The sequence below is a fragment of the Engystomops pustulosus genome, chromosome 2 (genome assembly GCF_040894005.1).
Source record: "Engystomops pustulosus chromosome 2, aEngPut4.maternal, whole genome shotgun sequence".
NCBI lineage: Eukaryota > Metazoa > Chordata > Amphibia > Anura > Leptodactylidae > Engystomops > Engystomops pustulosus.
Window position 1 is genome coordinate 240,433,487 of NC_092412.1, and position 576,716 is coordinate 241,010,202.

The 576,716-nt window shown below is 40.2% G+C and overlaps 1 protein-coding gene and 1 long non-coding RNA gene across 5 annotated transcripts; one reads left to right on the plus strand and one right to left on the minus strand.

Annotated features, from left to right (window-relative positions):
- The first annotated feature begins 217,040 nt into the window (after positions 1 to 217,040).
- Positions 217,041 to 457,799, plus strand: NCAM2 (neural cell adhesion molecule 2). Of its 3 annotated transcripts, XM_072138586.1 has the most exons (18): positions 217,041 to 217,499; positions 330,948 to 331,022; positions 332,999 to 333,205; positions 335,233 to 335,376; positions 341,079 to 341,216; positions 356,140 to 356,257; positions 363,795 to 363,955; positions 371,903 to 372,048; positions 377,203 to 377,353; positions 380,530 to 380,717; positions 386,003 to 386,099; positions 388,994 to 389,167; positions 391,539 to 391,658; positions 395,126 to 395,247; positions 416,284 to 416,464; positions 427,274 to 427,478; positions 434,123 to 434,239; positions 449,294 to 457,799. In XM_072138586.1, the coding sequence occupies exons 1-18, from the start codon at positions 217,448 to 217,450 to the stop codon at positions 449,403 to 449,405; spliced, it is 2,508 nt and encodes an 835-aa protein (XP_071994687.1). In that variant the 5' UTR covers positions 217,041 to 217,447; the 3' UTR covers positions 449,406 to 457,799. The 3 variants fall into 3 exon arrangements, with proteins under 3 accessions (XP_071994687.1, XP_071994689.1, XP_071994688.1); XM_072138588.1 differs by lacking the exon at positions 434,123 to 434,239 and having other exon boundaries at positions 217,042 to 217,499; positions 427,274 to 427,444; XM_072138587.1 differs by lacking the exon at positions 434,123 to 434,239 and having other exon boundaries at positions 217,043 to 217,499.
- On the minus strand, positions 427,161 to 446,889 carry LOC140119496 (uncharacterized). Of its 2 annotated transcripts, XR_011853380.1 has the most exons (4): positions 446,501 to 446,889; positions 444,277 to 444,402; positions 433,328 to 433,444; positions 427,161 to 427,426 (listed from the first exon to the last, which is right to left on the minus strand). It is a non-coding gene; the product is annotated as an uncharacterized lncRNA (long non-coding RNA). The 2 variants fall into 2 exon arrangements; XR_011853379.1 differs by lacking the exon at positions 444,277 to 444,402.
- Positions 457,800 to 576,716: the final 118,917 nt, after the last annotated feature.

Below are 576,716 nucleotides of genomic sequence, written 5' to 3' on the forward strand. Positions count from 1 at the left end.
GGTTTAATCTCAGGCCGAATGTCTCTGTCCATTTTAACTGTCCATTCCAAAACCCTGCATTACATCCTCCTTCTGCAATATTCAGATTAAAACATTAGCCTAGTGGCTAAAATATTCTGCAGAATGTCACACATGAAGCCTCAAACCCAATTTTTCTGCAGTAGACAAGCCAGTCCAATCGAACATCTCAACAATACTCCCAAAACACCAAGACCACTTTAGCTTCCAGCTGACCAATGCTTTTCTGTGGAAGAGCTTCTGATAGCCTCAATGGGTCATTTGCAGCCCTATCTCTGTGATGCAGTAATGTAGCATGGAAACGCACACACTCATATCAGCTTTAGACTCTTTCTTGGCCATCACAGCTGTCTTCTCTAAAAACAGTGACACAGATGTCAATGGGTTGTGGCTGTCATTGCATTTCATCTCCACTGAAGTAAATGAGGTAGAATCATTTTCCTGGAGAAATAGATGCAATCTGTACTTAGCTAAACACATGTCTAACCAGCCTCTTTTACCCTCCCCTTCTGCACCCTCCAGCATCTACATTTCATGGCATGGTGGTGTAGCACATATGTGACTGTATGGACCTGGTTCTTTCTAGATCTACTGTACTTTACCTCCCCTACCGTGACTGAGAAAAATACACTGTCCTTCTCTTAGACAGTCAAAGTCATAGGCGTCATTTTGTTACATACATACCACTAGAGAGATTTAAATGGTGTCAAGGGTTTCTCCGGTGCCAATCGCGGGGGTGTTAACAGTTACACTGCTATGTGGCATAGGACTGTGCCCAGAACCATACTTTTGAATTTATTGATCATTTGCTCCATTCCTGAGAGAAATTCCTTTTACAAACATGCAAGTGAGTCTGAAATGTTCGGTGGGGGGATCTTTCTGGACCCAGGAGTGACGTAGCTGAAGGATAAAAAATGTGCTGGGCAGTTGCATCATAGAAGGGAGAGATGTCGTTGTTATGCAGTTAAGGCTACACACACAAAGAGCTTTGACCTTATTTGCATATTTTGAAAGTGAAGTTTTGGAATGGAAGTAGCAACAGGAAAATAAAAGCAAGGGCATGGCTGCCATGTGGGGACATGACCCTACATAAAATTGCAGTTAGTTTGGGTAGGTAAATCATGGCGACAAATTCCCTTTAAAGGGGTTTTCCCACAAAGAAAATTAGGACCTATCCACAGGATAGGACCTAACCTGCAGGTCGGTAGATGTCAGTGATAAGACCCCATCTGACCCCTTGTTGCTCCCTTATATGAGTGGAGCACCCGGTCCTTCAAGGCTGGGCTTCCCCTTTCATCTCTATGGAGCTTACGGAGATTGCCAAGTGCCGTACTCACCATGTGCGACCGGCTGCTCCAATCATCTCGGAGAGCAACGAATGGTCCGTCAGGCGTACCCTATTGGATCCCTTGTTTTTGTGATCTGTAGGGATCTCATCATTGAGACCCCCACCAATCATCAAGTTAGGCCTTGTCCTGTGGATAAGGTCTCACTTATTTTGGGGGAAAACTCCTTTAAGCCAGTTAGGTCAATCAGCATTTTCATAAGGACGATAGACATTATCTGAACGTCTCCCTTCTTAAACACTGAGCAGTTTTATGTCGGCATAGTGTGCAGGGGTTCGCTTGACAAACTTTTTATTTGTGTAAAAAAAAGCATTGGTGTTCCTGTTCATCCCATATAAATGTCCGCAGCTTTATTATTGAACATTTTCACATGAGCAATTCTTATTAGTGTAATAGAAAATGCAACCAATGATTCACACCAGAAACCATGTGCTTTAGTCTTTTAATATCAGAATGGGCGAGGAATATGTAAATGAATCTGAATATTAAGCATTTTCAATTTGATTCACTTAATGTCACAAGCCATTGCTTTATTTGCCGGTAATGGTCTGTAAAATGTAAAAATTGATCTAGCAGTAGGAATCTAGCGCTCGACTTTGTGCTGCTTACTGCACATTAGTATATTCCTTTGTTTTAATGATGTAATAAATAGGATGTCGTTTCCAGCCAGGATAGTGCAGTATTAGGTCAAAGTTATTGCTGTTTTAGGAACAAACCATTGGTTAAATGTATATGGCAGGACATTACCTGCAGTGTACTGTAGATTGCACAAGCTTAGGGCATGCTCCGAAAATAGTATCCCAAATATAATGTATCCCCAAAAGAGCAGCTTCTGCATCTCTTCTTATTGCAGAGTTGTGTGTATCATCTGGGTTTTCATGATGGCACAACGAGGCCTTGCCTACTGGAAAATACCAAATCATCAAAAATGATACCAACAGCATCTTGTAGACCAAAACCTTACTAATAGTGATGAGCGGACTAGTTAAAATCTGAGTTCGAAGGGACCCAAATTTGAAAACCTTCCCCATTTTGCAAAATGGCTGCTGTTAGTGTTGTGCTTCCCAACACCACTGACCACTGACCACAGATGCTACAGCCTGCCACTGCTGACTGCAATAGGCAGTAGCACAAGCTCACCGTGGAGCTGATGTCACCAATGGCTGGAGGTGACAGGAGGAACTCAACTGGACCACAGCATAGGAGAGAGATAAATACAATGGGGCACATTATAATTATTATTTTTACTTTAAGAGATAAAAGCAGTCATTAATATAATCCAATCCAAAGATGAAAGCATCACTCTGTTCCTTATGGAATAGATGTACAGTACTGGTTTGGCTTAATCCCACATCATGTTTTAGACTTCTTGTAGGTCACTTGATGTTAAGGGGGCTGCCTTTCAAGGTAGCAAAAGGAGGTATTGTTTTCCATTTAACACCTTGGAAAACGTATTTGCATTCTTCCCAGAATTCCCTAGTGGAGCATCTATGGCTTTAAGCCTCCACACGCCTTTAAGGTGGCCTTAATTGGCATTGTCTCCTTAAGGAGAACACCTACCGTCTGACCCTAGTCAATAGCCTCTCACACAGCCAAATCAGTTCCCTACGCTGTACTGAGGAGACCCAAACTGGTCGAAACAGTGCTGTCTATAGTTGGGAGTCTGTTTCTTATGGTATAGATATACTGGTTTGGCTTAATCCCACATCATGTTATTGGACTTCTTGTAGGTCATACTTGGTGGAAAGGGGGCTGCCTTTCAAGGTAGCAAAAGGAGGTATTGTTTTCCATTTAACACCTTGGAAAATGTATTTGCATTCTTCCCAGAATTCCCTAGTGGAGCATCTACGGCTTTAAGTCTCCACACACCTTTAAGGTGGCCTTAATTGGCAATGTCTCCTTAAGGGGAACACCTACTGTCTGACTCCAGATAGTTGAGAAAATGTATTCACCTGTGGTACAGGCTGCATCATTTTGGCAAGTTTAATGCAGCCATTTTCAAGCCTGAAATTGAATTACATTGAATATTGGGGCTTTGAGTCAGTTCCTCTAAAGCTTAGACCCAACTTGGACTGGATCCAATATCGATGTGCCGCCCTTCTCTTCTTGTTTAGATGCAGTCACTAATATATGTGGATGCACAAGTTGAAGTTTTGCTGGAAAAGGGGAGGGTACAATTATCATTTACATAAAGATCCCAGCTATAAGTGTATAATTAGTACTGTATAAGGACTGTATGTGCCTGATTAATGCCCTATACAAGGGTGGAGCTGTTTTATAATTGAAATTACCACCCTTGATTGAACTGTTTACTGCCTGAATACAGACATAACTGTAAGGATAAAGGATAGTTTACCATATTCTATTTCTGAGTGAATTTAGTTTTATTATACAATATTTTAGATGTTTTTACAGATTTTACTCCAGATAGGCTGATGGTTTTTGTTTAAACTAGTCTTCTTCTGTCCTAATAAAGTCTTGTAAGAATTTTAATCTTTTTTCCATTCCGTGGAACATACAAAAAAGTGATGTTTAAAAACCTTCCATAGAAAGGAATCGGATGAGTTCCCCATCAGTTGCTGCAGGATGATAGATTGTGTTGTTGTCCTTAACACAATTCCACCCCATGTGGAGAGAACTTTAATTCTCAGTGCATTTTGTACAGAAGTCCTATGTCTATCATAACACAGTTTGGAGACTATCGGGGGCGGTGCACCTGAGACAACCTGCAGAGACGCTGTTCACCAAGCTGTGCAAATACTGGAGATGTGTCGCAAATTAATTTGATTATAAGCCAATTCCTATCTGGCAGGAAAACAGTTTTGTTAAAAAATTTGTTTAATAATGTAGAAAAGAAACTTTTCACATTAAAATTACAACAAATAGTTTAAGATTTATGTGTTATTATACCTTATTGTAAATGATGTAAGAAATTATCTGGGTCCTTTTTCATGGGATATGCACCAATTGTACAAATGGAACCAGATTAAAAGTCAACTCGCTGACACACTAGCTGTTATTAATTATTGGTTTGATTGTGGGTTAATCAGAGGTTGCAGTGTGGGGTTTTTTGCAACTTAACGATGTGGGAAGCCAGATTCAAATATGGGACTTTTTGTGCATTTTGTGACTTTCTTTCGACTTGAAAAAAAAAAAAAAAAACAATGCCGGAAGGAGAGCATAAGGACATTTATTAAAGACCCAAAGCCACATTAATCAATCTGATGGGCAGAAAAGCTCCAAAGACAGACCTACGACTGTAAAAAGGAGTCGGCTAATGATAAATAACCCCCTAGCGTATATCAGGCTCTCCTGATCTAAAAGAAGTAAAGAATGGAGAGGTGCATGTAAACACATGGATGGCCACTGATAGAAGAGGACAGAGATGGAGTAATGTAAAGGTCCTGGAGGAAACATGCTAGACCTACAGCAGATTTTTGCAACTAACTTGTCAAACACGCGGCCAATTCCTATAGGTGGGTCCAGGAACCATTGCGTCCTTGGAACGCAAGCTCCTGGGCTCCCTGGAACGCATGACGCACTTCCGGTAATTCTACCGGAAGTGACGCATGTTTCCGGCAATACACGGCGCTCAGCTGGTCGCGCTCTCAGCGCAGCGTTCAGGGTTATAAAAGAACAACGCTATGCACATGTCATTATCCCCTGATGAAGCCCATCTAATGGGCGATACGCGTGGGGCTTCCTCACTCCCAGACCCAGACTACTTCTGGTAATGTAACCCATTTGTCTTTGTATATTGGCTATTGTACGCATACTATTTGGGACTGTATATATACTTTTTGTTATTGGATGCATATATAGGGCAGTGCCCGTGTAACCATTTCTTCAGTCCTTTTATACCTTGTTGCAATACCGTACCTCTACCATTCCTCACTGGAAGTGCATGGACACATTTGGGAATTCATCATATTCATGATATTCATATCCTCTATGGGAGTTTTTGTGTTGTGCACCTAAATGAACTTCGTTCGTTGGGTTTTTAAATGATTTTAATTGTTCTTTTTGTTTATTTTCAATAAAGATTGTTACCCCTTTACATCTGCTTTCTTATCTTTACATTTAACTTGTCAAACACATCACATGAAACAAGTGCAGTACACACTTCAACCTACAAATACAGTGTTAGGCTGGCCCACCAGAGGACAATCTGGTTGGTCAATGCTCTAATCAATAATGAATAGTGTTGAGCTGACCAGAACTGCAAAATTTTTAAATTTGGGTTCAGACAAACTTCCGACCCTTATCAATCCCTCTTATCACTAAAACTGAACCAAATTTGGAGGCTAGTGGGATCTTTGGGGAGTGCCCAAGAGTAGTTTTGTCAACTGGGCCTAAAGAACCCCAGTACAACACTGTAAAAACACACTAAAATCATCACATACAACATACACATGACAAAATTATACAATTACAGCACATACCTTGGACACACATATAAAGGAGAAATACAACATAGTTACAAGGGAAACTATCTTTCTGCAGGAGTCAGGGGTCATCGCTGGCAGAAACTTCCAGGATATCCTGCGACTTGCTGTGTCCTGCTGCACTTTTGGCAGGTCAGAGGTCTGTGAGATTACACAATATACAGTGATAAGCTCATGGGCCCCTGACACTTGGATAATACAGTAATTGACCTAAAGCTCTTTTGGGGAGAAGGAAGAAGTTTACCAGGGGTATTTTACTTACCGTAATAAATATTCTTATTTGTTCCCAACCTCTTTAAAAACATAATGAACATAACCATTGGCTATAAAGCAGATAACGGTATCAATTGACCCTCCAATAGTAAAGCTTGATGCTCGTTCAAGTATTAGGGTACTCGAAATGGCTTGTTGCTCGGACGAGTATCTCGCCGGCTCGAAATCGAGCATTTAGTTAACGAATCACAGTGAAGAACAGTGAAGTGGAAACATCTGCATTGTGTTCTTCACACATATTGTTCTTCACATACTATTGTGAAGAACACCTTTCGGCGCGCGTGTCTTCGGATAAGTTAGCAGATGTTTGGAACATCTGCAATGTGTTCTTCTTTAGTGTTCTTTCAATGTGTTCTTTCAGTGGAAAATGCTTGAGTCTCCCATTGACTTCAATGGGGTTCGTTATTCGATACGAGCACTCGAGCATCGGGAAAAGTTCGACCCGAGTAACGAGCACTCGAGCATTTTAGTGCTCGCTCATCTCTAATAAAGATGTGTCCACCATTACTTGTCCATACAATTTGTAAAGGAAACCTACTACTAAGGATCTACCTATTAAAGGAAACCTACCATTTCAAATAGTAGGTGTAAGCTGTAAGTACCGAGCACCAGCTCAGGGTGAACTGGTGCTGGTACTTACTTTCGCTAGTGTTATTAACCGTTAATAACACTAACGAAAGTAAACACAGGCACCAGCTCACCCTGAGCTGGTGCTCGGTACTTACAGCGTACACCTACCATTTGAAATGGTAGGTTTCCTTTAAGGTAGATCCAGTGGTAGGTGCATCTAATGTATGTAAGGAAAGCCCTTTTTAGGGCTATTCCTTTACTACCCTCTATCTTTGCTAAACTTTAATCAGGGTGATATGCAAATTTTCTAAAGAGGCTACTGGGGCATTGAGTAGCTGGAGCTGAGGCTACGCGGCGCGGCTACTCCACACCCCAGTACCCTCTTTGATCCTTATACCCAGACATATTCAGGTCAGGTTCATCCGTAGTGATAGGTTTCCTTTTAGGAAGATCTACCACACTCACTCATAGATCCAGGCACCGTGACTGTGATAATCTTCTTATATTTGTTATCCATGGCCTTCTAAAATCAACTTGTAAAATTATGCTAATGGTCTCAAGGGGCTTCCTTGTGATCTGGCTTTAAGTTTGTTACATTGTCTGAATCCCCCTGTTTCATTACCACTTTCTGCTGAATTCTCAGGGCTTAGGAAGGAGGGGTAAGAGGGTTGACTGGATCTAATGTCCCTGGTTTATCATTTTGATGGTAGATTTCCTTTAAAGGCTTTAATAACATACACACCCCTAACATTTACAAACTCAAAAAGTTTTAGCCAGAAAAAAAATGAAGCACTTTTCTGTTTGTGCAAGTTTTTAAAGTTTTGCGCTTTGCAGAATTCACAATTTTCTTTATGTTTTCTGTATGTTATTCAATGTGACCTTTTGTAGAGTTTCATAGCATCTCACAGTTCTATCTGCCCTGATTTTCAAAGCAGCTAGCTTTTTATTTCCTAAAGAGAAGTATAATATCACACAGCATGCCTTTCTAGAAAATCTTTTCCAATATTCTTTTGATAGGCTTATACCAATCGTGGAAGGAACTCTTGAACGATCAATCATTTGTTTCACAGGAATTTGCAAAGCAGCGAGGATAATCTGCCATTTAGATTCATACAAATACTCAGCATCGCCCATCACAAACATAAGAAAATGTACCAAATATATTAGGCGGCATTTCAGGTGAATGCAAGGAATACTACTGAGAGCATTAGGAAATATTAGTTTGTGATACGACAGGTGAAGTCTTCTTTTTCTGTGTGGAAATCGCAGCACTTGTTACTTTTATATCTTTTTTATTGTTTTTTCCACATATAATGGATGTGAGCAGAAATCACATGGTGGGAAATAAAATTTTTATGGTTTTGTAGGACGATGGTATTTGCATCAAATCTACTACCATATGGTGCAGTTTTATACAACCAAAAAAATTTTTTCTGGGTTTTATATTTCAGACTACTATCAAACTACAGAGACCCGTGTGGTCCACCAAACTATTTCATTCCTGGTTTTGAAAGTTCTATAAAAGTTTGTCCTATGCGCCATTAATTTCTATGGGACTTCTGATTCTGATTACAGGTTCCCTTCCCTTGCCCTTATGATCCCATGACCTTATGATCATGGGAAGAAGGAAGTGGATTGTAAATATGTGGTACAATGCAGGCTGTCCTAAATTTAGTGATGGGTAGGGCTGAGCAGACCCTAACCACAATATTCGGGTCCATGCCCAACATTGCAAGTTTGGGTCTCTGAACCCAGCCACAAGTCTAGGTTCAGCATTCAGATTCACCCCTGTCTGCAACATCTGCAATTGCTTCCGCCACTTTTTGTGGATGTGAACCCTTTAAATGACACCAGTTAAAGCAGCAAAAATAAAACCCTTAAGAAAATGGCGCAAAAGCATTTTTTTCAATTGTACTGTAAATTAAATTCTAAAGGGTGCCAGTTGGGAATACAATGGGCCATACTTATTAAAGTGTTTGCACCAGTTTTCGGTCTGAATTTGCAAACATGCAAACTGCTTGCACATGTATAATTAAGTGCCTGTGCCAGTTTTGTGCCATGGCTGCACTGTGTCCGAATAGATAGAAAAATATGCACCCAAAGAGTCGTGTTACTGCTTAGTCAGAGTTTGCGGCCCATTTCTGTTTGAAATGGCCCACATTAATCAAAAACAGTGCAAACCTCACTAGGTGCAGTTTACCTGTAGATGGTGTAGTGTGAAACACATTTATGAAATGTGTTGCATGTTCTTCATGAAACTGGCACAACCTGCACTGCTCCGGCAGAGTGCAACTTTTTTTTTGTGCACCTTTTTTGTGCAACTTTTTTTTGGTGCACCTTAAACATCGCTACTCAGAACCTATAAATATGAGGCAGATACCACCTCAGCCTCCGACATTCTCCCTGATGAAGAAAGAGGATTCTATCTTTCGAAACACGAAGGAATGTTTTAGTCATAGTGACCTTCTGTAGTCAAGTGATGTCACTTGAGCACTATCTCAGAGGCTGAACACGGGGTTTAGATACCGGCCGGAGTGACCCCTCTTTGGAGTTCAGTACTTCTTGTTTTAATACTTTCCTCTCTTATTTTGACATGATTACAAAGACTTAAGGTGCTTTTACCTAAGACAACTTCTGCAGCAGCCATTGCGGGGGGACTGGAATCCTCCGAACACCACCCCAACAAAAAGTCGATAAGGGAAATACAAACTTGCTCCACTAAGACAGTAAAGTAAATGAAATGGTTAACCTGCAGACGTAGTTCAAAGTGTTTATTGTGTGCTTATAGATCGGTTGACATATACTGTACCAACAGAAGTTCTTTGGAACTATGTATAGGGCTTTTTAAAAGCGGGCTCTCTAGGTTGTTACTATTTTTTCAATCAATTCTTATTCAATAAATGCAGTTTGTGCCATCAGATGTGTCCATATTGTATTGCTCTAAAACCTGTGAAGTAATCAATATTCTTAACCTCTTACTGTCCTTTTAAATAATACCCCGATTATTACCCTTTGGTCAGCGCTGACTTTTTTTAAATCTATATGGCACCTTAAACATAGCCCATGCAATACAATTCTGTCGGACACTGCATGATAAATGTGTCTCAAACTTGAACTGTGCATGGGCACGTCCAGAGCAGAGAGTATAACTAAGCAGGAAAGTTAACTAATAACTGGCAGTGAAGTCCAGTCTCAAGGAGACTTTATAGTTGGCCAGTGACCTGACTGATTAGCAGCTCAAGAAAAGTAATCAAAGTTTTTACCCTCATCTACTTTTCAGCCAGCACAACCAAAAGTAGATGTGAGTCATTTCTCTAAATGTTTCTAAATTTAATTCTCAGTCTTTATATAATCTAGTGAACCAGAACAGCTGAAATAAAACCTCACTTTTTTGACAAATGTAATCAACTTTTCTAGCAATTAGCAAATTTCTTTATGGAGGTGATAAAGCTTTGTGAATGTCTCCACTTCACCTTCGTGAAACAGGGGTTACATCTTTAACTTAATATTTGGCAATAACGTGACACATTAAATGTAATTAGAGGCAGTTATTAAGTTTAATTCATATTTAACATCAATTAGCAGATTTGGACAATGAATTGTGTGACAAGTTAAAAATAATAACAATTTTCTTCCTGAACTTTGTGTTTTAAAGGCACTAAAATTATGACCTAAAAAAGACTGTGAAGAGTGTTAATATAACCAATCACTTTGATGGGTGTGTGGAGAGAATTAAGGAATTAGGTCAACGGGTGATAATACAAATTCATGTAGAGAGGTAAAAAAAAGGAAGAAAAGAAAATGTTTTAAAGTTAAAGTTGAAATGAGAAAAAAATACAATATCTCTCCTTCCCGTTCCATTAGAAATTACATTTCAGAAACATACAGGTAGAACCATTATACAAACTACGGGTTCTGGAGATTTAATTGAAAACTGACCTTGACAATACCAGGTCCTGCTGCGAGAAAGTAAGAACATGCAGGAGCTAAAATTAAGCAAATGTAACATATTACAGCTCACATCTTACTCTTCAAACTGAGAAAGAAGCATTTTCCTACAGTTTCAAAGCCGCCTTGATACATTTCTGTAGTTTAGTAAATTACCACATTAGGTTCCAAATGGATCCAATGTAATGCGTTTTACTAGATTAGAAACAGGTGCAATGTAGAAGACGGGGGTAGAAGAAAATGAGAGCAAAATAACAGCCCCAACCTCATCTATATACATGTGGCCTACGAAATGAAGATATAAAGGGGAACATGTATCACATTTTTTTTTCTTTATTATATAAATGAGACATTTGGAAGGTCTTTTGCGTCTTATGTATGATCATATAAGGCAATGGCCGTTGCGATATTTCTGCCGACCCACCTGGTGCAGCTGGATACATCAAGAGGCTCCAGTCTGATTCTACTTGTTGTAGAAATAAGCTCAGGCGGCTAATTTTCATTTTATTATCCGTCTAATAGCATAATATGCTGGCACAGAACAAGGGTATTATTTTTCTAAATGTCCTGGCAAAGCCTTCAGCAGCATTTAAATTAATGTGGACTCCTACGATGGCGGAGCATGTCAGCCGCCATATTGGGAAGGATCGTTGTTCCTCTATAACGTCATAATGAGAAGCGATCCCTACCAGAAAGGCATAGCACATGGGCTGCAGCTGATAAATGCCTTTGGCATTTAAATAGATAACACCCCCATCAGTGCCAACACCAGCGGGTATAATTGTTTGGGCTTTGGGTCCAGTACCTGTAATCAATCAGGATTTTTAACTTTTAACAAACTCGGATGTACCTGAATTTAATAGGATCTGTTAGTCCCTTGTCATTTCCATTTTCCAACATTGCATTGAATTGCTTTTATGAGGAATTAGTTTTATACTTTTATAGTGACAGACGATGGGATGTTGACCCACTGCAGCTCAAGTTTTGCTCTGCTAGTTCCAGTGATTCTGATGGTTTTTCTCCCACAAATGAGCTAGATAAACTTTGATTGTTGTACTCTACGCACAGGATTCTGACCCTATCTCCAGCAGTTGGACCTCACCTATCACTCTGCACAGCAAGTAGAGCATAGGATAATTTAATACTCTGGGACCATTTCTTCCACCAGGCTGCCATCTGACCCAGTAAAAAAAAAAAAGGACTCACCTTGAGGCACTCCCCAAGGCTCTTTTTCTATCTTCTGTAGTAGCCCCCAGCTCCATGCACTCAGGCTGTCATACTTATGTAGGGGCTGAGCATACAGAACAATGTCACACTACTGCAGAAGATACAAGAGTAGCTGTGGGAAATGTCAAAAGGTGAGAAATGTTAGTTAATTTTTGTAATGTGCTGGGGGCAGAGCACTGGGGCTACCTATGCACTGAATGGGGAGGTCAGCAGTGTGCTGGGGCTACCTATATACTAGGGGGAAGGCTGCATTGTGCTGGGGCTGCATATATACTAGGGGGGGTTGAAGTCTGCTCAGGCTTCCTATATGCTGTCAGCGGGGCTGCAGTGTGTTGTCTCCCTATAAACAGGGGGGGATCTTCAGTGTGCTGGACTACCTATACACTGGGGGCTGCAGTGTGCTAGCTCCCTATATACTGGGTGGGTTAGAGTTTTCTGGGGGGAGCAGTTTCTGGCTTCCTATATACTGGAGGGAGGCAGCAGTGTGCTGGCTCCCATAATATTGGGGAGGTGTTGCCTCCCTTTATACTGGGGTAGTCTGCAGTCTGACGGGAAATTGGTCCTGGTGCTGTGTTTCTGTGTGAAGGCTGGTTCTAGTACTGTACTGTTTCAACCCCCTATTCCCATTGGCAACACCCACCACCACTGCAGTGTTTTAAAATCCACTGACAACTTTGCTGGCAACATTAAAATAATGGCTATTCTGGGGGATACCTACAGATTTTTCTAATTCTGGTCAAATTCAGATCAACCTATATCTTCACCGGTCCTCTCATCACCAGTCATCACCAAAAATCTGAATAACCTGGTCCGTAGGCAAAAAACTAGCAAGGTAGGGCACCTTGTTGTTGGGTACTTTTTAATACTAGAGACTGTTAAGCTTTGGGCAGTAACACTTTACTATAGGAATGTCCGTCCTTTAAAAGTCAGACATGTGAAGCAGGAAACTAGGACACCAAGATGCTGGGGCCCATGAGAAATATGAAGGAGCTGAAGACCAGTGAGCGGTAAAAGTCAGACAAAAGCCTTATCTCACCCAGATCCTAGTAAAAGATCCCTTAAATATAGTAATAATACCTTTTGATTATTATTATTGTGAGGGGGGCAGCATGTTACACCCCTGATTTCCCAGTCCCCGCAAATCAAATATGGATAGTTCTAAGAATAGAAGATCAGTAAAATACCCCTTTAATACCCTAGGAATACCCCTTTAATGCTGCTTCTTTTCATGTCAAAAATAGCATTAAATAACATCCGGTATAGAAATATCAACTGGAAATCTTAATTTTTTCACTATGCCAATTATGTATGAACAGGTATAAATTTGACAATTGAGATTAACCTTTGCGGAGAGGCTCAGATAATCTGTGATATTTTCTAGGATTCTGTGTTGGCTCCCGTCAGCTTTGTATTTCTCTAAATGGACTTAAAAGGTCATAACTCATGAATGTAAACTACGAGACAACCAAAGCAGCCATGTCGCTGGATTGTTGTGTCAATAGGTTAATAATGTGAATGATTTTTGCTGTTGAACATCAAAAAACGCACATATTTACAAACAGGGGATATTTCCTAACAATATCGGTGGGATTTTTTTAAGACTTCTGTGCCAGGACACTGATGTAGAAGCCCTGAAATGATCGTAAATTCCAGCTTATTCCTAGCACTTGCGATTATTTTCCCCTTTTCACCACACCATGGCATAGTTTGGCACGAAGGGGGCGTGGCTGGAATTGTGCACTCTTTTCCCTGCGCCGACACACTGGCTGCAACCGTTGACTTTTCATGGTTGAAATGTTGATGGCTACGCTTATTTATACCCCGGATAGAACCGATCGTACAGATTCGTACAAAACTTTTCAGGTTCAGGTCCCCAGACCTTACCCCGAAATTCATTAGCAAATTTCACTTCAACTTCTCCCTGGGTTTTAACACTCCTGATTGGTGAAGGAAAGTTGCCAGCGGCTCTTGAATGGCTGCCGCCACACATCGGCCCTGTTGGCCTTTGGTCTTTGCTCTTGATGGCAGCGTGTAGTGCAGTTGTTAAAACAGTTTTTAAAAAGTATTTAATTAGTGAACACCCAAGATTGATGCCAGTATCCATGATCGGTACCCAAACACAATTTTAATGGGCTAACTCATTAAACTTCTGGCCTCTCACTGCAAGGTGATTGTTTATGCTGAACAAGTCGCTCCTTGTTCTGTAGACATGGACCACAGAGCTTCACATTTGACAAACTTTGTTACTTTTTTACACTATTCTCACTCTTGTCTCAGCCTACTAAAAATGAGAGGGTGTACAATCTGCTCTGAAAGAACCGGGCTAAAGCATCAAGGAAGAGAGTAACAGTGCATCCCTGAGGTGCCACTGTCCATACTGATCGCAGTATGGGTGGCTTGATGAACAGGACAATATCTGGCATGTTTATCTCTCTTGTTCATCACACCCTTTAAAGCTTGTTGTGTATTACAGATGAGTGATCTCTGTATTACAGCATGCGGATGATACAGTAGTTACAGTGCATGTACCTTTTAATTGTAGTTAAATCATTATCAGTTTTCCAGAGCTGGTGATACACCATATTTTTCCTTTTACTGTTATCAAGTTCTTAGATCAAATCTACCAAAAATTGACTAATATGATGGCCTAATGCCAAAATGTCCAATGAGGATAAAAAATGGTTTTGATCTTCTGCCATAATTTCACTGAAAAATCAAATCAGCCTGTAAAATATTGATTTGCTTACAATATGGGGCTTTGTTTCTTTGGTTATTTCACAGACAGATGTTGCCTCTGTTCATTGGACATGGTTAACAAAACCCTTAAAATATTGCAACTCAGAACTCAACCACTAGGGGGCTGCTTATAGACTGATGTAGCATATCACTTTATAATGCAATGCCGTGAAGCAGGTTGTCTTCATCCATGTCCAACCAAGCTGAAAGTCAAGGAGGTCATATCTGTACTTTTAACCCCAATTACATAAATCACAATTAGTGATGAGCAGACCTGAACCTGCAATGGTCGAATCCATTTCTCCCCTACCCGAACCCAGGTTTCAGTTAAAAGTTGGAGTTGTTGGGTTGGAGTTGGGCTCGCCCTCCACCCCCCCATTATTTAACGCCTGTGATGGCAGGTGTAAACTTGTTAAATGGCCCTAAAAACTATGCCAGATGAATTTAAATGCAGATAGCGTGTACACACTGCCGGGGGCACATGGCCGCCACCATTTTTCCAGAGGTTGTTGCTCCCCGATGACTTTGAGCAATGATCCTTGGGAAAGTGGCGGACAAAGGAGCATTTAAACAGCAGGACAGCAGTCGAGCCGCTTAGCTTTCTATGAAGAGGTTACGGCCCCCTGAGTATACTTTTGTATGTCTGTGCCCTTACTGTAATTTGTTGTATATACAGTATTTACATGTGATTTTACAGTAATGGCAGGTGAAGCAAAACTCTATCTATTATTTTACTTTATATCTCCTAAGAAAAGAAGTTTCTGTGTAATAGGTGGTCACCCCCCCAAATAGGTCCCTTAAGGGTACTCATCATATTTTATTGTTCTGTCTTCAGCAGTGACAGATTCGAAAAAAAAATGAGAAAACATTTTGAATCAGTCAACAGATGTTCCCAGTGACTAAGAGTTGGGTGGGAGCCAGCGGTGGGCTATTTACAGAGGTTTTCTCAGCTCTAGTGAGAACTAGTTTTATTTTTAATGATGAATCTTTGAGAATAAATGACTCCAATTGGCCTAAGTTAAGGTGGGGGGGAGGGGGGCTACTTCACTCAGGTCTCCAATTGTAATTTATATTTAAAACATTACATACAATGTACTTTATTTTAAAGGGGTTTTACTTTAAAGGGGTTTAATTGAAGACCTTTCACTAGAATGATAAATGGACCCGAACAGCAAAGTTCGGCTTCGTACCTATCTTTGTTGGTTAGAAGTCCAGGTCTGGCTCAACCACCCCGCTGGTAACAAAACTGTTTCAATTCAAATTGATATGCCACATATGCACCACCATTTTGGGAAGGATCTGCGCACCCCAATGTCAACAGTAAATATCCGAGATCGGTGCCAGCACAGATTGCGGTTGTTACTGGAGCCATGGTCCTATTTATGGTTGGGTTTGGTAAGGGTATTGGAACAAGGGCCCAAACAGGATTTTTAAGTTTGCGTCTGGCCAATAAATGGGTCCATTTATCCGTAACTATAACCCAGAACTAAAAACAACACTATAAGATTGATTCCCATTCTTGATACAGTATCTTAAGACATTCTTGTATTGCAGTGAAGGCTAATGGTCACCATATAATAGTTCAACTATCTTCCAACAACTGACGTGACCACCTTCAAGAAGGTGTTGTTTCCGATTATTACACCCCTATAAATATGAAATCACTGTTCAAATATTTGTAAACTTTGGCCTTTGGCCATCCAAATTCTGCTTTTAGTGCTTCTGACACACATGTCCTTCCAGGGTTTTTGAAGTTCCACAAAAGATCCTTATACTGCTATACTGAAATATGCTAGAAGGGCTCCCTCTTCTTCTCCCAAGAAGCGTGGTTCAGGTCCTTTATGAAGGAAGTAAATGTCAAACCGTTAGAAATTAGGTTAATGGGGGATCAACAAATTTCATACAGCCCTGGGACAATGTCTAAATTCCGCCCCTGGAAACATGCTAATTATGATGTTCCTCCTACAACTTAAAGTTACCTTTACTAAAATGTTGATTATTTAAGGCTTATTTTTCCCGTTTATTTACTCCCACCTTCCAAAGCCATAACTTTTTCAAATTTTATATCCATATGCAGCATTTTAAGGGCTTTATTTCTGGGATGAAACAATGTTACCACCTGGAGTCACCATTTCATATTCCATATGATGGCTTCCAGATCTGCCATCTAAGGATCCAACCACAAGGTATTGTGGTGCATTATACGAGCAATCAAGTGATTGCATGTTCAAGTTCCCCTGTGAGACAATTTTATTGTTAATAATAAATATAAACGGTGATTTATGCAGAATTAAAATTAGTAAAACAAATAAAAGCAATCAAAATATTCTGCATCTCTGAACCAATATACCATTTAAGCTTGTTGATTATACATTATAGTTGTTGGCAAAAATTTTTTAATTAATCACATTTTTTTTATTTTTCCCTCAAGAAAAATGTAATATATTTGATTCATTAACTTTTAGTTACTCTAAAAGTTGTGCAATAGACAAATAAAGATTTGATTTGGGTTTACAAATATATGTTCCTGGGGCACAGTGGGGCACATTTACTATTTACGCTGCACTTTAGTCGGACCGTGCACATTCTTTAAGGCTAAAACGCCTTGCACAGGTATTTAAAAAGTGTCCGTGCATGGGGCCCTTGTGTGGCGAAGCTGCACTGCCCTCAATGCGACACAAATTAGGGGGTGTGCCGTCAGACGGTCCAACTGATTCGGACCAAGCACCATACTTCACTCTAAATTGTGTCGCAAGCCCTGGGTTAAAGGTGCACCACGTGCAGCTTTCATGCGACAGAAATCGGGGACGGGCCGTCAGACGATCTGATGGATTTGGACCTGATCGAAAAGCGACACATGCAGGATATCGGGTGCAGGATCAACGTGAATCGCAGCACAGTGCAGGATCGTCGGGGAATGCACCTCCGGGATCGTGACTCATATAGGTAAGTAAATGTGCCCCATTATGTGCAGTTTGCCTGTGTATAGTGCAGGATGCGCCAGATTCATGATTTCTGGTGCACATTCTTTATAATTCTGGCAATTTCTGCATTACCCTGCCAGAGTGCACCACTTCTTTTTCTAACATAGTGTGTACAACACATTTCTGTCGGACTTTGCATGATAAATGGGGTGCATGGTCCGACTGAGCACCGGAACGCCCCCTTCAGAGAAGGAATTTGTGTTGCATGAAGAATAGTGCAGCCACAACACAAAACGGTCGCTTGCAAATGAAATGTGTGGCAGGCACTTCTTAAATACATATGCAAGCAGTTTGCTTATGTGTCGCACTATTCCCAACGCAACACAAATTTCTGTACTGAAAGAGGTGTTCCGGTGCACGGTCTGACTGTGCGCCACATTTATCATGCGGAGTCTGACAGAAGTGTGTTGCATGCCCCATGTCAAAGGTGCACCAAAACAAAGTAGGAACACTCTGTTGGAGCAGCGCAGGGTGCACCAGATGCATGAAGAACAGGTGACACAAATCATAAATCTGGCACCCTCTGCACACTGCACAGGCGGACTGCACTAGCCCCATCTACATCATCATCTCCACAGTGCTAGCCACATCTACATCATCATCTTCTCAGCACTAGCCCCATCTACATCATCAGCTCCTCAGTATTGGCTCCATTTACATCAACATCATCATTTTCTCAGTGCTGCCCCATCTACATCATCATCTCCTCAGCACTGGCCCCATCTACATCATCATCTCCTCAGCACTTGCCCAATTTACATAATCATCTTCTCAGCACTGGCCCCATCTACAACATCATATCCTCAGCACTGGCCCCATCTACATCATCAGCTCCTCAGCACTGGCCCCATCTACATCATCAGCTCCTCAGCACTGGCCCCATCTACATCACCATCTTCTCAGCACTGCCCCCATCTACATCATCATCTCCTCAGCACTTACCCCATCTACATCATCATCTCCTCAGCTCTGGCCCTATCTACATCATCATCTCCTCAGCACTTGCCCCACATCTGCATTATCATCTCCTCAGCACTGGCACATCTACATCATCATCTCCTCAGGACTAGCCACATCTACATCATTATGTCCTCAGGACTAGCCACATCTACATCATTATGTCCTCAGCACTCACCCCTTCTACATCATCTTCTCCTTAGCACAGGCCCCACCTACATCATCATCTCCTCATTGCTGGCCCAATCTACATCATCATCTCCTCAGCACTCGCTCCATCTACATCATCATCTCCTCAGCACTGGCTCCATTTACATCATCATCTTCTCAGAACTTACCCCATCTACATTATCATTTCTTAGTGCTTGCCCCATCTACATCATTATCTCTTCATCATTGGCCCCATCTCCATCATCATCTTCTCAGCACTAGCCCCATCTTCATCATCATCTCCTGAGCACTGGCCCCATTTATATCATCATCTCCTCAGCACTTACCCCATCTACATCATCATCTCCTGAGCACTGGTCCCACCTACAACATTATCTCATGAGTGCTGACCTCATCTACATCATCATCTTCTCAGTGCTGGCCCCATCTTCATGATCATCTCCTCAACACTGGCCCCATTTACATCATCATCTCCTCACAACTTACCCCATCTACATCATAATCTCCTCAGCACTGTCCCCATCAACATCATTATCTCCTCATCACTGACCCCATCTACATCATCTCCTCAACGCTGGCCCCATCTACATCTGGTTCTCAGCACATGGCAACATCTAATAAATTTGCCCCAATGTACTTTATTTTCTCAGGCACCTGAGCCATCATTCTGAAAACCTGTAAAATTGCAGATATGCAGCAACCAGGAACTAGAATAAGCTTAACCCCTTTCAGTCTCAAACAGACTATAGCCACATTTATCAGGGCTTAATCACCTGAAATATGGCTTACAAGCCCTGAAATAGGGCCAGAAGGCCAGAAATTGTGCCTATTTCCAACATTACCCCACCTTCAATCAAAGTGAACATGGAGGGGTAGGGGCATGGTTGCTGCAAAGTACACAGCCTGTAGCCCATGCTCATTCAGACACAGGCTAGGGCACAATTCTATACCAGATGAGACCTGATATGGTACTGCCCCGCCGGTGCAGTGCATTGTATCAAGGGGCTCTGGCCGGTGTCAGCATATGAAAAATGTGCCAAAATGTCTTCATTTTGCTTCACTGAACAATGTAAATTACTAAGCTTAAAGGGGACCTACCTGCCTCAAGTAATATTGCTTAAAATGTACTTAATTGAGCCAAATTTGAAAAAAAAAATAAACACAAAGTTGGCCACAAACATAAATCTAATAATAATTGTTTTTCTAACTTATTCAATGATTCTTACACTAGTGCTCTTACGGTGGTCATAGAGAGCTAACATGAAATACGTTCTCAAAAGTAATGTTGATATGAGTTTCCACTCGAATCAGACACAGTAGGTCACAAATGGAACTTGTCTTTATTATCATCTATAAGAAGCTTTCACTTTGATCATTGAAAGGCTGTTTTGAAAAAAAAAAAAATCAATATTCTCTAAATAACTACATTGTGGAAATCTCTATAATTCATGGCAATGTCTAGCCACATAATAAAAGGACTTTTTTTTGAATGTTCCATTTATAAAGTGAGATGAAACAGTTACAGGTGACTTGTTAAAATACATAAAATGTTTTATATTTTTGTTACCAATGCCATGTATGGGTTGGAAAGGGGTGGAATTTTATTGTATATATATTGGGGGGAAATTTATCATGCAATCCCCCGCCAGCCCACTCCCCCACCAGCCACACCCCCTTCATCCCCCCCACCCTCCCACACACCTCCTTGCCATGGAGATGACAATTGCTGGCGCTTCACTAGCAGTTGCAATTATTTCTGGGCTTCTACACCAGTTTTCTAGCATAGAAGCTCTGAAAAATCTCCCCCATGATGTTTATTGAGCTAAAACTGATATTGTTGCATTTTGTTGTAGAAAAATAAATTGATTGAAAAAGAATTGATACGGAAAGTATATATCAGAAAATTGTAATAACTTATCCTTACACAAACAATATCAATTATTTGCTGGCATGTCCTTAAAGTGGACGACTCCTTTAAATCTGATAAGAAAACCACACAGTTTGTGGGAAAGTTCACACACTATTAGGGAAAGTTCACACACTATGGTGGACTAGCAGGAAGTCTGGTCAGGAATTAAACAGAAGCAGTCCTTATGAAGACGGTGGCTATGGGAAATTAGTTGATGACTAAGTATTTTGATTAATGGTTAATAAATCTGCCATCAAATAAACCACCATGATAAACCAGGGACACTTACTCATAGATCCAGACACCGTGACTGAGGTATCTTCTTATATTTGTTATCCATGGCTTCCTTCCTTCTAAATCAACATTTACAACTATGCTAATGATCCATTGGGACTATTGGGGGGAATTAGCAGAGTCCCTCCGTGTTGTAGCTTCAGAGGCTGTTGTACTGCACAGGAGCAATCACCCCTCCTACTATGTTATATTGCAGTGCGCAGAGGCAGTAGAGAAGTTCTCAGGGAGCAGAGGGGATGGAGAGAAGTGCTCCTGCACAACCTGTGAACCTGTAGCATGGAGGGGCCCTTCTGGCCCATTCACATTTTTTTTTAAAGTTTATTTTTGGAAGAAAGAGGCCATGGATAGAAAATATAAGAAGATTACCACAGTCATGGTGATTGGACCTATGGTTTATCCATGCTTGATTTTGATGTTAGATTTCCATTAAGAAGCTAGAAGTCAGCAGCGAGCAGAATGGTGCCCATGAAGATGAGAATGGCTACAGAGAAGAAGAGCTCAGGGATTGGACCAGTGTTATATACTGTACAGTATATATATACAATTATTCTTTACTATTCTGAAATCTCAAGAGAAAACCTAAAGGAACCTTGTTGCCTTGACAGCTCATAGAGGAAACTGAGATCTTCAGAAAAGCATTGGTAAAGTCTTGTTTATGTTTAGAAAGCAAAAGCCAATGGGGAGAAAGCTTTTCGGAAAGAAAGAGACCATTCCTTTTATTAAGTGCATCAGTCAGTCTAGCAGAATGATCAGTCAATGTCAATAAGGCTCTTCGAAAGGAGTAAATATATTTGTAAATAACATTCAATGTGCACAATTTACCTTAGCGACTCAACGTTCATCACAGATTTCATGTAATTAGTTGTAAGAAGCACAAGATAAAAACCGAGCTTCAACTAGGCATTTAGATGCAAGGAGGGGAATGGTGGGAAGTGAAGACCAGCTGTCAGTGCATTAAACCATGAATCATCTCAGGAAAATGCTGTAAAATTTTTGACAGATAAGCTTGTAGAATTGGAATGGCAATTATAAAAACAAACAGAGCAAAATAAATAGTAATGGGAGCAGATGTTATAGGTTAAATATGCAACAAATTCAATTATTCGGCAAGTGGGGACAAGGTGCGGCTATTAATGGTTCAGCTTCTTATGTTTTTAAAATTATATATGGTAAGAAGAAAGGTCCAATTCCAGGTATTTCACCCCTTAGACAGTGGGGTTAATCATGGACCATGGTGTCTATGTAGGATGAGAGGGAGTGAGCTCCATTTGTCACCCATCGGCACCTTGCAGCTGCAATCACAGGGTGATGAAGTTGGCTGTGTTTACTCACTACAAGGCCTGGCTGGAGTTGTATGTCAAAAAAAGTCTAAAAGTAATTTATAAAAAACATCAGCATACAAAAATAGCAAAAAAAAAATTAAAAGAAATCTACCATTTGATTTGATGCATTATGAACCAAACATACCATGAGCATGCTGTAGCTACACTGATGCAGGATCATATCTTGTTTAATCCCTGAACTGAGTGGTTTTGGTGAAAAAACTATTATAAAATTCAGGACCTTGGAAAAGCTAGGTTGCATGCTTCTTGCTGTTCATAAACACATTGGGGCAGATTTACTTACCCGGTCCGTTCGCGATCCAGCGGCGCGTTCTCTGCGGTGGATTCGGGTCCGGCCGGGATTCATCAAGGTAGTTCCTCCGACATCTACCAGGTGGCGCTGCTGCGCTGAAAAGCATCTGAACGCACTCGAGTTCACCGGGCCAGACCAAGTGAAGGTAAGCGCGTCCCAAGCGACACTTTTATTGTTTTAAATGTGGCGGTTTTTCCAAATCCGTCGGGTTTTCGCTCGGCCACGCCCCCCGATTTCCGTCGCATGCATGCTGGCGCCGATGCACCACAATCCGATCGCGTGCGCCAAAATCCCGGGGCAATACAGGGAAAATCGGCGCAAATCGGAAATATTCGGTTAACACGTCGGGAAAACGCGAATCGGGCCCTTAGTAAATGACCTGCATTGAATGGAGCTTCCTGAACCGTCCAGACAGGACTAATCAACTTGAGCTGGATGATTTAAACATGGCATGTGGGGGGATAGTGGAGTGATTGATTACTTCTGCCTCTCAGGGACAACACAGTGATTCCATCATTCTCTGGAGCAGTGCATAATAGGGGTAAAAGGAGAAGCACCGGGGCAGCTACAGGAGCGACAGAGCCGAATTATCATAATTTTATAATTGTTTTTTCAAAAAAACCATGCAGCTCGGCGATTAAGTAAGATATGTTTCTGCATCAGTGTAGCTACAGCATTCTCAAGATATGTTTGGCTCATAATGCAAAAAAACAAATAGTAGATTTTCTTTAAAATCATACATTTTTTGTGGTTACCCAACCCAGCCTAGAAATAGTATTCATTCTATATGGCATATAACCTAATTTAAAATAAAGAATGCCCAAATTGACGTTTTTTAATCATCCATCACAAAAAAAATTAGGTTTAGCAAAAATTTGGTTTAGCAATTCCTACCTGCTATCCTATACCTATTGACATAGAAAAAAAATGTATGTTCCTCAGGGTCCACAATAAATGTAGAATAATTTTAATTTTACCAATTTTAATTGGTAAAAACATTAGTTTTGTGTTGTATATCATACAGAAAGGGCAAATAAAATATCATCGGTAGGCTATGAAACCAAACATGTGGTATTAAAAACTACATCTTATCCTGAAAAAACAAGACCCCACAAACATACTATGACAGAATGAAAAAAAAATTATAGCTTTTATAAGGCAATGATGTAAAAAAACTTAGAAATGACCTGGTCATTAACGTGGAAAACACATGTGGAGATAACATACCCGCTTAATGATCCATAAAAGACCTCAAGAAAAAAAAAACGTAAATGATGCTGTTTGTGAAGTGTGAGAGTTGTCTGTGCTTCCAGGCACCACTCTGGAATACTTCTTGCTTTCACATCCCTGTTCATCCTGTCCTTGGTCCTTTTGCTTTCTCATCACTCCTCCACATTTTAAAGTCTCATGTATGTTCCTCTCACTCACCAGCAAGAATAGCAAAGTTGAAAAAAGTGTAGGCAGCATCCAAAAATCCAAAATTGGTGAAGTTTATTGAAACAGTGGCGATGTTTCAGTATTAACCACCTTCATCAAGCTGTTTTTTTTTTTACATTTTTTACCATATACGGGCAGTCCCCGAGTTACATACAAGATAGGGTCTGTAGGTTTGTTCTTAAGTTGAATTTGTATGTAAGTCGGAACTGTATATTTTATCATTGTAACCCCCAGCCAGAACTTTTTTGGTCTGTGTGACAATTGGATTTTAAAAATGTTGGGTTGTCATAAGAACCAGGAGTAACAATAAATCTTCATTACAGACACCTGTGATAACTGTTACAGCTGATCATTATAGCCTAGGACTAAAGTACAATAAATTACCAATATCCAGAGGTCCATTTGTAGGTCGTATGTAATTCGGGTGTTCTTAAGTAGGGGGACCACCTGTATACAGTAGAGAATATAAAAGGATACCACTAGAAAGTAACATTTGTTATATAGATCATACAGCTCTGTAAATAGACATTTTTAAAAATTGTGGTTTTTGGAAGAAAAAACTTTGGAAGAATTGTGGGGGTAGAAAAACAAAAAACAGAAAGGGCTGTGTCCTCAATAGGCAAAAATGCATAGATATATAAAGATTGGAATATTTAAAGAAATACATTTTACAGGAACTTAACAGAGAACTGTATACTACAAGGATAGAAAGAATATGTCATGTGAGGTTCAAAGTATTTTTCTTGCCTCTAGTTAATAGCACTACAATAGCATCCGGAGTACAATCATTTGGATTACAATGTTACAGACAGAAACATATCTTAAATGGTTTAGTCTTATTGTTTCCTGTCAATACTTTATAACCAACTTTTATATCATTCTGACTATCCCTATTATGATGTGATGAATACAGGCCCGAAATAATAAGCTCCGAGAAAGCACCAAAGATAATTCAAAATAAAGTCTACGGAGACTTTCAAGGTTAAACCAACATCTTCTTCAGTTCTCATAATACAAAAAAATCCATACACAAGAGATATTAATCATTAATGTCAAAAACTGTCACATACCAAGAATGTAGACTGCCTCTTTAAGAAGACTATAGAACAAGGCCACATTTTTCTGCGATAAATCTTAGTATAAAATAGATATTGCCATGGAACAAGGGATTGCAGAGCCACTCTTATTGTCTATACTCATGTGTGGTTCCCCCCTCCTTTCTCTTCTATATGTAACTGCTACAGAAGTGCAGAGCGAGGATCGCTATTGTCCTATTGTGTGGCCACCTTTCTGCTCACTATAGTAAAGAGAATGAATTTGAGGCTTAACTATTCCTGAGATAGAGTCCCAAATGTGGAAAAGGCACCGATTTTATACTTTTGTTTTTGTTTGGGACCCGGGAGATCCAACAGCTAAAAGTGATCAGTAGAATAAAACAAAGAAAAAATATTTTTTACCAAATCTTATAAATAATATCATTTTTTAATTCATTTTAGTTATACCTTTATGTTGCTTGTTAAGTAGTTGATGTGCAAGATGTGGAGAACCCATATGCTTTTTGCTTTACAGTACTATGATGTTAAATCATGAAATAATAAATATATACAGCTGCCACTAGGGGGAGCTCCCTACATTGGGATTCATACAACTGCAATGTAGACTCAACTGATTTAAGGAAAAGCTGATTTTTTTTCCCCCCTAAACTGTCTAGTTACACCTTCAGTTACCGTATTTTATGGACTATAAAGCGCACCGGATTAAAAGGCGCACCATCAATAAATGCCTGCTAAAACGGCTAGGTTCATATATAAGGCGCACCGGATTATAAGGCGCACCTGATTATAAAGATGAACGACCAGCAGGTGGCAACCGCTGATTTCCGAGAAAATCAAATAATTTTTTGTGTGCCTTATAGTCCGAAATATATGGTAGTTTATTTTTTAACAGAAAATAATGGGTCTCATTTACAAAAGGTTTCGCTTCTTACTTTCATCAGACATACAGATTATATGGGGTGCACAGGTAATTAAGAAGTGTCTGTGCCGTAATTTTGGGGCAGCGGTCCTTTATTGGCTGCACAGGCTTCCATGCGACACAATTTGGGGTGTGTGCTGTCGGACAATCCGCCTGATGCGACTCCTGCTAGGTAATGAAAATATAAGCAAAGTAATCCATCATAACAAGAGCCACTGATTTGTGAAAATTATAAGAGGAGTGATATTTTTATACCTTACATTTGATATTTGGTATTTTATAAATAATAGCATTTTTTATAATCACTTGATTGATATCTGCATGTTGTTTTTTTTGTTTTTTTGTTTTTTTTTTTAAACTTTGTTTATTGATTTTATATTTTACATTGCAAATATAAGTACACCAATGAGCATTCAAATATCAATGATAATTCAGTTAACAAAAGAGAGCATTTTGCTCCAGAAGTTTCCTTCGATGGAGGGAAAAAGGGGGGGGGGTATGGGTTGGGACTAGGTATTGGGAGTGGTGGGGTGAGTTGGTTCTGGGGAGGGAGGGGAGAAGAGGAGGGTTGATGGGGGTGTATCTTATCTATATACAAATGAGTATTTATTATGTTTTTCAAACATTTGAGTTAATAACAATAAACAACCAAATAATAGAACAAAAGAACAATTTTTGCCATTAGGAGTTTTGATGCCTGCATGTTGTTTATTCAAGTGGTTGTGCTACATGAATGAAAACTTTACTGGTGGGCTACAAAAAAAATAAACCTATCCTTACCTCCCTCCGATCTTCAGGTGTCCTGTGCCGCCGTCCGTCAATCCTGGGCTCCTGTTTGTTTTACAAGGGCAAAGCAGCTCCGCTCTGACAATGCTGCTTGCCTGGCACAACTACCTGCCCGCCTGTAGTAGGAGCTGGAACAGGAGAAGAATGGGAGTGCTAGGCCACCATAGCATGACGGAACAGAGTTGCCATCCCCCTCTTTGTTTACAGTGACAGAAGGGGGCTTGGGACACCGGGAGTGTGAAGGGAGGTAAGTGCCAGTGGCATAAGGGATTTGCATTGTGCTGTAATATGAGATAGAGGAACAAGATAAATATGGGGCTGTGGTCGGGAATGTAAATGGATTGTGGCCTCCACTAAATGCGAAGGTAAAGGTCTGGAACACCCAGGGAGTTGGAACTTATACTATCCCCATTTGAGATGGAGGGTCCTTTACCCCAATGCTCAATGGTATGTAAATAAGTGACAATTTGTGTGAAATAGAACAGATAACACAATGATAACTGTAGCTTCATGTGTCATGTTTTACGTATAAGGAAATATGTAGTGTTTAAAACATTGCTGATACATAAATCACCGGTATTCACTACACTAATTCCATGTAACCGTGGCCAAATATCAAAAAGTAAAAATGAATGTTTTCTTTTTGTTGGGAGAACTGTATCCTACAACGAAGGAAAGAACATGTCAAGGAAAGTTTTTTCTTGCCTCCAGTTCAATGTGTAATGAATGGAAAGAGCCTTACAATTGCAATCACTCGTAGTACAATCACATGACACGAGTTAAAAGCGACAGTAAAATATAAAAAAAGGTTTAGTCTTATTGTTTAATGCCAATACTCTATAACTAACATTGGCATCGTAGATAATAGAAGATAAATGCAGAGGTAATAAAAGCCTGAAAAAATGGGCCCCTAAAAAAGACCGAGAAAGCTCAAAGGACAATTTCACATAAAAGTCTACGGTGAACAATGTGCTTCAAGGTCAAACCAACATCTTCTTCAGGTCTTCTGTTACAATGGGTTGAAAAGAATAATCCAATGTGAGAGGTTTCCAACTTTTTATCAAATAGCCCAAGCCCAATCTGTATGAACCTACAATGTCAAAATTCTTCACTTTTAAATAAAGAAGACCGACTTTTTCACTTGTCAAGGTCCCATTTTCCTGAAACAGCGTAACATTTCCTAATTTTTACTTTATTTTACTATATTTTATGTTTTTTATTATATTATTATAACCACAGTTAGAATTCACAGCAATATAAGTGGATTAAAGGAAACCTACCATGAGGAATCTGCTATCAGAAGTAGATCTGAAACAAACTTGCTACAAACCTTATTTTAGTAATATGTAAATTAGCTGCAGAGACTACTGGGCATGGAGTAGCCTTAGCTCCCAGTCCCTGGCCAGGCTAGTAAACGTCCCAGTAGCCTCTCCAGTTAATTTACATATTACTCAAAGTTTTTAAGAAGTTAGTTTAGGTTCCAGTATTATTAAAATACAGATTAGGGCAGAGGCAGCTGGAGGAATCTACCATCAGATCTACTGCTAATAGTTGATTCCTCACGATAGGTTTCATGTAAAGGAGCTTCCCATGAATCCCAAGATCTAGGTAGAAAATGTAAAATAACAAAAATGACTGGCGCAAAGGGGTATATGGATAGGGCTCTCTGTCTAAAACCTCCATATTGGGCAGGTTTACCCTGTATTTTACATCAGACACCCACCACTAAATGCCGTTATTGGTCCTGGAGCAGATCTCAACAATTAACCTGTTAGGTGCCACAATCAAACCTGACCACAGAACCTATACAGCCCCTGCACTTGGCCTTATTTGCTAGTGATTGCACCCCCCCCCCCCACCCTCGATGTTATCAGAGGGTAGCGATCATCTGCCATGCCAACTCAAAAAGCTCACGTTTTAGCTGAGTCCACAAGTTTGGGCTCATACAAAACTTTCATTAGAAGGTTGGGTCAATATTTGACTTAAACGCCCCACCATTAACAGCACCAATCACAGGCTTTAACTCTTAAAACATAGATAGTTTAAGTGCCAGTTTCTCCTTTTACCATGGCACTTAAACAGTAAACACTATTGTGTAGTGGACCCAAGGCGCAAAGTCAGCAATGGGTTCGGGTTCAGATCTGGAAGCGTGTTTAAACTCCGGACCAGAGCTTTCATCAGGCTGAAACGCTCCCCATGGCTGCTATAAAACATTGAAACTTTCACGAGGCTCCTAAGATTCAATGGACGCACCAAGTGCCGGTCCTCTTCTCCGTTTCACCTTAACAGTTATTTGCATCTTCTACCATGGTTAACCAGTTCCTGGTCTGGGCCAAACATGGAACTACGCGGTACTGGCTGCCAATAATTTTTAAGGCTAAACTTTCACCTGACCAAAGGTGAGAGTCTTATCATTTCTTCTCTATTTTTCATATCCACACAGTAATACACTAGGGTAGTGCCTCTGTGTTTTGTACTTATTTCCTTGAGGCTAGACACACGGATCCTTCCATCTGTCCCCACTCTCCAGGTACTTCTGATCAAAACCTTTCTAGGGGTTAATATTTTATTTTCTCCAAACGACTGAATTATAAAAGATACTTTTATAGGATTTATGCTGACATTGTCCTTTCCCTTGACTGGACTACTGTATATGTGCGGACACCTGCTTTAATAATTTAGATTTCATTAATTGTCACGCTAATGCTTTCGCTTTGAGAGAGATGCTCTTCTTGGTCTATTAACTAGGAGATTGTTCAAGAAATGCAGAAAGGGCTCATTTCATTTGGAATTTGCCGGATCCACTCTGTCAGCTAAATTACTCTCCTCCTGCAAGCCCATTGTTTTCTCCAATATTCTGTAACATTAACAATTACAAGGGAATGGGCAGCTGAAAGTCGCCAGGATGGTAAGAAGAGGCGTCTTTACATTTATTAAAAATATCATATATATAAAAAGTGAAATTTTCCAGGAATCATTAAGCCGTAATGTGTTCTGCAGTTTTCCTGTAAGTTCACTTTTTGGCAACTTAAATACAGATGTTCAGATCCGCTAATAGTTTATGGTAGATGTGATCACGGAAGTGTCTTCCTTACCTCTGCAAATTTATGACAATTTCATTTAGCAAAGAATCTATGAAAGATCAGAATTTACAGTATTTCGGATTTTTTTTTTCATGGTATGCCCACAAAATATTGTATAGTACCATATACAAAACATATTCCAATCCCATCGTGCTATTAACCCTTTAATGATTAACAATAATTATTGCTTTATGTCGTTAAGAGTTTGGAGAGGGCTCATGGGATGAGCTTTCTCCATAGATGGCAAGTGTTTGCCACATTACGCCTCAAACAACCAACCCAATCTCAAGTGTTGACCACATAATGGCTGTGGGCATTTTTAATGATGGTGGAACATCTTGGAACCAACCCAATTTCCCCTGCAATGTCATCAGGGGGCACCAATTGTTTGCTATGACAGCTGGAACCCTCACAGAGCCATAGTAGGATCTGTACTGCACCACTGACTTGCTGATATACAAAGTCCGATAACTAGCCCCCCATGTTTACCTGTGTATTGAAACTGACCCAAGTGGTGCAAGGCAGCCCTAAGGCAGGGGAGAAGACAAAGAATGCAAAAGGTAACCTGGAAGCCTGAAGACATCATATAAAACAAGAACCTAATTCCCAGCAATTTACATTGGTTTGGTGTTACCCTTATTCATAAGTTAGGTAAGGTTAGGTATGGCTAATGAAATGTGTAAAATGCTGGCGAGTACTTGGATATGAGATTCCTTAAGATGAAATAAAGAACTTGGATCATCTTGTTATACTAAGATTGTAAGTGCCAGAGTTTTCCATTTTGCGTAAGAGTATCACTGTTTATGGACAGAGCAATGGGGACAGTCACTGTGTTTAGGTGATATAATCAAGACTCTCATTGTCAATCACTGTGTGTGGGTGGGGTAATCAGGACTCTCCCTGTCAATCACTGTGTGTGGGCAGGATAATCAGGACTCTCCTTGTCAATCACTGTGTGTGGGCAGGGTAATCAGGACTCTCACTGTTAATCATTGGGGGTCATTTACAAAGGGACCGAATCGCTATTTTACATCGGGCTTCCCCAATATTACCGATTTGCGTTGTTTTTCCCTGAATTGCCCCGAGTTTTTGGCGCACGCGATTGGATTGTGGCTCATCAGCACCGTCATGCATGCGACGGATTTGGAAAAACCGCTTACCTGCACCCAAAATAGGATGGTGAACTCCGGTGAACTCCAGCAGACCTTGGCGCAGCAGCGACACCTGGTGGACATCGGGTGCACTACCTTAGTGAATCACCATAAGACCCGAATCCTCGACGGAGAACGCGCCGCTGGATCACGACAGGACCGGGTAAGTAAATGCGCCCCATTGTGTCTGAATGGGGTTATCAGGACTCTCACTGTCAATCACTGTGTGTGGAAGGGGTAATCAGGACTCCTACTGTCAATCACTGTGTATGGGCAGTGTCATTAGGACTTTCAATTTCAATCACTGTGTATGGGCGTGGTGATCAGGACTATCACTGCCAATCACTGTGTGTGAGCAGAGTAATAAAAATTCTTGCTCTCTTCCCTAGGAGACCTGTCCGGGTTACTCTACTCCAAAAATTTTAACCTACGTAAATCACAAAGCTCAGCTTCTCTCTATCATATAGCAGAGATCCGCTGATGCTTCACTTTAAATACATAACTATAGATTCTAATGCTCAAATTGTGGTTTCAAAATCAGTAATTTTATTCTCAGAAAACAGCTGAAACTTTTTTAAAGTTTTTAAAAGGAAGCTGTATGTTTCCTGTAATGTGATCTACAGTTGATGACAGCAGCCATCATCTGTGACATACAATACTTACCAGTGAAATGTGATGCATATAAAACCACAGATAAGAAGTCGTGTAGGTGGAGAGGGAGAGCACATGACATAAAGTGATAAAAAGGTCTTATCATTTATTTTATGTTTTTTAATATATGTTAATCACCTCTTTTCAATTTAAAAGACTATAATTCTCAAGATGTCAGAAGTGGAATCTTATACTGATACTTATCACTTGCACCTTCTTTTAATATTTCGAGATGAGCAGAAGACAAAAGTCTTCAGAATCTGACAGAGCCAAAGAATAGGCTCTGAAAATCACATAGAAGTCATCAGTAAGAAGTATATGAGGTACTGGGAAAACATATGCTTAACATACCAGTTTATCAGAAGGTCCAATTTCTTGTTTTTCCGTTGACCATTCCCCATATATTGTAAACCGTCATGGCAGGATCCTCTCTCCACTTTTACCACTTCAGTCATCTATCTGTTCTGTCTATGATACTTACCTTGTTCCTGTTTTATATTCATACCAAACTCCCTTGATTGTTCACACTGCAGAATTTGAAAAAATCAGGTGTGGGGTTTTTCCAACATGACTTTTAACTGCCCTGCAGATTTTGCTTATTTTTCAATACAGTGAAAAAGATTCAAAATATTAATAGCATAACTGAAGACCTTCATGTCAAATCTATCATTTGCAATATGAGAAAAATAATAAAATAAGCCGCTTCTCGGGGGTTGGCATTTTTGCCCCGAAGGTTCTTGGCTTTGACTCCAAAATCTTCATGAGTTTGTATGGTTTCTTTGTAATGTAGTTGCAAATTCACATATTTTATACAGTTGAAGAAAAACTGGATGAGGAAGGAATTTATAGAAAACACTTCTATATAACATAGCCATCATTGTTATTTAGGTGTATAAAGGCATCTAGACCCTTCTTGAAGCTCTCTGCTGTCCCTGCTGTGACCAGCGCCTGAGCTCGGCTATTCCACAGATTGACAGTTCTCATAGTAAGAAAGCCCTGTCGCCTCTGGTGATTAAACCTTGATTTCTCCAAACCTTGATTTGTAATTTGATTTAATTCAACCTGGAACAACCTTACACCTTATTTTTTGTAAGGATTATTCATATATTTATATAAATTAATCATGTCCCCTCGTAGTCGTCTCTTTTCCAACAATCTAGTTGTTTTAATCTTTTCTCATAACTAAGACCCTCAATACCCTTTATCATTTTTGTGGCTCTTCGATGTACCCTCTCTAGCCCCGGGGCATCCTTTTTATGGACTGGAGCCCATAACTGGACGACAAATTTCAGGTGGGGCCAAACCAATGCCTTGTACAGTGGTAATATTACATCCCTATGCCGAGAGTCCAAACCAATTTTGACAAGATCTTTCTGGCTTTAGAGGCAGCTGATTGACATTGTGCTGTTATTTAAACTATGATCCACTATTATACCCAGGTCCTTCTCAACAAGAGACTTTCCCATATTTGCTCCCCCAAGGACATATGCTGCCTGTGGATTATTATAACCTTACATTTATCCACATTGAACCTCATTTGCCAAGTAGATGACCAGACATTCAGTAATGCACGACTTACAGAGGAAGCTGTGGCCCAGAAGGATCTTATACAGATCCAGTAAATTTCCACTAAACGGCAGTACAGTATATTAGCAATATATTCTATCAGCAAACAGAACCCCCCAAAGTTGAAGTAGCTTAAGGGGCCTAATAAAATTGTAACAAAAATTAAAATAAAACTGGAAACTCCCTTTCCCCTAGAATGCAAATAAAAACATAAAGATACACATTTTAGGTATCTCCATGTTTCAAAATGCCTGATCTATAAAGTATTATTCCTGCCATGACATAAAACATTTACAGATCCCAATTTTTTTGCATTTTGCCAAGTCATTGGCTGAAAGAAGACAGGAATATCTTTACCTACTGTTATCACTCTATCAAGGGGAGGTCCTTATTTTCTATTTGTTTAGGTTATTTTATTGTGTTATTATCATCACCATTTATGGTTGTAGTACTAAAAATAATTATTCAAATGCTATGTTTTGTTGTACTGTTTGTGTTAATTTATTAATTGTATAATAATACTATTTATTATTATTATTAATATTATTATTATTTTCATAAACATCTAGTATTAATAGTATTGTATTATTTGTGCTATTTTTTATTATTTCCTTGGTGAATTAAGCAAAAGTAAAACATTACAATTTTCATTCCTCCTATATTCTTTTATTTTCCTCTGTAACTGGATTATATGTTATTTTTTTATGATTATTATTATGATCCTAATTCCCCCAGCTCTTTGTCATAGGTACATTCTGTATGTTCTTTTATTTACTCTTTATTCCATCTCTTTAATGTAACGGCGCTTATTGCTGATATCAACACAATTGTTCCATTTCAACTAAACAATGGCCACAGTCTATCATCCTAAGAGCTCGCTCGAAACGTGGCTGTTGTGCCATTTGTATATATCTTAAAAATTATTGCAACTGGAAAATGATTTGAAAGAATGGAAAAAATAATAAAAATAAGAGAAAATGTATGCTTTTTCATATTCTATCTACTGTTGAGAGATGAAAAAAGCAGTGATATGGGTTATGGTTTTTATATCTTTCATTTTTATGGGATTAATAAAATGGATGATGGTAAAACTCCATCACGGCTTATTTCTTTGAACTACACAATTTCAATAAAAACTGCTTAAATGTCAAACTATTTTCAATAAGTCTGAATGTGGCTTGATTCAATAAAGCCAGGGCATCAGCATATGATATGTACAAGACTTATCTGTTTCTTTGAAAGTTCACATTATTACTTTTCATTGCTACTGATTTCCGGGAATTCGCCAATTGGAATAACTTAATTCGTTTGCACACTAAATAACTAAATCACACCTGCTGGAAAGATAACATGGTTTAACCCAAGCTTAATGTGGCAAAGGTTGTTTTTTTTATTACATTTTTTTTCTTATTTCTCATTTATGTCTGTCTCTTTTTGGTTTTATTAAATGTATATTTTCAGCAAGTGAGAATCTATGGATCTATACGGAAAATCCTTTTTTATTGGCTTTATTTTTTAAAAGAATGTTCAGAATTAATCTAAAATTCTTTATAAATATATAAATATGTAGTCTATACACCGCCAATTTGTGAGAGACAGAATCTTAAAAGAAAATAAAGAAAAACCTATTGTATTTTAAAGACCAAATTGCTGTCCAAAGATACCAGGTACAAAATTGTAGACCTGCACCACGCTGGATGGACTACGGGACAAAAGTCAAGCAGCTTGGTAAGAAGGCAATAAATGTTTGAAAAATTATTAGAAAATGGAAGAAACAAAGATGTTAATCTTCAGCGTTGTGGGGCGCTACACAAGATTCCACATCATGGAGATTTTGTGGTTGTGGGCACGCTCAAAAAACGGTTTCAGAAATGAATTATATACGATTTTAATTTCTGACGAATAACAGACAATTAGTTCTTTTAAAAAATACAGCAAACAGTTAATTTTAAAATTGTGACAGACAGTGTAGCGTTATCCACAAATGTATATTATGTACACTTTGGTATCTTAATCATGGGGTACAGGGACTTGGTTGGTCCTTTTCTTATAATACCTCTCCTCGTGGAAACATATATACTGTGTAAATCTATACAATATAAGTGTAAACTTATACAATATAATGTCCCAAGTGACTTCTAAACACAAGGATATAGAAGCTTGGTTGATCCTTGTCTGTTTAGTTCTTCTGATGGGTGTACACCAAAAATATGAAAAAAATGCATGCATAAAAAATGATTGATAAAAAGTCTATATCAAAATACGTGGCTGAAAATGTATATATTTTTTAAAAAAATTATACTAGAAGTAAATTAATGGGAGGTTTTACTAATTTACGACACAACGAAAAGATTCCACATCATGTTGGATGAATGGTATTGTATTCCAAGAAAGGTAAGGAATCAGCCCAGAGCTACAGGAGAGGGCCTGGTCAATGACCTGAAGCAAGCTGGGGCCACAGTTTCATAGATTAATGTTAGCAGCACGCTATACCTTTGTAGATTAGAAATACAAGGCCCCCCTACTCCCGTCAGCACAGGTCCATAATAAGGTCTAGTAGACTAATAATCATTAGTTGGCACAGGATCTCATCATCTTTGTTCCGGGCACCTCATCACCATTGCTGAGCTGTGGATAGTTCTTTCCTTTTTCCATTATAAGGTCGCCAATGAGCAACTGGATGATCCATAGAAAGCAATGTAGAAGGTCATGTGGTCAGTATAGCCCAAAATAGAACTTTTTGATATAAACTCCTCTTGCCTTGTTTGGAGGATAAAGAAGGATGAATACAACTCCAACATCACAATCACAAAGCATGGGTTGTGGAAACATCTTACTTTGGGGCTGCTTTTCAGCAATGGTGAAAAGATGGTTGCACCATATCACAGGGAGGATGGATGGGGCCATGTAATGTGGGATTTTAGCCAACAACCTACTTCCCTGTACAAGAGCACATTGAAGATGTGCTATGGCTGGGAGTTCAAGCATGAGAATGACCCAAAACATACGACAAGGGCAACAATGAAGTAGCTCCTTAAGAAGCATGTCAAAGTCGAGACCTAAACACAATTTAAAATCTTTGAAAGAATCTGAAATTCAGTGTGACAGCCTAAAATATCTGGAGACCTGTATTAGAGGAGTGGACCAAAATCCCTCATGCAGTGTGTACAAGTTTGGTCAAGAACTACAATAAATGTCTGACCTTTATAATAGCAAACTAAGGATTCTGTACCAAATATCTACTTTAACAAATACTTACTTTGTGATACTAAATGCAAATAAATAATTTAAAATTATATAATGTGATTTTCTTTCCATTCTTGTAGGTGCGAAAACTTGCAAGATCATCAGTATATCAAATTTTTATTTTCCCGACTGCTTGTATTTATTATGGTTACATTGTTCTTATCAAATGTATGAAAAAAAGTTCATTGAGGAAAGATGTGATTAAAGTTTTGGAGTAGGAATGTAACATAGAGGAATGTAATATAAAGGAAACATATTAGGGTTAAAGAAGTAGGAGTCCTGTGATGATATGGTCTCCACAGAAGCCTGATCTCAACGTTATTGAGTATGCCTTCACGATAACATGAAGACGATAGCCACAAAAATTCTGTGGTAAATGCTACAAGATATTTGGAACAACTTCCCTATTGAGTTCCTACAAAAACTGTTTGCAGGTATATGAAAATAAGTTCATTCCCACACGGAATTGGCCCAGGATAAGACCTCTCCAGTAAGCAATGAAACAATAAATACAAATTTCAAGGAAATAGATGTCCATGTAATTCAGAGTGGACCAAACACGGATTCAGGAATCCATAGCAAGCCTGGGGATTACCATCATAATGGGGAAGGCAGTTAAATTCCAGCTCCCGAAGTAGAAGAAACAGCAGCAGGTTGAGGATCAGGTTTGGTTGGGACCTGTTGCATTACAGAAGTAGATGCAGAGTTTAGATGATTGGAAATAGCTTGTATAGCTTGCATGAACTGTCGTTGCCATTGATGCAGGTCTATCATGTCATTTTTCAAGACCTTGACTTCATGGCCTTAATGGACGATAATAAACAGCGAGTTTTGGACCCATTGTGCTATAGATCCAGTTTAGTTTTGGTCCTCCGATAAAAACTTTCACCCTGATCTGGTCTTTATATTGTAGGTATCTATTGTGCTAGTCCTTGTGTGGACAGCAGCTGACCCAGGCAAAGGTGCAAAGCACCAGGGGACAGGTAGATATGGATCAGAGTCGCTATAATATCTCAGCATGTCTGTCAGTGCACACATACATTACAACATATTGGGGCTCATTTACTTTCACGTGACAGAAATCGGGGGCGTGGCCGTTGGACAACCCAACGGATTTGGAAAAACCGTGCAATTTAAAAAAAATGTTGTCGCAAGAATAGCACACACTTACACCGGGACTTACTATGACCAATAGTTACAGACATCTCTGACCACTGTGACCTCTGGTGAAGTCTCTGGATGTTACTTTAGCTCCAGGCTGCAATGATCAGCTGTAGGGGGTCTGTGATGTATTTAAAACAAACAGCATTTAATTAATTTACTAACATTGGATTTTTCATCTTGGTATCAACATGGAAGTTCTAGTTTCTGTTCATATGATGGTCATAGCTATGGTGGTCTGATTTGTTAAGGCTAAAAGTCCGCTAGAGATTGGCAGACTTTTACATGCTTATTTTATGGAAGGCTTGGTAAATCGAAGTTATCCTTCTGAATAGAGTCCTCATTGTCTACATTGTACTTGCCTCTGGTATCTTCATATGTTTAGAGCTGTTTAGCACTTCTGCTTAAGGTGGTCATAATGGATTGGTCTCCATTACAAGTTTTGCTATGTTTGGGGTCTTGTTTGTCCCTGATTTATTGTCACAGGTGGTCCCGCGACCCATGTCTCGGGTCTGAGGCTCACCTGTGCCCCTCGGTGTGCCCCCGCTACGCTCCACAACCACTTACCCATCCTCGCTCCTGCTTCCTGGTCCTCCTTCGTGCGCGCACCTCCCCATCTCCTATAGAGCTTCACAAGATTTAAAAGGCCAGCGCGCCGGTAATTGGGGCTGGCCTTACCCAGAATTCTATCTAACCCAGCCTCTCCCCGCACACTCTGCCAGACCTTTGTGCTATATGCCTTTGAGAAAGCTTATATTGTTGCCCTGTGCTCATGTTTTGGTTAGCCCTTGTGACCCTGGACCTGTTCCCGTTTACGCTCCTCCGCTACCAGCCCTGACCTCCTGCTTAGCCTCTGACATTGATCCTGTGCTGCCTGTCCTGTCCTGTGTCAGCTACGTCATCATCCCCAGTGGTCCAGTGGGTCCACTACCCCTGGAGCCTGACAATTATGATTACAGTAATTCAATGATAAAAATCCATAGAAAAAAAGGTTGGAGCAGTACTCGCCATAACAGTCTGTTTCGCATTAGAGTGCTTCTTCTGCCTTGTAAGAACATGCACACACAGGAATCGTGGTAACGCGAAATTGCTGTGGCTATTTTGTGATGCCCTTTGAGTCCTCCCTTCACTCTGTGATGTATGAAAGTATTCATATAAGTTTACTAATAAAGAAGAACATTGGACCTGTTACGGTAAGTGGCGCTCCAACCTTTATTTCTACGGATTATTTTTGGCTTGAACTTGCATCACTGTTAGTGGATCAGGGCAAAATCAAAGGTCAGTTAATGAAACCTTCTGTCGCCTGTGCATATACAGCCAGTCAATGGGTAACTTACAAGATAGTTTCCATAGGTTTGTTCTTAAGTTGAATTTGTATGTAAGTCAAAAACTGTATTTTTTTATAATTGTAGATAGAGACAAAACCTGTTTTAAGCCCCAGTGACAATTGGAGTTTCAACATTTTTTGCTGTAATGGGAATAAGGATTATAAATAAAGCTTCATTACAGCTAATCATTTCAGTCTGAGACATTAGTAAATCTTCCAGAGACCTCACCAGAGGTCACAGTGGGCAGAGGGGTCCGTCTTTAACTAGGGGTTGTCTGTAAGTCAGGTGTCCTTAAGTAGGGGACCCCTGTAATGGACAAAAAAGACTATATGGCTTTATAAATACTGGCAGTGGCCACTCTGCTTTCTTCCCATGCTTGAGTAGTTCATTGATTGTCTTCTACAAGTCCAATCAGTTGTGGATTGTCATTCACCTTGAAGGACCTTTCTTATGCATTTTGCTAAATGCAGTATGAATTTATAGGAGACTAAATATTTGATTTAATTTTTTTTGTATGATGTGAGGCTCCAGATTCTTCATGTTAAGGACATGTTTACGCAGCCTCTAACCCCGAGCAATTTTTCATAAGTAAAGATTTAATAATGTTTATCACTTCAATCATAATTTCATGCCTGCTATAGATAAAGCTAGACAGCATGTCCTCGTCTGTGATAACATAGGCTAAAATATACCAAAATGAGATTCTTCTCGTAAGAGATACCATGCACATTAAAAGAGAGCAGAAAGGTTTTATATATAAACGGATAGACTTATTAAAAACTGAGGCTAGGAATTGTCACAAGGAAAAAGTGAAGTATGTATTTCGACTATTATCCCTGGTTAATGGAGCATTCTTATTCCCTTTCTACAGATAATAAATTTTCTAAGATACACCATAAATCAAGAGGTGACAAATGACCTTACCTGTCTCTCAGAGAAAGTCTAATTGCAGATGGTGATGTTAACCACTTTTGCTGCTGAGAAGTTTTTGTAATGTCCAGAATAGTTTCACTTATTTGAAAGTGAAGCTTAAATAACTTTAGCCATAAGTGATGTCATCATTTGACTGAATGACATCACTTCCTGTCTCAGTGTATACAATTTTAAAACACAACAAAACAGAACAAAAATATATAAACTCATAGGGTGAGTATGTTCTGGAGAGGCAATTCTCATTGACTGATAGGAAGAGGCTCAACGGATTGAGTTGTGCTTGTCCTTAGGCACAACTCTAGTGTTAGCGGATTCTCTAATAACTTTCAGGTGCTGCACTCTGGCTCTCGAGCTTAGGTTGGAAAATTACTAAAGACATAATATATAAAACTTTTCTGACCAATGCATAGACTCCATGTAATAAAAATTAACAATGTGGAATATATAAAAAAGTATCAGTAGAAATAAGACTGTAGGGACAAGCAGGTAGCCACTTTTGTGGCTAAGTATAAACTCATAGGGGCACATTTACTTACCGGGTCCCTGCTCGATGGTGCGTTTTGTCCACCGGAATCCACATCTGCCGTGATTCATGAAGATTGTGCGCCCGAGTTCTTGCATCTGTCACTTCCCCGCTGAGGTTCGCCGGAGTTCACCATCTTCCTCCCAGTACATGTAAGTGCGTGGCTTGAAACACAAATTGCTTTGTTACATCCCCCGTGTAGTCCGAATCCGTCAGATTGTTCGACGGCAAGCCACCCGCCAACCCCCCCCACCCCGGTTTGTGTCATATGAAAGCCTGCACCGATGCGCCAAAATCCGATCTCATGCGCCAAAAACCCTTTCCAAATGCGGCGCACATAGGAAATCGTCGGGTATTCAGACGATAGTGCATACCGTGGACCCTTAGTAAATGAGCCCCATCATGTAAAATATATTTAAAGTTTGAATAAAAAAACATCCGTGGCAAAATGTCCCTCTACCCGCAGTTGGCAGAATAGGTGCTGTTAATTTGTTTGTATTTCTTGTGTGTGAACTGTGGCTTAGGCTTCTGTGTTTGGATTGACTGAGCCACACCCTGCTCTCTGCAGTCCAGCAAGGGTTACTGTCCAGGAACAGCCTTATACTGTATACCTGCCTACTCCAATCAGACCGTGCTATTGTCCTGTTCGCTATTCTTTGTATTTGACTACTGCTTTGCTTACCAACAATTCTATTGCTATCCCAATTTTGTACCTTTGCCACCTTTTTGGTTTTGACCTGGTTCTGTCCAACTCCACTTGTCTGTCTGTATCTGTTGTTTGTCTATCTGTGTTTCTTCTAGTATGACCACACTTTCCTTGTCTCAGACTTGTGCTTGTTTTCTGTTTACTAGACTCAACACTGGTCTATATGCAAATTCCTGTTACCTGTCCGCTCCGCCATCCAGCAGCAGTCTGACAAAGTAAGTCTTTGCTGTTGTCTTGTAGGGTCTCTCACGATCTGCTAGCAGGGTCCTGATAGCGGGTTCGCCCTTGTCATATATGCTGTAGACAGGGCCATAGCCTGCAGGGACATTGCAGGTGTAGTTTGCCATCACTTACCCAGTTTGATATCTTGGGCCAAGCCTGGTTATGGTTGCTCTGTTGCTGGACAGGCTCATTACAAAAACTATAAAATATAATTTTTCCCAAGGAAAACAAGCTCTTATACATCTCTGTAAATGGAATAATAAAAAAGTTAAAGTGTTTTGGAAAGACGGGAGTTAAAATGGGAAAGTGTTGTGGTGTTAAGATGAACACCAAATGGGGTGATAGGCATAGTGTGATCTGCCAAGGATTTTTCCATCATGTTATAATATTGTGAAGAATTAGTTTAATGAGAAATGACATTCCTTTATCAAATTTCACATCATTTAAGTCTAGACCCACCCGAGGTGATATTACAATTATTTGTGCCTAATAATAAACTGAAATCTGCTTAATTTGTTAATTCATGCATCAAACTGGTTACAAAATCCCTATTAATGAGGTCAATTAGATAAGATGGTATTTTGCATACTATATTTCAGAATTTTGCATATTCAGAGGGATTAGCATACACGTGCTTGACCCTGTCAACAGGTGGTTGACCGTTCAGATTAAAGAGCCCCCAGGTGCAAACATGTCATCAATCATATCCCGATTCCAATGTGCGAGAGCAGGAGGGTTATGCAGGTGCTATAATATGTTTCATCATTATGAAAGCCATCGATGTCATTAATGATATAAATAGGACAGTGTCTGTCTTTTTGGTAGCCAAATCCCAAGTGTAAACCACAGCAGTCAATCTAACCGGAGAACGGCAACAATGATTGTTTTGTTTAATCTACAGATTAAACTTGTAGGTTCGAATGGGAGGGCGGGGGGTGTAACTACCATTGTAGAAGTCACTACCACAGCCTAGATTATCTATTATAATTGGGGCCCACGGGTATGGGGCCTAGTATTTCCTAGTTGCACTATTGATATTTATGTTTGCAGCTTGGAAGATGTAGATCCCATGGCAATGCCCCTTTCCTTATTGCCTATAATATCAGCCAATTGTTCAGGGGTTTTGGTTAGCATGATTTTGCCTCCATTTTTCTTCGTCCCTTGACAACCCATAATGACTATTTTTGTATATATCCACTTATCACTATAATACACCCTAAAAACATAATGGGGCAGATTTACTTACACGGTCCTGTCGCTATCCAGCGGCACGTTCTGTGTGGAGGATTCGGGTCTTCCGGCGATTCACTAAGGCAGTTCCTCTGACGTCCACCAGGTGTCGCTGCTGCGCTGAAGTTCATTGGAGTTCACTGGACTTCATCAAGCCGGGCCGAGTGCAGGTAAGCGCGTGTCCAGCGACACTTTTTTTTTTTAAAAATGCAACGGTTTCTCCGAATCCGTCGGGTTTTCGTTCGGCCACGCCCACTGATTTCTGTCGCGTGCACGCCGGCGTGGATGCGCCAAAATCCGATCGCGTGCACCAAAAACCCAGGGCAATTCAGGGAAAATCGGCACAAAACAGAAAAATTCGGGTAACTCGATGGTAAAACGCGATTCAGGCCCTTAGTAAATGACCCCCAATGGGTCTCATAGCTTCCTGATCACAACCCTCCTCTATTATCTTAGGGGTCATATAGAAAATGAACTAAAAGTACTGATAAGTGTATAAACTATAAAATATGAGTATAGAATGCAGATAGATGGAAACTTATTAATTAGATATGAAATATGTGAACAATGAATTTTTTGCCAAGATTGTAATTAGGTATAAATGTGTGTGAGGACAGATGTCAATCATGCCCCGCTGGAAGCCATGTAGGCGGAACCCTAGGTCGGACACAAATTATTGTGGATTTTATATGCAAATGTTAATGTTTTAATAGTGAATATACTATAATAAAGTTACTTGATGATTTGGTGAAACAGGCTACAATATGTTTGTATGAACCTCCGCTATTGAGCAAACCAGAAAGTGTGCTATCAGAGGTTAAAGAGGAAAGATAGAGCATGCTCAGGGCCGGTTAGGGGGGGGGGCAAATGGTGCATTTGCTCAGGGCCCTCTGTCCAAAGGGGCCCCCCTGCATGTGGACTTTTATGGGGAGAGGATGTATTGCTCTTTTAATACCCATTGGTTGAATGCCCCGGCGAAGATGCTTATCATCTCCTGTTTATATATCTATCATCTATCTGTATAGTTATCTATCTCCTATAATTTGTCTATCTAACCATTATCTATATAGCTTTTTGTGTATCTATTTATCTATTTCCTTTCTATTATCTGTCCATCTATCAATCGATCTTTTATCTTATCTGCCGTATCTATTTAGCTTTCATATCTATCTTCTATCCTCGCAATCAATATATAATCTACTTTATATTTCTATAACATCTTTATCATCTTTCATATTTAACTTCATATTTAACATCAATCTACCTATCATTGAAACAAATAGTACAATTATGTTCTAAACAGTCAATTACTTGGTAAAACTGCAGCTGAAAAAGACTTAGGGTTATCGTTGGATGGTAAACTTAATTTAAGTGACCAGAGATTCTACCATCGCCATAGACAGGGGGCTTCCTCTACACCTAGAGGAGAGGTGGTTCTACTATCGCCATAGACAGGGGGCATCCTCTACACCTAGAGGAGAGGCGGTTCTACCATCACCATAGACAGGAGACATCCTCTATCCCTAGAGGAGAGGCGGTTCTACCATCACCATAGACAGGGGGCATCCACTACGCCTAATGGAGAGGCGGATCTACCATCACCATTAACAGGGGGCATCCTCTACACCCCGAGGAGAGGTGATTCTACCATCACCATAGACAGAGGGCATCCACTACGCCTAGAGGAGAGGTAGATCTACCATCACCATAGACAGGGGGCATCCTCTACACCTAGAGGAGAGGCAGTTCTACCATCACCACAGACAGGAGACTTCCTCTACACCTAGAGGAGAGGAGGTTCTACCATCACTATAGGCAGGGGGCATCCTCTACACCTAGAGGAGAGGTGGTTCTACCATCACCATAGACAGGGTTCATCCTCTACACCTAGAGGAGAGGTAGTTCTGCCATCACCATAGACAGGGTTCATACTCTACACCTAGAGGAGAGGCGGTTCTACCATCACCATAGACAGGGTTCATACTCTACACCTAGAGGAGAGGAGGTTCTACCATCACCATAGACAGGGTTCATCCTCTACACCTAGAGGAGAGGTAGTTCTGCCATCACCATAGACAGGGTTCATACTCTACACCTAGAGGAGAGGAGGTTCTACCATCACCATAGACAGGGGGCATCCTCTACACCTAGATGAGAGGAGGTTCTACCATCACCATAGACAGGGGACATTCTCTACACCTAGAGGAGAGGTGGAACTACCATCACCATAGACAGGGGGCATCCTCTACACCTAGAGGAGAGGCGGGTCTACCACCACCATAGACATGGGGTGTCCTCTACACCTAGAGGAGAGGTGATTCTATCATCACGATAAACAAAGGTTCTTTACTAAAAGAGCAGTAAGCAAAGGGAACTCTCTGTCGCAGCATGTTGTTATGGTGGACTCTATCTACATGTTCAAGAGAGGTCTAAAGAGCAAAAAAATCACGGCTTATGGGAAAAAAACATTTATTTAATTCTTAAAGGTTGCACTCGATGGACTTTTGTCCTTTTCCAGCCTTATATATTATACTACTATTATCTCCTATAACATTCTCCTACAGCTCCATATTACAGGTTGTCTTACCTTACTACATACAAAGTGTTATTATTGTGCATGTCTAAAGGAGCCTCTTACTAATTGTGACTGTTTATAAAATAGTTTTATTTTGGGGCCCCACTTTTAGTTTTACATTGGGCCCCACTTTGTCCAAAACCGGCCCTGAGTATGCTTTATATTTGTCCGTGTTTACGGCCAGGCATCCCACTCGTTATGGAGAAGCGAGGGGTGAGCAGTGCTCCTGCACCGCACTGCCGTGTGCTGGACTACGGCCACAGAGCCAAATAGAAAGAACCTATGTACAGGAGACTAAATATAAATTGCGGAAACTTTATTACATATCCAAAAATGTATATAAATACACACAAGACTAATAGATGAAGGTGGGGATGGTGGCCCACTCAACTGACTACCAAATTCCTGAATGGTCAACAGTAAACTAAATAGTGTAACATTTATATGTTTGTACAGGAAGTGTAATACTCACAAACCAGATTTTAAAGCTAGGAACAGAGTATCAGTGTACTATGCTTCACACAACACAAATTTCTGCACTGAGGGGGTATTCAGGTGCTTAGTGGGACCGTGCGCCAGATTTAACATACAAAGTGTTTCACGCCCTATGTTAAAGGTGCACCAAAAAAAGAGTGGTGCACTCTGTCAGGGCAGTGCAGAAGACACCAGATTCATACAGAACCTGCAACAGAAATCCAGGCCCTCTGCACACTACACAGGCAACTGCACATAGTACAGACTGCACTGTTCTTAGTAAATGTGTCCCAGCATCTAATGATCCACACTTAGTTCTTGTGCTAGGTATGCACATCACAGTCTTAATTTTGAAGAACTATTTATATCATCTGAAGGAGTCTCCGATTTTACATTATTTTAGTACTATAACTAGTAATTAAATTTTGTACATTCAGATTTTACCAAGTTAACAAAACATATTGGGGCAGATTTACTTACCCGGTCCGTTCGCGATCCAGCGGCGCGTTTTCTGCACTGGATTCGGGTCCGGCCGGGATTCATTAAAGCAGTTCCTCCGACGTCCACCAGGTGGCGCTGCTGCGCTGAAGTCCGCTGGAATGCCTCAAAATACACCGGCCTATCCGGGATGAAAGTGAGTGAAATTTTCGCGACACAATTTTTTTTTTAAATGCGGCGGTTTTTCCGAATACGTTGGGTTTTCGTTCGGCCACGCCCCCCGATTTCCGACGCGCGCATGCCGGCGCCGATGCGCCACAATCCGATCGCGTGCGCCACAATCCCGGGGCAATTCAGGTACAATCGGCGCAAATCGGAAATATTCGGGTAACACGTCGGGAAAACGCGAATCGTGCCCTTGGTAAATTACCCCCATTGACTCAAGAAACTTTTTTTTTACTGTTACATATTTAAGACACTGGATACAACTAAGAATCCTAGTTCTGCAGCCTGAAAATTCTGCTTTACAATCACAGGGAAGCTTCAGGGATCTTCTTCACAAAGAACCAGAGAAAACCATCAGGGCAACCTACATCTAAGGGTACATTCACACAGCGGTATGGCCGCCGTGCGAGCATACCGCCGTGTGCTGGAGTGGAGGAGGAGGTGACCCCTCCTCCCTCCATAGAGAATAGCGGCGCACGGCCGCACACACGCCAAAAGATAGAGCATGCTCTATCTTTTTGCGGTGTGCGGGCCGGATCGGCGCCACACATGTGTGGCACCGCATCTGCGCCGCGCCGCTATTGCCGTCTATGAAGACGTACATGCGGCCGCAAATTTGCGGCCGCATGTAAGTCCCCGCAGACGGCCATGTGAATGTGCCCTAAGCTTGTAGCTGCATAATAAATCTATACTAAACAAGTGAACCCTTCCTGGAGAACAAGACAGATAAAAATAATAATTTTTAGTTATATACACTGAAAACACTAAAAAACCTGCCTAATATCATGGAATTTTTTATGGTGCTTCCACAATATCTGGAAATCCTTGAGGATACCCTATGGAATATGTTGATCATATAAGTTGGAAGGATAAATCATATTCCTAATTTTTTTAAAAAAGATAGATTTAGTAGCCAGAAAAGAGACAACTTGGTCAGCACAATGTTCACAAGCAAATTGAAAAAAGATCAGTGCCAGCTCCGTAATTTAAAAAAAATGACGCCCATACTAAGCAGCTTACGAGTTTCGGGCAAAAGAGAAATCACATGCCCTTAGTCATAGCTGTATATGGCAATTGGCTGAGCTGTGATAGACCCTTTTAAAGTGATTTTCTCCACAACACAATGCTCAGCTTAGGCTCATGTCACACCACCGCTCCTTACCTTAAATCCGTTAAAGTAAAGAGTGAAGGTTCAACGGTGGTTTAACATATCACTTAAAAATCCCATTGACATCAATGTAAATGTTATGTCACCCGTTATGTTCCGTTATCCATGCGCTTTTTAGATGGAAAAAATGACGGAGGCTGCAGTAGTTTCCCTCCGTTTGAAAAAAATGAATGGATAACGGATCCATGACAAAACTGACCATAAGGGATGACATAAAACTTACATTGATGTCAATGGGATTTTGAACTGATACGTTAAACATTTGTTAAACCTCCATTCTTTAAGTTTTTTAATGGAGCGAAGAAACAATAGTGTGAATTTAGCCTAAGAGCTACATGTAAAATGCAAAAATCAACATCTCCCAGGGCATCACTTAGCTTCTCTTTTTTAAAAATGCATATTTTTTGCAAGTTAATGGGGCACAAGTATCATAAGTCCAGCTTTGACTATTTGTTTTATGGGACTTTCTTTGCTTTTCGGCTGGTCACATGTATAGTGGCTTTTTTTTTATTATTGATACATGTGGCGTTTGGTCTTTAGTGAATTTGCTACTTTTTGCAAATTGCAACTATGTAAGAGACATAGATTTGTGCCGAAATGTGCGACTTTTTTTGCGACTTTTTTAAAAAGTTGCAACTTTCACACCTTGATTCAAGTGATAATTTAGGGAACACTGCAGAAAAGACACTGGCAAACTTTGAAGGTGCAAAAAAAGTCGCAAATAAGCTCAAGCACCATAAAAAAGTCAAAAATCAAAGAAACAGAATCAGAAAGGATAAACATCTTCTCACATGAATGAATATGTCTTGGGTGCCCATGATCTCGCCACCATGATACTGGTCGTCCTCCTTTTAATGTAATTTGATTTGTACTAGTTAATGTATATTGGAAATACCCCTTATATCTACCATTTTGGATATACTGTTACTCACTGAGAAATCTATGGCCTTTGTGAAAGGTCAGTCAGATCCATCTGTTTTACCATTTTTCCATTGACTACTTACTTAAGTTTAATAAGTTCAGTAGTGGATACAAAAAGATGAAAAGAAGACTTTGTCCTTTATAATCTGACTCATTTTATAATCTGAGTCTAGTTTTGTTTCAATAATGGCATCAGAAAAATGGCATGTATCCTAACCAAGAATTGACTGTGAACTGATCACAACATCTCAATTTGAACACAAATCCTCTGAAATGAACTAATAAGCCAAGTATAATTCATCCGCGATAGGGTCAGGCCATTTATTCAGGTCAACACTAATGAGCTTCTTTGTGTCTATTCCCTGACAAATACTAGTGGTGGAACTTTGTGTTTATTTTGTGCCAACTACAATTTCAGATCCATAAACTGTGTAAAACAGAACAGAATTTCTGGCCCAGAATCTCTGTCCCTGCCTACTTTCCCACACTATGGAAACCCGTAGCAAGATACTGGACAACAGTTTGTTTGTCATCTGTTTTGTGCCCATAGTTAGGACTGAGAGACAAAATAGCATCGAGGCTAATTGGAAAAAACCAAGATGGCACCAAAGTGCAGAAGTGTGAGATAAATATAATAGTCAAAAGGTCCAAGCAAGGTTCATAAAACACAGCAAAATGCAAAACAGAGAATGTAAAATTACAATAACAAGGAGACTTTTATAACTAGCACAAAATGGAGGGAATATTAATGGAGTTCCCAGGCACCAGTCCCAGCAGCTGATTGTTGGTCGTCAATCACTCACCTACAACGGAGACACAACCCAAGTTTTGAAAAGTGCTAAGATGAATATTCAGCAACACATCTGGATCTGGTGAAGCCATTATAAGTTCTACAGAGTTGTTCTTTAAACAGTTTTGACATCTTCTTTTTAATGCCCTGAAAAATAAAAAAAATATATGAACAAGGTTTGCATGGAGGTAATCCTTATGCTCCAAAGATAGATTCCAGATATGGTTAGTAAAACTTACTACAATTGAGTTATCTAATGTTAAATCCTAGGTAACCATAATAAAGAAGTACCGTATATACTCCAGAATAAGCCGACCCAAGTATAAGACAAGATCCCGAAGGTATTCTTGCGCTATGTGGACGATATTTTTATAGTTTGGGAAGGGACCCGCAGCCAATTTTTCAATTTTGTTGAATATCTGAATACTAATAATAAAATGAACATGTGATTTACAGCCGTCTATGGAGAAAAGGAATTGGATTTCTTAGATGTCAAAGTAAAGGAAATAGGAAATGAATTATGTACCTCAGCATTTAGAAAAACCACAGCCACAAATTCCATGCTACATTTTAATAGCTTCCACCCTATCCACACAAAAACCAGTCTTCCATACAGTCAATTTCTCCGCCTGAGAAGAATCAACAGTACTGACACACAATTTGTTAACCAAGCTAAAGACCTAACCAAACGTTTGTCAGAGAGAGGTTATCCCAACAGATTGCTCCAAGAAGCATATCATAAAGTCACCACCCTATCTCAGGAAGCCTTGTTGGCCGATGGTAGGGGACGGAGAAGCCAAGGTGGTCAAAAGGACAATAAAAAGTTTGCCTTTTCTTTTGAATATAGTCCATGTGAAGGATCCATTCGTCAAGCCATTCGAAAAAATTTGAATATTTTAAGTCAAGATCCCCAACTTCATGACATCACTTCCACTCATCCTGTTATAGCATTCAGACGATGCCCGACAATTAAACAGGCATTAGTCAAAAGCAGATTCTCTTCTGCACAATCTACCTGGTTAGAAAACAGTATCCCAAAAGGCAATTATAGATGTGGTTCATGTAAATTTTGCACTTACAACAGCCAATTAAAATTGATAGAATTCGGAGGCACATCCCGGGTAGTCAACTCTTTTATTACATGCAAATCTACACACATTGTTTACATTATCTTTTGCCCCTGCAAACGGTTTTATATCGGAAAGACCATACGAAGATTATATGTAAGATTTAGGGAACACGTGAAGTCAATTACCACAGGAAACCGGTGTCCCCATCTCATTGAGCATGTCAAAAAATGTCATGATGGTAATCCGGAAATCCTTAGATTTGCAGGGATTACCCAAATTAAAATTAATTCTCTTGGAGGAGATAGGAATTTAAGACTGCTGAGAGAAGAGAGCAGACAGATTATCGCCTTCGATGCCACTGGCACCTTAGGATTGAATGAAAAAAATGATTATAGCGTGTTCCTTTAAAAATAACCCCCTTACTAAGTATTCTCCCTTAATGTATCCTGTTTGACATATCCACCTGGATGTTTATCTGAATTAAGATACATGCATAAAATTGTACTCTGCTTAAACACAATATGATGTTTATTATCTATTCTGCTACTTGCCAATATGAAGACATATGATTATGTAATGTTTTTAACTGTGGTTAACCTTTGTTTTTATATTCACTGTGTTCTTCACTTGTTGTTGATGCATTTGTGTTGTTCCCTTGGCGACGCTCAACGGCGCGTGCGCATGAGTTTTAGGCGCGGCGCGGGTGAGCGCCGTCATTGGCTTGATACATGTATATTGTTTCTATGGCGACACTCGCCGGCGCGTGCGCATAAATTGTGGCGCGACGCGGGCGAGTGACGTCATTGGCTTGATGATGCGCAAGTAGGCGCGAAACGACTCGTCGCCAGGTCCCGCTCCTCCCTGTACTTGCACCCGAAATAAAGATACCGATTGCACAGTAATGGTGAGTGTCGCTTATTTTTTCTTCTTTGAATATCTACTGGACTATTTACCACACTAGCTGAGCACCACCTATAGTGCTATTTGAAGAGGATTATATCACCGGAGTCTATCTGCAGTGAATACTATTGCCCCGCAATTTGCCTGTGATTGCCATCGCCATAATCTGGACTGTGCCGAGCGCTATTTCTCTTTTTATGTTGGAGACCCCTAATTTTACCACCAAAAACTGTCCAGACAGGCCCCTGTAGTATATAGCCAGCCCCCAGTAGTATATAGCCAGCCAGCCTCAGTAGTATATGGCCAGCCATCCCCCAGTAGTATACAGCCAGCCAGCCCCCAGTAGTATACAGACAGACAGCCCCCAGTAGTATAAAGCCAGCCAGCCCCCTGTAGTATACAGCCAGCCCACCCCCGGTAGTATACAGCCAGCTAGCCCCCAGTAGAATACAGCCAGCCCCCTGTAGTATACAGACAGCCCCAAGTAGTATACAGCAAGCCAGCCCCCATGTAGTATATTGCCTGCCAGCCCCATGTAGTATACAGCCAGCCAGTCCCATGTAGTATACAGCCAGCCAGCCCCCATGTAGTATACAGCCAGCCCGCCCAGCACATAAAAAAACCCAAACTTACATACTCATCCTCCCGTGCCGCAATGCTTGTTGCAGCTCCTATTCAGTTTTCTCTCTGCTCTATTAGCTGGCAGAGATACTTATTTGTGATCTGCCGGCCGGCGCAAGGAAGCATCTCTGCTAGCTAATAGAGCAGAGAGAAGGCCGTAGAGGAGCCGCCAAGAGCTGCGACGAGCATCCGGGCACTGGAGGTTGAGTATGTAAATTTGTTTTTTTTATTGACTTGTATATAAGCTGAGTTGAGGTTTTTTTTAGCACACTTTTTGTACTGAAAAAGAGATACATGCTGATTGTAATATGTTTTCTGTGCCATCATCCCCTTGTTCTATATGTATTCTTGGGAAATGCTGAATCTTATATTTGGTTGATATAGAAGTACAGGTTTTGTCTCACAAGAGTAAACTTTCCCTTTAAATCAAAACCTGTCGAGATTGTAAATATCCTTTTAATACACAGTCCTCCTCATTTAATTAAGCCGTGAAAGCTCTTTTTATGGACTCTTAAAATATTTATTCCCTGTGTTCAAGGATTTTACATACTTGTTTTGGAAAAACAAATCTTATATATTGCAATTGAAATGTCATTATTGAATATGTTAAATCCATTCAAGTATGGCAGGCTGTTGTATAAATGTTCAATAAATTCTCAATGTTTTTATTTTATTTTATCCAAACTATTAATTTTTTTGACCTCCACAAACTCTGTCAGTAAAACAACCCATTTTTGAAGCCGAATGAACGCTTTTAAGATAATAAACTACATAATGGACCACATCCATCAACAACATAAATTTTAACATTTTATTAAAATCCTGAAGTCAAGGTTTGAGGAGGCAGGGGAAAAATAATGTTCTCTTTATTTACAAGAACTCCGTCTAATTATGTTTCTCCGAGCAAATGTTATTTTGAAAGGAACACACAGTTACAGTATTAAAAGTTTTCTTTACACATTAGTTATTTTGTTATTTTTTATGACATTTGCTGATGTATAATATTTATTTTCTCTCTTTATAAAACCCACAGTATATATTAAATTTCACTTGAATATTGGTATTTCACCTGGAGAATCCCTTTAAGCACTGTGGGGCAGATTTACTTACCCGATCCATTCGCGATCCAGCGGCGCGTTCTCTGCGTTGGATTCGGGTCTTCCGGCGATTCACTAAGGCAGTTCCTCCGACGTCCACCAGGTGTTGGTGCTGCACTGAAGTCCGCCGAGGTCCGCCGGAGTACACGATCCATTGCCGGGTGAAGATAAGCGCGTGTCCAGCGACACTTCTTTTTTTTTAATGCGGCGGTTTCTCCGAATCCGTCGGGTTTTCGTACAGCCACGCCCCCCAATTTCCATCGCGTGCATGCCGGCGCCGATGCCCCACAATCCGATCTCGTGCGCTGAAATCCCGGGGCAATACAGGGGAAATCGTCGCAAAATGGAAAAATTTGGTTAACCCATCGCAAAAACGTGAATGGGGCCCTTATTAAATGACCCCCTGTATGTCTTAGATCCAGAGGGTTGCATTAGCCTTCTGATTTCCTTTAAACATAACATTACACTCTTCTTTGAAATGTAACCTACCCTCCTTCCCTCCTGGTGGCAGGAACATTTTCCTCTTAACTAAGTACTGACTTCTTCCCGAGCAATAACTTTCTCTTGTTTCCCATTCATTGTAAACCCAAATGACCTGCTAGTACCCCCCTTCCTTTGACAGTGACAGTCTCCTTTCTACTCTTATTAACTTTATGTTGTGTTGTAAATAGAAATGAGAGAATCCAAACTCTAAGTTCAGGTCTGGGGTTCAAGTGCTACCTGAGCGACCCGGACATGTTGCCAGGTTGGTGGCCAAACAGTCCATCCGGCAAATCAACACCCTTGGCCAACTAGACATGGCTATTATTTACCAGGGGGGCAATCATAGCCATGTCTAGTTAGCTAGGGCATCAATTTGGCTCTTCAGACATCATTCCAGCAATATGTCACAAATACGTGATAAACCACTCCCATCTTCTGCGACTTGTACCTATCTTCGGAATGGGTGTCCTCTATCCCAAGTCCAATGACATAGTCAAAATGAAAGGGCATGAACAGCAGTCACCATTTAAGTCAACCACCCAAGCAAGTAAAGTTTTGATCCGTGTTTTTCACAAGACCACAACAACCAGAAATAGATCTTCAAAGGAACTGAAACAGTTATGTCACATAAAGCCATCAAGTCAGCATTGTTCCTCCCACCGGGGTATGAACTCCTGCCAGTAGGAAATCCAGATGCATGGGTTGAGGTTAGCTGGTTGCAGAATCAGAAGAAAAGGGGACAGAAAATAGACCTTTTTAAATTCTAAATTTCTCAGTAAATAAAAAAGGAAAGTTAAGTCCCAATTTTTACTTTATGTTTGTTTTAAGGTTTTCAAGGTCAGATCAGATTTCAACACCAATTTTTTTGTACATTCTTTTTAGATCTTAACTTTATACACTGGCCTATTTGAAACTATAATTTTAGTTTATAGCATACCTCCCTGATGCTGCTTTTCTAAAGCTTACAATTAGTTATTAAATGTCAATGTAATTATTATTATAAACCTTTGTGTCTATCAGTCTAACTTTTTCCTTTTAGGCCTTCAAAATATAGAAAAGATGACATTAGAACATTTCATTATTCTGAAAGCAGTCGCTACATGTTTATTTTTATGTAATGTTCTGCAATGCCAGATCTAAATGTATATTATAAGTAGAGATGAGCGAGTGTACTCAATCGAGCTTGATGCTCGTTCGAGTATTAGAGTACTCGGAACGGCTGCATATGGAAACATCTACAATGTGTTCTTCACACATATTGTTCTTCATATACTATTGTGAAGAACATCGTTCTGCACGCGTGTCTTCCGATCAGTTAGCAGATGTACGGATCATCTGCAATCTGTTCTTCACTGTGTTCTTTCAATGTGTTCTTTCAGTAAAAACATCTGCAAACATCTGAAATGTGTTCTTCTTCAGTGTTCTTCTTTCAATCTGTTCTTTCAGTGAAAAATGCTCGAGTCTACCATTGACTTCAATGGGGTTCGTTATTCGAGACGAGCACTCGAGCATCGGGAAAAGTTCGTCTTTAATAATGAGCACTCGAGCATTTTAGTGCTCGCTCATCTCTAATTATAAGTAATCTTTTTAAATCTGCTTTTCCAAAATAAAATTATCACACAATTTGAACCTACCCCCATACTCCCGATGCCGTTTTCAGTTTTTGCTTTTCCGTTTTCACACTCCTCCTTCCAAAAGTCATAGCTTTTAGATCATTTTGAAAATAGTAAGACCTTTTCATCAATTTTTATTACATTTTTTTATTCATGGCAAAATGGCGGTAAAGTGTTGATGGGAACATTTGGACTTTTTATTTCCGTTATGGCGAGGACAAGCGGATAACTAATATGTTTATGATTTTGTTTAATTTTTATATGCATAAAGGGGGTGTTTTACATTTTTATTATTAAAAAAATATTTTTAACACTTTTTTAAATATTTTTATTACTATTATTTCAGACAACTAGCACCCACTAGGACCTGATTTCTTGGGTCCGATCTTTTATTCTACCTATATACAACAATACATCTGTATTTAAGAATATTGAGAATATACTGCTTCTCAATAGTGTCTGCTGACTGACAGCTATGGGAGCCTCTTACATGCTGCCTGCTGTCATGGCAAATGATCGGCACCCTCCAAGGATGATATTGGGGAGCAGATGCGGTTGGTTAATGGCCAGCACCAACCACGATAAGGCTGCATGAGAAGAAAATATGGGGGGCGCGTGTACGGCCGCAAGCTGTCTCCATAGAAAGCAATGGCCTCATGGGGTGATACATTTCCTATCTTTCCCCGTCTGCACAGCCTGTATGACGTGCATTTCTATGGAGAGGGGAGAGGTCACCCCTCCTCCTCTCCAGAGTTCCGGACGTATGCATGCCCGGCTGTAGCCGTTTTGGCATACGTTCGTCTAAATGCGGCCTAAGCCTGTTAATTTATCTGGATTGATCCTCATGGGGTTAAAGTGTTTTTAGAAAGTGGTTATATTAAGCTTTAGACTAATAAAATACACTAACCTCACTAATAATGTACCATTTTGATACTTCTTGATACTTTATTTTCAATGCTTCTTCATTTGTATCAACACATGGAAAATGGCTGGCAATGCCCACTCGAGCATCCATGGTGGGAATGGTGGAGGTGATGAGGTCTGGTATTTACTTCTGAATTTACAGTCTGAATTTTTAATGAATTTGTACAGAATTTTTACAATGCATCCTAATTGTTTGCGTTACTCTTTGTATTAGTGAGTTTTCCACTGAAGCTCCTATTAGAAAATCTAACAAAGATGTAAATATCAGCGCATGATCCATTATATGGCTAATACCAGACTCGACAGAATGTACATTATTGTCTACTATGTTATCTTACAAGATAGCAAAGAACTCTACTATTACTTTTTTATCAATTTTGATGCAATTTCCTTTACTTTGCTATAGTAGGGTTCACATGTACCCTATAATTCAGTGGGGCCTCCCTATAATTCACTACATACCCAATCTATTTTGTTACCATTTTTGGGTGCTTTTATTCATTCATTAATAGTATCGATTAAATTGTACATTAATAATTTGACCTATTAATTATGAAGATTATTTAAATATTTATTTTATATGTTTATCAAGAAAGAAAAGAAAGACAAACCCCAATTTCTTATTTACATTGTGACTTCTTGGTGTTCCCTTTCGAGGATGCTATTATGCTCTTTTATGATAATTCACCCAATGGATCCAGTGTTCTACTGAACTCTATGAATAATAATTCCTTTTACCATACCGGAGCAAGTAATGCAGCAAATTCAAGAGATGTAAATATGTCAAGAGATATCTTCTTTTAGCTTTGCTTTGCAATCTACATTTTTATACAGTCATCATGGTTCTCATACAATGCTATGTATTTCCTACGACACATTGGATTGGCTATTTACAATCTGAATGTAATAAAGTCATTGAAGCTCGAAGCTGCCAGAATTGATTGTGGTGAAATTGTGTAAACATGAGGTTAGTAAATAAAAATAGTTTCTGCTTTTTTCATTCTTTTCATAATCTTTTATTCTACTTTAATGGTTTTTTTTTGTTTTTTTTAAGTTTTGATTATGCCCATTGTTTTAGGATGTGTGCCAGCCATTTTTTTTACAGCTAGAAGATGTCCCCATTTACTTTGATGGGCTTATGCCCATTGCTTCCAATTTCAGTGCCAATATGTATGAGCGAACTGCCGTTTCAACTGTATTAACCAGTGTGCAGAGACGGGTCACAAACAATGGTACAAGGGACTTATTTCATGCAGCTAGCCTCAGCGTCAGTTCCCACTAGTTATTCCATTAGTTATTTTACAATAGTTTTTGGGAGGCAAAGCAGGGTGTGGCAGAAAAGATAGAACAGGTGTAAATATTTCCATTATAACTTTTATCTCTGTAGTTTCCACACTTCTAAGGCTACATTCACACTAACGTATGGAGGACGTATATACGGCCGACGTATATACGGCCGATATACGTCCTCCATAGACATCAATGGGTGAACGGTACACGTGCGGCACCCTACCGCTCTGTACCCGTAAAAAGATAGGATCTGTCCTATCTTTTGCCGTAATACGGCGCCGTGTGCCATTACTCCCTATGGAGAGGGGCGGGGGTGAGCTGCGCTCACCTCCTCCTCCTCTCCCGTGCACTGCCGTTGCCTGCTATGGTACGGTACGGGCGGGCAACGGCAGTGTGAATATAGCCTAACATCTAATATCAGTATAGTGATGGTAGATCTGTCCTAGACAGGACTTCTATTATTATACTATTGGCATGTTATTATACTATTATACTACTCAGGGAGCCTAGTATTTTAATGTATGCACACCCCCCATAGCGGTAGCGGCCCCATCCAGTTTTGCCCCCCCACCCCTCCTCCGTGAGGCTCCCTGAGGTGCTCAGGTGATGTAGCCTGAGCACCCCAGGGTAATTTGCATACATTTTATAACTCTATAATTCTGCAAGTCTGAGATATAGAGTAATAATTAAAGAAGTCCTGAGGAACGATATTCCCTAATAGGACACATCTACCATCACTTAACTGATGGATGATGTCCTTTGATTTTGGCAGCACACTGACCATTTTAAATTTATATGTTTATTCTCCTTTCTTTTTTCAACGGATGATCAGTTTTTTAAAAAATATTTTGAACATGCCATATTTTTTCACATTTACAGACCTCAGCCTTTAATCAAAGTCAATGGGGGTGATTTACTAAGGGCCCGATTCGCGTTTTCCCGACGTGTTACCCGAATATTTCCGATTTGCGCCAATTTTCCCTGTATTGCCCCGGGATTTTGGCGCACGCGATCGGATTGTGGAGCATCTGCACGCAACGGAAATCGTGGGGCGTGGCCGAGTGAAAACCCGACGGATTCGGAAAAACCGGCGCATTTAAAACAAAAAAAGTGTCGCTTGGGACGCGCTTACCGTCACTTGGTCCGGCTCGGTGAATTCCAATTTCAGATGCTTTTCAGCGCAGCAGCGCCACCTGGTGGATGGCGGAGGAACTACCTTAGTGAATCCCGGCCGGACCCGAATCCAGCGCAGAGAACGCGCCGCTGGATCGCGAATGGACCGGTTAAGTAAATCTGCCCCAATGGGTCCACAAAAAAATTGACATTTACATGGTTTGTTTTCTTTTTCTTGAATGATGTTGGGCAACAAGCCATTTTGCCTTCTGTTTTATGCATCAGTTTGTTTGTTTTTGTGTGTGGACATGAAACAAACAACTCAAGGATGTGCAAAAATACAGATGCAGATATTATCCTGACACAAAATGGACTGGCTTAGATGGGTCAGGATGCTGTCCTTGGAGATAGTGGATAATTATACTGAAAGAAACTGATGCTTGAATTAGCATTAACTAATGAAACAGCTGATGTGTAAACTGGCTCTGACATGGTGGGCAATATTTATGTAAACTGTAGGTTTTCTTTCAATTGCCGATTAGGCAAATGGTAGGTTTTATGTCAATTTCCTATTAGAAAAATGATATAGGCATTTTTAAGCATATTAGAATCACACCTGGGTTTGGCACCGTGAACTTGTGTTATTTTGTGTTATTTCTGATCTCTGTATTCTGGTATCTTGACCTTTTGCTTGTTTTCAGACTTTCCTTGCAACTTGTGATTTTATACATTGTTTTCCAGTCTTTATGGTGATCTTGCTCTAAAGACTATTCTTCTGTGTTCGTTTTGTCTTGTCTTCATCTCGTGCATTTGCACTTTGGAAAAATCTAATCGTGGTCTTGTAGACTTGGTACAAATCTACTGATTTTCTCGCATAAATCCAATTGTTTTCATTTAGCTTCTCATAAGCCAATGTTGCGCTACTTGGCATGGAAATTGGTATGCAAGGCCCTCTAGTCCTATAAAACACAGATTAAAAAAAACAAAAAAAAAAAAAACAAATCTTAATCTAAAAACCTTAACTTGTTTTGTTCATTCATATTTTACAAATCTTTTGATTAGGGCTAGCTTTACGTTTAGAGTTTGGTTGTGTCAAAAAATCTGTATTTTACGTAGAGGATTAGCAATTTTACTGACCATTGGTGCTCCAATTTTATATTTTGATATTTAATATTATGATGAAACCCTGATTTCAGAATTCTACAGCCTAGTGATATATATCTGGTGGCCAGACTTTGCAGCGTGCATCTAATTGGTGTAGATTTGCGCAAATATTCAACTTGAATGGGCACATGCTATAGCGGGTTCGCAGACGCAGGACATGAACAACCCACGTTGGCCTACTCCATCACTGGTCATGCCCCCTTCATGCCCCTCAATGCCCACTTGGCATGGAGTTAGCATAAAGGGGAAAATTATCCCAATACCAGGTAGTTAGCAAGGCATTTCGGTTATTTCAGCACTTTTAAGCGAGAAAACTTCCCCTCTTCCCCTTTATAGCTATATGTGTCTTCTTAGTAATAGATTTGAACTCATATCAGGGTTATGTTTTCATGTTGTATGGAATTGGTTTCATCCGATATTGAAGTACTTTACCAAAATTGAGCTGGATTATAGAAGGACATATCTGGATTTTATATTCTATCCTACTTGCATTTAGAGAATTTTGGCATTTTTGAGGTTGCGATTAGACGGCTGAAAGGGTGAAATATTTGTTGAAAAACCCAGGCAGCTGCACTTCATGATATCACAGACACATTGACACTTTCTGAAAGCACATCAGCAATATTAACAATAGATAGATCCATCTTTTTAAATCACATCAAAGGGATGTAAAGTGGACCACCTTTACTAAGTTACATTTAACATTTTAGAAATTACAATAATATAATATACTTCACATTGCATGAGTCGATTACATTTCCTTTAAATAAAGAATTGTGTTATCCTCCCCAAAAAATGATTTATCTTTCGAATGAAAAAAAATAACGTTGAGCACATCCTGAAGCAGCTGGTTTCCCGGCACCTGAAAATTCAATACAGAGAAGAATGACTTCCCTTCCAATTCATGTAGCAGAACAATGAGAGCTCCATATAGAGAGATCACAATGCACACTCGGCAGTACACCATGTAGCACTAATAATAACATGTGCTTATAAATAGTATTGTCGGTATGACAACCGCTTTAGTTGTGTTTATGACTTGCTTTTTGGGAAGAGTCAAAATGTAAAAATTCAGCTGAAGTCAATAGATACATTTAAAAGTTTGTTTTAAAAAACATACACAGAGGGCAATAAACGTTGTGCTATGGAAGGTGGATTCGGGTCCGGCCGAGATTTATTAAGGCAGTTCCTCCGCCGTCCACCAGGTGGTGCTGCTGCGCTCAAGTTCCCCGGAACGCACTGGAATACACCGAGCCGGGCTGAGTGAAGGTAAGTGCAAGCTCCGCGACACATTTTTTTTTTAAAATGCGGCGGTTTTTCCGAATCCGTCGGGTTTTCGTTCAGCCACGCCCCCCCAATTTCCGTTGCATGCATGCCAGCGCCGGTGTGCCACAATACGATCGCGTGCACCAAATTTCCAGGGCAATTCAGGGGAAATTGGCGCAAATCGGAAATGTTCGGGTAACACGTCGGGAAAACACGAATCGGGGCCTTAGTAAATGACCCCCATTGTGCTACCTACCATTATATGTTTGGTTTGTCATGATTTTTACATATCCATCGCCGCTAGAGAGTAGGATGGTTATACTCCTTATATATAAATACATCAGCATATCCCTCCTTACTCTGTCCTCTTTCTGTTCCTTTACGTAGTGTTAGACACAACAGCAGAGAGGGTAATGTACATGCTAATAGGAGAATGAGAATGTACTAAAGCATCAAGTCTTCAGAATAGTAAGATCACATTTGGTGTCCTATATCTGCAATGAAGGCATAACAGACAAATCAGCTATAATTACTATTAACTTTACACCCCTTGGAAAACAACCTCCTTACCTTGCATCTTAGCTGCCCCCCGTGCACAGTTTTTGAGTTTTGCTCCTGTTCACACAATCTAAGGTTATCTGTTATCAATAAAATTCACAGAGTGAGCTCAAAGAAATCACACCAAGACAAAGTAGGGTATAATATCTCAATCTCTTTGGAGCAGTGATGCCATGCAAGGCTAGGCAGATGTGAGATGCTTTATTTGTGTCACAAAGTATGATACAGAAACCTTCAGTGGGGCAGGACCTGGGCTTGGTTACTTAGGGATAAAGAAGTAATGGTCATAATCCACTGGTTGGTAAATAATGACATGGGCATCGCAGACACAAAGGTTTTGTTTTCCCTGAAATGGATTGGATCGTAAATCCCTCTTGACAGATGTAAACATTGGCCGAGGAGGTCTGGCATTCCTTTGATGGATAGGATTGGACTTTGATCAGCTTCATCCATAGTCAAACATCCTCTTAGTTTCAGCAAGCATATGAAAAATAAAAACATTTCAATTAAACATGTAACAATACTTCACACCTCTACATAGATAACATAACTGGCTAAATATAATATCAAATGGAGAAAAGATGATGTCACAGCTTATCTCCTCCACTCCCTGTACAATGACCTCTATATAGATGACACTGACCCATCATTACATCACTACTGACAATAGATGATGTCACAGCTTATCTCCTCCCCCTCCTGTACAAGGACCTCTATATAGATAACAGTGACCCATCATTACATCACTACTGACAATAGATGATGTCACAGTTTATCTCCTCCCCTCCCTGTACAATGACCTCTATATAGATAACACCGACCCATCATTTCATCATTACTGACAATAGATTATGTCATAGCTTATCTCCTCCCCCTCCCTGTACAATGACCTCTATATAGATAACACCGACCCATCATTTCATCATTACTGACAATAGATTATGTCATAGCTTATCTCCTCCCCCTCCCTGTACAATGTACTCTATATAGATAACACTGACCCATCATTACATCACTACTGACAATAGATGATGTCACAGCTTATCTCCTCCCCTCCCTGTACAATGACCTCTATATAGATAACACTGACCTATCATTACATCACTACTGACAATAGATGATGTCACAGCTTATCTCCTCCCCCTCCCTGTACAATGACCTCTATATAGTTAACACTGACCCATCATTACATCACTACTGACAATAGATGATGTCACAGCTTATCTCCTCCCCTCCCTGTACAATGACCTCTATATAGATAACACTGACCCATCATTACATCACTACTGACAATAGATGATGTCACAGCTTATCTCTTCCTCCCTGTACAATGACCTTTATATAGATAACACTGACCCATCATTGCATCACTACTGACAATAGATGATGTCACAGCTTATCTCCTCCTCCCTGTACAATGACCTCTATATAGATAACACTGACCCATCATTACATCACTACTGACAATAGATGATGTCACAGCTTATCTCCTCCCCCTCCCTGTACAATGACCTCTATATAGATAACACTGACCCATCATTACATCACTACTGACAATAGATGATGTCACAGCTTATCTCCTCCCCCTCCCTGTACAAAGACCTCTATATAGATAACACTGACCCATCATTACATCACTACTGACAATAGAAGATGTCATAGCTTATCTCTTCCCCTTCCCTGTACAATGACCTCTATATAGATAACACTGACCCATCATTACATTACTACTGACAATAGATGATGTCACAGCTTATCTCCTCCTCCCTGTACAATGACCTCTATATAGATAACACTGATCCATCATTACATCACTACTGACAATAGATGATGTCACAGCTTATCTCCTCCCCTTCCCTGTACAATGACCTCTATATAGATAACACTGACCTATCATTACATCACTACTGACAATAGATGATGTCACAGATTATCTCCTCCCCCTCCCTGTACAATGACCTCTGTATAGATAACACTGACCCATCATTACATCACTAGTGACAATAGATGATGTCACAGCTTATCTCCTCCCCCTCCCTATACAATGACCTCTATATAGATAACACTGACCCATCATTACATCACTACTGACAATTGATGATGTCACAGCTTACCACCCGGCACAATTACCTGTCTGTTGTAGCAAATCAGCAAGAAATTTAGGATCGAAAGAATTTCTATTGTTTGACTCTGACATTTGTTTTAGTGATTTTTATTTACTTCTTTTTCACTAAAATAGTAACTGTAAAGTTTTTTTCACAAATCAATATCTCTTGGAATATAAAACAACTTTGACTATTATCTTTGTTACCTAGATGCAGCAGTTTCTTCAGATTACCTCATGGCTGCAATGGCTGCTTCATCTGCATGTGCTGACCTATGAGTTTGTAGTTTGTTTACACTTTGCTTTTCAGTCGGCTTCATGGGAGGGGAGGAGCTGCTGCTCCCTGCTCTCAAAGGAGGAGGACATGTGACAGTGAATGTACCAGAATATGATTTTTTACAGAGCAGTGATTACTGCTGCCTATGAGTCCCTCCATCCAAGTATATGATTCTACAGAACTTTATCTGTCTGTCTCTTGTCCTTCTGCTGCTCACTTCCCTAACCTTGTCATCAGCAGTATCAGCTCTGTGCAGATAAGTTGTCAACCCTATGTACTCACACAGCACCAGCATAGACTTCATATAACTGGTTTACTTATGATTTCTACCACATGTTCCCTGCTCCTCCATGTGATGGAAGCTACCAGGCTGGTCACTATATATATTCTGTATGTGCAATGTTCAGTGGATTTACTTGTGCGAAACAAATTAGATTTAATGCTAAATGCTTTTAGAGAGAACACAAGGCATCATGGGATCTGTGGGCTAGTTAAGTGGCCTCAGCTTGAGGGCAGAGACTGACATAAGTCTCCGCCCATTTCACCTCTGGTGAAAGATTTTTGTCAAACACTTTCAGAACAGAAAATGCCATAACTTTGGAAAGAAAAGGCTGAGCAGAACAAAGTAGGCATCATTCTGTTTGTTTTCCAAGGTTGAATGATAATATATAGCCATCCTAAAATAGTACCACTCAAAAATGCATCTAAACCTGCATAAAAATAGCCCTTCGGAAAAACAAATATTTTATCGCTCACAAAAGTGCCTTCATAAACCCACTTAAAGTCAAAAATTCTATAGGTCAAAACTGGCTAATACAGGGCCCTCCTTCCCTTCTGCACCTCTCTGTGCATCCATGCAGCAAGTAACATCCACATGCGGGGTGTCTTCGTACTCAAGAGAAATTGCGTAGTACATTTTAAGATGGGTTTTACCTTTTTATTGATACTACTGACAAAATCAGACCATTCTAATTTTTACCTTCATTTTGTTTTAATAACTATGAAGATCTCAAAGCTTTCTAAAAGCTGTTTAGAGTAGTTTGAAGGGTAAAGATTTGAAAATGTGCTATATAAGGAGTTTCTAATATTTTATATTTCAAAGCTCATTTAAAACAAAAATGACCAAAAGCGTCAAGATGGGGAAAACTAATGTTCGATATGTAATCCGTGTCTATTTAAAAAATTATGAAAACATAAAGGAGACATATGGGGAATGTTAGATAGCAGATAAAAATATTTATCTGAAAACAAGATGATTTAGAATTCTGAAATTTTTTTTCAAATAATTTTTTTCATTTTTTTTTTAAATAAAGGCAAATTTTATCAAACAACATTTACCACTAATGTGAAGTACAACATGTGATGAAATATCTATCTTAAAATTCCTTTGGTTAGTTCAGGTGTTTAAAAGTTATAACCATATAAAGAAATGCATGTCAAATTAGGAAAAAAAGTGGAACTGTAATGTACGTGTAGGGTCTTCTTTTCTTTAGGCAGAAACTTTATTATTCCGAAGAAAACGTAAAACATAAAATTATGCTAATTACCTTCTTGTGTAACAAGCTCTCTGAATTAAGCTGTTTGGTGCTCCTACTTTCTCCAACCAACACACCTTCACCTTCTTCTTAGTCACCCTCCTTCCAACACACCCTCTTTTCCATTTCTTCTTTTCCAACACACATGTATCGACACCTCCCCATTATCAGCACTTGTTCAAACTGCACCCTCACCCACATACATACTCTTCACAGCCTATACTTCTTGTTTCACGCACTAGGTAAGTAATCCATCGTTTATATTATTATTTACCTCACTTTTTCTCCAACCAACACACCTTCACCTTCTTCTTAGTCACCCTCTTTTCAACACACCCTCTTTTCCATTTCTTCATTTCCAACACACATGGATCGACACCTCCCCACTATCAGCACTTGCTCACACTGCACCCTCACCCACATACATACTCTTCACAGCCTATACTTCTTGTTTCACGCACCCACTTCCCCCTATTTTTCACTTCATCCTACCTGGGACTCTCTGTCCCCTTGTAGTCTTGGGACCCCTCCGGCCCCCCTTCCTGGGCATTTTTTGCACCCCCTCATTTTGGATTTTTTCCCCTCCTTGGTGCACTTCCCTCTCCCTCACACACCCCATCCATTCTTTGGGATCACTGTTTTATGATGATGCAATTATGTAAATATATGTTTTCTATATCTTTTTGATTATTCTTCCCTAGTCTTCTCTTTACCTATGGAGACAACCTGTGACCATAGATCGATACCTCTCTTCTTCCTTGATACCCCCTGAACAACTCAACATCTCTGACCAATGGGAAGCCACCCAAGCCACCCCAATCTGTGGACCATCAATGGGGACACCTTGGAAGCCACCCAAGCCACCCTAATTTGTGGACCATCATCTGGCTTGGATACCTGGGTCCACATCAAAATGACACTTCTCGCTGCTTGAATCCGCTTATCTACTAATAGTTTGTTTCCTTCTTGCTTTGTTGAAACCTGTAATCTAAATCTTGAGATTTTTTCATTTTTGTGCATCTCTTCCAGAGATCTGTGCCACACTTGGGACTATTCTGTGGCCAAGTCCATTAACCTCGCCCCAGCTTTCTGGATTAAGATTTATTGATACTTACCTACACATTGTCACTTGACGTTAACTTTTCAGGTCCGTACATGCATGTAATTGCTTGTCAATTATCTCACCTTTTTATTTGTCAACATAAACCGTGGAGCCATTCTTACCTTATGTTGTCGCACAATAGGAGCCCCAGCTGACCTTTGCTTGCTATTCTTCATACCAGTGTGTCATGTTTAAAATGGTCTACATGGCCCGTGTAGCTAATGGTCAGGGCACCACTAGCTAGGACCCCCATCCTTCTTTCTTGAATGTACAAAACTGATTCACTTCTGTTGTATGGAGCACTTACCTTTTATATGCACGCATTTTTACTTCCTAAATATTTTTTATTCTTATTTAGCTCTGATTTAGCGCAGGTGTATTGTACACTTGAACTTTATCACTCATATTGCATTATGGTTTTCCACTTGTTTATGCTTTTTTATATGGACCAACCAAGTATCTATCTGTGAACAACACGTGCACTATCCTACTTGTGCTTGTACATTAGCCTTGTTGGTCTTTTATACTACTATCTGCATTTCACGTTTTTTTTTTTTTTAGCTTGTTTTAATTTATTTTTTCCTAAACATACATATAATATTCCAACATAAAAATTTGTACATTGGGATTCTTGTCTTAGCCAAAGCAGGTTGTTTTAATTTTATTTACAGTCCATCACCTTGAGTCTTGTGGCTTGATTTCTCTCTGCTTTGGTACAGGTTTAGTTTGCATAGATATGTTCTGTATGTTAAAGCTGGCATTAATAATACAATCGAATATTATATTGCATATCATTCAAAGGCATATTGGACATATTTTTTTTTGTTTTACCTAGTTGCACTAGCAATTAGATGTACACCTTACCCATTTGGGAATACGCATATCCTTGTCGCTTGTTCGGCATGTTTGCACCTATTATTGCCTCCTTATAATCACGTTTCTGTATTGCATGCGTGCGCATAATTCGCCGTTCTACCCAGCTGCATCAGTTTCGATACTTACAGATTGGGCACGCTAGCACTTTATATTATCTTTTCAAAACCACTATCTTCATTGTACGCATGCGCATATTTCGTCGCTTGACCTAGTCTTCATTGCACGCATGCGCATAAACTGTCGCTTTATACAGTCGCATCAGCGTTTATATGTCCTAACTGAGTACGCAGGCGCATAGAATATCAGGTTTTATTGTCACCATCCCCGCTAGTCACAGTGATTGCGCATGCGCGTGATTTGGCTGATCTCGCAGCAATCTCGCCATGTTTGGGATCTCACACACAGGTGTCCACACTCAGTAGACGCCAGCGATTGGAGGCTGGGGATCTCCTTGGGACATATAAGGTAGGCTCCACGGGTCAGAAGGCACTTACCCCTGAGGAAGTCGCAATCAAGCGACGGAACGCGTGGGGTGCCTTCGGCCACGAGTCTTTGACCTAGCTCTCCCTCCTCCCACTTGGGCTCGTATGTTTAGCAACTTTGATTATTTGGGCTCTGCTCTGTTCTTACCCTATGGGACTACCCTTGTTAACGGTCATTTACTGTCTTTTGTTTGACTGACCAATCTCAGTTCTGTCCTGGACCCTGTGCAATATTCTTATCTGGCTCTTTTTGAGTATTTGGATTTGATCTATTTCTTATATCTCCTCAGGACAGTGATCAGGTATAGTTCTCAGGGCTTTAGCTTCACCTATTTTTGTGAGGGTATTGCATCCACATATTTTTGTGTTGACCTGTGGCCGTGTTTGGGTCTCGGTTACCAGACCCTGACCCTCTTGTTGTGTTTATATGTGTTTTTGTACACTTTTAAATGTTTTTAATCATGTATGTAGGATTTTTTGTTTACTTATGAATTGTAATAAAGTTGATTGATTTTCTAGCCTTTACACACTTGCTCTTTCTCTTTGTTTTGGCCTTATCTTGTCTTTAAGTGTGTTGGCTACTGTGATACTTATCTCTGTGTATGAGATCACGCTACACATTGCTTGGTTTAAGTGCTCCTACTTTCTCTTATTATTCACAACACCTTGCTACGCCTATCAACTCCCCTTCCCACTGTCTCCCCATTCCCGAGAGTCGGTGACAGCAGCTGGGTCTTGGAAGGCCTTGTACAGTGCTTCCCATCTTCAGTGAGAGAAGACGCTTCTTGTGGGTTGGGGAAGATGATACGGTAAGATATGATAAGGAACACTAGGATCGCCAAATGGCTTCACTTCGAGAGCCTGGAGCTCCAGAAGCTAATTATCATAATTTTAAAGCTTTCAAGTAGGAAAAAACCCCACAATGGCCGCACGTCTTCCAACAGGTTCCACTTCTTTTATTCTTAAAATAGATTATATGTACAAACAATGCATTTCGGCGGTAAGCTAGTGCCTTCTTCAGGTTAAAACATATCTAATAATACAAAATAGTGAAGTGTTTCATTATTACAATAGTTTTTATTATTATATATGTTTTTAAAGTGATGAAGGACTAGTACAGTCCTGAAACGGCTGAAAGGCTGAACATATAATCTATTAGAAGAATAAAAGAAGTGGAATTTGTTGGAAGACCTACAACCACTAAGCTTCAGACATCTGCACCAGGGGTTTATCTATCCAATGCATGCTGCTTTTCCAAGCAAAACATACTTTATGCCTGAAAAAAAACTCTAATGTTAGCATTCTACTCTCCCAAAAACCTCCTGGTACCAATAACTGCACATGAGTTTTTTGCGCTACTTGTCTCCCCCGGCTATTTTTCCATCCTGACCTTATAATTTTAAAACTTAGTTTTGTCTCCCCCGGCTATTGTGTCCCTGACTTTGACTAAAAACTAAGTGATTGATTTCATTTAAAGAACATCTACCACCAGGATGAAGGATTGTATACCAAGCACACTGACATACTGGTGTGGGCCCCTTATGGTAGGATCCACTCTTCGTTCAGAATTTTAATCTCCTGTTTTTACATAAAAAAATTGTAAATATTATGCAATTGAGCCTGAGGGGCTCCAGGCTCCATTGATATCTATGGAGCTTGGAGCCCCTCAGATTCATTTGCATAATTTTTAAGACCTTATTTTTGTCAAAAACTAGAGTTTAAGAAGCTAAAACAAGAGCGGATCCTGCCACAGGAGATACACATCAGTATGCTTGGTTTACAATCCTTCATCCTAGTGGTAGATGTCCTTTAAGTTCTTTCACTTATAGTGAAGGGCTTCTTAGTATCGTACACAGGTTGCTCCTCTATCTTATCCTTTCCCCATGAGATTTATATTTAACTTTCAGGTGTCTGGTGTCTTTTCTTAGAACTTGGAGAAATTGATTTATGCCACTCTTATGAATTATTCTCTTTTCAGCAATGACTTCAAGTATAGATTTCTTCTGCCAAAAACATCTCACATCATTGTTTTGTTGACTGCGTTTAACTTGTGCAGTCTGATACATTGCAATCTTTCTCCCTGAACCGTTTAAAGAACATCTTGGAAGAAAATCCCTTAAATAATGATATTTATTGCTCATCAAATAATAATACATTGTTTAAGATAAAAGCAGACATAGGAAATATTATGTTTAAAGGAAACCTACCATGAGTAATCTACCATCAGAAGTAGATGTGATGGTAGATTCCTCCTGCTGCCTCTGCCCTAATCTGTAATTTAATAATCCTGGAACATAACATAGCATAACTATAGTAATATCTAAATTACCTGCAGAGGCTACTGGGGCGTGTACTAGCCTGGCGGGGCACTAGGAGCTAAGGCTACTCCACACCCCCAGTAGCCTCTGCAGTTCATTTACATATTACTAAAATTAAGTTTTTAACAATTAGGTTATGTTCAAGTATTATTAAATTACAGATTTGTACAGAGATAGCAGGAGGAATCTACCATGAAATCTACTTCTGATAGTAGGTTCCTCGTGTTAGGTTTCCTTTAAGAGTTTTAAATTGAACACAGTGGGGGTCATTTACTAAGGGCCCGATTCGTGTTTTCCCGACGTGTTACCCGAATATTTCCGATTTGCGACGATTTTCCCTTAATTGCCCCGGGATTTTGGCGCACGCGATCAGTTTGTGGCGCATCGGCGCTGGCATGCACGCGACGGAAATCAGGGGGGGGGCAAACGGTAACCCGACGGATTTGGAAAAACCACCGCATTTTTTTAAAAAAATTGGTCGCACGGGCCATACTCACATGCACCACGATGAAGACGATGAACTCCGGGGCACCTCGGCGGACTTCGGCACAGCAGCGCCACCTGGGGACATCGAGCGCAGGACCTTCATGAATCGCCGGAAGACCCAAACGCTCGTTAGAGAAGCCGCCGCTGGAACGCGAATGGACTGGGTAAGTAAATGTGCCCCAATGCTGAAGGGCTCATCCACTGATACAAATACTCAACTCTTCAATGTAAAAGTCATTGATGACCTCTGGCTGGAGGACCCATGTCTGGTTTTAAATGGAGGGAGAATCCAGCTATTACTCATGAAGTGGATAGATAACAAAAATAGAAACCAAGAAAACCAGAATACGCAACTTAACACAACTTCTGTGTATTGAACCAGCATGTTATGTGTAATTTAAAGAGAACTCGTCAGGCAAAATAACCCCCACAAACTAAATATATTTTCATAAACTGCCATTAGAGAGCATTGCCTCTATCCCTTCATTGTCCCTCTACATGCCTGTAAACCTAAGCAATGAGGTCCGTGTGAAATGTCCAATGAACCATTAGCATATTCAAGCTGTCCAGCTTATTCATGAGTGGGAGGTACAGCCACACCACCAGTGCTTGACTGACAGTCTGTATAATGGTGTGAGGCTGTATAATGATGTGCTTCCTGGTGCTGGCGGCCACGCCTCCTGCAGACTGTATTATGATGTGATGGCTCCTCCATGTGCTTCCTGGTGCTGGAGGACACGCCCCCTGTGTTCCCTGTGGGGAACATTTATCTTTAGCTCTTTTAATTACAATATTTGGCATGTGGTTCAATACATTTAACATGTTTCACCTTTCACTGCTTCCACTGTCATTAGAATGTTTTCTCCAGCCTCTGCCATTCCCAAATAATCAATGTCTGATTTTCAGATAGGGGGAGGCAGCTTTTTGTTTCAGGCCAAGACTGTCCATCTGACAAGAGAGACCCTTAGTGACACATTGGGTACTGGAACTCTGCTGCTTCTCAGAAAGGGGATTTTGGATTAAAGTAGATGGCATAGCCCCACCTATGTGACAGTTAAGTATTGACATTAATTGGTAGGAAATGATAGGGTCTACATAAATCATTCAGTGTCACCAAAAACATCAGAGCAATGCCATATCAAAGAAAGAGTTGGTGTTAGTTCTTAGTGAAGGATCAGTGGGCCTAGACGGCCTAGACATGTTCCATTATGGATATGGAGGGGGTAGGTGGGCATGAGGTACTGTGCCTTGAGTTGATGGGAATTAATGAAACCCCTGTCGCACCTTCCATAAAAGGCCCCCAAAACCCGAAGTAGTGTACGTCCCAAAAATAATTCAAACCGTTGATGGCCTTTCTGCATCTAGACTAAGAGTGCACTCTACTTAGATTAATTAACCAGATCAATAAGGTCAATGGCATGCCTCGTAATATCGCCGGGTTTAGTTAGAGATCTAAGTAAAGAGATTTAGCCAATAACTAGTACAGTCAGATGGGTCTTTCCTAGGTTTGGGAATAAACGGTTATATTTAGGAGGCTAACATCGTGGAAGGAGTATCCCTTCAAGAAACCATTAAACAGCTAACCATGTAAGGAGAGAGGGTATAAATATGATAGGACATCAGGGCCTTTTTCCATTTTTTAAACTTATAAAAATAAAATATTTTTATTGACTTCTCTAACATAATCCCAAAACCTGAAAACTTACAGAAGAGTTAAAAATCTTTTAAAATAAACAAGGAAATGAAGGACTTAATGGGCTAAAAGTTTTACTCTTGTTTTCATCTTTTCTTTCATAGGTCTATTAATGTCAAGTATCCATTAGTCATTTTGAGACTTCAGATCAAGTCAACATACCATAGTCAAAGAATGCTTTACCTAAGTCGCTCTAGCTTTTTGAGGACTAGGTAACATTTTACTTTGTTAATGCTATTTTCTGATTCCATTTTGTTGGTATTACCTTAATTGACTCATAGAAAAACCCTTCCTTAACTTGAACCTGCGAAAAGAAGTCTTAAAATAAAATGTAAAAAGTTTTCTAAGGCTGGATTTTAAAGAGCCCAACGTTTTCCTTTGGTTCTCTCCGCTCACGCTGAAAATAACTACTTCATGGCATCTTTCGGTCACCGAAGACTTGCTCTATTATAATGGACCCAGTTCCTTCTTGAAAGTGAATGAATATTGATCCTTAGGATTCATAATCAAATTCGCTTTACCTGGGCTTGAACACTTGGATACAGGTTGTTGACCATCCGCTTTGTTATCTGGAAGCATTTTATCAGATTGCTGTTTAATTAGTTAAAGGAAAAATACCAGTAAGTTAAAAAAAAAAAATATAAACATACTAAAACATATGCTTCCCTTCATTCATCGCGATCCTGGTGGTGTTCTTTGTTAATCTTGACATTCTGGGATTGCATGGAAAAAAGACTTACAATTAAGAGGTTGGAGCACGGGGACAAGATGTCCGGCACTCCAGGCTGCTAATTATTCAGGCCTCCTGGGTGATGTCACCTTGTCTTAGGTGTTTTTTGTGTTTGTTAATTAGGGTGTGTTCTTGTTAGTCTAATATGATTGTCTGATTTGTGGCTGGGATTTTTTTTTCTAAGTCTTAATTTTATGTGCAAATCGAAATCAATAATTTGCAGCAAAAACAGAGGGAAAATGCATTTCCAGAAGGAAGACTCTACTAGATCAGCCTCCTCAAAACATGCACCTTTGATGCCCACAACAACGTTGTGTACTCATGCAACCCTTACATGCTCAACCAGCAAATAATGGAGTCAGGAACCTTTTTGGCTGAGAGAGCCATGAACGCCACACATTTTAAAATGTTATTCCGTAAGAGCCTTACCATATGCACATGCCCCCCAGTAGATAAGTAGTCCCAGTGTCACGGGTGCCCCTGTGATCTAGGTCTCGGATCGCAGACACAACCGTGCCCCTCTCCATGGCGGCGCCCCTTTCCGAGTCACTTAACCCACCACTTTCCGGCTCCCGCCCCAGGTGGCCAGCGCATACGTGCCGGCACTCGTAGATTTAAAGGGCCAGTGCCCTGCTGATTGGCGCTGCCCACTTCCCGGGTTCCTATAAAGACCAGCGGCTACCAGATAAGTAGCCATAGCACATGTCTCCCAGTATATAGGTAGCCACAGCACATGCCCCCAAGTAGATAGGTAGCCACAGCTGTCTGAGAGCCAGATGCAACCAACAAAAGAGCCATATCTGGCTCCCGAGCCATAGGTTCCCTACCCCTGGAGTAGAGTGTACTAGAACTGGGATTTCTTCATCTAAGGGTTCTTTCAAATTTGCGTTGGTACTCAGCTTCAGTTGCGCATCGATTGTGTTTTGTATCTGTTGTGTCTCTGTTTTTCCTCCATTTTTATCCATGAATCATCCTTTTTGTCTTCGTGTCTGTAAAAAAAACTGGAGGCTTTACATTGCTTTGAAAACATCTTTTTCAAGGCTTTTTCAGCCTTATCTGTGAGCCATAGGTCCATATTTATCATTGCATAGTCACAGGATACATCAAGAGACTTCCGCCGATTCCGGGCAGGCTGCTGCCCAGCATTTATTCTACGCCAGGCAGGGCTGAATTTTATGTTGCCTGTGGCCGCGAGTGCACCGGCACATGAACAGTAACGCCCAGCGCTGGCACATTCCCCACTGGAGTGAAGGTGGAGAAGGCAAAATAGTCCCATGTGCTAGCAATAAGCTTTTCATAATTTTTTTAATGGACAACAGTTCAGTGAGTAATACAAGCCAATGTGAAAACACCCATAGGAATCAATGGCTTTGAGAGGTATCAGTAGCATTTTTAATGTTCTTTTTAATTTTAAATTCATAATTGTTTTTTTAATTTTACACCATGTCTCAAAAATCATAAATCTCTAAATGTGTCATGTGTAATGGTATGCCAAGCCTAACCTATCATTTCCACGCTCAAAATACTAGACTTGCTTTCTATGTTATACATAAATAAGAAATTAAATAAATAAACAGAAAAATACATTCAAGAGACATTGCTGTGACAACACATAAACATTTTTTTAAATTATTTTTGCAAAGAATTTAGCAAAGAAACATATGGATCTATAAAGAAATATTAGAAATATATATTTTTTAAAAATTCCTTTGTATGCAAAGTTGAGATCTATGCTAAACCAAGCTGATCCGTAAAGGAACACTTCTATTTTTTTGTCTGTAAAAATGTTGTACAATGTTAAAAGAAAGTATTTATAAAAAAATCACAGCCTGTTATTTTTATTACTATCAATGGCAATTCTTCCTAATTTGTATATTATAATTTTTTTTTTTATTAATTGGACAGTGGAGTAGGGGCTAGTGTTTACAAAGTTTCAGATTGCCAATTAGATTAAAATGTGTTTAAACATCTGGATCAGTAAGATCGATGTCTAGTTTAGCTCAACCAAGTGCAAAGCAAGTTTGGACAAAATTACAGAAAGGTATAAAAAAAAATGTGCTAAAAAAATCTGAGAATTTTTCTACTAAATACTTAGTGTCCCCCCTAGTGTCTCCAGCCTTTTTTTCTTATCCTTAATATATATTTTGCATTGTGCTGGATACATAGCATAATACATTTATTTTCAGTATATATATAAAAAAATTACTTGATCTACTATAAATATCTTAAACAGCTATAGCAAAATAGAAAAACAAATAAAGAAAATTATGACACTTGGAAAGCAAATTTAAAAAAAAAATATTTGTATTTTCATTTGATAAGAGTAAACAAAAGTTATAAATCCATTCAAATAAATAAAGAAATGATGACATAAATGGGTTGAAGGTCAAGTATACTTAGTCATACTTTAGTCAACATTATTTTGCCAAGAAAAATGCTTTTCCAATTAATGTTCTTGTTTTTTTTTAGGATTAGATAACATTATTGGAACATTTTACATTCTGAATGCTATTTAGTGTTTCCCTTTTGTTGGTTTTACCTTATCTGGCTTAGAGAAGTAGTTATCCAGAACCTGAATCCAAAACGAAAACCATTGCAACCTATTGAAAAAGTCATTATCAGGTTGGCTGCAATGTACTGTGCTAAATAAATATGGGTTAAAGGGCCCAATGTTTCCATTAGTTTTATCTGACTCATACAGGAAAAAATTATCCCATGGCATCCTTGGGTCAATAAAGATTTGCTTTATCAGATTGTCAGTCTCTTTTATTGGCCGTGCTATTTTTTTTCTCTCTCTCTTATTGGTCATTTTAACATATAATATATTTGCTTGGTTTGGATATTTTAAAGACTTAAGATAATTGTAATTATCTGCTTTAATAAAGTTTATCTGATTTAAAAAAAAAAAAGACTTACCGCAAAAAGAAAAATAAAAATACTCAGTATAAGTATACATAAAAAAATAAAAAATATTATGAAATAAAGTTTCCGCTCTAAAAGGTGAAATTTTGCTGTGGGCAGCCAGACATCAGAAGACATTGGTCTTGATAGTGTTCATTTTACTTCTTTAGCCTGGATTAGACCATATTTCTTCAAGAAGTTGAATAATTACCAATTCTTAAGACTGATTGAAATCGGAATTTCACCGATTGTCCGCATTGATGAGAGCTACTAGTGTATGTGGAAGCATATTATCAGATTAAAGTTTCAAAAGTTAACACCTTACGAGGGTCAACCTATTCCAATATTTAATGATTTGAGTAAAGAAACAAAAATAAACTCTATGCATCAGCTATTTTTTTCTTCTTAACCAAAATTCTTACCAGAATAAATACTTTATAGTAGCAAGGATAAATTTGCCATATTTTGGAAAAAAGAAAACTAAAATGTTACTTTGGAGCACAGAAAAGAAGTGAACACTACTGTAAAATTTGGGAGGAAAGCCCCTTATTTATGCATGTGCAAAACATGGGTCACTAGTGAAAGAACAGAGGTTTGTACATTTTTCTATCCACTGCATGGGTTACCTCTTTTTAGATTTTTAAACATTGAACATTTTGGGATACCCAAAATAGTTATGAGTTTATTTGTTTTATATTTTTTTTAAGGAAAGGGGGGTAATTTGAAGAGTCTTATTTGGCAGCCATGGAAGCCTCCCAGAAGCCATCATGGCAACCAATCATCGACCCTTGATAATATCACAGGGGGGTACCAATTGGCAGTAATATGGAGTACATGAGGAGCTGCTGTTTAGGTGAAATGGTTGATTTTGACCATGACACCTTACAGGTAAACTGCTGCGGCACCACCAATAGCAGCAAGTAGTGGCAGTTGTCACTGTAAAAATTCAAGCAATTCAATATTTTGGAATATGGAGATAAAAAGTGGAGGAGCCACTAACTAGGCAAACTCCCAAATTTAACCAATAGTTCACAACAATATAAAAAGATATTAGTGCTCTGCTCCTTTGCATACATTCTCATATGATCAATCCAAAGAACAGTCTCACCATTATAGTGGAAGTGGAACGAGGTCTATAACGGAAACCAGTACGGGAAATGAGCGAACAGCCTGGAGGAATTACCGAGAAAGTCTTCAATTTTTAACCTGTTTTGGGATCTGGTGAGACTGTTCTTTGGATTGATCGTATGAGAATCTATGCAAAGGAGTAGAGCACTTACATCTTTTTATATAGTTGTCACTGTAAGCCTGGGAGCCTTCTCCATACAATCTTAATCGCTTGAGGACTTATATGTAGTATGGACAGTCTGCCAGAGGTTAAAAAGTTAATAAAGCTTTGTCATTAAGCCATGTGTAGCCCAGAATGATGCCTTCCGAAAATGCAAATAGTCGGACAGAAAAAAAAATCTTCATATGGCTTTGAAGAAAACAAGTTCAAAGGTTTCAGAATGAGGAAGTGCAAAAAAATTGTAATTGGACATTTTAGCGATTTAAAAATTTTTTTTAAAGGAAACCTACCACTTAGTATGGCAGGTATCGCGGTTTTAACACTTTTTAAACTTTAGGGCAGAAGGGGCTTCGGCGCTGCGCGCGACCGTGCGCGCGACCGTGCGCGCGCAACATCTCCGCTATTTCCTATGGAGGCGCACGCAGCACCGAAGTGTCTTCTGCCCTAAAGTTTAAAAAGTGTTAAAACCGCGATACCGCGGTTTTAACACTAACGAAAGTAAGTACCGGCACCAGCTCACCCTGAGCTGGTGCTCGGTACTTACAGCTTACCCCTACCATACTAAGTGGTAGGTTTCCTTTAAATAATTTCCAAACTTAACAACTGTAAACAGTTTTTTACTTTGCAAAACTCACAAAATGCATTAAAATATAAAAAATGAAGGATTAAAGGGGTTTAATATTTTAGTCATTTCCTTCTTCTCTTCTATCAATTGGTTTATTTATGTCATGGGTGCTCCCATGTCCCAGGTTGCAGGCGCACCCTTTTGGCTCCCCTTTGCCTCCTCACGCCAGCAGCAGGTCCACTTACTGCACTGTGCTCCAGCAACGGTTTCCTCACTCCAGCCCTCATCCCCGCCTCCTAGGCCTCGCGCACGCCGGCTATCTGAGATTTATAGGGCCAGCTTACCGCTAAATGGGGCTGGCCACCTGGAAATTTATAAATAGCCAACCTCTTCCCTCATGCCCCGCTGGATCTTTGTGCCTTGTGTCTGAGAGAAAGCTTTGACCCTATGCCTTGCAATTGTCTGCTGAATTCCTGTTGTGACCCTGGTTCTGTTCCCGACTTTGCCCCTGTGCTGCCTGACCCGACCTTCCGCTACGTACCGACTCTTATTCCCTTGCTGCCTGTCCTGACCTCCTGGCTGTCCCCAACTACGGTTCTCCTTTACGGCTCTGTACTTTGCCTTGGCCGCCAACCTGCTTTGTGGTGGGCTCTGGTGAAAACCAGGTACCACTTAGACTCCGCTCCCAGTTGTTGGCTTATATCATTGTCCATGGTGGTACAGAGGGTCCACTACCACTGATCCTGACAATGTTCAGTGTCTTATTTATGGTGATGGTAGAACCCCCTCTCCTCTAGGTGTTTAGGAATGCCCGGGTCTATGACAAAGATAGAATTTCCTCTAGACATAGACGGTGCACCCAGTCTGTTCCATCCAACGACAGCCCTAAGTCTTTATCTACTGCAACTTTACCTAGTAACTGGAGATAAGCGCTCCTCCTGACCAATTACAGCCATAGCTAGTAGCTCGGGGCATCATTTTGGCAGATCAACTTAAGCACTGCCAATTTGACAATATGTTAGGGTCGCTTGGAAGGCACTTGAAAACGGGACCCAAACTAGAAGTTTGGGTTCGCTCATCTCTTCTAGTAATTCATTAGTTAGATCTGACCCAGATTGAAAATGAATCTCCCGTGACATCTTTAGGTCAAGGAAGAGTCACATTATTTGATTTTTTTTCACTCTTATTGTCCATTTTATTTTCATAGGATGACTAAGACCATTTTACTTGTCCTGGTTTTAAATATTGACCACCTATTATTAGGTTCCATGTCCAACAACTGGAATACTGTACACCGATGATTGGCAACTCAGTACCATAGGCCAGAGATGCCATATATATTCAGCATCTGACTTGTGTGCAATACACAATAAGCAGAGCCACTGAATAAGAGTTCTACCACATAAGTTTCCAAAAAATCACATATGAAGACGGAAAGTTTGACTTTTGCTTCAAACTATGTCTACACCCATCCAACATTTCCATTGTCTTGTTTATTTCTGGCTCTTCTGATTCTGACATCCAACTCTCTGCATTAGATTATTTTTACAATGTTTGTAAAATTCCCATAAAGTCGGAGTATTTTCAACTCCTAATTTCTCGTTGTTCAGTCTGTAACCATAGATTTGAAGGCCATCCAGTTCACCACCTAGAGAGCTGATGGACATGTTTCTTTTGTGTTGCTTTAACTAAAATAGAAGATTAGTTCTTGCTTGATAGATTCTTTGTCTTCATGAATATTTAAAAAGGATTTCCAGTCCCTTAAGATTATAGCTGTATTTGAGATGTGATACATTCTCATTTGTGTTCTATTTCTGTATGATTCTGGCGCTGTATGTTAATTTTTTTTTTTTTGCTGTAAAATGCGAATTTTGTTAGTATTAATGTGATTTTGTTGAATTGATGAGAATATTAACATCTAGTACAATGTGTGTTATTGGTGACAAAAGTGTAAAGATAAATAAATATAGTCATGGGGAGGTAAAATAGGTTAAAGGGGCCACTTTTCTTTGTGTTTTTGTAATGTGTGTGTAAGTGCAGGGGGCAGGAAAAGAGGTACCGTATATACTCGAGTATAAGCCGACCCGAGTATAAGCCGAGACCCCCAATTTTACCACCAAAAACTGGGAAAAACTACTGACTCGAGTATAAGCCGAGGGTGGGAAATGCATTGGTCAAACCCCCCCAGTAGTATACAGCCTGCCAGCCCCCAGTAGTATACAGCCTGCCAGCCCCCAGTAGTATACAGCCTGCCAGCCCCCATGTAGTATACAGCAGCCCCTAGTAGTATACAGCAGCCCACAGTAGTATACAGCAGCCCACAGTAGTATACAGCAGCCCCTAGTAGTATACAGCAGCCCACAGTAGTATACAGCAGCCCACAGTATTATACAGCAGCCCACAGTAGTATACAGCAGCCCACAGTAGTATACAGAAGCCCACAGTAGTATACAGCCAGCCTGCCCCCACGGCCCTTAAAAAAATAAACTTATATACTCACCCTCCGATGTCAGCGCGGCTCCCCGATGTCGGCGCGACTTACCGATGTCCCAGATGTCAGTGCGTCCCGTATTCTTTCTTCTCCGCGGCTCCTCTTCTCTCTTCCGGCATGGACGCGGCCATCTCTTCTTCTAGCAGGCGCATACTATGACGCGGCCGCTGCTGACGTCATAGTATGCGCGGCCACTAAGAAGACATGGCCGCGTCCATGACGGAAGATAGAAGAAAGAGGAAGAGCCGCGGAGAAGAAAGAAGACCGGACGCGCTGACATCGGGGACATCGGTAAGTCGCGCCGACATCGGGGAGCCACGCTGACATCGAAAGGTGAGTATTTAAGTTTATTTTTTTTTAAGTGGGTAATTTTTTTTTTGTTATAGACTCGTGTATAAGCCGAGGGGACGTTTTTCAGCACATTTTTTGTGCTGAAAAACTCGGCTTATACACGAGTATATACGGTAATTTACCAATATAAATCTATTAATAGTTCCGCTTTCTTGATATGTAAAGTGAAGCCTCAGGTATTTTACCTCATCAGCCAGAGATTCCTGACCATAAAATGGCTGCAGATGGAGGGTCATGTGATCTTTATCTGTCCATGAGCAGACTTTGTCCATGAGCATGACTTTGTCGCTGGCCTAGCAAAGTTAGCTGCCCAAGGATTCTTTTGCTCAAATCTAAGACTGCCCCGGTTCAGGCGTAGAAACAAGCTCAGAATTGGTTGTGACTTTTTGAGACTTTTGTTTTTAAAAGTTGCAAATCCGCTAAAGACCAAATGCCACATGTATTAATAAGGGAAAAACTCTAAGATACATCTGACCAGCAGAAAAGCCAAGAAAAGTCCCCCAAAACAGAAGGACAAAGCCTAATATATCCCCTATTTTCCCCTAATATATGTTCAAAATCCAGATGTGAATGTAGGAAAAAGTTGCAATTTTGGCTCAAACCAAAGTTAAAAAGTAGCAACTAAAGTCCTGACCAAATGTAAGAAAAACTTTAGAAGATGCAGAAGAGTGTGAGAATTTCCTGTGACTTTTTAATAAAAAATTCTGATACATCAACCTAAAATAAATCAAAGAAATCAAAACCCCTGAAAAAACGAGTAAGGACACACAAATGCCCCAACTAAAAATAAATGACCCCCAGCGGCTCAGATCTGGGGAAACTCTGATCATGGATAACATTTAATATATTTTCTTTTTGGGGATATTTTGGTATTTTATTGTCAATTGATTTGGATTGATTTTTTTCAATATTTCATTGACCAGATAAGGACCAATACTAAGAGGAAAATACCAAGGGCAGATGTATCATAAGTGCACCCAGTGCAACGGAATCAGTAAAAAAAAATCTCAGTGCAGAAATTAATGTAGTTTTCTGCTGGATGCTAACATACTGCATATCCTCATATTCAACAATGGCAGTTTGTGCTCAGAATTACTGATGAGCAGACCCACCAGTATTTGGGTCCGATGGGTTTGGTCAAACAAAAGTCTGTGGACCCAAACCCGAATCCGATGGCAACCATTGCTTGTTAAACTGCTGACCAACAGGTAACACCCATGAACAGCTGCTGGCACCAATTGGGGGTGTTATGCTTTACATGCCGCAGGTATGATGGCTGGGAATGTTGCTCCCCATGATGTCATCGGGAGCATAAAGATCCTTGCCAAAATGCAGTGCAGGCAACTACATTTCGCGGGGAGCCTTGCCTATGGCATGTAAAGGATTTCCAATTTTCCAATATACTTCCTGTATAAATTCCTCACAGTTTCTAGATCTCTGCTTGCTGTCATTCTACAGAAAGCTTCTATGTTTACTTCCAGTGGATAGGAATCTGTCCATGGTGATATGATGGACACATGGGAACATGAGCTGTTAAATAACACAGCTCTCATCACTATCTGTGATTCTAACGCCTCCTTCACCTATTTGACATCACATGACCATGGTCAGATTTCTATCCACTGAAAGTAAACATAGACGCTTCTTATAGAATGACAGCAAGCAGAGATTTAGAAATCCATGAGAGATTGATGCAGAAAGTATATTTCAAAATTGAATAACTTTCACTTACACAAACAATCAATTATTTGCTAAAAGTAGACAACCCCATTTAACTACTAGATAGTTAGGGTCCTTTCACTGTTCATTTACATGGAGTCTCTTTAATGTCCATCCTTAGATATCTCTGAACCTTTCACAGTTTAAAGGAAACCTGTGATCAGGAGCCCTTTTTTGGCTCCCCCATGTCCCCATAGAGAATAGTGTGCACATTCCAAAAGAGTTTTCATAGGAAAACCGGATTTTTCTAAAGATAAGTTAAGTTGGGGGAACTGCTTGTCACTGGCCCCTCCCATGGGACTATGTATACAGCTCTGCATACAGAAAGGTAAATTTTCATCTAACTTATCTTTTTTTTTTTAGAAAATGCCAGTTTTCCTATAAAAACTCTTTGACAATGTGCACACTATTCTCTATGGAGACATAAGGGAACCCAGAATAAGGGCTCCTGATGACAGGTTCCAATAATATAATCTATAAACAAAGAAGACAAATTACTTTGTAGTAAGCCACATTACATTTCTGCACTTAAGTCATAGAAATCCAGTCCAAAACATATTTTTTTCTTCCCTTTTCGGTTTTCTATCTTGTGGCCGTACTGTATTATCAAGTATTATTACCTCTCTTACCCTTTTGATTCCCACAGTAACCGAACTTTTTATTTCGTTCCTTGTTGTTTCATGCAAGGTCTGCTATATCACATCTCGAAATGTGTCCTTGTTACTTTTGTCTACATTCCTTTTCAGCAAGTGTAAAGTAAGGAGGGAAATTAAACATTCTTTCATGGAGATAGCTGACAAAGCTCACCTCCTCATCTCAAATAGTTTCAGTTAAAAGTAAGCTGCATAGAATTACCGCGCGCCTTCCCTGCCCTTCATCTAAAAGCTCTGTGGCGAGTATAAATTAAAGATAAAATGAAACATACCTATTGCAGAAATAAAGCTGACAAAGCTTGCCTTTGTACTTTCCACTTGCAGATTGAATGGAGCTGTATCTAGTAAATCCATTTGTATAGAATCACCATGCATCTGTCAGGTTTAAAATAATTAAAGGCGCTTTTCATAGAAACGTAAAGAAAGGAAAGAAAAAATTCCCAGCGAGCTGTCCTCGAGGTGTCGTTGACATTGAAAAGGTTAAACTATGACCCTCGGCCCACTATCGGACAACTCAAAAGATGTATTGAGTACTTATATGTAGGAGACTATTCACCTGCCTACACAATTTGCCCAACAACTTCAATTAAGAACTCTAAAAGGACTATATATATATATATATATATATATATATATATATATATATATATATATAGTATATATATGACACTGATAACAGAGCTACATGCACAAACTAGAACACACTAACCCAAATGTTTCTTACATTCATAATGGCATCTCCATAGTATTGGTCTACCTATGTCACTATCTCCCAGTTAATCAATGCAACTGGCTGATATACATAAAACACCTATCTCAAGAACAAAAAGTCAATTTAACAAACTTGCGTAATAAAATTTAATAAAGATATCATTTTATTACACAAGTTAAATTGGCTTTTTGTTCTTGAGATATGTGTGATATGTAGATATAGAGGGGGTCCCCTACTTAAGAACACTCGACTTACATACGACCCCTAGTTACAAACGGACCTCTGGATATTGGTAATTTATTGTACTTTAGTCCTTGGCTACAATAAACAGCTGTAACAGTTATTAAATATGTCTGTAATTAAGCTTTAGTGTAAATATTGATTCTTATGACAACCCAACATTTTTAAAATCCAATTGTCACAGAGACCAAAAAAGTTCGGTCTGGGATTACAATGATAAAATATACAGTTCCGACTTACATACAAATTCAACTTAAGAACAAACCTACAGACCCTATCTTGTATGTAACCCGGGGACTGCCTGTATATACGATAAGAAATTCCAAGCAGCACACTCAAGGTGTTTGTTAGGTTGGTGCAGGCGTCTCCAGTTGTAGATGCAAGAAAATGAGCAGCACTCAAGTTGTAGTGATAAACCAATTATGGTCCTTTTATTCCATCATAAGTGACAATAGCGATGTTTCAGTCCTTGAAGAGCCCTTTTCAAGCCATTTAGTGCAACAGGAGGAAATATATACAAAAATACATGGTCACATGACCCACATTGGTCCGCCCAACATATTTACATATTTGTGCTACAATGCATTAAAAATTCATAACTACATAACTCCGTGTTTATAGATCATTGGTGAAAATACATATACAATAAAAAACCATGTGCAAATACTTGTATTGAGTTGATTTTCAGTGTCATCGTGTGCATTACAAACTGACCTTGTGACAATAAAATGCTGCAGTGCTTGTGCCGAAGGGAAAACCTCCCTGGCTGGTCCCTAGATGTGTCCCCAAGCTTACAGTGATCTTCGATCCTCTCTGTAGTTGGCGTGGCTTGAGAAAAATAGCGCAATTGATTTGGAACGCACCTATGGAACGCATACCGTATGAGGATCGACAGCGCATGCGCGGCTGTTGCTGGATTGTGTGTATACATCTTTTGTCATATCAACCTATTGAGGTATTACACAGTAAGGATAGTGCATAGTGTTATTACACTATATGCAAGATTTGCAAAATATTGGGACATATAGAATCCTGACCCATCTGGTTGACACTAAAACTAATATATATATAGATAGATATATATATATATATATATATATATAATAGTTTTATGTAACATCTATATTTTTGGTCAGGTGTATTGACCTTTACCAGTTGTTGGTCATTAAATATCAATACTAGAGATGAGCGAACACTAAAATGCTCGGGTACTCGTTATTCGAGACGAACTTTTCCCGATGCTCGAGTGCTCGTCTCGAATAACGAACCCCATTGAAGTCAATGGGAGACTCGAGCATTTTTCAAGGGGACCAAGGCTCTGCACAGGGAAGCTTGGCCAAACACCTGGGAACCTCAGAAAAGGATGGAAACACCACGGAAATGGACAGGAAACAGCAGGGGCAGCATGCATGGATGCCTCTGAGGCTGCCTAATCGCACCATTATGCCAAAATTATGGGCAACAGCATGGCCATGACACAGTGACAGAATGAAGCTAGATAGCATCTAAAACATCCAATAATTGACCCTGACACTATAGGGGACGGCATGCAGAGGCAGCGGCAGCAGGCTAGAGAGTGTCATGGCGACATACCCTAATTGGACTCAGGCTTCAAACCAATGGGTGTCAGAGAGGAACCAAAGGAGGTGAGCAAGAAGCGCTCAAATAATATCGGTACATGATAAAAGTTTGCCAATATATTTTGTGGATTACACAGCAGGGTGGCGACAAAGTTAACATGGAAGCCATGAAAACAACCCAAAATTCTGCCTGACACAGCTCGTTTGATAAGGGGACCATGTATGCTTACAGTTCATGCCAGTCGCTGCACTGGCTGCCAGTCTCCTTTCGAATACAGTTTAAAATAATAATAACCCTCATCCATAAAGCTCTGTATAATGCTGCACCCCCCTACCTCTCCTCTCTTATCTCAGTCTATCGCCCAACCCGTGCTCTTAGATCCGCCAGTGATCTTAGATTAACCTCTACCCTAGTGCGGACCTCCCACTCGCGTCTCCAAGACTTCTCTAGAGCTGCACCAATTCTATGGAATGCTCTGCCCCGGACTATCAGACTAATACCTAACCTCCAAAGTTTCAAACGTGCTCTTAAAACCCATTTCTTTAGGCAAGCCTATAACACTCATTAACTGCATGAAGTTTTAACTCTTCTACTAACCCGTCCTGTGTCGTCCTCCCATCTGTTATCCAGCAACCAACAGGCACCAGACTTCTCTGCAGTCCCATTCACCCTGGACCTGGTATATAAGATGACGGCTGAGTGGTTCAAGCGACAGCAATTCCATTTATTATATTTTTTTCTATTCCCTAAGAAGAATGGCTTGACCATTAAATATTCTTTTACCTCGTGTTACCCCATCATCTTCATAAACCGTAAGCTCTGGCGAGCAGGGACCTCACTCCTGTTGTTCCATACAAATGTTGTGCTCTGTTACATTACATTTGTATTTGTTTCCTATGATTTGTAAAGAGCTACAGAATATGATGACGCTATATAAATAAAGATTATTATTATTATAATTATGGAGGCAGTGAACTAGTAGTAGATTAAAGGTGCTGCAACTATGTTAGTTGGATCTTGGGATGGAGCTGGCGCTCTGCAGCCAGGCGAGCTTTCGCCAATCCAAGCCCCTGTCTCTAGGCTACTCCCCAAACAGCACTTCTAAGAACCTTTTGTATAAGATCAAGTGTAGTAGCGTTCTTATAAGTTTAGGATATGGCGGGTGAGGGGAATGTAAACAGATGCGCAAGAAGCGCTGAAATAATATCCCTAAATGGTAAAAGTTTGCAAGTATATTTTGTGGATTACACAGCAGGGTGGCGACAAAGTTAACAACTTTGATGTGGAATGCCCTGTAATAGCTCTTGGGCGGTGTGCCTTTTATCGCCTAGGCTCAGCAGTTTCAGCACCGCCTGCTGTCGCTTAGCGACGGCACTGCTGCTGTGCCTAGAGCTACCGACTGATGGCGCCATGCCCACGGATGGTAATTCGGAGGAGGAGGAGGTGGAGGAGGGGTGGGAGGAGGTATAGTAGGCCTTTGAGACCTGGACCGAGGTAGGCCCCGCAATTCTCTGCGTCGGCAGTATATGACCAGCCCCAGGGTCAGACTCGGTCCCAGCCTGCACCAAGATAAGTGTAGTAGCGTTCTTATAAGTTTGGGATATGGCGGGTGAGGGGAATGTAAACAGATGCGCAAGAAGCGCATGATGCGCATGGAGCTGGCGCTCCGCTGCCAGGCGAGCTTTCGCCAATCCAAGCCCCTGTCTCTAGGCTACTCCCCAAACAGCACTTCTAAGAACCTTTTGTATAAGATCAAGTGTAGTAGCGTTCTTATAAGTTTAGGATATGCCGGGTGAGGGGAATGTAAACAGATGCGCAAGAAGCGCTGAAATAATATCCCTAAATGGTAAAAGTTTGCCAGTATATTTTGTGGATAACACAGCAGGGTGGCGACAAAGTTAACAACTTTGATGTGGAATCCATGAAAACAACCCAAATTTCTGCCTGACACACCTCGTTTGATAAAGGGACGATGTATGGAGGCAGCTATATGGATGACTTTTGGAGGTAGCAATGGAGACAACGTGTGGAGGCTGCTATGGAGACAATTTAATTTGGATAGTGCCTGTATGTGGCAGTCCCAAACATTTTTCAAACCAGAGGAGCAGGTAGGTGGCCCTCCAGTAAAATGGAATAGATTGAGTGCCTGTATGTGGCAGTCCCAAAAATTTTTCAAACCAGAGGAGCAGGTAGGTGGCCCTCCAGTAAAATGGAATAGATTGAGTGCCTGTATGTGGCAGTCCCAAAAATGTTTCAAACCAGAGGAGCAGGTAGGTGGCCCTGCAGTAAAATGGAATAGATTGAGTGCCTGTATGTGGCAGTCCCAAAAATGTTTCAAACCAGAGGAGCAGGTAGGTGGCCCTGCAGTAAAATGGAATAGATTGAGTGCCTGTATGTGGCAGTCCCAAAAATTTTTCAAACCAGAGGAGCAGGTAGGTGGCCCTCCAGTAAAATGGAATAGATTGAGTGCCTGTATGTGGCAGTCCCAAAAATGTTTCAAACCAGAGGAGCAGGTAGGTGGCCCTGCAGTAAAATGGAATAGATTGAGTGCCTGTATGTGGCAGTCCCAAAAATTTTTCAAACCAGAGGAGCAGGTAGGTGGCCCTCCAGTAAAATGGAATAGATTGAGTGCCTGTATGTGGCAGTCCCAAAAATGTTTCAAACCAGAGGAGCAGGTAGGTGGCCCTGCAGTAAAATGGAATAGATTGAGTGCCTGTATGTGGCAGTCCCAAAAATTTTTCAAACCAGAGGAGCAGGTAGGTGGCCCTCCAGTAAAATGGAATAGATTGAGTGCCTGTATGTGGCACTCACAAAAATTGTTTCAAACAGAGGACCGGGTAGGTGGCCCTCCAGAAAAATTAAATGCATGAAGTACTATAGCAAGAGCCAGTGGGCCCTGTCAAAAAATAGCCATTTTCCTCTGCTTTACTGTACAAAGAGGAGGAGAAGGAGGAAAATGAGGAGGAGGAGGAGTGGATCAATTATTCAGGTTGAGCTTCCTTCACCTGGTGGAGATTGGAAATTCTGAGAAATCCAGCCTTTATTCATTTTAATAAGCGTCAGCCTGTCAGCGCTGTCAGTCGACAGGCGTGTACGCTTATCGGTGATGATGCCACCAGCTGCACTGAAAACCCGCTCGGACAAGACGCTAGCGGCAGGGCAGGCAAGAACCTCCAAGGCGTACAGCGCCAGTTCGTGCCACATGTCCAGCTTTGAAACCCAGTAGTTGTAGGGAGCTGTGTGATCATTTAGGACGATGGTATGGTCAGCTACGTACTCCCTCACCATCTTTCTGTAAAGATCAGCCCTACTCTGCCGAGACTGGGGACAGGTGACAGTGTCTTGCTGGGGTGACATAAAGCTGGCAAAAGCCTTGTAAAGCGTACCCTTGCCAGTGCTGGACAAGCTGCCTGCTCGCCTACTCTCCCTCGCTACTTGTCCCGCAGAACTACGCACTCTGCCGCTAGCGCTGTCAGAAGGGAAATACTGTTTCAGCTTGTGCACCAGGGCCTGCTGGTATTCATGCATTCTCACACTCCTTTCCTCTGCAGGGATGAGAGTGGAAAGATTTTGCTTGTACCGTGGGTCCAGGAGAGTGAACACCCAGTAATCGGTGCTGGAATAAATTCTTTGAACGCGAGGGTCACGGGATAGGCAGCCTAGCATGAAATCTGCCATATGCGCCAGAGTACCAACGCGTAAGAATTCACTCCCCTCACTGGCCTGACTGTCCATTTCCTCCTCCTCCAACTCCTCCAACTCCTCTTCTTCTGCCCATACACGCTGAACAGTAAAGGACTCAACAATGGTCCCCTCTTGTGTCTCGCCAACATTCTCCTCCTCTTCCTCCTCATCCTCCTCCACCTCCACCTCCTCCGATATGCGCTGAGAAACAGACCTGAGGGTGCTTTGGCTATCAACAAGGGAATATTCTTCCCCTGTCTCTTGTGACGAGCGCAAAGCTTCCGACTTCATGCTGACCAGAGAGTTTTTCAACAGGCCAAGCAGCGGGATGGTGAGGCTGATGATGGCGGCATCGCCACTGACCATCTGTGTTGACTCCTCAAAGTTACTCAGCACCTGACAGATATCAGACATCCACGTCCACTCCTCATTGTAGACTTGAGGAAGCTGACTGACCTGACTACCAGTTCTGGTGGAAGTTGACATCTGGCAGTCTACAATCGCTCTGCGCTGCTGGTAAACTCTGGATAACATGGTCAGTGTTGAATTCCACCTCGTGGGCACGTCGCACAACAGTCGGTGAGCGGGCAGTTGGAGGCGGCGCTGCGCTGCCCTGAGAGTGGCAGCATCTGGGCTGGACTTCCTGAAATGCGCACAGATGCGGCGCACCTTCGTGAGCAAATCAGACAGATTGGGGTATGTCTTGAGGAAACGCTGAACTATCAGATTTAACACATGGGCCAGGCATGGCACATGTGTCAGTCTGCCGAGTTGCAGAGCCGCCACCAGGTTACGGCCGTTGTCACACACAACCATTCCCGGCTTGAGGTTCAGCGGTGCCAGCCACAGATCAGTCTGCGCCGTGATGCCCTGTAATAGCTCTTGGGCGGTGTGCCTTTTGTCGCCTAGGCTCAGCAGTTTGAGCACCGCCTGCTGTCGCTTAGCGACGGCACTGCTGCTGTGCCTAGAGCTACCGACTGATGGCGCCGTGCCCACGGATGGTAGTTCGGAGGAGGAGGTGGAGGAGGGGTGGGAGGAGGAGGAGGCATAGTAGGCCTGAAACACCTGGACCGAGGTAGGCCCCGCAATCCTCGGCGTCGGCAGTATATGAGCAGCCCCAGGGTCAGACTCGGTCCCAGCCTCCACCAAGTTAACCCAATGTGCCGTCAGCGATATATAGTGGCCCTGCCCGGCAGCACTCGTCCACGTGTCCGTGGTCAGGTGGACCTTGTCAGAAACGGCGTTGGTCAGGGCACGGATGATGTTGTCTGACACGTGCTGGTGCAGGGCTGGGACGGCACATCGGGAAAAGTAGTGGCGGCTGGGGACCGAATACCGAGGGGCGGCCGCCGCCATGAGGTTGCGAAAGGCCTCGGTCTCTACTAGCCTATAGGGCAGCATCTCCAGGCTAAGCAATCTGGAGATGTGCACATTAAGGGCTTGGGCGTGCGGGTGGGTTGCACTATATTTGCGTTTCCGCTCCAGCGTCTGGGGTATGGAGAGCTGAACGCTGGTGGATGCTGTGGAGGATCGTGGAGGCGACGATGGGGTTTTTGTGGCAGGGTCCTGGGCAGGGGGCTGACTAGCAGCTGACACAGGGGAAGGAGCAGTGGTGTGCACGGCCGGAGGTGAACGGGCTTGTTGCCACTGAGTGGGGTGTTTAGCATTCATATGCCTGCGCATACTGGTGGTAGTTAAGCTAGTAGTGGTGGAACCCCTGCTGAGCCTGGTTTGGCAAATGTTGCACACCACAGTCCGTCGGTCATCCGGTGTTTCCTTAAAGAACCTCCAGACTTCTGAAGATCTAGCCCTCGCCGCAAGAGCCCTCGCCACGGGAGCTTCACTAGTTGACACATTTGGCGCTGATGCACCAGCTCTGGCCCTGCCTCTCCGTCTGGCCCCACCACTGCCTCTTCCAACCTGTTCTGGTCGAGGACTCTCCTCCGTCTCAGAAGCACTGTGTTCACCCGGCCTCTCAACCCAGCTTGGGTCTGTCACCTCATCATCCTCCGATCCCTCAGTCTGCTCCCCCCTCGGACTTCCTGCCCTGACAACAACTTCCCCACTGTCTGAAAACCGTGTCTCCTCATCGTCGGACACCTCTTTACACACTTCCACTACGTCAAGAAGGTCATCATCACCCACAGACTGTGACTGGTGGAAAACCTGGGCATCGGAAAATTGCTCAGCAGCAACCGGACAAGTGGTTTGTGACTGTGGGAAGGGTCCAGAAAACAGTTCCTCAGAGTATGCCGGTTCAAATGCCAAATTTTCCTGGGAGGGGGCAGACTGGGGGGGAGGAGGCTGAGGTGCAGGAGCTGGAGGAGTGGCGATTTCGGTGACATGGGTGGACTGCGTGGAAGACTGACTGGTGGTGGACAAATTGCTCGAAGCATTGTCAGCAATCCACGACATCACCTGTTCGCACTGTTCTGGCCTCAACAGTGCTCTACCACGAGTCCCAGTAACTTCAGACATGAACCTAGGGAGTGTAGCTCTGCGGCGTTCCCCTGCTCCCTCATCAGCAGGTGGTGTCTCACCCCGCCCAGGACCACGGCCTCTGACCCCTGCAGTAGTTGGACGCCCACGTCCCCGCCCTCGTCCTCTACCCCTAGCCCTCGGGTTAAACATTTTTAAAATGAGAGTTATAACTTTATTTTTTTTTTAACTTTTTTTTGTTTTTTTTTGTGTTTTTTTTTTTTTGTGTTTTTTGTTTTTTTTTGTGTTTTTTGTTTTTTTTTGAGTTTTTAAAACCAAACAATGCTATCCTATTGCTATGGCTATTTTCTAGCCAAGTATCAAAGCACACTACTATGCCAGATGAGATGACACTGAGTTAGTGCCTAATTGAAATCCAACCCCTACTAAATTTTCCCACTTCGGTCTTTGCTATGGATATGTGCGTCACTAAGCGCAGAACACAGCGGTCGCAAGTCTCACTACAAATTGCTCAGAATTGGCTAGTACATGCACTGCAGAAAGTACAGCCACCAGCAGATCAACCAGAAATCAAATATATAGAACGCTACTGTAGGCGTAAGTAAGCTCTTTGTATTCTCCTATGGCTATTTTCTAGCCAAGTATCAAAGCACACTACTATGCCAGATGAGATGACACTGAGTTAGTGCCTAATTGAAATCCAACCCCTACTAAATTTTCCCACTTCGGTCTTTGCTATGGATATGTGCGTCACTAAGCGCAGAACACAGCGGTCGCAAGTCTCACTGCAAATTGCTCAGAATTGGCTAGTACATGCACTGCAGAAAGTACAGCCACCAGCAGATCAACCAGAAATCAAATATATAGAACGCTACTGTAGGCGTAAGTAAGCTCTTTGTATTCTCCTATGGCTATTTTCTAGCCAAGTATCAAAGCACACTACTATGCCAGATGAGATGACACTGAGTTAGTGCCTAATTGAAATCCAACCCCTACTAAATTTTCCCACTTCGGTCTTTGCTATGGATATGTGCGTCACTAAGCGCAGAACACAGCGGTCGCAAGTCTCACTACAAATTGCTCAGAATTGGCTAGTACATGCACTGCAGAAAGTACAGCCACCAGCAGATCAACCAGAAATCAAATATATAGAACGCTACTGTAGGCGTAAGTAAGCTCTTTGTATTCTCCTATGGCTATTTTCTAGCCAAGTATCAAAGCACACTACTATGCCAGATGAGATGACACTGAGTTAGTGCCTAATTGAAATCCAACCCCTACTAAATTTTCCCACTTCGGTCTTTGCTATGGATATGTGTGCCACTAAGAGCTAAACACAACGGTAGCAAGTCCCCCTGCTAATTCCTCACAAAATGGTACTAGATGCAAATTAAAATAAAAAAGTAGAACGTTATTGTAGCCCTAAGAAGGGCTGTTGGGTTCTTTGAGAATCACTCCTGCCTAACAGTAAGCTAATAGAACACCCTAACGCTTTCCCTGACCAGCAGCAGCTCTCTCCCTAGCGGCATCCAGACACAGAATGATCCGAGCAGCGCGGGCAGCGGCTAGTCTATCCCAGGGTCACCTGATCTGGCCAGCCAACCACTGCTATCGACGTGTAAGGGTACCACGTCATGCTGGGTGGAGTGCAGAGTCTCCTGGCTTGTGATTGGCTCTGTTTCTGGCCGCCAAAAAGCAAAACGGCGGGAGCTGCCATTTTCTCGAGCGGGCGAAGTATTCGTCCGAGCAACAAGCAGTTTCGAGTACCCTAATGCTCGACCGAGCATCAAGCTCGGACGAGCATGTTCGCTCATCTCTAATCAATACCCATGAAACCCTTTTAAGTTCATATAACCCTATATCATTATACACGTATTGTGAAGAGTATAAAAAATAAAAATAAGAAATTTAAATATTAGTGTTTCCTATTTCCCAAAGATATATTAAAAAAAAAATGCGAAAAAAAAAGTCAGATGTAACACCAATAGCACCAATATGGCAACTCATAGACAAATGTAGTTTCCTTAAATTTTTCTCTTTCAAGGGTTTTACTATATTAATTCATGACAGCAGTAATCTTCTTATATTTGTTATCCATTCATTTTAAAATTATCTTTTAAATGAATTATGCTAATGATATGCTATCATACCCACACTTTTTGATGGTAGATTTCCTTTCATGAAAACTGTCAATTCATCATTCAATAGTTAACCATGAGGTGGGTGTTTGCAAAACTTGTTAGTTGAAGTCTGTCCGTTTCCTTATTCCGGGTAATGATGTGTTTGGTGGGTACTAGAGTGGTGCTTGACAGCTCACTTGATCTGAATAAAATGGAAGTGCCCAAATGGCTGTAAGTTAAAAATGTGGGCAGCTGACAAGGGCTTTTCACAGTGTCATAAGTGTTGGATGTTTGAAGTGTTCCCACACAGCATGACTTTAAAAAAAGTTTTAAAAAGTTGTCCCTCGATAATTACCTTCTACAATAAAAATATAAATAACCTGAGAAGTTTAAAGCATTGCTCAAGCCTGTACAGAGTCATTCAATGTTATGTCAAAGTTTATGCCAAAGAGCATTACATGACTTAAAGGAGCTTGCCCATGAAAGAAAATTCCCAAATTTCGATCCCTTAGTGAATTTTTTTTTTTTCGATAAAAACCCTTTACTTTAAAATTTTACTCAGTTTTATTGTTGTTTTACCTCCTATGTCGGTGTAAAATTCCAGGGCGTGGGCGGGGACTCTCTGAGCATTCACTTTATGATCTCTCTAGTGCTGTGAGATGCTGTGTGCTGACAATCTGGTTAGATTATCAGAGTCCACGTATATCTACATTGTATCTAACACATAGAAAGACAGATGAGACAGATGAGAGATGAGAGATGATGAGATGGATATAACACTCAATATACACTTTCATAAAGATAATAATAATAATTTATAATAATAATAAACAATTTATTGTCCCCGGGGGAAAAGAATGTGTCACATCCAATTTAAAACACACAATACATAAAATACACAATACAGAAAACACAAAGTACACATACCATTTAAAACATCTAAAATATATGTATAAAAACATAAAAACAAATAGATAGCACATACAAAATATCACTTGTCTTTCCTTACTAAGGTTCCAATAGACCATGGGTTTTCATCAAATGAAGACCGCTTAGCATAAAAGATTTTTTTTGTACCTATCAGTGCAATATTTTATCTCAAGGAACCAATCACTAAGGGAAAAAAGGGCAAAGCTCCAGCTCACCTCCAGCCCATTGTTGATCATACGCGGAGCCGGCAAAGGACCCACCTCGTTTGGGAAGGCAAAGCAACAGGCAAAATAATCCAAAGGTCCAGCCAGGTTCCAAAGAGTGTTTAAAATTTATTCAAAAATATCAATAAATCCACAGTGTAAATCCTGTCCACCAACGCGTTTCAGACCGTGTGACCGTCCTTAATCATGGTGGACAGGATTTACACTGTGGATGTATTGATATTTTTGAATAAATTTTGAACGCGCTTTGGAACCTGGCTGGACCTTTGGATTATTTAACCAATCACTAAAGCTGCTTCTCCGGGATTGTAATAGACTATAGAGTGGATGTGATGGGTTTGTCAACATCCGATTGAATTTCTTACATACATGTCAGAGTAATACCGTTTCTTATCCATCCACCCTTAGGCCAATTATGTTTGTCACTTTCTTTAGTAATTTTTTCACTAGGCTGATCCCCCCGCTGACAGAAAGAGACCCAAAGCAGATACCCCCTAAAATAGTATACCCATGACTACTGATTCATAAAAACAAAAACAAAAAAAATCAGGAGCTTCTTATTGACACTAAAGGACCATAATGATCGTAGGAAGTAGAGCTTCCCCACCGCCTTCCTCTACGCCTGATCTACATGTGACCACCAATTCAATTTATCATCAAGTTTAACTCCTAGATATTTATACTCATTTCCTTTTTCTATTTCCACCCCATCAATAACCATCAGATCAATTCGATCCCTCTTTTTCCGGGAAAAATGTATTACCATTTCTGCTGTGCCTCCCTCACTCTCCCCTGGAAAGAGAGCTTGTAGATTTACTCTCCTCACGCTGTTGCTTGCCGGCAGGAAGTCAGTGTGTGTCTGTGTGTGAGCTTGTCTTGGAATGTAGAAGGGGCAGGAGTGCAGAGAGCAGGTCAGTTCAGTGTCAGACAGAAGAACAGGACTGATAGAGACTGCTTGGAATTAGTAAAATGCTGCATTAAGATAACAACAGTAAATTATAGAATGTGTTATTTTGTTATTCAGAGTACATTTAGGAATCTTGTCTTTGTGAGAATATCCCTTTACGGCAAGAAACTATTCAGTAGAGCTGCAAGGACAATCGTTTGTGCATAGTTTCACTATCAGTGAGATTGGTTCTAACTTACTCTGGTTACCATTTACTTTAGTATGTTTGGAGGAAAGATTGCAATTTTTGTATACAGTGGTACAAATTGAAGGTAATAGACTGGTCACTGATCAACCATCCGCACCCCGCAGCAATGATCTCAGGGTGCCGATGGTTTTGCATGGCAGTCTGGGGTACACTTACCCCGAGGCAGTCTGTGTTAAAGGGGTTTTCCAGCCAATTATATATCCTGTGGATTGGGGCTAATTTGCTGATTCAGGGAGAGACCCAGTGATGACACCACAAAGATCAGGAGAATGGGGATCTTATGTACCCTCGTCGTAGCTCAAGATGAAGAGAGCAGCCCATTGTGCATGTACCTTCTACTCTATCCATTTCTATAGTGTTGATGAAGATTGCTGATTACAGTGCTGCAGTTTTCACTGTTTGGATTTTTCATCGATCCCTTACCAGGATCAACCATTTGTGGGCACCCTTCTTATCTTTCCATTATTAGAGTTCAGTTGATTCCTTTCAATTCCCTAAAAAGGTTTTGCATTACTGCTTAATATATGAATGCATATATATAACCAGATGAAGTATTGTAAACCAAACATACAGACATACTGGTGCGTGCCACCTCTGGCAGAATGTGCTGTGCTTTTAGCTTCTTCTGCCCTTGTTTTTTTTAGAAGAACGGGCTTTAAAAATTATGCAAATAAGCCTGAAGGGCTCCAGCCTCCATTAACTTCTATGGAGCCTGGGGCCCTCAGCCTCATTTGCATAATTTAAAAGCCTGCTTTTCTTAAAAACTATGGCAGATCCTGCCAGAGGTGTCACACACCAGTATGTCTGTATGTTTGGTTTCCAATCCTTGATCTGTCGATAGATGTCCTTTAATCAATATGTATTATATATCTACTATACAGGAACCACAGTCATTACCTTTCAAACATATTTATTTATTTTTTAATCTACTGACATAATCCACTTTGTCATCTGTATCGGGTCACAATGTTGGGTAAATCAAAAACTAATAACTTCTGGTTGCTTTTAGGGAGTTTACTTTTTTCTAAATCAATCCTCGAGAGAAAAAGCCAACTCAACTGAATTTCCTAATTCCAAAATTAATTGATTTTCGGTTCTGCATTAACATTTTTGATTAAGGTAAACATGTTGTATGGCACGTTCAAATGATACACACATTATTAGGACCAAAATTGGTCGCAATTGGAAGCGGCAATATGATTTGTTGTGACATAATTGGCAGATTAATATACAGTACACACTTTTTAATGTCTCACAGAATTTTTGTAATTACTTTTTTTTTTTATACAGAGTAGAATAAAAATTGTCTATCATTCCTCTATAATTAAAATCTTTCAACTTCTTGTTCCATTTGTTACCCAATCCTGAACTACTGCCATTATTATAGTGGATATTGGTTTCGAAGTTCCATTTACAAGTCTTAAATCTAATTTAAAACATGGTTTGTTCTCTTAGAATGTTTTATTTTTGTCTTCGAATAGCAAATAACTTTTGTTCAATTTCACAAATTATCTTTTTAAGAATTAAAATAAGAATTTATTTTCATTTTTAAATTAGTGTTTCAGCTTTTTACTAAACTTTCTCTCACATTAAAGTTTTCCTATAAAATATTACAGGATATAAACAAGAATATTGTGCTTTGCCTAGTGCAAGCATGTAGGCAATACATCATTTAAAGAGAACCTGCCATTTAAATATCCCAAAATCATTCCTTTCCATAACTGCAATGTTAAAACAATCAGTTTGTAAACCTTTATGCAACTCACATGATATGAGTCTAATCACACTAAGTAAGTCATGCGTTTTAAATTTTACTTTTGTTGCCCTGCCTCCCTGTTCTTGATTGACAGGTCTCACTGCCAAGTTATACTGCTATGTGGAACATTCAGAAGAGCTTTGTTACATTATTGAGCACTTTATGTCATGTGACCTCTAAGGTCCTTTATCCAGTTATATTTACCATCTACCCCTTGTGTGTATATCTGATCACATGAAATAACAGCAGCCTCCATTTACTTCTATGCCTCCCCATCCTCCATGGACATGTGCTATGATTGCATGCCATCAAATACATCCATGTGGTAGACGTTGCAAATGTAACTGGGCAAAGGACCTTAGGTGACATCAGGTGAGTTGGAAACACCCCCTTTGATGCCAGGCAAAATAACATAAAGTTGATTTTTGGGGATGTAAGATAAACCTTCCCTATCTTTACCTAAAATAATGTTATTAGTTAGTTAATAGGGCTCCATGGGAACTTGTCACTAACTGTATTTGTGAATATGCAGTGACAGTTTCCCTTTAATAAAAGTTCACTTTTTAGGTAAAAGTCAAGAACACAATATACTCAGGACTTTAATAAAATAAAACTTTTGAACCTTAAAGAAAAAATTTGAACCTTAAAGAAAAACTTTCACTAGCAACCCCCCCTCCCCAAACCAAACACAGTAGATATCTTTATATATGTTCTACCTATGCCTCTAGCCATGGGATTACTGCCAGAATTGTTCCATAAAAGACTTTTATTGATGTCCAGTCATGGAGGCGGGGAGCTGCAGTATACGGTCAAGCTACCCACAGTCTTTTTTTAAGGTGTTTGATGTACCGTATATACTTGAGTATAAGCCGACCCAAGTATAAGCCGAGGCCCCTAATTTTACTACAAAAACCTGGTAAAAACCTATATATTTTTTACGCGAGTATAAGCCGAGTTTGGGTTTTCAGCACAATTTTTTGTGCTGAAAAACTAGGCTTATACTCGAGTATATAAGGTAAAACTAATATTTTCTGTCACTAATATTTGATTCACAACAGCCAATAATGTATTCTTATATAAATATAAGATTTATGCCCTAACATGAAGGGTTAAATAGCTGACTCTGGTTTATTATTTGCACATTGAATGTTATTAGTGTGTAATAATTTAGGGCAGTAAAGACTACATCCGAGTTGCTATGATATAGGAGTGAGATGTATTCAGCACATGCACAGTCCTGACCTTTGGATGCGACGTTGTTCACCTTCCTCCATAGCTTTATATACACAAAGGTGTCACTCTACGGCTCTGTATTAATAATCATAACTCACTTTGATTACTCTACCAGGATGTGACACTGGACCTGATAAAGGACATACAACGTCTGCGCGGTATCTCCTGCCACGGCTGCTGACATCAAGCTTTCGCTGTCTGACTCTCTTCTTTGTAAAAGCCTTTAAAATCATTTTAGAAAGAGAAAAAAAGTAACATATGTGGATGGTGACAATGACAAGACACATATGGCAGCAAGAGAATGATACAATGTAGCAATGGCCCGCACAGAAATACGTAGAAATGACTTATATTTGCAAGGAAGCACAAATCATACAGGCGTTTTCAAATGGCAAAGCATCAGCAATATTCATCCAATCTGTATATTAGTCAAAATCACAGTTTTTATGGACATGGGTGCTGGGGCATGAAGCAACATGTGCAGCTACTCTATGGAGCAGAGCGGCATCACACGTGTCATGGGTCTTTTTGGAACGTAGCTCCTTCTTTAGGCCAAGCCCTGAAACGTCTCATGACACACGTGATGCCGCTCTGCTCCATGGAGTAGCCACACATGTTGCTTCAAGCCCTGGCACAATGGGGCAGATTTACTTACCTGGTCCTGTCGCGATCCAGCGGCGCGTTCTCCGTCGAGGATCGTGTGCCTGATGTCCACTAGGTGTCGCTGCTGCGCTGAAGTCCACTGGAGTTCGCTGGAGTTCACCATCCGTTGCTGGGTGCAGGTAAGCGCGTGTCAAGCTGTGGTTTTTCCGAATCCGTTGGGTTGTCTGACAGCCAGGCCCCCGATTTCCGTCGCGTACATGCCGGCGCCGATGTGCCACAATCCAATCGCGTGCGACAAAAACCTGGGGCAATGCAGGGAAAACCGGCACAAATCGGAAAAATACGGGAAACCCAATGGAAAAAAAGCAATTCGGGCCCTTAGTAAATGACCCCCATCGTGTTCACGAAATGGAAGAAAAAGGGATTGTCAACTAATGCACGGATGGGGTGAATATCGGTGATGCTTTGACATTTGAAAACGCCTGTATGATTTGTGCTTCTTTACAAATATAACTAATTTCTACACATTTCCGTGTGAACCATTGCTTCATAGTATTGCTCAAGATTGTGTTCGGGTTTGGAGACCTGAAAAGGCTATTGTTTGGTGGTGAGCCAAGGCGTGTTTTGTACAAGAAAATGATAACCTATAATTGCTACTCACGTCACAAGGCCACCATGTCCATGGCATGACAAAGGGGGCTGCGATCCCAGTGTTTAACACCAGTTCTTAATATCGTACAGAAGCTTAGTCTACCTGAAGGATAAAGTAAGAATCAGTGTAGCATTATGCTTTCCTGGTTTATGCTTTACTGGACTGAAAGGGATGGATCATTCCCGAAACGTGTAGTCCCTATTTACAGCAAAATGAAAATATGTCTGTAACACTAAACTGAATATTTTGTCTTTGGGGCAGCACGTTCCAAGCCACCTGGATTTCTTATCCCTAAAATCCAACAATTCGTTTACTCAAAATTTCCAAGTGACACTACCCTGGGGATACTGCAGCCCCTGCCAGACCATGTAACAGTTTCTACTAACCTACTGCCTGGGGTATATACTGGGGGGCCGCTTAGATAAGCTCCTTCTTCCACATTATTTTAGACTGTCTAGGTAATCAAAGGTCATTGGTGTATGGCTCTATTACTTCCCTTTTCCTTCCATTCTTATTTATATAGCGCACACAGATTACGCAGCACATAACAGAGCTTGCCAAATCAGTCCCAATCTGATTCTCAATCCAGCTACTGCATATAGCTGTTGAATATATTTACAAAATTGATCTACCATCAAAATCCATCCTGATAAACCAGGGACATTACTCATAGATCCAGGCACCGGGACTGCGGTAATCTTCTTATATGTGTTATCCATGTCCTCCTTCCTTCTAAAATCTACTTTTAAAATTTTGCTAATGAATCAGGGGGACTCTTGGGGGCATTACCAGAGCCTCTCCATTCTGAAGCATTTCAGCTTGCTACACCGTGCAGGAAAATAGCATACTGCTATTTAATAAGATTTTAACATTTTTTTTGTCTTGCATGTGAAAAGTTAAAGGTAACAGGGCTGGGAAGGAGAGAAAAAAAATATTCCATAAAATGAACAATATTGGTTAAATTGTATTTGTTCTCTAGCATTTTAAAGGAATTCTATCATTTGTTTTTATGCATTATGAACCAAACATACCTTAGGAAACCTGAAGCTACACTGATGCAGAAACATATCTTGGTTAATCCCTGAGCTAAGTGGTTTTGCTGAAAAAACAATTGTAACATTCAGGACCTTAGGAAAGCTGGATTGCTTCAGCCTGCCATTCATTAACATATCACACAGAGGTTTCTGAACTGTCCACACAGGACTAATCCCCCTGAGTCAGATCACTCATACACAGCAGCTGGGGGATGATGCAGCACTTGATTACTTCTGCCTGTGAGGCACAACACAGTGATCAGTCAACACATCATTCTCTTTATGCAGTGAATACTTAGTGGGGGTCATTTACAAAGGGCCCGAATCGCTATTTGTCGTTGGGTTTCCACCTGGTGGACATCGGGCGCACTACCTTAGTGAATCGCCGTAAGTCCCGAATCCTCAATGGAGAACACTCTGCTGGATCGTGACAGGACCGGGTAAGTAAATGTGCCCCAGTGTGAGAGGAGAAGTGCCCAGCCAGGCAAAGATGCGACAGAGCTTCATTAACATAATTTTATCATTGTTTTTTTTTAGCAAAACCACTCAATTCAGGGATTAAACAAGATATGATCCTGCATCAGTGAAGCTACAGCATTCTCAAGGTATGTTTTCTTCAAAATACATCAAATCACATGGTAGGTTTCCTTTAAATGCTCAAATTTAAACTGACAATGATTTATGATAAGCAGACCCGTAATAATTCGGTTTGAAATAGGGATGTAATATTACTGCTGTACAAGGCATTGGTTTGGCCACACCTGGAATATGCTGTCCAGTTCTGGGCACCGGTTCAAAAAATGGATGCCCTGGAGCTGGAGAGGGTTCATCGTAGGGCCACAAAAATAATAAGGAGTATGGAGGGTCTTAGTTATGAGGAAAGATTAAAACAACTAGATTTATTTAGTCTGGAAAAGAGAGGGGACATGATTAATTTATATAAATATATGAATGGTCCATACAAAAAATATGGTGGTAAGTTGTTTCAGATCAAATCAAATCAAAAGACGAGGGGGCACTGTCTCCGTTTGGAGAAATTAAGGTTTAATCACCAGAGGTGACAGGGCTTTTCTACTATGAGAACTGTCAATCTGTGGAATAGCCTGCCTCAGGCGCTGGTCACAGCAGGGACAGCAGAGAGCTTCAAGAAGGGTCTAGATGCCTTTTTACATTTAAATAACATTGATGGTTATGTTAAATAGAATTGTTTCCCCTAAATCCCCTCCTCATCCAATCCCTTCCCTTCCTTGGTTGAACTCGATGGACATGTTTCTTTCGTAAAAATTATGATACAATGATATAGGCACCAAGCTGTATACCCCTGGTACCACCACTATACTTTGGATGTAGCCTTCTATTTCCCATTTTGTCTTATCTACAGATCTGGCCCCTGGTGTCTACCTAACAGCAGATCGGTCTGGGTTTTGCGTGTTGGATAAGTCATCAGTCAACGCTTGAAAATTGCTTTAAACACAAAAGTATGATAAGTACAAAAAGAATATAAGGTTCTAAAGGGGCTTATAGACATAATACAAACATTATACACTTCCCGGGAAATTTCCATCTAAAATAAGAGAAATCAAAAGCTTTAGAAGTACATGGTGTTTCCATTCTCCTTCAGGTGCTCCTACAATGAAACATGCCCTGCCGTTGAGCTTTTATTTTGCATGAATAATCCTTCTGCTATATCCCAAAATATGATCCTTCAATGCATAAAATATGTTTTGAAAATGCAAATGTTGTAAATGTGTAAGAATTTCCAAAACACTTAAGTGTTCAGCTTCTGGGAAAGCCTATTATCTCGAGCCGTTCTTTGAATTATGCATTCTGAAATGTAGTGTATTCGGCACCTGGCCAATGGAGTGTATTGTATGCTGGCAGGAGCCGCTGCCCGTTCAAACATTGGTTAGGAGCAATCACATTAAAATATGAATATGTCACCAGTGGATACAAATCTTGTTTTAAAAATCCATAATAATTATGAATGTTTGAAATCTTCTCTGATAAAAGGCAGATTATAGAGGGGTTTCTGTTATTTAAAGATACAGTACAGTACAGGAGATTTATAAAATTCATATTTAATAATAATACCTTTATTGATATAGCACCAACAGATTCCGCAGCGCTGCAGAAGCTTGCCAAATCAGTCCCTGTCCCCAATGGCTCACGATCTAATCAACCTACCAGTATGTTATGGAGTGTGGGAGGAAACCGGAGGACCCAGAGGAAACCCACACAAACACAGAGTGAACATAAAAACTCTTTGCAGATGTTGACCTGAATAGGACTTGACGCCAGTGCTGCAAGGCTGTAGTGCTAATCACTGAGTCACCGTGTATTGATATATGTAACAATATTGATTGAATATTTTACGTGATATATGAGCACAAGGAGTTAACAAAAGTCACGACAACAGAAGCAGAAGTAAGGCAATTATTGGTACAGATGTAGCAAAGTTTAACATGACTTTCTGCACCATGATATCTTATTTAGAAAGGCACAAACGGTAATAGAGATTAGTTATTACTCTGTGTGACTGTGTTAAAGGGATTTTCTGTGCACTTAAAGGGAATCCTTCACCAGGATGTACCTAATCCACTAATTATGTAGGGCTTTGCTCACAATTACCACCCATACCTTTGCTTTTATTGTTCTGCTGCTCCTTCCATGTCAAAACTTTACTTTAGATATAAGCAAATTAGGCTAATGTGCTGTGGCAGAGCACTTCAGAGTTCTGGTTCCAAATTTCACTCGACCAAGGAGTGATGAAGCTGGGGGAAGATGAGTGAGACGGTGCTGGGCAGTGGGTGTGTAGTAGGAGGCCATGTTATCGCTGTGGGGCCAGAGCCCTGATTCGCTATGCTAGTCCCCTTCCCCATTGAAGCACTCCAGCCAAATTTGCTTATTTCCGAAGTTAACATTTGCAATGGAAGATAGTACATTGCAGATGTTTAACACGGGTCATTCTGCTTTTTGAAGTTCCACAAATTTTCCATTGAATAAAAAAAAAAACGAAGAAACAGGACTGACATTTCTCAATAAAATGCTTTCCCCATGGTCCCCTTGAAAAATGCTTGCGTCTCCCATTGACTTCAATGGGGTTCGTTATTGGAAACGAGCATCGGAAAAAGTTCGACTCGAGTAACGAGCACTCGAGCATTTTAGTGCTCGCTCATCTCTAATAACTTATACAGATGGATAGTGCAAACTGTTTTCATCCCTGATCATAGTTTAGCAGCATGCTGCTACCACAAGACACAGCCGATTGGTGGGAGAACCAGTCACACCCCCCACAATTAACTTCTAATAACCTATCCAATTAATAGATCTTTAGTTCATCTGAATATGCAACTTTTAAGACAATCTTTTATTAATCTTAAATATAAAATAACAACAAATATTTTTTTAAAAAACTATATAAAAGAGTACAAATATTTAAAGGGGTATTTTCATTTCGGCAAATTACTGTTATGTTTTGCATGCTGAAAAATTATGAATTTTCCTGTTTCGATTTCTCACGGTTTTCTAGATCTCTGCTTGCTGCCATTCTATAAAAAGCTTCTGTTTACTTCCAGTGGACAGAAATCTGACCATGGTCACACAGGTGCACGGCTCGTTAGTATCAGAGAGTAATTAGAGCTGTGGGATATAAAGAGCCGTGCACCTGTGTGACAATGGTCAGATTTCTGTCCACCGGAAGTAAACATTGAAGCTCTCAATAGTTAATGACAGCAAGCAGAGATCTAGAGAACCATGAGGAATTGATACAGGAAGTTCGTATACATTTGTCTATAAGCCGAGTTTTTCAGCACAAAAAATTTGCTGAAAAACCTCACCTCGGCTTATACACGAGTCAATTAAAAAAATAAACTTATAAAGTCACCCTCCGGCGGCCCCGATCTTCAGTGCGGCTCCCCGATGTCGGTGTGGCTCCTCTTTTGTCTTCCCCAAGGCTTCTCTTCTGTCTTCTGTAAAAGCCTGCAGGGCGCAGCCATGCTATCTCCTGGCCGGCACATACAATGATGCCAGCAGTGGCCACATCATAGTATGCGCCTGCCGGCAGATAACATGGCTGCACCCTGCAGGCTTTCAAAGTAGACCGAAGACAGAAGAGAAGCCATGGGGAAGACAGAAGAGGAGCCACACCAACATTCGGGAGCTGCGCTGACAATCGGGACCGCCAGAGGGGGAGTATATAAGTTTAAGCTGTATACCAAAGGGGGCTGGCTTAGCTGGCTATATACCACAGGGGCCTGGCTGGGCTGGCTATATACCACAGGAGGCAGGCTGGGCTGGCTCTATACTACAGGGGACTGGCTGGGCTGCCTGCATACCACAAGGGGCTGGTTGGCTGTATACTACAGCGAGCAGGCTGGCTGTATACTAAAGGGAGGCAGGCTGGCTGTATACTACATGGGGCAGGCTGGCTGTATACTACAGGAGGCAGACTGGCTATATACTACTGTGGCTGGCTGGCTATATCCTGGGAGGCTGTGACCAATGCATTTCCTACCATCGGCTTATACTGAAGACAATAGATTTTCCCAGTTTCTGGTGGTAAAATTAGGGGTCTCAGGCTCAGCTTATACTTGGGTTGGCTTATACACAAGTATATATGGTATATTGGAAAATGTTTTAATTTTTCATTAATACATACAATAACTTTTATTACCTAAAATGGAAACACCCCTTTAACCATTAGCTTATGCAGTATTTTTTTTATATTAACACAATTAAATCTACTAGTCTGTTTCTTTATTTATGGTCATTTGTTATTTTTTTTTAGATTTATGATTACTAAGGGGTTCTCAGTAGTTATGAACGGGCCAGAAACCAAATTTTCATGTCCGTACAGAACATTCCAGGTTCAGGTCCCGAAACTGAACCCAGACTACAGTCAGAAGTTCTGGTCTTTATTCAGTTGTTCTCAACTAGTGATGAGCGAGTATACTCGTCCGAGCTTGATGCTCGGTCGAGTATTAGCATACTCGGACCGGCTCGTTGCTCGGACGAGTATTTGCCCTGCTCGATAACGAGCATTTAATTAAAAAAAAAAAAGTGAAGAACAGTAAAAAGATACACATAAAACATTTAATTTAATAGTTTAATTGAAAAAAACAGTGAAAGAACACAGTGCAGAATAGATTGCAGATGTTCGCGAACATCTGCGATCTGTTCCGGAGACACGCGTGCAGAACGGTGTTCTCCGCAATAGTATTTGAAGAACAATATGTGTGAAGAACACATTGCAGATGTTTGGCAACATCTGCAAGTTGTTCTCTACACATATTGTTCTTCAAATACTATTGCGGAGAACACCGTTCTGCCCGGGTGTCTCCGGAGCAGATCGCAGGTGTCCCGGAGACACGCGTGCAGAACGGTGTTCTCCGCAATAGTATTTGAAGAACAACTTGCAGATGTTTCCAAACATCTGCAAGTTGTTCTTCACACATATTGTTCTTCAAATACTATTGCGGAGAACACCGTTCTGCACGGGTGTCTCCGGAACAGATCGCAGATGTTCCCGAACATCTGCAATCTGTTCTGCACTGTGTTCTTTCACTGTGCTCGTTCAGTTTGTCATTTTACTGAAAAATGCTCGGGTCTCCCATTGATTTCAATGGGGCTCGTTACACGAAACGAGCACTCGAGCATCGGGAAATGTTCGGCTCGAGTAACGAGCACCCGAGCATTTTAGTGCTCGCTCATCTCTATTCTCAACCCCTCCAAATTTAATGTCCAAATGATGTTGCCACTGATCGCAGGTGTTAACTGTTTAAATGCCACTGGAAAAACCACCATTAAATCAATATATGTTTTAGAATATTACTTATTTCAGTAGTGTTACAAAGATGATCATTCCCGTTTTATAGCACCTTGGAAAAAAATGCTTGTTCCATTGTATATGTGTATGAGCTACTATTTGAAACCATATAAACTTGTCCTCCTATATACTTCCTCTGGGCTCATCAAATTCAAAGAAGAATGACACAAAATGACCAATTCTGGCAAAAATGTAGGCACTATACAACTGTCTGCACCACATTTCTAAAGGGTTTTTAGACATATTTCTGGCTCTCCTACGACCAGCTCAACAAATGGGGCGTGGCCTGTAAAAAATAGTTGTGGACTCACCCAACAGAATTTTGTCCTAATCTTTTGGAATAAAGTAAGCCCACTTAAAGGAGTTATGACTAGACAGTCTTATACTGCACCAGATTTACCACCCAGCACCAACCACTGATATGAATTTGGTGCAGAATAACCTAAGGACACTTTTTATAAATCTTCCCTATAATTTAAGAATTGCTTCTAGGAAGAAACACAGGAGGAGGCTGAGGGGGAGGCTGCTGAATATTTTATTACTGAATTACTGAGAGCAGGCTGCTGGACATTTAATGAATGAGAGACGGCTGTTGGACATTTTATTACTGAGGAGAGGCTGCTGGACATTTTGTTACTGAATTACTGAGGGGAGGCTGCTGGACATTTCATGAATGAGAGAAGGCTGTTGGACAGTATATTAATAAGGGTGGCTGCTGATTCAAAATTTTTTGCTGTAATGAGACCAAGGATTATCAATAAAGCTTCATAGCAGACACCTTACAGCTGGTTATTGCAGTCTGGAACTATAGAAAAGCATCCAGAGAGCTTCACCAGAGGTCACAGGGGGCAGAGGGGTCTGTCTTTAACTAGGGGTCGTCTGTAAGTCGAATGTCCTTAAGTAGTAGTATATATATGGTGTTGAGTGTTTATAAGCATTTTTCATATGTATGTATTCTCATAGAACCACCTCCAATGGGCCTCAATTCTATCTTACTTTGGGCCCAAAGTTAGCACCGAGGCCCCATGAAGTCAGTCTTGTTACCCCATTGATCATACTACTCTTCCCTCCATCCCCTGCCCCTACTATACAGTTTATTTGTTTCCTTTAACTCAGCTAGAGTTATTTTTTAATGCCTACTCCTTAATTTACAAGTGCAACTTTTAAGAAATCAATAATTCAGCCTCTGCATATGTGTGATATTGACATGAGAATTGCTGTAAACAGAGTTAAAATTATTCCATAAATATAAAATTAGAAAGCTGCAAATGTTGAGTTTGACACATTAGCAAAGTGGACTGTAAATCATTACCATACAGTACAAACTGGAGCCGCGGAAACCTAGGAATCCACAGTGTTTTACTAATGTGACACATTTTATAACCTGCATAGATTAGTATATTAATAATAGATGAGTTTAAGACAACATTATTTTTCTTAATCTCATAACGGAAAACCAAAATATTGTAAAAATTGCAGGAGGCTGAGAAAAATACAATAAATTTGCATCTAAGGAGAAATACTTGAATCAATGCATAAACTCTAACATATATCTCAATACAGTATAAAATACCATACTTATACATTTTTTGGTTATATTTTAGTTGGCAACCTGATTTACAGCAATATCATTACATCTATCTATCATCATACATATAAATCTATATCTATATGTATATATATATACAATGAAGAAGACCAAGTCCGCACAGTGGAGAGAAACCTCAATAGAAGGGGTGCAGACAAGAGTAACGTTGAAAAAAGTTTAGGCAGCACTCCAAAAATCCACTAATTTATTGGAACAGTGTCGACGTTTCGGTGTTCGGAACCACCTTCATCAAGCCAATGAAGCTTGATGAAGGTAGTTCACACCGAAACGTCGCCACTGTTTCAATAAATTAATGGATTTTTGGAGTGCTGCCTAAACATTTTTCATATATATACAAGAAGAGTAGAGGCAAGGGAGACTGGTTAATTAACAACGTATCCCCTCTGTCAGACATGAATGGAATGGTCCATTGAGTTGGGTATGGTTAGCAGAATTGTTGAATGTTTGTTGAATAAAAGTGTGAATTCCAGTAGTGACTGTGCATACCCCATATATAATTGCAGTTTTACAGTTTCTATGGCAAATAAATAGTGAGAAAATAAAAATATTCAGTGCTTGTATGCTTATAATTTTCTCCTCAAAGGGAACCTGTCACCCCATTTGCATAAATCCAGTGACAGGTTCTTATAGAGCTCTATTAACTGACTGACACCTGTCTTTTAGCTAAAAATTGTTTCACTTACATCCACATAAATCACCTTTATATTATATTACCTGGAATAAGAGGGAGCCCTGCTCATCTGACCCCTCCCATTGAGAACTCCCCATGGCTTATGCCTCCTTACTGGTCACAGTTCATGTCATGTGACCAGAGTGACTTCATATCAGATCCTTTAGCCTCTTAATAAAAGCAAACTGTACTCCATACATGTATCTGACCACAAGAAGTCACAGCAGCCTCCAAGGACTTCTACTCTCCATCCTCCATGGAGGCTTCTGTGATCTCATGTAATCACATACATGGTGTACAGTTTGCTATTCTAAGAAGGCTAAAGGACCTGCAATTATGTCACTGGTCACATGTCGTGAATGCAAAAAAAGGCACAATATTTCACATCTGTACATAGAACTTTATGGGGCTTATTTACTACGGCCACATTATTGTTGGTTTTCCCAACTTTTCTGGTATCACACTGGAGATTGAGTTGCAAGCAATTGGATTTTTTCGCAATCGCGCCGGCTTTTACGCAACACAAATTGGAGGGCGGGCTGCCGGATGATCCGATGGATTCGGATTAAGAGCGGGATTTAACATTTAAATTTGTGTCGCATTTAATGCACTTACATACACCGGGAGGAAGATGGTAAACTCCGGCGGACCTGATCAGGGAAGCGACGCATGCAGGAAATCGGGTGCAGGATCTACGTGGATCGCGGCTTAGTGCATCAAAGTTGGAGAGTCCGGATCAGGGATCGCGACTCAGACGGGTAGGTATATGTCTGTAGTTGAATATTAGCAGGCGGTCCCTAAGAACAAGTACTAAGTACATCTGCCATGTGTACCTATATTCGATTATAACTTTAGAATGTTTTAGCTTACCAAGATGATTTTTTAGATTGTTTTTGTGACATTTTTTAAAAATCCAAAAGTAATACAACCAGAGCTCACAAATATAAATTTTGCTTTTAAATTCCTTTATCCTTCTGCATACATATAAAAGCCAAAAAACTTGATACAACTTCAATGAGAATAAGATGCCATTCAGACACAAAACTGCTGCGATCCTTTTTTCTCAAATATCCTCCATAGCTCTATCTACCATGTAAAGAAGATATGCAAAGACATAGCATAGATGGTTTCAAATGGTCATAAATTTTTTTTCAATCTACTCACATAAAAAGATTTAAAAAATATGCGCTGGTCGTATCAGGTTTCTTGGCTACAGAAAAATCTTTTATATGTATGCAGAAGGATAAAGGATGGGGGTGATCGTGATGGGGCATTCACAGAAGCATTATAAGCGCTTCAGTGATGTTTGACCATGGCACCTAAAGGGTTAAACAGCTGGGATTACGGCTATTGCCATTACCGTTGACAGTTGTCACAGTGATAGCAGTGTAGGACGAAAACTAGACAGGTGCGCAAACTAGACGTTGATCTGGACGTTCTGTTGATCTGTAACTAGGGGTCGTCTGTAAGTCGGTTGTCCTTAAGTAGGGGACCACCTGTATTGACACTTCCACTATTGATTATTGTATAGTGTTGTGCATAAACCGTATATAAATGTATAAAAGGAATAGATGTTGGGTGGCACGGTGGCTGAGTGGGTAGCACTTCTGCCTTGCAGAGCTGGGGTCCTGGGTTCAAATCCCACCCAGGTCACCATCTGCAAAGAGTTTGTATGTTCTCTTCGTGTTTGCGTGGGGATACTCCGGATACTCCGGTATCCTCCCACACTCCAAAACATACTAGATGAGGTTGTTTAGATTGTGAGCCCCATAGGGACAGGGACCACTATGACCTGCTTTGTGCAGCGCTGCGTAATCTGTGTGTGCGCTATATAAAATAAAGAATTATTATTAATTACAAGTATCATAGTGAAAAGTAACAATCTAATGAACATATACATTAGGCAGGCCCAAGTGTTTGCCACCAGAAAAAGCTGACTTCAGAAAACATCCAGGCCTGAGGAGCAATCAATTATGATAGAAATGGCAGCGACACTAATTTAATTTACATTAGTTTAAAATTCCACAATCATATAGGAAATTTATCAAGTGGATGTTAGCAACAATCAGCACTTTACAGAATGAACATAACTATACGTTAAAATGCAGACAGAACATACGCTGTAATTGAATTGTATCCGCCGATGCTTGTTACAGTAATTTGGCAGATGAATGGCTAAGCATGCAGGTAAGTATAGATTTGTCACTGCTAGAATTTTTTAGCAGGTAAATCAATCAGCTGAGTGTTCTAGATACAGAAAGGTCATTTTATACCCAGCACTTGCAAATCATTAAAATGTTTAAAGGTTAGCACTCTGTATATCTCCAAATCCATTAATTCACCTCTATTTTAGTCTTCAGAGGATCACAATGGCCAAAATTTACATAGCATATTCCTTAAAAGATTACATTAAAAACATGTAATATTGAATATCTGTAAACACGTCCTAGGTTGGCTGGTCTTCATTTATTTATGCAAAACCAAAACCCAGTACGAACTAAAGGACTTCTAGGACTTCTACCATCAGATTAGTGATGGTAGATGAGTCCTACTGCAAAGTTCCTGAGGAACAATGTTGCTAGTATGTCTAGTATTTAAAAATATTCAACCCCCCCATAGTGCTAGTGGGCCTGTCCGGTTCTGGTACAACCCCTACCCCAGCAAATAGATAGGTGATGGATGCAGCCACTTGCCCTTCATGGAGGGTTAGAGTTATAATAAAAGAAATCCTAAGGAATGATGTTCCTCAGGAACTTCTTACTAGGTCATATCTGCCATCACTAAACTGATGGTAGATATCCTTTAAGTATAAATACAATACCTATGCTATCACATGGTTAAATTATGGACTTCATTCTACAATTAGTAATTAGCAGACTCCTTGAAATTTGGGTTCAGCAGAATTCAGTTGAACATTAATTTAAAAAAAAACTGTCCAGTAGCAAACCTGGACCCAAACCGGCAACACACAGAATCAGTACTGGAACTAATAACAGGTGGTAACTGTTTAAATGCTGCTGGCAAAGTTGGTCAACGACATTTTGTGGAGGGTTGTTCTTCTCAAGTCCTGCGCCACCTGCAGGTTAGTGCCAGCATGTGCGTCATGCGGTTAATTTACATGATGCAGACAACTTTGCCAGTGACATTTAAAGAGTTAATGTCCGTGATTGGTGCCAGAACCGATTACAGACGTTAGTGGTGGGGAAGTGGGGGGTATTGAGCCAAACTCGTCTCCAGCCATGAACTTCTAATAAAGTTTTGCCGTTGGTCAGGGGACACCTGAACATGCAAAGTTCAGTATGAGCCTAAAGATTGTTTGTATCTGTGTGCTAGCAGTTGCTTCAATGGCAAGTATATGGCCTTATGTTATTCTATAGGCTCACATACATGGCTGTGGTATCCATGCGCCTGTAAAAGCCAACAGTCTATCGTCTATTGTTTTATATCTTCATAGACATGTGGGCAGACCTGCCACACTAATTACACTTGGGCCATAAACATGTACAAGGAACCCAAATGGCTCTAAAGTCTTCAACTTCAGTTGCCTGTTACATGCAATTACAAAGAGCTTGAATTCATGACAAAATTCTTCTACACTTAATAATTTTTTTTTTAAATTTTTGAATCTTAAAGTTTTTTATTCTTACATATTGTTATAATATATTATATTACATATTACATATTGTGGTCCACTCCTGGAGTTAGCATAGCCTAAAAATGGGGTTAACACCCATGATGTGTTACCGTTGAGTGTTCCTGTTTGGGTTTGGTACACGAACCAACTTTTTGTTGAATATTTGTCCGGCCGAGCAGTCTGCTCATCTCTGCTAGCTACCCATGTCGAATAAATCTGCAAAGATAAAGATTTGTCAACTATTTCAATTCTACAATACTAGTAATATACATTTTATAATATATAATATTATGACAATATGATAGTATAGTATAGCCATTGCGAGGCTACAATCCATATCACAATCACTGTTAACAAACAACTCCTAACAGATCATCACAAAATCAAGGTTTGGTTATGGTCATTCGTTACTGGGAAAATATGCAAAGTTTTCAAGGATGGGATAAGGAAAACCACACATATTTTAGCTATCATCAATCATGACCTACAAGAGGCCTTATGACGTGATGCGGGATTAAAACCAAGCCAGTATATTTATTCCAGAAGGAACAGACTCAGCTGTAGATAGCACTGTTTCGACCTGGTTGGGTTTCCTCAGTACAGTGTAGGTAACTGGTTCGGATGAGTGAGAGGTGACTAGGGAAATGTGCAAAATTTCCCAGGAAGGGATACGGAAAACCACACCTTTATTAGTTACCTTGTAAGGCAACTTTCTTTTAGAGGATAAGTAGACCTGTTCAGGTTGGGGTCTTGCTGAACCTATAGTTCATGTTTGGGTACTGAACCCAAACAGTTGTACCCTCCAGTAACATCTGCGATCAGTTCTGGCGTCATTGGGCAGTGATCTTAGGAAAGATGGAAGTGCACATGAATCTAAATGGAGACATAAAAGCGGCACTGGCTTTGCTGGCAGAGTTTAGTTACCAATGGTAGGGGGCGGGCACCAGATGTGTTTGTCATGAATCTGAACATTGTGGGTTCGGGCCCACTCATCCTTAGTCAGTTTACTTGACTGTTATGTCTCTTATACTAAATGTTCTCAGAGTGAGTCAATCCCATATACAGCATTAGAGATGAGCGAGTATACTCGTCCGAGCTTGATGCTCGAGTATTAAGGTACTCGAAACGGCTCGTTGCTCGGACGAGTATTTCCCCTGCTCGAGATCGAGCATTTAATTAAAAAAAAACAGTGAAGAACAATGAAGAATAGAATAAAAACAGTGAACACAGGATCATTTAAGTGAAAAACACAGTTAAAAACACAGTGAAGAATAGATTACAGATGTTCGGCACATCTGCTTACTTGTCGGAAGATACGCGCGGAACGGTGCGAACAAAATAGTATGTGAAGAACACATTCAAGAACACGGTGAGCAGGACAGAGACACCAGGGAGCAGCACAGAGACACCGGGGAGCAGCACAGGCAGCGGCAGGCACGGAGACATCGGGGCAGCGGCAGGCACGGAGACAGCGGGGCAGCGGCAGGCACGGAGACAGCGGGGCAGCGGCAGGCACGGAGACACTGGGGCAGCTGCAGGCACGGAGACAGCGGGGCAGCAGCAGGCACGGAGACAGCGGGGGAGCGGCAGGCACGGAGACACCGGGGCAGCGGCGGGCACGGAGACAGCGGGGAAACGGCAGGCACGGAGACACCGGGGCAGCGGCGGGCACAGAGACATCGGGAAGGGCAGAGAGATCGGGGAGACTTCAGTGGAAGAAGAGGAGCGGATCCCAGGACAGCGTATCTCCCGACAAGTAAGCAGATGTGCCGAACATCTGTAATCTATTCTTCACTGTGTTTTTCACTGCGTTTTTCACTTAAATGATCCTGTGTTCACTGTGTTCACTGTTTTTATTCTATTCTTCACTGTTCTTCACATCTGCTAACTTGTCGGGAGATAATATATGCGCGGAACAGTGAAGAATAGATTGCAGATGTTTGCATACATCTGCTAACTTATCAGAAGACATTCTTTTTCAATTAAATAACACATTTTATTCCCGAACCATGGTCCCTTTGAAAAATGCTCGAGTCTCCCATTGACTTCAATGGGGCTCGTTATTCGAGACGAGCACTCGAGCATCAGGAAAAGTTTGTCTCGAATAACGAGCACCCGAGCATTTTAGTGCTCGCTCATCTCTATACAGCATGTAAATGTTACAGAGTGGGAATTGATAATGTTAGTAATAATATTAGTGTCATATTAGACTTCCCCTTGTATTAGTTGACAGTCCACGACAACCTTTCCCACTTTACTATTATAAGTTACTCAACAAGCATCACAGGCTGTTCCAACATATGTTACGCTTAAATCAAGTTTACAAAATGAATTGAATAAGTCTGAAGTCTTTCACAAATCTGTTCAATTGTGTGAACTTTGATCTATTTATACATTCTTTGCAGAAACCCGAACCTTAGACCTGATTGACACAACACCACCATAATGATCCCAGCCACAAATAATCACTGTCACAAAGTGATTGGAACAGATGTCAGAAATTGCTCCGACCCTTTTTTTGCCTTTTAAATTTTTATAAATTTATTTTCGGCTGCTTTGCTTTCCTCAGTACTCATAGAATACATTTAAAATCCCTGCGTTGCGTAAATCGTGTTTTGACAGCTGCGAAGGTACATAAACTACTTTCCACCGAAACATTTTCAATGTAGATAAAAATCTGGCAGCCAACCACCACAATGTGTTCCTCCATCAGGTACAGAACATAAAATTCGATCAAATTAAAAGACATCACGTAAACCATATGAGCCAAAATATTTAAGAATTTTTAACTGACAGTGATATAAAGTCATAAAGTTGAATTGTAGACATTATTTGTGATAGATTCGAGGTGCATGTTAATGGAACGCAATGAAGATAGATAACTCTCTCCTATTATTATTGAGCAGACAGCTGCCTTGTGAAATGTTACTATGCCACTAAACATCAATCTTGTCGTGATAGCTGCGTACATGAAAGAGACCAAAAGTCCCCTTGTGAATCCTTAAAAAGCCATTTCTGCCTTTTGTAAAGTTGTTTAACTTTGTTTTGATTTTATGGGTATTGGCTTGGATTTAAAACACATAAGCGCTGGCAAGACTCGTTCTTCTAAAACCTTGGACTCGGTTCAGATTTGAAAGCATAAATTATACAATTGCAATTGCTGGCTATCGGTTATTACACCCGCTTTGTTATTTTGGAAGGATATACATATGCCAATCATAGGAGATCACAAAGTTGGGTTTGTTAATTTATTATTAAATCACTCTATAGTGATTCTTTTTAATAGAGATGGAAATTTCGTTTTATGTTCTGTGAGAAAGTAAAATTTAACTAAATAAGGGCAGCACGAGATGCCGCAGTGAAATACATAAATTATAATCCACTCAAATTATTGAGGCATATTAAAAAAATAAAGCACGTATATATATCAAGGGTTGTACATTTAGATGGGAATTTTAGTCTTGTATTCATTGAATCATTTGTATTAATGAGTTTCTACTGCTCACCTACCGACTTCTGCTGACAAACCAGTGGAACCTGTGGGCGTGTATTTTGGTCCAATCCCTCAGACTCCACAAAGTGCACAAAATAGGAGTCCTTGCATTATTCCACCTAATCAACAGCGTTGGCACTGTGCAGTTTGGCCAGCAGATGGACAGTCCTTGACTCCCATCGTGTGGATTGTGTACAGTGCTTGACCAAGTATGCAAATATGTTTTTCAAGGTATTTTGGCTTAATCCCACATCATGTTATTAGACTTCTTGTAGGTCATACTTGGTGTTAAGGGGGCTGCCTTTCAAGGTAGCAAAAGGATGCATTGTTTTTCATTTAACTCCTTGTAAAACATATTTGCATACTTCCCAGAATTCCCTAGTGGAGCATCTAAGGCTTTAAGTCTCAACATGCCTATAAGGCGGCCATAATTGGCAACCCCTCCCTAAGGAGAACACCTTGAGTCAGACCTCGATTCATGACTAACATACATTTGAGTGTATCTGGCCTTAGGCTAGAGTATAGTGAGTACAGGCAGTCCCCAGGTTAAGTACCCAGGTCTTAAGTTGAATTTGTTTGCAATTTAGAACTGTATATTTTATCATTGTAACCCCAGACAAATTTTTTTTTGGTCTCTGTGACAATTGGATTTTAAAAATGTTGGGTTGTCATAAGAACCAGGATTAACAATAAAGCGTCATTGCAGACACCTTTGATAACTGTTATAGCTGATCATTGTAGTCTAAGGCTAAAGTACAGTAAATTACCAACATCCAGAGGTCCGTTTGTAACTAGGGGTCATCTGTAAGTCGGGGTTTTCTTAAGTAGGGGACCACCTGTAACTTATTCCATGGTAGGAACTAAAGGAGTCCCTGTACTGTGGTACACAGAGTCCAAAGGGTGGCAAAATTATTTTAGGGACTATTGTTGTCATGTGGTTACTCATTGGGGTTCACTTACTAAGGGTGCGCGCACCGAAAAAATGTCGGATATTCTAACGATTACCATTTTGCACCGCATTTAAAAGGGGATTGAGGCGCACGTGATTGGATTTTGGCGCATCGGCGCCAGCTTTCACAAGACACAAAATCCGACGGATTCAGACCTAGCGTGGGATTTAACATTTAAATTGTGTCGCAAGACAATGCACTTACATACGCCGGGAAGAAGGTGAACTCTGGCGGACCTCAACGGGTAAGCGACACATGCAGGATATCGGGTGCACGATCATGGGGAATCGCGCCAGACTTCATCTTCGTCAGACCGTCCGGATCGGGGGTTGCGACAGGACCTGGTAAGTAAATGTGCCCCATTGTGATTCATCTAATTGACAAACTTTTGAAAAGTAACACAGAGCACACAACACTATTCTATAATCTGTCATTGGTTACTTTAGGTCATCTGGTTACTAGTCTCTTAAGTTCATCGCCATCGTTTTCAAAAACCAATGAACTGGAGGATTCCAGGACCACATGATAAAGTGCCGAATGAAAGCCAAATCCAAGTGTTAAAACATTAGGTAGAACATTTTTAAAAATTAGCTTCTAATATATAACCAACCAATTGCTGAGAGCTAGAATTGCCATGATGGGAAGGCAGTATAGAGTGTCTTCTATTTCTTGGTAGACACTCTCATGGTAATTGTCCCTCACCACTCTATGTTACCACTAAGAATCTGTACACCCATAGAGGTCAATAACGACTTGGTCAATAATGGCAAAAGAAACAAATATTTCAATCCAGGATATCCCCTTTAACCTTACTCTTTTCCATCAAAGTCAATGCTTTTTTTGGTGTGATATCATAAATTACATTGTAACATTGGTGATGGGTTCTGCTCCTGGACATGTTCCCATCGCAAGGTTACTTACATCTGCCTTGATTTCCAACAACCCAGCAAACCCCTGTTTCATACTTGGTCCTCTCTCATGTATCCTGACACCTCCTCCTCCTCCAGTTCCTATAGGATGTGGGAACAGGATCTGTTACCAGCGTGTGCACCTGCAGTAATGTAATCCACCTGCATTAATGGACCACCATCAGTGCTCACCTGGGGCTATAATGGCCAGCATGCCTTGCTCCCCAGGACCTGAGCAAAGGTTTCTAGCTTGTCTAGTGCTGCTGTAAGGTGATTTTGTGTCTAATGAATACTCATTTTTAATCCTTGGCTTGTTCTGTGACTATGTTCCTGATCTGTGTCCCTACCTGTAAGACTTTGGGTTGTTTCTGACCCTGTTCTGTCTGACACAATTCTCTGCCAGTTTCCTAACACTGATTATGTGCTTCCTGCCTTAACTTCAGCAACTGACTTTGATCATTTGCTTGCCTAACCCCTTATTGCAGCACTTTGGGGTCACTCTTCCTGCTGAACCAGTTGCTATCCTCACTGGGACCACCAGAAGAGGAGGTGGACATTATATTCCCATAGAGGTCCAGGGATAATGCCCTTCGGGAGTGCCCCAAAGTCAAACCAGTAGGATAGCATGGAGGGTTCGCTACCCACTGCTTGTTAGTTACATGAATGCTTGGTCCAAAGCAGTTATATAAAATGGTGATCCTCATTATTACCCTGCTGGATTGTAGGAGCAGGAACGTTTAACCTCTTACTCTATATTACATCCCAAACTTACAATAGATTTCATATGCTCATAAACAATGTTAGTTAAGGAAGCAGATGGATGAAATATAGTTCCCAGATCTTCAATGAGAATGGACAGCAAACCTGAAAGTCATATAGACATGTGATGAAAAGAAAGCCATTGGAATCTAAAGAAACTTATGTGAATATATGTTATTCCTTCTTTATGCTTACATAACTGAATTATTCAAAAGCCTGCAGAAGGTCAGTGAGGTTGATTCTCTGTAGTAGAGGATTCACATATCAAAGGCTGGTCTCCATCAATAGGCCGGGAAAATTGTGGACACACTGCAGAATTCAATTCTTAAGAGAACTGGTTACAATTGTTGTTTTGTCTGATATTACACTATAGTATGTTGATTTTCAATACTCTAACTTGACTACTCTTTAAGTTAATGTATTACTTTAACATAATTACATTATATGGCTGGTTTATATTAACAAAGAAGGACAAATCTCTGCTGTGTTCTGATGAGGTTCAAAAAGACTGGAACAGATTTAAATACCGAGAGCAATTTAACCAATATCTGAATCATTTTATTGGCCCACATGCTGATATAAGCATTTGCTTGTCAGATTTCCAGATAGAATTAAAGTAACTATGCTTTGATATAGAAATAACAAACAATAATTTATTTAAAACATTTTTTTTTACCAATTACTGTTCTTTACAGACTTCCCATCCAATTATATAGTATTTTGGAACATGCAAAGTACATAATTGATGTTTTTATTATTTTCACCTTTGCTCCTCTATATAACAATGTTAAACTTTAGCTATTTATGTGCAATAAATTCTAGTAAAATACTAAATTAGCATATTTACATCCTTTTATCTGGCTGTATGCTCCCATTATTTATTACAAAAAACTTGTCCTTAGGTTCCATAGATATGAAATATATATGATTTAATTAACATTTTTCTTGTAGACTCAGAAACATAAACCCCGGCGTTAGTCGTAAATGTGTAATTATGATGCATTTATATTTGTACAATGTAAAATTATTAGCCCTTTAAAACTCTTTTATATCAGGCATAAAACATTGCTTTATAACTTTATTAAGAACTGGGATTATGTGATGGATTGCAAGATGAAATATGACACATACTATTGTAGTTTTACTATGCACTGTGACTCCCCCCCCAAAAAAATCTTGATATTATTATTATTATTTTTATGGACCAACATTAATTCCATGGTGCTTAACATTCCAAAAGGGGTTCACATGCATAGCAGAAAGAAGCAAAGATAGCCTCAAAAGACACAAAACTAGACTGTATTGTGGAAATAGGACCCGCAAAATCTATATTGTTACTATAGAAAATCCATCAAATTCAATGCATCATAAACCAGGGACACTTACAAAGGCACCATGTCTATGACAATCTTATTATATTTGCTATCTATGGCCCCCTCCCTTCTAAAATAGACTTTTCAAATTCTGATAATGAGCTAGAAGAGCGCTGGGGGCATTACCAGAGCCCCTCGATGCTCTTTTTTCACAGGCTGTTTGTCAGAATAGGAGGTAATGGATCCTCTGAACCACCGCAGACGATGACACAATCCAACACCTGGGACCAGAGTCTTCACCAGAGCCCGCTGCAAAGCAGGACGTTCTTGCTGTGGCGTGGTACCACCAGGTCGTTACACAGGCGTGACTTGTCCGCAGTGGCAGCCAAGGTCGAGGTACATTAACGGCAGGCAATCTCATAGTCAGGGACAGGCAGGGGGTCAGGATGGGCAGCATGGTATCAGAGTCACGACGTAGCAATAGGTCAAGGCAGGCAGCGGAGGAGCATAGTCAGGAACGAAACCAGGGTCACAACAGGAAATCATAATAATAGCGCAGGGCATCAGACAAAGCTTTCTCTAAGGTGCAATGCACAAAGATCCAGTAGCGTGTGATGGGTGACGCAAATTTAAATAGCCTTCTGGGAAATGGCCAGCGCCAATTATCTGAAGCCGACGTGCGCACCCTAGGAGACAGGTATGTATGCGCACAGGCCGAGGACAGGAATCCGGAGTGGGGACAGGTAAGAAGCGCAGGCACTGCACTTGCAGGCATCGGGGGGCACGGGTGAGCCCGTGACCTGCGATATGGGTCACGCGAACACACGTGACAGTTCCCCCCCCCCCAGATCTCTTCTCCGGCCCAAACCCCTTCCAGTCAACCAAGAAGAACCGCTTACCCCTCACCGTCTTCATATCAAGGATCTCCTTTACCTCATAGATGTCGGAGGAGTCAGCCACAGGAGCAGGAGAGGATACTTCACCGGAGAAGCAGTTCAGGATGACAGGCTTGAGTAGGGAGACATGGAAGGAGTTTGGGATGTGCATAGCGGGAGGAAGGTGCAGCTTGTAGGACACCGGATTGATGCGAGTCAGCACCTCAAAAGGACCCAGGAATCGTGGATCAAGCTTGTATCCAAGAATCTTCAGCTATTTTTGAAACTACTGAATGCTGTGAATGCTGTGTAATATTTCTATTACACTTAAAACTTCTGTAACATAATTTTTTTGCTGACTTTAACAGTAGCAAAAAAAGAATTTGAATAACTGAAATTTAGAAACTAAAATCATTTTTTGAACTTAGAACTGGAATTTTAACTAGAAGTATTTGCAGGGCTTATTAGGAAAAGGTGACCATTTATGTTGGTTCTATTCATTTTTAATGCTGATTTTATGTTTCTTTTTCCGGCAAGTCAGCCCTTAAGAATTGAGAGTGTCAATGATTTTTTAGAAATTCAAAATATCGCATTGAATAGGTTTAATAAAACATTAATCCTATACCTAATCTTGCTGTAGGTATAGTAAGAGGACACATCTCTAAATGCAGTTAGTTCAAGGTATGATGCTGGCATTTCTCCAATATATAATGTTCTTTTATGGGTCTCAAAGAAAATTTGCTATCAAAATCCATCATGATAAACCAGGGACACTTACTTCTAGATCCAGTTACCATGACTGTAATAATCTTCTTGTATTTGTTATCCAGGGCATTCTTTTAAAATCAACTCTCAAAATTAGGCAAATGATCCAGAAGGGCTCTGGGGGTGGGAATACCCAAGCACCTCCATGCTGTAACTTTACAAGCTGTTACATACACTGTGCTAAAGCACTTCCCCCTCCCACTATGTGAGATTACATCAGGCAGAGAGAGGGGGAAAGTGCTAAGGGAGCAGAGTGAGACATTCTCCTGCACAGTGTAACATTCTGTGAAGACAGAGCATGGGCGGTCTCTACCAATGCCCCAGAGCCCTTTTGGGTAATTAGCATAATTTAAAAAGTTGATTTAAGATGGAAGGAGACCACAGAATACAAGATTAACAGAGTCGCAGTGTCTGGTTAAATGCTCCTAGATTATCAAGCTTGATTTTGAAGGTAGATTTCCTTAAGGAAATGAAAAAACTTTTCTAGCATAGCAAGAGACATATCCCGGGCGTGTACAGGGCTGGGAGGAGGATTGTGAGTGCTCTTCACCCCTCCTCCCTCCATAGGCAGAAAAAAACTTCCGAGCCACAAATGTGCCAAAATAGAGTCCGTGCCCTATATTTTGCAGAGGGACAACCCAACTTGGTGGCGGTGCTGTGATACCACACCATCACCGGGAGTCTTAGAGGTCTGTGGGGGCCTAATAGTTCCTAGTTACTACAATGGATTACTACAGGGGTGATATCCTACTAAGGCGTCTATCATACCTTTTGTGTGTTGTATATTTGAAAGACGCCCCCATTAGGTATCTCGGGGCGTTGTTGTTTAGGTTTAGTCTACAGGTAAGTGCATCAATATTTTCATTAAAATGGTTGGAGTGGACCCTTTTATTGCTTCTTCTTTTAATAAAAACATGAAACCAAAAATAAGGCTTAACTTTTTTTTTAAGAAGACGGAGACAACTATCTAGTAGTGTTTTATCTTTTCAGGTTATTCTTATCTGAAATATCAAATTCAGTCAAGCTGCAGCACCAATCAATTAATGACACTTTAAAGACCTCCAGTAGTAATTATTGGTCACTTCATCACAGAAGCTTTTTATTAAATAAGTGCACTGTACAAACGCCTGCGGAGATCCACATCCCCATTACCGTATATCTCTGCACTTATGTTATTTCAAGAGGGGGAATGGAAAATGTATACGGAATCAGTGACCATTAAATTGCACCAAGTTTAAAATATGGAAATAATTGCAGGTCAGGTTTACCGTATGCCGATCCGGGAGGCCGGTGCTATTCCTGTGTGAGGCAGCATATTCTGCCATTTAACAGCATTTGTATTGATTTGAGTAGTCAATGAAGGATGATATTAATGGATGGTTAATTTTACTTACTGAGTTGTTTTGTTTGACATATAACATATAGATAATTCAAATTAGCCATATTTACATGTATCATTGATCTTATTGACAAAAATGTATCCACTTTAAATAGTTTATGGCTCTTCTGCTGTACGGGCTATGCATTCATTTATTCAGATCAATGAATGTGTGGGGGTGTATACAGTATACTGTATATACTCGAGTATAAGCCGACTCAAGTATAAGCCTAATTTTACCACAAAAACCTGGTAAAACCTATATTTTTTACTCGAGTATAAGCTGAGTTTGGGTTTTCAGCACATATTTTTGTGCTGAAAAACTAGGCTTATACTCGAGTATATATGGTATATACAGGGGGTAACAGAAAGTCAGGATGGTGGTATATCTAGCAAAATACACATGAAATACAAAAAATGTTAAAAAGTATGTGAAAAATGTCTTCAAGATTCAAAAATCTTTCCAATGATACTCAAATGAGAAATCCCCCCCCCCCATTTTTTTTCTTTTTCAATCCAATGTGTATTTTTAGAAATATCTGCACTTTTAAAAAATTTTTTTACCCATTTTGATTTTTGGTGATTACAGCGCCATTTTTTAAATGAAAATATAAATACTATTATTATTATAAATGATTTGAATCATAGAAAGTATTAACATCATTTTTCCTAGGGAATCTGAATCTGCAATAAAAAATTGGGGCAAGAATCTAAAGTTGCAGAGGTTTTAGGTAACACAGCGCTGGACGTCTTTATCAATTCTCTCAATCTAGAGATGAGGTATGATGAAAGGATTTTTGCCTGTACGGCCTTATGTTTTTTGTGTTTTTTTGTGATTTTTGGCTTAGAAGAAACTGATAGAGTGAACTGGCCCTCAATTAGGATTATTTATCATTTGGTGGCTGTTTTTGTAGCTCCACTGCCCATAAGATTCATTAAAGTGACTTTGGCTCTTTAATTAATGTTATGCTCTGTGGGATTTTCTTTTTTTTTTTAAAGTCCCCAAAAAGTTGCAAAATGCAGAAAAAGTCCCAGGAAAATATGTAAAGTTTTCCAACTTGGTATAAGGAAAACCACACCTCTTTTAGCTACCTTGTAAGGCAGCTCCCTTGACATCAAGCATGACCTTCAAGAAGCCTTATGACACAATGCAGAATTAAAACCAAACCAGTCTATCTATTCCAGAAGGAACAGATTCCCAGCTGTAGACAGCACTGTTTTGACCTTTTTGTGTCTCTTCAGCACAGTGTAGGGAACTACTACGATCGGGAAGTAAAACATTCCAGCTCATACACAAACAAGGGACTGGAGTGACTGTGCAACTTTTTATCCAGAAAGTCCCAAGTCTTTGCACAGTGTTGCACAACATTGCCTCTAGTAGTAGTTCTATGTTTAAGCCAGGATAATTAAGAGACGGAAATAGCCCTATGTGACTTTTAGCAATAAAAAGTACCCCAAAAAATTAATGCAATTTTTACGCCAAAACAGCCAGAGAAAACCAATGTTAAATAACCCCCAATTAATTGATAAATTTAGTAATAATTTTGGGCAATTTTTAAACTTTTATTTTATCATAATGAAATGCAAATAAAAATAAGTACAAATAAGAAAAGTTGATTTTATATATTAGTTATGCTGTGAAGGGGGAAATAATCACTATTGCTGGTGATTTGCACTTATTTTTTTATTATTCAGTCCTTCTACACCAGTTTTTCTAGCATAGAAGCCCTGATAAATGCCCCACAATATTTTCAAGAACTTTAAAAATTCAAGTTAAAATTCAAATTCTTTATATCTAATAACTGAACTTATTTTACAAAAAATACATTTTAAATACAAGTTTCAATTAGCATTCACACATTTTAGAGATTCAATTCAGAATAATCTCCCATCTTCCTAACATAATCTGGTTTATAAATCTATATTTTCCGCATATTATTTTCGAAAGTAAAATTCTTATTTTGTCTTGTACATACTAAAATAACTTTCAGAGTCCCAGCATAGGAAGACTTTCAATATCCTAATTACAATATTTTACCACATTATATATTTTTTTTACTATTTATTGGATGAAAAGTGCCTATAGGGAAACCATTTCCTACTTTGCTGTTTGCTAGGTATCTATAATTAGGAAAGTTGTACATTTAATGGAATTCAGAAATAGAAGAAGTAGGAGAAAATTTAGATTTATTAATAGCCGAATGGCAACTCAGTGCCAGAAAGAAGGTGCAAAGCAGCAGAATTCCTAACAAGCAAAAAGACTAAGGCCAGCACAATTGAAAAGGACTCTCTAGTAATAAATGAATGGATTAATTAAATTTCAAGTGAACAAAATAGTTAGTTTCATCACTAATTTTGAGCTAATAAAAATGCTACAAAAATAGATGATAATTAAATTTTTATTTAATAATAATATCTAAAAAGAATACAGTAAAAGTCAAATTCCTAAATGTATATATCCTAAATTGAATGTTCTGCTGCAATGCCTTTTTTGGATGATGAATATGATCTGAGAGTTCTATTAACTTATTATTATAAGTATGTCACACAGTGGCGGCAGGTTTAAGGTTAGGGCCCAAAGGCTGAGCCTTCTTCAAAAAAGATTAGTATTTGCTTCATATTGCAGCAAACATCTACCGGTAACATCTCCGTTCAGTGGAAGCACCGATTGTGGGTGTTAACCATTTAATCATTGCCAGCAAAGCTGCTGGTTAAATGCCACCATCTGTAGTATCGAATTATGTGGTAAGATCAGACAACCTAGGGTTAAAGTACCTTAGGGGGCTTGAAAAATAGTAATTAAAAAATAATAATAAAAACTAAATACAGTATATAAGTATAAGCCGAAGCACCTAATTATAACACAAAAAACTGTGAAAACCTATTGACTCGAGTACATGCCTTGGGTGGGAAATGTATTGGTCACAGCCTCCCCAGTATACATCCAGCAAGCACATTCCCCCCATTATATAACAAGCCCCTGCCACCTAGTATATAACCAGCAACCCCCTTGTATACTGCCAGTAGCCCCCCAGTATATAGCTAGCCCCTGCCCCTAGTATATAGCCAGCAGCTCCTGTGTATATACCCAGTTCCTGCTCCCTTGTATATAGCCAGTGCCTTCCCCTTGTATACAGCCAGTGCCTGCCTCCTTGTATATAGCCAGTGCCTGCCCCCCCCAGTATACACCAAGTGCCTGCCCCCACTGTACAGCCAGTGCCTGCCACCTAGTATATAGCCAGTGCCTGACCCCCAGTGCTATAGACAGCCCCCTGCTCTGTGTGCGACACAGCGCATAGGGACCCAAAGACGGAAGTGACGTCAGAAGAGGACCTGTGTGGGGCATCGGTGAGTTCGGAGGTTTTTTTCATAGACTTGAGTATAAGCCGAGTTAGGGTTTTCAGCACATTTTTGTGCTGAAAAAGTCAGCTTATACTCAGTATATATGTTAAATAAATTTAAAAACATAAAAATTCTAATTATAAATAAACAGTAGAAATCATAAACATGTTAGTTATTGCTGTGTCCCAAAATGTTCAATCTATCAAGAGATAAAAACAGTTATTCTCAGCATTCTCCATAATGGAAAATAACACTTTAATGTTCAAAACTCTTTTGGAACCAAAAATTTTTAATAAGTGATCAAAAGGTCGTATGGTCCTGAAAATACATGTCAAATAGCCGAGACACTAAAGTATGAAAAAGTTGAAAAAGATGGCAAAATTGAGAATATTTTTGTGCAGACTGTTTTAATTTCTCTAAATGTATAAAACACAATAAAACCTATATAAATTGGGTATCCTTGTGATCCATGATACCGAACCAAAGAATGTCATTTGGGGCTTACAGTGAAAGCCTTAAAATCCAAACCCACAAGAAGATGTCGCAAATGAATTTTATTTACTAATCTCTGTCACGGGTGCTCCAGGGACCCATGTTTCTCCATGTGCCCCCTCTCACCCGCACCGGCAGTCTCAATCACTTGCCGCGCTCCGGCAAAGGTCCTCTTGCTTCTGGGTGCCTGAGATTTAAAGGGCAAGCGCACCGCTGATTGGCGCTGGCCATCTGACTACCTATAGATGTCCTACCTCTTCCGGTGATCCCTGCTGGATCTTTGTGCTTCCATGTCCAAGAGAAAGCTGTATTCCAAGCCCTCTGTGATTATCCTGATTTCCCGTTGTGACCTTGATTCCGTTCCTGACTCTGATCCCGTGCTGCTTGTCATGATCTGTTGCTACGTCCCTGACTCTGATTCCGTGCTGCCTGTCTTGACCTCCTGCTTGTCCCTGATGACGAGTTTGCCTTACGATTCTGCACTACGCCTTGGCCGCCACCACGGACAAAGTTGCGCCTGTGGAACGACCTGGTGGTACAACACCGCAACAAGTCCAACCTGCTTTGCGGCTGGCTCTGGTGAAAACCGGGTACCAATTAGACTCCGGTCCCAGGTGTCGGCTTACTTCATCATCTGTGGTGGTACAGAGGATCTACTACCACTGACACTGACAATTTCATTGCATTTTGAATTTATTTTCCTGCTTTCCAGTCCCAGTCACTATAATGTCTAATTTGTTATGCGGAAAATAAGCCTTCACACAGTGCTTTACATGGAAAAATAAAAAAGTTACACATTTTTAAATATGAGTAGTAAAAAAAGGAAATGCAAAAACAAAAAAGGGCCTGGTCATTAAAGGGGTGTTCCAATTTCAGCAAATTATAGTTATTGTTTTATGTTAAAAAGTTATACAATTTTCCGGTATATTTTCTGTATCAATTCTGACCATGGCCACACAGGTGCACGGCTCGTTATATCACAGACAGTAAGCAGAGCTGTGGGTTATAATGAGCTGTGCACCTGTGTGAATAGAATGACATAGAATGACAGCAATCAGAGATCTAGAAAACTGTAAGCAATTGATACAGAAAGTATAATGGAACATTGTATAACTTTTTATCATAAAAAGAATAACATTAATTTGTTGTAATGGGAAAACCCTTTAAGGCGTTAAAGAGAGGCAACCAAATCCCAAATCACTTCACAGCTTAAACCTTCCTAACTTACTCGTAGATACAGTCATGCTTTTGGTCTACCAAGAAGCTTATTTGAGCAAAGGTAAAAATGTAATCTTATCTATAATGACAAATCACTAGAAAATAGAAACATATATTATGCAAAAGGTAGGGCAGGTTCTATTCCTGTTTATTTGTGGAACTGGCTGTGGCTTCCCATGGGCATCGACAAAGTATGTGGGGATCTCCTGCCGACATTATGTGGGCTACAAGCAATAGCGCACAACCCCGCAAAAGTCATGAACCCTAAGCTTTGTGCAGCTTAAATTTATGACCAATTGACCTAAATGACCTATTTTGTGTTTCATTATATATAGGAATTGCCTCCACTCAGGAGTTTGTTGCTCTTTTGGTAGGCCAGAAAAGGGGTAAGTATGTTAAACCTATTAAACCATTGTTAAACATATCCTCTGTTTCTAAACTTCTTTACTCCTCTTTAATGCTATGATCACGGGGAAGCTTTAGCTACTGTAAGCAACATTTGGAGATGCTACAGGGACCATAGGCTCCATAGTCTGGATAATCTGAGCTTCCACTGTGACCTGTGCAGAAGTTGTTATACACTGATGCTAGTACATTGACGGTGGCCATCACTTTTCATCGGTTTTACTAAAGGTAAATATTGGAAATAGCCTAAAGGATAAGTGCCACTTTGTACCAACATTTTTGCATGTGGTCTACAGTAAGTTACCCAAGAGGTGCCGTAAAATAAGTTAGTTATAGCCTAGCATAAGCAGCTGCAATACATTTGGCACATCTTGGCTAATTCTAAGCTGTCTAAATATTACATAAATCAAGTTCATGAAACTAAACTTAAGTCCTGGAGAAATTTCCTCCAAATCTCTCTTTGACCTAAGATTGCCGATTCACCGGCGCTTACGACAGATGCACAATGTCGACCACAAGATGAAGTACAACATCTATACGCTCTGCTTACCTAACCACATTGAGTTGATAGTCTGTTGTTCCAGTCTGAGACTAAATCTTCAGTGTATCTTTAATTTCTGACACCCGTCCATTTAATATAAATGAATTATTAGCGCCAGGTCACCAGTGTTGCTTCGGAATGAATGGCATTTGGCAAATAATACTCCAATAAAAGAATAATTTCTTACGAAACGACTGCTTTCAAAACATTTGGCCACTATTCTAAGTACTTGGCTTCGTGCCTTGCATTCATTATTTATCAGCGAGGATCACATCTATAATAGAGATGTTGAACAATTCGGGATGAATGTTAGACTTGAACTTCAGTGATATGGGAAGCAATTAATCCTCAAATCAAAATGTAGCAAAATCACATTAAATGTCACTGCAAGAAACTTTTGGCCTTTTTTGCTATAGAGCAACATAGACCTAAGATATTCCGATAGATGCAAAGCCTCTATCATGTTCTTACTATATCATTGTAGCAATTTTTTCCACTTCAGCACAAATGGCTGCAAACCGGTCAAGTCGAAAGGTCACATAGGATCTATATTACATTTTTTTGAGAAGTTATTGTGAAACGCTACAATTTCTATAGGTTATTAAACTGCATTAAAAAATGTTGCTGTGAAGCAATTGTTATCTAAGATTCATGTCTCTGTCTATTACTAGTTATAGCATAGCAGAGCAGCACCCTCAGGTAAAGTATTAACTTAACGATAAGTGACGTGCTAGTACACCACAATGCTGCTAAGGACGTTAGACGTGGACTCACAGGCTGAGGCCAAAAGTTTGGGTTCATCATTCATGCTTATTCCAGGGCAGCCCACCAACCAACTTTTCAAACCCACCGTTGACCCCTCAAATGCCGAGGACAAAGCTGATGATGTCACAATGAAATGATCCCAGAGAAAATGGCGGAGACAGTGTAAGTGGTATGAAATTTTGTTCTAACTGGGTGCACTCATCACTTTGCTGTACCTCAATAAAAAAAAAACTTTTTTGGTAATTGGGGCATATTTATGAAAGCCATCTACAAGAAAAAATACTTTAGATGCCCTCAACAACCAATTACATTAGGTCATCCCTGACTACCCCCCGGCTGACTTAACGACAACAGTTGGCGCAGGTTCAAGTTCAAGAGTCTAAAGCAACATCTTTTGGTGCTGCTGCAATTTATTACCCCTTCTGAATTCAGAGCTCGTCACTGATTAGCACTGAAGTAGCACTACAAAGTGAATAGCAGAGGGGGCACTGTCACCTACTCTGTAGACCCGTTGGTCACAAGATTGCAGAATCTGAAAGGGCTTATCAGAGATGCTGGGTCTGATCAGACTCAGTACAGCTCTGCTCCAGACATTTGCCCCCACAGGGGGTTGTTTTCCCCAGTAGCTTATAGATATACTCTATACACACACAAAATAGCAATAGTTAGAAATAAATATGATTAATTGCTTAAAAATTGAAAATAAATGATTCCACACAATTAAAAAAATACTCTCTACACTATAAAAACATTGCCATAGTCGGACAGTTTGCTTGAGACTGTACATATTATATATCAAAGCAACAGTCACACACTAGGGAATGTAGTCATCATGGTTATTTTGAGTTAATTTGAAAATTGAAAAAAAATATATAGAATATAATGCAATACAAATCTTTTTCTCCACTTTTTGTAACTTTAAACTCCAAAAAAACTAAAACTGAAAAAAATTATTTAACATTTTAAAATTTTACCTTGCCCTTAATGTTATGAAAAAATGGTACAAAGATGTTTAAGGTATTGCACAAAAAATAATAAAACCAATGCATATGAAAATTAGTTAAAAATCCCCCAGTCTTTTAGGGCCTGGTCAGAAAGGGGTTAAAGGTTTGATTTAAATGATTATTCATTTAAATGTGAGTTGTAATTTGTTGATTTATGAGACAAATGTTCTCCTTAAGACAGTAAAAATCTTTCCTATTAATTTTATCATCATTGCCAAGATAAATGTTAAGGAGAGGCATTGGGGTAATTTATCCCATCCACTGCTTTTTAATAAAGCATTTATCAACATAGATTTTGACATATTTAGTGGTATAAATGCTTAAAAATCCATAATCAATCAGCTTTAAAGAAAATCTATCTATATGTCAAGTAGGAAATTGATTATGTAAAAAAAGTGATGTGGCTAGGTGGAAGGGTCTGAGCTGAAACGGGTGGGCTACTATCACAAAACTTTACCAACGTAAGTACAAACCCATATAGGGTTTAGAAAAGTTTTTTTCCTGTGTCATCCATTGTCCTTATGTTTTTGGGAGAATAGAGGAGAGCTTATAGGCATTACTGGCATGCCCACCCCTTCCATAGCAGTGGTTGCAGGGGAATGCAGATGTTCTTGGGTGTGGTAATCACAGAGCGGTTGTGAAGACAATAATGACATTGGACGTAACATGGGTCAAATGGCCTCCGGTCCCAGAGGCTTTACAGAAATATTACTAAGGTAAGTACTATACATGAATGACACTTTGAGGTTCCTATACAAATGCTGGTTAATTTTTGTTATGGTGGCCAAACCCTTTAAAAACAAACACTGGGGCCAAATAATCAGTTTCTTATAAATAATTCTGGTGCAACTGGTGATTTACAGCAAGCAAATCTGCCCCAGAGTGTGCTACAGAGTTGAATTTAGGTAGACTTAATTTTACACACACACATACATACATATATATATATATATATATATATATATATATATATATATACAGTAACTTACCAACATCCAAAGGTCCATTTGTAAGGGGCCATCTGTAAGTCTGGTGTTCTTAAGTAGGGGACTGCCTGTATATACCGCATATACTCGAGTATAAGCCGACCCGAGTATAAGCCAAGACCCCTAATTTTACCACCAAAAACTGGGAAAAACTACTGACTCGAGTATAAGCCGAGGGTGGGAAATGCATTGGTCAACCCCCCCCCAGTAGTATGCAGCCTGCCAGCCCCCAGTAGTATACAGCCTGCCAGCCCCCAGTAGTATACAGCCTGCCAGCCCCCATGTAGTATACAGCAGCACCTAGTAGTATACAGCAGCCCCTAGTAGTATACAGCAGCCCACAGTAGTATACAGCAGCCCACAGTAGTATACAGCAGCCCACAGTAGTATACAGCAGCCCACAGTAGTATACAGCAGCCCCTAGTAGTATACAGCAGCCCACAGTAGTATACAGCAGCCCACAGTAGTATACAGCAGCCCACAGTAGTATACAGCAGCCCACAGTAGTATACAGCAGCCCACAGTAGTATACAGCCAGCCTGCCCCCACGGCCCTTAAAAAAATAAACTTATATACTCACCCTCCGATGTTAGCGCGGCTCCCCGATGTTGGCGCGACTTACCGATGTCCCCGATGTCAGTGCGTCCCGTCTTCTTTCTTCTCCGCGGCTCCTCTTCTCTCTTCCGGCATGGACGCGGCCATCTCTTCTTCTAGCAGGCGCAGATAGAAGAAAGAAGAAGAGCCGCGGAGAAGAAAGAAGACGGGACGCGCTGACATCGGGGACATCGGTAAGTCGTGCCGACATCGGGGAGCTGCGCTGACATCGGAGGGTGAGTATTTAAGTTTATTTTTTTTTAAGTGGGTAATTTTTTTTTTGTTATAGACTCGTGTATAAGCCGAGGGGATGTTTTTCAGCACATTTTTTGTGCTGAAAAACTCGGCTTATACACGAGTATATACGGTATGTATATATATATATATATATATATATATATAATTCTAAATGATTAAATGATTCTTTGATCAAGTATTAGAAAATCTTACCTACTGTATTTTGGTTTTAAAGTATTGTTTTATTTAAAATAAATCATGACTCGGGTAACTTTAGTCTGACCTTATATAAATTACTCTCACAGAACCCAATAAAATTCTGTCTGGGATCCAAAAGGCCATTGTAGTTCTCTATATTTTTTAACCAATGAACTGTAGGTACATTCTAATCATTGTAAGGGAGGTAGTATTTTATACTGTAGATTTAAATCGGATTGGAGGATTGTAAGTGATTTCTACCAAAAAAAACTTTTTCTGAATAAAAACAGTATGAAATTATGTTAAAAAACCCTGTAAATTATAGTCAAATTCCAATTATTAGCTATTTATCATTTCTTATAAGAGATAGAAGTAAGAAGTGTTGGGTAATTTTCCCAACTAGTTCTGTAAGACTGAAACGCAAAAACTCCTACATATTTTTATTCGATAATTGATTTATTAAATACTAAATTTAACAGCATATCAAATGCCAAAGAAAAAGAAATAATAGTTTCAACCTTTCATTTTCCAAGAGACTTAATTGACCATGAATGTGTTAGCAGTTGAGCTTTGAAGTGAGACACAACTGGAGCATAGGTACATATTATTTTAATGAACAATGATGTGTGAAATTAATCATATTCTAGTCAACAAGATAATAGTGGATTATGCACTATTTATGGATGAACAGCTACATGACAGGCGCACTGGATAGAGTTTGTTTCAATGCCAATTAACATTTATGTTAGAGAAGTGCAAATGGAAAGATGGGAATAAAAACCATAGATCCTGATGCTGCACATATGTCCTTATGCTGCTACATATGTAGGAATTAATTCTATATTCCACCTTTAACATTCCCCTTACATCCTAGTAAAATAATGAGATCAGAATTAGTTCTTCTTCATGAAAATGAATTCTTTCAAATTTTTTTTCCTGCGTTTGAGGAGGAAGTGATTTTAACCATTTTTATACAGGAATCTACTAAATGTTCATGCAGGGTTTACAATATAAAAGCTAAAAATACGAAATTGTGTTGAGTTGTTTCCATGTCCATCACATATTCAGTGTTCTTTTCATATCTTTCTCTTTACCCCACTGAATGGTAGGACACTCACATAGAGGATAGCTCTGTCTATGGTCAGAACCACAACATCTTAGGACTTATGGTAATCAGACCCGTGAATTTAAATAATCTGGACCCAAACCGGCAGCAGTTACACCCACAATCGGGGCTGGCACTGATCGTGGGAGTTAACTGTTTAAATGCTGCCAGCAAAATCACCAACAGCAATTAAATCACCAAAGCCAAACATGCCGGCGCTAATATGCTGAAGACATCATCGGGGAGCAACAAAATGATTGAGCCTTTACAAGTTAATGCTGACATACTTCGTCGACTTAAATGCTGCCGGCAGTTTTTAAGTAGTTAATGCCCAGATCAGTGTGGACGCTACCAACTCAGACCTTCTAATGAACTCATGGGCGTTACGGGAGTTGCTAAATCAATTACCCAAAAAAAAGGGGGGTAAAATAATGTACGTCCAAAATAGTACTAAACAACACTAAACAACAGTGGATTTTTATAGGAAAAAATGTAATTTTTATGATAATTCACCCATTAAAATCATTTAAAAATACCCTGGGAATATACACAAGGATTTGAGCCATCAAAACATTGCCACCCGCAAAGGGCTGTGGTCATGGTAATAATTCATAACAAAATACATAACAATTTGGCACATTTACTAAGCTCAGTGCACCAGTTTTCTGCCAGAGTTCGCACGTTCTTTTAGGTGTTAACTGCTTGCACAGGTATTTAAGAAGTGTCTGCACCACAAGTGTGCGCCAGATTTAACATGCAAAGTCTGTTGCACACCCTATGTTAAAGGTGCACCACAAAAAAGTTGGTGAACTCCGTTGGGCCAGTGCAGGTAAGCGCCAGATTCATGATTTATGATGCACATTCTTAATGAATCTGTCGCACCCACCATTATACACGGGCAGAGAACTTTAAGTGCAAGGCCTACATTCTTAGTAAATGTGCCACATTGGGATGTGTGCTCACCTTCTTTGGCTTGTGAGGATGGTCAAAACCACTTTTATAGCATAGGCGTTAACACACTCACAGGGATCTTATTTTGGCATTCCCAATGTCGTAGACTCCGTTTTGGGCTCTGCAATTGTAGTTAATGTGGTCTTAAGACCGTGCTTATAAAATCAGCACAAATGGTGCTCCTCCATTGTTAAATCTTTTCAAATTTGTTACAAATAATACATTACATACAACGTAGATGATAACAAACGGAGTAATTAACCATAACCATATGGAATTTTGGCTCTGTAAACATTTAAATGGAGACAATAGACCTGTCTTCAGTATTAAGGTCTGCCACCCTGACTTTATACTTTATACTTCTTCCTTCAAAGTTGGCTTTCTGGATGTTGGCATCACACTAGGCAATGGAAAGAGGCATGATCTAGATCAGCCCAAGTGCCCAAACTTCAACCAAAAGCCACTTATTTATTGCAAAGTGCCAGCACAGTAATTTAAGCAGTAATTTATTTCTCCTTGTTCATTGACAACTTTCAATCATTCAGCCTCCTAAAGACACCAATGCAGTTGAAAGGAGGAGGGCAAAATCGCCTATCATTGTAGGAAGATTCTGTAGGAAGATTCTTTGAGTCCTGTCTGGTGAACTTCATGCTGGGGTGATGGCCTGGGTGCCCACAGAGAGGGCTCAGAGTGCCGCCTCTGCCACCAGTGCCAAAGGTTCGCCACCACTGATCTAGATGGTATTAAACCTCTTGCTTACATAATGTCAGTGGTTTATTAGGTCAATTTCTTCTGACAGGTTCCCTTTTACTAGACACTATTGTCATTGCCTCTACGCAGTTGTTGTAGTTGCTAATTACAAGTGGCCGGGGTGTCCAGACCTGGCATCACTGCTGCCTACAGTTTCTGTCCAAAGAATGATAAAAGGTAGAGTTTCCGATATATACACAGATGGCACTTTTTAAATCATCCTGAACGGACATAAGAAGCTTTATTAACTTAGATTGTGCTGCAAAATTTGGCAAGCTATGTCTTTCTTTTGAGAAAAATATTACAGCTTATATATATGTCACCTTATGTAGGATAGGTTCTTTTAATATTGAAATTGGCAGTGGTGTTTTAGATGAAGTCATATACAGTACAGTAAATCTAAAACCTACGTTTGTACGGGTAGAAATTGTTCCTTTTCATTACTTCTGAACTAACTTTTTGACCTTTGAATTATGATCTACTGTAGGTTACTGTTAAACATTATTAAGAGCTAAAATTGCAGCCCGATAACTGGATAATACATATTGTCCTGTCTGCAGGCAACATTTTATAGATTTGGAGGACCTGAGCAGATTGTACATAGTGTCCTATCTGCAGGCAGCTTGTTATAGATCAGGAGGAGCTGAGCAGATTGTACATAGTGTCCTATCTGCAGGCAGAATGTTATAGAGCAGGAGAAACTTGGAAGCTTAAATATAGTGTCCTATCTGCAGACAGCATGTGTGTAAGCAGGAACAGTTCCTCTTCCTTAGGCTGTACAGCTGTCAATCTGGCAATATGTCTGGGTTCAGCTGAACCCGAACGCCAAACCTGAACCTGACCAACAGGTCCTCTCATCTCCACTTGTAATCCATGAGCAACAGCTTGATATTTATGAGTACATATTGAGAAGTAGCCTAACTGAACATGGATGAGTAATGAAGAGGAAGAGAGAGAAAATGCTGTTGGAAGACTATTCTGTCATGGTAGTCTACCTTAAAAACAATGGAATTGTGCTGGTTGAAATCGGAACCTTTCAATCTCTCTTACCCCAAACATATGTCACTTGGGGTGAAGTCTATCCATTACCATAAATAGTAAGTCATCAGCTGAGATTTGCTAAATTTGGTGGGTTTAGGCAACATAGTGAAGATCTTAATCCATGAATGTTGGAATATGAAGGTAGGGTGTCAAGACAAGTAAAGTGATGCTGAGCTACCCAGAAGCCCTGTCCCTGCCTACTTGCCCATACTGCACTAACCTGCAGGAGACAGCTGAATGCCACTCTCTATTCTGAGTTTCTTATTGGCTCAGCCATCCATCACTCAACCCACACATGACACATATACCAAGCGCCAAATGAAACCACCCAACTTTCTCAGAACACACACCCAGCTCAGCAAATAGAACTAAACTATAAATAGCAAGCATAGCCCCAAGCAGAGCACACAAAAGCCTAGAACTTGGTTTTGGAGAGTTCTGACAAAAGTTATTTTTTTCCCAAAGAAAGCACAACTATGACATATTTTGCAGTTGCAAACACAATAAATGGGTGAAATATAAGATATTACTATACATTTTGCCTTGCCCTTGGAAGTTTGCGTTTTAAGTGTGCAGTGTTTGGCAGATTATTGAATACTGGTGCATGGTCTTCAATAATATGGTGCATCCTGCACTGTTCGGGAGGTGTGCACCATCTTATTTAGGTGCCCCATTAACATAGAGCATGCAACACAATTCATTTGAGTCGAGGTATTAAATGTGTTGCAAATTCCGTCACAGTACAGCCGCGACACAAAACTAGGGTAAACACTTTATAAATACAAGTGCAAGATATAAAGACTTTCTTTTCAGGGCAAAATCGGACAGAAAAGTGGCGCAGCCAGAATAATAGATCTGGGCTATTGAGTGCTTGAGTATCTTTAAAAGAAACCTAAACAAATAGTAACTCTATAGTAACTCTTTAAAGGTCACTTTGAAGCAAATTATGACCAAAGTTCCATGCAGTTCCGCACACCTGAAAAGTGTTTTTTCAGTAACCCATGGATTTTCAAAGACGTACAATTTTTGAAACAAAACAAGAAATATTTTGGTAAAGAGACTTAGATTTTTTTTTTTGAGCGGAGATTCATTTAGTGCCGGAGAAAATTACTAAGTCTTTTATTTTACTGCTGACTGTAGGGTCAAGGAAAAATAGATGGAGCACTGACAAGAAATCGTCTTTCTCATCCCTTTTATTTTTACTTGAAAGGGTTCTGGAGCTATTTTTAAGTTGCAGCCAAGTTTGATTAAAGATATTCAAGTGGGCTAAGATATAAGTTGGCTGTAAGCTATACAGACTTGATGAAGTACTATGTTAATATATGCTGTATACTACCTTTTCTTGTGCCCCTAATTTACTAAACAAACAAGATATCAGGCTGTCCATTAAATCAATACATTTTGAATTACCGATAACTCACCTCAACTGTCACGTAAAATATCATGCCACGTAAAAGTATAATAATTATTTTGTATATGAATCTTTACAAATATTTTTTAAACCTTTGTGTTCAATCAGAAGAACACGTCGATGAACCTCATATTTATTTATTTTTTTAATAAAATGCTTAGCTAGAGTTGTGTGGAGGCAACATTTTATAGATTTGGAGGACCTGAGCAGATTGTACATAGTGTCCTATCTGCAGGCAGTTTGTTATAGAGAAGGAGGAGCTGAGCAGATTGTACATAGTGTCCTATCTGCAGGCAGCATGTTATAGAGCAGGAGGTGCTGAGCAGATTGTACAAAGTGTCCTATCTGCAGGCAGCATGTTATAGAGAAGGAGGAGCTGAGCAGTTTGTACAAAGTGTCCTATAGGAGTGTTGGATCAAGAAAGTTTGAGATTAATGTCAACTAAAGGGTATCCATCAGCTCTCGGTCTTTATGACCCTACATCTTTCCCTTCCTGACCCCATATTAGAATGTGCTTGAGTAAATGTTTTTGAATTTGTAGGGTGACAAATTTGTCATAAGTTTCAATTCATTCTTCATTCCGAGCAATCATGTTGTTTATTTGTTTGTTTTTACCTTTCACGAATCAGATGGTAATAATGGCTTCAACAGATTGTTCAGGTAGCATGTTGCATTTTAATAAGAAGCTACAAGTATTCCCGATGTGAAAAAAAAAAAAACATCTTAGTCTTTGCTATAGTAAGATACTTTCATGCTATTGAGGAACTGCAGCTTCATTTGCAGAAAACATAAAAGTGTTTCCTTTACTACTTGTGGTGTCACAGGTTGAACAAATTCCTCTGATTCCTCTGATGTGAGAAAGGGTAAATTGAAAGGGTGGAGGGAAGAAGAATCCATTCATCTTTTTTTTCAGATCCGGTGAGGATGAATTATTCTTTGGTTAAATTGTAAAAAGACAAATAGAATTCTTTGAACTGAGAAGATGTTATTTTTCAGCCATACTATTGTTTTGAGGTTGTCAATTTAAGAATTTTTGGAAGGAACGATTGCTCTTTCCGATTTTTTAAATAATAGACATATATTTTCCCCTTTTTAAGCTTATTAACACAAGTAAAACCGGTATAAGTGATTAATATATCCTGAAATTTTTTTCCGCACAATAGGGCACATTTACTAAGAGTCCGCGGACTGCATTTTCATCGGGTTTCCTGACTTTTTCCGTTTTGCGCCACATTTAACAATCTTAGTGAATCGCAGCACCTCTAAATCCTCGTTGGGCAACACACCTCAGGGATCGCGACGGGACGGGTAAGTAAATGTTCCCCATCGTGTCCTCCAAAAGCGTGATGGTATTCCTTCCCTTCTCGGCTTTGTTATGGGCCCATAAAGTGGTTTACATTCACATCTGGGGTAAAACTGTTGAGAAAAACTGCACAACAAAATTGGAGATGATAATTAATAAAAAGAGATGGCACACTATAACCCTAGTAGAGGGATAACAATTTATATAGATATGTACTCTTATAGATATGTGTATATTTCCCCAGCGTCAAGAAAAGAAAAAACAAACTGATAAAAATCGGAGAGGTGTTTTTTAATTTTATCTTGCATGAACATTTTAGTGCTATGTAAACATTTTATTGTCAAAATTTTAAAATTCCATATAGAACCTCAATTTCATGTTTGATTCATAAATCAAAGCAAACTTAGTAAGGGCTGTGTTGAATAGCTTGAGGGTACAATTTAAAAATGTGATACTTAATGGTGAGTTTCTAAAAAATTGTACTTTTAAACCCCCTATAAATATGAATAGGCCTGATTCCTGATTGATTTGTACGCCTCTAGAGATGAGCGAACACACTCGTCCGAGCTTGATGCTCGTTCGAGCATTAGCGTACTCGAAACTGCTCGTTGCTCGGACGAATACTCTGCCCGCTCGAGAAAATGGCATCTCCTGCCGTTTTGATTTTTGGCGACCAGAAAAAGAGCCAATCACAAGCCAGGAGACTCTGCAATCCACCCAGCATGACGTGGTACCTTTACACGTCGATAGCAGTGGTTGGCTGGCATGATCAGGTGACCCTGGATTAGACTAGCCCCTGCCCGCGCTGCTCGCATCATTCTCTGTCTGGATGCCGCTAGGGAGAGAGCTGCTGCTGCTGCAGGGATAGCGTTAGGGTGTTATATTAGCTTACTGTTAGGCAGGAGTGAGTCTACAAGAACCCAACAGCCCTTGTTAGGGCTAGAATAGCGCTATATATATATATATTTTTTTTTTTTTGCTTGTGGCTGGGCTTGCTGGCACTAGTAGTGCAGCTAGTACTATATTGTGAGGAGTTTGCAGGGAGACTTGCGAACATTATATTCAGCTCTTAGTCACACTCACATCTCAAACACATGAGTGGGACAATTTATTAGGGGTTTGATTGAATTAGGCACAGTCTGACGATTTTTTATTTTTTATTTTTAAAACTTAAAGTGACTTAAAATCCAGTTCTTGTGTGCTGTTAGAAACTAGGCATACAAGAACCCAACCGACTTTCTTAGGCCTACAATAGCGTTATATATATATATATATATATATATATATATATATATATATATATATATATTGTTGATTTGCTTGTGGCTGGCCTTGCTGGCACTAGTAGTGCAGCTAGTACCATATTGTGAGGAGTTTGCAGGGAGACTTGCGAACGTTATATTCAGCTCTTAGTGACACACACATCTCAAACACCTAAGTGGGACAATTTATTAGGGGTTTGATTGAATTAGGCACAGTCACAGTCAGTTTTTTTACCTTTATTTTTTGGCTGATGAGGGAGCAGGGGAACGCCACAGAGCTACACTCCCTAGGTTCATGTCTCAAGTTACTGGGACACGTGGTAGAGCACTGTTGAGGCCAGAATAATGCAAACAGGTGATGTCGTGGATTGGGGACAATGCTTCTAGCCATTTGTCCACCAGTCCACCCATGTCACCGAAATCAGCACTCCTCCACCTCAGCCTCCTTCCCCCCAGTCTGCCCCCTCCCAGGAAAATTTGGCATTTGAACTGGCATACTCTGAGGAACTGTTTTCTGGACCCTTCCCATAGTCACAAACCACTTGTCCGGTTGCTGCTGAGCTCTTTTCCGATGCCCAGGTTTTCCACTGGTCGTAGTCTGTGGGTGATGATGTCATTGTTGACGTAGTGGAAGAAGTGTGTAAAGAGGTGTCGGAGGATGAGGAGACACGGTTGTCAGACAGTGTTGAAGTTGTTGTCAGGGCAGGAAGTCCAAGGGGGGAGCAGACTGAGGGATCGGAGGATGATGAGGTGACAGACCCAAGCGGGGTTGATAGGCCGGGTGAACACAGTGCTTCTGAGACGGAGGCGAGTCCTTGACGAGAACAGGTTGGAAGAGGCAGTGGAGGGGCCAGGCGGAGAGGCAGGGCCAGAGCTGGTGCATCAGCACCAAATGTTTCACGTAGTCAAGCTCCCGTGGCGAGGGCGAAATTTTCGGAAGTCTGGAGGTTCTATAAAGAAACACCGGATGACCAACGGACTGTGGTGTGCAACCTGTGCCACACCAAGATCAGCAGGGGTTCCACCACTACTAGCTTAACTACCACCAGTATGCGCAGGCATATGAATGCTAAGCACCCCACTCAATGGCACCAAGCCCGTTCACCTCCGGCCGGGCACACCACTGCTCCTTCCCCTGTGTCATCTGCTGCCTCTGCTAGTCAGCCCCCTGCCCAGGACCCCGGCCCAAACACCTCCCGTGCGAAAACCACATCTTCGCCTCCACGATCCTCCACAGCATCCACCAATGTCTTCATGTGCAGCGTTCAGCTCTCCATACCCCAGACTCTGGAGCGCAAAAGGAAGTATAGTGCAACCCACCCACATGCCCAAGCCCTCAACGTCCACATCTCCAGATTACTTAGCCTGGAGATGCTGCCCTATAGGCTGGTAGAGACCGAGGCCTTTCAAAAGCTCATGGCGGCGGCCGCCCCTCGGTATTCAGTCCCCAGCAGCCACTACTTTTCCCGATGTGCCGTCCCAGCCCTGCACCAGCACGTGTCAGACAACATCATCCGTGCCCTGACCAACGCCGTTTCAGACAAGGTCCACCTAACCACGGACATGTGGACGAGTGCTGCCGGGCAAGACCACTATATATCGCTGACGGCACATTGGGTTAACTTGGTGGAGGCTGGGACCGAGTCTGTACCTGGGGTGGTCATATACTGCCGACGCCGAGGATTGCGGGGCCTACCTTGGTCCAGGTCTCTCAGGCCTACTATGCCTCCTCCTCCTCCCACCCCTCCTCCACCTCCTCCTCCGAATTACCATCCGTTAGGATGGCGCCATCAGTCGGTAGCTCTATGCACAGCAGCAGTGTCGTCGCTAAGCGACAGCAGGCGGTGCTCAAACTGCTGAGCCTTGGCGATAAAAGGCACACCGGCCAAAAGCTATTACAGGGCATCACGGCGCAGACTGATTTGTGGCTGGCACCGCTGAACCTGAAGCCAGGCATGATTGTGTGTGACAACGGCGTAACCTGGTGGCGGCTCTGCAACTCGGCAGACTGACACATGTGCCATGCCTGGCCCATGTGTTAAGTCTCATAGTTCAGCGTTTCCTCAAGACATACCCCAATCTGTCTGATTTGCTCACAAAGGTGTGCCACATCTGTGCGCATTTCAGGAAGTCCAGCACAGATGCTGCCACTCTCAGGGCAGCACAGCGCCGCCTCCAACTGCCCGCTCACCGACTGTTGTGCGACGTGCCCACGAGGTGGAATTCTACATTAACCATGTTATCCAGAGTTTACCAGCAGCACAGAGCGATTGTAGACTGCCAGATGTCAACTTCCACCAGAACTGGTAGTCAGGTCAGTCAGCTTCCTCAAGTCTACGATGAGGAGTGGACGTGGATGTCTGATATCTGTCTGGTGCTGAGTAACTTTGAGGAGTCAACACAGATGGTCAGTGGCGATGCCGCCATCATCAGCCTCACCATCCCGCTGATTGGCCCGTTGAAAAACTTTCTGGTCAGCATGAAGTCGGAAGCTTTGCGCTCGTCACAAGAGATAGGGGAAGAAGATTCCCTTTTTGATAGCCAAAGCACCCTCAGGTCTGTTTCTCAGCGCATATCGGAGGAGGTGGAGGAGGATGAGGAGGAAGTGGAGGAGAATGTTGGCGAGACAGAAGAGGGGACCATTGTTCAGTCCTTCACTGTTCAGCGTGTATGGGCAGAAGAAGAGGAGTTGGAGGAGTTGGAGGAGGAGGAAATGGAGAGTCAGGCCAGTGAGGGGAGTGAATTCTTGCGCGTTGGTACTCTGGCGCATATGGCAGATTTCATGCTAGGCTGCCTATCCCGTGACCATCGCGTTCAAAGAATTTATTCCAGTACCGATTACTGGGTATTCACTCTCCTGGACCCAAGGTACAAGCAAAATCTTTCCACTCTCATCCCTGGAGAGGAAAGGAGTTTGAGAATGCATAAATACCAGCAGGCCCTGGTGCACAAGCTAATACAGTATTTCCCTTCTGACAGCGCTAGCGGCAGAGAGCGCACTTCTGCGGGACAAGTAGCGAGGGAGAGTAGGCGAGCAGGAAGCTTTTCCAGCACTGGCAGTACGCTTTACAAGGTCTTTGCCAGTTTTATGTCACCCCAGCAAGACACTGTCACCTGTCCCCAGTCTTGGCAGAGTAGGGCTGATCTTTACAGAAAGATGGTGAGGGAGTACGTAGCTGACCATACCATCGTCCTAAAAGATCACACAGCTCCCAACAACTACTGGGTTTCAAAGCTGGACATGTGGCACGAACTGGCGCTGTACGCCTTGGAAGTTCTTGCCTGCCCTGCCGCGTGTTGTCCGAGCGGGTTTTCAGTGCAGCTGGTGGCATCATCACCGATAAGCGTACACGCCTGTCGACTGACAGCGCTGACAGGCTGACGCTTATCAAGATGAATAAAGCCTGCATTTCTCAGGATTTCCATTCTCCACCAGGTGAAGGAAGCTCAACCTGAATAATTTATGTACTCCTCCTCCTCATTTTCCTCCTTCTCCTCCTCTTTGTACACTAAAGCAGAGGAAACTGGCTATTTTTTGCCAGGGCCATCTGGCTCTAGCTATAGCACTCTATGTATTTAATTTTTCTGGAGGGCCACCTACCCGGTCCTCTGTTTTAAACAATTTTTGGGAGTGCCACATATAGGCACTCAATCTATTTAATTTTTCTGGAGGACCACCTACCTGCTCCTCTGGTTTGAAAACTTTTTTGGACTGCCACATACAGGCACTATCCAAATTAAATTGTCTCCATAGCAGCATCCAAAAGTCGTCTTTTTAGCTGCCTCCACACGTTGTCTCCATTGCTACCTCCACAAGTCATCTTCATAGCTGCCTCCAAAAGTCGTCCATATAGCTGCCTCCATACATCGTCCCCTTATCAAACGAGCTGTGTCAGGCAGAATTTTGGGTTGTTTTCATGGCTTCCACATCAAACTTGTTAACTTTGTCGCCACCCTGCTGTGTTATCCACAAAATATACTGGCAAACTTTTATCATTTACCGATATTATTCCAGCGCTTCTTGCCCATCTGTTTACATTCCCCTCAACCCATAACTCAAACTTATAAGAACACTACTACACTTGATCTTATACGAAAGGTTCTTAGAAGTACTGTTTGGGGAGGAGCCGAGAGACAGGGGCTTGGACAGGCGAAAGGTCGCCTGGCAGCGGACCGCCAGCTCCATCCCAAGATTAGGCAGCCTCAGAGGCATCCATGCATGCTGCCCCTGCTGTTTCCTGTCCATTTTGTCTCCACAATCCTCCACAGCGTCCACCAATGTCTCCATGCGCAACTTTCAACTCTCTATACCCCAGACGCTGGAGCACGAGAGGATATGCAGCACATCATCCCCTTATCAAACGAGCTGTGTCACGCAGAATTTTCAGGTGTTTTACCAGATACATAATGGAACTCGGCCCATCTGTCGCCGCCATGCTGGAGACCTGAAGTTGCAATCATAGCAGCGCAATATGGATGCCCCATACTGTCACTCTTAATCATGGACGTCGTCTCCATGGCTGCCTCCACATGTCGTCCCCTTATCAAACGAGCTGTGTCAGGCTCATTTTTCGGGTGTTTCACCAGATACATTATGGAACTTGGTCACTATGTCGCCACCATGCTGTGTTACCGACTAAATATACCGTCAACCTTTTGTTGACATAGGAAATCATTTCACCTCCTTTGGTGAAACCTGAGTCCATTTAGGGTATGTCGCCATGAGACTCTCTAGCCTGCCACTGCTGCCGCTGCCTCTGCTGCCGTCCCCTATAGTGTCAGGGTCAATTATTGCATGTTTTAGATGCTATCTAGCCTCATTCGGTCACTCTGTCATGGCCATGCTGTTGCCCATAATTTTGGCATAATGGTGCGATTAAGCAGCCTCAGAGGCATCCATGCATGCTGCCCCTGCTGTTTCCTGTCCATTTCCGTGGTGTTTCCATCCTTTTCTGAGGTTCCCAGGTGTTTGGCCAAGCTTCCCTGTGCAGAGCCTTGGTCCCCTTGAAAAATGCTCAAGTCTCCCATTGACTTCAATGGGGCTCGTTATTCGAGACGAGCACTCGAGCATCGGGAAAAGTTCGTCTCGAATAACGAGTACCTGAGCATTTTAGTGCTCGCTCATCTCTAGTAACAAGTATAGACGGGCTAGATTACACCCCACGTGGCTTACAGCTACAGTTAAAAGGGCAATTAAAGAGAAAAAGAGGGCATTTAAAAAATATAAATCTGACGGGTCACCTGAGGCTTTCAATACTTACAAAAAACTTACCAAAATCTGTAAAAACAAAATCAAATCAGCCAAAATACAAAATGAAAGACAGGTGGCTAAAGATAGTAAAACAAATCCCAAGAAATTTTTTAAGTATATCAATGCAAAAAAAAATGGGTCGGAACAGGTTGGACCCCTTTATTCTGAAAATGGGGCATCGGTGACTGGAGACCAAGAGAAGGCGGAGATACTTAATAGGTTTTTTAGCTCCGTTTATACTATAGAAGAAAGAACTTCTGACGTTGGTGGTGCCAGTGCGGGTCATGGATCCTGTGATATACTAGACTGGCTGAATGTAGACATGATCCAATCTAAGCTCAATAAAATCAATGTGTACAAAGCTCATGGACCAGATGGGTTACACCCAAGAGTTCTTAAAGAACTCAGTTCTGTTATTGCTGTACCGCTGTCTAACATCTTCAGGGATTCCGTAATGTCTGGTGTGGTGCCAAGTGACTGGCGCAAGGCAAATGTGGTGCCAATATATAAAAAGGGCTCTAGAACTTCGCCAGGCAATTACAGGCCTGTAAGCTTAACTTCCATTGTGGGGAAAATACTGGAAGGGTTAGTAAAAGACTATATACTGGAGTATGTGACATCAAATAGTATAATAAGTGACAGCCAGCATGGGTTTACTAAGAATAGAAGTTGTCAAACTAACCTTATCTGCTTCTATGAAGAGGCGAGCAGGTGCCTGGATGGAGGAGCAGCTGTGGATATTGTGTTCTTGGACTTTGCAAAGGCATTTGACACTGTCCCTCATAGACGCCTGATGGGTAAAATTAGGGCTATTGATTTGGCAGAAATCATTTGCAATTGGATTGCAAACTGGCTAAAGGATCGTATCCAGAGAGTTGTGGTCAATGATTCCTACTCGGAATGGTCACCAGTTATGAGTGGTGTACCCCAGGGTTCTGTGCTTGGCCCACTACTATTTAATATATTTATTAATGATATAGAGGTAGGTATTAATAGCACTGTGTCTATTTTTGCAGATGACACCAAACTGTGTAGTGTAATACAGTCTATGGAGGATGTTCATAGGCTGCAGGGTGACTTGGACAAACTGAATGTTTGGTCATCCGCTTGGCAAATGAGGTTTAATGTGGATAAATGTAAGGTTATGCACCTGGGGGCCAATAATCCAAAGGCAAAATATGTACTTGGGGGAGTAAATCTGGGAGAGTCCCTTGTTGAGAAGGACCTGGGGTACTAGTAGATCATAAATTGAGTAACAGCATGCAATGTCAAGCAGCTGCCTCTAAAGCTAGTAGGATCTTGTCATGTATCAAAAGTGGTATGGACTCTCGTGATAGGGATGTAATATTACCACTATACAAGGCATTGGTTCGGCCTCACCTGGAATATGCTGTCCAGTTCTGGGCACCGGTCCATAAAAAGGATGCCCTGGAGCTGGAGAGGGTTCAACGTAGAGCCACAAAAATGATAAGGGGTATGGAGGGTCTTAGTTATGAGGAAAGATTAAAACAACTAGATTTATTTAGTCTGGAAAAGAGACGACTACAAGGGGACATGATTAATTTATTTAAATATATGAATGGTCCATACAAAAAATATGGTGGTAAGTTGTTTCATATTAAATCAAATCAAAAGACGAGGGGGCACTGTCTCCGTTTGGAGAAATCAAGGTTTAATCACCGGGGATGACAGGGCTTTTTTACTATGAGAACGGTCAATCTGTGGAATAGCCTGCCTCAAGCGCTGATCACAGCAGGGACAGTAGAGAGCTTCAAGAAGGGTCTAGATGCCTTTTTAAACCTAAATAACATTGATGGTTATGTTATATAGAATTGTTTCCCCTAAATCCCTTCCTCATCCAATCCCTTCCTTGGTTGAACTTGATGGACAAGTGTCTTTTTTTCAACCGTATAAACTATGAAACAGCATTCACAATATTCACAAAATGTTGTGTTAATATTTCAGTTATTGTTAACACAACAATACATAACAAACATAATTACATCATTAAAAATGTTTGTTTTAAATGCAGTATGTCTTCGTAGATTTTTTTAAACCACTTTTTCAATCCCCCTTTTTATTTAAATTGTTTAATATATATATATACACTCACCGGCCACTTTATTAGGTACACCTGTCCAACTGCTCGTTAACACTTAATTTCTAATCAGCCAATCACATGGCGGCAACTTAGTGCATTTAGACATGTAGACATGGTCAAGACAATCTCCTGCAGTTCAAACCGAGCATCAGTATGGGGAATAAAGGTGATTTGAGTGCCTTTGAACGTGGCATGGTTGTTGGTGCCAGAAGGGCTGGTCTGAGTATTTCAGAAACTGCTGACCTACTGGGATTTTCACGCACAACCATCTCTAGGGTTTACAGAGAATGGTCCGAAAAAGAAAAAACATCCAGTGAGCGGCAGTTCTGTGGGCGGAAATGCCTTGTTGATGCCAGAGGACAATGGGCAGACTGGTTCGAGCTGATAGAAAGGCAACAGTGACTCAAATCGCCACCCGTTACAACCAATGTAGGCAGAAGAGCATCTCTGAATGCACAGTACGTCGAACTTTGAGGCAGATGGGCTACAGCAGCAGAAGACCACACTGGGTGCCACTCCTTTCAGCTAAGAACAGGAAACTGAGGCTACAATTTGCACATATTGACAAAAAAGAAAAGAAAAATTTCAGCTCACCAACATTAGAAGCGTTGCCGTATCCAGCCAGTCGCGCGGAGTAAGGGAGTTGGGCCGCTCCGAGTAAATCCAAGAAAAAAGAGAAATGGGCACTCCAGCGAGGACAAAAATAGAGTGATATCAAAAAATATTGGGAAAGAACATATTAAAACCTAACGTTTAATCAAACGATTAAAAGGCCATGTGCACATGGAGGAGAGAAAGCCATTGACGCGTTTCGGAAATGGCGTACGCCACTATGACTAAGGAGTAATTTCCGAAACGCGTCAATGGCTTTCTCTCCTCCATGTGCACATGGCCTTTTAATCGTTTGATTAAACGTTAGGTTTTAATATGTTCTTTCCCAATATTTTTTGATATCACTCTATTTTTGTCCTCGCTGGAGTGCCCATTTATCTTTTTTCTACAATTTGCACAAGCTCATCGAAATTGGACAGTAGAAGATTGGAAAAACGTTGCCTGGTCTGATGAGTCTCAATTTCTGCTGCGACATTCGGATGGTAGGGTCAGAATTTGGCCTCAACAACATGAAAGCATGGATCCATCCTGCCTTGTATCAACGGTTCAGGCTGGTGGTGTCATGGTGTGGAGAACATTTTCTTGGCACTCTTTGGGCCCCTTGGTACCAATTGAGCATCGTTGCAACGCCACAGCCTACCTGAGTATTGTTGCTGACCATGTCCATCCCTTTATGACCACAATGTACCCAACATCTGATGGCTACTTTCAGCAGGATAATGTGCCATGTCATAAAGCTGGAATCATCTCAGACTGGTTTCTTGAACATGACAATGAGGTCACTGGACTCAAATGGCCTCCACAGTCACCAGATCTCAATCCAATAGAGCATCTTTGGGATGTGGTGGAATGGGAGATTCGCATCATGGATGTGCAGCCGACAAATCTGCGGCAACTGTGTGATGCCATCATGTCAATATGGACCAAAATCTCTGAGGAATGCTTCCAGCACCTTGTTGAATCTATGCCATGAAAAATTGAGGCAGTTCTGAAGGCAAAAGGGGGTCCAACCCGTTACTAGCATGGTGTACCTAATAAAGTGGCCGGTGAGTGTATATTATATATATATATATATATATATGTGTGTACAAGATAGGGTCTTTAGGTTTGTTCTTAAGTTGAATTTGTATGCAAGTCGGAACTGTATATTTTATTGTAATCCCAGCCAGAACTTTTTTGTTCTCTGTGACAATTGGATTTTAAAAATGTTGGATTGTCATGAGAACCAAAATAAACAATAAATCTTCATTACAGACACCTTTGATAAATGTTACAGCTGTTTATTGTAGCCTAGGATTAATGTACAATAAATTACCAAGATCCAGAGGTCCGTTTGTAACTAGGAGTCATAAGTCGAGTGTTCTTAAGTAGGGGACCGCCTGTATATATATATATATATATATATATATATATATATATATATATATATATATATCTTTTTTGTGTTTTTGTGCACCATACTGTCTTTTGATCTAGGATGGAATATTTTCAAAATTGTCAGAGAGAATTTTCTTCTAACCTTGTTCACTACGAGTAACATGTTTAGGTTTTCAAAAGATTGTAACGTGGAATGGCCACGTGTGTGGCACCGTATCGCTCCGTGTTGCTATGGCCATCAATGGGGGATGTATGTATGTCCGCAAGCTTGTGACCATACATACGTCTCACATACGGTCACGTAAATGTAGCCTAACTTGAATTTGATACAAGCTATTTCACAAAAGAAAATCTATTTAAAGCAATGGATAAAATCATACAAAACAAAAGTCATACAACACATAAAGTCATACATATCACAACACACTGCACCATACATCCCAGATCTATCAAAAACCCTTGGCTATGCGTATGTTCCCAAAGGTCCAAATCTAGGAGTTGTCTCAGTTTACCCCAGAACATTTTAAGTCTGGTTCCTTATTGTTCTTTATGGGTACCCAACCTTATCTTCCTTTAATACTACCAAGTACCACACTTAAGTTTCTCGTCACAGAGCTAATACACTGCTAAACACACAGGATAATACCATTAGGACAACACAGCGGAAATTTAACAGAATTGTCTCATATGAGCAATCAAAATTATATATAGGCTATAGGTACAAAAATACAATAAAAATAGATCACGTTCCTAAAATATGAATTAATAGGGTATTAATGTCAATTTTTTGTGGTATAATCCTTTAACTGAGGAACTGTGAATGATGTTGAAGTAGAGCTCCATACACAGAACCTACCAGTGCCATTACCCAGGTGTGTTTTTAAATTCTTTTCACAGGATAAACCCAACTCAACTTTTAGCAATGACTTACCCTCCAGTCAATCAGTTTAGTGACCATAGTCAAATAGGGACACACCTCCATCACTAATTTAAAACCAAGTCAATATGAAGACTATCAATCTGTTCAATTGGTTACCATTCGATTTGCCCAGTACCTGCTGTTGTTGTTAAAGTAGAGCTGTCAATGAAAATTACCGATTTCACCAAGTACACAGTTGCAGTCAACTTTACTAGATTTTTAGCTATGATTTCTCAGGCTTTTGTTGTGTTATATCATGGTTTGGTGTATTATCAGATTACAATAAAAGATGACTACATGTGTTTATGTAACAGGTTATCCTATACATTCATATGACAAAACTTCTTTGTAGATGGACATAGAATAGGTTGGCATTACAGCAATTGTAGAAATAACATTACAGTCGCCATCTCTTAAAAGGGGTGTTCCAATGAAGACAAGATTCTTAAAAAAAAATAAAACATTATCTAAATTTTTTATTGCAGCATTTCGCAGATATAATACCAACCTGTCTCTATCAGTCCTAGTGTTTACAATTTTGGTTGTCCCTGGATCCAACCATAAATCTTTTGACTATGGTTGGATTCATCTAATTCTTCTTATTCTGCCTCCTGCCCCTCCCCTGCATTAAAAGACCAGCTCAGAGACAGGAACTTCCTTCTGGCAAGTATGCAGTTACTTACTCTACTAGCTATAGGCAAGATAAGGTCTTTATCCAGAGGAGAGGCATAGCAGTGCTGGCTGTGTGTGTTAAAGGTGAGTTAGTATAGCTGAGAGTTTCATTGTGTTTTATATCCATCTTATGGATCTCATCATCTCTTATCTCTCATCTGTCTCATCTTGCTTTACTTGTAAAATGTTCAGAAGCTACATCAAAGTGTAGATAAACCCTGTACCATGACAATCTAAGCACATTGTCAGCACACAGCATCTCATAGCACAGAGGGATCTTGAAGTGTCTGTTTAGAGAGTTATAGGACCTAAGACAGCAATAAACTGAGCTAAATTTTAAATTTTATGGACAAAAATGATTGTGTAACCATCACTAGGGGATTAAAATTGGAAAACTTTTATGGACAAACTCCTCCCTTATGGGCAAACTCCTCATGTCAGAGGGTACGGTTAAACTAAAAGGTAGAGACAGATACCTCAGGATCACATGATTGTCAATACAAGATGGGGCAACTGAGTACAACCCCCCACTGAGCACAGTAGCCTCCACAACATTATTTAAATCAAAATAAAGAATCTATTTACTAAAGAGACAGGTCCCCGCTTAAGGAAATCGGCAGAAATTTATGCAATTTCATAATAAGAATGAGAAGAAAGGAATGAATCCAAATGTTTATTATAAGATGTAGGCAGACATCTGAAATGCTGTTACATTGCACACTAGAAATAAATACCATGGCAGCAGACACCCAACAAACAGCAGATATTCCCGCTCTGATGAAAGACGGCTTTATGCTGTCAGCAGTTTTACAGGGAAAAAAAATGATGAATATTTTTTTCCCTCTACTCAATTCTATTTCATTCTTCTTGTGAAAGTGTATTTATACTCGCACCATATGTCTATTCTGACTGCGTATATATTCCCTGACATACGTGGTTGAAATGTGTCAGTGCATTGCATTTACAAAGAACATTTGATGGGAGAATAGACAGGAACGTTATTATGCATATGTCTTAATGGAATCAGGTTCTCCACAAATTCCTCTATACTGTGGATTCTTTCATTCCTATTTTTTGTGAGGATTGATGTTTTCTCAGAGCAGGGACCTCGTGACTTGGGGCTGAGTCATACAAGTTCTACTATTTTGCTTCTTCAAAGATATCCTGAACCATAAATCTAAGGTTATATTTGCTTTAGTTTGTGAAGATTTGGATTATTTACAAGACTAAGGGGCTCTTAAGATATATGTTTTATTTCAATGTAGCATAAAAATATTTCACATCTATTATGCCAAAATTTTGACAAGTTTTTAAAGGGGACCATTCTTTGTCTCCACCCACTACAATTCTTTACATATTCTAATAGCCACACGTCCGCTGATTCCCACACATTTGGATTTTTTTAATCCCACTGTTCCAGAGCTATTACATTTTTGCAGTCAATTTGCACATTAGGTTGTCTACTTCCAGGTGGGAGGTGCTAAATCAATATGCAAATTATTTTTTCTAATGTTAGGCAACAGGTTTTTACTGTTGGCTGTTTACTGTAGCCCACTACTAGTACAGAGCCATAATAGCATATTGGCACTAATAGCAATGTGTCAGAACTTGCTGAATTGCTTTGAATGTGATCAGGTTTAAGGGTCCTAAGCTTGCAACATCACCCAGGGCTGTCTTTGATTGCAGACGCATTTCAGGACCTTTTTCTTGGAAAAATCTGGGTGTGAGTTTGAATTTGTTATGTGTGCAGATGTGACTTCAGTGATGGATGGCTGAACCAGTCAGCTGCTGGGGGCTGAGTCCATTACGCCCTTTGTACTCTGCCTAGCTCCATCAAAGAATGCTTATTTAATTCTCAGTCTTCTGACACTTGTTTCTTTGCTATTATTTCTATGACTTCTTTTGCTTTTCTGTGTATCTTACCTCTTCTTGTGTACTCGACTATGCTCTTGCCCATCATCTCTATTCTACACCACCATCTTGGTTTTGACCCGGTTTTGCTCTGTCTACTATGTTGTTTTCTCCCCTGTGTTTGTCATATTTCCTCTGTGCCCAAAAGTCCCTAACCACTAGAGTTTGAGAGGCTTGTTTGGTAGGTGACAGGAGTTGTGGGTGTTTTACAGTTTACAATCCTTCTCTAGCGTGACACAATGTTTTTTTAGGAATTGTGGCTCTGGAATCAATGGAGTAGCGCCTATTCAATGATGCTGAAGGCAGTGGTGAAGGTCCCATTTTAGGCTCTTTTTGGGTAAAATAAGTCTCACATTCAGCCCAATTGTTAATGCTTGAATAACATTACTCTGTAATATTGTTGAATTTTTAGGCATATAAATAACAAGGACTAATGAGGTCTTGATGTTATCCTGCTAATGTGCTGGAAACGGGATATGGAATAATAGAACTAGCTGCCTTACATTTAGTGAACAAAAATGTTGAGATGTAATATGGCTCAGGTCCTGCAACGAAGGCTACATCTGCAGAGGAGGCGAGACAATGATGGGTCATGCCTTCAGCTTTTATTCTATGTGATTAAACAGCTTCATGATATGAATTTGAAATTGCGCAATACATTTTGAACACATCACAAATATCCGAATGAAAGCCTTTTAGTTGTGTCAGTGATTTTCAATGAGCCAAATGCTCTGACTCGAATCCAAACCTGAACCGGCAGGATTTAACACATTGGCACTCGCACTTTCTGGTTATTATTGGGAAGGTTGCATTTCTACCGAAAAAAAAGTAAAAACATAAATGAAATGTTTATGCTTGCTGTGCCCCCAACAAAAGCAACACATCATTTCATGTTTCGTTTCCAGTTAATTTGTTTATGGTCGCATAGAAGAACCATTGTAGATACTAAATTGTAGAAAATGACTCAGTGGGAAGGATATGCTTTCTAATTTCTGGTACACTAGTTCAAGGGAAGGTTATAAAATAGTGACGATAGCAGCAACTATCAAAAGATAATTTTACAAAATGGTTGATTTTCTACTTTGTAATATGCAGCCAATTGAGACAAAATATTTAAAAAAAATTTCAAAAGAGATAAATCTGCACATATCAAATTGAATAGGCAGTCCCTGACCTACAGACAAACCCTATTAAAAACAGACCTCTCTGTCCATTGTGACCTTTGGTGAAGTTCTTTGGATGGTGGTAGTTTACTGAACTTTGGCCCTAGTCTCCAAGGGTGATCAAAGTTCTCAAAGGTGTCCTCAATGAAGCTTTCTTGTCCATTATTGTTCTCATGACAACCCAAAATCTTTAAAATCCAATTATCATAGAGACAAAAAAATGTTATGTTTGAAATTGCACTTACAAATATATATGTGACGACATGTAAATCCTAACCTACAGAACCTACCTTGTACATAACTCTACGGCTGCCTGTTTACCCATGATGGACGTGGTAATACAGCAATCATAAAGTAGAATTCATTTTTTTAATTTTTGAACACTATCCTGGAGATTGGAGCCATCTTGGAGACATGTTCTGTGTGTCTGTAAATGGTGCAGCAGGTGAGTGTTTGTGAATGAAAGGAAATGGACATTAATGTCAATAATCACTATATGGAAAAAAGGGCAATGCACACAGAAGATAAATGTAGTGTGAAAAATACATATACAAAGAGCTGGTACTCTGTGCACCTGATAAAATTGTGCAGCATAGCCCCAAGATAGTGAAATGTTTGATATTCACTTTGGATCTACTGTTTCACAAAGCCGAATATATAGAAAATTTAAATTTGTGCATCAACTTTGGCACTTATATATAGAGTTGTATGTATTAAAATATAATACTGTATCAGTAACTAAATGTTATGGTTAACCTGGGCCATTACATTAAAAACATGGAGAAAATTGATTCAGGTGCCAGATGATAGAAATGTGCTAGATGTAGACCATACAACGCAGAGAAAAAAAAAGTTGGGGTATTAGTGGATAGTAAACTTAATCTCAGTGATCGGTGCCAGGTGTCTGCTTATAAAGCAAATAAAATAATGGGATGTAGCAAAAGAGGAATAGATTCTCATGATAATGATATGGTTTTGCCCTTATACAAATCACTGGTCAGGCCACACATGGAATATTGGGTATAGTTTTGGGAACTAATATATAAAAAGGACATAGTAGAACTGGAACAGGGGCAGACGAGAGAAGCCAAGATTATTAACCCCTTAAGGATTTTACAGCTTATGGCTCAGCCCCATTTTTTGGATTCTGACTTGCGTCGCTTTATATGGTTATAACTTTTGAACACTGTTACTTATCAAAGCAATTATGAGATTGTTTTTTTTCCCAAATGTTGTACTTAATTTTAGTGGTAAATTTTGGCTGCTAAGTTTTGTCTTTATTTACAAAAAAAGAAATATTTTTTTGAAAAAATAGCCATTTTTGAAATCCGAAATCATCGCGTTTTCAGGCATAGAGATTTAAAACCTAAATAAGTTGCTGAATAACATTTCCCATATGTCTATTTTACATTTTCATCAATTTTGAAATGTAACATGTCTATTATGTCCTTATTGGACCCCAGGGATGCCATAGCAATGAACGGCGCCCCCCAAAAGTCTCGAGGGAGGCTGATCGTGGGGGAAGGACCCCCCAAAGGCAAGTTAAATGCTGCGGTTGTGCTGACCGTGGCATTTAACAGGTTAGACAATCATGATCAGAACCCACTCCAACCGTGGGTGTTACTCGGGGATGTCAGCGGTAGATTACTGCTTACACCCCACGACCCCCGGCTCTGGTGCAGAGACGAACCGACATCGGCTCAGCACCATACTTGTACAGCGCTAATTACGGGAGCCAGCGATGTACATGTATGGCGCGTAGCGCTAAGGAGTTAAGGGAATAGGGGGACTACAATTCAATGACATGTTACAAAATTTCCGCGTAGAAAAAAAGGGGAGACTTAATTAAATCTTATAAAAATCAGAATGGACAGTACAGAGATCTTTCCAAAGATCTTTTTCTACCTAGGCTTGTGGCCAGGACAAAGAGGCATCTTCTTGTCTACACCAAATAGAGGTGGTTCTACTATTGCCATAGAGAGGAATTCTTTGCTGTGAGGGCAGTGAGACTGTGAATCTCTCTGCCAACTTGATGGCCATCTGTTAAACTTGAGGGATATATGTCTTTTCTTTTTAAGAAACATTTTATTGGAAATAAAAAAAAAGAAGTATACATGCAATTGTATATAATAAACATTTTACGTGTCTATTCCGATACATCTCTCTTTTTAACAGTTTTAACTATGTAACTAGGAGACAATGGGGCTCATTTGCTAAGGGTCCAAATAGTGCACTTTCGTGGGGTTTCCCGTCAATTTCCAATTTGCACCAAATTGCCCCGGAATTTTGGTGCACGCGATCGGATTTCGGCGCATCAGTGCCGGCTTTCACGTGACAGAAATGGGGGGGGGGGGGGGCGTGGCCGTTGGACAACCAGATGGATTCGGTAAAAACCGAGGAATTTAAAAAATAATTTGTGTCACAAGATCAGTACTTGCACAGGGACGAAGAAGGTGAACTGCGGACTTCGGCGCAGCAGCGACACCTGCTGGATATCGGGTGCACGACCTTAGTGAATCCCCGCAGACCCGAATCAGCATCGGACAACGTGCCACGGGATCGCAACTGGACCGGGTAAGTAAGTATGCCCCAAGATGTTGTAATGGCTGATAAATTGGACTTGAAGTGGGACCTGAATGCCTTGCTGTAGAGCAATAATATCAGTTCTTGTGATAAACAGCTGTTGCAATGCATTTTTAACTAATGCATTAAACGCGTGTGACTGTACCTTCAGAAGTAACTAATTAATTTTAAAAAATGTATATGCAAAGATTTCAGAATTTGGAAAAATCTGGTTACTGTGCAAAATGTTAAAAAATTAAAGCATGTGAAATCATTCCAATTTACATCCCCATTCCCCACACCCCCCATTGACTTCACAGGGGCCTCCGTGAGTCCTCTACATACACCATAACTGATTTAATGAGCCATTTGCAATTTCCCCGTAAAGAATAGTCAGTACTTAGACATGCATGGCTTAATCTTTAAAACAAGCATATACTGCTGGCAGGATCAACCAGGTAGCCGGCTCTCAGGTTGGGGATCGACTCCTTAGTCAGGCTCCGTGAGCTCATGGACAAATAAGTCAAACGTTGGTAAGCGGTTAAAAGACATTTACCATCAGATTCACTGATGAGAGTAGATGATTAGTACTCATCTTTCTATCCCATGCCCCTATGCTGGAATCGTATTTTGTTATTAGCTGGAACTCTTTAAAGCACCTTTCTGTGCTGCCAGAATTTAATTTATTCACTCCCTCGGACCTGCGTTGTCCCACTTGCAAAGCTTGCAGAGAGCGGATGACGTCCCTGGCTCTCTGGAAGGACAATGCAGGGCCATTGAATTACCATAATAAACTAAATCCTGGTGGCTGGATTTAACAGTCCTTAAAGGGGTTTTCCTATCTGGGCAATCGCATTCAATTTAAATCATCTGCCATATATATATACATTTCTTTAATCGCATGTTATTAAAATATTCACCTGTGTGAAGATAATGTCCCACAAATGTCACTATATTTTCTCTTAAAAACAAGATAGTTGTCTTAGGATACGACCACTCTGCACTCTTCCAGCAGTGACCAGACTATGCACTACTGTGCACCTACTGACCACCTGGATTCAGTGTTCATTACCACAGGATGGCTGAAAGACATGCAATGACACCGGGAAATTTCATATGCAAGAGCTATTTGCTTCTTTCTTTGTGCAAACCCTCCGGCAGCGATGGTCGTATCCAAGTACAACAGACTTATTTCAAAGGGTCAACATGACTATATTTATGGAAAATTATCTTCACACAGGTACTTTTTTTAATAAGATCCAATATAAGAAATGTATTTATATAATGCCAATATAAGAAATGGCAGTTGAAATAAATTGAATGTCAATGCCCAGATGAGAATACCCCTATAAATAGTTTTTATGATTTTATTTATAGGTTATTCTATTCGTTATTTAGGGCGATGTGCAGGTTTATAAATGATAGACAAAAGCATATCCAAAATAGATGAGTAACGGCAGCAGGATAAATCATCATAGTATCATAGTATATAAGGCCGGAAAAAGACGCAAGTCCATCAAGTCCAATCTTTAAGAATTAAATAAATGTTTTATCCCCATAACCCATGATATTTTTTCTCTTCAGAAAGTCATCCAGGCCTCTCTTGAACATGTACATAGAGTCCGCCATAACAACCTCCTGTGGCAGAGAGTTCCATAGTCTCACTGCTCGTACAGTAAAGAACCTTTGTCTATGGTGATGGTACAATCGCCTCTCCTCTAGGTGTAGAGGATGCCCCCTGTCTATGGTGATGGTAGAACCTCCTCTCCTCTAGGTGTAGAGGATGCCCCTGTCTATGGTAATGGTAGAACTTCCTCTCCTCTAGGTGTAGAGGATGCCCCCTGTCTATGGTGATGGTAGAACCACCTCTTCTCTAGGTGTAGAGGATGCCTACTGGCTTTTGCAATAGTAGAACCTCCTCTCCTCTAGGTGTAGAAGATGTCCCTTGTCCTGGTCACAGGACTGGGTGTAAAAAAAGCTTTGAAGAGATCCTTGTACTGTCCGTTCAGGTATTTGGACATTGTATTCTAGTCCCCCCTTTCCCATAATAATCTTGGTTGCTCTCCTCTGCACCCGTTCCAGTTCTACTATGTACTTTTTATACACAGACTGACTTACTTTAGATAACAGGAATAAATTAATATAAACGAAAGGGTCAACTTGGCTCACCTCAAGCTTTCATAGATCCATTCTGACTATGTTTGCCAAAGTGTTTATCCTAGGGTCATACTATAAGACACAATTAATCAAAAAAGTGAGACATTGCTGCAAAAGATGAATAGGATTAAATGTGACAGTTTATGGTCTATGCTTGTTGATTAGTACTTTTTTTTCGTTTACAAAGTTGCTTCTATACATCAAAATGGGGTTGTTTCGCTTTCCGGCATGTGAATTTTTTACACCTATATTGACATTTCATAGACGTGTATATACACTTTTACTTTAATATGCTTGTACTATCAACATTGGGGTCCATATATTAAGACGACCACTTCTCAACATCTGTTAGTAGTTCCACTGCAGCATTTGCATGCCAAAATTTAAATCTTAGTCAGGTATTGAGAATCTATGCAGGGGACTTGGGTGACCTAAAAAACAAAAATATGCTTACCCTGCTCCAACTCCTGATTCCAGCATGGGGGGGTCATAGGATGTCACCTTTTCCATGTTAAAAGTTATAACCCATGGAACCATGACGTCTAACACTTCAAACCAAGTTTTATTTTTGGGTTTGGGAGCGTTAACAGTCTATTCGGCAGATTCATGCCCCGACCTCTTAGCTATGGCTATAATTAGCCAGGGGTGTCCAACTTGTTCATATCCAAAGCAAATTTTTGGTCTACTCATATCATAAATTCCTTTTGAAACATTTTTATTATATATTTCTTGCTCCTTTTCTTAAAGGAAATCTAGAGTGAGGTTTAAAGTTTGAAAGCCATTTACTCCTTGGTAGCTCCCAGCAGTGTGAATATAAGGAATATGTGATTCTGAGAAGTTTATATAGTTTATCTATAAATTTAACTTATACATTTATTTAAATGAAGCAAAAGTGCTTTGTGGGGCATCACCGTAACCCCTCCAGGCTCTTGAACTCTTACAAGCACTTGTGTCTTCCTCCCTGCTCCCTCAGCGATGTGGGGAAGCAAAGAGGGAAGAGGTTACATATGCTTTCGGGGGGAGGGGAGGCGGATGAGAGCGAGCTGAAACCCCTCAAAGCCCTAGTGTATTTTTTTACGTAAATGTAAAAGTAATTATCATAAATAAACTATATTATTAACCCTTCTAATAACTATATCCTCATTTTTAGCTATCCTAGGATTGCTTTATCTTAACAATCTGATTCCGTGCCTGATTTATCAAATTGTTTGCTCTTGATCGATAATTCTGGCTCATCTTTTACACGTTCTCATTTTTAGCTCAACTGGGTGTACATAAAAATATGCACTGATGTGTCAGTCTTAATAAGTCTCCTGTTTGTCCTTAAATGGACTTTGTGACCATGTTGGTGATTTTACTGCCTCCTCTATTGTGATATTACAACAGTGTTTTGTTTTTTATAATTTTAGTATGTTTTAATAGAGAATTGAGTTTGTCTTGTAGTCAAGGCTTTTTTTGTGCTCGGCTTTAGCTTTGTCTTCCTTTGAGCTGTGTTCCATTGCTGGTGTTGCGACAAGGACAATTGTTTTTACTGCTAGCTTGTTTTTATCATAATAGCCTTCAGTCTCATTTATCATCTCTTTAGAAATAGTCCATCGTGGGCCACTGTGTAAAAAGTGCATTTGGGCCTATTTCAATCCAGCCCCTGATTTGTAAAGACTATGACTATACAATATGTCTCTTGATATTTTATGAAAAGCTCGATATGACAATTTATCAGTGGATGAACAGGATGCCTGAAAGGCAAAGCAATAGTCCCTATAGTCATAGTATTGTGGATGCTTGTAGCAGGGGTGGATTAAGACTGCCAGGGGCCCTGGGCTGTATAAATATTATAGCCTTTACAGATCCTTTCACTTCCACAATATGGTATTAGAGTCAAGGAGAAGGAAGGATGGAGGATGTATCCCTTCTGCCTGCTTTCAGGAACTTTGGAGGACCTACAAAGGCCCTAAAATGGCTCTTGTGTACATGCGTATTGAGAGCAGAAACATGTGTCATGGGTGAAGGCCCTTATATGTATGAAATTTAGTTGGTGGTTTGGGTGACCATGGGCCCCTTAGGAGGTTTGTGCCATGGGATACCGTACTACAGTGGTGGCGAACCTATGGCACGGGTGCCAGAGTTGGCACTCAGATCCCTTTCTGTGGGCACCCAGGCCTTCACCCCAACACAGTTTTCCAGATACGACTCAAGGCTTTCTCCTGTGGTCCAGTAAAGTCCAGGATGTGCCATGCTGAGCGCTATTTTAAAGTGACATCCTTGGCTGCCAGGACTACAGGAGGAGCCAGAAGGTGTGGATAGAGATGGATTGTCATTTGAGCTCCTGTTCTGGGTCCCTTGAATCTTCCTCCTCAGGGGACCCTGGAGGGAAGCTACAATCCAAATTTCTCCATCTTTCTATTGCATTGGTGAACTCAGGACACCTATACGATTAAAACCTGTGATACAGCAGGGATCAATAAGTCACTGCTTAAATTGTCATGTTGGCACTTTGCGTCATACTAGTGGGTTTTGGTTGTGGCGTGGGCACTCTGTCTCCAAAAGGTTCGCCATCACTGCCGTACTATAACCACCTAATATAATCCACTACTGGGTGGTGGTCTCTTTTAACTATGGGGTGCAGAAGTAGGTGTATTGAAAAATAAAGTGTAATTATTCTGTTTCAGCCAATTCCTTCATTGTGTTCCCTGGAACTTATGGAACTGCAACAGACAATCATTAGCATCAGCAGTGGGAGCTGATTGATGTGAAACATTGATGTTACCACTGAGTTTACTAAGGGCATTGTTTGTCACTAATCCTGAGATTAAGCTAACCTCATTAACACCCCCATACCTGCACCCAACGGCTATCCAATGAATGGAAACTGCTTTAACCCCTTCACTACCGTCCAATGTAATTGTGTTGGATGGTCGTGAAGGGTGTATGGAGAGGGCTCAAGGAACTACCATGGACTGTGCTGGCACCGATAACTTTAACAAAAATTATTTGTATATAGTTTGAAATTATTTGGAAAATCTCAGAAGCTGTTGGAGCAGAGGTTCCATTCCCCTGTAAACATACAGAAGCATGTCTACAACAGATCCCGGTGCTGGAGTTTGGGAGCACTGGAGAAGGCAAGTAAACATATCATTATGTGTTACCTCTTCCCAATGGTGAACATAATAGTAAGAAACAGGCTGAGGTAACTCCCGACCCATGCCTTATTATGTCCTGCTTCTGTTGTTGAGTTAAAGGGAACCTGTCACCAGGGACTTCATTTTCACTAAAGACAGGTTGCAAAAGCCCATCACACCTGCATATGCCTTTCTACCTTCTCTAAGCATTTGCCTTACAATATAATTGTGTGTTATAACTTATATTGTATCCTTACAGAATCCTATGATTAGTCCCAGGGGTTGGACATTGGGGAAGATTTACTTACCCGGTCCTGTCGCGATCCCACGGTGCATTGTCTGACGAGGATTTGGGTCCGGCGCAATTCACTAAAATTGTCCGTCCGAGTTTCTGCATGTGTTGCTGCTGCGCCGAGGTCCGCCGGAGTTCACCTGCTTCTTCCTGGTGCATGTAAGTGCTTGATCTTGCGACACAAATCCTATTTTAAATTCTGCGGTTTGTTCAAATTCGTCGGGTTGCCTGACGGCCTGCCCCCCGATTTCTGTTGTGTGCAAGCCGGTCGCGTACGCCAAAATCCCAGGGCAATTCGGCGCAAAATGGAAATACTCAGGAAACCTGACAAAAGTCCGGCGTTCGGACCTTCAGTAAATGAGCCCCATTGGTTTGGATGCATTTCTAAAAACAACATGTGACTTGTTTGTGCTGCAGACTGCTCAGCTCCCACGTTTGTGCTCCTGCACAGGAACAGAGCTCTCAACCTGGTGTGCTGACAACAGTGGGGAAGGGAGGAGCTGTACAGAAGCACAAAGGTGGGGTCTACAGCACAGACAAGTCACATGTTTTTTTGAAATGCATGCAAACCAAAGCCCAACCCCTGGGACTAGACAGAATATTCTGTCAGGGTGTAAGGTACGTTATAACACACAATTCTATTGTAATGCAAAAGGCAGAAAGGCATATTTGCAATACAGTTGTAATAAACTTCTGCAACCTGTCTTCCGTGAAAATGAGGTCCCTGGTGACAGGTTCCCTTTAATAATTTTTGAATATTATAGAAAAATATCTGCAGAATGTGAATGCTCAGCAATAAACTAGGAAAAAAACATTCAGAAATTATAGAAAGTTCTCTTCAATCTTGACAAAACAGCAGGTGACTAGTAAGGGTTCACACTCTTTAATATATTCATATATCTACCTGTCAGGGAAATTTGGGACACTAAACCACCCTCAGGACCAGTGGTTTAGTGTCCCAAATCGCCCTATAGAAAGTGCCTATATACCCTCTTACTTACCTCATTCTGCTGCTCCCTGTACCTGCACAGTAAAGTCAGCATACTACACCCTAGCTTCACTACACCTGTAAGGCTTGCGCTATTAAACTGTGGTGTACTGCTCCGGGTTCATTGAAGTAGAGCACAAGAGATGGGTCCAATGGACCTCATCTGAGTCGCCCCTAGGTATGAAGTTTTTTTTTTTAAAGCACCAAAAGAGGGACTTGTAATTTAAGACAACCAGTCCATAAGGACCTGTGGGTGGTTTACTCTCCCAAATCGCCCCCGCAGGTATTTCTAAATCTAATGCACACCACCGACTTTGGTGTGGTGGTACCTCAATGCTGACCTCAAGCATGCATACTAGAAATTAACCCCTTCCTGACGCGCCGTGTCCCGGTGCAAGGAGAGGGCTCATTAGCGCCGATCGCGGGTGTTCTCACCTCGATCGCCGCCAGCAGCCCAGGCAGCTTCAAAGAAAAGGCGCCGCCATCTTGTCGCGGATCGTCGCTCCCCAATGACGTCACGGTATCGCCATGGTAGCCTTGGGTGTTCCAACTACCCGAGGCTACTTCGTTTTAACCCATGCATTACAATGTGCTAATTGCACATTGTAATGAATGGGGAGTAAAATCAACATATACTGCCATACAGTAGTATGGCAGTATATGGTAGGATCGATCAGACAACCTAGGGTTAGAGTACCCTACGGAGTCTGAAAAATAGTAAAAGTAAAAATAAAAAAAAAGTTTTAAAAAAAAATTATAAAAAAAAATTCAAATCACCCCCCTTTCCCTAGAACTGATATAAATATAAATAAACAGTAAAAATCATAAACACATTAGGTATCGACGCGTTCGAAAATGCCCGATCTATCAAAATATAATAACTTTTTTTCACTGTGTTTAACCCCGTAACGGAAAATAGTGTCCAAAGTCGAAAATGGCATTTTTTTGCCATTTTGAAAAATATAAAAAAATTCATAAAAATTGATTAAAAAGTCGCACAGTCTCAAACATTATAGCAACGAAAATTACATCAAAATTCGCAAAAATTACACTACCCACAGCTCCGTATACCAAAGTAGGAAAAAGTTATTGGCGTCAGAAGATGGCAAAATAAAAAAAAAATATTTTGTACAGGTTTTAATTTTTTTAAATGTATGAAAACATTATAAAACCTATACAAATTTGGTATCCACATGATCGTACCGACCCAAAGAATAAAGTAGACATGTCATTTGGGACACAGAATGAAATCTGTAAAATCCAAGCCCACAAGAAAATGTCTCAAATGTGGTTTTTCACCATTTTCACTGCATTTGGAATTTTTTTCCCGCTTCCCAGTACACGCCATGGAATATTAAAGACCTACACTATGAAGTGCAATTTGTTACGCAGAAAATAAGCCGTAACACAGCTCTTTATGTGGAAAAATAAAAAAGTTATAGATTTTTGAATTTGGTGAGTGAAAAATGGAAGTGAAAAAAAAAGGCCAAGTCGTTAAGTGGTTAAAGGGAGATAGCTGCAGTTTCTGCGGTTGGATAAAAACCCCATCATGTACATGAGTCTTTAATGTATACTGTGAGCGGTATTCTGAAAACTATATAGAGGGTATGCTATCCATGTGGTATAGTCCAACTGTTTAGAAGGACAAGCAGTTCAGTGAAAATAGCTCTAATACATATAAGACGAGAAGGGGTTAACAATATTTTATGTCTAAAAAACTATTCTTATTGCATTTTGTGTTCAACCGTCTCAGTTATCTCAATTTCCAATCTCTAATTTGAGGAGGAGGACACCGATTTACAGAAAGCCCAGAGTTACCACTGAGGAACATTTATTGTCTGGCACCAAACTATAGAAAATTAGAGTATAAATTGCTCATGATAATTATAGTATATATCCAATGCAAGAAACGAAACAAACCCCATACTGTAGACTCCTTCTCGAGCCTTTGTGTGATTCACAACTAAGAGCATTGAGCCAAATAACCGTCCCCCAAGATCCCACAATTCAAGGCATTTTACTGAAAGGGAATGTACATTGTGGGCTTTCTGTAGAAAAGTACAATCTCTCCATGGATTCGAGAAGAACTTGGCTTACTCTGACTGTGAAGTTGGTTTTATTCCTTTGTTTGACCTCAATCAATGTTAAAAAGTTGTCAGGACTCTATTAAATGAAGCAATCATTTTCGATGTTACCTGTTCTTTACAATGATTCATTTAGCCGGCGTTTTACGACTACTGTTCCCTGAAATCTTTGTCTTTAAGACCTTCCCTGACTGTGCAATTATACAGATCATATACTATAGGGGAGACAAAGGTGCCTTTTTTTTTAGAAATTATAGTATTTAATATGGCGATGAATATATTTTATGCCCTGTCAAGATATGTAACATTTTGTCTTTGGCAATATTAGAGATATACTGCTGTAGTTTAGCCTTTGAGATCCCTAATTCACTATGTAACGGGTGACTTGCTGGAACAATTTACTGTACTGGATGAGGCAGGATGTACTTAAAACTTTACCCTTTCAAAGTGTAACCTAGTTTTGGTATGTTAATACATTGAAGCCCCTTTAGAATCTTGTGTTTCATTGCTATCATTTTACATATTAAATATGTCAAGTGCTGCTCAATTAATTAACAGCCGATGTTTATGTCATCTCATACGGTTTTCTACAGTGATTTACTTAAGTTTATGTGATGCGTTCACAGTCCATGATTTTGCAGGTTACTTATCCAATTCAATATAAGCCTCTTAAAGGACATCTACCACCAGGATGAAGGATTGTAAACCAAGCACACTGACATACTGGTGTGCGCCCCCTCTGGCAGCATCTGTTCTTATTTTAGCTTCTTTTGCCCTGGTTTTTACAATTAAAAGGCTTTTAAAATTATGTAATTAAGCCTGAGGGGCTCTGGGTTCCATATGTGTTAATGAAGTCTGGAGCCCCTTAGGCTCATTTGAATAATTTTTACATACTTTTTTCTTAAAAACAATGGCATAGGATGCCTAAAGAAGAGCGGATCCTGTCGGAGGTGGCACACACCAGTATGTCAGTGTGCTTGTTTTACAATCTTTCAGCCTAGTAGTAGATGTTCTCTAAAGAAACAGTTAAGGGGATCATTTAGTTTCAGGAATTAAGTATAATTGTTTGTATATTGAAAAATGTAACACATTTCCAATATGCTTTTTTATTGATTCCTCATATTTTACAGATATCTGCTTGCTCTTATCCAATAAAAATCTGTAGTTGTGCGATAAACACACATGTGAATGACTTGATACAAGAAAAAATTATGATTACTGTGCTGTGACTGTAACGAACTGCACTTCTAAAAGATAAAATGCCCCCACCCCCATCACAATTTACACAACAATCAACATAAAATATTTAGCTTGTATTAATATGTCTTACTTGTGGGAATATAAGAAACAAATATCCTGCAATGCCCAATATACTGAAGAGATGCAAACACATCTGCAATTGGGAATCTGTTCCTTCTGGAATAGATATACTGGCTTGGTTTTAATCCCACATCATATTATTAGGCTTCCTGAAAGTCATGCTTAATGGTAAGGGGGCTGCCTGGTAGCAAAAGAAGCGTGGTTTTCCTTCTCCCAACACAGGCAGAAAGTGACCATGTGATTATTCCCATTGCCTGCTGTCCCTGCCTACTTGCCTCACATTACCCTAGGTAGTAGGGACAACTAGAAAATATTTCCTGGAAAATCACAAAACACAGTGGTGAAGTCAAGACAAAAAAAAAGTATATTCTCCAGAGCTGGGTCACAACAAGATGACATTGCAATACAAAAGCAAAAGGCAGAACAAGAAGTCAGAATAGAGATGGAGGGTCAAAGTACCAGAATACAGCCGTACTCGGTGGAGAGAGAATGGCCTTGACACAAATGTTATATATCCCATGTCAATTTAAGTATAGGCAACTCAAAGTGCCACACATCCCCAACAATTTAATGTATAAAAAAAACAGATAGGATGTGCAAAAAATGGCTATAAACCAATTTATTGGCAAAAAAACATTTAAAATCAGCACGCAAAGATGTTGTGCTGTAAGCAGTGCATGACAATAACATGCCCTGTTATGATCTCCCTATGTTAGTGCTTAGTGTATTTAGAGTATTCAATAAAATTTCTATTTTTTGCCAATCAATTGGTTTATATCCATTTTTTGCACATCCTATCTGTTTTTTGATACATATATCCCATGTCGTCATTGCCATAATTAAAAAAATGAGTTACACGTATCACTACTCATAAAAATGCATGTTAAAAGTGATCAAAAGGTCTTACTTTTTCCAATTTGAAATATACTAAATCTAAAGCTCACTTAGCAAACATGTTGTCTTACATGGATGTATTCAAAAATTATGGGTATCTTCCAAAAAATGTCTTTTGGTAAGTAGAGGGCACCTTATAGCACTAGAGGGATCATGATGTGTCTGATTAGAGTCCCTGCCCACACCCTGGAATTTTAGACTGACTGTCACTTAGTGATAGGAGATAAAACAGCAATAAAACTGAAGAAAATTGTGAAGTAAGGGGTTAAAATTATCTTATTAGTGTAAACAACACTAAGGGATATAAACATTGGAGAACTTTCTTCCATGGCAAAAATGGAAAAGATATGTAATGTCCTGGCCCTTGCTTACTGTTCCACATGTCAATTGTGCAGTGCACATCTGATTTTGTCCACCACCTGTTGGTGAAGGTCAGTGACATTCTGCCCAGAAATATACTGGCAGCTGGGAACTTCATATTGTGGAACAACCGCTGCCATCAGATTTTTAAAGCTGTGCGTTCCCACAAGCCTGTGTGTGTGTCCAAGATTTGAAAGATGGAGAGCTTAACTGGTGATGATAATGTCACATTGTCCTTTTGTAGGGAGATAGGTGGCCTTGTGACTAGGAAGGTGCTGGAACAGGCTGGGCCATCTGAAGCAGCATGGACTGCCTTAGGTGCTTCCAGTCTTGCTTGGTGTCTCTGCCACTGCAGCTCATCTTTACTCTGCAGGTGTCTGGTGATAAATGAGATGGTTAGATTTTTAAGGCTTTGGCCACTCTTCATGGACTCATGGCACAGAGTGCAAATAACAGGTTTTCTGTCTTCTGCATTCTGTGAGAAAAAAGTCACGCTGCAGACATCCTGTAGGATGGCAGTTGTTTTCTGGTCCCCCGGGCGTGGGCGGTAGCAGTTGATGACATGGTTATCGGTTGACCACTGCAAGTTGCTTATTCTGCCAGTTGCCCAAGGATTTCTGACTACTCTGCTTTGTCCAAAGTATATGCTGTCCATCCATGTTGGGTCTAGGACCTTATCCTCACCCCTAACCTCTCACTCCTTCTACCTTTACTCGACTTATTCTTGTCTGCACATCACAGACAGCCACAGCCATTGGCAGTTGTGTTTCATTGTTATCATAGGTTTCTTCTTATGGTCCACGCCCACATTCTCATGAACCCATAAAAGTTCTTAAATTCTTGAACTCTATCTCTGCTACTGGGGCAAAACAGAACCATTATGATCTATGTATCACTGGATGCTATTCACTGACAACAAGGACATAATTACTTTTGTATTAGTACTTGCAATTTATCAGGAGAAACTTTTCACTCAAGTTATGATTTTTCTGAAGCCAGTACTGAAGAGATGCAACCACGTCAAAACAGCTCTGTCAAGAGTTGGGAGTCGGTTCCTCCTGAAATAGATATACTGGATTTGCTTTAATCCCACATCATGTAATTAGTAGAGATGAGCGAGCACTAAAATGCTCGGGTACTTGTTATTCGAGACAAACTTTTCCCGATGCTCGAGTGCTCGTTTCGAGTAACGAGCCCCATTGAAGTCAATGGGAGACTCGAGCATTTTTCAAGGGGACCAAGGCTCTGCACAGGGAAGCTTGGCCAAACACCTGGGAGCCTCAGAAAAGGATGGAAACACCACGGAAATGGACAGGAAACAGCAGGAGCAGCATGCATGGATGCCTCTGAGGCTGCTTAATCGCACCATTATGCCAAAATTATGGGCAACAGCATGGCCATGACAGAGTGACCGAATGAGGCTAGATAGCATGTAAAACATCCAATAATTGACCCTGACACTATAGGGGACGGCATGCAGAAGCAGCGGCAGCGGCAGCAGCGGCAGGCTAGAGAGTGTCATGGCAACATACCCTAAATGGACTCAGGCTTCAAACCAATGGGTGGCAGAGAGGAACCAAAGGAGGTGAGCAAGAAGCGCTCAAATAATATCGGTACATGATAAAAGTTTGCCAGAATATTTTGTGGATTACACAGCAGGGTGGCGACAAAGTTAACATGGAAGCCATGAAAACAATCCAAAATTCTGCCTGACACAGCTCGTTTGATAAGGGGACCATGTATGGAGGCAGTGAACTAGTAGTAGATTAAAGGTGCTGCAGTTAAAACTATGTTAGTTGGATCTTGGCATGGAGCTGGCGCTCCGCTGCCAGGCGAGCTTTCGCCAATCCAAGCCCCTGTCTCTAGGCTACTCCCCAAACAGCACTTCTAAGAACCTTTTGTATAAGATCAAGTGTAGTAGCGTTCTTATAAGTTTGGGATATGGCGGGTGAGGGGAATGTAAACATCTGCGCAAGAAGTGCTGAAATAATATCCGTAAATGAAAAAAGTTTTCCAGTATATTTTGTGGCTTACACAGCACGGTGGTGACAAAGTTAACAAGTTTGATGTGGAATGCCCTGTAATAGCTCTTGGGCGGTGTGCCTTTAATCACCTAGGCTCAGCAGTTTGAGCACCGCCTGCTGTCGCTTAGCGACGGCACTGCTGCTGTGCCTAGAGCTACCGACTGATGGCGCCATGCCCGCGGATGGTCGTTCGGAGGAGGAGGTGGAGGAGGGGTGGGAGGAGGAGGAGGCATAGTAGGCCTGAAACACCTGGACCGAGGTAGGCCCCGCAATCCTCGGCGTCGGCAGTATATGACCAGCCGCAGGGTCAGACTCGGTCCCAGCCTCCACCAAGTTAACCCAATGTGCCGTCAGCGATATATAGTGGCCCTGCCCGGCAGCACTCGTCCACGTGTCCGTGGTCAGGTGGACCTTGTCAGAAACGGCGTTGGTCAGGGCACGGATTATGTTGTCTGACACGTGCTGGTGCAGGGCTGGGACGGCACATCGGGAAAAGTAGTGGCGGCTGGGGACCGAATACCGAGGGGCGGCCGCCGCCATGAGGCTGCGAAAGGCCTCGGTCTCTACTAGCCTATAGGGCAGCATCTCCAGGCTTAGCAATCTGGAGATGTGCACATTAAGGGCTTGGGCATGCGGGTGGGTTGCACTATATTTGCGTTTCCGCTCCAGCGTCTGGGGTATGGAGAACTGAACGCTGGTGGATGCTGTGGAGGATCGTGGAGGCGACGATGGGGTTTTTGTGGCAGGGTCCTGGGCAGGGGGCTGACTATCAGCTGACACAGGGGAAGGAACAGTGGTGTGCACGGCCGGAGGTGAACGCGCTTGTTGCCACTGAGTGGTGTGTTTAGCATTCATATGCCTGCGCATACTGGTGGTAGTTAAGCTATTAGTGGTGGAACCCCTGCTGATCCTGGTTTGGCAAATGTGGCACACCACAGTCCGTCGGTCATCCGGTGTTTCCTTAAAGAACCTCCAGACTTCTGAAAATCTAGCCCTCGCCGCAGGAGCCCTCGCCACGGGAGCTTCACTAGTTGACACATTTGGCGCTGATGCACCAGCTCTGGCCCTGCCTCTCCGTCTGGCCCCACCACTGCCTCTTCCAACCTGTTCTGGTCGAGGACTCTCCTCCGTCTCAGAAGCACTGTGTTCACCCGGCCTCTCAACCCAGCTTGGGTCTGTCACCTCATCATCCTCCGATCCCTCAGTCTGCTCCCCCCTCGGACTTCCTGCCCTGACAACAACTTCCCCACTGTCTGACAACCGTGTCTCCTCATCGTCGGACACCTCTTTACACACTTCTTCCAGTACGTCAACAAGGTCATCATCACCCACAGACTGCGATTGGTGGAAAACCTGGGCATCGGAAAATTGCTCATCAGCAACCGGACAAGTGGTTTGTGACTGTGGGAAGGGTCCAGAAAACAGTTCCTCAGAGTATGCCGGTTCAAATGGCAAATTTTGCTGGGAGGGGGCAGACTGGGGGGGAGGAGGCTGAGGTGCAGGAGCTGGAGGAGTGCCGATTTCGGTGACATGGGTGGACTGCGTGGAAGACTGACTGGTGGACAAATTGCTCGAAGCATTGTCGGCAATCCACGACATCACCTGTTCGCACTGTTCTGCCCTCAACAGTGCTCTACCACGAGTCCCAGTAACTTCAGACATGAACCTAGGGAGTGTAGCTCTGCGGCGTTCCCCTGCTCCCTCATAAGCAGGTGGTGTCTCACCCCGCCCAGGACCACGGCCTCTGACCCCTGCAGTAGTTGGACGCCCACGTCCCCGCCCTCGTCCTCTACCCCTAGCCCTCGGGTTAAACATTTTGAAAATGAGAGTTATAACTTTAATTTTTTTTTTTAACTTTTTTTTGTGTTTTTTTTTTTTGTGTGTTTTTTAGTTTTAAAACCAAACGATGCTATCCTATTGCTATGGCTATTTTCTAGCCAAGTATGAAAGCACACTGCTATGCCAGATGAGATGACACTGAGTTATTAAAAAAATAAACGTAAAATAAAAAAGGAAATGGCAGACTGTGCCTAATTGAAATCCAACCCCGGGCCCTAATAAATTTTCCCACTTCGGTCTTTGCGATGGATATGTGCGTCACTAAGCGCAAAACACAGTGGTCGCAAGTCTCACTCCAAATTGCTCACAATTTGCTAGTAGATGCACTGCAGCAACTACAGCCACCAGCAGATCAACCAGAAATCAAATATATATAACGCTACTGTAGGCGTAAGTAAGCCGTTTGGATTCTCCTATGGCTATTTTCTAGCCAAGTATTAAAGCACACTACTATGCCAGATGAGATGACGCTGAGTTATGAAAAAAATAAACGTAAAATAAAAAAGGAAATAGCAGACTGTGCCTAATTGAAATACAACCCCGGGCCCTAATAAATTTTCCCACTTCGGTCTTTGCGATGGATATGTGCGTCACTAAGCGCAAAAAACAGTGGTCGCAAGTCTCACTCCAAATTGCTCACAATTTGCTAGTAGATGCACTGCAGCAACTACAGCCACCAGCAGATCAACCAGAAATCAAATATATATAACGCTACTGTAGGCGTAAGTAAGCCGTTTGGATTCTCCTATGGCTATTTTCTAGCCAAGTATTAAAGCACACTACTATGCCAGATGAGATGACGCTGAGTTATGAAAAAAATAAACGTAAAATAAAAAAGGAAATAGCAGACTGTGCCTAATTGAAATACAACCCCGGGCCCTAATAAATTTTCCCACTTCGGTCTTTGCGATGGATATGTGCGTCACTAAGCGCAAAACACAGTGGTCGCAAGTCTCACTCCAAATTGCTCACAATTTGCTAGTAGATGCACTGCAGCAACTACAGCCACCAGCAGATCAACCAGAAATCAAATATATATAACGCTACTGTAGGCGTAAGTAAGCCGTTTGGATTCTCCTATGGCTATTTTCTAGCCAAGTATTAAAGCACACTACTATGCCAGATGAGATGACGCTGAGTTATTAAAAAAATAAACGTAAAATAAAAAGAAACTGGCAGACTGTGCCTAATTGAAATCAAACCCCTAATAAATTTTCCCACTTTGGTGTTTGAGGTGGATATGTGTGTCACTAAGAGCTAAACACAACGGTAGCAAGTCCCCCTGCTAATTCCTCACAATATGGTACTAGCTGCACTACTAGTGCCAGCAAGCCCAGCCACAAGCAAATAAAAAAAAAAAGTATAACGTTATTGTAGCCCTAAGAAGGGCTGTTGGGTTGTTGTAGAATCACTCCTGCCTAACAGTAAGCTAATAGAACACCGTAACGCTTTCCCTGACCAGCAGCAGCTCTCTCCCTAGCGGCATCCAGACAGAGAATGATCTGAGCAGCGCGGGCAGCGGCTAGTCTATCCCAGGGTCACCTGATCTGGCCAGCCAACCACTGCTATCGACGTGTAAGGGTACCACGTCATGCTGGGTGGAGTGCAGAGTCTCCTGGCTTGTGATTGGCTCTGTTTCTGGCCGCCAAAAAGCAAAACGGCGGGAGCTGCCATTTTCTCGAGCGGGCGAAATACTCGTCCGAGCAACGAGCAGTTACGAGTACGCTAATGCTCGATCGAGCATCAAGCTCGGACGAGTATGTTCGCTCATCTCTAGTCATTAGGCTTCTTTAAAGTCATGCTTGATGGTAAGAGGGCTGTCTTTCAAGATAGCTTAAAAGCAATGCTTCCTTATCCTATACTGGAAAACATATTTGTATATTTCCTTGAAACTCAAGTTCAGCATCAATGGCTTTAACTTTCCACATGCCTGCAAGGCGGCTTTTATTGGCAAAGTTTCCATAAGATTTCCTGACCCCAGTACACTGCATGGAATATTGAATGATGTCACTAGGAAGCATACTTTGCCCTTCAGAAAACATGCCCTTATATATCTGTAAAATAAAACATTAAAACGTCTTGAATTTAGAAAAAGGGGAGTAAAAAACAGAAAAGGAAAAAAAATACACAGAAAAAGGTTAATCTGGATAACTTTTACTATTTGATGTTATTACACATTTTAATCATAAGATTGTTATTTTCCAGCTCAAGCAGTTCGTAAAAAAGGTTCCTTAGAAGCAGAAGATAAAAAGACTTTTGTGTATCATGATCTCATTGCTAAATATCGGTAACTCAAGTCAAGTTGTTGTTTGAGGCAGTATTGGGATAAAAAAAACTCTGAAATCATAAGATAAGCTACTGAAGGAAGCATGTGCCACTGTGTAAGAGCAGCATATCTTCTTGTCACGCACTTATTAATGTGGATAAATGAGAAGCTAAGTAGCAGTATAGCCAAGTCTCATGGGCTCTGGAGCATAAGGTCAACTTTGGGTCTCCTTCTGTCTTCTGAACGGTCTATAAGGGTAAAGTGATATTATTTCTAGAGGATTGTATTAGTAAAGGGATTAAAATTGTTGAAGAAAATTATGGTACAGAGGGGAAAATGAGCATTTGATACACTGCAAATTTTTCACCCTATAAAGAATGGGAAGAGGTCTATAATTTGCTATCACAGGTCACTTCAACAGTGAGAGATGAAAATCCAACCAACCAGCAAGAATTCTGTCTTTCTCAGACCTGTTACTTCTTCTTTAAGAAGCTCCTTATGATGTCATTAGGGAGTTTCAACCCTTCCCAAGACACCCTACGCTGCCATCATATTACTGCCTAAATGCACACACTACATTGATTTTGAGTCAACGCCCCAAAATCAGTGTCAGCACTGATCGTGGCCATTATTGGCAGAGTAGGGGGAGGGGGTTTGTCACATCTATCTGCCTCTTAACATTGCCGTAACTGTATCCGCTCATCCATTGCTTGACTACTTGGACTATTTGCTTGGACAACTTTGTGGGAATTAGTGGCAGTGAAGGGGGGTGGGCTGTTGCTATGCTGGACCCGAAACTTCTAATGAATCTGCAAAGTTAGGTACAAACCTGAGCAATGCGGTTCAGAGCCATTGAACACTACTTATTAACTTTTTTTGATCATGTCACTATTATACTATCCCGGTTTTGGCTGACAGTTATAGAGGACATCTGTAAGGAGCAAGATATGGGGTCTCAAGGAACATGATTATGGGGTGATGACTATGGGGCACATTTATGGGGCCCAAATCGCTCTTTTTCGGTGGGTTTCCAGAAAATTACTGGAATTGCCCTGGGTTTTTGGCGCACGTGATCGGATTGTGGCGCATCGGCGCCTGTATGCATGCGACGGAAATCGGGGGTGTGGCCGTCGGAAAACCGGAGAGATTCGGAAAAACTGCGGTATTTAAAAAAAAAATGTGTCGCTTGACACGCGCTTACCTGCACCAGGAATAGGATGGTGAACTCTGGCGAACCTCGGCAAACTTCAGCGCAGCAGCGACACCTGGTGGACATCGGGCGCACTACCTTAGTGAATTGCCGGAAGACCCAAATCTTCGACAGAGAACGCGCCGCTGGATCGCAGGACCGTGTAAGTAAATGACCCCCTATATGTTTACAAGACAATACATTCACCCCAATGCCTATTAAGCAAATTTATAAATACCCATCTAAGTTTAGGTTATGGGTTGGGATCCATTCTCAGGATCACATTCTTATCCTCTATTCTGTCGATAAGTGGGTAACAATCAATCTTAATTCTGCACATGCTGAGACCTTTATAGGTTCCCTCCATATTTATAATATGCTACAATACGTGAGTCAGTCGGTTTGCATTGTTTTCATAATATGAGTATTTTAACAATGTAACCTTCTAAACTCTGGGCTGTAATGTACCTAAAGTAATATTTGACAAAGTCCTTAAGAGCCCTGATGACCCATTGTATATATCCAGTATAATCATAGCACCTTGTACCGCAACTAATTATTATACTTCACATCTATCCGCCTCTTAACATTTCCCTAGCTGTATCCGCTGATCCATTGCTTGGACTACTTCACATAAAGTGCTTTGCCTACACAGCATGGCCGCGATATAAATGTTTTCTACTCCTATTTATTTGCTTGTGCAGGTTGCAATCTGAATAACTTAAAAGGTCATAAATAGCTTTTTCAAGTAATCTGGTCAATTGCATCCAGTATAATCCAGAAATCCATTATGAGGCACGCATTGTAAAAATTAATGGAGAAAAGAGGAGAGGTAAGTCAAGTGAATCAAATAATTTTGAAAAGGCTAAGTGACTTGTGAATCAGACAATAAGGCCCGGCAGGAGGCACAATAAAAGGGAGTATTATATATGCACCTGAGTGAGAATGCTCATTCCTATCGTGCTGCGCTAATGGCTCCACGCACATGCCCCAAGTGCAATGCCTTAAAACAGACGCCACCGGGATCCATTTATCAGCCACGTGTCTTAATATAAATATTCTTAATCATGTCAGTGGTTATGGCTATAAATAAAGTCACTATATTCTACAAATCTATCGCAGATGAATACTCCCATGACTATGGTCCGAACCTTCTCTTATATTAGTCTATTTATGTTGGAATGTGACATGAAAAGACGGTATAATGGCATTGGATACTTAAAGGCATGTGATTATTGCTAAGAGCTAATTACTTTCAGCTTTTCACACTTAGTTTTAGTGTTTTTCGGTAATTTAGTATAATCAGGTCAAGTCACATTGAATAGGTTTCCCCATTTTGTAGTGTTATGGCATGTTGCTAATCTAAGGTTTTTAAAAGGTATTTTTCGGACTATAACACAGACAGCTCTGTGAACATGCGCACAGACAACTCTACTATATTTGTACACAGACAGCTCTTCTACATTCACAAACACACATGGTTCTGCTACATCACAAACACGCAGTGGAGCACATTTATTTACCTGATCCTGCAGAGTTCACGAAGTGCCGAGTGTCCGACGATCATACATTGTGGCGCGATTCATGGGGCAGATTTACTTACCCGGTCCTGTCGCGATCCCGCGGTGCATTGTCCGGCGAGAATTCAGGTCTGCCGCGATTCACTAAGATCATGCGCCCGAGTTCCTGCAGGATATATTGATATATCGAGTTCCTGCAGGTGTCGCTGCTGCGCTGAGGTCCGCCGGAGTTCACCTTCTTCTTCCTGGTGCATGTGAGTGCTTGATCTTGCAACACATTTCATTTTTAAAATTCTGCGGTTTTTCCGAATCCGTTGGGTTGTCTGCCGGCCAGGTCCCCCAATTTTATGACGCGCCGATGCACCAAAATCTGATTGCGTGCGCCATAATCCCGGGGCAATTTGGTGCAAAACGGAAATATTCAGGAAACCCGATGAAAGTGCGGCGTTCGGACCCTTAGTAAAAGAGCCCCTATGCGCCCGATATCCTGCATGTGTCGCTTCCCCGCTCAGGTCCGCATTCGGTCACGTGCAACACAATCACAGTGCAAACCCCTGTTAAATACCTGTCTTAGTAGCGCAAATCCCGAAAACTGTAAACAGTCTGATGAAAGTGCGATCCGCGACCCTTGGTAAATAAGCCCCTGTGTGTCTGCTACATCGCAGATACACAGCTATGCTACACTGTAACACAAACAGCACTACTACATTAACCCTCCCTTTCCATAAATACAGTTCCAATGTACGTACATTGGGTGGAATTCATTATTGTTCCCTCACCCGAAAATTACAATTTTGCACCAAAAATGTGTCTTTAATGCCATCTGACACATTTATGAAGTCTTTTAGACCATATTTTCAGGCTCATCCAACAAAGGGGCGTGGCCTTGTAAAAGTGGGCATAGTTTTGAAGAAAGTGGGCATAGTCATATGGAAATTAGTCTGTTTGCAAAAAGTTTAAGGAGGGTGTGCCAATTCCCCCCATTATGTATAGATACAAATCCTTTGATGTTGTACAAAAACAAAACTAAAACGCAACAAATTTTTCATTTTCCATTAGCGCATGTAGAAAATAAAGAGTGGAATGTAAGTGCTAAGTGTCAGTCCTGCACGTCTTGGGAATACCTCCTTAGTAAATTGGTGCCAATAGCTCAAGATGATTACGGTTTTATTGGCTTGTAGTTAAAAATGCTGGTAAAACACGTTTCAAGCCCGTACCGGGCTTTTCCCCAGCTACAATACTCTCATACACATGGGAGTGCAGGGTTAACACAGCCAGATCTTCCATTGTGAAGCAAAAAGACTTTTTCACATCACAATGGAAGATCTAGATATTTATATTAAAGGAAATCTACCTTTTTATTTGATGCATTATGAACCAAACATATCTTGAGAATACTGTAGCTACACTGACGCTGAAACATATATTGTTTAATCCCTGCACCAAGTGGTTTTGCTGAAAAAAACCCAATTATAACAATTATGAGCAGGATGACTCATATGCAGCAGGTGGGGGATGGTGCAGCAATTGATTACTTCTGCCTGTTAGGGACAACACAGTGATGATGTATTCTCAGTTTATGCTGGGAAGGACACGGCTGGAGGCATAATCAGGGTAAAAGGATAGTGCTGGGGCAGCCACAGGAGCAACAGAGCCTCATTATCATAATTTTATAATAGTTTTTTTCAGCAAAACCACTCGGCTTAGGGATTAAACAAGATATGTTTCTGCATCAATGTAGCTACAGCATTCTCAAGGTATGTTTGGTTCATAAAGCATAAAAACAAATGGTAGATTTCCTGGAACCCCATGGTTCCAAGTGAATGCATAAGCTATTGTAACTGAGGAAAAGCCGAATAAAGGCTTGAAACGCGTCACCTCGGTATTTTTAACTGTAAGTCAATAATGAAGTGGTCACCTTTTTAACCACATCTTCAATGGTTGGCGCCGATTTTCTACGAGTTATTCCGAAGACCTGCACCCTGTTAATCTTGGGGTTTCCGTTGAGAACCTCCGGACATGCAGCTTTACTTCTATCTGTTACTACTGTTACTTGAGTTGTATCGAACATACAATTCCAGGAGGTGACCAAAACTTGGAATCTGTACACATGTGTTGCCTCTGCCCTCTCTCCATTCTCTTTTTATAAAACTGTGAATTCTTGCCAATAATAGAACTTTTTGTTTGCTTTTGTATTATTTTCTTCATTTCACTTGAATAAACATGAACTCAGACCTGCATCTCTCAGACCTTTCAATTGTCCCTAAAACCAGAATCGACTAATTAAACTTTAGAACTCCTAAAACGCACAATCCATGTCAAACCTTTTTCACTCAAGTTTCAATAAACAAATTATTTCTTTTTTATTCTCTAAAGCATAAAACTAAAATAGAAATCAAGGATTTGCTCAATTAGTCAAAGAGGCTTTTTGAAGGTTACAGTGAATCCTTCTTTGGCAATTAGTGTTCTACCATATAATCCCCATGCAATATAAAGTATGTCATTGCTTAAAAATAAACATAAAAATAATTAGGTCTCTCTTTGGGTTTCGAGGCGGTTACAATGCCGCCTCACAAAATCAATTCTCTCTCAGCGTGCTCATTAGCTGCGGATCCTTTAAGCTCAAGAATCATATGAAATAATATATTTTTCTCACCTAAATGTTGAGGGATATTACAGCACTAAGCTGCAGCGATTTCCAGAAATTAATTAAGATGAATTGCTCAAAAGATACATCTCCTGTATCATAAATAATGTCAATTCACTACAGATGGAGAAATTAAATCTTACGTCTTTTATTAAAAATGTATAGCTGCCAAGATGGTCCTGTATATGAGAGAAGACATGTGTTCAGCGCTGCTCGAGTATAGCTATTTATTAAAACAGAAGAAACTGTAGTAATAAGAAGTTTAATAACTGCATCTTAAAATGTCTTGGAAATTCCATAAAGGGAAGGTGTCACAGCTTATCTCCTCCCCCTCCCTGTACAATGACCTCTATATAGATAACACTGACCCATCATTACATCACTACTGACAATAGATGATGTCACAGCTTATCTCCTCCCGTTCCTGTATAATGACCTCTATATAGATAACACTGACCAATCATTACATCACTTCTGACAATAGATGATGTCACAGCTTATCTCCTCCCCCTCCCTGTACAATGACCTCTATATAGATAACACTGACCCATCATTACATCACTACTGACAATAGATGATGTCACAGCTTATCTCCTCCCCCTCCCTGTAGAATCACCTCTATATAGATAACACTGACCCATCATTACATTACTGCTGACAATAGATGATGTCACAGCTTATCTCCTCCTCCTCCCTGTACAATGACCTTTATATAGATAACACTGACCCATCATTACATCATTACTGACAATAGATGATGTCACAGCTTATCTCCTCCCCCTCCCTGTACAATGACCTCTATATAGATAACACTGACCCATCATTACATCACTACTGACAATAGATGATGTCACAGCTTATCTCTTCCCCCCTCCCTGTACAATGACCTCTATATAGATAACACTGACCCATCATTAAATCACTACTGACAATAGATGATGTCACAGCTTATCTCCTCCCCCTCCCTGTACAATGACCTCTATATAGATAACACTAACTCATCATTACATCACTACTGACAATAGATGATGTCACAGCTTATCTCCTCCCGCTCCCTGTACAATGACCTCTATATAGATAACACTGACCCATCATTACATCACTACTGACAATAGATGATGTCACAGCTTAACTCCTCCTCCTTGTAGAATGACCTTATAGTCAACAGTACATCTAAGAGCTTTAATCATCATGAATGACCTTGGATGTTGGTATATACTGGACTCATGCAACATAACTGATTGTAGAGTTGCATTATTTCACCTTCTGACGTTCATTTACCTAGTGTTGCCCCTAAGGTTTAATGGCATTTTATGTTATATACCAATATATATTTTACAGACGATTTAAAATTTAGAGTTCATACAATCCTGAGACATTTTCTGTAATACTATCATAAAATAACGTTTAACATTAGAAAAGCTGACTTCTTGGAAATCCGGGCCAGGACATATTCTGTAGGAGACAAAGAAAGAAAAGGCATTGAAAATGATTTTTGTTCCCTAATTCTATAATTATTGGAGGACAATTTCCATTAAGAGAAAGACGTTCGCTGCCCATGTTCAGTTACCTTTGATCGTGTTCTTTGTGGAAATGATGTTCACACACACATTGAACTTATTGTCATTTGACTTCATATAAAGGGACATGTCTTAATTATAGACCTGCATCAATGAAGCCTTTCTGAATGGCCACATAGCAGCTATCAGTTCTCTGGAGGAAGACAATGGAAGATGACATGCTATTGATTTGTAAATGAATGTTTTACATTGACTTAGATGTAGGTCAAAATTCAAAAGGTGATTGATGTCTACATTTATCTTTTCTCATGAAAAAAGTTATAGTTTAATTATTCCCTATCCATGGAACATCCAGAAAGATACAGTGTTACAATGATCCGGAGTACAATGTGCATAGAGTACCTCCATTTACAAAAATGATACATGTTCTACAATGTATGCGAATAAACAGTAAAGTACAAAAGTTTCAGGCAGGTGTGGATATAAAAAAAGAGGTTTGGATCTTTTCAAAAAGTTTTTCAAATTCTATGTCAAGTGGCCGACCAATATAAATAAAAATATTGTCAATATTTGTACTGACCAATTTGCTTTCAATAAAAAATCAATTATTTTATATCATCGGCTCAGCAGGGAGATTGTCCCAAACATTTTTTAAAAATTTTTTGAAGAGTATGGCTGATGATGTGCTGATGTTTCGCCTTGACTATGTTGGTATAACAGTGGTTTATCCTTGATTGATTTTGCAACTCAACCGTAGGTCTCCGGAAGCTACGTTCTTCAATAGTTATCCCGCTGTGATTGAAAGAATCCTTCTCAAATTACATTCTGGAGTGAAACCATGATTGAAGCTCTCCCTGGTCAGTACTCTCTGACCTGCTATGGACTCAGTTTGGCTCATGTTATTTTTGTACTCTGTATTCTGGTATTTAGACCCTCTGACTGTCTTCAGATTATCCTTCTGCCTTACGATTTTGTACGGCATTTGCTCTGCTAGTTGTGGCCTGCTCTAGAGACTATTCGTCTGTGCCTGAATTATCTTGTTTTAGTCTCTGTGTTTTACATTTTGTTGCAGGAAGAGAACATGTTCTAGTTGACCCTTAAAGGGGATGTACAGCAATAAACATTGTTGTATATAAATTAAAGTGTTTAGCAATTCCTGCACGTTTTTAAGATAACAAATTCAGTAGTTACTAGGACCAAACTTATTTTTACTTACAGATCTCCATGATAGTGACTAGACCTTGCGCTTCAGTTGTGCATGCATGGGCTGAACGCTCTGCTGCATGGCTGCTCGTACTCTCCAGTCTGCTCGGTGCGCGCATGTGTGCTGCACACTTGATAGGTTCAGATTGAGCAAGAGAGGGTATATGTGTGCACAGGGCCAGCACCAGCACAAGGCCCAGAACTCCTGGGGAGTCCCACATAAGGCTGTGCATGAGAAATTCATGGTGGTCAACATGGCTGATTCTAATGAATCCATAGGGGTTGATGGGCGCTGTATATAAAATAACTATTAGGGGTTGTTTGGGATACTAGGGAATATTTTAGGGAACAGAACAGTTTTAGTTTCTGAATTTTTTATGCCACAACATGAGTTCACTGCAAAGGGGCCTACTGAGGCTCTGTCGCCCAGGGGCCTACTGAAACCTGGGGCCAACCCTGGTCATGGACTACAGGCTTGCACGTTTAGATTTACAGGCACTCAGTCAATTTCTGTGCTGTCTATTTTGTTGACGGGCACAGACAACTCCGTGGGAGTGGAGCATCTTGATTACTCTGTCCAGGGTAAGCAGGAATAAAAGGTAATAACTAGAGATGAGCGACCACTAAAATGCTCGAGTGCTCGTTATTCGAGACAAACTTTTCCATATGCTCGAGTGCTCGTCTCGAATAACGAGCCCCATTGAAGTCAATGAGAGACTTGAGCATTTTTCAAAGGGACCATGGTTCGGGAATAAAATGTGTTATTTAATTGAAAAAGAATGTCTTCTGATAAGTTAGCAGATGTATGCAAACATCTGCAATCTATTCTTCACTGTTCCGCGCGTATATTATCTCCCGACAAGTTAGCAGATGTGAAGAACAGTGAAGAATAGAATAAAAACAGTGAACACAGTGAACACAGGATCATTTAAGTGAAAAACGCAGTGAAAAACACAGTGAAGAATAGATTGCAGATGTTCGGCACATCTGCTTACTTGTCGGGAGATACGCTGTCCCGGGATCCGCTCCTCTTCTTCCACTGAAGTCTTCCCGATCTCTCTGCCGCTGCCCCGATGTCTCCGTTCTGCCCCGATGTCTCCGTTCTGCCCCGATGTCTCCGTGCTGCCGCTGCCCCGATGTCTGCGTGCTGCCGCTGCGAACTATTTTGTTCGCACCGTTTCGCGCGTATCTTCCGACAAGTAAGCAGATGTGCCGAACATCTGTAATCTATTCTTCACTGTGTTCTTCACTGTGTTTTTCACTTAAATGATCCTGTGGTCACTGTGTTCACTGTTTTTATTCTATTCTTCATTGTTCTTCACTGTGTGTACCTTAATACTCTAACGAGCATCAAGCTCGGACGAGTATACTCGCTCATCTCTAGCATTAATAACCTATTATTCTGACTGATTTGGACTGAATTCCGGCGGACCTGAGTGGGGAAGCAACAGACGCAGGATATCGGGTGCACGATCTTCGTGAATCGCAGGAGAATGCTTTCCGGTGGGACGTGACAGGAAAGGAAAGTAAATGTGGCCCTATGTCTCAGTGTGTAATCCCACACAGCCTGGATGATAATAATATCAGGACTACTTGGGGGCTATTTCATTACTTATAGGATTCCTTTTTCTTTTCCATGAAGATCGTTCTTAAAGGAGTTTTTCTGGATGACCTAGAACAGATCTTGAAGTGAAGATCAAAATCTATTCTGGGCTTTATGTACTTCTCCATGACTCATAGCACAATTCACTGGACAAGCCGATGGTAGAAGTTAGCCTCACAGCGCATCCAAGAAGGTTTATGGTCAACCTTTCTGCTGATCCCAGGGAGTCTTGACAGCCAAATTTCCTGTGATCAGACATTTACCCCCCCCCCTCCCGATGCTTTTCAAAACCAGGACCTTCTCTTAAAACTATTATTTACTAATCCAAATATTGACACCAGCGCTATTTTCCACAATAGCAACCTACATCGATTTCATTTATTTTGTGTATTTAAAGCATAATTCATAAATAAAATAAATTTCGAATGGGCTTCAATTATTATTTTACATAATAGTCTCAACAAAGCCTGTAGCAACCCATGAAAAATCTTTTCGTACCGTATAATAGGTGACAAAAATAGCTCGAACATCATGTAAACCTCTGTTATAAATTGATGAAATTAAAGGAAATCTACCATTTGGTTTTATGCATTATGAGCCAAACATATGTTGAGAATGCTGTAACAACACTGATGCAGAAAAATATCTTGTTTAATCTATTTTGTCTGAAAAAACTATAAAAATTATGATAATAAGACTCTGTCGCTCCTGTGGCTGCATCGGCACTTGTCTCATCCTAATTATGCACTGCTCCAGCCTTGTCCTACCCAGCATAAGCCGAGAAAACGTCATCACTGTGTTGTCCCTGACAGACATAAGTAATCAATCTCTGCACCATCCACCAGCTGCTGTGTAGTAGTCATCCAGCTCAGGTTGATTAGTCCTGTCTGGACAGTTCAGGCAGCTATTTTATGTATGGCAACCAGTATGCACCCAGCTTTCCCAAAGTCCTGAATTTTATAATTGTTTTTTGAGCAAAACCACTCAGATCAGGGATTAAACAAGATATGTTTCTGCATTAGTGTCGCTACAGCATTCTCAAGATATGTTTGGTTCAAAATGCATAAAAAACAAATGGTAGATTTCCTTTAAGTTTTTACTGTATGTTCTATTATTATTATTTTTAATGATTTCATTTCGCTTGACTCTCCGTATTTATAAGAAAAAAATATTGAAATTTTGCACCCAGGTCAATAAACTCTTTAAATTTCACTTGCAAACAGGAATATAGGGGAATTTAATATTTCTATACCGATGGTCCATTGGACCATCCTTCTTACAGCATTATTTTGTTTTATGTTTAAATACATATTGAGCAGGTTCAAAATATATTGAGTACTAAATTTGAGTATTGATGTGCACTCGATAATTTGCATATTCCAATATTCTAATAAAAGTAGCATCATGAATCTGTATGATCTGGTATTTATGTAGTGAACAATCTGCTATCTGTACAGATGTGGATACAGATATAACAAGCTCAAACCTCACAGATGGCCCTCTATTATTTTGAGTATCATCATGATTTTTGCGACACCATCCTTACCCACTTACCATCGGAATGAGAATGCAAGTACCATCTATAAAGTTTGTATTTCAACATTTCAGGGATGTAGCTCAAAGACATGGGGCCCTATACCAAAGCTTGTTACCCCTATTACAAGCATCAACGTATCCAGGTAATACCCATAGTGATGTCACAGTACATGAATAATACACATGGTGGTGGCACCGTACACAGATAATACACACAGTGATGTCACAGTACAAAGAGTCAAACTACAGAATAAATACACACAGTACAGGCAGTCCCCGGGTTACGTACAAGATAGGGTCCGTAGGTTTGTTCTTAAGTTGAATTTGTATGTAAGTCGGAATTGTATATTTTATAATTGTAGCTCCAGACACATTTTTTTTTTTGGCCCAAGTGACAATAGGAGTTAAAAAAAATTTTGATGTAATTGGACCAAGGATTATCAATAAAGCTTCATTACAGACACGTTACAGCTGATCAGTGCAGTCTGGGACTATAGTAACATCCAGAGACTTCACCAGAGGTCACAGTGGGCAGAGGGTCCGTCTGTAACTATGAGTCGTCTATAAGTCTGGTGTCCTTAAGTAGGGGACCGCCTGTACAGGAATAATGCACACAGTGATGTGGCAGTACAAGTATAATGCACACAGGATCCGACTGTAAGTAACTGAGCTTGCGCAGGCGGGTAAGTATATTTTATTTTTTTAAGCAGCCCCCTCCCGGCCACCAATGTTTTTGCTACAGTCGCAGACAACCCTTTCAATTGTTTTATTTTTTTTCAATTTCAATGTCTGTAGTAAATCTCAGATCTGTCTTATTTACAAAATGAACTTCAATTTAAGACAAATACAGGGAGGATTTTGACAAATGTAATCAGATATGATCTTCAAAAGGCAACATCTATGGCACACATATATTATAAGCCCCGCTCTGTCAGTCAGTTTTTTGGGGCTTTTCTGCTAGTCAGATGTATCTAAGCTTTTTTTTTTCCTTATTGATACTTATGGCGTTTGGTCTTTAGTGAATTTGCAACTTTTTAAAAGAAAGTTTGTAAAAAGTTTTCCAAAAGTCGCAATCAGTTCCAAGCTAATTTGCCTGCTCGGGGGCAAATTTAACATTTTGGATTCAGCTGATAAGTCAGGGAACACTGCAGAAAACTAGACAATGGGAGATTTGAAGGGAGACAGTTTTAGGCGCAAATGAGCACAAGCTCCAAAAAAAGTCACAAAAATTTAAGAAAAAGGCAAGCCAAAAGCTTGATACTTGTGCAACTATGAGTTTCCATTACCATTAGTGTTCAGAGGGTCTGAAACCACAAAGTTTGGTTCTCTAATGAACTCTGCGAGTTTGGGCCCCAAAGCCAGATACTAATTTCAGCCAAACACATACCGCCAGCAGCATATAAATTTAGCGTTGGATGCAAACACCGGCTCTTGCCACCAGCTGTGCATGTGCGCTATCATATTTTGGAGGATCGACACTCCCCTATGATGTCACAAGAAACGCCGATCCCCACCAAAATGGCAGCACATGCCGTAGCTTCGCTCCTAGTATTTAGAGAGATAACACCCACAATCTATGCCATTACAGGCGGTCCCCTACTTAAGGACACCCGACTTACAGAGGACCCATAATTACAGACGGACCCCTCTGCCCACTGTGACCTCTGGTGAAGCTCTCCAGATGCTTTACTATGGTCCCAGACTAAAATAATCAGCTTAAAAATGTCTGTAATGAAGCTTTATTGATAATTCTTGGTCCAAGTACATAAAAAAAAAATTGAAACTCTAATTGTCACTTGGGCAAAAAAAAAAATTTGTCTGGAGCTACAATTATAAAATATACAATTTCGACTTGCATACAAATTCAACTTAAGAGCAAACCTACGGACCCTATCTTGTACTTAACCTGGGGACTGCCTGTACCCAGATAGGAGTTTAAAAATTGTGTCTGGCCGAAACGCCCGGACCCCAATTTAATAAGGTCTACCCAACCCTTCTGTCCATAACATGGAATCATTGGTCCATTGTATAAAATTGACTTGTTGTAATTGGAGCACCATGCCACACTTCAGTCGGAAAGACAATCGAAATCTCATCTTAGAAAACATCGCCTTCCGTAATTATTAGTTTTTTTTCTCCTTAGAGGCAAATACTTAAAGGGGAAAACAGAAAATGAGAAATTCCATGAATTTACATTGGATGTTATCTTCTTGTCATGTCAAGTAATTCACGTGAATAGTAAGTTGTGCCCATTGGATTGTGACAGCTTAAAATCATCTGTGTCTGGGTGTGACAAGGACACCATTAAAAAGCAGAGTGTGCTGCTATTACCCATGTCATATAACACCCAGCACTCGTCATACACTGTAAGGGTGTAAAACTGAAATTGTTTCTTCCACATTCTACAAAGAATAGAAAACAAGGAAACCAACACCTCCTGACCCCCGACCCCATTTACACCTTCAAGTGGTCCGTTCTGTAGTTTTCTCAGAAAGACTATGGCAGTTTTCTGGTCAAATGATTTCCACTGTATATATTATAACCAAGAGAAACATTTCTTTCCTCTAATATAATACAGTAAAAAAAAACTTGGCATAATACACAAATCCTTGAACTGTCACTTACAACCAGTAAAATATTTACTGTTTATAATTCTACAAAAGAATTGTCTTTATATCAGAGATTAGTGGGAAAGATTTACAAAATCAAACAAATTTGCTCCAGAAAAAATTAAGTTAAGTGTTTGCATGGGTTTTCTCCAGGTCCTCTGGTTTCCTCCCACACTCCAAAACATACGGGTAGGTTGATTAGATTGTGAGCCCCATTGGGGACAGGATCCGATTTGGCAAGCTCTGTGCAGCGCTGCGTAATCTGTATGTGCTATATAAATAAAGGAATTATTATTATTAAGATGTGTTTAATCTATTTCAATACAGGCGGTCCCCTACTTAAGAACAACTGACTTACATACGACGCCTAGTTACAAACCTACAATAAACAACTTTAACAGTTATCAATGGTGCCTGTAATTAAGATTTACTGTTAATCCTGGTTCTTATGACAACCCAACATTTTTAAAATCCAATTGTCACAGAGACCCAAAAAATTTTGACTGGGGTTACAATGATAAAGTATACGGTTCCGACTTACATACAAACTCAACTTAAGAACAAACCTACAGACCCTATCTTGTATGTAACCCGGGGACTGCCTGTATATGGTTGTTACACTGTGCAGTAGCACCTTCTCCCTCCCACTGTGCGCCAAAACTTCCTCTGCTCTCCATGAGAATACATCAGGCAGAGAGAGGGAAAAGTCATGTGATGTTTCATCGACATTGTAATTCCGTGGGAGCCATGATGCCAGTGTTTTTTTTTTTATCATTATGTTCTATTTATATTTTTATATTATAATTTTTAAAAAATAATTTTATATTACTTTACTTTTGGATTATTATAAAAATGTTTTATCTAATTTTCACATTTTTAAACCATCCATAACATATTGTACTTTGTTTACTACACAAACCTTACTTTATCTATGTCTATAATATTCAGTAGATCATAATAATCACTACCTCGACTTGACAAAAATATTTCCATGGTTTTTTCAGGTCCCAGCGAATTTCCTGAATTCCCTCCCATCCATCACAATGGCGTCCCCCCACGTGTACGTATACGTGACCGCCGCACTTTTAAGATATACTGAGCGCACAATGAAGAATCTTGAAAGCCGAGCACCAGCCGCATTATTTTAGTCTTGCAGGCTTTCTTTTAGATTCTTGCACAGAGCCGGAGAGCCGAGTTGCATAAATTATCCGATTGTAGAACCGCTTTGGGGATACGGATTGGCAAGAATAGCTTCAATGCAAATGTACAAGAAATCTGAACGCATTCAGCTTTTCCCTCCGTCTCCTTCATGTTTCTCTCTATCCAGGAGCCTCATTCTATACAGAATATAACCTTCTGTCTCTTTTGTGTCCTCATTTTGGGTTGGAATTTGTAAATCTCCCCATTACTTCCTTTTAAGCAACAATGTGTTGTAGGATTTATTCCGGCATTTAGAGGCGGCTTTGTAGACTTAACTGCAGTTAAAGATGTAATAGTTATTACTTAGATACAGTAATACCGCTCATTAAATACAACCTACATCAAATTTTAATGAGCTCATTACCATACTCATTTTTAACAATATGGATTTTTTTTACTATGTGAGGAGCGCCGCTCTTTTTATTTACTTGGAGTGGGATGCTTGGATTTGACGGCTCTGAAAAAAAAAGGCTTTTAACATCAAAGGTTTGCAAATAGTTTTTCTACATGATATATAATGTAGAACTTTTTGGGCTGAGCGAGATTCTGGATTTTGCAAGCGAAGCACCATATAGTGTTTGAGTCTTTTTTATAAAGAACAGCTAATAGTACATGTGGGATTGTGTGATACCGGGGAGGAAATGGGATGAAAATGGATTTGACAGCGTAGTGACATCATGAGACTAATGCCGTATCCTATAGACTAGGTAAAGATATAATACGGTTATTTTACTTCATTTTGCCAACAGAGAAAGTCTGGAAAATGCTGCATGGGGGTGGATTTGGCTTATTGGACTAGTTTAATCCACTAATGCAAGACTCCCCTCCTTATTCTGACTTAGTACAACCCATTGGAATGTTATAGAGCAGGAGAAGCAAAGTATATTGTGAAAAAAGTTTAGTTGTTACGTGCTCTATTGCACTCAGAGTAGAGACTAAGGCCTCTTGCACACTAGCGTTGCGTTTCACGTCAGGGTGCAATGCGTGAAAAACTGACGTTTTTGCTGCGTTTTTGTTTCATTTTTGTTCGCGCTTTTTTGCGTTTTCGGTGCGTTTTTCACGCGCGTTTTTTAAGTCAATGGGACTTTTTCAAAGGGACCAAGGTTCGGGAATAAAATGTTTTATTTAATTGAAAAATAATGTCTTCTGATAAGTTGCAAACATCTGCGATCTATTCTTCACTGTTCCGCGCGTATATTATCTCCCGACAAGTTAGCAGATGTGAAGAACAGTGAAGAATAGAATAAAAACAGTGAACACAGTGAACACAGTGAACACAGGATCATTTAAGATAAAAACACAGTGTAGAACACAGTGCAGAATAGATTACAGATGTTCGGCACATCTGCTTACTTGTCGGGAGATACGCGCGGAGCGGTGCGAACAAAATAGCATGTGAAGAACAATATATATGTGTGAAGAAGACATTGCAGATGTTTCCATACATCTGCAATGTCTTCTTCACACATATATATTGTTCTTCACATGCTATTTTGTTCGCACCGCTCCGCGCGTATCTCCCGATAAGTAAGCAGATGTGCCGAACATCTGTAATCTATTCTGCACTGTGTTCTGCACTGTGTTTTTATCTTAAATGATCCTGTGTTCACTGTGTTCACTGTTTTTATTCTATTCTTCACTGTTCTTCATTGTGTTTTTTTAATTAAATGATCGTTCGCGAGCAGGGGAAATACTGTTATACTGGTCACCTAGCAACCCTTACGTTTAAAACGCATTGCACTCGCATTGCACTTGCAATGTTTGCGAGTGCAATGCGTTTTTGATACGTCCCCATAGACTTGAATGGGGCGTGAAAAATGCGCGTGAATCGCAAAAATAGAGCATGCTGCGATTTTGACGCGCGTGCAAACGAACGCAAGCACGCGCGTTGAAAACCACGCAAATGGAGAAAGACCCATTGAATACAATGGGACAGAGTGCAATGCGAGTTCTGAGCGTCAAATGCACGAGCAGAACTCGCGCGTGAAAAACGCCAGTGGAGAAGGGGCCTTAGAGGTGAGAGGAATAAATGAATCATTCAAACCTTTCCAGCTAACCTTGTAATGAATCTGCTCAGAATCTCCTCCTGCTCTATAACATGCTGCCTGCATATAGCACCCTATGTACAATCTGCTCAGCTCCTAATGCTGTGTAACATGCTGCCTGCAGATGGGACCCTATGTACAATCTCCTCAGCTCCTCCTGCTCTATAACATGCTGCCTGCAGAAAGGACACTATGTACAATCTGCTCAGCTCCTCCTGCTCTATAACATGCTACCTGTAGATAGGACACTATGTACAATCTGCTTAGCTCCACCTGCTCTATAACATGCTGCCTGCAGATAGGACACTATGTACAATCTGCTCAGCTCCTCCTGCTTTATAACATGCTGCCTGCAGATAGGACACTATGTACAATCTACTCAGCTCATCCTGCTCTATAACATGCTGCCTGTAGATAGGACACTATGTACAATCTACTCAGCTCATCCTGCTCTATAACATCCTGCCTGCAGAATAAACTACATTACTAATTTTGTCTTCCTGTATCCTCACTATTATGTTACCTTTGTGACTGTCCTATAATCCAGTTTATTACATAATCTGGCACAAATCAGGTTCTGTTAATAATAGACATAACAGGGTTTTATAATCTTCAAAAGCCTGAACTTGTGGTTGTTGCGTCGGGATATGGGAAACATGTTGAGTTTTATAATGAAAATCTGTCCGTCAGAACTTCTTGTGTCTGTGATGACGTTAGTGATCGGATCCTTCTGCTGTATCTTCTGATTTGTGATAAAAGTGTCGCTAATGCATAAAGACAGTAGCGTTAGCAATGCGTCTCCGTGACGAGTTATCACATTGCAAAATTGTTCTTTCCTTGCTAATTACGAGTATAGCATATGATTATATGTAACTGTTACTACAGCTTTAAGACTTAAAGGGATATTACAGCAGATAATGCTTATCCCTTATGTAATGAAAGTATAAATGATCCAGTCTATCTTCATTCTATTCTTATCACCCGGCCTGCAGCCATTCAGTATAGATACAGACGGCCCCCTATTTAAAGACACCCGGCTTACAGACGACCCCTAGTTACAGACAGACCCCTCTGCCCCCTGTGACCTCTGGTGAAGCTCTCTGGATGTTACTATAGTCCCAGACTGCAATGATCAGCTGTAAGGTGTCTGTAATGAAGCTTTTTTGATAATCCTTGGTCCAATTACAGCAAGAAATGTTAAAACTTTGGTGTCACTGGAGCAAAAAAATTTTTTGGCTGGATCTACAATTATAAAATATACAGTTTCGACTTAAATACAAATTCAACTTAAGAACAAACCTATGGAACCTATCTTGTATGTAACCCAGGGACTGCCTGTATAGCCATCTATGTTTGGCTGTAATATAATGGTAACCTGGACCAATTATTTTGCCACATTCTTGTGCAAAGTTTAATTTACTAGATGTTATACTAAATGTTATCTAGAGTTACATCAACCACTTGTGGAGAGCACTGCTTTTTGGGTTACATTTGAAATGTTTTCTTTTTGTACAGCCCCAATAGCAGGTAATAATTCTGTAGTAGACCCAGTGGACCCAGGAGAACCCTCCTAGCATCGGCATCTTAGCGATCACTGCTTCGATCACATGGTCACCAGCAGGGCCGGTTTTAGACAAAGTGGGGCCCCAAAATAAAACTATTTTATGAAAAGTCACAGTCAGTAAGAGGTTCCTTTAGCCCTGCACAATAATAACACTTTGGGGCTCACTTACTAAGGGCTCCGCGGCCGCACTTTCGTCGGGTTTCACGTTCTTTTCAGTTTTGCGCCGAATTCCGACGGGATTTTGGCACACGCAATTGGATTTTGGCGCAATCACGGCTTTCACGCGTCAGAAAAAGGGGGGCATGGCCGTCACACAACCCGACGGATTTGGAAAAACCGTGGCATTTAAAAAACTAAATGTGTCGCAAGATCACGCACTCACATGCACCGGAAAGAAGCAGGTGAGCTCCGGCGGACCTCGGCGCAGCAGCGACACCTACTGGATATCGGGCGCACGACCTTAGTGAATCCCGACAGAACCCGAATACATTTCGGATAACACGCCGCGGGATCGCGACAGGACTGGGTAAGTAAATGAGCCCCTTTGTAGTTACACACCGTAGTATGGAAAGGCATAAGGGTCTAAGACTAAGGGTCACACGCTGCACTTTTGTTGGACTGTTCATCTTTTTCAGGGCTAAACCAGCATGCACAGGTATTTCATAAGTGTCTGCACTACGAATGTGTCGCATGTGATCCTTTTTGGGGCGCAGCAGCGTTGGCAAAGGGGGGGGGGGAGTCGGTTGATCCATCCGATTTGGACTGAGCGCGGGATTTAACTTTTAAATTGTCTCGTAATCCCTAGCCCTAACAAGGTGAACTCTTTCGGATCCAAGCGGGGAAGCGAAACATTCATGATTTTGGGCGCACAATCTTAGTAAATCCCAGTACATTATAGACGGACAATGCACTTTCTGTGAACTCCACTGACCGGGTAAGTAAATGTGCCCCAATGTGTAATATGGGACTGTAGGAGAATATTATAGGAGATAGACAGATGAGATTGATGATAGAAAATAAATATAAAGTAGAAATATAAAGTAGATCATGTATACGTAGCTACATAATAGATAGATTTAGAGATAGAAGATCAATTGATTGATTTATAGATGAATAGATAGGCGATAGATAAGTTGGTAAATAGAAGATATATAGATAAATAGATACATTTTTACTTTATTTTACTTTTAGCTAAATGGTTAGATAGATATATGACGGATTAGGAAAAACCGCCGCATTTTTTAAAAAAAATGTGTCGCGAAAATAGCACTTACCTTCACTAGGAATAGGCCGGTGAATTTCAGGGCATTCCACCGGACTTCAGCGCAGCAGCGCCACCTGGTGGACGGCGGAGGAACTGCCTTAGTGAATCCCGCCGGACCCGAATCCACCGCAGAGAACGCGCCGCTGGATCGCGAATGGACCGGGTATGTAAATCGGCCCCACTGTGTACTACCTGCTGAGCTCCTCCTTCTCTATAACCTGCTGCCATGCTGACTAAAGAATAGACCCTGGCCCGCATTGATTAAAACTCCAACATCTGTCGGACTTTGCACGTTCTTTGATGTGATGCTTGCACAAGTATTTAATAAGTGTCAGCACCACATATGTAGTTTTAGGGAGGAGCTTAATTTTATTTTTTACAAACTAAGCAGAATTCGTTAATGAAGTATATACGAAAAACGTTCAACCGCACACAATATAAAAAATTATCTTTAATGACAATGGCGCTTTAAGTTCCGGGTTACAAAAGTCCTACAATGCGTGGTGTCTAAATAGTAACAGCACCCGGCGCAACAAGTGTAATGACCTCATTCTTGGCTGTTGTACAGGAGACTTTCTTCATATATTCTGCATAGCGTTTCCAAATTTTCAAATTTAGGGGGTGCTTTAAAGATCAGGTGTAAAAGCTTACAAATAATACAATAGCTGTAAGTATAATAATGGAATAGATTTTTTTTGTGTTCAGTAACAATGGGCCAGGTGTATCACTGTTCTGGGCTTAAATGAAGTTGTTGCGCCTTAATTCTGGTGCATTGTTGCGCCAGAATTATCACAAGCTGCAACCATCTGTGTTAATCACTTTACTTTAGGTGCAGTTTAGGCTCAATGTTAGTTTCAGGCTCTTCCATGTGATCCTCCTACAACCTCCTTTCTGCTTCTCTCCCGCACCCCAGCATGAGATTAACCCACACCCAGTAACCTCCTCAGCAGTGGCTTCTCCTGGAGGGGACCCCCCAGTGCTGATATTCTGCTGCCCCCTGTAATTCTGGCCAGTATCCTCCTCAGACACCAGTGTGGTCATCCTGCTACACAGGACACTTCTCTGTAATATCTGCAGCTCCTACTCACTTCTCTTCTGTCCTGCTCTGAGATGAGGCTTTTGCAGATTGTTTGTAAATAGTAGTTCATAAACTGTAAACAGAGGCAGCACGTAGTGTGTGCAGTTTCTGCTGAGCTCTGCTGCTGGGGGTAAGCTGCTCTGCACAAGAGATCAGTGTTTGCTTCTCAGTTTACGCCACCATCACGCTAGAGCGCCTAAATTGCACCTAAATGAACAAGTTGCTAATGACGAATGATTATTTGGTGCAGAAAAACACCTGGGTTGGTAGGAGAAATGAGGAAAACAGGGTTATTTTTGCTGCCTGGCTAGTTTGGTGTTTAGTCTCAAAACTGGAGCTAAAACAGTGCGATAATATGAAAAGGCGCGAAAACAACATAAAACACAAGTGACACATCCGGCCCATTGTTTTGTTATTATTAGTTTTGTCTTTTGTCATTGTCATGGATTAGATTTGCCTTAATATCACTCCATTATATAACACAGGCTCGGTAGATGAAAAGCACTGAACCCTTATAAGAAGCACTTACAATGAATGATTATTTTGCTTTCTTTAGAAATGTCACCTGAACAGTCCGGCTAAATTGAGGGTTAATTTGAGGGCCCTTCATCAAAATGTGCATTGTTCATTGTGTTCTGACCAATCCTTTTCTGAATGATATTATGAATATATTTTACATTGTGAGGATTATTTTCTTTATATATAACTCAAATTGTACTTATAATAAGGTTCTTCAAAGGAACTGATATTTTGTACTTTTTCTGGTTCCCTTTAAATCACTTTGTTATAAAAGCAGACCTGTCACCATGAAAGCAGACGCGTCACCTAAAACTGCAGCTCTGTGTAAGTGCAGCAACATATATAGCAACAGAACATACCCCCTGGCTAATAGGAAAAATCTTTGAATACAGTGGACTGGCTGTTATGAGGCCATTGTATTCAGGAGCGCTCCCTATCCTGATCACCAGAGACTGGTGGGGGTAAAATATTTTATATTTTAGCTCTTTCAGAAAAAGCAATGCCTAATAAATACACTTTAAAGGAAACCTACCACTTCCGAGGTTATAAGCTGCAAATGCTGCTTATTTTCGTTATATTTTTCAACAGATGTAAAAGGTTTAAACGCTTTAGTAATCTTTATATACAAGTAGCTTCACCGCACCGTGGTCCGCGCTCAGCGCACCGTGCGCACTACCACTTTGTGCGCCTGAATAGGAAGTGGTCGCGCGCATGGTGCGCTGAGCGCGGACCACGGGTGCAGTGAAGCTACTTGTATAGAAAGATTACTAAAGCGTTTATAAACATTTTACATCTGTTGAAAAATATAACGAAAATAATCGCGGGCACCAGCTCGCCCTGAGCTGGTGCACGGCATTTCCAGGTTATAACCACCATCGGAAGTGGTAGGTTTCCTTTAAGCAACTTTAAGCCTACCCATGATCCTTTGCTATACTCTGTTCACTTCATTTTTAATTTTTAAAAACGGTCTACACTCTGCAGGGCTCCTGCATTGAACCTCCAGTTCCTCCATGCACAAAGTAGAAGGTAGCGGTAACGCTGCGGGGCTGTTGCCCTTCTACGAACCCTTACACATCTCCAGGTGTAATGAACTGTCTCCCAACATCTGCTCCATGCTCTAAACATTGGGCCAGACACAGCAAACCTTCTGGCCACAGCTCGCATTGATGTTCCATCCTGAATGAGCTGCATTACCTGATCCACTTCTGTGGCTTTTAGATGCATACTATCTCTAGGGGACGAGAGCAATAACATCATTCAAAAGGGACCAAAACAACATGCAGAAAGGATAAGAACAGAGAAACCGTCTGTGGCCACCACCTACAGAACCCCTCCTTTATAGGGATTGTCTAATATCATTTCTACCTGTTGTCTGTTCCATATGCACAACAGAAGGGAAGCTGACACAAAGTGTAATTGACTTTGACTTACACTGTGTTTTATATACCCCATTCTGTGGATTTGTCTTAAATACATATGGTGGGACACACTGAGGCAGATTTACTTTCCCGGTGCTATATTTTAATTAAAAAATTTTGCACTTATTTGTAAAAAAAATGGCACTCAGCAATCCTTCATTGGAGATGATCTGAATTCCTATGCCGGGCGCAGGGGTGTGAATTGCCAGGTGGAGAGTTGGGTGACCCCTTTAGGTGCCTAAAGGGTTAAACAGCTGGGATTGTAACTATTGCAATCCCGGCTGTTCATGGCGAATGCTCGGCTGGCACATACAGTGTCATTCCGCAACGTTATGGTGCGGGAGGTCTGGGATTGCTATAAAGGTCTTGTTTTAAAAATGTTAAACTCACCATTAACATCTTAATATGTATGTGTATTTATATATATAAACATCCAGTTTATACGGTATTTTTATATATACACATCCTAACACACATATAAAAGTAGGTACGTACATGCATTTAGGAAGAAGTGCTGTGCCGAAGAGAGGGGGGAAGATCAAAAGATGAGGTGCGCTGGTGGGCTGCCGGAAGATGAGATGCGACGGCAAGCAGTCTGGCAGCCAGAAGATGAGGTGCGCTGGCAACCCAAAGATGAGGTGTACCAGTGGGAGAGCTGACAATGAGGTGCACTGGTAGGCTGGCGCAGCCCGAAATTGAGGTACACTGGCAAGCTAGCGCAAGCCGTAATTTAAGGTGTGTCGGCAGTCAGCCTAGTGGCACAACGATAAGAAGCACAAGGTGTGATTGGAGGGTTTGTGGGCAAAGAGGGATGGGCCCAAGAGAATGGCGTTGATAAATTTTGGTACTGCCGCCCATTACGGGCCCCTATGCAGTGCTAAAGCAAAGCAGATAAGGATGTCGTGTAATCAACATCTAAGCAACCAGCAAGCTAAGTCGGTGTTCACACAAACAAATACAAAAAAATGCAGATACAAAGATCAGCGTCTACTCAGTCTATGAGGATGATGCTGACACAGATGTTACAGTAAGATAATGGGGTTCATTTACTAAAGGTCCGAACGCCGAACTTTCGTGGGGTTTCCCGAATATTTCCGATTTGCACCGAATTGCCCCGGGATTTTGGTGCACCCTATCGGATTGTGCTGTATCGGCTCCGGCTTTCACGCGACAGAAATAGGGGGGCATGGTCGCCGGAAAACCCGACGGATTCGGAAAAAAAGTGGAATTTAAAAAAGAATTTGTGTCGCAAGATCAGCACTTAAATGCACCGGGACGAAGAAGGTCAACTCCGGTGGACCTCGGCACAGCAGCGACACCTGCTGGATATGGGGCGCACGACCTTAGTGAATCCCGGCAGACCCGAATCAGCGTCGGACATTGCGCCGCTCGATCGCGACTGGACCGGGTAAGTAAATGTGCCCCAATGAAGTTTGCTTAAAGAGTGGAAAAACAAAGAAAAATTACAGCAATTTTCCATCCTGAAAATGTTGCTGCTATGACTTAAAATTGCCGCAGATTTGTCAAACGAATTTATCTTTACCGTGTCTATCATGCTATGCTACACCACTTTCTTTGCTTCCTTTTTTAGTATGCTGGAGTGAAATTGTGGTGTTTGAAATATCTCAGGTGAGAAATTTGGCTTCACTAGCTAAATTTCAAAAACTTCTATGCATTTTAGTCCAAAAAGTTTTGCATTTTCTGAAGCCAGAAGTTAGTAGCCCATGAAACCTGGGGGAAAAAACACAATGGGGTCATTTACTAAGGGCCCGATTCGCGTTTTCCCGACGTGTTACCCGAATATTTCCGATTTGCGACGATTGTACCTGAATTGCCCCGGGATTTTGGCGCACGCGATCGGATTGTGGCGCATTGGCGCCGGCATGCACGCGACGGAAATCGGGGGGGGGCGTGGCCGAACGAAAACCCGACAGATTCGGAAAAACCGCCGCATTTAATAACCGAAAATGTGTCGCTTGGGAAGCGCTTACCTTCACCTGGCCCAGCTCGGTGTATTCCAGCGCGTTCCGATGCTTTTTAGCGCAGCAGCGCCACCTGGTGGACGGCGGAGGAACTACCTTCATAAATCCCGTCCGGACCCAAATCCTGTTCAGAGAATGGGCCGGGTAAGTAAATCTGCCCCAATGTACCTCAAATGAAACAGACTCATTTCTTATTTATTTTAATGTTTTTCTTATGCTTTTACCTTTTTTTCTGTATTAATACAAGGTGGTTACACCAATTCCTCTCTGGTTATCATGTTGCTGGAGTTTCTTATTTTTTCTCAGATTTGGTAACACTCAGCCTATCAATAGTTTCGAGTTAAGCAAACATTAAAGGGTTTTCATGAGCGTCCTGTCACCTCTGATGGAAGGAGACCTACATCCTTTCAGTTGTTAATTAGATTAGTGTCGCTTTTGCAATAGGATTGTTTTTCAGAATATGAGACAATTTAGTTCAAAGAATCTTTTTTTATTGTCATTTTTTTTTTTGCTGCCCATAAGATCTGGGAATTAGTGTCTCGAAGTGAGAGGAAAAGGTTCTGGGTTGTATTTGTCTGATGTTTCATCTGATTCTGACTCACTTTTTATTAATGAGTCAAAAATGATCAGTTTTCAAAGGAAAATGGTTATGTATTAGTAATATTGGGAGCGGCTATTGTTACGCCCAAGTCTTTGTTATAATATTTTTGATAGAATTTTTATTCATGATTGTGGTTAACTTATTTACTTATTTTCAGTTTAATAAGATTATGAGTGATTCCGAGCCTCAAAAGATCTCATGTCAACCCATTTAGGAGCTTGAATAATGGCTTTTTATAGGGGGTCATTAATATAATGATCAAAGACTTTGGATTGCAACCAAATCATTGATCTAAGTGAGCAGTTTTGTGACTTGATGAACTGTATACACTTGAGTGAAAAACACGAACTCGGCTTATACTCGAGTCAAAAAATAAACGACTCAAAAAAAAAGAAAATAAATCAAAACTGACCTTTCCGGCGCCCTGCAGGTCTTCTGTGCGATCCGTCGGTCAGCGGCAGGTCCGTGCGACGTCACAGGCACTGACATCAGCCGCCACCACTGCAATGGTATTGTGTGTGCTGACCGACAGATCGCAAAGAAGACCTGCGGGGGCAGGACTTGCGGAAAGATGAGGTTTTTTTTTTTTTAAATAACTATAACAGTGCGGGAGTCCAGCTCCATAATGGGGGGGGGGGGGCTATATACTGGGGCACTAGGGCTGCTGGCTATATAAAAACAATGTTGAATCAGGAAAAGGGGGATCATCGCATTTCTATTGCCGGAACATCCTAGACGATGGCTGACAACTATACATATATCCTAGAGACCCCATAGAGGAAAAAAGCCAGGCTAGAAATATCCATAAACTTATAATGGAATTGAAAAACTTTATTATAAATACATTTAAAACATTAAAACATACTGGTGGTGACAAATGCAGAAGAAGAGGCTCATCACCGGACACAGTATGGAGGATCGTACATATATATTGTGAATTTCCCCACTGTGGGACCAATAAAGGATTATCTTATTATCTTATAAATGGGGGGGATAAGACTTATGTATTAGATTGATGGAGCATTTGTTATAAACCCTCTGTATGGCTACATGTCGAACATAAAAGTGTACAATGTAATCAAATAAGGAGGCAACCCATCACAACATTGAAAAATCTTACCCTAGCGTTTGAGGTAAAGCTCTACTATCCGGGATGGCACCTTCCCCGACGCACGTTTCGGCTCGGAATGAGCCTTCCTCTGGGGGTGGCGGGCTATGGCTATATACTCGGGCAGAGGCTGGCAGGCTATGTACTGGGGCAGGGTCTGGCTGGCTACGTACTACGGCAGGGACTGGCAGGCTATATACTGGGGGCAGGGGCTGGCTGGCTATGTACTACTGGGAGTTATCTGGCTATATACTACAGGGGCTGGTGGCTATATACTACAGGAGGCTGGCTATATACTACTGGGGGGCTGCTAGCTATATACTACTGGGGGCTTGCTGGCTATATACTGGGGGGGGGGGGCTGTGACCAATGCATTTCCCAGTCTCAGCTTATACTCGAGTCAATAGGTTTCCCAGGTTTTTTGTGGTAAAATAAGGGGCCTCGTCTTACATTCTGGTCGGCTTATATTCGAGTATATACGGTAGCTCAATAAAGTCACTTGAAGTTAAAGTTAAAGGGGTATTCTCGTCGCAGCATTCACATTCAGTTTCATTAATCTTCCATATATGAGCATTTCTTTAATTGGATGTTATTAAAAATAATGTTCCTGTGTGAAGATAATTTCCTATAAATGTTGCCATGATGTCCCTTAGAAACTAGATGGCTTCCTCAGATACGACCACCCCGCACTGTCAGTAGTAGCCAGACATGTGCTATTGAGTCCTGCCTGACCTCCTGGATTCAGTGATCATTACCACAGGACGGCTGTGGGACATGAAGTAACTCTCGAACATTTAATTTACAAACACCTTTTGTTCCTTTGTGCAATCCCTCCAGCAGACGTGGCCGTATCCGAGGAAGCTATCTCGTTTCTAAGGGACAACATGACTACATTTATGGAAAATTATCTTCACACAGGAACATTTTTTTTAATAACATCCAATTGAAGAAATGTTTATATATGGAAGATTAATCAAACTGAATGTGAATGTCCAGGCGAGAATACCCCTTTAAGGCTAGCCAAACTTAGAGGACATAGCTGGTTTTGGTGCTCCTTTCTCTGTTGTTATCCTGGCATCTGGGACCAATGGTGGTGTAAAACCCCTGCCAATCTGGTACTGGCAAATCTCTACTACAGAGGTAGCAAAGTGAACTGGCATAGCTAGCTAACTAGTCTAGACCAATGCTGCTCCGATTGTCCTGTAAATTGTTAAAGGAAATCTACCATCAAAATCAAGCATAATAAACCAGGAACATTACTCATAGATACAATAACTGTGATCTAAATATATTTGTTATCCATGGCCTCCTTCCTTCTACAATCAACTTTTAAAATTATGCTAATTAGCCAAAGGGGCTCTGGGGGAGTACACCCTGGGGAAATGTTATGACTGGCCTTCCATACACTAGTCTTTACTTCCTACAGAGTGTCTGTAGGTGTGCAAGATCTAGTCGCCAGAATTTTAAAACGTTACAGATTATTTATACTCACACCCCGTTATGAGTATTTATAGAGGTTTGCACCCTCTGTATATAAACTGGAGTAAAATCATTATAAGAAATTATAGATATCTTGTGTTTTTCAGTCTGCATACGGGTATTTGGTGTTATCTTCCTGGGCTGCCAGGAGACATTATCCCATTCAGGACAGATGTCATAGATACCTGAATAATTCATACAAGTCACACTAACTAGAAGGGAAGACCCTATTCTCAGCATATACCTAGAAGAAATCGCTTGGATGTAATAATGTCCTATAAATGATTTATTGGGATATTTTTCTGCTTGGGATGAACACTGTCATGCTTTAACATAAGACAACTACTCTTGCTCAATCCATTACAATTGAATTTCCTATGTCTATGGAGATTTAACTGTGTCACCTATTCCTGCTACTCATCCCCCAGCAATAGGTTGAGGGAAAGCTTTAAAACTCCTAAAAAAAGAGATAGTAGAAACTGGCTAGCTCCCTCTTACTTATAGCTTCAATGAAAGCTACAAACAAGACATTGGGGCAAATTTGAAGTGCACATTCTCAAGGCTGACAGCAATCAAAAGTTTGATAGCAATGCACACAACAGCAAATTTTTCCTGACATACCCAGAGATCCAGACAGAGCGTATATTTGGAATGCCAGCAAATAAACTGCCTGCTGAGCCTCAGGAAAGTTACAATTCTATGTATCTAATGTAAACAAAATTAGCATTCACCCTTGGGTAACTATCTGGTATACCAACAGATAATGCAAAATGTAACAGCCTATCCTCGCCACTTGGTTGTAGTGTTGAGTCATGCAGCTTGATTAAAGGGGTTATCTGGGTCAGTCTCTTCTGTTTGTAAACAGGCGCGCACAGGGAGCTTCCGGCCGTCAGGAAGCTCCCATGCGACACCATCTCCCAGCGCTTACAATGCTGAGAAATAGGGACGGATGAGAGGAGCCGGCCACATCGCGGAACGGAAGCTCCCTGTGCGCGGCTTCTGTGCCCCTGTAAACAAACGGGGCACGGATCGAAGGGACAGCGGTGCAGGACATCGGCGGTGCCGGAGGAGGTAAGTACAGGTTTATTGTGTTTAACTAGCCCACCGCAGCCCGTCCCTCAGTAATTTTTAACAGCTGGATAACCCCTTTAAGGGATTTAATATCCATTTACAGGGATCCAGGGATAGGAAAGAGTTGGGGAAGCTAATGGGGTAATCCCTCACTAGACTCATTGGGAAAGAATTTCAGGGACCAGATTTAGTTATGGCCCAACTCCAGGATATTACAAATTTGCCCCATTGTAGTATTAATATTGCACTAAAAAGACATCCCTTGGAGAAATGGGTATCAATTCATTTATTGCAGGTGTCAGTAAAAGTGGTACAAAAATATCATAGACATCACTGTAACAGCATAAGAAATTTATTTCCAAAAACCATAATCAGGCTTAAATGATAGCATTTTATCTCCTCCCTCCCCAAACATACATTAAAATAACTTTTCCAGGACTTCAAATGTTCCGTTGTTTCAATGATACAATGTTATACCAGCAGATACAATGCAATCTTTGACAATGTGTCCGCGCTTCTTAAGGTAATGCACCACTGACCTGTCTTGATGATATTCCCATATGGATCAGATCTATACAACCATGAACACTTTACAACGTAGCCTATGCCACATATTTTAAAAGTATATGGACTCCTTTTAACTATAAAACTCTGTATCCACAGGAAATCCTAATTTCAAAACTATGAATGTATTTTAAGATTTTGAAGCAGCTAAAGATGAAATGCTTCGCTGTTTGTCATATTATTATATAGCAAGTTATAGACATCGGAGCTGAATTTGTCATGTAATTTTTGCTTTGTGCACTCAATTTTTTCATAAAAAGTGTATTTTTTTGTTTTGATCATAGTGTGATAATTATGCCAAATTGCACAGAGCACTGGTTTGGCTGTGCCATGCAATTTTAACAAGACATATCATAAGGTGTAGTTGCGCAGTCAGGCCACTATACATTGGGGCACATTTACTAAGGGTCCGCAGCCGCGAATCCGTCGGGTTTTTCCCGAATATTTCCGCTTTGCGCTGTTCACGGGATTGTGGCGCACGTGATCGATTTTTGGCGCAATCGCGCCGACTTTCACGCGACAGAAATCAGGGGGCGTGGACAACCCGAAGGATTCGGAAAAAACGCGGAATTTAAAAAGCCATTTGTGTCGCAAGATCAAGCACTCACATACACCAGAAAAAAGCAGGTGAACTCCGGCGGACCTTGGCGCAGCAGCGACACCTGGTGAATATCGGCGCACGGACCTTAGTGAATCCCGGCAGAACCCGAATCAGTGTCGGAGAACCCGCGCTGGATCACGACTGGACCGGGTAAGTAAATGTGCCCCATTATATGGTGTCCTAGTGATTAGTGCAGGGCCCTTCTAAGGAGTTGCCAGTTTTTTTTAATGATTACCTATTCCAATTATTATTCTTATTCATTTTAGGGAAGGGTGCAGGGTGTTGGCTACCCAATGCAGGTGACCAGTGAGGCGTCCAATAGATGTAAATTTTTATTCTTGCAGTACAGACCCTTTCATGTAAATGAGGCTAAGACGCCATATCAAGCTCAATGTCCATAATGTGCATTAATGTGAGTGCTGAAGTCTCTTCATTTAACAAGTACCAAGCAATCTCTCTAAAGAGAGCCTGTCAGGGAGATTTGGGACACTAAGCTACCTACAGATCCATATAACTAGTTGTTAAGTGTCTTAAATCGCCTTATATATGATCTGTGTCTGGGTCCACATTTAAACGCAACACAAACCCTTACACTTACCTTGTCCAAAGCGCTCTATGCCTGTGCGGTCAGTCAGTGAAGCTGAGGTAGTACATACTGGTTTTACTGAGCATGCACCATAGGTACTACGTTGGCTTCATTAAAGCATCTTGCAGGGTCTGGGTGCACCAGAGGTCAGACTAATCTCTAGGTAAGTATAAATATTTGTGTTTTATAGTGACCACAGCATCACCCCCTCCCCCCTGGTATGTATTAACTTTGTACTTATAAAGAAAGGTGTCTGAAGAAACTACACAACAATATTGTGGTGAGTGCCCTCCCAACCTTACACTGTGTGCATATGTTCAGGATGTTTTACTGTGGGGATTGAGCACCCCCACTACCGTATTTGAGGAATGTCACACAATTTTTGCTGTCCCATCAGGGGCAGCGCAGGTTAAGTAATTATTGGATAAACAGTCATTAGTATAAAAGGGGAGTAGTTGCCATAATTTCTCTGCAAGGACTTCCATAGAGATCTGTTGTTGGTTTAGTGTCCCAAATCGCCCTGACAAGGTTCCCATTAAAAGTAACTTTAAAGTTAAGTTGACCTCATTACTTCTGAGCAAAAGCAACATTTTCAAAAGCAACTTTACTATTTGTGACATTTTTAAAACCAATTCCATTATTTGGTTTTCCATGTACACCTGAGTGTGTCTCCATGGTAACAAGACAACTGTATTTAAAAAAAAATAATAATAATAAAAAATTGTAAATTCTGTTAAAAACAAAAACAATTAAAAAGTGAAGCTGCCAGAATAAAATCCTGGATGGATAATTAAGAAGTGAGTTTATTAAAATAATTTTACGATTTGGAAGCCCCTTTATATTTAGATCAACATCCCACAGCACTTGGCAGTTCACTTAAAGTGCAAGACTGAGCGAGAGTCAATAACAAGACCAAGAGACATTTGCTTATTAAAAAAAGGAAGCATTTAAAGAGTGAAATCCACTACAGATGGCTTCCTACTTAAGAAAACTTGACTTAAGTTCACCCCTCTGGATGTTGGTAATTTACTGTACTTTAGCACAATAAACAGTTATCAAAGGTTATCAAAACGGCTATATCTCCTGAACCCTGGCACCTAGAAACACAATATATGATATTAAACAAAATATCATCTTTAATATGATATCTGGATTGTTTATGGATGCTTCTTAGAATCATATATATCCCCACTAAAAGTTGCAGCTAAAAAATTTAAGAGCCCATAAAAACAATCCTTTTATTAAGGGGAGACTCTTCTGTTTAATGTGACACCAGAATCATGGTACTAGGTGCCAGGGTTCAGGAGATGTAGGCATTTTTACATTTGTAGTCAAATGTCATAAGAAAAAAAAAACAAAACTATCCTATCAAGTTAGAGTAAAACTTGTTATGGTATGTAAAGCTTTTTGAAATATATCATGCAGATAAGTGCAGAATAGAACTGCAAAAATTGACCTGGACATTCAGGCACCAGTGACCCTCAGTCATGGAGAGGTGAAATATAAGAACATAGGGGTTTATTTATCCTTAGGTGGCTCTTTGAGACAGTTCAATGTCTTTTTTTGGAGCTCAGCTGCAAAAAGTCACAAAATGCATAAAAAGTCTCAGCACATGACACCAGCAAGGGACTGGAGTGACTAAGCACCTTTTTTGCAAAAGTCCTAAGTCATGAATCTGGCTTTGCGCAGTGTCACACTAGCAGTAGTTTTATGTTTACGCCAGAAAAAGGAAGGGGTGGAAATAGTCTCGTGCAATTGTTCAGCAGTAGAAAGTTCCCAAAAAAACTCAATGTAACATTTTTGAGAATTTTTTACGCCAAAAAAGCACAGCAAAGTCAAGATAAATAACCCCAATAACCTTGATGAACAAACTCATTCAACGTGTTTCAAAATATGTTGGTTGAATTTGCTTCGGTTCTGTATTTTAATTTTGACAAATTATGATTGGATTTTATGCCAATCATCCAGTGCTGGACTACAAACTCTTATTGTACTGAATACCCTCATTTCCTTAATGCACTCAACATAGGGTGAGCTGCTTACAAAACTGTGTTTGTGCAATGTTAATTTGTTAATTTGTGCAGATTGGCATTCTTAATACATTGATCCCAGGGTGTATGACACTTTGGGGGGATGTATCACGGCTTGTAAATACTGGCATAAAGGGGACGGAGCGGGAGATTTCCGACTGCTCTACCTCTTTGCTGTTTGGGTGGGGAGGGGACAGTGCTGGGACATGAAGTCTCTGTGCTCTAGCTATAGCCAGTTCCAGGCCTGTCAGATATCTATCATAAGACTGGAGCCTCCTGATAGATCCAGTCGGTGCTGGGGACCGATGTTTGGACCATATGTTGGTGCATGATACATACCAACCTTTACTTTGTTTGACTCCCATTATCATCATAGAACTTCAAAGAGTTGTCACTTTACTCCAAACCACTTGTTAGATTGAATCCAGATCCAATATTCTTGGTTCAGGTGGTGTTTTCCATAGATCCACCAGAGCAAAAGCGGCACAATGTGAGTGGCGCTCCAGTAGATGTCCAACCTCCACATGCCCTAACAACCTCAAGCACTACACATCCCCTTTAATAATAACTATGTTGACATAAAATAGTGTAAATAACCTGGCAACAATGTATCCGTCCATACAACCTGCTGTCTAAGACTTGTGCTGCTATGCTGTTGGCTGGACTCATACTGCAGATTATTTACTGCAGTGATATCAAGCCGCTCACTCTCTTTTAAGAGTCTTTCACTCCGGATTTTCAGCAACAAAATCTATTTTTGGCCGGCACATAATTCTGTTTACCCTTCGAATTCTCCCAATCTGCACTGCTCAAGTGTCCTTACATAGAGAAGACGCTCTCATTCAGTATAAACGGACTGGCAGATTTTATATTTTTCCCATAGATTTTTTCCCTTTCATTCTCTGACTTGCAGTTGTTTGCAATTGCAAGGTAGAAAGACAAAAAAAGAGCGAGGATGCTAGGAGAACGCACAGCAAACTCTCCTTCTTTAAATTCTTTCTGGATAATACACAGAAGTGTGAGCTGAATGAGAAGTAGGATGACTGTGACTAACGTGATAGCCTGACAGAAGGCACATTCATCAAAAACCTGCGATCCAAGTCAAAATATTACCTCTTCCTAATGCAGTTCTTAAGCTCCGGATCTCTAATAGCCAGAAATCACACCATTAAGAAGAAGGAATAATTTGATATTTATATTGGCTCTTGGATGATCTTCATAGCCCTCCTATGGTTACAACTTTGCCCTTGGCTTTGGATCCCTATGAGAAACTCCAGGGACTTGTGATCCGAGCATTGCTGGATAAGGTGACTTTTATGAAAAATATGTCATAATAAATAATAGTCCTAATAATAATCATAGCAATGAAATATGGTTATTCATATATAAAAGCGCCATCATATGGTTTACAGATGATGGGGGAATATATACAAATAAAATAAGACATTACAGAGAAATAATATAGACTCAATATGAATAAAGACTGTACCTGCAAGAGCTAACAATCAATTAGCAAAAATGGGGACACAGAAAGTAAAAGGGCTTCTACAATGGTTCCTTATATCATCTGTATACCATTCACACCAGCTGTCATCTACATGTAAAGACACAATGAGGCACATTTACTTACCTGTCCGCCGAAGTTCCCGAAAGTGCATTGTGTGACAATCATGCACTGTGCCGCGATTCACTGAGATTGTGCGCCCGATATCCTGCATGTGTCACTTCCCCGCTCAGGTCCGACAGAGTTCACCATCTTCTTCCTGGTGCATGAAAGTGCATTGTCTCGCGACAAAATTTGAAAGTTAAATCCCGGATCAGTCGGATCGTCCGATAGCACGACCCCCCATTTCTGGTGCATGGAAGCAGCGCAGCTGCGCCACAATTCAATCACGTGTTACGCATGTCCCTGTTAAATTCGAATGAGAACCCGCGGACCCTTAGTAAATAAGCCCCAAAGTGCATGGACCTAGAGGAGGAATGTAAACAGTAGTCGTTTTACAAGTGGGATGAGGTTAGGAAATGTGAAAGAGATGGGCTTTTAGAGCACAATTAAAGCTTTAGTCTGATAGTCCAGGGTAGGGAATTCCAGATTATTGGTGCAGCTCGGGAGAAGTCCTGTAGTGGGAGGTTCAGATTAGAAAAAAAATTAATTGCTGGCAGACAGAGAGTGTGCGATGGGGGATAGAATGACATAAGAGAGAATAGGTAGGGAAGTGCAGCACTCTGCAGAGCTGTGTGGATGAGGGTGGTTACTTACCACTTTTGCGGTAAATTAGCAACTAGTGCAGTGTCTGGCACAGACTGGGGACTGGACTGAAAACCAAGTCTGCCTGCTGTGTTAAAAATTCATTGTAGAGAAGCAAGTTTAGGATGTGAAAAACCAAATACAAGGGATTTACAGTTCACAAGCAATGTAATATATGGTAAAAAACAGTGGTGAAAGTAAAGAGAAGGCATTGGGTATATGAGCAGGTATCATCAGCTTTAAGAAAGGCACAGAAAACCAAATTGATGAGGCTGCAGGTTATGCATTAGTCCGTTCATTCTCTATGAGAGGGCCAGAGATACTGTGCTTGGCTGCTTCCAGCCACCCTGTTAACACTGGATATAGAAACAAGATGCATTTTAGCCCTGATGCTAAGAAAAAAGATGTCACCTGTTCTTGTGATGAGTCAGGGCAAGGCCATTTAAATCATAGGGCAAAGGATGTATTAGGTTCTATGGCACCAAGGGCTCCTTGCCAATACCCATTCGACTGCATCCACAGTGTAGGGGCACACCTGTATAAAAAGTATGGGCACACACACAACAAATATACAGCATATACAGTTTTAACACAGCTAGGTAGTACTACTCCTGTACATATGGGCACAGCACAGTACTACTACTCCTATCCTGTACATATGGGCACAGCACAGTACTACTACTCCTATCCTGTATATATGGGCACAGCACAGTACTACTACTCCTATCCTGTATATATGGGCACAGCGCAGTACTACTACTCTTATCCTGTATATATGGGCACAGCACAGTACAACTACTCCTATCCTGTATATATGGACACAGCATAGTACTACTACTCCTATCGTGTATATATGGGTACAGCACAGTACAACTACTCTTATCCTGTATATATGGGCACAGCACAGTACTACTACTCCTATCATGTATATATGGGTACAGCACAGTTCAACTACTCTTATCCTGTATATATGGGCACAGCACAGTACTACTACTCTTATCCTGTATATATGGGAGCAGCACAGTACTACTACTCTTATCCTGTATATATGGGCACAACACAGTACTACTACTCCTATCCTGTATATATGGGCACATCACAGTACTACTACTCCTATCCTGTATATATGGGTACAGCACAGTACAACTACTCTTATCCTGTATATATGGGCACAGCACAGTACTACTACTCCTATCCTGTATGTATGAGCACAATACTACTACTCATATATATGGACACCGCACTACTACTCCTATCCTGTATATATGTACACAGCACAGTACTACTACTCCTATATTGTATATATGTACACAGCACAGTACTACTACTCCTATCCTGTATATATGGGCACAGCACAGTACTACTACTCCTATCCTGTATATATGGGCACAGCACAGTAATGCTACTCCTATCCTGTATATATGGGCAGAGCACAGTACTACTACTCCTATCCTGTATATATGGGCACAGCACAGCACTACTACTCCTATCTTGTATATATGGGAGCAGCACAGTACTACTTCTCCTATCCTGTATATATGAGCACAGCACAGTACTACTACTCCTATCTTGTATATATGGGAGCAGCACAGTACTACTACTCCTATCCTGTATATATGGGCACAGCACAGTACTACTACTCCTATCCTGTATATATGGGCACAGCACAGTACTACTACTCCTATCTTGTATATATGGAAGCAGCACAGTACTACTACTCCTATCCTGTATATATGGGCACAGCACAGTACTACTACTCCTATCTTGTATATATGGAAGCAGCACAGTACTACTACTCCTATCCTGTATATATGGGCACAGCACAGTACTACTACTCCTTTCCTGTATATATGGGCACAGCACAGTAATGCTACTCCTATCTTGTATATATGGGAGCAGCACAGTACTACTACTCCTATCCTGTATATATGGGCACAGCACAGTAATGCTACTCCTATCTTGTATATATGGGAGCAGCACAGTACTACTACTCTTATCCTGTATATATGGGCACAGCACAGTACTACTACTCCTATCCTATGAGCACAATACTACTACTCATATATATGGACACCGCACTACTACTCCTATCTTGTATATATGGGAGCAGCACAGTACTACTACTCTTATCCTGTATATATGGGCACAGCACAGTACTGCTACTCCTATCCTGTATATATGGGCACAGCACAGTAATGCTACTCCTATCTTGTATATATGGGAGCAGCACAGTACTACTACTCCTATCCTGTATATATGGGCACAGCACAGTAATGCTACTCCTATCTTGTATATATGGGAGCAGCACAGTACTACTACTATTATCCTGTGTGTGCTACACCTACTGTATGTCAACACTATATTTGCACAGCACATAATTACTTCTCTTATTTTCTAATATTTTGAGCAAAGAAATATGTTAAAAGGGATAATAAATACTTCCTTAGTACTGCTTAGCTACAATACTAATCTCATCTCGTCTATACCGGACCAGGCAAGTATACAATGCGGACACCCATACAGGATAAAGCCCATCATGTGATCCCTGACACGTGCTGTCATTGAGCTGTTATGATAGTAATAAGTATAGTCAGGAGGAGTCTCCTTGCCAAACTCCCAGGGCATAGACCCATTTAGATACAGAGCAAATAACTAACCCTATTCACGGCTGTGCATGTAGTATTCCTTATATTATGATTGTATATGGACAAGTGTCTGTAAATCCTTTCCTGTTAGAATTTGATATCCAGTTTACCCATCCAATGCCAACATCAATACAACCCAAGCAGCACCTACCATGTGCCACCCCATATCACACCTCATTATACCTCTCCTATAAGCGAGTATAGAGATGTAGAATGTACAATGTAACAGTGTATACATGTGTCTGATCACAAGACTCTTCTGTTCTTCTGCCTCTGGGCTGTTCCTAATGAAAGATGCAGCTCCTAGTCTCCCGGCAGTCACCAGGCCGGCACTAGAGCGGGAAAGCAGATAATGTTCACATTGTTGTCGGTTTAGCATAAATGTTACAAAAAAAATCTTCTCGTTGCATTCCAGCTGCTTGTCATAGTCCCTCCATGTATAGAGGGGTCTGTATTCCCATCATTCATTCCCTCCCCCAGCCTGGTCCTGTCTCTGTGCTATCCCTTCATTCATATATGTAACTGGTTTTATCCGATAATACATTTTGGGGAGATTTTATTCGGATTTCTGGGCATTAGTAATAAGAAACTTATATTTTCAGTGTTAAAATGTCTCATACTGGAGTCGTAGTGTTTAAGTTAATAGCCGGAGTCGTTGAGTGTCTGAAAGGATTTTTGTAGCTATGAGCGTCGTTGTCATAAAGCTGTAACACACTGGGACACATTTACTTACCTGTCCGAGGAGTTACAGAAAGTGCATTGTCCGTGTACAATGCACCGTGCCGCGATTCACTAAGATCGTGCGCCCGATATCCTGCATGTGTCTCTTCCCCGCTCAGGTCCGCCGGAGTTCACCCTCTTCTTCATGGAGTATGTGAGTTCATTGTCTTGCGACAAAATTTGAAACTTAAATCCCGCGCTCAGTCCAAATCAGTCAGATTGTCCGACAGCTTCACAACCCGATGGCTTCATTCTACACCAGAATCCTGGTGCAGGCTTATAGTTGATGTGTCAACTGACGCGTCCCACCAGGTCCCCTCCCCACCCACTTGGCTTAAAGGGAACCTGTCACCAGGAGACCCATTTTTAGCACTCCCACAGTCCCCATAGAGCATAGTACATACACTGCCAAAGTGTTTTTGTATAAAAAATAGGTTTTACAGAAAAAAAGATATGTCATATAGAACCTTTCAATATCCTGTGCTTGGTGACTAGGCACTTGTCACCTGGGAGTGGCTATAGAGGAGCAGTCCCCCCCCCCATCCTTGGGAAACCGCTCCTCTATATGTCCTTTTCAAATAAATGCATAACTCCCATCAATCGGGATTGGCTGTAGAGGAGCAGGGGGCGTCGCTAAGCCAAGTGATGGTTGTTTTCATTTATATGAAATGGACACATGGAGGAGCGGTTTCCCAAGGGTGGGGGGACTGCTGCCTTAAAGCCACTCCCAGGTGACAAGTGCCAAGTCACACAGCACATGATATTGAAAGGTTCTATATGACATATCTTTTTTCTGTAAAACCTATTTTTTATACAAAAACACTTTGGCAGTGTATGTACTATGCTCTGTGGGGACTGGGGGAGTGCTAAAAATGGGTCTCCTGGTGACAGGTTCCCTTTAAGGGTTGCGTAGGGAGAATTACAACTTTTTTCTAGATGGTATGGAGAGCTTGGATACAAGAAATGATAAATCCCCCTCCCCTTATTCAAGGTAATTCTGCAATATCAGGAGAAACCTGAAGATAAGGGTGGCGCTATTTTTTTGGAATTAATGAGCCCCACTTTTTTTCTTTTGGATGCAGTATCATTACACACACATGCCAGATGCAGATGACCTTCATGCCCCATATTCAGTTGCTTGGGACAAACTACAAAAATATTTAACATCCCCACCACCACCTTCCAGAAACAACCCAAGCTAAATAAATAGGTCTATCCATGACATCTTCATTTACCCAGTATACAATTATATTTCACAACAAGAAATATTTCATTAATTCCTCTGTTATTCTGCTGGGAAATGTAAGAATGCATTTACAAACGGAGTTTAAGTTTCTTTTTGTCAAAGGGGTGTGTCCTTATACAAGGTCACTCTTTCAGCATTCACTGGGCAGGGTCAGAATGTTTCTGTATAATCCCCCCTGCCCACTAGTAACACCCAATTGTCAATGTATTCACAGAATTTCTAAGAGAAATAACAGGCACATGAGAACATCAGTTATTTTAAAGCTGATTTCTCCTCTCTATAATTTCCATCACTTATTGGACATAGTTGGGTGCAGCTGCAGTATGAACCCTCCCCGTCTGCACCAAAAGGCTCAATGGAATAAAGAAAACAGGTGCACATGCGAGCTGGTGCACCAAGAAGCTCATTTGCATAATTTGTTTATTATGAAATGGCAAATTGTTGGGTTGCAGGAAAGATTAAATCAGAAATAGCGCCACTCTTGTCTTCTGGCTCAGTCTGAAATTACAGCTTATTAATGTGAGAACTTTATGACCATAAACCTCGCTCTTCTGTTGTATTACCTGCAAATCCTATCATTAGACTGGAGGGCACCATAAGTCTTACAACTGGACTCAGCAACTGTGCACCTAACTGCTGAGGCCAGTGATTGGTTCAATGATTTAGTGAATGTTATGGAGGAAAAAAGGAAAATATCATGAGCTGCCTGTTCAGTGATCAAGTGAATGGAATGGAGGAGGAGAACTTATAGAATGTATCGTTTTTATTTGTTCCCTAATGTTTTTAAGGTTTTCTGTTCTCTATCACAATCAGACTGGAGATCACCTGTTCTGTCACTGGACTCAGCAACCGTGCACCAAACTGCTGAGGCCAGTGATTGGTCCAGTGATCCAGCGAATGACATGGAGGAGGAGAATCTTTAGAAAGTATCTTTTTTGCAATATTTTTAAGGTTATCTGTTCTCTATCAATATCAGCCTGGAGGGCACCATGAGTCCTGCCACTGGACTCAACAACTGTGCACCTTACTGCTGAGGCCAGTGATCAAATGAATGTTATGGAGGAGATGCCATGGAGAAGGAGATCTTTTAGAATGTATGTTTATGGTTATCTTCTCTCTATCACTATCAGACTGGAGGGCACGATGAGTCTTGCCACTGGACTCAGCAACTATGCACCTAGCTGCTGAGGCCAATGAATGGTCCAGTGATCAAGTGAATGATATGGAGGAGGAGATAATAATAATAATCTTTATTTACATAGCGCCATCATATTCGGTAGCGGTTTTCAAATCTTAGGAGACATATATAAATATAATACTACATTACAGAGTACAAACAGTCATATGGAACAATAGGAGTGAGAGCCCTGCTCACAAGAGCTTACAGTCTATGAGGATGAGGGGGTGACACAAGGGCTTACAGTCTATGAGGATGAGGGGGACACAAGAGCTTACAGTCTATGAGGATGAGGGGGACACAAGAGCTTACAGTCTATGGGGAGGAGGAGGTGACACAAGAGATTACAGTCTATGAGGATAAGGGGGTGACACAAGAGCTTACAGTCTATGAGGATGAGAGGGTGACACAAGAGCTTACAGTCTATGAGGATGAGGGGGTGACACAAGAGCTTACAGTCTATGGGGAGGAGGAGGTGACACAAGAGCTTACAGTCTATGAGGATGAGGGGGTGACACAAGAGCTTACAGTCTATGAGGATGAGGGGGTGACACAAGAGCTTACAGTCTATGAGGATGAGGGGGTGACACAAGAGCTTACAGTCTATGAGGATTAGGGGGTGACACAAGAGCTTACAATCTATGAGGATGAGGGAGTGACACAAGAGCTTACAGTCTATGAGGAATCCTTTAGAATATATGTTTTTGCAATGTTTTTAAGGTTATCTTCTCTCTATCACTATCAGATTGGAGGGCACCATGAGTCCTGCCACTGGACTCAGCAACTGTGCACCTAACTGCTGAGGCCAGTGATTGGTCCAGTGATTAAGTGAATGATATTCGGAAACAATCTTTTTGAATGTATCTTTTTTGCAATGTTTTTAAGCTTCTCTGCTGTCTATCACTATCACACTGGATGGCACCATAAGTCTTATCACTGGACTCAGCAACTGTGCACCTAACTGCTGAGGCCAGTGAATTGTCCAGTGAATGATATGGAGGAGGAGATCTTTTAGAATGTATATTTTTGCAATGTTTTTCAGTTTCTCTGGGTTTTTTTTCACGTTTCCATCTGCGTTTTAGCTCACTGCGTCCCTCCATCCATTTCCAGGAGCCTCATGTCTCCCATGACACAACCTCAGGCTTCTGCCTCCCAACTTTGAGTAACTTTGCTGGTGTCATGTATGAGAGGAGGGTCTGCAGCAGGAAGGCGGGAGCCCCGGAGCCCAGCAGTCAGCCCGCAGTGTAGCTCGGTACAGAGCAGCTGCAGCAGATCCCTCAGCCCCTGCACTGCCGCACACACCGGCTCCATCACCCGCTACTTGTCACCCGTCTCCTTGCATTGCCCGAGGCTGCAGCGCGGACGAATCCGTGCGCCGGGAGAGGGTGACGCGCTTCATGCGGATGAACACCTTGGCCGCCTTGTGGCTGATATAGAGCTGCAGTCTGATTGCTGCTCATCACTTTGCTAGGACTGAAGCTACTGCACTACTACCGCTGCTGCTGCTGCTGAGGACTGTGTGTACCAGGCTCTACTCCATCTGTATGCAACAAGAGGAGCAGGCAGCACCCAGCTTTTCCACAGGAGCACCCTACATAACTAACAGCTGGAAACTAAGGAGCTGTCCAGCACTGGAACCTCCTGAACATGAAACTCTATTATTTCTACCTGCTTGGATTACTTGTCAGCAGTGGGCAAGGTAGGAGGCACTGCCATTCATCACCTAACCCCATCCTTTAGGTGTATTACTAAGTCATAGACGTCTGGCATAGGATTGCAGTGTGTTATTATATCCTTACCTATGTATCTACCTGTCTATATATCTATCTATAAGGAGTGTCACATATATATGCATCACATAGAAATATCCACCTGCCCTCATCTAATATTATACCCCCCTCTTATCTAATATTATACCCCCAAGTCAAATCAATTCCCCACTTGCCCCCTGCATAGCTCCCAGCTCCCTGCATAGCCCATACCTGCAATATTTATTATTTTGCAATTTCTCTCCCCAATATTGTCATTTGCCACTTCCAAAAAAAAAATATAAATTTGTTAAATTTACGACACCTCCGCTTCACCCCTTTTCCATAAGGCTCATCCACCAATGCAGATGCAGGCGCCGATAAGTGATTCTAAACCCAATTGAAGTTGTTTTCTCATGCTAAGAGGCTGGAAAGCTGAGGTTGTAATTATCAAGTCACCAAAACATCAAGTTCTGCATGTTAATGGGGAGGTGGTGGTGGTTGGAGGAAGGTTTTGGTGTTCTGGTTTGGAGGCAGCAGGGGGAGCTAGAGCTCTATGTTTGGAGTTCACATCTGAGTTTTTCTAGTTGATTCAACTATGTGTTAGGATAAGCTTTGACACACTCCAAGACTGTCTTCTATCATTCCTGACATTTTGGACATGAATCTTTCATTGCTTCATACAAGAGAGGGCGAGCGTTGAAGCCCATGTCATGATCCTATGCGGAGTATCGTCCCATAGGGGACCTATTCTCTAATATAATCGCTTCTCATTAACTACTTAACTGAGATTTCTTCTAAGACCTTACCTATAGATCTACTGTCCTGCTATGTGTTCTGTTGCAGAATATATAAAAGAAGCCTAAAACACAATATAAAATAGAATAAAACTCGGGTAAATGTGACCACATCCACAAGGCGAGTCTGCAGTGGTCACCTGTCTTTGGCAGCCGCCTGAGGAAGGGGCTTAGAAACCAATTAGTGTTTTATGGAAGCAGAACTTGCAGGCGTAATGAGATGTTAGAACCTGATCCATGAATATTTCAGAGGAATGTGAATGTGAAAACAAATGTGCTGGACTTTTAATGGTCAGCTCTGGATCCTATGGTCATAGCTCCAGTCTTCAGAGATAACATGTCAGCACTACAGGGCTGCCTGATATTAGCATAGCGGGGATCTCATGCAGGTTGTGGAGCCATCAGATGCTTGTGTTTACTCAGCCAGGAGGCTCCTGCTCCATTAATGAGACAGTAGGGAGTCATGAGAAGAACCTTTAAGACCATTGATTGTGCACTGGGCGTAAAAAAAGATCAAGGCGATAGTTTGGGTGAAGGCAGAGGGAAGTGAGATCACACTGGTGGCAAACAACCAGGAGACTCATGTCACTCATGGACAGGCGGGAAAAAATAATAAAAAAAATAATGCATAATATGTATCAAGGTTGTGGCTTTTTTATAATGAGAGCAATGCAAAGCGTTTTGGATCAGATTTCTTTAGGTTTTTTTTTATGGACAGGAAATGTAATATCTGGTGAACTTCCAGGATAAATAGCAACATGATAGTCTTTAAAAATTGAAAATTTTTTTGCTCATTTGTCCATCTATACAATTATCATCAAGACAACATAATGGTTTATTGGAACGTTGGATAAAATAATGATACAGTAACATAAAAAAATTGAAAATAATGATATGGTTGTTGTTGAAATTTTGATCATGGTTATCTTTATCAGTAATATTATTGTTTTATTGGTTATTGTTTTGTATTTTTATTATTATTATTATTATGATCACTAATATTTTCTATAAATAAATTATAAATAGTCAGATTCGTCCTGTGATCCTGTTTGGCACATGTTCTAGATCACGCGTGTTCTAGGTAGACAGAACATTATAAATAGTCAGATTCGTCCTGTGATCCTGTTTGGCACATGTTCTAGATCACACGTGTTCTAGGTAGACAGAACATTATAATTAGTCAGATTTGTCCTGTGATCCAGCATCTGTTTGGCACATGTTCTAGACAGGTAGACAGATCATTTCATTTTTTACTCCTATATTTTCCTGCTACAGTAAAGCTTTTTCCATACAATACTTTCCCTTGGCATAAAACAATATCTATACATTATAATCATTATCATGAAGCAGCAGCATTAACATTAGCCCCCTCCCCCTGCTCATCATCATCATCATCATCATTGTCATAATCATTGTCCCCATCATCATTGTCCTCTTGATTATCATTGTGTTTATCATTTATTCATTTATGTGATTATTATTGCAGCCACTTATACACCTGTTGCCTATATTCTATATGCTATAGTCCCAGCACGTTCCATCACCACAAGGATCAGTCCCTGTCCCCAATGGGACCTGTAATCTCCAAAACCCACCAGAGCTGATTCCTTTGGTCTACTGACTCAACATGCATTGACTTTGTTGTATGTTATTGGAGTTTGAGGGATTAGCCCACTAGAATACCAAAGATTTACACCCAGGACCCCAAGGATATTGAGCCCCCTCCCTGCTGCCATGTTAATTGTTAATGCATCCAACATGTCACTTATCCATCATGTTGCATCCATGACTTTGACCCCTATTATCTGTAATACTGGTTCCTGATTATAATATTATTATAGGGATTTATAATAAACAACATTTTACTAAATATTTCCCAATTCCAATGGCCATTCAATCCCTTACAGCATCACCCCCTTCCTGGTGACTTTATATTCTACATAGACAATAGTAATGCAGGTCTTGTAGAGGTTGATCAGTTCTTGCGAAAATGTTTCCATTCTGGTTTATTGCTTTAGACATAAATTCTCGAATTCTGATGGGATTGTAGCAGTGCACAGAAATCCTGCTGATTATAATCTATATTATTGCAGTTTGTATCTATAGGAAGAAGTAATGGCCACAGCCCTGTCATGAATTCTCATCCAAATATGATAATATGATAGTATTTCTTCTTCCGTGATAGAGAAAGAAACATGGGAATCAACTGGTTAAAGGGGTCCTCTGCTTAGGACAATCCCTTTGTAGCAGTAGGGTTCCCATGGATAAGATGATGACGATGGAATCAGCAGAAGAACATGGTCACAAGTGTCCTATGCAGCACCTCTACAGGTGGAATTAGGAACTACACTGTCTTTTATTGAAATCAGTCAGTAATCTGATGCCTTTTAGGGCAATAAAAGAGGGTTTTCCAAAGTAAATGAATAATTGAAGAGGATGCTTAATAGAAAACCTATTTTTTAAGAAGTTACTAAGGCTATTTAGTTCACCTGTGGGTTTCAGTGCCATCCGGCATGTTCTTCTGGCCTGGATTTGTTTACCCATCTGACCCAACATCACATGACCCCAGAAGCCAATCATAAGCTGTCACATGGTAATCTGAAACTCCTAATCCTTTTCCTCTTAGACTTTTCCTGTGTTGCACCAGTTATCTGGAATGCACTTCCCTACACAATATGGATAATTTGCAACATCTAATGTATAAAATGTTCTCTGGACTATCTGTCACATGACCCCAGCAGCCAATCACCAGCCTCAGTGGCCTTTGGGTTGTCTGTGTTACATAATAGTGTTATATTGTAATCTGTAACTCTCTCTCCTGTTAACTGTAGACTTTTCCTGTGCTGCACCAGTTCTCTGAACTTATCTGTCACATGACCTCAGCAGCCAATCACCAGTCTTAGCGGAATTGTGTTGCCTGTGTTACATAATAGTGTTATATTGTAATCTAAAACACTCACTCCTATTCCTGTTAGACTTTTCCTGTCCTGCACCAGTTCTCAGGAATGCACTACCCTAGACAATATGGTTGATTTGCAACAGTATAAAGATTTCTCTGGTATTCTGATGAAGATGTTTTCCTTTCTAGGTGAATAATCAATGAGAATTTTAAAACAAAATCCTCTTCCTATTAAAGATGTTGTCTAATTTTAATATTTTTTGTGTTCTGAAATAAGAAAACATAAGAAAAAAACCTATGGGTTCCTGTGCCACCCTATATGTTCTGCTGGCCAGGATTTGTTTACCTATCCTACCCAACATCACTTGACCCCAGTAGCCAATCAGCAACCTCAGTGTTGTCAATGTTGCAACAGTGTCATATTGTAATCTGACACCCCCAGTATAAAATGTTCTCTGATATACAGGCAGTCCCCAGGTTACGTACAAGATAGGTTCTGTAGGTTTGTTCTTAAGTTGAATTTGTATGTAAGTTGGAACTGTATATTTTAGAATTGAAGCTCCAGCCATTTTTTTTGCCTCCTTGACAATTGGATTTTAAAAATGTTGGGTTGTCATAAGAACCAGGATTAACAATAAAGCTTCATTACAGACACCTGTGATAACTGTTATAGCTGATTATTGTAGCCTAAGGTTAAAGTACAGTAAATTACCAACATCCAGAGGTCCGTTTGTAACTAGGGGTGTTCTTAAGTAGGGGACCGTGTGTAATCGTTTTAACCAGGTCTTTCATATTTATGATTTCTCTCCTTACTTCATTGTTATTCCTTTAGAATCTAACCCAAAAGTGTCCTCCGCCGTACACTCCTTGTACAGATACCGTCTGCGCTCTGGCTCACGTAGATGTATATATTTCTAGTTGGGTAGCTTTTTCATATATGTTATGTCTAATTTGTGCAAATATATTCTGATACCTACTTTGTCAATACCAGTTGTCCTGTGTAGTGACATCTAGAGATGGAATATTAAGTCTATATTCTACTATTTGTAGTACTACAGTATATGTAGTGTAAGACTATGGCTACATAGTATAATGTCATTAATCATGATACATTGATTGTGATGTATAGCAAAGGGTAAATTACATTAGATAGAAGAAATCAATGCCCAGCAATGATTGTGAGTGGATACAATGTGGCAGCCATTGTCCATCCCCCATTCTATAGACATTGTATCTCCCATGATGTGGAAACATGATGGTCCCCTACACACTGATGTGATTAGAAATCAAATGTAACAGCAACCAGACTGAAAAGTGTGATTTTTAGGGAAAAATGTTGCAAGGTAAAGCTTATGATGGATCTGAATAGACTACAGATGTCTCTGTCTCTGCTAGGAAATGAATGGCAGGATTGTCACGAGGAATGACAGCTACATGGACACTAAATCTGTGTTAGAAATTGAGTTGTTATCCGTTAAGCTTATTCTACTATTAAATGTTTAAAGGTATTAAATCAAAGATAGGTGATACCTTACATCCTCACCGACTTTGGAGGATACCACAACATCCCAAAAGTTTCTCCATTGTTCACCAAACACAAGTCTGAACAATGTATAGCGGGTGCGTCTGGGATTGATTCCCCTCCCCCCTTCCCCTCCAATTAATATGACTGTAATGGGCTAAGCCGAAACACAAATAAAGGTGTCCAAATATTTTTGCAACCCTTCTTTTGTTTACATGTTTTTCGCCTAAAGCCCCAGAACTATCCGGGTACTGCAATACACGGAACAATGAGCATGTGTTATCTTCAATTGACTCTGGACCCGTTTTTCGGGGTCAGATATGGCGACCTGGACATATTGCCAGGCGAACTGCCAATCCGGAAGATTGCCGCCCTTAGCAACTAGCCCTGGCTATGATTGGAAAGGAATTAGAAGGATTGGGGCATTCCTTGCCAATTGCTAGGGGATAGACTGTTTCTCCCGCAATATGTCCGGGTTGTGTTGTGGAATCTATACCCTTTAAGTGAGTTTTGACTCTGTTCATCTCTAATAGTGTCACTTCAGTCAACCCCATCTTTACTCCATCAGGCTTGTTGCTCTGTGAGCTACAGAATCGGAGATACAGGCAGTTTAATGTAGATAAAGATCAAGTTAGTGCCAATTTATTTACCTGCCTCTATCACAGAACCACAACCCTAATGCCATATAAAAGATAAGATTCTTGTCTTTAATATGACAACAAAGTCATATTTCTAGATAGAGTATTGAAAATATGACTCTTCTCTGCTTATTTTCACATGAAATTTTTTATAGGTAAATGGGTGAGATTTCACATAAAAGAGGGGATTCTAAAAAAAGACATTTCATACCGTACCTGAGGGAGTTTGTAGTTTAATGGGGTGAAATCTGGTGACAATTTCCCTTTAAGGTTAAGGATAAGAAATCCTAGAATACTCCTTTAAGTTGACTGAATGTATCATCTGTGTAGCTTCAATGCAGAAATAAGTAGAGCTTGCAAGTACTATGGATTCTCAAGAACTGGATCACATTGTCACACGGCTTTTGTAACGTCTACTAAGTCCTACTAAGAAATCTTCGCTACATTTACATCACATATTTCCATTAACACCGGTGGAATCTTATGAACAATTTTCGAGTAAATCTCTTGTTATACACAAAAACTTGTCCAATAGATTATGGTTACATTGTGTGAAATCTCTTATAATGTTTTTTATAGCTGTGATTATAGTATGGTTTCTACATAGTAGCAAAGTCTAGTTGTTCTCCTTGATCTGAGACACTATGGGGCACATTTACTTACCTGTCCGAAGAGATCACCCAAAGTTCATTGTTCCGACGATAATGCACTGTGCCACAATTCACTAAGATCGTGCACCTGATATCCTGCATGTGTCTCTTCCCCGCTCAGGTCTGCCGGAGTTCACCATCTTGTTCCTGGTGCATGTAAGTGCTTGAACTTGCGACACAATCTGAAAGTTAAATCCTGCGCTCAGTCCAACGGCCCATCCCCCGATTTCCGTTGCATGAAAGCAGCGCAGTTACGACACAATCCCCAATTAAATACCTGTCCCAGCAGTGCAAATCCCGAAAACATTGGAAAACCCGACGAAAGTGCAATCCACGGACCCTTAGTAAATAAGCCACATTTTTGCAGAATTTTTGTATAATAGATCATAAACCCTCTAAGTAAAAAATGACACCTACAGTTATGTGACGAATAAGCTCCACCTCAAATAGGGAAGATTGATGCAAAGTAGTTGTCAATTATTTTGATTTTCTTTTTTTATTAAAATCATAATTTGATACATTTCTCATAATATTTACAATTTGGGGAAACCTGATTATTTTAGACCTCATCCCCAGGGTTTTCCTCTGAATAAAATCTAATGTTCTAAGGATCTACAATCATGTAATATATAAATACATGAAAGTCTCCAGAAATATGAAATACATGTGCAGCATAATGTATCTTTTACATATGAGGTGTATTATACATCTGAGGATTCCAGTGATATTGTATATGTTTCCTTTCTAGTGTCATAGTGTAAGATTTGCTTTTGAAAAGCCTTCACTTCCATAATATTTGATGACATAAATTGTAATTCCATTTTCCAGTATTTTTACACAAAACGCTCCCTTTGTATACTGAGTAATTCAGAAGAGCCGCGTGGGGGGTGTCATGCTCCCTGCAACGACTCTTGATGGATCCGTCAACAGAAGAGAGGAAATGGGGGAGATTTATTAAGACGGATGTCTCCTAAACTAGTCTTCATCTCCTCTGCTCCCATGTAAAATGTGACTAATTTATTAGAAGGTTCAATCCTGTAATAAATGCCTCTTGTATCTCAAAGGAAATAAACCAAAGGACATTACTCCTAGATCCAGGCATCGTGACTGTGGTAATCTTCTTATATTTGTTATCCAAGGCCTCCTGCTTTCTAATATCTACTTTTGAAATTATGCTGAAGGGCTCCTGGGAGGCGTTACCAGAGCCCCGTTGTGTCAGTGAGCAATGAGCACTTCACCACTCCCATTATGAGCTGCTGCATAGGAAGTAGGGAAGTGCTGAGGAAGTAGGGTGCAAGGGAGGCAGTCTAATAGCATGCAAAGCTGCAGCACAGGGGGGCTCTAGTAACACCCCCAGGAGCCTCTCAGGCTCATAAACATTATAAAAATAAATTTTTACAGGAAGGAGGTCATGGATAACAAATATAAGAAGATGTATGAATAAGCATCCATGGTTTATCATGATGTAGATTTCCTTTAATATTTTGATAGATTTCCAAAATACCAGTGGACCATGAGATGTCCATACCACAACCTTGTTGATGGATTTCTAATCCACGACGATCTTTAATCTCTAAGTATCCTACAAATTTCCAATATACTTTCTGTATCAATATCTCACCGTTTTCTAGATCTCTGCTACTTGTCATTCTATAGGAAGCTTCATTGTTTACTTCCAGTGGTGGATAAAAAACGGTCATGTGATGTCACACAGGTGCATGTTACAGTAATCAGAGCTGTGCGATATACTGTTCCGTGCACCTGTGTGACATCACATGACCATGGAGCAGTTATCATTCACAAGAAGTAAACATTGAAGTTTCCTGTTGGATGACAGCAAGCAGAGATCTAGAAAACCGAAAGGAATTAATCCAGAAATGATATTGGAAAATTGTATAACTTTTCAATACACAAACAGCATTATTTATTTGCTGAAATGGAAACACCCCTTTAAGGCAAATCTTTTTGTAGAGACATAAGGCTTTGAGCATGTAGACATGTGTAAGGTTGTGATGTTCTCTACAGCCTGTTGAGGGCTTGCTGGCAATTTATGTTGTGATAATGTATTGAATTTGTATTTTCGAGAAATTGGAGCCCTTAATAAATTCAGCGTAAATGCGCACACATCTTTATTCATTGCTGAAATTATTACAACTCTTCCATTCATGTGAACAAGGCTTAAAGGAAATCTACTACTTAGAAAAGCTCAATGTAAATCAAGCACACTTACATTTAGCTGTAGGTATTCTGATGTAGGCACCTCTCTTTATTATCTATAAACCTAATTTCTTCAAAAATCGCCTTTTTATGCAAAATAGCACTGGGCTCATAATATCCGGCTTTCTCTTTCAGCAGTTCCTCATAGCTCCGCTTCTATCCCACCCCCTCTTTTGGCAATTCCTCAGTGCTCCGCTTCTATCTCGACCCCTCTTTCAGATTCAGCAGTTCCTGAAAAGCTCCGACCCTATCCTGTTCCCTCTCACTGAAATTCCTGAAAGCTCAACTTCTATCCCGCCCCCTCTCACTGATATTCCTGAGAGATCTGCTTCTATCCCACCCCCTCTCTCAGCAGTTCCTGTGATCTGCGCTTCTATCCTGCCCCCTCTCACTAACGTTTCTGAAAGCTCTGCTTCTGTCTCTCTACCATTCTATCCCGCCATCTCTTTCGGATTCAGCAGTTCTTGAGAGCCAGTGACGTCAACCGCCACATGGCAACACCTGCGCATGTGTAGCACCCTCCACTTTGTGTAAAATGTTGGGTCCTACAGCAATGGTAATGTACTGTGTATATACCTTTAATTGTTATCTGTTTCATAAAGAAAGGGGCCGGCCTACCAAGGTGAGAGAGCAGTAAAGGATTATGGGAAGAAGAAGGGAGGAGTTAAGAGTCAGAGTTAGAAAGAAGGAGTGAGCAGTCAGAGTGTTTGGCCGCAGTGACTGTGTTCAGAAGGAGTCTGAAGCAGCATGTCTTAGAGGAGACAGGAAGGAGAGCCTGAGTCTCAGAGGAGCTCAGAGGAGCTAAGCAGCACAGCAATCAGAGGTTGTGCTGGTAAGAAACAAAGTGCAGTGCAGCTGAGAAACCAGTGAGAAGCACGTGGAGAATCATATTGAGGAGGATAGCTCACAAAGGTGGCCTGCATCCCTACAGTTCAAGTTCGAGTCAAAGTGTGCAAGTGTTTATTTGGTGCTGCCATCATCGCAAGGCAAGTGTTATACACCTCCTCCTCCATCCATCCCCTGGGAGTCAGCCGTAGTCGGGAAGGGTTCATAACAACACGCTGACCCATAACACCTAACTCCTAGGGCCCAAGTCAGCAAATATTATCCTGACTAGCGTCATGAACATTTCCATACAAGTCCTTTCGTTTCCCCTTTTTCAAGGAGTCTTGTGGTGGCCCCTGGTTCCTGCTCGGTACCCTGGACCTAAAGAGACGAGGCGCGACAGATGCAAAATCGGCTTCCTCAATGTGCAACCACTCGTTCCTCAGGTGGTACATGCCCTGCACGGTTGTTCATCGAAGGACCCGAGTGATGTCACTGGCTTTCAGTAACTAATGAATCGGAGAGAGGGGGTGGGATAGAAGCGGAGGAGTGCCAAGCACCCTGTGTGATGCGCACAAGAGTAAACGGTTCCAATTTGCCATAAATCAAAAGCCCCTTTCTGAAGAAATTACAAGGTTTTATGGATAAGGAATAATTGCCGGCATCAGGGGGGCAATAGCTAAATGTCAGTGCAATTGGTTTATATTGACTCTTTTCTAAGTGGTAGATTTCCTTTAAGAAATCAATTTGCTAGTCATGAAAACCTTCCCATTGAGTGGCATGGAGTTTCTTTTATTTAGGGTTCATGGGCTTCAAGTGACACCATTGGCTTGAAGTCCAGTTACACATAGTAGAAGACTTTGTTTGTGTGTGATTTATTCTTCTCTGTTCTTATGGTTGGTGAGAACGCAGTATTTCTGTACTTTGAATAACATTGCTATCGACACTGTATTCTACAGTTGAGGTCAATATGTCAGGGAAACTGAACATCTTATTTTCTTTTCCTGTCTGTTGTCATTTCTTTTCATGTTTTACTTTGTAGTTCTTTCTAGCTGTCAATATTCCCTTATAGCTCGATATGGTCCCATGTATTATACAATATCTTTCAGGATAAAACAGAAAATATACAGGGTAAACCGATTGAACTTTTGATTCACTAACTCATTTTCCAATAAAATATTAAAATATGTCTATTAAAAAGTCATCATTTATTAGACAATCTTACAGTTTCCAGGTGTATACAGTAGAGTATTAAGAGTAGAGTATTAAGAGCTCTATTGTTCTGATTGACTGTGGTCTGGTGTCTTAGGTAATGTGCATAGTAATATGTACTTAGTGCTCTATATACAGTATTGGAAGATAGATAATAGTTGACAATGTTCCAACTAAAATTCCTTCCGAAATGTCCCTGGTTACTTCTGCTTTCAAAGCAATTACCACTTGAATAATCAGCAGATACATAAATGGAACTTGTTATGCAGATAAATTCAGTGTGTTATATATAGGGCTGTTTTATAGGGAAGGCTCCCGGGGCACGCACCCCCGGGCCCCCACCATCTTACTCCTATGGTCTGGAATTCCAACAGCTCCAATAATGAGTAGGTTTTTGTATGTAATCAATGTTGTGTGTGTCTGTGGGACGCTCACACAAGTCAAGGGAAGCTTAGCAGAAAGTACTGAGTCCAGAGGTCGCACTAACATTTTTCCAGAAGGGTAATAATACTCCTCTCACCATTTTTGAGGAGTAATCTCAGCCGAGGAGGAGTATGAAATTTTCAGTAATACAAATATATAACTCCTAGCCGTATATAGTGTTAATAGTTATATGGAACAAAAGTCTATGGGGCGGATTTATTAAGCTGTCTGAAAGTCAGAATATTTCTAGTTGCCCATAGCAACAAATCACAGCTCTCCTTTAAAATATTCATGAGCACTGGTAAAATGAAAGCTGAGCTGTGATTGGTTGCCGTGGGCAACTAGACATATTCTGACTTTCAGACAGCTTGATAAATCTGCCCCTATGTTTTTACCCTGTACCGTCTTATTCTATTTGTATATGTCCCCTATGATTTGTAAAGCGCTACGGTATGGCGCTATATAAATAAAGATTATTATTATTATAGATGTCTACTTATAGAAGAAAATTTGTTACAGCCCCTGCTTTTGTAGCTTCTTGGGACAATTATAGTACTATTTGGGGCCGACGCCGACCCCAGACCCCCAACCACCCACAGAGTTGCCCAAGGCTGACGCTGCGCCCCAGACCCCACCCACAGAGAGGGCCAGAGCTGACGCAGCCCAAGACCCCTCCACCCATAAAGTGGGCCAGAGCTGACGCTGGCCCCAGACCCCCACCACCACCCACAGAGCGGGCCAGGGCTGAAGCTGAGCCCCAGACCCCACCCACAGAGCGGGCCAGAGCTGACGCTGGCCGCAGACACTCCACCCCCAGGACCCCCTCCCCCATAGACCTGACTGATGCCTGACACCGCTAAACTTATTTAATTTTTTTTTTTAAGGGGGGGGGGGATTTGGGGCATAACGCTTTTTTTAAACTGTTTAATTTTTACTTTAAATGTCATTTTTTTGGGTTTTTTTAATTACTTTTTTTTTTTTTTTTTTACAAGGTCGCATGTGTCTAAACTAGACTATATAGATCACAGATAACAGTGACCTAATGGTAACAGTCTATTGGATCACTGTTATCAGTGATCTGTATACAGAGTCATGCAGGGAGGATGCATATAGCACCTTCCCTGCAGCCTCACTGTATACAGGGGCTGCTCTGGCTACAAGATTGGTCTGTCACATAGACAGCCCAATCTTGTTCATAGCTCTGTGTGCACGATCGCACTCGGCCATGGTGGGGGGGGGTTGGGCGGAGCTACTGACTGCTTCAGCCCGCGGCCGATGTAGAACGTCATGTGACCTGTGCTCCGGTCACATGACTTTCCATCGGAGCCGCAAGATACCTCGGCAGGAGAGGAGGGGCGGCACTATATTGTGGGTGTTGCCGAGCGTTGCGGGCGTGAGCTGCGATCCTGGGCAGCAAGCGCCGGCAGCCAAGCACCCAGCCTGCAGATAACCACCAAGCGTATTTATACGCTTGGCGTTTTTTTGGAGGGGTAAATCAGCCTCTACAAGCGTCATAGACGCTTGTAGAGGCGTTATCGCGATCTCTGACTGAGTCCTTATTTGCAAGCAGTATTTTATAGAGCAAGATGAGCTGAGTAAATTATATAAAGTGTCCTAGCTGCAGGCAGCAAGTTATAGAACAGGAGGAGCAGGACCAGCGTATTATGGTGCTCCCACCCTCTGGAACCCGTTGGATATATAAGGAGGCTTCAGGGAAAATAGGTGCAATTCCAGGGCATGTACGCCAGGTTTCAAGAGCGAGCCCTGATAAATATGACCCATAGTGTTCTAGCATAGTGTACAGTGTCCTATTTGCAAGTAGTATGTTATAGAGCAAGATGAGCTCAGTAAATAACGTGCTGAGCAGATTGCACTTAGAGCAGGAGGAACAAAGCTGATTGTACATGGTGTCTAATCTGCAATTAGCATGTTATAGAGCAGAAGGAGCTGTTGAGATTGTACATAGTGTCCTTCCTACAGACAGTATATTATGGAGCAGAGCAGGAGGTACAAAGTTGATCATACAAAGTGACCAATTTACAATTAGCATGTTATTGAGCAGGAGGAGTTTTTTTAGATTGTACATGTTTTTTTATCTGCAAGTAGTGTGTTATAGAGCAGGAGGATCTAAATCTCTTTTCTCCTTTTGCTTGGGACCCCAGTGAGTTTTTCTATTCTCTGGATGACAGCCTGTATTATCTAGTGAAATCACCAATTGTCCATAATAAGCAGAGATTTAGGTCATGTCTGGCGCTAACTCTATGAGAGATGCTAGTGACATCATCCTCTATTAGTTTAATTGAAATAATTCTTGTGTATTGTCCAATGGCCGACAGAAGGGAATTGTTTTCTGTTTTCAGGGCTGGCCATTTAATGTTCTTTATTTTGGCAGATCTTAAAACCTCACTCTCTCCCTAAATAGACATCTGTTAGTCATAGTATTGGAAAGTCATTGACCCCCGTGAGCCACCAGTTATTCTCACCAGTCATTTGCTGCCATAGTTTCCCGATTCTTATTTTTATTGTCTATTCTATGATTATTTACATATTCGTGATGGGGGAGAGATCCAATTGGGTCTCTGCTGAACAAAATATTATTATATATCATAAGACATCAGATTTTTTATATAACATGATAATGTACACAACATAAAAGAGCATACAAACAAGATAGTAACCAAATGATACAATAGTAGAGATCTATCATTGTTACTGTAAATTATAGATGATACATCACTACCTACCTCTAAAACACAGGAGCTATTTTTATGCTTTTCAGAAAGACATAAGGAGAAGAAAAAACTGCATGAGCAAAACTGTTTTAATTACTATCAGGATGAATCATTCCGATCTCTGTTTATAGAGATGAACATCCTGAACCATAGGATTAGGGGAGGAACGGGAGATAATGTGCGGATGGCCCGACGCCAAGTCTAATAGTAACTAGGAAGGCTGTGGCATCGATAAAATGTTATTATGGTCGAAGCTGTAATAAATCACAGGGTATTTAGTATAATTAGTTTTTGTATTATTTAATTATTCATTTAATTGCATTATTTTTAATTTTTCCTATTTTACTTTTATATTATATTATTGTTGTATCAGTTCACAGTTGAAGTTTGGAGTCTGTCATTTTCATTTCTTCAGTCGCTGACAGCTTTTTGTCTATGATCCGGCACTATAATCCAGGAGATTTTTGAGAAATTGCTTCAGATGCCATGAAAATAAAAACTCATCTAAACAATCCAATCATGAAATAATTCCAACACCGTTCTCTGTAAATATAGAATGATGACATGGGGTGCAACTTGGGATTTAGTTGTGGCTCTTAGTAATTGGTCACATGGTGATGATGCCCTCTCCACTGATTGGGAGTCTACACCGTGGGGGATTGAATTCTTGTTGCCTCTTTTAGGAAGTCTGATTGGTCTAGCTATTGTTTGGAAATCCCCAGAATGTATGTATACCAAATGTAGCTCCTCCCCCAACTAGAAGCCCCTGGTGACATTGGTCCTCCAATGAAACATGTCATGGGTGCTCTATAGTCAATAATTCGTTAATATTATGGGTGCCCTTTAGAATATTTTAGCATTTGAGCTTCGAAAAGGAAAATCTACCTGATAAGAACGTTTAAAATAGTGAATTTTATTATTCAATACTTAATTTAAAAAATGGGCTAATAAACAGCCGTTTCATTTCCACTAGACTCGCTTCACAGTTAAAATCTCCTTGGAGCAACACTACACACTTTCGCTCAAAAACATCAAAAACATCTAAACAGGAGAGGGCACTAATGGTTTATAGCCGCCCACCAACGTGCCTAAATAAATATTGTTCCCTGCCTGACACATTTCTGCACCAGCCCTTATGACTGATACATCAGCAGAGGCATATTAACGTATGGACTTTGGCATACACGCAGCAGGACAGGCACCATGACCACCGCAGATTACTTAAGTCTGGTAGTCACAGTCATCTGCCTGCATCACCGGCACTGTAGTGGCCATAAGTGCCACACGATCACGCCGGCCATTTATTTAAAAAGCCCCACCTATAAGGGGCGGTACCCTACTGAGCCATCCAATTGCAGCGTCCAACACATCCCATGACACGCTGAGTGGCTGTCGAGCCTCCCGGTCGCCGAGGGGCTTATCTTCTACAACCATTGGTACCGCTCCCAGGCATTTGAGCTTTAAATAAATAATTATGGTTCTGTAATAAAAGTTATGTTTCATCTTATAGGGTTGACATTTAAAGGTTTAGTTGCCTTAGGGACAGAGTTCCTTAACATGGAAATTCTATTGGGCATTCACATTTTTGGAATCAACAATACTGTAAATTGTTGGGGAGGACAAGTACAGATTTCAACCATGTACAGTCACTATTGTGGCTAATCAATGGCTGCTAAAGTCACATTTCCTTGTTGACATATGTTGAATCTCTGAATATGGGGGTGAGGGGATCTGCAAGGAAAAATATGTAAATAAGTTTTCCAGGATGGGATAAGGAAAACATTACCTTTCATGACTTTTTCAGAAGGCCTTATGACATGATGCGGGATAAAAGCCAAACCAGTATATCTAGTCCATAGAGAACAGATATCTTACTACACTGACCTAGTCGGAAGCCTCTCACTCAGCTAAACCAGTTTCCTATACTGTACTGAGGAGATGCAAAGACACTGAAACCGTGCTTTGTGTACCGTGGGAGTCTGTTTCTTCTGGAATAGATGTACTAGTTTGGCTTTAATCCCGCATCATGTCATAAGGCTTCCTGAAAGTCATGCTCAATGTAAAGAGGGCTGCCTTACAAGGTAGCTATGAGGCAATGCTTTCCTTGTGCCATCCAGGAAAATGTACCTACATATTTCCCAGATTCGCCCAGTGGAGCATCAATGGCTGTAAGTCTCCACACGCCTGCAGAGTAATATTCTTTAAGATCATTTTTAGTACTTTATTAATATTGATGACACCTTAATAGATGAATCGTTGACCCATTTTACAACATAGTCGATTATAATTGAATATATGTGTTGGTTGCCTCAGACTTTCAAAATGGTGGCTAGCTACTACCTTGTTTAGCTGCAAATGACGATTGTGCTTTTATAGAGGGAAGACAGCCTTGCTCTTGGCAGAGTGGGCGCCCCCAGAAGTTCTAAGAGGGATGGGGGTGCACCAAGATAAAAAAAAATCACCTATAAAACAAGTCCTTGCAAACATAGCCTTTTATTGTAGATCATTACCAGTCATGAATCCAGCCTATAGTCAGTAGAATACCATGTAGAAGTAATGGATATAAATATAGTTATAGGGGCATATTTATCAGGACCTCTGCGCCACGTCAGCACTTATTGCTAGCACTTGCGATTATTTGCCCCAATCCCAGTGGGGCATGAAGGGGGGCGCGGCCCGGCTGAGCGGAGGGTGTGGCCGGCCGGGAGTGGGCCGGCGCGGGGCATTACTGTCCCCGCACCTGCGCACTTGCTGCTGCCGGCAACTTTTCATATGCGGAAGCCTCTTGATGTATCCTGCTGCGAATATGCAGCAGTGGGGCTATCATACGCTGGTGCACGAGTGCCAGCGTATGATAAATATGCACCATAGTGTCTATCTCACTATCCTGTTCGCATATCTAAGCCCAGAGGCCTTAGTCCCTATATATTTTCCACTTTTCCCTATCTATGTATACAAAGGTCTGTAGAAGGTGTCCTCAGATGGCCACCTCAGGTCATGTAATTATTAAGGGATGGCATCTGTCCTTAAGTCCTTCCGGGTGGCCAATAAGAATATAGCTTAGAATACAGAATTTTTCTAAGCTAAGGACTTAGAATACAATTTTTTTTAGTGATTTCTCTAATATGCCTCTCAACCTCTTCCCAGTAACGGTGTAGCTTTGGACACTTCCAGAAAATATGTCCTAGAGTTCCTTTTTTGTTCTCACACCTCCAGCGCGTGTCTGATAATATAATTATTTTCTATGTTGGTGCTAATGATGTTCAATTCTTAATTCTGAGCTATTCCATTCCACCCAAAAAATTATCCCTGCACATTTTAGCAGCGATAGAGTTAGTTGGATACCCTCTGACACTTTGCGTGGACTCATCTCCAACTAGTGTCACCCAATTGTAATATTTATATATATCCTTCAAGTAATGGTGTATTGTAGAATTACTATATGGGGAAAAAAAAAATTAAAAATCAGACATATGCGGGGAGGTGACACCGACATTCTCTTTAGTAAGGATTCTGTCCTGCAGGTACATTGATTTGACATTTTAAGATTTACTTTCCTTTATTGACAAATTGATTCCCCCTGTATATAAGGGCCATATATAATACGGTACTAATGAACTGGAGAGAATTTACCTTTAATATGCTGCATTATATTTCTCAGGTTCCAGGGACTCCCGACTGTTGGCAGATCTTATATATAAATATTAATAATGAACCTAGAAGGTAAATGCCATTTACTCATAAATGCTGCGCTATGCAAATCAAATGGCTCTATCAATATATTCTGCCACGGCAATTAGCTCTGATTTGCTGCGTCCTCTTATACGGTTACTATGTGATCAATACTATATTTTAATTTTTTATTGGTAAGGATGTGCATTTCTTACATTTCAGATTATTATCAAGTAGAAAATAGTGTTAAGTATTAGACATTTGGGGGTCATTTACTAAGGGCCAGATTCATGGTTTCCTGACGTTTTACCCGAATATTTCCGATTTGCGCTGATTTTTCCTGAATTGCCCCGGGTTTTTGGCGCACGTGATCGGATTGTGGCGCATCGACGCCAGCATGCACACAATAGAAATCGGGGGCGTGGCCGAACGAAAACCCGACTGATTCGGAGAAACCGTCGCATTTACAAAAAAAAAAGTGTCGCTGGATACACGCTTACCTTCACTAGGAATAGGATCGTGAACTCGCCGGAAGACCCTAATCCACTGCAGAGAACGTGCCGCTGGATCGCGTATGGACCGGTAAGTAAATCTGCCCCATTATGTTCTCAAAGCTGCATGATCCTTGCTCTTCTCATAGGGACAATAGGATGACCAGATTCTATATAAGCGAAATGGTAGAAATTTAGTAATTTATTAACTTTATTTAATAAATTCTTTCGGGGAAAATTTATCCAATTTCGTGAAAAAAATAGGTCATCAAATACTTTCACATAAACACCATAATATGAAGATAAAATTAACAACTTACAACTTTTCTCCCTTTCATGGACCAGAAAAAAATTATAAACTTTAAAAGGATATGAATAAAATAATAAAACACAGTGCAAATCAAGACAAAACGGCAAAGGTTCGGATTGTAAGGAAGCACATTCACCTATCTAGATGTCCCAGCAGTAGCTTTTGTTCTCCACTGCTTTCTCTCTCTGTAGAGTGATTCATTGGCCCAGATATATCATTGTCACAGTTTTTTTGTCTAAGGCCTGATTCACACGACTGTGAGGGGGACCTATATACGGCCGTAAGACCCATAGACAGCAATAGGCTCACGGAGCGATAAGGTGCTGCACACGTGTGGAACTGTACCACTCCGTACACGGGGAAAAGTTAGATCATGTCCTATTTTTCCCCGGGAGCACAGCCGTGCACACAGCCATGCATCTCAAGGGAGAGTAGAGGGGGTCACCTTTGCCCTCTCCACCCTCTTCTGTATTGCAACTTCCCCCTTAACAAAATTGGACAACACAGTATTAAAGAAGTAGAAGAAATAAAGGGGCGAGATGTTGTACTACATTTCACTAAAAAAAAAATGTCTGTGTTTCAGTGATTTGCATTACAAGCATGTTCCTCAAACAAATTATACTTGTAATCCAAGGATTCAGCATATGTAGATGTGACCACAAGGACATATTTAGGTTTAATGGTTATGTGCACAATGTATTTAACATCAGCACTTCCAATCTGCTGAGACTTCTAAACTTATAGTCTCATACTGCTTACACTCCTTGGACCAATTAATCACTCCCTACTGTCATTGCTGCCCTGTCTAGTGGCAGAGAACTGATCCAATCATATTCTGGACCAGGGCTCAATCTCATATAAGGTTTTGTTGACTCGTGCTTTTTGCCTGCTCTTTTACTTAGCTAGTGTTCATTCTGTCTTCTATATTCTGGTATTTTGACCCTTTGCCTGATTCTCTGACTATCGGTTTGCCTTATGATTTTGTATCACATTCTCCTCTTGTTTCTGACTAATATTTGGTGACTATCATTCTTTATGTGTATCGTCTAGTCTTTGTCTCCATGTTTTCACTTTGGCTCAGGAAGGGAGCTTTGACCAGCTGTCTAGCACTTATGTTAGGTAGAACAATTTGGGACATATCATACCTAAGTGCCAGTATATGGTCCCCATTATTTTGCACTAGGGTCAAAAATATTTGATCCCCAGGTAAAAGTGCTACTTGTTGGGTCAACTATGAATGCTCTTTCCATGTATGGAAATCCCTGCCTTGCCTAATTTGTATAATGGTTAATGTATATATTAAATTGAATGTATATTAATGACCCAGATACATGGATCAATACATACAAAGAAATAAATTCATCATGGGTTAATTTTTAATTGATATTTGTCTCAACATAAAAAAAATAAAACACTTTTGCATAAATTCTCCAGATCATAATAAATATCCAGAATTTCATTTTGTAAAGAGATACATTATACTCACCCAGATGATAATAAAGGTGAGGTTATGAAGGTGAAATAAGGATTAATTATAACGCAGGGAAAAAACAATCCCAGCACATATTATTCCTGCTGCATTCGGACCGGTTATTAATAGTGAGAGAATAATGGAGGACGGAGCAGACGGCGCGATGACTCATTTGTTTTCGTGTGCCATATTGCAAATACTGAAATTCACATTCATAAAATATGTTTCCTGTACCACAATCTTCATAATGAAATGTGTGTTTCCTTTCTCCTTTGAGCTTCAGATACTAATTAAAAAAAAAGGTATTACTATAGTAAGCAACACAAGAGTCGTTCTGTAAGCAAGTGTGGTTATTACTAAGTCTATTGTGCCCATGTGCTCTGGAATTATGTATCAGCATAATCAGTGTATTATCTGTGTGTATCAGTGTATTATCCCATGTAAATTAGAGCTATGGATGTTTACTTAGAGACAAATGTACTGCATGAATGGATCAATTGGTTTCAAATATAAAGGTGAAAACTTTTTGAATCCGTTCAAATATTAATTTTGGGTAAAACTTTTTAAAGGAATTTTTTCCTCCCCCTCCCTCCATGCTACTAAATAACCAAAAATAGAGACACATTTACTAATTACAGTGCAGTCTGTATTATGTGCAGTGTAGTGTGCAGAGGGCGCCAGATTCAGAATTTGTGGTGCACATTCTTCCTTGGACAGCTCTGACAGAGTGCACCACTTTTTTTAGGGTGCACCTTTAAGTTGGGGTGTGCGACACAATTCTGTCTGACTTTGCATGATAAATGTGGCGCACAGACCGACTGAGCACTGGAACCCCCCACACAGTGCAGAAATATGTGTTGCATGAAGAATAGTGCAGTTGTGCCACAAAATGGTCATGTGCGACACAATAGTGGTGCAGACACTTCCTAAATACCTATGCCAGAAGTTTGCACTGGAAAGAATGGGTCAGATTTACTTACCCGGTCCTGTTGCGATCCCGCGGTGTGTTGTCCGACGAGGGTTCAGGTCTGCCGTGATCCACTAAGATTGTGGGCCCGAGTTCCGGCATCCGTTGCTTCTGCCTCGAGGTCTGCCGGAATTCACCTTCTTCCTGGAGCATGTGAGTGCTTGATCTTGCGACACAATTCCGCTTTTAAATTCCGCGGTTTGTCCGAATCCGCCGGGTTGTGCGATGGCCACGCCCCCTGCTTTCTGTCACATGCAAGCCGACACCGATGCGCCACAATCCTATGGTGTGCGCCAAACCCCCGGGGAAATTCGGCGTCAAACGGAAATAATTGCAAAACCCGACGAAAGTGCGGCGTTTGGGCCCATAGTAAATGAGCCCCAATGTAAAAAGTCCGTCAGAAAACTGGCGCACAGCCCCAACGTGAATTTATTAGTCATAAACTGTGTTCATATGATTTATTGAAATAATTTGTTACTAGAAGAGAAGTGATACTACGGAGCCTTTACACTATAAGAGTTGCTTTTCTTTTCTATAACAATTTTTTATGATTTTTACAACAGTAAAAGAATAAATTGACACACATTCTATGCCCTGTGGGCAACATTTACTCTCACCATGTGGACAAATGAACAGTGTGAAATATTACAAGTCATATAAAGTTATACAAGTTATATAAAGTTATACAAGTTATATAAAGTTATACAAGTTAAGTCATTGATAAAGATGATAAGGTCCCATGTTTAAGTTCGAGTCTGGCGTTCAGGTTTGGTCGGATTGGTGGCCAAAGAGCCAATCCAACAAATTAGCACCCCTAACAACTACCGTAACTATCATTGGCAAGGAGGACACCCCTGGCCAATCACAGCCATGGCTAGTTGTTAGGGCCGTACATTTGACCAGCAATCTATTTGGCTGAATGTTGAACTTGAACGTCGGGTCCACTCATCTCTATTCATTGATCCATGGATTTAACCTGATTTATAGATTTATAGTCAGGTGGTTTTCTTAAAGGAAATTCATCATATAGATATTGTTAGATGATCCATGCAGCCGTAGCTTCTGTGTGTAGTAGCAGAACTGTAAAAAAAAATTCTATTCCACACTTTTTAAAGCTAGATTTGAAGATCTCTTCACTGAAAACAGAAGCACAGCCTCTGCTCTTCTGTTCATACCTGTGCCAGTGTCAGCTCTTACTCCACACATGAGAGGGGTTTTGCTAGGTTAAGTAAATTCACACACCAATGCACCAGTGCTTCAAGTCCAGCTACAATCCTGGAATATAAACCCATATTTCACAGACCTGATGCGACCAACCACACACAATAAGGTACCATTAAAAAGATTTTCAATACTTAACACTGTCTGCACCTTAGTATGGCAAAAACTGCTAACACATTCCCTTCAAGAGAAGAAGCAGTAACTACTAAAGCTTCTATGTTACTTCCAGTGCATAGAATTCTGTCCATGCTTTCGTGATTGATATGCAGGTGCACGAACCATTATATCACAAAGAGTAATCAGAGCCGTGCGATACTAACAGCTTGTGACCATCACAAGACCATGGACTGATTTCTAACAACAGGAAGTAAACATAGAAGCTTTCAATAGCAGGACAGCAAGCAGAGATCTAGAAAACGGTGAGGAATTGATACAGAAATTACATTGGGAAATTGTGTAATTCTTCCTCACACAAACAATATCAATTATTTGCTGAAAGTGGACAACCCCTTTAAGTTTCTGCTCAGTGTCTGTGGGGCAATACATATTGGACACATCTTCCATTCCAGCCTATGACTTGCTCGTGGTAAAGTGCTGCTTAGTTCCCCCAACGCAGCAATTTGAGAACATCTCCTTTGCTCTCGGCTCTTACCACCTTTCATTTACAAAGAACCATTTAAAAGCATTTACAACAGTCTGTCGTTGCAATAAGAAGCCAACTGTGTTTTACAAGGCTTAGTTGCTGTCTTTATGGCATTGGCTACAGGAATGTGTTCTACTTTCTACAAATAACCCCAAACCCTGCAGGATCTCCTGGGGAGGACAGAGAGAGATCAGAGGAGGGGAATGGATGAGTTGAACCAATTAAAGTTAAACAACTTGTTTCCTAACGTAGGTTACTCTGTATGTGACACTCATATGGGACTATAAAGGTGTTATATAGATAGTAAAAGATAGATAGTTATAGATAGATAGTGACAGATTGATAGACAATATATGTGAGTTAGCTGCATAAACATATACTGTAAATACATTGGTACATAGATAAATAGATAGATAGATAAATAGATATGAGATAGATAGATAGATATGAGATAGATAAATAGATAGATAAATAGATAGATATGAGATAGATAGATAGATAGATAGATAGATAGATAGATATGAGATAGATAGATAGATACATCGATAGATAGATAGATAGATATGAGATAGATAGATAGATACATCGATAGATAGATAGATAGATAGATATGAGATAGATAGGAGATAGATAGATAGATAAGAAGAAGTAAAATCCAAGTCAGCACAATCTTATGGACTCCTAATAAGGAGGGGTGCAGCGCCCCCAAAGGTTCTGGCTTGATCCTCTTGTAGATAAATAAAGTAGAAAGCGGGCAGCACTCCACGGCCACTTGTTCAATAAAGTTCACCTTTTATTTTGAAATTTTGAACCATGGAGTGCTGCCCGCTTTCTACTTTATTTAGATAGATAGATAGATAGATAGATAGATCGTTAGATAGATACATAGATAGATATGAGATAGATATATAGATATTAGGTAGATAGATAGATAGATAAATGGATAGATAGATAAATGGATAGATAGATAGATAGATAGATAGATAGATAGATAGATAAATGGATAAATAGTGGAAAAAGGCAGCACACCAAACGAAGTCCAGTATCAAGTGTGAAAAGTGGGTTCCATTTTATTCCATGTTTCAAAATACAGCAACGTTTCGGCTCTTTAAGAGCCTTTCTCAAGCCAAATAACAAGAGTGTACAACATACATATATACCCCATCCGGGTGATCATGTGATACATTTGTTTCCGCCCCCTAATTTGCATATTGCGTCATCATATTGAAATTTACACAGTGAACATCAAATAAAATTGCTTAAATTCATAATGACATATGTTACATACAACATAGTAAAGTGCATGTGCCTATGTAGTGTCTGAATTGATTAGTGCTTAACCATTGGTGTAACAGTATCAATAAAGTGCTGAGTGAATTCAAATAAAGTTAATCAAAAATCTTTAAAAACAGTCCGGGTGTCTCACCACCTCGTCCACCAACAGTGTGCACAAAAGGGAAGGAGCGATCCGTTCGTCACCGCCTCTGTTCAGGAGTTTGGCTTGGCGCGCCGGTGTCTGGAAGTGCTTGACACGCATGACTGGAACGCAAGCACAGCGGTGCTTCACTGCGCATGCGCGGACTCGTCCTGTAGTCAAGGAGATGGCTCACGTCATAGATGGACAAAGCGGGTACAGATCGCTGTATGTAACAGACGTGTAGCCAGGTAAAGTATATGTTGCCAACGGTTATATCAAAGTAGGAGGCTACTGGCACAGCACGGAGTATGCATATGGTAATAAGGAAAAAACCACATATATGGGGAAATGACATAATTATTAACCCCTGTAGTCCGGGGAGAGAGAAGATTTTTTAATCCCTGATGATCCTATGGGGACCCTATAGGGAAAAATGTAAATATGGTTATGAGACCCCTCGTGGTTCGCTAGGTAAGTGCAAATACTCCCATTGGCACAAGTTGTAGCCACCTGATAATAAATGGTAAATCACATAAACATCATTTTAGTAAATTATTATGCAAAAAAAGGAAAAAGAAAAAAGAGAGGCAGTACAGGATCTGGTGCAACACAAAAAATTGGTGGAAGGGACTGGTGAGAGAAAAAATCCCGGAATGGCTTTCTTGGGTTCATGTCATCTGAGAAAAGAAAGAGAGAGATTCTTAAGTTAGATATATGATAGCATTTAAGGTATAGGGTATTTCTTGTTACTTAGAGGACCTACAGTATATATCAGACAATGAATAGGGAGTCTGGCATGACTGCATATAATGTGCATCAAATACCTGTTAGTTTGAAGTCAACATTTAGTCCATGTGGACGTAAAGTGTTTAAGGTAAAAATCCAATATAATTCTTTCTTCTTAAGGATTTTTTCTCTGTCTCCACCCCTCCGTAGGGGGGGTATGTGGTCTATAATTTGAAATTTAAGATCATTCTCGGTGTGGCCGGCATCAGAAAAATGTTTTGGTACAGGTAAGTCACGTCTATTATTACGGATAGTGTAGCGATGTTGGTTAAACCTCGTTTTGAATTCTAAAGTTGTTTCGCCTATATATAGAAGATCACAAGGGCAACTTAATTTGTAAATAACAAAACGACTGTCACAGTTCAAGTAATGTTTAATTTTGTACTCTCTATTATTGTGAAAAAAAGAACCACCTCTGATCATTTGTTTGCAGTTTATACAACTGCGACATGGAAAGGAGCCCTTGTTCAATTCCCCAAAAATGCCCTTCTGTCTGCTGGGTCGCAGGGATCCCACATCGGCTTTCACTAACCGGTCTCTAATAGATTGGGATCTCCGGTATGAAAAAATGGGGGGGTTGTTGAACTCAGGGGCAGAAGTGGGGTTACCTGCTAATTTAGACCAATGTCTGCGAATAATTCTTGTAATGTGATTACTGTACTCACTATAAGTGGAGACAAATGGGATTCTACCTGAATCTGTCTTCTTAGTGGTGGATGATAATGTGCTGGATCTATCTATAAGCTGTACCTTATCAAAATTTCTTTTGATAATTCTACGTGGGTAACCACGTTGTGTGAATTTGTTAAGCATGGTGTTCAAATTTTTTGTAACTTTCTGTGGATTGCTAGTGATGCGTTTAACCCTAAGGAGTTGACTATAGGGTAAACTGTTAATCATGGCTCGTGGGTGATGGCTCTCAAATCTAAGTAGCGTGTTCCTATCAGTTGGTTTCACAAATAGGTCTGTTTCAACATTCGCATCATTTAGTGTCACTAAAACGTCTAGAAATTGTATTTCACTTCTGGAATAAGTCAAGGTAAATTTGATGGTGTCATCGATTGTGTTGAGATACGTGTGGAATTCGTTGAGTTCATGCTCAGGTAGAATCCCATTTGTCTCCACTTATAGTGAGTACAGTAATCACATTACAAGAATTATTCGCAGACATTGGTCTAAATTAGCAGGTAACCCCACTTCTGCCCCTGAGTTCAACAACCCCCCCATTTTTTCATACCGGAGATCCCAATCTATTAGAGACCGGTTAGTGAAAGCCGATGTGGGATCCCTGCGACCCAGCAGACAGAAGGGCATTTTTGGGGAATTGAACAAGGGCTCCTTTCCATGTCGCAGTTGTATAAACTGCAAACAAATGATCAGAGGTGGTTCTTTTTTTCACAATAATAGAGAGTACAAAATTAAACATTACTTGAACTGTGACAGTCGTTTTGTTATTTACAAATTAAGTTGCCCTTGTGATCTTCTATATATAGGCGAAACAACTTTAGAATTCAAAACGAGGTTTAACCAACATCGCTACACTATCCGTAATAATAGACGTGACTTACCTGTACCAAAACATTTTTCTGATGCCGGCCACACCGAGAATGATCTTAAATTTCAAATTATAGACCACATACCCCCCCTACGGAGGGGTGGAGACAGAGAAAAAATCCTTAAGAAGAAAGAATTATATTGGATTTTTACCTTAAACACTTTACGTCCACATGGACTAAATGTTGACTTCAAACTAACAGGTATTTGATGCACATTATATGCAGTCATGCCAGACTCCCTATTCATTGTCTGATATATACTGTAGGTCCTCTAAGTAACAAGAAATACCCTATACCTTAAATGCTATCATATATCTAACTTAAGAATCTCTCTCTTTCTTTTCTCAGATGACATGAACCCAAGAAAGCCATTCCGGGATTTTTTCTCTCACCAGTCCCTTCCACCAATTTTTTGTGTTGCACCAGATCCTGTACTGCCTCTCTTTTTTCTTTTTCCTTTTTTTGCATAATAATTTACTAAAATGATGTTTATGTGATTTACCATTTATTATCAGGTGGCTACAACTTGTGCCAATGGGAGTATTTGCACTTACCTAGCGAACCACGAGGGGTCTCATAACCATATTTACATTTTTCCCTATAGGGTCCCCATAGGATCATCAGGGATTAAAAAATCTTCTCTCTCCCCGGACTACAGGGGTTAATAATTATGTCATTTCCCCATATATGTGGTTTTTTCCTTATTACCATATGCATACTCCGTGCTGTGCCAGTAGCCTCCTACTTTGATATAACCGTTGGCAACATATACTTTACCTGGCTACACGTCTGTTACATACAGCGATCTGTACCCGCTTTGTCCATCTATGACGTGAGCCATCTCCTTGACTACAGGACGAGTCCGCGCATGCGCAGTGAAGCACCGCTGTGCTTGCGTTCCAGTCATGCGTGTCAAGCACTTCCAGACACCGGCGCGCCAAGCCAAACTCCTGAACAGAGGCGGTGACGAACGGATCGCTCCTTCCCTTTTGTGCACACTGTTGGTGGACGAGGTGGTGAGACACCCGGACTGTTTTTAAAGATTTTTGATTAACTTTATTTGAATTCACTCAGCACTTTATTGATACTGTTACACCAATGGTTAAGCACTAATCAATTCAGACACTACATAGGCACATGCACTTTACTATGTTGTATGTAACATATGTCATTATGAATTTAAGCAATTTTATTTGATGTTCACTGTGTAAATTTCAATATGATGACGCAATATGCAAATTAGGGGGCGGAAACAAATGTATCACATGATCACCCGGATGGGGTATATATGTATGTTGTACACTCTTGTTATTTGGCTTGAGAAAGGCTCTTAAAGAGCCGAAACGTTGCTGTATTTTGAAACATGGAATAAAATGGAACCCACTTTTCACACTTGATACTGGACTTCGTTTGGTGTGCTGCCTTTTTCCACTATTTATCTACAAAGGACCTTGGACCCGGTCTTATTGTGCCTGCACCCACCGTCACTGATTGCTAAGTGTGCTGTTTGCATTTTCTTCTAGTAGATAAATGGATAGATAGATAGATATGGGATAGATAGATAGATAGATAGATAGATAGATAGATAGATATGAGATAGATAGATAGATAGATATGAGATAGATAGATAGATAGATATGAGATAGATAGATAGATAGATAGATAGATATGAGATAGATAGATAGATAGATATGAGATAGATAGATAGGAGATAGATAGGAGATAGATAGATAGGAGATAGATAGGTGATAGAAGCTGAAGGTGGCACTCATATGGGATTCGAGCATAGAAATAAAGTGAGACGTTTATCATAGTCAGTGCTCTGTGTGAATTGTGTTTGCCAAAGGTTTTGGCTTCTTTATGTATACACTGGCAAAGAAAATAATGATAAGAGTCACAAGAGAGGTTTGATGCCAAGTGAGAAGAACCTATTGCCAGTAGCTTGGGAATGGTGGGCAGGACTCTTGTGTGATCTTTAAGTCCCTGCCTCAATAGTTATTATGCCAGAAATCAGAGATTCGGACAACACAGAGAACAAGTGAGTAGTGTGAATAACAGTCAATCACAACAGATTAACTAACGAACCGGATCTAATACTTCAGGAATGCTATGGGTGTGGTGCTCATATCATCAAACAGCATAGCAAGCTTTAAACTGTGTTCACACGACAGTTGTTCCAGAAAGGCACAAAGATACAATCAGCGCCTCCTCAGGCGTATAGCACTGACAGAGTGCGACCCCAACACAGATGTTACAAATAAGAAACAAAATTTCAAAAAAAGACTGTATAAAGCAAATAACATTCAAAGTGTTGGTCTTTCCGCAAGATTGCTTACTTTTTGACCTATGATTGCTCCTTAATAGGAATAATAACTTAATGTACTGTTGATTTTACGTTATATGTATTTCCAGCACTTACCGGCGATACAAACTATGAAGCTGTGACACTGACATTGACTGGCCCTGTACGCTTTCTTCTCAAGGATATTGAGACTTTTACCTGCATAGAGATATGCAGTAAGTGAGCCTTTGGAGATGAATGTATAGTGCACACTCCATTTATCATATACTTTTCAGTTCTAAGGAATTGTAAAAAAAGAATTATGAAAAACTTACAGCAATGAGTAAGGTGCTACATCCTTCTGTCACACGTTAATACAGTTTTACGGCTTGTTCTATTTCCATAATATAAAATAAAACACTAAGTCATCTTTATGGCCTTCGGTGCACCTGCAAACTTTTAAAGGCACAGTAAGCCTATAAATATTTTACAAGGAAGGAACAATCTCATCTCAGAATTCTTAATTTGGAGGGGGTTGCTATACACAGAGGCATACAGTCCCTTCCTTATATTGGAAAATTGAAAAAAAAAACTTTCAGTATTGCATTGAATAATTAATTTTGTCTACATTTACACGTCTAACGAAAGGCAAAGTCACAGTTTTGTTTGTGGGTTTTTTTTGCTGCTAATGCAGGCAATTTTTGTATGTTCTGAGTATTAGACCTGGAATGCTATGTAAATATTATACAGGCAGGCCCCAGGTTACGTACAGGATAGGTTCTGTAGGTTTGTTCTTAAGTGGAATTTGTATGTAAGTCGGAACTGTATATGTTATAATTGTAACCCCAGCCACATTGTTTTGGTATAAAATGGGGTTAGAAAGGCTGGTTTTCTTGCCCCATTTTATGCTTGTGACACCGGTTCAGCCTTTGCATAAAGCGAATACCGGCAAGCTGTTTGTTAGCTTTTAGAGTATCTCTACGCTCGATTTAAGCTATTTAAGGTGAGCGCGATTCTCAAGGGGGGGTACTGTCCATACCCTCCCTCTCCATACATATCCCTCGGATATTTTAATTTCAATTTAATTTACTTTTTCCCATTTATCCTACGATAATACACGAGGCGCCGTCCTCTTGTTTTGCCTCTTGTTTTGCCTGTTTTTTGTTTTCGTTATAGTAATATACATTTTTTTGGTCTCTGTGACAATTGGATTTTAAAAATGTTGGGTTGTCATAAGAACCAAGATTAACCATTAAGCTTCATTGTAGACACCAGTGATAACTGTTATAGCTGATTATTGTAGTCAAAGGCTAAAGTTCAGTAAATTATCAATTACCAGAGGTCCGTATGTAACTGGGGATTGTCTGTAAGTCAGGGGTACTTAAGTAGGGGACCGCCTGTAATTCTATGTTGTGTGACCTGTGATATTGTATATCTGTAAATGCCACAACTAGAGATGGAGAAAGATTACATTTATAGCAGCTTCACTGTATTTTTTAAAAGGTTCAGGTCCAAATCTCTTTGATCTCAATGAGTTGCTCCAATTATCCAAGAAATTGGTATATAATCCAATAGTACTCAAAAATTGTGGTCCCCAACCTTTTCATTAGAGGTGGACAGTTACAGGCAAACAAATTTCAGAAACCGGATAGGTTGTACCTCCTCTATAGCCCCTGTGAAAAATAATTGTGGGCCTTGGTTTTACCCCGTACCTAACCCAAACCAATATAATACACCTTTCCCTACAGCCCCCCTTTTATAATGTCCCATCACTGCAGTTGCCCCATTATAATGCCCACTTTCCTCCAGACAACTCCTCATTATGCCAACATTTATGTGCCATGTTCTTATAACAAGGGGGCTACAGACAAGGAAGTATTAGGATACCCCCATTTTTATAGCCCTACCATTTATAATCCCCCCTGTCTGTAGCCCCCTCCATGCAGCCCTGCTCCCACCCTCTCTCATTATTTTTGTTTTGAAAATTAAGAACTAACTAAAAATCCTATACTCACCTTTCCTGGCTCCCCAAATCAGCAGCAATCCACTTCTTCTCTGGCAGACAGGAGGATGTCATAACATCTCAATTCCAGCTCCATGTACAGCCACCTCAGAGAGAAGAGAGTAGGGTTGCTGGGAAGGGTGAGGATAGGATTTTTTTCCTATAAAATGGTTAAGTATTCTAAGGTACGGTCTTGGGCTGCTGCCCATTGTTTGAGGACCGTTGCCCTAAATAATAGATTCTTAAAAAAAAAGCCTGTGATTTCTGCTTCTCAGGCATTGGATTTGCAGAGGCTGTTTTAACAACCTATCAGCTCCCTTTGATGATATCACTGGGGGTGGAGGAGATCCAACTAGGGTGGCACCCATGAACTGACATTTAAATTCCAGTATCGTGTTCCACTGTGGCTAAACCCATGAACCCTCTCCGTATAGGCTTTAAGTAAAAATGTTGTATGTACACAACTTTTTGCTTGAACAGGTTAAAACTTTTTGGTAGCATATTGTAATAAAGCAAAAAAATAGTTTTGCTTCAGACAAATGGCAGTTAGCTACGGCTGTAATCATCTCAGAGCTCAGAGGGGAAATAGGAAAAGAGGAAAATTAACAAAAAAAGTTGTAAAAAGTTAAAAGCTATTTCATTAAAAATGTGTGTTTTACTGTTATTGAGTGAATCATTTACTAATTTCCAGGATAATTTGGGCAACATCTTTTCATACTGATTGGAACTGGACCCAAACAGAAACTTTAGAAAAATTTTATTAAGTTTCTACAAATCACATTTTGTTTGATTCACTAATATAAAGTCAGTATTTATGTTAGGTCCTCTATGTCACGGGTGCCCCTGCGATCCACACCTCGGATCTCAGGCACACCCGTGCCCCTCTCAGTGGCGGCACTCCAATTCTGACTCACTTACCTCTCTGCATTCCTGCTCCCGTCCTGGCTGGCACAGTGTGCGTTCTCGCTCCCTAGGGCACGCATGCGCCGACACTCTCAGATTTAAAGGGCCAGTGCACCGCTGAATTGTGCTGGCCACTTCGGGTTCCTTCATAAGCTGGCTTCTCCCAGCAACCCCCGCCGGATCTTTAAGCTTCATGCCACTGAGAAAGCTTCCCTCGGCAAGTATCACCCGTCTTCTGACCTCCCGTTGTGACCCCGGACCTGACCCTGACTTTGCTCCTTCAATGCCAGCCTTGACCTCCTACTGGTCCCTGACTTCGTATCATTGCCACCTGCCTTGACCATCTGCCTGTTCCTGACCACTAGACTCCCTAGCGATTCTGTACCTCGACCATGGCTGTCACCGTGGGCAAGTCACACCTGTGGAACGCCCTTGTGGCACCACACCGCAGCAAGACCATCCTGATTTGCGGTGGGCTCTGGTGAAGACCAGGTGCCATTTAGATTCCCAGGTGTCGGCTTGTGTCATCATCCGTGGTGGTGGAGGGGGTTCACTACTCCAGACCTTGACACTCTATTCATGTTTTCCAGTCATTATTTGTTCCATATGGGCAGACCCCAGGTTATATACATACTGTAGGTTTGCTCTTACGTTGAATTTCTAGGTAAGTTAAAACTGGTATATTTAGTAAGTGTAACTCCAGACAAATCATATTGTATCATTATGATTATTGGATTTAAAAAATTTTGGGCTCTCAAGGGAACGCAAATTAACAATAAAGCTTTAGTGCAAACATCTCACAGTTGATCATTGCAGTTTTGGACTAAAGTACAATAATTTATCAGTATCCAGAGAGCTTCACCAGAGATTATTGTGGGTACAGAGCTCCGTTTGTTGGGTTGTCTGTATGTCGGGGGTGGAAGATGAAACTGAAAATGACTCTTCAGAACCGAAAAGTATTTCTTTCCTCTCCCCATCAAAAGCAAAGTTTCAGCAAGCAGCAATAATCCAAGATGAAACAACACATAAAATTTGCATTGAAATTTTGTAGCATTAACTTTCAGAATATGATAGCAAGAAAATAATATAACGCCCTCTCCATTTGTCTTTGAAGTCTTTACCGATTTTTTAAAAATAAATAGGAATTGGGAACCAAGCTGCACTTTAAGTATTCAGAACAGAACATATATCATTCAAAAGAAAATACAATCTTATTATTTTTACTAAAGAATCAGGGAGTGAGATGTAATGAAATGTTATTGTCAAATGACACTTAGCTGTGTGATATTTTAAGCTTTCTAAATGACATGCCTCTCGGTCAGAATTGGGCACTGTGTCACTTTTAGATGACAGCTGCCAACTCTTACATGACCTTGGATGTATGTATGAGGAGATCTCGACAGTGGGAAAACGGCCTTCAAATTTTACAATGTATAATGCTGTCAAGTAACCATTAACTTGATAGAGAATAAACTAGAATTAAAGGTCTGCATTCACAGTGTTTTTTTTAAAGGGGTTGTATTTTTAACTCAAACATGCGAAACTCCCAATGATACTTCCAAGACTAAAGTGAGATATAAATATTAGTCTTTTTCTAAATGCAGCATGAGTTGAATGACACTTTTCTGGCCTTATCCTAAAGGCTTTTCTTCATGACTTGAAAGTTGGTAGAAAAACAAAACTAATTTGTTACAAAATAAAGAAAATCAGAATAAAACTAGTCTTAAAAATGAAATTAATAAATTGGACTTTTCAAAAGCTATAGCAATTGAGGTTCTATTAGGCTACTGTACCACTATAAGCCTTCTTAGAGGAGAGCGCATCAATGTGTCCACAGCCTAAGTAATGCAATTTGTTATTAATTAATTAATCAATTAATTAATTAAAAACAACAGTTAGGGTCCGGTCACACGTTGCAGTTACAACTGCATCGCAAACAGTTTTTAGGTGGTTTTAGGTGCTGTTTTGTTAATTTAACAGGTTTAAGACATGAACTGAATGATTTAATTTGATTTTGAAGGGGAAACACGTTACACAAGTGTATTTTACCTGTTAAATTAACAAAACGACACCTAATATCACCTCAAAGCTAACTGCGATGCAGTTTTAACTGCAACATGTGACCGCACCCTTAAGTGACTTTAAAAAGTCAACACCCATGATCTGTGCCATCACCAATCATGGTAGTTACTGGTGGGGGTTCATGTCCATGTTTGGTGCCTGAGAGTCCACAGAAGCACAGTGCCCTGTTTAGCTCCTGCAAGAAGGGGGATGCAAAAAACTTCAAAGTCCAGGGTGAGGACTCATATAGACATCAAATTCCAAAAAAGGAAGCTGCCCTCCAAGTGCAAAAAGAATAAAGTGAAGTAGAGTTTCTTCAAAATAGGAGATGTGGCAACACAGCAAAACGTTGCCTGTTTTGGAGTAAACTCTATTTCACTTTACAGGCAGTCCCCGGGTTACGTACAAGATAGGGTCCGGAAGTTTGTTCTTAAGTTGCATTTGTATGTAAGTCGAAACTGTATATTTTATAATTGTAGATCCAGACAAAAAGTTTTTTGCCCCAGTGACAATTGGAGTTTAAACATTTTTTGCTGTAGTGGGACCAAGGATTATCAATAAAGCTTCATTACAGACACCTTACAGCTGATCATTGCAGCCCGGGACTATAGTAAAGCATCCAGAAAGCTTCACCAAAGGTCAGAGGGGTTCGTCTGTAACTATGGGTTGTCTGTAAGTCGGGTGTCCTTAAGTAGGGGACCGCCTGTATTCTTTTTGGACTTGGAGTGCTGCTTCATTTTTTTAATTTGATATCCATGTATCTATTATTTATCTATCTATCATTGTAGCATGCCCCGGCCCCAAGCTTCTAATGAAGTCTTTGGTCTTGTCCAAAGGACCAAAACCTGCAAAGTTCAGTAAGAACCCAAAATTTGTAATTTTGGCCCACTGAACGCTATTAGTGAGCCTTTGTATTATTGGCCATTTACTTTAGGCACATTTCTGTATATATTATGAACAGAATATTAAATTGAGACATTGCCTTTAAGAATTGAGCTTAGATGGATTTGTTTTCCTTAAAGTTGACTGCGGTTATGACTTATTTTACATAACTGTCTAAATTTCTATTTATAAAATATTGAAAATAAGTCCTTACTTCAAGCTTTTGATGGCACCATGTTTTCGAGTTCTCAGCGTGCCACCATGCTTCCAGCGAGTAAGTCACAGACACAATCAAGCAAATAAGGGGCATCGCAATCACAGCTAATGATAAATACTTCAAAACAGGCTTAATCTGTAAAAAGCCAGATTTAAATATTTAGCAGTCGCTGAAACAATTGCAGCTGGAGTGAAGAATAAATATTTTCTAGTGCCTTATCCATTATGTAATTCTTCATTAGCAGAAGCTAGTACAACATGAATCATTGTTATATGGAGTTCACTGCTGTCGGCCGGATATAGACGGTCTTCGCAAGAAGATGAAGAATTCTTATAATGACTTGATAATGATGTGGAGCATCATGAATATTCTGTTTATTTGCTAGCAAGTCTTTCAAAAATGCAAATACATTGCTGAATAAATATGGAAGATCAAATAAGTGGCATTAGAAAATGAAAAATCAACAAAAATTGTCGGAAGAAAAACTATAAATTAAGTTGGAGGACTTTTTTTTAATGAGCATAATAAATATATAAAAAAAAAACAAATACATAAAACACGATTACTTCTTTATTATTTGACATTAAAATGTTTACAGACTTTTGCAAGATACAATGATCTCATGATTAAATTCCTCTTTCTGTAAGACCATGAGAGAGGAGGGTTTCAACTGTGAAAGAGGAATCAAATCTGTGTAAAATAACACTTTATTGTGGGATATGATTTGGAAATAAAAAAGTTTGTTCAAAAGTGACCCAAAAAACTCACAATAACAATAAGGAAAAAGTTAAGATAATTGTTGACTGGAGCTCAAAATTTTAGTTCAGTTTTAGGGTTCGGGTGCTTCCCGCATGACCCAGACATATGGGGGGGTTGTCGGCCGAAAAAAAAAGCCATAGTAGTTGGCCAGGGACATCAAGTTACTATATTGGCTGCTAGGCCACCATTCCGGCAAAATGTTCAGGTCGTGCGGGACCCACACTGACCCTGCACCCATCTTTACTGGTGACCTAGTCTTGTGTCTCAATCTGCTTATGTACAGTGGGGCTGATGGACCATTCTTTGTATGACAGCTTTTTAGTGTAAAAGGCAAAGAAAAACTTGCAACAATGGAAATAGTAAATTGTTTTGCCATTTTGAGGTATGCATGCCAAGAAGTGAGTATGTGGGGCAGGAGCAAGGAAGGACGGGAATGTTTTGGCTAGCCAATTTTACTAGAACCAGCATCAGAAAAGTGGTGCTGACCAAGTATTAGACTTGCACACATTGGGGGTCATTTACTAAGGGCCCGATTCGCGTTTTCCCAACGTGTTACCCAAATATTTCCAATTTGCGCCGATTGTACTGAATTGCAGGGGGTTTTGGTGCACGTGATCGGATTGTGGCGCATCGGCGCCGGCATGCACGCAACGGAAATGGGGGGGCGTGGCCGAACGAAAACCCGACGGATTCGGAAAAACCGCCGCATTTTTAAAAAAAATTGTGTCGCGAAAATTTTACTCACCTTCATCCAGGATAGGCCGGTGTATTTCGAGGCATTCCAGCGGACTTCAGTGCAGCAGCGCCACCTGGTGGACGGCGGAGGAACTACCATCATAAATCCCGGCCGGACCCGAATCCAGCGCAGAGAACGCGCCGCTGGATCGCGAATGGGCCGGGTAAGTAAATCTGCCCCATTATTCGATTTGTTGGCCTTAATATAAATCAGCTCTAGTGTGTTTGAAGTTTAAAAAGCAAGTAGCTGTGTTATAGGAAAATGAAAATAAATGTAATAATAGTAAACAAATATTAGAATAAATCTAATAATATAATACAATATAAAATATGTATAGTTTGATTTTTTAGGTTAACAATTCACTTGGTCATTTGATCTCTTCAATATCTGTAAACCATTATTTTTCGTTTATTTTACATGTGATTTTTTTAAATAAATCTCTCCTCTTCTGGCTAGATGTCTTCTGTGTATCATATACAGAAAAGACTCCAACCTTTATAATTACAAAATTTGTCCAGTCTTTAATTAAAAAAATAAGTAGAGATTAGAGATGAGCAAGTATACTCGTCCGAGCTTGATGCTCGTTCGAGTATTAGCGTACTCGAAACGGCTCGTTGCTCGGACGAGTAATTCGCCTGTTCGAGAATAAGCTTTCACTTAAGGAAACACAGTGAAGAACAATGAAGAACACAGTGAACACAGGATCATTTAAGGATCATTAAGGATCATTTAACTGAAGAAAATAATGAAGAACACAGTGAACACAGTGAAGAACACCTTGCAGATGTTTCTGTACATCTGCTAACTTATCAGAAGACACGAGTGCAGAAAGGTGTTCTTCACAATAGTATGTGAAGAAATATATGTGTAAAGAACACATTGCAGATGTTTAACACGGGTCATTCTCCATTTTGAAGTTCCACGAATATTGAATTAAAAAAACGAAGAAACAGGACTGACTTCCTTATTTCTCAATAAAATGACACATTTTATTGCAGAGCCTTGGTCCCCTTGAAAAATGCTCAAGTCTCCCATTGACTTTAATGGGATTCGTTATTCGAAACGAGCACTCGAGCATCGGGAAAAGTTCGACTCGAGTAACGAGCACTCGAGCATTCTAGTGCTCGCTCATCTCTAGTAGAGATTTGGATGTTTCCTGGTCTATGGCCAGTTTCTAGTGGCACATGCAGGAAATCAGTGGCCGTAGTGGTAAATGGACAACAATACTGGTCAACAGGCTATCAAGGCTGAAGCACAACAACAGCAGGGAATTGGTAACAAAACCAGTTTTTAAATTTTTTGTGTTATTTTTTAACGTTGTAACTAATGTATACTATATTTTGTAGCTGAACGACCACTTTTTTTTTTACATAGAGAAAGCTAAGTATTAAAACTCCAACATTTTTTTTTCCAGAAATTAATAGCTCTTGGGGTATAGAAAAGCTTTGCTACCTATATCCAACAATTTCTTTGCTACTCTCCTTAGTTTAGCCTGGCACTGTACTAGCTTGGTCTCCTGTCTTTTCCAATTACTCTTATGAACTGTACATTTGGAAACAAGTTACGATGTTAAAGAAGTGTGAGGCTTTTGCTCCCTTCTCACAGAGAAGGAAGGTGAGGGATGTTATGTGACAGTGCTCTCTGTGTATGTAGCAGAGCTGAATGTGTTACAGATACAGATATAGTGAGTTACAAGATCTCCCCTGTTCCCTATCAGTCCTTCCATCCCAGACTATGATTCTACAGGACTTTCTCTGTCTTCACCTCATTTTGCACCCCTCCCCCACCCTGACCTAAACACTTTGTGCACAGTGCAGAGAAGCTATTAAACCTTAGTTGTCACACAGCACAGACTATACTCTTCTTGTAACTGTTTTACTTCTGATGTCTACTACATATTACATGTTCTATGAAAGCTGACAGGCTAGCCATCAAATACATCCTGTATGTAAACAGTAAGCAGTGTTTAGTGGATTTACTTGCAAGAATCTCACTGGATGTACTGTTAAATTACTGAATAAGAGAACACAAGGCATCATGGGATCTGTAAGCAGTGTGAATTTGTCTCAGCTTTAGGGCAGATACAGGGAGAGGTTAGTCTTTGCCCACTTGACCACAGGTGAGAAAGATTTTTTTCAAACACTTTCAGAAAAAAAAGGCCATAACTTTGGAAAGAACAAGGTGAGCAGCACAGTATTTGCATCATTCTCTTTGTTTTTCAGATTCTACTCATTGGGGATCATTTATGTTATCTCTATTTGTTTTGGCTATTTTTTGCCTGTCGTTTTTCTGTCTGCTTCTTTGGTAATTTATCAATCTAACTTTTTCCTTGTGTTAAATGTTTTTTTTTTTTCAGATCTGTTTTTGAGACATTTGTTACAAATGACACAAAAATGTCGCAGAAATGTCTCAACTGTCATTTCTTTCCATTTTCTAAGTTTTGGTTTCACCTGGAGTTTTTTGCGACAAAATTTTTTGCAAATATTAGACAATTTGGAATGATAAATGTCATTTGCGATACTTAGCACATCTGGAATAAAACATAAATGTATTTTACTGACAAAAAACAAATGTCCGGCGGACATTTCAAAATCTCCCCAAAAAGGCTCTAAACTTGCAATGCACAAAATGTCTCAAAAAAAAGAAAAAATAGGAAAAACAATAAATATAAATGACCCCCATTTATATACTACAATTTCGTAAAGTCTTTATAACGTTGATGTTACGCTTTAAGTTGTGTGTCCTCTTCTGCACTGCAGTAGAGAAACTAAATGGTCAATGCCCATTCTACATGGACTGCCACAGATTAGATTGATGGGATGTGACTAGATGGTAAAAAAACAAGTAAAATGTATATTGTTAGATTGTTTTTCCAATAGTATTATAACATGACATGTATTAGAGTAGTACTGAATTACCCCTATTGTATAGGAGACGTACAGCTTATCTGGTACATATGTGTTTTTATCTTGCTGGTTGTATTGTTGCTGTAGTAGCGGAGTAATTTTTATATGACTGCTATTCCAGGAAAGATTTAATTGGTACTGCAGGAAAGATTTACCTCTGTTCTAAGTCTTTTGTATTTGGAGTTAATGGCTTTCAAGGTAGTTTATAGAGTCCTAGAGCCTAGAGATAGCCTTGTATCCTTGTGTAGTCTGATATATTTCTTCAGTAATTCTCACTGACAGTGGCATACTATTTATAGTGACTATATCAGTCTTGTAGAAAGGTTTAAATACAAAGCTGCATGTAAAAAGATCTGTAAAAAAAATAACAAAAGTAATCTTGACTGTATCTTGTAAACATTTATCTGCATAGGTTCAGGTTTATTTAAAATAATATTACAGTTACCGTATATGCTCGTGTATACACCAAGTTTTTCATACGCTCGTGTACTCGCCTTCTGCCACCCCCCCCCCCCCGATGCTCGGCGTGGCTCCTCTTCTGCCTTCTCCGAGATGCTCCGGTTCCCGCGGCTCCTCTTCTGCCTGCTTACCATGACATCATCGGCAGCCGCATCATAGTGTGCGTCGGCCAGCAGAGCGTATGGCCACGGCTCTGCCGGCTGTTACAGCAGACAGAAGAGGAGCCGCTAGGAGCGGAGCATTGTGTAGAAGACAGAAAAGGAGCCGTGCTGAGCATCAGGGAGCCGTGCCGAACATTGGGACCATCCGAAGGTGAGTATGTAAGTTTATTTTTTTAAGTGCTGGGCAAACTGGGGGCTGGCTGGCTAATAAGGAGGTTGGCTACTAAAGGGGGTTGGCTACTAAAGGGGACTGGCTGACTAATAAAGGGGGCTGTGTGGCTAATAAAGGGGGCTGTGTGGCTAATAAAGGGGGCTGGCTGGCTACTAAAGGGAGCTGTCTGGCTCCATACTCTACAAGGGGATGGCTGTATACTAAAGTGGGCTGGTTGTATACTATACTACTGGGGGCTTGCTGGCTATACACTGGTAGGCTGTGACAAATGAATTTCCCACCCTCGACTTATACTTGTGTCAATAGGTTTTCCCTGTTGTTTTGGTGGTAAAATTATGGGCCCCAGCTTATACTTGGGTTGGCTTATACACGAGTATATAATTTTTTTTTTTTTACATTGCTGTCAAATTTACTTAGTTAAGTGATTTTTGGGATCAGTTTGTTGTTTTTACTTAATACTTTACATAGGAAACATTAGGCAGCATTCATGAAAATTGTAAATTTTCTCTACTAATATATAGAGAACAGCAGCAGAGAGAGAAAATGATACAGTCCTAGTGAGGGTGTTTGTTTAAAGAGGTTTCTCATGACTATGGAAAACCCCCAGGGGTCAGGGTAGGAAAATAAAGAACACATACTTCACCACACTCTTGGTTCCCATGTCTCTCTAGTACTTATGGTTTATCGTTTCAAGAGTTGACAAGACCTGCTTCAATTAATGACTGGTCTCCTTGGACAAGGGGATAACAGCGGAAGTGAAGTCCCTGGAAAATAATTGTGATGCCCACTCATGAAATAAAGCCAGTCCAGTAGCATCCTTGGAAATTCCAGTTGGACGCATATCCTCAAGCCAAAAGGATCATAGTGTTGCAACCAAAGGAACCGAAGCGGGTTGATTATGTTCTACCCCCCCCCCCCCCTTCCCTGGCGCTTTTGGAGGTTTTTCATGTCCATGAAAAAGCTATTAAAGTCAGACCCAACTCTATGTAAAAGCACTCTAGATAAACTTGACAGTTTATGTATCCTATTTTCAGTTACACATTGGTATTGAATAGTTTAATACAATCTATCATCAATAAGAAAATTTGAACCCCACTTATAATTCAAGAATTCTTATACATTTAATTTGACTTTAAATTCAAATTTGACTATTATCAATTAACATTTGAATTTCAAAATGATATCTACTTTCCTCTAAAGTTAATTTATTTTACTTTACTACTACACTCCGGATTATAATCTGTCAAATATCTGAAAATCTGGAAAATAAAACTTCAGCATGCTATATTTACTGGTAAAATGATGGAACCATATGATGGATCAAGCACTTCCATTATTTAAAATACTCTTTAGCCTTGTTGAAACGATAAAATAAATATAATAATAGCACGGGTGTGAATTCAGCCTTCTCCAGCAAACAAAAAGATTTGCAGGTTTCCTAAGATTGCATGTCCAAGTAAAAAATCATCTGAAATAGTAATACAGAAGAATTTTTTGTACCACTTATCTTGCGGCACTGGGTAGAATCTGCTTTATCCCCACACCCACGCCCCCAAATCTACCAGCGTTCTGCTCCAGGTCAGACCTGTTTAGGCTAACTGCGACCTTTCAGAGATTTCAGGTACAGTGTCTGCCGGAAAACCTATAGAACGGTAGACCAGGGCATTCAAAACTGTTAGAAACTGGATCTTAAACCAAGAGAAAAGCCATTTGAATTTTTTCTAATACGGTAACTAAATTTCCATGTCTTGATCAAATTGTTAGGGAATTTTTTTTTCTAGCTTTATTAAATTTTCAGTATATGCTTTTAGAAGGCTTTATTCTACAATATAAATACATTTTGCTGTTTTATGGGCCTAAATATTGTATAGCAGAAGCCAATGAAGCCGCGGAAATGTCAAGATCCGGAACGCAGTTTGGTTTTGATGAGTGGTGGAGCACTACTGTGTATTCTTATTATTTCCATTCTGTTACCTTCCCACAAGAGATACAATAGTTGTCTTAAAAACCATAAGACGCCTTCATTGTTATGGAAAGAAAATCCACAAAAAAATATCTGGTTTAATAATTTATTCACTGTAAATATTTTATATAGAAGACATATTGTATTTATGAGGGGTTGCCCACAGCTAGAAATCCCCTTTTCCCTGTATGTCCTGACCCCTGGGTACATCTATAAATGTATCTACTAGGAACATCATACTTCAAAAATAACCTGAACTCCCTTGCTTGGACAAGTGACAAGAGTATTGAACAGAACAAGTACAAATAGTGTTGCGAAATCTGTGTCTGAACTATTATTCACTGGTGAATAAAATGTAATGTTTATTTAAAATAGTTAAAAATCTTAATTAACCAGGGTTGTCAGATATGTCTGCAAACAGGTTACATTTTCTTTGGTAACAGTGAGATGTGGTACTGACAAAAGCTACAACTACAGTGAGTACAAAACAGGATTGTTGAGTTTAACCTCCTTTTCTTTTCCTACTTACTTTAATCCATGTATGTTAAAAGTTTTTTTGACCGAAACGTCACCTATTGACTATAGGATTGTCACCATAAATCAAATATCACACGAGAGTGATGGATTCTTGAATATGGGACTCTACACTAGCACCTAAACTAAGAATTGTTATATATTTGCATGTTTAGTGTCGTCAAAGCTGACAAGTAAGGCGCCAATTGTAGGTGGTGACAATGTAAAAAGACTTTTGGGTGGTTAGTCACCTAGATTAATTAGAAAAAAAATTAGTTAAAGTTTAAAAGTTTAAACATTGGGGGTCATTTACTAAGTCCAAACAATGTACACAAGGTATGGTCAGCTCACCTGGGACCTGGTCGACACGAGGAAAGCAATCCCGAGCTCGGCTATCTCCAGCTTCCGTGGAGCAATCATTACAAATCCAGAACACCGGCTCAAGGGAAGTACGCTCAACTCCAGTAGTAGTGGTAAAAACTTTTGAATACTTTATTGAAATCTTCTGATACGTCATACAAAAGATAAAAACAAGGACACGGATGGCAATGAGTCACAAGGTTCATTTACTAAGGGCCCGATGCGCGTTTTCCCGACGTGTTACCCGAATATTTCCAATTTGCACCGATTTTCCCTGTATTCCCCAGGATTTTGGCGCACACGATCGGATTTTGGTGGAAAAACCGCCGCATTTAAAAAACAAAAAGTGTCGCGGAGCTTGCACTTACCTTCACCAGGAATAGGCCTGTGTACTTGAGTGCATTTCAGCGGACTTCAGCGCAGCAGCGCCACCTGATGGACGTCGGAGGAACTACCTTAGTGGATCACAGCCGGACCCGAATCCACCACAGAGAACGCGCCGCTGGATCGCGAATGGCCCGGGTAAGTAAATCTGCCCCATTGTGTTGTTGTTGGTCTATGTAACCTTCTGTAATATGTCTAAAGACACAGAAAGGGCTCATTCATATTGCTGTGTACTCACCTAGACCGGATCTCAGGCGAGCACAGAGCAAGAGGAGAGGGGAGGGGTCAGTGCTCTTCACCATACCTCTATCCATAGTTAGACAAGTGGCTATGCCGCAGATCTGCCAAGTCATTGGACAAGTCATATACTTTGCTGCATGGCCACACAACCGGTCACTGTGGGTTCATCATGCAATGATTGGGAGCTATAGAGGTTTATGGGAGCTGTAATCTGGTCACAAATCATGTAACCAGATCACAAACTGAATTCCATTCAGTAAATAGTATGAGCACCTGCTCACTTTCATCAGGCTTTCAGGTCAATGATCTCCCACACCCCCATAGAAATGAATGGAGCGCGGATTGAGGGAGTGTTGGGGACTTGGGGAGCAGATGAAGACCTCCATTGCAATGATCTCAGGGGGCAACTATTAAGCTACAGCAATCAAACACTTTTCCTCCTTCATGTAAATAGACGAAGGAGGGAAAATCTTTTTTAATAAAAATGATATTTCTTTTACTACAGTGAAAAAGCAACAGAGTAATGATAAAATATACATATAGGATAATCTGCAATTCTATGTTTTGCTACAAGATCCTCTCTAATACCCACCACTTTATATTCCTGGCTTGATCTGTCGAATTTCTACATGTGAATTTTACTAATTTAGCACGGGGCATAGAAGAAGCTTGAACTGCAGATATGAAAGACGTGGTATTTATTCAGTACAAGCCTCTTATTAATAGTAATAACTGCGAATAAATATTTGATGCACCTTTCATATCGCAAGGCATGCACAGTCCTCCGAGAAGGATACATTTAACCCCCACTGCTACTTCTGTTGCTACTTTGTGTAATATACATTTTCTACTCATTAAAATGGTTCAATAGATTATCAGTGAATTATGTTAATTATAAGGATTGTGTCATAGCTGGGACCCACTGGGCGATATTAGGGTGGGCCTGTCCAAGTCTGTTCAAATATTCTACAAGTTATATAATTGTGTTCACATTTCCATTGGGCATGCAACTTATTTTGTTCTGTTGTAGGAAGAGAAAAGCTGAAATCCCATTGGAGATGTATATGTATGATAGACGGAAACAAAAAGAATTTTGCCAGGCAAAAAATTCTTGACTCTTAATGATTGGAGGTCCTAACAGACATATACATCCTTATTAGCATGTAGGAAAAGACAGAAAAAGAGCAAATCTATGCTTTGGTTTAGAATCTGCCATTTTACAGGAACCGAACCGAATCAAACCCAAAACTTTTCTGCTTTTCTTTGGACAAATCCAAATTTTGTCTAGCAACAGCTGTGATGGAAGACAGTGATAGATCTACAATTGGTGGTAAGAGTCTTGAAGAGGTTTAAGGAAACTGCAATAAGTTTCCAAGGATGGGAAGAGAAAATCATTGCCTTTTGTGCAACGTTAAAGAAAGCAACTGGCTGACTCAATGGCTGACTTTCCGAAAGCCTTGTCTTATGGGCTTTAACAAAGCCAACTAGCCTCTTCCAGAAGAAAAAGACAATTAGTGTAAAGGCAATTATTAAACAGTAGAAGTAATATGGTATATGGCTTGCCAATTTACTTTGATTAAAAGGATAGTCCACACTTTGTAATGGAAAGTGGAACCATTGTGACACACAACTGGTTTCACTTGTGGCTACTCTTTAGCGCCTTAACAATGGCTGACTTTAAAGAAGGTTTATGTTATGACTTAATTCAATAACCAAGCCCATAAGTCTCTTCCAGAAGGAAATGAGGTAAAAGAGGTAGCGATACTCCAACATTTGTTCACACTGAACGATATCTGTTAACATATTTGAATGTAAAGTGAATGTGGAAAAATTTTTATGCAAAAATGTTTTGACTTTGGGCTACTCCATAGCGTATAGTCTAAGTGTTCTCCTGTTTTTGCAGAGGATTAGATATCTACCTATTAAAGTAGATCTGATGGTAGGTTACTATTTACATACTAAAGCCTAATTTATCTTTAGCTAATAATAGTACAATATTTTCACTAAACTATAGTTTATCTAGCTATGTACTAATTTCTGGCAGAGACTGCTGGGGTTGGGAGTAGCCTCTCTGGGTAGTGGGAGCACCTGCCTACCTGCTTTCCCTGCCTACCTTCTCAGGCGCTGATTCTTCGCCCTAATATCTATGGAGAGATTTGAGTCTATGCAGAGAACACCCAAATAGCAGCCGAGAAAACTGAATCAGGAAGGACGAGCAAGTAGGCAAGGACAGCAGAGACTACTGGGGCATTGAGTAGCCTTTGCTCCTGCTGCCTGGAGACGCTACTCCACACCCCAGTAGCCTCTGCCAGAAATTACCATATTAATTAGATAAACTGTAGATTAGTGTAGATGGTATTCTAGCATTAGCTAAAGATAGATTAGGCTTTACAATGTAAGTGGCAGCTTACCATCAGACCTACCTTAATAGGTTGATTTCTGATAGTAGGTTTCCTTTAACCCCAAATGGCCTAAATAAGATCACCAGGATGAAGGATAAAATCAGAACTGACAGATGACTATTCAAGACAAAAGAAGACTTAGACATCAAGCTTTGTTAAGCCAAGTCCCTGAAGGAGAGTGGCGGCTTTATATAGCACACAGGTGCCAGAGAATGGATGAGGAAGAAAGTGAGGTTTCATGATACTTACATGCTCAACACACCAAAATACAAAGACTTAAGCGCATATGGTAAAGAGAACTAAGGGTGGATAGAATGCCAGGAAAGCAGATATTTTAGGTGTATGCTTAAAATATTCAACACAAAGAGTGAATTTACCATTGCTTTTTTGGAACAAAATAAGATACAAATGGGGGTTTGACACTTTCTTGGCGAGAAAGTTGATTTTGTGGGGCCAATGTTCTTGGTCAAGTTATCGTATCTAACCCAAGTTTTCAACAAGAAAATGAAGAAGATAGATGTCAGGACTACCAAAGTTATGTACCTTTGATGATAAGACATGGATATTGTCAAAGCCGATGAATATACTCTTCTGGCACATAACATTGGTCTTGATAAATGCCCTCCAATGAGTTTCCTGTGAAATCCTATTTAGGAACAGATTAAGATCATTAAGATCAAGATCAGATCAAGATTAAGACAATTCTATCTACAATGATCCCTTAAATTGTTAAGATTTATTTATTGGTAAGTCGCTACAACAATGAATAAAATACCCTCTGTGATCATGTCCCATGGTGCCCAAGGCTTTGTACAAGCGCCAAGTGAGTCATCCTGTTAGTAAGTTTCACAACCACAAACAAGTCGGTCTTTATGTTGGAAATTTACCAGCTGGCAGTGAGTTTCAGAAACAAAAGTAAGGATCAATTAAGTTGGGATTATATTTGACTATATTTCAACATATTGAATCATTCTATCTATTGATATTTTGCCTATGTTTAGTTTTTTGTCTTTGTTTTTAAAGGACATCTACCACCAGGTTGAAGGATTGTTCACCAAGCACACTGACATACTGGTGTGCCCCCAGCAGGATCTGCTCTTCTTTAGTATTCCTATGCCCTTGTTTTTGAGACAAAAAAAAAAAACTTTAAAATTGAGTCTGAGGGGCTCCAGGCTCCATTAACACATACGAAGCCACGAGCCCCTCAGGGTCATTTGGATAATTTTAAAATTTATTATTGTAAAAAACAGGGAATAAGAATCTAAAAGAAGAGCAGATCTTGCCAGAGGCGGAACACACCAGTATGTCAGTGTGCTTGGTTTACAATCATTGATCCTGGTGGTTGATGTCCTTTAATGTCTTTTCAAAAGTTTTTGGTTTCTTGGTTTCCTCATTTTATCCATTTCCTTTCTTATAGTGAACTTATCTCACAATTCCAGATACTGTATGTGCTTCTTTACAATATCAGAACTATTTCCACAGAAATTGTTGCCCCTCAGTACATAAATAAATTACTACAATGAGACTATTATGTCATATTATGTCATATTAATGTCATCCTTCCTTGGAAACATGAAATTTAAAATCTATACCAGTTTGAGGCTAACATTGATTTGCACTATCATTTGATTTACACCACCTTTTACACCACACATTTATTAATCCCTAAACAACCTTATTCATACCTTGCCGATTTTTGGTGAGAAAGACACCAAACAAGGCATCCATTATTTAAAACATTTTAAGGGAATAAAATGGCTGGTTAGATTGCAGAGGTTTCATCCAGATAGGTTCACATGTCTCCCTAAATTGCTGGAGATATTGGGATGAGAAATTTCGAAATATATTGATAACCACGTCACAAAATAGAGCAATAGAGTAAGAAACTGAGGATGTATCATCTATCTTATGATTATCTAAGTTTCATATGCTTCTGGAAACACTAATGTCTAAAATAGCCCATAACAGTAATAATCACCCCGATGAGAGCCAGAAGTAGGGTCCACAGCAAGGCACTTGGCTTTCTGATTAGTCATATTTGTGGGTTTGCTATTATATGACCTACTAGGTTGTTTTACGCAATCTTTCATCTGTATCCATATTACTAAAAATTGAAATGACTGCCTTTCAGTTCCTAGACCATCGTGTCATATGCAGCAGCTAGATAGATGCAGACGCCCAATATTGTTGAAGTGAAAAGTTGACAAATGGGTTTCCTTATCTTGACGACTCTTTAGTAACAATGAAGTTGACTTGTCTCCAGCTTCACTTGTCCGGTAGTAGATGACTTGTATTTTAATGAATGGGTAATGTGTGAAGACCACTAGATGTAGCACAACTCTTTTTTAGGTGCATTATTTTCTTGGGGCAGGTGACGTCTATATTTAAAGGGGTATTCCCATCAGGGCATTTACATTTAATTGAATTCATTTGCCATATGTAAACATTTCAATTGGATGTTAATAAAAAAAATGTTCCTGTGTGAAGATAATTTCCTATAAATGTTGCCATGTTGTCCCTTAGGAACCAGATAGCTTCCTCGGATACGACCACGTCACACTCTGGCAGTGGTGGCCAGACATGTGCTATAGAGTCCTGCCGGACCACCAGGATTCAGTGATCATTACCACAGGACGGCTGTAGGACCTGCAGTAACTTCCGGACATTTCATATACAAAAAATTTTTGTTTCTTTGTGCAATCACTCCAGTAGAGGTGGTCGTATCCGAGGAAGCTATCTTGTTTCTAAGGGACAACATGACTACATTTATGAGAAATTATCTTCACACAGGAACATTTTTTTTAATAACATCCAATTGAAGAAATGTTTATATATGGCAGATTAATGAAACTGAATGTAAGTGCCCAGATGAGAATACCCCTTTAAGGAAAGAGGACACATGGTGGCATGTTCTTTTGATTTAATAATGATGTAATAACAGTTCCCAGGTCACCCAACATGTAAAACCAGCCATGTACAGGGCACTTTAGAAACATAAACTTATTTTACTTTTTTTCCCAACAATCTGTTTTTACTCAAATGAGCTTCACAGTGCACTAGCGGATACTAAGTGCACCAGCAGATATGGCTCTACTTCTTGTCCACAGAGAAACTAATTTGCATGAAGTAATTTTACTAATTAAAATTATGGAAAGCACAGCATATATGTCTGGAAAGATGATGAAATACCTTACACAATATTGGGTGTTAATGATGCCCCTTTGCTAATTCTGGATATATCAAGAGTCTCCTGACTGTCATCTCTATGTCAGGTTCTGGATAACACAGAATTGGTTTATAACCTGTGCCATAAACTGGAACAGGCAATAGCTAAGTGACTTGTGCTGGGCATCCCCAGCCCACATCGGGCCACTCCGTGGTTGGGCATGGACCATTACAGGCCTCATTTCAATTGGCATTGAGGTGTCATAAAGGGGGAAATAGTCACAATTCTGGGTAGTGTGCCAGGAATTTCAACTTTATGAAGGCTTTTTACATCAGTAGAAGCCTTGATTAATCCTTGAGCAATGTTTGTACTTTGAAAAGAGATAAAGGAGGATAGAGAAATAATTGTGACTTCAAGCTGTATATAAAGGTTCCATCTCAAATAAGTCTTTGCCTGACAGTATCTCCTGGTCCTCAGCTCAAAGAGCTGCTGTCCAATCCAAATATCTCTAGTTCTAGCCATTTTTTTAAAGCTAAGAATTTTATCTTAGAAATTGCAGCAGAATCATTGTTCTGAGTGCCATGGAGCTATAGAGGATATAGTAATCCCCCTCCAATCTTTCACCCATCTCATCTCGTTTCAGGCTCACTTTCATATACATTTCGAGTAAATTTTGTAGGTAAATGTATGATTTTTAATAAAGAAAAGCTCAAGCTAAAATAATGATATTTAATACCTTATGTGATGTTGTTGTTAGTTTAGTGGTGAAAATTAGGCTGACAGATTTGCTTTAATCCTAAAATTTGCCAATTGTATATCTGGATCTAAAGAAAAAATCAAAACACAATAACTTACGGGGAGAAGTTTAGCTCCTTTATAGATATGACATGTCTAGAAATATTTAGGTATTATTTCTGTGGTTCCTGTCAGGTGTAATGTCTAAATCCATTCTTTTTGTCATCTCTAAATGCTCGGAGGGGTCATCCTGTGGAAGTGTTTGACCAATTTCCTTTCAATGTGTCAAAACAATGAGAAATGGCTTTTCACACCAAACTCTGTAATATGACACAAATTGTTAAGTTTTCACCTAAGTCCTTTTTTTAAAAAATGACTCTTGATGTCAGATTTTTGCATGTTTATTTCAGCAGGAACAGAAGGGAGACTCTTAATTAAAGAAGCTCAAACTCTGAAGCGGGTGACATTTTCCAATTTGCATGAACCTGTCGTATTTTGAAGATTACAAAGTTTTAGTGTGACAGAACTATCCTGTAAACTTTACACGGGAATAAAAACTATCACATTTTATTATTTTTGGACGCTCATTATATTCAGGATTTGTTCTTACTGCAGTGAGAGACTTAATCTTCAGGTTTGGAGAAAATCATGCAAAATAAAATATAATGGAAGTTATACAAACTCGACGGAATCTTTGCCAATTGGGTTCATTGGTTGCTGGTGCTAATTGTGCAATGGATCTAGTTACAGTATGGGGGAAAATATATCAATAATAACCACACATAGGCAGTCCCCAGCTTATGTACAAGATAGCGTCTGTAGGTTTGTTCTTAAGTTGAATTTGTATGTAAGTTGGAATTGTATATTTTATTATTGAAACCCCAATGAAAATTTTCTGGTCTTTGTGACAATTGGATTCGAAAATTGTCTGGTTAACAATAGATTAACAATAGATGTTGACGATATCTCGTTTCCTTCTTTATTTGTTCTTTGACCTCCAATAGAGTGATTACCATTTATTTCAACTTTATTATGTTATTAACTGGAAATCAGTTACAAAAGCACAAGCAAATCTATGTGTTTTGATCATGTTGCCTTTGTTGCTGACATTTTGATCCTCTTAGTCTTAAAGGACAAAAAAGTTTCTCTGCCTTTAGAATTTGTTGGGAGTTCTTTGAGTACTGTACTACTGAAAAATAATGATCATTATTAGACAACATTACACATTATTAGGCTACATTCACACAAACATGTGCCCGCCGTACCGGAGCATGTCGGGCACACGTTGGCTTCCGGTAGAGGAGGCTGCTCACCCCAACCCTCTCCATGGCTATGGAACGGTTCAGTGCCGAACGTGTGCTGCACCGTACCGCTCCCGTATGGCACGGTGCACCAATTGCCATCTATGGAGGACATATATATATATGCCTTATATACGTCGGCCATATATGCCCCCATAAGGCTGTGTGATTGTAGCCTTAGTCTGATAAAAATTGTCAATAATTATTTCCTCCATTAATTCAGGGAGGTATTGGAGAATGCATTAAAGAGAACCTGTCAGCAGATATTGACCTAATGATAACACTACTAGGTTGTTTACAAGTAGATTAACACCTTCTAGATCATATTTCTTTCTTGGCAGAGCCTGAAGGAGATATGATCAGTAGCCTTGGTTGTCCCAGAATGTCCCCCCTCTGCTGTGATTGACAACTCCACGATCAAGAACATCAGTAAAGCGGTTGTCCAAAAGTCTGGTGCACAATGTCAAACACAGCAGCAGGTGTTTTCCTAAATCATGAAGAACTTGACTTCAGCGTTGAGCTCTCCACCTCCCTGACTTTATGGAAACCATTTACATTTCAATTCAAAGTTGATTTTCTGGATGATGCCAACACTTTTGGCCATGGATGAAACATGATCTACAGTAGAAGGTGTGAATATGCTTGACAACATACTGGTAGTGGTTTTTTAAGTTGGTTTAGGCTCACAGGCTCCCCCTGAATAAGAAAATAGTTTTTCCATCTTGTGATTCTGTCCCTTTAAGATAGGTCACACAGTGCATAGTATTTACTTATTTTGTTTTCGTTTTTGTTTTTGGCTATAATTTAACCAACTTATGTCCCAATGCTTGACATAACCATCACTCAGTGGAAGGATGGAGGTTAAGTATAAGTTGTTGTACTTTTACACCACCTGGGTTTTAATCCTGAAAAGACCCTCCTGAACAAAGCTTTGTGCATCCAAACTGCATGTATTTTTGTCAAAAAGTAATTTTGGTTATATATGGTTGCATTTTTGGCGGCATCTGGAATACATAAAAGGTGATCTTTATATTTGACGAAGAAAAGGAAGGGGGGCTCTAGCAGTTAGGATAAAACCACAAAAAAATGAAAAAATGTTGACGCGTTTCGAAAGGACAACCGTCCTTACTCGTTACCACCCTTCCTTTTCTTCGTCAGATTTCTCACCTGAAGCAACTCAGTGTTTCCCGCTCCGTGTAAGGTCTCTCATTTCTCCGTTCTTTGTCATCATTCATACTTGGTGAGCTGTATCCGTTTTTTTTTTCATATGATCTTTATATTTATCATGGCAGTTACGTCAGATTTTTGCCAAACAAATGTCTCACAATTGTTTCAATTGCCAATGTGCGCAAAAATGTATGACTTTTTTACAAGATTTTCCAACCTACTTTACTTTTCACTTTAGCATGAACTACGCCAGTTTTTTTTAAAGTAAATTCAGATGTGGTATGTACATTTTTAAAGTACAAATTTAGGGACACATTCCCTCCATTCCCATGCTGGTGCAGTAAACGCTTAGGAATTAGTTGCACAAAAATCCAATGCAATGATTAACATTGCATATGCCACATCTATCAACTTGTCTGAGCCGTTCAACAGTTTTCAGATTATTCTTGTCCTATCATACGGGAGGATGGTTACTTAAAAACCCCGGCCTCCATGTTTTCTCTGCCGCAGGAGGTTGTTATGGTGGACTCTATGTACATGTTCAAGAGAGGCCTGGATGCCTTTCTGGAGAGCAAAAATATCACGGGTTATGGGGATAAAACATTTATTTAATTCTTAAAGGTTGGACTTGATGGACTTGCGTCTTTTTCCAGCCTTATATACTATGATACTATGATACTCTAGAAAACCAGTGGAGACTATAGCTGATATACTCACCCGGTCTGACTTGGTCTACCTGGAGGAGATTGCTTCCAGATTTAGACTGCAGCAAGCAGTGCATAAGCGGTTGGAATATTAACACTGGCATTTAAAAAGCCAGTCTTAATAAATCCCCCCACTATGTTAAATCTTATATACAAAAAGTTCCTTCGACAGCCTAAAAAATTTGCACAAAAAAATCTGCTTATTGTTAGTACCCCCATCACCCCATGCAACGTCTATATAGACAGAGGCTGTGTACATCCCTTTTTCTACAATATTAATGTATAATTGCTTTAACTTAGAGTCATTCTCCTCACCCCAACCCCCACTACTCCACATAGAAGACAATAAGAAAATTGTTGCAATCTTAAATGTTGTAAATGAATTGTTATCACATTGCAACCCTCCGAATAAGCAGTAATATTCTCCGCGGGTATGTCCTCAGCAGCCCCCTGTCATTCATGTTTATGTTCTCTCCGTTCTGGTACTGTACAAGTAACGCTTCTGCACACTGTGTCTTTATTTCCCAAATCCACAAATCGTTCCCAGACTTGCAGCTCTTGGTTATAATGTTGTTACTGTGTGTTCCTGATCAGAATGCAAAGTAAGCCCAGATCCATAAGACTTTTTTTTTTCTCCCTCTTCTGGGACTTGCGCCAAATCGGTGTCATCCTTTAACTTTTGAAATGGCAGATGCAGTTTAAGTTGATCATCGGCAATTAAAGGAAACAAAGAATTCCTTTCACGAGAACTTTTTACAGTGGAATTCGGTAAGTTCTTTGAATTTTCTCGATTGTGAAATAACAGCAATTTTCTGGCAAACCAAATTGTCAGATGTTCTACAGGTTGTGTGGTGTTTTGTCTTTTTTGGAGTCAAAAAAGGACAAAACAACATATCAAAAAGGAAATGATTGAACTTTTTCCTTACCGTTTGGTTTAAGGGAGTGTTCCAGCTCCCAAATCACTCTATAGCTCAAAACAGCATCACATTGGGTACTTTGTAGGCTTTTTATTAAAAAAAAAAACTTCCTTGTGACTTGTGTTTTTGGAGAGAATTCCATTTTATGGTTTATGCAAATTAGCTTCTCAGTGCAATGTGGAGGGGCCATATCTACTGCTGCTGCTTTATTATTTATGCTATACTGAGAACCATCAAACACCCCCCCCCCCTTTATGCAATGATTGACATATATAAGACCTACCCCGGCCCTTGTAGACATGAAGGCCAATTTGCATAAGGCAGTAAGTAAAGCAGTCATGTCTTGAAAGCTGAGGAAGGCCTCTAGACAATATGCCTTATACTAATAAAGCCTCTATTTAAAGGGAATCTTCAACAACCTGTTAACGAATCTTTACCCCATTCTATCCTTATTAGCTTCTTCCTTAAATTCTTAATTACCCATCTATTATGAAGGGTAGCACTTTTGCCTTGCAGCGCTGGAGTCCTGGGTGCAAGTCCCATTCGGGTCAACATCTGCAAAGAGTTCTCTCCGTGTTTGCGTGGGTTTCCTCCGGGTCCTCCAGTTTCCTCTCACACTTCAAAACATACTGGTAGGATGATTAGATTGTGAGCCCCATTGGGGACAGGGACCTATTTGGCAAACTCTGTGCAGCGCTGCGTAATCTATAGGCGCCATATAAATAAAGAATTATTATTATTGTGACTATTAGCCAATAAAGCATGGACAATTATTTTCTGAAAATTGTATTGTTGGACTTTTACAATACAGAAGTTTTTATAATATTTAATATGCAACTGTTTATGTTTTTCTTAGACTGTCGTGTTGGATTTTGATCTTTTTGATTATTTTTCCTTAAAATACAAGTCATGTCTGTATTATATTTTCCTTTGTGCACCTTGGAAGGTGCTAAGAGAATGCCTGAGGCGACACTTCAAGCATACAGAACTAAGGTGCAGGAGGAGCAGTGGGGGGAGAGCGAGTTACAAGCTGTGAAGACAGAATGAGGATGAAATTATAGCAGTAAAGGAAGAAGCATTATCTGAATTTAACTAAAAGATGGTCGTGTCCCAATGACATTGGGCTCGAATTTTAGAATATCCGGTGGAATATTAAAGATGTCAGATTATAAGTCTCTATTCTAAGAGAGAATTTATATGAGGAAAATGTCTGATTTATTGATGATAAATCGACTGATAAGGTCATAGAAAAGGCAGGATACATTCCATATTGACATATTGGTGGTGGGGAACATTGATGAAAAAAGTATTGATAAATTATCATGTTTGAAGAAAAACGCAGTGTAAAGGAATAATGGAGAATATGAGACAAGAGAATTGGGAGGGATATAATCATTCTCAAGGCCCAATACATACCTAGACTCAAGACAAAGAAGCAGTCCATGTTTATTTACCCATCTTAAGAAGGGAAAATTTTAGGCGCACAATGAGAAAAGTTGCCACTAGTGCCTTCTTATAATAGGTGAATAAAGATGTCATTGGTTTCCACTGATTTGGCTTCATTACTTGAAGAATCTAGATGGACAGATTAAGGCAGTCCCCGGTTTACGTACAAAATAGGTTCTGTAGGCTTGTACTTAAGTCAAATTTGTATGTAAGTCGGAGCAGGTATATTTTATAATTTTAGCTCCAGGCAAATTTTTTTTGTCCCAGTGACAATTGGATTTTCAACATTTTATGCTGTCATGGGACCAAGGATTATCAATAAAGCTTCATTACAGACACCTTACAGCTGATCATTGCAGCCTGGGACTATTTTAACATCCAGAGAGCTTCACCAGAGGTCACAGTGGACAGAAAAAATTCTGTTCTGTTACTAGGGGTCATTTGTAAGTTGGTTGTCTTTAAGTCGGGGACCACCTGTAGTTAGGAAAAAGAGAAAAAAATGTGTCCACTCTGGGGATCCTGCTGAGATTCGTTGACAATAAATTTTCCTATGTAAAGAGGTCGATGTGAGTATATTATTACTTCTCTAGGACTGGCAGAACTAGATATTCTTAGTTGACTTATATGTAAACAAAGTGGCGCACAATCACTGCTCTGTTTGCATAAGAAAATGGAGTACAGTTGCAAATTCTTGTCTCCATGACCTCTAGGAGTGCTCACCTCCAGTGAACACACATTTATTTCCTATCCTATTCCCTATCCTATGCACTGTAAATATTAGGAAAACCACTTTATGGGAACACTGGACGTATACAAAAACTGTGATGCAGTTTAATGCAGCAAACACCCACTGTTAACATCCGCAATCGGCGCTAACACCAATTGCAGGTGTTAACCCTTTGATCACAGCCGTCAAAGCTGCTGATGGCATTAAAAAGCCAACGCCGTGGGTGCGCCGCAATATTGGCTTAGATCGTCGCTTTCTGTGACATGATTACGGATCGGTTATCTGTTATCGTGATAGCCCAGGTCATACACAGCTCCGAGGCTGTCTTATTTTAGGCTATCTATTACAATTTACAATTTGCGAATTCTAATAGATTGTAATTGTATATGTGGAAAATCACCATAAACTGCCATACTGTAGTATGGCAATATATGGTAGGATCAATCAGACAACCTAGGGTTAAAGTACCCTAGGAGGGTCTAAAAAGTATATAAAAATAAACTGTAAATTTTATTTTAATTATATAAAAAAACGTAAAAATTAAAATCATCCCCCTTTTTCCTAGAACTGATATAAATATAAATAAACAGTAAAAATCATAAACATGTTTGGCATCGCACACATCCCAAAATGTCTGATCTATCAAAATATAATAACGGTTATTCCCAGTATTTAAACCCATAAGGGAAATTAGCACTGGAATTCGAAAAAAAAAAAACTACTCTTTCAAAAGGCTGTGAGTCCTCAAAATGGTAGCATTGAAAACATCATCAAGAGTCGCAAAAATAACCTGGTCGTTCTGGGGTTAAAGAACAAATTATTTGCATTCGTCTTCTGAATCTCCCCTTAAAATAAAAACTGTAAACATTATTTATCTACAACTTTTGAATTCAATTCACAACTTCCATATTCCATGGAAACTGATAAGAGTCTAGCGCAGTGTTGCATCTGTATATTTACCCATCATTATCCTTAACTTGTGTTTATAAAACTTTTGCTGTCTTTTGGATTACAAAAACAAGCAGGAATTTGCGAAAAGGTAGCAGCAGGCGGAAACCGCAAGACATATACTTATAAATCAGGCACGGAATAAAAGGAGCCTTGACTAAGACAGCTTTTTCACAAACACCGTAGGAAACCTAACAGCAGATTAAACTTCATGGCTTCAGTAACACTTTCTTATAAAAAAAAATGGAAAAGTAAAAGAAACTTTTTGAAAGCGCAGACTGGTGAACTACGTCCTGCTTTCCTACTAGGGGCAAACGTTTGAACATTCACCATGGAAGTGCAGAGAAACTGTGGCGTATTGATGATCAAAGTTGCGATAGCGAGCAAGTTATTACCGTGAGACCATTAAGAGACAGGAGGAGTGAGTGCAACTCCCTGCACTCACATAATCGGGATCGGGATCCCAGGAGAAAAGATTTGCTTTGCAGAACACATTAAGTTAGTTGTTTCTTTTTGAGTATTTGAGTTATTCAACATTGTAGAGTCATGTCTTTTCATGTGACATTCTTGTAAAATATTTTCCACTCTAAAAAAATTGATGATCCATACCAAGAATAGGTTCTTAATACTGAGATGGTGAGGTCCAACACCCAACACCATAGATCAGCGTTTCCGAGAGGCAATTAAACCAAACATTCTCTGTTTGTAGGCTGTGCTGAGTCACTGCAGCCACAATAAAGAGAACAGCTTATACAATAGTAGCGAAGGGCGGCACAGTGAATTAAAGGATTAAGATCCAATGTGGGTCGAGGCTTAAAGGGTTCCAATTCGATAGCCCCAAAAGTCAAGCAGGCGAGCAGCACTCCGTGTCGTTGAATGATTTATTCACATGTGGAAAATGCAACGTTTCAGCTAACTTTATGTAGCCATTCTCAAGTAGCGTATACATGGAGGAGCTTGCATAATCTAATAACATAATAATAACTTATTTGTATGGTTAGGATGATCGGGTGATTGTCACTATGGCGCACACTGGTAGTCAAAATTGATTCGGAGAGTCTTTAGCCTTGAAAGCTCTTTTAAAAAAAAAGATAATTTTGAAATTTGTTACTTTAGACTTTCTTCTTCACAATTATTCTCATGTGTTATGGGTGGGATGGTATTGACTAATTAGGTCAAAGATATATGGAGGGGACAAGGTGTGGACCGCTTTGCAAATCATGTTTAGTATTTTAAACTGAATTTGGTATTACTGGCACAGAGGAGAGGCAGAGGAGACCCAATGGGACAGATGGATTAGCTGGGTAGAAGAGTTTCTTTACAAGAAACCTGTCATATAAATTAACCCACACTAAATAAACATATCTTTGAAATCTGCTATTATACAGCAGTACAACTATCCCTATATTGTTCCTTCCCATGCCCTTAAAGTTACACACTCCATTTATAAAGCTGACATGGGGATTATGTGGGAATAATTGTACTTCTGTATAATAGAAGTTTTCAAAGATATGTTTAGTTAGCGTGGGTTGGTTTATCTTTCTTTTCTATAGACACTTGAGGGCATAGGTGTTGATCAGATCAGGAATCAGATTTTCCTGTATGATGGACTGGCTCTCCACTTTCAAACAATAATAAAGAGGAAGCTACCAAGCACAGCTTCTGTGACTGGTTTGGAGAATGTGGATAAAGAAAAAAAAACACATTAGACTCCTAGCTTGCAGAGATGGTTTGTTTGTAAATGGTTATGTGAAACTATGCTGAGGCGCCCTGGGATTGATTGCAAAGCAGAGGGGAAGAGAATGCAAGGGCAATCTAAAAATCATGAATGGGTCTTTTCTTAAGAAGAGAAGAGACTCTACTGCAAAAAGTAAGGGGAAGTACGAAAGTTGTGTTTCCTCTAGATGTCCTCTTCAAATCATCATTTTTTAACATATCACTGTCCTCAAAAATCTTGTTAATTTCTTTATTAGATGTTAATTATTTAGTATAATACAATAGATGTCTTAAAAGGGTTCACCTACAATTGACAGTAATTTCTTGGGATCCAGTTCATAATGATACCAAGAACTGAGGTCTATATATATATATATATATATATATATATATATGATATGACCACCACAATAATTACTTCTAATGGACTGCCATAATGGTGAAATCCAACGGTATAAAAATTGTGATGTACAACACAGCAGTATACATATGGGGTGCCAAGGGAGCTCTTATGATCAATGGTTGTCTCAGGATACAAACTTCATCTTATCAGTCCCTTATCGCCTGTCTTACACCCTACATCGGTGATGGCGAGCCTTTTAGAGTGCACAAACTACAACCAACATCCAGGGGAACAACCGTCCCTCCACGGACCCCTGAAATGGAGGAAATACTGGGCCCAGAGCATGAGCTCTACTGATAATCCTGCTCTGTCCATAACTGCTCACTCCTCCTGCAGTCCCAGGAAGTTTCGCTTTAAAATAGCCCTGATCTCGGCTGCCTCAAACTTCATAAGTCCTATCTAGTGAACTCTGTGATCGGTGGCCATAGAGTGGTCTTTGAGTACCACCTCTGGCACCTGTGCCATAGGTTCGCCATCATTGCCCTACGTGGTGGTCTATTTTGGTCCAATTCATGGTAGTCATTTTCTGCGATTTTTTTTTATTGATGTGTTATGCATCGTTCACTTTACTTTAGTCTATTACGATACAGAGCCCTTGCTATAAATTATGCCTGGAACTTTTATCATTGAGAGGGATAAAAATGCCCCTTTGCCCCATATGAATAGCCCAGCACTACATTGGTTGATGGTTTTTGGTCCCCTGTTACACATTTTGCACTGCAGCATAGCCCAGGAGCTTTGAGCTACCCCCCTGCAATTATGGTTTTATAGCCCATGGCGGTATTCTGGACTGACAATTAGTAAAGCGCTGTTATAGTATTCGGTAAATTATTTATTTGCAGGCAGTTTCAGAGATTAGTTGCGGCTTCTGACGGTAATGTGCATAATGTATATATCATGTCATGAATGACATGCAGCATACCCCGTCACTATGCTACCGGCAATCACACTCATGAAATCATCTACTCATAAATATTTATCTTTAATTCATCATTTCTAGATTAGAAAATCTATTGGAAGCTGTGATAAATACGCTCTCTGTTGTGGCTTTCATCAAATATTTATGACTCATAAATAAGGAAATTAAGATTAGCACATTATGTAAAATGCAATGCACCAAATGTTTTCGAGCTTTTCTAATGGTTAGAAATCATCAACGAAGTGATATGAATATCACTCTGTAAAACAAATTATACTAAACTTGTTAAAAACGAGAAAGTCAACCCATATTCTTAAGAAACACAATTGTTTATCCCTACACCACCTTAAACTCCATCCAGATTTTGGTCATTCTCATTCATTACTCATTATTTTTCCTCTGGTTTCCTGCAATCCCATGATGCTTCAAAATAGAATCGTATGACCAGATAGAGACATAATCACACCATTCTCCCAAAAGTTAGAACATCATTAAAAGACCAAATGGGAAGGAACCACATCAGTTCCACATGGTTTTTGCTGGAGCATTTTTTCAGGCTCTCACACAATCGAGACCCTGAAGAAGACAATGGGACTTGTTTCCTAAGGGTCCATGGATCGAATTTCCATCGGACTTCCCAACGTTTTCAGGATTGCATGGTTGGGACAGGTATTAAGAAGGGGATTGTGTCACACGCAATCGAATTTTGGCGCAATCGCACCGGCTTTCTTGTGACAGAAATCGGGGAAGGGGCTGTCGGACGATCCGTTGGATTCGGACTGAGCACGGGATTTAGTTTTAAAATTGTGTCACAAGACAAGGCACTTACATGCACCAGGAAGAAGAAGGTGAACTCCTCCGGATCTGAGCGGGGAAGTGACACATGCAGGATATCGGGCGCAAAATCTTAATCGCAGCAGAGTGCATTATCATCAGAACAATGCACTTCGTGTGAACTCTGCAAATTGATATTATATTATATTTAAAAAAAACTCACTGAAAAAAAAATAATTGAAGAAGCCCAATCAAATCCAATTATTTATTTTTCAAGTTTGAATAGCTTTTCCAGATCAGAAATTATCTGACCCCTGAGACACTAACTGACGACGAGAACTCCAGTTTTATGTCAAAATACAGTTGTTATCAGTTACGGGATGTCCCTCAAACATTTTGTAGTTCTGATCAAAAGATATAAATATTGATGAGCAGACCAGCCCTGCAAAGTGGGTTTGGGTTCCCCAACACAGACTTCATTCAGAAGTTCCAGTTTAACACTCAGGCTCACTCAAAAAAGTTGGTTAATGAGTTGCTGTGTACACATAACTCACACATTAATTACATAGTCACCATTTTATCTGGAAGATAACAGGTACAGTAGTAACATGGGGAATTTCAGTATATATTAACACACTCAGGTACAGGTAGTCCCTGGGTTACTGTAGGTTTGTTGAATTTGAATTTAAAGTTGAAGTTGAATTTGAAGTTGAATTTGTATGTAAGTCGGAACTGATATATTTTATCATTGTAACCCCAGACAGAATTTTTTTGGTCTCTGCAACAATTGTATTTTAAAAATGTTGTGTTGTCATAAGAATCAGGATTAACCATAAAGCTTAATTGCAGACACCTGTGATAACTGTTACAGCTGATCATTGCAGCCTAGGACTAAAGTACAGTAAGTTACCAACATCCAGAGGTCCGTTTGTAACTAACTAAGTCTGGTGTTCTTAAGTAGGGAATCGCCTGTACAAGGTACTGGTATGTATGAGGCTTAGTAGGCATAGTTGGAAGTTCTCTATTAACAATAATGGGGCAGATTTACTCACCCGGTCCAGTCGCGATCCAGCAGAAGTTCTCCGACGCTGATTCGGGTCCGGCCGGGATTCACTAAGGTAGTGCGCCCGATGTCCACCAGGTGTCGCTGCTGCGCTGAAGCCCGCTGGAGTTTACCGAAGTTCACTATCCTATGCTGGGTGCAGGTAAGTGCATGTCAAGCGACACTTTTTAAAAAAAAAATACGGTGGTTTTTCCGAATCCGTCGGGTTTTCCAAAGGCCATGCCTCCCGATTTCCATTGCATGCATGCTGGCGCCGATGCGGCAAAATCCGATCGCGTGCGCCAAAAACCTGGGGCAATTCGGTGCAAAACGGTAATTTTCGGGAAACCCGACGGAAAAACGTGATTCAGGCCCTTAGTAAATGACTCCCAATGTGTTTATCATCTTGATTCTTTGTTTCTAGTGCACCGATTCTGGACAGCCTATACAAAACCGATATCCTCCATCTAGCAGCGTCTGGCACGTTGTGCGCTAAATGTATACTGAAATATTTCTTGTTAACAGAGAACTTTCACATATCTAAGCCACATACATACCTGTACCTTGTATATACCTGATTGTGTTAATAGAAGAAGTAAAATCCAAGTCAGCACAATCTTATGGACTCCTAATAAGGAGGGGTGCAGCGCCACCAAAGGTTCTGGCTTGATCCTCTTGTAGTTAAATAAAGTAAAAAGCGGGCAGCACTCCATGGTTCAAAATAAAAGGTGAACTTTATTGAACAAGTGGCGACGTTTCGGTGTGTAACACCTTCATCAAGGTGTGTTAATATATACTGAACATCTCCACGCCAAATAAAATGATGACTATGTATTTGTTATCATGATCTCCGGTGTCGTGACACGGTATACGTTATCTGTAACAATAGTTTTTTCTATTGAGCCCTACATGTCAATCCCTAGCTTGGTCTGACCTAACAGTCATTATATTCTGATCATGTTAGAATATATCTATGTATTTGTACAAAAAAATACATTGTATTGATGCATTACTTAGGGATTTGCATTGTTCTCTCACCAGTGTTTTGATAGAGGCCAAATCCAAAATGTCAAAAATATGATGTATTCAACGATACAACTTAATAAAATTCCTATAACGCAGAACCTTGGTGTGCAATCTTGGATCACAAATATGAGTGTAAGTTGTTTGGAGCCAGAAATCCCCTTTAACTCAAGGAGATTTGGTTGTATTCGGATAGCACAATGATCGTGTCCATGCTGAGCATTGAGGGTTTGGGTCCCCGAGCCCATGCTTCTGCCATAAGTTGGGGTTCAAAGTACGTCTCAACCCCTCCCCCACTGGTAACACCCCTGATCGGTGCCAGTAACAGGTATTTACTCTTTAAATGTTGCTTGCGCATGCGTGAATACAGCTGAATTCTGGTAGAACATGTGCGCCACCACTTACTCTGGGATCTTCACTCCCCGATTATCTCACAGGAAGCACAATCCTCGGGGAAATGGTGACATACAAACCACCAACATTTAAGGGCCTCAATTGGTGCCAGTGCCAGAATATGAGTGTAAGTTGTTTGGAGCTAGAAATCCCCTTTAACTCAAGAACATGTGATTGTATTTGGGTAGCACAATGATCATGTCCATGCTGAGCATTGAGGGTTTTGGTCCCTGAACCCATACTTCTGCCATAAGTTGGGGTTTAAAGTACGTCTCAACCCCTCCCTCACTGGTAACACCCCTGATCGGTGCCAGTAACAGGTATTTACTCTTTAAATGCTGCTGGCGCATGCGTGAAAGCAGCTGAATTCTGGTAGAACATGTGTGCCACCACTTACTCTGGGATCTTTGCTCGCCGATTATGTCACAGGAAGCACAGTCCTCGGGGAAATGGTGACATACAAACCACCAACATTTAAGGGCCTCAATTGGTGCCAGCACTGATTGTGGGTGTTTCCGGTGGGGGCGAGCGCTCAGGTTCTATCATCTTTACTCTTTACCTTCTGCAGTAGTCAATGACACCATTGCTATATCTCTATAACTTGGATCCTGACAGCAAGATGGATCTGTTCATTATACTATCTATAAGTGGATTATCTTGATTGGCCATTTGCAATGCCCATATGATACATTGTATTTATTATTATGATTCACTTACAAATCATGTAAGACCTGGAGGCAACGGTGATATGTTCTCTGCCATATGTCATATTATTTTTCTCTATATATAATCATGCTGCAATTTCATATATCACTTGTTCAGTATTTCAGACTATATATTCTCCAACAATCCGTCACATTGAATTGCCCTTTGGCTGTTAGTTATCTTGTAAGTATAAAGTCAATGAACAGGGCATAAGTCAAGCTAAGAAAAAGTCAATAAAAACCAAACAGACATCCCTCACATTGATCAGTCTCAACCAATTTTCACTGCACTGGAAATGATGTTATTTTTTCACTTTGTATATGTTAAAATGTCATGTTCTATTTTTTTCATGCATTATGGAATCCATATAGGTGATGGGGCTCAATCATGGTGCTTTCTAAGCTTTGCACCTAATTTAAAAAAAAAATCTATCATGATAAACCAAGGATACTTACTCATAGATCTAGGCACCATGACCTCCTTCCTTCTATTATATACTTTCAGATGTTCTGAAAAACGCCCCCTTTGGCTTATATACGAGTCAATGCTGGGCTTAAAAAATAATAAACTTATATACTCACCCTCCGGTGGCCCCGATGTGCAGCCCTGCACCCCCAATGTCTATTTTTTAAAATTCTGGGCAGGCTGTATACTACAGAGGGGCAAGCTGTATACTACTGGGGGCAAGCTGTATACTACTGGGAACTGGCTATATACTACTGGGGGCAAGCTGTATACTACTGGGGGCAAGCTGTATACTGCTGGGGCTGGCTGTATACTACTGGGGGCAGGCTGTATACTAGGGGCTAGCTGTATACTACTGGGGGCTGGATGGCTGTATACTACTGGGGGCAAGCTGTATACTACTGGGGGCAAGCTGTATACTACTGGGGACTGGCTGTATACTACTGGGGGCAAGCTGTATACTACTGGGGGCAAGCTGTATACTACTGGGGGCAGGCTGTATACTACTGGTGGAAGGCTGTATACTACTGGGGGCTGGCTGTATACTACTGGAGACAGGCTGTATACTACTGGGGGCAAGCTGTATACTACTGGGGTCAAGCTGGGCTGGCTGTATACTACTGGGGACAGGCTGTATACTACTGGGGGTAGGCTGTATATTATAGGAGGCTGGCTGGCTATATACTGGGGGGAGGGGTCTGTGACCAATGCATTTCCCTCCCTCAGCTTGTACTCAAGTCAATAGGTTTTCCCAGTTTTTGGTGGTAAAATTAGGGGTCTTGGCTTATACTCGGGTCGGCTTATACTCGAGTATATATGGTAATCTAACACAGTGGCAGGGGGAAGCACTTATATGCAGTGAAATAGCCCTTAAATCTACAGCAAGCAGAGACTCTGGTTATGCTCCCCAGAGCTCTTCAGACATTAGCATAATTTTAAAAGTTGATTTTTGAAGGATAGAGGCCATGGATAACAAATATTACAAGATTACCATAGTCGCGGTGTCTCGATCTATGATTAAGTGTCCTTGGTTTATCAAGTTTCATTTTGGTGGGTGCAATTTGTAAGCAGCAGGGTCACTGGCTTTGCCATTTGACTTTTCCTTCTAGTAAAGCACAGATTTTTCTATTGCATCTTTCTAAAATTGTGCAAACTATTTAACTATTTGGGCAAGCATTCTTCACTCCCGCCATGTACAGTGCACTCAAACATAGGTAAACATATATATTGTTAGGATCAGTGGATCCTCAGGACCACCGCGGGAGATGTAACTAGCCAACACCCGGAACCGGAGCCTAGCAGCACCTGGTATTCACCAGAGCCCGCCGCAAAGCGGGTTGGACTTGCTGCGGCAGGATACCACTAGGTCATTCCCAGGTGTGACTAGCCCACGGTGGCAGCCGAGGTTGAGGTACCTTAGCGGATGACAATCTCGTAGACAGGTCCAGGCACAGGGTCAGGGCAGGCGGAAGAGGTGCAACGTCAGGTCCAAGTCCGGGGTCAGCAACAGGAGGTCCAGGCAGGTGGGAACGGGAACACAGCAACACGGAGGAACTCGGGTAACACGGGACACAGGAGCGGGAACACGCAGGAATACACGGGAACACAGGAATACACAGGAACGCAGGAATACACAGGAACGCAGGAATACACAGGAACGCAGGAATCGCTAGGAAGCTTTCTCTAAGGCTATGAGGCACAAAGATCCGGCAGGGGACACAGGAAGAGGCAGGATTCTTAAAGGTGAGGTTCAGCCAGTGCACCAATTAGCGGTGCGCTGGCCCTTTAAATTTTCGGCAGGAGCCGCGCGCGCGCCCTAGCAGGCGGGGACGCGCGCGCACAGCAGTCCAGGGAAGAGCAGGAGCCGGGAGAGGTGAGTCCAGCGACGGGCCTGCAGCGGGGGCAAACGGGGGTGCACGGATGCGCCCGCGATCCGAGACAGGGATCGCGGGAGCACCCGTGACATATACATATATATATATATATATATATACCAGCAATAAATGTATAAAACACATAAATATATACTGGCAGCAAATATTTTTTGCTCATAACTATATTGCAGCAATAGATGTATTGCACATCTCTTTGATCCCTGCATCTTAGCACCTGCTCCATCTCCAAATATATTGTATCTGGAACTTACACACGCACATACCATTGATTGTTTTTGGAAGATGTCATTCCCTGTGTGGGTACATTGTTAGGCTGAGGAGACATCTGGTACACATGAGCATTACAGCACAAGACAGACTCTACCCCCCCCCCCCTTCCCCTGGTGGTCAGAAGGAAGAGAATGAGCAAAATAGAATGATGTGAAAAATTTAACTGAACTTGTTACCACAATAACACCCCTCCCAAGCCTACAAATGCTTCTTCTGTAATATATATGTCCAATGGAGATCTTTTTACCATAGTTCTATGTTGCAGCATGACTGGAAAACAATCTTTCATTCAAGGAGGTGGGACTGTTTGAGCAAGCAGTCAGGCAACTACGCCTCTTGACTGCTGTTTGCAATTAGGATGCCGGGACACCAAATGCATGGAGTGGGGAGAGCAATGTCATTCTCCGGCTCTGGAGATCTTGCGCATGTGCAGTGCACCTGTGATCTCGGAGCCGTACTATGGCAGCTTTGCATGACATGCCAGGAGTTGTGCAAGATCTCCAGATATTGCCAATTAGAAAGCAGGGCTGGGACATCAGATGCATGGAGTGGGTAGAGCAAACTATGGTCAGGTTTCCTGCCCAGTCAAATAGCCCCACCTCCTTGACTGCATCTTAGAAAAAAATATAAAAGATTATTTTTCTTTCATGCTGCAACCTTGAAATAAAAGACCTCTGGGAGATGAGCATATTACAGAAGGTTTGGATTGTGGGTTTGGGGGGCTTAGTGTGGTCACAGGTTTCCTTTAAAAGTCCTTCCACGTCACATATGTATCTACAGCCAAGTGATGTTTTTTTTTTTTTTTTTTTAAATAAAGATAGGTAGACTTTAATGGATAGACAAACAGTGAATACATTCAGGAAAGATGATAAAACTGCGTTTTTTTACAGCATTTTACAGCTCGATGTTCTTTCCCTCATTTGCAAATGACCTTTAGCGATATTCAACGCTGTCTGCCAAAGCCTTTTGCTCGGTTCTCACACTATAGCATATTTCACAACGCTATGTTAATATTAATATCAGTGTAAGATGCTTCCGATACCTGGAGTTACCAGTGAATTTCTTTAAACAAAAGGATATCAGCTTCTGAGCCTTTATGTGAGTCACACATTGACTTTTTGGTACTTTGTACCAACCACATTTTGAAGTGGAAGATTCTAAAATGTCACAAAGGAAAGATTTCCAATTAAAATCTCATATAGAACTTTTGTTCTAATGTGTAAAAGTCAATCATACTTTAAAATGCTTGGCACAGTGTATGCGTCATGAATAGCAAGCAGGATACAAAAAGCTTCACTGGCAAGTGTTCAAAAAACGTGTTAAAGAACCCTTCACGGAACAAGCACAATTATCCTTTATTCAGATGGACCTGTAGTGCTTGGGGTTGTGCACTGTAATCAGCCTTTTGCACTAGACGTTATCCATATTTGATTATTTTTCAGCATTACTTTGCTTTTCTTTGTTATTTCTTTTGTTTTTGTTGTTTATGCTTTTTTTTTATATATAAAGAGAACATAATAGAACTTGATTATTTGGAATGAAAGGTCTGGAACGTGTGGATCTAACTCATCCTGCATATAGTCTTGAAAAGTTTTAATAAGAACTTTCTAGAAATTATAATCCAAATTCTGAGTGATTGAAATTACAATATTCGAAATTACAGTCATTACAGTCTTTGTTCTGGCAATCAACGAGGATCACAATGTTCAGCACCCAAGGGCCGGATATTGATGGCACCAGTGATAAGCCATCAACTTCTTATCCTCAAACAACTGGAACAAAAAGTATAAAAACTTATCGCAAAACTTCTACCGCCTATAGTTTTCATAGAAATATTTCTTTACACGATTGCAAAGCCATCCGTAAATCTACCTAGCGGCAGTGTGCAACCTACCTGCATTGATTGTATCCCTTCAATAAAAAGAAGATTGACCACTACGATCAGTGAGTTCTGCATCTTCTTTCCAGAAATCCCTAAATCTGAAACAAAATATCCAATTCCAAATTTTGTAAGTCTCAAAGCTGACTGTCAATGATTTGGGGGCATTTTTCATGCTCTCTTTCGTATAGAAAACATTGCAAAATATTGAGTCTTGGCAAAGTTGAGGTCATCAGCCTCCACCAAATTTAATATCTTTCACCTGATGGCCAATTCTATTGAGTATCGCCAGGCAATGTGCCTAATTTATAATGAGCCTGGCCCCTAAGAATAAATAAGACACATTTTGTGCCTCTGCTCCTGGGTATAATGATAGTCTTGAAAAAAACTAAAAAACTCAGGTCTTGGTAAGCAAGGAAGACAAAGAGGAATGCAAGAAAGGAAGGAGACAAAAAAGAGGAAGGGAGAAGAAGAAGAGGGAGCAATAAGTGAGGAAGAGAGCAGTAGAGAAAGTAGGAGATGGAGGGAGTAAAAGAATGGAGGATGGGAGGAAGCAAGGAGGGTAAAGAAAGGGAAGGAGTAAGCAATGAAAAAAGAGAAGGAGAAAAAGAAGGAAGAAACCAAAGTAGGTAATGGAGACTACAAGATGAGAAACAATAGTAAAATAATAAAAAAGAGATAGATGAATAGATGTTAGATGAGTAGATCTATGGATAGAAGGATAAATAAATAAGTGAAAATGGAGATAGTAGACAAATAGAAACATGCTGTAGAAAGAAAGAAGGAAAGAAAGATGATAGATAGATTTCTTCTGTGGTAGTTGTGTCCATGGACAGAGTCATACCCCTCAGGCACTGAGAAGCTAATTTCCCTGGGAAATAGGAAAGGTAAATCTGGAAAACAAATTAAGTGACGTACACAAGGTTCACCCATTGTGAATGGTTCTGTGGACCAAGTCTACTTGTTGTATTCACCAGATATCTATGTTCTTGCTCTACATATCTCTCGGCGCATCGAAGCCTCACCTCAGAGTGGAAAAGATTAATGCAGCGGAATCCGCGTTAGATTATCTTTAAAGTATTTAAATCACAATCCCTAAAACTGTCACTTTAGCGGGAATTAGGAATGATTTTAACGAGAAGGCAGAATAATTGGATTTTTGTATAATTGCTTTCCGCCTGTGCTTATATTGCTGTGTGTCAGGGCTGATGTTTAATTGTACTAATCATAAGCTATGGCCGCTGTATGTAGAATAAGCTCCCCCCTCCCCGATCCCTTACAAATCATTATTTTTTCAACGTCTCAGAGGAAAATTGCTGCGTATAAAAATATATGTGTTTGCCATATCCCGCCGTATCAGTCATTTATCAATATACATCTGTTTCGTCCCAGCGATTCCATTTCTACGCCTCTGTGAATTTTAGATTATTTTCAGAAATTGTTCTTTCATGGTTTGTTTTCTGTTCACAGATTACGCCGGCTTGCTTCATTTTAAGTTGACTTTAATAGGATCTTAAGAAAAAAAAAAAACGTATATACAATTTTGATATTAAAGGCGTAATAACCTACACAGTGCTCAAATGTCTATAGGCTGCTTAGCTGTGACAGAAAATCCATATGGTACAAATCACTGTACAGTCTCATTCACACATACAAAGTCAAGACCGTAGTCATTCAGGGTCTATTTCCCTATCGACAATACTGCCAATATAAGTAGATGAGCAATATGTCTTAAAGGGGTTTTCCGGGGTCTAAAATGTTGATGTATATGTTATCCTCAGATAAGTGGGTCAGATAATTGGCTCTATGTAGCAATATCACAGCATTTGGACATGTTCTATGGTCTCGTCCCTAGTGATGAGCCGACCAGGTTTGTTAAGGTTCAACAGGTTGGGGTTCGGGTACCAAAACCGAACCTAAATTGGCCATTAACAGCCATGATCGGTGCTGGCAAGAGTTACGGGCGTCAACCCTAAAAATGTGCTGTCTACACTTAAATATGGTCATATAAATGTCGGTACCATGAACATACAAGTATTTGTGTTTGCCGGTGACATTTTCAAGATTTTTATTGACTTTTGCCAGCACCCACTACTGGCACCCACACTGGCGGGGGTAAGCCTGAATTCTGAACACAAATGCTACACTCCAGATCCACTCATCCCTACTCTTCACTCCAGTGGCGTAACTTGAAGCTGATGGGCCCAAGTGCATGGTCTGTAGCAGGCCCCCGACAAGTGTACGGTTTCTAGTACTAGTCTTTTTATTTGGGAAAGTGACATATCATGGCCCCCCTAGCCTCTTGGACCCAGTTCCGAACACACCGTCTGCACCCCCTCATGTTACGCCCCTGGCTCACTTCTTACCAAGCAGAGCACTGTATTTGTATAGTGGCTTTGCTTGTTATTACAGCTCAACCATTTTCAGTTGAATGGGACTGAGTTGATGGTTTGACATAAAGCATAATCGGTAGACATTGATCGAAGGATCTAGACGTGGTCATCAATACTGTAGTTCCTTTCATTTTTATAACCCGTGGCATGGTTATATACTATATATATATATATATATATATATATATATATATATATATATATCTATTTGTTTTTCCTTTATTTAAAATACTTAATTGATTTCTTTTTTTAAATTTATTTATTCATTTAGAAGTGGCAGAAGAGATTAGATGAAGCAAAATGAGGTCAAAGTCTGCAGAAAATCCCAAGTATAAATACATAATGTAGATATGGAAATACGCAGCCATATCTCAGATTCTCAGTGGTAATATAAGTAAACCCAACACTGAACTTTTATTTATAGCTTATACAGTACAACTCCTGTCTGTACAAGGTCATACACTCATAAGTAGTTTATTCCTGCAGGCCCCTGGTTACTAAATTGACTAAAACAATAATGCATCTTGATAGAACATTATAAATCCCATAATAAAGTTTATCCTTTCTCTGTCTTTTGCAATGAGTATTGAATTTTTGGTCTTTAAATAGTTCAGTCACCTCTTCTGATATATTAGTATATACATGTATTTTCTATAAAACAATAATTCTGAAGATTTGGTTTTCATAACCAGTATTGGATTATAATATAGGAGCTTTGGTGGCCGCCTGGGTCCCAAGGCTTCTTGGGGGCCAATGTACACCTGAATCAATTGCAATTTGTAGGTTTGATACTACCATATAAAGAACATAAAGAGGACAACCTCTAGCCATAAAATCCTCAGGATTTCAACCCATACAAGGGTCCTTCCAAGCCTTTGAAGGTCCTCCAAAGGTCGATAAAACTGCAGAACTAAAAGTGGACAGAGGGAACCCCATCCTATCCCAAGTAGCATAATTCTAGAACCATATGAAGGAGTAAATACCATTAAATACTTAGACTTGTAATGGCCCACATTTTTATACAGACAAGGGCCCATGAGCTTCTTAATCAGCCCCTGTTCATAACTCAGGGATGTTCAACTCCCCCACTTCCCTTGTCTTTAAAGAGATTGTCTAGAGGTTGAAAATCATGGCTGCTTACTTCTAAAAGCAGAACCCCACCTTACCATGGTCTGGTATTTCACATCAGCTGTATAGAAATGTATGAAGCTTAACTGCAATACCACACACTACCCATGGTCAGGGGAGAAGCCGTTTTTTAAAGAAAGCAGTCTTGTTTTTCAACCACTGGGCAACCCCTTTAATAAAGAGAAATGTATATTTAGTAAATACTGTACTTTCAAAAAAATACTTTTGGAATTTTTGTCATTAAGCCTCAAAAATGTGTCTATGGTGTGTGTCAGATGTAGATTATAACTATGATACTATAGGGAAGTTTTTAAAATTATAATACAGCTTTAGAATAGTGGTTTTCATAAAGAAACCACCTAGGGAGTGAGGAAGGATGGGATGAAAACTGAAGCATACCTACCCTGCTCTGGCTCCTTGTTCCCCCATTGTGTTTTTGGTACACCCAATTATTATCTTGGCAATGTGACCCACCATTTCCAGTGCTACAGTGTTACAGTGCATGATTCAACCAATGAGTGGCCTTGGGATAACACCAGAAGAAACATCATGTGGTTTACAAAGGCCTGTCATTGGCTGACGCAAATCCCACGACCCTCAAGAACCTTCCATTGGATCAATGATGAATTTTGAATGCTTCTCTTAATCATTATGCCATGGAAACAATTTGATATGTTTTCTAGAATAAACCAATGGATACATTTTGGTGTTTAACAAAGCAAACTTTATGTTCTTTCAGATTTGTACTCATTCTCAAGTAGCTCTCACGTCCGCAGTCTGTATGTCTAATTTTAATGTCCACTTAGAGCTATTTGGGAGAGACCTAAAAGCTTTGACTCACTTCTCCCACAATAAAAACTTCTATGAAACCTGACACTTCAGGATATGTCTGTTTACCTTACTAGCAAGATAGAATTCAGCTAAGAATTCAGAGTGAGAAGATATCAGGAAACAGGAGAGAGGATGATAAACCAAGGACACTTTGAGTCATTAATTGAGTTCCTTGTAGTCACATTTCTACAAATGAACATTGTTGACATATAGACATATATATATCTATGGTCAGTAAATGCTTTTAAATTATTTTCTAATAATGACTGAGCTATGTGATAGATCATCAATACCTTATCAGTAACTCTGGTACCGCAAAACCAGCAGATTCTGAATGTTTCCATTGCTTTAAGTTCCACAAAAAAATGGAGTCAGAAGAGTACTACACAGAGAAGAAAGAATATCTTCAAGGCCCGTTTTCTGTGTTCCTGATGTCCTGAATGTTGGATCACACTGATCTGATGTCCTCTACTTTAGATAGTACTTGATTATTAATGAGCTGGATAACACTTTTCATGCAATTAGTGGCATAACCATAGAGATTGCATTGGTCACCTATGAGCAAATTCGGCCGATAAGCTGCTGCATAATACTCCTCCTTTGACTTCTTGAATTTTATTATAAAAACTTTAACTTTCCTCGCTAAGATTTATCACAGTGTCTGCTATACATACCCCTTCCCCCAGGAGGTCATTAATCTTTTAATATCAGATGTATTAGTAAATCAGTATACAGTCAAGTTACTGAGACTATAGAGAAATATGCAGCTGCAAGGGATACAGCCTTCTCCTTCTACTCCAGTCTCACTACATCCAGTGAAACCGTCACTGGATGTAACTGGAAAGGAATTGCTTCTCACTATGTTCTGTGGGTAAAGATACGGTATTATACAGGTGTCTACCATACACAGAGATGAGCTGCTGTATCTAAACTATTATTACACATGCATTCACCTTACATTGAGCAGGGTTACTGCATCTATGCTGCTATTATATAGATATTCCTCTTACATAGAGCTGAGCTGCTGTATCTAAGCTGCTTTTATATAGGTATTCACCTTACATAGAGCTGAGATACAGTATCTACACTGCCATTATATTGGCATCCACCTTACTTAGAACTGAGCGAATGTATCTAATCTGCAATTATGTAGACATTCACATAACATAAAGCTGAGCTGCTGTATCTAATCTGTCATTGTTTAGACATCCACCTTACATAGAGCTGAGCTGCTGTATCTAATCTGCCATTATGTACAAATCCACCTTATTTATACATGAGCTCCTGTATCTAAGCTGCCTTTAGATAGGCATCCACTTTACACAGACCTGAGATGCTGTATCTAAGCTACAATTAGATGTGAGCTGCCAGAAGGTACTGATGGGGATTCTGAAAAATTTTATTGGGGAAAAGTTACCACAAGAATTTGAGTTTTTAGTTACAATCAATATATTTTAAATGACATTTATTTAATGTAATTATTTACCGGTAGTTAAAAATAAAATCAGAATTTATTTTGCAAAAACTCATTTCCCTCATCCCTGTATCCACTCCTCGGCCTCGTAGGGTCTCATGTAATCTTTTTACAAGCACAAATTCCATTAGGTTCCATTAAGCTGCGCAGTCGTGGGGCAGGAACAATGAGAATTGATGTGTCAAGTTTTCGGAATGTGCTGGCAAATAAATGACAGTGTTTGGTATCCGGTGATTCCTTCGCGTCGGCGTCCATGCGATGTTATCATTGAATTAGATCTGCGATATTCCAGCCGCTATAAATCATAATTTAAAGATGGCTGAAATAATCAAACTTAATTACCGCCATCCATTGCCAGTTAATTAGCTGGGGATAAATGGATCAGTCTGTTCCTTGTGTTATTCTGTCTGTCTCAGCACATTTGTTTGCTTTGCACATTGGTATCTGGTATTGATTGAATGTTTCCTCCTCGTCTCTCGGGTCTGGACGGCTGCAGCGGAGACGATTTGCTGAAGAAGAAAGACGACAGATGAAGAAAAAAAAAAATCAACAACAACAATAACAAAGAAATAAAACCTCACACAGGAAACATGTTGGGCGAGATGCTGACTATCGGTGTTTCTACCATATATGGTAGATACTTAAGGGGATTACTATCCGATAAAACCAGTACAATAGTTTTTTTTTTTTACGGTACAAGTTTATAGTTTCTAAAAAAGCGAAAGGACAAAAATAAAAAAAGTGCACACTGTAGATTTTTGGTTGTGTTAAATAATAAAAGGCATTGAGGAAATTTAGGATGATTTCTTGTCACAATAGTGTTCATAAGTCCGTAGAACCATCACCACCTCCAATAATAGTAATAAATAATTCCTATATTTATATAGCGCACATAGATTCGGCAGCGCTACACAGAACTTGCCAAATCAGTCCCTGTCCCCAATGGGGCTCACAATCTAATCAACCCACCAGTATGTTTTGGAGTGTGGGAGGAAACCGGAGGACCTGGAATGAACCCACAAAAAACAGAAAACTTTGCAGATGTTGACCTGGATGGGACTTGAACCCAGGACCCCAGCACTGCAAGGCTGTAATGCTAACCACTGAGCCACTGTGCTGCCCAACTCTTGGTTTGAAAATAGTTAACATTTTTCTTCTACTTCTTACTGTATCAAAAACAATCATTTCTGTTTGCACCAAATATGCAAATTAGACTCTTTTCTGTCGGCTAGGTGGTCTCTGCTTCAGCAAAGAACCACCCGTCTGCTAGTATGGAGCCTTATCACCTAATTAGCATATTGATTGCTCAGGAGTAGTGTGGGATGAAAAAAAAAAATTCCAAAAATACCAGAATCTGAGGAATTGTAAGGAAATTGTAATTTGTCTTTATGGCTTTTAACAAGAGGAAATAAAAAGAAAAAGATTTTAAGAAGATCTCCACTAGAGCTCCACTTTTGTTTCTTTCATTTTTAGTGATGAACAGTCCTTCTGGACTTTACAAATACCTTCAAAGAGATTGGGAAAATGGGGCCAATAGCAGATGCATGTATCTGTCATACAATATATTATCAACTATCATATTAAAGGGAACTTGTCAGGTCCATTTGGGACAATAAACCAACTCAGGTGCTTATGGACCTTTGGTCCCAAATCACAATAAAAAAAATAAGAAATAATTATACTCACCTAGAGAGCACATTGGACCCACACCTAAAGCCCTCCGTGACAGCGTGTCGTCTTTTGATGCTTCAATGAAGTAGTCATAACACCCTGGCATCATTACGCATGCGCCATACCTACAGCTTGTGATGAGTGGACCTGAAGCACAACATCCAGGTTCACGATGAACGTTGCAGGTTCTATTTTCCCTGTGATATCAAGGGGAGCTGTAAATATAATGGCAGCAGAGTAAAGCATCCAAGATTCGATTCTTATCGATACTTATCTATTTGGTTTGAAGGTTTGCAAAATGTTTCATTTTCCTCCGCCAGTATCCCCTCCCTAAGCTCTGAGATGAATTACAGCAGTATGCAGCCATCATTTTTAAATATTCTTCCAAAGTAGTGAATTTTAAAATCCTCTTGGGTTTGGGTGCTGGCAAGGTCGCCATTTTTGGGAAAGGTCGTTACTCTTGATACCATCATGTGATAACCAACAATAGGCGCCAGCACCAAAACGCAGAGATTAACCACTGGGGGCAGTTAAGCCAAACCCAGTCCCAAATATCTAATGAAATCCTGGGTCGAGTCCAGGGGGACCAAAACATGCAACGTTTGGTACAAATCCAAACTTTGCAGTACGGGTCTACTCAACAGCGCCTCTGGCCCCTTGATGTGTCTGGCAGTGTCCTGCCTGCCTTGTGGAGAATAAGTGCAACCAGCTAATTCCGGCTGCAGCAGGAATAGGACAGGAACTCCCCATCCGGCGAGCCCATCCACGGCCAGCTGCACCCACCACTTAGGGCAGTTAGGGGAAAATAATGGCAAGTGCTAGCTATAAGCCCTAATAAATATCCTCCATTTTTTTATTATTGAAAATGATAATACATGAATATTTATGTACCAATCTGTATTTAAATAATATTCCTAGGTAGTAGGAAAATGAACAGATGCTTACGACGTGTAGGTCACCTTATCTGCAGCTGTGAGTTTGTCCCAGATTTTCCTTGGTTTTGTCATGATGAACAATCTTCTTCAGTTTATTCGTTGTTTTCCATGCAGTAAGTAGCTCAGCCCAATTCTTTATAGAATCTGCACCTGGTGACAAGTTTTACAGGAGCTTCTATTAGTAACAAGGGTCTACAAGTTCCCTTTGATCTATGAAAGACCCAGTTTGCAGTACAGTATGTTACAGTAGTTGGTTATGACATAATGAAACGTGGTGCCATAACATATATCATAGAGTTACAACATACTGTTAGTGTATGGGATGCCTAATCACGCTGTGATATTGTCCTATGACATGACACATCGGCCTCCATACATGGAATTTGTATATTCGTTTTGTATTTACCAAGTTAATCGGTTTATAGACTTTGATGTTCCTGTTTCTATGTCTGAGATATGGAATTTTAATGATGAACTACATAAAGGAAGACCTATGTGCTTCTATACCAAGTGACTCCGACTCTTTGCATGGTCCAACTACTGATTCAGGGGAGTCGGATTTTTTTCTCTAACTATTCACAAGCAATTATTTCTCTTAGGGCAGATACACACTACCATTGAGGTTCCATGTAACACAAACCGTTCAGAGTCTTGTGTTCCAGACCAACAACACTACTGGGGAAGGTACCTGACCGAAACTTTTTTCAAGGTTTGGCCGAATCCAACAAACCGGATTGGTTGTGAAAACATTGGCAAAAGTAATTCAACAGGGCTTCTTCACACAATTTTATATGGAGCCCACAGCTTTATAGAGAATGTGGATAAGAAGGATAATAACAGTGTTACCCCAACTAGTAGAGTCGATCTTAGCCGCATCATGGGATTGATAACAAAATACAGCATGTGTAGGGAAAAGGTTACAGTATGTTCTTTTTATAAAGCATACATTTTATGTTTATACATAATATTGCAGTTGCTAATTATTATTTTTTTTCCTTTTTCCCCTTCTCTTCTTATGTGGACATATTTTGAATTACTTTATACCCTTCTTTCTACTTTAGGTAAGTAGTTTTTTTTTACAAAATATAAGGATGCTGCAGTATTTTAATGTATAGAAAATATATTGTATATTATAGTTGTATAATAGACATGAGATTACAGTGTTTGTGAAGTTACTAGCTCTGTAACCCCACCCTCTGTTAACTGTGTTAGTTATTATAGGGTTGTTGATGATTTAATGGGAATCTATCAGCAGTTTTGACCATACAAAGATGTAGACAGTGTATAAGCAATAAGCCCTGAGTAACCGCTATGAAATTCATTAGAAGCCGCTGTAGCAGTAACTCATAGCAAAGCGGAGGAGCTGTGCAGCTGCCCACTTTCAGCAGTTAATTGATATTGTTTGTGTACTGAAAAGTTATATAATTTTCCTATATACCTTCTATATCAATTCCTTACCAGCAAGCTCCTCTTGCTATAATATGCTGTAGCAGAAAGGAAATCATGTATGATTTGCTAGACTTTGACTGGTCTATAACATGTTTCATGCAAATAGGACATGCCCCTCCAACCATTTCTAAGGGAGGGGGCTAATATACTCTAATACTTGCATGCCTCCCTCTGTTCACTGGACACAGGAAGTGCTGAGTCCTGTTGCAGCCAGTCCTTCGGGCTTTTTAGAGGCTTATCCAGGGGAATTATTAAATGGCTGACCATATTAGGATCTTGTACTTACTTAGTTTTGTGATTGTGTCCATCCCTTTAACCGCCCACTGTCTATTAATGGCTGGCAGTGTAAATCCTGAGTCTATGCCTTTATTTGCTGCTGCAGTTTTTCCTTCTCCTGCACCAATCACGCTCCCTGCCGTGAAAGTGGCAGATTGGGGAAAATAAACCCAAGTGCTAGCTACAAGCTAACATTTGCGATTATTGCAGGGCTTCTACGCCACTGACATGGTGCAGAAACCCTGAAAGATACCTCCCATAGAACTGTTGCAAGGCGGCACCTAATGATAAATACCCCCCATAGACCCTATGGAGGCATTTATCATATGCCGGCACGTTTGATAGCCCCGATGTGAATCAGTCGAAAGCCATCAAGAGCCCTGAATTAATCGCAAATACTAGCTTATTGCTAGTACTTGTGATTATTTTGCCCTTTCTGCCACCTCCATGCCAGGGGGCTTGGAGGGCCGTGACGAGTGGGTGCAGCTGATGGGGACAGGGCCGGCACAGGCCTTTCCTGTGTTCATACGTGAAAATTCACCATCTGTGTTAATCTCTATGCTAGGTCCTGCCTGCGCAGGCCCCAATCAGATACATCAACAGGTCAGAGCCTCTTGATGTATTTGGCTGCGCTGCGTATGATATGTAACCCCCTAACTGTCTGAAAAAAATGCTACTGGCCGTTTAATCAGTTAATTGATTTTGTCCCCGTGGAGGAGGCACAGGACAGAAGATGATCACATGTCCACATCACACGTCTTGCACCTGCCTGGGCAGGTCATATGATCATTACTATGGTTTGCAGTGCATCCAGTTTGGAAATGTGCAGTGATAACAGTTACACACATCATTACTATGGTAACAGAGCATGACAGTCTGTTACATCATCGAAGCAGAGCATAGGAAGGAGGAGCTGATACTGGAAAATGAGTGATCATGGTAATTGTAGTTTTATATGATGGCCATCTTGGCCATAACTGTGCCTACTTAAAATTCTTTGAATCATTACAGCAAACTATTTAAGCTCTGTGTTGTGATTTATGACATAAGGTTTGGTTGTATTTAGAGGTTCATATTCCTGGAATATCACTTTAAAAAGACTGGTTCAGGCAGAACTATACAAAGAAGTATACAGCACACAGAACATTGCCTTCCCATTTCTTCGTGCCTAGGTACATGTAAACTAATAGATAAAATTCCTGCAAAGCACATAAATAATCACATATAGCGAAAGAATTTCCAGCTGGAAAACATTTGCATATTTTTGCTGCATGTAGAAATCACACTGAAAACAGTTTGTGACATTCAGAATAGGTTATTCTCCTTTGTGCTAGAGACTATAAAGAACCAAGGTGATTACCGCAGCCGTTCCTACCTCTCTGCTTTTTATTTTTTTTTCGTTCCATGAAATCTGCAATTTCACTTGCCCAAAGCTATGTCCCTGGTTATTATTCCCCTTATAAAATGCAATCTAGCAGGTTATTGAGTTGTTTTTGAATGCATAATTTTGGGAGCATTACCACAATGAACTGCTACATTTACATCCTTGTGTATTCAAAGGCAAACAATACAGACGAGTCGAGAAATTTGTTTTCTTTCACGCCCGGCTGCGCTTTCACTATCTGTTTAATAATGAATGGGCGACTATCAGATGAGAACTACAAACCGGCTTCAGGACTCGAGACTGCATTTTTTTTCTTCTTCTTTACCGCTACTTTCAGGCAAAGTCAATGAAACAGAAAACGGTTATGACGCCGACTTTATAATTCCGCTTAAGGTGTTTGCTGATATGGTTTTGCCGTCAATAAATTTCCAGAAACTCTTGTTACTTTATGTTTGATATTATCTTCGGTTGTGACTATAGCCGCGGCGAGGAAACAGGAAAACGTCTTTACAGTGCGCGTAATTGACATTTACATCCAATTCAAGTCAATTTCCCCTTCTATATTCATGACCGGGTGTACATGCATCAATAAACTGATAAGTACTGCCCGCAGCCGATTCTGCTTAATGTTATAGAGCTCCGCCTTCCAAAGGATTAACCCTTTTAATATTTACCATTGATCTACTCCCTCCCGGCTGCCAGATATGCAAATTGCTTCTTTCCGATGATAAATGCAAACAGTAAAACATCTTTACGGTTTAACATAATAATCCAAGAAATCCAATCATTGAGTGTTTTGGGTATAGGATGAGAGGCTTGTTTCCGTACACTGTGTGCTAAACAACTATTCAACAATGGCTATTATTATAATGTTATGTGTGTGCTGTATAACTATATACGTTAAATGGTAAAGTGCCTCTCTACCTCTATAAAACTTATACGAGCTCATGTATCTTCCTTCTTTGTGCAGCATTTCTCTTTGTTAGATGTGAAGTTTATGCCACAGAGCTGTACATCCTACTATCGTCTTTATTAAATTTCTGGCCCTCAACTGTGTTATTTTAACTGATGATCAGCTGATCAGCGGACCCGGTAAGATTTGGGTTCGGCAATCATAGCTCCTCTGTGATCTGGCCTTACAGGCTTTTACACTATCTCCCCTCTCCCTGCTCCCTCAGCACTTGTAGTAAGCATTTCTTCTAGTATTCTCAGTGCTGAAGGAGCAGGGGAGAGGTTGAGTCTCTAAGCCTGATCTCAAAAGGGATAGGGTAGCCCCTTAGGCTCATTAGCACAATTTTAAAGTTGATTTGAGAAGCAAGGCCACAAATAACAAATATAAGAAGATACCACAGCCACGCTGCCTGGATCTATGAGTGTCCCTAATTTATCATGATGGATTTTGACTGTAGATTTCCTTAAAATTAAGTGGGTGTGGTGAGGGAGTAGGAATGACGAGGATGCCATATTTACTATGACCATGTTGCATGTTATATTTGGAATCTATGCCTAGTTGGAAATTGTGTTGCAAATGTGCTGCAACGGAATTACAGAGAAGTGGGAACCTCTTCGGGCATATCAATCCACCAGATGTCAATCAAATAGTTGAACAATGTGCCAATCTTAATGCCCTGAGTTCTATATGTTTTTGTAATTCTCCTATAGATGATGATGAGGATGATTTTTTTTGCTTCACTGAAAACCCTAAAAGTAGCAGAATTTGAGGAAAAATTGAAGAAAACAGTATAATTACCCCTTTGGCTGATGGCATGAGGATGTTAGGTTTATTGAACAGCTGAAATTAAGGCCAATACCCGTCCAGAGTTGTCATAATTGAGGCCTAGGATTGACCCACAGGTCAAGTGTGCAATGAGCATGAACTCTACTCGTGGACAGTAAAATAATGTGTGTGTTGATGCAGAGGTGCTATAGAAGTGGACTATAACAAATGCAACCACATTTTAGGCAAGCAGTTGGATGTGGGCGGATATATATTTTTCAACTAGCAAAGTCAAATTAGGGTCATTTGGGTCATTTTTGCAATAAGGAGCAATCTGAAAAAAACATTTCCCTGCAGAAAATGCTTCAAAAATGGGATAGCACCATTTGCAAGCATGGAAAGCTTGTGGGTTTGCCTTGCCCTCTCCCAGATGTGTTCACCCTTTGTGACTATAAAACATTACACCCTATTTTTCAGGCTACTGACACAGATACCAGCGTATTGCTCTCAGTGTGACTTATTTTAGGGGATATTCATAAAACCGCTAGATTATACACCTCTATTTGGTTTGTCTTCTGTTGTACCCTAAGGGTCTAGAGTTATGTAGAGGTTCATAGAGTTATGTACTTGGCACTCTTGGATGGGATAAGAGTGAATATTTTATATAAAGCTTAGGAAATTCCTTGGTGCAATCCAATACAGTTGAAGTTATTCATACGGCCATGTGCTTGCCTGGACCGGATCCTGGGCGAGCATGTGAATAAGTGGAGAAGGGAGTTGGAGTGAGCGCTCCCTGAACCTCCCATGTCTATTGAAATCCAAGCGACCAGGTTTGGTCTTGGTGCAGTGAGACACCTTGTACTCACCACCCCATGACTGGGTGCCATAGACTTCTATTGTGGACACAAATTGCGGCCAGATCACGGCCACAGTTAAGGCCATGTAAATGGGGCCTTTGTGTGACATTTTAGTCCTTTAGAGAACTTCCACAGCCTTGGATTGCCCATGGTAAAATGTGTAGGATGGCCTGATGTATTTGAGCCAGTAGCTGGTTGCAGTCTGTGCTGCTGAATATAGGACTAACCAGTGAGACACCTCTGGTTCTTTGGTTGGGCCATTCCAATAATGATATTGTATGTTTCATACATTATTAACATATCTGATGCCATCCTTTTGGCTTGTTCTTTTCCCCATGGAGTATGTATCCATTCTTGGCTGAATCAAACATGGGTGTAATTCTTGGTTGTTAGGAATAACTGGTCAAAAAACCATTGGTCAAAAACTATGGGAAGTGTATTAGGAAAGTTTATTCTAAATGCAGAGGGCCGTCTACCAGATTCAGTATTTGCCATGTGAAGGAACACTGCAATTTTAATACAAAGCAAAAACGTCTCTTGGAAGTGAAATATATACATTTCCTGAGTACAATTATAATAACATTAGCTTTATTCTCCTGTATTTTATAAATTCAGGATTAAATAGAAGGACTTTTCAATACTGTCATTAGCTTAACTAAAATGAACATTTCTTTCAAGAATACATTTGCAGATTTTAAGAGGAGCGAATAATGATTTGCAAATTACATTTAGAAGTGTTTCATTTCCAGAAGGTTGTTCTTTTTTTTTTAACGGTAGAGACATTTTCGGTGAAATAAGGTAAACTCTCAGAACCACCTCTTCCAAAAGACTAGGAGATTGCTTGTAGCAGATTGCACTGCATGGGTCTTCTGGTTCTGGATGGTATCAACTATCTTCTTTGAGAAGACCACCTCACCCACTAGAGAAGTCATTCCCATGGTTAATTTCCCCAAGGACCAGTACTAGCAGTTGTGGTGAGGAGATAAGCAAATGTTACCTGAGATGCTGGAAGAGATGGATACAGACATAGTGGCTGCTCACTTAAGGAGTGGTGGCCGGGCCCATGGATGGAGGGGGCCAGCAGTCCACAAGACAGCAGACTATGGGTAAAGAAACAAGAAGGGGAAAGAATGTGCTGTATGTATTTAAAATTTGCTTGCATTTGATTACCAGAGCGACACAGGCAAAGAGAGGCGGAGGGGATGCCATGTGGATCGCCAGAGAGCTAGAGGTAAATAATGAGTTTTCTATTATTTTAATGACAAGGGGCCTCATATCCTTTGCATTTTATTGGTGAGGAGAAATGGTGGTTGCTAGTGGACATTTTATTAATGAGGGAGGCTGCTAGATATTTTATTGGTGAGGGGAGACTGTTGCTGCACATTATTTTAGTGAAGGGAGGCTACTACTAGAAATTTTTGGGTGATTGGGGGCTTCTGCTGGCTATTTAATAAGTGAGCTACTGGACATTTTATGAGGGAATTTGGTGGACATTTCATTGATGATGGTAGGGTGCTGGACATTTTGAAATAAGGCTACAGGACATTTTATTAATTAAAAAAAGGCTACAGGACATTTTATTAATGAGGGGAGGCTGCTACTGGACAATATATTAATGAGGGGGCTACTGGACTGTATATTATTAAATAGGGACTGATTCTGGACAGTATATTAATCAAGGAGGCTACTGGACAGTATTTTATTAAATAGGGGCTGCTGCTTGCAGTAATAAAGGGGGCTGCTGGACAGGATATTAATAAGGGGTGGTTATTGGAAAGTATATTAAAATGGTTTACCCCTGAAGGAAATTTTTAATCTCCTTACTTTACAAATTTAATCTATGGTTGGGCACTGCCCTAGAGGAATAATTTTCAATGGAAAAGTCTCCTTAAACGTGAGGATAGTAATATGTGTGGATCTTACTTTGGCATCTACCATCTACTTTGGTTGCCTACACCACATATGCCCATCTATAGATGATAAACTTGTGTTTTATTGTTTTTAATGATAGATTTTATAAACACACAATATGAAATAGAAAGTAGAGTGAAACATGAACAAATAGAGTTTAGGATTAACCCAATAGTCTTGTGTAGGCCTAAACCGGGGAAGCAGGTGATGGGAAGGCACAGTAAGAAGCCAATCTCACCACAAAAATGTATCTGAAATAATCGTTAACATATTTATAATACCATATCAGGCTTATCCAAGTCCATGTTTCTAAGTATCCACAACTGGACATAAACAGGCAGAAATAATAAGTTATAGTTAATGTAACCTACACATACCTGAGCGTATGTTATCCCTGGATTACTGGAAATATAGTGCTGCATTAAGAGCTTACTGATACAACCACCAATACAAGTTTCCAAAATCAAATAACACCACAAAAAATTGAAAGCAAAATCCAAAATGTATAAAGAATAAAATGACACTTTATTAGATGAATTAAAGCAAATCCATTTAAAAAGACAACATACACAGAAAAGGTCCACCAATGGTTAAATAACGAAATATACATAAGAAATAAATCACAGTAACCTGTATAGAGAGGTATGGAAGGTCTAGTCCTGATATACTATCACAATGGGAACCATGGGTACATTGCATCTTCACATTGCCCTCATATACCACACTGTAGTTATATCGGCTCTGGAGATTCCAGACCATGCCTGTTCCCTTTAAGTTTTTTATGAACTATCCCAAGTGAAATTTTACATGATACAAAGTTCTACATCTCTCCAGTGAAGTGACAACTCCTTATACTGTACATAATAATATTGTACAAGCTTTAGCTGTAACTGATTGACATTACATGCTGTTCCCAGCTTGTGTTCAACTAATGCTACCAAATCCTTTGCCATTGTGGATTTATCCTACATAATCCTGTTTAATGCATATGGTACACACAGAAAGTAGACTTCTGCTTATATCTCCATTGGACCTCATCAACTATTTACTAAGCCGTATCCCTAAGCTGTTCAGCTCCTATAGAAGATACTAGACAAGTATTTCCTGGAAGCTTCTGAAATATTTTCATATTCTACGAATCTAATAGCCAGATTTCTAGCAAAAACCTAAATAATTATGGATAATAAAAGACATTTCATCTTCTTCGGTTACACTCCTGGCTGGTTTACTTTAACTAAATGCCCTTGCTTTAAATTAACCGATTATATTCTTTGGTGCTATTTTGTTATTATTATTATTATTATTATTATTATTTTATGCAGGGAATATTATTGATCTTATAAATATTTTTTTCTACTGAATACATTGATCCGGAGCAGATTATCACTGCCGTAGCCAGGAACTCTGTAGAAGTTGTGAACCCTCCTCTACTACTCTTATCATTTTTCTGATTTTGTAATACATTTTCATTGGATTTTAACCATTTAACACAATACAGGGATCAAAATAATTTTGGGAAACAACCGGTGTATATGGAGTTCACCGATGTTTACATAAATGCATTAATACATAAGCATAAGTAAGGGGGTGGAGGGGGAAATGAAAAAAGCGAGGGTGGGTGGACAGGGTTAGGGGGCAAAAGAGGGGGAAGGAAGGGAAGTAAACATATCAGAGGGGCATTCAGATATTTTTAACCATAACAGTAACATAACAACAATAACAGTAACATCTTCCCTTTAAGTGGGACGGGTAAGCAGACTGACTGTTGAATTAGAATGGACAAATAGGTGTCTGAATAATATGTATTGGACCCCATCTAGGGAATCATAACTGAGATAAAAATCTGTCGGAAAGTCTAAGCTACTTAGGTTGGTTGGAGGGGATAGTAGGCCTGTCCTTGTATCAATGAGTTCTTCCATAACTGCCCTGAGCTGTACCCCTTGTACAATCTCTAAAAGTGACAGTAGAGAACTAGATTTCCACTTTTTGGCTATATGCACCTGGTAACCGTTAGAATGTGAAATGTTAACATTTTATCTTCCTTTTTAAGGTCATCCAGACCCAGGGAGAGAAGGACAGCTTAATTGCCCCATGGAGGGGGAGAGAGGAGAATTTTTTTACATATATATAAAGATGGAGGAGGAGATTTATCGTATGATTTTGGCCACACCCTACTGTTTCCTGCCAGATACATTACGATACTTAGGCCTCTTCATGTATCTGGTGGGCAGCACGGCCACCGGGCAAAACTAAACCAGATCCGGCCTGTAGCAACCTAGGTCCTTTGCAGCCCAGAACAACCCTAATTGTGAAGGGCAGTAGTGAACCAACTTGGAATGATGTTGAATTTTAGGCTGTTTCTTTTGCTTTTGGGACTTTGTCCTGACAGATTCTTCTTTAATCAATTTTAATATTTATTATTTATTTTACCTATGGTACCAGTTCCAATACAGTTAAAACCATGACAAGCTTTATGTTAGAATTACACATTTAAGCCCAAGCAAAGAGCAGTCCTTTGGCCATGGTTTCTTCCACTGGGATTTCTTCCTCTACTAAGTGTCAGAAATTTGCTCTTAATTTTTTACAGTTGCAACCCAAAGCCCTAGTGTAAAGTTATAAATGGATGTGTCCTTCCTCACTTGTCCTCTTTGCCGAACATGTTAAGATGTATGTGTATCACAGGTTAAACTACTTATCCTCAAAGCACCATCTTCAGATAAATTCACACAAAATAATACACTCGTCATGTCTTTGTGTGACCTCTCTATGGTGGGGGTAGTTGGAGAGGGGGAGAAGGATAAAGGTGTGAATTGCAGCTTTTCACAGTTTTTCTTAAATCTAAAAAATCAGTTACAATGAGTTAAAGAGGTATTCCAGTAACAAAAAGTTATCCCTTTTTCACCGGATAGAGGATAACTTGCTGGATGGCGGGAGCCTTAGTTGGTAGTATTATAGGAACTCATGTCCATGTACCCTAAATCAATGGAGGAGTGAGTCACTTTTTATGGTACTGAAAAAAGTAGATAAGTACTTTGCTCTGTCATCTCCAACAGCACCATAGAAATAATCAGAGAAGCCGGTGGTACGTGTGATTGGTGAGTCCTGGTGCAGAGACCCCTGCACAAATTGGCAAGTTGTCCTTTATCCCATGGATTGGGAGGAAATTGTTTTACCGGAATACCTCTAGAAGTGTTGACACACTTAATATATAAGGCATCACTAAGCAGTGTACAGTAAGAGACCCTAAAAGATATTATCATGATAATATAAATCCATCATGGTAAGGTGTGATCGTACAGGAGTGTAAGATCTTGGGGTAGAGTCATTAGGACCACCCTTAAAAGGAAATGACTTTTCTAAAATTTAAGCTAAATAAATTAGTGGGCTTTTTTTTAAATCAAATCTGTTTTATTGAACAATTTTTATAGACAAAACCCCTTTCCCACCCCCCCCCCAACCTTCTCTTAAACACAAAACCCACCCCTCAAACTGACCAGAATTACATCTTATGCACAGCAACTATAAGCAATAGTCCATTTGACAATACACCTTTGGTATTAGCACATTAATAACAAACAGCAGTGTCCCGCCATGGTCCCCATATTCTTTCTACCTTAGCACTAGCTTTTCTCTTGCAATAAACAGATTTTTCTAAAGTAATGATTATATTCATGTTATTAATATACATTTGCGCTGTTGGTGCGGTGGGTTTTAACCAATGCATGGCAAACAGTTTCCTGGCCTGATGTAGCATTCTACAAATCCCGAGGGTCATGCACTCATCCATATCCCCTGGCTCCACTAGACCTAATATGCACGTTGTGGGAACAGCCGGTAGGACTACTCCAAATACTATTGAGACCAGAGCTAGCACCTCTTTCCAGAAATGTCCTAATTTGCGGCATTCCCACAACATATATCTTAAATTGTCTTCTGCCTCCCCACACTTAGTGGTTAGTCTGGCTTTCTGTTGTATGATCCATCAGTACCAATGGATATCAACCTACTTGCCTTAATTGTTGTAGTCATCAGATTTGAAAATACCTGCACCCAATTAACACTCTATATAAATGGATTTGGGCTTTTATTTACTGTAATGAGGGTCAATTACTTTTGGTATATACAATATATACAAAAGTCATGAAAATCAAGATGGCAAGGAGAACATTGAAGGTCATCTAAAGGTTATTTTTTGTACAAATCTTGTCATGTAGAACAGCTTTGCCTAATATCTTGAGTCAGTCCTGCGGTTACAATAAAATCTAGGTTCTGACTGCTGCTGGTAAGGGGCTGCTGCTCCCTGCTCACTCTGGTCATGTGATACTCTCTCTGTGTAGCTTGTAGGAGAGCTCTTTTCAAAGCTATGTGGATACAAGTTCACTGATAATAATATTGATGTACAAGATATCCCCTGTTCCTTATTAGCCCCTCCATCCCAGTCTACAAAACTTTATCTATGCACATCAAGCTTGTATCAAAGACTCCTCTATAGTCCTTCTCCCCCACCTTTTTCTGTCTGTTTTGTACACATCAAGGAAGCTGTTAACCCTTTGTGCTCACACAACTCAAACTGCAAATATAATGTAACTATTTCACTGCTGGTTTCTACTACTTATTATATGTTGCATTCTCCTCTATTTGATGAAAGCTGCCAAGCTAGTTAGGATATACATCCTATATGTACACACTATGCAGTGTTCAGTGTATTTACATATAGGATTTTCACAGAACATTACAGGTAAATTATGGAATGAGAGCACAATGCATCATAGAGACTGTGAGCATCCTAACATTGATTCGGCTTTGGAAGAGATACAGAAAGAGGTTAGTCTTTGCCCTTTTCACTGCTGATGAGGAAGATTTCTGACACGTTGCTTTAGAACAGAAAAGGGTGAGCTTTTAAAGGCTGAATCACATATGACCTATTGTAAAAAATCATTATAAAATACAATTCACACTGTAAGTTTGTAGTTTGTATGGTATGAGTTTACCATAAATCAAGTACTTGACTAAGAAGTAAACCATGAGGGCTTTAACCTAAGATATGTGTCTTTTATTTGTGACATCTTGATATTTATTTTGTTATATATGTCACAATACATTGTGATTTATTTGTTTATATGTGACATTATTTGATTTTGTGTCATTATATAAGGTGGAAGTGTGTAGTATAAAACTGTGGCAGGTTCGTAGCATGTGGGTGTTCTCATTAACACTTCTTAACATATATTCTAACACTTTCTACAGTTTCCAGGACACATATTATTCAGAAATTAAAGCAGAATGTTCAACAATTAAGACATAACATTTAATAAATGGGGGTGGCATCCATATTCCAGCGTATATAAGTTAAATCGATTCCATCTTATCAAAGCATCAATTGGATGATGCAAATTGACCCCTAAAATACCAATCTAGTTCAAATAGCACTATACAATTGGAGAAATGCACTTCAGATTGTAACTTGATCCAGGCTTAGGTCCAGGTACGTACATCAGATCCTGGTCACAGGTACCAGACTTTTCTGCAGGACTCACTGAATGCCTTTAGCTCCTGCCCTGACATTGGCAATACCTAAACTTTCCCTATACCAGTGCTATAATGACCCCTTAAGCTAATGAAACATTGATATCTAAGTCCCTATGTAGTTCCTGCACTATGTGTGTGTACTTGTCAGGGCAACTTCTGAGACTGCATCTATGGGAGTAACCTATATTATTAGGTATAGCCCACAAAAAAGAGGGAAGATGTCCTTTTCTCGATGGGGTAAACCTGAAGCAAGCAGTGACTTGTGTATAGACAAATTAAACACAGTGGGGCACATGTACTAAGGGTCCGAGTCACGTTTTTCCGTGGGGTTCCCCGAATCCTTCCGATTTGCGCCGAATTGCCCCGGGATTTTGGCGCACGTGATCGGATCGTGGCGCGTCAGTGCCGGCTTTCACGCGACAGAAATTGGGGGGCATGGCACGGAAAACCTCACGGATTCGGAAAAAACGCAGAGTTTAAAAAAAAAATTGTGTCACAAAAAAAGCACTCACATACACCGAGACGAAGGAGGTGAATTCCGGCGGACTTCAGCACAGCAGCGACACCTAGTGGACATCGGGCACACGACCTTAGTGAATCCCGGCAGAACCTGAATCAACGTCGGACAATGTTTCACGGGATCGCGAATGGACCGGGTAAGTAAATCTGCCCCAATGTCTATTGACCTAGCACAGACATATATCAATAACTTTGTTCATATACACTCATTACAATTATTAATTAATTTGCATTCACAGGGGTTGTCCACGTTTAGCAAATCAATTTATATGGTTTGTGTAATGAGAATTTATACAGAAAGTATATTGGAAAATTGTATCAATTCCTCATGGTTTTCTAGATCTCTGCTTGCTGTAATTCTATAGGAAGTTTCTACATATACTCCCAGAGGATAGAAGTTTGTGCATGACACATTAAAACCCACAGCTCTGATTACTCTCTGTGATATATATCGAGCCGTGCACTTGTGTGACATCACATGCCCATGGACAGATTTCTATCCACTGAAACAATGAAGTTTCCTATAGGACAGCAGCAAACAGAGATCTAGTATATGGTGAGATACGGATACAGAAAGTATATTGGAAATTTGTATAACTTTTCAATACACAAACAAAATTAATAATTTGCTAATAGTGGAAAACCCTTTTAATACTTGGTAAATCTATATATAAAGCTTTGTCTCAGTAAATTCAGAAATATATTTTTTAATCTATGCATGTCTCATTAGAGGTACAGGGTGTTCAGGTTTTCTTTGATGTAAAATAAAAGTAAAATACAATGCCAGTTCTTTTTTTAAGTATCAGGGAGCCAGGCGCCTGTTGTGAGATCACACTGCCCTCGTACTTCTCTTTTTTTCTCCCTTTATTTCTTCTTCTCTAATAAGACCAATTGTGTCTCATGCACTTCTGTGTGAACAATGCAGGGCTTCTGCCTTCTGAAGTTCTATTACTCCTTCTCATTGAAAGGCATTGGAAAGTTCAAAGACTGGAAATGTAACATTCCTGTCATATAACATAGTCAACTCCTTCCCTTTTATAATCTTTTTACATCTGCTTCTGGGATGAAAGTTTAATGGTAGGGATGGAAATGTCACAAGTGTATTTAAAAAAAAAAAGAAAAAAATTCAATTATTATGTATAATTACAATGAAAAAAATAACAATATTAATATATTGTAAAAGAAAAACATAGTTTCAGAGGTTCAGCTCACCTCCGTAGTAGAGTCTTGAATGCGTGAAAGCACAGACACATGGGCTGGGGCACCAGTAACCGAAGCAGGGGGAAAAAAACAGAGGAATATGTCCAACCCCCAACAGATAATAGCAAAGATATTTAGGTTAAAAAATCCACTTTATTTGAAGAATAAGTTAAAAACATCAAAAGACGTCCTTGGTGCAAAGAAACTGACGCGTCGTAGCCTAATGTGTATTACCTGGAACAGAGTATTTAAGCATTGGCTAGGCAGGCATGTGACATGACAAAACAAGCTTCCGGTTACACAAATACAGAGAAAATACATTAGGATTAATTACAATCGGAAAAACTTTTAAAATATTTAGTATAATATTCTGAACAATCTTTCAAAATGGCGGCTAATTGATGTTAGTGACATTCACTCGCTCACTCATGTCTGTAACTTACATTCACTTACATGAACTCTGCACTACATCCATCCATTTACTTCCACACAAATACACAGCACTTCTTCATAGGCAGTTACAACTTCTTCTCCGGCTTATCTGACCCCATCCACTGGAAGCAGGAAAGGTTTTAAGGACCTTGGAATGATGCAGGAAGAATGTGATCAGTCACTTAATTCTGACATCACTTTAGGAACTGCTGTAATACTAATTTTGGGAGAAGGACGGAGATGCACAGGCACTTCTGTCTCAGAGATTGGGTGAAATGCTTTTTCAGTGCTTCACCCGATCTCCAGGATAACAGGCATAAGGGTCTGGCATTGCTTGATCCTCCTTTCTTTGGGGCTATAAGATGCAGACAACTTTTATAAGAGGATTACCACAGTCACGGTGCCTGGATCTATGAGTAAGTGTCCCTGGTTTATCATGATGGATTTTCATTGTAGATGGCCCCAACATTCATGTCCTAAAGATAAAACATTAACACAGAAAATTTTCAAAATCGTTTAAAGACAGATTTCCTTAAAATACTTGCCTTGCACTCAATAATTTATGTATAAACTTATTTCAAAGAATATTTAAAGTTTTTTTTATATTAAAAAATTACTTATTCAGTTTTTAAAAGGCTTGTTCACTCAGCAGATTTTGAGAAATATTTTTGAAGGACAAACTCTATATCAAAATCCATTAATCATTAATCATCATTAATTTTAATGGAAGGACTTAGTTCACTACAAGGTGAAATTCCCATTGATGTATGAGGGGTATTTTTGTTTGAATCTTGGCAAAGAATGAGTTGAAAATAGAGATTAGTGAATGATCCAATATTCATTTCGATGAATTTTTCGAAATATTTAGTTTGGGTCTGAATCTATGAGGTCCAAGCCAATGTTACTCGAATTGTCCTGCAAATTTCATATTTAACCCCCCCTTTCCCTCTAAAATACATATTTTTGTAATATCCATAATTTTTTTAAATGTTTTTTTTTTAATTTTCTCTTGCCGCTTTACCCTTGGCTCTGGGATGATGACAGAAGTAACTAGCCACTATTTTAAAAGATTTTTCCATAGAAAATGAGAAAAAAATTCAACTCAGTGCCCTAAGAATTGCAAATTTGTACTGAAACTACAAATCAATGAATCAATTTGCTCATGTCTAATCAAAAACACGAAAGATTTGTTCTGGTATCCAATTCTTATGTGTGAATTTACCCTACTACTCCATAGTGATCATTTTACAAAGTCATATCCTAATCATCACAGACAGTTACAGAATTGATAGACGTGATGGTCAGTGCTCCTCCCACTTCCTGCATATTGACCTCTGCACAGGTCACAGAGCATGCCCACAACACTCAAGCAGCTCAGGCAAGATGTCTGACTCCATAATTATAACATGACAAAATATTCTTCTATCTTTAGAATATAAAAACAGATTAAAGAAAAACTTAAACAAAAAAAGGTAAATTTTAAATCAGCATCTGGTTGTAATTAGTATAAAAAAATAGGTGGTGCCTTCCCTTTAATGTGTTTAAATGACATTCCTCTTTTCTTGTTGTAAAAATACCCCATGAATCCTTGTCACTCAATAACCAGGAGATAATTGTGGATATCTTCTCCCTGAAAAACAAAGGCCCGATGCCATATGTATAATATAAGCGTGCACTGTAATTACAGAGCTGTGATATCCGCTGGATCATTGCCCTGTATCCCATTACATTACTTCAATTATAAAATTGTTATATGACGCAGACTGGAATATGCACTGATCATTTAATAACTTCTAATTAATTTGGCAGAAATCTTGAAAGATCATTTTGCTTTTAATTATGTTCGTGTTTAAGTACCTGTAAAATGATGGATGTATATATCACTTTTTACTGCAGGTAGGACTATAGCCCAGGGAAAATTGTACAGAATTTGTGGATATTAATTGTACATGTATATGAAAATAGATAATAGATGGATAGATGATAGATAGATAGATAGAAAGAAAGATATTAGATAGATAGATAGATTGATAGATAGATAGATGAAAGATAGATAGGAGATAAATAGATAGTTGTGGGATAGATAGATAGATAGATAGATAGATAGATACCGTAGATAGATAAATGGTAAATAGATAGATACTTAACACCAAAATGTTGCATCCAACTCTTATGTGGACTTAGATAGTAATGGTTTGGGCAAGGAACTATGGGGCTTACCACCCTCTCTTAATTGGGTTCATTCTGTGCTACTCTGGATTTTCTCTGTTTAGATCCATAGGTATATAAATAGATAGAATTATTGGTAGGAGATAGATTGATCTATCTATCTATCTATCCATCAATCATCTGTTGGGGTGGTGTCCACGAACTCCTACTGTATATATATATATATATATATATATATATATATATATATATCTGCTCAGTTCTTATTAAAGTTTGCCGATTATTGCAACCCTCGCCTTCCCCCTTGAAACTTGTTAACCGTAGTTATTGCTATTGTTATTCTGTGTACCTGACCTCTTCTACATTTACTTGACTATCTCTATCCTTTCTAATATGTACTTTGCCACCATCTAGCTTTTGACCCTGTATTGTCTGCCTTCACTTGTCTGTCTTGTCCCTCTCTGTTTGTCATCTTCTCTGTGCACCAATTCAGTGTAGGGAATGTAGACCATGACCACTAATTGTTAGGCCACAGGATTGTTAGGTATGTGACAGGCACTGTGGGTGACTTTAGGGCATGTGCCTCGTTCTGAGTTGTGACAACAGATACATAGATAGATTCTTAAGAAAGGTGGTGATACCAAAACGTCATATACTTGGCATTCAAGAAAATGTATGCAATCTTCTTTGTACATATCATGCTTTTATAAATGCATTTCAAAAATTGATGTTTCGGTCCTCAGACCTTCTTTAGAAACGATTGCCGTGAATGCAGACAATTAATATAGATAGATGTGGTGTGGCGCCATACCTCTAATGAGTGCCAGGCATTTCTTCTCTAATTCGATTTGGGGTGGTTTCCTTGCCTGTGCATCAGCCTTAACCCTTTCCTCAGAAGGAGTGACGTGTGTTTAACAATAATTACCAAAACATTGTATGTTTACATGGAATACGGTTCACCTTTTTCACCATAGAACTGGAGTCCTGCCTTTTCCATGGAACTAGATAGATATTCGATAGCTAGATAATAGATAGATATGATAAAGATCATAGATAGATAGAAGATAAAAGATAGGTAGATAGGTAGACTATAGATAGGAGATAGATACAAAATATGCTGAATATAGGCAAATAAACTCATATTTTTCCCTCTTTCACAACCTCTTGGAGTCTTCATACTGTTTTCTATTTGAATATCTATCACCGTGAGACTTGTGGTGCCTGCACTTCCCTTTAGCACTGAGAGCGGATATGCTCTATACTTAGATATATAAATAGATTAAAGCTAGATGTTAGATGGCATCCTAACAAAACCCCTGACAGGCTGCAGTCACAAAAGAAACTGCAGGTAACACTTTGACATATTGGATGTCACCGGTGACACACAGTTAGAAGACAGGAGTGTCCTCAAAAGCATATCATCCGAAAATATATCATCTGTGCATAGATATGTAGAGGCCTATGGCACCTTTGTCCAATCACAGACATGCCTAGTTGCTAGGGGTGTAAAGCTGACAGCTGCTTTGCAGCCCATCAACTAACATGTCTGGGTTTGGCAGAGCTGCCAAATGAAGGACACTAAACCTAAAATTCGGGTCCTCTCATCTCTATTCATGATGTTAACAATCTAGCAACACTGAACACCATGATAAAATGCTGATCCAACTGTCTAATCCTTACTTTGTTGGCTTCTTGCCTCAAAAACCCTTGGCTCTTAGCACACCAGAATCACCTAGGACCCTATCGGAGGACCATAATCATAAATTGTTGAGATCTATGAATTATGGCAGGGCTGTCTTTGAAGAATAGTTTTTATAAAGTCCTAAGCAGCAATTTCAAAGACAAGAGAAAAACAGAGTGACACTATGGGGCATATTTACTTGGGGTCCGTAGATCGCATTTCCATCGTGTTCTCCAATGTTTTCGGGGATCGCGCCACTGGGACAGGTATTTAGCAGGCAATTGTGTAGCACCCGATCTGATTTTGGTGCAATCGCTCCGGCCTTCATGCGACACAAATCGGGGGCGGGCCCTCGGACAATCCGACGGATTCGGCTAAATCCCAATCTTATTGAATCGCGGCACAGTGCATTGTCATTGGACTTTCGGGAACTCCTCTGGACCAGGTAAGTAAATGTGCCCCAGTGTCTATTATTTATCATTTGCTGTTCATAGGGTAAAGCTAAGACAGACGTTGGAGAGACATTTGGCCTACTGACCAAGTGTAAAGTAAGTTATCTTGGAAGGCCATGTCTGGTTCACATTTACCCTGGGTAGGTTGGGTAAATCAGCCACATTCACATCTTTATTACAAATTCTATTTTCTTATGTCATCATGAGAGCTGTCACATGATGAACACCAAAGATGCCCATTGGACTCAACTATTAACAAGGTCAGACTTGGGGGATTGTTGGCTTCAATATTTTCCAGAAAAAAATATCTGTCTGTACATATCTAGGATGTATGATGCCATCTGCATTGGATGAGCCTATTTTTCTTTCCTTTTTTTTTTCTTGGAAACTAAGAAACAATGTAAGTTAAGGGGAAACTTCACTCTTTGTAGTCTACAATACAAGATGTGACAGTCACCTTTTACAGTCACATTTTACGTAATTGCTACATTTTCGAAGATTCAAAGCCCGTTACATCCAAAAAGTAACATTTATCTTTACACGCATAAAAAAATGAAGTTCCTTAATTTTTTCCTCAGTTGGTTTTATTATGTAGGGCGAATTTCATATTCGGCCGCACTTAGAGGCAGTAATTTATTTATTTCCGGCAGTGGTTAATGTTTTCAGGAGAGAACAGACTGTTGTGAACGGCGATTGTGAAAGTGGAGCAATGGCTGATATTCAGCAGTAATGGCTCTATATCATTCACATGCTAATGTCTATCCTCACACAGCCTAGCATTAAGCTGCCTTTCTCCATCGCTCTGATAGAAGGCTTGTCAGATTTAATGGCAGCTAAAATATAGATTCCACAACACTCTTTCATCAAAGTGGATTGACATTACGCGGCAATTAATTTTGTCTTTTAATTTTTCGTTGAGGCTTTTTTTTCCCTTCTTTAACTTAACTGTAAGATATGAATTTTACAAGAAAGAACACTTGACAGCCAAATATTAGTTAAAAAAAAACTGATTGTTAAAAAAAATTAAATTGATCTCTCTCAACTTTTTGAAAATAAGTTTTGTCTGTTCCTTCCCTTTTCCTTGGGGAGTTTACTATGTTATTATATAGGGGTTGTAGTAGTGTCGACCCTGAATGGCTGTACCAGTTTCCCAAATCAAAGCCATACTGGTGCATTTATGTGAATTTATGGAACTGTTTAACTTTCTGTAAGTCAGGGTCTGTGGTAGTGGACCCACTGAACCGCTGCAAGCGATGGCGTAAGCTCGACACCTGGGTGCTGAGTCTTAGTGGCACCTGGTTTTCACCAGAGCCTGCCGCAAAGCGGGTTAGACTCGCAGTGGTGGGATACAACCAGGTTGCTCCACAGGCATGACTTGTTCGTGGTAGTGGCCAAGGCGAGATGACAAAATGTTGGGCAGAATCAGGGTCATAGTCAGGCGAGAGGTCAGGACAGGAGGCACAGGATCGAAGTCGGGGATGTAGCAGAAGGCCAAGACAGGTGGCAGAGAATCGAGGTCAGGAAACAAAACAGTAGTTACAACGGGTAATCACAAGAGTCACAATAACAAGCTTTCTCCAGGCAACAAGGCACAAAGCTCAAACAGGGGTCACAGGAAGAGGCATGCAATATATCAGGGCAGCAATTGGCCGGACCATAGGATCCGTCTCTGGAGCATGGACAGGTAAGAGTGGCTGCCATGCTGGGGTGCTGCTACATGGGGACACACAGGTGCGCCTGTGAGACAAGACGTGGGTCGCAGAAGCACCCATGACTGCCATTTTGCAATCCCCAAAAAGTGGGTGGGAAGAGGGATCAATGCAGATCAGGGCATGGATGCTTCAGTCTATCTTTTTTACTAATTTACTACTTGCATCGGAGATCTACTTTAGCCCCTCCCCGAAGGCATTCAACAATTTTAGCACTTCTTTCATTCGTAAGAGGTATTATCAGACCCAACCAGGTTCCTTCATTCAGCATACATGCACACATGAGAACTCCAGAACACAATATAAAGAGCCTGACATACCTTGTGGCATGTTGTGGCATGTATATTTGTTTGTATGCAGAACATTGTTGAATGGACCTGAAAAGTTTGGGCTTGTACCGAACTTTGAAAGTATAGCTCACTTCCCCTTCCCTGCTGTACCGCACACTATTGATGTTGACATCAATTGCAGGTGTTAAATTTTTGAATGCCGCCAGCATTTAAATCCATGGCCAAACCCGAATTTCCATGGATCCATTCATCACTAATGTCAAATAAAGGAACTTGAAGATAAAGTTGGGTTTTGCTGCTTATCTTTTCCATATATGTGGCTTAATACATTTCATCCATGGCGTTGTCTGAATTGGGGAAGATTATTGAAATAATAATCATTTTATAAATCCATGAATATTCGAATAACATTTGATCCTATACAGTATCGGAATAAGGAAAGATAGAGTGTAAATCTAAAAAAAAAATGGGGCACATTTACTTACCCGGTCCATTTACTTACTAAGGTCCATCCGTCGGAGTTCACCTTCTTCGTCCCGGTGCATGTAAGTGCTGATCTTGCAACACAAATTCTTTTTTAAATTCCGTGGTTTCTCTGAATCCGTCGGGTTGTCCAATGGCCACGCCCCCTGATTTCTGTTGCGTGATGCGGCACAATCTGATCGTATGCGCCAAAATCACGAGGGGAATTTTGCGCAAATAGGAAATCGCCGAAAGTGCGGCGTTCGGACCCTTAGTAAATGTGGATCATGTGATCTCATGCTGACCTGTGAATTACATGACTTGCTGTTGATTTACCATATCACACACCAGGAAGATTTGTGGTCAATTCAGTTACATGGACTGAACCCTAAAAATTCTCCACAGGGCAAGCACAAACTTTCATCACAGCTACTGATGATGATTATATAGTCTCCTGTCCTACAGTTATAATGCAGTTATAAGATTAAACTGGAGCCTCATTGAGAGTATCTTCAAGATTTTAGAAGGATAAAGAGAGAAGGATGATCACAACATAATTTATTAGTCGCTGTCCTCCCAGGAGGTACAGATGATGATTCCCCTAGCTGCCTATGTGATGCTGCACTGAGGCATCATTGGATTATACAGTATAGAGAAAGATATTGCCAAGATACTGTCTGATCAGATCAAAGGGGGGTGAATTAATTGCCTCTCACTGCTGGTATGATTCTTTATTATAACCACTTTATTAAAATACTAAACGAAAAAAGCAATAACCACAACCTTTTCCTTTTTCAATGCAAAATGTTGTAAACTCAACATTAACATTCTATGTAATCTCTCCAGGAAATGCAGAAAATACACAGTGTCCCATAGATTTATTGTACATGCAAACGCATTAGATCAGGAAAAACTTGGCATCAAATCAAATTGTCAGCATAGAAGAAGAATCCATGTGTCTTGCAGCCAGGGGTGAAGGCAGGTTGTAGAGAACTGGGAAGAGTGGGAAGTTGGCATGGACAACAGATTTTATTTTACATTGTGGAGAATCATTATCTAGTCCTCTTTCTGTGCTTAGACATTTTTTTTGTACTTTTTACTCATCTTTGTTATCTCATTATTTTCTCTACCATGCAGATTGGACAATTCTGCCCCCTTAAAATGGCAACCCGCAGCTAAGGAAAGAGGCAGCCATGATTCCTAACAGATTTAATTACAATTAATAAGAACATTTTATTTTTGCAATAGGCTTAGCTCTGTAAATAGCCAGGTTTGATGAAGAAATACATAACGTGATGACTTATTTGTGAAGAAGGTCTTATCCTGGATAGATGGTCTGCAGTGTTTTTTCATGTAAGTTTTCACATTTAAAGGGAATGTCCACTTTCAGGAAACAATTAATATTGTTTGTGAATTAAAACATTTTCTATTTTCCCTTATACTTTCTGTTTCAATTCCTCACAGTTTTCTAGATCTTTGCTTGCAATTATTCTATTGTAAGTTTTATTGCTTGCTTCCTGTGGATAAACACCGGTCCCTGGTCATGTGATGTCATAGAGGAGCTCAATGTAGCACACAGATCTGTGAACTCCATGTGATATAATGAGCAGTGCACCTGTGTGACATTACATGATCTGGGATATAAAAAGCCATGCATCTGTATGACATCACATGACCAGGTATATAACGCGCCATGCACCTGTGTGACATCACATGACCAAGGTCTGGTTTTTATTAACAGGAAGTAAACAATTAAGCTTCCTGTTAAATGACACAAGTAGAGATTGAGAAAACATTAAGGAATTAATACAGAAAGTATAGTGGAAAATGCTATAACTTTTTATTACACAAATAATATCAATTGTTGGCTGAAAGTTGACAAACTGAGGGCTGGTACCCGCAATGGGCATACCAAGGCAAGTGCCGGGACCAGGGGCTCACATAAGGCTGTACAGAGGGTGATGGGGGCTGTATCTAATGAAGGGGGCTGTTTATAAAATAACCATTTGTTTTTTTTTAAACTAGGGAATACTTTAGGGAACAGGAATAGCTTCAGAATTTTTAATGCTGCCACGGAAGTTCACTGAGGCTCGGTCGCGCAGGGGCCTACTAAAACCTGGAGCTGACAATTACTTTAAATATTTTTTCAAATAGGATAAGAATAACTGGTATAATTTTACATGAAACTCCTTTCTTTCCACTCCACTCCTGTTTTTCAAAAACTACTTCTAAAAAAAGTGTTTTCATAGTCACCATTAAGTAGTCATCCCTAGACACAGCAGAGGAACGTCTGCACAACATTCTATTGTCAACATTTCGGAGACTTGATCACATTGAATACAATTGCAAACACTTATCGCTGCCTTAATATCTCACGGCTCCCTCCATAATTGGTTACTAATACTTAGCGCCCTCTTAGTCACTCACACCTGGTAAGTCTCTTATCACATGTTTAATTTATTAAAGGCAATTTAATTACCATTTTACATCCATTTTGATGAAATCCATTAAGAAAACCCCTTCTAATGGAACATGGCAGATCATTGATCAATAAAGGTCCAACACCATTTTTTATTACCAACTTGTCTCCTATTTAATGAGGAATATATTAAAATCTTCTATCAGCCATGGCTTAGTGCAGGACAAGTGTCCAGGGCAGTAGTTCCCTTGTGGTGCCTCTCTATAATAGGACATAAGCCCTATCACCTCGTCTAAATCAGTGATAGAGAAGGCAAGAAAATGTGTTTTTCACTCATGTTAGTAGAGATAGGTTCCAAGTAAAGGACCTCATCTGTAAAGGACACATATTGTAACCCAATGTAACGCAATATACTGGAAGGAATTATGTTCACAGGGCAAACAAATTCTTTTAGTTCCCTAATAAGTAAAATCACTGTATGTCTGTCCTTCAATGGCAAATAGAAGGTCACTCTTTCCACCTATAAAGGTGTCCTGTGATATTCTACATTAAGACGTTAGTGGTAAATGCATTAAGTTCGGTTAAATGTTTGTTGTTAACATCATGGATAAAACTCATTTATCCAGCACAACCCACTCATGTTCGGGTCAATTTATAGACCAAGTTTTACCTTAAACTTCTTTTAATGTTCCTTCTTGCGCAATTTCGCATCATGGCCATGAAACGTATCAATCTACCATCAAGATGAGAAGCCAATATTTCCAGCAGAACATTAGACAATGACAATGGCTTCTGCTTTTGATACATAGTGTATCTTGGTGACGTCTTATTATTCCTGAAAAGTCATTCATATGAACATGACCATCAGCATGGTCTAAAGGAAAACATGATTTATTGGTAACAGCCAACAGAGAAAGAGTACAGGGTGATGTCACATCCTGTTCATTACCCCTCACCTATCTGCCGGGCTGATAGTGATAAACCCATAAGGGGATATGCCTATACAAACTGAGTTACAGTAAAAGGGTATGTTGAGTTGGTGATTGAGTTTTACCATCTACTAGGACCTTGCATATGCCTTTATATGCCATAGAAGTTGTAAGTTCTTGTTCAATTTCATGACCCCTTCCCGGCTTTACTTCAATGGGTGGTTGTAACATTTAAATCCTTGCAGATCCTTCTAAAATATTGGGCCTACAAGTCAAAATCTACTTCCAAACACTAGAAAGCAACAATTTTGTAACAGATTTCTGGTGAAAAAGTGGCATTAAAGTTCAAACCCTTTTACTGCTGATCCCACTCCTTTATGGGAACTGTATATACTCGAGTATAAGCACAGAATTTGTGCTGAAAAACCCTAACTATAAAAAAATTTAATGTTTCCAATATACTAGGGGCTGGAAGGCTATATACTACAGGGGGCTGGCAGGCTATATACTACAGGGGCTGGCAGACTATATATAACAGGGACTGGCAGGCTATATATAACAGGGACTGGCAGGCTGTATACTATAGGGGCTGGCAGGCTTTATACTATAGGGCAGTGATGGCAAACCTTTTAGTGACCGGGTGCCCAAACTACAACCATGAACCACTTATTTATCGCAAAGTGTCAACACAGAAATTTAATTTGTGATTTAAACTCCCTGCTGTCACAGCTTCCATTCATATCAGCACCCTGAGGACAACAATAAACCAGAAAATAGCAGAAATTTGGATGATCATTGTAGCTTCCCTCCAGGGTCCCATAAACGGAAAGAATTGTCAGGGAAGGAGCTACAATGATGATCCAGATCTGTCCGCCCCTTCCCACCTCTCCAGTAGTCCTAGATAGCACTGTCACTTTAAAATAGCTATGTGCATAGCAAGTCCTGGGCTGTCTGGGACTGCAGGAGTCCTCTGTGGTTATGGCCTGGGTGCCCACAGAAAGGGCTCCGAGTGCCACCTCTGGCACCAGTGCCATAGGTTCGCCACCACTGCTATAGGGGCTGACAGGCTATATACTACAGGGTCTAGCTGGCTATACACTAGATGGGGCTGGCAGGCTATATACTAAAGGTTCTGGAAGGCTATATACTGGGAGGCTGTGACCAATGCATTTCCCATCCTCGACTTATACTCGAGTCAATAGGTTTTCCCAGTCTCGGCTTATACTCGGGTTGGTTTATACTCAAGTATATAGGGTAGTTAGTGGCGTTGTGGATTTTATTGGGCATCCGTTCACTGAACCAGAATAGGTTATGAAACCCCATTGACCGTGACTTTGATGCCACTTTTCCACCGGAAAATCTGCAACAAAATTCTCTACCTGAATAAAAATTAAACAACTTATTTTTGGAATCTCATAACTGTATTATATGCCGAGATGAATGACACTAACACTCCTGAGGGCACTAACGAACAAAGAGAGATAAAAATGAGAATGCTAATACCAAATTAAATTAGATAAAATTCTATTTCTGTTCTTTATCATTTGTCTTTAAGGAATAGTTGACATAGTTTGAAAAATGTTGATGTTTAACTCCTAATTATAGAAGCCGCTACGGTAAGGACGGCGCTCATTTATACACCACGGATGGTAATTTACCTGATTCTTAAAGTAGGTCAAGACTGTGTTTATTTATTCCTTTAAATTATTCCAGCCTTAAGCAAAACTTCCTATTTATAACATTATGGCAAAATTCATTAGGTACATAAAAGCAACCATCTAAAATTAACATTGCGCTTTGTATTAGGGATGGTAAGTAATGCTGCGGTGAAATACGAAGAGTCATTAAGCCGAGGTAATAAAGGCAAGGAAGAAGCTAGCATGCTAAATTATTAACCACTTACAAGTCACTTAATTTTGGGGAAAAACATGCCTAAAAGTCACGTTTGCATCCAATTATAGATTCCTGTAGGGTTGCACTCACAACCTATTTTATGCCATCATTTCAGATGCATTGCTTATGCAGGGCATTAGAAGAGGGGTATCCCTTAGGGCTTTTTCGCATTGGAATTGTATTTCACGTCCGTGGTTTTTTGCGGAAGCCTTACTGAGCCATTGTTTTCTATGGCTATCTTCACATTGGCTCTTTTTTTCATGGATCCGTTTTGAAACCTGTACTATTTTTTTTCACAGATGTGGATCACTTAAGGCAATAGAAGTCTAAAAAAACAGATGACATGTCCGTTCCTTTTCACTGGTGAGGCTGGGAAACCAGGTGTTTTCTAACCAATGTTAAACCTTCAGGTTTCTTATGAAGATGCAAAGTCAAAATGGAAGCAAAACAGAGGCAACTGATGCGCAACAGGCACTCAACACACACGCCAATGTGAATTTGCCCTTAGACTAAGGAGTTGGTCCTAATCCCTGGGCAATGCATTTTTTAAAGTTTTTTGAACTCTCCTCTTTTTAAAGCCATTTATAGCCTTGTTAGTGCTTGTGGGTTGAGTTTCATACAGGCAGTTTGTTCTTAAGTTGAATTGATATGTAAGTTGGAACTGGTATATTTTCTAAAAGTAGCTCCGAACAAAACTTTTTTTTGTCCCAGTGATAATTGGATTTTCAAAATTTTGTGCTGTCATGGAATCAAGGATTATCAATAAAGCTCCATTACAGACATTACAGTCTGGGAATAAAGAAAAGCCTCCAGAGAGCTTCTCCAGAGATCACAGGGGGCAGATAGGTCTGTTTGTTACCAGGGGTCATCTGTAAGTCAGGTGTCTTTTAGTTTGGGACCACCTGTAATGCCAATATCTTGAGGTACACATAATGACATAATGCTAAATTTAAACTTTTATTAACTCTTTAAAGGGGGGAAATTAAAAAAAAAATGCAATTCCGGCTCTTCTTTGGTGTTCACCATGTGGAAAGAAAATCATGATAATTTTATTCACTTTACTTTTTACAATTTTATACCTTGATTTAGTATGCTGAAATCAAAACAACATGAGATTTGGCACCAAAATACATTTTATAGATTGGAAGGAAAATGTAGCTTTCTATTTGAAGTCAACATCTGGCTATGGCTTTGTTTGCTCTTATGAAAAGAAAAGAAAAAATGTTAATGGATGCAATTTAATTTTGTGTCCTTTTACTTTTGTGGTACAGCAAAAAGCAATAGCTACAATCTTACTGCAGCTGAGCTCTGTTCAAGTGAGTTTTGCCTCTGGCTCTGTGCCCTGCGTTAGTTCCGGCAGGCTATCCGAGAGGGGTACTAGGTACCACCCCCAATATGATCTTCATAATTTATCCTCAGGATTGGTTATCAATGTATCAAATCTCAAACTCATTATTATCCCAGCAACAAGTAGTAGCATAACTGAGAGTTAGTCACAGTAACTAACCCACTATGATTTATAGTTTTACTATTCTATTAATCCAATCCACATGCTGGTTAAAAAACAGCCTGCAGTGTAAAATTATATAAGCTGCGGGAGTCCCGGGAGGAGTAAGATGAAGGTCAACATTCTTCCTGTCCACTCCTTATTCTGATGTGGCATTGCCCATCATCTCAATCCTTCTGCTCTTCTCTACGATTTAGCTTAAGAGAAGAAAGTAGACCAAAAGGAGAAATGCCAAGCTGGGCATCACTCAATGACACATGGGAACAAAATTTAGGGCTACCGGATACAAAGACATAGCTTGAAGCACCCCAAAAGCATTGGTAAGCATTGAGTTGCTTCCAAAGGATAGACTTATACTGCTTACCAAACAGGCGCTCCAAACAACAACTGGACTTCATTATGAAGTCTTCTGATGCACGTGTTCAATTCTGCTTAGACTGCATCTGCAAGGGCTCACAGGAAAATTAGAAGTAGATCCCATCACCACAAGTAAAATGTCTTTTTTTGTACGCATCAAAAATTGAACAATTTGATGTTACCATCCATAGTCGCCCATACGTTTCGGACAACTGAACACATTAAGTGTCCTAAGAGGGCACATGTATTATAAGTCTGTCTTTGCCTGTCTATTTTTTGGGACTTTTCTTGGCTTTTCTGCTGGTCAGATGTATCGTAGTGATTTTTCCCTATTGATACAGTACATTTGTCATTTGGTCTTTAATGAATTTGAGAATTTTTAAAACATAATTCACAAAACGTCTCCAAAAGTCGCAATCAGTTCCAAGCTAATATATTTGCTGCAAAATTTGCTACTTTTTTGCGACTTTTTAAAAAAAAGTTTCAACTTTCACTTCTAGATTAAGGTGATAACTCAGGGAACACTGCAGAAAACTAGACAATGGAGAACTTTGAAAGGCGGTTAAGGCTCAAAAAAAGTTGAAAATGAGCACAAGCTTCATGAAAAGTCTCAAAAAATAAATAAAAATAAGATAAAGAAAAATGCAATCCAAAAGATTGACACATTGATTCACTGCCGTGGAGAAAGAGGTTGAATTACTCTTAAACCCTCCACCATTGGAAACAGAAAGTTCATGCGGTCACGAGGACACAGTGGGGCACATTTACTTACCAGTCCCTGGCGCGTTCCCCGATGTGCATTGTCCGAGGAAAATTAACTCTTCCACGATTCACTAAGATCGTGTGCCCGATATCCTGCATGTGTTGCTTCTCCACTCAGGTCCGACAGAGTTCACCTTCTTCTTCCTGGTTTATCTAAGTGCATTGAATGCCAAACAATTTGAATGTTAAATCCTGTGCCGAGTCCGAATCTGTCGGATCGTCCGACGGCCCGTCCCTGATTTCTATCACATGAAAGGCGGTGCAGCTGCGCCAAAATCCGATTGCGGGTGAAACAATCCCCTTCTAAATACCTGTCACAGCGGCTTAAATCACGAAAAGTCAGACGGAAATGCGATCCGCGGACCCTTAGTGTGTCTAAGAGTGATAAATGCCATGAGACTTGATCTTATCAAGACCAAAAACTTACTGTGATTAATGCTGTACGCTTTTCACATTATTAGATGACCTAAGGGGAGTAACTGTCTGGCTTCATGGTTTTAGTGCTAAGCCTGTTTTGCCCTTAGAGTTCACTGTTCAATAGTCAAGACTTGGGAAAAACTGCTGATTTGTATAGAGAGAAGTAAATTTAGTACTAAGTAAGGAATGAAATCAGCACTTGCCAAAGCTACAAGGTTAAGCAAGTGCCTTGAAAATCAATTTGGAAAATGCATCATCATTTTGAGAGCACTTTCTCAGACACAATTATCTTTGGGAGTACTTTTTGTTGATCGACTTTTGACACCTGTTATTGATTATTTTGGGAGTTACTTTTCATCTTCATAAAGGGCTTACCAAAAAAAAAAAAACCTAGTGGCTGCACAGCATGTTTCCTCACCTCATCACCTTGTATTCACTTTCACATATCCAGAGTTTACAGAACTTCACTTACAGCAAGGTGACCGTTGTTGGATCGAGAGGATATGACTGACACTATAATAGCGTTCAAGCTCAGTTCACATTTGCATTATTGTATCCATCAGGAGAATCCAGTGTTTTTCCTTCAAAGTTTTTGCACATTGTTCTGGTATGAAGAAGAAATAGAGTGTGTGAAGCGAGGCTGGAGTGTAGTGCGTCGTGTTGTGATTTATGAAATGCACTGATTTATGAAATAGACTGATTTCATTTTCAGATAATATTAATATATCTCCCCCTATGTTTGTATTTCTTCCCAAATTGGAATCTATGGATGTGTGGGAGAAATAAATTAGTTTTCACAATGAGTTGTATGCAGCATTAAAAATCATACCGATCAAATCTGAACCATCTGGTTCCAATATTCCTTACGGTTCTGGTTGCATACTTCCTGCTGTTTTTGTGCCATAGCCTGGTTCTAATGTTTCTCACGGTTCTGGTTACATGCTTCCTGCTGCTGTACTCTGGCTTGGTTCCAATCTTCCTTACGGTTCTGGTTACATGCTTCCTGCTGCTGTACTCTGGCTTGGTTCCAATCTTCCTTACGGTTCTGGTTACATGCTTCCTGCTGCTGTACTCTGTCTTGGTTGCAATGTTTATTTACGGTTCTGGTTTTATAGTTCCTGCTGCTGTTGTGCCATAGCCTGGTTCCAATGTTCCTAACAATTCTGGTGACATGCTTCCTGCTGCTGGCTCCAATCTCCCTTACTGTTCTGGTTGTATGCTGTCCCCTGGCTCAGTTCCCGTGTTCCTTATGGTTCTGGTTGCATACTTCATGCTGATGTTGTGCCATAGCCTTGTTCAAATGTTCCTAAAGGTTCTGGTGACATGCTTCCTGCTGCTTTTGTGCCATAGACAGGTTTCAGTATTCTTTATGGTTCTTGTTAGATACTCCTTGCTACTGTTGTGCCATAGACGGGTTTCAATGTTCTTTATGGTTTTGGTTGTATGCTTCCTGCTGCTGTACCGTGGCTTGGTTCCAATGCTCCTTACGTTTCTGGTTGCATGTTTCCTGCTGCTGTTGTGCCAATAGCTTGGTTCCAATGTCCCTTATGGTGCTGGTTGTATGGTTACTGCAGCTGTTTTGCCATAGCCAGTGTTTCTTACTGTTCTGGTTGCATGCTACATGCTGCTTATGCACTCTGACTTCGTTCCAATGTTACTTACAGTTCCCATGCATGCTTCCTGCTGTTGGTCGGCATCTCCTGGGTCCTAATGCCTGCAGCCCTGTCAAGGACCAGTGTGCTTAAAAGAAACCTGTGAGCAGATACTGACCTTATAAGCCACCACCAGTAAGCTGTGTAGCTTAATAACTTCCAGATCATATTTCTTTCATGGTCCACTCTGGTGGCATTATCCACAAAATTTACTGTGAAATGTAGATTGGATGTATAAATTAAAGGAGGCGGAGATTTCAGCACTGAGAAGCACTGTCAAGATCTCCCAGCCCCAGAACGTCTCTTTTGGTGTATTGGATGTCCTTTTGTACAAGCACATTAGTAACTGGCTATCCTGAAGCCTAGTGATTGATATCAGCCAATAACAGTTGGCATTGTTGGTATTCTGAGGTGGAGATAGCTTGACTTCAGTGCTAAACTTTCCACCTCCATGACTTTATACAACCATTTTACGTCTCTCTTCAAAGTGTCCCCTGCCAATTAGTACACACCACTAATTACAAATTTGTCCTTTGGAAGTTGCCTGACTGTTGTGGTTGTTTCAAAAGTAAGCAATGACTTCTACATCTGGATTTCTGTGTTGTGACCCACACATTCTAAGGCTGCATTTGCATGGCCATTGGGGGACGGTATATAGGGCAGTTATACATCACACATGCGGCACCATACCATTCCAAAGCCAGGGAAAACATAGGACATGTCTGATCTTTTCCCAAAATAGGGCAATGTGTGCCATATTTCTTTATGGAGAGAGGCGGGGGTGGGTGGTGCTCGCCTCCTCCTTCTCTCCGCGGCACCGATGTGTGCACGCCGTGGTACGGTACGATAGGCAAACGTCTGTCAGAATTTAGCCTAAGACTGAGATTATGGACCCTGTTCTCCTGACTTTGAGCCGCATCTACATGACTTCTGGCTTGTACCTTGATCTGTCTGTCGCCTGCCTAACCTATGGCTTGTATTTTGTCTTCTTGATTCTTTTTTTTGAATGTGGTCTTTCTCTGGATACTGATGCTTTGCTTTGGGCCACACTACAGAAAATCTTTTCCATATATCTAAATGGTTGTCTCAATCTAAAAAGCCTTTTATAAGGCTACACTCCAATGGTAATGGCCTATATTAAGGATATTCCATCATTTTACGGCGGTTGACTACAAGATTAACTCATCTATAGATTAGAGGAGAATGATTTGTGGATTGGTAGGTGCCTGACCACTCCTGTCCCTCCAGTATAAATGGAGTAACCATAGTGCAGTCATCATTCATCTACTTTACAGTGGATGATTATCTCCAGCGGCCGAGAGAACTCTACTCTTTTTAGATTTGATGTACAAGGAACTCTCATACAGGTTCAGTAACGTGTTATAGGTGGACATGATCAGGATGGATTGCTTGGTTGGAATTGAATTTTGTAAAAGTTTTTTTACTATTGCAATTTTGTGATGTTTTCTGAATTTCTTAGTTACTGTACAAATGTTTTACAAATTTAGATTTTTATATAAAATGAGGAGCTTTTTTATTTTTGATTTTTTTGGAGGGCAGGGAGTGCATGTACTGGGTCATGGGTGCATGAAAGCCCAAATAAACCGCAATGTGTGAAACTGGAGTGACAATAGTTTTTTTTTTCTAGCAATGATTTTGTTAATATACTAAAAATTGTGATTCCAATCGTGCTTTGGTATGGCAGATCCTTCTTGCATTTTCACTGACTCTGAGGGAAAACTTAGGAAGGGAAATCTGAGATGAAGGAGCCAGATTTTACAGTTGCTCTGAATGAGAAGCAATAGGGTGTTGACTCTCAATAGAAGGAGGATATCAGGTTTTATGTATTGTTATCTGGGGTCAAAACCAGCACAAATGTAAAGATGTACAATTTTGGGTTTCTTTCTAGTTCTGATATTGGGTTACATAACCATATGAGACCTTTTTTCTTCAAAATTTAAGAGAATTCACTTGGGAGACTTGTCTTTCATCCAAAAACAGCGCCACACCGGACCATGGGTAGTGCGGGGTATTGCAGCTCAGCTCTATTCATCTCTATGTAGCTGAGTTGCAATACAGGCACAGATCATGGTCAGGTGTGGCACCGTTTTTGGATGAAAGAAGCCATGTTTTTCAACCTCCTGACAACTCTACTTAAAGATATTGATGATTAGCATGAAGATTTTAGAAAAAATATTTGTAAAGTATGATGTAAGGCGTCTATTCAAGAAATATCAGACTTTAGACGCGTGCTATACATTACTGATGCAAATAAGCAATTAGGATAAATTTATTTATTTATTTATTTTTTTAATTAGAAGGATTATGTAGCACTCCAAGCTAACGAGTATGCAAATGAGGATTATATTTAAAGTGCACTCACTTCTCTCAGATGCCATTTACACAGCGGTTGTTATAGATAATACTATTCCGCACATTGAGTACGGTATTCAGACCATGACATGGGCCAGCAGTGTGACAGAATCCTGTCCGCTTTCCCATTAATGGAGATCATTGGTGCAGGGCAGAAAATTTTCTGCTCGACACATGAAATAATATTAGAGCATTTTATTTCTGCCTCACAATAAAAAGTGTCTACGAGAGAAGTCTTTAACCTGAGGCCATCCAGATGTCACACTATAACTCTCAGTAATCCAAGACTGTCCCCTGTCAGTCCATCCTGGGAGTTGTAGTCAGTGACAATTGCCCCCAGTCGTCAACTAGAGGCAGCGATGCTTAAAAATGTATCAAGTATCATGTCAACATTTATGTGGAAGCTCGAAAAAAAAATTGCTGAATCTATGAAAAATTTAGGGAAAGTAATTATTTGGGAATTTACTTTCCCCAAGCTCCTATTTTTTTACCGTTTTGTCAAACTGTTTTAGAAACATTTATGTTTTACCAATTATTTGCTGTAAATTTTTTACATTTTGGCAGTTATTTGAGCAAAAAAAATTCACAATTTTTATTATGATAGATAATAAATAATGTGAAGTATGTATATTCTCTGTGTAGCAATATATTAGATGTTTATATGTGGGAGTTTATTTGATTTATTTAATTATTTTCCACTATTGTTCATTTTATACACTTTCTAATAGTGATGCACAGACTCGAATCGAAAAAGTGTTCCTACCCGACTGTGTTCCTACTCTCACCCCCCCTCCCACCCATAACCACCACCGCCATTAATGGCAGCAATCGATTCTGGCATTAACTCTTCTAATGCTGTAAAGTTGTAGAGTTTCCAGAACATTTAAAATACTATGGCCGCACATGCCCAGCACAAGTAAGCTGATGATGCAGGGAGCCAACATCTATGGGAGGATTGTCGCTCCCCGATGACATCATTGGGAGCGACTATCCTCTCCAAAATTGCATTGCTGCCATCATGTTAGTGCCATGCGTGCTTGCCGCAGCAGTTATAATGCTGCAGCCATCTTTGCCAGCAGTATGTTAACAATTAACACCCATGGTCGGTGGGGTCACTGGTGCAGCGTCTACAGGGATTTAACTTTTTTTTTTTACTTAGAATATTAGAGGGTCTGCTCATCACTACGTATTAACCTTTCACATTCCATAATGATAATTGATATTACTTTTGTAATTAAAATTATAATTTATCAATATACTTTCTGTATTAATTTCTCTAAGTTTTCTAGATCTCTGCTTGTTGTCATTCTATAGGAAGCTTCATTGTTTACTTCCTGTGGATAAACACAGGTTCATGGTAATGTGATGTCACACAGGCGCACGGCTCATTATATCCCTGGTCATGTGATGTCAAGCATGTGCACGCTCATTATATCCCTGGGCATGTGATGTAACACAGGTGCACGACTGGTTATATCCCTGGTCATGTAATGTCACATAGGTGCACATCTCGTTATATCCCTGATCATTTGATGTCACACAGGTGTTGTGCTCATTATATCCCTGGTGATGTGATGTCACACAGGTGCACGGCTCATTATATCCCTGGTCATGTGATGTCACACAGGTGCACGGCTCATTATATCCCTGGTCATATGATGTCACACAGGTGCACGGCTCATTATATCCCTGGTGATGCGATGTCACACAGGTGCACGGCTCATTATATCCCTGGTGATGCGATGTCACACAGGTGCACGGCTCATTATATCCCTGGTCATGTGATGTCACATGGCTCGTTAGTATCACAGGCAGAAATCAGAGTTGCGTGTTATCATGAGCCGTGCACCTGTGTGACATCACATGACCAAGGATATTACAGGCCGTGCACCTGTGTGACATTACATGACTGGGGATATAATGAGTGGTGCACCTGTGTGATATCACATGACCAGAGACCTGTGTTTATCCCCAGGAAGTAAACATTAAAGCTTCCAATAGAATGACAGCAAGCAGAGATCTAGAAAACTGTGAAGAATTGATACAGAAATTATATTGTAAAATTGTATAACTCTAAAGATAGATTGAAATAGAGATTATATGTAATATGTTTTCATTGCATTTAGTTTTTAAGAGGCAATGAATGATAAATTCTTACTTTCTTGTTATCACACAGCTGTACTACAAGTGTCGATATCACTGAGCAAAGTGGAAATTAGCGTGGGACAGTCCAAGTACTTCACATGTACAGGTATGTCATTTATTCTACCATTAATCTTCATTTTCTACATTTTTACCAATGATACTTATTATAGTGCAGGACTGGCATTGTTCTCAAGGACGGACGCATAAAATCCAGCACGGAAGCCAGAGACAAAGAGAATGCATAAGTAGTCAAGGTCAGAGGAGAGGAAAGCCAGGACAGTAGAGTGTCTGATCTTAAGGACATCATTCAACATAAAATATAATAGTTTGTTCTATTATAGTATTTTGAAATTGGATTCTGGATATCCTACCAGAGAAGGGAGGGGGAGCATCATAACTGCAAATATTGATTTATGTTTTAAAAACAAAAATAATTTTTTGTGCACTGGTAGCCATCTTTTGTCGGAATCTAAAGTTATTGTATCAAAAAAGTCGAGGCTGGCTACTACAGGCCAGTAACCAGTATTTTCCTATGGTTCATCTTTGACCATATATAAGCCACAGTTTTGCATTTTGGACAAAGGAGAAGTAATATATAGAAAACTAATTTGGCTTTTGGTTACACCAAAGGGCTTTGTGACCATGATAGTTTTTCCCTTTGGTACACACCAGGAAATCTGTTATTTGCTAAGACAGGGTTATGAGCATGCTTATCCTTGAAGTATTCCCAATATAGATGAACCGGTCTTAGTTTCCTTCAAAGGTGCTCTTAGAATGTACTCAACAAGTGACATAGGTGCAACACAACAAGGGGATAGACAGAGACTGGTCGGGATCAAGCCGAGGTCAGGGCAAGTGTCTATGGTCAAGGCTTAAACTGACGCATCTTAGAATTGTGGTGAAGAACTACCTTGTCACCTTTAAGGATGTGGGCACCTTTGCATCCCATTAAGTGCTGCCTTAATGCTGAGGCACCCGCCCAGTATAAACTCATGCTTGCTTTCCATAGGTTGTGTGTAATGCAAAAAAAGTCCCTTTCACTTAAAATATAAAAACAGTCACGACACATGGATAATAAATACTTGGACTAAACTGTTAAAACAGACAATGACAACCCAATTCAGGATTCTAATATCCATGCGACTCCTCTAACTTTAACTCTGTTTTAGTTGATGACAAAGTTTAAGACCGGTTAAACTTCTGCTTTGCCACCAGTTACTTACGGGGCATCTGTTTGTTTACAGAGGCTGGTGCTCCCGTCCCGACCACTGCCCTGTGCCTGCTACAGCAGGATGGGGACATCAGCCTCTGTAAACATACAGACCCCCAGCAGTTACGTGCGGCACCATGGGAAAGCGAGAGTTCTGGTGAGGTAAGTATAAGTTTAAAAAAAAACATTTTCATTCCCAGACAACCCCTTTAAATAGCCAACTGACTTGTTGGAACACTATTTTACACCTGGAATACAGATGAGTTCTTCTGTACCTTTTTTCTTCTCTTGAGATATCCCAAGACGTATAGTAAGACATGACAAGCTTTGGAGAAAAAAAAATTCCAAAGCTGTTCTGCTTGTCTTACTATTCCAGGTATCTGTCACCATCTGTCCTTCTATTCTAAGTTTCGATAATATTATTAACTTCTTTTCAGTGATGTGTATCATTGGTTGTACATTTGGGTAAAGGTAAAGCCATAAAAATTTATATTGAAGATAAATAAAAGGAGCCTGCCCCCCCAAAAAAATCTGACACGTCTACATTACTGAATGTTTAGTCTGGAAAAAAACAAACAAACTATTATTTGAAAATTGAACATTTGTATTCAGTGGTTCAATATCTGCACTTTTTGACACTTTTTTAAGACTAGGTGTTAATTAAAGATGAGCGGACCTGATGTTTCCTTTCGGGATCGGGGTTTGGGTTTCTCCAGCGAGATCCAGACAGATTGCCGGATTGCCGGGTGAACAACCAATCTGTCAGATTGATGCCCATAGCAGCTGGGAAACATCGGGTCTGCTCATCTGTAGTCTTAATGAGTTTGTGTATTTAATTTTAAAAAAATTACTATCAAATAATTATTTTTCAGTTTTGGGAGAGGCTGAAACAATCGACTGGTATAATCCACAAGGAGAAAAGATAATATCAAACCAGAGAGTTGTGGCACATAGAGAAGGCATGAGATCATGGCTCACCATATACAATGCCAACATAGATGATGCCGGGATATATCGATGTCAAGCTACTGATTCTAAAGGACATACCCAAGAGTCTACTGTCGTCGTGGAAATTTACCGTGAGTATTTGTGGATCATGATCATTGGAGATTATTGTGCTGTGACAGCAAATCATAGCTTTTCGACCAACTTTAGTTATGTACTGCAGAAGGGCATCAAATGATCATCAGAAGACATGGCTACATGTCAACCAATGACAAAGGCAATGAAGTTGTGAAACCTCCTCCATGCTTTAGTCTTGGCTTGCAGCAGGTACCATGTCGTCAACTGTTGCATAACACAAATTTTCATCTTTTGGACACAAATACCTAAGACTTTGATTCATCTGTGTTAAAACCCTTCCCTAAATGTTATTGGTCCAGTTAAAGTGTTTCATACCCCATGAAATAAACAGACTAATTTTATAAATAGTCTTACTAGGGATGAGTAGACATTAAACCACTATAAATTTGGGTTTCGGCATTTGGGCTCACTCCATGCCAGTAACACCTAGACACACCCAGCACCAGTCACAGATGTTGACTCTTTAAATGCCGCCGATGCATTCCTTGCATCACATGCACACCGCCATTTACCCTTGGATTCTCTCACCCTGATGGCATCACGAGGAGCGATGATTCTTGCGAAAATAGATACACACTTTCACTGCTTTGATTTAAGGGGTAACACCTGCAATAGGTGGAAGCACTGATTCTGGGTGTTATCGGTGGCGGTGAGTGTAGAGGTCTTGATAATCGAACTGGAGCTGAACTCGAGTTTGCCAAACTTGGCCAAACCGGAACCCGAATGGATCCGCTCGTCCTAGTCAATGGTTTTTGGGCTGCAACCTCTCGGCAGCCCTCTGAGTGTTTGTTTATAGTAGTGATGCGCTGAGTGTGTGTATAGCTCATGTGAGTGAATGTATATAATAGACCTCAGTGAGTGAATGGATGTAGCAGAGCTGTGTGCGTGTGTGAAAGAATGGATGTAGCAGAGCTAAGTGTGATTGTATGGGTGTAGCTATGTGTTCTGTGTTCTTGTGTGTGACCACCAGGGAATTTTTAATTCGTGTAAAATATATTTTTCTTTTTTTTTGGATGACTAAACCTGGATTGTCTTATAGTAAGGTGTGAGCACTTTTATCTATTAGAGTGCACTGTCCGATATTTGTCAGGTTCAGCAGGACAGCCATCTAGGTGCTAGAGCTGCAAATCTCAACATCTACAACACAGCAGGACATTTTTTAAAAAGACTTTTTTGGAAACTTGCTTTATTATACATGCAGAAAGCAATTAAAAAGTGCAAAGGTGTTTGTCGTCTTGAATGTTACTTTCACATACTGCGTTAATGGCTCAACACAAAACTACATTACTATGTGCAGCAAAGAATCAAACAACACATCCGCTTAAAGTGAGTCTAACAACTTGCAACCCACCACAAGTAAAAGAAACATTGTGTAGTTAAATGTATAACATTTCCAGATACAACTTTCCTGTTTTCCTAAGATCTGTCATTTTGGAGAAAATACAATTTTTATCTTTATGCAAATGAGCTTCCCTGTGGACCAGGGCGGGGCTCTGTCTTATGCTCCACCTATTTTCTTCTTCCTGTGCTGCACATCACCAACCACCAGCCGATCTTTGCACAATGTCTGACACTGCTTACAGAAAGAAGAAAAAAGGAGCAGACACAACCCATCCCCTGCTGCACCAGGGAGCTAATTTGCATAAATACAAAGTTTGGACACCAGAAATGTAGGACAAGAAAGATCAGAATTCTGTATGTTTCTGGGTTTTTTTTTCTGTTTTTGAGTGGCTCTTTGGGGTAGCTGGATTTTAGAACCCACCATTCTTATATTGATAACTTATCCTTGGAGCAGGTCATCAATTTATTTAGCCTTAAAACCATTTAATTACAGTTTCTATCAAAACTTAATTGGAAAATGTAGTGAATATTGGAAGATTGGTTTGACCTCTTCTTCAGTTCTTTACCACCGGGTGGCCTTCACTTCACGGTTATCACCAATGTTTCACAGACAAGACAAAACATTGTATCGGTGTCCCTCATCCACAAATAAAATAATCATATATTTTTTTCTTTACGTTAGAGAAACTGTCATTTGAAGATGTCAGAGCTACTCAAGAATTCCGGCGAGGAGAAGATGCAGAAGTGGTCTGCCACGTCACCAGCTCTCCCGCTCCAATGGTCAGATGGTTGACCAACGGTGAAGATATAACAGACATTGATGACAGTTAGTATTTTGGTAACGTTTTAAGTTATGTTTTTCCCAAGAGGTTTTCACTATTATTTTAACACTTGTAAGATATCCAATATTTTACTGTACTTTTCAATGTATTCCTTTAAGAATTCAAAAAAAATCTATTCCCCATTATTTGGCAATGCAGAAGCAAATTTAGAAAATGTACAGTGTGGTTTCTCTGTTATTCAAGCTAGAAATAAAAAAAAAAATAATTAATAATTTGATGTGCTGGATGTTTTAAGAGGTTCCGGGCCTTTTATTATATCCAATACAAAATCATGAACCATGATGAATTCTATGCCAGGACCTGTCCAATGAAGAACTATGCTGTACCCTCAATGTCTAGCCCTTTAAAGACCACTTGTCAAGAGACTGATGATAGAGGGTCAAAATGTGAGGCTGTGAGGCAGAAGTGGTTCTAGTAAATGGACTCCAAGCTTGATTCCATGGACACCGTAGGGAAGGGGGGCCTATTTTATCCAGAGATAAGAGCCTATTAATAAATTAGGTGCAACTCCCACTTTCTGTGTTCTGAAAACTCCCATACAGTAGCGGCTGAAGACCACTCCCATGAAGCCTGACCAGTGCAAATTGGGCTCCAAATTAAACATTTTGGCGTTGCACCAATATTTTAAGCCAGAATCTTGTGTACAACATGCAACGGGGCAGATTTATCAAGTGTCTGAAAGTCAGAATATTTCTAGTTGCCCATAGCAAACAATCACAGCTCGGCTTTCATTTTACAAGTGCTTATGAATATTTTAAAGGGGAGCTGTGATTGGTTGCCATGGGCAACTAGAAATATTCTGACTTTCAGACACTTGTTAAATCTGCCCCAATATGTTTCCCCATGAATCTCAGATTCTGTAGGTCATATGTATCCATGTGACCGGCTGGGATTGGCAGCTTGTTAAAGCATGAGTTTGCATGACTACATAATCAAATTCCACAAAGGTAAGGGAGGCTTCAAGTAGACATTCCATTTTTTTAATAAGGGATTAATAGACAATGTAAGGTATGAAAGGAAATCTGCCATCAAAATCAAGTATGATAAACAGGGGCATAACCAGGAGAGACAGGGCCCCAGAGAAACCAGACAATGGGTCCCCCAAAATATATAAATTTTTGTATCCTCACACATGTGAGTTACAATCACATACATTTATAAACTAATATATATACACATTTATATACTTTTAATCATTTAGGATAAAAACAACATATACACACATACAGCATAAGCATACATACATTATGTACACACCATATATACAGTACAGACCAAAAGTTTGGACACAGCTTCTCAAAGAGTTTTCTGTATTTTCATGTCTATAAAAATTGTAGATTCACACTGAAGGCATCAAAACTATGAATTGGCAGATGTGGAATTATATACTTAACACAAAAGTGTGAACCAACTGAAAATATGTCTTATATCAGTGATGGCAAACCATTTAGACACCAAGTGCCCAAACTACAACCAAAGCCCATGTATTTTTCGCAAAGTGCCGATGCGACAATTTAAACAGTAACTTATTACTCCCTGCTCTGTCACAGGTTTAAATTGTAATAGCATCTGAGAACCCCAATACAGAGGAAAGAAGAAGAAGAAGTTTGGATTATCATTGTTTCCTTCTAGGGTCCTGGGCTGCCTGGGACTGCAAGAGGCCTTGAGTCCTGTCTGGCGAACTCTGAACTGGGGTGATGGTGCGGGTGCCCATAGAGAGGGCTCCGAGTGGCACCTCTGGCACCCGTGCCATAGTTTCGCCATCACTGTCTTATATTCTAGGTTCCTCAAAGTAGCCATCAGTTGTGTTGTGCAGAATAGACTGAATAGACTGTTGTAATTTGTATTATGGCTAGAAAAAAGCAGCAAAGTAAAGCAAAACGAGTGGCCATCATACTTTAAGAAATGAAGGTCAGTCAGTCCGAAATATTGGGAAAACCTTGAGAGTGTCCCCGAGTGCAGGTGCAAAAACACTCCTCCAGGCTGTGTAAGGGCTATTTGACCTGGTGGGGGGCTACGCCAGATGACCTGGCCTCCATAGTCACCTATCGAGATGGTTTGGGGTGAGCTACAACGCAGAGTGAAGGCAAAAGGGCCAAGCATCTCTGGGAACTTCTTCAAGACTTTTGGAAGACCAATTCAGGTGACTACCTCTTGAAGCTCAAGAGAATGCCAAGAGTGTGCAAAGCAGTAATCAAAGCAAAAGGTGGCTACTTTGAAGAACCTAGACTATAAGACACATTATTAGTTTTCACACTTTTTTTGTCAAGTATTTCATTCCACATGTGAAAATTCACAGTTGTGATGCCTTTTGTGTGAATCTACAATTATTCCTTGGCCCTTTATGATCTAGTTTTGCAGTTTTTACACTGTATCTCCTTCCCCCTGCTTCCTAAGCACTTGTGCAGTGAGTAATTCCTGCCTCAGTGCTTCAGGCTTCATTTACATAATTTTACATGTAGATTTTAGAAGGAACAAATATAAGTAGATTACCACAGTCACGGTGCCTGGATCTCTGAGTAATGTCCCTGGTTTATCATGATGGATTTTATGGTAGATTTCCTTTAAAGTAAACATACATATATCTTAATATAGGAATATAGGATCCATATATACTCGAGTATAAGCCTAGTTTTTCAGCACAAAAAATATGTTTTTTTATACTCGAGTATGAGCCGATTTTGGGTTTTCAACACATTTTTTACCAGGGTTTTGTGGTAAAATTAGGGGTCTCGGCTTATACTTGGGTCAGCTTATACTCGAGTATATATGGAATTAATTCATAAAATGCTATTTTATTCAGCTCAACCGAATAGCAGCACTTACTGGTGTCCTCCTGGTACAGCATTTTAACCTTTGGGCTTTAAATGTAATTCAAGACCTTTACTGATAATTTTATGGAGTCTCATATTGCCATGTTTAGAAATAATTTCAGAAAATCACCATCTTTTACAGTTTTTTTCTGTCAATAGACTTTTTAGTAAAATGTCAACTAAATAATCAGTCCTGCATTCTAATGCCTCTGGCCACTGTATTACCGTGAAGGCTTTTTTATGGTTCTATACTGAAACGGGTAGAGAATAAGAAGTTGAATACAGGTCGATTTGTCATAGTACACGAACATACAGGCAGCTCCTATAAGTTTTTTCTTAAGTTGAATTAGTATGTAAGTTGGATCAGGTATATTTTGTAAGTATAACTCCAGCCAAGTGCTTTGGTCATTATGATTATGACAAAATTGGATTTAAATAGTTTTGGGTTGACAAGGAAACAAAGGATTAACAATGAAGCTTTATTATGGACATCTTAAAGTTGATAATTGCAGCCTGGGACTAAAGTACAGTAAAATTACATATATCCGGAAAGGTGACAGTGGGAAGATTAAAGGAAATTGTAAACAAAGTGCACTGACATACTGGTATGTGCCACTTCTGGCAGGATTTGCTCTTCTTTTAGCTCCTTAGGCCATTATTTTTTTCAAAATTATGCAAATGAGCCTCACGGGCTCCAAACTCCATAGCTGGTAATAGAACCCAAAGCCCCTCAGGGTAATTTGCATAATTTTTAAAGCTTTTTTATATAAAAACAAGGCGATAAGAAACTAGAAGAAGAGTGGATCCTGCCAGAGGTGGCACACACATTTCAGTGTGCTTGGTTTACAATTCTTGATCCTGGCGGTAGATTTCCTTTAAGTTGAGGAGTGTCTGTATATGCTTCTTCATATTCACTGGAGAGGCAAAGGATAGATGACACATCGGGGGTATGTTTTGCACAAGGCATGAAAAAGTTGAAATTCATGTGGGACCTAGCGTAGATTTAATTTGGGTCCACCTGGGGTACAATATGATCATGCGCTGGAGATGTGATAGGATGAGCTTTGAAAAATAAAACGGGATTTTTTGGTACTATTTGGAGATGTATATGTAATATTTTATTATAAGTTTGTGATGTGAACTGCACTCTGTTGAAGTGTTTTGCTAGTTTGCATATCCCTGTCCACGTGATAAATATTATAAATTATATTATATATATATTATTATATATATTTTACTTATATAGCCCCATCATATTCTGCAGCACTGATTATGAGAGGAATATACAAGTAAAACCAGACATTACAGAGTAATATAATCAGATAAAGCGATAGCAGTGGGGCCCTGCACGCTAGAGCTTACAATCTATGAGGATGAAGGGAAGAGAGGATTCTGGATATCGGGGGCTCTAGTGAAAAGAGCAATTGGGCCTCTTGGGTAGAATCCATCTAGGGGTCCATTTTTTATCATTATATTGTAGACCTCACTATGCTCCAAATTAGGTTGTTTATTGGTTTATTACGAAAAATGTTCGGTAGGCAATAAGCCCCCAAACCCGGCTCTCACCACAGATTCTTGGACAATGTCTCTTTCACTGGAGTGCACGGACTGGTCCGGAACCTGACCATGCAAATACAAACTTCATGAAACACCTAGTTTCAAGTCCAGCACACAGCGATGAGTAAAAGAAATACTTGCTTTTTTGATCCAAGGGGTAAAACCACATATAAGAACGTACAGCTAGCGTCACAGACCGACGCGTTTCGACACGACAGTGACAGGTTGGTAGACCTTGACAAAAACACTGTTGTGTCGAAACGCGTCGGTCTGTGACGCTAGCTGTACGTTCTTATATGTGGTTTTACCCCTTGGATCAAAAAAGCAAGTATTTATTTTACTCATCGCTGTGTGCTGGACTTGAAACTAGGTGTTTCATGAAGTTTATTGGTCCAGTATTTGCTTAGACCCTGGGCCCACCAGCTGATCCTATGATTCACCGGTGGGCCAGTCAGACACTGAAACTGGCACTTATCCCCAATCTGTGTCTGTGGTTTGACCTCCCTTTCTGGAGAATACAAATATTTCAATCAAGTACAGGCGGTCACCTACTTAAGGACACCCGACTTACAGACAATCCATAGTTACAGACAGACCCATCTGACCTCTGGTGAAGCTCTCTGGAAGCTTTAGTATAGTCCCAGACTGCAATAATCAGCTGTAAGGTGTCTGTAATGAAGCTTTATTGATAATCTTTGGTCCCATTACAGCAAAAAATGTTTAAACTCTAATTGTCACTGGGGCCAAATTTTTTTTTGTCTGGATCTACAATTATAAAATATACAGTTTCGACTTACATACAAATTCAACTTAAGAACAAACCTCCGGACCCTATCTTGTACGTAACCCGGGGACTGCCTGTAAACAAAATGTCATATAATTGTTCAATATCCATTATTTTTAGAAAAAAAAAAGTGAATTATTTTGCCAGGGCAATGAGTTATTAATATTGAGCACATATATCAGTGACACAGCAAATATGTGGAATAGTATCATCCCGTCTCTTAATCACAACCTTATAACGATTGTTGTGTAAAGCTGGTTTCTTTCTTTATGAGTTCAGCCATCTATGGGGTAATAAGAGAGATAAAATATTACTTTTTTTTTCTCCCAGAATACACTGTAGCCTTTCCTGGCGCACATGAAAAAATATTAAACTTTGAAAATTACATTTTACTTTCAAATTGGCCAATGCATTTTTCATGAAACGTCTGATAGTGTTAGAGGAAAACAGTTTAGAAATCGGAATGAGTAGACCCGCATCTTCCTTCCGTTCATGTCGTCCTGACCCTTGTTTATGTTTTCTTCTCTTTCAGGTCGATTTGCAATGTTATCAAACAATAATCTTCAGATTATGAACATCAGTAAGAGAGATGAAGGCATGTACAGATGTGAGGGGCGAGTCGAGGTTAGAGGAGAAATCGATTTCCGAGATATCTTTGTCATTGTGAATGGTAAGAAATAATTGCTACATAATATTATGATAATTGTGTTCCTGTTATACATTGGATACAATGTCAATAGGGGGCGGATACTGGTGACAGTCACATTAGATAATCTCATCCCGGCTACTGGGAGGTTTAAATATTTATATTTATTTATATAGCGCCGTCATATTCCGTAGCTTTTCAAATCATAGGGGACAAATACAAATATAATATTACATTACAGAGTACAAACAGTCATATGGAACAAAATGAGTGAGGACTCTACTCACAAGAGCTTACAGTCTATGAGGATGAGGGGGTGACACAAGAGCTTACAGTCTATGAGGATGAGGGGTGACACAAGAGCTTACAGTCTATGAGAATGAGAGGGTGACACAAGAGCTTACAGTCTATGAGGATGAGGGGGTGACACAAGAGCTTACAGTCTATGAGGATGAGGGGGTGACACAGGAGCTAACAGTCTATGAGGATGAGGGGGTGACACAAGAGCTTACAGTCTATGAGGATGAGGGGTGACACAAGAGCTTACAGTCTATGAGGATTAGGGGGTGACACAAGAGCTTCCAGTCTATGAGGATTAGGGGGTGACACAAGAGCTTACAGTCTATGAGGATGAGGGGGTGACACAAGTGCTTCCAGTCTATGAGGATTATGGGGTGACACAAGAGCTTACAGTCTATGAGGATTAGGGGGTGACACAAGAGCTTACAGTCTATGAGGATTAGGGGGGACACAAGAGCTTACAATATATGTGGATGAGGGGGTGAAACAAGAGATTACAGTCTATGAGGATGAGGGGGTGACAGAAGAGCTTACAGTCTATGAGGATGAGGGGGGACACAAGAGCTTACAGTCTATGAGGATGAGGGGGTGACACAGGAGCTTACAGTCTATGAGGATGAGGGGTGACACAAGAGCTTACAGTCTATGAGGATGAGGGTTGACACAAGAGCTTACAGTCTATGAGGATGAGGGGGTGACACAAGCGCTTACAGTCTGTGAGGATGAGGGGGTGACACAAGCGCTTACAGTCTATGAGGATGAGGGGGTGACACAAGCGCTTACAGTCTATGAGGATGAGAGGGTGACACAAGAGCTAACAGTCTATGAGGATGAGCGGGTGACACAAGAGCTTACAGTCTATGAGGAATAGGGGGTGACACAAGAGCTTACAGTCTATGAGGATGAGGGGGTGACACAAGAGCTTAAAGTCTATGAGGATGAGGGGGTGACACAAGAGCTTACAGTCTATGAGGATGAGGGGGTGACACTAGAGATTACAGTCTATGAGGATGAGGGGGTGACACAAGAGCTTACAGTCTATGAGGATGAGGGGGTGACACAAGAGCTTACAGTCTATGAGGATGAGGGGGTGACACAAGAGCTTACGGTCTATGAGGATGAGGGGGTGACACAGAAGCTTACAGTCTATGAGGATAAGGGGTGACACAAGAGCTTACAGTCTATGAGGATGAGGGGATGACACAGGAGCTTACAGTTTATGAGGATGAGGGTTGACACAAGAGCTTACAGGATGAGGGCGTGACACAACAGTTTACAGTCTATGAGGATGAGGGGGTGACACAAGAGCTTACAGTCTATGAGGAGGAGGAGGTGACACAAGAGCTTACAGTCTATGAGGATGAGGGGGTGACACAAGAGCTTACAGTATATGAGGATGAGGGTTGACACAAGAGCTTACAGTCTATGAGGATGAGGGAGTGACACAAGAGCTTACAGTCTATGAGGAAGAGGGGGTGACACGGGAACTTACAGTCTATGAGGATGAGGAGGTGACACAAGAGCTTATAGTCTATGAGGATGAGGGAGTGACACAAGAGCTTACATTTTATATACATAGTCCAAAGTCAAGAAGCCTGGGGCTTGGTATATTTTAAGGGAAAGTTGAAATTTCATGCGGTTAGCAAATGTAATAGGTTGCCTAAAGAGATGGGTTTTAAGACCACTTTTGAAAGTTAGGAGGTTGATAAGCCAGGCATGGGCATTTCAGAAAATTGTTGCAGCTCAGGAGGAGTTCTTGAAATGTATGTGAGAGGCTCAAAAGACAAGCCCGTTAGCTGCATTAAGAATAGATTGTAGAGGAGAGAGTTTAGTGAGTGGAAGACCGATTAGTAGGGAGTTACAGTAGTCTAGTCAAGAGTGAAACAGAGCGACAATTTGCATTTTAGAGGTTTCAATTGTAAGAAATGGGCAAATTCTGGAGATTTTTTTGAGATGCATGCGGCAAGTGATTGAATATTTGGTGCTTATGCACTGCCTTGTGATTATTGTGATTCCACAGACCAAGTTGGAGAGGTCATGCATGGTTGGTCGTTTAGTAGATGGTGGAAAAAAAGATTAATTTTCAAGAAGAGAGAGGACAATGGGGGTCATTTACTAAAGGCCCGATTCGCGTTTTCCCGACGTGTTACGCGAATATTTCCGATTTGCGCCGATTGTACCTGAATTGCCCCGGGATTGTGGCGCACGCGATCGGATTGTGGCGCATCGGCGCCGGCATGCGCGCGACGGAAATCGGGGGGCGTGGCCGAACGAAAACCCGACGTATTCGGAAAAACCGCCGCATTTAAAAACCGAAAAAGTGTCGCTTGGGGACCGCTTACCTTCACTTGGTCCGAGGTGGTGAATTCCGGCGCGATGAGATGACTTTCAGCGCAGCAGCGCCACCTGGTGGACGGCGGAAGAACTACATTCATAAATCCCGGCCGGACCCGAATGCAGAGCAGAGAACGCGCCGCTGGATCGCGACTGGACCGGGTAAGTAAATGTGCCCCATTGTGTTAGAGACAGCAGAGAGACAGTCACTGGTGTTCTGAAGTAAGGCAGGGGTGATGTTACGTGCAGAAGCAGGGGCACAGTTTGTCAGGGGGGCAGCATCTGGGGTATTGGATGTAAAAAAGCTTTGTGTGTGTATTTGTTATGTATATATCCTCTATAAGGGAAGATTTATCAGGCTTTCTAAAAGTAAGAATAGAGCAGTATAGAAAGGAGCGAGAAGAGCGAGATTCAGAGAAGGAAATGATCAAAGGGCGATCGGAGAGATAGAAAGAAAACCAAGAGAGTGCAGTGTCTTTTAGGCCAATGGAGCAAAACATCCTGAGGAGGAGGTGGTGGTCCAAAGTACTGAACGCTGCCGTCAGATCCAGAAGAATGAGGAGAGTATAATTGTACAATCTGTTCAGCTCCTCTTGCTCAATAACTCTCTGCCTGCAGATAGGACACTATGTACAATCTGCTCAGCTCCTCCTGCTCTATAACATGCTGCCTGTAGATAGGACACTATGTACAATCTGCTCAGCTCCTCCTGCTCTATAACATACTGCCTGCAGATAGGACACTATGTACAATCTGCTCAGCTCCTCCTGCTCTATAACATGCTGCCTGCAGATAGGACACTATGTTCAATCTATTCCATAAATGGTGGCCCTTCAACATGCTACCTGCAGATAGGACACTATGAAACTTCTGATCAGTCCCTTCTGCTCTCTAACAAGCTGCCTGCCAACAGGAAATTCATGATTTTCCTAAAGAGCTAAACTCCACCCACCTGACAGTTTAGAGCTTAGTTAGCATATTGGTTTTGAAGCTAACATATTCCACAGACACTGGAATGAGCAGAGTGACATTTTTTTGCTCTATATGACTAATGGATTTAAAAAATGTTGGGTTTTCATAAGAACCAGGAATAAAAATACCGCTTCTTTGCAGACACCTGTTAAAGCTGTTTATTGTAGCCTAAGGCCAAAGTACAGTAAATTACCAACATCCAGTGATTCGTTTGTAACTAGGGGTCGTCTGTAAGTCGGGTATTCTTAAGTAGGGGACCGCCTGTATAAATATTTTCTTATAACAGTGTAATTCTGTTTCCATGACATAACACCGGGAACTTTACAAAGTTATTGACAGATGAGTGGCGAGTTGTGACTAACAAAAATGACTGACGTACAGTAGGCCGTCATCAGTGCCAAGAATTTAGGAGAAAAACCAATAATATAACGATTGCCACAGTCAAGCATCAGTGTGAAGTGTGAAAAGTGCAGCAATATGAATTTTCATTTCATACAATTTATCAGGAACTGAAGTGACTGGTTAATAGGGAGAATACACAAGCGCCCCCTGCTAAACCATGCAAATAACAGGTAAATCAATAATCAAGTGATGGGATAGCGTTACAAGGTCCGGTGATCGGTTAAGTAGGCCGATGCTTGATGGTTTCGTAACTGTGAAAATCCCAGGCATTTATTTGATATTGATCCTCGTTTCCAGAATGAACTAGTTAGTTAGTAGAACTGGGCAGAAGCAATAAATAACGCAATAATATAAAACTCTATCATTTAAATGTTTTTGTTTTAAAATTGATTATATACTGTACGAGCAGCATATAGGGGGGTATATGGGCTCCTCCAATCCAATATTAGCTGTAGAGCCCTAGTCGTGACTGATTTCATGTTTTAGGGCAGCATGGTGGCTTATTGGTTAGCATTACAACCTTGCAGCACTGGGGTCCTGCGTTTAAGTCCCATCCAGGGCAACATCTTCAAAGAGTTTGTATGTCTCTTGTGTTTGCGTCGGTTTCCTACGGGTCTTCCGGTTTCCTCCCACACTTCAAAACATATTGGTGGGTGGATTAGATTGTGAGCCCCATTGAGGACAGGGACCAATTTGGCAATCTCTGTGCAGCGCTGTAGAACCTGTTTGTGCTATATAAATAAAGGAATTATTATTATTACCATTTATCGTGGTTTAAAGTTATTATCTACTAGATTGATACATGCAATCTGTATAGTAGTCACAGAGGTCTGGCTATAGGGCTGCAAGAATGACAGTTCCACTTGTCATGTGGCTCTCAATGGGGCACAAGTGAATATCTAGATATTTGAAAGGGTGTGAAGAATTACCCATTGCCCCCTACACACTATTTCACTATTATTGTGTTAGAAATGTTTTGTAACATTTGTTGTCATTTATTTCTGTACTTTTTTGTGGATATAAGGATTTGATGGGTTTTGGCCCAACGATTGTTGGAAGAGTTCATTTAAGAGACTTGGTATAGAAGGGATAGAGTAGCCATGATTAGGCCTGATTTTCTGTTGGCGTCAAAGGGCTAAGACACGATGGCCGGGGGTTCAAATTACCAAAAAACTGAGAGTGTTACCCACTTCAGAAATAAAACCAAAAATTCCTGCAACCTGTGCTGCCTCAGTTGTAGAATTAAAGTGCAGGTTAGAAGGTAGAAGACATAGCAAGGAGTTAAAAAGGCAATAATGAGAATGTAAAAGGTTTACTCTGAAAGTTGGCCTACAGCACGTTGAGCAATAGGGAAATTTGTTGTCCAGAGAAGGGGAACGTTACTGTTATACCGTATGTAAACCATTGGAAAGAAATGATGAATGTTTCATAGCTTGTGTTTAACCTTCCACCTTTGGGACCCACATATTTCACTAGAATTTAGATTCGAATGGAGCAGCAGTGAAGCATTTATTCAAATTCTCTATTAAATTTTATGACTCTTTGGAAGTGGAGGTCTTTTTTGAGAGGCAAGGTTCATGCTATATACTTCCATTCTCTTTAAATGTCTCCTAAGTATGGTCATGGAATAAGTAGACATGGGTTTTAGAAATGTCTATTGTTTGTGATGGTCAATGATCAGGCAATATGAAACACCTTCAAATGGAGTATACCACCAGTGTTCAACTGTGGTTCCTAGGGCCCACTAGAAAAAGTATGCGATGGGCCCAGCTTCCATCAACTTTTAGGAAACAGACTCTAGCAGCCTCCAAATTAGGTGGTCAGTTATACTGCGACTTATTCTTAAGTTCCATTCAAATGTGTTCATCCTCATATCAGCTCTTCAAACAATATCCATTGCTGTACAACATGAGATGATTAAAAAATTACTTGATTTTACAAATACTCCATATCTGTTTATGTTTATGTTATGTTTGTGTCTCTATAAGGCCATCAAGTAAGTTACCCATCAGAGAGTTAGCTTGTGAGGGGTCCTTAACACACTTTGGGAAGGGCCATTTGACAGGTCAGGAGGGGGGTAGGGGTTAATGACCACTGATACAAATTGCCCCAACTGTCCCTGCCTAATTGCCAATAGCCCTTAAAGAGGACCCCAACTAGGTAACAATACCTTCACTGTATAACGTAAAAGATGAGGAATAAGAAAAACAAAACGGTAGTCAGCAAACCTAGTGAAGATCAGGAGAGTCCATCATGACTAAATAAACGAAGCGCAAACAGTAGTCACAACTAGAGAGCAGAAAGAGCCATGGATGATCAGGAAACACATGTCAGGTAACTAGAGTCCAGGTCAGAGAGTATCCACATACAGGAATGCTAACCCATAAATGTTAGTGAACCCCAAACTCAAGGAGGCTACTTTGCTAATGAGATGGCTGAGAAGCATCTGAGCAAAGCCACATCAATTTTTTATCTCTTGTGTAACAAGAAAACGTGACACCAGGAATATGATAAAACAATTTTTATTGCTCCTCCCTCCTGACTCCATTGGCTAGACTCTACTTCCTGTGTGTCTCTGGACACCACAGGAAATACCAGTGGTCCATACTTGGCAAATCAATGGATGAAGTTTCCTCACTGCGACAGTAGAGTAGCCACAACCAGTGATTGGCTGATTAGCCACAACCAGTGATTGGCTGAGTAGCTACAACCAGTGATTGGCTGAGTAGCTACAACCAGTGATTGGCTGAGTAGCTACAACCAGTGATTGGCTGAGTAGCCACAACCAGTGATTGGCTGAGTAGCCACAACCAGTGATTGGCTGAGTAGCCACAACCAGTGATTGGCTGAGTAGCTACAACCAGTGATTGGCTGAGTAGCTACAACCAGTGATTGGCTAAGTAGCCACAACCAGTGATTAGCTGAGTAGCTACAACCAGTGATTGGCTGAGTAGCCACAACCAGTGATTGGCTGAGTAGCCACAACCAGTGATTGGCTGAGTAGCCACAACCAGTGATTGGCTGAGTAGCCACAACCAGTGATTGGCTGAGTAGCCACAACCAGTGATTGGCTGAGTAGCCACAACCAGTGATTGGCTGAGTAGCCACAACCAGTGATTGGCTGAGTAGCTACAACCAGTGATTGGCTGAGTAGCCACAACCAGTGAATGGCTGAGTAGCCACAACCAGTGATTGGCATGAGTAGCCACAACCAGTGATTGGCTGAGTAGCCACAACCAGTGATTGGCTGAGTAGCCACAACCAGTGATTAGCTGAGTAGCTACAACTAGTGATTGGCTGAGTAACCACAACCAGTGCTTGGCTGAGTAGCCACAACCAGTGATTGGCTGAGTAGCTACAAGCAGTGATTGGCATGCGTAGCTGCAACCAGTGCATAAAGAGAAAAAAGGAGTTCAGCTCACCACTTTTCGTTATCGTCTTGTAGTTTTTGCCGATGCGCAGACGTGCTGTGCGGGGCCCAGAGGTAATGAACAAAAGCGAGACTTGTCCGGCGTCCAGGCAAAAGAGGATTTTCAGTTTTAAATATTAAAAATTCCACTTTATTAGAAAAACTTTTTTTCTTAAAAACAATGAAGACGTTTCATAACAAAAAGAAATCTGACGCGTTTCGGACTATGTGCAGTCCTTAGTCGTAGCCATTTGATATGCTTTTAACGCAGAATATTTAAGCATTGCCAGCAAACCGGAAACAAGTTCATACATGGTCACGTGATAATCGGGCACATACACAGAAAAAGGAAAATATTTCAAGGTAAGCTGTAATTCTAATATATATATATATATAATAGATCGTTTCTAAAGTTAAGACCTATGGGGAATCGTGTTTTTAAAGCTAATAGCCAGTATTCTTCCCGTGATCTCAGTGCCTTAGTTCAATCTCCTCCCCTTTTGGGGGGGGGATACTTTTTCAATGAAATGATTTGTAAGTATGAAATATCTCCTCCACGTTGTTCATGTAGGTGTTTGGATAGTCCTGACATCTTTGTGTGGAATTGTTTCTTTGCTGCTGCAATATGTTCTGAGATTCTTATTTTTAGTTTTCTAGCCGTGCAGCCAATGTATTGTTTATCGCATAATGTGCATGTGGCTAAGTATACCACATGATCACTGTTGCAGTTCATGTAGGACTTAATGTGGTATTGCTTAGATGTGTTCGTAGACGAGAAAACAGTAGTTTTATGTAGTATGTGACACAAATTACATTGTGTGCCCCCACATTTATAACTGCCGTTATATTTTAGCCAAGTTTGTTGTGTATCTTTACGTGTCATGAACATATTGGGAGACGATAAATTCCCTAAATTGGGTGCATTCTTGGCTACAAATCTTAGTCCTTTGTTCAATATTTGGGACAGCTTGTCATCTTGGTATAATATAGCCAGGTGTTTTTTTACAACTCGTGAAATTTGATTGTATTGTTTACTGTATAAATTGTATAAACTGAAAATCCTCTTTTGCCTGGACGCCGGACAATCCTCGCTTTTTGTTCAGCTACAACCAGTGATTGGCTGAGTAGCTACAACCAGTGATTGGCTGAGTAGCTACAACCAGTGATTGGCTGAGTAGCTACAACCAGTGATTGGCTGAGTAGCTACAACCAGTGATTGGCTGAGTAGCCACAACCAGTGATTGGCTGAGTAGCCACAACCAGTGATTGGCTGAGTAGCTACAACCAGTGATTGGCTGAGTAGCTACAACCAGTGATTGGCTGAGTAGCTACAACCAGTGATTGGCTGAGTAGCTACAACCAGTGATTGGCTGAGTAGCTACAACCAGTGATTGGCTGAGTAGCCACAACCAGTGATTGGCTGAGTAGCCACAACCACTGATTGGCTGAATAGCCATAAGCACAGGTTTATTTGTAGTCCCTAGAAAACCTCTGTACAGTCCTGGAATGGAGGGTTGATGGACAGTAGCTTGAGGGTCAAATCACAAGTGGGATTTGGGCTTTTCTGGTCAGTGCTAGAAATCTGTGCTGATAGAGATTCTTATGAAATGTCACCATCTAATTATTTCCAGGACACCACAGACTTTCATGCCGGACTGGTTCTTCTTGGCATTACGAATGTGCCTCGTCCAAGCATCATTGTCATTTCCATCCTGATCAGGAGACCTTATACTTCTCCACGCTGGCTGTTTATTCCTCTTCTTCCCCCGCCATTAGGTGCCACTTTCAAGCATCTTTTCAGTCTTTTGTGTCTTTGATCACACATTGAAGAACAAAAGTTCATGGCTTTTCCTCTTAATATAATGATGACCGCGGCTCACGGACAAATTTTACCTTGACAAATCAATATTTCACAAAGCTTACGTGGCATAATGTACAGAGGGAGAGAAAAGTCATATTCCAGTGACATACACACAAGCGCTGTACTGTTACCATGGAAACTGCTTAATAACAAGTGCAGAACATTTCTCCACATTCTGTGAGCTCCAAAATATTGTGCCACTGGTAAAAGTAACACTTCTGTGTATAAATAGACAGGTGTAATAATAATGCCAAGCACCAGCCCATAGAGGTCATACAGCGGAGCTCAGAGAGGCAGCAATTAGCAGTAAGAGCTTATAAGCTGCAATACAGTATATCCTTCATAGTGTTCTAGTAGTCACACATATCACTCAACCGAATACCATAAGCAAATGTAACAATTATATAAATGGCAATAAAACACAGTAATTATAATCAAAAATAATAATAACACTTATTATTATTATTATTATTATTATTATTATTATTATTATTATTATTTTGCTATTGTAGTCATAACCACAGTAATAATAACAATAATAATGATAACAGTAATAATAACAATAATAATAATAATAGGGGGAGGATCCAGATCTTAGAGGGGTTGCTTCATCATGATACCTGTGGATATGTGAGTATGTAAGTTTGATAGGACAACCTCTGGTCTGAACAAAACCCAGCAACTGCTTTTTAGGGGCTTTTGAACATCGCAATACTGAGAGCTAAGTGCACAACAGTATGAGGACACGTTCACATTGCACTTAGAGAAGCTATAGGGCAGTGATGGCAAACCTTTCAGAGCCCAAATGCCCAAACTTCAACCTAAAGCCACTTATTTATCAGAAAGTGCCAACACAGCAATTTAAGCAGTAATCTATTTCTCCCTGTTCTTTTACAACTTTCAATCATATGCGCCTCCAACCCAGTCGAAAGGAGAAGGGCAAATTTGTCTATCATTGCAGGAAGATTCTTTGAGTCCTATCTGGTAAACTCTGTTCTGGGGTGATGGCCGAGTGCCCAGAGGGAGGGCTCAGAGTGGCACCTCTAGCACCCGTGCCATAGGTTCGCCAACACTGCTATAGGGGCTTGTTTACTTACCAGGTCCGAGGAGTTTGCAGAAAGTGCATTGTCCGATGATATTGCACTGTGCTGCGATTTGTGCCCCCGATATCCTGCATGTGTCACTTCCCCACTCAGGTCCGCCGGAGTTCCCCTTCTTCTTCCCGGTGCATGTAAGTGCTTTGTCTTATGACACATTTTGAATCTTAAATCCCGTACTCAGTCCAACAGTCGGAATGTCCGACGGCTCCCCCCCCCCGCTCGATTTATGTCGCATGAAGCCACCGCAGCTGCGCCACAATCCGATCGCGTGCAACACAATCCTAGAGCAGATACCTTCCAGTTAAATACCTGTCAAAGCTGGGCAAATCCCGAAAAACCGTAAACAGTCTGACGAAAATGTGATCCGCAAATAAATTAGTAAATAAGCCCCATAGTCTTGAAATAAAAACTTACAGCTCCTTTTAAAACTGCTGATACATGACCATTACAATACAAGGAGAAGTCATAAAGTCAGCAATAAATGATGATTCATTAATCATGTTTAGTGTTTAGTCATAATCTCTATATATATATACACAGTGCATAGTGATCTGGTGGTATATTTCTGCTCTTAAGAAAAAAAAACACCTTGGACTGGATGGATTTCTGTTAATAGTAGGGTAACAAGGCAGGTAACCCTAGGGTAACCCTAACAATAAGGAGGACATACAGAGCGACAGGGAGATAATTCTTTCTTAAGCTAACTAAATAGAGGCTTTCTGGAAATCAGTACCCATCATGATAAACCAGGGACATTATTCATAGATCCAGGCACTGTGACTGTGAAAATCTTCTTATATTTGTTACCCATGGTCTCCTCCCTTCTAAAAGCAACTTTTCAAAATATGCTAATGATCCACAAGCGCTCTAGGTGGTGGCACCAGAGCCCCTCTCTGCTGCAGATTCACAGGCTGTTATAGTGTGCAAGGAGCATTTCCTCCTCCCACAATGGGGGTTATTTACTAAGGGCCCGATTCGCGTTTTCCCGACGTGTTACCCGAATATTTCCAATTTGCGCCGATTTTGCCTGTATTGCCCCGGGATTTTGGCGCACGCAATCGGATTGTGCCGCATCGGCGCTGGCATGCACGCGACAGAAATCGTGGTCAGACGAAAACCCAACGGATTCAGAAAAAACGCAGCATTTTTTGAAAAAAAGTGTTGCGGAGCTTGCACTTACCTTCACTAGGAATTGGCCGGTGTACTTGAGTGCGTTCCGATGCTCTTCAGCGCAGCAGCGCCACCTGGTGGACGTCGGAGGAACTACCTTAATGAATCCCGGCTGGACCCGAATCCACCGCAGAGAACGCGCCGCTTGATCGCGAATGGACCGGGTAAGTAAATCTGCCCCAATGTGTTGAAATTTCCTGTGCTGCAGTGAAATTACAGCAGGGAGAGGGAAGGGGAAACAGTCCAGCAGCCTGTGAATCTACAGCAAGGAAGGGCTCCGGGAACTGCCCCAGTAGCCCTCTAGGTTCATTAGAATATTTTCAAAAGCTGATTTTAGATGGAAGAACAAGAGGATTACCATACTATAAGAAGATTACCACAGTCGCTGCTCCTGGATCTATGAGTAAGTGTTCCTGGTTTATTACGCTTGATTTGGTGGTGGATTTACTGCCAAAAATACCTTGGGCCAATATATATGGATAAGGCTGGCTGCAGGCAAACATGTGCGGCCCCTGCAAACAGATCCCACTGACTGCACACATTGCTCAAGGGAGTCCTTGCATCATACAGAAAAGGACTGAAGAGGCTGAAACTGTAACCTTTAATACAATCGCGGCACTGCTGTTTGTCCAGTAGACACGGAGTCCTTGCATCATAATTCTTTATGATGTAAGGACTCCCCTCATGTGCAATGAGTGCAGTCAGTGGGATCTGACCAACATATCATATAGTTCATATAGTTCCGTTTCCAAAGGCAGCCCCCATTCATGTGCTTCCTTCTGCCTATGGATGGCTGTTTCCATCATTTATTGAGGAATGTTTTCCGGTGAAGGAATGTGACAAAGAGGGATTCTTGTAGTTAGTGAATTTGTGACACTGAGTAAATTTGCTACATTTGCATTTCCACATGACTGCTCTTATCGTGCCTCTAAGCCTTGCATGATCACGAGTAGCTGATAAGATAATGTACAGACACATTTCCAGATACTTGTACAATGTTTACAAATATTTGAGTTCCGTTCATTACAGACGTTACCGCGTTATTAGAGGAACCGTTCAGATGGAAACATGTCATGAAAACAGCGACACACGGGAAAGTAGTGTCATTGTGCAGAAGCGACTATAGTGCTTTCTACATACGACATGTATATACAGCGGAGGGATAAGTACATGATACACTTCTGATTTTGCAGGTTTTCCCACCTACAAAGATTGCAGAGGCCTGAAATCTTTATTATAGGTATATGTTAACAGTGAGAGACAGAGTCTAAAAAAAAAATCCAGAGAATCACATTGTATGGTACTGTATTTAAATTAGTCTTTGCATTTTATGTATTTTTATATATCTTATCAAATGTGACATATTCTTTTCCCCTTTGGGGACAATAAATTATTATTATTATTAGTGTCAATAATAACAATAATAATAATTATTATTATAATTTGTTAAAAATTATAATAATTATAATAATAATATTTTTGTTAATAATAATTATAATAATTATTTATTTTTTTGTTAATAATAATAATTATAATTATTAATACTATTATTATTTTATGAAATTTATATTTGATCAGCTACCAACCAGCAAGATTTCTTGCTTTCTCAGACAAAGTTTTTCTTTAAGAAGCTCTTCCTGCTCTTTACACTCGTTACTTGTATTAATTGCAAGTGTTTGAACTTGTCACTGGTATAATATACACCTGTCCACACACACAATGATCAAACACCAACCTATCCACCATGGTCCAGACCAAAGAGATGCACAAAGGTGGGGGCTGAGAGCTGAGGAGTGAGCATTAAATGTATAGATTTTTTTCAGGAAGCCGAGTCAGTTGAAACAGACAATTATGTAATGAAAATTATTTGAGAAGGCAGAAAGAGATCTTTGAAATGCAGGTGTGATGGATTTCTGCAACCTGTCTTAATGAAAATTAGGTCCCTGATCACAAGTTCCCTTTAAGACATCATGGATTAAAATCCTGGAGGACACCCAAGCCCCCCCATATTTACACCAGCACAAGTTCACCCATGACCCTATGGATGATCCAGCGGATTGGGAGAAGGTCATGTGGTCAGATGAGACCAATATAGAACTTTTTGGCATAAACTCAACTCGCTGTGTTTGGAGGAAGAAGGATGAATACAACCCTAAGAAAATTGCATGGGGATAAAAAAATCATAATCTGGGACTGCTTTTTAGGCCAGCAACCTCTTTCCCTCAGTAAGAGCATTGGACATGGGATGTGTCTGGCTTTTCCAGCATGATAATGATCAAAAATACATTGAGGGCAACTAAAGAGGCTTCATAGGAAAGATTTCGAATTCCTGGAGTGGCCTAGCACGTCTCCACAGCTGGACCAAATCGAAAATCTTTGGAGGGAGCTGAAACGGTTTCTAAGCAACTGTCCAAAAAAACCTGAAAAATGATTTACAAATCTTACAATGTGATTTTCTGGATTTACTTGTAATATTCTGTCTCATAGTTGAAGTGTAACTACCAGGGAAATGACAGATATCCCCATTCTTTGTAGGTAGGAAAACTTGCAAAATTGGCAGTGTATCAAATACTTATTTTCCCAACTGCACGATAACACAACTTAAAGGGACACTGTTACTGGAGAGGGAGTGTTACTTTACACACCTCTAACTTGGGTTCTAAAGCAGCTAGAACCAAGTTGTTGGTGTCATTTTAAGTAAAGCAATTTGAATAATGGTGTAGTGAGCTATAGAATAGGAATATAAGACTCTGATAGTAATCTTAGTCCTATATATGTCAGAGAACCACATCCTGATTCTCCTCTTTAAAATTACACCCGGGACATAGCTCTCGGTGCTATAGAGCCAAAAATAGATGCTGATTTGAAACCCCCAGCCAAACAAAAGTGACTCATCTCAGACATAAAGTGACTTTTTTTAAGCTCCTATGCATTTGACTTATGATGTAATAATTAAAATTACAGTTGTTCAGTCCCAATATATAGTATTACAATGGATTGTTTTCTCATATTGTACCTACTTAGTACGGAGTTCAGTATGGAGACCATATGGTCATTTAATTGGTTACATATGTTCAGGTAAATCCAATGTTTTTGTTAAATAATTGTTTGCATACTCAATTATCTGATTATACAATAACTGGGACCTTATTGGGTCTCTCTGCCTCACATGGATTGTGTCCACAAACATCGATCAACAAGACGGACACCTCTTCTCAATAGCACTGAGCAGGTCCTGCGAGACCTATAATGATATTGACTTGTATCGTTACACTCGATTGTTCTGACCTTTTGAATTTATGTATGTGAACTTCATTATTCCTTGAATGTTCTATATTGAATATAATGTAACAATAGAGAATAAACAATAGAATGTAAAATATATATTTCTATCTTTAGTTCCTCCAGCTATCCTAATCCAACAAAGATCCTTCAACGCAACAGCAGATCGCCAAGAGGATATTTCTATATTTTGCCGGGCCAGTGGCTCTCCGAAACCTTATATCAGCTGGCACAGGTAAGTCGCTCTCTATGATGTAAATTTACCAACAAATCATGCAATGATGCTTCAACATTTCTTTGTATTATAACGAATTAGACTTTCACTTTGTCTTTTATAGTCTTTACAGGTTTGTTAAATAAAATAGTTAAAAAAAAACATATAAGGCAGGTCTCAAGATAGGAACCAGGTTATTGTTTTTACTATTTTTGTAGATGTGGGCACGCTCAAAAGACGGTTTCAGAAGTGAATAATAATTTTAATAACAATTTCTGACAAACATAGATAAAATTCTTTTAAAATTACAACAAACACTTGATCTTAAGGTATAACAGAAAATAGAGCGTTTTTCAGATGGGTATTATACGCACTTAGATATTTCAAACATGGGGCATAAAGCCTCAGTTGGTCTATTTCTATTTATGCCCCATGTTATATCTAAGTGCGTATAATACCCATCTGAAAAACGCTCTATTTTCTGTTATACCTTAAGATCAAGTGTTTGTTGTAATTTTAAAAGAATTTTATCTATGTTTGTCAGAAATTGTTATTAAAATTATTATTCACTTCTGAAACCGTCTTTTGAGCGTGCCCACATCTACAAAAATTGCCAAACCTTCCTTTCGGGTCTTTTTGGTGTTAAGACCTATTGTGGTTGCACCCAAAAACGGTCTAACAGAGATCAATAAGTGCCACTAGACCTATTACAAAAAAATATTGTTTTTACTAACAATATTTATTCTATGGTTCAATTAATTTGAAAAGGGATTTAGATTAATTTGCATAAAAAACAAGCACAAATAAGGCCCAAAGACGCATGGAATCAGTACCCTGCCTCTGAGGGCTGACAATTAGAGATGAGAAGACCTGATGGTCTGGTTCGGGTTCAGCATTCCAGGTTCGGCTTTCCGATCCAGGCATTTTGACGGATTGGTGCCAACCAGCCAATCCGGCAAACTGATGCCCCTAGAAATAAGTTATGCCTATGATTGGCCTGAGAAGGTGGGTGGGGACACCAGATGAGGAAGCATGGCAGGGGCGTCACTGGGTGTTGTAGACAATTCTAAACAGGTGTGTTTTCAGGCGAGATTTGTAGGTTTGGAAGTTGGAGGAAAGTCTAAAAGGATTTGTAGGGTGTTCCAGAGTTTAGGAGTTGCACAGGAAAAGTCCTGAAAAAAGTTGAGGGAAGAGTGGACTCCCTGAGCTTGAGCTCAATCCCTACCCACAGGAGAGTTAAGTATCAACACTACTGAAGAATCACTAAGTCTACTGAGACAATGAACAATAAGTTTACCGGTACCACTCTGCTTTGTTGACCTTATTTCCTTGTCTCAATATTTTACTTGCAGGAAGATTTTCTATACCTGTTTCTCATATTTTTTTTTGAGGCACTCTGGCATACTGCGGGTAAAGTGATGGTGCTCTGTACACACAGTGGTATCAAACTTTCCGTTAAACCTCTCTAAGCCTTTCTCTATCAACTACCTTCTGTACTATGACTTTCTTTCCAGATATTTCCGGCTTTATTCATCAAAAGATTGGCCTTTAGGCCTCCAGCCATTCTGCACCCCATTACAGCTGCTTCACAAAGTCTCTTACCGATATCTCTTAGAGGAATATTTTTTTACCACTACAAACGCATATTTTACCCTTGTTTGGCGCCAAACTCCAATGTTTCTCCCGACAGGAAATTCTATCTATCTATCTATCTATCTATCTATCTATCTACCTACCTATATATTTTTGTTTCCATCGACCAACCTATGATAAAATATCACCCCAACTAGTTGTGTGAGGGTGTAATGATGTAATAATGGTGTAATGGTTCCTCCATGTGCTTCCTGGTGCTGGCGACCCCTGCAGCCTGTGTGTGTGTATAGGAGAGATACAACAGCTCCAGGCAGCCATGTTATAGCAGAACATGTCAGGTACTTGTGTAGCTGGTGTCTGTGTCTCACACATGTGTATTAGGAGGATACAGCATGTCAGCAGGTAAAGCACAGACACCAGCAATGCTTTACTATACATTACACATAGACCTGAGCAGGAGGAGGAGAGGGGAGGGGGAACAGGGGTGACATCACTGCCTCTGACCATGTGACCAGCCTCATTTACATAATAAAGAAAATATGATTTTATAATGATTAATGTATGAATTGACTAGGTAACGACTGGGATGGATCCTTGTGAGCTGCTCCAACAGGTAGAAGTGACAGGACAAGTGACACAGACCTGATGACAGGTGTCCTTTAAAGATATAATCTCAAATACTATAGACTTCACAACAACTGTAAACTCCAATAAAGAGGACTCAGAATAGAGACAGAGTTGCTCTTTTATCTGTGTGGGACAGGGTAAGGGTTGGCCTTAGAGTCCTGACCCCATTGGCAACTTTGAGATCTCCAATATTTGACTGTACCTGATGCCATTGACTAAACCTTTGTTAACACCACGAGGCTCTTATTCTCCAGCAGAAAGTTTAAGAATGCACAATGCAAATTGGATGCCCATATGATGTGTTATTTTGACTCACAGCCTGAATGATATTCTAATTTGTATACACTTCTTTGGTCTCCATGGAATCTGCAGCTATGTCCAAATTTAGCTAGAAGCCTCCAGGCCTACACCGTCTTGTGACAGCTATCTTCTGTGTGTGGTGTGATTTACTGTGATTGACAGTGTCTATTCCAGGGAGAGTTAGACACTATGCACTTGTTCTCATATTAGCATGGAAGAGGTGCACACCAACGATAGGAGGGGAGACGCGAGTAGCTATGTCTTGTCCAAAGCTTCAACGGTGAAAAATTCGTCTTGACGTTACATTGATGAAGTGAATGATTCTTTCATTGAAGACAGTGTGATAAACATTGGACTGTCTTCTATTAGAAAGTGATTTGTCAATGACACTTAACCTAAGTTCTACTTAATATGGGAACAATGGGACCGACTGATCCTGAAGAACCCAAGGAACGTGTGATGAGATGAACCGATCTAATGAGGCTTCTCTTCTTGGACTTTCTGCTCAGTAACTTCGTTGTAAATTGACTGAGACATTTTTTATTCTATTTAATTTTTGCCCAATCATTTTAAAGACTGTTTAACCTCTTAAAGTACACAACTGGTTTGGCATTTAGGATACAATCATTTTTTTGCTTTTTCTCATTTGGTTTTTATTAACAGTCATGATTCCATTATACATTATGACACAAGATTATTTGCATCATTTTGGAGCTGCTATATCTCATTGAGCACATTTTTATTAACTCCTTATGGGACTGAATGAAAAAGAAATCACCACTTTTGGCATTGTTTGTTTTCTTATTTTTTTGCTATTTACCATCAAACATACATACGTAGTTGTTACTATATTTTTGTACTGAGGTTAAGTACAGTTATTATACAACATTTTTTATAGAATTTTCATGTCTTAATTTGATTTTTTACAAGACTAAAGACACTTAAAAACTACCATCATAATCAAGCATGGATAAACCAGGGGGACTTTCTTTAACTCCTTAACATTCACTGACGAATATATCCATCAGCGAGCTGTTAAGGATGTATAAAGAGGTCTCACAATGTGAGCCCTCTTCATACAGACATGGGATTTTCTGCAGATTGCAGCAAACACCCATTGCTAAAACTTCCGTTCGGTGGTAGCACTGATTGCGGGTGTTAACCCCTTGATTGCCACCAACAAACACGCCGGGGGCATTTAAAAGATGGTGGTACATGGGCGCCGCCATCTTGGTTGAGATTGCCATCTTCGTCAGACCCGAGGCTGCATGGTTTCTGCAGAATTGATACAATGTGCTAGTGGCTCATTGTAATAAATCCTATGTAGAGACGCCATATACTGCAATACAGTCGTATTTCATTATTTGGTAGGAACGATCAGACCATCTAGGGTTAAAGAGGGTTTAAAAAATAGTAAAGAAATAAAAAAAGTTACAAAAATATATAAAAAAAATATATAAAATAAAATTCTAAAATATAAAAAATGTAAAATCGCTCCCCTTTTCAAGGAAACGATAAAAGTAAATAAACAGTAAAAATCACAATGAAAACATTAGCTCATCTCATCAACTCATCATCTCATGAAAACATAAGCTCATTAGCTCATCACAAGTATCATTTGGAGCGCATAGTAAAAAGTTGTATAAAAACTGATCCCACAAAAAAGGGCAGCAAATGCAATTTTTTACCATTTTCACTACATTTGGAATTTTCTTCCAGCTTTCCAGTACACAGCAGCAAATAATAAATAATGTCACTAAGAAGTAAAATTTATTTAGCAGAAAATAAGAAAACAAGCCCTCACTTAGCTCTGTACATGAAAAAAAATGAAAATGTTATAGATTTATGAAGGTGGGGAGTGAAAAAAGAGCCCAAAAAGGCTCTGTCCTTAAGGGGTTAATGGGTATTTTATTTTTTGAATATTTTAAACATGTTACTTTTTTTGCAGTTTTTTTTATTGTTCCACAATTATGCCAGCATAATGCTGGCAGTGACTTTAACCAACAGGACCTGACATATGGTTAATGGTGACAGGTTCTGGAGCCTTGATCAATCCCTCAGGTGCCATTGTGACACATTGCCACCCTTAACCAAAGCAAGGAAGGGATTCCCTAGGAATTTTACTACAGGGAATCCTTTACATGTCACAGTTGTTACTGCTATTGTCTTATTTCACAGGAAACTTTCAGCTTCTGATACCATTGCTGCTATATTAATACAAAGTAAGTTTATAAATTTATATTGTGCAGTGGTGGTAAACCTATGGCCCGGGTGCCAGTGGCAGAGCTGAGTCCCTAGTCCCATGGGAGTGGCCAGTGAGGAGAACCCCCCACCCTCCCTCGAGAAACCACTCCGTCGTGCGATTTCAAATTTAGCAAACCTATGTCCCCCATATCTTCCTCCTATTGCTTCCCTCATCAGGACATCATACATGTCTGCCCCACTCCTCACTATCCGCTGGTGACTTAAGTTACTCAACCTGTCTGGCAAACTTTGCTGGGGTGACAGATGAGGTACCCACAGAGATGGCTCTGAGTAGGTCTCCTCCTGTAGTCCTGGGTAGCCAAGGATGGGCTATTTTAAAGCAATACTTCCTGGGAGTAGGACAAGGTGGTATGGACAGAGTTGGATTATCATCAGAGCTCCTGCCCCAAAGTTCATCCAGTTCAAGGGGACTCTGGGGAGAAGCCTCTATCATAATTCAGATTTCCCCTCCTTCTTTCATCTGTATGGTGTCCTCAAGATGCCAATGTGATTGAAAGCTGTGGAGGAGCAGGGAGCAATACATTGCTGATTTAATTGCTGTGTCAGCACTTAATAGATAAATAAGTGGGTTTTTGGCCGTAGTTTGGGCACTCAACCTCTAAAAAGCTCACCATCACAGTCATAGTGCATGAAACGATCTCCCACAGCTCAATACATTTACAGCATGGTGGTAGAAGAAGTAAAAAAAAGGTTTGGCGGACATCAATATGAGGTTAATAGATGTCCGACTCCTGGCACTCCCACTGATCTTACATTGGCAGCTTTGTCTGGCACCAAAACTAACACAGAAAACAGACCTGGAACCAGATGGTTCCATTGATTTATGAGCAAATTTTAATGAATAAACTGATCCCGCCAAGGGCAAAGCATTGCCCTTACACAGCTTATTGCTGGGACCACACATGGAAGAACCTGCACAGTTCTGGGCACCAATGGCTTAGATGGACGTAGCTGACTTACATGAATAACCAAGGTATTGGGTGGATCAGAGCCCAAAAAACAGGTTATCAAACATGGAATAATTCAGTATTCAGTAACACTAAAACCTGTTTGCAGTCATTCATGTAAAATAGGATCCAGACCTCCAAAGGCTAATTACGTTCAAGTTTTGCTTGTTTTATTTTAATTGACTCAGGCTCAGAACTACAATAGCAAAGCCGGTAGTCGGGTACCATATCCAGAAATTAGATTTTAATGTCTGATTTTAATCCTCACCCACTGCTATTATTCATAAAATTACTAATTTAAAGTTAAAAATCATAGAGGACAAAACACCTAAACATTAGAGTAAATACCAGTATGGCAACAGGAACAATTGTTATAGCACCAGCATACATACAGGTCCTTCTTAAAAAAGGACCATCACTCACTGCCGCCATCATGGGGGGGGTTCTAGTGGGACTGTGTTAACCCCCCCCCCAATTTGTAATGAAAGAGGGGTCCCACAGGAGTCACAGTACAACCCCCCCCCCCCCCAATGATCAGCATTGTGCGCATGTTTATGATGCACACAATTCTTTTTTTTTTTTTTTTTACTGTGCTGGGACTATGAGGGGGTATGTCCTATGGGCTGAGGATGGGGCTATATATTTATATACTGAGGAGTCATGTGCTGGGGCTATCTATGTACAGAGGTGGCATGTGCTGGAGCTATCTATATACTGAAGAGTCATGTGCTGGGGCTATCTATATACTGAGGAGTCATGTGCCGGGGCTATCTATGCACTGAGGAGTCATGTGCTGGGGCTATCCATGTACTGAGGAGTCATGTGCTGGGGCTGTCTATGTACTGAGGGGGCATGTGCTGAGGCTGTCTATATACTGAGGGGGCATTTACTAGGGCTATATATCTATACACTGAGGGGGCATGTGCTGGGGCTGTCTATGTACTGAGAAGTCATGTGCTGGGGCTATCTATGTACTGAGGAGTCATGTGATGGGGCTATCTATGTACTGAGGGGGCATGTGCTGGGGCTGTCTATGTACTGAGGAGTCAAGTGATGGGGCTATCTATGTACTGAGGGGCATGTGCTGGGGCTGTCTATATACTGAGGGGGCATGTTCCGGTGCTATCTATATACTGAGGGGGCATTTTTACAATCTTTATGACAAGGGCTATTAGAAACTGTTATGTGTTCTATACTGATGACAGGTTCTCTTTAATTATATCCAATGTGCAACTTCAAAATATACCTCCATTATCTCATATTAGCTAATGGGGTTGTAAGTTTGTAATTTCTCTGGGGGTGTATTTCTTCCCACTAAAAATAGGTCCCTGCCCCCTTGACTGCTGTAGGCTTATCCACATATACAATTTTGTGTAAAATAGATTTGCAGATTTAACATAAGAAAAATCACACAAGGTTTCTCTTAATTATCTTGTACTTCGTGATAGGTTCCCTTTAATGGTAATGGTACTAGGCAGTTATTGGTCTTTTATTGTAAAAAAAAGAAGGTCATAAAATTTAAAAAAAAAAAACATGAAGCCTATGTGGTTGACTATAGGAATTGGAGCCCTTTAAAGTTTTTATGATGGGGTCCGATAATTACATGGTACCTCCAGGATAGATAATCTGCTGCTATGTTGGCAGCTGACTAATGGCTCGTGTATTTTTTAATGTCATGAGCGGTTTTCTAACAAAAAGTAACTTTTGTATGAAGTTTTCGGCTAAGCATCAATGGAACCAAATCCATGCATGTCATGTGCTTTTTTATTGTCCTGTACAACGTTGCGATTCCTTTGTGATTCTCTATTCATGGTTTTTCTTTGTAGGAATGGAAAAATGCTTGAAGAAAACGACAAGTATTCGTTGCGAGAAGACAATACGGAGTTAACAATCAGAAATATCATTAACAGCGATGCCGGATCGTATACCTGCCGAGCTACCAACAAAGCGGGATTTACTGAAAAGCAGTCATTTCTGCAAGTGTTTGGTAAGTCTGTTATGTACTAATGACACCTTTCAACTCGAAAAATCCAATCTATTGTAATATTACATTGTTATTATAGGGCCATGGCATACAATATACTATTATATACTATTATGGTAGATTGTATGGACTAAAGACAAAAAGACATATCGAAAAACCATAAATCTGATAATTTGACATAAAAAACCTTCAATATCATGTAAATCTTAAAATGAACCAAAGGCTAATCATGAAAATCCCACAGAGATGTTACTTGTAGGTGTTGCAGGGCCGTATTTTCCACTAGGCACTGTGGAGTCTGTTCTTGATGGAATCCAGGTGGATACCACTCAAAATATTGGGCATGTTTCTCAAAATCTTATTTTTACTAGATTTTTACCAGTTTTTTTCCTGAACCACTTTGCCGGTGTTTTAATGCTGGCTGAGGCTTTGTTGGTGGCATTTAAAGGGTTAACACAACAATCAATGGGGGGTGTTGAGGTTCATGTAGCTGAACCTAAGTTTTGTTCCAGGTATGACCATACAAGCTGCACCCTCATGAGTCCTCTAATCACTAATCATAGATTAGTTGGATTTACCCTTTTATCCTGAATAATAAAGATATAAAGATAATAAAGATTTTTTTAAGAAACCAACACATTTCACATCACATTTTTGACGGAATTAGAGTTGAACAAAAACATTATCAAATGCCTTATCAGAAACATATGTGACATGGATTGAAGTTCATCTTCTTATCAGAGGCTGTTTTTATTAAGTTATCTCATACATTCTGGTCCTCATTAGTGTCATGTGACCAATAATCAGATTCTCCAATTAAATCAGGAAAGATTTTCTAAGCAAAAACCTTTGGAATTGTGGTATAGTTTGCACCCTAAACTGTCTGCTATACCTTTTATATTTTTAACTACTAGTACTGGAGTTGAGAAAATTGTTCAAAATTTGATTCAATTTTTCAAAAGATTTGGTTAGGTCCAAATATAATTAGTCAGAACAAAGTTGTTCCGATGGGCTTGAAATTGGCGTGTACTGTAACCCTCTCCTGTCCTCTAAAACAAAGATTTTTCATGAAAGGCTTCTATTTTGTTAGGTTAATGATTTACACAATTTTATGCAGAAAATGTACAAATGGGCAAATTTCTACAAGAAATACAACTATTTTCTAAACAGTGAATTTACCGGTAAAACTGTAGCAGAAAAAGTTTTTTCACAAATCAATAGCTATTACCATTTAGAAAAACTTTGCCTATTACATTAATTATCTATGTCCATCAGTTCCTTTGCTATCCTCCTCAGTTTATACACTCCTTGCAGTAGCTGTCTTCTCTGTCCATGGCGATTATCTCTGTCAGTCTGTTTACACAAAATATGGAGGATAAAGAGGGAAGGGATCTGCTCCCTGCTCACTCTGTAGAGGACAGGTTAAGTGATGATACTCTATGTAGGTAGCAGGAAAGTCTTGCCTTTCTGTAGATCTGCAGATGCAAAATTCTCTTACAAATGAATATTAAGAAAGAACAGAAGCCCTGTATCAGTCCCTCAAGCCCAGTTTACGATTCTGAAGAACTTTTTATGTCTCTCTTTGCACCTTCAGATGTGTCATATACTCCTCTGCAGCCTCATTCCCACATTCCCACAACATTTTCTTCACAGCAGGGAAGCTGTTAACCCTTAGTTCTCATTTAAAAAGAAAAAGTCATCAAGCTATAACTCCTATGTCTCGCTGGTCTAAAACTAGAAGTATGGTATGCAAACTATTCCCAAAATCCATGTTTAAAGTATACTGTATGGAAGTGACTGACCTTTTTATAAAACTAGGCAGCACAGGCACATGTCTGCATACTCCTGCAACTCACTGTAGAGCTTCAGTAGCTCAGTGCTCTGTCATCTGTATCCAGCAGGGGGCCTCACTGTGCTGCTATTGTAATCAGTTTAAATGCAACCGGTATATACTAATAGAGCACATTGGTCTGTCTGCTGCAGTAGCCCCACAGTCTATACCTACCACAGGATACAGAACTTAGATCTCTCAGCTATTGAAGCTTTTGGGTACAGAATATGGGGCTGTGTCGGCTGCTGGAATTTTCCAGTATTTCCCTCTTGGACCGCAGATACTCAACGTAGGGGTCTGTATCTTACCGGAGATTAGCAGTAAACACTTGCTGCTGGATGCAGAGCAGAGATATCCTTGTCCTACATGAATCCTGCAGTGTATAACGAGAACAGGGGCATGGCTATATCTGCTGGTGCACACGTATTATTCTTTCTATTGGGTTACAGTGGATCTATCAATAAGTTTCCCTGGTTCTTAATGGTAGGTGTCCTTTAAAGGCCATCTACCACCAGGATGAAGGATTGTAAACCAAATGCACTGAGATACTGGTGTGTGCCCCCTCTGGCAGGAACAGCTCTTCTTTAAGATTTATAAACCCTTGTTTTTAAGGAAAAAATGCTTTAAAATTATGCAAATGCACCTGAGGGGCTCCAGGTTCTATAAACAGCTATGCAGCCTGGAGCCTCTCAGGGTCATTTGCATAATTATAAAAGCCTTTTTTTTAACAAACCAGGGCATAAGAAGCTAAAAGAAGAGCAGCTCCTGCCAGAGAGGGCAAACACCAGTATATTATTCTTTCTGGTTCACAATCTTGGATCCTGGTGGTAGATGTCCTTTAAGTTATCCTGAGTTCAAGTTTTATTTTTCTATTCCAATAGAGGGCGCTGTCTGCTGCCAGGATTTCAGTGATAAACGTTCTTTTTGTTGCTCTGCATTTTGCAGTTTACACAACATTAGAATATCTTCATATGTGATATATGCACAGGACAGTATACGGCAGACTGGTTTGTGTAATATTAAATGCATATTATAAATGGAATATTGTTTTATTTAGTTGCCTTTCCCTATTGGTAGAACTTGTCTTTGCTTTGATTTTGTTGCTAAAATAGTAGAAATATATATTACTGTAAGGGTAAAGAAAAACAACTTATATTCTGAAACAAAAACAACAAATTAGTTGTTGGGAAAAATCTGCCATAATTGGTGCAAACTGCACTAAACTGCACTTCAGCTGCTCTGAGTGACTGCAGTAACATTCAGATAGGAACCGGCTTTAATTCAAAGCATAAGGAAGTGGCTATGGAGGAGCTCGATGCAGAGAGCAAAGAACAAAGCAGGGTGAGGAAAAACCCACAGTCAACCTAGAGAAGCTAAGATACTAGAATATTTGTCAGGATGGAGAGTATATATGGCCACAAGGGAGAGGACATGGGCCTCCGTGACCCACGGCAGGTATTTATGACATAGCATGTGGATACTGAAAGTACTAAGTTTCACCATATGTTCTCCTACAGCAAAACGTCTATTGGTACAAAAAAGGTTTAAAATTCAACAAATTGAGCAAATTAGAGGCATGTGCTAAGTGCTGTGGGCACTTAGTTTTCAAACCTTTAAAAGAGTTTTTCAGGAACTTTGGTATTTGTTGGCGGACAAGGGAATAGCTTTGGCCACTCACTGCCCCTCCCATAACCAGTGATGAGTCAGCCCATCTATGTTCACCGAGTTTGGGTGAAGCTCAAGCAAAAGTTTATTAGATGATTAGTTATTAAGTGATTTAGGTACCTGAACACCCACCGGTAACACCTGTGATCAGTGCTGGCACTGATAGTTGGTATTAACCATTTAAATGGCAGAAACTTTGCCAGCATCATTTACAGGTAAGGTTCCATGCATCACTATTTAACGCCGGCACCGATTGCATGCCTCCGGCAAAGCCTCTGGGGGCATTTCCCTAGAATTACTGCATTGCCTGCGACATTTAAAGGGTTAAAACCTTTGATTGGTGCCGACGCCATTTGCTGTTGTTAAATGCCCAAACGTTGAAACCAAATTTATGGCTGAACAGACCGAAATGCAATGTTCATCACTAGTAGTGACGTTCCATAATCCAAGGAGAACTCTGTTTAGCCACAGTGGATTCCATGGTCCCTGACACTTCCTGAACCCTGAATTTTTAAAATACCCTTTAAAATAGACTTATTCACACACAAATACGATGCCTGATGTGTGGTAATACCGAGCTGCAACATGCACCCGATTTTTACAAACATGAAAAGGAAAAATTTACACATTACGGGACTGAAGACTAGAAGCTATGGTGCAACACTGGAGCCGGAACAGGATAAGTACGTTTTCTTTTTTTTATGCCATTCTTTGTAAAATTCCTTGAATAAAACTATTTAAATCTCATCTCTACTTCATCCAAACAAAAAATATGTTTTTGGATCTGAAGCTACATCTCCTCTGTACAATTTTGATCGATTTTTAGCAAAGTTTATCTGTAAGGAATTGGAGCATCGAGATTTCATTCGGAATGATATTTTTTGGCAGCTGCAGTCAGGTTGTTAGAAAGGTTAAGAAACCTGTCAAAGATTCAGCCGTGTGATGTTCAGGTTCCTCCGTTGAGCGCAGTCCTTTCCAGGACAACAGACGTGCAACCGATTCCCTCCCATTTTTACAATACAGCAGAGACGTCATTCCTTTCACTGGGGTGTATAATGATATGCCAAACGACAAACTCTGCTCTGCTTCCCTTTCAGAGACACAACCCTACTGTTACATCTGCTCAAATAGCTGTTTGAGTAATGTCCTCAAGGTCTAACTCTTATTTTATGACTCTCCTCCTCAGCATCGCAATCGATACTTTCGGGTTTGACTTAGAATATCAAATAATATATTTCTGCCGCTATAATGATAGGAAGCAGACACGGAATATTTATACACAATGCATCGTATCCTGGAAGTTAAATATATACACTGAGATATTGCGGGGAAATAACATTTTGACAGTGATTCTTTTTTCCACAAGTGCTTCTTTGAGAAATGTACTATTGCTTCTAGCGTTTTTGCCACATAAAATGTCATTTCAGATAATACAAAAAAATCACTGAGGACTTATGAGTTTATAACCTTAGCGGCAGAATTGGAGGATTATGCTACGTTCCGGCGATACAATGTGAAATGATCTGCTGTAAGGGAAGAATTACAGAAGACATCGCTTTGGCAGAAGGAAAGGAAACTAGAAGTTTATAAATATGTATAGTCTATTTTTTATATTACTTGGATGTAGATTTAGTGTTTGCCTGGGAAGATGCTTTAGTTTACCTTCCCTATAAAAGCAACTGGTTGCCAACTGGTAGCATGGGACCAGTCAGTGGAATTCTACCCTTAAGCCCCATTGAATAAGTGCAATATTCTGTAAAAAGGTTTCTTTTTAGAGGTAGGTAACATTGGACTGGGATACCCAGAGGCCCACCACTACACAGCTCCAAATATTATCTGAATCCCATTAGTAAATTCATAAACATGGCCAATACATATTACTACTAGTAAATCCAAGAAAACAGAAGGTATGGAGCAGCACCGTAAATGCAGGTCTTCTGAAAGAGGTATGACATCGACCCCAAAAATCCAGAATCGGTTAACACTGAAGCAGCACTCCAATCGGTATAAGGATAGAAGTTTATTCCACCATAGCAATGCAATGTTTTGTCTATTCAATCAAGACATTTCCAAGCATGATTCCTAGCCCCTAGTAGTAGCTTGATTCCTAGCCCCTACCATGCACTGTTGTGTTCCTGAAAGCCTTGTCAGAAGACTGGTGGGAGGAAAACTCCCAACATCGACTTTTTACACTCTTTTAGCTCTATAGGCAGTGTACCAGTTGGATGCCCAATAAACTTCAAACATTGGTGTCTTCTTCACCAGTGACTATCTTGTATTAAAGTGGATTGGGGGGGGGGGGGTGCTAGCTGTCGCACCTCCGCTAATCTACAATTCATGATCTATAAAGTGATTAATGGACTTTTTGTATGCACAAACATACAGGAAAGTTGACAACTAATGATGAGTGAACTCAAACCTGCAAAGTTTAGGTCTGTGCCACACATTGGGAGTTCAGGTCCCCAAACTTTGAAACCGAAATACAGCAAGAAGTTTGGGTATGATATTTGTCTCATCACCCCTGTTAGCACCCATGATCAGCACTCTTTAAAGTGCTGGCAGTGCTTGCACACCATTATTTACATGCCATGAAGTCATCAGGGAGCAACGATCCTTGTGAAAATAGATGCATGCATGTGCAACCGACCCATACATGTAAATGCTGCTGAACTTTTGCCAGTGGCCTTTAAAGGGTAACACTCGCAATTGGAATCAGCATTGATTGTGGGTATTACCAGTTGGGTGTCAGGATACGGGATGAGTGAATCCTCTGAACCACCGATGGAGGTTGTACTAGCCGACACCTGGGAGTCTAAGTGGCACCTGGCCTTTACCAGAGCCCGCAAAGCGTGATGGTCTTTCTATGGCAAGGTACCACTAGGCCGTTCCACCAGTGCGACTAGCCCGCGGTGGGAGCTGAGGTCGAGGTACCTTAGCGGAAGACAGTCTCGTAATAAGGTTCAGGAAAAGGGTCAGGGCAAGCGGCAGAGATGCAATGTCAAGTCCAATCCAGGTTCAGCAACGGTAGGTCCAGGCAGATGGGGACTGGAACATAGACACACAGGAACGCAGGACATGGGAACTCAGGAGCAGTAACACATGGGAACAGGAACGCAGGATACACGGGAACACACAGGAACGCAGGAGAAGCAGGAGCGCAGGTATAACGCAAGAAGCACAATCATCCGGCAGGGAATGCAAGAAGTGGCCGGCTGTTATAAAATTCCTGAAATGGCCAGCACCAATTAGCGGTGTGCTGGCCCTTTAAATTTTCGAGCACTGCTGCGTGTGTGGCCTGGGTGGCTGGTGTGCGTGCGCCGCGCTGCCGGATGCTGAGTGGGAGCGCGGAGAGGCAAGACAACACGGGGGGAAGCTGAGGGTCGCGTAGGAGCCGGTGACCAGAGCGAGGCACGGGAGTACCCGTGACCCGAGACATGGGTTGCGGGGACACCCATGACATTGGGTTAAATAATCAGAGACCAATCTGCAGACCGATACCGATTTTGCTCATTTCTACTGACTACCATTGATTAAAGCCATCCACAAGCCTCCTTTAAAGGCAGCAGAATGGACCCCCAATAAACCACTCTGCTACTTTCTGATCTAAAAAAGTAACTCGAAAAGTTATTTTCATAGGCTTATAGCAATGCAACATACTTGTACTTTAGCACTTTACTCAAAACCATGCTCACTAGTCTGTTGGGTATATCCAAACTTCTCAAGTGTTCTGCGTGAATCTATGATAAATTCACTCCTGGTCCTCTGATTTATGTGAATGATACCTACATCATCCAGGGGCTTTTTTAGTACTTTTCCTGGTACAGCTTGTATTCTGCACAGAGTATATATCCTCTTATGTGCAGAGAAATTATTTTCAGTCTACATTGGTCCAGAAGACCATAATGGTCTGCATGTGAACCTTCATTTGCTTAACTTTAGAATATATCAAAGAGCCTATTGTTCTTTCTTACTGATTGTGGATTTTACTGAATGAGAAGTGAATGACTCTCCTTAAATCTATGTCTAATGAGCTCCCCATAGTGGCAGCTGCCAGTGTCGACCAGCAGGGCCCCCCCACCATGGACTCCATTTCATGTATGCATACTGCACAACTTTTAGTGCCTGCTCTGCTGCAGTCTTAGCACTGCTGCATCAATAGCATTTTTAGTATTATTGTCGAATATATAAAATTTCAGTATAACTTCAGGCAGCTAATCCCATTACATGATTTCTACGCTGTAATATAAAACCCTGCTGAAGTAAAATAAATGCCCAGGCAGTAACCTTGATTAAGCAATATAACATAGCCAAGCAATTTACAGTTATTGTTGCCGGTAGATTAAACAAACATTGGCAATGGCAGCGCAGCCTCCCAGTCTCCCAGCCCATGAGTCTTGTTGCTAAGTTACGCTATTAAATAATTTAAGCAGTAATTTAATTAATTTTCTTAACAGTGCAGCCTCATATTATACAATTGCAAAATGAGACTACAGTTGAAAATGGTCATGTGACCCTGACATGTGAAGCAGAAGGAGAACCCATCCCGGAGATTACATGGAAAAGAGCCAGTGATGGACGGACTTTCACTGATGGAGACAGGGTGAGAGATTTCACATTTTTTAACTTCGTCATGGCGTAAGTTGTTTTATTGCTGTTGAATTACATAAGGACAAATCGGTAGGAACCAGCCAATCATATTGCAAATTAAAAATGTAATCCACTTGAAAATGATCCCTCTGGTCTTTGAAATGTAAGAGGGCTTTAATAGGACTATTAACCTCCCCAACCAATTAAATTTCCCAAAAATCTGAACATGCCAGACTACCGATTCTGGCACAGTAAGAATGTTTTCCGCTTCCAACTTTCCTGATATATTAGTGCTGGTAAGCTCAACACTAGACATGCTAAATTATGATCTTTACTGTCATGTTGGTGGGCCAAGAATATCTGCTTAAATCCAGTACAGCCCTCTTGACAAAAGAGAGCATAGGGGACCAAACTAATAACACCGATTTTTTTTTTTTAACAGTGAGACCTAGGTGGCAAATTTACAACCAATCCAAAGTCAGTGGAGCGATATCTATTAATGGATGCAAAGAGTTGGGGTTAGTGGAGATGTTAAGAGTCCTCTTTAAGAAAAGGAAAAAAAAAGGATTTATCACATACCCTTTTGGCTTGTCTATGGGTGGAACCGCTTAAAGTAGTGCTGCTACGGCGTCTGGCATGACGGTACAGTCCAAGGAAAAATGTTCAGAAAAGCCGGAGCACATTCTGGTATAAAATTCAAATAGTTTATTGGATATCCTATCATGATTAAGGCTTTGTTTTAAGCTGAAACGCGTAGGTCGTTTACCTGCACCTTGTCAGCACGTGCCTAGTGCGACAACTTTTAATGGATATCCAATAAACTATTTGAATTTTATACCAGAATGTGCTCCGGCTTTTCTGAACATTTTCTCTTTAAGAAAACTTGTTGATCCATGGCCACTAAAGGAAAAGACATTTGGCATTATATCCCAGTCATTTAGGAGGATGTCTGCTCAGAAATGCACTGGCTAATACAGCTGTGTAATTTCTAATGTTTCATTTTTAAATATTTCATATTCTGGTAAGTGTCATCAGATGGCACTTTTAGGATATTTAAAAAAAAAACATGATTTCTCATTTCTCTCTATATTATTGCAAGTTTTGTACATGGGTTCCTTGATTGCATAAGATGATTGATGGTTCTTGGGTACTACCCTCCATCAAAAAATGTGATTGGGTTGGCTAGATTTAGGTCTTTAGGGTTCAATACTTCCTTAGTGCTAGGGGCCACTTCAGTGTCATCTATAACTCCATTTACAAATCTAGAACTGCTGAATTTGTATTGTGTGAATTTTTTATGAAGATATGTGAAAACCATGTTTCATTATGGTGCCCTAGAAGGAAATATGGAGAGAAGTTGTCATGTCAAGTTACATCTATCTTGAGCCAGACCTGCCCTACTCACTATTAATTAACAGTCACATGAGAGGGGAGACCTATGATCTACAATATATGTACCTAAACAATATCTTAGCCATTTTGGAGACTTTCTTATCTGCGCTCCCATTGGTCTACTTCCTAGTAGGAACACACCAACCGAAACAATAAAGGTGGCAAAATCTTGCAGTAAATAAATTAAACAAGTTTTTAGAATATTTTGACAATATTGGAGCATATCAAGAAAAAATTCTAAGACCAAAAGGTGTTTAAAGGAAATCTGCAAAACAAATGAACCCAATCTTACTAAACATATCTTTGAAAACTACGATTACACAGCAGTACAACTATCCATATATTGTTCCTCCCCATGCCTGTGGGGTTCTACAGTCCGTTCAACAATTTGACTCACTATCTATGCATGTTAATGTTCTTATAGCTAAGCCACTCCACTGGTTTCCTGATTGACAAGGCCTGTTCTCTCTATAGCCGAGTAAACTCTGCTCTGCTATACCATTCACCCCTCCCTCAGCAGTGGGAGGGACTTTGCTGTGTGTGAGTGACTTGTGAGCATAAATCAGCTCCCTCGTTCACCCCTTCCACAGAAATTCCCTTCAGTAAGTAACACTGCCAGTATCTCTATAAGGAAGGACATGAATAAGATGGACTCCATTTAAACAAAGACAGTCTCACATGGGGTCTTTTGCATACATAGTGAGTCAACTTTATGAACAAACAATGGAACTTTATAAGCATGGGGAGGAACAATATTGGTTTAAGCCAGTCAAGGTATCCCATGAATGTCTATTGAGTTGTGTTACTGTGAACCCTAACAAATTTTTAACCAACTTTGTCATTTTTGTTGATCCCTGCCGATCATTTTTTGTACAATTTTATTATATTGTATTTTAAGTCTTTAATCCTTTATTCACCATACACTGAATGTAAAAGTAACAATGAGTAGTTACAGATCTTATAACAAACACTGAGACTATGGACACTGGAAGACACATAAATTATAAATGGTCTTGTTTATATTTATGAAGGTACATGAAATATTTCCTGCCTGGAAGAATGAATTTTTATCTTCTTCTTCCTTATCTCTGCCTCTATTATTTTATTCTAAATAGCCTTGGAAGAAATGCAAACGTGTCGAGATAGATGGATTTATTAGAACACACTTGGAAAAACTCATTTCTCAACAATTATTATATATCATAGTAGAGGGCCTTGCCGATATACATGCCCTTCGAGCTATTTCATTTCACATTAGCCATGATTGTTGATTCACTTAGAATGAAGTTGTCAATTCTGGGCAAGGAGAACAGCCATCAGTCAGACCGAATTCTTATCAAAGATTTTAATAAGCCACTTCTTTCCTAAAAACAGATTTACAGAATCAATTTTCTCTTGTGGTAAGGCACATGCTTATGAACTGTGAGTAAGTTTAAAGAAATAGGTATTTAGATAAAACATTTCTTAACATCTACTAAAAGTTATCTACTTAAAAATTACACGTTAAAATGGGCATTGCCACCTCATTCAGTGGGGGCCATAATAATAGGGACACTTCCACATTCCTGGATATGCATGGAACTGCTTCCTAAAAGTGGGTGGGACTTGGGGATTAAAAATATGGCAATTTACCATCAAAATGATTGGCTGTGGTCTTGCAGAGCAGGTCAAGACTTTGCGGGGAACCACCACTGATTCAGTTCTATGGTGAAGGCATTTATGGTTAAAAGGAATCAAAAAGGTTTCTGACCAATGCAAATCCACTGCAAATCTCCCAGGCATCCCATGGATAGCTCAAAAACAGGAAAGGGGGCATTTTACACATTTGATGGTTAGACCAGGGGTCGTGTTTACAAATGTCCTACCAATTGGGTTGATCACTAGGGCTTTTTTTCTTGGATACCTTTATTTCTGCAGTAGAATTGCATATATAGAGAGCTGACTGCTTTACATTTTCATTACGGATGTTCCGCCCCGCTCCTTTGTTCATGCCGTATTTATCAAAAAGCTCCATTGTCTTGATATATCTATTGGTGGGCTGCGTGGCTGGGCAAATATAGAATTGTGCTATAACCTGTGCCAGGAATGGGTGCGGGCTATAGCCAGTGCCCTGATGTGAGGCAGAAACTCCACATGTCAACTCACTTTGCCATTGAGCATGGGCCACTCCATGCCCCTCCCCCCACAATCGTTGTAAAAGGGGGAATAATGGGGAACAAGGGGAATAAGAGTCTCAATTCCTGGCCACGCATGAGGAATTTCAAATATATGAAAGTTAATATACCAGAAACTTGCATAGAAGCTTGATGGTTTCCCCCAAAGTTTTCTGTATCCCATCCTAGAAAACCTATTTGCATGGTGTTTATCGTCAAATATGTCCAACGTGAGACTCCATTATTGCTAATACAAAGAGGAATTTGAAAACAGATTTAGATGTTATAGTTGGTCAGAAGACTGGCTTGAATGATGACATCCACTTAGGGGGCACGTTCTTGAATTTTTTTGGTAAAAATATGTGATTAGAGGTTTCCAGTATTTTTGTTTTTTTTAGCAAATAAATACACTGAAGTTGGGAAGTGTCTCCAAAGTGAATATTTTCATTCAAGTCAGTCTTCTGCTGACAATGGTATCAGAGCTAATGGATTGGGTTCCAAACAGGGAAAATTTATGATGTCTTTATGTTCTAATTAGTAAAGGAGACAGAGGTAGTATAAGCTAATCCCTTCCCTCTCACCTAAACAACAGCATTTAATTGTATGAGCCATCAATCACCAGAGTAATGAACTCCAATTCTGTCTGTTCATACAACTTGAAGGGTAACGCTCAAGGATGATTGGAACAAGAGTTAAGTTGCTGTTGCTACATTAAATGGGACTGGAACACCTGGGTTCATCAGAGTTTGTTATATACTTTTAGTTTAAGGGCCCATGCAAGCGGTTGTAGCACCTGGTCAGGTGCAGACGGGAGGGACAATGAGTGCTCCTTACCCCTCCCCTCTTGGCCATACAGTAAATCTTTTATGGAACGATTGCCCGGCTCGCACACACTACGGTGGGTGATACAGCTGTTTAAATGGATGACTGTATTGCCCATTGAAGTGAATGTGGCCATGTGCTACCCATATTGAAATGTTAATGTGCAAGGAGACTGAGTTAACATTTAATTTCCTGAGCCCAAACTAAAGATAATGATTAACTAAACAATAAAAAGTGAATTGGACCTTAGAACCAAAATATACATCCAATGGGATGTATGAAATATATAAAAGTGTCTTTGGGCTGTATTTGGCATTGAGAACTTAAAATGGAGCTCCAATTTATGGTAAAAATGCTCAAGTAATAAATGATCGATACACCTTGGGACCTTTCCAGGAGTCTCCCTATTTCTGTATATTGGATTCCAGCATCCTAAAATACTCTGTTTACTGTATCTTTAGTTTGAGCTACCTACCTCACTTACCTCAAGGCTTCCAAGAGCAGGGGGACATTGTGCATAGAGTTGTTTGAGAAGATCCGATTTAATCAACAGAATGTCAAAATACTGGGTAGAAGTGGAAAGACATCCTAAAGATTAAAAGGACTCCAAAAATGGGAGATATGAATTATGCACTTAGCTTGAACTCTTTATTGTAAGCTGGAAGTTAAATCTAGTCACAAAACCTTTTAATAAGTCTTATTATAAGAATACTTACAACTTTTGCTACATTTTAAAGTCTACTATGTATGTCATAATGGTCATCTGTAATGTTTTGGAATATTTTATTTCAATTTAACAGAGCCAGGATGACCGTATAGAAAGCATAGGTCACCATGGGAAATCTGCTTTGCGCATAAGAAATGTGATGTTATCAGATGCAGGAAGATATGACTGTGAAGCAGCAAGCAGGATCGGTGGCCATCAGAAGAGCATGTATCTCAATGTCGAATGTAAGTTTCCAAGTTATTTCTATTAAGTTTGTTTAGGAAAAATCATAAAGATGTACATTTCATGGTTGAAGTTCTAATCCATTTGCATCAGAAACTTCAGTATACGAAGCATGAAGCCAGAAGCAGATGGTTGTATCCTCTGCATAGCATCTGGCACTGGGAGACAGCCATAACAGCTGATCAGTGCTCCAATCTGATAATGGCTTCCTAGTTTAAAGGGAACCTGTCACCAGGAGACCCATTTTAGCACTCCCCCAGTCCCCATGGAGCATAGTACATGGAGGAGCAGTTTCCCAAGGGTGGGGGGGGGAACTGCTCCTTTCCAGCCACTCCCAGGGGACAACTGCCTAGTCACACAGCAGATGCTAATGAAAGGTACAATATAACATATCTTTTTTTCTGTAAAACCTATTTTTTATACAAAAACACAGTGTATGTTCTATAATCTGTGTGGGGGGGTGTGTGTGCTAAAAATGGATCTCCTAGAGACAGGTTCCCTTTAAGGATAGAGCAGCCATAAGAAATATGAATGGAGGCCCATAACATTTTTTCTAAGCAAATGCATCCTGGGAAATCTAAAGATAGTTGTATTCTAGTTTAATAACTACTACGAGTTTTCTACAAATAGATGATTCTAGTTTACCAGTAACCTCCAGGCAGTGTAACTGCAATAATCTTCTTATATTTGTTATCCATGGCCCCCTTCCTTCAAAACTCAATTTTTAAAATTATGCCCTGTAAGACAGATGGGTCCGCTCAACACTAATTAGGAACCATACTGCTTTCGAATTGACCTTCGGCTCAACTTGGCTAAGCATATATGTGTATTGAAAAGTTGAGAAAAGTAAATGTTTGCTTAATTGGCATATGGTCAATAGCTTTCAATGTGTATCACCAGCCTTAGTCTGTTACAAGAATGTTCTTCTTATTCCAGGAGAAAGTCCAGGAGACAATATCCACCTCCGTAAAAAAAAAAAAAAATCTCCGTTATTTTCATTGCGAATTTGCAAAGAGGTTCACTTAGAATGTCTTTTTACTTTGTGTCTACATCACATATTCATACTATTGTGTCTCCTGGTAACAGACTACAAACAAACTATGAGTAGTCAGATCCTGCAGTCACACTTCCTGTTGTAACAAATCTACTGTATGATTACAGGAAGACGTTCTGTGCATCAAAATAAGGGGTAATTACAATCCTAACCTACATAGGCTAATGGAGGGATATGCAGGCAGTTGGAAATAGTGACATTTTTTGTGGGAAGTGAATAAAATAATGGGAATACAATATTTTTATTTTAGGTGTAGAGGTTGTCCCTGTTTATGGTGATGGCAGAACTAGCTCTCCTCTAGGTGTAGAGGATGCCCCCTGTCTATGGTGATGGTAGAGCCTCCTCTCCTCTAGGTGTAGAGGATGCCCTATGTCTATGGTAATGGTAGAACTGCCTCTCCTCTACGTGTAGAAGATGCCCCCTGTCTATGGCGATGGTAGAACCGCCTCTCCTCTAGGTGTAGAGGATGCCCCCTGTCAATGGTGATGGCAGATCCGCCTCTCCTCTAGGTGTATAGCATGCCCCCTGTCTATGGTGATGGTAGAACCGCCTCTCCTCTAGGTGTAGAGGATACCCCCTGTCTATGGTGATGGTAGAACCTCCTCTCCTCTAGGTGTAGAGGATGCCTCTCATCTATGGTGATGGTAGAAACTGCACCTCCTCTAGGTGTAGAGGATGCCCCCAGTCTATGGCGATGGTAGAACCGCCTCTCCTCTAGATATAGAGGATGCCCCCTGCAATGTTTCATTGTATTTTAGTCCCCCAATTCCCCTAATAATTTTGTTTGCTCTCCTCCGCAGCGGCTCGTGTTCAACTATTTCTTTTTTATGCACTAGCGCCCCAAAATGTACACAATGGGGTACATTTAGTAAGAACAGTCTGTGTATAGTGCCGGTTGCACAAGATTCAAGATTCCTGGCGCCCGTTGTTCATGAATCTGGCACCCCCTGCACTGCTCCAACAGAGTGCACCTTTTTTGGTGTATCTTTAACATGGTGCGTACGACACACTTCTGTTAGACTTTGTATGTTAAATTTGAAGCAGGGTCTGACAGAGCACTGGAAGGCCCATTTCATTGACTAAATTAGTGAAGCATAGTGCGGGCACCACGAAACGGTTGGGTGCGACACAAATGTGGAGCAGACACTTCGTAAGCAGCTGAGCAAGCAGTTTGCACATAAAAGAAGAGTAAATAAGAGTAAATATATTCCATTTGTGGTCTGACCAGTTATTTTTTATAAAAGTAAAACTATGGAGCACATTTACTTACCCGGTCCAGTCGCGATCCAGCGGCGGGTTCTCCGACACTGATTCGGGTCCGCCCGGGATTCACTAAGGTCCGTGTGCCACCGAATCTGTCTGGTTTTCTGATGGCCATGCCCCCCGATTTCTGTTGCATGCAATCCGATCGTGTGCACCAAAATCCCGGGGCAAATCAGGGAAAAGCAGCGGTATTCGGAAAAATATCGGAAACCGACGAAAATGCGCTACTCAGACCATTAGTAAATGACCCCCTATGTCTTTATCATGAGTATCTTAGCCTCTCTTGAAACATTCTAATCATAAGCATCATAAATTTAATTTCCTTTATTACCATTTTCCAGGCACTGGTCACTATCTACTATCCACCAATATGTTTTGGTAACGGCAGTTTTACCAAGTGTTTATGTTTAGAACATAATTATACTTTTTGTTATCATGACCTAAGTTCATAACTTTACATTTATCTACATTAAACCTCATCAACTATCTCTCTTCCCATTTCTCCAGCTTTCACAAATCCCTCTGTAAAGCTATACTATCGGCCTCAGTATTAATTACTTTACAGAACTTAGCAAATATTGAAACTCCTTGTCTCATTTAATAGAGCATGCCCATTTTTCTGACACTGATCAGTAACCTATATATTGTTTTTGAAGGGGCTTTAACACCTCATATTATTCTGTTAGTTTTACTTTGCAATTTCCAATTTTACATTCCACCTTGTATTATAGTTTTCTCTTTTTTTTGCCTGATCCAATCTTATTCTGAAGTTGCATCCACAATTGTGATAAATCAATTTAAATGTTCCAAAGCAAAAGTAATTCATTTCTAATATTCATTGCAAACTTTGTCTTCCAACAGATGCACCGAAATTTATTTCAAATCAAACCATCTATTATTCCTGGGAAAACAATCCAATTAATATCAGTTGTGATGTTATTTCCAACCCACCATCATCAATTTTCTGGAGCCGAGAAAAAATTCTCTTACCAGCGCGGAATATAACAAATATAAAAACCTACAGGGATGGAAAGAAGATTTTGTTAGAGGTGAGGACTCATTTCTCTGGTAATATGTTGTATATTGGTAATGAAGTCATTAGTTACTATGCAAGGGGAAAGTTTATAAAACATAATGTAAAAATGGAGCAGAGGTGAAGGTGTCATTACAGCAATTTTATTTTTCTTGGGAATAAATGAAGAAGAGGAAAGGAAGAATTGACTGATTGAATGTTATATGCCGACTCCTTTAGTTCTTATGGGAGATAAGCAAACATCTCCATTGATAGATGAGCAAATCTGTTTGTTGGTTTATAGATTGCGTTCAAATCTGGTATTTTTCAGGCACCGAATTGAATCTAAACATTTTCTGATTCACTCTGAATGAGTCTTCCAATATATTGGATAACCAATATGGTCATTCATCCATGAAATGAAAACAAAAAAGAAGCGTTTTTTGTGTTTAACCCCTTTCACACCTTGGCTCTTTTTTTTATTTTTGTGTTTTCATTTTTCACTCCCCAACTTCAAAAATCCATAACTTTTTTTTTCCCATGTAAGGAGTTGTGTGAAGGCTTCTTATCTGCGTTACAAATTGCACTTCGTAGTGACGGTGTTTAACATTCCATGGCGTATACTGGAAAGCGGGAAAAAATTCCAAGTGCATTCCAATTGCCGTCCCTCAATTATGCCATTGGATCCAATATGGCGGCGCCCATGTGCTGCCAGGAGTTAAATGTCTCCGGCAGCTTTGCTAGAGGCATTTACAGAATTAACACCTGCGATCAATGCCAAGGCCAACTGCACATGTTACCGGTGGATGTTTGCTGCAATATGCAGCAAAAGCCTACTTTGTATGGACAGGTTTCAGTCCATGAGCTCTCTATACCCCCGCAGCCCGCAGGTGACGTCATACTACGTCACATCTCACTAAGGGGTTGAAGAAAATTGACCACTAAAGTAAAGCAAAATTAAGCTACAGATACTCACCTATACTTCTCTCCTCCTCAATTCCAGCACTGATCTTCTTTAAGCTTCAGACACCCGGATCACTGGAAAAAAAGTTAGAAAAAAGTTAGAAAACCCAGCCTGGAGTACAAGGATGTGATGTCCTGGGATCCATTCCATTAATTATTCACACCTCTCGTGTGACAACACCTCCCTCTCGGAAGCTGGGAGAGGGAAAATATGTAAAAGGTGTGAATTCACGTCTCCTGGACAATATATATGTCCCTTTGGTAGGATGGGAGACATCACACAAGAGGTGTGAATAATTAGTAAAAGTAAAATTAAACTACAGATACTCGCCTATACACCGATTTTCTTCAATCCCGATGCTGGTCTTTTCTCATCTTGACATTGCGTGGGAACTCAATGTGCTGGACTCCGGGGGCTTTTTATAACTCTTTATTTTTGCGATACCGGCATGTCAAGATTAAAAAAAGACCACCACTGGGATCGAAAAAAAGTGTAAAGAGTATAGGTGAGTATCTGTGGTTTCATTATACTTTACTTTCAGAAAATTGCAGGGGGTTAAATACCAATTTTCAGGACAACTGTGGCAAGATCATTTCAGACCAAATAGACCAAACTAAATAATATGAAAAAATTGACCAAGCTTTTACAAATCAAATCTTTGATTGCTCATCTTTGTCCATTACGGACACGCGTATTCATGTATGGGACAGTTTTCAGCAATAGATGTCGCATGAGTATATGGCCAAAAGCCAACGTAGATTTATAGCCAACCTTAGGCTGCATTCACACGAACGTGTGATTTCTCCAGTTCTGTATTTCGGTGCTGTAAGAGCCCTTATATACATGATGTTTTTCAGCCGTATGCGCATGTATTGCAATGTTTGTCACCATAATCGTATAACTCCTTATAGCTCCTGGTCTTCCTAGATACAAAACGTATATATGGCAGCATACAGTGGCTACAACATATGACATCCGTATTTTATATGTTCCCATAGACTTCAACGGGGCATACAGGCGCTAGAACGTGAGAAAAAAAGGACATGCTATATATTTTTATATGGCTCACATACGTCACAGTGAGGTGACAAATACATTCAATGTATGTCTGTATTGCCCATAGGAATGAATGGTAACGTATTCAGCTTGTATATTTGCCCGTGTGTTCGTCCATTTTTGTACAGTCGTGTGGATGTATAAAACACTTAATTAAAGTATTATACACAGCTAAAAGGAGAAAATCTTGGGGGAGCAGTGCAAGCAGGAAATAAAAATTGAGAATATACTCCCTTGCCCTATTTCAGGTCTCTGTTCCCATGGTGTGGACACTAGTATAGTTTTTTAACACACTGTGCACGACCAGTAGTGATGACATTTCATCAATAGCCTCCGATACTATTGTGACATTTAGAGGTGATCTCACTGATCCAGTCATATGACTGATGGGGCTTCTGATCAGCCCCTGTGGGCATATGATCACCTGTCCTCCTGCCCCCACCCCCAGGATTTCTGGTAAAACTAAAAAAAAACATCTGTAGAACACTGATAATCCCTCCCCCACAGGTCTTAGTATTCTGCTGCACCCCCCAGAGAACCCCCCAGAGAACGGTCAGTTTTTGCATAATATTTTTTTAGACATATAAGTCATGATCCATAAATTAATAATTAAAATCATCTTTAATATTCCCATAAATTTAGATTTTGCTTTTTAGGCAGTGTTCTCATAAAATTGTGTTACATTCAACTTCTTGGATATTCTGCATTCTCAATTTTGTTAGCACCAGGAAGAATTATGGAAAGTTTTTGTCCCATTAATCATCAAAGGTCTTTGGTCCTAGCAGACTAAACAAACATTTATCAAGCTGTAAGTCATAAAGCCGTGTTCCGATATTTGTAGATCCACTGTATAATAACTGCCGGATTCATTATTCATGCCGCTTCTTTATTTTCTTTGAGTAGGACAATGTCTCAGATGCCAAAAATGATATATTTATTGAAATTAACGTGATACCACTATGTTCCTTACTTAGTTCAAATGAACTTTATTGCTCTTCAAAGACATGATTAATATTGAAAGACAATGGTATTTTATTATGTTTTTACTTTGAGATTTATGTTTTTTTGTCTGGCCTTTATTACTGTTTTGGTTAACAGAAAATTATACAGTGTAACAGACCACAGTAAAAACAATGGGGATCATTTACTAAGGACCCGATTCGCGGTTTCCCGTCGTGTTACCCGAATATTTCCGATTTGCGCCGATTTTCCCTGTATTGCCCCGGGATTTTGGCGCACGCGATCGGATTGTGCCGCATTGGAGCCGGCATGCATGCGAAGAAAATCGGGGGGCGTGGCTGAACGAAAACCAGACGGATTCGGAAAAACTGCCGCATTTTTTTTAAAAAAAGTGTTGCTGGACTCGCGCTTACCTTCACCCACGATGGCTCTGTGAACTCGAGTGCGTTCCGATGCTCTTCAGCGCAGCAGCAACACCTGGTGGACGTCGGAGGAACTACCTCCTGGCCGGACCCGAATCCACTGCAGAGAACGCGCCGCTGGATCGCGAATGGACCGGGTAAGTAAATCTGCCCCAATAAGTCACAAGTATACACTACTATATTTTAGGTAGGGGTAGAAAATTTTGTAAAGAATACTTTTTAAAAATAGAAGTGGTAAGAGTTTATGGGTTGTTTTTTTTTCAATTAAACAAATGCAAAACAAACAAACTAAAGGGAAATCTTAATCAATGACATAATTGGTATGTGCTTGTTATATTATCTCCAGAGGAAATACTTCTGGTACTGTGTGTGTAGTAATGTGGTAAAATGAGGTGTAAATTAATTAATGGGTAATGTCAGGGTAAGTTGATCACTTTCAGATGATATTAAAAGGATTGTACCAAGAATTATTATTATCCCCTATCCAACCGCTAGGATCCCCACCGATCATGTGAACAAGTAGTTCCATTTTCACTAATTGAACAAAGTGGCAGGATGAGCATTCATTCGGCTGCTTCACTCAATACTATGGCAGCTTCTGGAATTGGCAAGCTTGTTAGTTGAGATGGCGGAGTGCTGTGCTCATCAATTTCCGGACGCCCCTATAGTATTGAATAGAATAACAGGATGCATGCTCAGTCTGCAGCTTCATAAAATAAATGAAAATAGGACCCCATTCTGTTGAATGGCAGTTGTCTGTTTTCATGAATGGTGGGGATCACAACAGTCCTGTGGATAAATAATACTTGGTAAGGTAAAGAATAACCCCAGAAAATGCTTGAATGGAGATGTTGCTTTTGAGCTGAAGGAGTTTTGTACTCTGGCTTATGGACCCTGGGATTTGCAAATCATGAGGGTCCATGTAGTGATGAGCGAATCTGTTGAAATTAAAAAAGCAACCTAGACTCGAACCTGTTACTCCTAACTCTTGTAATAAGTAGCTTTTAAAAAATTTAATGGTACTGGTAAAGTCGTGAGCACCAACCGTGAGCCTTATTGACAGAGCAGTTTAGCCAAACTCGGCCCCCCATTGTAATGAAGTTAAGGATCGGATTTGTGGTAGCAACCTTTAAAGTTTAGTACAAAATGTCACTTTTTGCTTCAACAATAACACCATGGGGGTCATTTACTAAGGGCCCGAATCGCTATATTTCGTCGGATTTCCCGAACATTACTGATTTGCGCTGTTTTTCCCTGAATTGTGCCGTTTTTTTTGCCCACGTGATCGGATTGTGGTGCCGGCATGCATGCGACGGAAATTGGGGGGCTTGGCCGTCGGAAAACCCTGACGAATTCAGAAAAACCACAGAATTTTTTTAAAAAATGTGTTGCTTGACACGCGCTTACCTGCACCCAGGATAGGACGGTGAACTCCAGCGAACTCCGGCGGACTTCAGTGCAGCAGAGACACCTGGTGGACATCGGGCGCACTACCTTAGTGAATCGCCGGAAGACCCAAATCCTCGACGGAGAACGCGCCGCTGGATCACGACAGGACCGGGTAAGTAAATCTGCCCCCATGTGTCAAAGTGCAGGGACTCCTTCATATTCAAAGAAGTCCGAGCACTAAGCAAATTTGATAAAATGTCAAGAGCATTTTTAATTTGTTTAATAATTTCAATAATTTAAAATAATCAGATTACAAAGAATGTAACTCTGTATCACAGTATATCACAATATAGTCATTCGGAGCAATTTCAATTCAAACTGAATAAAATTTTCAAGGCCAATTGGAGTTGTTACATCTCAAGTACAAAATCATTAATATAATGACGTAATTGATTTTCTTATATTGAACACAATAGCACTTATTTCTATAAAGTTTTATTGTTACATTATATTTTTCTGAACAATTTTTAGATAACTCCAATATCAGACAACGACTTTGGACGATACAACTGTACAGCAATCAATTCTATAGGATCAAGGATTCAGGAGTATGTCCTCACGTTGGCCGGTACGTGCAGTGTGATTCTTATATAATACATTTTATTTTTCCTACAAATGGTTATTTAAGTCTTTTGCCCTAAGACAAATAACTTTGCCAGTCACTCAGAAAGACCTTGAGGCCTTGTGTTCCCTTCAAGACGTTACATTTCCGTTTTTACACATGATCACAGTTCTTGTTGTCTGACAGTCTGGTATATGGGTTAAATTGAGTGAATAATTTCCCTTAAGTATGACTCGTGTGATATTTATAGTGTAAGGCTCTACTTGTAAAAGCACATGACTCTACATGAGGTATAGCTGACCAGACATCTGATGCTCCTACCTAACTGTGGGATATTGTTCTCAGCTCTTTATACATTAGAGTTTGCCAGAATATGATTTTTTATGTATAACAAGCTTTTACAAAAATGAAACACTGTGAAAGAAAACTACTTATACATTATTAAAGAGGTTGTTTAAGATTGTAGGGGAAAATGTTAGAAAAAGAGCCGAAAATATGATAAAATGTACCTTCAGTAGTGTAAGGCCTTCACCAGCGTCATCCCCTGTTAGTAAAGTACAACAGAGGATGTGTTGATTGTGTCTTTGTGTTTCACTCTGAAATTGCTAGTGTGACCTCTGGTTTATACTTGTTAGTGATTGATTTGCATTAGTCCTCTGCAACTCTACTACAGTTCATCAATAGTTAACCTTTTATGACACTCTCCCTCTAATCACATCATTCCCTTTCTGTTCTGTATTTTCTGAATTTTAGAGTTCTGCTCCAATCATTCCTGGGGCCAGGACTCTTGTCTTTAGTTATTGCCTTGCTATAGACCCAGTCTTAAGTAAGCATATGGTATGCTATATTTCTGTACTCTGTATTCTAGTAATTTGACCTTTTGCCTGTATTCAGACTATCCTTTTGCTTATGATTTTGTATTGTGCTTGTTTTCTTGGTTTTAACACAACTCTGGAGACTATTCTCCTGTGTTTACATTGCCTTTGTCTCCATGATTTTCTCTTTGGCACAGAAAGGGAATGTTGAGTAGTTGTCCTTTACCACCTAGGGTAAGTGAGACAAGTTGGCAGGGACAGGTGGGAAGGGAGTTTAATCTCAGGGCCCAATGGCTCTGTGTCACCTATCTGTTCCCAGAGCCTGCATTACAGGTCTTTTAATTTTCTCATTTTTTTCACATTTCCTGCTACTGTTCTAGACAACTAATTTTACTGTTTTACTGTACTTCAACTTGGTTATTTTCTGTTCTGCATGATGAGCAATGAGCAGGATTAGATATATCATACCTATGTATAGGATGAAATTCTGCCCTAAAAAGAATCAAATGGGACAAAGCATGAAAAGAAAATGGGCAATGGGCACATTTAATGATTGTGAATAATATTTAGACAGTATAAAGCATACACTGGACTGTACTGTCTAGTTTACAATATATGCCCACACACATATGCTATTCTCTGGTTGCAAACAACGGGACCATTCGGTAACTTCTATGTACCATTTTAACACCTATTTCTGTGTAATGCTGAATTTCAGAAAATACAGAAAGACATCTTTGGGCAACAGGTGGGTGGTAATATATGTGCCCAATTCCTTCTGACAGGTTACCTTCGATGCTACACCACTTATTTGCTGGCTTAGTTAATAATGTGTAATGTTTGATTGTATTCTTGCCGTAGACCATGGGCTATAATACGATCATCTCTTACTTACAGAAAGTGAGAAATCTAACCTTTTGTAGGTTTGATGCAAAGTAAAACCTGCATTTTATCACCTTTTCCCTACAATTGGGTTTTGACGCAGAAGATTGCAATCATTTCTTAGAGACTGGTCTTAGGGGAGCACTAAAACACCTAATGATGGCTTGATGTTCATTCTGAAGTAGCATGTTGTAGTGCTATGATCTTTAAGGAGCCTCTATCATTACAAAAAGGTGTATTAGAGCAGCTTGAAAAATTGTGTAAAAACTGCTTATTTCAGTATTTCTCCGATTCCATTTGTTGGCTTCCGTAAATGTACATTTTCTCTTTTCATGCCTGTGTGGAGGATGGTTATCTAGTAATTTGTAAGATTTCATGTGAATGACCTATTCTTCGATTTATCTACAACATAGGAGAACTAGAAAGTTGCCACTCTGTGTTCTAGTAATTTATTAATCTTTTATTAAATACTTACAAAAGGTGTTCTAAAACAATATAGGATAAGCAATGGAACCATTAGACAGTGCGTAGATATGTTGCATCATCAGTCCATGCAAGCTCAAAATGCAGCTACTCCCATATCATTGTTCAAGTGGTTATCCTGTATTGTTATAGCCTACCTGTTGTTGTTTTTAAAAATATTTTAATATACTAGTGAATGGACTGGAACCTACCTGGTAAATTTTTTTAAGCTCTCCTGTGTTGGGGATGAATCAATGCTACAATAACCAACCCGAAGCACAGAAATGGGCTTCACTGGCTGCCCCCAATAAAGCTGTAATGGTGGTTGTTACAAATTCACAACCCAAGAAGGTGAACACAACACCATAAATTATGCTTTTTCTGCAAAAAAAATGACCTATCCTTGAGAGACTTCATCAGGATTAAATGGATTGGGCACAACACTTAGCAAATCAAATGATGGTTGTGTTTGGACAAGCACTGATACTCTTAGCTATTTAGCTTAATAGATGTCAAACCCCCATAATCTGATATTAATTGCCTATTCTAAAGATAGGTCATCAATATTTTATTTCTGTAAAACCAGACTAATAGCATATTCTTAGGATAAACCACAAATGTGTGATCGATGTGGGTCTATTGTTCCGAACAAATTTTTGATATTCCAGCCTATGTAATATCAAGTTTATGTTTTTATTTGTTGTAACAGTATATATTAAGTGGGTTTTTTTCATCTTGTAGATGTGCCTTCCAGTCCACATGGTTTGAGAGTCATAGAACTGTCTCAGACGTATGCCAAAATCTTTTTCAATAAACCGGACTCACACGGTGGTGTCCCTATTCATCACTATCAGATGGATTTTAAAGAAGTGTCTTTAGATACTTGGAAAGTTGTCCATTCACATGGAACACAAAGTGAGTAATGTTTCTAGCTTGGTCTTCAATTGGGTAATGGCTTATATTATTACTCTTAAACTGTGATGTTGCTTTACCTCTTGATAGTTTCAGAGTATTCAAATGATCTTTCAAATTACAGGTGGCCTTATGTCTACAACTAGTGTTTGGTAACATAAACCTTCGATAGTTGTCAGCCAAAGTATTTCTCCCGACTCATCAATACACATGCAAGACAATTGTACTTAGGATCAATGGATAGAGTAGTATTCCCCCAAAACATCCAATGATGAATTATCTTTTGGAGGAACAAAAATGGGGTATGATAAAATCGAACATCCTTTCTTCCCCAATATCAGTTTTAGGGGGGGGAGGGGGGTAGGTAGCTGGGGAAGCAATTGATGGAGTCTTAAAAAGCTCCTGTGGGGAGAAGTAATTTATGATTGGTGTAGAAAGGGTGGATTTACTATTTATGCATCCAGTGCAATTGATTGGAGAACCAGAGATCAAGCTTGTTTCACAGTAGTAGTAATGCAGTAAATTATCTTGTTCCCGTTCTGCCCTTTTTAACAGGGGCCCTTAGACTGAACATTCCTTGGGACCCAAAAATTCCAGATCTGTGCCTGACTTTACTTCATGGAAGAAAATTGTTTTTGTAGATTAAAAAGTACAGAGAAACCAGCATTGTTATTATCTATTCCTCACTTCTTCCTAAATGTAGTGAAGTCAGTCTATGGGTCCCTATTATCAATTTATAGATTAACATATCTAATTTATTTATGGGTTGATCTTTTTTAAGAATGTTATAAAGTTTCTTTGCAGTTATCATGTATGTTATCTATAAAAAACTAAATAAAAAGTTTTGGGTAGGGCTGGAAATACCTGTATCCCCGTGCTTATTGATATAAATCTGGTGCATCCTATACAGTTAATAAGACATTTGAGCAATTGTGAGATGTCTTCAAACTTATAGAGGCTTTGACAAGTTAAAAAGAATGAAAACATATCCAGAGAATATTTTCTAAATTTTAGATTTGCGGTTCAACACTTTACCTCTCCAAGGGACAGCTGTTCCAAAAAAAAAAAAAAACGAATAATAGGACTTAACAACAACCACCACAATTTTGACCATTCAAATCTAAAAATGGGTGCTGCTCCATCGACGGTGCTCCTGAAGAAATATTCTTTTTAGTTCTCTACTGTTAAGTAAGAGGTCATGAGCTGAATAGCCTAAAGGTCCAATTAGAAATTTGGATTCAAGAACTAATGACCTTGAATTCTCAAGAATGGTGGTAACTAGAGAAAAAACTCTAAAAAATCAGTGGAGCAGCATCTGTTAAAGGGCATGAAGAGTTGGATTTGATGGAGGAGATGAAAAGGTCTCCTTATACAGGTTGCAAACTCACATGAAGTTCCCTCTACATACAGCATGTCATTGACTTTAGTTTTTGTAAGTTAAATATCAGTGAAAACTTGACAATGTTATATGAGGGAGAGAGGGAACCCTACTGCAGGCAAGACTTACATTCTGAATTGTCAGTTGTCAGGGGCAGAGCTTAAAGGGGGGTTCCCATCTGTGCATGCACATTTATTTAAATTCGTTTGTCATATGTAGATATTTCTTCAATTGGATGTTATTAAAAAAATGTTCTTGTGTGAAGATAATTTCTCATAAAGGTAGTCATATGGTCCTTTAGAAACAAGACTGTGTCCTTGGATATGACCACCGCCGCTGGAGTGATTGCACAAAGAAACAAAACGTTTTTGTATAGGAAATTTCCAGGAGTTACTGCATGCCCTACAGCCATCCTGTGGTAATGAACGCTGAATCCAGGTGGTCAGACAGGGGTCAATAGCGCATGTCTGGCCACCGATGCCAGAGTGCAGGGTGGTCGTATCCAAGGAAAATATCTTGTTTCTAAGGGACAACCTGGCTACATTTATAAGAAATTATCTTCACACTGGAACATTTTTTTAATAACATCCAATTGAAGACATGTTTACATATGGCAAATGAATTAAAATAAATGTGAATGCCCTGTTGGGAATACCCCTTTAAGGTGGACAATTCTGGGGGCTTGGCGGTGGAGTTGATTTGACTTGGTTAATAGGTGGGGCTCAGGTCAAGGACAACTTAGGCACATCTAAGCATCTGTGAATATTTTCCATTACCATATGAAAGGCTTACAATCCTTAGACTTTCTGTTAACAGAAATTAAGGTTGTTTCTCCGATTTTGTAAAAGATTGGAATCTTGCAATCCTTTCTATGCTGTGAAAATGTAGGACAAGCAGATGTGACAGAATCTGAATGTGATAATTACAAGATGGTTTGTGAATTACCGTTATGTATTTTTCTGGTATTACTTTAATGGCATTTTTTTTTATAAACAGCAATTGTTGTTCTGGCCAATTTGGAAGCCAACACAACTTATGAAGTCAAGGTTGCTGCTGTTAATGGGAAAGGACAAGGAGAATACAGTAAAATAGAAATTTTTCAGACTCTTCCAGTCCGTAAGTATAAAACCCATGTTAATTTCTGTTGAATTCATTTTGTGTTTAATGTATTGTAGTGTTTATTATGTTGTGCAATTTACAAAGGGCATGATGCAGGTCACGATACACGTGGCAAGGTGAAAGTGCAGGTTCAGGAGCTGAATCTGTGCCCTATGTACTAGGTAAAGAATATGCAAATAAGTTTCCTTGGATAGGAAAACAAAAACTAAGCCTATGGTGCTGCCATAAATAAGGTGGATCCTTTCACATCAATGTCTGACTTTCAGGAAGTCTAGTGACTTGACATGGGTTAATAGCCAAACTAGTAAATCTCTTCCCTAAGGACCAGGATCTCAACTGTAGACATTGCTGCTTTGATGTCAATACACATCATCAGTGCAGTATAGGGAGGTGGTTTGTAGAGGGAGCCATGATATTTAATATAGCAAAGGAGGCAAAGTCTTCCTTTTCACATTTTGAAAACGTATTTGCATATTCCTTACTAGTGTTATTTGAACTGAAAAGTTGGGGTTTACACTACTATTCCAGCGACACAGGGCACAGCCCTTTTGGGGAGGATTCCCCGCTTTCCTTTTTGCTTTTTAAGCCTCTTGCCTTTTGGGGAGGATTGTTGCTCCCCGATAAGGTTGTTGGGAGCAATGTCCCTCCCCTAATTGGGGTTTCAGGTCCAGGTTCAAATGAATTTTATTGATAATTGATATGAGAGTAAGAAGAGATGGATAGCGTACAGATAGATAGATATGAGATAGATAGATATGAGATAGATAGATAGATAGATAGATAGATAGCTATGAGATAGATAGATGATAGATAAACAGATAGATAGATAGATAGGTAGATTGCAGGCAACGTTTTGTTGCCACATCCATAATAAACTTCACCTTTTAGTGATCTTTGGACTTTGGAGTGCTGCCTGCAATGTATGGTATATATCTCTTGGGGTCTTTTGCCAGACTCATGGGGGCACTGCACCCCTCCTACTAAGGAGCCTGTTTTTTCCATGGTGCTGATCTGGACTTTCCATAGGATAGATAGATAGAGCAGAGATTAGATAAGATGAATCATGTGCACAGCGAGGAATTGCAATTTTTTTCAGCCTTTGACCTTCTTTACGCCAAGTGGCGCAGAAGGGACATAAAGGGGCAAGGGGTGGGCCGAGACATTGTGGAGGACTATAGCCTGTGCAATAACTGGCTGGTATATCCAGCACAACCTGTACTCCAATTTTCCCCTATAAAATTAACATATGGATGAATAGAAAGATAGGTAACAGATATGAGGTATGTGACCGGATGGATTGATGGATCGATGGACGAATAAATAAGGACAAGATATTTTTGTTTCCTGCTATTTAACAACTCAGAAACAACATAATGGCAATGTTGAACTTTGTTCACCTAACAGAGATAACATGCTCATTATGTGAAGTTTTACATAATTAAGTAACTTTATTCTTAGAAACTGCTGTGAAATAGTGTAAAAACTGCTGATAAAAAGTAAAACTAAAGACTTGCTTTTTTGTGCCAGCTGGTCACTTTGTGCGGCTAATTACAGCCGGTCTGTGGCGATGCCCGGTGCGCTCACCTAGGTGCCGGTACTTCACATAAAGCTTTCTAGACACTGACAATGGAACCAATAATTCAGACAAATTGAATGCAAAACTAAACACCATTTTGCAATAACTGAATCCATTAAATTACAGCCATTAGAAGTACAACATGACCTTGGATTTCCTTGACTTTTGCAGCAGTACCGGTGGAAAATTGTATTAAAAACCATTTGGGAATTGTTTTTGCATAAATGTAGCATTTAACAGTTTAACCTTGCAATCAGTGGAAAGTTTCCTCATTCACAGGCACACGTTTTAGGTTAATGGGTTCATAAGAGAAATATATCCTTCCCAGACACGGCACCTCTCTTGTCCATGGGCTGCATCTGCTTATCTTCAGTAGTCAGTTACTATGAAATGGCTCTAAAGGTAAACCCTTTAACTATTTTATGGAGATCAATGCAGCTTCATGGTCACAGGTTCCATTTGTGATGGTCTACCCGATATGCAGAGCATGATCGTAGGATGTACCCCTTTAAGAACTTCAAAGTTAAAGTGGCTTGATGGCCATCTCCAGAAGCTTACATCTATAGGTACGTTGGACTATATAGGTCAGAGTATCTTCTTCTACGCACAGTTCCTTTGAAACAAGGACAATCGAACTAGTAGCAGCAGAATACTAAATAGTCTGGTGGCCACAAGACTAGATGCCATCTGAGTAATTCACCTTCTCCTGAAAATCACTTTTCAGTTTGGGGGTCCCTGGCTTCCTTGTTTGCCACATGGTGTCCGATCTGAAGAAGTCCTTTCTTATCTATTTCTAGATATTTTAGATATTTTCATTTCTATCTTTCGAAATCTAATTGGCTAGACTTGTCAAGATATGTATACCACAAATTAGTCTGGTTTTCTCATAGCAACATGAGATCAATTAAAGGGGTTGTTCAGTTTTTATGCTATCCACAATCTGAATCTTTTTGTTGGGAACCTTCACTGCTCATAGGTTTGACAGTCCTGTTTCTTATAGTTGGTAGTGCTGCAGGTCAAATATGAGTTCTGATGCTCCATTCAAGGTTTATGGCAGAGTCAAAAGAAGCATAGCACTAAGTTATCTCTGGCAGTCCCATGGAGGATAATTGAGTGTTGCTAGAGATAGCCAAGTGCTACGTTTGCATGGACAATGCATGGGGAATCTCCTGACACATGCCTGACTTGAGAAAACTGTACCCTTGTTCTTCTGTATGATGTGGTTCAATTTTTCATAACCCCACTCATAAGATTTATATCCTTCATCCTGTGATCGGTGATAGTATTTAACTTTAGACAACCCCATTAAGCATGGACACATCTGTGACGCCATTTCTTGTGGCGTCAGGTCAGGTACAGAAAACTAGATACTTAACTGCCGATCCATACCCCCGGTGCTCCTTATTTGTCGTCGTTATTGACAAAACATAGAAGGAGGCATTGCTGATCACACCACCTTTCTACATTCTGGGATTAATGGTAAAAATTGGGGTCTAAATGTTCTTCATTAGTTTATGAATTAGTCAATACACCCAGACCAGTCTTCTTTTATAGTTGGAATCAGGCTATGCTTCAATACCAGATACAACCCAATGACAACAATGGTGTCATAGATGTAATACATCCCTTCAACTTTTGGAAGAAGTAGTAATGAAATATGCATACATTGTTAAAAGAATTCTAAATACAATGGGGCAATGTTAAAGCTATCATTTAGGTCCCGTTGATCTTCCCGGAGGGATCCCTGTCAACCTTCAGGTAACTCCTTTACAAATTAATTAAGTAATTAATTAATTACTTAAATTATTTATTTTAATTTTATTGATAGTAATATCTCATTGTCAACTTGTCATTCTACCACTGAATGTGTCTGTCTGTTCTTTCTCAGGAGAACCAAGCCCTCCATCTATTCATGGTCAGCCCGGCGCAGGCAAAAGCTTCAAGCTCAGCATAACAAAGCAAGATGACGGAGGCGCCCCGATATTAAATTATGTGGTCAAATACAAAAGTGTAAGTATATTTATATGAGTTTTTTTATCATTTATCAATCCAAAAGTGAATATCCACTGTGTAATATTATTTTTTAATTATAATTGAAAGTTTAAATTATTGAAGTAATTAATATTTTAATAGATTTTATTTTTTTACACAGTGGGGAGAATCTATTAAAGTGGAGTTTTAAATGGCAGTAATAATATCCCAACCTCTTGCGCACGGAGTGGTACATTTACTTAGAGGTTGTTTACACCAGGTTTGACTTGGCAGAACTTTCAGCTGTAGTCTCCATCAGTTTTCCCAGCAGAGACTATAGCAAATATTCTCACAGCCCCCTCCCTCCGTCTACTCCCTGCCCCCTGCCGCTCAACAAGCAAAGATGGGGATTCCCTTTGCTGTAAATCTAATGTAGTATTCAATAAACACCTGATGGTGCTATAAGGCAGAACAATGGGGGGGTGGGTTGTGAAATGGTTTAACAGTGAGCTAAGAGCACAGCAGTGTAAGGACTTGCCCTCAGAAGCTACAATTATAAATTATAAATTCAATTTTCACAGCTTTCTAGAACTGTTACTTAACAAAGGGAAGATTTATCACCACTTGTCAATTTTTTTCTACTTTGAGACTTTTTTTTGTCACAGTTGAGACTTTTTTGTCTCAACTGAAACAAAAAAGTCTCAGAAATAGTAAGAAAAAAACAAAAAAACTGAAAATGTGGTGATAAATCCCCCTCCTCTACTGGCTCAGGTTTGTATGGTCTACACTGCTGGTACATTCCTATTAATAACATGTAACTCCTCTAGTGATAACTATTAATTTCCCGCATTTTATATTTTACACTTGTAAAACAGGTGGTTTAGAGTTTTCAAAGGAAATAAGCACAGAAAAGATACATTATAATAAAAACAAATGATATGCTGTTACTATGTGTTCATTGCCTGTTCTTTTCTTTATGTTAAAAATTGAATAAAAATAATATGAGTAGGCTTAAAACCTAAAAATCACTGCAATACTTTGTTAAAGATTATAATTGGAGTTTTGTGTTCTTCATGGCGAGTGAAAGAGATGAGATTACAATGATACACTGGATGAACAGGAATTCATTTTCGGGTCGATCAGTGAAACAAATGACATTAATTCTGAAATGTTCTAATTTACAATTCACTCATTTGTCAAAATGTTATATTTATTCCATTGTGTTCATTCAATCTACATTTTCAATTAATTCACAGTTCCTCCAAAAATGGAAATGTTACCTGTGAGCATCAGCCCAAAACTCAGATGTACGCATTGAGTCATGAAAGAACGCAATTTTATTTAATTTGATGCACTTATGTGATTTTGCCTGTGTTTTCTTACTACTTTTTTCCATTCAGTTTAGTAATTGGACAGATTTTTGGGCTCCATACTTATTGGACAACTGCTAGTTTTGTTTTTATGTATTTATTTATTAATTCATTATTAGTTATTATTGTTATTGGTGAGGGAACAGAGCAATGTAGTTACAGGCGGTCCCCTACTTAAGAACACCCAACTTACAGACGACCCCTAGTTACAAACGGACCACTGGATATTAGTAATTTACTGTACTTTAGCCCTAGGCTACAATAAACAGCTATGACAGTTATCAGAGGTGTCTGCAGTTAAGCTTTATTGTTAATCCTGGTTCTTATGACAATCCAACATTTTTAGAATCCAATTGTCACAGAGACCAAAAAAATTTTGGTTGCGGCTACAATTTTAAAACATACAGTTCCGACTTACATACAAATTCAACTTAAGAACACACCTACAGACCCTATCTTGTACGTAACCCTGGGACTGCCTGTATTGCGTATTGTAGAAAATACTAAACAGATGGCTTTTCAGGTTTGGAAGGTGGATGACAGTCTGAACCATTTTTTTAGAGAGTTCCGTGGGTCATGGGGTAATACATTAATAACTTATTTAGGTATTGATTTTATTTTTCTGTGTACTGCTTAGGACTTTCGTTTAAAAAAAGCTAAAAACAAGTTAAAATATTAGATAATATTATAAATAGCTGAACATATAATATAGTAAGTGATTGGCGGGGGTTTTACCACTTGGAGCCGCTACTGATTCAACGAACAGAAGTCCCTTGTACTCCAAGAGGTCTCCATTAAAACTCTTGCCGGTGTACTGCCTTTCAGTCAACTCTATGGAACTGGTAGACATAATAGGTCCACAGAATATTTTATTAGTATGTGATTTATTGGGGTCTGAGCATCCCCACACTGGTTTCTGGCATAGAAATTCCTTCTACTCCCACCCTACAGATTAGTGGTGTTGTAGGTTTGCAGCAGCCCCAATAAACTTTATGGGACAGCTGAAGATGGAGTCAGGTTGTACCGGAATAATTGGTGTAACGGAAAACAGAATCAATATCATAGGCAAACAATGGAGTTGGTATCAAAGATAGAAAATCCAAAGCACTGCAGATGTGCAAAGCTTTGCTACAAACAATGGCTCTTCAATGCTTAGACCTTTCCCATTAGGAGATTGCCCTTTATCACCATACACTAATTGGTATTATACAGACTTGATTTGGGGGCTCTGGTCTTTTAAAACACTGGAACTGATGTGTGTCTTGGGACCTAGAGCCGCAGGGCTGGATCATGATGATGTGACAAGGTCAGAGAACAGTGAGGGGCATGGTTAGCACAGGGAAAGGGAATGGCAGGTGACACAGTGGGCCTAAAAAAATCCAAAAACACTTAACTGCCAAAAGACAAATGTAAAAAAATTAATGTACAAGAAAAAAGGTGCACCTTTTTGATGTATAAACAAAAAAGAACCATGTACATGTTGCATTTAGAAGGATTGATTTGGCCTCTGTTTGTAGGCATTAAAATGATGTTAAAAAACAGTAACATATTATACCTCTTGTCTATTGTGGTGCCGTCCATCAACAATGATCCCCGTTTGCAAATAGAGAATGCATAGACAGATAGGGGGATATTTATCGCACGAGCGCCAGCGTATGATCACCCCGCCGCTGCAAATTAGCAGCCCGATACATCAAGAGGCTTCTGCCTCTTAATGTATTGGGCTGCCAGCAGCGCAGCGTGTAACCTATGCCAGGCAGGGCATAGCGTAGAAAAAAACGCAGCCGGCGACTTTTCACGTATGAAAAGTCGCCGGCAGCAGCGAGTGCACAGGCGTGAGGACATTAACGCGCGCGCCGGCCCACTCCCAGCGGGCCGCGCCCCTCGCTCAGCTGGCCGCGCCCCCCTTCACGCCCCACTGGCGTGAAGGTGGCGGATTGGGGAAAATAATCGCAAAAGCTAGCAATAAGCTAGCATTTGCGATTATTTCAGGGCCTCTGCGCCACTGGCGGTGCGCAGAGGTCCTGATAAATATGCCCCAGAGTCTAATGCTGTTCAGCCTAATAACAACCTCACACAGTAGACACAATCCCTCAACATTATGTCTTCAGTTAAATCTTCTTTTGCTTAAAGATGGTGATGGGAGGCAACATGCTGGATTGGCAGTGAGGACATCATTCTCTACTTCCTTTTAAAATGCTTGTATGTATTGTATCCCAAACAACCCTTTTAAGGGCACTTTAATTCATGAATGGTGTATGAAATTCCAGTCTTAGTTGCTTCTTTACAAACTATTCCGCGCTTTATTTCCGTAGATCTCATAGTGACAGTCACATAAAGAGGGTAGATTAAGTTCTTTTCTCAGATGCTGTTGCTCATCACATCAAACTGAGACTATGGTGAGACTCGGCTATAAATCAACTAAAGTTTTCAAGCTGCAAGATTCAGGGGAACTGACACAATTTTGTCTTCTCTATCAGAAATGAATATATTGTTATACTGCAGGTGGGAAAACAATTTTCCTGTGAAATCTCAGCAGCTCTAGGATATTGGCTTCTGTCAGATAGACTGGACACTTTTGATTGAATATTCGAGTGTGTCAAAAAATGGAAGTTCGGAATCAAAAAGTGAAATACCATAATCGCTGTTACTATTGCTAAGAGAGGATTAACATTATGACAAAGATAAAATCTAATCCAAGCTTTAGTTTTTGTATTGAAACGACAACATCCCGATCATTCATTATTAGAGATGAGTCCAATCTCGTTTAGTTCATTTTCTAGGAGTTTTTTTTTTTTTATTAAGGTTAGAATTAGGGTCATTGTTGACCTAAACCATAATTCTAACCCTAATGCTTACCCTAACCCAACATGAGTGTTTTAGAGGACTAGAGGGTGTTCAGTATCAATTTCCATAACAGTTGGAGCAAAATCGATTTGGACCGATTTAATTCAGATCCAAATAGGATCTTTTTTAAAATTTCAAGGAATTGAACCTAGAATGATTAGCTAATTTCTATTTGATGTGTGAAAAAAGATTGATCTCATTCCATTTAAAACAAAGAAGCTACATTTTTTTCAGTTTTTCTTAATTAATAGGCCCTGTATAAAGTACCTCTTTAACTCCATCTCCCACTCTCCGAATTTTGTAAAATTATACAAAACATTTTTTAGAAATTGGATACACACACTGGGCACCATTGCAAAATCTGTACCAGACCCCAAGCTATAATGTAATGTTTATAGCACAGATCGTCTCATAAGGACTGTTTAAGACTTCTGGCCAATGGGGTAAACATACCCTCTGCAACCCCATCAAGTTACGCCTCTGCATTTAGGCATACCATAGTGATATAGACAAGTATGGATTACATTACTGCTTCTTACAATATAGAGGTCCACTCATTCATATAAGTAATGAGAGGACCTAAGTGAAAGAGTTATTGGCAGGGGGAGGTTGAGCCAAACCCAGACCCGGCCCCAAACCCAAAATATGCAGTTCAGGTCCACTCAACACAAGTTGATATGTTTATATAGTGATTCATATAGTAAAACAGATCAATTATGATTATCATAGTTGTCATACACATTAGTGGTATACCTGCTAGTGATGAGTGGACCCATTCAGGTTTAGGTTAGCCAAGTTTATACAAACATTTGGTTCGCTTATCTGAACCTGAAATTCCAAGGGGAAAGCTTGGCTGTTACTGTTGGGGGTAAGCCTCAACCTAGAAACCAAACTTCTGTTTGAAGTCTGAGTTTGGAACCCGAACCTGCAATATTAAACACAGACCCACTTGACCCTATTACCTATCTCCAAAGCTTTGAACCACTTTTGTGGTAAATCAAGTTGGTAGAATTGATCTGTAGAATTGCACATCCAATCCAACACTAACCAAATGTTTGTAATTCAGGAAATTTGAAATGTTTGAGATTGGGTTCAGAATAATGAATAAAAATGGCTGCTACCAAATAAGATTGCAGAAGATAAATCATCTAACCTAAGCAGTGGGCAGGTAGTCTGATCTCTCATCAAACCTGGATTGGTTTTGACTTTGAACAGCCATTTTGTTGAAGGTTACAGGAGACGGAAAGAATTGAGTGTTGGGCACATGTTCAGTTTCTTAGCTTAGCATTCAGCTTGCTTTCTTTTTCAGAACAGGAGCACATAGAAAAGAAGATTGTTTGATAAAGAGGGAGAGAAGAGGCAGGTGAAACAATGTGACTTTAGTTCAGCCACAGCCAATATATTACAGGAGACTTTATAGATAGGGACAGTGAGATTGATAGGATCACAATCACCAAGCTGCTGCCATTACACAGTCTGTCACTCAGTGATGGGCACAGTAAACAAAGCTTGGAAGTTTTGCTCATTTCTTCATTCTCATTTCTCCAAGGAGTCCCCTCCAATATACCCCTGCATACACTGATGTTTCAATTCATTGGTTACACTAAATGGTCTCAGATGTTGGGTTTTAGAAAGTTTGGAATTTAGGGAAGTTACAAGAAAAAGTCAATCCAGTCTTTGGAACAACCTGCACTTCTGCATTGTTAACTAATCAAAAGGAATAGGATTGTTATATAAATGGTAACTTAGAAGTGGAGATAACTTTACAAACTGAATAAAAATGTTAATTTATCTAAAAAATGTATTTCATTTGCTAGTATGAGGAACAAACAATTGTGATAAGTAGTGATCAGCAGACCCGTTTATGTTTGCTGATTTTAGCCAAACCTTAAACAAGAGCTTGGTTCCGGTACCCAGACCCAAACACCCACTGATAACACTTGTGGTTGTAGCTGGCACCGATTGTGGATGTTAATCCTTTCAATGCCACCTAGATTAAAGGTATGAGTCCACACATCAATATAGAACCCTTTAAAGCCACTGACATGTCCACCACCATTATTCCAAGGATTGTCACTCCCCGTAACATCAACAGAGAGTGAAAATCCTAGAGAAAATGGGATTGTGAACCCGCAACAGCATTTAAATGCTATTAGCAGATTTTCCAACAATTTTTAAATGGTTAACAATAGAGATGAGCGAACACTAAAATGCTCGGGTACTCGTTATTCGAGACGAACTTTTCCCGATGCTCGAGTGCTCGTCTCGAATAACGAACCCCATTGAAGTCAATGGGAGACTCGAGCATTTTTCAAGGGGACCAAGGCTCTGCACAGGGAAGCTTGGCCAAACACCTGGGAACCTCAGAAAAGGATGGAAACACCACGGAAATGGACAGGAAACAGCAGGGGCAGCATGCATGGATGCCTCTGAGGCTGCATAATCGCACCATTATGCCAAAATTATGGGCAACAGCATGGCCATGACAGAGTGACAGAATGAAGCTAGATAGCATCTAAAACATCCAATAATTGACCCTGACACTATAGGGGACGGCATGCAGAGGCAGCGGCAGCAGGCTAGAGAGTGTCATGGCGACATACCCTAAATGGACTCAGGCTTCAAACCAATGGGTGGCAGAGAGGAACCAAAGGAGGTGAGCAAGAAGCGCTCAAATAATATCGGTACATGATAAAAGTTTGCCAGTATATTTTGTGGATTACACAGCAGGGTGGCGACAAAGTTAACATGGAAGCCATGAAAACAACCCAAAATTCTGCCTGACACAGCTCGTTTGATAAGGGGACCATGTATGGAGGCAGTGAACTAGTAGTAGATTAAAGGTGCTGCAGTTAAAACTATGTTAGTTGGATCTTGGCATGGAGCTGGCGCTCCGCTGCCAGGCGAGCTTTCGCCAATCCAAGCCCCTGTCTATAGGCTACTCCCCAAACAGCACTTCTAAGAACCTTTTGTATAAGATCAAGTGTAGTAGCGTTCTTATAAGTTTAGGATATGGCGGGTGAGGGGAATGTAAACAGATGCGCAAGAAGCGCTGAAATAATATCCCTAAATGGTAAAAGTTTGCAAGTATATTTTGGGGATTACACAGCAGGGTGGCGACAAAGTTAACAACTTTGATGTGGAATGCCCTGTAATAGCTCTTGGGCGGTGTGCCTTTTATCGCCTAGGCTCAGCAGTTTCAGCACCGCCTGCTGTCGCTTAGCGACGGCACTGCTGCTGTGCCTAGAGCTACCGACTGATGGCGCCATGCCCACGGATGGTAATTCGGAGGAGGAGGAGGTGGAGGAGGGGTGGGAGGAGGTATAGTAGGCCTTTGAGACCTGGACCGAGGTAGGCCCCGCAATTCTCTGCGTCGGCAGTATATGACCAGCCCCAGGGTCAGACTCGGTCCCAGCCTGCACCAAGTTAAGTGTAGTAGCGTTCTTATAAGTTTGGGATATGGCGGGTGAGGGGAATGTAAACAGATGCGCAAGAAGCGCATGATGCGCATGGAGCTGGCGTTCCGCTGCCAGGCGAGCTTTCGCCAATCCAAGCCCCTGTCTCTAGGCTACTCCCCAAACAGCACTTCTAAGAACCTTTTGTATAAGATCAAGTGTAGTAGCGTTCTTATAAGTTTAGGATATGCCGGGTGAGGGGAATGTAAACAGATGCGCAAGAAGCGCTGAAATAATATCCCTAAATGGTAAAAGTTTGCCAGTATATTTTGTGGATAACACAGCAGGGTGGCGACAAAGTTAACAACTTTGATGTGGAATCCATGAAAACAACCCAAATTTCTGCCTGACACACCTCGTTTGATAAAGGGACGATGTATGGAGGCAGCTATATGGACGACTTTTGGAGGTAGCAATGGAGACAACGTGTGGAGGCTGCTATGGAGACAATTTAATTTGGATAGTGCCTGTATGTGGCAGTCCCAAACATTTTTCAAACCAGAGGAGCAGGTAGGTGGCCCTCCAGTAAAATGGGATAGATTGAGTGCCTGTATGTGGCAGTCCCAAAAATGTTTCAAACCAGAGGAGCAGGTAGGTGGCCCTCCAGTAAAATGGAATAGATTGAGTGCCTGTATGTGGCAGTCCCAAAAATTGTTCAAACCAGAGGAGCAGGTAGGTGGCCCTGCAGTAAAATGGAATAGATTGAGTGCCTGTATGTGGCAGTCCCAAAAATTGTTCAAACCAGAGGAGCAGGTAGGTGGCCCTGCAGTAAAATGGAATAGATTGAGTGCCTGTATGTGGCAGTCCCAAAAATGTTTCAAACCAGAGGAGCAGGTAGGTGGCCCTCCAGTAAAATGGAATAGATTGAGTGCCTGTATGTGGCAGTCCCAAAAATTGTTCAAACCAGAGGAGCAGGTAGGTGGCCCTGCAGTAAAATGGAATAGATTGAGTGCCTGTATGTGGCAGTCCCAAAAATTTTTTAAAACAGAGGACCGGGTAGGTGGCCCTCCAGAAAAATGGAATAGATTGAGTGCCTGTATGTGGCACTCACAAAAATTGTTTCAAACAGAGGACCGGGTAGGTGGCCCTCCAGAAAAATTAAATGCATGAAGTACTATAGCAAGAGCCAGTGGGCCCTGTCAAAAAATAGCCATTTTCCCCTGCTTTACTGTACAAAGAGGAGGAGAAGGAGGAAAATGAGGAGGAGGAGGAGGAGTGGATCAATTATTCAGGTTGAGCTTCCTTCACCTGGTGGAGATTGGAAATTCTGAGAAATCCAGCCTTTATTCATTTTAATAAGCGTCAGCCTGTCAGCGCTGTCAGTCGACAGGCGTGTACGCTTATCGGTGATGATGCCACCAGCTGCACTGAAAACCCGCTCGGACAAGACGCTAGCGGCAGGGCAGGCAAGAACCTCCAAGGCGTACAGCGCCAGTTCGTGCCACATGTCCAGCTTTGAAACCCAGTAGTTGTAGGGAGCTGTGTGATCATTTAGGACGATGGTATGGTCAGCTACGTACTCCCTCACCATCTTTCTGTAAAGATCAGCCCTACTCTGCCGAGACTGGGGACAGGTGACAGTGTCTTGCTGGGGTGACATAAAGCTGGCAAAAGCCTTGTAAAGCGTACCCTTGCCAGTGCTGGACAAGCTGCCTGCTCGCCTACTCTCCCTCGCTACTTGTCCCGCAGAACTACGCACTCTGCCGCTAGCGCTGTCAGAAGGGAAATACTGTTTCAGCTTGTGCACCAGGGCCTGCTGGTATTCATGCATTCTCACACTCCTTTCCTCTCCAGGGATGAGAGTGGGAAGATTTTGCTTGTACCGTGGGTCCAGGAGAGTGAACACCCAGTAATCGGTGCTGGAATAAATTCTTTGAACGCGAGGGTCACGGGATAGGCAGCCTAGCATGAAATCTGCCATATGCGCCAGAGTACCAACGCGTAAGAATTCACTCCCCTCACTGGCCTGACTGTCCATTTCCTCCTCCTCCAACTCCTCCAACTCCTCTTCTTCTGCCCATACACGCTGAACAGTGAAGGACTCAACAATGGTCCCCTCTTGTGTCTCGCCAACATTCTCCTCCTCTTCCTCCTCATCCTCCTCCACCTCCACCTCCTCCGATATGCGCTGAGAAACAGACCTCAGGGTGCTTTGGCTATCAACAAGGGAATATTCTTCCCCCGTCTCTTGTGACGAGCGCAAAGCTTCCGACTTCATGCTGACCAGAGAGTTTTTCAACAGGCCAAGCAGCGGGATGGTGAGGCTGATGATGGCGGCATCGCCACTGACCATCTGTGTTGACTCCTCAAAGTTACTCAGCACCTGACAGATATCAGACATCCACGTCCACTCCTCATTGTAGACTTGAGGAAGCTGACTGACCTGACTACCAGTTCTGGTGGAAGTTGACATCTGGCAGTCTACAATCGCTCTGCGCTGCTGGTAAACTCTGGATAACATGGTCAGTGTTGAATTCCACCTCGTGGGCACGTCGCACAACAGTCGGTGAGCGGGCAGTTGGAGGCGGCGCTGCGCTGCCCTGAGAGTGGCAGCATCTGGGCTGGACTTCCTGAAATGCGCACAGATGCGGCGCACCTTCGTGAGCAAATCAGACAGATTGGGGTATGTCTTGAGGAAACGCTGCACTATCAGATTTAACACATGGGCCAGGCATGGCACATGTGTCAGTCTGCCGAGTTGCAGAGCCGCCACCAGGTTACGGCCGTTGTCACACACAACCATTCCCGGCTTGAGGTTCAGCGGTGCCAGCCACAGATCAGTCTGCGCCGTGATGCCCTGTAATAGCTCTTGGGCGGTGTGCCTTTTGTCGCCTAGGCTCAGCAGTTTGAGCACCGCCTGCTGTCGCTTAGCGACGGCACTGCTGCTGTGCCTAGAGCTACCGACTGATGGCGCCGTGCCCACGGATGGTAGTTCGGAGGAGGAGGTGGAGGAGGGGTGGGAGGAGGAGGAGGCATAGTAGGCCTGAAACACCTGGACCGAGGTAGGCCCCGCAATCCTCGGCGTCGGCAGTATATGAGCAGCCCCAGGGTCAGACTCGGTCCCAGCCTCCACCAAGTTAACCCAATGTGCCGTCAGCGATATATAGTGGCCCTGCCCGGCAGCACTCGTCCACGTGTCCGTGGTCAGGTGGACCTTGTTAGAAACGGCGTTGGTCAGGGCACGGATGATGTTGTCTGACACGTGCTGGTGCAGGGCTGGGACGGCACATCGGGAAAAGTAGTGGCGGCTGGGGACCGAATACCGAGGGGCGGCCGCCGCCATGAGGTTGCGAAAGGCCTCGGTCTCTACTAGCCTATAGGGCAGCATCTCCAGGCTAAGCAATCTGGAGATGTGCACATTAAGGGCTTGGGCGTGCGGGTGGGTTGCACTATATTTGCGTTTCCGCTCCAGCGTCTGGGGTATGGAGAGCTGAACGCTGGTGGATGCTGTGGAGGATCGTGGAGGCGACGATGGGGTTTTTGTGCCAGGGTCCTGGGCAGGGGGCTGACTATCAGCTGACACAGGGGAAGGAGCAGTGGTGTGCACGGCCGGAGGTGAACGGGCTTGTTGCCACTGAGTGGGGTGCTTAGCATTCATATGCCTGCGCATACTGGTGGTAGTTAAGCTAGTAGTGGTGGAACCCCTGCTGAGCCTGGTTTGGCAAATGTTGCACACCACAGTCCGTCGGTCATCCGGTGTTTCCTTAAAGAACCTCCACACTTCTGAAGATCTAGCCCTCGCCGCAAGAGCCCTCACCACGGGAGCTTCACTAGTTGACAGTGGCGCTGATGCACCAGCTCTGGCCCTGCCTCTCCGTCTGGCCCCACCACTGCCTCTTCCAACCTGTTCAGGTCGAGGACTCTCCTCCGTCTCAGAAGCACTGTGTTCACCCGGCCTCTCAACCCAGCTTGGGTCTGTCACCTCATCATCCTCCGATCCCTCAGTCTGCTCCCCCCTCGGACTTCCTGCCCTGACAACAACTTCCCCACTGTCTGACAACCGTGTCTCCTCATCGTCGGACACCTCTTTACACACTTCCACTACGTCAAGAAGGTCATCATCACCCACAGACTGTGACTGGTGGAAAACCTGGGCATCGGAAAATTGCTCAGCAGCAACCGGACAAGTGGTTTGTGACTGTGGGAAGGGTCCAGAAAACAGTTCCTCAGAGTATGCCGGTTCAAATGCCAAATTTTCCTGGGAGGGGGCAGACTGGGGGGGAGGAGGCTGAGGTGCAGGAGCTGGAGGAGTGGGGATTTCGGTGACATGGGTGGACTGCGTGGAAGACTGACTGGTGGTGGACAAATTGCTCGAAGCATTGTCAGCAATCCACGACATCACCTGTTCGCACTGTTCTGGCCTCAACAGTGCTCTACCACGAGTCCCAGTAACTTCAGACATGAACCTAGGGAGTGTAGCTCTGCGGCGTTCCCCTGCTCCCTCATCAGCAGGTGGTGTCTCACCCCGCCCAGGACCACGGCCTCTGACCCCTGCAGTAGTTGGACGCCCACGTCCCCGCCCTCGTCCTCTACCCCTAGCCCTCGGGTTAAACATTTTTAAAATGAGAGTTATAACTTTTTTTTTTTTTTTACTTCTTTTTGTTTTTTTGGTGTTTTTTTGTGTTTTTTTTTTTTTTTTGTGTTTTTTGTTTTTTTTTGAGTTTTTAAAACCAAACAATCCTATCCTATTGCTATGGCTATTTTCTAGCCAAGTATCAAAGGAAGCACACTACTATGCCAGATGAGATGACACTGAGTTATTGCCTAATAGAAATCCAACCCCTACTGAATTTTGCCACTTCGGCCTTTGCTATGGATATGTGCGCCACTAAGCGCAGAACACAGCGGTCGCAAGTCTCACTACAAATTGCTCAGAATTGGCAAGTACATGCACTGCAGAAACTACAGCCACCAGCAGATCAACCAGAAATCAAATATATAGAACGCTACTGTAGGCTTCAAGAAGCTGTTTGTATTCTCCTATGGCTATTTTCTAGCCAAGTATCAAAGGAAGCACACTACTATGCCAGATGAGATGACACTGAGTTATTGCCTAATAGAAATCCAACCCCTACTGAATTTTGCCACTTCGGCCTTTGCTATGGATATGTGCGCCACTAAGCGCAGAACACAGCGGTCGCAAGTCTCACTACAAATTGCTCAGAATTGGCAAGTACATGCACTGCAGAAACTACAGCCACCAGCAGATCAACCAGAAATCAAATATATAGAACGCTACTGTAGGCTTCAAGAAGCTGTTTGTATTCTCCTCTGGCTATTTTCTAGCCAAGTATCAAAGGAAGCACACTACTATGCCAGATGAGATGACACAGAGTTATTGCCTAATAGAAATCCAACCCCTACTGAATTTTGCCACTTCGGCCTTTGCTATGGATATGTGCGCCACTAAGCGCAGAACACAGCGGTCGCAAGTCTCACTACAAATTGCTCAGAATTGGCAAGTACATGCACTGCAGAAACTACAGCCACCAGCAGATCAACCAGAAATCAAATATATAGAACGCTACTGTAGGTCTAGAAGCTGTTTGTATTCTCCTATGGCTATTTTCTAGCCAAGTATCAAAGGAAGCACACTACTATGCCAGATGAGATGACACTGAGTTATTGCCTAATAGAAATCCAACCCCTACTGAATTTTGCCACTTCGGCCTTTGCTATGGATATGTGCGCCACTAAGCGCAGAACACAGCGGTCGCAAGTCTCACTACAAATTGCTCAGAATTGGCAAGTACATGCACTGCAGAAACTACAGCCACCAGCAGATCAACCAGAAATCAAATATATAGAACGCTACTGTAGGCTTCAAGAAGCTGTTTGTATTCTCCTATGGCTATTTTCTAGCCAAGTATCAAAGGAAGCACACTACTATGCCAGATGAGATGACACTGAGTTATTGCCTAATAGAAATCCAACCCCTACTGAATTTTGCCACTTCGGCCTTTGCTATGGATATGTGCGCCACTAAGCGCAGAACACAGCGGTCGCAAGTCTCACTACAAATTGCTCAGAATTGGCAAGTACATGCACTGCAGAAACTACAGCCACCAGCAGATCAACCAGAAATCAAATATATAGAATGCTACTGTAGGCTTCAAGAAGCTGTTTGTATTCTCCTCTGGCTATTTTCTAGCCAAGTATCAAAGGAAGCACACTACTATGCCAGATGAGATGACACAGAGTTATTGCCTAATAGAAATCCAACCCCTACTGAATTTTGCCACTTCGGCCTTTGCTATGGATATGTGCGCCACTAAGCGCAGAACACAGCGGTCGCAAGTCTCACTACAAATTGCTCAGAATTGGCAAGTACATGCACTGCAGAAACTACAGCCACCAGCAGATCAACCAGAAATCAAATATATAGAACGCTACTGTAGGCTTCAAGAAGCTGTTTGTATTCTCCTATGGCTATTTTCTAGCCAAGTATCAAAGGAAGCACACTACTATGCCAGATGAGATGACACTGAGTTATTGCCTAATAGAAATCCAACCCCTACTGAATTTTGCCACTTCGGTCTTTGCTATGGATATGTGTGCCACTAAGAGCTAAACACAACGGTAGCAAGTCCCCCTGCTAATTCCTCACAAAATGGTAAAAGATGCAAATTAAAATAAAAAAAGTAGAACGTTATTGTAGCCCTAAGAAGGGCTGTTGGGTTCTTTGAGAATCACTCCTGCCTAACAGTAAGCTAATAGAACACCCTAACGCTTTCCCTGACCAGCAGCAGCTCTCTCCCTAGCGGCATCCAGAGACAGAATGATCCGAGCAGCGCGGCCAGCGGCTAGTCTATCCCAGGGTCACCTGATCTGGCCAGCCAACCACTGCTATCGACGTGTAAGGGTACCACGTCATGCTGGGTGGAGTGCAGAGTCTCCTGGCTTGTGATTGGCTCTGTTTCTGGCCGCCAAAAAGCAAAACGGCGGGAGCTGCCATTTTCTCGAGCGGGCGAAGTATTCGTCCGAGTAACGAGCAGTTTCGAGTACCCTAATGCTCGACCGAGCATCAAGCTCGGACGAGCATGTTCGCTCATCTCTAGTTAACAACTATGATGTCTGCTAGCACTTATTGTGGGTGTTACCAGCAGGTGTGAGCCCAAATGCCGAACCCAAATTTGAACTTCTCTTTGCTTCACAGACCTGAACATTGAGGATTGGACTAATAAAAACATTTTTGAATCTTCAGAAACAATGCTTCAAACAATGCTGTCAGATTTTGATTAGCCCAAAATTTGACCAAAATTACCAATGACTTTGGAGGCAGCATTGATGCAAACATTCTTAGGGTCCTTAACTCGATACTGAATAGATGTTTTGTGATCTATTAAAACAATGGCTCAAAGAAAACACGTTGGGTAACAGAACATAAACCACCGAACTGTTTATTTTTGTAACACCCATAAAAGAATACAAGTGGCTCATAAACAGTGGAACACAGCTACACTGTTTCCTTACTTGTATTCACTACTATTGGATTTATAGACACAATGGCCAATTGAGGCCGTTGCAGTTGAATTGCTGTTGATTTATTTGTGGGCCCCCTACTCATCTAATAATAAAATTGGTTACATATCTTAAATGAATGTCCATATACTGTAGATCATGATGAATATGAAGGAAGAGCCTAATACTATAACTAAACATGTGGACATTTAAAGGGATGGTCTTGCTCAGTATTGCTTTTGATATCTGTTACCTACCCTCAGGATCTGCACAAAAACAGATCCATCTAATATGAAATATACATTTCTATAGTTTAACAGAGTAGGTTCATAGGAAGGCTCATATGTAGATGCCACTAGCCCCTTAAAAAAGCATCTGGTCATTTATTAATTCTTTTACTATTTAGTTTTGGATTCAATTTGTTATTCTAATGTGTTACATAACCCCTAGTCCTGGGGGTAACATTGCACCAATCACTTTCTGGTTCGGTTTTGAGTCAAAGCATGTATTCTATTTCCTCCCTTTTGCAAGTGCCTGTGAGACAAGACTTCTGGCTCTTGGTGATCAATAGAGTGATATTACTGTGATTCTTACCTATTCTTGTACCATTTAACTATTCTTCTGCCTTCCGATTTCGAACCTTAATGCCATCTTGCTTTTGACTCAGTTTGTCTAATATCACTGTTTGTCTGTCTTACCTGTTACTTTTCTGTGCAGAAGAGTATTGACTGCCACCCAGTTGTAGCCTCTGGTTTAGCACTGGGCTGGCAAGCAGGCAGGGACAGTGGATCACAGTTATTCCCTGTCTTGACAAGATCTGTACTTTTTTGGCACTTGGCTTTTTCATACTTAAAGGGAACCTGTCACCAGGAGACCCATTTTTAGCACTCCCCCAGTCCCCACAGAGCATAGTATATACACTGCCAAAGTGTTTTTGTATAAAAAATAGGTTTTACAGAAAAAAAGATATGTTATATTGTACCTTTCATTAGCATCTGCTGTGTGACTAGGCAGTTGCCCACTGGGAGGGACTGGAAAGGAGCAGTTACCCCCCACCCTTGGGAAACATGTGACTTTTTCAAATATATGAATAACTCCCCACACTCAGGATTGTCTGTAGAGGAGCAGGGGGCGTCGCTAAGCCAAGTGATGGGTGTTTTCATATATTTGAAAAGCTCACATGGAGTAGCTGTTTCCCAAGGGTGGGGGGACTGCTCCTTTCCAGCCCCTCCCAGTGGGCAACTGCCTAGTCACACAGCACATGCTAATGAAGGGTACAATATAACATATCTTTTTTTCTGGAAAACCAATTTTTAATACAAAAACACTTTGGCGGCGTATGTACTATGCTCTGTGGGGACTGGGAAAATCTAAAAATGGGTCTTCTGGTGACAGGTTCCCTTTAAATTGTAAATTCAATTTGGGCTATAAAAATACACCAATCTACCACCTTAAATCTGCATTCCTTAATCTAACTAATATAAGTAAAATATGTTTAATCTTTGGTCCGTTAACACAGTTTTGTTTTTCATGTGTTTCTTTTTTTAGCCAAAAGGGGATTAGATCCAAAGTATAAATCCTCCCTTTATTCTTTCCCTTTCTCTGGGATCCATCGCGGCTCTGACTATTCTTGTGCAGATTGTGCTGTATTGTGGAGTAGAAAATCCTATTCAATTACTCTTTACCTTCTAGAGCAGCAGACAGATGAGGAATCTTAATGAATGGAAATGTATGAATTTCTGAATTCCCATTTTTAGCACGCACACCGCGGGTCTCATATTTTCGAGGCATTTTCTTTATTGACTTCAATTAGGGAAAGAACTGCAATATTAAAAAACAAAAAGGCAAACAGGTTAACATGGGCATCCACGGCAGCGCAGAAGCCTTGGAGAAAAGACATGTCTGGGAAACACTAGGGAATAGTTGAATAATTGTCTGGCACTGCATGCTACTATTATACAAGGATTCATTCTCAACATTCAGAAATGACAACAAGCTGAGTGGCTCACACATTTCAAGCTTAGTAGAACGCTTATTTACAGCAATGCAAGCAAGTCCAAACTCACAGATGTCACAGAAAGAGTAATAGTAAAAAATAAATAACTGTTTTAGGCTACATTCACACAAATGTAGGGGGGATGTATATACAGCCAATGTATATACAGTGTATATTCACCCCCCATACACTTCAATGGCTTTGCGGCGCCATACAGGAGCAGTACAGTGCAGCACACGTGCGGCACCATAGCGTTCCGTAGCCCGTAGAAAGATAGGATATGTCCAATCTTTGTAAGGAATACGGTGCTCTGGACTGTGTGTTCCTATGGAGAGGGGGGGTGAGCCCTCCTCCTCTCCCTGGCGCTGATGTATGCCATACTACAGTAGGGCGGGCATACATCGTGTGCATGTAGCCTTAATTAAAGACTATCTCTAGTCTTCAAAACTACCGGCATCCTCGCTACACACAGCATGGGTAAGCTGACTCTGCCATTATACTTATAGGAAAGGCACACAGCACTTTATTGTGATGTTATAAGTACATGTTGGGTTGGATTTTTATCCTTTTGTTGCACTGGCACTTTATAGTTTTTTCCTTTAACCTATGCATGACAATATACCTGGATATATATTGCTCATTTGCTGATCTGTGTTACGTGGATGCACTAGTGGAATTCCCGAGGACAACTTACCTTGTACTGTATTTCAATAGTCATACTGTCATACTGGTGTTTTTAAATGGCAATAATTAATTAAAAAAAATTTAAATTTTAAACAAAATGGTGTAATGAAATATTTATGGACCAAATATCACTCATGTGTTTTCTAAGGTTTAGTTTAATGTGGAAAGATCCAGCTAAAAACTTAAACCACTTGACATCTGGGCCTGCATCATCCTCTGTCTATAAAATACAGCTGAGGTTCTGCTCATTTTGTTCCATTCTTTCCTTGGTAGTCTTGTCTATTCTTGTTTATTCTATATTCAGGTATCTATGACCCTTTACCTGATTCTCTGACTTTTCATTTGCCTAGTGATTTTGTACTCTTGATTCGTATTGTCTTGCATTTGTCTCTGTGTTCTTGCATAACCACACAACTTTGGGTAGGTAGGGCAAACGGGCATGGAAGGCTTGGAAGGGGGTTTAGTCTCAGGGCCCGCTGTCTTTGTCTATTTTACCTGTCTGTTCCTTGACCATGAATAATACCAAGACTGTAAATCACTGGTTAACCACTAGCCATTCCACTGTAGCTAAACTACTTCTGGAACAGTCACTTTTTCTTCTTATTGGTTTGGTAATACAGCTGTCAATAACAACAGACCTCCATCCACATTATGAATCATATAGTTAATGGGGCATATTTATCATAAGCCTGCGCTTGTGCGGCGGCGTGTGATATGCCCGCCGCTGCATAGTCACAGTGGGATATATTGAGAGGCTTTCATCTTTCGATGTATCGAGGCAGACTGCTGCATAGTGTTTATTCTACGCCAGGCAGAGCCTGACAAAGAAATAGACTCAGCCGGCGCCCCTCCCACCCCTCGCCTCTTCACGCCCCACCTCGCCTCTTCACGCCCCACCTCGCCTCTTCACGCCCCACTGGCAGAGAGGGCAAAGTAGTGGCAAGTGCTAGTAATAAGCTAGCATTTGTGGTTATTTTAGGGCCTCTACGCCACATCAGTCCTGATAAATAAGCCCCAAAGTGTCTTACAGATCTTTTGTCATTAATATAGCTGTACCCTTTATCAATCTGACGTTGGGTAATCATGTGGTATAAATATTTTCTTTATGTTAAAAAATATATAATATTGTATGCTGTAGTTTAACTTTTACCCCATTTATAATATCATGAATTCCCTTGGTTTATACATTAACCCATGGCTCTCCCTAAAAGGTATCATCATTCTGTTTGACAAAACACATAAAAATGCTACTTTCGTTCTTTCTTTAAAAAAACGCACTTATCGTCACTCCTTTTCACCAGGTGCAAGTCTAGCTATTTACGGCTTACAACAATTAATTGGAAAAATCTCCTATTTCCAATTTAACAATGGCCAAAGGGAGCTCTTGTAGATAATTGGTTTTATGATGCTAGCTCCACTATACTTTGTCTCACTATCTAGCTGGAAGATTCTTTTATGTTTTAAGTAGTTGTTTTAATTGTCTCATTTGCATTGTTTCATGAGTTCATCTTGTTCCCTGTTGGGATAAGTATTAGTCTTTCATACTTCAAGTGTGTAAGTTCTTTCTCACAATTATGTATAGGAAATTATGCATCTTGAAATATTGTGTGCTGCAAAGTGAAGATGTGTCTGCCACCAACTTTTACCAAGTTCACTTAAGGCTTTTAAGGGAACCTGTCATAGGGCAAAATAGGACACTAAACCATCTTTATGGTTTAGTGTCCCAAATAGCCCCTTATCACCTCTATCCAAGACCAGTAATGCAGTACATCAGCTTCACTGGCCCCATGTCCAATTCCTGCCTGGCACAGTGTGAGAGGCTGGAGGAACATTATATCCCCTATCGGTTATAAGTCTCCACACGCCTGCAAGGAGGCCTAAGTTAGCAAAGTCGCTGTAAGGAGAACTCCATGACTGCAGTCAAAAGCCTCTCACTCAGCTAAACCAGTTCCCTAAACTGTACTGAAGAGACACAATCATGTCAAAACAGTGCTGTCTACAGTTGGGTATCTGTTCCTTCTGGAATAGATATATCGGTTTGGCTATAATCTCACATAATTAGGCTTTCTGAAAGTCATGCCTAATGCTAAGGGAGCTGCCTTACAAGGTAGCTAAGAGGCAATGTTTTCCTTGTCCCATTCTTGGAAACATATTTCAATGTTTTCCAATATATATTTTAATTTATGTAGATTGAAGCAATAGTCACACAAAAACCTCAATAGATGCCAAATATACTGAAATAACTTCTGCAAAATCATGTTTTTCTTAGCTTATTACCTCGCATCTCATATTTCCATATATGATTTGCAGAGAGAAAGGAAACATATGTACCTTTCCTTTACTTTCCTAGTATGCCGCTATATATGTTGCATGTCTAGTTAAATCTTGCTACATCTTTATGTTTGAGCTTAACCTAAGGTGTCCAAGAAAAATTATACTCCTGCAGTTTCTGAAGGTAAATCTAATAATTCAGATGTTTGTGTTTTTTCTATATATCTAACAAAAACATTAGGACACATTCATTAACAACAGTGCAAACTGTACTATGTGCCTGTGTAGTGTGCAGAGGGCACCATATTTCTGTTGGACTGCATGTTAAATCTGGCGCACCGTCTGACTAAGCACCGGAACGCCCCCTTCAGTGCAGAAATTTGATACCTAGTGCAGGTGCGGCACAAATGTGATGCGGACCCTTCTTAAATACTGGTGCAAGCATTTTTATCTAGAAGGAACATGCAAAGTCCAACATAAAACTGGTGCTCAGCCCTTAGTAAATGTGCCCCATTCTACTTTAAAGTAGTGTTTTGTCATTTGTGGTCTATTTGTGTACAGTTTAGGACTACAGCACAATATACCCAAGATGGGGTTGCGACCCTTGTGAATCCATAAAAAATACTATTTCATTGCCTACCTTTATAAAATATGACACAGCGGTGAAGTTTGTAACTAAATGGATGGCAATTTGACAAGACAATTGGTTGGTTTCCTATCAAGATCTCCACTAGTCATGTATTTTTTTTCGAAGGCTTTAAAATCTAAAAAAAACTGCCTTTTTGATAAGATTCTGTTATCCTGACCAGACATGGGATAAGACTTGTGATGCATACTGGGTATCTTCTTTGAGAAGACTACCATATAGAAGACTTTGTATGCAGCTATTAGATAGTTATCTCAAAGTTTTAAAAGTCTTGTATTAATCCTTAATGGTTCATTTGGTCTATTTTTACAGTGTTATTGAAAAATCTTATACTTTGCTTCACAGAAAGACAAAGAAGATCAGTGGCTGGAGAAAAAGTTCCTCGGGAATAAAGACCATATTGTTCTAGAACATCTACAGTGGAATGTGGGATATGAAGTTCAAATCATAGCAACAAATAGACTGGGTCATTCCGAGCCGACCATGTATGAGTTTATAATGCCACCCAAACCCAACATCATTGCAGGTACGGTCATTTACCATCTACTCTCAAATGATGTAAATAAAAATGACAGAAAATTAGGGGTCAAGATTGAATATGACATAAATTGGCGTGAACGTTTTTCTTTTCCATCTGTTTAATTAATTGTTATCTCAGCTTATCTGAAAAAAAGAGGAGGTGGCACAAGATAAATCTAATTATTTAACTCCTTAATGAACCGTGACATACCTCTATGTCATGGAGCTGTTAAGGATGTATGAAAATGACTCAGAGGCTGAACCCTCTTAAAACAAGTATTTGCTTAATTTGCTTTACTCTGTACGTGACTCAAGGCAATGTCATTTAAGAAAAATGGCAAGGTGGCACATTGTAACAGATCATCTATCGAGCTATATACCCTTAAAGAAGCAGAAATGTAGAATGTAATATCTAAGGTGGAGCCACTCTACACAATTCATTGCTTGTGCAACTTGATGCTTCGAATTGCATCGTATTCCTGAATGATATTGTCTGGTTATCTTACTGGTGTTTAACCCAAATGTCCACTAGTGGTTTTGTCTTGAATCTTCCAGTACTTTGAAGCGTTAGCCCAACCCTGTCATTTGCTATAATATGGTGCTGCTGCAATTAATTCATATTTTGAAGAGGTTCCAGAATAATGACCTCACTAAAGAATAGGTCATCAATAGAGATGGGCAGACATTATGGACGGGTTAGGCGTTCAGATTTGACCACCTGACTAGAACGTTTTACCGGATTGTCGGCTGCACAGCCAATCCGGCAAATTGACACGCCTGGCATCATTAGCCCTGGCTAGATGGCCATGAATATTCCGGATTGGCTGTTCGTCCCCTAATCCAGAAAAATGTCCGGGTCAGATAGCCAAACCTGAACACCTAACCAACTATTGGGTCCGCTCATCTCTAGTCATTATTATCAGATCAAGCTCTATGTGGTTTAACACCTACTGCTGTTCAGCTGATCGCAGCAACTTGGGAGAAGAGCAGAAGAGAGGATGTTTTTAAAAAATATATAATAATAAAATAGCATAACCATTTAATTCTTCAAAACCTTTTTCTGCATCTGTAGATCCTCCACAGCCTAATATAGTAAGTCATAACATTGATAGCTGGAGCAGTTCCACATTAGACCTGTTATTATTTCTTCAAGTTTAGTTTCAATAACTTAAATTTAGTTTCCACACCACGAAAAGTAAATCACGCAATTGAACACCATTTTCTCATCACTGCCTCAGATGCTGCTGTGACAAATACCTTTTGGGAAATGCAGGTGTAAGTATTAAATCGATACAGTGGAGTTCAGTATTTATGGGGATTAACTCTGATAGGAGTTTATTAATTCTTCAGATGTCACCAGAAATAGTCTCCAGAGCAATTTCAGAAACACTTAGGAAAACCTCCTGCAGCATAGATCACGGCAAATTTTGACAACAAAAATTCTTCCTTAAATAACAGGAGATTAACAGTTTTTAATTTATTTTTTATTGTTTATAATTTGTATTATTAGTGGTAGTAGAAGAAGTGGTACAGCTCTTATTAGTAAAAATATAATATTATTTTTCTTATAACCATTTTTTATAAATATATTTTTTAAAAATTGTAGTATAAAAACCGTTTCACATGTCCACAAATATATGTTTTGAGTTTTATTTATGCATCAAGTTAATACTGGATAATACTAGACATGTGTTTTACAATTTAAAACAATTTTCACAGCTGTACATTCTGATGGTTTACATATGCTCTAAGTCAGTGATGGCGAACCTTTCAGAGATTGAGTGCCCAAACTACAACCATAATCCACTTATTTACCCTGAAGTGCCGACATGGCATTTCAAGCAGTAACTTATTGCTACCTGTTCTTCAACATCATTCAATTGTATTGGCTCTGCTAATGCCACCAATGCAGCTGAAAGAAGGTGGGCACATTCAGACCATCATTGTAGCTTCTTTCCAGGTAGAATGGTGGGTCCAGCTGGATGACCTCCAAAGACAATGCAGTTCAGTCAACACCTTCTCACTTTTTCAAACAGCCAGTGATGTGTTACTTTAAAATATCACTGAGAGCAGCATCCCTTAAGTTGCTTGGAACTGCAGGAAGATTTGGTGGATGTGGTCCTATTTGGTGAAATTGGGGGATGACCTGAGTGCCCACAGAAAGGGCTCCGAGTGCCACCTCTGGCACCCGTGCCATAGGTTCGCCACCACTGCTCTAAGTTATTCTGGCTACAGCTTAAAGCCTTGTTAAAAGATGCCAACATCAAAGGTGCCCTAAAGGCCCATCTCCTACTGCTTGGTACTTGGTCATCGCACAAAAAGATTTTTGTTTGTTTTTTCACAACAAAACATTATTGGAAAGTACCTAGTTCTGGTTACTTTATTGTAAGTTTCCACTCAATAATACCAGATAGTGTTGGTTTAACTCTACAGATATCAAGTATCTACTCAACACTAGCCAGGTAAGCCAAACTGGTACTATAGTGTATATGTCCAAACTGCTCATCTCTCATTAGTCATCACCAATGATGTTATCAAAGGTGAAACCTTGTCCAAGATCAAATATAATCTTTCAACTGGTATGCAGTGGATGAAGGGTTGAGGCATCCAAATTGGTGACTTTTGTTAACTGAAAGGGAGAATTATAGCTACGCGATCCCTTCACAGGTAACCAGCATTGTACCAGGGCTTTTCTGTTTCAAAGCAAATTTTCAGAAAAGATTCTGTTTATGTTTTTATGTAAATGAGCTTCTCAGTGTCATAAACCTGTTCACCCAGTAATTAGAAAAAACATATTTTAAAAATGGCCATTTGCTTTTCATATTTTAAGCATAGATCTGAGTGAACCCCTGACTGGTGTTAAGGTTAACCAAACCTAAAAGTTTGGGTTTGTAACAAACTTTGCAAATTTGAGTCCTGTAAGCTGAAACCCGAACTACTTTGGACACACTGGGGGTCATTTACTAAGGGCCCTCTTCGCGGTTTCCCGACGTGAAACCGAATATTTCCGATTTGTGCCGATTTTCCTTGTTTTGCCCCGGGGATTTTGGCGCACGCGATTGGATTTTGGCGCATCGGCGCTGGCATGCACGCGATGGAAATCGGGCGGCGTGGCTGAACGAAAACCCGCCGGATTCTGAAAAAACGCCGCATTTAAAAAACAAAAAGTGTTGCGGAGCTTGCACTTACCTTCACTCAGCCCTGCTCGGTGTACTTGAGTGCATTCCGATGCTCTTCAGCGCAGCAGCGCCACCTGGTGGACATCGGAGGAACTGCCTTAGTGAATCCCGGCCGGACCCGAATCCACCGCAGAGAACGGTGCCTATTTTTTTGCCTCTTTTTGCCTATTAAATTTTTATTCTGTTACATTTTTGTACACTATCATGGGGCATAGTTATGTTCTTACTTGAGTACACTCCATATACACCGGAGATTAGGTATTTAGCAACCGTAGATATAACAAATCAGAAAGTGTAGTTAACTTTCTAGTATTAGGCTATAAGTCAGAAAACAAGTCAGTGACACCTGAGGGAGGTTGTGGGTAGGTACTGTAACCCGTGAAGGGGGTGACGTGAGCCGTGGTCATCAGTGCTTGATCTGGTGTTATAAGCCTCAAGGTTTATAACAGAGAAGTACATTTTATTGTGATCCTGCCTGTGATGGTGATAAGTTTACTGATGAAAAATATAGGTTTCACAAAGACAAAAACAACTAAAGGAAAAGGAAGATTATTTCCGCTAGACCATCTATTGTAGGAATACAATAAAATAAAGGAGGAAATCACTATATCACAATTAATAATCACTATACAAAGAACATCATAACTTATATTTAGCTATAAAAAATTGAAACATAAATTAAAAATAAGATATATTAAAAAAAAATGTCCATCTTCTACTGATACACTTCTTTAATTATTTGTGCAGAAATTGAAAGAACGGGAGTAATAGTGATCTTTAATAAAGTAATACTAACATAATAATAATAAGGCACTTCATGTTCTGATATGATCCACCAATCTCACCCAACAATTTTTACAAACCACAATCAACAAACCTGTTGTTACCTTTTGTGGGGTAACTGTAGAATTTAACCCCTTCACAACTGTCATACGACTATAAACATCCTATTTGCACATGTTCCATGCAGAACGGACGTCTATATATACGTCTTGACAGTGACTAACTTCAAATGGCCATATCTTCTAAACCCTGACACATAGAAACAGATCTCTCCTTTAATATGATGTATGGATTGTGTATAGATGCTTAACGGAACTGTAGATATCTACTGTACCCTTAAAGTTGTACTTTAAAAAATTACCGTATTTTTTGGACTATAAGATGCACTTTTTAGTAAGAAAAAATCTTGCTAAAAAGTGCCTGAGTCTTAAAGACTGAAGGCCAGGAGGATCCAGCACTGCCAGACCCTCCTGACCATGATACTGTATGGATGATGCAGAGCTGTGTGTGTAACTGTATGGAAGATGCAGAGCTGTGTGTATGTAACTGTATAGATTATGCAGAGCTGTGTGTGCTGTGCTTTAGTGTGACTAACAGGGATATTTTAACTGACGTAAAATATTTTTTTTTCTTTTTTGGAAGCCTAAATCTGGGGTGCGTCCTATAGTAAGAAGCGTCTTATAGTCCGAAAAATACGGTATATTTATGTACAACTTTCTATTCCCAATTATAACTTTAGGAATGGATATCTCCAGTTTTCTTAAGCGGGAGACTCTCATGTTTAATAAGACACAAAAATAGTGTATCTAAGTACAGGGGTTCAGGATATATAGGCGTTTGTAGTGTGTCCCCCCTCCAGGCGGTCGCAGAAGGCAGAATATAGAAGAAGCTGCAGGAGACTTTTACTTTCAATTTGCAGAAATACATGCACCCTCTGCATCTGTAGCTGAACCTGGAATAGGGTTCTGGAATAATGTACAATATTTATAACTTATTTTGCCAAAATTTACTTCTTTTACTACTTTAATTGAAAAAATAACAAAATAGCTAATTTTTAACATTTGCAGTCAATTATTGGCAAATTTCATAAATAAAAAAATATGTAATTAATAAAATCAAGCTAAAGTCTCACATGTCATGCAAAAAAACTAAGTAAAAATTGTTATGATATGGAAAGCTTTTCCAGAGATATTGTCATTTAACCCCTTACCGACGGCGCCGTCACGGGCTGAGCTCTCTCCATAGCCAGTAAGTCTATGCTGCATATTGTGGGTGTTATCCTTCTAATAGCCGCCGGCAAAACTGCCGGCAGCTTCAAAGAGATGGCGGTGCATGGGCACCGCCATCTTGCCGAAGATTGTCGCTCTCCGTGACATCATCAGGGAGCGGCGATCCATTGCTATGACAGCCTCGTTTTAACCCATTCATTACATGAGGAAGAAAACCCCCATATACTTCCATACTGTAGCTTGATTAAGAGGATGTATTTTGCTTTGCACATGGATAAATAAAGGAGAATTTTTTGAATATTTCCTTCACCTCTCCTTTTGCACTATCCTTTTTTCCTTCTAAATGTTCTGACAATTCCTTTAAAAAATTAATCATCTCTCCTGCATGTGTAAGCATGCATGCAGGGGAAGGGTTTTCTGAGCTGAGGTACATATATATGGAATCTTTACATCCCCATAGTAATGTATCCATTGAGTTAATATTTCACAGAGGAGTTGGCACACCAAGCCATGTCTTCTCCCATTCATGCATTTCAATTTTTCAAGTTTCTTCCCCCAGAATTTGAAGGGTTAAGTGATAATTCACCAGTGTACAGAAAATGGCTTATCCTCATTGCGGAGGTCGAATCGTATCAAGTTGAGCCTAAGCCGCTAGTCTGCATTGTTATCGGCTAAAGTGAAAATATTTCTCTCGTCTTTTCCATTAACTAGAAATGTAAAGTCATTTCACTTTTCCGAAACTTGTCACTGGCTGATCCCAGCAGAGGGTTTGGAATTGATAGCAACAGGAAAACAAAATACAAAATGAAGTAGCCCTTCAGGACTGAGCAGCGAATTGCAAGCTTAGCCACAGCAATCATTGTGCGCCGTACAATACAGGCAAGTTCTTCATTAAGAGGAGTAATTGCATGTTCCATCCATTGTGTGAAGCAGTGTAGCGGTGCTGGGGCAGGGAGCTTTCAGTTTTTCTCTGTGGATTAGGGAATAATGAATTTCTTTACAATTGAAATTTTCTTAACCCCTTCCTGATAATGCCCTTTTTCATTTTTGCATTTCCATTGTTGGCTCCCCTTCTTTAATTTTTTTTGTTTTTTTACTATTATTCCCTGCTTGAATCTTGTCTACAAGGACTTGTTTTCTGTGTAAAAAATGTACTAGAAGAGCAACAACAAAGTCCAGCTCACCTCAAACCTTGCGTGGAAATCCCACGAGGCACGGACTGCCCTACTGCACGGGCTGTGTAAAGCTAGTAAAAGTGGAAAAAAAGGAAGGAATTCCGTGTCCAGCTTCATCCAAGATATTCCAACTTTATTTGCGGCATAATTTTTAAAAATCAAAAGTGTTTAAACGCCAACGCGTTTCAAACGGTAGACCCGTTCTTAGCCATGACTAAGAACGGGTCTACCGTTTGAAAGGCGTTGGCGTTTAAACACTTTTGATTTTTAAAAATTATGCCGCAAATAAAGTTGGAATATCTTGGATGAAGCTGGACACGGAATTCTTTTTTTTCCACTTTCACTAAAAAATGTACTGCCTAGTGGCGGTATTTAATTTTCCAGATGCAATGAGCTGGCCGGAAAACCATTTTTGAGCCATTTTTTGTGGGCTCTGTTTTTTGGCTTTCACTGCGCGCTCCAAATGACACCTCTCTTTTATTCTTTGGATCAGTGCCATTACAGGGATACCAGATTTATATAGGCTTCATTAAGTTTTATTAGATTTTAAAAAATCAAAACCTTTTTTTTTTTTTTCATTTTGTCATATTCTGACCCTAATAACTAATTCGTACTTCAGCATATGGAGCTGTGAATTTGGAATATTTTGCACAATACGAAGACATTTAGGATTTTGGATTTTGGGTTTTCCCATGAAAAAATATCAAATTTCAACCCCCTAGTATTGTTTACAAAATAAAGATTTTTTAACCCCTTACTTTACAATTGTACTCAGTTTTATTGATGCTTTAACTCTCTAGGCTGGTCAGTGTAAAATTCCAGAGTGTGGGTGGGGAGACTCAAAGTAGACATTTCATGATTCCTCTGTGCTGTGAGATTATGTGAGCTGACTATGTGCTTAGATTATCAGGGTACAGGTTTATATACACTTTCATTTAGCTTCTGAACATTCACTTGTATCTGACACTTGAAAAGAGAGATGAGACAGATCAGAAATGAGCCATATCACAGCCATTACATACTGTCACATCTGCTATACACCTCCCTCTGACCTGGACAAAGATTTTATCTGCCTATAGCTTGTAGTTTTACTCTCCTCACATGCCTGCAGGAAGTCAGTGTGAGATAATCCTGGAATACAAGGGTGGGGGCACACAGAAGTACATTATGTATGCCGTCCCTAAACCAAAATTGTGTACACCAGGACTGATGGAGACTGGTAATTATATCTGTGAAATGCTGTTTTTTTGTTAATAACAGTGAATTAGAGAATGTGTTATTTTGTTATCCTGAGTACATTTAAGAATCTTGTCTTTGTGCAAATACAAACTTTTAATTTTAATTTTTATGAGTTGCAAAATGGCAAAAATTTTGCTTTTCAGACTTTTGGGGGCTATTTTTCGTTACAGGGTTTACCATCAGGAATTACTTTTTTTAATATATTGATAGCTTGGGACTTTGAGGGCATAGCAATACCTTACATATTTTCTGATTTTTATTGTTTATTTTCTTAGTTCAGTTCTAGGTAAAGTGGTGGGATTTGAGGTTTTAGGTTGTTTATTTTTTATACTGTTTTTAATTTTTTTTTATACTTTCTTACATTTTTTTAAATTCTATTTTTAGGGTACTATAACTCTAGGTGGTCTGATCGAGCTCCCATATACTGCCATACTACACCATTGAAGTGTATGGCACTTGTGCACATGATCTGTTACAATATGCCACTGGCACATTGTAACAGATCTGCAGAAATGACAAGTCCAGTTATAAAGACTCAGGCTTTCATGGCAACATGATGGTAGCATGTAATGGGTTAACACCCCAGATCGGTGGCAGCACTTACCACGGGTGTTAATGTTGGCAATTTGCTGCAAAATGCAGCAAACACCCAGCCTGTATGGAGAAGGTTTAGCCCATGATCCTTCACCTAGTGCACCTAGTGCAGCACAACAACATGCAGCAAGGGGTTAAAATGAGATTATTCAGTTTTAGAAGACTTGGTTACAGAATTGAACAAACATCGTGAAGGATTTTTGTAAGCTTTCCAGACATAGCATTCCTCTTTACCAGTGGTCTGTTGTATAAGAGAATAATCTATTTGAGGATATCTACCACATGGATGCAGTGTTGTACACCAAATACTCTTACGCTCTGATGTCTGTTCACTGAAATTGGATCCATTCTTCCTTTATCTTCTGATTGCCTTGTTTTAGAGGAAATGGTTTTTATTATGCAAATGAGCCCCAGTGGCTTGAGTTTACATCACAGAAGCCCCTTCTGTCTCCGTCATCTGCTAATTATACATGCCTATTAGCAGTCCTTTATTTACCGTATTTACAAAAAATGTGCTGAAAAACATCCCCTCGGCTTATACACGAGTCAATATAAAAATAAAAAATACTTAAAAAATAATAAACTTATAGATTCACCCTTCGGTGGCCCCGAAGTGCCCCACTGCTCCCCCGATGTCCGCACGGCTCGCCTTCAGGCTTCCGCGCCGTCTTCTTTCTTCTGCTGGGCACCGCCATGTTTTTTTCTGGGGCGGCGCCTAGTATGACATCAGCAGCGGTGCGTCATACTAGTCGCCTGCCGGGGAAGATCAATGGCGGCGCCCTGCAGAAGAAAGAAGACAGCGCGGAAGCCTGAAGACGAGCCGCGCGGACATCGGGGGAGCAGCACTGCACATCCGGGCCACCGGACGGTGAGTATATAAGTTTATTTTTTTTTAATGCTGGGCTGGGCTGTATACTATATGGGGCAGGCTGTATTCTACTGGGGGCAAGCTGCATACTACATGGGGCAGGCTGTATACTACTGGGGACTGGCTGTATACTACTGGGGACTGGCTGTATACTACTGGGGACTGGCTGTATTCTACTGGGGGCAGGCTGTTTACTACTGGGGGAAGGCTGTATACTACTGGGGGCAAGCTGTATACCACTGGGGGCAGGCTGTATACTACTGGGGGCAGGCTGTATACTACTGAGGGCAGACTGTATACTACTGGGGGAAGGCTGTATACTACTGGGGACTGGCTATATTCTACTGGGGGCAGGCTGTATACTACTGGGGGCAGGCTGTATACTACTGGGGGCAGGCTGTTTACTATTGGGAGCAAGCTGTATACTACTGGGGGCAGGCTGTATACTACTGGGGGCAGGCTGTATACTACTGAGGGCAGACTGTATACTACTGGGGGAAGGCTGTATACTACTGGGGGCAAGCTGGAAACTACTGGGGGCAGGCTGGGCTGGCTGTATACTGCTGGGGGCACGCTGGGCTGGCTGTATACTATAGGGGGCTGGTTGGCTATTTACTGGGGGGGTCTGTGACCACTGCATTTCCCACCCTCGGCTTATACTCGGGTCAATAGGTTTTCCCAGTTTTTGGTGGTAAAATTAGGGGTCTCGGCTTATACTCTGTTCGGTTTATACTCGAGTATATACGGTATGTCAAAGGAATCCTTGCAAGGCCAACAGTTTCCATTATGGATGACCATGTACTACATGGAAGGTCTACATTCGAAAGACCTCACATAATACTACGTATGTTAGCAGCTGAGCATATGGTACAAGTCAATAAATAGTCAAAACCTTTGCTTGTTGGCTTTTTAAGCTGAATCTGTATAAATCAGCTTTCTGCCTGACCCATTTTCATACTTATGTTCAGGCTTGGTATAAAATTGATATACAATAATAACTACAGTTTGTCTCCAAACTAAGTGCATATTAAGTATAGTGACTGGCATTTCAATAATGATTGGTAGAGCACATCATCAGAAAATGTTTAGCGCAGGATCCTAAGACCAAATGGTACTAGGTTCCACCAATAAAATTCTTTCTTGGGACCCACCACTGTACAACTATTATATTCCAAAATCTATAAAACATCACATATTTCTGAAATTGAATTTTTTTGCAAGTTGGAACTGCTGGATTTATAGCTCCAGACAGAATTTTTTTTGTCCCTGTGAAATTGGCCATTGCAGCCTGGGACTAAATTAAAGTATCCAGAGAACTTCACCAGAGGTCACAGTGGGCAGAGAGGTCCATCTGTGACTAGGGGTTTTCTGTAAGTTGGGTGTCCTTAAGTCGGGGACCATCTGTAGTTGTTATGCACCACTATGCTATGCACCACTTATGCAGGGGCTGGAGGACCACATAACTCACTTGATCGCCTGTGTGATCATTCCATGTGTGATAGGGGCAACATCTTAGATTGTTACGGTGAATATATCACTATTTCTCAACAATAAAAACATAGTAAAATTGTTAAAAAACTGTATTTTAGAAAAAACATTCAAGAAATCACCAGTACTAATCTGTAAATTAAACCAGCTTGTCAAAGAGCTTACTGTCTACAAGAAACAATGTTTTTAATTAATAAAATGACACCTTGCATATACAAATTACAAGCTAACATGTTATATGCTGTTTTTCTTCTCCTTCAGACACGCTTTTCAGTGGCCTTGGAATTGGAGCAGTCATCGGTTTGGCTGTAGCTGCTCTCCTTCTAATTCTCGTGGTGACGGATGTCAGTTGCTTCTTCATGAGACAGTGTGGATTGCTAATGTGTATAACCAGACGGATCTGCGGGAAGAAAACTGGCTCCAGTGGAAAAAGTAAAGAATTAGAAGAAGGAAAAGCTGCATACTTGTGAGAAAAAAATACTTGTACTCTTTTAAATGTCCCTAAAAGGTCCAAAAAGAGAGAAATCCTTTTTGTTAAAAAATAATTTGAAAAAATTTAGATAAAACCAGAGAAAATCCCATTATTGCAAAAGTAAGATTTTTAATTATTTTTTTTAAATAATAAAACCAAGGGCTACCACTGTCCATCTCTTCAACAAGCCTAGAGAGAATCAAGGAGGCTATGTCATACCTCAAAACTAGGATATGTGTCTGAAAACATATAAAAAGCCCAGCTTCAGTAAGGTCCCTAAGAGGTCTATGTCAATAAGGCACGCTTAGTGAAGAGTCAAGTTTTGTGAGTTTTCGACAGGCAATCACTTTGATTCACCCACCATCTACCAACCTTTAGCTAAAAGTGACACTAGCTATCATAGTGTTGACCAATGTGGCCTATACCGCTTCTTTCTGAAACTTCAGTATCTTTAGGTTCCTATGCTTAAATCTAGCTACTATTATTTGAGGGAGCGGCTAACTTTCACCCGATTTTTGGAAACAAATAAGTTTCACCTTGGACATGTTGAATTTCAACATGCTTTATCCTATTCATCGAATATCATGGAATAATAGCCATTGTTAGATTTAAGTGGCAGAACTTCACTCTCCTCTCTCTGCTGAGATGATATTTAAGCTCAGCCAAATTGAGCATGTGTATGGCAGAATAGGTAACACTGTAAATCTGATCACATGAAGTCAATGATATGGTAATTTGTCTTCAGACTTTTCTGTGGAAGGCATGTTGAGCTAAGCAAACTGGGATCTATAGGATTCAACAGTGTCTACACAGTGAATAGTGAAAAGTGGACCCCCTCCTCCAACTTTGTCTCAATGACTCCCTGAATTCACCTTTCGTTTCGATTTCTTATTCTCACATTTTGGTCAAGTTACTACAATCACCCATTTCCTAAATGTATCGCTCAGTCTTGAAAGTGTGCTTCCAGTTTTCAACATTAGCAACATTATTATAAACTTCAAGTTTATACATAATGTTGAGAAAACTTGGAAATATCTATTTTTGTACTCATCTGTATATTTTTTTTAAGTGGTTCTGATTGTCAACATTAGCAACATTATAATAAATTTGACATTTATGTATAATGTTGAGAAAATCGAGAAATATATTTTTATATTTTTAATATTTTATATGATATTTATATATTTATTTTTTATGTGATTTGTACTTGTGTCTAATTCTCCGTACAGCATATACCTCATTTTACAGTTCTTTCTATCTATTCTGCATGTGTGTTGACTGTATAAATTCTTTATTTATCGTTTTAATTGAGAAAATCCATCAACGGGGGTCAGTGAGACAGTTTGGGGAATGAAAAGACTCTGGTGCTACATAGGGAACCATTATAAGTTTTTGTTTTGTATTTTTCCTGATAAGGTTATGGAGACTGAGGTTGATGGAATCATTTTTTGAGATCCTCTATATCCTTGATTCTCTAGGTTTAGTAAAGCTCTACCATTTGATACGTTTACAGACAACGTCAGATCAGAGTCAGCCTAACTGAAAAATCTCCAACTTCAGTCGGCACATGAATGACTAAAGGAACACCTGGGTCTCAAGCAATATATCCAAATCCAAACAAAGAAAATGTTCCAGCTCTCAATCCAACATTCCAAATTTATTTCTCCATTAAAAAAGCAGAAACTGTGGTATACAATATCAGGAAAGATATAAAAATGCAGACTAACATGGCTACCATGAGTAAGATAATCTTATCGAAACGTGTAGGCTATAGCTAGTCTACTTTTTCTATCTTTCCTGATTGTGTAATGGAGAAATAAATTTGGAAAGTTTTTATCTTACTGATTGAGAGCTGGAACATTTTTTTTCATTTGGATTTGATAAGTTTGATTTAATGTTACCCGTTTTTGGAAAACCTATGTCTGTGGGACATTGTTTCGATTTGCTTGGCATGCGTTTATAGTGTTGGTCTTTACTTTGGGGGAATCAAGATTGCTAAAGCCTTTGAACCCTTATTCTTGACAGTTAGCTCTTCATGCGTAAGGATAAGGTCAACTTCATTTACCCTAACCCCCATGACCACATGGAGACTTGGATTACTAGAAAATTACTTGAAAATCTACCCATTGCATATAGATGTTTAGATTTTAAGCACATTTGTCAGATTCTAAGCATTGGTAACAAGGTCCTTTGAGTCATTTGGGTGAATAACAAATCTGATCTATTTTTAGATTGGAGGAACAGAAGATAATCTTAATAAAACCGACTAAAAATGAAAGATGAAGCTACAATATATTAAAACATTCAAAACAGTAGAACAATCACAATTGCCTCTTTAAAACTTCTTAAAAGTCCTGTATGGAAAGGTAGACAGAATATAATTATGCCTCCTAAAAATCCCTAAGTAACAGAACTATATAGTGCCTCAAAAAGCCACCATACACAGCCTAACTAATACAATGCAAAAGTTGTAGTCTATTGAAGACTAGGTTTTATTGAGTTGTTTGTAAAGTTATTTCTTTTTTAATTTTACACATGTATATTATTTTACTCAATCATTTTCTAAATTCAATGTTTTTTCATAATGTTCACATTAACATGGAACTAATCCATAGCATGTTACGCAGATTTACAGTTTTATTTGTTCACGTAACAAATGTGTCCTTTCCTATCGTTTATACTGGCTTAAAATATCTCAAGATGAATAAGGTTAGAGTTTCACCATGAAAAAAGAGACACAATTTTGCAATTATGTCAGTAGTTATTATGGGCCATCCAATAGTGGTAATCAGTGATGAGTGAGCCTTAACCCTCCGAACCCAAACCTCCAAATTATATTTGAGGTTGGGTCCGAAGACCTAACCAGAACTCCTGCAAATTTATACCAGCAATATCGTTGGTGTTAACTCTTTGAATGCCACTGGCAAAGCTTGTTGGAGCATTTAAACGGCTGTTGGCACTTTCGCAATGCCATTTTCCCCATTGCCCAAACCTACGATGTTTGTCACGGATCCAAAAATGGCAGGTTCAAGTCTGCTCATCACTACTGGTAATGTGAATTGCAACCTGTCAAGGGTTTTTTCTAGTGTGCTTTGATAGTTGGAGTCCTTAAAGTGGTTTTTCCATTATTGATATTTATCTACAATACTCTGATTAAAGCATAAATGGATCATAGCAGTCCGACTGTTCCACTGTTGGTAGAGCATGGGATTGAAAGTCCCTCTTTTCCACCCTGTGCTCCAAAGACTGCAATGGAGCATCCATCATGCGCTCCAACTACTGCAATGGGGTTTCTGGTGCAGCTCACAGGACAAGTCAATGGGTATAGAGAGGGTCAAGTAAAAATCTAGATTATGGGAAAACCACTTTAATGAAATATTTGCTTTGAATGCAAGAATGGTCACATCTTTAGTCTAGTTTAGGTAAATCTCATTTACATTAGCTTTGTTATGTTTATATGCATAAATATCCACACCCTTATTGGATTAATTGGGAACTTACAGTATAAATTCTCTAACAACTATGCAAACACTCCTATTTCTTGACAAAAATATAACTTTCACAGCATCATACATAAAAATAACCCTTTGCCGTGTCTGGTCAGTATGTCACTGCATGAACTAAGAAGAACATTGCTGCTTTCTTTCAGAACCGGGACCTCTATATTGCAATTTTGGCTTATTAATCTGCAGTATATGGGATTGAGCTGTAGTACCACATGTGGCCTGTATAGAGGGGTGGCACTGTTTCTGGAACAAGCCATGTTTTCTAAGCTACACACAATATGACCTCTTAAAGGGGATTATGCTATATTAGAAGAAGTTAAAGCTGTAGTCTTTTATTTACTGTACTCTAAAATATTTGTGAATGTAACTTCCAAGAAAGACAAGTATAATTGATTTATCAATGGTCTCATGTATTAACTTCAAGTAATAGCTTATAAATAAGTTATTTTCCATTTATGAAGCCTTTTAGTTATTTTTATGTAATCATATGAGTCATTTTCATATCATAACAGTCTATCACTCAGGAAGAAGTATGTATTGCACAGACCTTAATAAGATGCACTCAAAAGATCAGAAAATGTGTCATAGGACTGAAATGTACAATTGAAAGCACTCGATGTACCAAGAACCTTTTTCCATGTGAACACTTTGATTCAGACTTTTTCTATTTATTGGATCACCTTGCAGAATATTGAAAAAAGCCAGAGAGCACTCGTTCTTCGAGAGTTCTTGAGTAGAGTCATGTATTTCTGTGCTCTCCTTGTATCAATTTTATTTCTTGACATGGCTTTATTAAAGGTTGTGTTATAGAGGGATTAGACCGATGTAAATTTACAGTCTTTGTAGTAAATAAAATGGATTAATGTGATTCTAGATGTTAACATGTTGGGAACTCCTCTATGTCCTTGGTGATCCAAGGTGGACAATGTAAATAAAGAATTACAATAAAGTTTACATTTCAAGGTCATAACATTTTTCTTGAGCATTTGTTTGAACATATGGGTCTCTGTTCAGTATTGGGCAGGTACTATTGACCATCCTAAAGATGGCCGTACTCATTTGGCCGAAAGCTTTTTCCAAAAAACCCTGGGTACAAAAATTTGGAAGAAGAATAGTCATTTGTTTATAATAAGAAAAGGGCATAAGCTGAAACAACTTTCAGTGAGATATTCCCCTTAAAAACAGATTGGGCATGTTAAAATGAAATATACATGTGTCCAACATTTCTATCCACTTGCTAGGTGAATGTTGTCTAGTGTATTGGAAGTCTAATGTGTATGTCCACCTTAAGACCCAGATAGCCATTGGTCGAATATTTTTCTAGGTTGCAGGCCACATTAACCTGATGGCAAGTGTAGAGCCACTATTGCATGGGCTCATTGAACACAACAATATTTTAAAATGCCACTAGCGTATAAGCTATATTCAAGGAAGCCAAGAGATATATGTGGTTCCGAAACCATTAATTAGGAAACAGCATCCTAATAAACTCAGTCTTGTAAAGAAAATTTACCATCAAAATCCACCATGACAAACTTACTCATAGATCCAGACTGTGACTTATTAAATTATGCTGATGAGCTTGAATACTACCTGGATCTTCATATTTGCAGTTGAGTTGAGATTAAATTAGGCAGAGGGAAGGGGAGAGCTGAGCAGGAGGACTGGAGGGAGAGACAGTCTAACAGCCTGTGAATCTGCAGCATGGGAGGATGGGGGGGGGGAGTAGACTTTCAGTCTCTTGAGCATAATTTGATTTAAGAAGGAAGGAGGTCATGGATAACTATAAGATAAAAGATTACCATAGTCATGGTGAATGGATCTATGAGCAAGGGTCCCTGGTTGACTTCGATGGTAGATTTCCTTTAAGTAGCATGCTTAAATGACCACAGAAAGCTCAACCTTATGCTAGTGATTCTTAGGCATGCCAAGCAGGATTGACCTGCAATTTCAGTGTTCCCTATAAGGTAAACATTTTTTTCACCACAGGTGGAACAAAGACTACATTCCATGTGGAACTTTGGAGTTATTGCTTGGAGTCTTTGGCCAATGGCTAAGCGGGAGCCTTGAACTAATTAAAATTTCTATGAAATCAAGTCATATTTATTGAAGAAGCAGGGTGTAGTCTGGAAGGAGTAGACATATCAGTGGTACATTTCCTAAAGGCATCCTTTTGATCACACTGGACAAGAGTCAATATCAGTAGATGAGCTGAAAACAAGAAATCATAAATAGAATCGGTGGCAGACAGCGTAGAGTCCTATTGAAATAAAACTAAAAAACTCACTAGGGGACTACCTCATTAGAAGGTTTGTCCCAATAACCTTTTCTTCTCACCTACATGACCACAATAAGAAAGAACCTTGAAGAAGTGCTGGTGCTCCTGGTAATCTCTATTTAATTGATTGTGTACTTGCTTTCAGTTGGCTATACTCCATTCAGACTCTATACATCCTACAAAAAAATGAATGAGAAATGGAGTCATACCTACAGACCAACGTATATATATTTCTTGGCAAACTTCAGTAAGAGAGAGACCACCATTCAGACTCCTCGTGGTTGTGTGAGGCAGGATGAATGGGAGGTTAGGGACATTGTGTTTTTGGGTCCTAGTAGAGTAACCCCAACGATAATACCCTTTCTACCTATTCTATGTATAGCTTAGAAATTTTACATCCATCCCTATAAATAAGATTTTTTAGCTCTCAATTAATTCTAAGCAATTATGTCCATCACTGGAAAATAGAGGGAGAGATGTATCAAGCTGTCTGTGCCAGAATTCTGGTGTGAAAAAGACTTTCTGAAATCCTTGCTATACATTTATTAAGGGGCGTGGCCTCTAGGAAAGGGGCATGGCTCAGTGGAAAATAATTCCTGGCCCAGAAAATTCATTATTGTGGTTTAGAAAACTAGACCAACTAATAAGAGGTGCAGAGTCTCGCCAGAATTATACTTCACCAGATTAATCGTCCAGCATCAGTGATTATTCTGGCACAGCAGAAGTCTGAACTAGTTGTGCTCTGCACTGGTCTATTTTGCGACACTTGATACATCTCTCCCGGAATAGTATAATTTCCTTTTGCATATCTATGTAGTATATGCATAATTTCGGGAATGCTTGATATCTTGTAGGAAGGATGGATCAAAAGACCCCATAGTAGAGATGAGAACTGAGGATGAAAGAGTTACTAATCATGATGGGAGCCCAGTTATTGAACCCAATGAAACAACACCTCTTACAGAACCTGAGTATGTATTCATGTTTTGTTGTTTCTTTTTAAATTTAGCATCAAAGCCACATGAGATGAGACATCTCCGCAGTCCAAAATGTCTGTCTTCGCCTCCTCTTGATATGCCTTTTCCGTAATGTGCTCTGCATAGTCATTCCTTTATGTTAATGGCTGTAAATAAGGCATACCGCATCGATAAAGCACCTTATAAAATGTAATCACAATGGAACTAATTACCTATGAAGTAGCCAGATTGTGTAATGAGAAAAGCATCAGATAGACATTAGCTGCAGAAGGTATCTCACAAACTGTGTGTTTCATTATCTCCCATGTCCAGGTTTACAAGCTTTATACAAATGAAATCTACATTATCTTAAAAGAAAAAAAGTGTAATATGTTAGAAAATAGACTTAGTAATTGTTTGGAGGCATTAGGTAAACAAAAAAAATTGAAGGCTATTTTAGGTTTTCTGTAGCTCGAAAGGCGAAGTCCAACTGTTTGACAAATTATTTAGACAGCAAGAAAGAAAGAAATCATTGATAATTCTCCTATGTTCACTTGGTACCTACTTGTGTTTAAATGTAGTAATATATTCAGGAAAAATAGAAGCACAGGTGCTTTCTGGTGTGGCTCTTCTGTGTGTACAAGTCTCTGGTGAGACAAGGACTTGTAATGATAACATGCCGTACAACCATGTGACCACTGCAGCAAATCACTGACCTCAGTGGACTAAAACAAAAACATAAAGGGGCAAATTTACTAAGCTCCACACACCAGTTTTCTGTGGGACTTTGCATGTTGTTTCTAGTGAAAACTGCTTGCACAGGTATTTAAGAAGGGTCCGCGCCACATTTTTGTTGCACGCGACCCTTTTGTGTCACGGTTGCACTATTCTTCATGAGACACAAGTTTCTGCACTGAAGTGGGCGTCCCGGTGCTCAGTCAAACCATGCGCTACGTTTATCATGCAAAGTCCAACATAAATGCATTGCACACCCTATGTTAAAGGTGCACCAAAAAATAAAGTTGGACTCTGTCGGGGCAGTGTAGAGGGCACCAGATTCATGCAAAATGTGCACCAAAAATCCTGAATCTGGTGCCTTCTGCACACTACACAGGTAAACTGCATATAGTACAGGCTACACTCATCTTAGTAAATTTTCCCCAGAGTGGTCGTAGTGTGAACACCTGTGTAGCCAGGTAAATTGGAATACACTGGGTCAGACAGTAATGTGAGTGTCCACATCACCACTTTAAAGCCTTATATAACAGAAAGAGGTATCCAGATTTCTGCTAGGTCTGTTTTCCTTCCGATTCCACAAAAAATGAAGAGTTTGTTCCCCGTGCTGTCCAAGTGTGAAATGTGTTGTTTTTGACAGCTTGGGAGCAAGCTCTCAATTTTAACCCCTTCCCGACATTTGACGTAATAGTACTGCATCGCGGGAGGTGCGTTCCCGCAAAATGCAGTACTATTACGTCAAGCTTCTGGCGCCGGCTCCTGAACGGAGCCGGCGCCAGAAGCTGCGGGTGTCGGCTATATATTATAGCTGACATCCGCCTCTAACACCCGCGATCGGAGATTTCTCCGATCGCGGGTGTTAACCCCTAACACGCCGCGGTCGCGCTGACCGCGGCGTGTCAGAGGCATTTAAATGTCTATATTACCTGAATCGGACCCCCCCGCGGCGCGTACCAGGGGGGTCCGCTGCTCAGATCGCAGCCCCGGGACTGCCGGTGCCCGGGGCTGCAAGATCTTGATCCGGAAGCCGGGTCCGTGCCTTCTGGCAGGACCCGGCTGTAAGACACTGGGCATGCGCAGCATGCTCAGTGTCTTACATTACACAGTGCAATACATCTGTATTGCACTGTGTAATCTGTAAAAAAGCTTGAACAAGTGATCAGAAGATCACTTGTTCAAGCTTAGATGTCATTACCTGTAAAAAAAGTAAAAATAAATAAATAAAGGTTTTTTACAGTAAAAATAAATAATAAAAGAAAGTGAAAGTCCCCCCAAACACCACATTTCCCTTTACACAAGTAATAAAGTATAAAAAACACTAAATCACGAAAAAACCCCACTTATTTGGTATCGCTGCGTCCGTAACAATCTGTACAATAAATCCTAATCATAATTGGACCCGCTCGGTGAACATGGTAAAAAAAAAAACCCAAAAACTTGCCAAAAATTAAAACTTTTTATCAAATTGCTTTACAAAAAATGTTCTAAAAAGTGATCCGAAAAAGTTACAAGCACCAAAATGATACCAATAAAAAGAGCAACTTGTCACGCAAAAAATAAGCTTACAACCAGCTCCGTAAACCAAAAAATACTATAATTATGCCGCTATAAAAATGGCAATACTAAAACAAATGCAATTTTTTCTATTCTAGTTTTCCTTCAATAAAATTGGAAAAATAAAAATAAAACTATATAAATGAGGTATCACCGTAATCGTAGTGATCCGTAGAATAAAGATAATATATTATTGTTATGCTACAGTGAACAACCCCCCAAAAAAATGCTAAAAATCCAAAACAAGAATTGATGATTTTATTTTCCTCCACACGTAAAAAGTTAATAAAATTGCTTCAATAAGCTAAAAACCCACTAAAATTAAGTTTTTTTTACAGTGCATCTCGTCTCGCAAAAAATAAGCCCTTATTTGTCTAAATTGCTTAAAAAATAAATAAAGATTGTATAGCCTATTCCCAACGAGCGTTGTTATAGAACGGTGCGGCGAGTAGTGACTTTACAACACCGGTCAGGGTAAGACGGCGGCTGTTCACTGATTGGGGTAAGACGGCAGCTGTTCCTGACAGCCATCCATCCTGCCCCATGGACCAGAAGGGTTACGTTCCCCCCACACAACCCCAGTTTATTATCGCTGCTATTGGCTCATCAATTCAGACGAGCCAATAGCAGCGAATTTACTTATGACGTCAGTAATACCGGTCACTATGTCTGTAGACACGGTGATCGGGGCAGGGTGGCGGCTGTTCCTGAAAGCCACCAATTGTGCCTTGCGGTCCAGAGGGGTTTTGTTGCCCCCCTCTGTCCATGTTTGCCGCTATTGGCTGGTCGATTTGGTCCAGCCAAAAGCAGCAATATTCGTCACAATGGGCATCGCTAAGGTGAATAAGAGCAACACTTGGCGATAATTTCCCTACTAAAACGAAGAAAAGCGCTGGCTGTGCACATTGTTCAGATGATGCTGTACAACTCTTACGAGCTGTTCCAATGTGCATGTCCTGCAGTATCATTTCTCCGTTTTCAAGAGAAAGATATTAGGAAACTAATATTGGGACAAGAAGGACGGGGCCCCAGTACCTCTGGTTTAGATGTTTCTGTGTTTTGCCAGGACAGCATTTTCCCGGTGAATTCTGCTGCTTCTAATGATAGGACTCAATAAAGAGTCTGTTCCAAAAGAGGAGTTAGGATGGACACTATATACTAAGGATGGACACTATATACTAAGGATGGACACTATATACTAAGGATGGACACTATATACTACTAAGAGACCTGCGACAACTCCAGAGTGACAAAAGTTTAGTTGGTCCCTTGATATATACTACCTCCTTATACACTAGACATTCACAATTCACGCCCAACCTGTTGTGAATTAATTTCGGTAAAATGAATAATTGTAACAACTGTTATTTCCTGTTGCTCCCTACACCCCTCCATTATTTCATAAGGGGCGCCACATAACGGGCACTGAACTTTCCAGAAATAATTGAAATTTCCATCTTGGACTCCATTGCACATCATATTTGGAAACCACCTATATGTTCAAAATGCTCATTTCACCACGTGTATTACACTACACCACATATTACACCTTGCTAAATTCCCCAAGGGGTGTACATTCAACAATTAGGGTCACTTTTCGGGTTTTCCTCTGTTTTGGTACCACTACGGCTCTCCAAATGCATCCTGACACATGTGAAGGATTTCTTACAAATTTGGCCTCTAAAAGACAAACATCCCTCTTTTCCTCTACTGTGCGCCCATAAAGCATTTTATATGCACATGTGGGGTACTTCTACACTCGGGAGAAATAGTTTTACACCTTTTTGGGGTTATTTAATATATTATCCCTTGTGGCTTACAAAAATTAGAGGTAAAGTGACATTTATAGGAAAATTTTCACCTTTTTAATGATTAGGGCCTAATTGGATCATTCACCTGTAGGGGCAAATACATATATTACACATTGCAAAATTCTCTAAGGGGTGTGCATTCAAAGATTAGGGTCACTTTTCGGATTCTTATCTGTTTTATACCACTAGGGTTCTCCAAATGCATGTCAAACATTTCTGTCAAATCTGGCTTCTAAAAGGCAAACATTCCCCTTTCCTTTTACTGTGCGCCCATACAACATTTTATATACACATGTGGGGTACTTCTACACTTGAGAGAAATAGGTTTAGACATTTTGAGGGGTTATTACATTTTTTTATCCCTTGTGGCTATATAAAATTAGGAGTAAAATGACCTTTATAGGAAAATGTTCACCTTTTATCTATTTAAGTCCTAATTAAATCAAACACCTTTACGGACAAATACACATATTACACCTTGCTAAATTCTCTAAGGGGTGTGCTTTCCAAAATGGTGATACTTGTTGGGGTTCCGCTCTGTTTTGGTACCACTACGGCTCTCTAAATGCATGCTGACACATGTAAAGGATGTCTGTCAAATTTGGCTTCTAAAAGGCCAATGCCCCTCTTTCCCTTCTGAGCTTCACTGCGTACCCATACAACATTTTATTTGCATGTGTGGGGCAATTTTATACTCGGGAGAAATGCTAGTACACATTTTTTGGGGTTGTTTCATCTTTAATGCCTTATGGGATACAAAAATTAGCCATAAAAGTGACTTTTTTTGGAAAATGTTCACTTTTTTCCTTTTAGGGACCTTATTGAAGCAAACACCTGTAGGGGAAAATACACATATCACACCTTGCTGAATTCTCCAAAGGGTGCACTTTCCAAAATGGTGACACTTGTTGGGGTTCCCCTCTGTTTTGGTACCACTAGGGCTCTCCAAATGCATCCTGACACATGTAAAGGATGATTGTCAAATCTGGCTTCTAAAAGGCCAAAGCCCCTCTTTCCCTTCTGAGCCCTACTGTGCACCCATACAACACTTTATATGCAAAAGTGGTGCAGTTCTGTGCTTAGGAGAAATAGTTTTACACATTTATGGGGTTGTTTTATCTTTTATCCCTTGTGGCTTACAAAAATTTGGGGTAAAAGTGACTTTTTTGAGAAAATGTTCACCTTTTTTCACTTTTGGGGCCTAATTGAATCAAACACCTGTTGGGGAAAATACACAAATTACACGCTGCTAAACTCTCCAAGGGGTGTACTTTCCAAAATGGTGTCTCATGTTGGGGCTTTTCTCTGTTTTGGTACCATTATGGCTCTCCAAATGCATCCTGACACATGAAAACTTTTTCAGCCATATTTGCCCTGCAAAAACGAAACAACGCTCTTTCCCTTCCAGGTGCCCCCCTGTGCCCGTACAGCAGTGTACAGTGACAAAATGGGTATTGGCATACTCAGGAGGAATTGACCTAAACATTGTAAAATGCATTTTCCTTTTTAACCTATTGTGAAGGTGCAAATTTTAGTGTTCAATGAATCTATAGTGAGATAAAATTACATTTCTCTAATTTCACTTTCATTTATCTTTCACCCTCATGAAACGCTCAAAGGGTTAACAAAATTCCCAAAGGTTGTTTTGAATATTTTGAGGGGTGTAGTTTCTAAAATGGTGTCATTTGTGGGGGTTTTCTGTCATGTGGGCCTTATAAAGTCACTTCTAACTAAATTGACCCTCCAAAAGTAGGTTTTGATGATTTTTGTGAAAATCTGAAAAATTGCACCTAAAGTTATAAGCCTCCTAACATCCTAAATAAAGGAAAAGATGTTTGAAAAATGATGCCAAGTTAAAGCAGACATATGGAAAATGTTAGTTATCAAGTTATTTTAGTGATATGACCCACTTTCCAAAAAGTAGAAAATTTTGAATTTGGAAAACATTGTTTTTCTCAAAATTTTTGCCAAATTTCCATTTATTTCATAAAGAAATACTAAATATATTGATTACATTTCTCAACCAGCATGAAGTACAATGTGTCACGAAAAAACAATCTCAAAATCAACTGGATATGTTAAAGCGTTCCAAAGTTATAACCACTTAAATAGACACATGTCAGATTTTAAAAAATGGGCCGTGTCAGGAAGGTGAAAAGTGGCTTCAGCGTTAAGGGGTTAAGGTAGTTTGTGTGCATGCAGTACAAGCATCAAATCTAAGACCTGGGATCGGCTGCAATGGGTCTGACCAGTGATCCGCTGCAGTGGTCTGACCAGTGATTGGATGCAGCGGTCTAACCAGTGATTGGCTGCAGTGATCTGACCAATGATCGGCTGCAGTGGTCATATGGATGTAGAATACAGGGTTGCTACAGGAAAATAAACAAAGACCATCCGGACCCCACCAAAATGCTAGGGATGGAAAAGCAGATGGTTGAAAGGCTGAGTAATGTTTCAGAGATAGGAAACTATCAGAGATATTCATTGGGCCTTCTTTGCCCATTTTCTCGTGGAGAAGGCACATTAATCTCCTCCACTCTTCCAGTTTTCTATGGTTACTGCACATTATTTCAGTCTGACTATTTAAGTAAACCCCTTACTTCCCTGGACCTCTAGGAATGTCGTTATAATCTCCTTCACTGCCCTAGACCATCAAAGGTGTAACCAGATCTCTGATATTACTGTTAGGTGAAAAAAATATTCTATTCAATCATTACATAATGTAATATCCAGATTTACTGCTGTTGGTGACCCCCTTATTTTGAGGCTCTGAGACCCTCTGTTGTCCATCTCGCCTCTGTAAACTAATAGTTTTTTTTTTTTATACAATAGCCGAAACCTCTTTCCAGTAGACCGTCAGTCAATGTAGCTTTAGCAGGGCTCTAACACCTGACATCTCATAAACTTTCACATAGGTGCATGTGATAGAATCAAGTATCTGAGAAAATGTCAAAACACTTTGGGTTGTGAAGAGCGTATATTTCACATCGGGAGACATCTCAAGGCAGCTGTCATTTGTTGGCTTGCAATCTTTCATGCAAGTGTTTATTGGAGCTTAGTCAGCATAAACGCGGTTCACAGCATCGCAAAAGTCAGTGGTGTCTGATAGTAAGAAGTAGATTTATCAAGCTGTTTAAAAGTAAGAATGTTCTTAGCTGCCCATGGCAACCAATTACAGCTCCCCTTTAAAATATTCATGAGCACTGGCAAAATGAAAGCTGAGCTGTAATTGGTTGCCATGGGCAACTAAGAACATTCTTCCTTTTAGAAAGCTTGATAAATCTGCCCCCTCTTTGTAAAGTATCCTAGGCGAATATAAAAAGCCATAATGCAAGGTGATGGGTAAGACTGGTAATTTACATATAGAAAATATCATTTATGTTCGTCATTTTACAGTACAGTCTTATTATGAGAACAATTTTTTGAAGCCAAAACTGTCCCAAGCCAGACCCCAACAAGTTGATATACAACTTCATAAATGTCTTATAATGTCTGATTGGTAGAGGTTGGAACATTGAGACCCCAATGAGACCCTAATGATCATGAGGCTGTGGCCTAAAAGGCCTATGGTGTGAAGGCATGCTGTGTTGAGCATACTGGAATGAATTCATGAACACTCCTGCATCCAAAAATGACGTCTAAAATATGTTCCGACCCACTTATGAAGCCCTTTAGACAATTTTTTGGGTGTTTGTTGAACCGTCCTACAAAGGGCGTGTGACTTTGTGAAAGGGGGTGGAGTTTCAAAAAAAGTGGGCATTCCCCAATTAACACGTGCGAAAAAAAATCAAGGAGGGCTAGCCAAGAAGTGGTGCACAATTTAGACCTGTTTTTACAGGGGTTAAAACAAAATGGAGGTGCAATTTAGAAATTATAATTTTGGGGGGGACTAAATGAATGTATTTTCCCCCAAAATTACACGTTCACAATGAATGCCCTGTAAAGCTGTATAACCAATGCATCCTGATAATACCCCATATGTCCTAGTCAACTGTTTTTTTTATTGTTTTTCTTCTACAATATTTGATTTTTCTACAATATTTGATTTGTATTTGTAAAGGTGGTGTTTTGGGGTCTTTTCCAATCTTTTCCAATCTTTTTTTTTATTTTAACCTTTTTTTCCACAGCATAGTGTAACTGTCAGGATATGCTTGCGCTGCTGAAATGGTTGCAAGCACAACATGCTGGAAGCAAGATATAACGCGTAGTATCATTGGGCACCCTTGATGAGGCTGCCATGGGAAAATATAATCTCCTGGCAAGCAGTCCATGGTTTATGATCAAGAGTGGATCATGCAGACGCCCCTTAAACATTGCTGTTATGTTTGACCACAGTGTGTAGGGGATTATCAGAGTTATTTCCTGGCGCAGGTGTTAGAGAAGGAGCTGACACCTGTAGCATGAGCATGTGTTGTAACATGGACGTCGTAGTACTGAAAAAATGTGGGAAGTCACTTCCCAACACTTCAGGACAAGCAGTGGTGTAATGTGCAGATGAGGGGCCCCAGTACAAAAGTCTGAGCTAGGCCCGGGCTATAATGTATGGTTTACAGTACTAGTCTTCTCATATAGGAAAATGACACCTTATGGGCCCCCTAAGCCTTTCGGAACTGGTTGCGACCCCAGTCTCTACATCACCTTAAGTTACACCTCTGACGTCAAGATATTAATGGGGGTCAACCCTTAAGTAAAAGCAGCATTGAAGAGGACAGTTTATACATTTACTACCTACACCTTTCCTGTTTTACCTTTCAATTGTTCTTTTAGAGAATTTTGTTAACAGTCTACTCTACAAGTACAGATACAAGAGAGCTTACCTGTAGTGGCCTAATTTCTTTCTTTCTTTTTTTTAAACCTTATATATTGGGGGAATGCATTAATACTAGAGATGAGCGAGTATACTTGTCCGAGTATACTGCTCGGTTGAGTATTAGCATACTAGAACCGGCTCGTTACTCGGACGAGTATTTCCCCTGCTTGCGATCGAGCATTAAATTAAGTGAAGAACAGTGAAGAACAGTGTTTTTATTGTTTAATAAAATATTACAGATGTTTCCTGATGTTTTGCTTGTAGGTTCGGAGATACATCCGCAAAGTGAAGAATAGAATTAAAACATTAAAAACAGTGAATACCATTTAAGTGCAGAACACATTGAAAGAACAATATTCTTCACATTCCAGATGTTCCGAACATCTCCGAACCTAGCGGGAGACACGCGCGCACACCTGGAAAGTGAAGAATAGTGTTATTTCAATGTGTTCTAACAAGCAAAACATCAGGAAACATCTGGAATATTTAATTAAGCACTGTTCTTTTACTGTTCTGTTTTAGCAAAAAAATGCTCGGGTCTCCCATTGACTTCAATGGGGCTCGTTGAGACGAGCACTCGAGCATCTGGAAAAGTTTGTCTCGAATAACGAGCACCCGAGCATTTTAGTGCTCGCTCATCTATAATTAATACACTTGGGCCAGAATTGTGGCAGATTTGCACCAAAATAACTGTCTAATGCCTTATGCCACATTTACCAAGGCCTTTTAGACCTTTTTTGGCATTTTAATGACTTGTCCCAATCAGGGGGTGTTGCCTTCAGGGAAATGGGCTTGGTCTTACTGGAAAGGGGCATGGCCAATGGTAAAAAGTCTCTGTGTGCGCCAACAAACTAAAACTAGGTTTAAAGTAGGAAGCGACAGCCTTATATTGCACCAGTATTTATCATCACAGTGATAAATCGGGTGCATCCATAGATTATTGTTTTCTAGCTACTGACGGACACATTGTTAACATTTTGTTGACATTGTTCTTTCCAGTGCTTTAAGGCTTGTCAACACAAAGTGTGGGTCCACTCAACAGTTATGGCCCTGTCTCTCTAAAGCTCATTTGCATAGAAATAGCAGATTACTAGAAAGTATCTGGAAAGCTTATAAAGTGCCATAAACACTTCTGGTCTTACCGGTAGGGATAGTTGGGGGCTGGTGGAATCTCACTGCCGTGGATGCTTGTGCAGTATACTTGGCTATGTTGTTAAAGTGTCTATATGATTCTTCCCGGTTTTCTCACTATTCTTTTAGCTATTTTTCTAGAAAAAAGATTCCGCATTCTAGTTTGAGTCATATTCTGTACCCTAAAAGGCAGCTATATTAGAGCAATTCTTGTACTGCTTCCTTTTAACACATTTCATAGGAGGCTTTTAATAAGGTGCTGACCTAAACATTTAATGGAAAACCAGAATGGAAAAGAAGCTTTTAGTTGAATGAAAAATATAAAGCTAAAACCAGAAAGTAAAAAAAAATGTCCTTTTTTTTTTCTTGTAGCTTTAGAAATGATCTAAATATTGCAATAATTTCATTCCGCGGCTTGTGGTGTAAGGTCAGGCCAACATTTAGCTTTCTGGGGTTGTACTTTTTTTTTATCTTTTACAGAAGTAATACTCACAAATAGCTTTTTAACAAAAAATGTTTTTATAAAGCCCATTATTAATGTAGGACTGTGAGGTCTTGAAATTGTAAGGTCAGTAGGTCTACGTAAGGCTAGCCTTCTTACTTGAGCATGTTATTCAAGGCTAAATTTGAAAACTTTCAAGAACTGCGTCCCTCTGTTTTAATTACTTAAAGGGAACCTGTCATCAGATTTTACCCCATTAAATTACCAGCCCCCTCTAAATAGGGTATAAAATACACTTTCATAAACTCCCTGTTTTATGTGAAATCTCACAGTTTACCTCTGAAACAGATTAGTGTCCAATTGGACAGTACTGCATACATTTCAACTGATGTACAGTAGTTGTCGCTACTTGTTACATTTGTAATTGTGCATATCTCAATAAACGTATTGAACCATAAAACAGAGAAGTTTCATATTTTGTCAGAGATGATTCAGGTTTAGGGGTTTAGAAACATACTTGGTGGTGATGGTGTCATTTTAAAGGTAAGAATCTCATCTTTCAGGTAGCATCAGGCTTGCGCTTCTGTGAGCAACAGAACCAGATGTATAGACAGTTAAAGAAATGCATGTAGCCTGGATCTATATATTCAGTTTTCTGGGCGAGATTTATTATTGGTATGTCGGCATATGATAAAGGTTCAACCCTCTCCCCCCTCCTGATATGATGGATAAATCAAGAGCCTTAGACCTCACGATGTATCCTACTAAATGGCTGGCGGACAAAAGTTTTCAGTAAAAATCAGTGAACAATCACCAGTGAATGTTTGCAGATTTTTTAAAAATTGTGTAGGCAAGGGTCAGGCCCACTCCGCCAACGGCTGCGCCTCTTTATGGAATAGTTGCCAGAATAATTGCAGTTTCTGACATTGCGCAAGAAATTGCGATGATATCAGTGCTTCTACGCAAAAAAAAAAAAAACTGGCGTAGAAGCGCAGATAAACTTCCTGTATTTCTTGTTCTGCACCTCATATAACCACAGATCCATCTGATACATTCTGAAAGATGAGATTCTCTTTAATATGACACCAAAACATAGATAGAGGCATCTGAAGTGACACTTTTTACAGCACCCAGAGCCATTCATCAGAAAATCAGAGGACCTGGAGGACACCTTTAAATAGGTTTGTCATTAAAGGGGTTGTCCGAGTTTTGATTAAAAAAAATATATGTGGCCGGGAGCGGGCTGACTAAAATAATAAAGCTGTACTTACCTCCCGGTGCCCTCCCGTATCCAGCGCTGCTGTCGCTCCGGTCCGGGCGCCATGTAAACAAACATGGCCGCCGGAGCAGCGCTGCATTCAGCTTCCGGCCGGACACGACAACCTTCCGGCCCCCATACACAATGCTGTGTATAGGGACAGATAGGCGTACCCGGCCACGGCCGACCGGAAGCTGAATCCAGCGCTGCTCCGGCGGCCATGTTTGTTTACATGGCGCCCGGACCGGAGCGACAGCAGCAATGGACACCGGAGGGCGCCGGAAGTTAAGTACAGCTTTATTATTTTAGTCAGCCCGCTCCCGGCCACATATATATATTTTTTAAACTCGGACAACCCCTTTAAAGACTATGAACCCCTTTGTGTAGGGATAGATGTCCAATCCCTGGAATCATAACCAGTTGACACTTGGTAATCAGGAAAGTGTGAGACCACAAGGCACCAGTGATTGCAGTGGTTGGACCTCCAGTCATGTATGACTATTATTGAATACCGGTGTAGCAAAATTGCACCTACCTTTTGACCACGAGAAAAGTCCAGATAAGGTCCATGTATGGGAAACATTATTATCAGATTGTGGTATGACAATGAGTTATGGATAGTGACATGGACACATTTAGCACATCTGTAAATAAATTATCAGTCTGTACGTGAGATGAAGCATTTTAGCGGGTTTAGATTTGCCCTCCGCCGTCTGAGTGGTAGAGAAATGTGCTGTCCTATGTGAAGCTGCTACTTAATTAAATCTCATTTGCGAAAAAAAAAATGGTGTTACTGAGGCTTAAACGATGAGATGTGGCAACGGCAGAAAAGCCGCTCTGTAACCCGTCATAAACACGACATGTTTGCTTGTATTCCTTGTTTCCTGGGAAGGTGCTATCATCTAACAGATGTTGTGACAGTGATTGTACCATTGTTATTATAGGATGGGGGGGGTAACATAACATGATGTTAATCCCTTATATAATATCGTGCTGATCGCTCCAAAACAGACAGGCTGCAACTACAAGTGCAACAGAGGAGGGACTTATTTACCTATTTATCTATAGACAGTTGTGAAAGACAACGCTCCCATAGCTTCCATACAGTAGTATCTTCCAGTGTGAGAGTCCAACCGACAATCCGGTATAGGTGGGGAGTTTCCTGCAGTGTATCATGACACTACTCAATGACCTTTAAGATGAGATGGGGCTTTCATCCAGTAGTATGGAGAGGAGTATAGTAGACCAACAACCTACTATGCAAAATGGTTGGTCTCCAATTAACGCATCACTAATCCTGTAATTTTATCTTTGAGCTTATCTGTGATATATATGAACTTAACATGCCAGATATGTCCCCATTGCCCTTGAAATTAAATTTACCTTTTAACATTAGGTCAGTACATAGTCAAGCAATAATATAGAGGTGTCTACTTTACACAACCCTGAGCCCCTGTATCTAAGCTGCCATAGTATAGGAATCCACCTTATATGGAGCTGAGATGCTGTATCTCAACTGCCTTGATAGAAAAGATTAATTATTGATATGTTGTTTCCAAAATACATATGGATATTTTGGGGGCGAGTGGGAAAAACATGTTTTTGGACCTGTGCAATGCACCTGGCTCCTGATCCTGCATCAATGGGTCATGTGAGTTATTGAAAGGTACTGATGGTCATGAGCAAAATTTCTGTGAGTGCCCCGATTGACACATTTGCCTTGAGTCGTAAGTTATTGTTGTTTATTTGTAATCCATTGCAACACATTTGGGTTTCAGGCGTAGATACCCATTGTCTTTAAGTCTATCACTGATGTTCATCATGTTCCACTAATGGGAGCCCTTTGTTTATCAATCTGTTTATCCTGTTGGTTATTATGATGTATTCTATAAGACAATTGTTGATGCTTTTACTGAGCAAAACAATTGAGTACTAGTTTCAGAAGAGATCTGAATTACATCGATAACTCAGGAAGTGTGGGAGGCCAGAGCAAAATTTCAACGCAGGCCTGAGTAAGTCAAACAATTCCTATAAAAGGAGACAACCTTGCACAATAGACAATGATACCAGCAACCTCCCCTTTAGACCGAAAGTCTCTACGATAGGGACTAGAAGGTGGAATTGGAATGGAAGAGCGTGGGGAGGGTCTTGGATGCATCAGCCGTAGTAACAAGAGTCTAAAACACAACAAATAGTTGGATAAAGACAGCCGCAGTTAACTGGATGAAAATCCTACATGTAGACATTATGGCCCGGGTATATTATGGCTTCTTCGACATATAAATTTCCCCATCAATGCTACTTATGAGGTTTCTATGACCCACATGCCCCTGAGGGCATGTCGGGACATAGAACAGGCAGGGCAGAGGGCAGGTTGAGGGGTGAACCATAGTCTCCTCAGGAGACAAGAGAAATTAACACCACCTGGTCTACAGGTTGGAACTGATGAAGTTTGCACACATATTTTTCAAGAGGCAGGAGCCTCTTAATAGATAAGGGCGCTGAAGTGCTGGCGGGGGACATTTTAAGGCTGATGTAATAAGTGCGGACTTAATATATTCCCCCCTATATGTCTTCATGAAAATAAAGTGAGTGTCACTGTCTTCATTCAACTATTTGTAATGGCAATAAAGGGGAACCTATCTGGCAGTTTTGGACCAGTATACCTTTAAAGGAAATCTACCACTTGGTAGACAGAATTTTAAACCAGACATACCTTGAGATTGCTGTAGATTGACTGATGCAGGATCTCATTTTGTGTAGGCCTAATACCAAGCTCTCTCCCACATGCGCACCAAGTAGCGGCTTTGCCACTACTGATGCCGAGGGACTTCAAGAGCTCTGCACATGCGCAGGAGTGCCTGAACCTCATTACCATTATTTAAAAAGCAGGGTTTTTTTTACAAAATTGTTTAATTTTATGCCTACAAAAGATGGCATCCTGCCTCAGCATTTCTACAACATTCTTATGGTATGTCCGGTTTGAAATGCTGTCTACTAAGATGTAGATGTCCTTTAAACAGCTGAGGTGTAGAGTCCTAAACATATCTTACTGACCTATGCCTGTTGCTGCAATTAGTAGAAATCTGGGTCAGAAGGTTCCGTGGTTCCATTGATATGGGTCGGCACAAAGCCTCCTTGCTCTACTGTACATGCTCGGGATATTGGGAGACTGCTCATTGAAGTCAGTGGTACCTTCCCGGGTCTCATCAAGTGCACTGTGCATTCATAGAGCTTATTCAACTTGTGTTTTATACTTATCTTATGTGTCAATGGTATTTATGTATTTTGTATTTGACACTTAATATTTCTCTTTTTTCTCTTTTAGGAAATTACTATTAAAGGAGGAAAATGGTAAAGAAGCCCTGAGCGCCGAAACGATTGAAATCAAAATATCGAATGACATCATCCAAACAAAAGAAAGTGACAGTAAAGCATAGCATGACAAAGCCCATTATCACTGGACGAGGGAGATTGGTGATGCACACCCAATGTCAGCACTCTGCTGCAGACAATTATTGGCTAATATTAGCTTTCGATTGTCAGTACGTGTCCATACCGAACAACTCACATCAACTGTACTTTAAGGTTTTGTTGATTAATTTAGTATGTTTGTCTGACTGATAACAGTATAAATGTATAAAGTTGAAAATGACTGCAAAAATTCCTTTAATTTATTATAAAATAAAGTGTACTATTTATAAAATATTTCCTTTTTCTCCTTGTTAAAAAGGCGTCCTGTGGTTGGCAGATCAGCTATGCTAATATATAATGCATACTTTTTTCTAATGTGTTGTCTATTTAAATGAGGCAGAAAGTATTCTTGGCTTCAATTAGTGATAACATTGCCATAGAAGAGGTCATCAAATTTAGATTGTGGAGGTTCAAACCAGCACCCCCTGAGATCATCTTATTAAGACTGCCATGGGCCCTGGGCTGTATGAATATTATAGTTCCTACAAATCTGGAATCACTTCCTACATTTGGTACTAGAATTAGCTTCTTGGGGAATGGAGGATGTGTCCCTTCTGTCTGCTTTCAATATGCGGTTTCAGGACCTTCAAAGGTCCTGAAGTGGCTCTTGTGTACATATGTATTGAGAGCAGGAACAGATGTTTGAGGATTTCATGGATGAAGCCCCTTCTCAATATAAAATTTGGTGGACTGTTTGGGTGGTCACGGGCCCCTAGAAAGCTTAAACCCTGGGCTACAACCCAAACCGCCTGTATTATAATCCACTACTGGTTCTCAGCGTTGCAAAACAGAGAATGAAACAGGAGATCATACTTCTCTATTCACAGCTTACTGATCTGATCAGGTTAATGCGCTTGAAATTGAATGGGATATAAACTGCAGTGACTCGTTTCAGCCACTACACCTATAACGGTGCTGTCTGCTTCCTGTTGCGTTCTATGTTTATTCTAGATAACAGCTGGTCTTATAGGGTACTAAGTGTTGGATGCCCACCAGTATAACAATGATGACTTATTTAAAGTAGAGAAAAATGTATCTCCAGAAATATCCATCTTGTAATTCATTTTAGGTGAATTATAGCTGTTTTAATTTTTTTAAACTTTTTTTTAATTACTGATCTGAGTTTATAGTTTTGTTTTATTTTTCTACTGGAATTATGGGAGTTGTTGCTGAGAAATGTCATGCTCATCATGTGCAGCTATGAGTAGAGGGTTTCCATAGAAACATAAGGACATAAAGAAAGGAGTAACTAGTGAAGGTTCCGTTGGTTGACCAGTGGTTGTCAGTGGCTTTACATGTATTTGGCTGTCCAGATTGACCAGATACAAAGGTTATTCAGAACAGTAGAAATTGTAAGCCTCTTTTCCAGAAACATTCTTGTGAATGTACATTGGCAGAAGTCACTTGGCCCGTTTCTGGTTTAAAATGGTTGTCTAAAATAAGACTAAAAAGTCTTTTTTTATTTTTTCCAGAACTGGAGTAAATTTGTGTTCATGTTTATTGAAGCAAAGTGTGTTGCAGAATGTTATACACATGATAGCTCTATAGGATATGATCCTATGCAGCATGAGCAGACATACCGGTAATACCCTGAAACATGGCACGGAGGAAATTTTCTATTAAATATACATTTTTGGGTGAAAAAAAGTGTACAAAAAGTTGCATAACTTTGTCACAAAATAAAAGTTAACGACAAAGAAATTTCGGAGTGACTTTCAAAAGGGGAGGGACATTTATTAAGGAATTCTCCTAGTAGTATACATCCTACTACAAACTACATCCCCTTATCTGTCCCAACTATACCTCTGGAACTGGCTATGCAATAACCATACCTGCAAAAAGTGCCAATTTTACAACAGAACTTATAAAAATATAACATTTATTATTCTGTATTTCATGTATTGCATAAAAAAATGGAGGACCAACATTCAAAGGATATGAGGACATCACAATAGGATACACTAATCATGGGAACAGGGGCAGAAAAAACATATCTAATGTATGTCCACTAAAGGAATTTGCACCATCACGTTTACAATCGACACATTTTGCACAGCTGCTCCTTAGGTTTTGAGTCAAAATTTTCACCCCACGCTTTCCTAAATACATTTATTATCCATCATAGAAACCATCGTCTGATGGCTGCTGTCACGGTTAACAACCAATCACAGCTCCATTTTGCCACAGGCCATTAATATGAGCTCTCATCTTTGATTGGTTACTATAGGCAAAGGGTATAGACAGCTTATGTGGGAGGTAGTATGGATAGAGAGAGACACAGAGACAACACTACAAAGAGACAGACAGAGAGAGATACAGACCGAATGACAGACTGAACGACAGACTGAGAGAGACAGACAGAGAGTCAAAGACAGTAAAAAAGAGACATAGAGAGCGACACAGAGAGAAAGATATAGACAGACAGAGAGATAGATAGATAGATAGATAGATAAATAGATAGACACATAGATAGATATAAAATATCTTTTGCTATATTTCTAATTTGTTATAGCTAAGAGCAGTTACATAGATGAAGTAAATAAGCATCTTACATAAAAGAGAAATTATCCAATAAAGTACAAGAACATGTAAATAAAGATGTAATGCTCCAAATCATAAAATCAAAGCCTGAAAATAAATATGCAAATACTGGTTACTTCTTACCTATATTGTGAAATGTCCTGGGTCTCACCAAGATGACAGGCACCCTGCCGCATGTTTCGGCACGTTGCCTTCAATCCCTAGACTAAGGCAACGTGCTGAAACGTGCTTGTGTTGCTTGATGGTGACTTTCCATGGTCGCTTCATGTATTGCACTTTATCACCAATGTGTGTATTCTGCCCCTGTCCCCATGATGATTAGTGTGTTCTGTTGTGATGGCCTCATATCCTTTGAATGTTGGTCCTCCATATTTTCTATAAAATAAATGAAATAAACAATAATACATTTTATATTTTCATACGTTCTGGTGTAAAATTGGCAGTGTTTTTGTAGGTATGGTCACAAAATAAAAGTCTAAAGAGAATTGTATGTAAAGTATAGCAGGAGAAGTTGGGACTTCCCGAAGCCCAACATATTTATCATATCATACCATAACTTGGCATAAATTATATTGTCGGTCTGTGCTTGCTCACACGGGACATAGATTCAGTTTTCGAGCTCATGGACAGTCTTAATAAATTCTTCCCAAAAAATTCTGATCTGAGCTGAGTTACTGAGCACCTCATTGCGCATTACGTGTTTTTTATGACAGTTTTCATATGTATACTGCTGTAGAAGTCTTACCTAGAAGTGTGAAATTGGAGGCACGTCGTGAAAGTATAGTAGAACAAATGAGTTGTAAAATTTTTTAATTTTTGTATCCAATATTTGCACCGTGAAATTCACTACTTCTCTACTTGGCTCTATGCTCTAGCTGGGAGCCCTTTACCCTCCAGCTCTGACTTTGAGGGTATCGCTCAATTCCAAACTCCAAATACAATTTCTGTTACAGTAGCTGAGTCATGTATAAATGCATATTTATAACATGTAGATAAGAGATTGCATAATGCATTCCGATTTCATCAGTACACAAATGTGAGCATTCAAGCAAAAATGACTACAAAAATTAAATCTCCAAGTTAATTCTTGCAAAATTAATGCAATTATAACACCCGGTAGATGCAGTGATATTCTGTTCATATTGATTTGTATTATTTAGAGAGGAAGTAATCAAGTTTCCCTCTCAGCAGTTGAGCCATCACCGGTTTATCTGTACATCTCTGTTATGATTTGTTTTCACAGTAGTTAGTGTGCTACTTTATTCTTAGCCTTAAAGGGGATGTTTTTGTTTTTAAAAACCCATTTTCAAATAGCTTAAGGGAGTTTTCAACGTTGATAACAACCTCATGGAGTTCACATCATAGTGGCTTTAGTGAACAAACACTAGTTTCAATGAAGATGTTGAGGTCTTCTTCTATTTTTGGTTCTGAGGGATGTCAGAAGGTTGAAATACCAAATTGAGGAACTTGTAATGTACTGCTTACATTTTTTAACCTCCGTGTCCCATACAACAGTATCACATCCAGGGGGTCCGACGACCAAGACCTCCATTGATCAGTTGCTAGTGAGAATGTCCTTTTCGCTTCATTTTCCATGTTTCTTCAAGTGTCAAAGGCAACGATAATGCGTTAAGTTGTGTGATCCACTGTTCTGATATTGCTGAACTTTCACATATATAAGGTTATCAGTACTTATGAACTCAGAAGTCCCTTTGAAAGAAATCTGCCATCAAAATGTATCATGATAAACCAGGGACATTACTCATAGATCCAGGCACTGTGACTGTGGTAATCTTCTCATATTTGTTATCCATGACCTCCTTCCTTCTAAAGTCAACTTTTACATTTATGCTAATGAGCCCAAAGGGCTCTGGGGGGTGTTTCTTGAGACCCTCTAAGCTGCAGCTTAACAGGCTGTTACACTCTATGGAAGCGCTTCAACTCTCCCACTGTGTGAGATTACAGCAGGCAGACATAGGGGAGACAGAGTAACAACCTTTTAAGGAAGGGAAATAGGGGATTTTCTATTAAAGGCATTAGGGCCCATCTGTGGATCCTCACAAGATTCTCTATTTTCTCAGATATCAAGCCCTTTAAGTTTGTCTAGTAAGTCTCACAAGAAGTAGGGTAAGATTGATAACTACCAAAAGCTCTAGGATGTAAAAACTACATCCACCCAAAAAGAAACAGAACTCATAATTCCTACATATAGGTCTATGTTTATCAAAATATGACTAGTTTCCCCATAAGGAAGTATTTACCCCATATACAATATCTTGGTGTCAATCTGCTACTACTTTTCTCAAATGAAAGTAACATAAGTAGTAATCTTTCGATTAGTGAGGTATAATTTTAATTTAATGATAGATGTAAGCTTTATGTAATTATACCTGTCATTATACTAACCTCTTCTTGTGCCTTGAGCCTTCTGGTACTAAACCCTCAAAGAGTGAGATATAATTTGCCATAAGTGTTTGTGTGGGGGTGCTGGGACTTTTACGACTTCTTACATAAAGTAGAGACACCAATAAGTAAGCAATGTTCTAATATGTTGGCTCCTCTTTCGATTTTTGGTAAAGCTATATGATCATTTCATAAAAGGGATAATTTAGTAAAATGAACACTTAATTTGACATGCCATATTTTTCTTGTTGACTGATAAAACTAAACTCTTTGTACTGTTGCACCATACTTGTACGACATGGTCATAAAAGTTAAATTTATGCCATCCAAGTAAACAGATCTTATCAGGAATGGCTGGCCAAAGATGGAGTCTTCTCTGATGGCTGATTTTGGGAGAGAGAGGAAAAGTGTTATAGTAATTTAATATGTGGAATATATGGAAATCTTTTGTTCATTGTTGTTCATTGGGGGTGGCAAAGATATCTAAAACAGGTTTCTAGCCTCTACTTACTGATAATTTGATAAACTGTTTATGGGGAAGATCAAGTATGATATTTACTGCCAAACAATTAACCATAGGGCAACACTATTTCCAACTTACCAGTTGATGACTTCTTCCAAGGTTATCAGATGATCGCTTCCTCCAAAGGTTACTAGTAGTGATGACCAGACCCGAAATGCAATGTTGAGGTCTGTGCCACTCATTTCTACTAGGCTTTGCCTATGGCATCTAGAAGGTAACATCCGCGATTGGTGCCAGCATCTATCATGGGTTTTACTTTTCTGGTTCAGTAATTGAAGCCAAACCAAATTTTCAAGTTTGACCTAACCTTAATGAGTCCGCTGATCCCTAGTTACCAGCTGTTGTCTTTTTCCCAAGGTTAGAAGCTTCTGACTTTTTTCCAAGGTCCCCAGATAATGACTAAGCAACCCTAGGTGTTAAAGACCACTGCAAACTTGTGTGTAACCATATCATGGGGCCATTGTCATAGTTTTGAAGACACAATACAAATGTTCTAAGTCTTTATCGAGCAAGATGTCATTGGATTAGGGGGTTTGAGTCACTAATGTATATATTACCTGGTTCAATAATTGGAAAATTGTCCATCCTTTCCTCATTTGGGTTAAAGTCAAAAATATGATCGGTTTTGGATGGCATCTGATATATTTTTTATAAAACATGAAAGTATGCATTATATATTAGAATAGCTTTTATAGATTTAAAATATATATTAGAGGATACAATGTAAACAAGATTCTAGTGCTTTTACTGCTATTGAATGTTACCATTTGTGTAATGGAATTATAAACTAGATACAGTAACTGGCATATGTAAACCTTCTGACCTGGAAAGCTATCTTTCTGTATGCAGTAGGGGCATGCTGAAAAAAAAAAAAATTATGGAATCGTTTTATGGAAAGAGAAAGAAATGTTACAATCTATTCATGTATATTTTTAACGTCTTCAGGAGGGAGACAGTTTATAGTAACTTGTAAGATATGTCAAAACTGAAAAAAAAAATATTCTTACATTTTTATATGATATTTACAGAGATCTGTATAACTATCGCTTATGTTGTCAAAATGTGATTCCAAATTGTATAATACGTTGAACTGGTTTATTTTATTTGACACATGTTGCAATTCTTAGAATTCTGACAATTATTGCAAATTCTATTCAAGGGGTTTCCACCTTCATATAACTTGTAACTGTCCTTTAAATAGACAAAATACATTATTGTGTCGCATTGATGATCGACTTTGGGGATATATATTTACCGTATATACTCGAGTATAAGGCGACCCAAGTATAAGCCAAGGCCCCTAATTTTACCACAAAAACCTGGTAAAACCTATATTTTTTTACTCGAGTATAAGCCGAGTTTGGGTTTTCAGCACATTTTTTTGCACTGAAAATCTAGGCTTATACTCGAGTATATATCATTAGATTTGTGGTGTTCTCGGCCTTCAGTTCTTCTACCGTTTTGACGGGAGTTTTATCTAGGAGCCACAGATTGGAGACTATTAGACTGGAGCCTGAAACACATACATAATACATATGAGTAAAGAGAATTTTTCATAGTTTTTATAATTTTTGAAACAGCGCTTGATAAATGAAATCAACAAATCACATCAAGTGAGCTTCCACCTTAATTTAAATGTACTGTCCCACAAAAGTATAGTAAAGTGGGCTCTAGAGGGGCTTTTACAAAGGCCCGTTCAATTACTTAATGGTTACTGAACCCAACTGTTAACTTCCTGATGCTCTCGACTATTTGGTTGTCTCCTAAAATAAAATCCAGGTGAGCCAGGTCACCACAATGATCAGTGATCGTCTAAGCTCTTCCTCTAGTACTTAATAAGAGAGACACAGGAGGCAAACTACCCGATGACAGAGCTGTAGCAGAGTGAGGAATAGTAAGTAACCATTTGTTGTTTAAGTGGCCTTCTGTAGAGCATCTTACTCTACACTGCTATTTCACTACAAAATACAAATTTTCTAACTCCGCCAACTGGTTGTACTACCGCGCAATTCTATACCAGGTCCTGTCTAGTGTAGAATTGCACTATGGCCTGTCCCAATTTCTTTCCCAGGTTAGTTTGTGACCAGGGCAGGAATGCTCCATGCTGGTCCACTCCGACGTCTCTCATGGCCCCTTTCAGGGGTTGATATTTCCAATGCTGGCCAATTTGCTGGGACTTGTATGCCAGAAAACTGTTTTGACAATGAATAGCTTACAGGACGACCAGAAGGTAGTCCCTGTATTGGGTGCAAGCTGTAATTTTAAATTGAAGCTATGGCTAAAATTACTGGTCCTGCCTGGGGATATGGATACAACTTCTTCACACTCTGCATCCCTGTAAATGGCCTGTTGGTTAAGGAAGCTTAGTGTATTGTGTGCCCCCACCAATCAAAAATAACTCCTGTCCTACCACTTTCATGTAACCTTTACTCATTATGGAGATGGTTCCTTTTAAAAACTATGAAAATAACCTAGTCAAAATCTTTATCTTTGCATGGAAACCATTGAATATTAGATCGATTCCTATAGTAAAAATAGCTACTTATATACAAATCACAAAGTCGTATGAAGGTGGAGAGCTCTTTAAATTGTCATGGCTGGCATCACAAAGCAAAGACAATCTTAGTTATGTTTAGTTCTGGATGCAAAAAATAGAGTATTCCTAACATCAACATCAATATCAGCAAAGTATTTACTGATGGGCACAGACACATCTCTTTTGTTCATATGTGCATAGGAATTTCATTTTTCATGCTTTTTTATTTTTTTTGTAAAGTATATACTATGCTATTGGAAAAATACAAGTCTGTTGTCATCCAGCTGTGAAGTTCTCTTTGTTCCACAGGTTGTTCACTTGGAAATGTGGTTGGATAAAAGATTCTTTTTATAAATATTTTGTGACTATTGATTTACGCGCAGCTTCATAAGGAACACCACAAGACATGCAAAGTTTCACACTGATAGAAATAACTAAAATATTCATTTCTACTGAGTAGTTAACGTTGGTTCAGGTGAAATATTATCCTGTTTCTATAAAGTTCCTGTCAAAGAATTTTAGATTAAACCGATTTTCAATACTGGAAAAAGGGAAAAAAAAACACAAGCACACACATAAAAACAAATGGTAAATAGTGGTAACGGAACCCAAACCCCAGTGTTTGGGTTTGTATCCGTACATTGCAGGTTTGGATCCACTGAGCTCAAACTCTTACTTCACTGCGGTAAACACCCATTATTACGAGTGTTAACTGTTGAAATGCCATCAGCAAATTAAAATCCATAAGGCTATGCTCCACCATATTTGGGAGGATTGGTACTCCCTGAAGACATCATGGCGCTCACTTGCCACATTGAATTAAATGCCGTTGGCGTTTTTCTCTGCAGCTTGTAACATTTAAAGAAAACCTACCATTTGATTTGATGCATTATGAAGCAAACATACCTTGAGAATGCTGTAGCTACACTGATGCAGGATCATATCTTGGTTAATCCCTGAGCTGAGTGGTTTTGCTGAAAAAACAGATATAACATTCAGGAGCTTGCGAAAGCTGGGTCAGCATGGAGCATTACACATGGAGCTTGGAATTACAAATGGCGGTTAGTCACGCATGACTAATCAACCTAAGCTAGATCACTCATACACAGCAGCTGGGGGATGGTGCAGCAGTTGATTATTCTGTCTGGCAGGGAGATTAGTGATTGCATCATTATCTCCTGCAGAGGAAAACTGACAGGCTAAGAGAAGAGCGGAACCAAATGCTGAAGGAGCCATAGAAGCAAAAGAGTTCATTATCATAATGTTATATCTGTTTTATCAGCAAAACCACTTAGCACAGGCATTAACCAAGATATGATCCTGCATCAGTGCAGCTACAGGAGTCTCAAGGTATGTTTGCTTCATTTCATGAATCAAATCAAATGGTAGGTTACCTTTAAAGGGAACCTGTCACCAGGAGACCCATTTTTGGCACTCCCCCAGTCCCCATAGAGCATAGTACATATACTGCCAAAGTGTTTTTGTATTAAAAATTGGTTTTACAGAAAAAAAGATATGTTATATTGTACCTTTCATAAGCATCTGCTGTGTTACTAGGCAGTTGCCAAAGGGGAGGAGCTGGAAAGGAGCAGCTCCCCCCACCCTTGGGGAACAGCTACTCCTTGTGACCTTTTCAAATATATGAAAACACCCATCACTGGGCTTAGCGACACCTCCTGCTCCTCTACAGCCAATCCCAAGTGTGGGGAGTTATTCATATATTTGAAAAGGTCACATGTTTTCCAAAGGTGGGGGGGGGAACTGCTCCTTTCCAGCCCCTCCTATTAGGCAACTGCCTAGTCACACAGCTCATGCTAATGAAGGGTACAATATAACATATCTTTTTTTCCGTAAAACCAATTTTTTTTATACAAAAACTCTTTGGCAATGTATGTACTATGCTCTGTGGGGACTGGGGGAGTGCTAAAAATGGGTCTCCTGGTGACAGGTTCCCTTTAATACCAGTTACTGGGGGGTTCGGAATCCGAATAGATTTTTCAAGTTCAAACCCCACTTATCACTAGTGTTAAGTGAAATATTTACAATATTACTATAAACTACAAAAGTCTTTTGACATTTATTTCAGATATGTATGTCACATCCACAGACATTGTGGATCCATTGATGTTCTCATCCTGCCTATTGCTGCCTATTGCTATCACGATTAATGGATTGATGTGTGAGTGTATATTCTGCTTTTTCAGAGTTGTCAAAGTGGCCATGACATTTGGAAGAACTTCAAGTCACAATGGGCTGACCTGAATCTACTGGACATTTAAGTAGATTTGTCATTAATATCCAAAATGGAAAAATATCTTTAAAATTAAAATCAGAATATTATTATATATTTTCCATAAGGTTGGACAAGATTCAATGAAAACACGTCAAAAAAGCACTAGTTGAGTAAAATGTAAAGTAATATATGCAGTGGGTCCAGAAAGTATTTAGACCCCTTTAATTTTTTCACTCTTTATTTTGTTGCAGCCAATTGGTAAGATTAAAAAAGTTCTTTGTTTTTGCTCATTAATGTACACTCTGCCCCCATCTTGACAGAAAAAAACTGATTTAATTTCTTAAACAAGGAAAACTGAAATATCACATGGTCATAAGTTCAGAACGGTCCATCACGAATATTCTTCAGACACAACACTGTTGCGAAGTGCTAGCATGTGCGGCAGGTGCCACTAGCACTTACAGCAGTGCTACATGCTGCTATATGCAGCCATTTACCATACCATTTACAGCAAATTTGTGTCTGAAGGTCTGTGACTGACCAAAATGTCACCGATAATCTGCTGTTTGAAAATGTCAGTAATTAAACCACTACGCATTGATACAGTGTGACTGGTATCCTACTTATCTATCAATAAAAAGGAGTTGGGAGCCTTTCCAGAATGCCTCCTATAAAGCCGGATTGGGGTTTGCATCAAAATTTTCTATACGGATTGATCATTGTGGTCACATGACTTAGCACATGAAACAGATTGGGGCAGGTTGCAGCTGTACAGCAACAAGAGGTAATCTAAATGTTTTAGGAATCTAAACATCAATAATTTTCATTAAAGCAAACCTGACACCACATTTTTCACAAATACAGTGAGTGGCAGGTTCCTATAAAGCCCTAGTAACTATTTGACCCTCTTCTATTAGTTAAAAATTGTTTTCCTCAGATCCCCATAAAATAAGAGTTATAAACGTGCCTGAAAGCTATAGAGCGAGTTTAGGGGCGTGGCCTAATGTCATGTGACCAGGGTGACATCTTCACTGGTCTTTTAGCTTCTTAACATTAGCAAATGTAATTTCCTCAGATCCCCATAGTCTGTTTTCCTCAGATCCCCATAAAATAAGAGTTATAAACGTGCCAGGGATCTATAGAGTGAGTTTAGGGGCGTGGCCTAATGTCATGTGACCAGGGAGACATCTTCACAGGTCCTTTAGCCTCTTAACATTAGCAAACTGTATCCCATGCACATATCTGACCACATAAAATCACAGCTTTCCTGCATGAACTTCTACTCCTATTCATGCAGGCCGCTGTGATTTCATGTGATATGATATGATTTTATGAGATATATGCTTGTTGTACAGTTTTCTAATGTTAAAAGACTAAAGGACCTGCAATGATGTCACCCTGGTCCCATGACATTGCTGTTGCATGCAGATTTGGCAAGGGGAGGAGATGCTGGCTTCAGCCCAAGGAGGCCATGCCCACCTTGACTTTCTATAGACGTGCTTGACACCAGGTAAAAGTTGAATATATCGGAATCTGAGGGGAACAATTTTTAGCTAAAAGAAGGGTGTCAGTTAGTTGCTAGGGCTCTATAGAAACCTGCCACTAGCTGTATTTGTGAAAAATGAGTTGACAGGTTTCTTTTAAATTATGAAAAACACTGTTTGGGAGCTCTTTGTTAATCATGAAAAAAGACAAAAACTATTTATGATTTCCCAGTCAATTCTAACATATATATAATAAATGTACTAAATATTTCACATCAGACATTAGTTAGGTAAGGGTTAAGCTATATATACATATAATGCAATTGTAACAACTACAAATCAGTTCAGCTCCTGTGATATTTGATTACCCAAATATTTCTCAGACAAATCTCCGGGGAGAAGATCCCGCAGACATTAGATGCGGATTTCCAGGCACTGTAATTATTGGAATAAAATCCTACAGACCGTCAGTGTATCTCAGGTCTCATGACTCACCGTTTTTCTATGTGAGACACATCGTATCACCATAACAACATAATCCAATGAGAGTGTCACGTCATCGCACACAAGCCTGCAAGCAACACAAAGACCTAGACGACCGCGTCATGTCATGTCGGGAGAGTTTGTTTGCCGTGTTCTGGTATGACACCCACTTTATTAATTGCTTGCTCAGTCTTTGGATAGATCGCCTTTCTTTTTCTTAGGTTGCCATTTTATTATTATTATTATTATTATTATTATTATTATTAACATAAAAACTCTATTGATTTTTTTTTTGATTGCCGCTCTTCATTTCAATTATAATTTCATGTTTATAGTTCTGCAGCAAGTCTTGAAGTCACAAAGTAAGAACTTTACAATTAGTGTTAAGTGGATCCTAAACCCAAAGTTCGGGTCCGGGTTCAGTCCAACTTTCTCCGCTGTTAACACCCGTGAATGGTGCTGGCAATGATTATAGGCGTTAACTCTTTAAATGTTCCGGCAAAAATGCCAACACCATTTAAATAGTAGAGGAATCCAGACCTGATCAGATTTTTTAAATTAAGGCTTGGCCTTACCCGAATTTTAAGAGAAAAGAACAAGAGAAAGAAGTAAAAAAAAAAAAAAAACTAATAGAAATGACCACCAATAACTATTCTAGAACTTTATTCCTGCAAGTGTTTACACACTTAATGTTTCCGGTGCAGCGGACTCATCTTGGTTGGCTAGCACCAATTAAATCCGAACCCAGACCTTTGGCTGAACCTGAATTCTAGCAGGTCCACTCATCACTACAGTACAATTCTGTAAAAAATATACATATGAGAGAGTTTTTTTAGTTTATAGTTTATTTTTATGAATCAAAATGTTACAATTAATCAAAATGTACTGTACAGGCGGTCCCCTACTTAAGGACACCCGACTTACAGACGACTCCTAGTTAAAGATGGACCCCTCTGCCCCCTGTGACCTCTGGTGAAGATCTCTGGATGTTACTTTAATCCCAGGCTGCAATGATCAGCTGTAAGGTGTCTGTAATGAAGTTTTATTGATAATCCTTGGTCCAATTACAGCAACAAAAAAATGTGAAACTCCAATTGTCACAGGCACAAAAAAAATTGTCTGGAGTTACAATTATAAAATATACAGTTTCAACTTACATAGAAATTCAACTTAAGAACAAACCTATGGACCCTATCTTGTATGTAACTTGGGGACTGCCTGTATATCTATCTAAGGGCTTCAATACAGTATACAAATTACCTAGTAATGTTTCCACTGAATTTATCAAGGTGGTCTGGGATGAAAGAAGAAGAAAAGACACCACTTTGTTATTCATCTCCTACTGGAGTGCTGTTCTAAAAAAAAAAAAAAAAAAGAAAAAAAACTAATATATAAAAAATCTTTCAATAATAGGATCGTAATGATCTGAGTCTGGTTTTGGAGTATTTAAAGGAAACCTACCACTGCCCGAATGATGAAATCATGCGAGCAGACCACCCAGTAGGCTACTTAATGCTGATGCCAGCACATAGTTTTGTTAGGCTCGGCGAACTTTAGTTTAGCTAAAAAATTTTAATTATTCCTCCTTCAGGTGCCGAGAGCCGTGACGTCACCAAGCTCTCGGAACCTATCGCCGACCGACTGTGCGAGACTTAGTGTCTGCGCATGCGCGATAGGTGCCGAGAGCTTGGTGACGTCACGGCTCTCGGCACCTGAAGGAGGAATAATTAAACATCGGAAGCCACCGCCAGCCCGAAGATGGTGCAGGGTAGCACCGGAGGGCTCATTTAAATATGTAAGAAAATAGTTTTATTAGCTAAACTAAAGTTCGCCGAGCTTAACAAAACTATGTGCCGGCATCAGCATTAAGTAGCCTACAGGTGATTTGCTCGCATGATTTCATCATGCAAGCAGTGGTAGGTTTCCTTTAAACTACTAACTTGGGTAATTGTCGGCAGGTATCATGGTAGGTGGAGCTGGAGGTCAGCACAGAGGAGAGATAGATAGATATGAGATAGATAGATAGATAGATAGATATCCAAAGCAAAGAAAAACGGCAGCACTCCAGTGTTGTGAACAAACACAAGCTTGACAAAGGCTGAGCTAACAGCCGAAACGTTGCTGGAGGTGGAATAAACACGCTTGTTTGTTCACAACATTGGAGTGCTGCCGTTTTTCTTTGCTTTGGATATTTTACCCACTCAGACTGGTGTGAGTGGAAGGATAGCACCCGCTATATTTCATTACTAAGGACTGTGCTGCTGTTCTTTTTGCTTTTTTAGATAGAAAGATAGATAGATCGATATGAGATAGATAGATGATAGATAAATAGATAGATAGATAGATAGACAGATATGGGATAGATAGATAGATAGATAGATAGATAGATAGATAGATAAAGAGTCAGGAAGAGGCAGCACTCCAAAAGTAGTTTCAAAAAGGTGGGGTGTCTTTATTCCATAAGCAACGTTTCAGCTCCTTACGAGCCTTTTTCAAGCATGGTGAGAGGTGGCCGGCACTCAAACATATAAAGGCCAACTATACATTTCATTGGTCCACACGGACCGTGTGTAAATGACAAATGATACATAATAATACAAGTGTTACATCAGATAATATATACAAGTGTTGATATAAAATCCATATCGCATTTATAAAGTGAAAATACACAGTGAGAAGTGAGAAAAATACATGTGAGTATCTTACACCTAAATAAATAACAACCAATCGGCTTCCGGATCCTCCCCGTCTCGGCACGTTCATTCATAAAATTCCCGATGATTGTGTCTCCTGCTGTGTGAGCGCGCGAAGTTTGTCGCCCACTGCCGGATGGTGACAGTCCTATCGATTGCGCCACTTCAGAGCCCGTGAGTCCGCGCATGGGGACTAGAGCGGTGATTTAACTACTTAGGTCCACCAATATGCACCGGGATCCAGGAGAGGCTGTATGCTGTTTACCTCTGTTACCGTGGGAACCATGGCTCCCTTTGCTGTCCTGATATTTTACATGGGCATCGGAATCGGTCTTAAGCACTACTTACCCTTCTCCAAGATGGCCGCCGACTCACAGAAGTCAAGCGCGCATGCGCCAATTCTCGTACAACAACTGCATGCTCATAGCACACACCAGTCTTCCGCTTATTCCGGAGAATAAAGTCCAGAACACCACATGTTTCCGGCAGTGGGCGACAAACTTCGCGCGCTCACACAGCAGGAGACACAATCATCGGGAATTTTATGAATGAACGTGCCGAGACGGGGAGGATCCGGAAGCCGATTGGTTGTTATTTATTTAGGTGTAAGATACTCACATGTATTTTTCTCACTTTTCACTGTGTATTTTCACTTTATAAATACGATATGGATTTTATATCAACACTTGTATATATTATCTGATGTAACACTTGTATTATCATGTATCATCTGTCATTTACACACGGTCCGTGTGGACCAATGAAATGTATAGCCGGCCACCTCTCACCATGCTTGAAAAAGGCTCGTAAGGAGCTGAAACGTCGCTTATGGAATAAAGACACCCCACCTTTTTGAAACTACTTTTGGAGTGCTGCCTCTTCCTGACTTTATATTACAGTCCCCCTGCCTGGGGACTTACGGACTGTGCACCCACCGAAGTTGCTGTGCTGCTCTAAATTTTCCTTTATTCTAGATAGATAGATAGGAGATAGATAGATAGATAGGAGATAGATAGATAGATAGGAGATAGATAGATAGATAGATAGATATAGAAGCAAAAAAGTGGCAGCACTCCAAGGAATCGTGGAAAAAAGTGTGAGGTTTATTCCATCTCTAGCAACGTTTCAGCTGTGGATCAGCCTTTGTCAAGCAATGTAACAGGTGTTCAGCAAGTGTTTAAATAGTTACAACACAGTGATGTTTCACATACGCCCCTTAAAGGCAAAGTAATGTTTACAGATCATCAACAAATGTATACAAAGTTAACAATCCCAGTGATAATTAAATCAACATGTGATTATTGTGTTCCTCATCAGATTTTAATACATATAGAGCATACAATGCATGAAAATTCTTACAGTGCATCAAAAAATTTGATATTTAAAAAAAAATAAAATTAATGCATAAAATCACCTGTGTGATTCTATCCCCACGTTGCGCAGGACGCGCGCAGCGTCTCCAGTAAGATAATGCGCATGACCGGACTAGGGAAAGGAAACAGTGTAATGTCACTGCGCAAGTCACGCATGCGTGTAGAGGAAAGGTATTGGGCTTTGCTATATTACAAAAGGTAAGAAGAAAAAACTTCCCTACACAGCCCCTCTAAGGGAGAAATACTCGGACCAGAATAAAAATGGTCAGAAAGAGGCAAACCACATCACAGAAAATTGGACAAAATGATAAGCTGCTGGGACAAAAAATTTTTGTTGCCCAAATTGAAGTGGTCCACAAATATTGAGGGTCAAAGCATACCTATGCCGCCTAGATCAGGTGATCAAGGTATCAATATAGGGGTGTACCCCATGGGAGTCGAGTGACACCTTTAGTGTGTCGCACTTCCACATAATGGGGACGACCCACCTCTAGTGGACTATAGGGATGTCCTAGTGACGTGTATGCCTCGAATCAAACTGATACTGTGACGCTTTATATGTAAATTGTAGAGACAACAAAACGTAAAAATGGGCAGTGACAGCCGCTGTTTCCAGACCTCATGGTCCATACAGAAAAACATCAAAGAAAGCAACAGACATATATACAAAAAAATATAAGCGGGGGAATACACACAAAAAAGATGATTTCGGCATTCTTCTTAATCTGTGCGTGCAGTGCTGTTAGAGTGACAATGAGTGATCTGAAAAAAAGAAAAAAAGAATTAATATCATGGTATCCGAAGAACACCAAAACCTAACGGGGAGTAGATGGCAGGTAAGTTAGGGGACATGATGGGCAAGCAGGTGTTTAGAAGATTCCACTGGTCTTGAAATCAACATTCAAGCCATTTGGTTTTAATGTATTTAATCTATGAATCCACTCCAGTTCTCTTCTTTTCAGAAGTTTAGTTCTGTCACCCCCTCGTCTGAGGGGTGGAATCCTGTCAATTAATCTAAACCTGAGTTGGCCTTCCCTATGTTGGCACTCTTTAAAGTGTTTGGGGACCGGGAGATCCTTTCTGCCAATCCTGATCGTATATCTGTGCTGGCTCATACGGATCTTAAAATCTAGAGTGGTTTCTCCTACATACCACAGGTTGCATGGACATTGTAACAAATATATCACAAAGTCAGAATCACAGGTAAGATAATGTTTAATCGAAAAACACTTGTTGGTGATGGGGTGGGTAAAGCTATCCCCCTTCAACATCATTGTGCAGTTGACACATTTTAAACAGGGGAAACTGCCCTTTCTCTGAGGGGCTAAAAATGTTTGTCTTAGTGTCCTGCTTGGGCCAATATCGGCTTTAACCAATCTATCTTTTAAATTAGGAGTCCGGCGATAGGACAGGAGGGGAGGTTTTTTGAATTCTTCTATATCTGGAAAAGCATCGGTCAGGAGGTGCCAATTCTTCAATATAACCTTACTGATTTTATTACTTGTTTCTGTATACGTAGACACAAAGGGGATGCGTTTGTCAGTTCTAGTTCTTCTATGAGGATGTAGCAAGGTGTTTCTATCAAGACTGTGTACTTTGTTTCTCTGTTCTAGAATTAGAGAAGAGGGGTACCCTCTATTGCTGAATTTAAAAGTAAGTTTGTCAAAATTGTCTTCTAAGAATGAGTCATCTGATACTATCCGTCGAATTCTAATGAACTGGCTGTAAGGCAATGATTTGACCATTTTTCTGGGGTGACAACTGCTGTAATTCAATAAATTGTTCCTGTCAGTTGGTTTTGTATATAAATTAGTGCACATCCTCCCCTCTTTGATGCTCACATCAACGTCCAAGAATTGCACTGTGTTTTTGGACCACACCAAGGTAAATTGTACATCCTTGTCAATGTCATTCAGAAAAGACTGAAATGACAGAAGGGCATCAGCGGTACCTACCCAAATGAGGAAGATGTTGTCTATGTATCGCCACCATCTCAAGACTTTAGAGAAATGGTGGGACACATAGACGCATCTCTCCTCGCAGTCGCTCATAAAAATATTTGCATATGTGGGGGCTACATTAGCCCCCATTGCCGTCCCCCTCAATTGAACAAAAAAGTTGTCCTGAAACAGAAAATAATTACAGGTTAACACCAGTTCAAGTAAATCAATAATAAATGTGGTAATCTGTTCCGAAAAATCTGATCTATCTAGTTTCCTTTTAACAGCCGCCAAGCCTCTTTCATGGTTTATCGAAGTGTAGAGGTTTACTACGTCAAACGTCGCTAAAATGACCTCATTAGTATGTGTCAGATCAACATCCTCCAATTTAGTTAAAAAATCAGAGGTATCTCGTATGTAAGACTTGGTATCGGTGGCAAAAATTCTTAAGATTTTATCAAGAAAGATATTGATAGTATTAAAGATCGAGCCCATGCCGGAGACAATAGGTCTCCCTGGTGGATTATATAAATCCTTATGGATTTTCGGGAGTAGATATAGGACTGGTGTTACGGGGTTGTCTACTGTAAGGTAATTAAATAATGCCTCATCGATAATCCCTGAGTCTCTCTCTTTGTTCAAGATATCGTAAATTCTCCTCTTGAACTCAAATTTAGGGTCTGTATTGACCCTCTTGTAAACCGCTGAGTCATTCAGTTGGCGTTCAGCCTCTTGTAGATACATTTTGGTATCCATGACGACGACCGCACCACCTTTATCTGCTGGTTTGATGGTGAGGTCGCCGTCATGGATAAGGTCCTGTAGGGCCTGCCATTCATGTCTGGTGACATTTGGATGCTGAAACAAAGGAGATCCACCTTGAGTTTGTGTATTTTTTATACCTTGCTTAACACCAGCAATAAACGCTTCAACAGCAGTATGTGTGACAACAGGTAAAAAATTACTCTTAGTGTATAAATCAAAATCCTTCAATTTTAAAAAAGATTCACTGGTGACTATGTTACTTACTCGTGGTGGGTCGGGTCTTTCTGCAAACCAGACTTTTAATTTGATAGTCCTGAAAAAATTTTCTAAGTCCATCTCAGTGTTGAACCAGTTAATCGGGGTGGCAGGACAAAAAGATAAGCCTTTATTCAATAATGATGTTTGGGCTGGTGTCAGCACCTTGGATGAAATGTTGACCACTAATGTCTGTCTTTCTTTGTCGGATTGGTTCTGGGTGTCGTCAATCTTCCTTTCTGGCTCCTTGTGATTTTTCCTGTATCTCCAGTGTCTAATTCCGCCCCTTCTAGTTGGTCTGTCCTTACGTCTTGTGGATTCACCACCTGTCCTAAAAAAGACTCCTCACGGGTTGTTGGTTTCGGCGCATTCCTCCCTTGGTTTCTCTGCGTCGGATCTCTTTGTCTGTAGATAGATAGATAGATAGATAGATAGATAGATAGGAGATAGATAGATAGATAGATATGAAATAGATAGATGATAGATAAATAGATAGATAGATAGAAGATTGATTGATAGATGAATAGAAGATAGGTAAATAGGTGATATATAAATAGGTAGATAAATGGTTAGATAGACAGATATATAGATAAGAAATAGACAAATTATAGTAGATGATAACTAGACAAATAGATGATAAACATATAGACAGGAGATAGATGAGAAGCATCTTCACCCGGGCATTCAACCACAGGGTATGACAGGAGCAAAACATCCACTGCCCACCAATGTCCACATGCAGGGGCCCCTTTAGGACAGGGGGCTCTGGGGAAATGCCCACTTTGCCGCCCACTAATGCCGGCCCTGCCTAGAACCATTTATAAATAAGCAAGTAAAATCATGAACATGTTAGACATCCCGGAAATGTCCAATCTATCAAAATAGATTAACACTTTTTCGCCTTTTCACAACAAATGAAAAATTAAATAAGAAGTGATCAAAAGGTTGTACAATTTCCAAAATGGTATCAATGAAAACATCAGATTGTCCCTCAAAAAGGGAAACCTCACACAGCTCTGGTATCAGAATTTGGTAAAACTAAGAATGGTTGTTAACAAAATATTTTTTAGATTTAAAACATCATTAAAATATATATCACTGTGATTATACTGACCCAATGAAAAAATTGCAGCTTTAATTTCTACCGCACAGGAAAATATGTAAAAACTAAATGTGCAAGATGTCTATCATTGCAGAGCCACACTAGTAACCTGCTGATTGTGCAAGAATAGACATATTGTGCATGCACAAGTCTACTGACGTCACCATCTGTCTTCAATAAATGGGATGGACCACCAGTGAATACAGAGTAGGTGGAGGTGGTGCTTGGAGACGGTGGAGCCATGAGGTGCACAGGTGATGTCAGCCTGAGCACGTCAGCCTAATTTACATATTTTTATTAACTAAATTTCTCTGAGAAATAGGTGTCCAGGAATTAATGAAAAACACTGCCATCCACCACTGGAGCATATTTGTGGGGACAGTCTATCATCAGTAATCGGATGGTAGATGTCCTTTAAACCAACATGTGAAAGGACTTACCTGCCTTTGTGAAAATAGAAAAAGATTCTATCATTAACATTTAATATATACATAATATCACATTTAATAACTATAAAGTTATTGCCCATTGAAGCCAATTAAATTGCCCCATTAATTTTCAAATATTTTGAAAATTCAGGACTTGAATCTGATTGGTTCCAATTGTAGGGAAAATTCCTCAGCTCGTCCTTTCCATTAATTTCAACAACAAAAATCCTCCTCTTTACATTCTATTTTTCTTGTTCATTTCACAACTTCATTTTTGTTAATTGAGTTAAAGAATATTGCTCTGGTTCTCTAATTTACAACATTTTATGGAATTTTTTACGAAGTGTACAAATAAGGTATTGGGATTTGCACTTGAGCAGTAAATCATAGAAATAACAATTGATTTTATGCTAATAATAATTCCTTTTCAATATCGTATTTTCCCACAAGATGATAAAATCCTCCCTGTGGATGGAAGCTTATTCAATTATAATAATGGAACAATATTGTCCCGTAAAGTTATCTTCAGTGTATTGTTCTACCATTAGCCTCAATCTTCCGCCAGGTTCTCTTACCATATGGGATTTAGAATAATATCTATTTTTGTTATCTTTGGAGAAATTAGGAAGTGATACAAAGCTTTTTTTTCCACTTACAAGCCAGGCTAGCTTTTAAAAAAACCCTCAGCGGAATATACAGCATAATGAAAAATGTATTGCGGCTTTATAGCCTATTCTTGTCACTTCATTCAGCCGATTCTTGTCATAGCTTGTCAATTGTGAGACACCATGCAATTGACAGATTGATAGTCTGCAAAGATAAGCAAAGTATATGATGACATAATCTCATATTTTTCGAACGATATAAAGTACAAAAATTGGGTGTAGTGCATCTTTATTGTATAATAAAATCATGCATCAAAAAACACATATATATCTATATAGCAGTCATTGTACAGGGAGGAGGAGTTAAGCTGTGACATCATCTATTGTCAGTAGTGATGTAATGATGGGTCAGTGTTATCTATGTAGAGGTAATTGTACAGGGAGGGGGAGGAGATAAGCTGTGACATCATCTATTGACAGTAGTGATGTAATTATGGGTCAGTGTTATCTATATAGAGGTCATTGTACAGGGAGGGGGAGGAGATAAGCTGTGACATCATCTATTGTCAGTAGTGATGTAATGATGGGTCAGTGTTATCTATATAGAGGACATTGTACAGGGAGGGGGGAGGAGATAAGCTGTGACATCATCTATTGACAGTAGTGATGTAATGATGGGTCAGTGTTATCTATATAGAGGTCATTGTACAGGGAGGAGGAGATAAGCTGTGACATCATCTATTGTCAGTAGTGATGTAATGGTGGGTCAGTGTTATCTATATAGAGGTCATTGTACAGGGAGGGGGAGGAGATAAGCTGTGGCATCATCTATTGTCAGTAGTGATGTAATGATGGGTCAGTGTTATCTATATAGAGGTCATTGTACAGGGAGGGGGAGGAGATAAGCTGTGACATCATCTATTGTCAATAGTGATGTAATGATGGGTCAGTGTTATCTATATAGAGGTCATTGTACAGGGACGGGAGGAGATAAGCTGTGACATCATCTATTGTCAGTAATGATGTAATGATGGTTCAGTGTTATCTATATAGAGGTCATTGTACAGGGAGGGGAAGGAGAATAGATGTGGCACCATCTATTGTCAGTAGTGATGTAATGATGGGTCAGTGTTATCTATATAGAGGTCATTGTACAGGGAGGGGGAGGAGATAAGCTGTGACATCATCTATTGTCAGTAGTGATGTAATGATGGGTCAGTGTTATCTTTATAGAGGTCATTGTACATGGAAGGGGAGGAGATAAGCTGTGACATCAACTAGTGTCAGTAGGGATGTAATGATTGGTCAGCGTTATCTATGTAGAGGTCAATGTACAGGGAGGGGGAGGAGATAAGCTGTGACATCAGTGATGTCATGATAATAATTCCTTTATTTATATAGTGCACAATGATTATGAAGCAGGATTTTCTCCCATCTCCCTACTGCATCTCCGGAGCACAGTGATCTTGCGGTTCTTCTTTGCCTCTCTCACCAAGGCTCTACTCTCATGATTGCTTAATTTGGCTAGACAGCCAGGAACAGGAAGAGTTATAGTTGCCCCAAACTTCTTCAATTTAAGTTTCATGGAGGCCACTGTGCTCATCACTGTAGCCTGCACCAGTCAGGGTTTTATGGTAGAGTTTGCCGACAGAAGCCTCTACTCAGTGAAGGCATAAGAAAGCTTGCATACAGACTTTTTGGTGTTTATTCTAAGTGGTATGTGTGGAAAAAATCAGGTACTGCTCATAACTTGCCAAATGCGATCCCATCAATTAAACATGGTGGGGGCAGCACATGACAACTTGTTGCAATTGAAGAAAAGATGAATGTGGCCAAATACAGAGATATCCTGGATAAAAACCTCTTCCACAGTGTTCTGGACCTCAGACGGGGCCACAGGTTTACCTTCCAACATGACAATGACTCTAAGCACACACCATTCTTGATTGACCCAGCCAGAGTCCTAACCTAAACTTATTTGAGCATCTCTGAAGAGATATGAAGAAGGTCTCCACCAACATTCGTCATCCAACCTGAGGAATATGGCAGAGGGTTCCCAAATCCAGGTATGAAAAACTTGTGGCATCAATCCCAAAAAGAATCATGTCTGTACCAGCTCTAAATGGATCTTCTACTCAATACTGAATAAAGGGTCTGAATACTTAAGACCATGATATTTCAGTTTTTTGTTTAAGAAATTAGCAAAAATATCTACATTTCTGCTAAAAAAGGCAGAAATGTGGATTGAAGATGCTGTGAAGATGTGGTGAAGAATGTACATTATTAAGCAAAAAAAGAGAACTTTTCAGATCTTACCAATTCGCTGCAATGAAACCAAGAGTGAAACATTTTAGGGAGTCCGAATACTTTCCATGCCCACTGTATCTACACCGTAGATTGAAATCAATGGGAGGTCAGCAGTCCTGTTTTCTTCTAGAGACATATCCCATATTCAGTGTGGAAACCATGTGGAGTCTGCTAGAACTATTGCAAATGCAAGTCAAAAATCTTCATTGTCAATCGAGACAGGTGATGTTTAAGAAGAATTTAGTGATTCTTTTTTCAGTGAGAAATACTTGGCAAATGTAACACAAGGTTTTAGAATAGACACTGAGAGCCCTGAGCATTGAGCGTGTCCTGAGACTAATCTGCCTCTATTTACTTTCCCCAATACTTTAGGCAGTAGTGCCAAAGTGCAAGACACAAAACCAAAGACAGGACCAAAGTAATACTAAAGAAAGTTCACCTAAACCACGCCACTACAAAGAGGGCAATTACGGAATAGAATCGCAAGGAAGTTGGAAGGTCTAAATACCGGCAGAATGTCGGGATACCAGAATAACGAGAACAGGAAAAACATAAAGGAACACATGTGCCGCGATTCACTAAGATCGATCGCTTCCCTGCTCAGTTCCGCCCAGTTCACCTTCTTCTTCCTGGTGCTTGTAAGTGCTTGATTTTGCAACACAAGTTGAATCTTAAATCTTCCACGCTCAGTCTGAATCAGTCGGATCGTCCGACGGCCCGTCCCCTACCATATGCACATGCCCCCCAGTAGATAGGTAGTCCCAGTGTCATGGATGCCCCTGCGATCTAGGTCTCGGATCACAGGCACACCCGTGCCCCTCTCTGTGGTAGTGCCCCTTTCCGAGCTCACTCAACTAACCACTTTTTGGCTCCTGTCCTGGCTGGCAAGCGAGCGCATCCCGCAATTGCGGATTTAAAGTGCCAGTGCTCCACTGATTGGCACTGCCCACTTCCTGGTTTCCTATAAAGACCGGCGGCTCACAGCATTCCCCATCGGATATTAGTGCTTCATGCCTGTGTAGAAGCTTTCCACAGTGTTTCCTTCCCAAGTGTTTACCTCCCATTGCTCCATCCCTGACTTCACATCATTGCCATCTGCCTTTCCTGACCACGAGACTGCCTAGTGATCCTGTACCTCGACCTTGGCTGCCACCGTGGACAAGTTTGTGCCTGTGGAATGACCTGGTTGTACCACACTGTAGCAAGACCATCCTGCCTTGTGGCAGGTTCTGGTGAAAACCACGTGCCACTTAGATTCTGGTCCCAGGTGTCTGTTTACATCATTGTCCGCGGTGTTCACTACTCCAAATCCTGACACCCACCACTTGCCTTCCAGTAGATAGGTAGTCCCAGCACATACTCCCCAGTAAATAGGAACCCACAGCACATGCCCCCAAGTAAATAGGTAGCCACAGCACATGCCTCCCAGTGCATAGGTAGCCCCAGCACATACTCCCAGTAGATGGGTAGCCCCAGAACATACCCCCAGTACATGGGTAGCCCCAGCACATACCCTCAGTAGATGGTAGCCCCAGCACATACCCCCAGTAGATGGGTAGCCCCAGCACATACCCCCAGTAGATGGGTAGCCCCAGCACATACCCCTAGTAGATGGGTAGCCGAAGCACATTCTCCCAAGTAGATAGGTAGACACGGCACACACTCCCAGCAGAGAGATAGCCACAGTGCATACTCCCAGTAGATAGGTAGCCACGGCACATAATCCCAGTAGATAGGTAGCCATGGCACATACTCCCAGTAGATAGGTAGCCACGGCACTACTAGACCCTAAGAGACGCACAACAGCCATCACTATTTATTAAAGATCTGTGAGAGCCAGATGCAGCCAACAAAAGAGCCATATCTGGCTCCCGAGCCACAGGTTCCCTACCCCTGTTCTAGCCATTGCTATGATTGGCTAAGGGGGACACTGGCCTGGCCAATCACATGCATGGCTAGTATATTGGGGCATCAATTTGCCGAGCTTAATGTTCAGGTCTGCTCATTTCTACATACCATTTTTGTAGACCACAGCTATTTCTATAAAAAAAAAAACTTTCCAGGCCATAGGAAACATTAATACAAATAGAAAGAAAAAGAGAGAGGGTTTGTGAAGCGGCTCACCTCCACCTTTGGTCGTGCTCTGGAATATGTCCGGACCCCGACGTTTGCCACGAATGCTTGTGAAAAAGGTTCACTCCGGCACTGACAAGGCTTTTAAAACTATGTATCTTTATTTTCTTCCAATTCCGAAAAATGCACAAAACATCCCGCAATATGTAATATCTGGTGTTGCCATTGGAATGTCTTGTTTTATTGTACATTTTTCGGAATTGGAAGATAATAAATATACAAAGTTTTAAAAGCCTTGACAGTGCCGGTGTGAACCTTTTTCACAAGCATAGGGAACATTCATAACTTTTAATTTATTTGATTATATATGTAATATATTTTATCCTTTCCCTAAAAGCATATTGCCCTCCAAAAACATGTGTGTAATTAAATATGTAATAAGAGTAAAGGAAGATATGGGATAAACGTTGCCTGAACTCAATTGTTTATCACGTGATCCCTTATTGTTACAGGTACCAAACCAGCGGCTTTTTCTTTTTTTTTTATTCTATCTTCACTTTAAGTCTCTCTGTTTTCCAATGTTTTTCATTGAACTCAGCATAAATATAGATAGTCAAGGGCACAAAATGACTGCTAGAGTTGATGTAGCCCTGCTTATGTTCCTCTGCTATTCCTTGTCTTTTTCAATTATCTAATAGACATCAGAAATATTATCTTTTGTTCCTCATTCAGTTTTAAATCAAAGTAATCCACCTCATTGACAGATTGAACACAATGAGTAAATTGATTCGCAGATTATTGCTGAAAGTAAGCCATAAACATGTCAAATCAAATCATTGTATCCTAATAGTGGATGAATTGCAAATCAATTCATAAATCAGCAAAGCAAGAATTGTGCAAATGCATTTTTACCAGTTTAAGGGTCTAGTCTATCTTGAGTCATCTATACCACTTATGAATAAATGCTCAGTAGAGATTGTGCATCTATTTATCATGTAGAACTCACAAAAGTCATAGAAAAGATTCCTATGAGCATACAATGAATCTGTTTGAATTTACAGCTATTTTGATGGGTTTAGATAGATAGATATAGTTATGGATAGATACATAGATAATAAATAGATAGACAGATATAATTATAAAAAACAAGAGAATCCAGGGCAGCACAACCTATTAGACTGGGTGCAAATCTGTAAACTCGAGGCAGGTGACTTCAGTATATTCCAAGGGAGGCAGCAGCACTCCAATAGTTGTGAAAGAAGCAGGGTTGTCAGGATCAGGGGTAGTGGACCCACTGTACCACCGCGAGCAATGACGTAAGCCGAAACCTGAGAACAGAGTCTAAGTAGCACCCGGTTCTCTCCAGAGCCTGCCGCAAAGCAGGTTGGACTTTCTACTGCGGGATACCACCAGGTGGCTCCACAGGCATGACAGGCGGCACAGGATCGGACCCGGGGACGCAGAGGAAGGTCAGGGCAGGTAGCCCAGGATCGTAGTCGCGGATGTAGCAGAAGGTCAGGGCAGGCGGCAGAGAATTGTATTAGGAACATAGCAGGATGTCACAACAGAGAGTACACAGACAGGTTTGGAATGCTTTCTCAGAGGCATAAGAGTAGGAAAATCCGAGTGACAGGAAGAGGCAGGCCATTTATTAGATCAGCAGACGGCCAGCACCAATTAGCGGCACCCTGGCCCTTTAAATTTCAGAGAGCCGGCACACACACGCGCCTTCAGAGATGGGGACATGAACGACGGTAAACAGCTGCTGTCGCCTGACTGTGGGCAGGAAAGTCAGCCTGTTGTGGACGTACTAAAGCATTGGTAGGTTCACGGGTGTGCCCGCGACCTGGGAAATGGGTCACAGGAGCACCCATGACAAGGGTGTTCTTTATTCCAAAATGCAACATTTCATGGATAACCAAAGCATCATGCTTAAAAATGTGGTAATCCACCTCTTCACAATTTGTAATAAAGAACACCCTGCTTTTTTCACAACTATTGGAGAGCTGATGCCTTCCTAAGATATAGTTATAGATAGATGCATAGATAATACATAGATAGATATAGTTATAGTTAGACAGAGATAGATACATATATAATTGATAGATAGATAGATAGATAGATAGATAGATAGATAGATAGATAGATAGATAGATACATCAGAAAGCAGGCTGCACTCCAATAGATATAGTCAAATCTATGCAAGATCTTTCGTCTGATCCATACAGCCGATATCAAGCCAAGGCATTGATCAGCTGAAATGTAGCTGCATGTGTAAATAAAGCAACTTTGTTTCACCATATGTATTGGAGTGCTCCCTGCTAGTACAGAAAATTTCTGAATTACTCCTTGGTATAGCACCCAGACCATCACCTGCTATACTACTGTTTTTTTCTATTTTCTAGATACATAGATCGATAGAAAGGAAGAAAGAAAGGAAGGTGTTCTAGTGTGATTGCCGGTGTATAAGCTAGTAGACCGGAAGCCGGAAGTGACAAGAAATTAACTTTTTTGTAGGAGGATTTAAATGTTATATTCTCCATAAAATTTTCCGTTGCTTGATCGGAAACTGTAAGGACAAGAGCTAAAATTCATCCCCTTGCGAGCAGAGATGATGTGACAAAAAACAAACAAATGAGCAAAGAGCTTAATAGGATTGTATTATACTAGGTTTAGGACAAGGTTGAGATCCATAGCTATAACAATATAAATGCAAAAGTACGGAGCAAAAAGGAATGGAGCTCCTTCACTTGACAGTTTTCTAAAACTGAGGGTCACTTTATGTACCTTTCAAGTACAACATCATGCCAAGACTATTGTCTTTGGTAGGTACCAGTCACCTTTACAAGAAGATGCAGGCAGCCAACCTAAGAAGATTCAAAACCTGGATCAAAGCACAGGACTAAAAGGACTTGGAGGAACAGGTCCAGAACAGAGAGTGGTAACACATTTCTGGCTGTTGGGGCCCCAGCAGATGACTGAGACCCAGTGCTCAAGAGGAAAGCCGTGTAGTCGAAGTAAAAAAAAAAAATAAATAAATCTTAAGGGTTTTGGTAAGAACCCAATATTAAATTTGTCTATTAAAAACACCTATTAGCCAAGTACAGAACATTGGACCAGATGTATCACTCGTTTTTTCTGTTGATTTTGTGCCACTTCGTACTGTCGCACTGTTTTTGTGCCAGTTTTGCGACTAAACACCAAATTAGCCACGCAGCCAAAAAAAAACATGTTTCCCTCATTTATCATACCAATCCAGATGTTTTGCTGCGCCTAATAATTGTTCATCATTAGAAACTTGTTCATTCAGGCGCAATTTAAGTGCAAAAACACTCCAGTCTAAAGGTGTCGTAAACTGAGAAGCAACTCTGAGCTCTTGTGCAGAGCAGCTTATCCCCAGAAGCAGAGCTCAGCAGACACTACAGACACTGCAGCCTCTGTTTACAGTTCATGACCTTCTATTTACAAACAACCTGCAAAAGCAGCAGCAGAAAAGAGAAGTGAGTGGAAGCTGCAGATAGTAAAGAGAAGTGTCCTGTGTAGCAGGTTGACCACACTGGTGTCTGAGTAGGATACTGGCCAGAATTACAGGGGGGCAGCAGAGGATCAGCACTGGGTGATCCACTCCAGGAGAAGCCACTGCTGAGGTGACCACTGGGTTCAGGGTGTCACACACCTTCTCTGCTGTGAGGGTCTTTATTAGAGATGAGCGAGCATACTCGTCCGAGCTTGATGCTTGTTCGAGCATTAGCATACTCGCAACTGCTTGGACGAGTATTTCGCCCGCTCGAGAAAATGTCATCTCGCAACATTTAGATTTTTGGCAGCCAGAAACAGAGCCAATCACAGGCCAGGAGACTCTCCAGTACACCCAGCATCACGTGGTTCACTTACATGTCGATAGCAGTGGTTGGCTGGCCTGATCAGGTGACCCTGGAATATATTAGCCACTGGCCGCGCTGCACGGATCATTCTCTGTCTGGATGCCGTTAGGGATAGAGCTGCTGCTGATCAGGGATAGCGTTAGGGTGTTCTATTAGATTACTGTTAGGCAGAAGTGATTCTCCAAGAACCTTACTGTTAGGCAGGAGAGATTCTCCAAGAACCCAACAGCGCTATTGTTAGCCCTTGTTAGCGCTATTAGCGTTTTTCAAAAGTTAAAGTGACACATTCAGTCACAGCACAAAATCCTTTTGTGTGCTGTCAGTGTAGGTTAGAAACTAGCCATAGCAATCATCTTCTGTGGTTGCTGTCTGATTTCTTCTGCACGTTTTGTTCTATTATTATTGGGTGTTTTAGAGGCTATCTCGCCTCATTCGGTCACTCTGTCATCGCCATGCTGTTGCCCATAATTTTGGCATAATGGTGCGATTAGGCAGCCTCAAAGGCATCCATGCATGCTGCCCCTTCTGTTTCCTGTCCATTTCCGTGGTGTTTCCATCATTTTCTGAGGTTTCCAGGTGTTTGGCCAAGCTTCCCTGTGCAGAGCCTTGGTCCCCTTGAAAAATGCTCGATTCTCCCATTGACTTCAATGGGGTTCGTTATTCGAAACGAGCACTGGAGCATCGGGAAAATTTCAACTCGAGTAACGAGTACCCGAGCATTTTAGTGCCCGCTTATGTCTAGTCTTTATCATTCTGGGGTGTGGGAGAGAAACAGAGAGGAGCTTGTAGGAGGATCACATGTAAGTTCCTGAATTGAACAATGCACCTACTCAGGGCCGCATCTGCCAGGAGGCGAGATGAAAATCTCGCTTCAGGCGGCAGATGCCCGAGCCCTGATTAGAGCGGCACCCTTGGCGTCTGTAATGTGGGTGATTCGGGCGCCCAGTGCCATCCGAATCACCCACCATTAAATTAATCGCGTCTGTTTCTTTAAGAACACAGACACGATTAATATACAGAGCGGAGATGGGACGGGGGCGTGGTGCGTTTGCACACTGTGACCTGACAGCGTGCACTGCAAGCATCTCCCGCTTCCTGGCATGTCTTCCTGTCCCACATGTGCAGATAACAGGAGTGAGGAGCCATGAGTGAAGCTGGCTCTGTACGGACCTTGTGCAGGGAGACCGGAGGACAGGAGGAGCAGCAGGAGACTGCAGGTAGAGGAGCCCAGGAGTGGCCGAGCCTCAGGACCTGAAGAGTCACTGGATTGCAGCTACACGCGTGCAGGCCGGGTGTCGGGTGTCACAGGTTTGCAGGCAGGAGCCTCTGAAATGCTGACTGTAACCCCTGCTGTGCCAGAGAGCAGTAAAAAACAGAGCTCAGGTAGTGAGGGGCTGGAACTGTGCTCCAATATCAGGTTGTTAACCCCTTGGTGTGTGTATGGAGGCAAAACTTCCCCAAAGATTTTATCAACTCTTTGCTCACCTATTGATTTTTGTTCAGCTTTGTATAGATAGGCTGAGGATACTGGTAATTACTATATACTTCACTTGCATCACCTAGTCCTCCATCCGCTACTGCTTATTTCACCTGCACAGACTGAACTAATTCAGCTACAAATGGTATTCTTCATATACTAAACTAATCTGGCATCCGCTATTGTATATTCCAGCTGTATAGCAACTATGTAGCCCCATGTGCAGAAAGTGATCTAATTCTCTACCAAATACTGTATATTCCACCTGCATAGACTAAACTAATCCTTTATCAGCTACGAATAGTATTTTCCATTTGTAGCGACTGAACTAATCTGGTGTCTACTGTATATTCTATCGTTATAGCAGGACACTTCATCTGCATGAGATCCTTTTATCGACTACAGGCGGTTCCCTACTTAACACCCTACTTACAGACGACCCCTAGTTACAAACGGACCTCTGGATGTTGGTAATTTATTCTACTTTAGCCTAAGGGTGATGTCAGACGTGATGCTTTGTCTGCGTTTACAAACGCAGTCAAAGCCGCACCCACCGGGGCGGGCCGTGGCCCGATCACATCGGCGTTTCTATGGAAACGCCTGCGATCGGGAAGGAGCCGTCGTTTTTTTGCGTCAATTTAATGCAAAACACCAGCAGTTATCACAGGTGTCTGCAACTAAGCGTTATTGTTACTCCTGGTTCTTATGACAACCCAACATTTTTAAAAAGGGGGTCGGGGGGGCAACATTTTCAATTTTCGCCTCAGGCAGCAAAAAGGCTAGAATCGGCCCTGCACCTACTGTATATTGTGCCTAAGCTGCTCCTAAAGTAAAGTGATTAATAAGAGGCTGGAACTCAACTCATCACAGACGGTTGTAGCCAGAATGCGCCAGAATTAAACCGCAACAAGAACAATTAAGTGCAGAACAGTGATACATCTGGCCCATTGTTTTCCTAGTAATGTTCTCATTTACCATTTATCTACTATTTATCTACTATACTGAAAAATATTAATTTCTATAACATGTTATATTGATATTTTATATAATAGTAAAAAATGGAAGATGGTGTGGACTGGCTGAAAATAAAATTTACATGACCCTATTAAACTGTTTTTAGATTTTAAGTTGTAGTTGAATCAATAGCTGCCCCTATACTGACCCATTTCCCCTCCTGTAAACCAATTTTTCTTCCCCTTCTGCATATTTTATGAGACACATAAAACAAATGATAATAAGCCCTCAAGCATTATTATAGAAATATGACAAAGGAATACTGGGAGAAAATGAAAAATTTATTACAAATCTATAAAGCGCAGAAGCTTAGGAAAAATCTCCGACAAAGAATCCCAATGAGAATTTAATAATATGTCCTTACAGAGAAAATGTAAACATATTGTCAATAACATATAAGACGAGAGCGGCTATTTATAAAGCATCACTGAATTCTAGGATCAATGGAAAATGAAATAAAACTCAGACACTCTGGGAAAGAAAGATAAAGGCATTGAAGGCAATCACTGTCACAACAACAGAAGAGCGCAGTCAGTACATTGTAGAAATACAATGCTCCATCATACCTACCAGCCCCTCCTGTCCCGCTTCTTTCCTTTGTATTTGATACATAAATTTATCTGGATAAAACCAAAAAATGGGATTTTCTACTGGTTGTAAAAATGAAATTTTATGCTTTTCATAAAATCACTATAAATGAATTAAAATAAAATATATTTAGAACTATGGAAAGTTTGCAGTAAAATAGATTGTCGTTGTGTCTCCAGAAATTCAAGACCTCTGGTATAGTGGATTGGTAGGAATACAATATCCAGTACCCTTTGTTTGTATCAGTTATGTGACCAAACTTCAAGTGAAAGGGTCAAGCTGTCTGTTTCCGTTTTCTGCCCATAATATAGAAGCCGTCTGTACCGTTAATCGGCAGGGTTGGCAGGTGTTGCACTTCCAGTCCAGAATACGAGAAAGCCTTTCAACATTATTTTCCTACAATAGAATCTTCTCACCTATTCATAGAGAAAGTCAATATTTAGATTTTTATCCCACAAAATAACAGTACCGTAAATATGAAAGGTCTTGTCTAAAATAATTATGTATGAACACAAATTAGTCCCCAGAATTATTGTGTGGTATCGGGTTACCGGTGCCTATATTTGTTAGATATTCGCCCCCATCAGACCCTCATCTGTATCATGTCAAATTAATGGGGCATATTTATCAGGGCTTGATTACCAGTTGTTTGGCACACAAGCACTAAAATAAAACCAATTCCTGGTGCCTTCAAGTGAGCATGAAGGGAGTGAAGGGGTTTGTCTGGAGTGGGACGGCATAGGACATTCCTGCCATTCACTTGTGCACAAACTATAGCCTGTGCCTGTTCAGCCCTGAACAGATTAAAGTCCAGTTCTACTCCAGGTATTAGCATAGAATTGCAGGCCAGGCAGGATATTGGGCGCACAATCTTAGTGAATTGCAGCACAGTGCATTTTCGCCGGACAATGCAATTTTGGGGAACCATGTGGACCGGGTAATTAAATGTGCCCCATTGTGTTTATTCATGTTCTTCCACATATCAAATTAATTGTTATGTAGAATCAAATAGGGTACAGTGACTCCATGCTAGGAATGTCAAAATATGTCAGCGCACATGAGGCCACATTTATCACTTGTTTTTTCTGTTGTTTTTGCGCCTTTTCATTTAGGCGCACCGTTTTTGCGCCATTTTTGCGATTAAACGTCAAATTAGCCGCGCAGCTAAAATAACCACCTTTCCCTCATCTATCGTTCAATATCAGATGTTTTGCTGCGCCTAATGATATTCATCACGTGCGACTTTTGCATTTAGGCGCAAAAACGGGCGCAGAAACACTCCAGCCCGAAGGTGGCGTTATCTGAGAAAAAAGCACTGAGCCCCTTTGCAGAAGAGCTCATTTCTAGCAGCAAAGCTCAGCCAGACACTAGAACATATAATAGATACATTAGATACATTACAGACAGGAGCTGCAGACTATTTACAGTTCATCACCTTCTATTTACAAAATATTCTGCAAAACGCTGAGCTCACAGCAAGAGCAAGAGAACTTTGCACAAGTTTGCAGAAGCTTGCAGATACTATATAAAGGTGTCCCCCATGTAATTCTGCACAGTGTCTGAGGGGGATATTGTGCAGAATTACAGGGGTGCAGCAGGAGACCTGCACTGGGGGATCCCCTCCAGGAGAAGCCACTGCTGAGGAGGTCAATGGGTGCAGGGTGTCACACACCTGGGTGCTGCTGTGAGTGTTATCTTCATTCTGGGCTGTGGGAGAAGCAGAGAGGAGCTTGTAGCAGGATCACATGTAAGTGCCCGAATCTAACATTGCGCCTAAACTGTGTTAAAGTAAAGTGATTAATAAGAGGCAGAAAATATACTTATCACAGATGGTTGTAGCTTGTGATAATTCTGGCAAAACAGTGCACCCGAATTTAGGCGCAACTACTACACTTAGGCGCACAAAAGTGATAAATGTGGCCCATGGTTTTCATCACTATGACCATGTTTATGCCATGCATCTGGTGTCCCTCCATGAGCTATGCCTGAAGAGTCTTGCAATAGACATGATTTTGCGTGGCAGGTTTGCACTGATAGCAAAGCAGTAAGACCTGGTCAGCATTAGAAAGGAACCACTTGTGGATAGAGATGAGCGGACTTGAAGTTCCCATTCAGGTTCAGGGTTCGGGTGTGTTCCAGGAGAGGTGTCCCCCTGGAAAATTACAACCATAGCTAATTGACTAGGGGCATCAATTTGGCCAACTTGGCTGTTTGGCTGCCAGTCCAGTAAAGGCGGTCCCCTACTTAAGGACACCCGACTTACAGACAACCCATAGTTACAGACAGACCCCACTGACCTCTGGTGAAGCTTTTTGAATGCTTTACTATTGTCCCAGACTGCAATGAACATCTGTAATGTGTCTGTAATAAAGCTTTTTTAATAATCTTTGGTCCCATTACAGCAAAAAATGTTTTTTGTTTTTTTTTTTGCTGTAATGGGGCCAAATTTTTTTGTCTGGACCTACAATTATAAAATATACAGTTTCGACTTACATACAAATTCAACTTAAGAACAAACCTCCAGACCCTATCTTGTATGTAACCTGGGGACTGCCTGTAATATTTCCAGGTCGCACAGGACAAGCAGCACACACCTGAACCCCAAACCCAAACAGAAAATTCAAGTCCGCTAATCTCTACTGGTGGATTAGTGAGGGGTAAGTATGACTGTTTTCTTAGAACATGTCGAACACTAATACATAATTTTATGACAAGAATTTAATAGAATGAGTTGCAGGCTCTTTAAAGAGAGTTCCAATCAGTTAACCACATGGTCACTTTTAATGATTAAATGATATCTATAATCTAAAATAATTTAGCAATGCCTTGATGTATTGTAAGAATTCACTATCTATTCTCATCTTAGACATTCATGGTATATACATAGAAATTACTGTTAGCAGTTAGAAGTTGTTGGGTTTTTTTCAATAGAATTTTTTTCTCTCTTCCTTTAAAATAATTTTATTATGAATTCAAAAGTGAAGAGGATATGACACAAATGCAGAATATTTCCAGCCGTGTGAATGAAAAGTGTCCATAACAAGGAAGGTGTGAAAAATTGTAGAATCTTTCATGAGATAAAATGACAGGTGTGAATGTTTAATCTTACCTAGTGATGATACACTGCTGATACATTACAGCAAGAAGAAAAGATCGCATTCTTCCTGGGTTTTTGCTGCCAGATTAAGTCATATTTTAAGATGAACTTTTATCCAAGGGACACATATAATCATCCTAATAAGAGAATAACAGAGGATAATAATTTATTGTTTAGTGTTTATTTTTTTATCCTTTAAGTTTCAGTGATGTCCTTATCAAGGGTACGATGTTAACAGTATTTAACGTATAGTAATTTTAATTATCGTGAATTCTTTAAATTGGGAGACGGTGAGTTAACTATATACCTTATATTTGATGGCTTTGTTTACAGCCCCAAAGTGGCAAAACATTGGTGAATTTGTAATGTTTTTGCCTCAAGGCCTTTACAGTAAAGTAATACTCTATGGGGGTCATTTATCTTTATTTTTCGTTTTTGAGACATTTTTAGGCACATTGCAATTTTGGCACCTTTTGGGGAACATTTTGAAATGTCCGCCAGACATTTGTTTTTCGTTAGTAAGACACATTTATCTTCTATTCCAGATGTGCTAAATGTCACAAATTACATTTATGATTTCAAATTGTCTGATATTTGCACCAAAAAACTCCAGAGGAAACCATACTTAAGGAAAACTTAGAAAATGGAAAGACATGACTTGAGACATTTGTGTGACATTTTTGCGGCATTTGTAACAAATGTCTCAAAAAGAGATCTGAAAAAAAAAAACCTTTAACACAAGAAAAAAGTGAGATTAATAAATTACCAAAGAAGCAGATGAAAAAACGACAGGCAAAAAGTAGCCAAAACAAACAGCGATAAGATAAATGACCCCCATTGAGTTATGGAATGTAGGGAAGGCATTTTAGACAGTTATTTTGGGAAAAATTATGGTTGATTAGTTTTTTTTCTCAGATCGATAGAGGGGGGGGGGTGTAATTTATCTTTATTTTTCTTCCTGTTTTTTCTGTCTTTTTTTAGACATTTTTTGGCACATTGCAATTTTTGCACCTTTTGGGCACCTTTTGAAATGTTTGATTCTTTTTTTTTTTGGTCTTGGTATCAGTCTAAACAGTAGTAGAGCAACTGGTCTTATTGGTGTATCATATAGAGTGCCACCCCAATTTTTGTTTTTCCTTTAATCCGATTTGATAATATTTATCACAGAGATGAACAGCTTGAAACCTGGTGATAGAAGAATCCTAATTCCTTTAGGCCACCCCGACAGATGAGCAGAAAACAGTGATTCTCCAGTGAGACCTTGAATTTGTCCTTTAAATTCACTTTTCAAAAACGGATGGAGAAACTGTCACTTACTGACAAAAAGGAAAAATGATCATCAGTCTTACATTGTTTAGTTTCATAGGTTTTATAGTAGATGATAGGTTACTGTGACATCTTCAGTAAAGAAACATTAATCAGAATTCTGGCACTAAAAGTATGGCTCAATACAGTTATCTTGTAGCTCCAAACTTCTGAAATTTTTTAATTCTTTTACCTGTGTTTGCCCGGGAACCTGCAGATTCTCTGTTTTTTCCTATGGTAAGAAAGACCACTAGCTGAATTGTAAGGTTTTAAGTCTCAGAACACATTAAAATATACTTACCCTTAAAAGGTCTTATACCTTATATGAACACAAACTTTACACCATTTCATTACATAGCTTGCAAGAACTAGACCTAAATGCATGATGGGACAAGGAAAACATTGCTTTTTGCTACCTAGTGTGGCAGCCCCTTAATATCAAGCATGATTTTCAGGAAGCCTAACGATATGACGTGGGATTAAGGTCCAACCAATATATCTATTCCGGAAGTAACACATTCCAAACTGTAGACAGAACTAGGAAGTAAGAGCTCTAATTATGGTGCAATCACATCAGGCAGTAATGCAGGCGTTTTCAAATGCATAACAATGCATTAACAATGCATTTACAAAATGTAAACACATTATTAACAGCTATGTAATCCGGCAAATCTCTTCTTCTCAGCTGTTCTGATGCATTTGAAAACACATTCATTACTGCCACATGTGAACCTACCCTGTTGGAGACATTGGACAATTAAGGCTGCCTTGCAGGCATGTGGAGACTTGCCCCTTGCTTAAATGCAGAAGAAATTTGTGAAAAGTTAAATACTCCCTCAATATTGCCAATAGAATTAAGAATGTAAGTAGCAGTCAAATGCGACTAATCAAATTATTTTGATTGATAATCAGCAAGTGTGACCACCTATATAAAATTGAAAGTTTGGCCATTTGGAAGCCTGACATATTTACCTGTATGTTAACAATGCACACATCGAAATGATCTTAGAAAAACATATATTTTGACAGATATGTTCAGCAGTCGTCTGATTGTTCTCGAGTTCTTGTTTCTGGTCTGCTCTCCGTCAACTTCTTCAAGTTGGAAAGTTATAAAACTTACAGGAAACTCAGAACCAGTGGACCTAACTTATATCAAAATCATTTGGTGGTCTAAGTTCCATTTTATAGAACCTAAAGAAATCCAAGTGTTACAGTATACATTTATATATGTCACATTTAAGGGCTCTCATTTGAATGCAGAATGTTACATTTTACCTTCTTTGCTCCACATATGTCAAAAATTAAATTTTGAGCCTTAGCAATTTTACATTATGAATGTAATATTGAATTTTTTGTATCCTGCAGGGGTCTATTGAAAAAGAACAGTAGCTTTCAATTCCATAGTAAACGTCTATTTAAACACACAGGCATAAGTTCTCTTTTAGCAAAAAACAAGATATTTATTTCTGAGTTATTTTACATTACACATAGAACCAAGACATGGTTTTTTGTCCTATTTTGTCCCATTATATTCAATATGATGATTTTGAATGAATACATATTAGGCAGCAACTAATACAGATGGAATATACTTTCTTAATATGTTATTTTCATGAAGTTAAAATGCAACTGCTTTCCGTAGGCTTCAAAGGGCTACAAGAATAATAGAAATCCCAACTCCCTACTGGCAGAAATCATAAAAATGGCAGCAAACACTTCACAAAACAACAGGTTGTGCTTTGTGGGCATTGATCCCAAGGAAAACACATTTGAAATAAATGTGAAATGATTAAAGTTCATTTTGTGTATAGCTGTAGATTTACTCCTTTGATCTGAAGCAGAATTGCATAACCTGAATCGGCTCATTTATTATTGAATACTCTCTAATTGGTTTTCTGCATCTTCAAAGCACTTAAACAATGCACTGGGCCACCGGCATAGCTCCAGAGCCAGCAGGGGTACAATAGGTTTTGTTCCAGATTTGGTTATCGTGCCTTGAGTTTCTTTGTATCGACTTATAGGGGGTAGGCATAGTAAGTTTGCTCAAAAAAGTGGCAAATGATTGCAATTAACAACTATTCTCTGAATATAGATGCAAAAAATAATACATTTTTCTGTTAATAAAGATGGCACCCAAATGAGTCTTTTTTTGTTTGATATATCTTAATGTAGTGACATTAGACTGATAGAGTCACAGTTCAGGAATTAGGTTCAAAGAGTGCAAATGTTGTTGGAGGCAGAGTTTGGTCATAAGAAGGAGCAGGAAAAGGGAGACAGATAAGAGTGGTCAAAAATAATGATGAGCGAATCAGTACCTCAAAGTTTGGGTTCTTACTAAAATTTCCAGGGTTCGGGTCAATAGAAGTTCAATGTCTGTGTTCAGCTTGACCCCTCCACCCTACAGTTAATGGCCAAAATCGGTGTTGGCAACAATGACAGGCGTTACCTCTTTAAATACTGCTGGAAAAGTTGCCAAAGTATTTTAATCACCGTGGCCATGCTCGCCGAGCACTTCATGCTGCCATTTTTGGGAGGATTGTCGATTGCCAGTGATGGAATGTTGGTTTTGGGGTATGCAAGGCAGCAGTAATTTAAACGCCATTGGCAACTTTGCCTGTTACTCTACCAGTTGTAACGTTTTGGGGTCTGTGTTTACTGCCCGGACCCAACCAGGATTTTTAAATCCAGCTTCAGCCTGACTCAAATTTTAATGGGCCCACTCATCACTAGTCAGAAACATTTGCCACAGAAGGAATAGAAGCTACTAAAAAAAACAAGAGAAAACATTTATCACCAAGACAAAGTTATTTGTTTAACGGTTTAATTTTGAGCAGTAAGGAACATTGGGGCTCATTTACTTACCCGTTCCATTCGCGATCCCGCGGCGCGTTCTCCGAAGTGGATTTGGAGCTTGCCGGGATTCACTAAGGTCGTGCGCCTGATATCCACTAGGTGTCGCTGCTGTGCTGAAATCCGCTGGAGTTCCTCTTCCTGGTGCATGTAAGTGCGTGTCAAGCGACATTTTTTTTTTTAATACCCCGGTTTTTCCGAATCCATCAGGTTTTCCAACAGCCACGGCCCCCGAATTCCGTCGTATGAAACCCAGAGCAATATGCTCGCGTGCCCCAAAAACCCGGGGCAAAACGGTGCAAACCGGTAATTTTCAGGAAACCCAATGAAAATGAGTGATTCGGGCCCTTAGTAAATGAGCCCCATTGCCATCGGCTACAAATAAATAGACAGATATTTGTTAGCCCCTGTTTGGACCCATGCTGATTCCAGACTATTAATTGTGACAAAAAAAAACCAGGACATCCCAGAACATCTTAAAAAATCCTCAAAACGTACTTGTATTTGCAGAATACATCTTATAGTGCATGGAGGTCCTCAAGCCACGACCATGAGAAGCCTGCAGACCTACAAGCACTCAGGTCTTAATGGAACAACAATAATGTTTCAAGGATTTTATTTTTTCAAAATGTGCTTGAATACAATTTATTTGAAAAATTTACTGAAGACTCATGAAATTTGGTTGTAATGGAACTTTAAGAGACAAAGACCCAGTAGCTGCAAAAGACCAAGATGCACGGATCGGAATGGGATATTTACTACCATAATAAAATAGTCTCAAGATTTTTTCCATATTCCCTGTATGTGTGTGAATTTTTAAAAACTCCAGTGCCATGTTTTACTAAATAATCATTTTATTTGCAATGTTTCTTATTACAGTAGAAAAATATGCCTAAGAACATTCCACCCAAGGGTCACTTTTTATTTTTCCATTTCCTTTAAATGAAATTAAAATCAAAATTATCCATGGGTTGGAGGTCACAGCAGCATTGTCTTCCAGTCTTATGTTCCATTATCGGCAAAGTAACCATAAACAACGGGGAGTCGATTACGGAACACAACTTACAACTATGGTCACCCAAATGGGGGTTGTTTCGCTTTGACATTGTCTTTTGTTAATGAAAAAAAAAAATACAACATCATAATGCAATTTTTTTTCTTCTTTCTCTTGACACTAGAATGTGTTTTGATTATTTTTGTTTGACTTCAAAAAACAGAATAGAAGAAAACTAGGCAGATGTACTCACCACACATAAAATAGCTTATAAAATGCCTGGTGTGCAGTGCAAACAGGTCATTATTGAAACTACATGCAAAATGTTGAATTCGCATATGGAAATATATACTTACTAAGTAAAGAAAGACATAAAAAAGTCTCAAAAAGCAGAAAACTTCCATTATTAGTAACTCAAAACAACAGGGAAGGCAATGTACATCTGTCCAACACCACATGTGTCTGATTTCTATATTTTTTTGTACTATGAAGCGTATTGCAACAGGAATGTGTTTTACGTTGAAAATCTCAGCTTTTAATAATTTGTGTATAAGATGACTTACTGTCGGTTGTCCATGCACGTTAGATAACAATTCACTATAACTTGACCATTTCAGCTGGACTGGCCAACAACCTAATTTGTATGGGGTCTGTTGACTCTGGGTCTTGACTTGCCCTATCCTTGCCCTATCCCTCATGAGATCACTTACTGTAAGTTGTCCATACACATTAGATAACAGTTACCTATAATCTGACAATTTCATCTAGACTGGTCAACAATCGCATTTGTATGGGTGTCTGTTGACTTTGGATCTTGATGTGCCCTTTCCTCCTAATCTCAAAGGAGAAAAGCCTCTATGAGTGGTGTCTGAAATTGAATTGTTCCCTTATCCCTTTCTATTTGATGTTTTTGGGCAGCTCTATATATCTATGCATATGATATAACTGTGATCTAAAATTACCAACTACACAAAAAATGGAGGTTCATCAGTTGTCAAAACTCCTGGTTCCCTCAATGACTTACCTCCCATCAGTAGACATTGCTTGCAGAATACTAGAAGGGTGATTTTATAGAATGTCGGTGGTTTTCAACATGGATATAGTTCCATACTCAATACAGTTGGTCATGAATATTATATCAGTGGAAAGTTGGCAATAGGGTCCCCTACTCATCAAACTGGAATAACCACAGAGAATAGAGCAAAAAGTCAATTTCCATACCTGAATGTTTAAAATGTTCCTTGGGCCATATGAGCAACCTCTACATCTGCACAGGGGCCCAATAGATAGCCATGGCTCCTAAATACAGAAGTTGTTTATTGAGTTTCATTGTTAGGTTCTTAAATAATTAATTATATGGTGTAGTCATCATGTGGTCATGAGAGGTGATGACCTGACCTGAACCCGTAATGTTCGGGTCTGTGGCAAATGTTGCTGGGTCACGTCCCGATAACCAAACCTGCACAGCAAAATGTTTGGGTTTGGTGTATGGGCACCAACAGCATTTAATGGGTGACATCAAATCCAAACCTTAACAGGTCACAAGACAACTGTGTCCAATCAGTGTCCAGTGGTCGCTGACTTTACAACTGTCATCTGTCAACAAGGGACCAGGAGGTAACTTATTTTCCAGATCCTGCCAGCCGCAGGTTTTTCATTATTTATCGCAAAAAATTTTTTAAGGGTTTTAAGGGTTATAAAAAGTAAAAGAAAAGTCTTCAATGTTTTTTTTTTGTTTAACAGAAGCTAGGTTCACAAAGAGAGATTAGAAAGATAATGATGAGAAAAGCTAAATGTTACTTAGACCACGATGCATAATTGCAACAATATATAGTCGCTGCTCATAAAGCTACTGTATCATGGGTAATTAAAGAAGAGGCTACCAAAGGTCTACACGTGATGTAAAAACAAGACATTAACAAGGTCCCTTCCACAAGACCCATCTACAATTATGCAATTATTATTATATCACCACACATCCACAATTATCTTCTTCATACTATATAATTGCAACAAATACAGTATATAAGTCTACGTGTGATATACGAGCTCTGTAATTTAACAATTACACCTTTATACTTCTAGACAGACAGGATTTAATTGTGGTCCCTTTAATAAAACCTTTTATTTTTATCATAATTATTTTTTTCCACACCATTATTTTACTCCATGTTTGTCTACTGTGTTTGTAGTTTTATTCTATACAGCACAGTTTTACTGTTATTTGTTTTATCAGAGACAATTACTTTAGGTAAAGCAGAAAAATAACCAGTATTTTATAATGATCAGAGATTGCAGATGTAATATAGAATGCCTGACAGGAAAGATAAGAAATTCTGTCTCACAACTGAATTGTTCATACATTGAAACCCCAATGTCAAAGTTATACCGACCAGATTGGTCAGGGGCAGAATAATGGCTAACAGATAGTATTTCTTCCATTTTAGATGACAATCTTTTTAATACATCTGTCATAGAAATATACTGGTTATATGGAATGAATTTTAAGAAAAAAATCTATATATTCCTGGGCATTTTCTTGAGAATTACCTTAAATGTGTTTCAGTGGGGATGGAGGGGGGGGGGGGGGGCAAGATAACAAAAATTAAGCGTATATTACAGTGCTCCTTCTTCCCGGTCCTGTGCCGAGGCCCGCCAGTTCACCGTATTCAACTCCAACAGGGTCAGAAGTCTTGCCTGGCATGTGTGCTGCAGCCAATAAATGGCCTCAGAGGTCACATGAGTGGGGAGTGGTGATTTCGCAATTTCCCCTCCAAGTAATAGTATCTTATAGATCTCTGTAATTGGGTTTCTATGGTTCCTTTGTGTCTCTACATTGAAGCTTTGGTCCAAAAAAAAGACCTTTATTCGCACTGAGTTTTCCCATAGATCTAGTGAAGGAGGTGGGAGAGCTTTTGGATTGAGTCAAGCGCCCCCGCCTCCACACAGTTTTTGTGACTGGTAAATTTACCCCTCCGTACACCCCTCAACACTTTCCCCTGTTCATGTCCCTACAATCGAAGTGCAGCTGTCATTGTGCCACCATGTAGCTTGTTTCTAGATGTCTCCAAAACTGCACTGCTCATGAGATAGTACTGTACGCAGCACTCATGTGAGCGAGAGGTAGCCGGCCACGCTTCAACGTGCACACAAGCTTTGCAGCTCTAGATATGGCCTGGGACAAGACCCAAGATGCCACAATGACAGGGGCATGTTTATAAATCTCAAATTTAATTATAGTGACATGAGTGGGGGGCGGTATTGAGGGTTGTGGAGAAGTAAGTTTGCCAGGCACAGCCGCCGTGAGGAGGTGGGGAGTTTGACTAGATTCAAAAGCTCTCATGCCTCTTTAACTGGATGCATAAGAAAAAACAGGGTGAATAAAAGTCTTGTTTGGGCCAAAGATTCAGCATAATGGAGACGTAAAGGAGTCATGGAAACACTAATCTATAAGCTGCTGTTTGGGGTTTATAGTGTGGTCTTCTGGTGACAGGTTCTCTTTAAATGTATAAATAGATTTAAATTTTAATTGGCTATCCGCGGTGTTCCTCGGTGGCGTCTCTCTTGGTCCACCATGCCCACCGTCCCCATATTTCAGCAGATAATACAGTGCTGGGATATGGTATAGGATGGGTGTGGCCGGCTACCCTGGCCGGTGTGAGGCTGAACTCAGCACAGCTTCCATGTCTTAAACAAACAGGGACACAAATGTGAGAGACACTACCGGGGGACACCAGGAGGGATGAGGGAGGTAAGTAAATGTTCATTTTTTAAGCCGACCCATCCCGGCCACATATAATTTTCATTTCATGGTTTTGGACAACCTCTTTAATACAGTTTGTTGGTGGAAATTGTGTCAGAATTCTCCCCCAATGAGTCATCGGAACATTGTACATGCCATGATTTAGTAGCTATTCCAGGAGCAGTGCCGGGAATTATGACTCCTTGGGGCACATGTATCATAGTTTCAGCTAGCCAGATTTTTGCCGTTTTTGTGCCATTTTTGCGACTTTTAACTTTGTTCTTTTTCAAGTACGCATTGGTCTGCACCTTGTGCAGTGTGCCTTATGTATCTTTGTTTTCCAGATGTTCCGTGCAACATTTTACCTTTTTGCGCCATTTTTGCGCCAATTTTCGCGCAATTCTGCACCTGATCCAGGGCAGGTGCAAAGGAATTTTTTTTTTCATGGACGCGATTTTAACATGTGAATTGGAATTATTTCACATGCTTTAACTGTTTAACATTTTGCACAGTAACCTCTTTTGTCAAAATTCTTACATTTTTGCATTTTTTTTTTAATTGGTTACTTCTAAGGGTGAGGTCACACGTAGCTGTTTAATTGCGTTTTTAATGCATTTTGAAACTAATTACAACAGCTGAGGAGGTGATTTGCCTTGTTTCATTACTGTTAACATTTGCATTTACAAAACGCAATATAAACATCATGTTAACGCATGTGTTAACTTTGCGTTTACTATGCGTTTTGTAAATTCAAATGTTAACAGTAATGTAATTAGGAAAATCACCTCCTCAGCTGTTGTAATAGGTTTCAAATTGCGTTAAAAATGCAACATGTTAAATCCCAAATTAACAGTAGTGTCCACTCCTGTATATAACCCCCTCATGTGTCTTGTATCCTCTCCTGTATATAACCCCTCACATGGCTTGTGTCCTCTCCTGTATATAACCCCTCACATGGTTTGTGTCCACTCCTGTATATAACCCCCTCATATGGCTTGTATCCTCTCCTCTATATAACCCCCTCACATGGCTTGTGTCCTCTCCTGTATATAATCCCCTTACATGGCTTATGTCCACTCCTGTATATAACCCCCTCAAGTGGCTTGTGTCCTCTCCTGTATATAACCCCCTTACATGGCTTATGTCCACTCCTGTATATAACCCACTCACATGGCTTGTGTCCACTCCTGTATATAACCACCTCACATGGCTTGTGTCCTCTCCTGTATATAGCCACTCACATGGCTTTTGTCCTCTCCTGTATATAACCCCTCACGTGGCTTGTGTCCACTCCTGTATATAACCACCTCACATGGCTTGTGTCCTCTCCTGTATATAGCCCCTCACATGGCTTGTGTCCTCTCCTGTATATAACCCCTCACATGGCTTGTGTCCTCTCCTGTATATAACCCCTCACATGGCTTGTGTCCTCTCCTGTATATAACCCCTCACATGGTTTGTGTCCACTCCTGTATATAACCCCCTCATATGGCTTGTATCCTCTCCTCTATATAACCCCCTCACGTGGCTTGTATCCTCTCCTCTATATAACCCCCTCACGTGGCTTGTGTCCTCTCCTGTATATAACCCCCTTACATGGCTTATGTCCACTCCTGTATATAACCCACTCACATGGCTTGTGTCCACTCCTGTATATAACCACCTCACATGGCTTGTGTCCTCTCCTGTATATAGCCCCTCACATGGCTTGTGTCCTCTCCTTTATATAACCCCTCACGTGGCTTGTGTCCTCTCCTGTATATAACCCCCTCACATGGCTTGTACCCTCTCCTGTATATAACCCCCTCACATGGCTTGTGTCCACTCCTGTATATAACCCCCTCACATGGCTTGTATCCTCTCCTGTATATAACCCCTCACATGGCTTGTGTCCTCTCCTGTATATAACCCCCTCACATGGCTTGTGTCCTTTCCTGTATATAACCCCCTAACATGGCTTGTGTCCTCTCCTGTATATAACCCCCTCACATGGCTTGTGTCCTTTCCTGTATATAACTCCCTAACATGGCTTGTGTCCTCTCCTGTATATAGCCCCCTCACATGGGTTGTGTCCACTCCTGTATATAACCCCTCACATGGCTTGTATCCTCTCCTGTTTATAACCCCTCACATGGCTTGTATCCTCTCCTGTATATAATCCCCTCACATGGCTTGTATCCTCTCCTGTATATAACCCTTCACATGGCTTGTGTCCTCTCCTGTATATAACCCCTCACATGGCTTATATCCTCTCCTGTATATAACCCCCTCACATGGCTTGTGTCCACTCCTGTATATAACCCCTCACATGGCTTGTGTCCACTCCTGTATATAACCCCTCACATGGCTTGTGTCCACTCCTGTATATAACCCCCTCACGCGACTTGTGTCCATGTGGATTTGATAAATTTGCAACAAAAAGACTCAAAAAGAAGCCAAAATTCACGCCTGCCGGGTTAGGAAAAACTGAACATGTATCACAAGTAAAAAGACAGGATCAAACATAAGGTGCAAAAACTAGCCGCCAAAAGTCTCTAAAATTCACCTCAGAGAGACCAAACTATGGTGGCCCCTTGACCCAATTCTCCCAATTCTTCAAAATTAAGTAAAATAAAAAAATACTGAATATAACTTTTTTCCTGAATATATAGTAAATAAACATCTGCACAGTTGTATGGAATGTAAATGTTAGGGTGCATTTACATAGCTGTATTTGCATTTCATCCCCTCTCCATATGTTTTTTTTTTTCAAAACAGGAAGAGGTCCTATTAAAGGGATATTGGAAAATTCTTCCACTGGGAACGTTTTTCCTTCCTCTCTCTGCAGGGATCCAGCTTAATGCCTATTTAATGAAATCTCTTGTCATTCTGAACTCACGTCTAATTAGCATAGTCATATTGTGCTTTCGTTAATTAAGTCAGTTTTCTTTATTTACTAGACGTTTTAACTGTTCATTGTTTTGTTTTCATTATCAACATTCTATTCAATTGCCATTTAATAAGAGTGATTTAATCAGAATGAATCTGTTGTCGGTTCCAATTCCTTAGAGCCACCAATGTTTTGAATATACAAATTTTTGCTTTTAGAAGAAAAAAAAAGAAATCTGTATTTGAATAATAATTGTTTTGTCAAAAGAAACACAAACAGCCACATGAGTAGCCAATGTATTAACAGCTTAAGTCTTCAATGAAAATGTTCATGACTTTCCAATGTTGCGGAATTAAAGGGATTTTTTCCAAGTTACCAAAAGAAATGAAGAATCAACAATCACATAACAATCACTGATCGTATGCCAATATTATTATGGTGCCACGCCTTTAGACAAGGGAATATTTATGTAAAAAAACATCAGTACATCAGAATTGATAATAAATGATGTCACAGCTTATCTCCTCTCTGACCCTGAAGAATGACCTCTAAATAGATAACACTGACCCATCATTACATCACTACTGACAATAGATGATGTCACAGCTTATCTCCATCCCCTCCCTGTACAATGACCTCTATATAGATAACACTGACCCAACATTACATCACTAATGACAATAGATGATGTCACAGCTTATCTCCTCCCCTCCCTGTACAATGATCTCTATATAGATAACACTGACCCATCATTACATCACTGCTGACAATAGATGATGTCACAGTTTATCACCTCCCCCTCCCTGTACAGTGACCTCTATATAGATAACACTGACCCATCATTACATCACTACTGACAATAGATGATGTCACAGCTTATCTCCTCCCCATCCCTGTACAATGACCTCTATATAGATAACACTGACCCATCATTACATCACTAGTGACAATAGATGATGTCACAGCTTATCTCCTCCCCCTCCCTGTACAATGATCTCTATATTGATAACATTGATCCATTATTACATTACTACTTACAGTAGATGATGTCACAGCTTATCTCCTCCTCCTCGCTATACAATGACCTCTATATAGATAACACTGACCCATCATTACATAACTACTGACAATAGATGATGTCACAGCTTATCTCCTCCTCGCTGTACAATGACCTCTATATAGATAACACTGACCCATCATTACATAACTACTGACAATAGATGATGTCACATCTTATCTCCTCCCCCCTCCCTGTACAATGACTTCTTTATAGATACCACTGACCAATCACTACATTATTTCTGGCAATCAATGATTTTACATCATGAAGAAAAAATGGTATAAAATATTAACTAACAAATCAACATTTATTGATAATAATAAATATGCAACTTATCTTATAAAATGCCAATAGAGTACATTGTATTTAAAGTTCACCCTCTTTTCTCCACTTTCTATTAATGTCATTATGTATTCCAAGTTTTATAAATGTATTTTCTCAAAGTTTTGAGTTAATTTATAAATCAAATTGGTAAATTGGTTACTATTGTAAGTTAAAGCAGCACCCAATATAAATTGAAATTGAATGTGACATTGTACATATGAGGGCTAAATTTCCATTCTTTTCTCATCACTTATGGAGTGTCCTAGTTGATATGTTAATAAAGCAAAGTCTGAACCCTTTTAATAATATAACATAGTTCTGAATCACATGACCTCGGTATACTGTGTATTTCTTTGTATTACTAGTTATATGTAAGTTGTATTGTGTATGTAGAGTGTTATTGGGCCTTGTCGTTGCTTGTGCAAATCGATGACCTTTTTAAATGCAAAATGTTATGGCCAACAACATTCACATTCTGAAGGTTTCACTTTGTTATTGGAATCTTCAGTACCAATGAAAACACTTCCGATTCTAAACCTGCTCACAAATTTGGCTTCGTTTTGGACACTGGACACTTGGACACTGATTCTAATGTAAATAGCTTCCACCAATTGATTATGGTCAGTCTACCAACAGTTTTGACTAGTGTAAGGTATAAGCCCATGTGTAATCATACGTTTGTGTTTGATGTATACAAGAAATGTGTAAAGAAAAGGATGGCACTCACTTATCTTCCAAAAGTATTTTTCTTTAATTCTTCTACGGATATTGGAGAAACATACTCACAAAACAGTAACAGGGTGATTCGTGGAAGGTAGGAAGTAGAGGGTGCCCATAGACAAAGCAATGGCTAGTTTGCACTACACTGCACTACACTTCCGGCCCCATTGGCACAGTGTTGCATGAAACGATTGTTGCTTTGTGTTACGCGAAATGGCCGTTGTGCCGTCTATGGGCATCCTGTACGTCTTCCTTTCCACGAATCACCCTGTCACCATTTTGTGAGTATGTTTGTCAAATATTTTTGACAGAATAAAGAAAGGAGTGCCGTCCATTTCTTTACGCACTTCTTGTATACATTCTATAAGGAAACACTATTTATTGGACTGAGAGCACATTGTATATGAGATATTCCTCATATACATGCCGCTTATACCTCTGTTTTTGGCTTTTTGTATGTTGTTATTATCAACATAACTGCATTTATAATCCAGAATTGTAGCTTGACTGGAATGTAAATGGATTGGAGCACTGAGCAAGGTTAGTTACACTACTTTGTTCTTTGATATCTGTATTTAAAATGATCCCCAGCCTTTTACCTTTGCTGTAATATCTAACGAGAAGCCTGCAACAGCAGTGACTCAAAAAGGAGGACATATGTGTTTAGTAAAAACATCTCTCTCACCATTGAACCAGAGTGCATCAAGTACAGCTACAACCCTGAATTCATTTATCACTGTCCTGCAGCTACTAACAACCCACGCAAAGATATAATTACACAGACCTCGTGGCGTCTATACTTTACGACGACTACAGATTTTTTTGGTGTAAACTGTCGTTGGACTCCCTTTTATTAAATGTAACAATTATTTGTTTGTTTTGTAAATATTCTGAATATCCTTACATTTTTTTCATTGACTTTCTAAATTTAGCCAATGTGAGTTTTGCAAATGAAATTAAACATAAATAAATGATTTAAAAGCGAAAAAGTGAAATGCGGCTCTTACTGTACACAAACTGTTGTAGAAATCAGTTGATTAAAAATTGGACGGAAGTGTTGACAGCTGTATCAGAACAGATGGTGGAAATTAGTTGTTCAAAGAGAAACAAAGTACAAGCCAAATTTTGTTTATGCAGCAAAGAATACACTGCAAATATGTTCTGCATTTAGTGGAGGAATAATGTTAGTCTCTATTGACTGGCTTGTTCTATATCCATTATTTCTTCTTATGTGTTTCACTAATGTAATATTTGCATAAGAACATTTTATTAATTCAGTTTTATTGCATATTGTAATTAATAAAAAGGAAAAAAATTAATCATATAAATTATAAAAATTGCTTCCATCTGTATTGCTGAAATTTTCTTAAAGATTCTAGTTATATATGTATTCCTATCAATGTTTAAGATTTCACAAATTAAATATATTTTACTTATTAATTTATTATTGTAGCAGGCATGCTTATTTTCCTTTCCACAAAAACACTTCAAATTATTATTATCTAGATTTATATACACTCACCAGTCACTTTATTAGGTACACCTGTCCAACTGCTCGTTAACACATAATTTCTAATCAGCCAATCACATGGCGGCAACTCAGTGCATTTAGGCATGTAGATATGGTCAAGACAATCTCCTGCAGTTCAAACCGAGCATCAGTATGGGGAGGAAAGGTGATTTGAGTGCCTTTGAACGTGGCATGGTTGTTGGTGCCAGAAGGGCTGGTCGACCTCGGCTGCCACCGTGGGCTAGTCACACCTGGAAACGACCTAGTGGTATCCTGCCGCAGCAAGTCCAAGCCGCTTTGCGGCGGGCTCTGGTGAATACCAGGTGCCGCTAGGCTCCGGTTCCGGGTGTTGGCTAGTTACATCTCCCGCGGTGGTCCAGAGGATCCACTGATCCTAACAAGGACTAGGTATAAAATGATCTTCTGAAAGATCCTTGTACTGCTCGTTCAGGTATTTGTAATTTGTAATGAGGTCTCCCCTCAGTTGTCTTTTTTCTAAACTATACAGTGAGATACTCCACGATAGCATCTCTAACAAACGCTTCAAATATTTTTCCCACAGCAGAAGTTAGACTCACAGGTCTGCAGTTTGCAGGATCGCTTTTTGATCCATTTTTGTATATTGGTACCACATTTGCTATGCACCAGTCCTGTGGAATATAACTAGTCCTCAAGGAATCCTCAATTATTAAAAATAATGGTCTATCACGGTGCATAGTTGATGCAGTACCCAGGGGTGTATACCATCTGGGCTTGGTGAATTGTCAATTTCAGTGGTTGAGAAGGCGACATTCAGAGGGCCCACACTCTCCGTTTTTAGTTTCTTATCATTTATACACTTGAAAAATAATTATTTTTACTTTCCTTGGAAATATTTCTCTCAGTGTCTATTTTGCAGCCTTTATCTGTTCTTTACAGGATTTATTCTTCTCTCTATAATCCTGTAATTCCTCATAGCTACCTTTAGCAACTTAAACACCTTAACTTTCTCGCTTATTGCTCTCTTTACAAGACTAGTTAGCCACATTGGGGCACATTTACTTAACCGGTCAAGTCGCGATCCGGCGGTACGTTGTCTGACGCTGATTCGGGTCTGCCGGGATTCACTAAGGTTGTGCGCCCAATAACCAGCAGGTGTTGCTGCTGTGCCGAAGTCCGCCGGAGTTCACCTTCTTCTTCCCGTTGCAGGTAAGTGCTGATCTTGTGACACAATTCTTTTTTTTAAATTTTGCAGTTTTTCCAAATCCGTAGGGTTGTCCGACGGCCACGCCCCCAGATTTCTGTCGCGTGAAAACCGGTACCAATGTGCCACAATCCGATTGCATGCGCCAAAAACCTGGGCCAATATGGTGCAAATCGGAAATATTCTGGAAACCCGACGAAAGTGCGGCTTTCAGACACTTAGTAAATGAGCCCTATTGTCTTTTTCTTGTTCCTCTTATGCTTTTTCCCATATGTTATGTGTTTCTCACAGGCCTTTTTTATAATATTGTGAAAATGTCCCATTTTTTGGGTGCTTTTGTTTTTGAGAACATTGTACCAGTTTATGCCTATAAGGTCCTCCCTTTGTTGCTGTTGCCTCTCTACTGACCATCTTTGTAAAGCATAATATAAAAACAATTGTATTGTGGTCACTTTTCCCCAGGGTGCCCCCAATATGTAAGTTTGATACTCTGTCAGGTCTGTTGGTTAGGAAAAAGAGTCCCCCCATCCTTGTTGCATCTTTTACTAGTTGCAACAGGTTATTGTCTTTTGTATTGTACTTTTAAAGAACCTGCAGGTTTCTGCCCCCCAGTAAATTAAATATCAGGGTAATTGAAATCCCTCCTGATGAGTACTTCACCATGCTTTGAAGCCACATCCATTTGAATTATCAGCAGTTCCTATTCTGCCTCCATTATGAGCTCCCATTACCCTTCTTACTGGAGCAGATAGTCCCCTAGTTGCTAGAAGCCATGTCTTGCTGCAGCATTGCTACCCCTGAGCTGATTTCATCCGCCAGCTAGTCAAACTTATTGAGGTGCCCCAAATCAGGACCAGACTCCCTGCACAAGTGTAGTTGCCCACCCCCCTGGTCTCTAGTTTAAACATTCCTCCAACTTTCTAGCCATTTTTTCTTCCAAAACAGCTGCACCTTCCATATTGAGGTGCAGCCCATCCCTACTGTAGAACCTGTAGCCGACAGCAAAGTCAGCACACTTCTCCACGAACCCAAAGCCCTCCTTCCTACACCAAATTGGTACAGGTAGAGAAAACTACCTTTGAGGTCTTTGCCCTGAGCTTTTGTCCTCAGTTCCTGAAATATTTGTTAGGACCTTTCACGTACCTCTTACTTTGTCATTGTTGCCCATGGGGACCTTGACCACTGGATCCTCACCAGCCTATTTCCAGGATCGGTCAGCCAGATCAGCAACCTGAGCACCCAACAAACAACATACTGTTCGGTATGCATGGTCTTTGTGACAGATTGCCCTGTCTGTTCTTCTGATTTCCCACTACCAGCATCTGTTTGACCTTGTCTGTGCTCCTATTAGCCTTCTTACTAGAGCAGACAGTCCTCTGGTGGTTAGAGGCCATGTCTTGCTGCAGTATTGCTACCCCAGAGCTGATAACCCCCTCATCCGCCAGCCTGGCAAACTTATTGAGGTGCACCAGATCAGGACTAGACCTGCAACTCTTCCCTCTACCCCAACCTTCTACTTGTTACCCAACTAGCTGCCCCCTCACTCTGCACCTCCATACTTCCATCCCCACACCCATCTTCCCAAGAGTGTTTGTGCTCCAGGAGCAGCAAACTTTGCTCCATATTGACAATTGCTCTAAGCCGTGAAACTTGCTCATTTAGATCTAGAATCTGAGCTTCCAGGTGAGCAATTTTCACACATCCCACACAATCCCTAATCCCTCTAGGAAAGCATACATGGCACACGATGTACACTGTGTAGCATTGCCACTTATGAGCCCAGTGTACTAATGGGGAATACGAGAGAAAATATTGAAGAAAAGAAGAATTCACAGAAAAAGTACCACAAAATACACAGTTACCTGCTAAAGTCTCTCGAGCTTAAATCCCTTAATCCTAAATTCCACTTTGGACACTGCACACACTTAGGATCACTGCACACTCGACAAAACACTTGCACACTCGCTTTTCTGTTTGCTTTTAAATATAACAGAGCAACTGAAACTATTCCAGACAAATCTGTCTCCAAAAGAGTTAGTGACTTTTTTTCGCTGATTTTAATATTTGCACAATATTTTGCAATTTTTTTCACATGCCCAGCGAAGTTTGGCACAACTTTATTTTTTATGTTGCACCTAATATATCTTTAAAATCCAGATGTGGACCTATGAAAAGGTTGCAAATTTTTGTGCGATTAAATTACGGAGATGCAGTTTTGCACAAAAGACTTCAGTCCTGAGCAAACTCAAATGCTAAATACATTACTTTCTAAGATAAATCAAACAAGTCCAAAACCTGGAAAAAAGCAATGAGAGACACCTACAAATGTACTGACTATAGATAAATGACCCCTTTTCTCTTCCACTGTTCCAATATAGTGGTTTATGACCACATATTGCTTGTAGAGTAACTTTGTCCAGTAGAAATTGTGTAAACCTTATCACCATAGGTTCCTAAATGGGGTCCTATGTTGGGGGCTCTGAAAATGTATCATAGTAGATGAGAACAATGTAATCAAAATTGCTGGGTAAAGTCTCAGTGGCGTTCCACCCCTCTTGCACCTTGTTGTGTGCCCAAATGGCAGTACAAAGACACATGTCATATATTGCCATAACTTTGTTAATGTTTAAATATATGTTGCAATTTCAGCAAATAAGTATTATTTGTTACATCCCTGGTCATGTGGTGTCTCATAGGTGCAAGGCTCGTTATATCCCTGGTCATGTGATATCACACAGGTGCATGGCTCATTATAACACATAATTATGCTCTGCGATACTAAAAGCTTGTGCACCTGTGTGACATCACATGACCATGGGCAGGTTTCTATCTCTGTAAGTAAGCATAGATATTATCTAAAGAATAGCAACAAGAAGAGATTTAGAAAACCATGTGGAAAGCATTTGGGAAATTTTATAACATTTCATGATACAAAAAAATAACTTTTATTGGCTCAATCTAAAACACCCCTTTAAATTCCAGGGTTAAATAAGAAAAGTAGTGACAAAATATGAGAGTTCAAAATTTTACCACCATTTTTTAAAATAATATTTTTGAACCGTGTTAAGGGTAAACAAGTTCCATAGATCATGTTTGAAATAGTTTGAAGAGTCATTGGGGCACATGTACAAGTCTGGCTTTGTCCATCTGTTTTTTGAGATTTTTCTTGGCTTTCCTGATGGTCAGATGTATCTTAGTGATTTTAACTTATGGCTTTTTACCTGTAGTGAATTTGCGACCTTTTAAAACAAAAGTCTCAGAAAGTAGCAAACAGTTCTCCAGCTAACTTCCATGCCACGGTCAAGGGCAGCTAAAGATTTGTGTAACTTTTTGCTACTTTTTCAAAACTTTCACATCAGGTTTTTGGTGATAACTCAGAAGGGAAAGGCGACAGTTTTAGGTGCAAAAAATCACAATGAGCACAAGCATGAAAAGTCTCAAAAATAAAAAAAGGAAAGCAAAGTTTGATACATGTGCCCCATTGGGTGTCATTGAGAATCTTAGGTAATGAAAAATGTCTCCCTAAATAAAAAGATTGTGGAAATTTTCTTGAAAACACCAACTTGCTCATTTTCTGCTGACTGTGTGATAATGCTGTAGTTATTGTAACCCACACTGGGGGACATGTATCATAGTTTTGTCTTTCTGTGGTGAATTTTTGAGACATTTGGCAGCTCTTTTTTGCTCCTTATGTATAATTATGTCTTTTTACTTGTGATGCATGTTCAGTTTTTCCTATCCTGGCAGATGCTCATTTTGGCTTCGTTGTGAGACTTTTTGTTGCAAATGTCTCAAATCCACATGGACACAAGTCATGTAAGGATGTTATATGCAGGAGTGGGCACTACTGTTAATTTGGTATTTGAGGCTGTGTCCTGCATTTTTAAGCACTGTAGTCCCACCCCAGGGAGATGACGACATATGAGGCTGAGGTCACACGTGTTGTTAACGGTGCGGTCACACGTTGCGTTTTGATACCTATTACAAAAGCTCAGGAGAGGTTATTTGCCTAATTACTAGAGATGAGCGAGCACTAAAATGCTCCATACATATGTTTCCATACATCTGCAATGTGTTCTTCACACATATTGTTCTTCACAAACTATTGTGAAGAACACCGTTCGGCACGCGTGTATTCGGATAAGCTAGCAGATGTATGGAACAGCTGCAATTTGTTCTTCACTGTGTTCTTCACTGTGTTCTTCACTTAAATGATCCTGTGTTCACAGTGTTCCCTGTGTTCACTGTTTTCATTGTATTCTTCACTGTTCTTCACTGTGTTTCGTTAAGTAAATGCTCGATCTCGAGCCGGCGAGATACTTGTCCGAGCAATGAGCCGTTTCGAGTACGCTAATACTTGAATGAGCATCAAGGAAGCTCGGAAGAGTATACTTGTTCATCTCTACTAATTACATTACTGTTAACATTTGCATTTACAAAATGCATAGTAAACGCGATGTTAACACATGCGTTAACATCACGTTTATATTGCATTTTGTAGACGCAAATGATAACAGTAATGTAATTAGGCAAATCACTTCTCCCCAGCTGTTTTAATAGGTTTCAAAATGCAATTAAAATGCAATGTGTGACCTCACCCTTAGAAGTAACCAATAAATTAAAAAAAAGTAAATGCAAAAATTTCTGAATTTACTGTGCAAAATTTTAAACACTTAAAATAACATGTGAAATAATTTACATGTTAAAATAGGGTCCATGAAAAAAATCCTTCCTTTGCAGCTGCCCTGGACCAGGTGCAAATTTATGTCTAAAAAGTTGAATAAGCAAAAAAGTCATACATAAGTGAAAAGTTGCAGTGAACATCTGGAAAAGAAAGATAAATAAGGCACAATGTGCAGACCAAGGTGTACATCAAAAACGACAAGTGAAAAGTAGAAAAAAAAGTCGCAAACACAACAAAAGTTGAAAAAATGAGACAATTTGACTGCCAGAAATAGGGATACATGTCCCCCATTAAATACATATAATGGTGCATGAAAACTTCTGAACATAAAGAATCTTTTCTTTGAGCAAAGAAATCCCTAAGTTTAGATATATACTGTACATAGACAGATAGATTCATCCTTTGTGCTCATTCACTGCTTTCATCACAGCTTTGACAGTTGCCAAGGGTTAAAAGCTTGTTAATGAGAAATCAAGGAAAGGTTACAAAGGACCTATTTATTTCTGACATTCATCGCATGACAAGGTTGTGACACTTGTTATTATATTGTCATTACAGGATTGCTGATTATTCCAAATATTTAATTAGAATAATTTAGCAGGTGTTTTATGCCAACGTAGACATATCAACCATCCCCTTTAAGAATCAGTGTGCATCTATCTATCACACAGTTATATATTTAGCTGGATCTGGTATTGTCTGCTCATTAATGCATATATTTGGGATTTTGCTGATATGTAGTTCCATTTATCTGAGCTTTATAAATGATTATGGAATACTGGGTTATTTAAAATTGAAGCCCAATCCATTGAATGATTGATTGATATTAAAATGGCAGGATCCCCCCCCCCCAGCACCCTAACAGGCAGAGGACATATCCAGAAGCACAGCTACGGTCTATATATAGTCAGTAGTGTTGAATGGACCATAACCCAGAATTTTCAGGTCCATGCTGGACATTGCTATGTAGGGTTCCCAAACCGGGACTTCATCCAGAATTTCGGGTTTGGCCTCTGCCACCTTATTTTGTGTGACCCATGAGGTCTGTAGCATATAAAAACCTGAATTAAGATTTGGATGCAGTACCACAATGGTCATTTCCAAATATTCATCGGAAGTCCTGCTCCAGGCCCCCCAATGGCTCTACCATATGAGGCTTACGGTAGAGACTACTGAAGCAGAGAGCTGGGATGACTACAGAGGTCCCTGTGATCAGAAAGAAACCTTTTCCTCTTGGAAATGCATTGGAAGTTTTCTTTGAAGAGTTTTTCCACTCTCTTCATTTATATATCACTCATTAAAGGACATTTCCCACCATCATCAAGGATTGTAAACCGAGCACATGTACATGCTGTGTACGCCGCTATAATGGGATCTGCTCTTCATTAAGCTTCTTATGCCCTGTTTTTTTTAAAGGCTTTTAAAATTATGCAAATTAACTTGAGGGGCTCCAGGCTCCATAGCTCTTAATGAAGTCTCTCAGGCTCATTTGCATATTTTTTAAGCCTTTTTTTCTGAAAAACAAGAATATAAGATGCCCAAAGAAGAGCAGATCCCATCAGAAGGGGCACATACCAGCATGTCAGTGTGCTTGGCTTACAATCTTTGAAGCTGGTGGTAGATGTCCTTAAGTAAACAGGGAGGCTGAATTGTTGTTTTTTTTTCAAAATGGATTTTTCAAAAAGAAAGGGGGGCAGAATTTTTAGCTCAAGATTTATTTTGCGACAGGAACATGCCTATAATACGTTTCTTGCTTCCTTCATCATGGGAGAGAGTCTTTGGGGGTATTTATCATTGTAGCAAATATATTATGCACCTTTTTTTGCGAATTTTGACAGCTCACTCTGCTAGATGCCTTTTATGAGGGCAATCCAAATAGGCAAGCTGGATTTCTGAATTTTTTTAAAAAATTCACAAATTTTGGCTCAAATCCACTTAAGTGTCCTACTGGCATAGAAAAGAGAACTAGCTAGATTAGAACTTGCCAAAATCTGCTTCCTTTGCAACTTTCAGTTAAAAGACGAAATTTCACTGTAGGCAATAACACCTAACATTCCAGATTAATCGACCAGGTCACTTTGATAACTCATACATTACTCATACATTACGCATAATTAGTGTATTACTGTGATTGGGTGGCCGATGTATCAAAACCGACCCATTGTGAGCAAGTCTTAATAACTAGCGCAAATGGCGCGGTCAGGCATGGGTTATAGTTAATTTGACACCCTGTGGAGACTAATTTTATGAAGAGTGGCATGTATGGCACAAAAGAGTAGAAAAGTGGCAATTTCCTTGTTTTGTATACCAGTTTTTTTGAGTTAACATTATAAAGTTATAATCGATAAAGTGCTAAAGGCTGTGGATGAGCACACACGAATGGCTAAGTTGGGGTTTGGGTGCGGCACAACCACCCTACTACTAATGTCCTAATGCTCGCAGGTGTAAACTGTTTGAATGCCACTGGCTAAGTCATTGATGATATTTAAATTGATCTTGTGTGTCTTTGAGAAATGGGGATCCCTAAAGTGGCAGCACACAGCCAGATCAATTTAAATGTTGACAGTGACTTTACCAACAGCTTTTAAACAGTTAACACCAGTGATCGGTGCCTACACTGATCTCAGGTGTTACTGGAGACTTTGTCTAGGACTGGGTGTGGTACCAGAACCTGAGCCCAGACTGGGTTTTTAAGTGGGTACATAAGAAAATTGTAAAAGAATACCAATCAAAATTATAAAACACTTTCAGATGCTGGAAAGTTATTGTTATTGTTAAAACTGGCAGCATAAATTTCCAGTTTTCACTGTCTTAACAAAAATGTTTTTCAGTTCCAAAGTGACTGAAACCCTCCAGCAGCAAGTTGTCCAGACAAAGCCCAAAGGGGTGACCCTATCAGCCATAGGAGGAGATGTTGTTTGTTTCAAGTCTGTGATTGCATCATAACTAGAGATGAGCAAGTATACTCGTCCGAGTATCTCGCTGGCTCGAGATCGAGCATTTACTTAACAAAACACAGTTAAGAACAGTGAAGAACACAATAAAACAGTGAACACAGGATCATTTAAGTGAAGAACACAGTGAAGAACACATTGCAGATGTTCCGTACATCTGCTAACTTATCCGTAGACACGTGTGCCAAATGGTGTTCTTCACAATAGTATGTGAAGAACAATATGTGAGAAGAACACATTGCAGATATATGGAAACATCTGCAATGTGTTCTTCATGCAATTTGTTCTTCACATACAATTGTGAAGAACACCGTTCGGCGTGTGTCTTCGGATGTACGGAAACATCTCCAATGTGTTCTTTACTGTGTTCTTTCAATGTGTTCTTTCAGTGAAAACATCTGCAAACATCTGCAATGTGTTCTTCTTTAGTGTTCTTTCAATGTGTTCTTTCAGTGAAAAATGCTCAAGTCTCCCTTGACTTCAATGAGGTTCATTATTCCATACGAGCAGTCGAGCATCGGGAAAAGTTCGACCCGAGTAACGAGCACTCGAGCATTTTAGCATCTCTAATCATAACATCATAAACACATTCAAGTCCCCCAAGAAGACAAGTCACCTTTGAAAGACAAATGCAAGAGAGGACAGGATAATGTGGAGAATCTCCATGGGTAATTGCTTTAAAACTGCAGCTGGAATTGCCAGTTTAGCACTGAACAGGGTAAGGATCTATCTCATTATATAATGTCACAACATTTAATAGCATTTGGACTGATTGCCATTTTTTCAGTGACCAAATCTTTCATTGGCAGAAATAATCAAAAGACTAGACTGAGTAGCATGATTTTAGTGATGGAAGCAAGTTTAATTTATTGGGATCTAATGGAAAAAATTATGTTTGTCGTCAAAATGTTGAAAGACCAAATACAAAGTGTGTAAAAAACTTGGTGAAAAAGCTGATCATCAAGTTTCAATTTCTGATCCGATAATATTCACCGATCTGAAGTAAAGTAATTAAATCCTACAATACCTCTTTACCATATAAGGGCCATTAAACAAGCATTGCTGTCTTTTTCTTGTCCATAGAATATCTATAATATTTGATCCTTATTTACTTTAATCAAGTTGAGCTTTCAGTTGTAGGATAAGAGATTTTTTGTTTTCTTGTTTTATACAACCAAAAAATTGCTGTGCAAATGTAGACAGTGTACACTCTTGCTATGTATAGAAATCATAGTCACAGAATATCATTCGTAGTCAGGGGTCATATTATGAATGATCCCCGTTATTTTTTAGCTGGACTTTCAGCATTTATCATAGAAGCATCTACTAGCCAGAGATCAAAGTCTAATTATTTTCCTTTAACTTTTTTTTTTTGCAGTAATTGCCGGATCCTTTTCTAAGGGATTGTGGGTAGTCCCTCTCATGACTAACCACCCATATGCTGTAAATGGGTCAGTTGAATATACAGCGGATCAGAACCCATGTATTGAATTCTTTTGATCTTGATTTTAGTATTTTGATGGTTTAAATATAGCTTCAAACAATCGCCTCATTCAGAGGGCTGAGGACGTAGTTGTAAATGACACTGATGGAGACGCAGTCATTCCACAGAAAATCTATGCAGCTTCAATAAAATCTTATGAAAGGTGTATTTTTTAATTTTATATGAACAATTTCCGTTACCTTGCTGGCTGAGATCTAGACAGACATTGTTTGAGTAATTATGGTACGAATAACCTACCTACCGCATTTTTTGGACTATAAGGCACACCAAAAATCCTTTGATTTTCTCAGAAATCAAAGGTGTGCCTTATAGTCCAGTGCGCCTTATATATGAACCATACTTACAGACAACAGCTGCCTTGAACTGTGCACAGGTCTGCCACCTGCTGGTCATTCATCCTTATAATCAGGTGCGCCTTATAATCCGGTGCGCCTTATATATGAACCTAGACATTTTAGCAGGCATTTATTGATGGTGCGCCTTATAGTACGAAAAATACTGTATCTTTACAGCTGCAGGTTTTTGATATGCAGAGCTTCTGCTGGTCTTTTGTTTAGTCATTGAGGCCATATCACTACTGGAGCAATCCCTTGTCTAAGTGGTGATCTGTGTATGAAGGGAACGTCACTCCTTTATCAATTGTTGATTGGTTGTATCTATTTTTCACTCCCCCATTAAAAACGTTTTTTTTTTTCTCCCGTTTACACAGAAGTTTAAGGCCTTATTATTTGTGGTCAAGTTGTACTTCCTAGTTTGAGCCTTTGTTATCCCATACCGTGTATCGGGAAGCTGGGAAAAAATTACCAATGCAGTACAAATTTTGAATAAAACACAGTCATGTGAGGCAAAATGGCGAGAAAGTAGCGATTTGGACATTTGGACTTTTTTTCCATTACAGGGTGTATATTTTTATAGACCAGACATTTTCTGACAAAGAGACAACTATCTGTAATGTTTTATGTTTTAGGGAAAGGTGGTGTGATCATCTGAACCCTTTACTGTAATTTAAGGTTTTGATATTTTAGGTAATTTTAGGATATTTTTTATGTGTTCATGTTTTTTATTTAGTTGTACCTACATGCAATATTTATTATTACAAATCAAAGAAACAAAATGAAACTTAATACATTTTATATAACAGATTTGTGTATAGAAGTGATGAACCTCCTCTTATCTAGTTGTTCAGTGGATGACACATATGTCATTATGTCATACTTATATTCGCAATCTTTCAGAACTTTTGGTCTTCATGAAAAAAGTAGGAAAGTATCTTGAAAAAAACACTTCTGAAATAGATGCGCAAGCTCCAAAGTGCAATGTCCAACAGAAAACTAAACTATCAGATTGATCAATATGGGCCAATGGGGGTCATTTACTAAGGGCCCGATTCGCATTTTCCCGGTGTGTTACCCGAATCTTTTCAATTTGCGCCGATTTTCCCTGTATTGTCCCGGGATTTTGGCGCACACGATCGGATTGTGGCGCATCGGCGCTGGCATGCATGCAACGGAAATCGGGGGGCGTGGCCAAATGAAAACCCGATGGATTTGGAAAAACCGCCGCATTTAAAAAAAAAAAGTGTCGCGGAGCTTGCACTTACCTTCACTAGGAATAGGCCGGTGAACTTGAGTGCATTCCGGGGAACTTCAGCGCAGCAGCGCCACCTGGTGGACGTCGGAGGAATTGCCTTAATGAATCCCGGCCGGAACCGAATCCAGCGCAGAGAACGCGCCGCTGGATCGCGAATGGACCGGGTAAGTAAATCTGCCCCCATGTGTCTTGAAGACGAAAAATACCCTGAGCCTGAACCAGTTAAATTGCATCAATTTCATCCAAATGTCTGAAGAAATGATAAATCGGGCACAGGTAAAGGCTGTCTATGCTACTTTGCACAGGTCTCATGGGGCATGTATTGACGTACTATGCAACAAAAAATGGTGCATTACCATATTGTTTAGGTAACTTACACTCTTACTTTCTGAGTCACACCCTTTTTATGAAAGTGTATATTTTTTAAACTGTCTAAAATCAAATCAAACAAAAATATTCCAGACACTCCTTGGTGCCAATTTATGACAGATATTTGTTATAAACATATTGATAATTATATATGAACATGTATGAGTTGCCCAAGCCCTTCATAGTCAAAAATATGTGGCCATTCTTAAGGTCTTGAAGATAGTTAATTAATTCAATAATTCTAAGGGGGTCATTTATCTTTATTTTTCTTTGTGTTTTTTCTTTCTGATTTGAGACATTTTTTGGCGCATTGCAATTTTTGGGGCCATTTTGAAATGTCCGCCAGAAATTTGTTTTTCGTCGGTAATTTGTTTTTACTTAAGGAGAACTCAGAAAATGGAAATAAGTAACTTGAGAGATTTGAGCAACATTTTTGACACATTTGTAACAAATGTTTCAAAAAGAGATCGGAAAATAACCTTTTTAAGGAAAAAGTGAGATTGATAAATTATCAAAGAAGCTGAGGCAAAAACAAGCCAAAACAAACAGAGATAAGATAAATCACCCTCTAAGTTTTTTTTTTAGAAAAAATGGTTGTGAAATTTTAGGTAATTTTAGGATATTTTTTAAGTATTCATATTTTTTTTTTGTTGTACCTACAAGCAATATTTAAAATATATTACAAAGCAAAGAAAAAAAAATAAACTTAATACATTTTATATAACAAATTTGTGTATCGAAGTGATGAATCACCTCTTATCTAGTTGTTCAGTGGATGACACATATGTCATTATGTCATACTTATATTCGCAATCTTTCAGCACTTTTGGTCTTTATAAAAAAAAGTATGAAAGCATCTCGAAAAAGTGTTAATAGCTAAATTTGAGATTTAAAGACATTTAACAGAATGACAAAGAGGGTGAACGACATGAAGTTACATTTGATTGATGGATGAATATCTTTCCTATGACATGCACAAACCATGTGTCATAGAAAAAGCAAAAAAATTATACTTTTATACTTCAATGGTAAAAAAAATCTAAGTTTTTTTTTTAAAATATAGAACAAAATTATGTAAAAATTATGCACCGTTTCCATTAAGTTCCAAATATAATAGGTAATTGGATATATTTTAATAAATAATAATTTTAAATAAATGTATTAAAAGTTAAGTTTTAAAGAGGTTATCCGGGTTTAAAAAAATTCTTATGGCCGGGCTGGGGAGGGCTATTTAAACACAATAAACATGTACTTACCTCCTCCGGTGCTGCCGATGTCCCGCACCGCGGCCGGTCTTCTCTGTGCGCCGGCTTCATTACACCGGCGCACAGGGATCTTCAGGCCGGCCGGATGCTCCCATGCGCACCATCTCCCAGCGCTTACAACGCTGAGAGATAGGGACGGATGGGAGGAGCCGTCCACATCCTGGCCCGGAAGCTCCCTGTGCGCGGCTTCCGTGCCCCTGTGATCAAACAGGGGCACGGATCAAAGGGACCGCAGCGCGGGACATCGGCAGCATCGGAGGAGGTAAGTAGATGTTTATTATGTTTAACTAGCCCTCCCCAGCCCGGCCATAAAATTTTTTTTAAACCTGGATAACCCCTTTAAATATTCTCACTTACCTATAGTATTTAGAGTTTTCATTGTTGGGTTTAGTAAGTTTGGTTGGGTCTTCATTAAACCCAATGTTGATGAAATTAAGTTTTCTTTAACTGACAGATTAATTGTAAAGCAAATGAATGATAGAGAAATGTAAAACATAAGTTCCAGAATCTAAGAAAAATATACAAAATATGTCATTTAACTTTATTGCGGCATAATGGTTCTTTACTTTAGACTTTTTTTTAGCTTTTACATGTTTTTATTGAGAGGGAGCACAACATATGGCATCCAGAAGGCAAAAAAAAAGACGAGCATAAGTAATAACCATAGATTTTGACAGGTCCATCATTTTCTATGTTATAAGTAAATCATCTATATCAATATATACATAAGCTCAATGCATTTAGTACACACCCTAATTGTGGGTTTAATAAATTTCTTAATGCAGTAAATACTATGAAGATATACAAGGTTTTATGTTAGTGTTGAGTGGAGCCAAGTTCATCCGAACCAGAATTTTTAAAAACTGTATCCAAAACCAAACCCCCTCCAGTAACACCCGATCACCGATAACAATCAGTGCCAGCATAATTGTGGAATTTAACTGTTTAAATACTGCCGTCACCAGCTACATTTAAATTACTTCAGCCGTGTCACGGATTACCATTTTGGGGAGAGTAATTGCTCCCGATGACATCATCAGGAGCCAACGATCACTCTTATAATGGCAGGGTCCAGTGCTGCCAATTCTAGCACACAGCCACAGCCATTGAAATAGTACTGGCAACTTTTCCAGTGGCATTTAAAGAGTTTATTATTGGTCCAATGGTCCGATTCCACACCAGAATAAGAAAGTTCAGGGTTGAGCACCAAAACTTTGCGTTTTGGGTTCGCTCAACACTATTTGATGGGTCACAATTAGAGATGAGCGAGCACTAAAATGCTCGAGTGCTCGTTATTCGAGACGAACTTTTCCAGATGCTCGAGTGCTCGTCTCGAATAACGAGCCCCATTGAAGTCAATGGGAGACTCGAGCATTTTTCAAATGGACCATGGTTCGGGAATAAAATGTGTTAATTAATTGAAAAAGAATGTCTTCTGATAAGTTAGCAGATGTATGCAAACATCTGCAATCTATTCTTCACTGTTCCACGCGTATATTATCTCCCGACAAGTTAGCAGATGTGAAGAACAGTGAAGAATAGGATCATTTAAGTGAAAAACACAGTGAAGAATAGCTTGCAGATGTTCGGCACATCTGCTTACTTGTCGGGAGATACGCTGTCTCCGTGCCCCGCTGTCTCCGTGCCCTGCTGTCTCCGTGCCCCGCTGTCTCTGTGCCCCGCTGTCTCTGTGCCCCGCTGTCTCCGTGCCCCGCTGTCTCCGTGCCCCGCTGTCTCCGTGCTCCGCTGTCTCCGTGCCCCGCTGTCTCCGTGCCCCGATGTCTCCGTGCCCCGCTGTCTCCGTGCCCCGCTGTCTCCGTGCCCCGCTGTCTCCGTGCCCCGATGTCTCCGTGCCCCGATGTCTCCGTGCCCCGCTGTCTCCGTGCCCCGATGTCTCCGTGCCCCGCTGTCTCCGTGCCCCGCTGTCTCCGTGCCCCGCTGTCTCCGTGCCCCGATGTCTCCGTGCCCCGATGTCTCCGTGCCCCGCTGTCTCCGTGCCCCGCTGTCTCCGTGCCCCGCTGTCTCCGTGCCCCGCTGTCTCCGTGCCCCGATGTCTCCGTGCCCCGCTGTCTCCGTGCCCCGATGTCTCCGTGCCCCGATGTCTCCGTGCCCAGATGTCTCCGTGCCGCTCCCCGATGTCTCCGTGCAACGATGTCTCCGTGCGGCTCCCCGCCGCTCCCCGCTGTCTCCGTGCCCCGCTGTCTCCATGCCCCGCTGTCTCCGTGCCCCGCTGTCTCCGTGCCCCGCTGTCTCCGTGCCCCGCTGTCTCCGTGCCCCGATGTCTCCGTGCCCCGATGTCTCCGTGCCCCGATGTCTCCCCGCCGCTCCCCGATGTCTCCGTGCCCTGATGTCTCCGTGCCCCGATGTCTCCGTGCCCGATGTCTCCGTGCCCCGATGTCTCCGTGCCGCTCCGTGCCGCTGCCTGATGTCTCCGTGCTGCCGCTGCCCCATGTCTTCGTGCTGCCGCTGCCCCATGTCTTCGTGCTGCCGCTGCCCCATGTCTCCGTGCTGCTCCCCGGTGTCTCTGTGCTGCTCCCCGGTGTCTCTGTGCTGCTCCTCGTTGTCTCTGTCCTGCTCACCGTGTTCTGCAATGTGTTCTTCACACATATATATTGTTCTTCACATACTATTTTGTTCGCACCGTTCCGCGCGTATCTTCCGACAAGTAAGCAGATGTGCCGAACATCTGTAATCTATTCTTCATTGTGTTCTTCACTGTGTTTTTCACTTAAATGATCCTGTGTTCACTGTGTTCACTGTTTTTATTCTATTCTTCATTGTTCTTCACTGTGTTTTTTAATTAAATGCTCGATCTCGAGCAGGGGAAATACTCGTCCGAGCAACGAGCAGTTTCGAGTACCTTAATACTCGAACGAGCATCAAGCTCGGACGAGTATACTCGCTCATCTCTAGTCACAATCATTCATCTAATTTATTTCTTAATTTAAAGGAAATTTTAAAAATCTTTATTAGAGGAATAGGTTTTCATGTATAATAATCCTAGCAGGGTATATGTTTTATTATCCCGAATATAGGAAAATCGGAAGACAACAGTGCTTGTCACAAAATATACATGTCCTTTTTTAGATGTTGACTGTTAAAAACCATTGAGTTTTTAATCTCAACTTGTGCTGTGAATTTTCAAGGTGTAGAATCCAAACTTTTTACTTTGAGTGCATGGATGTCTAAAGTGACTCATCTCAGGCAAAAATAATCTTTTCTGCTCATTTGCGAAAGACTTTAAAAACAAATTTTTGGTTAAATGGGCAAATTTAGACATAAAACAAATAAGATAAGGACATTTTATACCTTATCTGAAATTTCTGGTAGTTCAGTGATACACAGTTTGCTGACCAAGACCTTCTAAGGAAATCAGAATTGCAATAATCAAGTAAGTGGAACAATACATCTCTCGAAATGCAAATCCAGGAATTGTTTACAGCCGGCCTGGCGAGAACAAACTCACGGCGCATGTACCGAGAATGATAACCGGCGTCTGCATGCTTCTGAACCAGTGTGTGCAAGAAAACTATGAGTTGCTGATATGAAGGGAGGTGTAATATGTTAATTTTTTTATTTTTGAACCAGACATGTAAAAAATGGTGCTACAAAACAAGATTCAAACATGTTGTTAGATGGGATAGACAGAGCCTGCAGGGGAGAGAATAAAACTTGATGGAGCTTTATGATCTTCAATTATCAATTTTTTCAAAATGTTGGCTGCCCGAAACAGCAGTGTTTCTGGGGGAAAAAAATCATCCTGGGAAAAACTCTCAAAAAGGAAAAATTTCAACAAAGCGTTAAACCTAAATATTGAAAGTTGGAATCTGCTTTATCTTATACATTTAACAAAGTCAAGTGGTTGTGCTATGGTATGTGCCAGAATCCGGGCAAATTGTTACTATCGAAAGAATCATAAATTTTATAGAACCATAAATTCCATTTTATATCGGCTTTATCTACGTCAATTTTGCATCAAGTCATTGATCTGAATCACCCATCTGAAGTCTGAAGACCGATAAATATAAAAATGTGTTAGTAATGTAAAAGTTTAGGACCTTATGAAGAAAGATAAAAATAATACATATAAATGATATTTCTCTGCTCTCTCTAGTATAAGCTTTTAGTTGAGTATCTTGTATGATCAACTTTCTAATAGAAAATATTGACAAGTGTGTAGGTTAAGCTTTTTATAGATTGTCTACAGTGTATTACTTTAAAAAAAAATACACCATGGAATTCATTAAAGTTTTATTTATCACATTATGAAAAACCAAAATCCATTAAATTAAAAAATAGTGCCATAGGGTCTCTAAAAAAATACTTTGCAAATAGTCTTATAATAAAGAAAAATGTCTACTATTTGTCAAGGTACTGTATATACTCGAGTATAAGCCGACCCGAGTATAAGCCGAGACCCCTAATTTTACCATCAAAAACTGGGAAAACCTATTGACTCGAGTATAAGCCGAGGGTGGAAAATGCATTAGTCACAGACCCCCCAGTATGTATACAGCCTGCAAACAGTAGTATACAGCCAGTCCACAGTAGTATACAGCACTGCCCCCAGTAGTATACAGCACTGCCCCCAGTAGTATACAGCCTGCCCCCAGTAGTATACAGCTTGCCCCAAGTAGTATACATCCAGTCCCCAGTAGTATACAGCCTGTCCCCAGTAGTATACAGCCTGCCCCCAGTAGTATACAGCCTGTCCCCAGTAGTATACAGCTTGCTCCCAGTAGTATACAGCTTGCCCCCAGTAGCATACAGCCAGTCCCCAGTAGCATACAGCCAGGCCCCAGTAGCATACAGCCAGTCCCCAGTAGTATAAAGCACTGCTCCCAGTAGTATACAGCACTGCCCACAGTAGTATACAGCCCTGCCCCCAGTAGTATACAGCAATGCCCCCAGTAATATACAGCCAGCCCAGCATTAAAAGAAAATAATAAACTTATATACTCACCCTCCGGTGGCCCCGACCTGCAGCGCTGCTCCCCCGATGTCCGCGCGGGTGCTCTTCTGGCTTCCGCTCCCGTCTTCTCTCTTCACTAACTTCGTGCCGGGCGCCGCCATTGTTCTCCCCCGGACGGCGCCGAGTATGACGAAGTTAGTGAAGACAGAAGACGGACGCCGAAGCCCGAAGAGGACCCGCGCGGACATCGGGGGAGCAGCGCTGCAGGTCGGGGCCACCGGAGGGTAAGTATATAAGTTTATTATTTTTTAAAGATTTTTTATGACTGTATGACTCGTGTATAAGCCGAGGGGACGTTTGTGCTGAAAAACTCAGCTTATACACGAGTATATATGGTAATTAGTTTTTTGCACATTACCCAGATAAATAACAGAGGGCAATAGACACTTAAATGGATTTAATTGATGTAATAAAGTGTTATTTTATGCTTTCTATAATAATAATAATCTTTATTTATATAGCACCATCAAATTCTGTAGCTCTTTACAAATCATAGGGGACATATACAACTATATTACATTACAAAGAACAAACAGTCATATAGAACAATAGGAGTGAGGGCCCTGCTCACAAGAGCTTACAGTCTATGAGGATGAGGGGGGACACAAGAGCTTACAGACTATGAGGATGAGGGTGTTGACACAAGAGGTTGTATAATGGTCCAGCCATTCTTTATAAGGGAGCAATATAAAATAATTTAATAAATAATTTAATAAATAAAAATTTTGCTGCTTGAACCAGCCATCAGCCGCCATTTTATTTACAGGGTCCTAGGTGAAAAAGACTGCAGAGAAGCCTGGAGCTTGGTAAATATCTGCTGTTTGCCAAATAACAGACGGGAAATAGGACATAGGATGGTTTAGTAAGAGAGAGTTGACATTTCATGCAGTTAGCGAATGTGATAGGCTTGCCTAAAAATATGGGTTTTAAGAGCACATTTGAAGCTTTGGAGGGTGGGTATTAGTCTGAGAGTCCGGGGAAGGTCATTCCAGAGAATTGGTGCAACTCTGGAGAAGTCCTGGAGACGTGCATGAGAGGTTCTAATTAAGGTAGAGATTAATCTAATGTCACTGGCAGATGGAAGAGCACGGGAAGGCAATAGACTGAGATGAGAGAAGAGGGATAGGGAGGTGCAGTTTATTCTGAGCTTTGTGGATGAGGGTTATTATTTTAAAGTGAATACGGAAGGAAACAGGCAGCCAGTGCAGTGATCGGCATAAACTGGAGGCATTCGTGTAGCGTTTGGCCTGAAAGACGAGCCTGGCTGCTGCATTAGATTGAAGAGGAGAGAGTTTAACGAGTGGAAGACCGATTAGTAGGTAGTTACAGTAGTCTAGTCGAGAGTGAATAAGTGCAACAATTAGCATTTTAGAAGTTTCAAATGTCAGAAATGGTCGGATTCTGGAGATGTTTCTGAGATTCATCTGGCAAGAGCGAGCAAGAGATTGAATTTATGGTGAAAAGGAGAGGTCAGAGTCCAGCACAACCCCAAGACAGCGGGCCTCCTGCCTCGGTGATATAGTGATCCCACAGACTGAGATGTAAAGGTCAGGGTTGGGTTGGTTAATAGATGGTGGAAAGACAAGAAGTTCAATCTTAGAAAGATTAAGTTTCAAGAAGAGAGAGGACATGATGTTAGAGACAGCAGAGAGACAGTCACTAGTGTTCTGGATTAAGGCAGGGGTGATGTTACGTGCAGAAGTATATAGCTGGGTATCATCAGCATAAAGATGATACTGGAAACCAAATCTGCTGATGGTTTGTCCAATGGGGGTAGTATAGAGGGAGAACAGAATACAATCAATTTTATCCTTAAAGTAGGTGGCCAGATCTTCAGCCCCAAGGTCTGTGACAGGTGGCTGCACCTTTGGTGTTAGTAAGGCGTGAAGGGTATCAAAGAGCCTTTTGGGGTTGTTAGAGAGAGAGGATATGAGATTAGTAAAATAGACCTGTTTAGCAAGGTGAAGGGCAGAGTTATAAGTTTTTAGCATACATTTGAAGTGTTTTTGTTTCCATTTTTGTAGTATTTGATTTAAATGTATTGAATCTATTTGGGGTACATTGTGTCTGTGCCCCCTATTACTTGTATTGGTGTTCACTCTTCTCTAGTTGCAAAAGTTATAATACTGAAACGTTTCTTGTATATTGAGTAAACCTCCACATTTTCAAGTATGTTAATTATTGAGCCTCTTAGCTACAAGATTCCCACTTTCTTGTGTGGGTGTGTCTAAGATGCATAAGGTATGGTCTCATTGGTCAGCAGAGTGTGCTTGCGATGATGTAACAGGAGGCAGGTCCCGCCCTCTCTCTTGCTGATGGTAGTTCTTTTCAGAGCTGGAAACCATGGATGCTATGGGCCAAAAAAAGTACTAAATGGGGACTGAGGGGCAAAATACTTTAAGGACTGAAATTATGGGTTTTTGTTTTTTTTTGCTCAGAACAACGCTCACACTTTAAACCACAAGTCCATAAAGACCAGTGAGTTATAGTCTTCTCTTCCAGGACCAGATACAGTATCCTCTATTGTTTGTAATCAACACATTAGAATTAGCATCATAAGAATATGATTTGACCCACATTCTAATTATTTACACAGATGATATCATGCAGCCAATTACCTTGAAGAATTAACACTTTGCTCCTTTTATAAATTCTGACCCCCCTGAATAGTAATTACCATATAATGTAACATTTAAAATAAAAGACATGTTGAACCGCATTGTCGTACAGGAAGGAACACATATGAAAGCAAATGTCAACTAGAGCTATGATTTAATTTTGTGCTGAATGCTTAGCTATAAGGACTATGACATTCTCAAAGTTCACAATATGGAAAGTACATTGTCTAGATATGATTAATACAGTGAGAGATCAATACAGAATTAGCAAATGCTGCCATCTGGGATTTCATTTATTTGCATAATTATATTAATAATCAGCCCCTGTGGCTGCGGCTGAACATGATCTATATTTGTAATGCCTTGGACTAGTACGGCTAATTTAACTTTATTAAAGGAGTAGTTTGTCACTGGATAATGCATTTTACCATTTAAAAACAAGATATTAAAAACTAATGCAATTGTATCAGATTATAATAGAATTTCACGATGCGTGATGATACTAAGGGAGGTAAAGTAGGTACAAATTTGGAAAGCAAAGTTCTGACACATTTGCGTGACTTTTGTTTGATTATATCAATAAATGGGATTTAGAGGAAACAATTCTATATAACATAACCGACAATTTTATTTTGGTGTAAAAAGGCATCTAGACCCTTCTTGAATCTCTCTGCGGTCCCTGCTGTGACCAGCGCCTGAGCTCAGCTATTCCACAGATTGACAAGTCTCATAGTAAAAAAGCCCTGTCGCTTCCGGTGATTAAACCTTGTTTTGTCCAGATGGAGACAGTGCCCCCTCGTCTTTTGATTTGATTTTATCTGGAACAATTTTCCACCATATTTTTTGTAGGGACCATTCATATATTTATATAAATTAATCATGTCCCCTCGTAGTCGTCTCTTTTCCAGACTTAATAAATCTAGTTGTTTTCATCTTTCCTCATAACTGAGACCCTCCATACTCCTTATCATTTCTAATTCATGATCTAATTTCAGAAAATGTTCTCATATAAGAAAAGGCCAATCTCTTAAATATGAAAACAACCAGTGTGAAATCATAACCTTTAGGCCCCATTCACACAACCTCAGGGGCAACGTATATCCAGCAAATTTGTGGCCTGATATCAGTCCTGCATAAATGGCACCCAGGCTTGGTAGGGTGAGCACAACAAGTGCTCATCATTCCAAGCCATGGTCACAATAAAAGATCGAGCCTGCTCTTTATTCAGCCTTGTCTCCAGTGTGGCTCCTGTATACCTATATGTTCGTGTGAATGTAGCCTTATTCTGAGAACATATACTGTAGCTTGATGATGCTGGTCTTCGGATGCATGAAATGCTTGAAGATATTCAACATTTTGTACATGCAACATCATACTATATATTGGGGCAGATTTACTTAACCGGTCCTGTCGCAATCCCGCGGTGCTTTGTCCGACGAGGATTTGCATCTGCCGCGATTCACTAAGATCGTGCGCCTGAGTTCCTGCATCCATCGCTTCCCTGCCTAGGTCCGCTGGTCCTGCTTCTTCCTGGTGCTTGTAAGTGCATGTCTTGTAAGTTTTAAATGTTAAATCCTGCGCGTTGTCCGAATCCGTCGGGTTCACGGCCCCCGATTTCTGTCGCATGCAAGCCAGAGCCGATGTGCCAAAATCTGATAGCTTGCGCCAAAATCCCGGGGCAATTTGGCACAAAACGGAAATCGTCGGGAAACCCAATGAAATTGCGCTCCGCGAACCATTATTAAACAAACCCCATTATGTTCTTTTAACTTGTTAAAGCTGATAAAAACTATTCAAACAGAAATGTTATTTAATTCGTTTTTTAATTAAAGGTTTATATAATTTGCAGTAGATCTCTGTTTAACACAAACTGGTATGGTGAAGAAATTATACTGTAACATCAATGAATAAGGATTTCTTCAGGATTTAAACCCTATGGTAAGTTCTGATTTGGTCAATAACTATTCTTCCTTGTGCCCTCCTAACACTCTCACATACACATTTGTACCCTTGTAACTGAGCATGTCAAAGAAGGGAGAAGTGCTGTCTTCAACAGCCCAATAGACTTTTAGAATTTTGCACCAAAACCTACATTATCCATAGTTAATAGTTATCATGACTTGTAATACTGAATATTTCTACGACATAAGAGGTGATCACTTTGGAAGACCTGATAGTCATTAGACATTGGTTTGCCTTGAATTTGGTTAGGCTTTGTGCTATATTTCTGCTCCAGCAATTGCTTTATTGAACATTTGTTGACATCTGCGCCTACAGATTACTTCAGAAAGTGGACCTCGGAGCAATGGAAATCAGCTACATCATTGAAGGAATGTGTCCAGTAACTTACTTAATTCTCATAGATGTTCATTAGTGGGAATTAGTCACTTTTGTAAAAAGCGATTTACATTATTTTTCGGACTATAAGGTGCACCGGATTATAAGGCGCGCCATCAATAAATGCCTGCTAAAACGTCTAGGTGCATATATAAGGTGCACCGGATTATAAGGCACACCTGATTAAAATGATGAATGACCAGCAGGTGGCAGACCTTTGCAAAGTTCAAGGCAGCTGTTGTCTGTAAGTACGGTTCATATATAAGGCGCACTGGACTATAAGGCACACCTTTGATTTCTGAGAAACTCAAAGGATTTTTTGAGCACCTTATGGTCCAAAAAATACGGTAAATCTTTGGACCTTAGTATAGAGACAGCCTGGATTGAGTTTATTCATATGGTATATGGTAAATGTAGTATTTCTGACTTTGGAGATCAGGACCATTATTCAGCTGATATAATTTTATGGAATATTTGATGAAAAACACTACTCTCTTTAAAAGCTTGAGACTAGAGATGAGCGAGCACTAAAATGCTCGGGTGCTCGCTACTCGAGCCGAACATTTCCCGATGCTCGAGTGCTCGTTTCGAGTAACGAGCCCCATTAAAATTACTGGAAGACTCGAGCATTTTTCAGTAAAATTACAAACTGAATGAGCACTGTTCAGTGCAGATGTTTTCACTCAAAGAACACAGTGAAAGAACACTGCAGAACAGATTGCAGATGTTCGCGATCTGCTCCGGAGACACACGTGCAGAACGGTGTTCTCCGCAATAGTATTTGAAGAACAATATGTGTAGAGAACAACTTGCAGATGTTTCCAAACATCTGCAAGTTGTTCTTCATACATATTGCGGAGAACACCGTTCTGCACGCGTGTCTCCAGAACAGATCGCAGATGTATGCGAACATCTGCAATCTATTCTGCACTGTGTTCTTTCACTGTGTTCTTCAATTAAATGATTAAATTAAATGTTTTAATTGTATTTTTTTACTGTTCTTCACTTTTTTTTTTAAAATTAAATGCTCGTTATCGAGCAGGGCAAATACTCGTCCGAGCAACGAGCTGGTCCGAGTATGCTAATACTCGACCGTGCATCAAGCTCGGACGAGTATACTCGCTCATCTCTACTTGAGACCTATCTAACCACAAATGAGAATGAATTGTCCCAGGGAAATGATGACTCCACAACAGTCTCATCCAACATGTATAATTTATTTAATGATCAATACCATTTATTTGCAATCTTCCTGTGTCAAGGAATAAATTGAGAGTGAAATATTTATTGCTTTTACTGTAGGTTTCAATATTTTATTGAACAATGAGGTATGCTCTCCACTCTGTATATTATGACATCCGGTTATTAATATGAGGTAGCGACACGGTAATTGTAATTACCAGGTGGATGACATTAATCAAACATCAACAATTTTCTTAACGTGTCAGATTATTTTAGCACATATTGAATTCCACATTAAATATAATCATGTTAGCAACACCTAATCCAAGAAAAGTTAACCATTGCTTAGCTTTTAATAAAAAAATATAAATATAATTTTGCTAATGAGATAAATGTATCTGTTTTAAAAAAACATAACTGTATATTATTATTATTATTACTTATTCTTATTTCTAGATCACTTGTATCAAATAAATAGGAATGAGTGCTCTAATATATGTAATCCATATATATGCAGACTGTAAAATGGTAATTTTTATGTAATTTCTAAAGTTTTAACTTAAGGATGTATTTTTCAACTCCACCAACTTCAACTTTTTCCCCTTCAATAGATGTTGCTCCACTGATCCCAGGAAATTTCCTTTTTTTCGTCTAGGGGACACAGTCCTATGAGTAAAAGTCAATATTATCCATAGAATGGTCCATTTATCTTATGGCTTCTCTGCCAGTATTCTGGTGGAGAAACCTTATGAATATCCACATCACCGCCACTTTCCGGGTTTATACAACATTAAACAGGTTGGAAATTGGTTAGAGCAAAAAAAATTTGTGGCCGTATTTACCAAGAGGCTGTAGCCTCCCAGTACATATGGGGTTTATAGCGCCAGTGGAGAGAGTTTTAAGACTGGCATTCTATATGCCAGTCTTAATATATTTCCCCAAGGATATGCCAAAAACCCCAGTACAGCACAAATGCAACCTATAACTAAATACTGCATCTGTACAATAACAAATTCAGACCCCAGAGCACACTATAATTACAGAACACAAATCAAATGATAATAATTCTGGAGATCCACCCCATAGCAGACTGAAAACCTTACTACAGAACTTTAACAGAACATCAGAGCAGATTATAATAATGGAGACCCCAGAGCAGATATATAATACTAGAGACCCCCAGAGTAGGCTTTAATACTGGATAGCCATGGACAGACATGTAATAATGGTGACCCTCAGAGCAGGTGTATAATACTGGAGACTGCAGAGCAGACACTAATACCTGGAGACAGCCAGAGCAACTATTAATAGTGGAGACCCCCAAAGTCAGACAAAAAAATAAAAAAAAACACAATGGAGCACATTTACTTTGGGGCCGAACACTGCATTTTCGGCGGGTTCCGCAATTTTTTTCTCTGTTTGCCCTGAATTGCCTCAGGTTTTTGGATTCTGCCGCATCAGTGCCGGCTTTCATGCAACACAAATTGAGGGGGGGGGGGTGTATGTCGGACAAACCAAGGAATTTAAAAAGTAAATGTGCCCCAAATATTCTCCAGGCTTCTATTCTCCTTCGTGCTGCACTGTCCTGACGCTGGTTCTATGTGCTGGTGTAAGGCCACAGGGAATTGCAGCCACCCGGAGCAGGAGAGGACCAAACTCCTGACATGTACTCATAGCTCAGGTCCTCGCTTGCCCCAGGCAAGCATTGCCCTGGGTGCCCTTCGTTATGATGCTGACACAGCTTTGGTCTCACTGGGCAGCAACATGTGGATTGCAAATTGAGTTTTTGAGGGCTGCAATTGGATCATTAATGGTTGACAGCTTATCATGCCTAAACCTGCAGTGAATTACTATAAGTGGATGCTTAGCTTAGCTTCCTATAAGTTGATGCTCATACTAAGCTGCACAGCTCACAATGAATGATGGGGAGGAGAGGTGGCGGTCGAGTTGTCAACATTGCCTATTGTTATGAGTAGGATTCTGTTTCATCTGCATCCAGGTGTAAATTACAGTTTTTGTTTTTAATTTAAAATCTGCCCTCGTTTATTGTTAAGCGACTATTTAGATAAAAAAAACAAACTGAAATGTGATATCCACAGAACAGGAAGTGTCATAAATAAAATGAAAGCTCAAATGATTAATTTTCTGACAATAAACTCCCTTTTAGCTTAGTAATTCCTTTATTTATATAGTGACCACGGATTACGCAGAGTTTACCAAAACAGTCCCTGTCCCCATGGGGCTCACAATCTAATCAACCTACCAGTATTTTTTGGAGTCTGGGAGGAACTCGGGGGATCCAGAGAAACCCACGCAAACGCGGAGAGAACATACAAACTCTTTGCAGATGTTGACCCTGGGACTTGAACGCAATGCTAACCACTGAGCTACCGTGCTGCCAGCACCAAACTGTGGTAGTGAAATGAGTATAGATGGATAAAAATAAGCTATGGCTGTTACAAGCCTATTTTTTAAATAGATACGGTTACATCCCAGAATAAATCATATAATGGAACAATGTTAAACGGTAATATGCAGTGATATCCATTTAAGACTGAAAGCTTTGCAGCAGTGCTGAATTAACCTTTGACTATACTATAAATTTTATTATATATGTGATGCTTTAAAGACCTGAGGGTTATTTTATGTTATTCCATGTCAATCCAATTTAATGGAGGCAACAATTAAGTAGCATTAATGTCTACTGTAATGGCTTTTTTACATTTTGTCAAGAAGTATATTCACTTGACAAATTCAAGTCTCCGGTTGAGGCATTGTTTGGCTTATCTCCACTTGACTGCAGCGTCGCTTTTATGATGATTATGTGGCAAACACACTAGATGCAGTTTATGGAGTAAACAGAAATCGAATCATTGAATATGGGTACATTTTATGGTTGTGTAATGCTCATATAATCTAATATGAAATTTAAAGAGGTTCCTCTTTATTCCTATTAAAGCCCAGGAATACTCGGTCAAGAAGGGCAAGAAGAGAAAAGTAACATAAAAGTGATGAGCAGAGCCATCTTTATTTGGGTATGGCGGGTTTGTTAACCCGCACCCTTTAAAAGGGTCTACTCACCCACTGTGAACACCCGCAATCTGTCAAGCCAACTGTAGCGTGTGGAAGCAGTTTTGTATCTCCCTGTGACATCACAGGAAGTGATGATCCTTGGGAAATGGCTGGGATGTTGTCCAGGACAATTGCTTCCTGTGACGTGACGGGACAAAATCACTGGTATCTCTGTCCACAATATATACTGGAAAATTGCCTTTTTGGGATGTTAATAGTGGGAGGGGTGTGAACTAATCATAAAATCAGAAGTCTAGATGTGGTAGCATGTGGTACAATCCTGAACATTGCAGTTAGGGTCCGCTCATCACTAAATATAACCAAACTTGACAGGGCAAGCTGGGTAGATAGTCAATGAGCCAGAGAGCTGTGCACAAGAACAAGGAACTTTTTTTTAGTTTTCTCCTTGCCCCAACTTCTAAGGGATTTCTATTTCTACATAAGAAAAACTTTATAATTGTATCTGTACTTTCAATATTCTCTTTGAAGTTGATTGCATTGTTTCCTCTATCTTCCCTTCATTCTTCTACTTCCGTGTATTGTATAAACAGCAAAAACTACAGGTTTCAAATTTTAGACTCCTAGGCATTGCAAGTGCCATACTTTTATACTTCTTTGATGCATATTTTCTTCCCAAGCAGCTACAGTATTCTTATGTTTGTCAAGAAAATAGTCTGTCTGTCTCATTTTTTGGAATATTAAAGAACTTTGAAAGACAACATAGCAATGAGGCATCGAAGACAACATCTTGGAGGGGATTCTGGCTTTCCTTGAGGAGTTATAGCTGGTATCATGAGCCGGAGAGGCAATGTAGACTAGAAAAACATCTACAACTCAACACAATAAAACAAATTTACTCAACAAAATAAACCTTCAACTCAAGTTCCAATACTGTATTCATGTAGAAATGACAGATGGGGGTAACTGCCCTGGAAGTGGGCTACAATAAGGACAAAGAACTTTTTTAAAGCTAATTTTGCACCAGCAAAAATGTCGAAAAGTCTAAACAATTTCCCCGATCCCTGGAAAACCCTTTAAATAATAAAAATTGAATATGTAAATAGTTCTATAGAATAACACATACTCTATATTCTGCATATATACTAAAACGGCAGAAGATGGAAGCAAAGCAGGAAAGTGAATGGGACCCAAGTGATTGTACAGCAACATTAAGTCTCATGTATCCATTTTGTGGCCACATTGGCAGTCAAATCTTCTACATGTTGCTGATGTCAGTTACCCATAGAAACTTTCTCAGCAAACACTGAACATTATTTTTTTTACATTTCTAGAATGTCTATCATTTGACCTCCGCTTTGCGCATTTCTTCCTCAAAAATTTCCATGTGCAATAGTAGATTTTACATATAAGGAACAGCAGGTTGCAGATGGGTAGAATGACAGTGACAATCTTCAATTTATATTTGTGAGCTGTTTAATAAAAATGCAAATTATTTTTGTTAATATGCAAATCATTCAGAATGATAGATTTTACACTACCACATCTTCAGTCGATATGAAAGTGCACAATGGAGCTTCTAATTGTTTCAGAACGGAGCCACAAAAATGAGATTCGTGAGGTTAATACGACTTCTTCTGCACTCTGAACAGTGGGATCAGATTGGAAGGATGGATCAGTATATCATTTTTGGGTTCTATCAACCATATCATTGAGTCAGTGAAGTACAAACAATTTGATTCATCATACTGTATGTTGTTTAGTTCTGTTAATAAAGCAGTGCATATTTTGTGCCACAGCAGAACGAAGAATTTAAGTTTCTATAAGTATTTTACAGTAACATTTGTAAGAGTGTTTGAAGGGTTCTCCGGGTTTTACAAATAGTATATACCCAGCTGCGGGGGCTGTGAAAAAAAAACTTACACCTACCTCCCGTGTCACTCCTGTTGTCCCACACCACTGCCCATTGGTTCCATGCCCCTGTTTACAGGCTTGCTCCCCTCACATTCCTCATACGCAATGAAAGTACAGGCAGTCCCCGGGTTACATACAAGATAGGTTCCATAGGATTCTTCTTAAGTTGAATTTGTATTCAAGTCGAAACTGTATATTTTATAATTGTAGCTCCAGACAAAATTTTTTTTTTGCCCCAGTGACAATTGGAGTTTAATTTTTTTTTGCTGTAATTGGACCAAGGATTAATAATAAAGCTTCATTACAGAAACTTTACAGCTGATCATTGCAGCCTGGGACTATAGTAACATCCAGAAAGCTTCAGGAGAGGTCACAGTGGGCAGAGGAGTCCCTCTTTAACTAGGGGTCGTCAAACATCTTAAAAGAATTCTTTTAAGATGTTGGCTATCTAATGTTGTCATTAATCCCAGAGTTTAGGAAGGCAGAAAGTCAGGGGAAAATTTTAAAAATTGTTAAAAATTAGTGAAAAGAAATAAAATCTCTTAAATGACTTGATGGAGTTATTTAACATTTTCCAGGACAATTGCAGCGACAGCAGTTCAGACTAAATAGATTGTTATCTGAAATAAATCTTTTGAAAATGTCCAAAAAGCTTTTATGAAACGATTATTGGATGATTCGCTCATCTCTAGTCACAGGCAAGATTACCATGGAAGTATTTGTGACCTTTTTAGTGCATTTGCAAATTTGCACAAAAATGTGCAACTTTGGTGCAAAAAAATTTAGGCTCAGATGTCAGATATATCACCCTCTGAGGTAAATCAAAGAAGCCCAAAACCCTTCATAAAAAAGACAGGTGCAAAATTGTAGACTAAAGATAAAACAGCCCCAATATGCCACAACTCACTATTCCTCCTCTGTGCACAATTGTGGAATAGAATTCTGCAGAAAAGGGGGCAAGTCTGTGCACCAAAAATTATGCAACTGCAGCAAAAAATTGGTGCATTTTCACACTTTACCAGATTTATCATTCAGTGTGACCAACCGGACACTTTTATAGTCTAACTGCACTGGTCTACTCTGGTACACATTGATAAATATAATTTAAATATCAAATATAATTTCAGACTCAATATAAATAACCCTGAGCCATCATTACATCACTACTGACAATAGATGATGTCACAGCTTATCTCCTCCCCCTCCCTGTACAATGACCTCTATATAGATAACACTGACCCATCATTACATCACTACTGACAATACATGATGTCACAGCTTATCTCCTCCTCCCTGTACAATGACCTCTATATAGATAACACTGACCCATCATTACATCACTACTGACAATAGATGATGTCACAGCTTATCTCCTCCCCTTCCCTGTACAATGACCTCTATATAGATAACACTGACCCATCATTACATGACTGACAATAGATGATGTCACAGCTTATCTCCTCCCCCCTCCCTGTACAATGTCCTCTATATAGATAACACTGACCCATCATTACATCACTACTGACAATAGATGATGTCACAGCTTATCTCCCCCCCCTCCCTGTACAATGACCTCTATATAGATAACACTGACCCATCATTACATCACTACTGACAATAGATGATGTCACAGCTTATCTCCTCCCCTTCCCTGTACAATGACCTCTATATAGATAACACTGACCCATCATTACATCACTACTGACAATAGATGATGTCACAGCTTATCTCCTCCCCCTCCCTGTATAATGACCTCTATATAGATAACACTGACCCATCATTACATCACTACTGACAATAGATGATGTCACAGCTTATCTCCTCCCCTTCCCTGTACAATGACCTCTATATAGATAACACTGACCCATCATTACATCACTACTGACAATAGATGATGTCACAGCTTATCTCCTCCCCCTCCCTGTACAATGTCCTCTATATAGATAACACTGACCTCTCATTACATCACTACTGACAATAGATGATATCACAGCTTATCTCCTCCCCCTCCCTGTACAATGACCTCTATATAGATAACACTGACCCGTTTTCTGGCATAGACAGGTTGATAAATCTCCTCCAATATGTCTATAAGAGTGTATATTTGCAATTTCTGATTTACCCATATTATGAAATGGAGTGGTAGGAAACATGCTGGACCTGCCAATCTAACCATTAATGAGATTAAAAACCCCTGTTCTCCAGGGTCCTCAACGGTCAGCTTGTTATCCAGATAGGTGAATAAGCTTTACAGTTTTCTGCAATCGCTTGTGTAGCCTGCGCGTTTTGTAACTTAAAAAAAAAATGTGATTTTCTTCATCTTTAGATTCCTCACAACGTTCCTTTATAATCATGTGTTCTCTAACAGAAGGTGGATATTGTTTGTATCTTTATTTCCATTCATAAGGAACTGAAAATTGTAGTTTGGTGTAACAAATGTCTAATCAGATTTTTCTCAAAGGTTTCTGAATTTCTTATTATTGTTGCAATCACAACTTCTTATGAAAAGCTCAAAACCCAACTTATTCTGAACAAAATACTTGATTTTAAAAGTTGACTTCTGATCAAATTTCATTTAGTTATTTGTATACTGTATCATTTTTTAGTTTTTTCTGTGATTTTGACTGCCAATATTTTGTTTGTTAGCTTAACTTTTTTTTACTCTTATAGATTGGTGATAACTTCGCTTTGAGCACAAAAACCAAATGTTAGAACACTAAATACAAAAATATATCTTTTTTAAACTAGTTGCACATCTGACATAGCAAAGTTTTAACATTTAGGAAATCCCATGTGTACAAGGTAATTAACATTTTTTAATAAAAAATAATCTTAGCTCCCCCAAAAGCACCGAAAGTCATAATTTGCAGTCTGGCTTTACACAATTAGGTTCAATAAAGATTTATTGATAAAGATTAAAAAGAACAATAAAAAACAAGGCAGTGTGAGATATACCAGTATGATACACATTTAAGCAATATCAAGAAAGGAAATCAAAATTCTGCTTTCAGAAATTCTTAAAGGCAGGGCCTAACACCTGACCACAATCTACAAAACTGCAACACAAATATATGCATAGTAACCAAAACACAAAAGACAAACTTGACAAGATGAGCACACATGGGCGAACACTAATGGTGGGAGTAGGAGGGGATGGTAATGGAGGGGGGGATCAGTATCCCTCGGTATACAAGTGTATTAATGTCCAGGGACCAAAACAGGAAACTCAGAGGGGTCTATAAAAGACCTCCATAGAAGCCACTAAAGGTGGAACGTGTAGGCAGCATCAAACCTAAGGTCATCTAATATCACCAGTTCCTCCATCCTCACAACGTATGCCATTTCAGCCATTCAAATTGCCCTGGAAAGCACAGTGTCTAATTTGCACAGTCTAGGGATAATATGTCTCATGACCATAACAAAATGTCTCAACAGTCCCTGTTTAACGTTCTTGTAAGTCCCAGGGAACATCCAGAGAAGGGCAATATCAGTCTGGCAAGTGGTCGAGGATGAAGTCAGGAGATTATAGAGAGTTAATATGGACTCCCACAGCTCATGCACCCCTAGACACAACCAATATATGTAAATCATCAACCCCCTCTGTGGAGAACAGCAGGAGTCCTGTACCACTGCGGCAGGATTTTATAACTTGTCTCTTGAAATTGGCACTAGACTGAGGGTCATAGTCCTTGACCACTCCCCCTCCATAAACTCCCTCTGGCAGTTCACCTGCCAGGCACCGCGGAATCCAAGCATGAGACCACTATAGCTTTTCCTAAGCAGCAACCCGTATACAACAAAAATTAGGTGAGCATTGTTAACTAACCAGTCCTCAAATGTAGTTAGATCTCTTTAAATGTCTGCCACCAACACCAAAGCTATTGATCTGATGTATGGAAAGCCACCTATGACCCAAAGGAATATCCTGAGGAAGCATATATCCTACTGGTTTGAGACCAGGTGGTATCATTACATGCCTGGTTTAAATCACTGGAGTCTTGTTAAAAAACAATAAAAAGATTTATATAAAAAAAAAAATCACTGGAGTCTCAGGAAACACCAAGAAACCAGGGTCAGACCGACCCGAAGAAAAGTCCAGGTTGTAGGACAGAGGAGACAACGGGCCAGGGCAAGACAAGGGTTCAACTCCACACCTGCAGTAATGAACTGGGGGGAGAAATTCAAAGGGCAGCCAACAAGGTATAGCGATTACAGTGCACCTCAATCTCAACCCACAACAAGTGAGCAGCATGGCAGCGTGGTAGAGAGAGAACCCCCTCTTTGAGCCTAGCCAATGTGAAAAGAGACGGCCGAGGTTTCGATGCCCTCCTGACAAAGGGAGTTTCCATGGACTGAAGTTTACATAGAAATGCACCAGGGACCGCCCACGGAACAATCTGAAAAATGTACAAGATTGAACAATAGCCATTTTTAGCCCATTCATCCTACCCATCCAAAGGAGGGGCAACTTGACCCAACCGGCCAGGTCCTTTTTCATCCTGCTAATCATCAGTGTGCAGTTAAGATCATATGTCCTAAGTACATTAAAGGGGATGAGCATGCTCAAGTATTTCATTGACCCTTTACACCACTTAAAGGGAAGTATCTCTAACAGGTCAGTGACCTCTTGTTTAGAGAGATTCCTGTTGAGATGCTCCAAATTAAGAAAAATTAGCTTTGATGTTAGAGACTAGTGAGTATCGAACCAGTTCCCTCCAAATAGCCAGGAGGCTGGAATTCTGGTTTGTGACATAAAATAACAAGGCATCTGTAAAGACATTTTGTAAATGGAGCCGCCAACATTAATCTCTGTGATTGCCCCATTATCTCTAATGGCATTTACCAAAGACTCCATCACCAGAATGTACAATAACAGAGATAGGGGGCACCCCAGGTGTGTCCCATTGGGGATGGGGAAAAATTCTGAAATGATCACATTGATTTGAATCTGCACCCTAGGATTGTGATATAGGGCCATCATTCTGGCCATCATGACAGGGCCCAGGTCGATGTTACGCAACATCGCCTCCAAAAATCCCCACCCCACTTTATCAAAATCCTTCTAGGCATCAATTCCTAGAAGACACAATGGTATCTTTTAGACTCTAGCTCTTTGAGTCAGTCTTAATGGGACAAATGCCATTTCTCCCTGTGTACCAACTCGGGAATGGGACTTCTCATGCTTAGAGCCAACATTTTCCAGCAAACTTTTATGTCAATGTTGATGAGGGAGATTTGTCTAAAGTTGGCACAATGCATAGCATCCCTACCTGCCTTAGGCAGGATTACAATATGTACAAACATAGATTGTGGATAAAACTAATGGCCTTCGGCTATACCATTGAGTAAGGATAGCATAAGACCCTGCAGAGCAGACACAAACAACTTAATAAATTTAGTGTTGAACTCATCAGGGCTTGGGCTCTTAGCTATTTTCAATTCCTTAATGACTCTATACAACTCCTGCTCTGTTAATTCACTCTCCAGTTCTGCCGCCACCTACCCACTGATTACAGTGGCGAGTGGGCCCGACAGATAAACCTGGATCCCTCGATCCTCACTGTTTTCTCCAATCCCCTGGCTGTAAAGTTCCTATGTGAAACTCATAGAGGGAGCTTTGATGAACCCATTAGTTGGTGAATTCAGGGAAAGAACGTTTGTAGCAGGCAGCTTAGGGTTGAGTGCCTCCGGCCACACTTGTTACTATACTTGAAGCATCCCTTTCATAGACAATCCCTAGCATGTTGGGATCTCTAACCCAGGATCTGAATAATTTGCTGCCTAGTGGACGCCAATTCAACCCACAAAGCACCTGTCTGTTGCCCCCATGGAACATGAATGGGCTTCTAAGCCAGCAATTTAGGGATTCCCACTGAAGAGGGATGTCATCCCTGTCCAGGGCAAAGGCAGGGGCAAGTGAGGTAATGGCCCACTTAATCTCTTCCACACACACCAAGTCTCGCAGTTGGTTATGATTTAAGCATCAGGAGTGAATTCTCTGTGGCAATACTCCATATTGAAGCACTCCCACGACTAGGCCATGATCTAATCACAGTAATTTATTCTGCGAGCAATGTGGGGAGAGATCAAGAAGGCCATGTGGCACAAACAAATGATCTACTGTAAGAATTTTGAGATTGAGCATGGTGGTTATAGTCCCTAACTCCTGGATGTTGGACTCTCCAGAGATCAACGGAGTCTATGAGTTGCTGCAAAAGAAACTGATGACCTACCAGAAGTAATGTCCAAACTGTCGTCCAAGGGCCATCATGTCAGCTTGAATGTGTATATGATCTGGGGAGAAAAGGAGTGGTGTAGGACAGGGCTCATAGAATGGTACCATTTATCAAAGTACCTATTCCTGCCCAATGGGGCAGAACCGGTTTTGTAGTGCATCTTCTGAAGCATAAGGACTAGGAGCCTTTGCCTATGTAAATGATGCAGGATCTTCCATCGCTTGCTAGGTTTGTTGAAGCCCCTTAAGTTATAAGATTAAAATTTCAGTGTGGACATAGTGACAGCACTAGAAGCACCACACAGGACACTGGAAAGGAAATGGAAGAAACAATAGGAAAATTAAAAAGATGCTACAACAGACAACACACATACAAAACAGATACACACCAACCACAACCGCGCTAAGTAGACGCAAAATGCTACTTAGCATACTACAGTGGACAATTGTGCAAAGTGAGATTCGGATCTGGTGTGGTCAATCCAAATTGACCACACCAGATCCAATCCAGACTGAGGGGAAAAGATAGAAAGAAGTAACTGCAAAACACTCATCATAATACAGGATGATGAATACAATCAATGCCACTAGTTAATGAGACCTACAAAATTGCATAATAACATAAATAATCTGCAAAAAGGCAGTAATGAGAGAGGAATATCTTTGGCAAAGAAGGAGGGAGAGGGAATGCCTGAACCCCTGTGGGGAAAAAAGCTATTTAGTCAGCCAACAATTGTGCAAGTTCTCCCACTTAAAAGATGAGAGGTAATTGACAACAAATGTAGAACACAGCTATGAAAGACAAAATGTGAGATCAAATCCAGAAAATTGGTCAATTACAAAAGTTCATCTCAATACTTTGTTATACAGGCAGTCCTCGGGTTACATACAAGATAGGGTCTGTAGGTTTGTTCTTACGTTGAATTTGTATGTAAGTCGGAACTGTATATTTTATCATTGTAATCCCAGCAAGAACTTTTTTGGTCTCTGTGACAATTGGATTTTAAAAATGTTGGGTTGTCATAAGAATCAGGATTAACAATAAATCTTCATTACAGACACCTGTGATACCTGTTATAGCTGTTTATTGTTGCCTGGGACTAAAGTGCAATTAATTACCAATATCCAGTGGTCCGTTTGTAACTATGGGTCGTATGTAAGTCGAGTGTTCTTAAGTAGGGGACCGCCTGTATATCCTTTGTTGGCAATAACAGAGATCAAACATTTTCTGATAGATGTCACAAGGTTGGAAAACACTGCTGCTAGTATGCTGGCCCATTCCTCCATAAAGATCTCCTCTAGGTCAGTTGCTGGGTAACACGAACTTCCAACTCCTTCCAAAGGTTTTCAATGGGGTTGAGACCTGAAGCCTGGCTAGGCCACTCCAGGACCTTGAAATGCTTCTTACGAAGCCTGGTGGTGTTCTTGGGATCATTGTCATTCTGAAAGACCAAGCCAAACCATTTCATACATTCAAAGAAGAAATGGACAAGTCGTCACTCACCATCCATTAAAATGTCTTTGTCTTTATTTCGTCTCTTCATAAAAAGCGTTTGAGTGACACATGGAGGGATAAAACATGTGGTGGATAAGTGTGTGAAAGATGACTCGTTTTGCGCTATACAAAGCGCTTTGTATAGTCGCCCTTCATGCACTTATCCCCTGCATGTTGTATCCCTCCCTGTGTCACTCAAACGCTTTTTATGAAGAGATGAAATAAAGACAAAGACATTTTAATGGATGGTGAGTGACGACTTTTCCTTTTCTCCTTTGAATAAAAGAAGACAACGTCTTATTATAGCAGCCTGAGCACCACCACCTCACTTTGACACAGGTCACTCATGTAATAAGACCCACGGCTGACGTTATAATCCGACTTTTATACAGAGATAGTGCCCCTTTTCTTATTGTTACTATACCATCCCCATTTCATCTTCAATGCCCATGTTGACAATATATGACCCAATTTATTCTTTCATGAACCTGGATCCTTTTGCAGAGAAACAGCCCCAAAGTATGATGTTGCCACCCCCATGCTTCACAGTAGGTACGGTGCTCTTTGGATGCAACTCAGCATTCACTTTCCTCCAAACACAAGGATTTTCTACCAAACAGTTCTACTTTGGTTTTATCTGACCATATGACATTGGGGCAGATTTATCAAGCTGTCTGAAAGTCAGAATATTTCTAGTTGATCACGGCAACCAATCACAGCTCCCCTTTAAAATATTCACGAGCACTGGTAAAATGAAAGCTGAGCTGTGATTGGTTGCCATGGGCAACTAGAAATATTCTGAATTTCAAACATCAAAAAGGTCTCTGAAAAACTTCAGACGTACCTGGATATGTACTGGCTCAAGCAGGGGGAAATATGTGGCATTGCAGTATCCCTGGTGGCGTAGTGTGTTACTGATGGTAGCCTTTGTTACGTTGGTCACATCTGCAGGTCATTTACAAGTTCCCCCCTGTGTGGTTCCAGGAATTTTGCTCACATTCTTGTGATCATTTTGACCCCACAGGTTGAGATCTTGCATGGAGTCCCTGATCGAGCGAGATTATCAGTGCTCCTGTATGTTTTCCATTTTCTAATACATTTCTTCATACCAAGCTGCTTGTCTACTGCAGATTCAGTCTGCCCAGCCTGGTGAAGGTCTACAATTTTGTTTCTGCTGTCCTTCAACAGCTCCTTGGTTTTCACCATAGTTGATTTTTTAATGTGACTGTTTGAGATTGTGGACAGGTGTCTTTTATACTGATAACAAGTTCAAAAAGGATCCATTACTACAGGTTATGAGTGGAGGACAGAGGAACTACTTTACAGAAGAACTTAAAAGGTCTGTGAGAGCCAGAAATCTTGCTGGTTTGTAGTAAGTGACCAAATAATTATTTTCCATTATAATTTGCAAAAAATTCTTTAAAAATCAGACGATGGGATTTTCTGTATTTGTTTTCACATTTCATCTCTCATAGTTGAGGTTCTACCTATGCTATTAATTACAGGCTTATCTCATTTTGGCAAAAGAGCAACCAAAAGGTAACACGATCTACTCACAAATGTCAAGGCAGGGCTCACGTCTGAACCACGGTAAGAGTATTTTAAGCATAATACTTTACCTGTTGACACGTTATGTGTAGCATTTCTGCAAGCAGGTATTCTTGTGACACACTGCCAAATCTGAGATATACCTTGAATTTTAATATATTAGATTAAAAGTTATATTTTATTATGTATTACACTCACTTTTCTCCTATGCTTTATTTTTATCTCATTTTGGAACAACTTTCACAATTGGTGGCTGACAAAATATTTTTTTCCCCACTGTATTTGTATTGGCTATGTTGCAGGAATTTAAGAATAGCCAGATAATAATTGTATGTAGATGAATAGTGGCCCCATAGAACTGGTTTCACTGGTGGGCCAAATGCATCTCAATCCAGCACCGGAAGGACACAAATATTCGAATAAACAAAGGCGGAAAAGTCACTCGTAATAGCATTAGAAGCCACATGAATTCTTCACACAGCCTACGGTTTCCTCAACAAATAAATTACATTTTTCATGTTTAGATTTCAGTTTCCAGGAAAACGTATATGTTCATTTGAAATAAATTAGTGGAGGCAGCAGATGGCATGTTAATACAAATGAATCACACAAGGTGGTTTTTAGATTCAATTCTATTTGGACAGGTTAAGTTAGAAATCAGATAATATAAACACCACAGGAGTTATTCATCATTATAATTCCTTTCTGGTAAAATACAACTTTCATGCTGCTTGAATGAAGAAATGGATAGAACTATTTCACACAGAGAGGATTCTGGAGAATTATCAAAATAATATCTGCAAGCAGAACGCATTATCTGTCTGATGAGATCAGTCTACGCTGAACAATGCAAGTACTCAATATACATGCAAATGAAGCAAGGCTCTAATATATATATATATATATATATATATATATATATATATATATATATATAGAGAGAGAGAGAGAGAGAGAGAGAGAGAGAGAGAGAGCAAAAGAGAGAAGTATTGGCACTGTTTGAAAAAATCATGTGATGCTTCTGTAATTTGTGAATTAACAGCACCTGTAACTTACCCGTGGCACCTAACAGGTGTTGGCAATAACTAAATCACACTTGCAGCCAGTTGACTCAAACTCTGTCCTGTGTCCTTGTGTGAACCACATAGAGCATGAGAGAAGAAAGATGACCAAACAACTGTCTGAGGACTTGAGAATCAAAATTGTGAGGAAGCATGGGCAATCTCAAGACTACAAGTCCATCTCCAAAGACCTGAATGTTCCAGTGTCTACTGTGCTCACTGTCATCTAGAAGTTTAAAGTCCCTGGCACTGTGACACCTTCCTAGATGAAGAAGTTTAAAGCCCCTGGCACTGTTGCTAACCTCACTAGATATGGACGGAAAAGAAAAATTAACGAGAGATTTTAACGCAAGATTGTGCGGATGGTGCATAAAGAACAACGATTAACATCCAAGCAAGTTCAAGCTGCCCTGCAGTCCAAGGGTAAAACAGTGTCAACCCATACTATCCGTCGGCATCTGAATAAAAAGGGAAAAGATACCCAGGAAGACCCCACTTCTTACACAGAAACATGAAAAAGCCTCAAAACAGAAAAGTCTCAAAAAACTTCATTGCAGCTTAGATTTCATTATCTAAAAAATGTCCAGTAAAAAAAATAACCTCAGAACTGGGTAGATATATAGGGAGTACCTGGACACCTCCCCCAGCAGCCAACTGGTACAGTCATCCATTGCTTGAGTTATAGCTGATACTACCACAAAGGTTGTGATGAAACCCCCCAGCTTTCCAGGGGAACGCACACCTAGCCAAGGAAATTACTCTGAATGGCAGCTGTAAATCAATGCTCCTGGTGAAGGAGCTCTGGGTGTGGCTACAAGCACAGAAACGTTGTGCATTACAGGACCATGCAGGAGCAAATTCAGTGAGTCCTGACAGTTGATACAGAAGAAGGCAAAAGAAAACCCTACAACGCTAAGGTCAATTGTGCCATAGCAGGAAAAAAAATCCCTCTCGACCCCAAATATGGCAGAATTTATGCAAGGGTCAACATCAACTATTAACTAAACATTTGTTCCTATATCCAATATAGTAAATTGACATTTTTTACTCTCAAGATCCAGACCCCTCAGGGATCGTTACGGATGACTATGTATCTTATAGTTCCTGTTAATTAGAATACTAATATTATAATCAGTATTCCCATTAGTGACTGGGAGTGGGGAGAGGCAGATTAGAATTGTTGAGAGAGATAGATTAGTCGGGCAGCTAAGGTTAAGGATGGATTGGAAGCTCCCATGAATACTCCATGTTAATTTTATTGTAGATATGATTCACAGATCATATCCAGTTTTAATACTTTTAGCATTTGTATACATATAACGGAAATGGTAACACTAAGGAAGTTGTGTGATGAGTTTTATACAGTGTAGATATTGCACCCATACTGGTTATGGGTCCGTTGCTGCAGCTCTATTCCCACCACCGGGTATATGTACGGTATATGCTTCCTTCCAGTAACTCCAGCAGAATATTTCTTATTGAAATTGTATCTGGCGCTGTCTGAATGAAGGGAAATGCCACATTTATTAGCATTTCTTTCTTCGGTTCCGAGACTTAGTGTCACTTTCTATTCATTAGAAATATTTTTGAGTCTCGATAATCCACAGCTGACAAAAAGGATTCATTCATCGCTTTCTTTTTCTGCCTTTTCTCCCCGATTCCCAACACCTAACAGCTGCACCAAAATATTTTACATTTTCGGAAAGTCTGCAGTTTAGACAGATGCTATTTACAATTTACATGGTAATGACACTAGGCTAAGCAAAAATAGGAGTTTACTCTGAAGAATTATCTCATTTCTGTTGGAAGGGAAAATAAAAAGTAAATCGACTTTATCTCTGGAAAACATTAAATGTCACTTTTGCCAAATGTACACTTTCCGTAGATAATGTATGTGCAGAAGCAATGACTGCATCTATCCCCTTGGGTACTGCCTAACATTTTGAAACATCATCATGATCACCGGGGGACTACTTAATGATACCTAGTGTTGGAATTTAGCTTATAAAGCTCAACAAGAAAACTAGCAGAGCGTTGTTTCTCAAAACGAAATTATTTCCTTTCTAATAGAAGGACACTTACAATAATCAGCTTCTACCTGAAACATTTCCAGCTGAAGCTCGGAATAATAAAGACGAAGTAAACGGATGTAATTAAGAGTGGCATAAATTCATTCCCATTGTAACCAATTCAATCCATCATTGCTTTACATAACAGAGGTACCAAAGTGTCACAATTAGTATTGAGTGTACCCATGGCAAAAATTGTTTTTTTAAAACTCGATTTTTAATAAGTAAAAAGGCTTTTCAGCACTCTTCAAGATATGGCTTTTACCCTTCATAAATATTCTGGTCGTTTTGTTCTGCTGTGGGAATAAAAATTGCATAAAAAGTAGAAAAATACTTTAAAAAGTTGCAGCACATAGACTATGGCGGGGACTGGAGTGAATTTGTGCCAAAATATTGTGCCTTTACAAAAAGTCACAATTCATAAATTCAGTAATAAGAGTAGAAAAAAGCATTGGGGTCATTTATCTTATTTCCCCTTCTCTGAGCTCTTTCTGCACATTTTTTGAGTGTATTTTTTGGTACTTTGTCTTTGTCATTTAGGCTCTTCGTTTTTTGAGATGCAAATTTTTTAAAAGGTGCAATTTTGTTGTGCAAATCCTTTCCTAAACATGGTCAGGGCTGGCGTGTTATTTGCGCCCATGTAGGTGCAAATCAATGTTAGATAAGGTGCAATTATCTGGAAGTAGGAGAAATACAAAGACAAATTAGGCGCAAACCAGGAAATTGCTACACAGCGAACTCCGGTAAACTGCTGGAAATAAACCGCTGGAAAAAATTGCACAGATACCCTAATGCGCCCAAAAAGTCACTTAAATATAACCAAAAAAAGTGCATCAGATTAAGATAAATCTAAGTGATTAATAAGACTAATAAGCTCAACTAATCACAGATGGTTATAACATGTGATAATTCAGGTGCAACTAGAATATTATAGGGGCCAAGCACCGCTTTGTTCCACTGGAGGACTCTTGATGTATCCGGCAGGAGGTGTGGCTGGTGAGCAAAATGACACCAGGTCTGATCTAGCGTAGTGCTACGTAATGACCAGTAAATAAAATGTCATACTCGCCACCTCCACCAGCCGCCCACCCCTCTATACCCCTCTACGCCCACATGGCATGGTAGTGGCATATATTTGCTATTTTAATCACAAATTCTAGCACAGCACAATGACTGCAATATCTTGAAGATATATCATTTTCCTACAAATTGTTCTTTCATTATAACAAGTAGTTTGTCCTCATATGCCAAATTATCCTCGTACATGTTCTGGTTTAACTAACTGACAAGTTTTATATTAATTGACAAGCAAAGAACAAAGAGAGAAAGTCTGGAAATTACTGGCAGCCAAATGACCTTCAGTAGGAACAAAGGATGTGTAAATGCAATGTACATTTATTACTATATTTGTAATTAAATCCATAATACATTGTGAACACAAAGCCGACGACTTCACGCTCTCCTATGTTATCATACCATCTTTTTAAATATCTCTTAAATATATATTTTTTATAGTATTCTGCAGGAAAAATATAACTTTCTAGCAGAATAATGATGTCTCTTCTGTTTCTTTCCTTTTGGCTGGATATGATAAGCTTTTAAGATAATGATGTTATATTATACTATATCATAAAGTGATATCTGCTATATGAAGAATGGATCACCAGTTTGAAAAACATTCAATGAATGTATGTAGGATAACAATAAGCGGACGCTAATCCGGGTAGTTGAGTATGAGGCAATGCAAATGTGTAGTAATGAGCGGAGCTGTACAGGTTCTGGATAACTGAACTTCAGCCGAACGATCAACAAAAGTTCAGTTTGGTAACCTTAATGCGGACACCCACTGTTTCATGCCCGTGATCGGTGCTGGAATTGCACTGCAAGCCATTGGTAACATTTGAACGTTGGAGGCATGTGCACGCTACCATTTCCACTAAAACGGTCACACCCTAGGGCTTTTTAAAAGGTTAATACCTGCCAGTACCAATTTCCGGTGTTGCCGTGGGGGTGAACACAAATGCCAAGCCCGAACTTCCGGCTGAAATTCAGTATTGGGTCCTCAAACCATTCAGGACCCAAACATAGCAGTTCGGGATTGTGAAACATTACTAAGGTTTTCTTTAAAATCTGCAACAAAGAAGGAAGGTTTTGGCTGCAAGGGACCCAGTTGGGGTGTGCAAGGCTATACGTTTATGGAAATGACCACTTCACAGACAGAGAACCAGGAGGAAAACACATAATACATAATATTTTGCCAGTTACTTCCAAAATTTATATTTTACATTTCTTAATAGCAATCAATTTTATTACCCCGTTTCCTTGAAAATAAGACGCCCCCCAAAAATTAGACCTAGCGCAATTTTTTCAAGCTTAGTACAGACTGCACTGTTTTCGATAAATGTGGCCCACTGCATTATTGTTGTTACAATAAAAGCAATTGTGTTTTTACTGTTCAATTTTATCACATACCAGTAGATTTATGTAAAATATAGGCAAACTGGACTTGACATGTAATTGATTTCCTCCCAAACTACAAAACATACTGGTAGGTTGATTAGAATGTGAGCCCCATGGGGACAGGGACTGATCTGGAAAGCTCTGTGTAGCGCTGCTGAATCTGTAGGTGCTATATAAAGGAATTATTATTATTTTATTATTATTTTACCAGATTACAGAGAGTGCTGACTTTCTCTTCCATTATAGCTCAGAGAGCAACAACTTTGGGATTGATCCTTGAAAAGATCTTGGAACACTTGGGTATTCTAAGAAGTCTAAACCAACAATTTGCCCCAAATTGGCTTTCATTTGTTCAAAAGTGATTTTCTAAAAAGCAATTCCCTAACACTACCAAAATTCTTACAACATAATACACACTTTTTTATGAAAATAGGGGGGTCACACAAAGAAATGATAGAACTTACAGTCACGGGTACCCCTGCGACCCATGTTCCAGGTTGCAGGTGTGCCGGTGTGCCCTCCTGTGCCTCTGGTGCCCTGCTGCAGCATTTCCTACTGCTCCAGCGGTGGTCCTCACCCCCTAAGGTGAGCGCCGGCTTTCAAAGATTTAAAGGTCCAGCGTGCCGATGATTGGTGCTGGCTAGCCACCCTTCTTGTTAAAAATCCAGCCCCTTCCTGTGTCCCCTGATGGATCTTCGTGCTTCATGCCTCTTAAAAAGCGTTTCTATTCTGCCTGTCCCATAGTTACCTCTGATCCTTTGTCTACTACCCCGACTATAAACCCGTGCTGCCTGAGCTCCTGCCTGTCCATGAACACATTTCTGCTCTACGATTCTGTACTTTGTCTTGGCCACTACCGCAAAAAAAAGTCACGCCTGTGGAAAGACCTGGTGGTATCCCGCTGCATCAAGACCAACCCAGTTCGCGGTGGGCTCTGGTAAAAACCGGGTACCACTCAGATTCCAGTCCCAGGTGTCGGCTTACATCATTGCTCGCGGTGGTACAGTGGATCCACTACCCCTGATGCTGACACCTACTGCACTAGCTCCTATACTTGCTTGCATTATGATAAACATTGCTTATTAGTCCACAGGAAAAAAGTTGTAGTTGAAAATTATTCAAACGGAACTAACATTTTTCTAAAAAAGTTTTAGAATATGTACTTATCTGCAATTTTTTGTCAACATAAAAATGAACTAATCTCTGTCATCAAGTCTTGTAATGTATAGCTGAGCAGATCTCAGAGCTGCCATTATTACAGTCACTCAAAAGCTGTTTACAATGATTACATAAACTGCAAGAATCATCATCAATGTCAAGCAGTGACAGGCATATTTTAAGAATCTACACTATGTTTTATTTTATAAGCAAGGAACATTAGTAGAAAAGGAAAAGTCGAAGTACTGATAGTTTTGACTACGTTAAAGTCTTGGTTATATGTCATAGGTTCATTGCAGACAGGTTCATAGGTTCATGTTGATCCAGGGTACAGTACATTCAAATTGAAAGAGATTTGTATGTAAGTCGAAACTGTATGTTTTATAATTGTAAATCCAGACAAATTTTTTTTTGCCTCAGTGGCAATTGGAGTTTAAAATTTTTTTGCTGTAATGGGACCAATGATTATCAATAAATCTTCATTACGGCTGATCATTGCAGTCTGGGACTATAGTAAAGCATTTAGAGAGCTTCACCAGAGGTTATAGAGGGCAGAGGGGCCCGGCTTTAACTAGGGGTCATCTGTAAGTCGGGTGTCCTTAAGTAGGGGACCGTCTGTATTAGTATTAGTTTTATTTCGAAAATAGCTTTTTCAGCATAGTGGACATGCTCTGTGAGTTTGGAGAAGGTTGTTGGGGGTTCTAATAAGTACTCATCAGAGATAATTTTCACCAAAAATCTCTTTAAAGGAAATCTACTACCAGGATCAGACATTGTAAACCCAGCACACTTACATACTGGTGTGTTCCCCCTCTGGAAGGATCAACACTTCTTTAAGCTTCTTATGCAATTTCTCCACTAACACATATAGAGCCTGAATTGCATAACTTTTAAAACCTGTAAAAAAAAAAACCAGGGCGTAGTAAGTTAAGAGAAGAGCAGATCCTGCCAGAGGGGGCACATACCAGATCCTAGTGGTAGATGTCCTGGTTCTAACTTCAATAAGGTTGCAAAGTGAGTTAGGAGGTCAGATAAATTTCTAGATAAAATGACTATGGTATCTTAAAGTTTTCCTCCTAATGATCCCTGAAAATGACCCAAATCTGGACATGCAAATAAAGCTTACCTTATATACTCGAGTATAAGCCGACCCAAGTATAAGCCGAGACCCCTAATTTTACCACCAAAACTAGGAAAACCTATTGACTTGAGTATAAGCCGAGGGTGTAGTATACAGCCAGCTAGCCCCCATGTAGTGTACAGCCAGCCCCCTGTAGTATACAGCCAGCACCATGTAGTATACAGCCAGCCCCCTGTAGCATACAGCCAGCCCCATGTAGTATACAGCCATCCCCATGAAGTATACAGCCAGTTCCCTGTAGTATACAGCCAGCCCCATATAGTATACAGCCAGCCAGCCAGCCCCCTGTATGCCAAGCACATAAAAAAAAATCAACTAAATACTCACCCTCCGGCGATACTCACTCACCCCCGATGCTCGACAGGGCTCCCGATCCTCGGCACGTTTCCCGGCGGCTCCTTTTCTTTCTTCTCCCAGTCACGTCCATGCAATCTCCCAGTGGGCGCACACTATGATGTGGTGGTGTCGCCGCTTGCGACGTCATCAGTGGCTACTTCGCCACTCCATAGTGTGCGCTGGCTAGGAGATCGCATGAATGCAACTCTGCCATCTAGAGAAGAAAGAAAAGAGATGATGAGCAAGCGGGAACTGCGCCGAGGATCGGGAGCCGCACTAAGGATCCGGGCGCCGGAGGTAAGCATTACGTTTTTTTTTTATACTAACTCATGTATAAGCCGAGGTGAGTTTTTTCAGCACATTTTTTGTGCTGAAAAACTTGGCTTATACACAAGTATATACAGTAAATACTGAAAACAAATAGTGATGTCATCATTAGGATTGAGGGGACCAAAATCCAGAAGTGCAGGGTTCAGGTTTGGTGTTTGAGCGCTATCCTAGTGGTAAGACACGCGATTGGTGCTGGTTCATTTCGCTAGGATTGTTTGCACTTTCCCTAAGTTTGTCACTCCCAAATCACGTTACAGCATTCATGCAGAGCTGGCAGGGTTCACACGCATGATCACTTCCAGCACCGACTGGAGGTGTTACTGACCCGAGGCTGTTATAATAACTGATCGCCATCCCCTCATGACCTCACAGGGGGTAGCGATTGAATCCAACATGGCAGTGCCCATTCACAGCCGAGATTTAAATGCCTCCAACTGCTTTTCCAGAGGCATTTACATGACAGCACAAATTGCTTGTGTTACTGGTGGGTGTTTGCTGCAATATGCAGCAAACACCCACATTGTTTGGAGAGGGCTCAGCCCATGAGCCTTCTGCATACAGTGGCAGCCGACGTGTGACATACTATTACGTCACTCTTCAGTAAGGGGTTAAAAGTCTTGTGAAGGACCTCATTATGCTCATTAGACATTGATAATAATCATAAGTTCTGCAATTGTGGGTCTTAATAACTTATCAAAGTTCATTCTGGTCATCTAAACAGACCAGTATACATAGTCTTTATGAAACACATTTATTCAGCACATATTTCTTAAAGAGAAATAAGCCTTAAAGAAGGGGATTTAGAATCCATCCCTACCAATAGTAAGAAGACTTCTGTGGGAACCTGTCACAAGGCTTAAATGTGAAAACCTGATGGCAGGTTCTCTTTAAACCAATGGAATTTTATTTTATTCTAGAAATGTTGCCCAGTATTGTAAAATATAAAGGAAAAATGGTTTTGCTTTATATTTAAATGGCATTTTAATTACAGTTAGGAGAGCAACTTAAGGTTAGATTCACTTAAACTTTAAGAGATCAAAAGTATCTAAAAGTTAGAAAGTGCAGCTATTGACTGTTCTTCTTTGAGGCATTCAACCATAATGATTTCCTATACAACAGCCTCTTAGAAGATTCACCTGTAAATCATTTGTTATTTAACTTACACAACTCATTTATTTTTGATCCCACAAATAAGTGTTCCTTTTATCCAACATAATAAAAGCTCATCAGAGATATTGTCTGGTTAGTAAGAACTAGGATACAAGAATAATGCAGCACACGGATAAATTGACCTTTGAAATAATAATTATTTATTTTGAAAAGCCGTCATCATAAAAAATGTACCTGAGAAAATGGAAAAAAATAAAAATAAATTGGTATTTACAGCAGAATGATCTTAAGAAATTAACAACTGCTTAGAAAACTAAAGAATTTGAACTTCTAGCTCTCACACAAAGGTCACAAAAAAGTGAATTCCATTTTAGAGTAGAAAAAGGAAGTTGTTAGTCAGAAGACTTGGACTTGAATTGAAATTAACAGTCCATGCGAGATTTTTGCGTGGGCACGGAAAAAAAACATGAATAAATTTAAAAAATTTTAAGCAAGTGCTGTGCATATGTTGGGAAAAACAGTAATGTAACTGCAATGAATAGACAAAATAAATTAAAAACATTTAAAATAAGTGGACTTAAGCCTCAAAAAATAGGAATGGGAACAAGGTAAAGTCTAAATACATTCACATCCAAGATTATCACATAAACAATTGCTGGACATTGACCATATGTGCATGAAAACAAATAAGTATATGCCAAGACCAAAGTAATACAAAAGATGTCAACAGAAGCTTCGACAACGTTCTGTGGCTGAAGCCTGGGTTCGTATTTGGTGTTTGGCTCCGCCGCTTCATTGGTAAGACCCATAATTGGTGCTTGGAAACTTGTAGTTTATTCCAGATTCTTCCTCCAGGGGTACTACTCCCTTCACATGCTATGAATACAATCAGAGTTTGTCACACACCCTTAACACACTGTTAACACTCATGTTAACAAACTTTTTGAAGCTTCTACTTTGACCAAGGAATTTTCAAATGCTGTTGGTTGTATCCCAATCCATAGATCTGATTGTAACATCATGTAAATTCCACTTTTATGTTGAATACTTTATTACTTCAGTAAGTATTTATTCCTGGAAACTGTCAAAGCAGAGGAGAAGTGTGAGCCCTGCACTTTCCACAATCTTTGTCCCTGCCTACTTGCTAGCCTGATTCTACTTTACAGGTGACAAATGGGTGGCATACCCTGGATATGTTTAAAAAACAGTTAGGCAAAGAAAAGGACATACAAATAGCCAGATCAGGCAAAACGAGTAAAAATCAGTGAGTTAATAGCCGTGATCTGTGCCAGAATTATAGATAACAATGGTGGATGAACCTGAATGTCAAACCTGAAATTCTCAATGAAATCTGGGCTGGGAATTCACTCAACACTACAAAAGACCTGCATATAATTCTACTTTAGCTTAAAGGACATCTACCAACAGATTACCTGATGGTAGATGACTATTACGTACCTCCTCACCCCGTCCCCTTGTGTCCCAAGCTTCATTTCTTATACCTTTGCAAGGCTGCATTTCTGTAAAAAAGTTTATAAGATATGCAAATTAGCCTGTGGTGCTCTACAGAGCACCATCGGTTTCCAGCGTGATAGAATACCAGCCACGTACTGAGAGCCAGTGATGTCATTGGCTCTCTTTTCAAATCTCACCGGCACTCAGCACGCAGCTGCCGCGGCCCCGGGGCGAGCCTAAATTATATTACAGTGTGTGGATTAAACGTAAATTATATTACAGTGGAGGCTGATGGTGTTCGGCAGAGCACCACAGGCTAATTTGCATATCTTATAAACTTATTTTTTTACAAAAATTTGGCCTTGAAGAGAAATAAGAAATAAAGCTTGGGACACACTGGGACAGGACAGGGAGGTAGGTAATAATCCCCCACGATCGTGTAATCTGATGGTAGATGTCCTTTAATTGTTGAGATTGATAATTGTTGAGCCAGTGATGTCATTGGCTCTCTTTTCAAATCTCACCAGCACTGAGCACACAACTGGCCCCAGGGCAAGCCTAAATTACATTACAGTGTGTGGATTAAACATAAATTATATTACAGTGGAGGCTGATGGTGCTCGGCAGAGCACCACAGGCTAATTTGCATATTGTATAAACATATTTTTTACAGAAATGTGGCCTTGAAGAGAAATAAGAAATTAAGCTTGGGACACACTGGGACGGGACAGGGAGGTAGGTAATAATCCCCCACGATTGTTTAAACTGATGGTAGATGTCCTTTAATTGTTGAGATTTATGAAGGAAACATCTGTATGGTGCCCACAACAGTTTATCAGAATCTGTCAATTGTCCCTTTGACTTCCTTGAAGTATGTAATTAATATTCTTAGATATCAGTGTATCATAAATTATGTTATTTTTAAAACTTTCTCATTTGGATAAGTGACCATTCAAATAATTTCAAAGAACAGGTCAAATTAAAATGCAAAATTTTATAATTATTCCCTGGTCCGAGTTCATTTGATGTCAAATTCTCTTTTGACTTTGCTTTAGTAGACATATTAATTTCTAAGAGCTTTATTATACAACCATAAACTGTAAGTACCTTCAAATATCTCCAGTAACTCCCTCTGCATGAAAACATTTATTGCTCACTTTCCATTAGGGATGCACAAATTGGTCCCATGTAGATGCGTGGGAGCGATTCCAGGCACAAATAGAGAGTGTATTCTTCAGAAAACAGCAAATAGAAAATATCTGAAACTTAATATTCATATATTTTGATGCATTTGAAGGTGATTTCAATGTGACACATACAAAAGGCTTTTCTAATTAATGCACCTAAACTGCATTTCTTAAATGTAAAAGACGCCGATTTGTTATTTTCAGTAAAAAAAAAAAAAGAAGACACTGGTTAATGGATTAAAAAGTAAATTAAAATAGCAGGAAAACAAACAATAACATACAATCATATTCCAAATGTGAATTAATTTTTTTAAGCAGAAATACAGTACAAACAGTATTGAATAAGTTGTATCTATGTGCAATAGCACGAATATCCAACATAAACTTAAAGGGAAACTGCCACCAGGGACCCATTTTTAGCACTCCACCAGTGCCCACAGAGCATAGTACATACACTGCCAAAGTGTTTTTGTATATAAAATAGGTTTTACAGAAAAAAATATATATTATACAGTAACTTTTGATGCCATGCGCTCTGTGACTAGGCACTTGCCACCTGGGAGTGGCTATAAGGGAGCAGTCCCCCCCCTCCTTTGTGAAACAGCTCCTCATGTGTCCTTTTCAAATATATGAAAATGCCCATTACTTGGCTTAGCGACGCCCCCTGCTCCTCTATAGCCAATTCCGAGTGATGGGAGTTATTCATACATTTGAAAAGGACACATGACGGAGTGGTTTCCCAAGGGGCGGGGAATGCTCCTCTATAGCCACTCCCAGGTGACAGAGCACATGGCATTGAAAGGTTCTATATAACATATCTTTTTTTCTGTAAAACCTTTTTTATAAACAAAACTCTTTGGCAGTGTATTAACTTTAAAAAGCTGGTTAATAGCTCTCTGTCATCAGATTCTGTCATCAGATTTACCCCATTAAACTACTAGAATCTTTGAAATTTCACCATTTACTTATAAATAAAACAGTTCCCAAATGAGCAGAAAAAAAGGAATATTTGCCTGGGCCAGGTCACTTTTAGAGGCTGCAGGTTTAGTAAGTATCACTTTACCTGCCCCTATCTTCTGTTGCTATAGTTTATTCTTTGGGTCGTTAGGATTACAGTGACATCAAATGCATATAGATTTTATTAGGTTTTAGTAGATATTAAAAATTAAAATCTTTTGTACAAAAAAATATTGCCATTTTGCAAAATTCTTAGGCCAATAACTTTTTCATACCAATATCAATTTGGGACTTATATGAATGTTTGATAATTTTTTATTCAAATATTCACATATGGAACAATGGAGAAAAATTGTGTTTATGTAAAAATTGTGTTACTTTTTATGTATTTGTATATGTGATCTAGTGTGATTTAAACTTTTAATTTTTTCATATATTTTTATATATACATTTTTAAATATAATTTCAGACCCTTTGGGCTACTTTAACCCTAGAGGGTCTGATTGCTCATACTATACACTACAATACTACTGTATTGCAGTATATAGTAATTTTGATGAAGGTATCTAATAGCCTATCATCTGTAGGCTATTGGATATCATTACAAATGGCAAGCCTAGAAGTCTCTATGAGACTATAAGCTGCCATGGCCACCCTCTGATGAGGTCACGGGGAGCAACCATAAGCCATCCACGATAGTAGTACCCATCGGAAAGTAAGTTAGGTGCCGCGGACCGTTAAACTTAACAGGTTAGCTACCGCAATCAGTGCTCTTTCCATTCCCCCCTGCAGCACCAGGACCTAATAGTACAGCCTGGTGTGCACAAGGATTAATGAGGCATTTTCAGCTAATTTTGTGATGGTTTAACCCCTAGGCACACCAGGACGTTATAGTACGTCCCCGGGGATAGAGACTTAGCGCACGGGGACGTTCTATAACGTCCTGCTTCTGGCACCGGCTCACGAACGGAGCCGGTACCAGAAGCAGCGGCTGTCAGCTGTCTAGTACAGCTGACAGCCTGCGCTAACACCCGCGATCGATCGCGGGTGTTAAACCCTTACACGCCGCGGTCAAGCATGACCGCGGCGTGTAAGGGTGTTTGTGCTGTGGATCGGATCCCCCGTGCCACTTACCGGGGGATCTGATCCACTTCTGGGCAGCTCCAAGGACTGGCATGTGCCCTGGAGCTGCCCGGTCTCCCTATCAGTCAGACCCCTTCCGGGTCTGACTGTAAACTGTCTGAGCATGCGCAAGCTTGCTCAGACAGATTACACTGCTCTACAATAAAATAGTATTGTAGAGCAGTGTATTGAACTTGAACCAGTGATCAGAGCATCATTGGTTCAAGTTCAAGTATGTATAAAAAGTCAAAAACACTAAAGTTAATACATTAGAATAAATAAAAAATAAATGCATTAAAATATAAGCCCCTAAAATGTCACTTTCCTTTAAAAACACTTAATAAAGTATAAAAAACAGAAAAACACAAAAAACCCCCACATATTTGGTATTGCCGCGTCCGTACCAATCTGTATAATAAAACAGAATCATTACTGGACCCGCACGGTACACGCCGTAGAGAAAAAACGCAAAAACATTCCGAAAAAAGATCATTTTTAATTAATACCCTATAAAAAAATGCTCTAAAAAGTAATTTAAAAAATGTTATGCACTCCAAAATAAGCCCACTAAAAAGAACAACCCTTCTCGCAAAAAATAAGCGCCTAACCAGATTTGTCGAAAAATAAAAAAGTTATGCATATGAAAAGATGGTGATGCTAAAATGGACAAGATTTTCTCCAAATTGGTTTTTATTCAGTACAATTGAATAAAATACACAAAACCCCCACATATTTGGTATCCCTGCATCCGTAACAATCTGCATAAAAAACAGAATCGTTATTAGATCCGCAAAGTGAACCCCGTAAAAAAAAACAAAAAAAAAAGCTCCAGAAAAAAGATCATTTTCAATTAATACCCTATAAAAATGCTCTAGAAAGTGATTTATAAAATGTTATCCACTCTAAAATAAGACCACTAAAAAGAACAATCCTTCTCGCAAAAAATAAACCATTAAACAGATTTGTGAGGCGAAAAATAAAATAGTTATGCATATGAAAGACGGTGATGCTAAAATTAACAACATTTTTGCCAAATTACTATTTATTCAGTAAAAATGGGAAAAAATAAAAAATCTATATAAATGAGGTCTTTTTGTAATTGTGGTGACCCATAGAATAAAAATAATATACTATTTTTATGGTATGGTAAACGGCCAAAAAAAACCCCATACAAATCTTCCTGAAAAGTGATGATTTTCATTTCCTCCACCAACAAAGAGTTAATAAAATCTCACCAATTAGCCTATAGATTCCCCCAAATTACTTACCAGAAAAATGCATCTCATGTGGCAAAAGAAATATAGGTCCCTATAGGCCCCTATAGGTCCACATTAAAAAAAGAAAAAAATTATAGCCTGTACAATCTGACATAGCAAATCTGATCTGGGTGGCACCTCCTTCCCTTCTATGCCCGGCCGTGCGCCCATACAGCAGGTTACCACCACATATAGGGTATCACTGTACTCGGGAGAGATTGAGTAACAAGCTTTGTGGAGCCTTTATTCATTTAATCCATTGCAAATGTTTAATTTTCCACCCAAAATGGGTGTATTGTGAAAAAATATTACAATTTGCAGACTGCACCTCCATTTTGTTTTAACCCCTATAAAACACGTAAAGGGTTAACAAACTTCTTAAAAGTGGTTTTTCATACGTTGAGGGGTGTAGTTTCCACAATGGGGTAATTTACGAGTCTCACTATTATTTAGGCCTCTCAGTGTCAATTAGAAGTTGAGCAGGTCCATCTAAATACGGGTTTTGGTGATTTTGCAAAAAATGTGAAAAATGATACCTAAATTCTGAGCCTCATAACATTCTAGTAAAATATGTGGAATCTTAAAAAACCATGCCAACATAAAGCAGACATTTGGGAAATGTAAGTTATGAATTTATTTGGGAGCTATGACTATCTGCATCAAAAGTAGAGAATTTAGAACGTTGAAAATAAAGAATTTTTCCAAATTTTTGCCAAATTTAGTTTTTTTTCATAACTAAACGCAAAAGATTTCATCCAAATTTTTAAACTAATTTGAAGTACAATGTGTCACAAGAAAACAATCTCAAAATCCACTGGATATCTCATAGCGTTCCAAAGCTATAACCACTTATAGTGACACAGGTCAGATTTGAAGAATGGGGCCACGTCCTTAAGGTCCCGTAGAGGTTAAGAGGCATCATTGCTTTGCGTGCTGCCTTAAGATTTTTTGTGGGCCTTTTTTGGTAGTTAAAATATAATAAAAGTTTTAAGACTTTTCTTTCATTTTTACTTTTATTTGGGGATTAAAAGTAAAAAAAGTGTTTTTTTGTAATGTTTAGTATATATGTTTTTTTCCTTTTCAAATTAACGGATATTAAACAATATTAGGGGATTCTGTATTTTGTTTTGGTTGTTTTGATATATAATATGTATAGTCTTGGGAAAACAGGGCAACTATGGCAACGTTTTTTGTAGTGAAAGGTGCAGGGAGAGCCAGATTAATGAATCTGTTGAAGACTGCACCCTCTATAGGCAAACTTCAATGCAGTTTGCATTTCTTTTGATAAATTTGGGACAATTGGGCATATTTACTTACCCGGTCCTGTCACAATCCCACGGTGCGTTGTCCGACGTGGATTCAGGTCTGCCCCGATTCACTAAGCCCGTGCCCCCGAGTTCCTCGATCCGTCGCTTATGCGCTGAGGTCCACCGGAGTTCACCTGCTTCTTCCTGGTTATGTGAGTGCGTGTCGTGCGACACATTTCCGTTTTTAAATTCCGTGGTTTGTCCGAATCCGTCGGGTTGTCCAACGGCCACGCCCCCCCTGATTTCCGATCGTGTGCGCCAAAAACCCCGGGCAATTTGGCGTACAATGGAAATATTCGGGAAACCCGACAGAATCGCGGTCCCGCGGACCCTTAGTAAATGAGCCCCATTGGGGCACATTTAGCAAGGGTCCCAACGCAGCACTTTCGTCGGGTTGCCCGAATATTTCTCTTTTGCCCTGAATTGCCCCGGGTTTTTGGTGCACGTGATCGCATTGTGACGCATTGACGCCGGATTGCATGCAACAGAAATCGGGGGGCGTGGCCGTCAGACAACCCAAAGGAAATGTGTCGCAAGATCAGCACTCACATGCACCAGGAAGAAGCAGGTGAACTCTGGTGGACCTCGTGCGGAATCGACACATTTCAGAGAAATGGTACGATTAGAAAATTTGTGAGCAAGTATCCTGTTCTTGCTGTTCCAGTTACCAGTTGCAGTGCTCAGTTACCTCAGGCGCTCTCATTCACTGTCCAATTGATACCCACGTGATATGAGCACGGAGTCACACAATGGAGCAACTTGTTTGGCAGATTTTCACAATGCCAGTGAAAGAATATCCAAAGCCGCAAGTATTTTTGATGTGAATGTCACCGCTCCTGAATCGAATTAACTTTTTAATCTGAGGACGTGTATGCATCAACTGGAGCATTTATTGACGACGGAATTAAAAATATGGTGGGATTCGACCACTCTAAAATCATATGTAGACAAGGAGATGATCCCAAGAGGTCTACGTTTGAAGAAACTACCAACATTTGTATATACCACTGACTTTCTAAAAAATGGAACTGTATCTTGTCAGACTGTTCATTCAGGCTGATGAAGTTGATTATAGAGCATGAAGAAAAAGAGCTGTCGTTAGTAAGTGAACAGATCAAGAATTTACAATCAAAGGTACAAAATGCTTCCAATCTTCCGGACTTTGATATATTTGATAAGAAAATTAAAGAAAATATGATCAAACTTGAACAAAATATTACGGACATAAAAAAGTCCAAATTTCAGCGGGACACACAGGACTATGCTCTCGACAAAGTCTATGACTGGAAAAGAAATAAATCTCCTAATCCAGGCACTGCAAAAAAAATGGATCCTATAGAATAAAAATAAAAAAGGGACTAAATCGGACCTTAAAGTTAGCTTTTCGGACACTGAACAGGACTCCTCCTACAATGCCACCTCGGATGATGCATCGGACTCATTTACAAATTCAAGTTCAACAACTAAAAACAAAATGAAAAAACGTAAGTCATCAGCGTCAAAAAACGAAGAAGAGCCGAGAAGAAACACCGAAAGACGGTATGTGCTAAGGCAACAAAAGTAATGGACAGTCCAGTGTTTAACCTCTCGAGCTATATTATTTCCAATGAACAGATAGAGCTATTGTCGAAAGGTCTAGGCTTCTCTCTGTCTATATCGTTTAATCTTTTCAACACCTTGTTGGACATTAATAGATTTGCAAGGAATATTACTTTGAAAAAACATTTTAATCTTATAACTGATAGACAGGATGATAACATGAATGTTAATACCAATGTATTTGATGACTGTAATCAGATAGAGTTGTCTTTAAATGCTGAGACCAATTCCTTTTATGACCAAATGCAGATTACCATACTCCACAGGTTGGCTGCTGAAACATGTTCTAATAAATATACTGACAGAAATCTATTGTTCAGAACAAACAACCGTTATTTCTACCCTGTCCAGTCACGTCCTGATGTTTTGGATATTTTTCAGGACAGGGTGGAACAGGAACTAATTGAATTGAATAAACAGGTCTCCGAAAACAGACCTACTGCGTTTGACAATCTCACCACTCCACTAAGACGGGCTTTGAAACAACTAAAAAATAATAATGATGGTGGAGCGGTGGTATTGCTAGACGCGGGTCTGTACAGAAGACTTAATTTTCTTATTCTTTAAGATGAGACTACATATAGGGAACTTGGCAGTGATCCTACCAAAAGTTTCCAAATATGTCTGAGAAACTTAGTGGAGGAGGGTGTCAAAATGGGAGCTTTTGATCAGAAAATTGCTGAATATCTAATAGTAAATAACCCTGTAGTTCCAATTTTCCATTCCCTTCCAAAAACTCATAAAGAAATTTTCCCTCCCCCACTCAGACCCATAGTATTGGGTATAGGGTCCTTATCAGAGAGACTGAGTGAGTGGGTAGATCATCATCTGCAACCCCTAGTTAAGGCTCTTCCCGGATATCTCCGAGACACAAAACATGTTGTCTCATTGTTAGATGGATTGGTATGGAAAGACACATACTGTGTGATGTAATCTCGTTGTATCCTTCTCTTACACGCGATGTAGCCCTAAAATCATTATCACATTTTCTGACATATTATAGTGACTATGCTCCTTGTGTAAAGGAGTTCATTATTATGGCAATGGAATTTCTCTTGTCGAAAAATTACTTTACATTTGATAATAGATTTTTTGTTCAGCAATGTGGAGCGGCCATGGGGGGGAAATGTTCTCCCTCCCTGGCAAATATTTACAATGTGGGAAGAGATTTTTCTGTTTTCACCTGACAATCCTTTTCTCTCCCATATCAGGTGGTATGGTTGTTATATCGACGACCTGCTCCTGATATGGAAGGGAACTGAATTGCAGGTCGCTGAATTCCATAAATATAACAATGAGAATCATATGAATCTAAAATTAACTTTTTGTTGTAATCCTGAGAGGATTAATTTTTTGGACATTACTAGAGATGAGCGAACATACTCGTCCGAGCTTGATGCTCGTTCGAGCATTAGCGTACTCAAAACTGCTCGTTGCTCGGACGAATACTTCGCCCGCTCGAGAAAATGGCATCTCCCGCCGCTTTACTTTTTGGCGGCCAGAAAAAGAGCCAATCACAAGCCAAGAGACTCTGCACTCCAACCAGCATGACGTGGTACCCTTACACGTCGATAGCAGTGGTTGGCTGGCCAGATCAGGTGACCCTGGAATAGACTAGCCCCTGCCTGCGCTGCTCGGATCATTCTGTATCTGGATGCCGCTAGGGAGAGAGCTGCTGCTGGTCAGGGAAAGCGTTAGGGTGTTCTATTAGCTTACTGTTAGGCAGGAGTGATTCTCAAAGAACCCAACAGCCCTTCTTAGGGCTACAATAACGTTATACTTTTTTTTTTTTTATTTGCTTGTGGCTGGGCTTGCTGGCACTAGTAGTGCAGCTAGTACCATACTGTGAGGAATTTGCTGGGAGACCTGCAACCGTTGTGTTTAGCTCTTAGTGACACGCATATCCACCTCAAACACCGAAGTGGGACAATTTATTAGGGGTTTGAGTAGAATTAGGCAGAGTCTGCTGATTTTTTTTTGTTTTAGCTGTATTTCATTTTATAGCTCAAACTCATCTTGCAAAGCAGTGTGCTCTCATTGTAGGCTACAAAATAGCCATAGGAGAACCCCAACGGCTTACTTAGGCCTACAATAGCGTTATATTTTCCTTTTTTTTGTTTGCTTGTGGCTGGGCTTGCTGGCACTAGTAGTGCAGCTAGTACCATACTGTGAGGAATTTGCTGGGAGACCTGCGACCGTTGTGTTTAGCTCTTAGTGACACGCATATCCACCTCAAACACCGAAGTGGGACAATTTATTAGGGGTTTGAGTAGAATTAGGCAGAGTCTGCTGATTTATTTTTTTTTTTACCTTTATTTCATTTTATAGCTCAAACTCATCTTGCAAAGCACAAAATCCAGTTGTGTGCTGTCAGTGTAGGTTAGAAACTAGCCATAGCAATAGGATAGCATCGTTTTGTAAAAAAAAATTAAAAACTAAAAAAAAATAAACACAAAAAATTTTTTTTTTCAAGTTTACACTTTAATTTGGAAAATGTTTAACCCGAGGGCTAGGGGTAGAGGACGAGGGCATGGACGTGGGTGTCCAACTACTGCAGGGGTCAGAGGCCGTGGTCCTGGGCGGGTTGAGACACCACCTGCTGATGGGGGAGCAGGGGAACGCCGCAGAGGTACACTCCCTAGGTTCATCATGTCTCAAGTTACTGGGACTCGTGGTAGAGCACTGTTGAGGCCAGAACAGTGCGAAGAGGTGATGGCGTGGATTGCGGACAATGCTTCTAGCCATTTGTCCACCAGTCAGTCTTCCACGCAGTCCACCCATGTCACCGAAATCGGCACTCCTCCAGCTCCTCCACCTCAGCCTCCTTCCCCCCAGTCTGCCCCCTCCCACCAAAATTTGGCATTTGAACCGGCATACTCTGAGGAACTGTTTTCTGGACCCTTCCCACAGTCACAAACCACTTGTCCTGCTGCTGCTGAGCTATTTTCCGATGCCCAGGTTTTCCACCAGTCGCAGTCTGTGGGTGATGATGACATTATTCACGTAGTGAAAGAAGTGTGTAAAGAGGTGTCGGACGATGAGGAGACACAGTTGTCAGACAGTGGTGAAGTTGTTGTCAGGGCAGGAAGTCCGAGGGGGGAGTAGACTGAGGGATCGGAGGATGATGAAGTGACATACCCAAGCTGGGTTGATAGGCCGGGTGAACACAGTGCTTCTGAGACGGAGGCGAGTCCTATAGCAGAACAGGTTGGAAGAGGCAGTGGTGGGGCCAGACGGAGAGGCAGGGCCAGAGCTGGTGCATCAGCGCCAAATGTTGCCCGTAGTCAAGCTCCCGTGGCGAGGGCTAGATTTTCAGAAGTCTGGAGGTTCTTTAAAGAAACACCGGATGACCGACGGACTGTGGTGTGCCACATTTGCCAAACCAGGATCAGCAGGGGTTCCACCACTACTAGCTTAACTACCACCAGTATGTGCAGGCATCTGAATGCTAAACACCCCACTCAATGGCACCAAGCCCGTTCACCTCCGGCCGGGCACACCACTGCTCCTTCCCCTGTGTCATCTGCTAGTCAGCCCCCTACCCAGGACCCCGGCCCAAACACCTCCCGTGCGAAAACCCCATCTTCGCCTCCATGATCCTCCACAGCATCCACCAGCGTTCAGCTCTCCATACCCCAGACGTTGGAGCGCAAAAGGAGGTATAGCGCAACCCACCCACACACCCAAGCCCTCAACGTCCACATCTCCAAGTTGCTTAGCCTGGAGATGCTGCCCTATAGGCTGGTAGAGAGCAAGGCCTTTCGAAACCTCATGGCGGCGGCCGCCCCTCGGTATTCGGTCCCCAGCCGCCACTACTTTTCCCGATGTGCCGTCCCAGCCCTGCACAAGCACGTGTCAGAGAACATCCTCCGTGCCCTGACCAACGCCGTTTCTGACAAGTTCCACCTGACCACGGACACGTGGACGAGTGCTGCCGGGCAGGGCCACTATATATCGCTGACGGCACATTGGGTTAACTTGGTGGAGGCTGGGACCGAGTCTGACCCTGGGGCTGGTCATATACTGCCGACGCCGAGGATTGCGGGGCCTACCTCGGTCCTGGTCTCAAAGGCCTACTATGCCTCCTCCTCCTCACACCCCTCCTCCACCTCCTCCTCTGAATTACCATCCGTGGGCATGGCGCCATCAGTAGGTAGCTCTAGGCACAGCAGCAGTGCCATCGCTAAGCGACAGGAGGCGGTGCTCAAGCTGCTGAGCCTAGGCGATAAAAGGCACACCGCCCAAGAGTTATTACAGGGCATCACGGCGCAGACTGATCTGTGGCTGGCACCGCTGAACCTGAAGCCAGGCATGGTTGTGTGTGACAACGGCCGGAACCTGGTGGCGGCTCTGCAACTCGGCAGACTGACACATGTGCCATGCCTGGCCCATGTGTTAAATCTCATAGTTCAGCGTTTCCTCAAGACATACCCCAATCTGTCTGATTTGCTCACGAAGGTGCGCCACATCTGTGCGCATTTCAGGAAGTCCAGCACAGATGCTGCCACTCTCAGGGCAGCGCAGCGCCGCCTCCAACTGCCCGCTCACCGACTGTTGTGCGACGTGCCCACGAGGTGGAATTCAACACTAACCATGTTATCCAGAGTTTACCAGCAGCGCAGAGCGATTGTAGACTGTCAGATGTCAACTTCCACCAGAACTGGTAGTCAGGTCAGTCAGCTTCCTCAAGTCTACAATGAGGAGTGGACGTGGATGTCTGATATCTGTCAGGTGCTGAGTAACTTTGAGGAGTCAACACAGATGGTCAGTGGTGATGCCGCCATCATCAGCCTCACCATCCCGCTGCTTGGCCTGTTGAAAAACTCTCTGGTCAGCATGAAGTCGGAAGCTTTGCGCTCGTCACAAGAGATGGGGGAAGAAGATTCCCTTGTTGATAGCCAAAGCACCCTTAGGTCTGTTTCTCAGCGCATATCAGAGGAGGTGGAGGAGAATGAGGAGGAAGAGGAGGAGAATGTTGGCGAGACAGAAGAGGGGACCATTGTTCAGTCCTTCACTGTTCAGCGTGTATGGGCAGAAGAAGAAGAGTTGGAGGAGTTGGAGGAGGAGGAAATGGACAGTCAGGCCAGTGAGGGGAGTGAATTCTTGCGCGTTGGGACTCTGGCACATATGGCAGATTTCATGCTAAGCTGCCTATCCCGTGACCCTCGCGTTCAAAGAATTTATTCCAGCACCGATTACTGGGTATTCACTCTCCTGGACCCACGGTACAAGCAAAATCTTTCCACTCTCATCCCTGGAGAGGAAAGGAGTGTGAGAATGCATGAATACCAGCAGGCCCTGGTGCACAAGCGGAAACAGTATTTCCCTTCTGACAGCGCTAGCGGCAGAGGGCGTACTTCTGCAGGACAAGTAGCGAGGGAGAGTAGGCGACCAGGCAGCTTGTCCAGCACTGGCAGGGGTACGCTTTACAAGGCCTTTGCCAGTTTTATGTCACCCCAGCAAGACACTGTCACCTGTCCCCAGTCTCGGCAGAGTAGGGCTGATCTTTACAGAAAGATAGTGAGGGAGTACGTAGCTGACCATACCATCGCCCTAAATGATCACACAGCTCCCTACAACTACTGGGTTTCAAAGCTGGACATGTGGCACGAACTGGCGCTGTACGCCTTGGAGGTTCTTACCTGCCCTGCCGCTAGCGTGTTGTCCGAGCGGGTTTTCAGTGCAGCTGGTGGCATCATCACCGATAAGCGTACACGCCTGTCGACTGACAGCGCTGACAGGCTGACGCTTATCAAGATGAATAAAGCCTGGATTTCTCCGCATTTCCATTCTCCACCAGGTGAAAGAAGCTGAACCTGAATAATGTATGCACTCCTCCTCCTCATTGTCCTCCTTCTCCTCCTCTTTGTACACTAAAGCAGAGGAAACTGGCTATTTTTTTGCCAGGGCCAACTGGCTCTGGCTATAGTACTCTATGTATTTAATTTTTCTGGAGGGCCAACTACCCTGTCCTCTGTTTTAAACAATTTTTGGGAGTGCCACATACAGGCACTCAATCTATGTAATTTTTCTGGAGGACCAGCTACCTGCTCTTCTGGTTTGAAAACTTTTTTGGACTGCCACATACAGGCACTCAATTTATTTAATCTTTTTGGAGGACCAGCTACCTGCTCCTCTGCTTTGAAAACTTTTTTGGACTGCCACATACAGGCACTATCCAAATTAAATTGTCTCCATAGCAGCCTCCACACGTCGTCTTTTTAGCTGCCTTCACACGTTGTCTCCATTGCTACCTCCACACGTCATCGCCATAGCTGCCTCCAAAAGTAGTCCATATAGCTGCCTTTATACATGGTCCCCTTATCAAACGAGCTGTGTCAGGCAGAATTTTGGATTGTTTTCATGGCTTCCATGTTAACTTTGTCGCCACCCTGCTGTGTAATCCACAAAATATACTGGCAAACTTTTATCATTTACCAATATTATTTCAGCGCTTCTTGCGCATCTGTTTACATTCCCCTCACCCACCAGAACCCAAACTTATAAGAACGCTACTACACTTGATCTTATACAAAAGGTTCTTAGAAGTGCTGTTTGGGGAGTAGCCTAGAGACAGGGGCTTGGATTGGCGAAAGCTCGCCTGGCAGCGGAGCGCCAGCTCCATCCCAAGTTCCAACTAATATAGTTTTAACTGCAGCACCTTTAATCTACTACTAGTTCACTGCCTCCATACATGGTCCCCTTATCAAACGAGCTGTGTCAGGCAGAATTTTGGGTGGTTTTCATGGCTTCCACATCAAACTTGTTAACTTTGTCGCCACCCTGCTGTGTAATCCACAAAATATACTGGCAAACTTTTATCATTTACCGATATTATTTGAGCGCTACTTGCTCACCTCCTTTGGTTCCTCTCTGCCACCCATTGGTTTTAAGCCTGAGTCAATTTGGGGTATGTTGCCAAGACACTCTCTAGCCTGCCGCTGCTGCCGCTGCCTCTGCATAGTCCCCTATAGTGTCAGGGTCAATTATTGGATGTTTAAGATGCTATCTAGCCTCATTCGGTCACTCTGTCATTGCCATGCTGTTGCCCATACTTTTGGCATAATGGTGCGATTAAGCAGCCTCAGAGGCATCCATGCATGCTGCCTCTGCTGTTTCCTGTCCATTTCCGTGGTGTTTCCATCCTTTTCTGAGGTTCCCAGGTGCTTGGCCAAGCTTCCCTGTGCAGATCCTTGGTCCCCTTGAAAAATGCTAGAGTCTCCCATTGACTTCAATGGGGCTCGTTATTCGAGATGAGCACTCGAGCATCGGGAAAAGTTCGTCTCGAATAACGAGTACCCGAGCATTTTACTGCTCGCTTATCTCTAGACATTACACTTAACATTGGAGAGCATGTATCGATCACTCCATATTAAAGCCAACAGCAGTCAATTCAATACTTGAGGCCACCTCCTGTCATGCTTCCCACACACAAAATATACCAGTAGGTGAATTGATAAGATTAAAAAAAAAAATGTTTGCAATAAAAAGAACAAAATCAGAGAATATGTCAGGGTTTACGAAATAGGAAGTATCCACCTTGGATGCTAAATAGAGCAACCAGTATAGTCAGTAAAATTCCCAGAACCCAGCTTACAAGTGAGAACGGGACTCAAACCAAACCCTCGAATCGACCCCAAGAATGCCCAATCACTTTTCCCACAGCCTTTAGTTCCCAGTATTCAGAAATGATTAACATCATTAAAAGATACTTACCTTTTTTATCGGCAGACAATACCATTGAGAAATTTGTAGATAGGAACGTCAGGTTTGTTTCAAGGAAAGCACCTACATTAGCGAGTATTTTGTCTCCCAGTCTATTTAGCTTGGGGGAGAATAAAAAGAATACCTGCCTTTCAACGGTAGGATTCTATAAAAGTGGTTATACCAAATGTATTTGTTGTACTCATACATTGCCTTCTAGAGAATTTTTTTCTATTAGTACAGGCAAACACTTCAAAGTATGCCATTTTATTAACTGCAACACTTCATTTGTTATCTACATTATTACATGCAACATTTGCCGGGTCCAGTATGTAGGGTGTACTAGTGGACCACTAAAGGTTCGCCGACATTCGCCGACATTTACCTGATGCTAAAAATAAAGAAGCTGTAAACATTTCTATGACATTTTCGGAATGTACATGACGGTGATTGCAGTGCCTTTAGTTGTATGGGCATAGAAAAGGTTTCTAAACCGACACGTGGAGGTGATCATAGAAGGAAAATCCTTAACCGGGAAACATACTGGATTTTTTCTCTTGAATCCAGAGTACCGAAGGGGTTAAAGGCTGGATGTCATTTGTCAGTACTAAGAACAAGCAAAATATGAAAGTTTAAGGGGTAATAGCTTCTAATAAGTATTCCTGTTCTTACACATCCGCATTCTTAATGTATATTGTTTGTAAATGAGTGTTCATATGTTTTTTCTTTTTCTATGTAATGCAATGGCATTAGCGATTCCCATCTGTGACCGGATCGGGCGTTTCCGGCCTGGGTCTGATCACATGATGGAATACGCTCCCATTTAAATTCATGGTTATCAAAACCTTCACTGATCAGCTTGTGATCCCATATCGTGGTCATATGGGATAAAATCCAAACTGGTATGACACCTTTAAAGTGGTTTTTCCATGAAGGACTCTTATCCTCAGGATCATTGGGCACCCGGAGAATTGAAAGATTGCTGTACAGGGAGCCCTCTAGAAGTGAAAGACCACCAGTTATGTATGACTAGCAGTTCTTTGTAAAGAGGGCCATTGACAATGATTTCCTAACACTAACAGGTGTTAATATGTGGATCAGCAGGTCCAGATGTCCAGACAAAAGTAAAGGAAGTGTCAATGTTTGACGTCCATTTTCTAAACCACTGTATTGGACAATCAAAATGTGGGGCACTGTATCTGCAAAAACATCCCCAAAATACAGAAAATACAATTTCTTTTCATATTTTAATCATTTTTACAAAATACACAAAAGTGAACCTCTGTGTCCGCTTGATAAAAATTGAGAACACGATGTAACAGGAATCTTTGTTCTCATATTTCCTGAATGATGAATGCTCCTGCCCTACCATTATCTGGCTGCAAAGTACTAGATAAATGCTGCAAATGCCAATATTTTATTATCAATTATTCTGTTAACTTCTCTCAACTTGGCATTTGTAAATCAAGAGTCTGCATGATCTCAGAATTTCTTTCCCTTGGTATTTTGTTGCATATTTGTTTAAAGCATGAAAAAATTGTAATTTTGTATTCAATTTACAAAATATTCAAGTGAATGTCTTCAAGCTGATTTTGATATCAGCACTGAATATCTTTATTCAGCTGAATCAACTGTATTATCAACTGGAGGTGCCCCTTTCACCTGTAGGGATAGGAAGAGGGAGAGGTTAAAAGACTCCTCCCCGAAATCCCTCCAGTGTCTTCCTGTATTCTCCAGTGTCTTCCAGTTGGGAGGGTGGTAGACCCCTGATCCGAGTAGACACCAAATCATGGTAGGTTAAAAGCGGGTTCTGTCCGGACTGTTCTGAGCTCTCTCCTTTCTCCGTACTCTTTCCACCATGGCAGATGATGCAGACATTGGACCCTTTCCTGCTCCCTGCATTTTGAGTTACAGAAAAGAGGTATGGTCTATAACTAACATGGTTATATATGAAATTAAGGATGCTCCTTTTATTCGTTTGTTAGAAGTCTTCCAGAGAAAGGGAAAAGACACAATCTAAAAGATGCAATGCTTGCAATGCTAAGCTACCAGATGCCTACAAAAAAACTAATTGTAAAGACTTTACTAAAAATTCTGAAGGAAGAAAGATCTTCCTTTTTGGACAAGTGGTTCAAGCCTCATCTGGATCAGGACCCCCCCCCCCTTAAAAATCATAGATCAATGGAGCTTATCCATGATTCACCCTCTGATTCTGATTCAATCAGATTCAGATTCAGATAGCTGGTTAAAATATTGAGAATGTTGGGTCTAAATGTTTGCACCCCTCATCTTTCTCTGATTTCTCCTTTTCTCATTTCCTCCTAGATATTGAACCCTATAGCTTGTCTCAGAAATACAGTACTAAATATCTTTTTCCTTCAAAAGAACTAGAACCTCTGATAAAAAGCTTTACTTGATACATTACAAATGGAGGATGTGGTGGAAGAAAAATCTATCTAGGATCATTTATTCGGTGGTTTAAGATCCAAAAAGAGCCTTCCCAATTAATGACAATCTCAAGGAGCTAGTAGTGGAGGAGTGGAAAGACCCTGAGGAACATATATTGTTATCTAAATATTTAAAAAATAGACAGTTTTTTTATGTAGAGGAGACAAAAATTTGGGAAAATGCCCCTAAAATTGATGTTCGAAAAGCCAAAGTTGTCTGGAAAACAGAACTCTTATTTGAAGATTCAGTCGAGTGTAAGGACCCAATGGTACCGTATGCATGTAGCTGCCTATTTTGTCTGTGGTTGGTCAATAACTTAATGTGGTATTCTTTCTTTTAGGACAGGAATTCAGATGCCTATTAATAAAGATACAGTATATAGGGGACACAAGTAGCCCCAGATGGAAAAAGGGCAACACAGGAGACCAGTGGCTACCCCTATTAGTCCACCTCCTGACGAAGCATTTGTGCGAAACGCGCGTCGGGGTGCATCCTTTGGCTTTCCCCTGAACTGCCCAGTGTCTGTCCATCATGTTTTCGGGTGAGTGTGCAATAGTATTTTGATATATTTTTTACTAACACTGGACGGTACCTCCAGTGTTGTGTATGGTTCATATTTTTCTTACTGCACTACTGCCACTTTTTGCCCAATGTATTTGAGTCTAATACTTTGACCATATTACTTTTATCTTTAACTATACTATTTGGACTCTGGACTAATAGGGGTAGCCACTGGTCTCCTGTGTTGCCCTTTTTCCATCTGGGGCTACTTGTGTCCCCTATATACTGTATCTATATTCTTTTCCCATTTGAGGGTTATATGTGTTGTATTTATGTACTTTCAATAAAGAATATTATATATTTTTATATATTGGAGTTTATTGCCGCTCTGGTTCTTTTTGGTATTTTGAGTATATTGTTGGAGGGGCCTTGATGATGTATGGATGAGTATAGGGGTAGTTTTGGTTTTGCCTATTAATAAAGGCATGGGATTCTTCTAGATAAGAAAACTTAAAAACTCAGAGAAGGAACCCCTTGGGAAACTATCCTGAAAATCCATCCTGTTATTGAAATCTGCTTCCTGTCTGATTGAAAGAATGGAATGGAGATATCAGATCTAAATCCAAATTATTCTGCTTTCCTTCAGGGAAGTTTGGGTTTGAGAAAGAACTGGATGAGATCCTGGATAAATCAGCTGATCGAAAGAAAGGGTTCCCATTGACTAGGCCTAATCCTAGTAAACTGTTTTTTGTGGATACGGGAAGGAGGAGTATCAAAGAAAAGGCAAGGATTCAATACCCCAATACTGAAAAAAGAGTAATGCCAGAGTGAGGAGGAAGACAACTGAGTTTCTTCTCCAATGAACCAGGCTTACATCCAACGAATAGACACTAGCGATCATCAGAGAGGGATATTGTTTTAGCCTTTAAGATCTTACCCCACCAAGATTCATGTCTTGCATCAAAAACCAGAATCTCTTAAATTTCACCTCTGGGAGAAAGTGTTAACCTTAATCAAATCAGAAATAGTGGTGAGGATTCCCCCCAGTGGAACAGACAAGTGGTCTATATCCCACTGTTTTTGATAAAGGAACCAAATGGATAATTCTTCAAACCGGAAAACCTTAATAAACGGGTAAGATATTACAGGTTCAAAATGGAATCTATAAAATCTGTGGTACTTTTAATCCAGAAGAATGCAGACACGTGTATGCTAGACCTAAAAGATGCTTATGTTCCTATCCATCAGGACTCCCAGAGATATCTGAGGTTTTTTGAGAGAAAATAATCAATTTCCCTTCTTGCTGTAGCTCCAGAGTTCTTCTAATTCTTCTCCTATAGTGTTAGATATCCATTCAATGAAATCCAGCATTAGCAATGACAGATCCTTCTGATGAAACTATGTCTCCGTTCAGACCAGCACCACCACGTTTGTTCCCCTTTCGTCTCTTAATTGATTCTTGTCAGACGATATTGCTGCGAGGAACACACAGGCAAATGATGTAGTGTGTTTCAACGGGTTAAGAATTAATTAAAAAACATACTCACAAACATAACTAAAATTGTGCATCAAAATTAATAGCGGGACGCTAGCTCAACCAAGCTGCCCGACCCAGGGTTTCGCCTCCAGGGCTTCTTCCGGGGCGTTTGATTATTTTCTCTCAAAAAACAGCTTTATCTTCGAGACTTTGTGGGCCGGTCTTGTTCCGTGAGTAGCTCCGTAAGGGCGAATTGTGCACCGCAACAATAATTGTATCTGAGGTTTGCAGTAATTTCTCCAGAGGGTGATGAAATACATCTGCAGTTCAGATGTCTACCCTTCTGGATATCCTCACAAAAATTGTGCTAGAAGTGGTAAAGGTTTTATGGAGGAATGGAATTATAATATTTCCTTATCTGAATGATTGCTGATTGTAGCCGACTCAGTAAGCTAATTAAATATATGCAAATAAGAAGTGATGCGGTTATTGTCCGATTTAGGACAGTTGGTGAACATGCAAATATCAGACCTTTGTTCAAAGTATATTGAGGGGTGATATTAGACTTAAGAACGTAATCTTTCTTCCTCACACAAGACCAACTAAAGATTCTGCAAGCTTCAGTCTAAAAATTTGCCAATAAATGCCAAAAAATGTACAAAAGAGAAGCCATGCGGGTACTAGGGAAACTGATAGCATGTATCCAGAGTATCTCAAGGTATACTCTCAGTATATACTAGAGTATATTTTGCTCTTGGTGTGATTTTCCCCCTAACCAAAATTCTCCTAATATTTTGCCAGATTCAAGAAAGGTCTCCGTCCAAGCATGTTAAAAGTCCAGATATCGGCGCTGTCTGCATCCTTTGACACCTTACTGGCAGACCACAGGTTTACTAAGGCAAGTTCAAGCCACAATCAAAGATACTTCTCCAGGTGGGATTTATCTTTGGTATTAAATGCCTTGACAGAATTTCCCTTTGAACCCAAAGGACCAGGAAATTTAAAGTTTCTTACACTCAAAACTGTCTTTTTTGTGACCATTACCGCTGCCAGAAGGCTTTGTGAGATACAAGCCTTGTCTCTAAGAGACCGTTATCTTCAAATAACCGAAGAATCACTCTCAGACTTGCTCCCAACCTTCTTCCTAAAGTTGTCTCTTATTTCATAGGTCTCAGGAAATAATACTACCATCATTCTGTAACAACCAGAATAATGAGAGGGAAGAGGCCTGGCATTATCTGGATGTATGGAGGATAGTTCTTCTATATCTTCAAGCGACAAGCTCCTGATGCAAGGATTCAAATCTCTTTGTCCTCTTTAGCGGAAAGAGGAAAGGGTAGAAGGCTTCTAAAGCAACAATCCCAAGATGGCTAGTTTCCACCATCAAGGAGTGCTATCAGCAACAGAAGGTCCAGCTACCAAGTAATCTCAGAGCTCGTTCCTCAATATCAACCTCCTGGGCTGTGAGAAGAGGTGCTACATTAGAACAAATATGCAAAGCAGCCACATGGTCCTCAAACCTGACTTTTGCTCAGCACTATAGACTAGACATTTCCTCCTCGGGGGATCCTGCAATTTGACGTAATGTCTTAAAAGCTGTGGTCCCTCTCTAAGAACAAATCATTTGTTATATGTCTCGTTGGGCCATCATGAGGGACGCCTTGGAAATAGGGAACTAGAACTCACTTGTAATTCAGTTTTCATAAGTCCACCATGACGGCCATATTTCCCCCCTCCCTTATTATGTTTATTTTGATGCTTTTAACCTGTATGTGAATCTAACATAAAGAACATGGATTATCCTACCCCAAGTGGTTATTTGTTAGTTACTGGCGGGAGGTTGGGGACAGGCCTTTTAACCTCTTGCTCTTCCTGTCCTTACAGGTGAAAGGGGAAACCTCTAGTTAGTCCGTCATGGTGAACTTATGAAAAATGATTTACCAGTGAGTTCTAATTCCCTGTTTTTAGTTATATTTTTTGCTAACAGTATCACACAGGCTTCTACAAATTTATAGATGAACCAAAACTTAATGAAGCCAATAGCATGTGAAGAAAATTCTGGCATATAGGGGGAGCTTTACAGTGGGTAGGGAAAGTATTCAGATCCCTTTAAAGTTTTCACTTTTGGTTTCATTGCAGCCAACTGGTAAGATCAAAAAAGTTCTTGGCCCAGTCTGAGGTCCAGAACATCCTGGAAGAGGATTCAGGATATCTCTGTACTTAGCCACATTCATCTTTCCTTCAATTGCAACCAGTTATCCTGTCCCTGCAGTAGAAAAACATCCCCATAGTATGATGCCGCCACCATCATGTGTCACTGTTGTGGTTGCATTTGGAAAGTAATGAGCAGTTTTCTCCACACATACCACTTAGAATTAACACCAAAAAGTTAAGTCTTCTTCGCATCAGACCAGAGAATCTTATTTATCATAGTCTGGGAGTCCTTTGTGTGTGGTTTTTTTTTCCTACAATAGGAAAGCTCTACCATAAAGCCCTGACTGGTGGAGGCTGCAGTGATGCTTTACTTTGTGAAACTTTCTCCCATCGCGCTACTGTATCTCTCGAGCCCAGCCATAGTGACCCTGGGGTTCTTTTTTACGTGTCTCAATAAGGATATTCTCCTATGACTGCTTAGTTTGTCTGGATGGCCAGGTCAAGAAGAGTTGTGCTAATCCCAAACTTCTTCAATTTATGGATTATGGAGGGCAATGTGGAATTTGGGTGCTGCATAAATTCAGCTTGTGTCTCTGAGCTCCTTCGGCAGTTCCTTAAACCTCATGATTCTCATGTGTTCTGTGAACTGTGAGTTCTTATATAGACAGGTGTGTGCCTTTCCTAATAAAGTCCAATTATGACTCCTTTGTATGCAAATGTGAAATGTAAGCTCAACCAAGCTACTCAATAATTTAAATTTCCACATTATGATCTTAAAAATGTTACAATGTTGAAAAAGTGTATTAAAATTTTATTGTCCAATTGATGGTTCTTGGTGGCAAAATTTTCCAAATTTTTAATGGCCTTTTAAAAAAGTCTCATATTTTCCCAGTTAAAATGTGTCTAAACATCTGGATCAATAAGATAGATATCTCTGGTTTAGCTCATCCCAGTGCACAACGCAAAATCACAACTGCTTAAAAATCTTTTCGCATTAAGACTTTTTCATCTTAGGAAAAAAAATAACAAAACTAAATCCCCCCAGTGTTTTTTATGTTTTTTCTTATGGTTTCCAAAAACCGTTCACACAAACACAGTTCAATGCCCATGTGCCATGACAGGTAACATTTGGTTTAGGAATGAGAATATATATAGGTATACAAATTAATCAATAACATATATTTTTTTTATCTGGTCCTGGTGTGGATCACATTTATCATTATGGACACAGTTAAGGCAAAATGCACTGGTAACATGTTGAAAAGATAAATCAGCAAAAATAACGAATAAAGCAGTTTATTTATGTTGGTTGCTGGTCATGATCACTCATGCAAGGTATGTTATGTCAACAGTGTGTAGCAAGGTAGATTGTGGTAGGCAATAGGGTGAGATAAAGTAATTTTTTTAAAATGAGGGATTAGAAATAAATGTTATATTTTTCTTAATAACAAATATGGATTGAAATTCCATTCAGTACAAAGCAAGAGAATTGTGGATTTGGTTTAAAGGGAAGTTATGTTTTTTATCAATGAAGACTACCAAGTAGCGCATTTCTTATAGGCATCCAAATTAGCTCCCCTCTAAAGGAAAGAGGACTGTCACTTACAGGAGGCTACCATGTCAGTCAATGCTATGGTAAAACTCAACTTAAAGTTAAAGTACCGGTAACCTGCAGTAGTTAAGTTGTTATTTGTGATAAGCAGACCTGGTGCCCCCACACGTGCCAGCAGAAGCTTTCATGGTTGTTATCAACTGGGGTGAGCATTCATGTTCAGTAACCAAACCCAGACCCGAACAGAACTATCAGGGATGGCCAAGTTCTTGAACGGATTTGCTCATCTCTACTTGTTACATGTCAAATAAAACTTTGCTATATCTGTACCATGTTAAGGGCTTTTCATCCTGCCAACCTATAGAACCTCAAGCAAGTTCCCTACAGATGGCTGTCTATTCATTTTGGAAGCTTGGCTTAAATCTCTTTTTAATGCTTGAGAGATTTAAAATGGGTTGGGCATGGAGCCATAGGGTAAATTTCTTATCTGTATGAGAACTAATTTGTTTGCCATTTCATTTTTACAATGTAACAACACAGAGTAAATTTCAAATTTTATTTAAAAAAAGAAAAGTCTAAATCCATGCTAAACTGGTTCCCACATTTCACCCGACCCTCAGAATTCCACTTCCAAGCTGGTGACCTCTTTCCCTGAATGTCCTAGATAACATTGGGTTCAAGCCAAATGTGTTCCACAGAATGGGTTATATAACAGCAAATATGTTATCTCAATGTTGTATAGGTCTGATTCAAGTAACATAGTGGACACTGAGAAAGTAAGAGGTGTTGTGTGGGAAAACCGCTATCTGTCTTACAGGCAGATAAAATACATGTGGTAAAAGCCCTGGATTTGTCTGCAGTAAGTCAAGGGTTAATGCAGACATGTGATAAGCAGGAATAGTCTGTTTGGTCTATGTTGGCCCAGCTAACGTGTACACATTGGTAATGTCCGTACTGGGCCTGCTTATTATGGAGTAGGGGTAGGTTGGTAGTGGGACTCCTACTCCACCCGGGCTTCGGTCCTGGGCTTTTGTATAGCCCACAGGTGGTTCCTGGGCCTCGTTAGAGCCTGATTTAGTCTGCAGGCCAGAAGCAGTAGGGGAGGCACTAGTTGAGAGCTGAAGGCTAAGACTGAGTTCACACAGCAAAGGTAACTGAGTGCCTCCTGTACTACTGCTGGCCAAGAGCGTGTGCCAGGCAGCCTGGTACCCGTATAGCTAGGACCTGATATTGTATTAGGCAGAGCCTAGCCGGGCAGGGTTTATTTTTGTGTTGCTTTATATGTGCCAAAACCAAGGCTGAATTTATGTTGTTTTTGAAGTGTGAATAAAACACTTTATTTGGATTTTAACTCTGCATGTGTCCGTGCTTCCTGCACTACTACTACCAGGCATCTACCTGAGCAATTCCCCACAACGCATATTTGATGAGTCTGGTGTATTTATGACGAGAACACTTCCCTCACTCTTCCACTCCCGATAGGCAATTGATTCGTACGGTAATGTACATCTTTCAGCACTCCTTCTAACCAAAAATCCCAGCATTTAAATTGGCACTATTGGTAAACCCGCATAATTTACTCATTTACTGATGGTAGACTACCCAAACTTACATGCTCCTTAGTTTTCGCAGTATATGGCACCTTTTTTGTGTAAGTGAATAACCCCATTCTTCAAAAAAAACTTTTTAAAAATATGGCAATGAGCCAGAGGCGCTCTGGCCTTCATCGCTGGAGAGCCTCTTGGCCCCTCCATCAAGTTATATATACACACACCCACTCTTTGTATTTTAGGCTGCTCCTGCCTGCCGATCGTGATGTTTTTAACAATCTGCAAGCTAAATTAAGCGTGGGAGCGTGCATATAGATGTTTTTACCAAGCCTTTTTTACAAAAATGTAACCATTCAATTACATAAGTATAACAATGCCATATATTTTAAAAATAAAGGAGCTTATAGGGTTGGGCAGTCTACGACGAGTAAATCTGATGGTCAATGTCCTTTATAGTTCAGTGGGAAAGGGCTTTATTAAGGGTAATGATTTGCTTAGCATGGTCATTATCTTTGTTCTGATAGGAAAAATTCTAATTTTTTTAATTCATTATGTTACACAAAAATATTAAACTAGAATCTGTCATATGAATCCATGCATGGAGCTGTGAATTTGTAATTGAGTTAAGGACAGGATTGTTTTCTGCTGTAACCTTGACGCTATCATTGACTATTCCTAAGATAATGCCTTGCACCGAGCAGCACACTTAAGTAACTTTCTCTGCTTTATGTAGAACATGAAGAAACCTTCATCGACTTTTAAATTAGAAACTCGATGCTGATGTTCCATTTACTCCTTTTTTTGTTTATTTCGTATATATTCCAGCAGCATGCCGAGATGATATAAACTCATTCACATCCTCATAAAATTGCTGCTTTGATCATTTTCATGTTTGTAGTCAATCAATGACTCATGCCAATGTGCACTTCAGTTAAGCTCACCGGGGGGAGAGCTGAATCGACTGACAAGATCTCGGAAGGTTTCTTGCTGCTTTGCCATACAACTGGCAATAACGACACAAACAAAACATTTGTAAGACTATTTTATTTTAAGGTTGCCCATGTCGCAATGAGTTATATTCCGATGGTTTATATTCCGAACGAAACTTCTCAAGTGCAAAATCTCATTAACAGAGCAATAATAATCAGCGATGAGGAGTGAAATTTTGTTCTGCATTTAGACTAAATGTGTTAATTGCGTTAATTATTCAGCCAGTTCCTTTGGAAAAAAAAATTAAGGGAAAAATGTATTTATCTCCTGTTGTTAGATAAATATACACATAACA

Bases quoted from the DNA above. Each gene is read 5' to 3' on its own strand.
- NCAM2 (XM_072138586.1), top strand. From the start codon at position 217,448: ATGAAACTCTATTATTTCTACCTGCTTGGATTACTTGTCAGCAGTGGG. The intron at 331,023-332,998 runs GTATGTCATTTA...ATTATTTTTCAG, and splicing joins CAAGTACTTCACATGTACAG to TTTTGGGAGAGGCTGAAACA. The intron at 386,100-388,993 runs GTACGTGCAGTG...TTCATCTTGTAG, and splicing joins GTATGTCCTCACGTTGGCCG to ATGTGCCTTCCAGTCCACAT.